Consider the following 570,636-nt stretch of genomic DNA (forward strand, 5'->3'; position numbering starts at 1 on the left):
ATTTCGGGGGAGGGGGGGTATTAATTTTGGTGTCAGAAAAAATTGAATTCAAAAATATAATGCTAAGTTCATTACAGGCGCTTAATCAAGATAAAATCTTTGAATCTTGTGTGACAGAAATTAAAGCAGGCAAAAAAAAAATTTAGTGTCAAGAAGAAGAAGAACTTCAATCGGTTCCTAGAAAGGTGCACATGAGGTACAGTTACTCCTAAAACTTAAATTGCCATAAAAACAAATGCGCCTGGAGGAAAAATCTGTGGTGTCGGTGCCCACCAATGGAGGGTTAACAAAAGCTTGATTTGAACAGAACTTTCATACATTTTTTATGAAATGGTGACCATACGAAGGTAGATATTTTAAGCCATATGAATGGAGATGAGTGTAGGATGAGTGTAGGATGAGTGGCACGATCTTGTAGTCTTGTTACTAACTAAGGCTGACAGGTTCCTTAGAGAGCTGTTAATTAATGACCCATACATCCCATGGCAACTAAGGGATGGAACACTCTAGAAAAGTGTTTCTCAACCACTTTTTTATATAAACATTTTTTTTTTAGATTTAACACAGTTTTAAAAAGATTTTCAAAAACACACTGAAGTTGCATATTGTTGAACAAATGTCTGTAATAGGAAGTAATTGAGGTATAGTAAAGGATGGAGAGTAAAATTTATAGCTCTCAAAGCAGAACTACGGGTGGCAGTGCAACATTGTCACAGAAAGACAGCAAGGACTGCAGAAAGACCAGCCTGACCACAAAAGAAATTAAATAATAAGCCCGCAGAAATTTTTGGATTTTCCCAAGTCAGTTGCAGTAAGTTGAAAAACTTTCTGTATGATAGTTCAATAAATTACAGTTATGACACCTCATATTTTAGAAATAGACCACTGAACATAACCAAAATTGCTTTAAACTTTTACAAACAATTTAAAAGTAAGTCCACAAAACTTTGTCTTAGCAAAACCGACAAGAAACAATACATACCAACGACATGTAGTCCATCGGAGCGTTGGCAGACTATTTGTCCGTTAGGAGCAATTGTCCATGAGAATGTGAGGCAAGGTCCGAGGTCGCAGGTTCGAGTTTCCCACAATGCCTCGGGACAAGGCTCCCCTCCGTTGGACTGCGGTGGCCTCAGAACTGCTCTGGATCTGGTAGCATAGCCTAGAAAGTAAGAGATCCCCTTAGAGTATATATTTTTAAAAATTGTAAACAAAATTGAAACTCGTCCCAATCTTTAAAAATAATTATTTAGCTCAATAATGGAAACATTTTATTTGCTTCCGTAAGAAAAGTTCTTAGGCTGGTGGGAGTTTGGATAGAGCTTGTAAAGGAAGAATTTTTTTTGAAAATTAAAAAAAAATTAGGAAAAAAGTGAGTTAATGGTGATCAGAAAGAATCGGAAGATGAAGCAACCAAAGTTTGATCGGAAAAAAGAAGACGCCAAATTTGGAGGAGCAGTTTAAAACTTTGCTAAAGGTGAAGTAGGAGAGCACAGCTAGATTGGGAAAAGGTGCAGGGCTTTATCAAACAGTGAAGCACTTAATGATACTGAGATCCAATGGAAAAATGTTCAATGTATAACAAAAGGTCAATATTTACTTACAGTAGACTCCCTCCTATCCGGACACCTTTTAACCGGACATCGGTTTAACAGGACTACACTCGGCAGGAATTACATCTCTTTAACCGGACAATTTTTATCAGCACATCGGTTTAACCAGACTAGATTGGCAGGAAGTGGGCGGTACTGCGACAACTGTTCTCGTGGGAAAGATTTAGCCATTTCAATGAAAAGTATTAAAGTATAAGTATTTGAGACCAGTAATCACGTGTCTAAATACAATGCTTTCCTAAATTTAGGTCAAATACTGTATACAGTATGGATTTAAACGGTCCGTTTTAACTAGTTTTTGGGGATGTCGGTTAAGCGGAAAACCCATTATCTGCACTGGCCTTGGTCCCGAGGAGTCCGGATAAGAGGGAGTCTACTGTATGAGGAAAACTATAGAATGTGTCCTGTTATTATGATGTACTGACGTGTATTCAATAGATAAATAAATCTACACGAATGTGTTTGAAACAAAATACAAGTTGGGAAGTGAAATTTATAGGGATAAGAGTAAAATTAATGTGGTTTAGAGATAGGAATGAAGAGATCAGAAAAGGAGTAATTGATGCCTGCTTAAGAGAAAGTAAGTAGAAAAAGCAGAAACAAAATAAGTTGGGCTTGTGGGAAGAATAAGAAACAATAGGATTCATAGAGAAGAGGAGTTTGTGGTGATAGAGCGAATGAGACTAAGAAAATGACCGAGAAGAAAGTGGATTTATGATGAGAAAAAAACGTGGATAAGAGAGGATTGAGGAAGAGGGTATAGGAGCACAGACATTAGAACGGATCAGGAATAAAACTGAGATCCAAAACTGGTGAATAGAAGTGTAGGTGATTAAAACAGCAACAAATATTGTTAAAGAATTATGGATACAGTAACATGTTTGTCTTAATGTATTGATCATTTTCATCACCTGTCGTATCCTTGAGGCAGTCGCCATGACAGTGTGACCAATGTGACCATTCGCTGAGTTGACAATCACTGTCACACGGGATGTGACACGTCTCCCACGACACTGGCTTGTGATTGGCCGAGCCAGCACAGTGCCATGCCTCCACAGAGCTGTTGTCACCTCCTCGGACACATGTCACATTACGGTTTCTCACACCATGGCCGCACATTGCTCCCTAAATTAAAAATGAAATAAATAAAATTAAATTGTATGAATAATTAATTTTATGCTAAAGTACAAGTGTAGAGTAGGAAATTATACAGTTGTTTGTTAAATAAATACTAGTATATTTCTTTCTCTTTCAAAAATATATTTTTTACCCAAGATTTAGAATTTCTTCTTGGAACGTCAAATCAAATCAAAGTATACTTTATTTCCAAAATACCCCCTCTGTAGCAAACCTACCGTCCAATCGAATTACCATTTGCCTGAATTGATTTTCAATTCAATTTTTTTTATAACATTAGGTTTAATGAGTACCTAGGATTGCTGCTACAGGGAAAAAAGTGTGTTTTTTAGTAAAATATTTATAGCTTAGTATGAATATAAAATATATAAATTTGCCAAGTTTGATCAAAATATATCCATAAACAAGCAAACTACAACATTTTAAATATTTTCCATAATAATAACATAGGAATTTTACTGTCGGGTCAAAAAGTATAGATACTTGAGTTTGAGTTTTTATTGCAATGTAACAAGTAGACGTAGAAAAATGCAAGTTACATCATAATTTTACGAATTTATTCCTGCGTTTATATGTGTGTTGGTTTTACATTTTTTATGCAGTTTCAACTCATCCTTTCAGCGGGTTGAATGAAAAAAGTACAGATTCTTTGGCGCTTTACCAAAAATGGGCGACTTTAACATTTTATAAAAAAAAACTACTGATCTAATCGTCATGACATTTTAATAGCTTTTAGAACATATACTTATAAAGCATATTTAGAATTTTTAGAATTTTTCGTCAATAAAAAAAAAACTCTCTTATGGTTTTTGTAAAGGCATTTTATTTCAGCGCCGGACAAGTTAGAAACAACAACGAAAGCTTACATTAAAGCTCTTAAAAAGATAAAAATGAAAATAAGTTACACATTAGCTAAGTGGTCTTTAATAATTATAATGGACGTATAATAAAAGCTGTTATGAAATGAAATAGTGCGTGAAATTTGTACCGATATCGATCCACAGGCAGGGAGTTCTCCCCGCCCAGGACCGGTTTTGGCAGCACTAATATTCCATTTTTACAGTCAGGCTATTGTTAATTTGCAATACTTTCTCTAGTTAACAAAGTTACTTTACTTTACACTTCTATTAAAATACCTAACGTAATCCATAATATTCTAAAATTTGACTGGGTCCTGATCCTAAATTGTTTTAAATATATTACATAAAACTTCTGTGATAAAACCGATGCCCATGAGGCTCAACTACAGATATATTTAACTCACATGAAGTTGACACTCAGACCAGGGTCCAGTTTGCCAAGAGTAGCAAGGTACGGCTGGGCAAGGCTTCCACTGTACCAAGGGTGACGGACAAGGGCGACCAGACGACGAAGGGTTGGTGGAGATGAAAGCATGACGACTCACACCTGTCAATAGACAGACAATCTCTACTAATATAAGAGGAAAATAAAAATAATGTGATACCTATCTGTTGATTTTTTGTTGGATCGGTTCCTTTACTTGAAACATTCAAGCTTGGAAGCCAAAGACACGATACATCTTTCCCATTACAGTATGTCAATTTGCTTGATTACTATTTTGTAAAACTGACTGAAAATGATAGCTATCTGGTAGTGTCTTTCACTAATAACACAGACATTGGTGTTTAAAATTCGGTTGTGCACTCTATCTTATCACCGGGGTCAGTACTGTATATACTAATCTATTTGACTAATAGTGAATTCGTACCTAATTACCTTTAGATCCCCATATGATTACCAGAATTGTTTGATGACAGTTGTGGTAAAAAATTTAAACATTTAAACAAAACTACTCTTACCAAACATCGAATCATTTAAAACTGTAACATTTTATTCAATTACAGTGCAATTTAAATAAATTTAAATAATAAGTCCTAAGGACTAAGACAAATTTAAATAAAATAAGCTTGGTAACAAACTGCTCCATCCCCAAGATGGACCTATTTTATTACAATCATCAGGGTACATGTCCTTAAAATCTAATTGTTTAAATATGATTTATGAGTTTCAAAGTCACCGACCTGTCTCTCCGCATTGACACTGGGTGGCATTCCACTCACTCCACTCCGCCACGTGGCAGTCCACTGGACAGTCTACGTAACACCACTTCTCTGCCGGGGTCGGCTTGGTCTCCTCACTGCACCAGCTACATTTCAAAACCAAATTAGTATCAATTTGAAAGTGAAAGTGATAAAAACACACTTAAGAAAATCATACTCAGCTTACTACACTGCAATAAATGTCATGGAATAAATTGTATTGAACCAACCATTTTTTGACGTATAGTAATGAAATGAAAAATGTCTTTGATAGGAAAAGTTAGGACTTGCAAGTCCTCTCTATACCACTTAACCAAAGTTCATCAAATCTAAGTTGTGGTGCAGTGGGTAAGTTGATTTTAGTCATTAGTTTAGGTGGCCAACAATCATTGCTTGAATTTTGTCAATGTTGAGTTTAAGTCTGTTGTTTGTGGCCCAGTGAGTTATTGATTCAATGTCAAAGTTCATGAGTCGCACAGCAGTATCCAACTCTACATTGAAGTGGGAGTAAATTGTCAGCATACAGATGGTAGTGTGAGTTAGTGATATGATCTGTGATTTCATTGATGTAAATTCAGAACAAAAACACCAAAAACAGATCCTAGAGGAACACCTCTAGTTATCTGCTTCCATGTGGACCAGATATTATACTGTTCTCCAATGATATGTCAATGTCAATGAAGAATATTGTCCGTCCTCACCTGTCCTCCACAGGCCTAGAGTCACTCCTCTGACAGTAGATGGCTCTGGTTGTCATCCCCTCACCACAGGGGCTGCCACCCAGGGGTAGACAGGAGCTGAAGTTGGTCACCACCCAATGGTAGGTGAAACAGGTGATGTTCAGTTGGCAAGCCTGAGTCTGTATTGTATGCTGACAGGTAGCTCCCCTGGTGGCGGCAGCACGTAGCAGGGAGCGTGTCCGTTGCTGCTGTCCGTTACCCACACAACCCTGGAGACATTGAAAATACAAAATGTTTCAAAAGTTGTATGTTTTAAGTTTCCTTTTGGCAGTGGCGGATTATGACCTCAGCGGCCCCTACGCACATGTAAGCTTGGGCCCCCCCCCTCATGGGCATCATTTCTGATTTTCAACCGGTGGCATGATCTCTTGTGACTTCCCAGAAAACTCTAAACCCTACTCCTACCCAGGGTTTGCAACAATACAACAACATCAAAGGTTTCCCTTTGAGCATACAACACATTATAGAAAAGCTGTTGGATTACCTTAGGACATGAGCTCCACTCCGACCAAGCGCTGAGAACACAGTCGCCTGGACAGGCTACATGGCAAGCGTTGATGTCCACTGGCTGTGTTGTCCAATCACAGTACTCGTCATCCACAGGTGTGTCTGTCCGAGTGTCAATACACCTGTCAAAGGACATAATGTTGAGAATAGCCAAGCATATTGAAATGAGAAGACCAGGACTACTCGTCAATATTACAAGTATTTTTAACTTTTCATTAATTTAATAACATTAAAGTGAAACAAAAGGCTCTAGCAAGTATGCTTCTTGTTATTATGCTTATTATAAACTTATTATTATTACATGATTATTAGAACTTAGAATTCACAATGTGCTTTTTTGTTTTTTACCTCAATTTCATCTTATTTTGATATTGGTTTTAGACCCTTCCTTTCAAGAGGCATAAAACCGCTCAACTGGCTTTTCTTCCAGTTTCAACCTAGCCACTGAGGATTCCTCAAAAGTGTGAAACGTCTGGTAGCAATCTCAAACTGATCACATGGTTGACACAACAAAAATTCTGTGTACTAGTAACACCACAAATGATGATGGTCAGACCTGACTTGACGGTACTGGTCTCCTGTGCCACATCCTTGCTTGCGGTCGGCTGGTATCAGGATACACTCACTCCATCCTCCCACCTGCCACTGGAACACTTCACACGGCACCTGGCACAGCTTCCACTGGGTCTGTGGTCCACACTGTCTACCCCCTGCATTACCAGGTTGTGCCACCTATCACATCAAAGAACATGGTTTTGTAGCAAAATATGAGAGTGTTAGCTAAGCTTGGCTGATCATATGCTTAGCTTATTTCATTCTCACCACTTAGTGAATTTATTTTTCTCTCCCAGCCATAGGTATTTAGGATAAAAGGTACATTGAGGTGGAAAACTATGTGCTCAATATTAGCTTCAGATCACATTGGCCAACAAAATTATCATAGCTACCTTAGTATTAAATAATGGAAGTCGTAAAGGAATAAAAGTGAATAGCAATCAAAGTGATAAAGCTTTATGAACTCAACTTTTGACTCAACGTGTACTTGGAAGTACTTGAACCTTGACTTTGAGAACGACAACATGATTATTATTGTCATGATTTGGTTCTGGTTGTGACTGCTAATGGGTGTAAACAAACATCTGATAAACCTTTTAGTCCTCCTAACTGCAGGCAGTATTATTGAACAATAACCATTAAACTGAAACCGGCTTTTCATTTAGATTTTTGGTTTCAACAACAACCAACAACCCACTTATACAACCGACTTTAGCAACAGCAACCCCTTCCTAACTAGGAAATCTCTGGGATGCAAAACCTCATGGGCAGAACGCAACAGTTAATGAAGTACTTTAAGTTTGACCGTCTCTGAAGGAATTGGGGTAACCCAAATGGCCCACAATGTGGGTACTTAAGGCTACAGTCCTCTACACGATCGTCATACTTTACCTGTCTTGTGCGGTTCTGCAGCCCGGGGCCACACCTGACGTTGCAGTCTCCCCAGGCCGACCACTCAGTCAACTGGCAGTCTAAAGGACAAGGCACCAGGCAGGGCTCCTCTTGTAGTCCAGAGCCTCCTCCACACATGCTGTAACAAACCAGCAAGAGTTTTTATGAGGATAGCAGGATTACATGAATATGAAAGAGTCCACTCAGGCACAAGAAACACAAACATTACTTTAATTTACTCCAAAGATATATTTTTTTAAACATAGTGGTTTTAATTAAAATATATACGCTGTGGGTCGTGGGATTTGCCATTTTAAATGTAGTTTTGATTTGTTTTCAAAGGGAAAGGAAGTCCATGGAAGATAAAGGCCATCTTGGATTTTCTCGCTACAAAAGCAATGTTAATTTTGACAATTTCAAACAGCCCCTGAAGAGTTATTTACCATCTCAAAATATTTTTTTGGAATACCAAAGTGGTTGTAATTTAAATATCTAGTGCACTTGTGCGATTATAAATTTTCTTTGTAGTTTTTTTAATTGTTTTATGAGTTAGAATGTCTAGGCTTCAAGGACTCTTAACTAGGGAACAGGAGTTTTAATGCTATTAATGGTCCAAATTTACACTTTACTTTCTCACCTTGGGTCCACCATCTGATCCTTGTCATTGTAGCAGCCGACAGCTCGGTACCGTGTGCCGAGGCCACACCCCTCACTGCCATTGGTCAGACAACTTGACCAATTAGAGATGGGACGAGAGTAGTACATCTCACAAGGACAAGGTTTTGTCTCCACCAGAGGCATCTCTTGACAGACAGCATGTGCTTCTGACAGACCTGTGGGTAAAGTGGGAATAATGCAATTGCTACAATCACACTAGGCAAATGTTACTACAGTTTTGGGTTTTAATTAGTTTACAATGTTGTCAATTAATATTTTTTTTTTTTTAAAGAAAGGGAGGAGATTTAAAATAGTAAAATAAATGGTAGTCAGCAAATCTATGAGGAAAAAATAGGGCAATACAAGGGATGTCTGTGATATTAGATCTCCAAAGAGCTTCCGCCTGATAGAGCAATCTAACTCAAATATAACCCACGGCCAATTACACATTGCAGTCTTTATTAACATTTTTGTTGTTTAAGAGGCTAACCTCAAATAAAAACACCAAATGACAGATGGCAATGAATAAAAGTTTATGTAAAAATGAAAAAAGTACGTGTGAGTAATGGAGTAATGGTACAAGATCAAGATCAAATTTGCAAAACCAGAATGTGTTGCATCTATAAGTCTTTTCTGAGAGTTACAAAAGTTAAGGACATTTACTTGTGGCTGCGCATAACCAAAGTGATTGATGATATCTTTAAGAAAGCCAAATAGTTGTAAAGAAAGCTTTGGTTAAGTATGCTCGAATCCAATCTCCAGTGTCGAAATCCAGTCTTTGGATCTCAAAGGATTAAACTTTTAGACTACCTTCCCATACGAGTATTTACTACATTTACAAATCCAAACACTAAAATGAACTAAAACTCGTCAACTCCAGAGTTGGTGAAGACACAGTATCCTACCGATAAGTTGTCTGGTCCGGGAGCGTTTTCCGGAGCAAGGCTGCTGACACAGGCTCCACGAGGACCACTCAGTCAGCTGACATGGTACGTGACAGTCCATGTGGCAACGCTGCACAGTGACAGGCAGCGGCGCCCGAGTGGCAAGACAGAAGCGGAGCTCCACCTTGCGATCTGTACCTTCCTCATTGCACCACAAGTCTGCAATCAGAACCAACTGTTATTTACCAGTGCACTGGCAGCTTCTGATACATGGTACAACATAGACTTTTTTTTGTCAGGCTCTTCTGATAGTCTTGAAAAAAATCATTATCATTATACACTTTAGTTTTGTTCCATTCCAACATTGTGTGATTCTAAAGCATAATTTTGCAGATGTGGCAAAGTGAACATTTCCATGCGTTGGAAGAAGAAAGAAGTAAATACTTATGTATGCTTATGTACTAATGACTTATAGTGACTCTTGCAAGCGACGATACATACCCCTAGTCCTCAGCCCATGGCCACAGCGGACATCATGAGCCACCTGACACTGGCTCCACTCTCCTGTGCCCCACTGGTGTCTAGGGCATGGCTCACTGGGGGTGAAACACTCCCTGGTCTCCTCCAGAGGTCCACAGTCCGAGCCTTCCACCACCACTCGATAGCGCGACTGTTGGGTCGGTCCTGCTCTCGTACCATCTGCAGGCAATACACCAAGTGTAGGAACCAAATGTGACCACCCGTCGCTCACACCATGCGTTCTCTATAGTCCTCGCCACCCTAAGTTGAGGCAGCCAAAGGCCGCACTAGATACACGCCATGCGGCCTTGGGCTGCCTCAACTTAGGGTGGCGAGGACTATAGCATTATTAAAGTTTGAAATTTGTTTTGTTAAACCTTAAAGGAAAAATACAGTGTAGGCTATAGCTTGAGCTACCATCATGTGCAGACAATATTGTGGGCTTCTACTCTCAAGGTGTACTAATTATTGTTTTCTTTCAGGTTTGTTTGTTTTCTTAATTTTGATTACGGTGGCACTATCAAGTTCTCTGTTTGGTTTTTCTTTTGTGATTTTCCAATGTTGGCTAGGTTTGTAAACATACATTCTTACTTTTTAATGTTTCTCGATACTTTACCCAGGTACGGGATCAGATTCCAGGTAATCCACGATGTAAAAACTTTGTCCGCAAAAATCCCTTAAATAACAATCTCTAGTTACATTATACCGGACAGAAACACAGGGTTATTTGCACTCATCTCCAATAAGAATGTCACAAAACTAAATGGTTGGTACGTCTGTTTCCTGATTTTAGATAGCTGATTTTTTAAAACAAATGGTAAAGTTTATATTTCAAAGTTTGTTTTGACAAGGTTGTTTGGTCTCAGTTGCTTAGTTAAATACTATGAGACCTGTCAGTTAACAAAGGACTACTAAAACACAAGAAAAGGCATTTTGTCTTTTAGAGTTTGCTTGTACAGATGTTAGAGTTCTGCGGACTTTCAGACCAAATTTAGGAAGGGGACACCTCATTGGAACTCCATAGCTCTTTGGGTGAGGCAATTTAAGACAACTGGATGTTTGGGTGCCGGGACTACAATCTAGGATCACTTGAGGGATACATGTAAATTAAACCTTTTACTGTAAAAATCAGTGATCGAGAGGCTATACCATATAAAAGCATCTTTATCTGATCCACGAGGATGATAAATTGATAGTGTCTGATCTATTGTTGGTTTAGACATCTACAAAGAATTTTTACACAACACATACTAGGTTGGCAGTTCTGGGGTGGACAGGGTGACCACTCCGACCAAGGAGAGACCTCACATTGTACTGGACAGTCCTGCACACAGCTACGAGACGTGGCAGGCTTGGGCAGCAGCTCACATCTGCAACAGAAACACATTAACCTAGGGTAGTTGATGAGGATACTTCTCTTCTACTGCATATTATTATTGATTATAAAGGAGTGTTACAGTCAGTACCTTTGAAAGGGACTTAAAATCAACTGAAATTTGTACTTCAGTGAGTTCAAAGACTCCATCATAGGGTTCGCTTAGCAGTATATTAAACAACATTTAGTACACTTTTTGACTTTATTTGCTTGTTGAATCCTTCTGCCCATCTATTCAAACAGGGCCGAAATAGACCATTGAATGGATTTCTAAAAAGAAGCTTATGGTGGTCTCATCTATATATATAATACGCTAAGCCGATTTTTGTAAACAGAACTCCTCCCTCAATTTTCGACCGATTTTAATGGTTAAAGTGTCAAAAGAAAGGCCATGATCTGTAGTTTTGCAAAGTGTTTTTCGTTTTTTGAAATCTTTATTAGTTTGGGCAGGATCTTCCATCAAAGTTGGGTTTTCTCCCATAAGATTAACATGGGGGAATCTAAATATTTAATTGGAAACTTTGTCTCCACTAATTTGAGAGAACGGCTGGGCGTAGAAACTTGGTAGAGGTGTCCAAAGAAAGGTCTTGGTCTGTAGATGAGTTATCAAAAGAAAAACGAAGTAAATTCCCTTAGGGCTCTGCCCCGGAAGCCTTTAAAGCTCCCTCCACGGATTTGTTTACATTTTGGCCATGTGGATAATACTTTTAATGAAACAGCTGTTCATTTTTCAATTGTATTTAAACAACACACATTTATTGGGAGTTACTGAACTGTCCAAAAAAAGTATTTGCAAAGTTATTTTCTGATTTTAAAATTGATTTTTGTCTGTATCATGTTATGTTTTGCAATATAACATCCCATTACGAAATCAGTAGAAAATCCTTTTATCACAGTAACTCTTACAATTATTTTTTATTAGACTATCTTATATTTATTGTACGGGTTGGTGTCTGCCTTTTTCACCACTTTTGGCTATATTTTATCATATTATTCTAGACAGATCATCATAGGTTCATGAGATTAATGTCATAGGTACATGTTTTCAATCATTGGAAAAATCTTCGATTGCGTAATACAATACAGTACTGTACAAAATAATACAAGTGCAGAAGTGTTTTATTAGCTTTAACAGTAACCCCACAACTAATTTCTCAAAACTATGCTAGAGGGTTATTCTTTGACACAGAAGTATGAACTGACGCGACGTGACAAAGGAAAAATCAAACTTACACTGTAACGGATGGACCTCCCTTTGAAGCTAGAACGTGTCTTCTCAACAAACAGATATTTTTTCTCAAATAAAATCATAGATTAATCTTTATTGCACTGATGAAATCGCAGAAGTTTTTAACTACAAAAGATCCACCAATACAATTTTATACTATCTAAAGGTTCTTCCAAAAGAAGAGATACCAGTTAACATACTAATAATAACTCCGATGACGTACGGTATAGGAAATAATTTATTCATTGAATGATCGACCGTATTTGGTAACTAATGCAATTAATATCAATAATGTTTTTACACTTATTGCTCTTTAAACAGTGCTAAATGCTCAAAATCTGTATAATTTAACTCAATTTATCGCAGTTGGATGAATTAGCATAAGCCTTTAAAGTAACCGTCGATTTCGACGGGTTTCACCTAGTTAAAATGTATTAACTGTAAGACAATCTTTAACATTATTATCATTACTTTAAAGATGAAAAATCATCTAAGTGTGTATTTTACACTTAATATATGTGAGGGATCTAAAATCTTTTTTTCTAAAATATATTTATTAAAACCTAATTGACATGAGTACAGTTTTAAACCACCAAAAAGCTAGCTTTCCTCAATATTGGAATGGTGATCTTTCGACTGACAGGTATGCACTACAACCATGGGCGACTTTTTTATAACCCCTTTAGCTGATAACGGCTGGAGGGTCTGGGGGATATGGAATAGCTTAGTACAAAATGTTTGATTTTACGAATTTTTTTACCGGTACCTAAATTTGCTTCATCAATGTATTGACTTTTGCATAATTAAAAAAGAAATTGAAAACTAACTTTATTTCATTTCTATTTACAATATTTGAATCATCTTTACTTCACAGTTTTTTTCTGAGTCCAATTTTCTGATTCATACAGGAGATGGTCTGATAATTGTTTTATATATTTATCTTCTGTGTTTTTATCTGATAAAATGTGATAGATGTGTGGTGATATTTCACATTACGATATCCATGACTGCAACTAATTAGCTACCAAACTTCAGCAATATAAGTTAATAAAGTTTTAAAGTTTTTAAAATTTGAAAACACAATTAAAATCTTTCAAGAAAACTGTATATTTAGAACAGAAGTTACTCACTTGCTCTCGTTCACCATGTCCTGATTGTCCTGTACACACCACACCTCCCGCACCTGCACTCCCTCCCCTGAGTCACATGAGGCGTTGCAAGGTTGCCACGGTAACGTCAGCCAGCTGTACCCGTGGCAACCGTGACTGTTGCAACCGTCCATCTGCAACATCTCATCCGGGTCGGGACATGGATGACCACCTGGAAAAAATACACTTTTAGTATAGTTAAACTACACTTTTTGTTGAGTTTGAATACCGGCTCAGTTGAGTTTTATGGATGAAATAAATCACTATAACAGGCCCCACTCGCAAGAACCCTGCTATTACAAAACCACTATATCACAGTGCTTAGTGGACTATGATCACTTTGTAGTACTAAATGATTTAATTTAGCTATCTGTCGATAATCCTACTGTCGTCAATGGTAACCGGTTTCAAGATTGAAATGTCATCTTCAGGATTTTTCAAATATCGTATCACTCAAGTTAAGGTGGTTGTGACTAGCCAGTTATACATATTTTGTGTACAAAGTCCTTTTTGTTTTCAAGTTTTATGTTTTCTGTTCATGTTTTTGTGATCAACGAGGATCTCAACTTGAGTTATATGACATTAGAAGAAGCCTGATGAGATTTTAATCTCGAAACTAGTCGCCATAGACTACAGTAAATCAAACCGTTTGAATCTAAAAACAATTAACTCTGTCGACTTTATCTTCCCACTCACTAGACTTTGAGCAATAGATTGTAAAACTGTTCCAAATGTACTCACAGTCGCCTGCGCACAAGTTAGACCTAGGATTAGTCCAGGTAATATCCAAGCAATTAAGCGGGGGCTTTCCTAGGCACGGAAGTACACGTAACGTTACACGTAACGTGTAACGCGGAGAGCGGACACTACTTAACTTAGGCAATTTAATGTTACTGTTTTCCTAGAAGTGGAGTGGAACACCCTGTTAATCTCTTTTCTCCTGTCTGCTCTCCACGCTCCTCTTCTGCTTAGGAAATCCCAGCTTTAGTTCATAGCTGGTAGTTGTATGTTTTGCTTGCTGACAAGCCTGATACTGGTTGGCTAGTACTGTAGCTTGTAAATTAACCCTGTTATTTGCCTGTATATTGATAAATAAGATGTTATTAATTAGTAAGATAGATAGGCCTGTCTCCATAATTTACTCACCAGGTCCGTGAGGGGCTATGATGGTACGGTTGCGGTATCTCATTGCCAGTTTGTTGCGTGTGGAGCAGCTCTGAGAGCAGGGACTCCAGTTTGACCAACCCGACACCACACAGTCGTAGGGACAAGGCAGTAGACACGGCTCCTCCGTCGGGGGCTTCAACTGGGGACACAGCCAATCAGCAACCACCTCCTGTGGTAAACACATCCTGATTAAAACTGTCTCGTTCTCAATAAACAGATACAGGAAATAAATAGATGGTTAAAAACTGAGATTGCCAGTTTGAAGTCTTTTCTATTCAGGTAAGTCTGCTATCCTCACAAACAATCTACATCCTTTACTTAACCCTAGAGTGGTGTCTTTGGTCTGTGAGTCCGATGACGTAATATTTTCAAGTTCCTGCTCCCTCCGCTTGGGTGCAGGACTTGTGCCTCCTGCTACCTTTCTACCTCGACTCCCACCAGACCTCTACCACCAGACGCGAGGGCGTAATTTTGAGGATACAGATTCATCTGCAATTGTGTAATTCGGTCCCCTAAACCAAAGACACCTAGGGTGTGATTGATCCAACAGACCGAAGATAATTGTAATAATTTTACATAGTTTATATCTGGTACCTCCATAGTTATGTACCTACATAAAATATTTATAAAATACGAAAACTGTGTCACAGTCCGAAGACAACAAAGGTGTAGGCTAATCAGAGTCTCCATTACTCTAAAGCGTAAAATAAGCATTATTTGAAGTCTCAGACGTTAAAAATAGACGGAATTCCGATGCTTTATGTTTTTTTTACATCAACTAGTCCATAAAATTTCAGAAAATATATAAAAATGGTCTCACGGACCGAAGACACTAAATGTGTGATACAAATCAAGACACCACTCGAGGGTTAAAATTATTAATTAGTGGATGGTATTTATATTTTCTGTGACTATTCAGAGTTTCACATTAAGAAGGTATATGTGATCAAATAACTTATATTACTTTACTCATGAAACAAACATTTACTTAATGTGCTTAATAACATAAACTAAGATATTTTATGTTTAGCCAGATTAGTATTCTATTGTGATTTGTGGATTATCAAATTATTAGATTCCAATTATTAGCCAGTCCAGAGTCACGCCATCATGAAGCAGCTAAGAATGAATGAATGAATGAATGAATGAATTATGAATTTATTCCACCACATATATAAAATTACACTACCAAATGTACAAAAGAAAAAAGGGCTTTATGCAAAACTAAACTAATTAACTATAACTAATTAACTTATTATTGGTGAGTTATAGGTGATATGGCAGGTTTTGAACCAAGGACTTTGGGGACCAAAGTTTGCACTCTACCTACACCAACTTGTTACACAGCAAGTCAACTGTAGAATGGAATAGCAAGGAGTTTTGTTATCATAACCCTTACCTTAAACTCAGTAGCGTCAGTGTGTGTTGTACAGGCTACTCGCCTAGTGCGTCGCCCAGTGCCACACTTGGCCGCAGCCCCAGGCTCCAGCTGACAGGCCCCCCATGCATCCACCGTCCAGGAGTAGCAGGCGGGGTGTGCGCAAGGTTGTACCTCAGTAAGCGAGGGACACTCCAGCCCCAGAGCACTAGGAGGCACAACCACGGCTCTCGTCCTCTTGCGGTGACCTACCACAGAATGAAGAAACATAGAAAGATTAATTACCGTAACTAATCTGGATTTTTTTAACACAAGTGGCGATTTATAAAAATTATCTCCTTTCTACTATCACATAATTTTTCACTTTTCAATAGGAGAATCCATGTCGTACATATACTGTAGGCCCTACACAGAAGACTAGTTTGGGATAACTTAGTATCACAGATAGTTACGAGTGTTCTTTCACATTCAGACGTCACAGTACTTGTAAAAATTAAAAATAACTTCAACTCTGTGTCAAAACCTAAAAACAATGGTAGCAACAATCTTGGATAATAAGCAGGAGTCATAATACTTGGACCAATAATTATAATTTCATTTTAATCTTAAAAAATAATCTGGTTAAATTGTTGTTAATATTTTTAAAACAATGCTAGGAATGAAGAGGATACCTTTAAACTGATTGGTAGGTTGACAACTTTGGTAACTGAACAACAGAATCACTTGACAGTTCTAAAGGTATTTTAAACATTCATTTTTAATTTTTTGTTGTGAACACCGTATGATGATAAAATAGTTTAAAAAAAGTCTTGGATCACCCAAAGAAACTTTTGGATCAAGGTATTCTGCATTTGTCATATACTCTATAACTTGTTTTATGTATGATTCCAAGCAATCGTCCATCTGTGGGTACCAAACATCTAACATACCTTTAGCAGACAGGTTGGCTTCATCAGAGGGAGGACAGTGTTGGGGTAGACAAGGACCCCACACACCCCAGGGTCCTACCTCACAGTCTCGGGGACACGCTACCTCACATCTGCCAAATACAGGGACAATACTAAAAACAGTATATAAGTAGGGGATCTGAGGAGATTGGGGTTAGGAAAAACAGGAAATGACATACATGAAAATGTGGTATTGTTGTTTAAAATGGGAATGTTTACAATTTACATATCACTTCTAACAAAAAGTCCTTGGTCTTCTGGGTACGACCGCGTCGGAAAACTAGGATAAACACTAGTTGCTGACGTTTCGACTTCGTTGCAGATAGCCATCTTCAGAGCTGGTAACAGGCACTAACTGAAACAAACATTAGTTAGTAACTGTTACCAGCTCTGAAAATGGCTATCTGCAACAAAGCCGAAACGTCAGCAACTAGTATTTCTCCTAGTTTTCCGACGCGGTCGTACCCAGAAGACCAGGGGCTTTGTGTTAGTAATTGTAATCTTGGAAGCCTTACTTGGATATATGACTTCTAGTAGGATCTATTCATATCCCCCCTTTCTAGTTTCTCTACCCGTAAACTCTTAGACAACTCTTTGGACCCCACAAAAACTCCCTCCTATTATTACTTGTGTTCATTGTGCAGTACAAAGCGCCCATAAGCCATAAGCACAGTTTTTGTAACCATCCAAAAAATATAAGGATTCATAAAACACTCCTTTCATTTATTCTAACCCTCTTTTACTACTATAGGCTACCAAAGTCAGTATTAAAATCATTAAGTCAAAATACCAATGTATAAATATCTAAATAATCAAATAACTAATCTATACAGTAAATAGTTAAAATCTATTTCAGTGCCTTCAAGAAGGCCACGAGGAAAGTTGACACAACCCACATGATGTTTCCAGTTGTGTTAATAGCCCAACTATCTCCTAGGGCCCTCGACTACCATATGAACAAGGAATGGAGTAATTTTCTATGAACAACCATCATCCCAAACCTATAGTAGAGGCACGAATTCTTACAACAGCAGTATTGTTAGAATAGAAGGCTGAATTTGAAACCCAATAGCAACCTGTACTTAGAGTAGATGATTTACCTCTGCACAGTTGGCGGTGGTGGGATAGTATGACAAGCCTTGGTAGGGAGAGGTTGGCCACCCTGGGCTGCTACACATGTGATGTTCCTGAACTGTAGACCTCCACCACACACCACCTCCGCCATCACATTGGGCAGTGTACATGTGCTCCACTTGGACGCCAACCATCTGTACCTGGAGTCAAAGTAACAACTGAACAATCGTAAATGTATTTTTGTACAATAGGGGTAATACTTGAGTAGGAAATTCCTCTGGTGAATTTTAAGTAGGTAATTGCAAGAATAATACCATTGACTATTGGATACTTAGACATCCCATCTATACATACAGTTGTCGCAAAAAAAACAAACTTGTTGAGTGAGCCAGTCACAGAATGCGCTAGTGTCTAAAATTCCACTTATCCTTACTATTTGTTGCTGACATAGCTCATGGGTCATGACAGTTGCTATAGCTTTTTTTCCATAAGTTTGACTCTGTATCAAAGTGAGTTTATTCAACAGATATCAGTAATTTACATCAGCACAATCTGCAATGATTCACATCAACTACGACAATTTTTATTTAAAACTGCTATGACTTTATCATGGGGATGGAATATCTAATTGTGTCAATACTAATACTCAAATGTGGTCAAAGGTAATAAATAGCTTAAGATGACAATAAAGTCATTTCATTTGAATTTTGTAAATAAAAAAAATCTAATCATAACTGGAGCTAAGAAGACAAAGTTTTTGAATATCGCAATCACCATAGATGAAATTTCTTCATAAAGCTTATAACCTAATAAGAATAATGGGTACTTTCCTGTTAAAGGGAACATTCATTATTATCGATGATTTTTTCTCGATATATCGATATTAACGAATTGAAACATATCAGCTGACAACTACGCGATACATATTGTTCAATATCAACAAACAATAATGAAATGAAACCGTTTTAAAAAAATAACATAACTTAACTATCCAAACTTGCTATAACATTTAAAAATTCCGTGTTTAACTTGCCTTTTCTATTATCAAACCCAAACGGAATTTTTTAATGGTCCAGCAAATTTGGTTGATTATGTTAGATTAGCTTAGAACAGTTTCATTTCTTAATCCATATAATAGACTATTTTCGCCTAAACAAGATCAGTTAGTTGTTGTCAATTTGTAATGGATCGGAAAATAAAAATATCGATATATCGAGAAAAAATCATCGATAATAATGAATGTTCCCTTTAACAGGAAAGTACCGAATAATGCTATCTATAATTTAGGAGGTAATGGATAATGTAAAATGTAAGCAGCACAGACTCTTTCAAACATAGCAGGCCCGCTTTTATAAATGGGCAGCCCGGCTGCACTAGGAAAAAAGGGGGTCTTGCTTTTTGGTTTGCCCAGGGCTCAACTGACCCTTAACGCGGCCCTGAAACGTTATACTGTTTTGGTTCTATATTATGTACACTACAGTGTATTAGTTTACAGTGCCACATCCCAACAAAACATAGAAGAAATTCTTTCTAAAATTAACAACCCAATATCACACAATTTTTATTTTAAAGAGAAATATAAATTATTGACTAACGTTCGTATTAAAATTTTGTACAGGTAAATGTATAACATTTAATTCTTACTATATTTATTTAGAGTTTATAATAGTTTGTTGTAAAATTGTGTTATTGGTTTTATAAAACTAATATTATCAACACAAGAATCAGAAAAGTTTCAGGATAAAAAATAATAAAGCAACTTTAAAGGGTGTTGAGAGTGAGATAGTGGGTTTGAAATTGATCTTGACATCAATGTAATCTTCAGAGTCCTTGAGGATGTGCCTCACTAAATTTTATTGTGAAGGAGTATCTCAGTTTGAGGAATATTAGATTTTTTACAAACACGATATTCTCAACATTCACACATACATCTCAGGCACTGGAAAAATTTAGGCTCGGTAAAAATAATAAGACTTTGAGGGTATTGAAAGTGAGTAAGTGGGTTTGAAATTGATCTTGTTATGTATTCAGAGTTCAAGGATGTACCTAACTTAATTTTATTGCAAAAGAGTTAGGATTGTCTGACAAGGTAGCCTATGTTTAACCATTATTTGTCATATTAACGCAATCCTGGGGCTATGAAAATTAATTTGAAATACCACACCCTCATCAGTACCGGTAAACAGTTCAACAGAGAAATGTTTTCAACTAACTTGTGAGAGCAGAGAGGTAGGTTTGAAGTGGTGGACTTAGTCTCTATCAAGTGAGGACATGGTTGACCTTGTCCCTCGTGGAGTCGTAGAACTTCTCGCTTTCGTTCTGTGATCTCTGCCCAAACCTGCAACCAATAGAAACATTCTTACAATTATTTTTTCAAGGTATGTTTCTATTCACGTTTACAGGCCCAAGGTTGTTGTAACAATAAGGGTAACAGATAAGTATGGTACAGATGAAACATGCTTATGGGACTACTGTGCACTTTCAGCTCTGGTATTTTGGGGTGGAAGTATACTTGTAACGAGCAAGGAAGAGCTAGAATGGCGAGTGCTATGCGGAAATGCCTATCCCAATGGGCACAGGGTCTTCCTTCAACATGAGCAATGTAGTACATGACAGTGAGGGGAGCCGGAATTTTGCCCTAGATACAAGCACTAGTTTGAGATACTAGTTAAGTGTACATTGAATGTATCCTGTGTTCCCTACTTCTCTAGCAAGTAGTTCCCTACTCTACCAGGCTGGTAGAGATGTTAAACAAAAACTTGTGCTACAAGGAATGTTGCTTTAAGCAGGTTAAGAATTTTGATCCAGGAAACAGTTTGCGAAGTTTCAAAGTTTTGGGAAAAATAGAGAAGCTGGAGCCCAAGTTTTTTGGTAAGGGTAAGGTTTGGATTATGGATTATTATTTTTTTTCAGTTTGAGGTTAATTCTTGAGCCATGTCTCCTCAATGTTTTTGTCGGCGAATCTTACCCCTCAATATTAGCCATTTAATATTTTCCACCACAACGTTACAGATTAAATACATGATAAACTTATATGTTTCCTAGGGACCAATGTAACAGCTTTAACAAGGGGATCATCAGCATCTTCCCCTTTAAAGAAAACTTACGGCATAAATAACCAGCACAGTAATTTAAAAAAAATGGCAACATACTTTTATGTACCATAGTTATTCATAAAAATCTTCTTTAAAAAAGTTTGAAATTATAAAACACCAGTGTTTTGTGTTAACTTAAGTGTGACACATTGTCAAAGTACACACACTGCCCAACGAGGAATATTGATGAAACTGAGTTGGCGTTGTTGTATTAGAACAAGAGTGACAGAGAGACAAATAGAAGTTGGCTGGCAGGAGCATACTGATGAGCAGCTAATCTTACAACTGCAAGAGTGTGTGTGTGTGAGAGAGAGAGAATCAGTCGTAGCAGATTGCATCGAATGTAAAGTTAGGAGATAGCAGTTTTGCCTTTTAAGTAAGTACACCTTCATGTATATTGAACCACCGACCAAGATTATTGGATAGGTTAGTTCTGAAAAAGATTGATTCCAAATCCTGACCCAGTTGCCACAAGTTATATATCACACTTAATTGACTGATTGTAGTAAACATTTATCATAGAAAATCCTCTTCTTAATTACGAGTATTTATTGGTAAACCCCACCAGCCCACCAGAGTATTCTTTTTGCAGAACTGTGTCATAACAAAATACTCATGGTCAAAGAAGAATATCCTTTCAAGATTGGAGCATTGTAGAAATAATATGTAAATTGCTATGGTCAATGTCTTATATTTTCACTGTGTTTATAGTACAGTATAACAAAAATACACATAATAATGACAACCATAAAGAATCCAGTAGACAAATTTAAAAATAAATATTTTAATTTGGTCATAAACTTCATCATTAATTATTTTACTAATTGGTTCTTGTCATAAAATAATATCAACTCCTAAATTATTAATGCCATTTTTTTATATTTCACAAACCGAACCTCAAGTTTCACCTTTGTACTTTATTTTTTAACATACCTAGCCCAACTTTAAAAAATTTCCTTGTTAAGATGTTTTTTGAAAAAATGTCTGAGTATAAAATTCATGAAGCTATAGTGGTTTTTTAGACAAATTGTAGAAACATATAGGTAAGATTTTTCAGATTTTAGACTGATACAAATTTGATTTCAAATCTTTTACAATAAAATTATTTGTGGAAGAAAACCTTTATTTTCGACCATTGGAAAATATATGGTTTTTCATTTAACTCCCATGAAACAATATACTGGGACCCACGTGCTTTTTAATCCATCTAGTTTTAAAAGCAAATAATAATAATAATAAATTAAATATTTCAAAAATATAATAAAATAGTGTGATAACCCCTAAATATATCTACTAAACACCTGCCACATAGGTGTCACATTACCAATACAAAAACCTCACTTTATTAACCACTTCCGTTTTATCGTTCAACACAATCTGAGGATGACGAATGAACGATTAAACCACGAGTTACAAGGTTGACAGCATTTCAGAGGGAATAGCAGACAATGCAAATCACACTAATGCGAACAAACAGCAAACGTAAACAAACGGGAATGCAAACATGTGCGCCACCGATGTAGCAGATTCATCTCAATCACACTTGAATTACCATGTGTCAGCACACCGTTTGTGTGGGGTCGGGAGTCCTGACGAGGAAAATAGGCGTAAAGGTAACTAAAAATAAAATGTTTACGAAATAAACTGAAGGACAAATTTAAGAATTAGTAATCCTTCCAGTTTTAGGGATTATTAGTTGATTTAATTGACGGTTTACCTATTTTTTACTAAAATATTTTGCTATCTTATAAAAATAATATCCGTATAAAACATGTTTTCAGTGGACGCGGATATTTAACATTAATATATGGTCAAACTTCCAAATTACTGCTTTGTAAATAAAAAGTGACTGAAGTAGAATTCAGAAAGATGTTTGTAACAGATTCTAAGTATTCTAACCTTTTAACGTTCTGCTCTGATACAAAAGCTTTCATTGTCTTGTAGTTTGAAACCATTGTTATACTGAATCTAACTATGTAGAAAAAATATATGTTAAGAAGAGGAAAGCTGTCACTGTGACCCCTCTCTGTGTTGCACAACATGAGGAATAATTTCTGAGAGTTCTTTTAACAAATATAATCCACAATAGAATTTGAAGCATTACAATGATTTATTGAATTACTGATAATCTAAAAAGAATAATCACATGCTTGGGTGGATAGAATTTATACAGATTAATGAAACAAAATTTGTCTAAATTGATTTTTAGAGTTAGGGTATATGGACACTTCTTTCAATTACTGTATTTAGTTACCTAATTTAAAGGTATTTAAGTTAACCTAACATATTTTCACATTTAAAATAAAACCCTGATATGAATTTTGTTAAAATTGTTTTAAAGCTTGTTATTTTAGGCTAGAAAACTGAAACTGTATACATATACAGTTCAATCTGCAGTAACAGTAAATATGTGAGAGAATTGGGGGTAAATGTAGGGAGGCAATGGGGGGGAGGGGGGGGGGTAGCCGCAGTCTCTAGGCACGTGTTACTGCAGGGAACCTACGCTCTCAATGTATCCTGCAGGTTTGTAGGTACAGTATGTAGTGCAGGTTTACAAGTGTAAATATTTTTATATAAAACCCACTGTAGTGGTATATATAAATTCAAATTGATTTAAAAAATTGAAATCTTACTACACATTGTCGACTGCTGCAGAACAAAGAATAAAATTACATTAAATTTTGCAAGCTTGTTTTAACCTAATTATGATAATTGTTTTATAGGTGGTTTCTTATAATATTAATTGACAATTTTATGGCTGTTAATGATATTAAATATAGCACTTGATTTTCCAAATTGAATTTCTTCCAAAATTTCTCGACTTGATGAGGAATTGTTCCTCTTGATCCAATGAGTAGTCCATATACTTCAAATTTAGATATTTTATATTTTTCCGAATAACATGGGATAGTTTTCTCATAAACTTTTTCTTCATGGACTTTCTGTGACTGATTTTCATTTGTCTCAAGACGAACTGTTGGGTCTATAATGAGACCGAAATCTTTCTCCTTGTCTATAACAATGATGTCACTTCGCCTCACAGAGCCCTCTTCTTCTATAGCCGTGACCTCTTCATAGACCTCGTAACTTTTCTTTCTGAATTGATCAGCTATGATTTTTCTGATCGTATGGTGGCGGACGACCATCCGCAGAAGACCACTAAACAGGCACTTTCCAGGGACGTGGGCAAGAGTTTTAAGAATAAATATCTCAGATACAGGACAATGCCTGCACTGGTTCCCGTCCCTGGATCTCCCATGAAGACTTCTAAGAGGAATAACGTCTCCAACCTTTGCAAGTATTGTTTGAACTCGGCTTCTGTGAGGCCACAACCTCTAGCCAAATTTTTATTGATCTTATTACATTCTTTGAAAAGAAGAATGATCCCATTAATGATCCCACATTTAAATCCTTACATTACAATCCCACTAATGATTTGGGGAAAAAATTTAAATTGGTTTATTATGGATTTTCCACTACAGTGGGCTTTCATATAGTTGGAGCTTATCTTTGAACTTTTATTTGTTGGACGATTTAATTAACTATTATGATTGTAAAAGAATATTCTTACACAGTTTTGTATCCTACACTGTAGACAGTTGTATCATAATTACTTAATGTATTGGTAAGTTTATTAAGATATAGGCTAGTCAGCAATTAAGGAGCCATATTTTGAAGAACAAATATTTCGCAATGTTAAGGTAAATGCACCAGTAGCTGACAGTGCTCCAGAAGCTGACAGTTTAAGTTCCTTTACAATATAATGTGGTCTCTTAAAAAATATTTACACATGATTGCATTGTTAGAAGAACATATGTTTATTCTTGATTTGTTTACAAACAAATCAGTGAAATTTAGCCCATACTCGCTGAATGGTGGTGGTTTGAAAGCGACCCTGTCTGTACACATCACATTTAGTCGATTCCCTTAATGAAATTGTTAAGAAGGTAAGTTGGGTTTTTTGTCATTTCGCTAAATTTCTTAAATAGTATTAATGATTAGACTCATTATTTTTATCAATTATACCTTTGTTGACAATTTCATGATAAAATTGGGGTGTTAGGGGTTTAGGATTTAAAATTATATCAATGTCAGGCTTTGGTACACAAAAGCCATACAAGTTCCACTAGCTGACAGGGGATATTTGCTACTTGCACAATATTAAATTGGTTTTACCCATCAAAATTTGCATGCTATTTATAATTTATGTGATCTCACATTTTTATAAAATGATTTTAATTTTTTAATTAATAAGCCAAATTATCTTAAAAAAATTTATATTTTTTTAATATATATAAAATACATATATTTTTTTAATGTAAATATTTTTTATTTTAAAATATGTAAAATAAATTTTCTTAATAACGTTTTACATGATTTTATAATTTAATTATTAAGTTAGATTTTATTCGTCTTATAAATTATAAAACCCTTAGGTTTAGCAGCTAGTACATTTATAGTTCCAGTGTCAGCTACTGGGACAACTGACAGTCAGCTACTGGTACAAGCACTTTTTTCACTGTCAGCCACTGGAACACGTACAAAGGTTGAATTAAGCTTAAAAATGTTATAAAATATATTTAAAAAACCCTTTTTGTATGACAAATTTGAAAACTACACTAAATTTAGAATCACATAAAATCCGTAATATCTCTTTAGTTCCTATTTATTCAAAACCACGGATTATTAAGTGCGTATAATTTCTTATACTGTCAGCTACTGGTGCGTTTACCTTATGTGAATATCCTGGAAGAATGACCAAATTAAAACCCTAAAATTTGGAAAAACCTAAATCCTAATCTACAATCTAAATATCCTAATTTTAGTGTCTGCCCTCAAAAATCAATGGCGACCATCACATACCACGCTAAATTCATATAAAAGGTTGAGTTCCACACAAAAGATGCTGAATGGAAATCAATTTCGAATCAACACTTCCATTCATCAGGTTCAATGTGAGAACTCTTTGTTGGGTTTTATTATGTTATCGAGCCTGCTGATGACAGCAGACTCTGGTTGGAATCAATTGCCTCCTATTTAGAGAGGTTTTTTACTTCGGTTTTTTAAGTTAACTACTTTCAAAATTATTGGGAAGAAGACAAAAAAAAAAAAAAAAAAACTAAACCTACTGTGCTTTAATTTTGTATCAAAATATGACTGATCAAATTTAAAAGAAAATCCCTACATTTTTTATTGTTTTTTATTTTTGTGTTCAACACTAAAATTTCCAATTGTTAGGTGGTTTTACTACATTCATTATTTGATTAAGTGGAATATTCTATACGTATTTGACTTGAATTTTGCAATCAATGATAGAAATAGTTACGGTTTGAATTTAAGATAAATAGACATTAAAGTAAAGTAAAAAGAAATAAATATTCTGTGTATATACATTTACCACGTTAAAATTAATTGGCCTAGTGTAGTAATACAAAGGTGGTGACGGAAACGGAAATAGACTGGACAGAAGATAAATTTTGGACTCCAGCAGGCCCACGGATAGTCTTTTGGATTCGATCTTGTTGAATTTTCTTAACAAAGTGTTTAAAAAAATTAAGAGTTAGATTTCCAACATAAAAATGAATAAATAAAGTAATTGCTAACATACAAGTTTTTAATTTGTTTGAAAGTAGAACAAAATTATAGGCCTAGTAAGGTGATGTTGGATTTAGATTCAGTGGTTACACAAAACACATTCTACAAAGTGGATGTCCATTTAAGCATTTCAAACATAAGGATGCATTAGCATTCTAAAATCAATAATGTCAGACTAAGTGGACCACAGAGAATGGTAGGCTAATTTGCGTGTAATCTTAACCGATTACGTATAGGATAAAGTGGGGTTGTAATGTGGAATAGTCTGTGCAAATGGTGAAATCTTATCCTTGAACAACGATGTTTGGATGAAGTGAGATTTGGTTACTCTATACATAAGTGTGAAGTGTTTTGCGTTTGTTAGTGAAATTTTATATTTAAACAAAGTTGTTGCATAAAAGTGGCAAGTTGTAACAACTTGTGACAAGTGGTAAGTTGTGCATTGTGAAATACACTGTATCCATGACTAAGATCTTGTATTTCAAGATAATAACTTTGTAGTAAATGGTATACCTAATGGGTTTCTTGATAACATATACCAGCAGGTTAGCGTCTAGGAAATATTTTACTGGATCATTCGACACCAACTGTTGGCCAACAGTTTTATGCTTACAGGTTGCTTTTTACTTCACAAAAGAAGGCGGTGAAGATAATTTGTAGTGTGAATAGAAGAACACATTGTAAGCCCCTTTTTGTGAGTCTTAACATTCTCACATTTCCATCTTTGTATGTTTTGGCAAATTTGTTTTATGTAAAAGAAAACATTTCTCACTTTGAAAGATATCTGATGTGCACAACTATTGTACTAGATCTAAAGATAATCTGTCTACACTAAGGCATAAATAAGTATACAGCCACTCAAAATAGTTTTTAGTACCAAGGTGTTAAAATATACAATTTCTTGCCTGCATCCATCAAAAACCTGTGCGTTTTAAAATTCAAACAAGTTTTAAAAACCACTCTAACCCAGGTTTGCCTGTACAAACATGAAGAGTACTTTGGTTTAGAGTTTTAGTTATTTTAGTTGCTAGAGCCATCTTTATTGTTTTGTTTTTCTTTTGACGATTGTCATGAACTTTGTACATAGTATTAACGACAATAAATCATTTAATTTCATTTCAACTATTAATAATGAACTGAAAAAGGCCAACGCAACGTCATCAAGTGATCATAGGGTGGGTTGAGTCTTTCAATGGACTCAGTTCATGGTTTGGACAAAATTGTTTTGGCCAATTTTACCTAATCAATTTTAAGGTTACACATTTTTGTTTTCTTCACAATTATGAATATCTTCTGAGATTTGTGAATGGAGCTAGACTAGATCTATCTTTATGCTCTGGACCTAGGCCTATATTTAGGCTACCTATAGACAAGCTATAGTAGATTGACAACAGAAAGGTTTATTGTATTGTAACCTAGATATTATAAGGTAAAACAGGGATAGTTTGTAGTGTGAGGTATCTTACATTGCCAGTGGCGTCCACACAGCCCTCCTGTACAACGGCCCAGTCTCCCCACTCACTGACACTGCAGTCCTGAGCTAGGATACAGGCTCTCTCTCGGGGTGGTAGCGACGTCTCGCCCTTCTCCTTTGTACACATACTGTAACAGAAACATTACATTAATTACCTACCAACTGAGATGAGAACCCAACTGGGTGTATTTGAACCAAAAATGAGTGAAGGATGAGTGTAGAATGGTGTGAGTAGTTACTACTAACAAAGACAAGGCCAAGCTGTTTTTTTAGTGGTGACTATTTGTTTAAAAAGCGAAATGATTAAGGAGAGCTAGAGCCAGTTTTGAGCCATTAACAAGTTTTGAATTTGATTATGATTTAACTGGAAACCTTTTGATTACTGGGCAAATACTAGAAACTTTGAACTACCCAGATCAATGTAACTTATGTGTATAATAAATCCCTAGTTGAATATGTCTACTGAAATTTTCACACAAGTTACACAGTAAAGTATTATTTTTAACAAGTGACAAATTCTATAAGTTAGAAAGCATAGTTTAGCCAGATTTACAAGAGTTAACTTAATCGCTGCCATTAAATATTTGGCTAAAGACACAGTTTTAATTATTCAATGAAATAATAGGCAGAACTTAGATGTCAACTTGAATTGGTTAGTAACCAAGACCAAACCCTCAAAAAAATCCTAAAATAGCCAATAGCCTACAATTAAGTAGGCATAACATAGTTAAAAATAAAGACAAGTTATTTTCCACAAATTTGCTTGGTAGACTAACTTAATTAACTTCTTTAACATGTAAACACAGTTTCAATACACTTCATAACTTTAACAGAAAATAATTTTTTTATATACGGGGTGTCCCACGAAGGGGTTTAAACGTTTGATTTTATATTACGTGCCCATTCATGTATCGAACTTTTTTAAACTTTACACAGTTTAAGAAGTAGGATATAAAAATATTCTGGAAAAATTTCAACTCCCTAACCTTAGTAGAAACAAAATGGCGGCATATTGAAAAACGATGCTTTAATAACATTAAAGAAGGTATTTTTGGTTTTATAAAATATTTTTATTGTTACTTTCCAGGGCAATATGACTCAAATAAAAAAAAAAAAAAAAAAAAAAAAAACTAGAACATAGCCTAATGGAAAACCTTAATGTCCAAAATTATTCAAACTGTAACCCATCCACAGCAACACACTGACAACAGCGCGTAACAAATTATTCGTAAGCTCTTACAAAGAATCCCTGCGGTATCCGGATAAGTTCCTCTTCTATTGATCGTTTTAGTTCCCCATCATTATTAAAGCTATGGGTATATACTTGTTCCTTCAAGAAACCCCATAAAAGATGTCGTAAACAGTTAAATCAGGTGATCGGGGTGACCAATCTAAAAAATCATTTCCACGACCAATCCAACGGCCATGAAGGTTGCCATTTAGTAATTGCTTGACAGGATTTGCGAAATGAGGTGGTGCACCATTTTGTTGAAAGATTGCTTGATTAATTTCTGGTATCGTCAAATGGGGCAAGACCTGTTCATTTAAAACTCATTTTACAATCAAACAGCTGTTCTTCAACAATGAGCGTTAGAACCGCAACGTAGTAAACAAATCAGATAATAAATCATGAAAGTAGTTTTTATAGGAAGCAAATTGGAAATTTTTTTAATATGCCGCCATTTTGTTTCTACTAAAGTTAGGGAGTTGAAAATTTTCCAGAATATTTTTAGAACCTACTTTGTAAACTGTGTAAAGTTTAAAAAAGTTCGGTGCATGAATGGGCACGTAATATAAAATCAAACGTTTAAACCCCTTCGTGGGACACCCTATATAAAAAATACCACTGTCTATTTTGGATTTCCTAAAGTTAAAAGTCTAGTCTAAACTTAACTGTATCCCAAAATATATTACACCAAGCAAAGACACTGACACAGTTTAAGCATCAGCTTGTTCGCTTTTATGTATATTGACACTGCTTATTAAGGCCTAATTAATAGCTTACGTCAGAAGCGATCTTAGGAGCTTCCTTCCAACTTTGTAGCTAATTATAGGTTTGATATGGCAGTAAGTTTACACGGTCTAAAATTGTCTAAGGCTACAAAAAACAGCCTTATTTTATGCATCAGGGTATCAATTTTTCTAAACTAATGGCGTCACACAAACTGATATATTGTCTAACAGAATGGCGCTTTACTCAACATAAAATATCAAGATAAATGTTTCAGCATAACATTACATGGGTCCAGCACACTGCCCGAGCTATCTTGACCGAATACTATCATTTATCATCGTGTACCTACCTAACTTACTATAATGTTTGAAAAGAAAACAATGTCGATTTATTTCAGTTAGGCTTTAGAAATAGTCTGGTAAAAGTTAACGACACACACGTCACCCTAAAAACCCACTTCCTAAAATAGGTCTAAAAATTAGTCTTTTCATTTCTTGAATCAATAAGAATATAAAACACTTTGGTATACTAAATCATTTGCTATTTTAAGCTCTTTAAAAAGGTCTAGAGAAAAATTTGGAAATTTTGTGTTTTGAGGGTCAAAAATGAAACCCTAATTTTTACCCCATAAAACCCCCCGTAAAACCCCGTTCCCATTGTCCGATCACGCTGGTTCGCGAACTCAAGCAGTTTATTCCGCCTTACACCTTTAAACCAAATTACATCAAACTCGGACAAAAAATACTCAAGTTATCGCGTTCACGGACGTATATAAAAATTTGAACGAATGGTGTTTTTGGCCTCTGGGGACTTCAAAATGAAAAAAGTAAATCGGCCGCGGGTCTAGGTCTTACCGTGCCACATACGGTAATAGCTACCTCCCTATAAGGAAATTTGCTAAAAGCCAAAATTGGTTGTAAATAAAAATTGAGTTTCCTATATCGCTTTTACAATCGAAATAAACTATACCGAGCCATGGCTCGGCCTTCCGGTACTATATATTTTAAATATGGCGTAACTAATTATCAAAGCAATATAGGTGACTAATTTCAATTGTTGCTAGACCAATCCCCAATTTTATTATTTAATTTATCTTGGTCCAAACAAACGTGCATAGCTAAGCAAGCTTTTCCTGGGGACATAATCATAGAAAGAATGGATTTTTAAGCTAGGCGCCCACCGGGCAACCCAGCGGGTGACGCGACGCGACGCGGCAAGGCGCGACGCGGAGAAAAGCTTCCGTCCGCTTCTCCAGGGTTCGCGCCTTTTACAATTCTTCTAGTTATAATAAAATTAGAATTGTTCTCAATTGTTTTAATTACTGAAACAAATCAAGCTTAGAAACAATTAAACATTGTACGGTTCAACCTTTGTGGAAATTAGACCGTTCGAACTAAATCACAGAAAAAATCCATTCTTTTTTGAATGTAGCAATTTCATCATTGTTTTATTCTAGAAAACTTACAAAAAAAAAAACATAAATCAACTGTCAAAATTATACAATTAAAATACAGCTGATGTTCAGATTTATAAAATATTAAGTATAAGTCCAGTCAAACATGAGCGTCGATCATAACTTCATCAGTCATTTTCACATACTCCCACCTTGAGGAACGTAAGGTAACTTGTTCCTCAACACAAGGTTTTTATTGGAGAAACCGTTTTGGTTGTTTAACCATCCGTCCACTTCTAGTCACAGTTTTCTTATCTATCACATTATTATCCTGCTTCGTTTTGTTCTTAATTTTTTCATTTTTCAGGAACTCTTCTTTCTCACAATTTTGTATTTCAAGAGGGTAAATTTTTTGGATAGTTCGCAAAATTATTCCTGAATTCATCTTGAGTTTTGCTAGACGAATTTTACCATCTCTACCCGGTATGAGTTCTTTTACAACTGCCAAAGGCCAATTTAGACGTCTTTTGTCGTCCGTCTCCACAATGACAACTTCTCCAACTTGTATGTCCCTTGTTGACCTTTTCGACTTCATCATTAGTGCTCCCAAATACTCGCTCCGAAATCTCTTTCTCAGATCTTCTTTTAACTTTTGGCAGTACCGGACCCTGCGGTTCAACTCTCCGTGATTAATTTTGTCCACATCAGGTGTTCCAGTTTCTTTAATGTCAGTCAAGAACATTGCTGGAGTCAAAGGTATCAAGTCATTCACTTCGTTAGAGATGTATGTGAGGGGACGTGCATTTAAAACTGATTCACAGTCACAAAGGATGGTCTGGAATTCTTCATAAGTCAAACTTGAGTTGCCCAAACATTTCCGAAGAAGTTGCTTCATCATTCTTATCAATCTCTCCCACCAGCCACCCCACCAAGGTGATGAAGGGGGATTGAATTTCCATTTAATTCGCTGGACCGAACTGTACTCCTGGATTTTATCCCAGTCAACTTGTGTAAAGGCATTGTTTGCGCCAACAAAGTTGGTCGCGTTGTCGCTGTATACAATTGAGGGTCTGCCTCTTCTAGCTATGAATCTTCTCAAAGCCTGTAGAAATGCTTTAGTTGACAAACCTGAAACTAGTTCTAAATGAAGTGCGCGATAAACAGCACAGGTAAAAAGACATATCCAAGCCTTCTGACCATTTCGCAAATATATTGGTCCTGCAAAATCGACACCACTAATTTGAAATACTGCAGCATCTTTTACTCTGTCTTCTGGAAGACCAATGGGCCCAGTTTGTAGACTTTTCCCTTTGTATCTTAGACACTTCACACAAGACGATATTACAGATTTTACTGTTTTTCGCCCACTTAATATCCAATAGTCTTCACGCAAAATGCTTAATAAATACTGAACTCCTGCGTGACAAGCCTTGATATGCTTAGAGCGTATTAACATTTGCACAACAGGATGTTTCGATGGTAGTACTATTGGTGTCCTGAAGTTTTCGTGGTCTTTTCTGTCAGTAAGCTTCGACTTTACACGAATCAAACCATTCTTATCTTCAAAAGGACATAATGTTGCAAGTTTAGCATCTTTCAGTCCACAAAAACTCTCTTTCTGGACTAGTTTCCAAACATTGGCTTCAGCTTTTTCTATTTCTTCCAGGGTTAAGGAACCATTTACTTTTTCACTTCTACGGCAATTATTATAAAATCTATTAATCCATGCTACCATACGCACGATCTTTTCAAAATTGCTGAAGTATTTATAATACCAGCCTGACTTAGTATCTTCAGCATTCGTACAAACTGATACGATTCCTTTCTTCTTTTCACTGTGGATTTCTTCGTCGTTGTAAATCATTTTAACTTTTGGCCATTCTTCTGGAGGCTGTCTTAGCCACTGAGGGCCCTCCCACCATTTACAATCAACTAGATCCTTAGCCGAGCATCCTCTACTAGCTACATCAGCGGGGTTTAGGTTTCCAGGTACATACCTCCATGAGTCTTTACAAGATAATGACCTTATTTCTTGACATCTATTCCAAACAAAAGTAGCCCAATTGTCTTCTCGTTGAATCCAAGATATGACTGTGGTTGAATCGCTCCAAAAATGTGTTTCTAAATCAGAGATATTAAGACTATCGAAGATTGACCTTCCAATTCTGGCTCCAATTGTGGCTGCTAGTAGTTCCAGTCGAGGGATTGACAGGTCTTTCACTGGTGCTACTCGTGACTTTGCTGCTACAAAATGAAGATTGACTGATCCATTGGCCTCAGTCCTTAGAAATGCGACAGTAGCATATGCAAATTTACTAGCGTCACAAAATATATGCAAACTAAAAGTACCATCCTCCCCAGCGAAAAAACGAGGGATGTTAATCTCACTTAAATATCCCAGATCTCTGAACCATTTCAGAAAGTCACATCTTATGTCATCTGAAACCTCTTGATCCCATTGGAATTTCATGGACCAAGTCCTTTGCAATAGAATCTTAGGGAGCAGTGTTACTGGGGAAGAAATCCCAACAACATCATAAACTTTGTGAGTAATAGAAAGCATTTTACGCTTTGTAACTACTTGCAAGTCAACTGATTTGAGAAAATCAACATTAAGTTTAAGCACGTCAGTTCTCTTGTCCCACAGCATACCTAATACAGCAACAGGTTGAGTAGTAGGTGAGAGAGTTTTGTCAGTAAACTCCCACCCTCTAAGTTCAAATTTCCCATCTAAAAATAAACTAGTTGCTTGGGAAATGAAATCATTCAGTTCACTTTCAGAGCTCACACTTGTTACACAATTGTCGACATAGAAACTATGCATGAGCTGTTCGACATAAGGCTTGGAATATCCATTTCCCCTTATAGCAAAACTTAAATGATAGTTAATGGTAACTGCCAGTAAAAATGGACTGCAGGTCACACCAAAAACTACTCTTTTGTGTCTATAAATTTTGAGGTTTCCATCATCATCATACCACAAAAATCTTAGGAAATCTCTATCGGACTTAGACAAACTGATTTGCAAAAAAGCTTTCTTAATGTCAGAAATTACACCTATTTCTTTTAATCTGAAGCGAAACAGAATGGAAGGAATTAATTCAATCAAATTAGATCCTTTACTGAGACAGTCATTCAATGAAGGTTGATTATACTCCTTAGCGGATGCATCAAAGACAGGTCTTACCTTTGTTGTACTGTTTTCCTTGTAGACGGGCCGATGAGGCAAATAATGTCCCAACTTACCAAAGTCAGCGGTGTATGGGACTTCTTCAATTATACCTTCTTGTTCCCATTCTTTGAACGTGGCATCATAAACATCATATGTTTTCTTTTCCTGGAGTTTTTTCACTGTTGATTCAAGTCTCTTGACCGCTATGTTGACATTGGTCGGCAAGGGTGGATGGCCTTCTCTCCAAAGTAAAGGCACCTCATAACGTCCCTCATCATTGATCTGAACAGATTTGTTGAAAAACTCTGTAGCTTCAACTTCTTCTTCAATCTTGTTCTTCCTTGAATTCGGATCTTCAATACCAATGACATCTAATTCCCATAGCTGTGAGATTGGTTTGTCCTTCAGCAACATTGTATGAGTAGTCATGACGTTAGGGGAGTCTGTAGATACCACTGCTGTAGATGGAGTCTTTCCTAACAAGGTCCATCCTAACAAGGTTCTTACTGCAACGAGACCTGAACTCAAAATTATTCGCTCATCCATTAAAAGTTTTCCAGCGACATCTGCACCAATCAAAATATCAATTGGCCCTGAATGAGTATCAGAAATTGTTACCCCTAACTCCTGTAACTCCTTCATCCAATTCCCCAGTCCCGCAACGGGTAAAGCATTGCATATTTTTATTTTATCTAGAACTTCAAAATTGCAAGCGTAGTTGGTCTCTGGGTTACTAAGTCTGACTCTATAACAAGTGTGTTCTTCAACTTCACTACTAACTCCACCGAACAGTGAATGTTGTAGCCTCTCTTTTCGAATGGCTTTATACTTCATTTCTTTTGCAAGTTTCTGAGATATATAGGATCGCTGCGATCCTGTGTCAATTAGCGCTCGCACAAACTTAACCTTATCATCGCTTTTGATGCATACACTTAGCGTTTGCAATAAGACCTCTGATCTGGTATTAGCAGATAATGAATTTTCAACTTGGGCTTCAGAGGCTTTATTGCCACTGCCATCTTGCTTAGGCCTAACTCCCTGCCTACACATTAAAGGGACATGTCTTCCACCGCAAATGTTGCATTGCAATTTGGCTTTGCAATATTTGGCTAGATGTTTTGGTTTCAAACATAAATAGCAAAATCCCCTTTTCTTAAGAATATTTGACTTTTCATCATAGGAGAGTTTTCTAGCACTAAAGCAATTCTCACTACCATGTGAACCTTCACAAAATATACATTTCAGAGTTGATTTAGACGGTACATCAACTAAGTCTGAAGCGGATGGAATTCTAGAGTCATTAGTTGTACTAGGTGAATTTAAGTTTGGTCTTCCTACTGATTTACCCGTACTTTGTGTCAAATTTGATTTATTCCTAATAGAACCGCTCCTATGCTGACTTACCGACTGACAAGATTCAAAGCCATCCATAGCTAGTCTTATTCTTTCTTCTGATTCAACTTCACCTTTTAGAAAGAGAACAAGGGACTCTAACTTTGTTTTAAGATCTATAGGTTTATCCCCTGAACTACAAAGTGATCTTTGCCATGCCCTAAGACGTTCCTCAGAGAGACATGACTCAACTAAGGGGTACAGTAAGGCTGCACACTTTTCAGTAGTTACCCCCAAAGTATCTAAAGCTCTAAGTTGTGTTTCAATCCTATCATACAAAGTTGAAATGGGAATCTTTTCAATAGAGTTTTGAAAAGTTATTTTCAAAAGTTCCCTAACATAGATTTCCGTTTGTAAGTCTTCTCTCCCAAACCTGGACTTCAGACATTCAATTACTTTGGGGTAATTGTCAGCTATAGGGGGGAAACTAGTGACTATTTCCCTAGCCCTAGATTTGGGTTCAGTAGCTTGAATAAGATATTGAAATTTATCTTCATCTTTAAGTTCAGAGTCTAAATGAATCTTTTGGAATTGGCTCCAAAAGTGTAGCCAATTTTTCAAATTTCCATCAAATTTAACAAACTCGATTTTAGGAAGTTTTATTCTAGCTTTTGAGGTATTCGGTTTACTTGAACATGATTTACTACAACTTGAAGCTACATCCTCATTAGATTTCAAAGTCAAACTGTCAAATTTAGCTTTTATCAGAAAGAACTTATTTAAATACTCATCCGATCCGCTGAGTTCTTCGGTGAGTTGCTCCTCCGGACAGTCTGATTCGAGAAGTTTTTCCAGTAGCTTATCATTGAGTTCATTAAGTTGGTCGTTCTTTTTCTCTAATAGTTTCATACTTGCTTCGATTTCAGGGTAATCATGGTCGTTGGAATTCAATCTGTCCAAGATACTTTGCGAAAGAGTTGTAAACGATCTCCGAATTACCGTTCTCTGTTTCTTAAGTCGATTTATTTCGATCATTTCTTGTCCTGTCACGGTCGCCATGTTTTACAATTCTTCTAGTTATAATAAAATTAGAATTGTTCTCAATTGTTTTAATTACTGAAACAAATCAAGCTTAGAAACAATTAAACATTGTACGGTTCAACCTTTGTGGAAATTAGACCGTTCGAACTAAATCACAGAAAAAATCCATTCTTTTTTGAATGTAGCAATTTCATCATTGTTTTATTCTAGAAAACTTACAAAAAAAAAAACATAAATCAACTGTCAAAATTATACAATTAAAATACAGCTGATGTTCAGATTTATAAAATATTAAGTATAAGTCCAGTCAAACATGAGCGTCGATCATAACTTCATCAGTCATTTTCACAGCGCCCACCAAGCAACTCTAGCGGAAGCGCGGGGCAGCGCGAAGAATTATTCTTTTGGAGGGGATGCACAGTGCACTTCGATTCGGACCCGAACACTCCCGAAGGGCTCACGATACTTTCCGAAAACACCCGAATGAGCGGCAGACGAGGGGCAGACGCCGTTTCCGTGCCGCTACCCCGCGCCCACCAGGCAACTCAACGGAGGCGCGGCAACACGAGAGAAAGAAATTCCCCACCGAATTCTCACTGCCGGATTCGAGAGGAAGTTTTTTTTCCGCGCCGCGTTGCGCCACCCGCTGGGTTGCTAGGTGGGCGTCAGTCCATAAGATAACATGGCACGGATACGTGGCAACTTTTTTCCACGGCGTCGCGCCGCGCCGCGTCACCCGCTGAGTTGCCCGGTGGGCGCCTAGCTTTACTCGTTCATCTATTTGGACATTATGAGTAAATGTACTAAGCCAATCAGAAGATTACATCTGCGTGATTTGGTTTTATGTAAACACATGTCAACTAATATGTAGACTACATTAAATAAAACGAGAACTGGAAATACCACCTGCACTCGTACAAAGGGATTGTCATTTCAACTATTTGAAAAACAATATCGTAACGTAGGGTAAAGCCAATTTTAAAAAGAAACTCTTTAAACAGAAAATTGGCTGTTAGTCTTGAAGATGAAAGGGCAAGGTAAAGTAGGACACTAAGGACCAAGACTCGAAACAAGCACTTTCGACTTAACAAGTCCTTCTACCTTGACCTACATCTACTTTATAACTATAGTATCAAGATAAATAAACGATATTTACTAAGATTTTTTATGTTCAGTTCAACCATTGTTAAAAAATAAATTACTTTAGCATTAACTTTTGTAAATTACTTTAAAATTAATTGCAATTTTATTGAGCTACCTACATTACGAATAACCTCGAAACGACGATGATCAATAACTTAGATCATTGTTCCTTACAAACTTAAGTTCAAAAGTAGTTTACCTACGACCGTTTTTTAAAGTAGACATTTCAGTTCAGTTCTTAGAATTGAAAAGTTTCACTTAACAGCTGTTTACTTTCATAACAGCGTAGTTTCATTTCATAACAGCATAGTTTTTCTCATAACAACACGGGTCACGGACCAATGAGGTTCAAGAATTGAGGGAAATGAAGTAAAATTGTAATGCTTCGAACGTCAACTAATCAGTTGATCAGCTGATCAGTTGACAACTTTAATTGTTGATCTTACTTGTTCCTGTTGATACTCGCGTATTCTTAACCTAAGTTGGTGGAAGTTAAAGGAAGGTAGATTAAACTGTTTTAAAAATGTCAGTTAAGCCCCGCGCGCACTAGTGAAAGTCACGAGTTGACGAGTTGAAGTTGACGAGATGGAAATGAGAGCACAAACTGCTTATATTCTATAATATTCGATGCTGAGATCTAACTGTAAATTAACTCTTTCACTATAATCATTCAGTTGTCAAAAAAAGAAAAAAATAAATGAAATATTTCCCTAATTGTACTTGATACAGTATTTATGGTAAGAATGCTGCTAGCAGAACCTACTACCTGAAAAAGGTAACTTATTATTTAACGAAGTTTTACAAACACGTAATTACATGAAATCAGCTGATTGTACAATAAGTCGTTGCATCACTTTCAGTGGCACTGACAATAAACGAAAACATAACCTCTCTAAGATGTTATGAGTAGTGATTGTTAGTAACTAAAAATCAGATTGTTAGTAATTAAAAAACGGTCGTAGGGAAAGTAGTGTACGCAACTCGCGTTAATAGTCTTTACGACACTCGTAGAAGTTTTTAAGGCACTCGCCAAGGCTCGTGCCTTAAATTTTCTACTCGTGTCGTAAATACTAACTTAACGCAATCGTTGCGTAAACTTCTATTAATTTACGATCAGATTTCTATATTAGCAAAATATATTATACTTTTTATAGCTTTCGGATGACCGATAAATATTAAAAAGTGTGTTAATTGCTATTTATTTTAATCCAAATATTGTACACGTCAGCTATGGATTCGGCACCAACGTGGAACCATAGATAAAACATACTCCCTTGGTGTTGGTTAGTTTGGTGGTACCAACATTAAAGTTATTTATGAGTGACGGTTTTCAGCACATTATAAAAACATAAACTACGACAAGTATGATGAGTAATGACAACGCTTTGGTATCGAAACCATTGCTATATACAATTCTTGGATTTCTTTGGTAGTATTTTCATCACTTACAAATTTATGAATCCACTCCATTAATAAATCTTGTTGAACACTCAGTACTTTGCGAAAAACCCAGTAATTCTTTAAGCAGAAAGTTAAAAGCGCAATAAAGTATTTAAGCTGGACCCAAAAGGAATTATAAGGGTGCGTGGTTCACCACTCCAGACCGGCGCGCGGTCTAGTGGTCTGACCGATATACCGATTGAATTGTTTCACAATCTTCCTCGCAAAGTTCTCGACCCGATGTTTTTACCTAGGTCGAACTCGGTTTAACCACCTACATTTACATCCTGTGGTATTCCACCATAGGTTTAACATACTTCGATGTAAATTTGTCATACAGATGGATTAGAAAAGACGATTTTAAGACGGTTCTGTTAGTTAAAAGTGTATTTTAATGTAGACTGATTATTTTTCTCGTATTTTACTAATATATAGACTTATTATAAACGGAAGCCAATGTTTTCCCTTTGATATAAAAAGAGACACCCAAACATAACCAAGAGTAGAGTGCTTTAGGAAAAAGATTATATAATTACAGACTTTAACAATTCATTCTTAATTTAAATGTCATTATTTTGTACATGAAAATTCTTCAAAAATATATGCACACAGTTACTACATTTTTCTTTAAATTAAAGCATATAATAGCATATGAGTTACCGGTGACCTTTTCGATTTGTGTCCAATGTATAGGCCTAAGTGTAAATATATTTTTAAAGAGTTATTAGAAATTTTTATTTAGTCTCCGTCTCCTTAATTTGAATACAGATTTAACACAGTCATACGCACCCGGATGTGCCTTGGCTAATATCGTTAATATCTTATTTATATTTAATATTTTAATATTAATATTAATATTTATTTATAATTAATATCTTTTTTTGGTGGGTTTATAGAGGTATCTAATCTTATCTTGGAGAAAATTCTAGTTATGGTCTACGATTGCGGAAATTTATATACTGGCTTAGTGAATTGTACGTACTATTCGATCGAATATGTGTTTTACCAAGATAAATCATAAGAAATCTTAAAAAGGTGAAAAAGTAATTCTCGCAAGTAAACAATTTAAAGTAATAACGGTTTACAACTAAAGTTTAGGGTTTGTCCCCAATTGCGAGCAACTGGATAGGACGTATTTCAATGTATTTCAGTACTATTTATCAGTTCCTTGTTCCTTCAAATAATTAGCACAACCAGTTTCTAAATTTGACAAAGCACAATGAGTACATTAAACTGACACAGAGTGATCGAACACTATATCCTTCATTTCTCATTTTGCGAGTCCCCGCGGGTCTTGATGTAAGCTTACTGGCCTGCCGGACCCTTATAATTCCCACCGCAACGTCTATTTGGGTAATTTAATCAGTGAGATATTGAGTCCGTCCCCGGGTTGCAAGGTTCATTTAGTCTACGTCAAGCTGAAATCGAAAACTCAAATTTAAATAGATATACTCCCTAAGCGGATTATTTGGTACCTTTAGGAAAGCGGTATCTACTCTAACATAAACCTATACACTCAGTTCTTCGAAAGTATGGTAATTCTGACTTTCTTTAAGTATAAAAACAGTTAATCAATATGTACGTACGAGTGTTTACTGTGATAAGAGCAAATATACTTCTCGTCCTTTTGTAAAACTGTGGCCTGTTTTCTCATTGAGTATATACATGTATACTCAATGATATAGTTCGGCCGCTTAGAAAGCGACCTCCTCCAGCATTGGTTTAGCATTAACGCGCAGGTCGTTTTCTAAGCTGCCGAACTATAGTGGTGACGTTTGAGTGAGCTGATGTTGATTATATTTTCTCTCTTACTTATGGGTACATATTATATTTTGTGCTTTGACCTATGTCAAAAAGGAAAAAAATTAGGACAAAGCTAAAAAAAAGAATAGTTAATTTTTGTAGTCATCTTAGTTAGTTGCATTAAAAGTGTCATACAATATATCAAGGTTGAATTAATTATTTTAAAGATAATATATTGATGTCGCTATTTAACGTTAGTTAAGTAACCAGAGAATTATTTGGACTAGTGGTCGTCCTGTGGTCGAAACTCGACCAAAAATAATTAATGTACAGACTTCTCTATTTTCTCCCCACACTGTAAATAACACATGTGATTTGAATTTCTTCCATTTGTTTTGATTTTCTGTTTACATTTTGTTGTTATTTCGTCACCATCATGGCAACCCATATGCTCCATGTTAATTTTTTGAAGTTTTCAAATTAATTTTTTGTGCTTATTTGTTAGCCTATTTTAATTTTTAGAGGCATTCTGCACATCTACAGGAAAATATCTTTCCAACAGTATGCGTAGATTTTCTCTGCGATGCACACGACCTGAGAAAAAAGGTTTTAAAGAAACATGCTTGCCTATTAATATATAGATAGATTGCTCTCATTACAAAAAAGTGAAAAAAGGCAATGGCGGTGAAAATCACAAAAAGGTTGAATCCGCGATTAATTTATTCCTAAGTAATTCTAAATACAATTTCCTCCTTGGAAAGCTTTGAAACTATAAGAAGTTCAACAATACTGTAATTAACACCAATCACTAAATCAAACTTGTTTAGTGTTTGCTCTTGAGCTTCATTATCAAACAGTTCCAGTGTTTGATCAACTGTTGGATCCAGCTTCTTTGAGAAGGAAGTGATGTTTAAGCTGCGACACAGTTTCGACAAAAGCGTCTCAAAACTTGTACTGGTACAGTCTTGTAATTACTGAAATAAGTAATTTGCTTTTAGGCAACTTACCAAGTTTGAGAGTTGGGTTGAAAAAGATTTGATTCATAAAAGAATGTATGTTTTGAAATGTAACAAACATAGATTATTTGTTGAATTTCCGTTAGTCTTGTGAGGGTCTCAATTTTCTAGCCTTCGGGAATTTTTAGACAGGTTTCTCATTCTAGAAGCCTATTCCCATCTGTGTGTCATATTTGTAAGGTTTGATTAGGTTAATGTCAAATAAATGTGACATAAATAAACGACAAATAAATGTGTGTGTAGAAAGGATGTGTCAGATTGCTGATACCATATATTATTATTGTAATAATTTTGGAATCGCTCTAATGATAAGGATAGTACTGCAGATGGTCGTAGTTCTCACTAGTGCGGACGTTAATACACACTAGGGATTATTGCATCCACAGATCATGCCTATATATCTACAATTCGTGAAATCAAAATGGCTGGCTAGATTACAGGACGCCACAGGCCCAATCATAATTTTTCATTGTGGATTGCAACGCACTTGGTGGAGAGTTGAGTTAAATTTTAACCAAAATATAAATGTGATCCAGCATGAAAACCATCAACACTGGCTTCAGAACATACTGTACAATGAAATAAATTACTTGCAGTACTCTAAGTCAATGACTCAACTGACCAAAGTAGTTATACAAAATCCTCTCAGGTTTGATTCAGTTAGCTACCTCGAGGTAAACGATTTAATAATTTTCGAAATGTTGACATAAAATACTTACACCATCTAAAGATTATGTTTTTATGTACTAGCTTTAAAATACAAAATATAGATTCTGTTATATTAGCCAGACAGACCACACATGTAACACAAAGTACAAATTGCTTCCTGAATATTTCGCGAAGGCTGCAACTTCGCTGAGATATTTCCAAAGTTCAATTCATCTCCATTGTGGTCTTAAAATGAAGTGCCGCTTTATTCCCAAGAGCCGATTCAATGGCGGTCGATGTTCTTTGTTTTGTTCGAGAAACAATGATTCCTCCGAGAGCAAACTCTAGCTTCCTTTATTTAAAACCGAACACCGATATTAGAAACCGAAGCGAATTTTGTATTTGCTAACAGTTCAAAATTATTACTTAATGGATTATAAATAGCGAAAAATAACTAAAAAAAGATTATTTACCTACGACCGTTTTTTAAAGTAGCCATTTCAGTTCAGTTCTTAGAATTGAAAAGTTTCACTTAACAGCTGTTTACTTTCATATCAGCATAGTTTCATTTCATATCAGCATAGTTTTTCTCATATCAACACAGGTAACGGACCAATGAGGTTCAAGTATTGAGAGAAAAGAATTAAAATTGTAATGCTTCGAACGTAAACTAATCAGCTGATCAGTTGACCAATTTAATTGTTGATCCGACTTGTTCATGTTGATACTCGCGTATTCTTAATTAAGTTGGTGGAAGTAAAAGCAAGGCAGATTACCCGATATTTGCCGAATTGTACCTGATACAATATTATTTATGGTAAGAATGCTGCTAACAATGTAATATTTAACGAAGTTTAACAAACACGTAATTACAGGAAATCAGCTGATTGTACAACAAGTCGTTGCTTCACTTTCAGTGGCAATGACAATACACGAAAACATAACCTCTCTAAAAAGTTATCAGTAGTGATTGTTAGTAATTAAATCCAGATTGATAGTAATTAAAAAATTGTCGTAGGTAAAGTAGTGTATGCAACTCGCGTTAATAGTCTTTACGACACGAGTAGAAAATTTAAGGCACGAGCCTAAACGCAATCGTTGCGTAAACTACTATTTCAACACAGAACTGACATGATTTTACACTATTCTTTATACATTTTAGTGGTAAATATATTACCAATAATTTTAAATATATAACATTGATCAATCCTTACCATTGTACTTTAGTTATTCAGTAACATGTGATGTGATTCGCTAACAACAATACATTGGTTCTATTTCTATCAAATTCATTACTCGTGTATTGGTAATAAGTTGTAAGTTGTTTGAAGGTCCCAATTATTTATTGAAAGAGGTAGATGCCATTGGCAAAACATGATTTGAATGCACGTCAGTGGCTTGGTCGAAATGACGAGCATATTCACTCCTAATGAGACTCCTTGAAAGGAAAGGTTTTCGACCATTCAAAAACTGATTTCTACAAGAGTAGTGGGACGGCGTGTAAAATATTTGTTTTGTATTATTGTTTTGTTATGTATCATGTTGTGTTATTATTTTGTAATTTTAATCTTTAAATCAAATAACCCTTGGCCTAGATTTGTGTAATAGTGTCATTTCTAAAAACACTTTTTATTCGAGGATTATGCCATTTTTTTCATTTTCCCAACAAAAATAGGTTAGAGGTAATTTTTTCAAACAAAGATAAACTAAATAGGTAGAGTGAGTGATTGCACGTTTCGGATGGCCAAGGGATCTATCCTTACCTAAACGAACATAAAAACCATCATAGCATATAGGGCCTCAGTAAAGTTCAGTTATTTTTTGGTGGTGCCTTTAAAGGGCCACATCTGTGTCCAGTTGGTGTTTCCTGTTTGTTTATTTAAAAAGTTTCCTGTTGTGTTTGCGTTTGTTAAATTAATTTATGGCTGTTGTTTTGTACATATATATATTTATTATTTATTTTGGTGTTGTTGTATCTTACTATTTCTTTTGTTAGCCTACCTGTATTGCACCTGTTGTTTTCTTTTTTTCTCGTTGTTGTTATGTCTCGGTTCCATATTGTTAAATATTCTTGTTGTTATGTTTTTGCACTTCATATTTTACCTGTTGTTGTTATCTATGCGCCATATTATTTGCTGGTTATGTCTTTTTCATCTTATGCCTGTTTTTCACTATCATTCTTTTATATTGCACGTATTTTAGTAGCCTTTACCTAATTTGCTATGTTTTTGTATGTCTTACAATTGAAATTATTCAGCCTATGAATATATTTTTGTTTTCTTTTATACTGGTTATGTCTTTTGCATGTCATGTTTGCTTTCTAATTTATTCTTATTATTGCTCATATTTATTACCTCATTATGCTATGTTTATAAAGTGATTAATCCTATTTAATGTATATTCCAATGTAAAAATGGTGTTACCGTTGAAAGAATAAATGAAATGAAATGAAACATGTAATTGATTATGCCCAATTGTTGTCCAGTGCATTCCCATTCATCCACCTCCTTCATTCTCCGATTCGTGTTCGACAACTATCAAGAATAAACAAAAGTCGTCAAATTCGCTAACGCTCAGTTGTATTCTTATAAAATAAAAATTCACCAACTACACAATATCACAGCAATATTCGGATCTTGTTACTGGAAATCTGCTGAAACCCCAGAGTGACTTACTTCTGACAGTGTGACATGACGCTGCGTCTATGTGATAGTGGTTTAAAGCTTCCAAAGGGAGTGAATGTAATAAAATCCGTTATAAGTTATTACGTTAACTTTTACTTTTCGAAATAATATTTCAATCTTGGTACAATGTCACATTCGTGGTACCTGCCTACAAAATATACTAATGGATTTTTTTATGATATATAAATCAATGTAGACACTACATTTATTACAGTAGCAAAGCCTCACAAAAAGCTTGTACAGTATGAAATTGTAGACAAAATACCGTATTTGACTGTATTGAGATGATAGCTGCTGGTCTCAAAACAGCATCGTGGAGATTTTCCACCTTTAGATGCTACCTTGCTTGGAAACATAATTAAGTGATTAATTATTTTCTGCCCTAAAACAATTTAGATTAGTTGAAGTTATAGTCCGGCGTAACCTTGCAAACCTGTCTTTCCCAATGCGGTTGCTCAGCCGTAGTGTCTCGTGCACAAAACCATTGCAGGCTCCTACCACTGACTTGCCATGTGATATGGTAACAGTACGTCAATCATTTACTGTTTTTAGACACATATCAGTAATTTAAGGTAACGGCCAAGATTAAATAAACCTCAATTTCTAAAGACATGTATGCTACTAAATTAATTACTTAACACCCAGTAAAATGAGTGACAATATTATCTGCTGAGTAAATTTATTATGATTTCCTTGGTAATCAAATCTGTTCGACTACCACGACTTATAATCAAATTATGTGTTGTCACATGTACAGCATGATCTGTGTCGTATGCATCTGGTAAGAATTAATATACTAACTAGTATTGACAACCTTCGGAATTACTTTAGGTTTGAGTTATTTGTCCCTCGATCTCTAAATCTTTTATATCTGGTTGAGTTTCGTACGCAAAATAATACGATTTAAGCTTGTAAACATTATTTTTAGATTGTGCTTAACGTAGAATAGTTTTATAAAATTTCGCATTTGATTAGTGCAAAGTGTAGACGCTTACAAAATGAAAGTACAAGTTTTTCCGTTAGAATACTGACAGAATTCAAATGTAATTTGTTTTTATTTTACAAATTCTATTTCCAGTCTCGCTAAGAGTTGGAAAGAACTAATATTGACAGTTGTAACTCAATACATCTGTCAATTCCCTATAAGCACAGACATTGATTGACAACTAGATGCAGATTTATCTGGGATGTGTTGGTTTTAGTGTCACTCAAACTATGATCTAGGGTGCTTATCTCTTGATGAACACAATGTTTTGAATGCAAGGTGAGTTACTACCCTCACTCCAGCATACCTGCAGACTAAACGAATTTCAATTTTCCAGATTTCAAAAACATTTCTTTAGGCCTGGTAGTTATATTAATACTTCTGTTTGCTGCTACAGGGGAGTAAATGAAGTGTTTTTAATGAAATGTTAATGGCTTAGTATGTAATTAATAAATTTGCCAAATTCTAAATATTTCCATATCCAAGCAAACTACAATTTTAGTAGATCAATCCGGATCTAGGTGTTACCATACGACAATACTTTCTACCACATAGGGTAAATTCCTAAAAACTAAATATCTTTAAAAAAAAAATTCAAAATATTAACTTGGCTGTGATAACTTTGAATTATACACGCGGTTATTGCGTAGCTCACGGCTTTGCCATTAGTCTGTGTTTAAATGATGAATAGACTGATGAAGCATGGCTAGAATGGTAATGGTTGCTTAGCCCTATTGTTCAAGGAGTTATAGCATTATCAGATTACTGTAGTCCTAAATTACTTTGGCGCTGCTTTAGAATCATGTATCTCATTTAGATAAATTACAATCGAGATACTCTCAAAACTTTGAGTTGTTGGATGAAAACAACATTTTAAAAAGCTTATCTCTTATGGTAAGTACTAAAATACCTTTTACTTAAATGTCAACTATATGTAGATATTTTAAGCCAAGAATGGCTTAAAAATTAATTAATTTTATGAATGGATATTAGTGTAATATGAGTGGCATGATCTTTTTACTGGCAAGATATGTGAGGTAAGTCCTTTATGTACGGGTTTAATTTTGGCCAATTACAATAAGATTTGGGTTTGTTCTGCATTTACGTATTTAATAACAAGTAACATTATACAACGAATTTGCAGGATTTTTAATGATTCAATGGCCTGATTTTCAAAGTTAGGTCGGATTAGGCACTCATCATAAATACAGTTCTTAATATATTTAAAAACATGTATAAGCAATTAGTTGCTAGACAAAGTTTGTAACTCTCTAACTATTATGTTGAAATATGAAAAATAACTAACTTGTTGTATCCAAAACGTACGGAAAAAACTTGATTGTTTAGGAAGGACTTGATTTATGAATACTGTGCATTGTAGGACCTTGCTAATCTTGCTAACTTACTAAACAATTCAAATATCTACCAGAAGAAAACTATACGCAATCTACAGATGCCATAAATAGAACTTGAAATTGTTTTCAAACTACTGTATCCTTTTCGATGGCATATCTATATTATGTTGTTTAGTCAATGTTAGTATTTAGCTTTTGTTTCATGAAGAACTCAGTCCTAAAAGATTTTCTACAAGAATTAATTTACGGAAGAAATCGTAATACTACAGTGTCAACGTAAACCCAGACAAAGGTTAGAACAAACAATATGTTATTTAGACAGAAGATAAGTAGCCATCCAGTTACTGAATGAGACAGAAAGAATTGGTTCTAAACGACGTGTTTCGATTGACAATGTATCAGCTGATCGGCGACTTTACCTGTGACGTCAGAGCGTACAATCAAGGCCATCTGCTCCTGACAAGGAAATATGTGACGTCATAGTTGATTTACTGTGCAACATGAGAGTAGGAAAAGAGGTGGATCGATGACATTTCCTGTCCAGAAGCAACTACCAAACAACCTGGTTTCACATAGTTTGTGTGAACGATTTATATTTTATACCAAATAATAGGGGCTTCTTTTCACGGTGAGGATATTAATCAATTAATAGTAGTTTCGCCTGTATTTTACATCGGGGTGACCATTGTAAGGGAAAACAATCCTTAAAGTTACTTTAAGAAATATCCATAACAACGTTACTTCACAGTTTAAGAAAAGCAAACCTTTTTGTACATGCAATAATAATCTTTAGTACCAATGATCACTATGTTGCAAAAAACGGTCCGAATATTTGCCAACGGGAAGCAATGTGGTCCGCTCTATCTTTACGTAGCAAATGTTTGTCAACTGTTTATAAATGTTCGTCGACGACAGGAAGTTGCTGGCTAGTTAGGATAAGCTGTTAGCGTCAAAGTTGGATGGTCACTAACTCATTATACAATTATCTGGACAATCCTTTGTGCACAAAGCTCATCATAGTAACTACCTAACTCTAGCCTCCACGTACTAAACAGAGCATGACATTGTTATGTCAAATTGCCAAACATTGCTGGTAAAAAGAAAAAATAAATATCTTTTGGGGATTGAAATTCTAATTTATGTGATTTCAGTTATAGTTATCTACAATACTACTAAATTGAAGTTTCTCTCTACGATTTATTTCGCGTAAATGCAAAAAAGAGAAAATATTTGCGTGTTTTTGAGTCTCCTAGGGCTACGCAACGTGGACGTTCGACTTTCTCAGATGAAGCTTGTAGTAAGTATTGGTCCATGGAAAAACCACGATACTTTTTCCTACTGTTACCTGACAAAGCAGGTTTCCTTGGACTGATTATATCACGCTAAGTAGCTATTTTTTCATTTACTAAATTGTTTCACACTAGTTTTACTTTGCCGAACTCCAGTACTCCAACCAAACAGTATAAAACACAGTGTTGTTATAAGGTAAATACGTGTACGCTTGAAAATAAGTCGGCAACACAAGATACGACTACGATCAGCTGGTGCAGCGTTTCACAGCCTTGATTATTGATTCTACGATTTAACCTGTTCAACCACGAAATATTATTCTATTTTCGTTTACGCTTGGAGTTATGTAACCTAAAACCGTTTAGTGTTTAAAAGACTTATTATTTGTAAGCTTTTTAATAACGGTAGGAAAAATAAAATGTGTAACGCGAGTGCAAAGTAATTACTATATATATATCTAGTACGTTAACATGTTGTCTCATGAGCGGCCACTTCGCCCACTAGATACACAATTAACTATTCCTCTTCTTAAATTTTCTTGACATAAACATACAGTTACTTATTTCGCCTACCACTAACCTGAATGATCAAAAACAAACAAAACTTTATAAAACCATGTCATACAGTTGAGTTTTGTTTCTCTAACCAATAGTCGATAACTATTTAAAAAAGTAGATTTGAACAAAACAATTTTGTTCTGTGTGTTCACGTCGTTGCAACACACGCGTAAAACGGATTAGTTTAAAGTTTTAGCATTGCATTATCTACACACCACCGTTTGACGAATTAATGCAACATTGACTACATCAGATAATGAACGTTTTATATAAAGTTGTATAAAGGTTTATCGAACTCTTTAAATGGATATAGAACTGAGCTGGGGCCAAACACACCAAACCTTTGTTGAAATATCTTTTGTCTCGACTCCTTTGTTAGGTCTTATAAGGATTGTGTTCTCACCTTTCAATTGCTGACTCGTCAAACCACCAAGATTAGAACACCAGTGGGTGTATTTCAACCAAAATATGAAGGAACGATAAGTGTAAGCTGGGCTGAATGCCTTTTGTAGCGATGTGCCTAGACTAGGCGTTTCTTCTTATTCTAGTTAGTTTACAATCAAGGATGGTTGGATATAGTTTAGAACCATCAATAGCTATTGGCGTTTCCCAGGATCGAATCGGTGACTTGTAACCACTCGGCTGACCTTTAGGGGACGCTCTTCATTTACCTTCAGGAGTATTCCTCCAGTAGTTGGTACAGATCCCCTAATTTACAGTAAGGTTAGAAGGAAGGCTTGCATATTTCGGTCTGGACAAATACTGACTATTGTAAATATGTATATATTTGTCTGCTTGGTACGAGTTAAAACAAAACTAGAGAGTTACACGTGTAGAAGCTCGGTGCACTTGCATGTGACCAGAAACAGTAATCTGCTAGATTTACCTTTTGTGAGACTATCCAAATCAAAAAAGTGGTTTAGTAATGTAGGAATATCAATGTTTAATAAACTTCCTAGCACAGCACGTAATGTTAGCATGAGTAGGTTTAAGCATGTTTTGCATGAGTGGCTTGCTCAAAGGCCCTTTTATAGCCTAGAGAGTTATTTTCAGGAAGATTTTAGTAGCATGTTATTTTGACATGCCAACAGTTACTCAATGCCTGTAATTCTCTTATTTATTTGCATGTTGAGTATGACCATATGATCTGTATGAACAATTGTTGACCTTTTACTGTCTTGTTTCTGATAGGCCCGATGCTTGCATAGCTACATTTTTATTTTTTGATCTATTGTGACTGCCCAGACAAATGTTTTGTCTATTTATGTTTTATCGGTATCTAGTTTTATTTTCTTGGTTGAACTTGAACCTCATTTGTTGTTGACTTTGTCATATGCATTTACCTTGCAAATTACGGCAATAAAAAGTTTCTGATTTCTGATTTCTGGCGAATTGTACAACGAATTGAAAATATCTTCAAATAGGTCTGCATAAGTTATTTTAGTAGAAAAATAAGTCCCAAACTGGACAGAAGTTTGTTTATTAATACCAAGGATAACTCCTGTTATATATTTTGTAAAAATTTAACATAACTTGCCTAAATCTAATCTGAAAAGAAGTTTCAACTACAGTAAAACAATTGAATGAATAAGAACAGTTTATTTACATAGAATATAAAAGGTTAAAAATGCATTTTTTTAAATACCGACTTATAAATAAACATTAGGTTGAATCATGAACTAGTTTTATTTTTAATGTGAAGGATGAGATATTTATAAAGTAGATTGGATCGTGGTATGAATATGTTTTTTTACCTCCATAAATTCAATGTTTGTAGTCATGTTGATGAACCATTATTTGGCGATCTTTTATTGCGGTTTTAATATTTTTTCAATTAATAGCAAACAACTTATACATTCATAACCTTTGCAAATAGTTAATTTTTAATTTTTTTGCAGAGATAACAAACTAAATATTTGTAAATGTGAGAGAAACGTAAATCCATTGAGGAAAACGCGTATTTTGAAGAGGATGCGGGTTAAATTGGATGTTTAATTAAACAAATAGGTTTACTGGAAGTAAACCATACAGATCCTGATTAGTGATGAAGCTTAACTGTAAAATATTTGTTTTAAATATTTAATCTGTTATTTTAAACGCTAATATTTTATAGATTACACGGTGCTATAATTTTCAATACACTACATTGTTTACTATTGATTCTTTTAATAAAATGTAATGATTAAAATATTTGGAACAAATAATATTATTTTGTGTGCTAAGTAAAACTCTCTAAGTAGCCAACTGATAAGGAATGTCAATCCAAAACTAAAACTAAGAATAAGAGTGCTTATCTGCAAGGTTGATAGAAGAAACTGTCAAAGTTTTCGTATAAAAGATTAAAGTACAGTTTAAGGAATAGAGCTTATTCAAGGTGACATTGATTCATTTAACTTATTCAATGAATTGTTCACGATTTGACCGTTTATTTGAAATTACAAGAAAAAAATAGAATTTTGTGTTTTAAGAAAATACATAGATTATGTAAATAAAACCTACAATAGATTATACCCAACCTTTTATAAAATAATACTTATATTCTTTTTTTTTTTTGGTAACAACGTTTACAATAGATTATTTGTCATTGTAGCTGTTTCGGGATACATACCTGTTAGCTATTGTACATTGTTTGTTATATAAATAAATAGTAATTCAAGGAGCTAAGGTGGAGTGTTTACGTATATGATAATCAAAACATCTATCTCCATAGTCAATGTTTTCTTGTATAAGTTGACATCATTGGTTAACATGTTGATTGTTAACATGTATTCAGAATACATGACTGAATACGAGATGCTTTGCACAGTGGAAGATGCACTTTTCCTTATTGGCCTAACCGTGTATTTTCAACCAAAACTCAAACCTAAAAACAAAACTTGTTTCATACTCTATGTATAGTAGAGAAAGTAAAAATTACAGTCAGAATTTAGTTTTGAAAACCGTTAAAATAAAATGATAAAACGAAACGTCGATTGCAGCACGTCATTCGCGAAAATGATTACTTATTTTCAGATAAAAAGAGTGAGGTGCACAAAAACTATTGCCTCGCCATCTTTTGTAAGCGATGAAAGGTCGTTTGAAATATCGATGGAGGCTTATTGATGGCATTGAAGGCGTGCCTTTTGTGTGAGGAAGGCTGGATCTTTGCGCTAGTAGCTGTTGAGCTTTGTTGCCTTTCTATCAGAAAGAACTTGACCGATACGGACACTGCTGTGTGAAACGAGTAGAGCGTTTTTAGAACTATAGGGTTTACATATATTTTTATTCAATGTGCACTTATTTCTCAATGGACTGGGGAAGTCTGGAAGACATTAGTCGATAGATTTAAGTACACTTTTAGTAGACAAACATTTTGACGAGATGTTAAATATATTCAGAAGATGTTAAATAAGCTATGGATTTAAGTTACATTGGTCATTACTAGAATCAATTCAAGTTTTAAGGAAAATAAATCACATACCTGAATATTGTGAATATCAGTCTAGGAAATACTTTTAGCCGCTAGAGATTCGAAGTCTAAAACCAATTAACATATTTTATATACATATAAAAAACCCTTATTGAGCCACCATTGGTATCGCAGAAATCATTAAATAAAAAAAGAATTGGAAAACTTATTTTATTTAAAAATGTAGCCGGTATTTTTCAATATGTCGGTTAACTTGAAATATCTTACTAAAAATGTATTTCCTATTTTACTAAAACTTTTTCGAAACTTACTTTATGCTACAGTACCTTTAGTATGTCACTTACGTCATGTTAAGTCATCCGTATTACTTCTGCTGAGACACTTTATCACGCACTTTTCTATAGTTTTTTTTTCAGTACTCCGTATATGATTCTTAATCTTTGTTACTTTGTATATTGCAATTCATATTATGATACTTAATCTATACTCTAGTAAATCATGGTAGTTTAAAAATACATAACTTCACCTTTGTTTCTTCGGTAATACGAAATGCAAACGTTCATCATACGGATTAGAAGTACATTGTGTACAGAAGGGTTATACAGTACAACACTATGTGTTAAGCCAGTCAGGTATCAGACCATTAGTTAGTGTTAGTTGATGAATGGTGAGACAACGGCTTGCACATTACTGCGAGATAGTAATGGTAATGGTAATGGCATTAGTAATGTAGTCAATGGACCACCGCCATGTTGACCTTGATTAGTGATGTTTGGCTTGTATTACTTCCAGAATTAGATTATCCTTGTTACGGAATAGGTAATGTTTCCATTTCCTCCTATTAGTTCACAATAACACTAGAAATAGTAATGTGTAGAGTATTTTCAGTACTAAAAACATTTTTACTAAATACATTTTTTTATTTCCTTATGAGCAAACTCAAACGTTATAGTAAACGAATTGAAATTATACATATCCTAACAGTTTTGTACTTAAAAATATCTAATTAACAATTTTAAGCAGAATTTCTAAAACTAAAATCGTAGCTTAGTGGAGTGCTGTAGATTATTTAATAATAAATGTTAAGAAAAATGATGGAGTTTACAAGTGTTATGTAATTGGGGAAATTTATGTTGATGGCGTATTAAATCAATACTTATGTTGCCTTCTACGCTATAAGAAAATGATTTGCCAGATAGGAAAATGGCGAAACAACTTTTTAAGTACCTATTCACACAGGAAAAGTCGACGAAAAAGCATTTATGGGAAAGCATTTATGTCACGTTTTGGTATTGGCTTGATGGAAAAATATCTTATGGCATGTTTTCATTTAAGTTACTATTCAATTTGGCTGTTAAAATCGTTGTTAACTTTTTTATGAACCGATATTGAACATAGCATTGATAAGGGCTAATAATTCAGATTTGGTTGCTATAACACACAAACATAAAGTACAAATTGTAATTATAATTTACTTTCTTCACAGTTAAAGCCGATATAATTTACTTAATTAGAGAAAAAGGTAATTTAAAAACAACAAATATTTATGTAAATTTTTATATTTCACTAAACGTTTTGGAGAAAGATGATTTTTTCAACAAAGATTCCAAAAATAAACAGAAACAACCAGCAAAACTCTTTAGTTAGGTAACTCAATTAGGTGTTTAGAAAACTGATGCAATTTGTGAAAGACGCTGGCATCGTTAGACCTAATGAAAGTTTGGTAATTGGCTTGATGATGGTAATTTCATCATACAAACGCCTCAACAACTATTGTAACTTCAACTTAAAAATACTTTTTTATATTTTATATTGATAGCTGTGATACTGTACGATTGGTTGGAATTGCTCATTACTTTTACATGAATAGAGAGAACAACGGTGTATAAAACAATCTTAGATGTTTATACTTAACAATACATGGAAAAGGTTGTGTAAAAATTATCAGTTAAATGTAATGGCTCTCAGTAGTTTATAAACCAGTGGTATGGGTTTTTTTATGTCCGAACTCCACATCCTAGGACGTAAGGTTCTAACTATTCTCTACAGAAGTCTGTGGAATCACACATTACTTCAGTAGTCCTAGAGGTTTGCGGCATTATCACATGGATTGAATTTATTGCTGATAGGCGGGATTTGAACTCGGGATTTCAAGCTACGAAGCCCCGTGCTCTACCACTAGACCAGTTCGCTTCCCGACTCGAGAGTATGATAGTACATGATTATTAAGCTTATGTTTACGTTTGTTTCGTATACACAATGTTTTATAATCTTACCAAGCTTGAAGTGTATTGTAAACTATACACCTTTTATGTATCTTTTAAATATTAAAGTATAACGCACAAAACGAGAAAACAGAACTTTAATAGTATCACACTCTTTGAGATGTTCAAATGACTTATTTTAGAATACCATTGGAAAAATCAAGATTTTTGCAAATATGCATGAAATGTACAAAATTTGTTTAACATGGATAGTTTTTCCCTAATCTATCAGTTAAAAACTTAAATACTCGCATGTAACATTGTTAATTATTTAAATTAATAAAAATTGTATTTAGCTATTAGTTATAATTACTCGAAATAAAAATATCCACTCTAATCTTATTCATAAAAACTGTACTAAAAGTAGAGCTACAAGGGCATAAAGAAAGGCCAACAATAAAGGGACAATTAACAAAGTAATTGAAGCAACTAAATTGGAGTTTATTAAGGTTTAATTTCTGCTCTCGCCTAAAGGCAGGTTTTTATCCCAGAATACAATAAACAGATTTTCAAGGGAGAATGGCCACTGAACAGATGATATTCATTTCCTAGTCGAAAACGGCTCTTTAACTCAACTTATACTTTTATTGTTCTACCTGATTGTTTAGATCAAATGAATGTTGGGTAAAACCGGTTACAAATATCAATTTGTAGAGCACTTTACAAACACAAAAAAATAGTAGACCTATTTTATTATTTTTAATGTGGACTACTTAGGTATCTGCTTTCATACTTTTAAAATTCACTTTGAAAATAGTAAATAGTTAATTTGACCCCGTGGGGCTCGATTCTGAGAAGTTGTCATTCGTCTTTGGGTTATCACTTACTGATGCTATCTAAGATGAATGTAATAAAGTAATAAACAAGTTTACGATACAGACCAACAAGTCCGAGTTTGGCCAGCTTTCTTTCAAAACCCACAAAAACATTCCGCCGTCGTAAACATAAACAAATCCAATCTGATTACTTGAAATTTTATAAACGACAAAAGGGAACCTTAAATAGCTGAAACTAAATCAATCCAACCTAATGTAACATTTGTTTAATCTTGTTTGCTCCTACACTGATGAAACCTAAATCTAAATCAAGCACTGATGTTTGAATGGAGTCAAGATGTTGTCCAATGCCTGCTCAACTCTTCAACCTCATTTTGGAAATGTTGTCTACTACTTCCTCGGGATACAACAAGGGTATCCCGAAAAAACAAAAAACGAAAACGAGTGACGAAATAGTATATTTCGTACCTAGGGCCGAAAATGAGGTTTTGCCGGCTCGAGATAGTTTTTAAGTTCGAGACGAAGTCGAGAACTTAAATCGATCGAGAGCCGCAAAACCATTTCGGTCCGTGGTACGAACGCTATTTTTCACCACACTATACCCTATTACCACTATTCACCACAATAATAATGCACACTGATAGTCAACACAACTACAACTTTACAGTTACTGCAACTCATTGATCAATGACTTGACTGTGACTCAGGCGGGTATGCTCCAGTGGTGTTGCAGAATTATTGTTTGAGAATTTTTTATGGTCAAAGGTTTATTAGTTTTTTTCAATTTTTAAAACAGGCTCTCCAAAATATTTCAAATCCGATTCATTGCGTATACCTCATCATGTGACCACGGCTTATGACAGGGCTTTTGTTGTTACCGCTTGTCGTCTGTGGAACGGCCTACCCCTGCACAATAAATCCCACGCTTGAAAAACGTTCCCAGTTTGTGGCGGCACTGAAAAAGCTCTACTTTGAGAAGATGGTCTCGGCTGGCGTGTCTTAGAACTACTGTTTCTTTGCGCGTTTGCTGATGCGTGTATGCGAGAGTGTGTAAATGAGTTTTTTTTATTTGTTAAATTTGTATGTTTTTTCTTATTTTTTCTGAGATTGATAAATCCTGTACTTGAATTGATAAATATTTTTATGTTTAATTAGATTAAGTTATCCCAATGTAATATTATTTTGTTATGTTTTTGAATGTCAGAATAAGTGTAAGAAAGGGCCATGTGACCCTAACTTTGCCTAAAAAAATCAATTTTTTTCATTTCCTTTCATTTCAAGGGTAGGTAATGGTTGTACAGTTCGTGGCTAACGAGAATAGAAAACAGTTGTCAGTTTCATGTTGAGCAAGAATAGACAAAAGTTGTAAAATTCGCAACCACCAACATGAGAGATATTCCGAAAAAAACTAAATTACTCTAGTATCTTAAATTTATCTTTATTCCAACTGAAGATAAGTCTAACCTGAGGGGAACTGTGGTCCCGTTGACATTCAGGCAGGTGAACTCTCTCCTCTGGGTGCCGACCTGGGGCCAGTGCTTGTAGTAGTTGTCAGCTCTGTCGCTGTTCTCGCCATCCCACACCTCGTGGGGCGAAGGCCTACACTCTCCCCATCGCTCCACCCTGAGTCGCACACCCTCCGTGTGAGGAGCGCACCCGGGCTCCACCCCGCTGCCGTCGATGGAGTTGTCTTCCGCCTCGCAGGATCTCCATTCACTCAGCTGAAAAACAACAAACGGGATTGTAAAAAAATAAAACTGTTGACACTGTAATTGGTTAATCGGTTGTAAAATCTTTGCAAGTAACAGTGGCTGGGTGGAGTGGTCATAATGCTAACAATCAACCAAAAATGCATATACCAAATAATCCTCATGTATTTCTTATGAAGAAAAAAAAATGCTTTTTTGTTTATGGACATTGATCAAATTTGGCAAATTTCTTTATTCATCCTATGAAATTAATATTGCGTAAAAAATGCGTGTTCCCTTCCCCGTACTGTAGTTGCAAACCTAAAGTCCTATAGTAATTTAATTGGGGAATAAATATGCCTTGTTTATGGAAATGTTTTGGTTGAATCCAATCGGACAAATTAAAATTAATTTAGTTTGTAGGTTTGCTACGGCACGGGTATTTAAATTTGTGTATAGTTTATCGCACCTCTTTTAAAAGTTGTATAACCGAAGTCTTAGTCTTATTATTTTGGCAATGAAATTAGGTTTTAGTATGTTTTACAACATACAAGGGAAAACACAAACACAGAAAGTAAAACCTCTTTTAAACATCCAAACACTAAGAAAAAACCTGCTGATGCACAATTACTACACCTTGACAATTTATGGAAGACATATTTCTACCCCTATAAATATAAAACCTCAATTTTTTTAGATAAACCATACCACTCAAAAAGGTCATATTTCAAAACCAACATTTGTAATGAACCAAACTATTGATGCTGAATACTTATTTCTATAATAATATTTTTATTCCCTGAACAGTAGGCTATACGAAGAAGTGACTTTTGCTGATGGTTCTGAGAAAAGAAGACCTTATAAGGACGACTCGTTACGCTCGATTTAATCCAAATAGAAATCAGAATCTCTCACAGAATATCTAACATCGTAGTCTGCTAGAAAATGTACCTATTGATTTACCAAGGAAAAAATTGTAGCTTTAAAAACGTGATATACCATGTGACATGTATCATGAATAAGTTAGTGCTATAAAAGGCATTCCTTATTTTCGTTTTATAGATATTAAACATTCGGTCTGTTCATTATAAGTGTCTAAAATATAAAACTTAAAAATTTTGAACCCGAATCTATATGAACGAGACTTTTTTCGACAGCATAGGTAATTTTTGTATTTTAGCTCCTTTCTTTTTTACAATTAATTTATCAAAGGTATCCGTGTTAAAAAATATATTCTGTTTAAATATTGAATACGAAATAATATGTAACGAATTGTGCAGGAAAAATTGACGATTTGACTAAATAAAAGTCCATGTAAATATCCCTCTGTCCTTTTTTTACATTTTGTGAAAAATATGTATTCCAAGTAATTTTGTAGATATTATATTTAGTCTATAAATAATCAGTTGCTTCAGTAGCTTTAAATAACAAATTCCGTACTCCACTTATAATAAAAAAATCATACATTGAAAACTTACAGTCCATACTTAAAGCATACTTATATATTTTTCTAGGGAAGTATGCTTTCTGAAGCCAACATTCTCATAACGGAAGTGTTATAAAATGCAGGTGCTCTACTCCTATGAATGCACCATGTCGTTAACATGGTGAATGTAGGTTGAGTTTTAATGAGTTCACTTGTTCGTTGTCATACAGTTGTTTGTCAAGTGTTTTTATAAAGTTGGTACATTTAAACTAAAACTAGGTCACTATAGTGATATTAGTTTTTGAGTAGGAAACATCCTTAAAGTTCAAATTTTAGCCCCTCTGAAGAGGTTAGTGATATCATTTATCATTACGTTTGCCAGTCGATATGGACTATTGAGAATAAGGTTTGTGCGTAGAACATATAAAGGCAAGTCAGAAGTGATTCGATACAATTTCAGAATGAAATGTACTTTTAAATTATATTTTATTGGCTGCACCAAGAGACGAACCCGCTGCTTGCGGTCGTAGTCTGTCGCGTTTTAATAATTTAGCAATCGAGTCAGCTAAATACGTTAAAAATCTTTTTGTTGTCGTGATGAAGTGATTGTGACTGAGACTAGTCAAAACACTGAGCTAGAGTTACAACTGAAGGAAATATACTGGCATTACACAAATACATGAAATACGTGGAAATTACACTGGCACGTCAACTCTGAAAATCGAGACGCTTAAAACTTTATTTATTGGTACCAACTACTGTAGGAGAGTCATCCAACTCATTGGTTCATGGCTTTATTACAATTCCACACTCCCCCATTCCAGACTAAGTTAATTTAAATTTGTCTTATTGAATTTTTACCAAAATAATTCCATAAACAAGACCTACTTATTCCTTACTTAAATAGCAATAGATTTAACGAGTTCCTAGGTTTGCTGCTACGGAGAGGGTAAAAAGTGTTTTTTACTAAATGTTAATAGTAGATTAAATAAATAGATTAACCAAATTTGATCAACATACATCCATAAGCTAGCGAACCGCTGTACAACAGTTTTTTTTCTCCATAAGAATAAAATAGGAGTCTTAAATGTACAGTTTTTGGATTTTTCCCCGTTACTTGTCATTGTACAACAATGTCATATTATACAAAATTGTTTGTTTTTTAAGTTCTACACAATGGTCGTATTGAAAATTGGACATTTTGATATTTTAAGGATAAAATTGTTAAATCAATTTTCGAAAATTGCAATACCCGATACAATAATACCCCGGTTCTATAACCGGATCTTGCTGGTTCGCAAATTCATTCAATTTTATCCCACCCTACACAGGCAAGCCATATTTTTCAATACATCTATATGATATAAAAACTTGAACGAAGAGTTTTTTCGCCTCTGGGGACATCAAAATTAAAAAAAGAAAATCGGTCCCAGGCTCAGCCTTACCGTGGTAATAACTACTTCTCTATAGATAAATTCAATAAAAGTATGAAAAGTGTTCATTATTAAGCATTGATACCAAAGTAGATGTCTCATCTGTATGGACCAGCAGTATATGTTTTTTATTTTAATAATACATGGTTGAATAGACTGAGTGAGTTGGTATCAAAATGCGATTATCTCTTTCAGTTTTTTTTAGTATAATATTTGATATGGCATAAAGGTTTACCATTAGTCCTTTCAGTTTGCCATGGTGAAAACTGCATGTTTGACAGATATTGATAATTTATATTACCTCACTTTACTGGTGGAAAAGTTCAAATATGTTGACTTTTATTTCTAAAACTGGCTGAAGCTTTAGCATAAAAAACAATAGATATAAGGTTAGGTTAAGTTAGATTTGGTAAGGATAGCTTAGGTTAGGTTAGTTTGGATTAGGTAAGGCTAGTTTAGATTAGGTTAGGTTAGGTAAGATTAGGTTAGGTTGGTTTAGTTTAGGTTAAGTTAGGTTAGGTTTAGGTTAGGTTATGTTAGATTAGGTTATGCTAGGTTAGGTTAGGTAATGTTAGATTAGGCTAGGTTAGGTTAGGTTAGTTTAGGTTAGGTTAGGTTAGATTAGGTTAGTTTAGGTTAGGTTAGGTAATTTTAGATTAGGTTAGGTGACGTTAGATTAGGCTAGGTTAGGTTAGGTTGTGTTAGGTTAGGTTAGGTTAGGTTAGGTTAGGTTAGGTTAGGTTACTCTACTAATCACGGTATTTATTTTACCTGAGGGCAGGACTGTCCACCGTAGTGCGGCGCTACCAGCACACTCCTGGTCCGGTGCTGAGTACCGTCACAACAGGAGGTCCAGGATGACCACTCCGTCAGCACACAGTCCTGCTGAGTGGGCAGAGTACAATCCCGCTGAGTCTCCGGCTTGGTGGACACCAACAGACAGTTCTCTTCGTCTATCTGGAGAGAGTTCTGCAACAAACAAGGGGTTTACTGGGATTGGTACAGAAAGCAAATACTATGATATATATCAAGCGTATCAGTCAAAAACTACGTGTCATGAGAAATGGTATCTTCAGTTCCGAGGTCTGTGTCAATTACATAGAGCCCAATGAATCAAATAACAAAACTTTAGACAAACAAATACTTTTTAAAATTTTTTCTTTGTTCCTCAGTGTTAAGGACTCACCTCCTCGAGTTACCTTTGTAACACGTAAAGGGGGCAATCGGTTGCTAATGTGTACTCTAGTAACTCGTTGCATTTCAGCCCTAAATTTACATGATTTAAAATTACATTATAAAAAAATTACATGAGTTACATGATAATATTATGATGCCAGTCCTTCTTTGAACTCCCAGGAGCCCAAATTGTCCAAATCGACGCAAAACCACGCCACCATGCTATAACGTATGACTTTAAAATACTTGTTACATCTTCGCTTTTGGTTTGTCAGAACGTAGATGATGGGACTATGGTTCTTCAAATTTATTTAGTAAAACAATAGTCAAAGGTAAAACATAGTTACACACCGTTCATATATCCACGGGGTAGAAACTAGGTTCCATATCATTAGCTTAAAGTACTTAAGGATGGTCTTAGTTCAAGTTTGAGATTGGAAGTATAGCTAGCTGTAATATCCAGGGATGTTTCATCATCATACATATGACGATACCTATATTTTGAATTATGATAATGAAAAATAAAGTTGAATGGATAAAGAATGTAATAGCTTTCAAATATCTGAAATATTTCTTTCAAATTAGCCTAGTAACTTTAGTATTAAATTTCTAAGACACATATAATGTATGATTTTACATAGCAACGACTTGAATATTCTAGGATGTCTTTTGATTTTCTAGAATAACAAACGCGTAGAATTGATTTATATTCGACTTAATCTACAATGAGACACCTGACAGTATTGAAAATCCCACCAAAACTAAAGTGTTAAGGTGTTATTGCGGTTAAGAAAAACACAAACATTTTTTGCTCACAAAAACCACGATTATTTTCCTGTACCTTAGAGAGAAAAATAAAATCCAACCTTTTCACCAAAAGCCAAATTAGTTTAATGAAATGAAGCATACATTTCATAATTTCATTTTGCGCAAGAACATAACAGAGTGGAAATTTGTTTCCAGTGGTTTCAATATGAAAATCATATGCCTGAACTTTCCTGAGGAAAATAAAATTCAACTTTTTCACCGAAAGCCAAATCAGTTTAATAGTCAAATGAGGCATACATTTCATAATTTCATTTTACGCAAGAACATAACAGGAAATTTGTTTCCAGTGGTTTCAATATGAAAAGCATATGCCTGAACTTTCCTGGAGAAAATAAAATTGAACCTTTTAGCCGAAAGCCAAATCAATTACGCTTTTGGCGTTTCATGCTTCATTGGCTCAGAGGGAATTTAATAACTTCTTTAATCAGCGACGTCGCAGCCCGAAGGAAACTGTTAGAATCGCTCTCACCAGGCCATTAAGCTTTTCTTCGACGTTTCTCAGAAAGATTACAACTTTTAATAAACTTGTCCTGCATGGTTGCTCGGTGACACTTAGTACTTAAAATGTTTATCATAATTAGTTTGATTAATAAAACATTTTATTCAAATTGAAAATTAAATTCAGTAGTGATGTAATACTATTAGTGTTTTGGTTTGATAAGTTGTAAAAGATGTAAAAAAAAAACTAAAAACGCAAAAGTTTGGTGATAAAGTCTGAAGTAACTTATTTACGAACTCATTCAATTTAATTATCCCTTAAAATTTTACGAGCCCAAAAAACGAGAAAAACGTAGGTTATAACAGGTTACGTACCTTGACGTCCACAATTCCTTAGTCGGTATCCGTTGACTATAGTTTCGACTACTACGTAGTCATTATCACAAACGGAACTGTGGACGTCAAGGTACGTAACCTGTTATAATTGATTACCAATTCCGGAAGGCTTCAACATGAATAAAAAAAACGTAGGTCTATGACCAATATCGATCAAAATTTTTAAGTTAATAATTGCTTGAGTCTTTTGTCTCCAGGTTGAGGTACGAATTAGGCTTAACGGTACAAATAAAGATTAGTAAATTAATATCAAAAAATGAAGTAAAAATATAATTATGTTAAAGACACATTTGGTACAACCACTAAGGAAAATTAACATTCGCAATTTAAATCACACAGCTAATCGGTATATTTATTGAAATAAATATGTTTATTTAAATTGAAAACCGATTATTTAGAGCATATCACCAACCACATTACAAAAAAACAAAGTATCCGTATTATTTACAGTACGGTAATTAAGTCCATTAATGTCCATTGTAGTTTTAAGAGGTTTACGTTTACAAAAATAAACAACAATACAAAAAAATGTTATTGGGGTCACGAATATATTTGGGGAAATCGCATGCTTAAATATATATTTACACAAATATATATATATACATTTAATGTTAAACACACAAGTATTTTAAAAGTTGTACTTATCTTCCATGTTTCAGTAACAAGAAACTAAACACAATTTCTCAAATATTCTATTACCGTACTGCAAAAAAAATAAAAAAAATAAACAAAACAAAGTAATTCGTTAGCGAAATAACGAAGTCGTGCGAAGAAATGATTGCAGAGAATATAACCAAACCGAGGGTAATAAAGTTCTTTGTGAAAGAAATGGTGTGGAATGGCGATACGCGCCTACTCACCCTGCCAAATACCCCCCACAGTTAACACCCCAACTCCTAGTGCTCATAATACAACCCATCACATGCTATTGGCACTCCACTCAAAGTAGGGGGGTGAGCTGGTCTAGTGATAGAGCTCGTGCCTTTGAAGCCTGAGGTCCCGGGTTCAAATCCCGCCAATCACCTAATATATTTTATGTATGTGATAGTGCCGCATTTCTCTAGGACTGCCTGAAGTAATGTGTAAAACAGTTCCAAGCTAGACCATTACTGCTCAGACTACAACCCATCATATATTATTGGCACTCCAGTCAAAGTAGGGGGTGAGCTGGTCTATTGATAGAGCTTGTGCCATTGGAGCCTGAAGTCCCGGGTTCAAATCCCACTAATCATCAATAGATTTTATCTATGTGATAATGCCGCATTTCTCTAGGACTAGCCTGAAGTAATGTGTAAAACAGTTCCAGGCTAGACACCTGCAGCTCAGACTACAACCCATCATATATTATTGGCACTCCAGTCAAAGTAGGGGGTGAACTGGTCTATTGATAGAGCTTGTGCCATTGGAGCCTGAAGTCCCGGGTTCAAATCCCACTAATCATCAATAGATTTTATCTATGTGGTAATGCCGCAGCTCTCTAGGACTAGCCTGAAGTAATGTGTAAAACAGTTCCAGGCTAGACCCCTGCTGCTCAGACTACAACCCATAATATATATATATATATATATATATATATATTTGACACTCCAGTCAAAGTAGGGCGCGACTAGTCTGGATGTTAGAGGACGAGACTTCAAGCTTGGTGCTGCAGGTTCAAATCCTGCCATTCACTATTGTTTAAGATATGTAAATATACATTTACTTGGTGGTTCGGCACATACCTGAACTTGTAAGCCAGCCCATATAGAAAACATAGTGGACAGGAGTATGCGGAAAGAAGAACTATCTCGGCGTTCGAGGACTGCTTCTGAAGTTACTTATCAAGAATTTATTGATCAATAACTTTATTTATTGATCAAGTTAGTCATTGATCGACAAGATATTTAGCTCATGATATTGGGATTATTAGTTTATCTCCTTTTGTCTGATTTAGATAAATTTACGAGTAATTTGTAAGTGTTTGACGTTGAAATTCAACCATACAATCGATTAGTAAAGCCACAAAAGCACATTTATTTAGTGTGACGTGTCCATAACGGGTTGTTGAATGCGGACGATCATACTTCAGGATTATACATTAAACACCCTCGCTATTAGACCTATATATTTTATCCTTCAAGATATTTAAGATACATTTTAACCCCGGTATGAGTGCGTTGGTACATATATATTTGACATAGTATCAAATCAGTTGTTTATTTGAAGGCATATTCTCTTTGGGTTATGTTAGTGTGTTTTAAATTGTATGGTTTATTTAACTTTATTTACAGTACCTACTTTGATTATTCTTACGAATAAATACGAATTATTTTCGAGATATTGCTTGTTTAGGGCCTTTATACCAATGAGTATGGTGCGCAGTCGAAAATGTATCCTAAAGTAAGACAAGACGGAACATTTAGTAGACATGGACGTAATCAAAGCACACTTGTAAAAAACGTTTAAAGCATTTAAAAGCTTTAAATTGTCCTAATATTGAAATTTTTGAAAATAAATTATATAGCAATAGTACAGTTTTGTATTTTATTTTTTCAAAGTGGACTAGACAGAGTGACTTATCCTAAAATCCACAGTTGTGAAGGGAAGACACCACAAAGAAGAGTTTAACAATAGTAAAGAACACACTCATTGTTGGCAATCTCCTCTGTCTACAAATAAGCTTATCCGGGCTTGTAGTCTCCTTAATACAACTTGGGTGAAAAGGGTTACAAAATGTAGAAAGATTAGAGAAAACTAACTAATTAGTGGCATGTCACGTTTAGAAAAAAATATTACACACGGTTAATTGTTAGAAGTGGTACTTATGTTACGGAGAATGCAGGGAAGTACATTTCCAAATTTATTTTTTAATAATTATGATCGTGTTTGGTATTTGACTGTTGGAAATAAACTACTAGTAAAATCGATTTTGAAACCTCTAGATTTTGGGACCCCTAGAATCAGTTATCCTTTACAAAGGAAAATGTCTACTAGAGCCTCGATCTATTGGAAAAGAACAGTTCAATCAAACTTATTAATTTTTTTAAAAGATGGTTAATCAAACCAATCGGTTTCTGTTTCTTAAGTTAATTCTTACAAAAATAACAAACCTGTAACAATTGAGCTTGGGTTGAGCTTTTGGTCTGACCTACCTCTGCCGTTTCGTATAAACGCAAGGGTTTGGGGCCCCCGGGTTTCCGAAGGCTACACTTAACGTAGAATTAAAGTTAGGGTGGCATTTTGAAGAGTATTAAGTCACCAAAGTATGGTGGTTTGTATATGTTTAATATCGTACCATAGAGACTGAAAATATTCAATATGCTCAGTATTTTTTAGAGAAAACTTAAGAGGAAAAAAATTGTCAATAAAAACCCAATTTATATGATAATTTCTCAGACCACAATCAAATGTTGACCTACTTTTCTTTTTTAGACAACTAGACAAGAGAGATGTCCCCCATTTTTTGATTACGTTATAAAATATTCCCATAAGCCATACCTCCAAAATAAAAGTACCGGTGAATAATATATTAAAAACAAAAGATCGATTCTCGAATCCATGTTTTATTACAAGATTAACAAAACCTGTTCTATACGTTGCAGTATGTTAATTACAGTAATATTCAGTTAGATCTACAAACTTTATGCACCACTAGGTTACTTCACAATGAGGGAACTTTACGAGAGAAGTCCTACAAGGTGGAACTTGCCCTCCATATTGCACCGGGTTTTTATCTGTCTCGGGACGCAAGTTGGACCAAGTTTAGTGTAATGTAGGTTTTTGTTACTCCCTTAAAACCAACTTCTTATTGTACCCCGCAACTTGGCCAGCTGAATGTTGTCGCTGGAGCAACACCGTTTATACGACTCGTTTGAGTAAATTCACCCATTTTATTTCACGTTTTATTTCGCTTCTGGTGATTTTGAGAAAAGTGTCACATAGTTGTCACATGGAACGTTTTATGAGAACTGTATTCGTTGTATATTTGTAGGCAATTTTATGTTTTGGAGAATACGATGGAGATTTTCAAATACTGGGATGATGACATAATCAAATTTCTGAATGTGAATTGATTTGATTAGGAAATTACAGTTCAATGTTTAGTTTGTGGCATGCATTTTGTGAAGAACCGGGAAAAGACCCTTAGGCGTCAAATGAATTGATTTAATTTGAATTGTTTTATGTTAATATTGTGTGTTCTGGCCTACACCGAACTTTAATTCATATTGCACCTGTTAGTGTAAGAGTTTAAAAATATAAACTGAAATGAAAAGCAAAATCTCCTTTGACGCGATAAAGACTATTCGCGTAGTTTTAGTGAATATTTTTCTACTGAACTTAGAACTAGCTTCTGGTATTCATGGTACTTCTTTTTGGTGTACATGGAATTCATGGATTATGGTAATTCATAGAATACTTAAATAAAATAGCATGTTGGATTTTCTTTATTGGTTGAAATATATTTTTCTAAGTACCTATTTTGTTATTTCATTTATCTCAAAACAATTTTAACTTAAAGTTTTTTAACAACTGTTCCAGAAAAAAGAAATATTTTTAAACCAATAACTCAACGAGACAATCAGTTGGGATCCCCGAAGGTGTTTCCCTACATAAAAGTACTTTGGAAGTACAACACTAAACCGGAATGGAGGGGCTGTTAGATCGAAAACAATGAGGTAAGTTTGGGGTTGATATTGCGCTTGTGGCAGCTTAAAGTTGCAGGGTAGCGGTAGACTATTGTATGGTTATATTGTGGTCTTCTTATCTACTTACTTTCATTGTCTTTTGGTAAGAGGCGTTTGTTAAGGTGTTTGGGGCCGATTCAATTTCACGAGCAGATGGAAAATAGGGGAAGTATGGATTGTATGCATGGATTTTGTAAACATTTCTTATCTTTTCTATGCACAAACAATGCAATTTATGTTGTAGGACATTTGCTAATAAAACACTACTATTAGTTTCGAATAACGTTTTGTACCGAATTATCAAAGAATGCTACTTTCGATCTTTGTAGATGGAGAAATGAGGTGGCTTAGTAAGGACGAAAAGAAAATTTTATTTCATATAGTGTTACAAATATTTCATTCATAATATATGAATATATGTATAGTAAGCAATACATGTAACCAAAACAATACAGGTTGAAATAGAATGGTTGAATATAGAATGTTTTATGGGGAAAAAGCTGAAGAAGGATAAATTTAAATAAATGATTCAGAATTAAACATCTCTCTGAGGGGTTTAAAACTTGTATGTGATAGCCTCATTGAGAAATTCTTCCTTGTTCAAAAAGTATTTTTTTCAGAGAATAAACCCCCTAAGGAATACAAATGTTGTCGGATGATAGGAAAATAGATAAGTATACTATATGTAGTGAAATTACGTAATGTTCGTATTCGTGATTGGATGATTCGAATTCTCTTATAGAAATTTGAATGACATGTAACTTGCCTAGGAGATGGCAGATTTATCCTAAGGAATACAAATACATTCAGAAATTTACACATTCGTTTATATAGAGAGAAATAGTAGTAAATAAGACTTAAAAATAGCACATCGTTATGTAGATACTTAACATTTTGGAACTCATGCTCAAGAATAACATAGCAAAATCTATTTGTGACTGTAGAAAGAATCGTGGGAACTTTGAAGCTTCGTTATTTCACAAACTCACTTATCGATTCCGACTACAGTAGACAATAGTTGCTGAAAACCATTGAATCTAAATCGAGTGAGAACCAACATGCCATTTGTCAACGGGATAGCAATGAATGCTTATATCTAAAAAAAGATCAGCATTTGACAACAAAAAGGCAACTTTTTTTGCTGTTTATTCACGAAAAAGTTAAAATTGCCAAAGGCGTAAAAAACTGTTTGCCTTCAAATCTGAAGGTCGCTGGTTATATTTTAAACAAAATCGATTCAATTTTTTCACAGGGCTATCAACCAATTTTTTTTGTCCTAGGACGCTAGGCACGAGCCCGGAATTGTTTTTCACATTACTTCAGGCTAGACCTAAGGGTTGCGGCATTATCACTTAGATAAAATCCATTGGTGACTTGGCGGGTATCGAACCCGGGACCCCAGGGACTGAAGTCCCGCGCTCTAACCACTACGCCACTCGCTCCCCACCCAGATGCATTTTTTTTTCATAGGGCTATCAACCAATAACATCTCACAAAAGATCAACAACAAGATCCACTACTAACAACAATGATATCCACTAACAACGACTTGTTTCTTACAAAAAACATTGAAAAATGCCAATCGCATCAATTGTATTAGTAGCCTAGTGGTTGTAGTGCTCGTTTTCAAATGTGAAAATCGTTGATTTGATTTTAGGCAACATCCATTCTGGACTTAGTTGAACTAACAATCGGATGGCTTTAGATATTGTAAATGCCAGGGTTTGGGCTATAATTGGGTTGAAATAATCAAAATAAAAAGCTAAAGTGCTTACCTGGAACCCCTCGTGTGACGTTAGTACGCAGGTGACGTTACGCTCCATGGAGCCAGCTCCCATCTTGGAGAGCTCCGAGTCTCCAGGGAGGCAAGGCCCCCAGTCCGCCACTCTCCACTCCAGGTGATCTGAGGAATAAGACAGACTCTGTACAATTTGTTCAACAAACATTGATTGTTAGAGAGTTTTACTCTTCATTTTAAAGAATCCAAATTTTTGGGAAGTATATCGGATAAGATATTTCTTTGACAATAATGTTAAAATTATGTTTTTTGTGAATTGATAAATTATATGAAAAGTTTTTCAAATGTATTTTCAAATAAGTAGACATTGTGTGTGTGTACGAGATCAATGTGATCATAAATTTACTAACAACTAACACACAGAGATACTCACTATTAACCTATTACTAGGTACCTTTTTGTAAGAAAACAAAAATAAGTACAAACTAAGTAATGTTTGTTGTAAGTTTATTAATGTTAAGTTTTTGTTGATTCAAGAATAATTTTTGACATTTTCCATAACTGAAAATAAAAACAGAAACCACCTGATGGTTTCAGGAAGATGTTGTGATCTTAAGTTCTAAAAATAATTAGTTATGGATTGAAGTAGAGATGGTATTCCTTCCTTACAATTATGTAAAATATCTTCAATTAAGCTTGAAAATTAGTATAATATGCAAAACTGTTGTCTTATTGTAAGCTCTCTTCTCTCAATAAATTTAAATTTAATGATTTAAAAAATCTGGCTTATGACACTGAATTCGCTAACTAAACCTTCAGCAGATATATTAGGTCACTGTCAAGAAGATAATTCACTAAAAACACATTGTTGAGAATTTAGAAACTGTTGACACTATGTGTTTTGGGATAAAACTGTTTAAGGTTGTCCTAAATAACAATAAGAAAATAAACCGAAAAAAGTGTAATTGTTTAGTTAATTCCTCAAACAATATGTCCTAATTGGTTTACATCAGGCCACTAACAAGCCGGAGCTTTAGGCACTTTCAATAAGTCTTAAGACGTTCTCCAGTTTACCTCCAGATCCTAAAGAAATTTCTTCATCCAATTTTCCGCTTCCTTTACTTTCTTCACTAAACAATTCCATTATGAAATATTTTCAGAGAACCTGAAAATAACTTCATATTGCGCGATTCTACAGATAAGCATTATTTTTTACACTATAAGTGCGTTACAAAATTTATTCAGTAAAATATATACTTTCAAACATCGTCATGGATTAAATTTTTGAGTATTTTTTTGCATATTCAAATCTATTAAACTGGCTGCGAAATCACAAAAGAAGAAACTTTAAATAATTATAGATATTTAAAATCCACCTAATTGGTCTCCAAGATTTTGAAAAGTTTAGAGTTTTCTTATAGGACATTCTTAAGAAAAGTAGTTAAATAACGCCACACACAGTATCACAAAATTTTTCACTAAGATCCAAAAATGAGTTTTCGCAGGATCAAGACCATATTTCAAGCAAAGTGCTAAACATATCTTTACATTCAACCAGAAAAAAGTACATTAAACAATTTTCAAAACGCTTGTCCAATAAATGAAGCACAATTAAATCATTTTGATCCTTCGGGTTTTGGTTTAATAGTTAATGAAAACAAGGCAGATAGAAGAATCAGGAATAAATAATTAGCTCAATAAATTTACAGCTGATTCGTGGAACCAAGAGTTCGCGGAAAAAAAATTCCTTACTTCATGTGTGATATGTACTCTAAACACGTATACATTTTAAATTCCAACAACAGTTTTCCTCGTATAAATATTTACAACCACCTTGTTCTAATTTCTCAAATCAAAGCCAATTTCCTTGTTGTAAATAGACTGAATCGACTTGTTAACATTTTTACAATACGTTTTTCTCAAAGAATTGGTGACAGTTGTATGTAACGATTTATTTTGATTTGGAATAACATCGATACGGCAAGAAAGTTTAAATCGATCAAGCTGAGACTGTTTAATATTATAATGTTGCCTTCCAAACAGTCAACAGTTTCTTGTTATTTGCTCAAGACCCGTCTTAAACACGTCAATCTCAACTTGGGGCAATTTCAACTTTTTAATTGGACGTTAAATAATGTTTTCCAGTTAAATTTAGTTTGCAACTTTCATCGGTTATTTGAAAGTTTCTTTTTTTGTTGTGGACTTCAACCTATTATTTAAAGTTACTTAAATTGATTGTAGCAAGTTTTTAGACTATTTAGTGAAATTGAGGCAAAATTTGATAGCCATGAATTTCATCTTGGTAAAAAATATAAATAATGTACAGTATTTAGTATAGTATTTAGTTTCCATTTGAGTCTTCAAGTATGATTCTTATTTATAGTGAGTTTACATTTTGAGTACAAAAATTGTACGAAAGCTCCAAGAAATGTTAATAAAAACGTTTTGTAACCATACAACTTTATTTTGTGACGTATTTTTGAACTGAAATCTACGCTGGGTACAAAACAAAACATTTTACAAACAGAAACACTTGTATTTTATTTCCTTTTTGAAAAGACCCTAAAGATTCTTTAAAATTTCATTCAGAATCAGAACCTCTAAATCAATGTATAACGAATTTAGTCCGTGAAATTAAACAACATAGCCTAACCTAAATAAAAACGTCTAATAATCTTAAAAAGTCAACTGAGAAATGATTGGGATATTGTGATGTTACTTATCCAACACATACAAAAATGTTAAATTTATATATTACAAACGTAATAACTAGAAAAATAAAGAATAAGTAAAAACGAGTTGTATAAAAACACGACCATTGTTATATTGACATCAAAATAAACTTTGACACAATTAATCACTGCTTATAAATATTGGTGGAAAAAAGTGCGGATACCTTCTGCAAAATACAAAAACAATCCATTTCGGAACTTCAAACTGTATGGTTAAACTAATAGATTTCGAATTAATTGAGTTGTACTAAAGAAATTAATATATAAACCTTAATAAAGGCAATACTAAAATGCAAACTTTTGAGGAAAATCCCTTTACAATTAGAGGAAAAACGTTAATAAACCAACAAACTTGAATGGTAAAACAAAACATGATCCACACTAAAATAAACAAGAATTTAATAAAAATATTCTGCAGAAATGCAAGTGACCTTTTCAACCAAGTGCAGTGAATAGTCAAGACGTCTGATGTGTAAGTAAATATGTAACGAGGGCTTTTTGCTGGATGTCATACACTCGGACTTTACTTAGTCCCCAACGTATCTTCATTTTACAATCTTTGAGTCGACACACTATTTCTACAAGGTGTAAAAGTTAAAAGTAAAGGGTACTTTTTACTTTCTCTACTTTACTCTACTTTATTTTATTTCAGACATTCGGCTAGGTAAGCAAGGCATTGCAATCATATAAAACGTGTTACCTATAACACTTACATGTATATTTCACCCCTGTGATATCATTGTTCATTTTGGCCAGGTTAGGTAAGGCTATATACAGTAGTTAAAATCATACAAAATATACAGGTCAAACTGTGTATAGAAAATACAATGTAATAGTTAAATAGGTTAGGTTTGTATATGGAGATCATACACGCTACTGTTAAGTGTAAAACTTAAGTAAATTTTTGTTGAGGATTTTTTTTATTTATTTAAATCTCACAGTTTTTATTGTGTAGCCTACATTTGGTGTAGTACGGTTATAAATAACATAGAATAAGTCAGAATATATAAATGCATATTTTTCAAGGTTATCTGATAAATAAATAAAGGTAATAGATTCAAATTGCAACTGCCATTGCCATTTCTCCAATCTCCAGTGGTTGAAAAAGTGGTGAGTGACCACATAAATTTTTACTTTTACTTTTGTGAGGTTTTATGTGTCTCTATGGTCTTATTTAAAGGTAAGCCTGCTTTCCTGTCAATTTCCTTAATTTTTCAAGAATTGTTAAGTTAGCGTTACAACCAATTAACCAAAATTACGCAATAATATTTAAAGTGGCGAGAAAATTGAAAAGTACCAATTATTACCAGATTTTATTGTAATACTAGCAGAATACCCGTCCTTCGTACGGGGTTTTTGGCATATAAGTATAAAATACTTATTGCAGTGATGGGTGAGGAGACGTTTTAAGAAAATTTGGTCTTTTAATTTATACGGGATCCTATAGTAAAGCACACATCTACCATAGCCCTAATGCTCTACCACTGCACCTAAACCATTGAAAAAAGTATAAAGTTTTCATTATAGATTTTAAGGTATAATAAAAAAAAAATGTGTTCAATGGTTTGCACTGTAGAGGAAAAGCTATCACAATGGTTCCAAACCTGTCAATAGGGTAATTTTATAACATGTTTCAGTGAAATTATAATCAGGCAAATAGGAATTCGCTCAATCTATAGGTTTGCTGCGGCCATCTTAATTATTTCCTATATCCATGAATGATTTCTTTTACAACGAATTATTCCCTGTAAAATCTTATTACAGCATTTCACAAATATTAGAACAGACTCAGTAAAATAGATCATAAACATAAACAAATTAAGTAACTGAAAGAATCATATACTAATGAAATTACATTAACATATGGTTTGACAGCTCCATTTAAGTAATGTTAAATAATGTTTACATTCGGGCTAGTGACATCATTATTTTAAATTTATAATCCTTACCCTCTCTGTTCTAATATCCGTGCATTATTTAATATGTTTGAACCAGCTGAGTGGAATTATGAAATCAAAATTAATTTGACAGTTAGTTCTGCTTGTTTACATTTTTAAACTTTGTAGGTTTGTTCTTTGTTACCATGGATACCACCAATCAATATTTACTTTTAAATCTCTCGCCTCAAATTTGTGAAAGCCCACGGAGCAGAGCCCTAGGACAATATCGAAGCGGAAATAGTTCTTTATGTATCCTCGGAGCTATAGCTTCATTTGTGTGCAATTTGAGCCCAGTCGGTTCAGTAGTTTTTGAGATTACCTCATACAAACACACACACACACAGACACCACCTCTTCTTTATAATAGTATAGATTATAGTATTGTTTCTATAATTCAAAATTTTTTTCTGATACATTAAAGACATGTACCTTTATTCAATTTATAAAGTAAAATTTATTATTTTCATATTTAAAAGTAAAAAAAAATCATAAAGTCTTTTTTATATCATCTGCGTTTTCGTTATGTTCGAAGTACTTTTAATTACATGATTCAAACGATAAAGTTGTGAAGCCTTCTATCGTTTTTTCCGTGATGATGTAATAAATGTATTATGTAGTTTAACGGTATGTAAATTGAAGTGCAAAAGGTCATTACAAATATATAGACATCTCAACTAATTTTACTAATATTAGGATTACTTATTGATACTACTTGCGAAATAAAATAGACTGTTACAAGTAAGTGTTTTTATTTTGTGAATTCAAGTAAACAGCAAAAAGTAGAAGTAAAAATTAGTTGTAATAATTTAAGAAACTCCATGAATTGTTTGGTGACACAACTTTTCAAATCAAGTAGACAAAAAAGACATATTGTAGTATCGATCTTAAACAAAGACTGTCAGAGCTTGAGGGTTCCGAGTGACCTTTGAACTTTCAAACATCTGTTGTCTTCTTCTCTTGTCTTGAGTCCATATTATATTTTGTAGGATAAAATACAATTTGAAGAATAGAATAGAAAATATATTTTTTATCAGAAGTAAAAACTTGCTTTATTAAGGTGAATGTAATTAAATGAAATGTTTTTGAAATGAATTAAAATTAGAAGATGCGGTACCTGCAATTTGAAGCTCAAAAGCACATGTTCAAGGTGATTATTACGAAGAGCTTTCTATATAACATAAGTAATAAATTCATTAAAAAATATATTTGAATGTTACCAATATTGTAGTAGTAAATTAAATGTTTTTGATTTTAAATAAAGCAGTTTTCAACTCATGCTGAAAAGGAATGTGCCTATTTGGATTTAGTTTGCACCTAAATAAAGGTTAGAGGTATCTTTCCGATATTAGGGAAAACATTACTATTAGTCTGATACAATATACCATGTCTATTGTAGTTTCCAAAAAAATATACAGTATTTTAAAATCTCGATTAGAAACAATATACATACACGGATGTTGGTTTGATTTAATATAAACAAATCCTTCATGTTTTAATATTGGTTGAACCATGTAAATGCCCTCTGGATAGCTCTTACATTATTTTTACAGCTAGGTTGTAATACCTGATTATTGTGTAATTGTAATAAATTTAATTACTATAATTATATACTTTACAAAGTTACTTTTTGCTTAATTATACCTTAAACTAAAATACTTATTCGGAACTCAGCTTTTTAAATTAAATTCACCAACCCATAAGGAAATAATCGAGCAATTCCTAGTTCAAATTCTGGTCCGCATAATATTTTAGCTGCGAGTAACTATTAACCTTCCCATATTAAGTAATAGAGTATTTTAGTATTCAAACATAAAAAACTGGGAATATAAAACTTTTGGGATAAAACAAGGTCGGTTTGAGCGTGTCGGAATGGATGACACGCTATCAGAAAGAACACGCCCTAACCCTTGAGGCACATTTCGGACTTTTAAAATCCTCTGTTCGTATTTGTCCATAAAAGTGGCAGGAGACTATTTTACTAACTTAATTTTAGAGGGAAGTAAAAAGGAGCCAAAAATTTTAGTTTTTACATATAATTATGGTACAGTAGATAGATTTATTAATTTATTTACAAACCAAGTCATCTTTTCCAAATTAGTTTTATGTGTCAGTTAAGTGACTTCTGAGATGTAAGCTTAAAACTTGTGGGCAAAAATATTAATGTTAGGCTATACGAGCAATAAATAAAAATAACTACCAACATAAATTTTAATTGGTTTATTCGAACGTTTATCCACACTAAGTGTTGCAGAAAAATCATTCATAAAGAATTTTGTATGGTTTTTACTATTTACTCAATTTTAAATAACTTATTGATTAGCATTTCAGTAGTAGGTTTGTTTCCACAGGTAAAATAAACAATCTCCCCACACTATTCGTTTTACTTTGAGTATAAGTTTATAAGATCTTAAAATTCATTATTATGTACGAAAGAGATAAATTTTGACCAATCATACTGGTCTGGCCCAAACTAAAAGACGTTCCCCGACGCCTCTTGTCGAAATCGACCATCGTTGTCACATCTTTGATTACCACAATATACTGTTGTTCACAGGTTTATTGCTGACATTTTTCATCACTTAAAAAAATTCACAAAAAAACGGTGGTGTGTTGGTAAAAAAGACTTGTTCCAACTACAATTCTTTATAAACATTAAAGTTTCCGAGATATGCATAACAGTTTTAAAATTCATTCAATGACTCTGGTACCTCAAGATCACACTCTAGCATAGTATAAATAAACAATCTGTTTATACTGTCAGTATAAATGCAAAACATACTACAAAACTAGGAAGCGGCGTTTAAAAGTTGAAGACAACTTTGAAAGTCTAGAATGTTTAATGAAAGAACTTTTGACGGGTGAATATAATGGGTTAGCTGCAAAGATGAGCGCTCAAGGTACACCTTAAGGTGTTATTACTTTTCATACCAACTTTTAAATACCTTATACTACTTTCTCTAAATATCTTTAGTCGCTGAATTTTACGCAAAACTTACTCAACTTTTTAAGAAGATTGGATTTTCAATTTAAAAACACCTTTGGTAATGTATTTAAGGGATTTTTTTACCACTGCATGGAAATAATCACATTAACTCAACACATTGTATTCAACCTGTATACAGTACGCAAAATAGCTCGTTTTTAGTTTCAATAACTGGAGTGGAGTGATTGAATACATTATATTTGAGTAAACTCTTTTCAGTCAACGGAATTTGTGACTGTTATTCGTTAAAAAAACGCCTTTACTATTTTGCAATTGCTCGAATTCGAGCAACAGGTGCAATATTTATACCATGATTATGTTTATATTTATTATATTTATATTTATTTATATGATTATATTTATATTATGATTATTGTATTATATTTATTTATAATTATATTTTTCGAGTCAAAGCAAATATTTATACTTATACTGTTTTTGGTTGGTATGGATATTGCTCATGGTATCTTCATTTCATAGTTGAAACATTTTCAGGATATTTGTGAGTTCGCATTACGTTTTAGAACTTTGTATAACGACCTCAAAACTTATGAAAAACTGAAATACCAACTACATACCCCCGCGTGGCTAAATTCAAACCCAATTCTTTTCCCCGAAGTTTGTGGTTAATTGTTGCTAATTGTTAGAATTCCAATGACACCGCGTAGGACCGTGTAGGAGTAGTTGCGGAGTAGTTGTTGGAGAAGTTGTCGGAGTAGTCTAGATTATGTCACAATCTGCCAGGCATACCACTACCGGGAGGCGCGTGTGCTCCCGCTATCTCCCTGTCCCGCCACCTCCGAAACCAAATCTGTCCCGCCACCTCCGAACCCAAATCTGTCTCACCACCTCCGAACCCAAATCTTTCCCGCCACCTCCAAACCCAAATCTTTCCCTCCACCTCCGAACCCAAATCTTTCCCGCCACCTCCGAACCCAAATCTGTCCCGCCACCTCCAAATTTTTGAGTGACACTTATCCTGCATCTGCCTTGGTTGATAAATATCGTTGCGTCCCAAAATATGTGGGAATAGCACACCTATGTTTTTTCCTTCCACCATGGCTGCATCCACGGCTGCGAAGCCCCGCCAACTAATTACTTCCCCTCCCTAGTATAAATAAATCAACCCTACGTTTCATTTAATTTTTATCAAAATGCTGAATTTGTGTCACAAACGCATAATGTTTACAGTTGTTACGTTAAGCAAATGGTATTTTAGCAAAAGCTTTCGTCTAGAATGTTAGCGTCGGCTGCTAGACTTTAAGAAAATTAATTTCTAAAAAACTGAATCCTTAACTAAAAATATGGCTTCGACATTCCCTAGTTCTCAAAATTATCTTTCTTTCAACACAAAAATCGTTAAAATCCGTTAAGTGGTTGATTCAGAATCTTGAAATAAAAATACCCTGTCACGTTATATATATACAAGCTGTTGGCCCATCTTACGTACGAGAATCAAGTGGTCAGTTAAAATTGTGTTTAATTCAGAACAGCTAGTTATGTATTTTAAATCCGATAACTATTTTAACCCCCTGAAACAGTTCTCGGGAGCAGAGAATTCGATTTGTAATACAGTACAGCAATGGTCCTACTTATTTCTGTGGTCTACTAATATTTACTAATCTTTCCTATTATCAATGACAAAATCATAGACTAAATAAAATAACCTCATAGTTCTAAAGAATATTTTACCATACAAAAATTTTTTAAATAAAGAAATTATACCCACTGGATATTTTATTATCAATTCTTAAACAAAATATTCAATATTGATTATGAATTGAGTTTTGAAGATAAAAAAAATATTACAGTAATTTGTCATGCATATTTCAAAAAAATTCTTTCAAAATCCCTTACATGGGTACCTTAAAAACGGTCCCAGGGCTAAGCTAAGTTATCACGAAATCGATGGTGTATAAACCTACTCCATACACGAAAATACAGTGATCAATCTTTTCTGGTATATGATACCATAGTTAAGTAATTGTAATCAAACTAAAATGATAAATGAATGTGCATTAAGTAATAAGTTTGAATATGTTGCTATAGAGTTGTGTTTACAAACTTTATAAGTCTTTTAGTAATAAGAATTCTTGTTATAAAAATTCTACATGTATATCTGGTGTCTGAGATTATCACTGCAAACAAATGTACAAACAAGCCGACACCTCTATTATACTTTTAAAAATACCAATATTGTAACAAATTGACTATACACTTCTTGAATGTTTAACCATAGACTAACCAATACAAGTATACTTCCCATCTCCCTGTAAATTTTGAAGCTCGTTTCTCGTGTCTAGTTCATGTCCGGCGACACTGGTGGCTAGTGTCGACGAAATTGTTTCTATTATTTAAGAGTTAATTTTATGGTTTGTGCTTTAATGTTTGGTTATATAACTAGAGGATGAGTTATTGGTGAACGGTTAAACGGGGTTTTAAGTGACTGAAATAACGAGAAACAAATTAATTCAAATTCATTTTCATAGCCCCAGGATTGCGTAATATGACATATAATGGTTAAAACATACCTCGTCAGACAATCCTTAACATGTAGTGACGAAATTGCTACATATGTTTCGGTGATTATTTACTGATCTCCACCATTGTCAGGCAAAGAAAAGGATCCACTTGATGTGCGTTCAGAACACTTAAGTCACATCACAACATAACATTCAGTCTGCTTCCTGCCTCAGCAGTGCGTGTAATTGATAGGCCTATCATTTTCGTTTTATGTTTTGTAAAATGTGTGTTTTATTGATTTATTCTGACGATATATCAAGTGGATCCTTTTGTTTGCCTGACGATGGCGGAGATCAGTAAATAACCGCCGAAACGTATGTAGCAGCTTCGACACTACATGTTAAGGATTGCCTGACGAGGTATGTTTTACCATTATATGTCAAACAAATTAAACACAACATCTAGAGTGCACCGGACAGATCTACTTTAAATTGGCTTCAGCTGTTCCATAAGGATGGGAAATATACAAAGGGAAGGGGGGGGGGGGTTTAACTTATGAATGAAGGGGTGTATGATAATGGTATCAGGTAGTGGCTAAGAAGGGGTGGTGGTGGGTGGGGCTTCGCCCTTGCGGAAAGTCTTAACGCAGATAGTAACCGAGGATTATAAGGGTCACTCTTAAATTAGGAGGTGGCGGGACACGGAGGTTCAACAGCGGACGTTGCAGATGAAGAAAGATTTTTGATGGGAATGAATTTGATGCCAACAGTATGCAGCCTTGGGACACGATGGGCCGACTTCTAGTAAAACGATCAAGCATGTATGAATAATCTACACTAAGCCTGATTCTTCAGTTATACATTTTGTTAACATGTACTTTGTTTTATTTTTGGTGTTGTTTGAAGTGGGTTAGAGTCAAAAATTGAAGCTAAATCATATAACTTAAGAAGAGTACGAAATATTTGAATAATTTAGAATCAAATCTGAAAAGACTTATCCTTAAGAGTTAAACGAAAGTTTTGACCTTCTAGAACAAATCTGTGTTTGGAGGTATTGTAAACTTAACTTTGATCAACTAGTAGTTATTGATTACCTGATTATCAAATCAAATTAATTCAAATAAAAATCTGTTTTATTTTGAAAATTGTTTACAATATATGCAATAGAAATAAGAAAAAATAGTCACGTATAGGCTGCGCAAGAACTGGATGCGGGACGAGCTCTATGACAAATGTTGAAATTGATATACAAATAAAGCTTAACTAATAAAGATATTATGTACAACTAAGCTATGATTAAAGTAGAGTGTTTATTACAAACATTTTAGTTTATACACTTACAGTAGTTTAGGACATACTTTTCAGCTTACAGTACTTTAAACGGCGTAAAAATGTAAAAGTATGATATTACAATATCAATGATGTGTTTTCATAACCCCCTCAAATATGATTCTATATATATGTTCATGTATTATTAAACCAGTTAAATCTTAAGGACTTATGTCGTAAATTGAATAACCGGTGGCTAACTTATGTGCAGATCCAGCCAAAGATTATGTAACTTGTAGTTTAGATTATTTTAGATTATATTTAGATGTTACTTCTATGTATTCGCAATTGATTAAAAATTATAGACATTTGCAGGGACAATAATATTTTCATAATGAAAACACCTGAAAATTTAATGACGGTAGTGTAGACAGTAGACACTTTGGTACATAAACTCTTACACTCATACCCTAATTCATGAAATTTCCAATAGAAAGATAATTCCCTTACCTTTGTGATGTCTACAGGCCACAAAGCACGGTTTAGTCCTGGAAGGCTCATCTCTAGGCTTGCAGTGGTACAGTGACACAGCTCTGTTGTTGTGAATGTCTTGAGACTTCATCTCTTATCAACCTCACTACTGTATACACTATATAGGTAGCACACATTGATGTTCCCTTACCTTTGTGATGTCTACAGGCCACAAAGCACGGTTTAGTCCTGGAAGGCTCATCTCTAGGCTTGCAGTGGTACAGTGACACAACTCTGTTGTTGTGAATGTCATGACACTTAATCTCTTATCAACCTCACTACTGTATACACTATATAGGTAGCACACATTGATGTTCCCTTACCTTTGTGATGTCTACAGGCCACAAAGCACGGTTTAGTCCTGGAAGGCTCATCTCTAGGCTTGCAGTGGTACAGTGACACAGCTCTGTTGTTGTGAATGTCTTGACACTTCATCTCTTATCAACCTCACTACTGTATACACTATATAGGTAGCACACATTGATGTTCACTCACCTTTGTGATGTCTACAGGCCACAAAGCACGGTTTAGTCCTGGAAGGCTCATCTCTAGGCTTGCAGTGGTACAGTGACACAGCTCTGTTGTTGTGAATGTCTTGACACTTCATCTCTTATCAACCTCACTACTGTATACACTATATAGGTAGCACACATTGATGTTCCCTTAACTTTGTGATGTCTACAGGCCACAAAGCACGGTTTAGTCCTGGAAGGCTCATCTCTAGGCTTGCAGTGGTACAGTGACACAGCTCTGTTGTTGTGAATATCTTGACACTTCATCTCTTATCAACCTCACTACTGTATACACTATATAGGTAGCACACATTGATGTTCCCTTACCTTTGTGATGTCTACAGGCCACAAAGCACGGTTTAGTCCTGGAAGGCTCATCTCTAGGCTAGCAGTGGTACAGTGACACAGCTCTGTTGTTGTGAATATCTTGACACTTCATCTCTTATCAACCTCACTACTGTGTACACTATATAGGTAGCACACATTGATGTTCCCTTACCTTTGTGATGTCTACAGGCCACAAAGCACGGTTTAGTCCTGGAAGGCTCATCTCTAGGCTTGCAGTGGTACAGTGACACAGCTCTGTTGTTGTGAATATCTTGACACTTCATCTCTTATCAACCTCACTACTGTGTACACTATATAGGTAGCACACATTGATGTTCCCTTACCTTTGTGATGTCTACAGGCCACAAAGCACGGTTTAGTCCTGGAAGGCTCATCTCTAGGCTAGCAGTGGTACAGTGACACAGCTCTGTTGTTGTGAATATCTTGACACTTCATCTCTTATCAACCTCACTACTGTGTACACTATATAGGTAGCACACATTGATGTTCCCTTACCTTTGTGATGTCTACAGGCCACAAAGCACGGTTTAGTCCTGGAAGGCTCATCTCTAGGCTTGCAGTGGTACAGTGACACAGCTCTGTTGTTGTGAATATCTTGACACTTCATCTCTTATCAACCTCACTACTGTGTACACTATATAGGTAGCACACATTGATGTTCCCTTACCTTTGTGATGTCTACAGGCCACAAAGCACGGTTTAGTCCTGGAAGGCTCATCTCTAGGCTAGCAGTGGTACAGTGACACAGCTCTGTTGTTGTGAATATCTTGACACTTCATCTCTTATCAACCTCACTACTGTGTACACTATATAGGTAGCACACATTGATGTTCCCTTACCTTTGTGATGTCTACAGGCCACAAAGCACGGTTTAGTCCTGGAAGGCTCATCTCTAGGCTTGCAGTGGTACAGTGACACAGCTCTGTTGTTGTGAATGTCTTGACACCAGACTTTTCTCTCTCGCTGGCCTTCTCCACATCCCCGTTCTACGTAGCAAGAACCCCAAATATCTACAACAAGTTACATTTTCTTAGTCCCTTATCATAAGAATCATGTGATTACTTAGAAATATCGAATTGTGAAAAGTCATTAGTTTTTTGACGGTTTGAAAATAGACACAGTCCATTGGAGTATCAAAAGGTTTACATATGTTTTATACACCATCGTTGTATAAAAAAATTAGTTAGTTTTATACATCGATAGGTGGTCCTGGCAACAGAAACAGCCGATCTTAGACTGGAAAGAAGGTTTACAGATAATTTTCGTTCTACACCCACACTGCATTCATACGTTAAAGTAGCTGTGATAGTGAAATGTTTTTACCATTGGTGGAATTGAAACTGCAGTACATGTACGACTTCGCATTTTAGTAACACAGGAACAATTTTCTTTATTTATATTTAAAATTATTCATGAAACTACAGTGTCATTAGGTTATAAGCCTACTTGGTCAGAGCATTAGTATATAGCAAATTGCCTTTGGTGCTTAGGGTTTAGAACTGAGTCCCTAAGAGAGTCCTAAACTACCAGACCAGCTCCTTAGAGAACACCACTATTATCGAACGTGACTTAGTTAAGGTAGAACCTAGAGACAGGAGCTATGTTTCCTCTTCAGCTTTGTTAAACTTAAATGCATTTTTGCAGTTGTTTCGTTTTATATGTGTAGGCCTAACTGATTTTAACGATACATTTAGTAAAGTATGTACTTGTAATGTAAATACATGTAAATAATGATAAAGTAGTGTAAGTAGGTATAACCTCATACTAGTTGGTGCATTTCGTTGAAAGCTTACAAATGAACATTGTATGACATTAAAGGGTGGATTTTTATTGTAAAAAAAATTAATAGTTGGGGTTGTTGTACAAATGTTTCTTCTATCACATAAGTGCATACATTGATAAGATCAAATGAAATTACAATTTAAATGAGTTCAACTTTGTGGTATATAACTTTGTGATAAATCTGATATCTTATACAATACATTAAACAGTACTTATTCATCTCATTCTTCAATAATCACTCTATTTTAATATTTACAAATTTAATTTTCATAGTTCACAGTTAGTTGTCCATCTCTTCCTTTTTGATAATTATTATTATAAACTACTTGTAGTGTTATTGCCGATGAATAAATAAACATATTTTTATAGTCTATACATTTTAGCAAATTTCCCATATAGGGAATAAGACATTACGAACCTGGACACGGGACCGATTTACCTTTTTCGTTTTTTTTCGTTTTGAGGTCCCCAGAGGCCAAAAGCACCATCCGTTTCAATTCAAATATATAATATAAGTAATTGAAAGTGATATAATATATCACTTCATATATATCATTGCTTGGGGTATTATTACCTTAATATTATTAAGGTAATACCATGTAAACCTATATATTTTATTCCAATGAGTTCGGAGACCGTCATGATAAGAAAGGTGTTTATGGTGAAAAAAACTATGGTTTTCCCATTTATTTAACCCAAAAATATTAAGTTTTGCTATAAAAATAATTTATTATATTGAAGAGTTATTACAAGCCTAATTTCTTTATTTATTTATTCTTCATACTGCATGCAACACCATTTTACATAATATTTGGAGAATTAATATACAGAAATATTTGGTAAGCAAAACAAAGATTTTTACAAGTAAAGCTAAGCACGAAAATACAGACAGACTTGAACTCTAAAAGTACAAAAAACTGTAGATTTGAAATTTCCGTGTTATTATTATGAGTAATAAAAAAATCATTGTAGTTCACTTGTTTAAGACACACTGACTATGAACATGCCTACTTTTCCTACCTACAAGAAACTAAACATAATTTTAGGATAGTTTTAACGTTTCTTTTACATGGAAATTAGAATCGTACTCAATTAAACATTATCTTGGCTACACTAATGATTTGTAAAAATCCTTAGAAAAAACTAAAATCAAGAGTAAAAGATAAAATAAAAAAACAACCAGATATTATAACTAAATCCTGCTCTACTGGTAACAGGTGTTTGTAGCGTCGAAGTGAGGGCTTAAGAGACCAATGGAACATAAAGCTAGCAGGGTTTTATTGTTATACTTCCTACGACTTTTGTACTATTTGCCTGCTGTTGAAATGTCAAACATCAATAAATATTACTTTTTTAAGTAAATTACAGATTTTTGCATTGCAATTTTTGGTAACATTTTTTGTAGCAATTTCGGTAGCATTTTTGGTAACAAAACTTAAAAATGTTATGACCAGTTATGGATAAAATATACAGTACATGACTTCTATTTCCTTATGGATTAGCTGAAAGTATGGTTATGGGTTTTGTATAGTGAATTTAGAATGCGGTTTTATTTTTATCAATATTTCTAATTTATGTTTAGGTAAATTGTCCCTAACAATATGGTAGTGTCCTTAAACGCCAGGTAAAATACATGTGTTCAGGGGCACTACCATATTGCTTGGGGTGTAGACCAAAATCATTTTTGTTTCATTAACATTAAAAGTAGTTCAACCAGGTAATACACTCTGTTTATAAAGTATTACACATTGTTTGTTATGACAACCAGAGGAGGAGCTGCACATGGTAAAATTCATCTTAAAGACATCATAGTATATTTTAGTTAACATTGACGTACTCAATCTTTTAACGTAGTTTGTACTTAACCAAAGTAAATCTTTATAGTATATGCATGACAAATAATGTAAAACTGTTTTGTTTTGTGACATATTATATGTCACAAAACAAGACATATTGAATGTCAACCTTTTTAGCAAATTTCCCTATAGGGAAGTAGCTATTACCGTAGGTCTCATGGTAAGACTTAGGCCCGGGACCGATTTACTTTTTCATTTTAATGTCCCCAGAGGCCAAAAACACCATTCGTTCAAATTTTTATATATGTATATATATATATATATATATATATATGTGTCCGTGAACACGATAACTTGAGTAATATTTATCAGATTTTGATGAAATTTGGTTTGAAGGTGTAAGGCGGGATAAACTTGAATGAGTTCGCGATCCAGCATGATCGGTCCATGGGAACAGGGTTTTATGCGGGTTTTATGGGGTAAAAATAGGTTTTTCTCACTTTTTACCCTCAAAACACAAAATTTCCCAATTTTTCTCTAAACCTTCTTAAAGAGCTTAAAAAAACAAACAATTCAGTATATCAAAGTGTTTTTGTACGGCCATTGGTTACGGAGAAAACTAAAAAATGGTAAATTTAAAATTCCCATGTTATTCTTATGGAGAATATTGTAAAATGTTGTAGTTTGCTTGTTTATGGATATATTTTGATCAAACTTGGCAAATTTATTTATTTTATAGTAAGCTATCAATATTTTACTAAAAACACACTACTTTATTAGTTTCCTTGTAGCAGCAAACCTAGGTACTCGTTAAACCTAATGTTATTTAAATAGATAAATTGAAAATCAATTCGGCCAAATGGAAATTCGCTTAGACGGCAGGTTTGCTGCGGCAGGGGTATTTATTTCGAACGTTGGGACCATTTTGAAATAAGGTTTCCGACCGTGTCAATAGAATATCTTTCCGCTTTCTATGAAACGGTTTTGCAATCTCATTCACTGAGAAATGAAGATATAATTCTCGGATTCAGTTTTCAAACCCAAAACACAAAACTAGATTATTGAATAAAACCCATATTATATCCTAAAGCCGTTTCGTACATTACAAAAATTACCTAATTTAATTTGAATAAAGGAGTCAACATTTTAAAACTAAATTCAATTGCTGACCTTCTAGTAAACAAAATAAGATTACATATTATTGTGTAAACCAAAATGCTCATTTCACCCCTATCGAGCCCCCCCCCCCCCCCGCTCTAGGAGTGAGGTTTCTCAGTGTATTGGACACCCGGGATTGCACACAATACAGGCTTTATCCGCATGTGATATTGCCGTTCGATTACTTTTCAAGACTTTATCTTTAAACTTTACCTTTAGGAAATTTAGAGTATGTTTATTACATTCCTGCGGTGTCGTACAGGATCTGAATATGTAAAGGTTAAATAGTATTTTTCGTTCTCTTGTGAATATTTAGTCTGAGTTAACTATTTTTTTACATCTAGGGTTTAAATAATACAATTTAGTGTATGCATAATATGTCACGTTTATAAATATATTAACAAATCAGAACACATTTTGTAAAACCCTTTTCTACCAGGTGAGCTATCATTATTACGCACTACTGTGTTTGACTAAAAAAAAGTCGAGATAGGTAAAATAAGTAGAGGTATACAATGTTGGCTCAGACTCTTCAATTTACTACAACTTCTGTATGAAAAACATGCCCAAAGGTAAACAATTAATATTTTGAAAGGTTTTAGCAAAAGTTTTTCCTCAGCTATAAGATAAATTCTTTTACAATAATTATTCGTTTAATGTTATTACGGCTCTTTTGCTTACCAAGACTATACTTTTTACATTATATAGTTTTAGAGTATTTCAGTGTTACATTGGGAGTGGCTTAATATTATATAACATAGTGTTAAACGTTAAAAAAAAGTAAAAGAACTCTCCAAATTAGGAAAATATTAAGCCTAACATTACGTGTTGAATTTTATTGGCTGTTTTTTTTCAATTTTTTATATCTACTACAAAAGGTAGGCTAGTATATTTTAAATGATTCTAAAAATAACATTTAAACCGTACCTACCAGGATAAATTAAATAAAATACTACTTCACCACTAATAGGCATAGCCCTATAGGATCTTCACAACTTTAAGATGCCTATGTGTTTCTCAAGACTATCAAGTACCTCTAAATAGTCCTAGAATTTCAATTAATTACCCTAACTTATATATAATTTTATTTTAAGCCTAATACAATATCCCTATGCTGCTATAAGATCATCGTTGGAAAGCTGAAAAATATAGTAAAGATAAAAGCTTTGTCGTTGCTTTGTAAAGAGAGTGGAATATAATCTCACCTCGAAGGTTTCAATATAAGTTACCTCCAAAGATGAAACCCGGAGGTATCGGAGATATATGAAAAGCGCGGCTTGACTGTCAAGTGCCGGGCTTGTAGCCTACTTCTCAATTTCCAACTTTTACTGAGGTCATGTTTTTTACTCAGACTAAAACATTATCGTATAAGCTGCCACTCTAATTTTTGTATCAAACTACTGTTGAAGGTCCGGGTAAACCGAATGGAACTTAAATCAAGAACTTAAATGGTTGAAGGAAATTAAATCAAGTTCATTTTAAAAAGGTGGTTTCTGTAGGTAAGTTTTTCATGGTTATTTCTAAGACTGCTGAAGAGCAGAAAGATTATGTACTCGGCCAAAATATCTCTTTATGTCAAATACATCTAATGGGAAAGTAAAAGGTTTCGAGATGTAAATTTTGAGCGGCATCTATAACAACAGAAACAAAAACGAGCATGTCTACATTTTCTCTATTAACTTTAATCTTGTTAATTTCAAACCAACGAGCCATCGAGACAACGAGCTCACTATTAGTGGCTTATTCAACTCGAATTTGAATAAAATACTGGCCACAACTAGTCAATTGATTAGACATCTACTACGGTATCTAACAGATCAATGACACAGCAAGACCTGTAAAAATAGTGACGGAAATTTGAGGTTTTATTGAAAAACAAAGCTAAAACATAATGGCTTTTTATTTTCTCGAGCTACAAACCCAAATTCATCGAGGTATGGCGTAAATATTCATCATTGTTTGGCTAGGTTTGAAGCCGTGACTCCAAGGTATAAGCTTTGACCAGCTGTTCTCCCTGAAAGGAAATAGTTGGCTGCAATACAGAGGCTGCGGTTTTCCTTATGTCCTGAAGATTTCGTAATCAGAGTATGGCATCTATGTATAGAAGTTTATAGATGAATTTATTAAAACAAAGTAATTCTTGATAAACACGTTGGAAGTTTTCCTGCAAACATTCATCGCAATACGTTTTGTAAGTTAAATAAACTTGATACTAGATGACAATCATTTAAATGGAAATCGGCAAATGGCCTTGTAAGTAAGTTATGTCGAGGAGAGGCATTTCTTCGTTGTTACAATGAGGAAAGTATTGAGTTTGTAATATTTTAAACTAGCATGATTTCTTTTCCAAATATCTATTATCACACAAGATAAAAGTATATAATTTTTTACTGTTACTAAAATATACTTTTAGCTTTTACAAGGATATTATTTAAAAGTTGTTTTCCCAATTACAGTTGTGTCTATGATATTTTGTGTGTGTTCAAAATGGGGTATCTAAGAAATTGTTTGTAGTAAACCTTAAGATCAGAAAATTCAATGGTGTACATCAATACAAAATATAAAGTTTTCACATCTAAATAATTGTTTTGGGTTCCTAATTTTTTTTTTCATCTTAAACTTAATATTTGAAAAATTAAAAACATTACTTAACAAACATTCACTGATTACCTTTAAACGAATTTAGGAAAATAATAATATATTACTAATGTATTATTTACTCAACAGGTTTTTTTCCTTTTTTTACTTACGAATGCATTATTGTAATACAGTATTACAAATATTGTGCGCTTTTCAAGTAGGCCTATGATTAATTCTTCCTGAAATATAACTTAGTTTGCCAGAATTTTACTATGTTCAGCAATTAATTGTTCATTTTATAAAAAAATCAATACATTCAAAGGTATGACATAACAACAGAACAAAAAATTTACATTTTTTTTGTAATTCTATAAAATATTAACTACAATGTTTGATAAGCATTTTTATCAATACAATTAAATGAATCCACAAGGAAACTCATGAAAATACAAAGACTTGCATAGCTTTATTAAATAATTTATGATACGAATAGCATATGTGTTTAGGTATCATGAAATATTCCTGCTAATAAGTGAAGTTATGAGAACGAGGCCCAAATATTTCTATAACGTAATTTTAAGCGCTTCTCAAAACTTATTAAATACGTGCCTAACCAACAAACGATCTTGTATATTGGACCACTGTAAGAAATAGTAGGCTACCTGTGTTAAGTTCTATTTCGTCAATTTTTAAATACAATTCAGTGCTGGTATTGAAGAACAAGTATAAGTAATAAACAATATCACTAACAAAAGTAACTATACAAGAAAAAACTGCATACACCAATGCGGGAGTTTTGTATGAATTTGCATCTAATATAAAGGTTTTCTGAAATACTGTACTTGTTTATAAAGATGTTATACCATAGATGGCAAAATAATTGATTGTTAATGTGAACATTATTGTATTTCATTTCGTATTTTACAATGAAATATTTAGTTTAAAGTGTCAGGACAAAATAACCAACAAAATTTAATAAAGTAAGTTTTGGTTTACGAAACTATACACTATCAGAAATTGTTGAAACAAAGAACAAAAGTAATCTGCACATATATTGTTTCATTTGAGTCTTTCGTAAAATATTTGCCCTTTAAAATAAAACAACTTTGAAGAATATTAAAAGTCGATCAGGAATACCCAACACGATAACTAATACAAATTCGTTCTAACATCAGATCTGGTCATAAAATCAAAAGATCAATTGCATTTGAGAATAATTAGTTAAGCATTGCAAGTGAGCATTGCCACATTGCAGCGGGTTTTCCGCTACTTGAATGTCAACTTGGCGCGTCATGTCGGACAACTTTCCTGGTTGACATTGTATATAGTCTGATCTTCTGCAACTATCTGCACTCGATCAGCAGCAGTAGTTATAGTAGTTACAGTTACAGTAGTTACAGCAGAGATGGCCAACAAGTGTATGTTAGTGTTGCTAGCAGCCCTGGTGATAACTACTGTAGTTATCAAGGAGGCCGAGGCTGATGTTTTCGTCGGAAGTTGTGTCTGGGGGGCCGTGGACTACAAGAGCGACTGTGAGGCTTACTGCAAGTAAGTTCAATCTTTGTTATTATTAAAAAAATAGACACGGGGTGAGTTAGGTGAGGATGTTCAGAATTGCAAATTAATAGGTGACTCAAGTTACACTGGTCGTACTTGTAACTGAATTTTAATTTAGGCTTTTCAGGTTATTCTTTTTTGTAAATTTATTTAAGATAATATTGAAAAAAATCAAATGTCTTTCATTATAAAAAACTATAAGTATCAGTAAAGAGAGCTATAATAATCCTGGTGTATCTGTAAGTTAAATGGGTTCCAAAACATTTTTTCCACTTTTGGATTTTGTAGGTTTTTTACAATAAGTAGTTTTTTCGTGTTCGAATCTTGGTTGCATTTTTTTAAGTTTGTGTAAGAGCTCCTGTAATCAATTTATTTTACTATTTCATGTTTAAAAGTAATTGTCGTTTAAAACGTACGTGCAGTAGGTAAATCGTAACTATTATTAAATCACACTGTTCTTAAATAAAGGAATTTGTAGTTTAATTAACTTCTGAAATCTAGTGATTGAGTTTTGAAATCGAAACTGTAGTATATGTGAGAATAATGAACATTAGGTTCAAGTTATAAATGTTTAACTTTAAGTTCTGAAAAAAATCAAATATCCTCAATAAATATTGTCAGTATCAATGTAACGTATGAGTAATGCATTTATTCATACATTTTTATGCTCATAACATTAAATTAAATATATTCTATGAAAAACGTTATGTTATAAGTGTGCAAAGAAAATAATCTACGAACAAGCGAATGTTAGTTTTATTTCATTGCACATGTGACGAAATTAAATTACAAGGATTTGAATGCAATGCACGTGGTTTTGATAAATCTGAAACTTGTTATTAGTTATGTATTCCACGAACAACCACAATTAAATATTAATTCTCGTGGATTCAATGTGACATATATTCTGGGAAGGTCGTCCCATAATTCAAATTTAAAATTCAAATTATTGACGTCAATGTTTTTAAATCGATAAATTTAATACGAAACTATTGTTTTACTTTACAAATGAATTACGATATATTTTTGATTAGAATGAATGACTCTTCTAACTGTATAACGTCATAGTTACCATTTTATAATCCCTTATCAAGTTTAAAGCAAAGGATACAATTCATTGTATTAAAATATATTTTAGTTACTAAATTTTCAAATTTTGATTCAGTACTTTTTCATGTTCCAATTAAAATGTATTTTATTCACGAGATGAGAACCTTTTTGTTTGTAATTTTTATTAGTATATTGTTAGTCGGCTATCCGGGCTATCTCGCTAAAACTATACTTTTTGCGTAAAATGGTTTTAGAAAATTTCAGTGTTGCATTGGGTTGTTTACATTTCATAGAACTTAGTATTAAACGTAAAAAGATAAAAAAGGGCCTAGCTAATGAAAATTGAAAATACTAACATTACGTCTTCAAATTTATTGTTTTATTGTTTTATTTGCTATCTATTGCATGAAGGATCTTAGAAATATTTATAATTCTTATGGTAAGAAAAATTTAAACGATATAATGATAAGGTAAATAGAATATTACTTCTCCACAGATCTTATTATTACCATCATTACATATTCTCAATGAGACAGTAACATGTTTTATAATTTCTATTTACTTATTTATTACAATTCAAATTTCAAACGGGACGTTGAATGTTTGAAGAGCTTTGATGTAATTTTAGTAGTTTTTATGAATATAGAACAAATAACTATTGCCTCACGTACCCTTTTAGGTATACTAGAATGGTTGCAGTCAACACTGACAATAGTAGTGGCTTTTTATTTATTAATTGATATTATAAGGCCTAACCTTAATAATCCTATTTTATAAAAAGGATTGCTAAGGTAAGGCCTTATATATCAATTAATTATATACTGTATAAGCAATCCAGATGCTAAAACTAATAACTTCAAGTACAATGCTTTTTAGTCGGTTTTCAAAAACAGAGGAATCCGCCCTTATAGAGCTATCCTTTTTTACTTGGTAGACCAAAAGCTTAAGATGGAATTTCAAACTTATAACCACTCATAATTGTTAGAGCTGTTTTTTGAAACCAACGACATTATTTGAAACCTAACCAACACACAATACACGCTCCTAGAAAACCGGCAACGGTTTCATTTCCTACTGTTATCTTTTTAAGTCTGAACTAAAACCGTGTGTTGTTTCAGGAAACGGGGCTACAAGGGAGGTCACTGTGGCAGCATTTTCAACGCGAACTGTTGGTGTGAGCAATAAACACTTTGACTACTGAAACTGCGCAGAACAGAACAGAGTTGAACGATTTACATCTTTAAGGATTTATTCATCACCTCACTGTAAACAAAATTCTAAATAAATATGTTTGCTATCAACTAAAATATAGTTTACATCATTACTGTAAACCCTGTAATTGTTTTAATTTTTTGAAATATAATGATATACATCATTCTAAAGTGTTGTTATTTGTTACACTTTCACCTTTCAATGCTAGTATTTAAATAGGTTTTGAGCAATAATTTACATTGGCGTTGTTTTAAAGATGATTAAAACATACGAGAGTGACGTTTTGATTTAAAGTTAAGTATATTTTTATGTGAAATCAATAACACGATATTGCACAGGTTGTTTTCTATTGCAACGCCATTACAAACTTAACTAATTAGGGTTAAACGCTTTAGCTGGATTCTTATGAAAGTGACCTTAACAACCTTAACCTTTTTTAAATTCCTGATTAAAAGTCGCTGTGATTGTATATTATATTTCACCAGTTATTTTGTTTATGCTGGTAACACATTACAAACTTAATATTTATTATTGTTTAAGAATTGTATTTTGTAAAGCATATTTAGAGTTGTAAAATAATTTTTATTATTGATTATTGTAATTTCAGGTCACATCTGTAAAAACCTGTTCTGATGGCTCATTTAAAACTATTGTTTCTATAATGTAACCGTAAATGCATTACATTGTTTTACCTAATTACAACAGAGAAGTGGTACTATTAATACTATCTTATATCTAAATCTAACTACATATAAATAAATATTTTAAACCAATTATAGTCGGATAGCTTATAAATAAAATATTCTAATCAACTAACATATCTAAAATAACAAACTTATTAAATTTTCAAAAAAAAGGTCTTAATAAATTTTGACGTTTGAGAAATAACTGAATTAGAAATTACAAAACAGAAACTTGATTGTAAGCAAGATAATCATGATTATTTTATAAGATGAAATTCCATTGCTAACTTTCTGCAATATATTTTAGTTCGTTTAAACGTAATGAGTTATTTTCAATGCACCAAACGGTTCCACGATGAGAAGGGCTCTAAGGAAAAGCAGCCTTAATTTAATTTAAATATGGAGTCTGCGTAAGTTACAGAATTTATCCAACAACTGAGGAAAAATTGTTGCTAAAACCTTTAGTGTCATCTCAGACTCTTAAATTTACTACAAGTGCTGCATGCATATAATTTACGGTGCAAAGACAAATATTTAATATTTAGTTTACTATTATCATTTATTAAATGTTTATAATGTTTTTAAACTTTGTTAGAGTTTGAAAACATACTAACTTAGTTTTAGGTGTAGCAAATGCAATGGGAAATATAGCATAGTATATTATTGGAAGAATATAAGAAAGAGCATATTTATTTATTTAGTCTTCGTCACTGTGAGTTATATTTTAAAACCTCCATAAAATGCTCCAAAGAATACCTTAAATTCAATCATACATTATTGATAAAGTAATGATTATCGATTGCATCGATAGAAAATCTGGTGGATGTTATTATATTGTTTTATAAGGTCAATACGACATTTTATACCATGTGATTTTGTTTATTTTCCCAGAGGCAAGAATTATAAAATTGAACCTTTCAAGTTACATTACTTAGTAGCCTTTGTTCTTTCAGAGTTTGTAGTTTCCTCCGATATATTTCGCCACGGCATCTTCGGCGAGATGGTAATGTTCTACAGTGTTTACATTATATCATTGAGTATAGTTATATACTCTATGTACCAATCGGCATAACGCGTTGTTAAGTTTATGTTACGTTATCATCGACGATATATTCTGGAGGAAACACCATACTCTACAAGAACAAGGCTAATAAATAAGGTAACTTAATAAGGCATTATGTACGGATTCTGTGAACCATAAAAAAACAATTAAGCATTGCGGAACTAATAGGTGAGTATTAAATGATGTAATGAAAACTCTAAAACCAAATGCGTCAAGAATATAACTGCTAAGGTGAAAGCGTCAAAATTGCTGTTAATATATTAAAATAGTGCCTTATAAGAACTAAACTCTACTTTCTCTTTAATACACAAATATGTTGCTCATAGGAAACGAAGGAAAAACTCTCGTTAAAAGTTTTCTCATCCATCCATCAAATAGAAGAACAAAGAAAATAAGTTTTTTATTAATAAAATAAAGACATAACGTTCGTGATTTCAAGTGTAAACCATCATACAACTTTAAATTAAAAAATCATGTGAGTGTAAATTTGCAGGCAGAACATTTTAATCGGGGCCAAGGAATTACCAGGTTTAATATTCCGGGTTCCTTAATATTTCTAATGCGTATGGCTTTAATATAATGTCATAAATATATAGTTACTAGCTGTACCCGCGGGCTTTGCCCCGTTTAACTTCATATTCGTATTTGCATGCCTCAATCTTGTCCTGGTTGAAGTTCGTTCGCTACGCTCACTCACCTTTAGGTTGGAGCTCGTTCGGTGCGCTCACTTGCCTTCGGGTTGAAGTTCGTTCGCTACGCTCATTCACCTTTTGGTTGTAAATTAGCGGTTGTTATAAATTTTAAAAAATATATAGTGCTGCACCCTGTTGGTAATCCTTGTAACTTTAAAGCTATTGAACATCATAGAACAGAACTTGTTTAATTGAAACAGCTGTTAAGATTCATTAATTCCTTTTAAATATGAAAAATCATAAGGTTAATATGGGAAACTCCAGAGCCACTGGGGCGGAGCCCGAGAGTCCGATCAGAATAAAAACTACTTAGTTTTCCTATTTAATGCCCAAAGAATCAGTGTACCGAATTTCAGCCTCCTAGGTAAATGGGAAGTGGGAGAATTAGTGATGAGTGAGTGAGTCAGTCAGTCAGTCAGTCAGTGAGGGCTTTGCCTTTTATATATTTAGATACGTTTAAAAAGATTAATCTATGAGCATTGGTATTTTTAATTTATACCTTATTTAGTTTGTAAAAATATCAATCTTATTAGGAAATACAGGGTAAATAAAGTCCCGCACGGGCTTAATATTTTCTAAGCGATAACAGATAAATCAATGAGAGTTGGTAAATCAAAATGGCACCTAAAAATCTACTTTTTGAACTGTAAGTTTTCTGTCGTATCATGGGGACGTCCCGCAAGGATTCAGAAGTAATTCATAAATGAGCATAGGTTGATATGTACATCGAACTAAAGGGATTTATTAGCAGAATACAAATCTGCAAATTTGAACTCAAACCGACAACCGAGTCAAAAATTGGTTGCCGTTCAAAGATATCTTGAATCTTTGAACGGCTGTCGATTTTTACTCAGTTGTTCTCTTGAGCTTGAATTTGCGGCATTGTAATCTACTTAAAATACCTTTACTTTGATGCACATATCGACCTATGCTTATGTTTACGATTTTATTCCGATTCCTAGCGGCTGTCCCTCTGAGGAGGTAGCATTGCAAATTTAATGAATCTTTGAACCGCTGTCACTTTTTGACTCGGTTGTCCGTTTCAATTTAAATTTGTGGCATATACTCTGCTATTAAAGGTCTTTATTGTACATATCAACCTATGCTTAGCCGACTTCAACTCCTTGCGGGACGTTCCTATGATATGACAGAAAACTGACAGTTCCTTCAAAAAGTAGATTTTTAGGTGTTATGTTGATGTACCAAACCTTATTGATTTATCAGTTGTTTAGAAAATATTAAGCCCATGCGGGACTTAATATACACCCTGTATTTTATTAAAAATATTTATAGATTGTCTAAAATGAATATTTATTAGGTTCAAAAAGCTTTGGCTTAAAAACGTTGGAAATTTAGAAGTAGGCTACAAGCCCGGCACTTGACAGTCAAGCCACGATTTTCATATATCTCCGATACCTCCGGGTTTCATCTTTGGAGGTAACTTATATTGAAACCTTCGAGGTGAGATTATACTCCACTCTCTTTACAAAGCTGCGACAAAGCTTTCATCGTCACTTTTTATATTCCGCCTTTGAAATAAGGATTTTGTCACAACAGGGAAAATTGTAAAGAACCTTGTACGTTATTCGAAATATCAATACGTTAATTTACACTTAACAATAAAGAACAAATTTATTTTATCTTATAAAAATAGTGAAACATTTTGGTGTAGGACACGTTTAAATTATAACACTGCAGATGTCTAGTGTAATGAATCAATTTAACAACTGATTACTAGAATATCAATTGTTATACACAATTAATTTAATATAACGTTTTACAAGGTTGAACCTTCTACGTGTTTTTGCGTTTTACCAACTCTTTAAGCATAACACTCAACTACTTTTAGCTCGGAAAATTAATACATTTTGTCACAAAATAACGATGGTATATTCACAATTTGTATACAATAAGTTAAACGCTATTTTTATTATAGGTTGTAGTTACATATAATAATATACGTAAAACCAGTTGATTTAATGCAACATCGATAAGATGGTATTTGAGGGAATGTTTTTTATCAACATTTTACTGCAAAACAAAAATATGCAATTCTGAAACGTATTAAAGAAATCTCTAAACATACATAGCCCTATCTACAATAGTTTCAAGTGGATTTCTCTTACAGTTAGCTTCACCGTTGTATTATAATAAAAAAAAATAAGTCCTGGAACATCATACTTTTTCGTTTTAGGATCATTTGAAGCAAAAATACAGTTAGTTCAATGTGCCTGAAGTGTATAAAGGGATGACATTTATTTTATTTTGTTAGTTTTATTGGTTACATTGAAATTACTCCCGAAAATACTTAAAGAAAAACTCTTCTAGTTAATTATTTTAAAATTTTTTACCAAATTTATTCTATTACACCTCACAATATTGAAAATAACATCGTATTAATGGGTTGAAAAGAAAAATGGTCAACGTAAAGCTTGACACAAACGAATCCAAAGGATAAAGTAGAATGAAAAGTAATCGAACGGCAATATCACATTGGTGCGAGATGTGGATAAAGTCTGTATTGTGTGCAATCCCAGGTGTCCAATACACTGAAAAACCTCACCCCTAGAGCGGGGGGGGCCTCGATAAGGGTAATATGAACAATTTACAGCAATCTAAAATTTAGCCCGATTTACTCGGAGTTAATCTAACTCACATTAATGACTTCCAGTCAAATTATTGATTTTGAAAATAATGTAAGGTGTAACATCAGATCAATTTGAAATGGTGACCATACGAATGAAGGTATTTTAAGCCAAGTATGAATGGAGATGAGTGTAGGATGAGTGGAGTGATCTTGTAAATATATGTTACATTAGATAAGAAAAAACAGACTAAAGGTAATGTAATTAACACGTATTAATGTTTGTCCAATCGCAGTATAACACCTAAGTACATTAGTGATATAATAGTTTAAGACTCAAATCTCTAGACGTGATACTTAAAGCGGAAGTCGATCAAGGGCAAAACAAAACATAGTAAGTACGTGCTCACTATCTAACGATCTCAAATTTTACAGCTTCAAAAAATAGTGCCATAAAAACACAGAGTTTAGAAAATAACTTATTTTTAATCGGCATCTTTACTCTTTAATTAGTGGCTATTTCACTTGAAGTAAGTGTTCACAGTTACATCGGGAATAATTTAATTCCAAAACGTATTCTTTTTCACTTGCTAAGTATGATTTCTGCTTGAAAATAAATACTGTTTCTTGTGTAGTCAATTAACTCAATACAATCCCAACATGAATATCCACCAAAGCAACATGGATATCCACCAAAGCAACATGGATATCCACCAAAGCAAAATGTATATCCAACAAAGCAACATGGATATCCACCAAAGCAACATGGATATCCACCAAAGCAACATGGATATCCACCAAAGCAACATGGATATCCACCAAAGCAAAATGGATATCCACCAAAGCAACATGGATATCCACTATACGTCGACTGTGAATCGTCCTTACACGAAGAGGACTCCACTAATGTGGTTCAAGATTATTCCATTCACATTAACGACTAAGCGAGGAAAACAAACACTAACAATCACAACAAACATGTGAAACCTAGATAACGTTTTGTTTTAATTTAGGCGTTTTGTACAAGTATTTTGATTGCCACCGAAACAAACTAATTTATTTGTACTATATCACTAGTTATCTCGTCGCGCTAATATGTTGGGGTTTCCCTAACTCTTTCCCTGCAGCAGTGCGTCGACCGATCATTGTTTTCCTGGACGGCGTGGTATATAGAGACCAACCCTCTCAACCAGTGTTACTGCAGTAGTTAGAGCAGTAGTTACAGTAGTTACAGCAGAGATGGCCAACAAGTGTATGTTAGTGCTGCTAGCAGCCCTGGTGGTTGCTGCTGTAATTATCAAGGAGACGGAGGCTGATGTTTTGATTGGAAGTTGTGTCTGGGGAGCCGTGGACTACAAGAGTAACTGCGCTGCCTACTGCAAGTATGTTCTTTTATATATTTTAATGCTAATTTATTAGTTTGTTTTAACACCATTAGAATTTTTACATTATTGTAAGGTTACGGTCGAAACACTGGGTTTGTTTATATAATGTTGACCAATCTTTTGCTGAAACTAACCAACACCAATTATTGACCTGATGAACTATCTGAGTATGAAGTATCTGAGTCTATAATCTACCTCCTTGGGATCGAAATAGCCACCTTTAGATTAAAGTTCAGCAATAACCACTTCGCTAATTTACATTAGTAGCTTTTTTGCGTTGGTATATTTCATTTCATACTCGTATATCTATAAACATCCAATTTATCATTGTTATTACTATTGAGACAGCAACGTCACCAAGGGGCTAAACGTAAAGGTAGTGAATAATCGAGTGAACTGTTCAGTAGCTTTGCCCAGTTGTACTCAATTTTCGCTTCGAAATGATCCAGACATAAATAATAGGATAAACAAACGGTCGAAGTCAGTTACATAGCTGTGGTCAGCACAACCCATTTTACATTATATCCAACACACATTTTATCATTTCTTTCTCTGTGGGAAAAGGTTTAAGAGGAAAATGAAGTGGCCAAGTTGCCTTAATACAGATCTGCCTAGTCAGCTTAAAATATGTGAAAAATGAAATAAAAATGAAAAGTGAAATATGTAATCACGCCACTGCTTGATTATTCCTACTAAAAAAGATTTAGACTAGGCAGTAGGCATGCCTTATTTTGAACAAAAGATTAGTGTAAAATAGAGGGAAATTACTTATGTACCTTTGTTACTGACTAAGACCAGATGTTCCGTAGTCAGTCCGATTACTAAAAGCACATAGATCGTGAATATCAAGGCCCACTTTTCACTTTCTAACCATAAAAAAACAACGAATCTGCGACATATTTATTGTCAGACGAGCGACCAGCAGTTAAGTTGCGCAGCTATTAACTTTAAAAGGGTAAGGAGTGCAGTGCTAATTTAAGGCTAAATTGGTGGTTTATTAATCTAAACTTGACCCAGTCTGCCTATAATCATTGGACTTTTAACAAGTGGCCCTGGCCAAAGAAACAGCTGATCTTAAAACAAATTTACACAAGGCACCTCACCTCATTCTTCACTCATATTCGGGGTAAAAAATACACCTAGGTAGAGTCCCCCTCTCAAATGGGAATACAATAAGAAGGAATCTTACACAGCCATGAAAAAGAAACTCACAATATACTAACAATTATCAAAAATTAATTTCATAGATGAGAGGAGAGTGGATGAGAGGCTAAAAATATAAGAAAATTTGGGTTTTTGATGCCCCCAAATTTTGCATTTGGGTTTTTGGGAGACTAGTGAGAAGACAACTTACTTTCCTAAGCTCTACCACAAAAATTGTTAAGCCCACGTGACATAACCTGAGGGGATTGTGGATACACCGACAGACCAGATAGAATCTATGATTGCAGGGTCGAGTCTGAGTTTATATTAACAGTATTGCCCTAGTTTTTATTTTAATTTTATGCTATAATTTACAGGAAACGAGGCTATTCCGGAGGCCACTGTGGCAGCGCCTTCAACGTTAACTGTTGGTGCGAAACATAGTCTGGAAAACATCTTCAGAATATTTGAGAAATCTCAGAAACGTTAAATTTTATTGCAGAGTAGCTTTCAAACCACAAATTGTAAAACATAATATTGCTCAGATGGTGTTATTAAATGAAACCCAGACAAATCTTTCTGAAATTATATCTTCACCTTCTTGATCCATTATTGAGTTAACTTTCTCTTAGATGCAAAAAAATACATTATCATGGTGTCTGATAGAAACTCCATTCAAGAGTAAATGCATGCATTTAACGATAAAACACGTTCCATTAATTCTAACAAACTTCTCTACTTCACGAGCACCTCAACAAATCCTGTGGGTTTTTGCAAAAAAAAACTTCCATACTAATGTCAGTGACAAATTTTAAAATACCTATGTTAGCTTTCCAGCAAAACGTTACTAAAACGTAAAAAAAATTAGGAAAGGCTAAACTATATAAAGCGATAAAACGGAACTGTGATAAAACGTTCATAAAGTAAAGAGATTAACGTTTGTAATCGTGTCTCGCGCTCCAGGAAGGTCGTTTAAGAAACGTGTAATCCTCGTTTGATAGGGACGGTCTGTAATACCTGTGCTGTCTGTTGCTTCGTTGCATCAGTAACAACGTTGTTGGCGAATTATCAACCGCTCTTAGTATCATTAGATATTTATTTTAAACTCACTCTAAGACCAATTAGTTTTTTGGATAACCTAAAGGCTGGGTTTTCCTAGGTGCGGAAGCTCAGGGCGGAACGTGGGGAGTCGAGTGCGGAAAACGGTGGCGTTTCGCGTTCCGCTTCCGGGCCTCAGAAAACCCGGCTTCAGACAACAGGAGAATGGAATGCGGATTCCGCTCTAGGCGCTTCGCTTGCGCAGCAAGGAAACACCTTAGTAAGTAAGAAAGCTACACCGCAAAAATTACATAGCTGAGTAAGTTAATTAATTGATACCATGGGAATACGCGGGAATGCTGACTAACGTTTTGGATGCGTTTCGGCAATATAAGGGGGAAGCTACACTGTCTATAATAATTTAACTGAATACCGGCCGAATCTTTGGTCGATATTTTAAAAGTCTCAGAATCGGTTGTCATCGCAATCTCACTGAAGTGTAAGATTCGTTGGTATAAATAGATCGAGGAAAACTTTAGCCGCGTATACACCAGAGGTTGAAATAGAAGGCTACAAAGAACTCAAGTTTTGTAGAAATGTTGTCAATCGTGTTTAGTGTTGGACTAAGATTTTCGTTTTCCACAAGTTGTAAACATATGTTTACACCATTTTTTAATCCACGTTTACACCTGAGCTCACAACAAATTTAACTCGCAAATGGTTTATATATTTTGTTGTAAAATTGTGTGTACTTTATAGTTTAAAATGAAAATATTTACATTTCCACGATTTCTTAATTTAAATTTCAATAATAATATTCATCTTAATACGCCACAACAACGATTGAATTAAACTAAAAACATGTTGTAGAACTATTTCATAAAATTGAGGGTTGATTGTACACCTGTACTGTGGTCAAATTCCCTGCACCTTAACCCACCCTCACCTCTCCTCCCTGACTTTGCCCGACCCTTGATATAGTTACAAAGTAATCAGCCCGAAGTGTCAGAAAGGTTTCTCAAACCATAATTTGGTTTGCGTCACATCCCACATCACACTTCAGCAGCCACTTCAACTATGACACGTTTTTGCTCTCTAGGTAACTAATGTTTTATGAATAGTGCGTCAGATGCTCTTTGGCAAGACTGTCTGGTGTTTGAAGAATTTATTGTAAATACGAAATTGTAATGCTGATGTGTGTATGATTGGTTGTATTATGTGTATTTCTTATTTGTTCTGCTGTTTTTTAAACTTCCAGATTATTTATTGATGAAAATATTAAGACATTAAGCTAGCTTGACTTAATTATTTTGTTTATTGGTCCTTAGACCTGACAAGTACTACAGGTTAATTTGGCTCTAACTTTGCCTAATTAGATCAAACATTTTAATTTATTAAAGTTGTTAATTCACATAAAATTTTAAATTGTGATTTTAAGATGTATTGGATGACCTCACAGTAGGAGGGGTGTAAAACAACATTCTTTTAGGGCACTTTTAATATTATTTAAAGATATTAAGAAAATAGGTAAGATCTTAGACAATGCATCTACTGAAGACATCAGTTCAGATTAAAGACAAAAGAACTGTTAGTGGATATAATATAATGATGTAGTTGATACAAAATCCATAGATCCACGATAAACAAGTAGATTATGAGTAGAATTAAAAGCGTATTGTTACACTATTTCCATAAATCAAAATTACTGAATTATTTCACTGACGGAGTCAATTGCAGCTTCGTACTATGGTTCTATCCTAAAGATAGCTAAATATTTCTCGAATATGGGAAAAACTGACCTTACTATACATACCTGTTCTCCGGAGAAAAACAGTACTCCAGAGGATTTCCTATACTCTAGACTGTACTGAGGAAATTACAAATTCATACTCTCCAAAAGGTAGCTAAAAATATCCCACTCCTGGGTAAAAATCCCTCACCAGGTGACATCAGGGTACCAACCTGTTCTCCAGAGGTACCGAGGAAGTTCCTGGACGGTTCTGCCATGGGTGGCCGCTGCCAGACACGAGCCCAGAAGCAGTAATGCCAACATCGCCATCGGAAGTTACAGGTCTACCACTACAGCATTCTGAAACACAAAATAATACGTATGAAAAATCACTTCGGTTTTACAAACCTTTAGAATCTTGACTACACTGTTCAGACCATCAAACGTATTATAGATTCAATAACATATGTTTGCAGTTTACATTTAATATTTAAGGGTAATTTTTAAAGGAAAATTCACAATTGATGTTTTAATCCAGTGTGTTTAGGAAGAAGTCTTGACATGTGACAGTCAAACTCGGTTTGAATAGTTTTCAAGCCAAATTCACAAGGGCGTAATATTTGGTGTTTTAAATGCAACTGACTTTCTTGGTTAAAAATTCGATTCTCGTACTATATCGCCTGATGAAGTTACAATAGTAGTGAAAGAAATCATAACTAATGACGTCAAGAAACCGATTAGACAAGGTCAATAGCAAATATTTGTACTTAGGATTTCTATTGAAATTTTCCCAAAACTGAAAAAAAGTTCCTTAATTATATTATGAGAATAAAACATATCTGATAGTTAAACTGTTTTCACGGAATGGTACTTTAATCTTACTAACACGTGTTTTGCAAAATGGGTTTAAACCTAGCTTAATCGAAAAAAAGAACTGATTAACCCCATAAAATACACCGAAAAAACAAACAAGAAGAAAGCAGTCATAAAATATTACCTCAGACATAATATTTCATCGCAAACCTGGAACTACTAATTTATGTATTTTTTTGATAAGGAGGAGAAAATATCACCGTAATTACCCTAGGGCAGAACGAAAGACAACAAACACTAAAGCCAACTTGTAACGTTTCTCCTTCATTACTTTATCTAAAGCCCTTTATCTTGCTGTTTCTTTATTCATTGAAATTGGAGAAAGTAATTTGTGGAGAAGAAATCCTCGGGGATTTGTATAATTGCTGGAGCGGGTTGGCAGTCTGCCCGCCGCGCGGCCACCTCGGTCTATTTTGTGATGATAAGAAATTGTTCATTTTCTTTCTTTGAAATAAAATATGCAACCATAAATAGCATTTTAACGGCTTATTCTGTCTGGTGGAATAATATACGTTTGAAATGTGACATAAACCATAATGTGTCCTTTAACAAGAAATCTTCACACATATTTTCAATATAGATTTTAATGTGTGCATAGTAATAGATTTTATATAAAAGAGCGTCTTAACACACATACATAATATGAATCATACTTTCTTCTTATAGCGAATTTCCCTTCAGGGAAGTAGCTATTACCGTAGGTCTCTGGTAAGACTTAGGCCCGGGACCAATTTCTTTTTCATTTTGATGTCCCCAGAGGCCAAAAACACCATTCGTTCAAAATTTTATATATGTATATATATATGTCCATCCAGATGATAACTTGAGTAACTTTTGTCTGATTTTGATAAAATTTGGTTTGAATGTGTAAGGTGGGATACACTTGAATGAGTTCGCGAACCAGGATGATCGGACCATTGGAACGGAGCTTAGGGGGTTTTATGGGGTAAAAATGGGGTTTTCTCATTTTTACCCTTAAATCACAAAATTTATAAATTTTCTTCAGAACTTTTTAAAGAGCGTAAAAAACCTTTTACATGGCGTAAATAATTTTAGTATATCAAATTGTTTTTGTACAATGATTGGTTACGGACAAAATTCAAAAAGATTTTACTTTAAAATTCCCATGTTATTCTTATGGAGATTTTGATCAAACTTTGTAGATTTATATATTTCATACTAAGCTTTTAATATAAAACACACTTTATTAGTTTACCTGTAGCAGCTAACCAAGGTACTCGTTAAACATAAATGTTAATTTAATAGTATAATTGAAAATCAATCCAGGCAAATGGAAATTCGCTTAGTTGGCAGGTTTGCTGCGGCGAGGTGGCAATTATTTATAAAAATGTCTTTAAATACGGATTTTACAATATTTAAAGATATTTTCAAACAACAAAAAAATTGACCGATATCATTGGTGTGAAAATTCCAATCCCCATCCCCCTTCTTATGGTTGGATAAAACTGCTTTTAGATTTTTTTTTTTCACTATCGGAGAATTTTTAAGAGATTTTTCGTGGTGGCGAACCCACATACGCTCCATTTGAAAGGATTACATTAAAGAGCACCATACTCACATTAGGTTTTAGAATACAATATTTAGTGAGCCTAAACGGTTTTTATAATTCAAACCTGCCCTGAGCAATCGTAATGGGTGTGCATTACTAATGCACTTGCACCGGGTAATGGTGCGATTCTAAAGTGATTGTGTGTGTAATTGTTAGTTGAGCTAAGTGCTCTAGAATTAGCACGGTGCAATGCAACAGCTTGTTTGAATACACAAAATTATTTAAGATGTAGGTTTGATAAGTAAAAGCAAATGGAATAGCTTTAACATATTCTTTGAAAATATATTCTAAGAATTCAAATTAAGTAAATTAAGTGTTTTTGAATCTAAATTTTGATAAAGTTTCTGGATAGGACTGTGGTAATTCTACAACATTTTCTAAAAAAAAATATTTAATCGAACGAGGTTGCATTGATAAAGTAGGGCCATGGGAAGGTATAGCTTAGGAAAAATATTGCTTTGGTTAACATTATACATAACATTATATAACATTATGATGCCAGAGGAATGCATATAGATTACATAGAAATATTTACTAACTTTTGGAATCCAAATAAAGTAAATTAAGTGTTTTTGAATCTAACGTTTTTTCAATAGGACACTGCTAATTCCACAAAATTTTCTAAAACACAATATTTAACCAACGAGGTTGCTTTGATAAAGTAGGCTTATATATATGATATAGAAAGAGGAATGCATATAGATTACATAGAAATATTTACTAACTTTGTACTAAGTTTGTACTGTAGCGGCTTGATTTGCTTGAAGTGTTTTACCCCTGCCCATATGTGGACTGACAAATTCAAAACAAAAGGATGGACATCAACGTCTTAAAAAACCAAACAAACTAAAACAAAGTTTATTAAGCCAAAACAACGTTGCAAACGAAATAACAAATTCATTACACAAACGTTTACGCTGTTAGTTTGAGGTTGAAACGTTTTGGTTTCCTCTCGAGAGAAAAGTTGTAGTTTCCAACCGCTCCGGGGAGACTGTGAACTTTAGGTTAATGGAATACTCTCTAAACTCCGACCAGAGTCAGGTTACAGGGCTGTACAAGGGAAGTGGGTCTAAAGTGTGCTAGAGGTTATATTAAAATGTAGGTGCAGTTCCAAACATGTGATGGATAGGAATTCCTTTGTGAAAAGACACAATGTGTGGATAGTTGTGTATACGGAGAACTTGGATGATTTTACAAGAACGCATTTTAATACTTTTTTCACAACTGTGCGGTTCATCTTTACTTCTTATTTCTACTATGAAGGTCATCGATTGGGATTTATTAAGTGGGTTGAATCAACGTTCATTTTGCAGTATTTAAATTGTTGGTAAATAGGCGTATTGCTAGCCTAGGAGTTAGCGTCTTGGACTTCGTTGTTAGAGGAACATACTCTTTTGTTTTTTAGTAAGAAAATGCAGTTTTGCTTGATTAAGCTCTAAGTAAAATGACGATATTTTTTTAAAGTGCGAAATCCAAAAATAATTTAACTTAATAATTTAACAATGGGATATTGCTGATCGTTTATCATAATGGTCATGTATTATAGTTATTGTATTTGTAACTGCTATAATACATTGTTGATTGGTACAAACAAAATACTTATTCCATTATTAGCCAATAGTCACTCAGAAACTGAAGAGTAGTTTCAAAACCTAATTGCACTGAATGATGAATACTGAATTGATAATGATGAATAGATTTGTTGGTTTATGACAACATTAGTTCTTACCAGCTCTTCTTGGGGCTAGAAATAGGATTTGTTTCGTCAATGAAGTCTTGGAATTTCACGGTACAACGAAACTCTCGTTACTTAAAATAGTTAAAAATAATAAATGTTTCATGTTTATCAGATTTGATTTAGTATTTAAATATTCCGTGTTAAATAGAATCTAAATGAAAATGGTAAAGTTTCGATCTAGTCCTTTCACTGTGAGAAGAGTATAAAAGATTTGGAGAGCGAGAGGCAAATAACTCAAACATAAACAAAAGTCAATTCGAAGGTTGTCAATACCAGGTATATTAATTCCCCGTCAGATGCAGACGACGCAGATCATACCCGTGACAACACGTAATTGATTAAGAGCCTTGGTAATCAAATGGTATTGATTACCATATAAATCGCAATCAATTTGTTCAGCTCATATCAATCGGTATATTGAGTATTAAGTAATTATTTACTTGAGCACTTATGGTTGGAAATTGAGTTTCATTAGGACAACTTTAGTATACAATAAAAGCTCGGGTTGGATATATTACCATCCCTCTATTGTTTAATATGTTTAATGATTATTTAATAAACTATGTTAGTCGCATAAAGATCAATGACAAATAAAGTGGGCCTAATCATATCAATTAATTATGACCTTATGGATAAATGGGTAACGTTAAGGGCGAACTTTATGTATGTTGATTTTTTAGCGTTTTTAGCGAATTCCCCATATATGGAATGATCTACTACCGTAGTACTCATGGCAAGACCTGGACTTGGGACCGACTTTCCGTTTTGAGGTCCCTACAGGCCAAAAACATCATCTGTAAAAATTCACATAAAATATATGTGTGTCCGTTAGCCCCATGAATCGAGAAAAAATGATCCTATTTTGATGAAATTCGGTAATATTTAGTAATCTTGGTACCAATTAAAATTCAACGATACATACTTATATAACTGCATTTTGGTAGGGAAGTTTCCACGAAATCTATATAATCAAGTATCAATTAGTTTAGGATATAACAGGTTCAATATAAAATATATATCCACAACCACAAGTAATTAAATGGTAAAATCACGCATGAAAAATCTAAATTCAAAACATTTATATCCAATAGAAAATGTCATGAAAAGTATCAAATTAAGTGTGAATTAGTTTATTTATTTAGATACGGTTTATTTAAAAAGTGCAATTCATTATCTAGATAATGTTTATGGTTGTTGTTTGTTGTGATATTAAACTATTATGAACACGAATCCTGACAAAGTTTTCCTACTGTCCGCCGGCATAGAAATAGCATCTCTGTAGAAGACATACTAAAACTTAGTATACCAACAATGTATACTGTTTGGATTATCATGACGTGCTGTATTAGTACCCAAAGAACACAAGGCTGCCTAGAGTACAAGATCATACTGGAGTCCAGCACCTTTGCGAGACTCTTCTTTAAAATCGGTCTCTCAGTACAGAACCCACTATGGTAGATCCCTGCTTAACTTTAGTGATAATTGAGTTTCGGAAGTAGTTTTCTCGTACCTTTTGTCCAAATTTATGTAAAAATATTCCCTTTTGTCCGTAAACATTCATGTCGATCAAAATCTAATCTTTACTTGTCTGGAACAAGGTTTGGTTTTTATGTTATTTAGGTTACAAATTCATTTTTTATTTAATCTATTTTGTTTTAATTTCAATATTTTGTGTTTGAAATATGTTTCTTTACCTGTTATGGACTAAATTATTTTCAAAAAAACAGCCATGAACCAAGAGACGTTGGGCTAACAAAATCAATTCAAGTTAATTATTTATCAATGACCATTGTTCATGAAAGTCCACTCTCTGAATAAATTTACAATTTAGTGTAGTAAAGCACATGAGAGGTGCAGTACATAGAGGAATTCAAGTGATGACAAAGTCAGTAGTGTAGCCGCCGGCCATCAAACACAGGCACTTTGTGAACTTTGACTTTGTACCAGAGACTGCGATGGCGAGCCCTAGTTTAACGTTTACTTTTACATTTAATGGATTATATCGTACAAACGACGTATGACACAGTTATATCCTCTGCCTGAAGCAAATTGCCACTTTTAACTGGATTTTCGAGTTTGACATTTCACAATCTGGAATCAAACTGCACATTGTTTGAGTTGTGCCAAAAACATCCTTGCTAAAGTATTAAACTCCATATTGCCAGTCTATTGTCAATATATACAAACAAATGACATAGTTGGTTTATTTATCTGTTTGGTTTTGTTTTTGTCTCGGAATAGTCAGTAGTATATCCAATAGTCATTAGTCAAACAAAAGCACATAAGTAATTTCATATCAATGTATTTTTTGTTTATGGGGAAATGTAAACGCTTACATATAATTTTTTTATTCAAAATATGGCCTTTAGCTAAAATTCACGTTAGCCATTTTTTATGAACTAATGGATAGAGTACAAAATAGATGTTTAAACATCACATCACGTTGGCTTACAATATTATTGGGCCTAAAAAACATTTTAAGCTATAAATTGAGTAAAAGTTTTTATAGAAAAAAATTGAGGTAGTAAAATACAATTTATTACAAATTTTTATCACAAGAGAGAGATTCTGTTTTAGCTTTGGAAAATTAAATATTTTCAAACTGAAATTAGGACACTTCCCTGGGACCTAGCCACAGTAAACATTTTAGCTAATGGAATAGCGTCCAAACTTTCCCAACTATATTAATTAATGAGAGTTTCGTTGGTGTCCTATTTTTTGACACGAGACCATTACTTTCAACCGTTTATCAGTACGACGGTAAAAGGTATTGTAATTAGTTTTAATTCTTATTTGGTCTATTCACAGTGATTAGGAGGATAAACAATCTGAAAAATTCTTTTCCAAAGTTGAAGGTTAATGGTAAATTAAAATATGTTTAAGCACTCAAACCGGTTTTACAACATAACTATAAATCATACGTTTCATGTTAGAATAAAAACTATGTACTAAATAATATACCCTATATTTGTTATAGAGTGGTCAAGACAACTACAAGTATAAAATTAATAATTTATAAATAAAAAACTTTTTTAAACAAAACGTTTTTAAACGCCCTAAAAAGTAGAAAATAATTTACAAATAATTTATGAATATGTTGAGAGAGTATAAATACTTGTACGATTTAAAACGAAAAACGTTGGGTGCATGCAATTAATTGATAATAATACATTAGTTCAGTAGGTGAAGGTAATTGTAAACTATCTATTGCATGCACCCCACGTTTTTCGTTTTAAATCGTACAAGTATTTATACTCTCTCAACATATTTATAAATTATTTGTAAATTATTTTCTACTTTTTAGGGCGTTTAAAAACGGTTTGTTTAAAAAAGTTTTTTATTTATAAATTATTTTATACTTTTTAGTTTTAATGTGTGTGCATGTTAAATCTATTTCAAGCGTCTATATCAGATTAAGACAGAGGCATGTGGGAAATCTAAGGTTTATTTGACTTTCTTTGCATATAATTATGAATTAGATTGCATGTATGGCCTACCTACTAACTATAAATATATCAATCTATTTGATTTATTGTTTACTTTATAGAATACTAAATAAATAACAAATGACATTATTTACAAACTCCTTTATATCTGCAATCAGATTGTTTATCTTTATTTTGAAATGTTTGTTTGTATAAAGAATCTCTTGGGAGCAGAACCTGTACCGGTACCTCTTAACCTCTGCTTTTTGAACTGTCAAATTTAAGTATTTACAGCTGACTTAAATTAGTTGATATATTTACATCCTTTCAAAATGTAAACATGAAAAATTTGGAAGCCAGTGGGGCGTAGCTCAAGGGAAATATCAAAATTAAATGATATAATATCGCATTGTCATGCATTTGTGAGCTTTGTTTCAAATTTCAAGTCTCTAGCTTATCGGTTACATCGTTTAAAATTGATATCAAAATTTGTAGGAAAGCGAGCTAATAAAAACAAGCCCATGGGGCGTAGCCCGAAAGGAAATATGAAAATTAAATGATATAATATTGCAATGTCATCCATTTGTGAGCTATGTTTCAAATTTCAAGTCTCTAGCTCATCGGGAAGTATCAAAATTTGCAAGAAATCGATTTAATAAAAACAAGCCCATGGGGCGCAGCCCAAGGGAAAGATGAAAATTAAATTGTATAATATTGCATTTTCTTCCATTTGTAAAATATGTTTCAAGTTTCAAGTCCCTAGCTCATCGGGAAGTTAGTATAAAATCGGTTGCAAAATTTGTAGCGGACAAGAAAGTGACCTAATAAAAACGTTTTAAAATAGGTAAATCTGGGGATCTAATATTTGCCAAGCCTTCATAAAAAAAATGAAACAAAACGCATTATTGTGATAATTAAGGGTCTTAATTTTTGTTTTAATATTTAACAAATAGTAGTATTACGACATGGACTATGCTAAAGCCACCTAAAAAACCGTTAATTTGATTATAAATGAAACATTTTGTAATCAATTAACAACATCACAATCCTACTGTTTTTTTAATATGCAAACACTAGGTACAACCCTTTTTTATCATAATAATGGGTTCGTTTAAAAGTTTGTATTTTATGATAGCTTAGCAAATATTAGGCCCTTAGATAGAAATGCCATCCACCAACGTAATTAATCAGTAATTGAGACGCATTTTACCGTAATTAGCTTCGTAGCTGTTTCCACTCGATTAAAACTTCAATTAAAATATGTTTATGTTAAATACGAGATTTCGACGCTTTATAAACAAACGAAGAACACATTAATGTAGTAAACAAAATAAGTAATATTGTTTTGGATATTAAAACACTTTTGAATGACAAACAATTGATTTTGTGATTAAACATATATTAATTTTAGTAATTGATCAAGTATTTCTTAACTTGGTCTATCAAAAAAAGGAAATTTGAAATTCAAAATATTTTTTTATTTTAACACTTTTTAAAACCATATTTAAAAATTATTTATTAATTTAATTTCAAATACTGAGTTATTAATTAATAATAAAATAAAATATTCAAACTCAACCCCTCACACATATTAGTAGTAATATAACTATAACAATACTAACTATAAATTTATAAAGTAATAATTTTAGTGACTATGGTTTAAATTCTACTTGAATTCAATTTCGCAATGTTAATTTCCTACTTATAAAAAAAGGAAAAACCATTGAGAGCGAGATACAAGTTAAATGCCCTCCAGACGCTTCACAAGTTTTTCAATTAATCCCAAGTTTGTGGAGTGACATTGTGAAATCTATTGGGGATAGTTCGTTATGTAGCTACATGCTGAGTCTGATACAGTGAATCTGTGTTAATGTGTTTAAGCTATCGAGTGTTAGATTAAATTAGATACATTTTATTTTATACAATAAAAGGTTAAATTACCTGTGTCCGCCAGTCGATCCTTGTGCTGTGTCCTATTACAGGAGATGCATTTCGGCAGAATAAACTGCCATCATCAGTCCTAATATAAGTCCTTGTTCTTCCCCATTGGGTGCGTCTTGAAGTTTTGAAACACGTACACGAACGATATTACACTTAGATACATTACGAATAAAACATAAAATACACGGTAGGCCTACTTTTATTTGAGCTATTGACATGTAGACGCGCGTCGGTCGTGTGTCGAGTCTCGACCTATTCGACACACGACCGACGCGCGTCTACATGTCAATAGCTCAAATAAAAGTAGGCCTACCGTGTATTTTATGTTTTATTCGTAATGTATCTAAGTGTAATATCGTTCGTGTACGTGTTTCAAAACTTCAAGACGCACCCAATGGGGAAGAACAAGGACTTATATTAGGACTGATGATGGCAGTTTATTCTGCCGAAATGCATCTCCTGTAATAGGACACAGCACAAGGATCGACTGGCGGACACAGGTAATTTAACCTTTTATTGTATTTACCGATCCGGAACAACAACAACAACATAAAATGAAGATTTTATGTTATCTAAATCCTTGTACGTTCCTCCTTCGTATAAAGGGGAATAGTATACGGAGAAAGCATTGGTTTATTTAAAACTTTCAGGTTTTAGTTTTGTGTGGATATATCCGTTTTGGGCTCCCCAGATCCCAAAAAGGGGGGTTTTGGAGCTATGAAATGTGGACACTACTCAACTCAGTTTGAGTCGTGTCCGTCGTGCATGTTATGGCCGGCACTGCTTTTTTCGTTTACTTAATGTATCCGTGCGTTAAATGTTTCATTTCTGTATTTTGACGATTACATTATTCAAATAATTTTATGTTAGACGACAAGGCTTGAAAATGAAACAAAGGTTTCGAAACTAGTCGCCCGAGAATATACTAAGATTTACGAAGTAAGGTACGTAAACCTATTAATACTGCACTTTGTAATTTCTCTATAGAGAATTGTGTTTACTCATACATTTATTCTTATTGGATCCATGGGATGGTTTAAGTAAAATACTTTAATAAAAGTATTTCCAGAAAGATCTTTTTAAGAAGACTTACTACTTAGACTACTTATACATTCGACAGATTAAATATCCATAGTTAGCACATACATAAATTAAATTAACAAACCCAGAATGCAATCAATTCACGCTCAGAGCCATAAACAATGTTGAACAGATTTCAAGTTCTCGTCGTCCCAAAGTTGGAGTAATTCAATTAGACCAAAGTTCGACGAATGACAAAAGCTGCTCAGATACCCTGAGAAACTAGAATTGCCGATTGACGTGTTGGAATAGTTGTCTAATCAAATAACAATCCGAACAACAGCTAGTAAAACATTTATTGCGATTATTGGTCATTCACTTATGATTTGGGGCAAAATTTTTAACTTTAAAATAACAATAATAATGATTATGCCTCCTTCACTTGAATTTTTTATTTTTTTTTATTTTTTATTTTTAATAAGGGTACTTTTGTATACTAACTACACCAATAAATCGACTTCCAAATAAGATTTTAATTACATTTGTTTAAATAGCAAAATATTCCTAACCCAACCTAACCTAACGGTTTAGTTTACCAATTTAGGTGTGGTTGGTATAATACGAAAGTACCTTTATAATTAACGATAAGCTGAATATTTGAGGATTTTGTGCTGGGATATATGAGACGTTTTATTGTAGGTTTGGAGATTACCACCCCTAGCCGTTGAACACAAAAATGACTGGCTAACAGAATTTACTGGCAGTTTCCCCATTTTCAGAAATATTAAACATAATTGACTCAGCCTCTGGAATATTAAGATGTGGGGTAATCATGTTCAAAAAACTATAAACGTGTTGGTTCATTTTTCTCCTTTTCTATTCAATACTTCTATTCAAAACCTTTCTATTCAATACAATTGTATTATTTTAAAAACCCTTATCGTTAGTGTGAGTTTTAGTGTGGTTTAGACTAGAGATAAAAAATTCTGCATTACAAGCACGCTATGTTTAAGATCCATGTCAATAACTCAATCAATAAGTGTTATTTTTATTCTTAAGATAGGCAAAGCTGTAACATTAGGTTCAAACGAATCCTTGATTACAGTGTATCTAAAGTTCAAAATATCACTGAAACAAATAGAGAAATTGTAAAATTTTTGCTAGTAAACGTCAATTCAGCTAACCATAAACAAACGAATTTAAAAAGAATACTGAATTCATTTATTGCATTTTATAATGCTACAAAAACATAATAATTACACTGCAGCATTATAGCAATTAAATAGATTACAATTACAAGAAATGTTCTACTACTGTAACTATAATAATGCCGTTGGTAATAAATCCAACTATTAAGTATAAAAATTGCACAATAATAATAAAACATAATTACAAAACATATTGAAAAACCACATAAAACTAATAATCATAGATTAAAAAAAGTATGTTATTATTGCAACAATAAATACAGTGGATTTTAAAATGTAAATGGCATAGCTTACAATCGTGACGCGATACGATGCTATAAAGCTGTGAGTGTTATCTCTGATTTAGTTTGACCCATTTCTTAAATTACCCGACTCTACAAAACTTGGCTCCTGGTATCAATTGCTACTATAAACCCTTGTTATCTACTAATGGCGGTATGTATTTGTCTGACAAATATACAGGGTGATTGATATAAGTGTGCCAGCCGTTTTATTCGAAAACCATAAGAGATATAAAAAAAAGTTAAATGGTAAGTGCCTTGGATTTTTTATTTAAAAAATTGTAGTAAAGTCAAAAAAATTATTTTAGCCGCCATTTTTCCAATATGGCCGCCAACTTTGATTTTTCTTATAGAACACCCTGTATTTTATGATGTATTCTGGTGGAAAATGTAATTTTAAGACGATTTTATTCTTGTTATTTTTTTCATAAACCTAACTGTTTCAAAGATAATAATGGTTAAAGTTTTGAAACTTCTGCATGAGGAAGAGTTACGATAAAGGCCTAAAAGCAAGAATGCCAGCTGTTTTATTCGAAAACCATTCAAAATGTCACAGCTTTAACCATTATTATCTTTGAAACGGTTAGGTTTATGAAAAAAATCACAAGAATAAAATCATCTTAAAATTACATTTTCTACCAGAATACATCATAAAATACAGGGTGTTCTATAAGAAAAACCATAGTTGGCGGCCATATTGGAAAAATGGCGGCTAAAATAATTTTTTTGACTTGACTGCAGTTTTTTAAATAAAAAATCCAAGGCACTTACCATTTAACTTTTTTTGATATCTCTTATAGTTTTCGAATAAAACGGCTGGCACACTTATATCAATCACCCTGTATACGTATATTTCACACTATCAATAAATTTAGTAAACTGCCTGTAAATTATTGACCACACGGTGTTTTTTTTTTTTTTTAGTAAGGAAATAGCAAAACAGCTATGTCCTAAGTATTTAAGTTTAAAATTATTCCTTTAGAATACAGGGAATTTATTTTTACAGGACAATTATGTCTTTTGTAATCCTCTTTCCTAAAGGGAAACTCCGATCCAATTCTTATAGAGAGCGTCTTCTCACTTTAGTCAAGTTCTAGCTTTAATTTTGAAATTGAAAATTTTTAATGCTCCAGTATTTTAGAAACAGCTTTTGAGACCTATAAATATAAAATTTCATTAATAAGTTGATGCGTTACATATATTTTTCTGTTTAGTTAGGCATTCCAAGGGATTACACTGAAAAATTATTTCTACAATAAACAATTTGATTTCAAAACCTTCTACGTCACAGAAGGGGAAATGACTTAGGTTTGGTAGCAATATTGCCAACTAAACTAATATAGTCACTAAATTATTATGTAGGCAAGGTACTTGATGTTAATTTTCACTGGAAATGGAAAAGTAGATTTTTCAAATTTAAATTATTATTTCAATGAATAAGTGAATGTATACAATTGTGATATAAACAAAAATCCATAATTCTTCACGGTTTTAATCCTTAAAGACATAACCCATTTGGTATTTACAATACTTAAGAAACACATTAGGATTCCAGGCAATATCGTCTATATCATGAGAAGTAAAGATGTTGAGATGAATAATCATCACAATTTTCTTCTAATTAGTGATTTTTTTAAAATATTTTTAATTATAGTTGATTCAAACAATAATGTGTATTGGGAATCAATTTCAAACACAGCTTCCCTACTCGTAAACGGTAGCTAAGCAGTCTAAACAAAAAGTTATACTTTCGACATTATACTATCTCAATTGAATTTTATGTATGGTCGTTTCATCAAAAGATGATAATATACTGAAATAATTTGAAAACTGTATAAACTAATGGATTAATGTGTAATGTATACTGTAAGGTAGTGAAATGATACCATGGAAGGCAATATTTTTGCACCGCGATTGTAAAAGCTCAGGAATTGAAGTGGCGGTTTTGATCTGGGCAGATTTTCTTCATCTCTTTAGCTTCGTTGCGAGGCTTTAATATATTTCAAGAATCCGAATTGAAAATGATTGCTTTTGGTTGATCACAAACTTATTATTCAATCACAGTTGATCAATCTTACTTATGGCTGGGGAGCAATTTTCAAATCATGGTCTTGACTTTATCTCTCAGATGTCTTTTTTTAAATAGCGCAAATTATTTATAGACGAGTTATAATGGAATTCATTTTACTTGGTGTGATTGTATCAGAATTATGATTATTATATTATCTTAGATTGAAAGTTTCATATTGTAAACTTTTTATGCGACACCAAATTGAACGGCCTGGTACACCCACACCAACGTATTGATGATTTAGGTATGTAGTGTAAGATACATTAAAACTATGTAAATCTGGAGGAAACACAATTGTATAAGCCTAAATTTGGAACCTTCTAATAATGCTAAAGAGTACGTAAACCCTCGTAACATAAAGGCATATTCATTTAGAAACTTAAGAGTTATGCTGTTTATGTGCGCTTTAGTGGTGATTTAAAATTGGTTTTTATCTTAAGGGGTAGTTTAATTATTGATCTTCACATATCACATATTTGTTATGGAATAGTTTTGTGGGGTCACTCTAGTGCTGTACACGACATTCTCATAATTCAAAAGAAAATCTTGAGAACTATGTGTAGAGTGGATGAAGTGGAACACTGTAAACCATTGTTTATCAGACTAAATATCATGACAGTAATAAACCTTTACATCTACCAAGTACTTATCCACACAAAACTACACCTTTCAGATTTCACCACCAGAGACCACTTTCATGCACATGACACGAGAGGCAAGGCTAAGCTGGATCTACCCCAACACAGGTTGGCCAAAACAGGTAAATCCTTTAAAGCCAACTGTGTTAGGTTTTTTAATAGGCTCCCCCAAACTGCAAAACTCATATCATTTAATCATTACAAAAAAACTATAAAGAATTAGCTAGTTGAAAACCCTTTTTATTCGTTTGATGAATTCGAAATGTCAGAGTTTAATGTTAAGTTTTAACGTGTTGTACACAGTTTTTAGTTAATTTTAATTTAATGTATTAGCATTTAGTAAGAATATTTGACTGTTCATATTTCTGTATTGCTATAGATCAATGGAATAAATACTCTTGACTCTTGACTCTTTAGTTTTAGAGATGAAATTATCACTTTAAAGCTGGAAACCATAGCCTAAAATTGTTGGTATTTTATTGATTTAGTTACAAATGAAAATTGAAGTAAATATTTGGAGAGCAAATCATTTTTAACCTTACGAAGACTGGTTGTTTGCCCATAAGTCTATATTTTAATTATTAAATTAGAATCCTTTATGTTCTTTAATGATTTTTAGGTAAATGTAGGTAAATCTATATCTCGTTGAGTATATCTAGTTTTTTATTAAATTACATTTATGTATAATAAGCAAATTAAAATAACATAGCTAAAATTAGGATGATCACTAAAGGAACTAATTATAACAACTATTCTGATAAATATTCAAATAATTTACAAACAATAAAAAAATACAAATGGTTGAATAAATGATTGATATTATTAGGTGTTGACAAATTCTTGTATTAAGTTATATTTTTGCAAACAAGAGCAAATTCCCCAACCAGAAACTATTTCAACTTCAATTTGGGCGAGGGAGACTAAAGACAATTGAAAACCAATAGAAATGTTCTCAACATACACGATATAATTAAATCATAAGCTAGAGGTTAATGCACGGGGAAATCAATATCAAACTAAATATAATGGAGATATTTTAAACTGTAACTTGGGGAGTTTTTTGGCCACGGAATAGGTTTGGGCTGACGCCAAATTGTAGCGCTTTTCTGCAGGATCAAATCCTTTTTGCTGACTAGTCAATATTTTGTAAACATTTTATTTCCAATGAAAAATTCTTTATTTATCTCTTATTGGAGCTATACGATTGAATACTAAAACTAGGCTAATCAAATCATATAATGAAAGGTGGATATATAATAAAAAACCAATTATTATGTACCATAAATTTATACGAGATATAACGGATAACATTTTTTTTTCATTTTCTCTACATACTTTGTTGGGTAAGTTCTTATTTGATTACTAAAATTTGGGAGTAGGGGTTGCTGTTCAATATTTACACTTTTTCCACGAATGCTGGTTTCCAAATTATTATTTATTAAATGCTCAGAAAATCTTCTGTCATCCGTCCTATTAATTTTCAAGCTAGTTTACTACTAAGTGAGATTGAATATATATATATATGATTCATATATATATATATATATATATATATATGATTTATATCCTAATACTGTTTAAACGTCAAGCACACTATCTCAATAAATATTTTATTTTGAATTATTTGAAATAAAATTTGAAGAAAGGTCACATCCTCCCAGGGGACTAAAAGGAGTTTATGCCACCAGATGGAACCTAACCCCCTTTACGGTTTCCGTAGAGTCCCATTAAACCGGCTTTGAAGACTAGATCGAATCGTCTGCTTTAGTTTATTAACTCTGAAACCACCTACCTGTCACCCCATTAACCTACTTTGCATACTCGTTATAAATTTACTTGAGTAGAAGAAGTACTATTGAAGATAGTTTCACATTATTTATTTTTATATTAGATTAAATAAAATGTTTTTTTAATAAATCATTGGTTTATATATTTTAAATTATTTTAGATCAAGCTGTCAACAGAGATGAGGTTCAGAGAATGATAAGTGTAGAATTTCTATGTGTAGATAATTAAACATTAATAGAGAAAAACTCATAAGCCATCTTAAGAAGTATATCCAAAAGTAAATATGCATTATAAAAATATATATAAAAGTTTATAGTGGTGTATTACCTTTTTATTTTCGGCCCATATCAACAATAGTTGTATCTACAAAATGGTGCAACAATACTATAACTGATATAAATTAGTTGGTAGATACAAATGTTTTTTGAGCTGAGACGAAAGAAAATAAAACAGACACTATATATATTTTTGTCTTGCCACTTCAGAGGCAAGCCTCAACAATGGGTAAAATATACACTGTTCTTTAAAGATCAGTTGTAAAAATTATTTATATGCAGGCTAAAAGAACACATTAGCTATACGAACTCAAGAAAAATAATTGAAATCGTGGCAAACGAAAATACTTTAGTAAAAAAAAAGAAAACGTTAAATGAAAAATAGGTATGAAGAAAAACACAAACAGGTTTTATAGCTTAAAGGGAGAAAAATGTACTAATTAAAACCCTCCCTTACAAATACAGTGGTATCAAATTTCAACCAAACTGTGTTTTATATTAAGTCGTTTCGCATTTATTGACTGTGAACCAATAAATTACTCTGCCAATGGTAAACGATTGACTAGTTTCAATTAACATAGTAATTAATGTTACCTGTCCAATAAACAAATCAATCAACGATAATTAATATGTTTGTAGCACTAGATTTGTTCGGTTAAACATAGAAACAGAAAAACAAGTCTGACTGTGTGCTGACCTACATATTTGCGAGCTTTATCAACTCAAATAACGTGTTTGTGACATAAACACGTTAACGTGGTCACATGATCGTGATCTGATCAAGTTAAGTCGTTATACACGCTAAGACCATGCTTCATATCGTGTCACCGATAACTGCATTATAGCATTACCTTAATATCAGAGAAGTCGGTGGGAGCTAACTTAATGTAACTTTTCTCTCACTATTTGTAAGTTTATGTTTTGAACTTTCAAAATTAAAATTGGGTTATATTTGTTTTAATGCATGTTTGAAAAAGATGAATTTTCATGTTGGTTCAACTGTGCAGATGTTTATAAGTTCACCTACCGGTATTGTGTCAGTATTGTTTTGTGTATATTACATGTTTACTAATCTACCTAGTTAGGTAAACTAATGTATCAACCTATGTATTTGCACGTAATTGTCTTTAGATATTGTTTAAAGTATCCTTTAAGGGGATAATCAATAGAGTATTGATTATGTAATTAATTTAAATTTATTACTTAAATTGTTTGTTTTAATGTTAGAATTTTTATTGTTTCATTGTGGTGGCGATTAAAACATCGATTTGTATTTTATGATACGATTACCAAACTAAGACGTTATTTGCAGCTCGGGTTGCTTACCATATACTATGAGAGCATTTATTTAACGAATTGTAGGTTATAAGTAACTGTTTGCATAAACAATATAAATGCGAGCTTTAAGCTTTGAAGTGAATAATCAAAATTAACATTCTTGTAAGAAACGTGTTGCCATGTTAATATTTAGGATGAATAATCTGAACATCTATTTTGGGAGTTAAATATAAATTTGACATCCATTCTAGATATAGATATGAGTTTATAGATATATTATTAACGATCCTATACTATAAAAAACTTGTATATGTTTGTTTAGTATGTCCTAAAAAGATAATTTATAAATTTATTGAAATAAAATTTGATTAAACGTGGGTTTTCGAATTCAGTTAATTCTAAAGCTAACGTCTTTCTTCTATTCGATAATTTAAATGGTATAAATATTTTACAGTGGTTTTATATGTGAATATGGCATGCAAAAGACATTCGTAAAAAGAAATAATACAACATAGTATAAAATAATACTGATATAAATAACATAGTACTGTATGATAAAACCAATGTGTAAGACATAAAGAGTACTGTGTATGGAATATTTGTGTTTTAACTGACGTAGTATTATTTATATATTAGAGTAATAATGACACATCATCCTTATAGTAATTGTTACTTGCTATTACAAATAAACGCTTTCATGGAATAATTCCATTCCGCGATGAAAAATCGAATCCAACAAACATTTTTGTATCCATTTCTATTACATATTTAGGCTAATGGATGTGTTAACTGACTATTTCACTACCTTCGTGTCACTCATAGATCGCAGAACTGTTAAAAGTCCGGGTTCAATAGTTTGTTCAATGTCCTGAACACGCCACCCGGACGCCTAGCGTGTCGCCGACAACTACATTACAGCTGACTGTTATAAGCCATGGAAATTGTGTTCAGTCGTTTGTACCTTATCACTTAAATATATATTTTTCAACATGTTTGATAAGTGGTTTTCGGTTAGTATACATATTTCAACCTGTTTACTCTACAACCAATCGGAGACTATTTCCTGGACCACACCATCCGAAACTGATCTGTTGGTTTCAATTATGTATTTTTAAAATTTGTACACATTTACGAAACTAAAATATATTACTCTATTAAAATGCTTTAGCTGTCAAAAAAATCTGTCTTAAAATAAGCATCCTAAGTTTCCCCCATATTACCCAAAAGGGCTTTTTAACGATAGCTGATTCATGGCCATCCTCCTAAAACAACTGATAGATAGTATATATATATTATAGACCATCACTTATAGCATACATGTATCCATCCATCCTATGCAAAAGTTGGCTCTACTATATACAATGTGATACTGAACGTTGAAAAATATATAATCATCTACACAAAATGTTCCTTAATATCCTTTTCAAGCATTATTTGGCTACTATATCTGTGTATATCTGGAGTTCCAATGAGGAAAATTATAAATTAAAAATAAGTCACGAGTTTATCTTATGCTTGTACTTTTTAAATTTTACTGTTAATTAAGTTCATTAGGTACAACAAAACACAAAGTAATTCATTATATAAAGGTTTCTAAGAGTTGTTGTCTCTAAAACTTAGTATAAACGGTCTTGCTTGAATAAGCTGAATAGTTTGGTTAAAACAAACTTCATAGTTTGTACTGCTAACCGAAGTACAAAAACTTATAACAGTGATCCTAAAATAAAATATGTTTAGTGAAAATTAAAAACTTCGCCACTTAAAAATATTAATATTGTTTTAGGTTAAGGCTTTTCAAAACTCTTTCAAAACCAACTGTTTCAAAACTATTCACAGTTTTTTTTCAACAGTTTTTAGTAATAAAGAGATAGGTTTAAAGTAACACTGTTTTTGTATTCTGTACACAGCATAGACTTTTTGTGTTGCTTAACAGCGTTGTCTCAAATATAGTAAGTAATTATATGCATTAACTAAATTAACTAAATGGAAAATAGTATTAAATTGGTATCAAAACTATTTAATCAATAAACTATACAATGAATTTTACATAAATACAACACGGACTTGACTACGTTTTCTCTTCTGCTCGTTCTTGTTTCCACGTAACTTGTCCAATATAAGTTACAACAGACTTTAGAACTTTGGAACGCTTTTGAAACATCTGCTTCCAAGAAACAATTATTGAAAGAGTTCCATATCGTGGAAAATCTACTTCAGTATTGTTATAATATCATACAAGACTCACTACACAACACACCGACTCGTTCAACCAGAAATATGATGGTCAATGCAAAGCATAAGTTAATAAAACCGCCAGCATTCTTCTGTTATATTACCTTCTTTCAAATACACTAACTTAGGTTTATGATAAATTTGGTTTTCTTATGTCCTAGGACGCTAGGCACGAGCCTGGGATTGTTTTTCACATTACTTCAGGCTAGACCTAGGGGTTGCAGCATTATCACTTCGATCAAATCCATTGGTGACTTGGCGGGGATTGAACCCGGGACCTCACGGGATGAAGTCCCGCGCTCTAACCACTACGCCAGCTCGCTCCCCTATAATATATTTGGTTAATAAGAATTAACTATTGAAACAAAGAAATTGTAAATGTTATTAATGCATTTTTTTTTTTTTATGGTGAGGAGGGAAAATGCTTTTACGCACACAGGTAGCCAGCCTGTAGTGTGAGACTCCTGAGTTTATCACAGACTACTCACTAAAAAACCCCCTCTACTCTGTTGGACACAGACCTGGAATTGTTTGTCACATTACTTCAAGTCAGGCCAACATGTGACCTAAGCCCACAGGGCTCGCACCGTTTCTGGCATTATTTATTTTTTGACCTACACCGCATCCCGGTCGAGGTCAAGCTTCTTGGCGCGGAGAACACCCTGGATGTAAAGTGACACACAGGTCCAATTGTCCTCACCCTCCATCATCATCGGTATGACCGTGTCCACCGACAGCAGTCCTACGAACTGTTGAGCCTCTAGGCGGGGCCTTTCCCAATGCTGGCAGTGGAAGAAAGTGTGTTCCACGTCATCGGGAATGCCTGGGCAGTATATGCAATCGGGTGACACGGCTTTGCCCATCCTGAACAAGTACGACCGGAAAAAGCCGTGACCCGTCAGAAATTGGGTGAGGTAGAAGTTCACCTCTCCGCACCGCCGATTAACCCAAGGTTGGACCTGTTGTATCAGTCGCCTGGTCCAGAGCCCCCTTGTCTCCTGTTCCCAGCTCTCCTGCCACAGCTGGAAGGTCCGGGTGCGTTCCTCAATACTTGCCTGGTCCTCCCCACGGCGCTGATAAATTGCCTTCCTCTCCGCCGCCAAAAGTTTGACGGGGATGACTCCAGCAACCACCAGGACGGCGGGTTCGGACACTGTTCGATAGGCAGATGCTACCCCTAGTGCTGCCTGACGCTGCACTCGGGCGAGCCGCATCCTATATACCTCCTTATTGAGAGCGTCTGCCCAGACCTCCGCACCGTACAGGAGCACTGACTGGACCGCAGACATCAACAGCCTTCTGCGGCTGGACCGTGGACCTCCGACATTGGCCATTAACCGACTAAGGGAAGAAACCATTTTAGCGGCCTTGTCCGCCGTACGGGTGATCTGGTCTCGCCAGCTGAGCTTGCTGTCCACCATGACCCCAAGGTACTTTGCAGCACGAGTGGTTTGGACTTCAACGTTCCCCACCATCAAAGGCACGATGGTGTCAATCCTCTTTTTAGTCAGAATCACAATCTCAGTTTTGCTCAGAGCGAGCGAGAGGCCATGTTCTGCCATCCATGCGTTAATGGTTCGCATGACTCGATTTAGTTTCAGCTGGGCAAGCTCAATGCTACGTGCAGCTATTAAAGCCGCAACGTCATCTGCATACCCAACTAGGACAGTTTCCTCAGGCATCTCGGATCTCAAGAGGCTGTCGTAGGCGACGTTCCAGAGGTCCGGGCCCAGTATGGATCCTTGAGCAGCACCAGAAGTTACATCCATCGTCCTGGAGCCTTCTCTAGTGTCGTAAATGATGAGGCGGTACCGGAGGTAGTCCTCTATCATGCGCATGAGGTATGCCGGGACGTGGAAAGGGTTCTCCAGTGCGTCCAGCATATCGCACCACCTCGCGGAATTAAATGCGTTTCGCACATCAAGTGTTACAAGCAGCACAACCCGACGAGAATAGTTGTTAAACTCCTCAGCTCTCATTACGGCTCGCTTTACCTCCTCAATAGCGTCAACCGTTGACCGTCCCTTCCTGAAACCGTACTGAATAAGTTAAATAAACATTCTTTTAATATGTCCAGAGGCTAATATTTTACCAATTGAGTGTATAACGGTTTTATAAACACACTGCACTAATTTCGTAACTGGACGAACTGAATACTTTCAATATTTTATTTGAAAAATGAAAAAAAAACTTAAATGTTTCTCTTAGAGTGTTTGAATATTACCGATGTTCTATTATAAACTTTATTCTGCAATGTATTGAATATTTTGTTCAATACGACGGTGAAATTTTATGTTCGCTTCTTAGTTGAAAATACTGTAACAATAAGAGGATTATTTCGGGAACGAAACCACTTAAAAGCAGCCATTGGCGGAAACTCTTGTAGTTTATTGAATGTTACACAGACAAAATCTGTAAGCTCTAAAATTAGAGCTTGAATAATGTTTCATATTGTATTGTCAATAACCATTGAAATAGATGGTGAAACACTCCGATTCGTTATATAAGTGAGCACATTTGTATAATATACCTAATAATATATCGAAATCTAATAATAAATCGAATGGTAAAACGTTAGAATATATTTAATGCTGTAATGTGATTAAACTTTTTTGTAGATAAACTGGATTTGAACCTAAAGGTTCATTTTCTAGTGGAATAAGTTGAGTATTCAAAATACATCTTTACTTGTGATTTACCGATATGTGTCTTGAAAATAAATCATCTAGTCACTGGTTTGTAACTTGAGGTTGATCAACTTAGAAATCACTTAAAAGCACCGTAGGTATTTTAAGCCTTTATTGTAAACGTGATCCAGGGGCTAATGATGGTTAAGTACAAAGCGGATTTGTAAACAGACAGAGTGTTTGTTGGTAGTTTCAAACTATTTACACCCACTTCAGTGATGTTGACAAGTTAAAGCTGATTTCCTGTTATTTCTATTAGCTTTATCATTGTGCTCGACAGTTTTACACAATCTTAAGGGTATTTCATTGTGAAAGAAATTAAATTGACGTTAAAGTATTAAGTATTTAAATACCGATATTAATTATTTTGCATCAATACAAATGTGAGAAAAATAAAAAAAATGCAAAACGAATTCAGCCTTATAAAACAGTATTGAAGAGGAATCGTCTACACATTTGGATATGGAAATGTTCATTTTACTTGGGAATCCAATATAAACAAAATAAGAAGGCGCCAGAGCCATCTTTGGTTCGTACGTTGAACAAAGGTCTATCTCAGTAAATTTATAAAACCTGGTGTGATGAGCAAAGCATTATATGTTTCAAGAAACTTCAGACGATTGTTCACAAGAGTGGATTCAGTTAGTTAATTAGTAACTGTACTTATTGTGTTTAAAATTGTCCATTATACCTAATGATTTAACCAATCTTCCTGATAAAAAAGTTTTATATACATCAAAATCACATACTTATAATTTGTTAAATGCAATTATTTGTTGGAAAGTGTTTACAAATCGTTGTCAAAAATATTATATCCACATAGAATTTAAATATTAGGCATAGGTTGTGTTAGTTAATTTGGAATGATAGTTTAGTTAGTTAATTAGTTAATGATAATTTCCTTACCATTTCCTTTTATAAAATACCCATTTATTCTAAAAACTTCTAACTTAAATTAATTCCTGCTAACTTCCTCTCCAATTCAAGTTCCACATATGAATTGTAGTTCACCCCAGAGGCGTTCCCCTTACTGGGGCCAATGTCAATTTGAGTCAATTTCCGTTTTTATCATTCGGAGCAATCACTACGTTCTGGGTTATTGATATTCTGACAAATCCAACTTTCAACTAAACCTACACTGAATAATAACATTGGTACATTCCACCATTTAACGCGTAAATTCATTTACACCGTTAGATTAATTCTGTTCATTTATATTGGTTCAGCAAAAATAACTTACCACATTAAAGAATCACTATAGTTTTCATGGTTATACCTAAATTTTAGAATGCTGTTATAGCAAACCTTCCGAAGATTTAAAAATATTCTAACCCGTTTCAAGGAAACAAGTTTTAGGATTCTGAACAAAAATACTTCATGGTCTTTGTCCTACCACCACGAAAATTAGAAAGGAGATATATCCTAGACGGAACATTCTCAGAGCACATTTTTGTTTGCTCACTGTAGGACACCTAAATACTCTTTGGATATTATGTGTTTGTCTTAAAGTGTGTGTCTATTTTTGTTGTTTTACCTGCTGGGAAAAAGTGTATAATCAACTATTTTAAAATTTACTTAATAGAAAGGTTAATTGTAATGAGGGAATTTTGTGATTATATTCACAAACGTGTATCGTATAAAGTTGAAATTTACCAGTCGAGATAGGTATGTGATCGTATTTACGAAGACCTAACATATGAGTCGGTAAATCATGCGAGCGGATAACATCTGGTCAATGGAACACAATCGTCATATATCTGGTGGAGAATATTGTGTGTATATCTTATATTGTTGGGATATATCTTCATACGGATTTCGTAGTAGGTTTGGACTTAATTTAAATTAAGTGGTTGATTAATATATTCATATTTCAAAACTTAGTGTAGAAAGACTATTATTATTTTATAAATATTCGCTGTCGCTGTGTCTCGGTCAACCAAGGTCAATCGATTAAAAACGTAAGGATTTTACGACGAGTTAATATATTGCTAAACATTTTTTTCGATAAACAATTACAAGAAAAATTAGAATGGTTATATATTTTTTTAAATACAGTACTATAATTACATGGTTTAGAAATTGGTTATTCAAGATAGACCTACAACACTCCATTTATTCCACAAACATTTGATAGCATAGTGTTACTATAGACTAAAAGTAGTTGGATGATTAGGGTCTGATGTCGGTCCATTTTGGTAAACATCAAACATCAAAATTGTTCAATAAACGTAGAACGCGTGATGTATCAACTTGAAAATGTAATAAAGCCAAAACGTGACGTCGAACTTACTGACAATATCACATGTATTGGATATTGGGGGAATACTTCATGTTTTCATAATTTTTAGTTAAAGTGACAAGTGAAATATTACAATGGTTAGGAAATAAACATCTTTTAGTTGCAGAACTTATTATCAACAGGCAATATTAACCTAATAGTTCATAGTGCGTAAATATATAATAATGAAATACAGAGATTAGTATGTGCATTAAGATAAAAAATGGAGTAAAAATTATACCGTATATATCTGCAAATACTACATTATATTTTTTAAAGTTGCAAAAACAACAATTCATGTTATCTCAGTTTTTTTTTTTTTTTTAGATTCGGCAAAGAATTCCGTGATTTGATACCTCGGGTTGTGTATTTTAGAGTTCAGTGACTTTGTTGCTGAGTAATAACAGCTGGTTCTAAAGGCCTAACAATTGGGCATTTGGGTCAAGGCCCCACTAGAAAGGGTCCAGTTTACCATCAGAATTTAACCGGTGGGTTTTAAATTGTTAAGTGGGAATTATATCCCTCCACCTATACTATATTTTTAAAATTATTTTCTAGTTAGCTAAAAAAGGATACTTAAACTCAATATCATCTACATTTGTACATCTCAATAAGGTGTTTAAGATCAATCATAAATATAAGGTACTAATGGGACTAAAGTGTATTAAACATGAAGATACAGTTTTCTCTATGTTTATATTTCATTTACAGTCTCTGAAGGAGAAAAGACAATCCTTTGTGTCCTTTCTCCCTTGTTTCCCTCATAAATAAACACATCAGACTGTGATGTGGCCTGGTCTGTCGTTGTTTTCTCTGTGGCGCCGTCTGTATGTTTGTGACGGGGAATAGTACGAAATGACATCTCTAATGTAAATTTAAAGAAATAAAATATGTTTATTTTTGGATTCGAAAAAAGTAAATGTTTCAATGTAAATAAAAAGTAATAATAATGTTGTTCTTTAATTTGGAGAGGTGGAAAAGGGCATTTGATACAAGTTAATGATCGTCCTAAGGAATAATAATGGTAAAAAATAAATAAGTTTTGGTTTATACAGTCTAAACAATGTCCGTTGCAAAAAAGTGAATAGGGTTTAATATTTTGTACGAAACGAAATACATTTATAACGTTTAAGTAAGTAAATAGCTGATAAGTAAGTAAATAGGTGAATAGCTATATAATTTACATAATCGTAAAAAAATCTGAATATGTAAACGTGGTTTTGTCATTGTAATGTAATAAACAAATGTGAATTCCCCAAATAATAACTTTAAAGAACATGATGAGAAAAAAATTGTGAGTTAAATTCACCTACACGAAAAATAATTCCATTTGCTTATTTTGTGCTTAAAAGCTCTTAAAAGGAGGAAAAGTAAACAATATATTTAATAAGTATATAAAGTAATTGTACACGAAACGAGTTTTTGAATTCAGTTTGGATATTAAGACTATTAACATGCAATGTTCATGCAAACCAATTTTAGAACATAAATGATAATTGGTAACTACTATTATATAGCATTGAAAAACATAAATGTGGTAGAAGTTTAGCCTTCTGATCTATAGAAAGGTAACTCAATCTAAACATTTCGCTTGAAAATAAAACTCCTATATAGTTTTGGCTCCTATTGTGAACGCTAAGTGATGAAAGCAAGTACGTTAAGTCTTTTGCGATGTACAAATAATATCTTGGATTTAAGATAATACGTCAGCGTAGATAAACATGATATTAGTTAAGTGACAACAGTCTAAATACTCGAATAACTTAAATCATCAGCTATAAGTCACATTATACAGTCAAACATTATCTCATTCACCCAAAATATCATGAAAAATTTCCAAAACCTTAAAATGATCTTTTGATAAAATTGAAGAATTACCTTATCCAACCACAGTTGCTAATGTGACAACTAGTTTCGTTCCTTAGAACATCGTCAGGTCATATGCAACCACATCATCAATGTATTTATACATCGTGGTATGTCAAAAGATTCTTTAAAACACTGTCAGAATCATAATAATAAAAACTAGTCATGTTGATCAAATTATTAAAATTGAATAAAAAGTGATAAAACTGGTTAAAACTGTAAAAGCTGGCCAGCACTGTCTTATCACTGTCACTGACTAAATAAAACTGACTGAATCATGAGGTGTCTTCATCTTCATCTCTCCAGTGCCACCTGTATTTCAGTTAGTTTTGTTCTTCTTATTTGACACTTCTTTGACTTGTAGCTTGTCAATATATAAATCAAATATATTTGACTGGAAGGAAGTCTGATTATTTAAAATGCTGAATATAATATTTTTAATAGAATATTTTTACATCACAATATGCTACAATTAACAATCATTTGTATAGAACAAAATCAAAAGTGATTAGGCAATAAATACGTTAACATGAAAATGAATAACTTCTGTTGTAACTGAAACTTTTAAAGTCCCCAAAGAATTATAGCGCGAGTTTTTTACAACGTGAATCCCGTACAATTGTTAACACCAGACGCGCCGGTTACAAATCTTCACAGCAAAGTCGTCACATTCGATAAATCACTACGCTATATAGCATCGCATTGTGCCACATGTGTTACTTACGAGTGAATGGAGGGATAAAAAAGTTTTAAAAATGCACTCAAAGGGTATAGAGGTTTACATAAATTAATGACAAATTTGAAATAGATTAATTAATACTAAGTATACACAAGGTTCATATACAGGGTGTCCCGGAACTCTCTACCAATATTTTTGGGCATTGATCCTGGGTAAGAAACGTACCTAAATATCATATTTAAATTGTCCGGAAGTCCTTAGTTACTCACACAGCCGCCATTTTGTTTTTTTCAGTTATTATTTTTTTTCTAAAGAATGGTTAAACATACGAAATGGAAACTTTGCACAGACATTTATGACAACTAGACAAAGCTACAAAAAAATTATGACGATTTTTCAAATTCATGAAACAAAATGGCGGCCATTTAAAATTGTCTTTCTTAAATAACTCAAAAACCATTGATTTTACAAAAATTTTAAATGGCCCCCATTTTGTTTTATGAATTTGAATAATCGTAATAATTTTTTGGTAGCTTTGTTTAGTTGTCATAAATGTTTGTGCAAGGTTTCCATTTCGTATGTTTAACCATTCTTTAGAAAAAAAATAATAACTGAAAAAAACAAAATGGCGGCTGTGTGAGTAACTAAGGACTTCCGGACAGTTTAAATATGATATTTAGTTATGTTTCTTACCCAGGAGCAATGCCCTAAAATATTGGTAGAGAGTTCCGGGACACCCTGTATATTTCACATCCTAATTGCTGAGAATCATTTTAAAGTTTGTTACCATCTGGCTAATGTAGGATACGTTTCGTCGTTTACTATTTTATTGTTGTAATTTAACCAAAAAAACAGATTTACCAATAAAATGGATTCTTTGTATACAATAGCTTGATTAATGGTGTTCTACTTATGGGTGAAGCGTAAATAAGTCAAGAAAAAAACATTATATCGATATAGGCACATCTAAACTGTTTGGGGTATAACAGGCTTAACACTTCTCAACATAATGGAAATTTTATTGCTGTAACCCTACATTGGTTTGACATAAAACTAACTTGTTCACATGAATAGATAACAAATACTGCACAAATATTAGACTAAGTCTGTGATATTGGAATTGTAATTAAATAATATAAAATAAGTAATCTAAGTAGCTTTGCAATCTAAGTTCACTTCTTACAATCACGATTAAACACATTATAAGTAGATCATTCATGTTTAAAACTAGTAGGTTTTACAAGTTGATCAACAAGTCAAGTTTATTGGTTAGGTGATAATGAATAGTCATTGACCAAACCATAGAAAACATGTAGAACTTAATTTTTTATCAAGGGTACTTTTAATAATTCATGTATGTTTAAAAGTGCTACACGCCGCTATATATACATAGTAGTTTTCAAACGTATAAGAAGCTACGACTATTCAAAGGGTTAATAAATTAAATAAAATTGAACTTTTTTAATTTATTGGTTTGAAAATTTAGAAAATAGACAAAAGGTTTATTCTATGAAATAAATCAATATTCTAGCATGTGATCATTTACATATTTAACTGTCAGCATAACACTTAACTTAAATAGCTTCAGTAGGCCTGTTCCTTAGTACAATTCACCACCGACAAGGGAATACTTATTTTCTTGTCTGTGATATTATGTAAGATATTTACTTATCGATCTCCGTGGTTATAAGACTCTAAAGTCAGAATAATACGCTGAGGTACAGCGAATGCGGAATATTTGTACTCAAGAATGCAATAAAGTCAACCCTACAACACGTTTGCCTTACCCAGAATTCATAGTCCGAACCAGTGTATAATGTAGTCCACAAGTAATGTTTAAAAATAAACTTTTTACGCTATCAAAATTTCATTTCTAATTAAATAGTTTAACCAAAGTCCTTTAGCTCATGAAAACATTACTTCTTATATGAAATGGTCTCCTGTGTCTGCATTATTTATGATGTTGAGAGTTTTGGAAACAAATGATTATGTCTAAGAAATTCAAGTCTTATTCAGTTCACTCCTTATCTGTTTCTAACTTGGCTGACACTTAATGGCAACTATCACAGACTTGCGAATCATATTCATCCGAACTACAGTTATGGTTTTATGTTACTACCATTTAAATATTATAGATTGTTACAAAGTGGTTTTGTTATTTTTAAGCTATAGCCGTACGTTTTAGACCATATTGTTGTATTTATTCTCTTTTCTGTTGTGGTATCTATTAATAACAAGAGTTCTAGACTATAACATTTTTGACTAGACATAAAGTGTGAATTCGCACTCACACTAACGTCTGCTAGCATTTATTTGCCGTCGTGTTTGAAAATAAGTGAAATACGTTGTATATAATCATAAGATGTGAAATATATAAGCGATCGCATTTACAAAGAGGAGTAACAAAAAAGCCAATATATCATGAGAGAGGATAACGGCTGGCCAATGTAACACAATAGCCATATATCTGCCGGGAAATATTGTATGTATATATCTTATATTGATCTTATACTGCCTTATATGCTTAAATGACCATAGTTAAGGAATTTATTTGAATTAAGATAGAGATGATAGAAAGAGGGAATCAAAATTTACTTAGAAACCAATTATTAATATAATATAGATATAATATACCGGTTTAAAACAAAAAGCAGTTCTAAATCAGAAAAAAACACAAAAAACCCATTTTTCATTTTACATTCTTTTAGAATCTAGTTGAAACTCAATATTAAACGTTATGAATTTATGTTTATAAAATGTTGACGTTTCTCTCTTGAACCTTTTTTCAGTATAATGGTAGTTTAAAATATCCTTTGGCTAAGGATCTTCTTTTATCATAATAGCTTATTTTTATTTTTTATCTAAGGGCAAACCCTTCTAATATCCAGTCTAGTCACTAACTGACGTCGACGTTTTTATATTGTTATCGATAAAAAAAATAAAAATGTCATCCGTTTCCAAAATTGAACACACATGGATTAAACCACCAAACTTTAGATTTGCAGGTGAGCTATATAACCAGGTGGCTACTAGACATTTTCTGTAAATGTATAGGCAGCTTTTTGAATCCATTGATAATTCATACACAAAATAAAAAAAAACTTTACATACCTACTACTTTAGGCCTAAAATGGTTCAATAAATGACAGCTAATTAATAAATTTGTTAAAAATAAATTAATCAGTTAAAATATTATTACGGTATTGTTTTCCAGTCTAAAGAAACATTTTAAAAATAAATTAATTTAATATCGGCCCTAATCTTGTTTTGAAAAAAAAAACTGACAGGCTTAAGCGATGTGTACAAACGTTATGCTATTTATAGCAACGTAACCTGTTTTGATTTTAAAACATTTAACAATTGGATATATTGTAATTTAACATACAATGCATTTTTGAAATAAACATTTGGTAACAAACCATAAAGCGTAGTTTCATACATATATTTTCAAAAGCAAATCAAATAATACTTTTTCCCCAGAGGCAGAAGGCTCTATACAAACGTTGGTGTTTGAAATGAAAGCAGCCTTTGCGGCTTCCATAAATAAACACATTGTCTCCCGTCGCGAAACTTTGCTCCATGCGTCGCAAACTGACTTTCAGAGAGGAAAAATAATTATCTGTAAAATATCGTGAAGCTTCACATTATATGACATTTACAATTAACGGACTAATTATGATGAATGAGATTAAGTCTTTCAGTGAATAAATGTTCTGTTTAAAATTGACATGGGTTTGGTCCTTAAAATAAATAAAATTTTATTCAAATAAATTGTACGAAATTAGTTCAGGTTGAAATTGATTTTGATTTAGGCTGTAGTTTTAGTATTTCAAGTTGTTTTCAAAATAATTATCAGAACTAAGTACATTGGTGAAATTTGTGTACAATTGTAGTTGAAATATATATATATATATATATTTAAAGATAATGTGATTTTAGTCTATTTCCAGTGACATACAAACGCAACATTATTTAAGTTTTACGTAGTGATGAATAAAGTATAGTTAGCTTTTGATTACATACGAGCTAAGCTTTTACAAAATGTGATAAAACACGAATGGCAACTGAGCAACATTTATTTATCTGTGAATATTAGCTTGGTTAAGGATCCAATATGTAAAATATATGTGTGACTTTAGGTAAAGAAAGATTAGCTATACAGAAAAAGTCATTTAGTAAAACAATTTTTAATCGTCGTGCTCATTGCAGTGAAAAGGTACAGCAAATGCGGAATATTTGAGCTCAAGAATGCAATAAAGTCAACACCTACACGGTTGTCCTGTACTGGTTGGAGGTCGTGCATAAAGTAGACTCTAAATCACAGCATCTTCCAGACATAATTATTGGTAATAATGGGATTTGAACCGGGGTCCCTTATTGAGTAGTTTGTAATCCAACCAACAAATCAGCAGCAAACCATAACCATATTCTAATTTTTATATCACCTCATTTAACTTAACAAAGACTAATAATTGACAAGTGAATAATACACAAAATTACTTTTTTATGAGCCCCTAAGGGTGGAACAAGTTAAATGAACATATACAGTTCAGACAACGGACAGGAGTTGATCTACTCAATTTACATACAAGTGGTTATTCCCCATGCGCTGTTGCAATGTGTTGATGTCGGATTCTCACAACAGTCAAACGAGTGCTAGAACTTTAATGGGATGTGTCCACTGTTTTAATACCTTTATATCCATGTAGTCATTTTTGTAGAAAACAATGATTTAGAATATTCAAAGGTAGCATTTTAAGCGCAAGATTTCACATTTTAAGTAGGGGTTTGAGCTAGAAATAAAAATGAGCTATTGAGCAATTTTGTGTAATGAATTTGTGTATGTTTTGATCGCAGTGTTTTTTTTCGATTTGTCTATTTAATTTTGATTCAAACAATTTATTAGAGGAGTAACAGATATAACCACCAAAATAATCATTATATTCGTTTGTTATATGCATAGCTTAAAATATACAAACCGTTTGAACGTATATTTATGTAAATTTCTACGAAACATTATCCGTAGAAACATATGAAAATATTTTGTTTAACTTTAGTTCTAAAATCGTAAACAGAGTTTAGCAAAATGGACAATTATTTGACAGCAATGTTCAAACAAAGTGTATTCTAATAAAATGGAGATTTGTCCATCGAGTCAATATGTACCAGACTATCATTTCAGCCAGTTGATGTTGATTCAAGTTGTTAACCAGTTTGTCATTTATATTTCATTTCCCCTTCACCCCTTTGTAACTATGCTGAACTGTATCGTAGCTTTTAACACACATAATATTTAACTGTGATTCCTTTAAAAATTTGTCAAGACTAACTGCGTTTACATAAAAAAATATTATGTCTTATACCAAGGGAACAGATTAATTTCGTTTTTTTTTGGAAGAGGTTATCTTATAACGGATTTATACGTCAGAGATACATAACCTCTCTTTTTTTCTAGTAAAAATACCAAAACTTTTAAGTAAACCCTTTATACAACTAAATTGAGTATGGATAATCCACATCTCTTCGGAAAATGAAGGATTTTCTTCCAATATCGATTGTTTACAATGTATCATCATAATTTATGTTCTTAACATACTACTTAAAATTAAACGGATTTAACACCGCCTTTAGATTTGTTTGATTCAAACAATGAATTTACCATATGAATTAGTGATCCTGATGTAATGCTACTTTTAGTGACATAATAAAGCAATATAAGAAAACTCATAGAGAATGTTTTATATTTATACAAACACATCGTTATTTGCTGAACAACCTGATCAAACATGACTTTCAAGAAACAACGTGTCTTTTACTGACTGGAGGCACAAAACAACAGCCGTACGTCTGCGGATATTGGACTATCTATCTTGGGTGACACTTATTGGCAATTATCACCGACTTGTGCCTCATATTCATCCAGGCCACTGTCGTGTTACTCAAAATGGTAAAATGTTTCCACTTTTGAAATATTATTCATTGTTACAGTGAGGGGGTTGTTATTACGTCAGGTATCAGTTGTGGTGATGTTAGGAATAACGTATCTATTTGTGAACAATACAGTGGTGGGTACGAAAATGGTTAAGGCACGTGCAGTTTACCATTATTACATCCTTTAAATTTATTTGTATAACTGGAAAATAACTCCTTAATAATTTGAGATACCAAATATTACACTTAGTAGAAGATAAGCCCACTTACATAGTCTAGCAACATGTCTCAATCTTCCGTAGTTTCACCGACCTGTAACAATAAATGTTTATAAGATGACGTCTAGACGAATAAATGTTATCAAAACACAAGTAGTTTTGTATATTATATCCATAGGTCAGAATTACTCTACAAAAGCTCTGCTAATGGTAAAAAGTATGCTCTGCTTTTGACAATGCATGTAGGCCCCACATACAATTTAACTAAATGTTTTTTGAAATCAACAAAGCTTTTAAAGCTTAATATTTGTACTAAATTTATGGAATCAGTAGATTTATAAATTACCATCAAAAAATTGAACACACTGCCTATAGTTTTAGGGCCGGTAAAAAAAAATCCTCATAAACATCCATCACTAATGCAGTTCTAATTTACGTTATCTCTATCAGACATGTTCAAAAGCGAATCAGGAATTTAACATGATCCAGAATGCTCATTACCATTCATAAGCCAATACATGTTCCTGCTAGTCTGATGAATATGGATCTAGTCAACTTACATACTTAATAACCGCTGTATCAATCATCCTGCCTTTAAACATGATGAATATGGTTATGAACATAGTGATGCAGTCAATGTAGATTAGGAAAGTAAATAATTTCAATTTTTGATGAAAATGCAGTTTATCTTTTCATAATTTTAGATCATATACAAACATTCTGAAAATATGAAACTAGTCGTAAAACTTTTTAACATAACATAGCATTTAAAAATAAAGGAAAATTGTTCAGTATACTTTTTGATGATACAATTAAATACCTTAGTGGTGGATAGAATTGTTATAAAAAATGATGAATGTGTTAAAATTCATTTCACAAATTTTAAAATATTAACTGTGTTTGCCCAATACATTTTTGAAACTGCTCTCATAGCGAAAGAAAGATTATCAGATAACGCACAATTATGCTACAATACAAGAGAAAAAGCCCTAAGAGATAATAGTCGCAACCATCTTTTATTTTCAAATGAAAAGCCCACCTGTGCCGGAAGAAGGTTTTTACGGTTTCTTCCAAATCATTTAAAACCCATTGGCAACATCAAATTTAAAAAAAATTAAAAAAATATCTCATAGAAATCGCTCCTTACTCCATTAAAGAGGTGTTTCCCCAATTAACCTGATTTTATTGGTAGTTTCTTAGTATTATATAAATTGTAATTTTAGCTTATAACTGTATTTACTAGGTTAGGAATTTGACACTATTCAATGTACAATGTACAATTATTAAATAAAGATATTGAAATGAAATGAAATGAAAATGAAATAAGAAATACTTTTACAAAAGCCTATGGTATGAAAATGTTTTAGTACGTGTCGCAAATTAACCATTGAATCAACCATATAATCCTCTAAGATAGATGTTCAAGACAGATGGGCATTAGGTCATAAACTAAACTAAGTTATATAATTATATCCAACGTATTACAAAGCAGTACGTAGAACTCTGTCTTTAACATGAGTTTCCCATTAGTAACCGTCGTCTTTGTAAAGTTCCCAAGAGGGAAGTGGGACTTGCCCATATATCATCTGACCCTCATTGCAGTAGCCTTGGTAATGGAGACATCGATACAAAACTCTCCCCTTAGTTGTTGTAATGATCAAACTTTGCCTTTCCAACAAACTTTTCATAGCCTTGTGCAGCGGAAAACCTCCATTTAACCATGCAAATGTTTCGATTGCATATCAGATAGTCTTGATTACTTGTTAATAGTTCAAAATAAATTGTCCAATGACTTTTGCTGAGAAATTTTCAAGCACCAAAACTAGGAAAGAAAGATATTCTTCCAGTTTGAATGACAATTGCTCAATTTAAGCTCTAAATTACCATGTCAGAACTTATCAAACACCTAAAAGCCATTGTTCACTGGCAGGATATGAACCCATGACCCTAGGAAAGAGGGTCAATACCAAAACAAACATCAACATATCAATTATTGTCTTACATAAAGTACCTTGATGTGAGGTATTTAATACAACATAGGTAATGTAGTAAATATATTTCATCAATGAATTACATATACCAGGTGATAATTCTGTGCTCGTTTTGTGATATGAAAAGAGTCTAAAGGAAGCATTATTTGATGATAATGCTTCCCACTGCAGTGTAATGATTGAGTGTGTGTAGCTTTATTATCCAATAAGTCTAGTTAGAACATGCCGCGTGCAACCCCATACATCACAATAGATAACAAGAACCTATTCAATAGTCAGATCGTCGGTGCCAAATGCTATAAATTATATATATATTCAGTAAAAAAAAGAGATAACATTTTTAGTTGAGGAAAAGTATTGCAAAGGATTAAAAATGGGCATGGATATAACATGTATATCTTTAAAAAAATGTACATGCTTAATTCTCTATGGTACGTTTTAACTTATTTCACTATTGGTATTCGGGACTAGATATAGGAGTCACTATTTTTTTACTTGAAAAATTCCTATACAGGAATTTACTGATGTTAGTTGGCGAAAACACTACACAGGTCACCCCACCCAATTCTATGCTTACCCAGATTTAATGCTCTGCTTAAAACGCACCCCCTAAGTTCACTGACTCAAACAAGAGATTAATTGAAAAAAAATAAACAAAACAACTATATCACACAAAAAAACTAACACGGAACCTTCAGAGTTACCTTCACAGATAGAAGAGAATTACACGGCATTAGTAAGACATTAATGCCGCCGGCTCCTCCCATTGTGATTCTCTTGTAATCATCGCCTAACCGCTCTCTCTCGTGTAGTTGCAATGTAATCAAGCCGCCCTAGTTCTGCAGTAATGGTGCTAGTAACACTCATAGGACTCTAATGAGTTGTATGATAAGATGTAAGCTATTCTTAAGTGGCTTAGATTAACCAATGATAGAACGTATGACATAAATCTACCTAACATCATTGGTAAGAAGGGAAAATACTTTAATACTTTAATCCTTTTTTTATGAAATGGCGACCATACATAGTAGGTATTTTAAGGTAATATAAAACTCTCATATGGTATTTTTTTCATATTTAAATTTTATCTATCCCTACATGAAATAATATATCGGAACGCAACAACATCATGCTTTTACATAATAGGTATTAGTGTTATTATGTACGGTGCTATATGATTTAATAATAGGAATCCATTTTATTTGATATAAGAGAAGAAAACCCTGTAAATGTTGGATTAAACAAAAGAATAACTTCAATTTTCAATTCGAATATAAGGTTTTTACAGAGTACATTAAAATTACCCGACTACTCAAAAAGGACAATGTATTTTCATATTTTGTCCATAGCTTGAATATTACATGATAAATTAAATCCACAGTATTTTGTATACACAGACAATACCAAAGGTCATTCTGTACTAAATATTCTGTATGTGACTAATAGATTCTTTTAGGAATATGATTTAGAAAAATGAGGTGTTGTTCATCAGCATGTTATTTCAGTTGACTACCAATGTGGCACTCGGACCACCAGCCATGTTGATCACTGACCCTGTTAATGTAAACAGTGCTATCATTTAACTACCACAACCTGATTACATCCTGCATATTGTGGTACTTGTAAATGTGTTTGCCACTGCATCACATACATACTCCATATCACGTTATGACTATTACGTTAGATTGTGGTCAGTAATCAAATTTGGTCTTTGAAATAATGCTATCGGTTGCCACAGACACTTTCCCCACTTTATTTGAATACATAGTACCACAGTACATTGTTTCCAAAATTAACTGCCAAAAGAAGAGCTTATATGCAACTAGTTCACATGCTTGCATATATTTTGTATATGATTGGATAAAAAATAGATAAAATGATGTATTGAATCTACCAAGTGATATGTAGAAGTACCGAATAAATTATAAACTTATTTCTTCAGTTGACAATTTTTTTAAATTTAAAACTATGCGATGATATGGAATTATTCCTTGGCCATCTCTTTCAAAATTAAATATATGAATTATTTAATGTAAAATCAGCTAGTTTATTTATTGTGTCATTTACCCGAAGAGGAATGTCTATTTATTTAACAAATATTACAGTTACAATAGTGTTAAGAGCAGTCTGTAGCAATGACCTACATATTTTATTCAACTTCAGTAAGTTATGTTTAGTTTGCATTGCTGTAGGTAGCAGGTTATTGAATTGGGTTCTTGTTGAAACCCTTCCTTCCACTAACAATCCTCAATAACCGGAACAAAGTTTTGTAAGAATAATGTCTAATTTGTTTTGTGGGTAATCATAATATGATTACTATAGATATAAGAATTGAATTTATATACAAAAATTTATCTCACTCCGTATAAAATTAATAACAAAAGTTTGATGTGTACTGTCAATAGCATATTTCATGTGAGTTTAAAGTGAGTCATTACATAATATTGAGACCATTATCTTGTACTTCTGAAATGGTCGAGAATATGCAATGACCCTTTTTCGTTCCTGTTTTTAACGTTATTTTATGCTACACTACAAAGACTAATTTTTCAATTAAAAATAGACATTGGAATATTTCATTATTGCATTTAGGGACATTTAAAAACAAGTATAATTGTTTAGGTTAGACCTCCTATTTAAGTTAAAATTTACATTTATTGAACAGTTTTGGTTGTTACAAACTGAAGTAGTCGATAAAACAATAATTTTAGTTTAACAATTTCAATTATTTTCCAGTACTAAAACAGTTTGTTTTACAATTTTACATAATTTGTCACAAATAATATTGTTCAAAATAATCTAGAGTTTGGTATAAGTTTAAATACAATATATATTAGTAAGTGCAAACCATACTACGTAGTATTTTTTTAATACCATTCAAACTATAAAGACAAACAGTGTAAATACTATATGCTATATGTAAATACTATATGAAATGTTACTAAAAAACATGACACAAAAGTGTATATTATATAAGTCATTTTAAAAATTTTATGTTAGCTATATGTTTTTATTTTGTTTAAGGTCATTAGGAATATTATTATATCTCATGAACAAAAGAGAGAATCAACAAAATATATTATTTCAAGCAGACCGACTTTAAAAAGTAACTAAATGCATTATAGACTTTTAATAAAGCGAAATTTGAAGTAAACTTAATGATTCTATGCACTTAAAACTTCACACTGTTATTTATACATTTAAATGTTAAATGCACGTTTCCCATTCATGAATATGGATCTCGTCAACCAATGAACGTGCTTCATTACTGGGAAATCGGTAACAGTGTCAATAATGATTCATTTATTAGTCAATTACGTTTTATAGTGGGATATTTTGGAAGGTCATACCAGTTTTCTACTGTTTAAGTAGATTATAATGTCAGACTACACTACTATTTCGTATATACAACAATTTACTGTATAATGTTAGGTGTACGAGTATTAAATCTTGGTGCTCCAATCCTCAGGTAGATTACACTTAATTTTACAAGAAATACAGTTGCAACAAAATATGAAAGAGTTTACCTTATCAGAATGCATTAAATTTTGCCTAGAAAGACAGTGCATACAGTGCATACTTTGCAAACTCTCTTGTAAGCATCCTCTTTTAAGATTAGAATTGGAAGGATGGACATGCCAATATATAATCTGACCCTAGCTGCAGTGGCTTGTAAATAGAGACTTCATCGATACAATACTCTTCCCCTAAGCACAGTAATGATCAAACTTTGCCCTCCGAGCTTTATAACAAAAACTGCTCAAACCTTGAGCAGTACAACGAATCAAAAAGCTAAAATTGTCATTATTCCTCAGTCGTTGCTTACGTTTAGATAATAGTTAGTAATACTATTTACCTAATGGTTTTTATTGTTGGGAGTTCTAGAATATAGAGAAAGGTCACTTATAGAAACCTAACGCGATAAATATTTTAGTAACAGATAACGTTTGGAAGACACATTTCTAAAGAAAAATAATACATCCTGATAGGTTAAAATAATTATAACAATTTATTGTATTTACTATTTTTCTTTAGATATTTAGGTTTTTTAGTGGCTATCTGTAAGTAGTTTATATTGGAAATTGGACCCAATGAACTTGGCATGAATACAGTTTATTGTTTAAAAGTACAAAATCAATTACTTCAACTATCTCCAACATCAGAATCCTTTATATCTTTTCAGAACACAATTACGCTTACTAAATAAGGCAAAGCATCATAATTACTGTCGATCGTCTAACTTATACTGTAATAATTTTTTTGTTGTTGTATTTTTAATGTTATTTATTAGCAGAAAGGGTCCACCCAGACAATTTATAAATTAAATAGGCTAACGATGAAATAAATACTCACTATAATATTTATTATCAACAGAGACTTTTAGGGGTTTTTGAAGATTTTTTGAAACTTTTTATTTGCAAAAAGAGAAACTATGTCTCTCTAATTTATGATCCCACTTGACTATCAATGCGCTACTCGGGCCACCAGTCGTGTTGATCACTTTACTTTATACCTTTCGATGAAATGGCGACGCGCAAAGTAGGTATTTTAAGCCAAGTATGAATGGAGATGAGTGTAGGACGAGTGGCGCGATCTTGTAGTCTTGTTACTGACTAAGGCTGACATATTCGTTAGACACAGCTGTTAATTAATAGCCCATACAGCTAATGGCAACTAAGGGACCTACAGTTTATAGTTGGATCCGAACCACATTTTTGCCTTGGTATATACGAAATGGTCTAGTTATCAGGATAATGTCAACAGTCCTGACATTTAACTACCACAACCTAATTACCTTGTGCTTATTGTGGCACATGTAAATGTGTTAGCCACATCACATACATACACCATATCTTGTTATGAATAAACCTTCCGTTGTTCTAAGTAATCAAATAAGTTATTTGAATATGAAGAGTTGCCAGGATCGAAGATGATCAGCTCTTAATAACAGCGCTGGTTTGATTTTATGGTTAAATGTTCATTTTAGACATTTTACCAATGCTTACCCCATTCAAGACTGAGATGAGTAAATCTTAACGTTTATGTTTCTACACCTTATTTAACACAATATTTTCTGTGAACTCTATAACCATATGAGCTGTACGATGGGAAATTTTAACTTTATTACGAGGAAAATGTAACGGTTATGATAACAGTTATAAACAAACTAGTAACTCCTGTTTTTTTAAGCGTTTCCAGTAAAAGAACAACAAAATTGATGTTTTGCTATAGCATTACCATTTCAAATAATCACTTAATTGTATTATGTAATAGATTTTTTGAGAATATAACGTTTGTGTTATCTAAAAAAAATAAAAAATAACGAAAATATCGGAAAATATCAAGGTCTATTATTTAGCAAAATGGTTGTACAAGATAAAGCCTCCTCGTCATTAGTTTTTGAGGTTTATAAAAAAATACTTTACTACATACAAAAAGTGGATTAAAGAAATATTCGATTCGGGATGCCGTGGTGATGATGTAAAAATCTACGCACCCTATTTTACAAGATTAAAAAATTAATAAACATTTTTTATTGTTCGATCCTATTCTTAATTCCTAACACAATCTCATAAACAAAATTGAGTGATCAAAAATTCATAATTTTTATTTTAGCTAGTATGTTACAACGCAAAGAACCACCAAACATATTTCATATGCAGGGTCATGACCTAGACCAGACAAGTCTCGGTTGACCGATTTCATTTGCTCATTGCAGCTGGTTTGATTAGAGCAGTGCTACTATGTGGTTACTGGTTACAGCACCACAGCAGCCGTAATGCGCCATTGTTGATGAATCAACCAATCATTGACCATTACCCAAAGTCATTTACATTCCTCGCCTACTAATATTTGTTGTTTCAGAGGATATTTGGCCATTACTTTACCACCAGTAATTTCAGCTGTAGTTTTAATCTGTATTAAAAAAATGATCTACATGTTATGATTAAACATGAAGTGAAAATCAATAAAAATACATTAGTTTATTTACTGCAAAATGGAAGTTTAAACTACATTAGTTAATTTTTTTAAATATTTTATAAGTAAAATATCATGTTAAGAATTACTTGTTGCAACTTAAGTGTATTTAATTACTGTATCCTTAATCGCAACCAACACCAAATAAAAATACTCGAAAATGTTCTTAAATTTCCGGAAATTATATGCAGAAATGGCTAGAAAACATCACGAATGTGTGCATCGAATGCTGTACTAAAAATATCCGAATGATATTTGCTTTCAAAGGGTTTTGATTGACATCTTTGATTTCCTTGAAAGATTAATATTTCACCTTTCAACGACAATATTACCAGCTGACGCTTGATTTTCTTGATTTGACACGATCGACAACTAGCTGTAAAAACGTGTTTGGAATACAAACAGAAAATCTATTTCATATTAAATAAAAGTATTTGTACTTTTATTGATACTTATAAAACTACTGTACTTATAAAGTGTACAGTTTATACTATAAATTAACATAGCAATGTATGGAGAAAATATTTTCTGAAAAATATTGTATGAATTAGATTTTATCTAAAGACATATATATAAGCTTAATAGTAACGCTATCAAGTACAACATATGTAAACAAATTTAAACAGAATTAAAACATATGTAAAAAGTCAAATCATTTTTCCATTTTGATAACAACAGTATAGAGGGCAATGTGATTCTAACAACTTTCGAAAACAAATGAATCTCCATTGTTTAAAGCTACAACTATTTTGAGTTGAATGTATTCAACGATGGAGAAGAATACAAAATTAATTTATATTGAATGCAAACAGATGAACTGTAACCATATTAAACTTCGCAATTAAAACGCACTAAAACTGAAAACTACTATGCATAAGTCCATATACGAGTTTCTAGTTTATGAATATAGGTAGATCTCGTAAAACCGCTTACTTCATTACAGGCATATTGGTGACAGTGTCGACAATGATTCGTTAGTAAGTCAAACACGTTTTACAGTGGGATATTTATCCTGTAATTTTGACTTTAAGCACTTTATTTAGAGAGATTTTAAAATAAGACTATTGACCTTCATGTGGTATTTATAAACATTGATGATATGATTTATGAAGGTTTTTGGTTCCTGAAGTAAACTAACATTTAGGAAGAGAAAGTTACACATTTTGTTAAAACACTGTTCTCAGCTATGTTTATAGGAAGATTGTTTATAGTTCAAATGTAACTTGTATGTTATTAAAACAATTAGTTATAATTTTGAACATCACACATTCACTGCTACAAGCTTTCCATTAGACACCATCCCCTTTGAAAAGTTCCCAAGAGGAATGTGGGACTTACCCATATATCATCTGACCCTCTTTGCAGTAGCCTTGGTAATGAAGACATCGATATCTAACTCCCCTTAGTTGCTGTTATGACAAAACTTTGCTTCATGAGCGGTAAAAGAAGTTACTGTATGGCCTTGTGAAGTGCATAAAACTTGTTTAAACATGAATATTCCATATACACGCATTATTGGGTAGGGGATGATGAAATCAGATTTCACTTATAAACAAATTGATCAGCATTTTAAGCGTTTCCGCAACTATGTATGGATATAATACAATATATTATATTTAATTTATTATTTTATCTTGATTTCCATGATACTGCAAATACTGTACATTTTACATTCTTTCTTATACACTGCTATAACATTTTTCGGATAGAAATACAAACTTCAGTTTTGTTTTTATAAGAGAGAATTCATTGGTACGGAAGTAAGCTTTTTAAACCTGGAATGCGTATTTTTCCGATTGCTTGGCTTACAACTTAAAGTGAGATTAGAATCAACTTTGTAAGGTTATGATATTGATACACGTGATAGTGATAGATTGTTTATTCTACTTCATTTTAAGACCATGGATACGAGTATAAGTATTTTGATCCTTAACTAATAGTTATAGAACGGATCAACTGCAGTAATCAAAATATGTTTCCGAAAATTAAACATAATTAATTTCTTAAGAACTAAACATTAAAAAATATTAGAATAACAAAACACGCAATGCAAATAGTGCAACTCGACAGATGGAAGTGATTTGAACAGCATTAGAGAATCAAGACATTAATGCCGCCGGCTCCTCCCATTGTGATTCTCTTGTAATCATCGCCTAACCGCTCTCTCTGCTGTAATGTACATCAAGCCGCCCTAGTTCTGCAGTAATCCGGGTAGATGGTGCTGGTGATAAGTTCTAGAGAGACTACTTACATTAGGGTGGCTCTAATGACTTGATGAGATGTGAGCTAATCTTTGTGATTTTGCATTTATTAGTAAATAGTCTAGGCTAATGGGATTTTTTAGTAAGATTATTTTGGTTTATAGCTAACGTACCTAGGCCGTGCCCTAACATGATGTACTTATAAATTGGAAATCATAACGTTACTATAAGTAAAATTGTATTTGTTGTAAGCTTCCGTTCCTTTACCTTTTTTGAGATTATAGCACGGTGTTTCTTTTAATCCTATGGCTTCAAAAACTAAGCATAGTATAATTAAGAAACACAATGCCTTTTTTTATAGGATAGTTAAAAATATTCTGAAATATTTAATAATATATTAAGTTACCATGAAAACATACTAACAATAATAGTAACAATCTCTTTACGAAACCTTAAAAAAATAAGTATCTACCAAATTAACATACTTTGGTATTTAGTTTATTTTTATTTATTTTAAAAAGTAGTTTGAACTAAAAAAAACACGATTATCTGTCAACACGTAAGAGCATGTTAACCTGCAAAGCATTCGTGAATATTTATTACGGTTTGTACTTGAATTTGCATAAATACTAGCTTGAAGTAACAGTTCTTGGTAAACAAACGTCTCCTTGGGGCAAAGGTAAAACTGAATTAACTTTGAAAAGTTGCTAAAACATCTAGATCACGAACTTTGTGAAACAAATTGATTTAAAACCACTTAAATAATGTGACAATGAAAATCTTACAATTGAAAGTTTTGTTCTGTAACCATACTTGTTTCTTAAGAGTGAAGTTAGGTATTGCAACAACATTTATTATCATTGATTACTCTGTTACATGTACGATTTATTGTACTATATGTAAATTAGAATATTTTTAATCGAATTTCAATTTTTGTTTGCTCTTATGATATAATAATATTTGTTTCTGCAATTTCTATAATTTGAATATAATCTTAGTAGTAAACATCTATGTTTTAACATACGTCATAGACATTAAATTGTAAAAAAGAACTGTTAAACTACCAGTCCAGCGTTGTTAGCTAATTTTTGCTGGTTTGATTAGAGAGTAGTATGCTTGATTAAATCATTTGTCTGATTGATAAAATTACCTCTATCTAAAAACAAACTGACGTAATTCATCTTTATATTATTATCTTTATACGTAATTCATCTCTTTTTGGAGATGAACTTTGAAATGTGCGTCCCTGAAATATGGCTGGAATAGGAAACATATTATTGGGATTAGTTCATTACACATATATACCGTATTTCCACACATAAATACATTTTATCTTGAAATACTGTTGCTAGTGTATTGCAAATTGTTAAATGTAACTATGTTTTCGATTTTCTCAACATTTTAAAGCTTTCTTTTAGTATTTACTTAACATCCTTAACCTAAGTAGTTTCACATTAAATCATTTTTAAGCGCTTTAGATTTACAATACAACTTTAGAGAACAAGAGACCCTAATGACTAAGTAACTTTAAGTTTGCTGTTTCGCGTGTACAGCTTGGCTTTTGAGTTTCAGCTTAGTTTTTGGCAAATGGGATTTTCATTTTCATTATTGTGTTTGTATACGTAAATTTAACTATAATATACACTATATATAGTTTTTTAACATGTTGTTACTGTTAAACCAATTCATACAAACTATCAAACGTTAAAAGAAAAACAACTATGGTTTAGTAAATATTTAAATAGTTGTAATATGAAAAGAATAAGAGAAAATATAATCTAAAACGGTTGTCTTTTGTGTTAACTCTAATTTTTCTCATTTTAGTAGTAAAAAATGCAACAGGTTTACTACTATACTTAAAGGACGTTACTGTATGAAACAATAATTTTACTTTTATCTATTTGAGTTTATCATAAATTTATCTTTGCAACAGCTTCTAAAGCACGTACCCGACAACGAGTGTTTATGCAAATCCATCACAGTATATACATATTCATTAGTTTGTTGAAAGTACGGGTTTAAACCAATAGATAAAGAAAAAGCTAACAGAAAATAATTGATGTAGTTAAAATTTTAGATCATAAACCATCATTCATCCAGTTTATTAAAATTAACATGATATGACCCATTTGTAGTTTAGTAATAAAACTTGTTAGGATATCTATAAGGGTTTTAAATTAAATAATAGCCTAAAATAATATTGCGTGTCTTTATGAGAAATATTTTCTTATGCTCAAAAGAAGAAAAAAAACTTAATTTCTTTGTAAAAACCTTTGTTTTTTGTTCATTTGGTAGCTTGAACTAACATTTCTGAAAAAATTCTACATGTAAAATAACGGTGTACTCACACTGGCTTATAACATCCAGCCTATTCCGATCACATTTATCTGATATTTTATATAACTTCCTTATTAGCATTGTATGTGTAGTAAAATTAACAAAAAGTGCAAAAATACGTCAAATTACACTTGAAACATATATTTAAACTTACACCGTTGTTGACGCTGTTGCTGCTAGGTCAAATATATTGTATTAAATTCAGATACTTTACTAACTTTCGTATTTTATAAGTATTCTGTAAAACATTAATAATATTATGTATGATGGACGATTTGAGTGAAACAATACTAGTTCAACAGTTCTCACTAGTAAGATAAAATAACTGTTAATACCGATTTAACATAAAGACTTGTTGTATACAAATTTGTGTTCAAACATAAGTTTTGAAATCATTATCTAGAACATATTTAGTCGAGGCGGTAGTAAATGTAAAAATTCCTCTTGATTAGTTGGGGATAAAAAGAGATCACTTCGCACAACATTTGCAGATATCTAATCTATCATTATTCACTTCACAAGGCATGGTCGTTCACAGCAACACTGAACAGAATTGTCGGTGCTGCAGATCGAAGAACATGCGTGTTAACTTCATGCCAGCAATATTTTTTAATAGTAAAACCCAAGTATTTGGATAACCGTTCTCTAATTTTTCACTTCGCAAGGTCGGTGACAATAAGACTTGTTTAACAATGTTGGTTAAGCAGATCGATGCGTGTGCGTGTTGGTTGTCTTGGTTGAACGGAACATAGTCGGATATCTAATCTCTCACAATTCACTTAAAGAGGCATGGAGTCACAGCAATGTCGGTAATGCAGATTGGTCAGTGTGCGTGTTAGCTTTATGTCAGCAATATGTCTTGGTTGAGTGTAACATAGTCGGATATCTAATCTCTCACAATTCACTTAAAGAGGCATGGAGTCACAGCAATGTCGGTAATGCAGATTGGCCAGTGTGCGTGTTAGCTTTATGTCAGCAATATGTCTTAGTTGGGTGTAACATAGTCGGATATCTAATCTCTCACAATTCACTTAAAGAGGCATGGAGTCACAGCAATGTCGGTAATGCAGATTAGCCAGTGTGCGTGTTAGCTTTATGTCAGCAATATGTCTTAGTTGGGTGTAACATAGTCGGATATCTAATCTCTCACAATTCACTTAAAGAGGCATGGAGTCACAGCAATGTCGGTAATGCAGATTAGCCAGTGTGCGTGTTAGCTTTATGTCAGCAATATGTCTTGGTTGAGTGTAACATAGTCGGATATCTAATCTCTCACAATTCACTTAAGGAAACATGGTTAGTCACAGCAATGTCAGTAATGCAGATTGGTCAGTGTGCGTGTTAGCTTTATTTCAGCAATATGTCTTGGTTGAGTGTAACATAGTCGGATATCTAATCCCTCACAATTCACTTAAGGGAGCATGGTTAGTCACAGAAATGTCGGTAATGCAGATTGGTCAGTATGCGTGTTAGCTTTATGTCAGCAATATGTCATGGTTGAGTGTAACAAGTCAGATACCTAATCTCTCATAATTTACATAGACTAAGGCAGCATAGTTAGTTCACAGCAATGTCAGTAATGCGAATCCATAAGTCTGTGTTTTAGCTTTATGTAACCATTATGCCTTGGTTGAGTGTAACATAGTCAGTTATCCAATCTCTAATAATTTACATAGACTAAGGCAGCATAGTTAGTTCACATCAATGTCAGTAATGCGGATCCATAAGTCTGTGTTTTAGCTTTATGTAACCATTATGCCTTGGTTGAGTGTAACATAGTCAGTTATCCAATCTCTAATAATTTACATAGACTAAGGCAGCATAGTTAGTTCACATCAATGTCAGTAATGCGGATCCATAAGTCTGTGTTTTAGCTTTGACCAAGAAGCGGTCCTCTGCAGAAACCCATTCTCAGCTTATAGGCCTACCTAGGCCTAGTCAAGAATCAAGTCTACAAAATTCCGAATCTGATGACAAAGTGAATGGACAGGAGGCCGGAAACACTGAAAATAGGAATAAAAGCTACTCCCAAGTACTAGCTAGCAATACTGACAGTAGGCCTAGAAACAAAATTAGACCTACAACTTCCAAGACGTCTCAAGAAGAGGTTAGGTTTTCTAAAACTAAGACTAAACCCATTATAGGTTCAAATACTGACAAAAGTGGTCTCAAGCGTGCGGAAAAATCCAAGGCAGTTTTTGTTAGTCGTTGTTCTTCAGATACGGAAAGTAGTGACATTGAATCCTATCTAAAAAGTGAAAATGTTATTTGTAACAAATGTGAGAAACTACCTACCAGGTTTTCAGACTATACAAGTTTCAAGGTAAGCGTCTCTGATAATCTTGTTAAGGACTTATTGAAACCTGAATTTTGGCCCGAGGGAATTTTTGTAAAAGAGTTTGAAGAACGTCGTTCAGGCAGACAAAATAACGTTAAAAGCTACATTCCTTCTCGTACTTTTTTAGGGGATCGTCCGAAAAAATGGGACTAAACATGATGCGGGAAAATCACTCCTCTGTAAATTTTTGTGCATCTAGACCTGTTAGCCAAAACGGCCATAGAGGCCCAAATAATGTAGGTGTAGGCCTAGGACTTTTTAACTTTTGTATATTGTTACTTAATGTACAGTGCCTTTCCACTGCTCGAATTTTAGACCTTGAAATGACACTTGCTCTGAATGATTATAAACTGCTTTGTCTCTCAGAACATTGGCAGTCCGATGAACTTATAAAGTGTACAAACATAAGTGGCTTCTGCCTTATTTCAGCCTATTGCAGAACTTCTCTGAAGCACGGTGGGGTTGCTCTTTTTGGGACACCTAACATAATGAACTCAATCACTGTTATTGATGTTAGTGATTTTTGCGTTGACCTGCATCATGAATATGTTTGCGTTCATTTGCATAGTTGCAGTATTATTTTCATTGGCATTTATAGGTCGCCTGACGGTGATCCCGACAGGTTTTTAGATAGCCTTGAAAGGTTAGTCCTCTCTTTAAGTGTAAGAAGATCTGCGAACAGTGTCGTCATAGGTGGCGACTTCAATGTGAACATCTTGGTAAGAAACAGACTTTCCGAAGATTTTTTAAACCTTTTAAGGTCCCTTGACCTCTATTGTTCTGTGTGGGAGCCTACTCGGGGCACTTCCTGCCTGGACAATGTAGCAACCGATTTATCTAATGACTGCTTTAATGCAGAGGTCCTTAGCTATGCCATTGCAGACCATGAAGCAATTAAGTTTAGCATAAGGGATAAGCAGGCAGATGGTAACGTCTCGAAGCATGGTACTATATCTAAGTTGTATAGGCCCTTTCCTGTAAGTAAAATACATAGCTTTGTGGGTGATCTCTTTAACATAGACTGGTATGTTCTACTTCAAGGTGGTAATGCTAACAAAAAATTTAACCAGTTTTTAAATACTTTTCTAATGTTGGTTAACGAGTGGTTTCCCAAAAAACCCCTCCGGCCCCGTAAGAATCTAAAAAACTCCATCCAGCCCTATGCAGACAATCCCACTTTACTAACCTTAAGAAAGTGGAAACTTTTAACCTATGATATGTACAAGGTATCCAAAACTCCTGAAGCTAAAGCAAGATATCTGCGAGTCAAAAATGAATACCAAGAAAGCCTTAAGCTTGCCAGATTTGAAAGTAATGTCAAATTCATTGAATCTGCACAAAATCCTTGTTCTGCAGCTTGGACGGTTATAAAGAGAGAAGTGGTTCCAACAAAACCTTTACAGCTGACCAACCTAACACCCAGTGAGTTCAACGAATTTTTTGTGAACTCGGTCCAACAGACCCGTGACGCTATTGGAATCCCCCCTACCTCTGGCCTAGAACTACTGGGAAAACATCCTCCACCTACTAGTACCTTTCACATGTCCCCAGTTTCATGTGATAAAGTCATATCTGTAGTGCAAGGGTTAAAGAATTCTTCTAGCAGAGACATATATGATATCTCTACTAGTTTTGTGAAACAGATAATTTTCTCTATAGTTAGCCCATTAACTTACTGTATCAATTGTTGTATTTTAGAAGGTATTTTCCCTGATGTTTTAAAAATTGCCAGGGTTGTGCCTATTCACAAGAAAGGCAATCCCAACCTGCCAGAGAATTTTAGACCAATTTCTATTCTGCCATCTTTCTCTAAGATCCTTGAGTTTATTATTAAAGAACAGCTCTCTCTGTATTTTGAAGCAAATAATCTGTTCTCAGCTGCCCAGTTTGGTTTCAGGCCTCACCGCAGCACTACTGATGCGGTTGACAAGTTAATAAAGGCAGCTTTTCAGTCTTTTGAGGATGGGGGCTTTGCTGGGGCCACTCTTTGTGACCTCAGCAAGGCCTTTGACATGGTGGATCATGACACCCTCCTGGGAAAGTTAAATTTCTATGGGGTTAAGGGGAAACTTTTTGAACTGTTTGAGTCATACCTGACTGGACGTGGGCAGCTGGTTTGTATAAATGGCAGACAATCCAGTGTACAGCAATTGACCCATGGTGTACCTCAGGGCTCAATTCTTGGTCCCTTACTCTTCAATGTCATGCTTAATGATCTCGCTTTGTGTTTGGGGCAAGGTGTCATCTGTTACGCAGATGATACTACACTCTTTGAAACTAGTAATGAACTGGGAGATCTTGAGGAAGCCATGAAACGATCTCTTGAGGGGGCATCGGCCTGGTTCCGAGCAAATCACTTTTTTCTAAATGAGACAAAGACTAAGTCAATAATCTTTAGCCTAAGAAACTTAGAACATAGTGTGAAATCTGTCAAACTTCTAGGCTTACATCTCGATAATAAAGTAGACTGGAATGACCAGATTAGCCATGTTTGTGCTAGACTTTCCAGAGCTCTGTGTCTACTCAGAAGACTGAGATATTTTGTACCAAAGGACTGGCTGAAAACTGCTTATATTGCTTTCTTTCAGAGTATTTTATTGTATGGCCTAAGGCTCTGGGGTGCCGCCTCTGGGGTCAAGAGAGTTCTGCGCTATCAAAAGAAAGCAGTTAGAGTAGTAGCTGGTGCTGATTACTTGGACCATTGCAAACCCATATTTGTAGCTGAGAACTTAATGACAGTTTGTAACCTCTATATTTTTCAGTCCTTGATCAAAATCAAGAAGGAATGGGATTCTCTTGAGCTGAGAGGCGACATCCATCCCTATAATACACGTAGGAAAAATGATATCAATTTACCACATGTTAGATTAAGTAAAGTTCAGATGTCGAATGAGATTCTAAGTTATAAGTTTTTTAATAAACTTCCTTTTGCAGCTCGGAACCTGCCGGACCCAAAATTTAGAAAAGGTGTTGAGGGGCTCCTTTTGGCAAACCCTTTGTACAAAAACAGAGAATTTTTTGATTTGAAAGAAGAACTTGTAAGTAGTTTTTTTTAGTTTTTCAACCGAGTGCTGTGTGCTGTTTTTTTTTCTTCTCTTTGCATGGAGAGTTTCAGGAATGTAATTCTTTATATTGGTAAGAAACCTTGTACCATTGTCTTATTTTAGTTTCTATTCTTTTTTAGCTATAGTTGACTGACGTTTTCCAGCAATGTAACCACATTTTATGGAAATAAAAATTCTTGATTCTTGATTCTTGATTCTTGATTCTTGATTCTTGATTCTTGATTCTTGATTCTTGATTCTTTATGTAACCATTATGCCTTGTTTGAGTGTAACATAGTCAGTTATCTAATCTCTAATAATTTACATAGACTAAGGCAGCATAGTTAGTTCACATCAATGTCAGTAATGCGGATCCATAAGTCTGTGTTTTAGCTTAATCTCAGCAATATGTCTTGGTTGAGTTTAACATAGTCAGATATCTAATCTCTCATTAATTACATGGACTAAGGCAGCATAGTTAGTTCACAGCAATGTCAGTAATGCGAATCCACAAGTCTGTGTTTTAATTTAGCTTAATGTAACCATTAAACTTATGTCTTGGTTGAGTGTAATATAGCCGGATATCTAATCTCTCACAATTCACTTAAGGAAGCATGGTTAGTCACAGCAATGTCGGTAATGCAGATTGTCAGAATGCGTGTTAGCTTTATGTCAGCAATATGTCTTGGTTGAGTGTAACATAGTCGGATATCTAATCTCTCACAATTCACTTAAGGAAGCATGGATAGTCACAGCAATGTCGGTAATGCAGATTGGTCAGTGTGCGTGTTAGCTTTATGTCAGCAATATGTCTTGGTTGAGTGTAACATAGTCAGATATCTAATATCTCATTATTTACATAAAGGCAGCGTAGTTAGTTCATAGCAATGTCAGTAATGCGGATCTATAAGTCTGTGTTTTAGCTTAATGTCAGCAATATGTCTTGGTTGAGTGTAACATAATCAGATATTCGACCCCCCATTCATTATTATTTGATACATCATGGTCAGCCACATTAAAACCTACCAGCAATGTCGATATTGCAGATCGATTAGTGTGCGTGCTGGTTTCATGCCAACGTTATATGGTTAGTTAATGAATGCCATTACTGCAGGTTGATTAATTCGCAACGCTAACTCTACTGAGTTTATTATGCAAATTATGCGATATTACCCCACCTAATTAGATTCTTGCATATAGATATTGATAACCCTACTATTTGGTTTGGTAGGATAATTTGCTCATGTAAATCTATGTATTTTATTTACAATTTCCTATAATATTCATAGAGTTGCTAAGGGCAACCTAACCATAATTTAAAAGAAAATGTGACTTCTTGATCACCATTGTACGTGTTATTAAATTTACGGAAAGTAAATAAAGATACGTCTTATAACACTTAAAACATAGATTTACGCTTATACTGTTACTCACAAGACGGTAAATATACAAAAGATGGTAAGTGGTGATCGATTTCGATTGGACACTCCAATCATCATCAGACCCAATAGGCGAATGTCATCGCCTATTGGGTCTGATGATGATTGGAGTGTAATATTATCTCATGGATAAAAGCCAATGTGGTTGGTGAGATTTGAACCAGGCATTTCAAGACTATAACTTCCTTACTCTACACCTACTGCACCCACCCCCTCGTTATTATACATTTTCCATTACAATAGTGCATTTGTATTTGCCAATCAACAATTTAATTACGTGGTTACTTACATAACAAATACACATACTCTACAAATTGTACCAATTGTTATTAGAATATCTGTAAAAGCCTCCACTGGGCGTTAAAGGCAGTTTAACAAATGACACATCCCACGAGACCTATAAAATACATAATTTCGATGTATTGGAAAAACATTGCAATGGAACACGATTGTGGTTTGTTTTGTACAAACAATTAACCCGTTCAAATAACGAGGATTTGATATTGTATCTTGTAAACATAACAACTGTGTTTGATTATTTTCAACAATTTTTTGGATAAAATTTTACACATTCGTTATGCTTTCGTTGCACCAAGTAAATTTTTGAAACTGAGCTAAACTTTCTAACACGTACGAGTTCTATTGAGTTTTGGTCAAAAGATTAGAATTTTAAAATGTCGTCTTTATTCTATTTTGTAACTAACTTTGTTTGCGAGAAGGGTTTTAACAGTTAGTTAGTTATGATTTTTTTTAACTTTCTGTTACGATCAACCGATAGAGAAAGAAAGTTTCCAGGGATTAGGGTATGAAAACAAACGTAAAATATTAAAATCAGTGTTGTCACAATATAATTTTAAAATATATTGTTTTATACGACCAACCATTCGAAACATATAATTCTCATTTCATCTACGTACTTCTAGATGTCCAAATAAACAAACCTTGTGGTAATATATCTCAATACTTTTCACAGTCTTTCTTAAGGTCTTTTAACTTCTTATCTATGATGAAATATAACCATTCACCATTACTGCCATCCATGTTCGCAATCCCTACTTACACTATATAAAATTTAAAGGCCAAAAGTTGTAGTTTGTTTGAGAAAACACAAACTTTGAGCTCCTTCATAGTTTACCAAGCTGGCAAGTATATACAGAAAATTGAACTTTGTTCCGAGAAAATATAGCTTGATTAACTGGGTTGGTTTTAGTAAAAAGCATGTTTAAATACAACATTTAATAAGTATTTTTAAATAACTGTTGTGGTTGGTAATCTAACACTTTTGGATCATTTCGAGGAAACATTATGTAAACTCCCAATAGTAAAAATTAACACAGCAATGAACATAGTGATTTTTTTTTCAATGTCCAAAAATCCCTTAAAACTGTGAAAAGGGGTTTTCATCAATTATTATTTTTTTATATAAGATCAAACAAATAAACTATTCTATAATTTTGCCCCTATAGATTGCCAACATTTTTAAAGCTAAACGAAGTACGTTGTCTCTAGGGAGGAAAAGATGATTGCATGTTTTTTTTTATTGCATGTATACACCTTGCCAAGATAATATATTTCAATACAAAAATTTTTTATGTTTTGGAGTATTTAGCTTGGCAGTACAACTGCGTACTCAAAGTTTGCAACAAACTGACCAAAAAAGGAATCATTCTGGCTACAGAACTGGCTACTAGGCTACTAAGGTAGCCAGTGCGCCACCAGCTACTGTCGCTGGCTACGTCACCAGAACACCTCTTTTAATACGGCTCTAAGCAAACGTTATAATTTAAATGCTTGGACACAAATTTAAAAGGCAATTGATTTTTGTTTCGAGATGATACAGTGGCAAATAAATAATTCATTGTAAAATGAGGCATTTGGAGTTATTGAAAATAGTTAAAAATAATTTTCTAATCTAGTTTTGTGTAAATAAAAGTTTATTCAAAAAAAGAAATTCAGGATAATAGTATACACTGAGATGCATTATTGTTTTCCTAATTTGCAAATAATGAGTTTATACAACACAAGCAATTTGTCACATAATTATGAGTGTCTGCCATCGCAAATCATCTTTGTGGAATTTTTTGTTGTAAACTGTTCATTATAAACAGAGGTTTAAATCCCATCGCTGTTTCCTCCTTTTAATATTACTAAAATAAGATTGCATAGATTTACGTTGTGTTTAACCCTTTAAAATATATACAATTTATTGAATTTCTATGAACATGTTTGTTTGAAACCCTCGATAAAGAGACGTCACGATGGATTTATATTTTGCAGAATTGCTGTAACGGGAGTCTTTATTATTTAACTGGTGAAGATCTGATGAAGCAGGAATATGCAGGGTTCGTGCACTTTACTGCCTACATCAACGTTATTATCTCCGTTACACCCAGGTTTTACAACATCATTACATCTCCGTCGTTATTCGACGTAAGAATAATAAAGAAGATAATATTTGAAGTAATAAGGCCCCTAATTGGACCTTTGGCACAAACATATTATTACGTTCTTTACAGCTGCACTTTCAGCATAGCATATTGTAATTTTTCTAGTAATGACATTTTACTAAGGTTTGGTGGCACATTTTGATTTCGGATAATGTAGGCCTAAACTGCGAATAATACCTTTGCAACAAATCCAAAAATTAATTTGATCGTCTGTTTGCTTTCTTTATGTTTATTCCCGTATAAAAACAAAACTTAGTAGGAAAAATTAAGTTCCATTACCCTATCCATTAGTCTATCAAACTGCAGAGAATTTGCCACAATGATGACATGAGAGAGACAACAAACTGTAATAACCATTTATTTATTTCTCGCAACGTATGTGCTGAGTTGTCTGCCCTGCTAAGCTAATTTTAATAGTTAAAACAATTTTCTTAACATTAACAATACAAGTTTTTAGGGGATCCTTTTAAATGAAAATAAAATTAGAGGAACACATTAGACACTTTAAAGAATATTTTATTGATTTGAAGAATGTTTTTCATTTATTTACTATGCATCGTGATGCGATGTTATGAAGAGGATGTTAGCCGTTCACCATATAAGTAATAAATATGATTACTAGAGCTAAAAAAATATAAAACTTCTAAATGAGCACATATTTAGTAAAATTTAGGGATGTTTAAAGTTGAATATAAAATTGATGAAGTGCAGATAACATTAAATTAAGAAAGTGAAAATACTATTCATATTGTCCATTTTATGTTGTATCTTCATAGCTCTGCTAGACATAAAACAAAAATTACAATACACTAATCAGTTATAGTTTTAATTAAAGACGATAATTAGTCATTTACTATGTAATTTGGTTCTTTTATAATTCATATTTTATATTTTCTAAAATGCCAACTTCGGGATAAAGCTATAAAATAGGCCGGTTTACTTACAATTAAATATTCAACTAATTAAAACCATCTCTGAGCGATACATTAAAATTATTCGTTTATAAGAAATAAACTATGTTGTTACTTTCACTTTCATTGTGTGGTGTCAAACCAAACAAAGCTGTAAAAAATTTCTACTAAACATTAAACATCATACAGAATTACATTTAAATAGTGAAACGAATTACAGGGTAACAGTATAAGTTAAAATAAGAATTGCAATAGTATAATTGGAATAAGCATCAGGTATAGTATAAATAATGATCGAGTATTTTCTCATCTGTGTTCCTAAGAAAACCATTACTTAATGAACCATTGACTTTAATGAAAACCCAACTAGCCAACATTGCTCATCTAGATTTCATTGTAATTGTTTGAAATGGATTTGACCAAACACTACCTAGGGCTTGTATTTATAGACGTAACTGAATAATGAAATAAACACCTTACAAGTTAACGACGTAAATAGATGAATAATTTAAGAATCCTAGGTTAAATGTTTAGTGGATTGACTGTAAGGCCGAATTAAATTCATAATAGTGAGTTAAACATTTACTTCAAAAAAATACTGTTGTATGGATTTTAGGGGGGGCAATTCTTGAAAACAGAGAAGAGTTATATGCTCTTGTCTTAATAGGTGTACCTACAACGTAAAACAGGAATGCCACTGAATCATGACATTATAATATGGAATAACCAGTTCTATTCAGGAACAACCTTGCGCATTAATTAAAAAACCAAGCCAATCAAGTTGCGCACCGTTTTCTAATAGATAAATCGATGGATAGTAAATGGTCTTGGATAAAAAAATCACTGTTCCGAAACATATTCTATTAATTTACCTCCTGCTTAGAGTGATATTTAACACTTGTATGTTCTAAATCAGTAGATATACATTGATTTATTTGTATTGCTCTTCCGATTTGTACATAAATTAATATTGAAACTTAGCTGTGGAATTACAAATTGTATTTAAATTTATGATTGCCTTAGGGATTTTCATCATAATCCCTTACTAGCTCAGCTACAAGATTAGTGAAAGTTACTTTACTTGAGTGGTTTTGGCTCATCAGCTGATGCGAGGAGGCGCAACAAATGAGTTTATAATGTAATAAACACTAAGCAGGTATGACTACGTCATCTCCTTTGTTATTTAAATGTATTAAAACTCAGACACAAATAGTGAGTATATTTAAGTGATTTTTTGTTGTTGATGAGTGAGTATGTTCTTCACCGCAGTAAGTTTGTGTTTCTTAATAGAAAGAAAAGAATTGATTTGGAAGTGGACATAGTTTTAACAAATAATGATCATTCAATCTCACACATTTAATTAGAAGTGCAAACTTTATTTTATAAAACAATGAGCATTTAATAGTACCAAATGCAAATCTATTTTAGTGTTCGTCTGAAGGGAAGAATTGTGTGACTTCCTCTTTTAGTTTTAATGCATACATTTAATTAAAAATACACAAATAGCTTATTTCCTAAATGGGAAAGTCGCTAAAACGTGCTTTTAGTCAACCCAGTTTATACATACGCATTTTCTATATAGGGTTTGAACGATACCCTTCAAGACTGAAATCATGCGGTCAATCGATGAGACCACATACATCACTATCTAAAATATTTTTAAACTTTTCATAATAAAACTTTTTCCAAAATGATTACAGTGCAGACATTATTTTTACATATTCCTGAATTAGGTTTAAACAAATTTCACGTTTCAATTTCCAAATGCTGTAGATATTCAATGCTCTTTGAAATAAATGACGACATTAACACTCATGAAATAATCATCCCCGTAAGTCCAAACCTACATAGAAATACGAAACCATACATTCCCTTTAAGCTGTCTACATATACTGTTAACCTAAGCAGAGCTACAGTAATGTTCAATGCCTAAACTAATGGACAAGGGTTTATCAGTTTTCCAGAGCTCGAACATCTGATAAATTGTCTGGGTTTTATCTCTTGGAAGTCTTACAAGCTATAGCCTTGTCTTCAGGAGAAGTAATATCTCTGATTTAGTGTGTGTTGAGTAAAAGCTATATCGGTGGAATATTTAGATTTTAAGCCATAAATTAAGTTGTATCCATTAACTTGAGTCCTAATAATTGCACAGCATATTTGTTAAGTAATGTACACGTCCTGAGTATTTTTTTTTTTTTTTTACAAATGCTATGCATTGAGGTAACTCAAAAATGTATATTGTGTGGGTATTTATATACATAAATAATAATAACTGACTTGGTGAGGACAATAAAATATATAAAAATCAAAACTCTCAAAACTGGCAGTAACCAGGAGAGCGCCAAATTAAATAAACGCTGAATTACCGAAAGTAATATTAAATCTAAACAAAGTGTTAAAATTTTTAACTAGTTTACCACTATAAATACTCAGAGAAACACATGTGTACTATCATTGACTATTGGATATTGTCAAAGATACTATTTAATGTAAATATTACAGGCAGGAGGAGAAATATTCGACGTCGATCACAATGAGATTGGAAGGATGAGGATTTATCTGGTTAACACTGACAGTTAGTCAATGCTTTCACCAATGATTTCAATTAAATTGATATTTCGTGTTCCCTTCACAACTCATTGATATTGAAATGGAAACTTTTTGGGTCTTTGGAAGGCTAATCTCTGAAGGCTAAAATTTGATAGTAACCTATATCAAAAACAAAAATGTTCATGCAGTATTATGGCAAAACTTCATTTCATTATCCTTTAACATAACTAATAGGCTTTAACTGTACTGATATTTTTAAACACATTTTCATATTTTCCAGGATGATAATTTGTTACTTTCCGTGTCCGGAAATCAGACTTCGCTTTTCCAAAAATTAGCTACCGATATGGCTTTGTCATTCGCTTGTAAAAGATCATCTAATGTGCAAGACTGGTCTAGGCGTGGACAGATCAGCAGATGGTCAGGATCCTGTACAGCACCACACGCACACCAGATGTTTTCTTCGTCTGGTAAGAGACCCCATTTCTGTATGTTTGTCTTGCATTTTGGTACCTCGACCCTGATTCGATTTAGGGTCTTCCACACCATGTAATGCAGACCTCCACCAGGAGCCAGTTCCTCCCTGGCTGGTATGGGACCGATTGCTTGAGAGTGATCCATCTAGGACTCGTGTCCGTGATAAAAAGCTCTTTCTGGACCGAAGCCTTCGCTCTGCAGGTTGGTGGCCGTGTAATGGGTGACGAGGGTCTGTCTCTTGCTTAGTCCTTTCCGCGTCAGCAGCGACATCACAATTGGGGTGCACAGAAGGAGCCTCCTCGAAAATTGTGACCATTACGTGCTAGGAACGACATCACAATCGTATCGGGCGCACCCCGGACAACGCTGACATCTCAGCGGCAAATCCTTCTACAACTGGAAGATAATTTGTATGCTCAAAGGTCAATATATACTCATATGGGCAGCCTGCGTCAATTTCAAAACAGTAACATTTACGACATTAAAACTCGTAATAATATAATCGATTGAAATTGTACCCCTTCCTCCTAAAATGGATTTAATTTATCCGTGAATATCGGTTAAATTGATGAAAAAAAATTTTACTATCCATCGCAGTGTTATTTGTTGCATCTATAAAAGAGGCGAGTTTCCCTGTAGTTTTGGCCTACAGTTAATTGAAGACAGATTCGTCAATGTGATCTAATACAGAGTGGTTGAAGGTGGAATGTTCAATTACCAGTACAAGGAGTCATCAGGACAGGTTAGTCCTCAGATGTTGCTGCTCAAAGCTAAGCTGTTTAGCCTGTTAATTCACAGCTTGAAGCTATGGGAGGGGATAGTTGTCAACTGTAGTGGCCAGTTAAAGCAAGTAGAGTAAACTACTTATCTCACGACGACAGAACATATACTTCATTTTATGTAATTATGATCTCTAGTGTATGTAAGTATTGAAAATGGTTAGGTTTCCTAGTTTTGGCTCCAAATTGGTGCCATTATTTGTAGGGTATAAAAGTATAATGTATTCATCATAATTTTTTTGTGTGAATAATCCCTTGGTTACAAATTTACTTAATTTTTCAAATTTGACAATCTCCAGAAGAATATTGCAAAAGAATAATTGTATTTCAATCATTGCCTGTGACACACACTTATACAAATACCACGAGTACGTTGAAATACCAGTAATAGCCCTACTGCCAACAACACATCGCGTTCAGGATAGGTGTTATTTGAACCAAATCTTAATTACTCGTGCCCGTGTCTGTTGGTGTATTTGCTTATGATGTGATGGTGTATTTGATTAATCAAACACCAGGGATAAATAAGATTTTAGTAATCTACATTTTGACCAAAAGTCGTTCAAAACCAGTAGCCCTTTCAAGAAAAATAGACTCGCTTTCGGTTTTCACAGCATTTTAACCTTTTTTTATATTACCAATTTTAATGCCCAAGTACGGCCTGAAAATATCATCCCTTGATGCCGAAACTATTTTATGAGTGCAATATGTCCATTATAAGGTAACCATTTTATAAGCTGATGTCTACACCGTGAACAAACCACAAATCCAACTTGTTAATTAATTACTTTATTCGTATTTAGTACAATATAGAACTGAAGTCTACCAAATGAATCGATCGTTAATTTTTGTACAATCCTGCAATTGGATTAGTATTATGTTGTTGGCCAAATAAAAAAAAAACATTTTTGTCTAGTGGTAAGCAATAAGCCCATGTACCTCATAATTACAATCCTAAGATAAACAAGATTTAAATTTAATTTATTGTACGTGATATTTTATAGTTTATTTGTCATTCTCCTCCTTTAACTTACACCCAAAGACTACGGTCATTTCACTATTGTTTGACTGATTATTTCACAGGGATAAACATCAATTTTTTATCAGTCCTGTACATGACTGTACTGTCAAAATATTTTTTACTAAGTAATAAATAACACACTAAATTTCAATAAAAATTATTTCTAGTAGCTGACAATATATCACCAAATTTAAAAGATAACCGTAAACGTTAAAACATATTATGTTTCCATATTTCATAATCAGTTATTGACGTAAGTACATAGTGTAATTAATAAATTATCTTACAAGTTATAAGAAACTAAGCATAAAAGACTAAAGAAGCATAAAATAACTCAAACCTTTTATCAAAGGAAGAAAAAGACAATTAACTAACCTGAAAAAAAACAATCAGTTAACGACCATACAATATGTTAATACTATAAGCAAACTAATACAGATAAAGGAAATATTTAAATTTACAGTTTCTTCAATGATATCGTGTATTTAACCACAGCAATATTAAGCCCGAAAATCCTTAGGATAAAAATATTGACTTAAAACAAACACTAATTAGTTGTAGAGTGCAGTTATTCAAAGCCACAGAAAGACAATTAACTTCACTCTAATGTTAAACATTTAGTGACCGTACATACAGTGAAATAAAAATGGAAAAGGGACAAACCCCTAGAGTGACCTAAGCGTCGTGAAAAAGATTATCTTTAGGAGATACCTACATTAACGTCCGTTTGCACATCAACGCGACACGCTCTTTCCTATGAGACGTGAATGGTCAAAATCGGTTAAGAAATGGCGGGGAGTTCAACTAACAAATTTCCTGTTAGCATATTAATTATATATTTTAAGCCTATGTATGCAATCATTCATTACCTAATCCAATTTTGTTTAATAATGTTATCAATATAATAGTGGTTAAGATCTGACTGATCAATAACTAAAGGCTCGACCCAGTTGACCAAATGCACAAACATAGAGGGTTGTTTGTGTGGGTAACCAAGTGTTGACCTGACCTGTGATAATTGAACACAGGGATGCCAACCTAAGGGTGAATAGGTCAAATTATATCTCTAGTTTGGCACAAAGAATGTTTACAAAGGCACATAACGTTTTACACTATTTTTTTCGCCATACTTTCTAAATGTCGGTTTACCTGTAAAGAATTTCAACACACTGCAGAAATTTGCTTGCTAAAAGTAAAAAATCAATTAAGTAATACACATCTAGAAAGGCAAGTAAGAATAAAACCGATGATTATAATAGGTAAGAAATTACATTTCTTTAAAGAAATATATAAGAATATGCAGTTATTTATTTTATTTCACATAGATTACTAGACTATATAAGAGCTGGAACTATAAGTAAGATACTAAATAAAGTAAAGAATAAAAAAAACGTAAATCGAGTGATCGAAACAAATGATTTTACCTCAAAAACATATTAACAAAATTGTTATACAAAAAGTTATTAAGTAATTCTCATGTTCAATATTTATGTGGTTAATGATAAGCTTAAGAAAATAAAGTTTTCTAGTCTACAATTTACAGAAATCACATGGTAATTTCAGTTTTAATTGGAACCTACACATTAATGCCATCGTGAAACGTGAACAAGATAATGGTTATTTAGATAGGGATTAGATTTTAGGGTGGACCGATGCTTCTAGTTGTCAAACGAGGTAATTCACATAGGGTTTCCCCTCCCTTGAGGGGTCTTGAAATATAATTGAAGATAGATTTTATATCTATTTCAGTAGCTCAAAGTCGACCAATCTTCATAGCTTAAATTAGTTTTTAACAACTATATAGTAATGTTATACGTGCCAATACATACATTGTATCGGATACGCCAACAATCCATCAGTACCTAGCAACGGGAAGCCTGATAAGCCTTCCCTCCCACCTCCCACCTCACACCTCACAGGGAAATAAATCTAGTTTGCAGCGTCGTTAAGTGTAACTTTAGTTAACAGTACAGTTGCATGCTTCGTTATCCTTAAATTTGCTCAATTAAACTATGTGTATTGTATATATATCCTTATGTATAATACATGAAGGTGATTTCTACGAAACACTACTCCTCCGTTAATAATGGACGGATTTTTACAAACGAGGTGTCAAAATTAAGTATTTTTTGTGTAGACTCCCCCTTTCACCAATTTTCTGCAATAAACGTTCTAAGGCTTTGCCCCACAGGCCATCAAAATCCCAATGTATTTCTTACGAAGAAAAGATTACGTTTATTTAAACGGACGAATAATTTGTAATAATTACAGCTGTTCGTAGTAAATACATGATACAAACAAGAGCGTTCGTTTACAGATTGGATAACTGGAGTGGAGTGAGCGTTCGTTTTCAGAATGAATTCAGTTCGTTTATAGTTTAGATGGTGTGGAGTAATTGATTATTTATCTTTGAGTTGACTCTTATAAGTCATCAAAAATTATGACTGTTATTCGTTTTGAAATAACGCCTGCAACATTTTGCAATTGCTCGAATTCGAGCAACAGGTGCACTAGTAGATTTTTATTTTCCGTTTTTAAGAGATTGGTGTCATATTTTAACCTCGAATTCACCCGTCCCTAAGAGTCTCAAGGGTCGTCATTGTCTTTGACATATTATATAAGACATTCCAGCCATATGGACCAGCCGTGGCAAATTTCCCCCCAAAAAGGACATAGTTGATTGAACCACTCACAGAGTCCACTCGAGTGTAAAATGAAATTTCTCCCTTGGTTTTTGTCACTGTGTTTATGTGGTATACAAGATGGTATAAGTCTTCCAGGTTGACTTTGTTAAAACAATGGAGTATTCGTCGAGATAATTACTAGTTTACAGGAACGAGTTTTTTGGCAGTTTCATTCTACTACGTTCATTCTAATTCGAAAAATGTTGACAACTTTAAACTTGAGATGGAATGTATAGTTATACCATTAGTCAAAGTTGGAATGTACCAAGGACACCATGGCTGAGTTAGCGTACAATAATGACAAGTAGTAATCTATTATAGGAGACGTGAACTCACTATATTACTGCTTTGGTTTCACAATATTTTGAGCTACCGACTGAATCACTAACTTATCCTTATCTTGTTTCAGCCTTAAATATATTTTTAAATAAAATATCTTCACAGGTTTACAGTTTTAATGGGTACGGTATCAAAACTAAAAGAATTGATAACGACTTTCATTCACCCAGATGAGTGTTTTGTAAAATATGTTCGGTAAATCATCGTCTTGTGAGTAACAAGACGATGAAAAAATATGTTCGGTATATTTTAAAAGCGTAAATATATGTTTTAAGCGTTATAAGACATTTCTTTTATTTACTTTCCGTAAATTTAATAACACGTACAATGCTGATCAAGAAGTTATTTTTAATGTTTGTAAACGAGATCGAAATTAAATTAGAAGGAAACGCTACAAAAACCTGTCAACAAATTTGTAGTGTTTTATATTTAAAAAATGTGTTGGGGTTTTGCCTAAATAAGTTAGGTTAGCAGAGTATGAACCCATATCTCAAGGTAAAGGTCTTATTCTCTAAACTCTAGATTCACCAAAAATATGATATAGGGGTTCTGTGTTAACCATGTAATGATTTTAATACAAACCTATCTATATTTATAACATTTATGAATAAAATGTACGTAAAATCTGATAAAGCAGTTGTATACACATCTATTGAGTCCAACTTATGCAATAAATGTACTTAATATTCACATTAACATTCAATTCTGTTATTCCAATTACATGTTAAAATAATTACTAATTTATGATGATCCTGATGATATTGAAGCAGTTGTACATTACGTCATTGGTGTGATAGTTGACTGTCTGGAAAAGTTGAATCTTATTTGCAGATTCACTCGTCCCATCAATATTGAGTAAATAATATAACAAACAACTGCTTGAAGCCAATCACTGGCTATATCATATCCATAATGATTGCTTACGTACTCCCTCACTGCTATGAAAGAGAATATCTGCATTGCTAGCAAAATAATTGCAGATATCATGATAATTTCAAGTACTTAAAATATTGTGGTTGTGCGTATACGTTGTAATTTATATATAAGTCATTTTTAATTACTATGGCAACATTTTGTAAAACTTATCAATATTATAGTGTTGTCAAAGTCGTTAAATTTTATAAGATGCGTTTAAAAATTCACGCGTCGGGTTTAAAAAAGTTTTAGTTTTTTAGGAAAAGGAGGTAACATGCATTTATGCACACTTTCGTGAAGTCAGGCTAACATGTGTGTATTTTTTTTACTATAGGCATATATATAACTCTTTTAATAACGTGGACGTTGAAAAATAAGCCACCATGAATTTCAGCACAGTTCTCCCTATATACATACAGGGTGATTGATACAAGTGTGCCAGCTATTTTATTCGAAAGTTATAAGGGATATAACAAACGGTTAAATTGTAACAGCCTTGGATTTTTTATTAAAAAAATGTTGGTCGTCGAAAAAATATTTTTTCCAATATGGCCGCCTACTTTGGTTTTTCTTATGGAAGACCATATATTTTATGATTGTGTTAGAAAGAAAATGTAATTTAAAACGTTTTTATTCATGGCATTTTTTCTCTAAAGCTACTCGTTTAGGAGTTACAGCGTGTTGCAACTGAGAAAAAATTACTTGCGTATACATTCTGCATCATGTAGCTCCTAAACGAGTACATTTAGAGCGAAAATTCGAAGAATAAAAAAGTCTTAAAATTACATCTAGATTCAGACCATAACACACACAGTTTTCCTATTTTCAATTTTTACTGCCATTTTGGAAAATTGTCCATTTTTGAAACAATAGAATCAATATTTGTTACATATGTTATGGTCTTTTTAGAACTTAAATGAAATTTTAAGACTTTTATTCTTTGCAATTTTCGCTCTAAACGTACTTGTTGAGGAGCTACATGATGCATAATGTACACCACAAGACATTTTTTTTGTTGTAACACGTTGTAACTCCTAAACGAGTAGCTTTAGATTTCAACGTGACCAAAAGGTTTTTTATAAAAATGCCAAGGCAGGTACAATTTAACATTTTGTTACCTCTTATAATTTTCGAATATTATAGCTGGCACTTTTATATCACAGTCTGTATATTTCTGTATATTTCACAGTTAAATCACAGTACATTGATGTATTTTTTTGCAACTAAAGTGTTCCTTTTTTCTAGAACTGTGAATTGCAAATCACATCACAGATTCCAGAATATTAAACTTAAAAGCTACATATCATATCGCTCGATGAAGATTCATATTTCAGACATTCACCTAAAAGCAGTTATCAATATGCATCAGTCTGTAGGTGACAAGTATCTTCCCACAAACTTTGGAAGCTGGATATTTTAATATATAAAAAACCGTGAACACGTGCTTTACAAAAATACATTTTAATATGATTTGCTACATGTGTCTACAAGGTAATGAATAGTACAGATAAAACCAAACCTAAGCTTGGAATGTACCTAATTACCTTTTATAGCCATTTTATCAATTTAAAAGCAACTCAAACACAAGGACCACAAAAACACAACTATTTCAGTCATATTTGTATGTACATGAGTATAAAATCAGCTTGTTTAGTATTGCATGTTATGTACTGTATAAACAAACACAACCAAACACTTAACTTTTTCGAACTGAGTAATCCATGCTGTGCATTAACCAAGGTGTCATTTGTAGTTTGTAGCTTGAATTTAGCAAATCTTTCTCATTGTCAGAAATACTTTAACGCAACTCTAAAGAGTGTTCCGTCAATTAAGATTATGTTAGACATTAGAGGGGTCTAGGGGTTTTCAAAATCAAAGACATTTTGTTCTATTTAACTTGTTTTATGTTTATAATATTCTTGATTAAATTTTTAATTCCTGTTTTAAATTATAAGGCCTTTTTATTTGAATTCTTTTTCAGTTTTTACTTTCTTTTCTGAGTATATGTTTAGAGCAAGTTTTTTTAATTGTGAAAACTTGTGTATCCACATATAGTCAAAAAGGTAGAGTGAACTTTTTTTCAAGGAAGAGGGGCTCCAATACGACGTTGAACAATTAAACAAACATTTAAGTAAGTTTTTATTTTTAAATTTCTTTGTCCTTTAAATGTCTTGACAAAAGGAAAATGTCACAAGGGGTTTAGTCCCTACGGTCTCACACACACACGTAGACAGTGTTTTTAGTTCTCAAGGACATCGAAAAAATAAATTTAAGAATTAAAACTAACTTGTAAAACAAAATGCAAGTACTATCAATAAAGAGACTATAAGTATTTTTTTCAATCCTGTAAAAAAGCGATAAATACACTTTACAAATATTAAAACAGAGCCTAAAAACTTAAGCTAAAATATTTGGTATGGAAAACGAATTATTAAGTAAAAGTAACCTTTAATGCATGTTCTTAGAAGCTTGCTAATTTGACGACGATTAACAAAATTGTTTACATGTTACGTTTCCGAAAATAGGTTAGTTTCGCTTTGGAGGTGCAAAAGGAAGGCAATGCTTATCAGACCCAACTGATACAATATATGCCACTAAATACACGTTATCAAACCGGAATGAAATTTAAAAATAACTCAATCCAAACCAAATCGTAAAATCTGTAAATGTTTAGTAAAACAAATTCGAATAAATACTATCCCAGTAAAGTAGAGGTTATACCAGATTTTAATATTAAATCTAAAGCCACATTGCATAACGTCCCGTATGACTCAATGCATCGCGCACTCAACTAAAAGCACTTATGCATATGCATCAGTGCAGCAGCTTGAGTGGTCTTCCACAGCTAGTAGCTAGAGATTTGAATACGTTGAAAACTTCGCTAGAGTAATGCTATGCATATAGTATGTTTTTAAAAATAAAGTTCTTCTTTTTTCGGGTCATAGCAAAAGAGTAAGATTCAAGATGTAAAAATTTACCTGAAATCAATTAATTTAGTCAACGCCAGTGCGCACAGCACAAACAGAGCGGATGAATACGGGCTTCTGTGTTTATGTTTGGTGAAAAGTGTGCTTAAAGTATTCAATGTCGATGGTAGAATACATTTGGTTACGATTGTTCACTACGTTATTGATGCATTCATGTCAATAAATTGTGTCCCATTGTTTTATTTTTGTAAACGAGATCGAAATTAAATTAGAAGGAAACGGTACAAAAACCTGTAAAATAATTATTATTTGCAGTGTTTTGTATATTTCAAAAATTTGTTGCGGTTTTGCCAAAACTATCTGAGTTACTTTTCGTTAGATTATATTGAAGTCGTGTCTTTAGAACTGCCACAGATATGTCGTAAGACCATATCATGGTTCTGTCCGAAAATCTTTTATCAAAACTGTCAACACTAATGTTTTGAAACTCGCCAACCATAATGTGGTAGCACGCAAAGTTCCAAAGAGCAAAATCAGGAGTCCAACAAATCAATTCTTTCTTTTCGAGAAATATTTAAATTTTTCCACTATATCCGTTTAATAGAAATCTCAATTTCTTAAAATACTAGACACTCTCAGCAAATAAACGTTGTGGGACCAGGAGAGCGTCAATAAAAATAACGTTGAATTACCAAAAATAATATTAAATTTAACTCAAAGTGTTCTTTAAATATTGAGCTAGCTTGCTACTATAAGTAATCGGAGGAACATATTTGTACTATAAAATTAAATTATTTCTGGTAGGAAGAGAAATATTCGACGTCGATCACAATGAGATTGGAAGGATGAGGATTTATCTGGTTAACACTGACAGTCAATGCTTTCACCGCTGATTTCGATTAAATTTATATTTTGTAAATCCTTTCACATCTCAATGATCTAGTAACAGTCTTTGTTTTAGTTTGTTCATACAATAGGTTTCTGAAATCTTCATCACGATGATTAAACATCTACTTCATTACTAATAGTCCAGTCAAGGAATGAGGTGTAGAGTGCGTGAGCAGGTAACTAAGCGATTCCTTCAGAAACTTGTTCAGGGGGCTTAGGGTGTTAACATACCAAAAGTCCTGACTAATAGGTGGTGAGCCAGGGGGTGGAGGGGGGAAAAGGGGGGGGGAGAAAGGTACGCATTTTGGGTTTTTTGATTATATCTCGAAAACTATCAACTTTTTGTATACTATAGTAAATTATAAAATTGAAGAAGATTAAATTTTCTACAAGAAAAGTATATAATGTGTTTATTTTGGTTCAACAGATTACGAGTTATAACTTATTTAATTGATATCTTATTAAAATACTACTTCCATAAGAAATACATGTAAATTAGTATGCGAAATGGGGCGAATCCTATCCGCCCAAAGGAAATATAAATGATATTCTGGAAATCTTGACAAAATTTCCAGCAATTTGACACTTTAATCATTAAAATTGATCCAAAATTAAGGCGAGGGCGAGGTAACAAAATGTCGAGTTTTGGTGTTTTTTTATTGGAAATATATAAAAAAACTTAAATCATCCCATTTTTAAACGCTCACCCTCGCTTTAATTTTTGAAAACATTTCATGATTTAAGTGTCAAATTACTGGAAATTTTGTCAAGATTTCCAGAATATCAGTTATATTTCCTTTGGGCAGATAGGATTCGCCCCATTTAGCATACGAATTTACATGTATTTCTTATGGAAGGAGTATTTTAATAAGATATCAATTAAATAAGTTATAACTCGTAGTCTGTTGAACCAAAATAAACACATTATATACTTTTCTTGTAGAAAATTTAATCTTCTTCAATTTTATAATTTACTATAGTATACAAAAAGTTGATAGTTTTCGAGATATAATCAAAAAACCCAAAATGCGTACCTTTTTCCCCCCCTTTTTCCCCCCTCCACCCCCTGGCTCACCACCTAGGAGTCAGGACTTTTGGTATGTTAACACCCTAAGCCCCCTGAACAAGTTTCTGAAGGAATCGCTTAGTTACCCGCTCACGCACTCTACACCTACTTTTGGATCATTCATTGACTGGACTATAAATATATATTTTGGAGATTTTTACTAGTTTTTTAGCTGAGATGAACATGTTGTTACCTAACTCAATTTGACATAAGGTTTGATAATATGTACATTGATTGGCTACGAAGAAACTACTAAAATACGAATGAACTGATATTTTGGCCGGAAAATCATTAAGATTTGCTTCAATGTACATCAAGTTCAATAAATACAAAGGAGGTAATACAATCCGAAGTTCTGGAGCTCAAAAACAAAACATTCTGAATTAGATAATAATACTTTTCAAAAAGTTATTTAGTAAAAATTTTCAAAATGATAAATTATTTCCTGTAGGTTGCTTGTACAGTGTATAGGAAAATCTTCCTAAAATTGTATTAACTTTTAGTATAAACAGCGTTCAATTTTGAAATTTTGTCAAAACAATAGCTTATTGTGACTATTGTAACCTTATTGAAAACCTTTGTAGTAATTAACTTTGTGGAAATTTTATTCCATTATAAGCAAATCTATGGTAGTTTCTTTTAAGGCAAGTTTCAATGCATGGTTATATTATTTCATTTTTTATCATAGCAAACTATACAGAGATAAAAATATTTAGGTAACTAAAGTAGTTTTTGAAAAAGTACACTGACTGTTACAAACTCTAGACATATTGTAGAGGGTAAAATTAGTGGTATAAAACCCGTTTATTCGAAGATGATTATCTTCATGCTCCAATAACATCTCATATAAATTCTCAGAATTTCATAACGACGACTCCGCGAAAAATCCCAGATTATCCTAAACAAAGATATAAGACTTTCCAAGAATATGGCTAAACGATTTATAAGACACCCGCCAGGGAAGAAAATAATGACCTTCTTATTAAAGCTTAAAGATTTATGGAGAAAACCCTAGAAGATTCAGGTATTTTCTAAGCAGTGTTAATAATTCGAAGAAGTTAAGAATAAACATGTACAATCAGAAGGTATGCATTAGGTGTGTGTGTGTGTGTTTTTAGGGGGGGGGGGGGGTAGGTAAACTCTATTTTAATACGAAATTCAAATAATTTCTTAAAACAGAATAAAGTTGAGTCCCAAACCCAACTGGACGTAAGAAATACATATTTATTCATAAAAGCATTAATACAATATTAATTTTACAATGGATCGAATACCAAATTATACAAAAATTTGTTTTATTTTCCAACAAGTTTATTTAAATTTCCCCAGGTTCTGGTCTGGAATCGCTTCCCACATTATTTCAAGCTATGTCTAGTGGAGGTCGCAGAATTATCACTTAAACAAAATCCATTGGTGATTGGCGGGATTTGAACCCGGGACCACGGGGTTTAAAGTCCCGCGCTCTACCACTACACCAGTTCGCTCCTTATTTGCTACAAAAAACGGCAGCTGATTTTAGGGTCCAGGTTCGATTAACTACTAAATATTTAACCCTATTTGACCAATGGAACTGACATAGTAGGGTTGTTGTTTGTGTGTGTAACCAAGTGTTGACCTGACCTTTGATAATTGAACACAGTGGTGCCAATCTAAGGGTGAATAGGTTAAATTTTATTAGTTTGACTCAAATAATGTTTACAGTTGCTCAATATATTATAGACTATTTTAGTACCATGCGTAGTAAAACAGTAGTACTCTAGTGAAATTGATATTACATTTAAGGCTATTTCTAAGTGGATTCAAAAAAAATATGCTTTACATTGAAAGTTACAAATTAGTTTAAAAGGAATAAACAATTGGGAGTAAAAAATTGGTAAGATTCAAACAGCGTGGAATTTGACAACATGTTTCTATGTAGCACCAATTTAAAAACTGTATTAACTGAGTATAAATGTAAAACATATTGCATATGAGCAAGTAAACAACACTTGTGTCCTAACCATCTACCTTTTTTCAACCTTAGAAAATTATTACAATAACTACAAATACTGTAAAACATATCAGTTCATTTAAATAATCACTTAATTGAATTATATTACAACTGCTCAAAAGTAAGTTCAAAAGATAAACCCCTATGATAAAACCCCGTTTATCTGTATGCAGGCACAAAAGTTACAGTAGAACACTACAATTACAGGTCGATAGATTTATTTATAATAAATATTTAATGTCTATTTTCATTAGATTGTAATGTCACTTATATCGTCAAAAACCTCTAGACAATTCAGTTCTAAAACAAAAAGAATCAACTACATAAATATAGAGCGATGAATTCATAAAAACAGCAGACACATCCCATTAGAGTTCTAGCACTCGTTTGACTGTTGTGAGAATCCGTCATCAACACGTTGCAACAGCGCATAGGGAATAACCACTTGTATGTAAATTGAGTAGATCAACTCCTGTCCGTTGTCTGAACTGTATATGTTCATTTAACTTGTTTCACCCTTAGAGTCTTATAAAAAGTAATTGTGTATATGATTTGCTTGTATATTAAACGCCTTTAAAATGAATTGAACGAAATGGTTATTATTATCGAAATTCTTGGGCGAAACTATGAACATTTTTATACTTTTGCTATTGTAAGTAATGATTAGGTTTCTTTAGGTAAACACATTATTATTATCCAATATATTAAAGCTTATTTTATTAGGCATCAGCCATGGTGATTTCTCATAAGTGGCATGTTTGAACTGTTTACAGTTTCGACACAAATAATGGCAGAAATGTCAGCACCGTTGTAAAAAAGTTAAACCTTAATTTCAATCTCCTGCGGATGTCGAAATTCCCCATCTTTAAAATAAAAGTATTTACTTTTATCAATAAACTATGCAATCTCTAATGAAAGTACTATACAAATAGATCAGGTCAATAATGCATATAAGAACACATTTATGGTGATTCTGCAGGTTAAACAATGAACAAACTTAGTGGTGTGTATGTAGTTTCGAAGTGTCCCTCAATACTTTTAATTGGTTCTAGTGGGTAAAAGTAATGCTGAAATGCTTTCTACGTTATATTTCCTTCAGAAAAGTCTGTAATGTTGAGACAGCTCGATCCTAACTTTATCAAATTTCCGACCTCTTCGTTTTCTCTGCGTGTTCTGTTGCCCCAAAGCCGTCTTGATATCAATTTACTCTCGCGTACTAAATTCAAACCAACCCTTACTGTAAGAAAGCTTTGAATCAAATTCCATGTGAAATGTTTTATGTTACGAAACATGAAATAGTTTTGCAAATTCAACTATTTTGTGAGATTTATTTTAGTAATATCTTATTTAACTTTAAATTCGCACACACCTGTCGTGAATATAGATTAAATCCACTTTATAACTAAAGAAATTACGTTGATCAGAAAACAAAAATCAAAATTTACAATCAGCTAAACTTAGAGATTAATAATTAATATATTAAGGATTGTTTTAGATCGATTGCTTGAAAAAATATTATTTTCAAGCCGTAACAAATACAGTATAAGTAATTATACGCTTGGAAAAATGTATTTAAGATGGACTTTTCTTCTTCTTCTCTCCCCAGGCAGGTAATGACTGTTGATTTTGCTGTTGACGCGGGAAAGAAAGAGAGAGAGGGAGGGTGTTTGTAGACTGTAGTGGGGGAGTGAGTCTCGAGGGGGGGGGGGTAAATGTAGGTGAAAAACTGAGGGGGAATGATGAAGGAGGCCTGTTGAGATAAAGGCGAAAACTCAAGGAGGCTTCTGTAATCAGTGTCCTTTAGAACTTTTTCTCTTACGCGTAAATGGAAGGTGTATTTTTTTTCAATATTTAAATTTTGTCTTGATCAAAATTTATATTTAACAAGCAATATTTTTTTAAGTTTATATTAAATGGCGGGTTTGTGAGCTTTAGGATGATTGGAATGTGAGCGTAAAGAAATATTTAGCTTTCATATGAAATTGTTTAATGTCATTTGGGTTGAATGTAAGACATATTCACACGAACTATGCTTCTTTTGATTTACAAGAGGAAATGTTCAACACTATTTAATCATTCATTGCAATCATGTAATTTGCATTTTCATGAATCCATTAAGGAAATTTCGTGCCACATAGTGTTACGAAAAATGTGTGAACATATATTTAAATTTTTGTTTATTATCTAATGACATGGCTAATCCATTAAGACCTTATGTTTGCTGAAGAAGCTACATGCTGAAACTGATTTTGTGTCTTTTCTTAGAAACATAAAACTATAATTAAGGAGTTCCGATATAAAATTCATAGATTTTCACAATTTGAAAAAAAAACATAAAATAATTGAAAAAAATATTAAATAAATATTGTACTCACTGGTGAACCCATTGACTAATAAATTGTCAGTCTTAACCAAATCTGTAAAACCGTTCCCATCCAATCTTATAGAGATTGACGTCGAATACTTTCCTTTCCCATAACAATTTATCGATTTTGTGTTTTTAATTAGGAATGATAAGAGTCACTATGTATATAAGATTTCATACTTCAATTTATTGGTTTTCTATCCCACTGCGATAGACGTTTTCATGTTTTAGGTCCAGAGTTAAAAATATCCAATTGAGGTATGTGTAGAATGAAATGTAAGTTTTTAAATAGTGTCTATTCATACAGTATGATTTTGTAGCCTACATGATACGCCTATGCAATTTATTGCATTCTTTAGCAAAATCAAAATCCTTAGTCAGTGTATGTGTTGTAATAATTTGAAAAAAGAAAACAAATTTTTTTTTGTTTTTGAGAAATTCGTTTAATGCAAACCATTTCAAATTTCTTCAAGATGGCATCCAATTGTTGTCCTTATCAATAAAGAGGTTATACAATTTTTTCTCCAGCAAAAGATCCCTAATGTAAGAGTTTACAGGCTACTGGTCTGTGTTCTGTGTAGTGTGGTAAGTCACATTGGTGGATAGTGGTTTCCGCTTGCAAAAATAATGAATGCTGCTACATAACATTCATAATAATATCAATCATATGCAATTCGAATGGCACTACTTAAATGCATGCAAATTTATAGGGTCAGAGTTTATGTAATATTTCGTTACGTTTAAAGATGAAGTATAATTCTCAGTGTAAGGACAGTTCAGACTGCTGGATACATTGTACAGTTAATGACTGTTTGCTCAGCTGATGAAGTAATGTCAAGGAGGAAGTTTGTCTCTAGAGAAGGCTGGCGTAATCACTTCTGTCTTTACGGCGTAAGATAAAATACCAGTAAATTCACTACGGCTAGGGAGTTGTTAAATAAAGTAGATGTAAGGCTAGACTTATGGGGGTAAAATACTTGGCAATTATTTAGTCACTTAACATCACGTGTAAAACAAAAAGTAATGGACATTCTGTCATTGATGTATATTGGAAATAATATACAGTAATATTAAACTAACCACCAGGACTTATTTATTGACATAAAATTATTTTACTAACCTGTCGTCAATCAGTCCTGAATTGTCGTGGATGACTATAGTTTCGGGGTTAAACCCCCATTTTCTTGACAGTTCGGTTTTGCCATTGGCCGGCCTCGTGCGCTTGTACATGATTTTTTAAATATAAATGTTTCTGTATGTGTTTATGTGTGAAGTACTTTTGATGAAGTACTTTTGTGTGAAGTATGTTTTGATGGTGGATAGTGCAAGGAGATATGTTTTAAATGGGGTTTTAACCCCGAAACTATAGTCATCACGACAATATAGGACTGGATGACAGGTTAGTAACCTCTTTTTATACCTATATATAGGTAAACATATTTTTATATCTAGGTAGGAGGATACAAATGAAAATTAACGTCCTTAAAAATCACCTCTTTAACCAATTACACAACATATAAACTCTTGCTTTTCGAAATTAAAAATTTTTTGTTATTATTATAAATTAAACTAAGCCTAACGAAGTGCCGCAGCACAGTGTGAAATAGTATTCTTGAAAGAATATACAGATACAATCGATATGCATATAGTGTGAAAACTATGTCCAATACGATAGGCCTATATATCGAAGTAATATGCTATCCGATAATAGGCCTACACGTATCTTCTGTTCTCTGCGGAACTGTGCTAATTATAAACTAATAGAATCAATTTAATTCCCATCTTAAATATTTTTGGAGGTAATAAGAATTATTTTCGTTCACATGCATAACGTCATATGACCGGCTGGCTGAAATCGAGCGTGATTAGTATTTTATATTATACATTTTGTTCGTGATTTGTAGCTTACTTATTATTTTAACAGACATTTACTTGTTGGACTACCGATAATTTCAGGTTATTCTATATAAGTATCGTTATTGCCAAAAGATAAATATACAGTATATTAAATCTTTCAACAATAAACTAAATACAGGGTGGTAAAAAAGTCCAAGGACAGTTAAATATTTAAAAAAATAATGTAGATAGAGCTACAATACTTGGTACAAAGTTACAGGGCATAAAACTCTATTTTAACACATATTCAGTGATCCAATAACTCTTCAGGGGGACGGCCCACAAGGAGTCGGAAGAAAATCTTAAATGGAAGCATAGGTCAATATGCACATCAAATTAAAGGTCTTTTTTAGTAAAATACAATGCCGCAAACCACACTTCAAAAGGTTGATCCTGCACAAAATGGCAGATGTTCAAAGATTTCTTGAATCCGCCATTTTGAATCTTTGAACGACTGCCATTTTTTACTCAGGCATTTTTTTGAGCTTGAATTTACGGCACCGTAATCTACTTGTGAAGACCTTTAATTTGATGTGCATATCGACCTATGCTTACGTTAACAATTTGCTTCCGATTCCTAGGGCTGTGCCACCTGAGGAGAAAGCGTATAATAGCAATGTAAATTAAATGGAACTATAAACAACTGTAATTTTGCGGAGGATCAACCTTTTGAAGTGCGGTTTGCGGCATTGTATTCTACTAAAAAAGACCTTTAATTTGATCTGAGCATATTGACCTATGCTTCCATTTAAGATTTTCTTCCGACTCCTTGTGGCCCGTCCCCCTGAAGAGTTATTGGATCACTGAATATGTGTTAAAATAGAGTTTTATGCCCTGTAACTTTGTACCAAGTATTGTAGCTCTATCTTCATTATTTTTTAAAATATTTAACTGTCCTGGGACTTTTTACCACCCTGTATATAACCCGTTAGAAACTCAAGAGTAACTAAATAGTTATTGATGAAAGTTGGTTTACGGTCCACAGTGGCCATTGACAGTTATTGAGCCGCTCTTTTATCGTTAGCGCAGCTGTGCTTTGACATCACAACGCTTTGGTAATGACGTCACAGACAAGACCAACACGACCAGAGATCACAATGGACAGCGGCTTACATTCGTAGTTTGTGATGAATGTTTACACATAGCTAACATATTCTTTACCTTTCTCATTCAAACTTTTGTATAAACCACTTTACGTTTTTGGGAAAATATATTTTTATTTCTTAAGAGATTATTGATTCGACATGTTTTTTATCGGTCACTAAGTAAACAAAGTTCATAAAGATATAGCAGTGAGCGATATGTTTCAACGTTAAATAAGTTTGGAGTATTGATAGCCTTAAGATTTTTGTCCAAGGCACGAGCCTGGGATTGTTTTCACATTACTTCAGGCTAGATCACGGGTTGCGGCATTATCACTTGGATAAAGTCCATTGGTGATTTTGCTGGATTTGAACCCTGGGCCTCAGGGACCGAAGTCCCGCTCTCTACCAGTAGACCAGCTCGCTTCCCTATCTTGGACTTCAACGCTAGAGAGAGGCACTTGATTGCTTACATATCCACAAAACAGAATGATTGTAGGAGCTTAGACAACGATCGTCTGAAAGAGTGCGAATCTTCCCCAAAAAACTGTCCCCAGTGAAGCCACACATAGCAATTTTTTTTACTAATTGGGTAAGCTTAAAATAATTTGAAAATGGAACGAAAAATCGTTACCAGAGAACAAATAAGGATAACGTAAAATCTAATTTTAGTTCATAAACATTCAATTACATGATAGAGAGTACTAAGCGTGGGTTTACTTCGTGAAGTCTATTAAACAAATTTTATTTTTAGTGGAGATAAACAGCTAGTTTGATTCAAGTAATCAAATCGTCCAATACCTTGTTAGGTATTAGTTAAGTAATTACAAATATTTTTGGTCCACTCCGTTATTTTTTAATAGAACACTTTGATACTTCAATTTTACTCTCCACTTGAATTGTATGACTAATTATTCGTTTTACGTGAATACGCAATAACGCCCAATACTGTTCTGATCATGAATCACAACCAGGCATTGCTGGACAGCTTTATATTACCGGGGTTGGACAGTTTTTTACACCATACAACGGATGAGTTATGGTACAAACACGCGTTCACTAATGAAAAAAAAAACACTTCAAACGATTTTGAGAACACATATTAGGGGAATGGCCAACAATTTTTAGCAGGTAAACATCACTAACAATTTTTATCTGGGTCATAATGTTAATCTTTGTTACTGAGACGATGTATAGTATCAACAAAAGAGACATATATGATTTAGTAGTCAAATCGCGCGACTCCTCACTTCGATGTGTGTTCAAGTCCCGTCGATCACCAACACCTCGTATGTTCAGACTTTACCCTAAAGCTGTAGTTCCACCTATTTGATCACTGTAAAACTATAAGCATCTAATAGGAGGAAAATCTTTTCTGTATTGGATAGCTCAAAGCTGTGAAATATTTATATAATGAATTATCAACTATTATCAATTATCAATTATTTAAGATGGGGACGCCAATATGTGTGTATTTTAACCCAAATATGAGTGAAGGATGAGTGTGGGATGAGTGGCGCGATCTTGTAGTCTTGTTAGTGACTAAGGCTGACATGTTCCTTAGACACAGCTGTTAATTAACAGCCCATACAGCTAATGGCAACTAAGGGACCTACAGGTAAGAGTGGAATCCGAACAACATTCTTTCCTTGGTAGTTAACGAATTGGTCTAATCATCAGGATAGTACTGCGGATAGTCGAGTACTCACTCGTGCGGACGTTAATCCACACCAGGGATCATCGCATCCACAGTGCATGCCTATAAATATCCACAATTCGTGACCTCCTAGTAGCTGGAATACAGGACGACGCCACCCGTCCCAGTCAAAGACTCAATTATTGTAAATTCATGTATTAGTAAATGTTAATTAAGTGATTTAAATCCAGTCGCAACAATAAAACCTTTCCTTGTGACAAAAAACGGTTTTAAAAAATATTCTATTTTTGTCAAAATTACTCGCAATGTCGTGGCTGATCAACTTTCTTGTAGAATCTTGTTTTAAGCATTTTTACTAAGTGATTTATTTGCCAAAGGCTGGTAAGGTAAAGAATAATTTATCATCATATTTTTGTAAGTGAAGTGGTTCTTGTTAGGGTTCAAACGACAACACGATGTCGGGATAAGATAAAATCCTTGTGAATTAATTTTTATTATACTCTGTATATCACTAGTTTATTAAATATCTAGATTGTTGGCTGCGTAGCAAATAGATCAAATGATACTTATAAAACAACATTAACTATGTTTAATCTATTGCTAAAATATGATCGTAGATTTGAAATCGTCATAATTTCACGCAAAATTATAGGATTATGCATTTTTTAGCGATTCTATTGTTCACATGTTGGACAGAGAAAATATGCATAAAAGGCAGTGAAACGTAATGAGTTCGATGGGACATTCCAATCATCTGCGCTAAAAAAAGAAGCAAATGAAACTCAATTATTGGTCTATGGAACATAGATCGACCAGCTACTAGATACATATTGTATCTTTCTAATTTTGTTTGAATTTTTACTGCTTTGTTTACTTATCCTATTTTACAAAAGAAGCAATGCTTTCAATGTTAATAAACCTGTATTTACTATTGAAATGCACGTTATATTAAATTGGTTTTGTCGACACTTCTAGTCAACACTCTCTTTATTGCAAGTAATCTCACTACTAGAAAAAAATTATACTAATGTTTCTGATAACTTGTTCAATCATTGATTTACCTAAATTATATTGTTACGCAAAAGGGTTGAATTTCAGGTGTTAGTAAAGCTAAAACTGAAATGTATAATAGACAAATATTTGCTTCATATCATCTACTAATAAATGATAAAATATAATATTTCAACCCTAGGCTCTTTCGAGACGAAGCCGAGGTCGGAAAATGAGCGAGGTTGAAAAGACACTTTTTTGCCCGTGTAATGAAATATATTTTCCGTCATATTGCGCCATTATTTTAACAAACTATGTTACAAAACAGGTTGGATGCCTATTTACATTTTGCCCGTCCACGTGGACCTCAACTGTCTTAGCGTAGAACTTATCAAGCAACGGATGGGATTAATTTTAATTGGCGGTAAGGGGTTTTGAACAAACGACATTGATATCTTCATGTACAATACGACTTGCTGTTTGCCTGAACTACCACCTCACTAACCAAGCTAGTTTCTTTTGTCTTTTTATGCAAGCAGTGGACACAAATTCAAACTGCAATATTTCCAATGTGCTACATCTAACTATGTAAATCTTTCTATGAAATAATTAATGTGCTACTAGCTGCTGTACCCGTGCTTTGCAATAGGAAGATGTACTATATCGCCGAATCTCCTTGTTAAGTAATTCGAATTAAATAAAACCGTATATATACAAAAAATTATACATTGTAATTGTCCTACTGTTATGTGCTATGAAAATATCCTTATACTGTAACTTTTTACCAATAGTTAAACTGTAGCATTTCGATACATATATTTCCATTAATTGATATATTTATGGTTTTATATAAATTGTTAAACCTTAGGAAAATTTTACAAAGACTTCAAATTTTCAAAATTGACTCTTTTTGTTATAATATAACTAATTTAAGAATAAGTTAGAGCCTTAGTCATAATGAATAGTGGGTGGAGTTATATATTATTTGATAAGTAAACTAATTATAATTAGTTTAAACTCCATGGCATCTTATGGTAATATTGTAGGAAAACATTAACATATCTTACATGCATTTATAAAACTGATATTTGACCTCTTTTACCGAGCTAATATGCTTGGCTTAAAGTCAAATGTTGCATTATTTGGGGACAAGTACTGAAAACAGGAACATAAAACCCAGCTTTTTATTGGAGCACGTTTTAGTGGTATATTCTACAAACCATAATTATTGTCCATTTTGGATTTCTAAATGCTAAAACCTGAAGTTACAATCTAAATTATATATCTATAGATGTTTCTTACGATAGATCATTTGCGATTTCAATAATTAGAGGTTTAAGTTAAATAATGACATTTTAGGTAAAACCAATTTTGAGAATAGTTTGATCTAATTTGTAACTTTTATAAACCTTTTTCAGAATAAAACGGGAGACCTTCTTACAGTGTGTGAAAGTAGGCAGTCTACTTCAGAGCTGTACAGACTATGAAATGTAAAATAAAAGTAATAACTATTAATGAAATAAATAAAATAAATAAATACTCGTAATAATAGTTATTTAGCGTCATAATTAAGGCTAATTTCGTCTGATTTACAGGTTTTTAATTTATTTTCACAATATAAAAAAAATCTATATATTATTTATTATTATTACCTTCGCAGAGACAGTTAATAATTTTTTCTGGTTGGAGATGTGAATTGATTAAGTAAAACAGGGTTTAAAATAATGCTGTGTTAACCTAGCGTAGTTGTTTTTAAAGTTAATCCGTAAATAGTAAGTGGCGTAGCGCACTTGATTTTGTATAAAGAAATAAAGTGGATTTGAAACATTCTGCTATATTTAGATAAAAAATAATGCGTTATTTTGGACATCCCATAGTTCAATATGACAAACAACCTTTAAGTACCTGAAGTTTAATGGAAGGTGAATAATCTTTGGAAGGCTTTAAAATAAGACAGTGAATATTTATGTGCTTTTATTATTTTGTAAGGAGCTTCAGCGCTCTCCTTGCTGATGATGCTTTTTGAAACTCAAAATTCTTAGTCTTAAAATGTGTAAAAGTTTTTAATAATAAAAAGGTAAAACATTAGCTCTCAAAAATATCTGTTGACATTAGTATATATCTGCTTTTAGTCGGTAATCTCGAATAGACAGAGCAATTGTTGAATATGAGTATTGAGTATTTTATTGAGTATTTTTGTATTGAGGTATTTTAAGCCAAGTAGGAATGGGAAATATTGTGTTGGATGTTTGTGGATTTCCATAATTGTATATTCTGAAAACAATTTCTCTTTCAGAGAAAAGAATTGAGAGTGAAGGTCTTGCTATAGCCAGAAAAAAATGTAAAAACAAATTACCAAGCAATGAATCTCGCTTGGTACACCATATGTAATGCAATCTTAAAGCAATGTCTTGTTATTAGTACTATAAACACTCTGCGTGGTTTTTCTGGGCTTATTTTCTAGCTTTCGCTACATTCGTTTACTAATATTGTGTTCACCTGTAGACTTCCAGGTAGAGATTCCAGGTTGGATCCAATCTTTTTGCAATAATACATTTAATAACATTAATGATGTTATTACAAAACACATATCTACTAATAATTCCCAAGCAATATGTTAACTTTAAAACTGTGAGAGTTAAATGGATAATCTACCAGTAGACTGTAATATATTCCGGTAACAACCGTAGTAATTATGTTTCTCGTATCAGACCATATTAGCTTAATGTAATTGGTTTGCATTGATGATGAATCCAATATAGACAGAATATGAGTAGTGGTATAATCACATTGACCAACTTATCAAAATCCTACGCGAAATTTTGTTTCGTTCATATTTTATTTTCACCTTGTTTTTTTTTAACAACAGTAGCAGCCTGAAATTATATAGCTATAATACCATTGATGGTTTTGTTAGTGTCAGTAAACAACAGTATAACAAAACGTGTAGTTTGGTTTCCCAATTATTAATCTAACAGCTCTAAAATTGCCCCAAGAAGTTGGAATAACCCCAAAAAATAACAATATTCGCTCAATGATAAGGTCTAGTAGTGTTGATGTACTCAAATTAAAACTATACTAGGGTCTATTTAGATTTCAAACAAAATTTCACAAAATATTAAACATTTAATCTTCTTAAAGATACAAACAATCACCAAACTACGGAATGAGTGTTCAGTGACTACATTTTACGTTCTGCCAAGAGTTATGTCTTTATACATATTCTTTAATTCATGCCTTGGCACGACATTAACAAGTTGATGGAAAATATTGAAGAATGAAAAACAGTATTTTAATAGTAGTTCAATAGGTTAATAGTGGGTACCTACTATTATTGTACTCTTTACATCGTGTATTTTAATTGATGTAAGTGTTCATACAAAATTATTGCATTTTTCAGCTTTTTGAATCAGTTATATCTAAATAATTGTATACACCCGTGCGATGATTCACCATAATATTGTGTGAAATTATCAAAAATCATATTAGAACTAAGTTACATATTTTATTATTTGGTCTTAAACAAATCACATTTCAAAAACTTTGTTTAACCAACTACTTGCAAAAATACTAAATTATCCCATCGAATAGTTTCAACAGTAAATGTTTTATGTAAGTAAGTATTTTGTAAATATTTCGTGGTAGAGTTTGGCTCCAACCATTAGTTACAGGGTGGTTTTTATTTGCAGAGACAGGTAAATTGATGGTCCTGGCACCACCAGCGATGTACTGCTTATTGATCAGAGAAGAGCTCATGTCGCACCTACAGGGTGAAACCATAAATTTATCACTTCAAAAATCTCAAAATATATAGGTAAAAGTAAAATATATTTAGTTTGTACCTGCATATCTGCGTATCTTTTTATTCCTCGGTGTTTGTTGTGTACCTACTAACGTAATTAAAATCAGGATATAGTTGAAACCAATCATGATTTTGACGAGTACGAAGATTTGCTCCTACAGGGGAGAAATTTTTTTAATATGTTATTGCTATGAAGTAAATAAAGTTTTCAAATATGATCTAAGCCCATAAAAAAGCACACTGCAACGATGTAAGTTTTTATCATAAAAATAACTGGGGAGTTTTAAATGACTAGTTTTTTTGATATTTTCTCTATAACCTTTAGTTGTATAATAACACTTCAATATACAAAATTATTTCTTTTTTAGCTGTATATCTTGGCAGTGATGAAAATATGGACATTATTATGTTTCAAAAGGTTTTCTAAAAAACACATATTTGTTTAATTGCGGCTTGGACGCAAAAATTAAAATGTAATTTGGCCCCAGGTCTTACCATGCACACTTACAGTAATAGAAGTAATAAAGGGAAACTCGGTAAAATTGATTAAAACATCAATAAAACGTTATTTTTGCTTTAAAACCACTTATTCGAATACCAACGGCAATAATGGTTGTACAAAACGCTCGACACCATTTAGGCATGAGTTATTGACCGAGTAGGGTTGGGTGGTTGGTGGTTTCTACATGCTGCATGTATCTATGGGAATAAACACTACAACACATTTGGGTAGATACCTAGCGATAAACAAACGACAAAGCATGTACTGATTTAAATCATTGCAAAACTCTACTGAATAAAATAATTGCGTATGAATTGCAAGAGATTAACGAAAGTTTATTTCTATTTTTAATAAAAGTTATGAAGTAATGTTATGTTTATAGAAAGCTGTATGTATTATTGAGAATGGATATGAATCTGGATCTTGGTATCGTTTGTTGATTTCATTATAATACTTATTGGTTGTAGGGTTTGTTAGGTTGGCTGGGGAGTGTTATGGTGTTAGTTAAGCACTAATAGTTTGCCTTCTGTCAAAAAAGTAATTGAGACAAATTAGATAAAAATAATAGGTTGTGAAAAATGTATTACGTTTTGTATATTTGACTACAAAAATAGACCATATTGATTAGAAATCTATATTTAACAGCAAATAACAAGATGTTGCACGTTACTTGTTAAACTATTGGAGAATTTGAAACATTACTATCCTCAATCACTTTGTTGTTAAATAAAAGGATTTTTCGGAGAACAAATGCATCTGCTTGAATACCATGGATGAAATATAAAGAAATTTTAAGCGGTCGTCCTTGCGAATCAACCAGAGACAATGTAAAGCTATGAAAACTGTGTATGAGGATATGCCTTGCATTAAGAGTGTGTTTAGATTATTATGTTTATATCATGTTTTTACCAGTTTGAAAACTACAGAACCCTTATTACGACCAAGTTAATTAAACAGTGAGTCTTCTAGTTGTGTTGTCCTAAAGTGAAGCGCAAACTGTGAAACTTGCTCTGAGCTCTGTTTAGTAAACATAGCATACACATAACATAGCATAATCATACATAAGCATAAGAGAGTTATTGAACATGAAACGCATATAAAAACCAGCTTTATATTCTACAGTAGGTTTTTACGGCTAGTATCCGAAGTCAATGATTTTATATAAATTCTTAACCATAGACTAACCAACACAAGTAGACTTCTCATCCCATTTTAAATTTTGAAGCTCGTTTTTCATGTCTAGTTCATGTACGCCACACTGGGCGCTAGTGTCGACGAAATTTTGTTTCTATTATTTTAGGGTTAATTTCTTGATTTGTGCTTCACTGTTTGGTTAAATAACTAGGAGACAATATATTGTTTGTGATTAGATCGTATTATTTGGTTAAACGAGGTTTTAAATGACTGTATCAACGGGAAACAAATTGTAAACAAAACACGACCTCTACATAAACCGTACAGAACTAACAATAAAATTGTCTTCAGCTGTTCCATTAGGATGAGAAATCTACTAAGGGAGTATGTTTGATCTATGTCTTAACTAAATTACATATATAACTGGTTTTATAACTAAACAAAATATTTCAAAAGAACTGACTTCCTGGTAGTTGTTACTGTGAGATTTCTTTAAAATTACAGTTTATCTTGGTAATTGGCATTTCTCTGGTTCTAAAATGCATTTTCCTCAACTCTAAGTAACACGGCTTAGCTCTGACAACCGAGTGTCTACAAATCAAATTACCTTCGCTTGAAGCTGCATGCAAATCGGCTCTAGTTGCAATGTCTGGTGTGTTTATGAAACAAGCAAACTCGTCAGAAATTGTACTCTGTGTCTGAAAACACAGCTGATACAATACTGAAGAATCTAATCATTTCGAAGAGAATTTGAATATATTTTCCATCCAACTTACGTTCACATTTATTTATGTGTCCTCCGTGTGTTTATATTATAATGTATCAAGTAGTCTACCTACCAGATCTATACTCGAAAGGATGAATCATGAGGATATTGGTTTTGTTAAATATAATGCTTTCTTTTTTTATATAAGCTGTAGGGAGTTTTAATATGTGTAAAAAATAGAGGTGGTTGATGGGCTATAGCGGAAGAAACAACAATTGTTTACCTAATGACTGCAGTATATTACTTTTTAACGCCGCTTAACTGAAATCCATCTAATCCTTGAATCTTTGTTTTTGTGTCATTGTTAATTAATTTATTATATTTTATGGGTTGTGTGTTTTTGTTATTTTGACTGGTTTGCCAATTCAAAAATAGCTATCACTGTAAGTTTTAAAATTCAAGATGTTGGTTATTTTCTTAAAAGAATTAAATGTTCTTACAGAGATCTTGCAAAGATTCAGAGATATTGTGTAAAAGAGTTAGAAAATGTATCTTATTAAAAAAAGGGTTATTCAAGTAACTTTATACGTAAGGATATACTACCACCTTAGACAACCTTGTTACCGACTTTGATTCTTGTAAAGATATTATTGATGATGGAATTCACAGAATCGTTGTACAATAAATAAACACTGCAAAATTTACTTTAATCCTGAATATGTATTAAGGTTGATTAGCAAAATTACCTCATTTTATATCCAATTATGCTGTTGTAGTATGGAATATTCCAATCAAAAAGATGAACTATTTAAAGATGGGTCTAACATGATTATCAAACTTCTCACAAACTAATGATAGGATGTGTTAAGGGAAGCAACAACAGTTTAAAACTACTGCCAACGAGCATGTTTAAAGGGGAACGATCTATTTTTATATTAGAATAACACAGAATTCCAAATAACAGGGATTACATTCAACATCAATGCCAGGAGAGGGATGTTCTGGATGGATTGACAATACACGCACGTTCTGGCAAGCATGCGTGTTTGTAATTTAAATGCCTCAAATCCACTTTAAATGGATTAAATCCCTCGATATTGGATGGTTCAGTTCAGTAATCACAAGTTGGGAATCCAAATGAACCTGGAATGCAAATCCACTTTGAATTAAGTTCACGACTTTCTTAAGTCACTTAGACTACTACCTCGCACTTCAATCACTAGCATGTTTAAGTTTAAGTATACTTGTCACCTGATGTATATTTTGTGCAGCTTTGTTGAATGTTATAGGGCCAGTTTTATGCGGAATAATATAGAGGAAGAAAAGCTTCAGTTAGGTTGCATATTGATTTTTAATATAAATTGATAATAAATAACTTCTTTATGAGTATCGTGCGTGTTATTAAATTCCCTAAAATAAAAAAATACGTCAAAATAACACATATCTTGTATATGTATTTACCGTCTTGTGAGTAAACAGTATTAAGTGTAAATATACTTTTAAAAGTGTTATTTGACGTATTTGTTGTTCTTTTAGTGGATTTCCCATGTAGGGAATAAGCTATTACCGTAGTATTCATGGTAAGAACTGGACCCGGGACCGATTTAATTTTTCGTTTTGAGGTCCCTAGAGGCCAAAAACACCATCCGTTCAAATTCAAATATATGACGAGAAACCTTGTTCAAAACTATCAATTATTTCATAAATTGACCTTTTAAGGTCGTAATTCCTTTCTAAAGGGAACTTTACATATATCAAATGTTAAAAATACCCCAACTGTGCTTATTTGTTTTTTATTCTTTCAATTTATTACCTTATTCAAATCAGTTGTGATTATTTGTTTGTATTACTGTATTATGTTTTGTTTATTTCAACTTAACTTAACCAATCAATAGTTTTATTAATACTTATGAAGTCAAACGGGGTGAATCCCGTGGGTAACAGCTAGTATTGTTAAAGGAAATATTATGTTTGCATCGTGTACGGGTTGAACAATGAAACAGTTTCAAAATTCGCAATGCAGGAATTCTGAAACATTATAATTCTACAATGCTGTAGGATGCAGGTCACCATGAATATATGCAAAGTTCCTCTCCGGCCAGAGATGTTTCATAAGTATGCATTCTAAAATACATTGCGAGTATACATCGATAGGTACATTTCATAATTAAACAGATACATATAAGAATCACATAAGAAAATTTGGTATTTCCAAAACATACACAATCAAGTTTTTACGATTGAAAATAACAAGAAATGTATACTTCTCATTGGAATATCGATTGAGTTCCGTTACCTTCTTTTCACAGAGACCAGATATGCCGGATGGGTTGTGTCACTATAAATATTTGTATACAATTTTCAACTAATTGTCAAGGTTGTAGAATTGCTTAATAATCAATCATGTTTTTAGAACAGGATATATTTTCTTATTTCTAAGTTTGAGCGAATTTCCCATATAGGGAATAAGTTATTTGAATGTCTTGGGACAAGCTGTTGTAAATCTGAAGATCCATGGTTGGGGAAGTCGGTTGTTTTAATATGCATGGATAAATCAATAAATACTTAAGCAAAATCTAAAAATCTAAGTTGTTACGGACAATTCAGTGCAGGAACATAAAATCATTCAACAGGAAATCTATTTCAATAGTCCCTTTACAAAACACGATAATTTTTTTAAATAGCATATCAAAGAAACGATTTAATATAATGCTATGGTTAGCTTAGTTCCATTATCTGCAAATTGCTGTAATGGTTAAATGAAGATTTTCAAACAATTATGGAAGGTGTTACACTAGTTAGTGAATGATTTTACATTTATGACATTATTTTAGTATACAGTATATCATATTCAAAATTCAGGATTTATTTGTCTGAGTTGCATACTTATAAACTGCATTTTATTGGTGCCTGGTGCTACACTAATCTTCGCTGACATAAAATGCATGTTTTTGATGAATAGAAATACCCGAAAACTATGGAACAGATAATCCGAAATATAACATGGGTTTACTTGAGGCATATTCGATTGATTATTGAATTACTAAAATGAGTTTATTACTGATTGATAATTCCTCCTCACAACCCCTCAACATATTGCAGCACGGTTTACAGGGTTAATTAGATCATGTTAACGTCTAATACACTACTCAACTGAGGCAACGCATTAATGATTTATCGTAACCCTTGTTAGACGTACACTGTGGTCCCCTTATTTTATTTTACTGTAAAATCTATAACGATGCTAAAATTTCATAAGAATGGGCAATTATAATCTCTCTACAGTCACTAGCAGAGAATCATCTTCTTCCATATGTTATGTGATATGTTACTTAAATATTTTTTTTATCGCTATGCAATGGTATGTTTTTTCATTGGCTGTTATTAGGTGAAACATTGAAATGCATTATAATCCTTATATATAATACGTGAAGTCGATTTCTACAAAACACTACTCCTCCTTTAATAATGGACGGACTTTTACAAACGACGTGTAAAAATAAAGTATTTTTTGTGTAGACGCCCCCTTTCACAAATGCCTGTAATAAAAATCCTCGGGCTTTGCCCCACAGGCCATCAAAGTGTGAGTTTCTCCCATAAGATTAACATGAGGGAATCTAAATATTTAATTAGAAACTTTGTCCCCACTAATTTGAGAGAACGGCTGGGCGTAGAAACTTGGTAGAGGTGCCCAAAGAAAGGTCTTGTCTGTAGATGAGTTATCAAAAGAAAAACTAAGCAAAATCCCTTAGGAGTCTGCCCCAGAAGCCTTTAAAGATCCCTCCACAGAGTTGTTTACATTTTGGCCATGTGAATAATACTTTTTAATGGAACAGCTGTTCATTTTTAAATTGTATTTCAAACAACACACATATTGGGAGTTACTGAATTCTACCAAATAAGTATTTGCAATATTATTTTCTGATTTTAAAATTGATTTTCTTCTTTATCATGTCATTTTTTGCAATATAACGTTCCGTTACGAAATCAGTGGAAAATCCTTTTATCACAGCGATTCTTAAATTATTTCTTATTGAACTATCTTATATCTTTTGTACGGGTTGGTGTCTGCCTTTACCACCACTTTTGCCTACATTTTATCAAATTATTCTACACATCCTTATATACAATTCTGTAAGACAAAATCTTTACCAGAAAATTTTGGACGTCTGGTAAGTCGCAGAAAAGTGGGAGGGGTCTTAAATTAAAGGTCTGACCCCAGGGACTCGGGAAAAATAGCAGAATTTCCATAAAGTTACCAGAAAACGAGATATAACGTAAAATGTTCTCCATAAGAATAGCATTAGAAGCCATTTTCTGCTAATTTTTGTTTACTTCATACAGCTGATCGTGATCTATCATCAAGCCAGTACGCAATGTTAAGTACCTGCCAGTCTGTCTGAAAAGAAGGCGGATATAACCGCTTCCCGTCCGGAACATAAACAACCATAGGCTGATATATCCGTCACCCGTCCTTAATCGCTAATGACTTATGCGGATATATCCGTCACCCGTCCGGGAAGGGTTAACATTTGGATTATACTTAGGTATTTGCCAGTAAGTTCAGCAATGTACTATATAAAACCGGGGATAACGTTACCTATAATAATTATTAAGACTTTTTAGTTACGTTATATAGAATATGGAAATATATTATTTTACTGTGAAACTTTTCAAACTTGTGTTTAACAAGAAATAACCACATTGAATAAATAATTAACGAGCTACCTTAATAAACCAGTATTTATTCACAACCAATTATATGTTTGCTGCCTTTATAGTGTGGCCTTGCTTTAGCAGAGTTGAATCTATGTAGTGATTCGAATGATTTATTGAAAATAACATCAACAAAGACAAACAACAAACTGTTTTTTACACAAAAGATATGGCATATATACAGGGATATCTATTCTGAGACATAGATAATATATTTCTTTGTTTGTTTAAATATTAGAATAATTTGTTTTATATTATTGAGCATTTTAGGGACTTATGTCCCTACAAGCCACTAGTTTGCTACAATATTTTAACACATTTTAAGCAGTGTCCAGAACAGCTGAATAGCTTATCTTAATCAGCAACAAAGCTACATAATGCATTTCACTCCTTTTTTCACTCATATTCTGAATTTAATACGTAGTATTTTGTTCTTCTCTGTTGCCTTAATGTAATTACAAAAATGATTAGGAAAAATAAAACTAGTATATATGGCTCAGTTGACTTTTACACTCCGTTCGCCAACAATTTGTTAATTGAGAGTACGAGACTCAGTCCAGCTCGCCTTCAGTGTACGGGTGAGTTGGTTCCATTGCACACGTAAATAACGAACGTTTACCGATTGTGACGCGGACGAATAAAGCTGGCCAAACAAACAATATTGCAGTCTGTATGCTTCGAGAAACAACAAGAGTAATTGTTTAATGAAGTGCGAAATTTAGACGGATAGGTGTTCCGTTAATACCTACGGTATTTTAACGTCATGTGTGTGTGTGTGTGTCCCTCCTTAAGCCCGGCAATTCTCGTGAGAATAGTTTAATTACTTTGGATTGAAAAAATACCATACACTTATTTTATTCAATCGTGAGCTAAATAATAACAGGCAATAAATAATAACAGGCAAAAAAGGTTGATACATCCAAAACATATTTTGCTATTTTCAAGATTATTTAAATCTTAAACGTATTTTTGTTATGTTTTTGTTCGTTTTAAGAGAAGGCAAACAATACGTTAAATTCTATTTATTACAAGTATAAGGATTAAAGTAATTTGACACTCATGACTTCCAAATATTCCCATTTATATAATATTACTATTTAGTTTTTTTAAACTGAACATTTATTTATGAGAATTTAAACATTTTCCTAACTCTCGAAAGCTAGGGTAGTTGAAGTTACATCATAAGCAACTTAAATATATCGCGTATAGTGTTTGGGTTTATAAAAAAACTGAACAGGACTTACCTAATGTTAATGTTAAATCAACGTTCCTTATAATGTTAGTGTTGAATTTTATGTGGATTTGTTTGTGTTAGAATATATATTTTTAAATATTGTGCTAATCAATTATACAACACCATAACATTATATTTCATCAATCATGTTCTGAATTAAATTGTAAACATGCACTAAAATACTAAATCCCTTAAATGGCATCCAAATTGTTGGTTTATACTGTCTACATCTGTGGAATTTTCAAAGGAGGAGAACAATTTTTTTTGTTAAACTAGTCAATTATTTTAACATAACAATTTTGGTTCAATATATGAAGCCAAATGTTTTGTTTTGAGACGGTGATATTTATCTTTTGCTTAAAAAAAACGGCGGAGAAATCAGCTACAACCCTTATCGTTATTTTCTAATTGTGAATTTTTATTGTATTTGATAACGGTTATAGAGTTATGATCCTACAGAAAAAAATAGTTTTACTCCTATAATTATTGATATGATGATTTAGCCTGAAATATTTTTAGGGATGAAGGAAATCCCATTATTCCGTTTAGGTAAATCATATTGTTCAGCTGAATTCCATATCCATAATCCTAGACATTTCCAATTCTAGCAGAAACTATGTTTATGTTACCACGATTTAGGAATATAATGGAATAACTATTAATAACTTAGTAAACATAGGTATAATATTCCTACAAAATATTAGAGCCACACGTTAATATTGTTAGTTTAACTAAGTCAAAACAGCTTAACGTTTTATTTGCCTTTGACTGTGCCCAGGTGCTAAAACCAAGGCTGGTGTTTGTTTTTGTATTTTGTGAGATTCCCTCTAGGTATACAATACACAAATAAAGTGCATTCCACTAATTATTTTTTAAGCGTTTTTTGCGTAAACATAATTATTTTAACTTTTTTAAAACATTAAAAAAACTTTTAACTTAAAAATGGTGATACTCATTTTTGCAATGTTCACAGTGCGTAGGCTAACCTTTTCAATTATTCAACGTTAATAAAACAGATAAAAAACATATCAAACAGTCGTTGGAATGGATTCATTTTTAAATAACTTTTGAATGCACCTTAATCTACTCCGAATGAAACTCATTCTACAATTTTCACCACAGAAAACATCATATCAAATAGAAATTAAGGAGAGCAGGCAATTTGTATGCTGTATACGACGCTGAGTAATATAATTTAGAAGCTTTCCCGCTAAATTGAGTGTTGTGTGTTTCTTGTTTGGCACAATATATTTTCATCTGTGTAATTTAAAATAAATTAAGGTTTTTAATTTAAGAAAGTAGAAAAAGGAAGTAGGAACTAAATGCAAAATTTGTATCATGCAGTTACTGGTCTGTATTTTCAATAATTAATTGTATTGGTTACATTATTTTTTAATTACTTGTTTTAAAAACTTATTCAACTTCATCATAATATTCTAACTATCGCTAGCATTAAACCTATAACAGTTTTTGATTGGCTTGATGATGAACAGTAAGTTCCTAGTGAAACCGGCCCATTGCACAGTAATCGCCTGTATGAAAATTGGGTCCAAATGCCGCCTAAAGAATTATTTTTAGTTTCAGAAACTCAAATTCCATTTTTAACTCCACTTATAAATTCCATATATTTTTTTGCTATTATTATTGTTTGCAGTATAAGTGAAAATATTTCAAATGACGTTCAAAAAAGTAATGAATTATGCTCGAGTACAAAATTTCCTTATCAAAACTTATAAAAATACAGCAAACTCTGCGCCAGGTGTAGACATTTTCTTTCCTCATATCAGAGGCTCTTTCCCTCTCTTTACTCAGAGGCTTTCAGGGCATGTAATGCAATCAAAGCATAAAGTGGAAATGAGAATTTCCAGCAACCAATGAAATTGGTTTTATTGCCGTTCCATTCGAAACACCTTTATAGAGTAATCCCATAATGTTAATTAATTTTGTTAATGTCTGCTGTAATGTGTCCACTCCAATATAACTTTACCAACAGTAAAATTAGTTTAGCGTTTATACTTCTCAGTAAAAGTCAGCTCTGCCTTGATTTAAGTATAGTGATGCTCGTGCAGAGTAGGTTCTTAACATAATAGCTTATAATATTTATCAATTAGCTTAGTCAGCTTTTTGAGGTTAAAACCAGATAGTGATGGTTAAAAGGGTATGTTATTTTTGGTTAGTATCAGTATCTTAAAAACCCTAGAAAATAAATTTACAACTACGTTACAAACTAAGAAAACTACATAATTCTCTAAACTCCATAAACAATTTTATTTTTTCATTGTTTTAACTAAGGCTACAAATATTTTAAGATTGCTAAATTGATGTGGGAGGATTTCGGGTAAGAATGATTATCTAAATAAAAATATATTAAAACGGTTAGGCCTACGTCAAATTATATTACAAGCACCCTGTTTTAAGCAAACATTATTGTAACAAATATGTTCTATTTGAGTAGTTTTAGAAATTATTTACCTATCACTTTCTTATTTTAATTTTTCCCTACGTTCTTTTAGCGAATTTCCCTATAGGGAAGTAGCTATTACCGTAGGTGGCATGGTAAGACCTAGACCCGGGACCGATTTACTTTTTCATTTTGATGTCCCCAGAGGCCAAAAACACCATTCGTTCAAATTTTTATATATGTATATATATATATATATATATAGATTTATATATATATACGTCCGTGAACGCGATAACTTGAGTAATTTTGGTCCGATTTTGATGAAATTTGGTTTAAATGTGTAAAGCGGGATAAACTTGAATGAGTTCGCGAACCAGCATGATCGGACCATGGGAACGGGGCTTTACGGGGGGTTTTATGGGGTAAAAATTGGTTTTTCTCACTTTTGACCCTCAAAACACAAAATTTCCCAATTTCTCTTTAGATCTTTTTAAAGAGCTTAAAAAACAAATAATTTAGTATATAAAAGTATTTTTGTTCGGTTATTAGTAACGGAGAAAATTAAAAAAATTGTAAATTTAAAATTCCCATGTTATTCTTATGGAGAATATTGTCAAATGTTGTAGTTTGCTTGTTTATGGATATATTTTGATCAAACCTGACAAATTTATTTATTTTGTAGTAAGCGATCAATATTTTACTCAAAAACACACTTTATTAGTTTCCTTGTAGCAGCAAACCTAGGTACTCATTAAACCTAATGTTATTAAAATATATTTAACTGAAAATCAATTCAGACAAATGGAAATTCGCTTAGTCGGCAGGTTTGCTGCGGCGGGGGTATTAATATTCTGTCATCACCAAGACGCATTAATATCTGGTTTGATTTTTTTCAATTGAGATTTGGTGACACAAATTATTTGCATTTATAAACTATAAACTCATATCAGCTAGTAAAATATAATTTGATATTTAAGGAAATCAACCCCAATCTTCCATTCATAATGAAACATATAATAGGAGCATAATTCTGAAAGGTTATAGATAGGAAAATGGAGGAAGTCGTTTTAAGGGGTTTACACCATAAAGTGTATAAAGAACAAAATAAATCAAATATAATCCCATACAACTTATCGTTACCTAATTCCTGCGTCCAGAAAATTGTACTGCTCAATGCGCAATGCAGGGTCTACTTAAACACTAGTTTATAGCAAATATATGTTAGAAGAAGTTTTATTATATTGATATTTGTATATTTGTTTGAAAAAACTAAGCCCTAAAATAAAACAAGAAAGTGGCATGAAAATGAAACAGTTAATTTACATGTAAATACCCACTCAAACTGACACTGACACTTCACCGTTAACACTGGAAACATAAAATACGAGTTGACACTTGGTCAATGGCTGGGAGTTAATTTAAAACCACCGACATCACGAACTCATCTTTCTTTTAGCGATTTTCCCCTATAGGGAATAAGCTATTACCGTAGTACTCATGGTGAGACCTGGACCCGGGACCGATTTACTTTTTCGTTTTGAGGTCCCTAGAGGCCAAAAACACCACCCGTTCAAATTCATATATATATATATATTTATTTATTTATTTATTTATTTATTTATGTGTCCGTTAGCGAGGTAACTCGAGCAAAGATGATCCGATTTTGATGAAATTTGGTACAAACGTGTAAACTAACGTTTATTTGAACGAGTTCACGAACCAGCATGATCGGACTATGGGAACGGGGGTTTATGGGGGGTTTTATGGGGTAAAAATAGGTTTTTCCCATTTTTGACCCTAAAAACTTAAAATTTAGCAATTCCTTTTCAAACCAATTTGTAGAGCTTAAAAAAATATATAATAGTGTATAGAAGCGTTATTATGCGCCTAATGGTTACGGAGAAAATTCCAAAAATCTGTAATTTTAAAATTCCCATGTTATTCTTAAGGAGAATAAGTAAACTGTTGTAGTTTGCTTGTTTATGAACATATTTTAATCAAATTTGGAAAATGTATTCATTTAATACTTAACTATTAACATTTTACAAAAAAACACCTTTTTATCCTCCCTGTTGCAGCAAACCTAAGTACTCGTTAAACTAATTCTATTTAAAAAGGGAATAAATGTGATATTTTTAAGTAGCCATTTTAGTGTAAATCCAATTAGGCTAATAGAAATTCGCTTAGTCTGCAGGTTTGCTGTGGCGGGGGTATTTATTTTCAACGGTTGGTAATTGTTATTCAACCTAATGGTGTCATTCAATCACTTTGCTAAGACAGATGCCTCCTTAGTGGGTATTGTAAGCTGAATGTGAGTGAAGAAAGGAGTGAGAAGATCTGTGTAGCTTTTTTACTGACTAAGATTAGTTGAGTCCTTGTCCAGGGTGATTTTTCATAATAACCAAGTTGTGTTCAGGCTTAGGAATAAAAAGGTTACTAAACAACTGATGCCCGTGCTGCGTCATAGAGTCCTGTACTGGTCATTTGAATATATTCGCAGTCTAAATAATGTCCTTGTGTGTTTTCGTGTTTTATGTTTTCTGTTCGTGTTTTTGTGTTCACCAGAGACCTCATCTTTAGTGATGTAACATTAGAATGAGGTTGGTGATGGGATTTTAATCTAAAGGTTGTCATGGTGACAGTAAGATCACGAACGGACTAGTACAATAAACCATTAATGTAGCACCACCAAAATTAAACCTTCCGATTGTGAGTCGAGTACAAACAACAACTAAGTAAACTGGGTTTGGGGTATAGTGGCCACTTAAATCCAAGTTTTATGTACTAATTCTGCTCTTCAAAAAGCAATAAGAACTATCTACAACAATGTATCTACAAATTAAACATAGTTAGAAACACCATGAAGCTGTTTGGTTATTTAACATAAATAATAGACGCGACTTTTTTTATCCCCGTTGACTAGAAATTCGAAACAGAGCACTATGGAGCTTATTTACAAACACATATTTAAAAAGCCATGCGAAGTTTAAAATTAGAAGATTACTGTCAGAGTGACTATTACTAAAATTAATGTTGAAACAAGAATTGATATTTTTAGAAACTGAAACAAAGAGGCGCCATTTTTATTCCGGCCAGAGAGAGTAAATACTGTTATTTTCGTTTGGAATAAAAATCACTCAACCGTTCACTGCGCTGCCTCCCATAAACTAAGCTAATGTCCTGAAAAAAATACACCTTCGGCGAATAGATTTACGGTGGATATTCCTTTCTAACATGTTTATTGATACTAAGCATACATACAAGTACTTATGTATATGAAAAATCATTGTTAATAATTTAGAAATTTGATTAACAGATTTTAAAAATGTTGAGAAAGTTGTTACCTATATTTTGTACAATTTAAACATTATCTTGCAATTTACGAGCATTAAATTATAACAAATGCGTCAACATAAGATTTGATATAAATAAATGCTATTGAACTACAAATACTAGTAAACGATGTGTTATGAAACTAATTCGCCTTCTAAATATTGTGAGCATGAAAATATATTTATGAATATATAAGTAGGGACGCCATTCAAGATTCTTGTCATTCGCCTATTGGGTCTGATGATGATTGGAGTGTCCAATCGAAATCGATCACCACTTACCATCTTTTTTGTATATTTACCGTCTTGTGAGTAACAGTATAAGCGTAAATATATCTTTTAAGTGTTATAAGACATTTCTCTTATTTACTTTTCATGAAAATATATATTCGTTACTAGATCAAAATATAAATAGATAGTGTTAATAGCTAATGCTATTGACAACTACAGGAACATTCGCTGTAGGTGAACAAGGAATGTAGATATTTTCGATAAATATGATCTAAAATTTCCGCTGACGTATAATTTCTACTAAAGGTTCTCCAGAATATTACATCCTTATTCTTCCCTGGGGTATTTAAATTGAGATTTGTATTTATTTAGGAAGAAGGAAGCTAACCGGAAACTACGGGAAACCGACTTTTCATCCCCTTAAAGGAAATGCAATAGGAAACTTTTCTTTGGTTATTGTATTACTTCCCCGCGTCGCGTCGCTGGGAAAATTTTAGACCGCAGGGTTAACAGTTGTGCATTTTTAAATAAAAAGCAACACAAATTTTAGCGCTAATATTCATCCCCAATGCAGAATACCAGCTTCCGGAATAGTTTTAAAAATAGTCAGGTGGTTTTCCAATGAAATAACATCAACAGTTGAATTAGAGTTCTCTTCGCCTGGACACTATAGGTTTCTTGGTAGATGGACAACATGGGTTTCGAGCCACTGGACGAGAATTCAGCCCGGGCCTCCATGTAAGATTACCGCGTTCAAATCTATCACAAGTAAAGAAACTTAGAGTGGCTATGCATTAACATTTTCATTAATTTTGAGCTGGCATAGTGATTAGAGCGTGAGACTTCAGTCTGAAGTCAGGGGTTCAGTCACTGAGGTCCCGGGTTCGATCCCCGCCAAGTCACCAATGGATTTTATCTAAGTGATAATGCCGCAACCCCTAGGTCTAGCCTGAAGTAATGTGAAAAACGATCCTAGGCTCGTGCCTAGCGTCCTAGGACAAAAAAAATGTAAAAATCTAGAAGCATATATTTTGCTTTATCTTGGTATATTATTTTGATAAGCATTCACCACCAAAATGAACCACATTTTTTCTAACTTTAATTTTGTTTAACTTTGCATTACGCATCCGATCGCCCGATAACTATTCCTCCCTCAAAATAAAGATACTTATGAAAATGCATTCAAGCATAAAAAGTAAGACCCTTGCACTACAACACGTTACGAAATACGCTTTAATTTGTAAAAGGACGTACAATACAATAAAAAAATACTTGTATTTTATCTTGTACAATAAAAAAAATTAAATTAAATTGTAAAATTACGTGGCTTTAGTTTGTGAGTCGGTGGCTCAGTCGGTAGCGTCGCGGACTTCGAGCCCAAGGCAGTAGTGTCGTGGGTTCGGATCCTGGTCACTGCCACTATAACTTTAATCAGTAAAGTTCACCTCTGTACTGTACCGGCTCACCCCTTGCTTTGCTGGATACGTTCCACGCACAGATCTGTAGTCTATGTGGACGGGCAAATGCAAGGTTAAAAGAGGCCGCCAACCTCTTAAAAAAAAAAATATTTACAAACAAAAAACTTCTATCAAATTGTAGATAAATAGTTTGTATACGTGCAAGAGCACAAAGATTTTTTTGGGATATATGGTTGAATAACTTTAAATATTAGTATTAAAAGAAATTTAAGATGAGTTTTCAAAAGATCCCTAACCTTTTTGTAACCAAAACAAACAAAAAAAACATTCTGTCTGTTACTGTCACTTGTCTTCCAGCTCGTCCGATCAAAACACTGGAAAATACGGTCCAGTTCACTCGGAACTGTCTCCGAGAATTATTTTTTCTCTTTCTTTACGTACTGAAAAAAACATAAGTTATTTTTACCTCATTGTATGTTATATAATTCATGACTACACCAAGGGGATTGTTTTGGTAACATTTTGTAAAGTTTATATTTTTAGTCAGAAGACCGACCACCCGACGTAAAATTACCCTAATAATGTTTTAATTGGATTGTAAAATGCTTAAAAATGTTTTATTGGCTTATTGAGATCGTCATTTACTGATTAGTTGATTTAAATATTCATTAAGGTTTTAACTGACCTATGTACTAATTTGTGATAGTTTAAACTAAATAAAATAAATCTGTTTGTGACTGATGTTAACAGTTAAAAAGTAACGTAACCTACAAATACAATCCAACATTATAAACCATTTATAGACATATCTTTATGTTAGAAAATACTTGTATTCAGGTATTTATACCTGGTAAATAGTAAATTGTAAAAATTACCCTTTACCATGAAATAGGACACATTCAACATTTGCTCAAATGTTACCAGCTATAAAAAAGAACATAAAAAGGAGAGTAACAACAGGGTTATATGTCTACTGGAAGTCTACAGAAGTTAAAGTAAATTTGCCTACTCACATTTGAAACTTCTTGCCAAGTAATGTGGGAATCATCAGATCTATGAATTCCTAACAATTCTCGAATGTGCATATAATGAGTATTTTTATTTCGTTGAGGGAAGGAATAAAATTACCTCTTCAACACTCTGATCAACATTCTGAACAATCATACTGAAATTTAAATGCAAATCACATTTAGGAAGAGACATTTAATTATTTTAGAAGAGAGTAATATTTTATAAACCCACAGCCACAGAGAGCGCAGCATGTAGCTATGCAGACAGTACATGGCATTCTGGTATTCAGGAGACGGTTCCATATTAGATCTCCACGAATACTATTATACGTCTCTGGAATTGCAGCCAGCCTCGTCTGACATATTTTATTTTCTTCTCGTTTAGTTTATGTAGCTTATAAAAGCTAAAGAGGTGGTGTCAAACTTACTCCGCAGTGATATTGTATTATTAATGTCCAAATTTATGATAAAACTATCGCACCGAAAGAGCATAATTTTGTAAAACCGAATGTGTCCTACGAAGCAGAAAACTGTATTATACCCACTAATTGGGCCGATGCTATACATTTTGGGTGTACCTAAAAGTGTGAAATTTAGTGAAATAAAGTTTAAGACTTAACTAGGTAATAAATAACTATAAATACGCGATTAGATAGCAGGTTTACTACAAAAACGGTATTTTTAATAAGATTCCAATAGTGACTAGATTATAGCATTTGAGTAGGCAATAAGTTTTTAATCTTAAAATCTTATAGCCATCAATACCAATGTTCAAAGGTAAAAAGTTTTCCTTGAAATTGATTTGACTTTACTTTTCGTAATTTAGAGAGTTTGTTAACAGTATTTCAGCACATAATGCTCTTTAAACTTTTAATTGGCAATTATAATTTTTATGTAATATAAATATCAAGTTCTAAATCGCTGCTAAGTCCTTTGGATTATCTTTGTTTTGTACGCATTCATAAATTTGAACAACAAAACTTACAACTCTGTTTTAAGATAGCATGAAAACTACTGCCTGCTGCATGGGCATAAAACAACCATTTTCGGCATGCAATAGTGTCAATTACAAAAAGTCCTCATAGTTTTTTTACCAACATGAGTAAATTATTTTATTATTTTTAAGTACATACAATTTTATTCTTACCTTTTTGTTAAACAGAGTCCCAACGGGTATGTCGCTCTGAAACATAAAAATTGGTTGATTAATACAGAGGTTTTTTTTACGTATTTTCGTTCGTTTGTAATTTTTTTCAAACTGGGTATTTTTTTATCATACTAAAGAAAATGAACAATAATTCGACCAGTAAACAAAAACTAAGAAAAATTAACCAAAGCTTGTTGCTTGATTACAAGTTCAATATATCGACTTTAAATATATTTTGTCGAATACTTTTGACCACACAGTAGGTATACATTATGCAGAAATACCCATCTGTATGCTGTATGTTAACTGAGTACGTGATTTATTGACACTTAGTCTTCGTGTGGATCCTAATATTGTCTGAATTTCCCTGTAGAAAAGTAGCTACTACCGCAGTCATGATGAGAAGACCCAGTTCTGGGACTAATATACCGATTTCTTTGTTTTATGTACCCAAGAGGCCAAAAGCACCTTTTGTTTGAATTTTAAGATATCTAGTTAAAATAAAACTCTTACTTTTCTCCAGTAGTGGTAGGTTTTTATCATTAGCCGTATCATTATTTCAACACAGATTTGATTCTGGTGAAAATTTAAAGATTTTAAATATATTCATCCATACAGCTACATAAGTGCAAACAATGGTTTCAAAACTACAATCACACACTCGTCCACAAAAACAGTGTTTTCAATAATGAAGCAAATTAGTTGCAGCAGAAATAACACTTCAATTGGATACAGTTGAATCGAAATTACATCTAAATAAACGATGGAAAACAACAGGCTTTGTTGTCATTGATTTGCTTTGATCAAATATATTCGGAGCAATTTAAATTACTAAAACCTATGAACTCATTATATATATGTAACAATCGACTGTTGTGTTTTATATCCTACTGCTTGAAACAAAGTTAATTCGAGTACAAAGCTATGCCAGTTAAAAAACGTAATTATTACAAAAAAGTGGGAATTTAACAACAAATTGGCGAAGGTGGTTTTAGGTAGTTTTGGTACAGCCAATTAATAGAGGACTACAAAATCAAATAATTTTTTCAGATTTTATAGTGGATAATATTCACCTCTTTTAAAAATTAAGAAAGACTGTATTTTTTATATTTGTATAATTTAAAAATATATATCATAGATATTTATTTATCTTTAAATAATGAAAAACTTATCAACTCAGATAGTTTTGTCCAATGCTGGTACAAAACATTACCTGGAGTACAGCTCTCAAAAGTACACGAATGTCATGCAGGTTCAATTAAAAGGAACACCTTACCTCCCCAGTTGTGCATATTCATTAGTGTGTGCAAAACTTTAGTCTGTGAACTACATGCTTACTTCTGGCCAATTAAAACTACGATTTCACGTTTCTAAGGCTTTAATTCAAAAAATAATTTATATATTATATATCCAGACATAATAGTAGGATTGAGTATAAAAATGCCTTTAACATAAACAAGGTAGTTTAGTTTATTCGAGAAACTTTTGGGTATTTTACGCCGTTTTACCTGAAACACATAAAATAGATAGCTGCGGATAAGAAACTAAAATCAGCCTGGCAAACTAGTAGGCTATAAAATAGTTGGTAATTGGATTAATTCATATAATTTCTCAATCGACAAATTGTTTGCCATTGTTACTAACCTAGGGATACTTTATTGGATAATTTTAAATTAAATTATGCTCGATAATCCATTCTCCTCTTGTTTTTGTAACTATGTTCGGGTAAAAGCACTTTTGATTCCATAATGTGATCATTACTTGTGTTTGAGTCATATTTTTTGAAAAAAGAAATATCGATTTATATTTGAAAACTAGTTAAACAGTTAATCTTGTAAAAAGAAACAATTCATTTTGAAAATTTGTAATCCTTTTTTTATTTTGTTCAAACTGTGGAATTGGTGTACTCTATTATTTTTGGTTATATTTGAAATGCAAGCTATGCAATTTCCCCAGTAGGCCTGTATAATCACCCAACATCACATTACGCCAACGTTCTATCTGCGTTGCTACGTGAGTACATTCCCCAATACTGAAACGTGCGTTCTCTCAACCCAGACGTGCGTAGTTACGCCACCATGTTGATCTAATGCAGACTCTCTAACATTTCCAGCTTGAGGAATGCATGACAATTTAATTCTAAACACTGTTTAAAAGTTGCTTTTTTATTCGTTAAACGTCTGAGAATTGGTTTTTATTAATCAATGAATTAGATTATAAAAACCTGTATTATGGTGTTTCTTAAACAAAACAATTAACAATGATTAAATAGGTTAAATTGTTGAATTAAATAATTAAATAGTTAAATTAAATTAATAGGTGTACACTCTAAGAGGTTATAAGTTAAAAAACATATAATACATGGTTTATGTAATTTTTTGCTTAATTATGTATCATGTTACACATCTAATGTATAGTGATGATACACGAAAGAAATTAATTTATCTAATTACTCCAGCGATTACTGCATAATTTTGTTTCTACATACATAAAAGTTTGGAAGTTGTAGAATCCTTATTATGTATTTCTGTGAAATTTTTTGGTGCGGCTAAATTAATAACAACACGTCTTACCATTGTAATTGGGTACTTATTGTAGACTTCTTATCAAAATTTGAAATCTGAGGCCCCTTTTGAGGTATTTTATGGTCGGTTATGTTCCAGTGGCCTCATTGGTTACGCTATACTTGTCCATATATATTTTACCTCTCGCAGTTCGTTCTTTGATTCCACATCCAGATTAAAAGCAAAAGATCGTTTTAGTTTAATTCTGTTACATAAATAAAAAAATTAAGACTCTTTGGTAAATGTTGTTATTCACTGTTTAATAATTGCATTGTTGAGCAAGAATGAAGATCATTGTGTTAAAACGCACTCTTAAATATAGAAGCGGAATATATAGGTGAAACAGTGCATTTAAACGTAACCAGACAAGAAACAAGTATTTGGCATAAGATTTTATAATAGTACTGGCTGTTGCCCATCGACTTCGCCCAAAATAGCTTTGTGCTCATTGAACTTGAACTTTCGTGAAAAGAACTTTAAATACAAAGTTCGTAAACGATTTAGTTTCGTGCTAACGATTTTTATCGGATTTAAGATTCAAGCATGAGTTCAGCTTACATTGTCGAATTCGACCGAAAATAGCTTCTCCCCTCTAAACCCCACTTGAATTTAAGATTTTATAAAACCCCCGGCATATTACACATCTTCACCATACAGTGACCACCGTTGCCAAAATTTGATAATTCTAAGTAGAATTATTTGTATGATATATAATGAATAATGAATTTATTTCCTCAAAACCAAATATTTAACAAAACATGAAGATCATCTCAGTAATCTCAAATTAACTGAGTATTTGCATTTTCATATAGTACACATATTAGTAATCTAAATGTAGTGTCTAAAGCCAATAGTCTATAGGGGGATTCAACTGAACGTTATCAAAATGTTAATTATTTATCACCTATTTAAAATCAAGCAATCGGTAAAAAATATGAATAGGTACAGATTTTAAATAGAAATTGTCAAAGTAAAATTTAAAATCGTACCATCAAATGGTAAAATGTGTAAATCATTATACAGCGCACCACGGAGGTTTCTACAACTGTTTTGTTGATTTACGACGCAAAATTATTCAGAACAAGCTAAAATTATGGAGTGCGGGTGATTTGAAGCCGCTGCAGAGTAAAGTAATTTGGTTTGTAGGCTCTCAGTGCTGTTGATAAATCTTGTTATTATTTGTCAAATAACTCTTCCGCTTCGTTTCTTCAGAGAAAGAAATTATTTCGACTTTCCGTAAACGTGTTTTGCATTTTTGAAAAGAATTTGAAAGACACTGCTTGATTTTTTTTAGTTCCCGAAGGATAGATATATTTTTTTGTTAATGTAAAAGTTATAACTTTTTGTTCAAATGAATCAAACAAGTAATATACCAAATTACGGTAATGAGAAATATAATACTATGGACCAAAAAAAATACGGAAAGTAAATAAAATTTGTCTTTATTACCTAGTCCCCAATCTCATATTAGAAATAGTTTTGAACTGTTCTTAAAGGCCTCAAAACTACGATAACAGTAAAGTTCGATGCATTTTGCCTCGAAGAATGCATATGTTTTGAATTTTTTCGGGCAAATTAAGGTTATTGCCCAGTGAAAAATGGGCAATATAAGAGGGATTTTAATATATTAACTTGACACAAATGAGCTGGTCCGAATTAAGATTTAAGTCTACACAACGCAAGAAATAATGTATGTTTTAGAAAACATTTTATATTTTTAAACTAAGAATTAGGGAATTTTTGTTTAATGATATTCTTTGTTCCTTTCCTCCTGAATCAAGGCCCCAATAGAAAGACTAGAAGACTTTTCTAGTGGGGCCTTGTCTGAACTCGGTGGTGAGCTGTCAAATCCCAAATGAACACACACAGAATGTAAACTTTTTTGTGTAAAAAAATAATAAGGTAAAATATTTGTATTAGTTTTCATAAAGAAAATCCGAAATATTAAAAACATTTTCGTAATTAACTATACAATTGAGATAAAATTGTATACAAAACTATACAAATGTGTACACATTTTGATAAAAGAACGTAACGACTATATGCAAAAATAATACTTAAAATGTCACTTATCAGTATGTGTCACCAGCACAGTAATAGCCTCAAGGCAACTGCCATACTGTTGATGTGAACTACAAAAATGACGTTTCTAACATCATAAGCCCTGCAAAAATATTTGGACGTATTTACTTTTTTCTATTTTGTTAGTGTGCATGCCAGTGGCAATTTATATCAAACGTGTAAATAAAAGCGTGTGTTCTTTTTAGGGGAAACGGTACAAACTATAATATTTAGTAAAATGCTAGCATTGAACCCGACACTTTTGCACCTAAGTTCAAGATAGTAAATCGTATATTTTTGTCTTTTTCTGCAGGCATGTTACAAATATACATCCAATTTGTTGATTAATAAAAAATATAATCGTAAAACTTAATAATTACAAACGTTTGAAACTACTATGTAATGTCTTACTAATCAGAGTAGATATACCTATTTTAAAAGGAAATTTATGATAGCTTTCAAGCTTTAATTTTTTACAATAACTACGTGAATACACAAAACATCGAATGAAAAACATCCAATTGAAATTGTCTAGGTAAAGAAATTAATATTTTGTAGAGCAGTGTTAACGATCATGTGCAGTACAAACAAAAGTAGTGTGTAATGCCAATTTTTGTCAAGTTGAAATTTTATGAATTATATGTTTAGCTGATCAGCAAAAATATTTAGCAAGTAATTTTCCGAAGAACAGTTACATATACCATGTACATATATCATATATATATATATATATATCATGTATGTAGCTGTATAAAACTGACCTAATTACAAGGAAAGTTCGTTGGTCGGGTTACGTCCATACAGAGCCTTTAATCATCATAGTCTAGATATTGCGTCATAACTACCCTAACGACAGCCTTGATTACACTATAATAAAGTTGACCGAGCAATAGCACATAAAAGTCGAGAAACTTAATCAATATGCCTTAATCACAACGCCTACAAAGTTGTATAATCAACTTAATCACCTGTTACTATTCCTTGATATAGTAAAACTTTCATCGAAATATTTTCTTTCACAATACTACACAATTTGAAAAATCAATACTTAAATGTGTAAATCCATTGCCATCGAAATTATTAGGGCTACGGTGATGTCAGTCTACCAAATACTAAGACGAGATTAGACTAAATAGTTGTAAGAATTGTTTGTCTGTCAGCGAAATGTAGGGTAATTTATTTTGGGAGAGTTTTTCTTAGCTGAACACTCAATGCATCGCTCAATAAAAAAATATAAAAATCGCTAAAAACCGTGTGACTTGACACAAAAAACTGTTCACTACACGGATCAAAAATGTATTTTCGACTACCACTTTTCTAAAGATTCGCTTGTGACTATAGTAATAAATAACAGTTGGCTATGACTGAAAATACAAAAACAACTTGTCTAAAACTGAAAATAATCCCTATACATTGTTTTAAGTATCACGGAGTTTTATCTAAAATCTTCTACATAAGCTTGGAAGCAAACATCTTTTTCGGATGCGTAACTGTTTTTTACTACATCTGGAATGATTAAACTGTGTATAAATCATACCACAGATTATACAGTACATACAAATGTACCATGATTTGAATAGATATACTATCGAGTTATCGAGTTTCAAGTGAACCATTCGATTAATCGCTATAGCTAATTTCCTAAGCATTAACCTCATGATGCTAAAGGTTCGTAATACAACACTGATTATCAATGAAATTAGAAGCTTAATTGGTTAAGCTCGTGTCAAGTTTTGCATTGAAATTTGAAACTAATCCTTTGTATTTGTAACAGTACTGGATCGGTATTGTATTTATGAATATGAATCATAAACTGTAGTGTTAAACTTGTGTTTTCAAAGAGGCTTGTTACACATAAGGCCAGTAAATATACATCGTAGAACACCACTTTGTATTCATTTTAATAAGGTCGATGCAATATGCGATACGAAATCGGTACTGATAGTACAAGGAAAAACATATGAGCATTTCCCACTTTTTAGACCATTCAAAACACATTTCCCAATTTTAACGAGATTTGTGGCCTCTTAATTTTGAATTTGCCCTTTATAACGGAGCTGGCACAGTACACGAGTGAACAGTATACAGTTTTATATTGCAGAGGGGTGCGAACCGAAGACATCACTTTTTTGGTTTTGCACCCAATGGAAGAGCGTTGCACTATAAACTGAGACGCCGACTCGTCTACAAAATGCAATTTAAATATGAAGTGTAATAAATTATAAACTTTGTTTACAAATAGCAAACACGCAAAAGGCCCGAGATGCTTCTGCATATACGTGTAAGCATTCAGCAAATTTTCCTAATCAAGATCGTTGTCCAATAATTTAATACTGTTTCCAAACCACGAAAATGTATCAATTTCGTATTCAAGGAAAACTCACATTACACAAGTACCTATTGTGTTTTCAAAGCGTTCCGTGGTTACAGAAATCAAAGCGAATCTAACCAATGGCAAACGAAATGAGCATTGAAAGTCAACACGGTGTGAGTTTTGGAGAACTCAGTTATACTCAGGCTAATCTAGCCTTGAGTCTAAACTCAGCTCTCCTTTTAAAGTCACATGTCAAAGAAATTACGCAATTTCAAAGCAACAAAAGTTTCAAATCCGAAATTCTCTGTGCAATAGGGCTTGAGAATAAACTCGAATACCCCTAACTACAAGATAACGAGCATACATGAAACGTAATACACGTAGTTTGAGGGTCAAAAAGAGTGTTTTTACTGGCTGAAGAGGACTAAGTCTTAAAAAAGCCTCAGTCCAGTAGGGTTTCAGCTCTCTGGATTGGAACATCACGAAGAAGAAGAAGAAAAGAGTTTTGTCAGAGTTTTTCATGAATTTATATATGTTTGGTATGAAACATTCTATCATTTTAGAGTATGAAATGTCAGTGATGCATAAGGTTAAAATAATTATCCATGGGTTCAAAAGTCTTAACTATTAAATTAAAGTAACCCCAAAAATATATTTTCCAGTTCGTATGTATAAGATACTCAGCCAACATTATAACCACACAGATAGAAGGACTCGTCGGAGCAGCTTAAAGGATCAACCTTGTAGCAAAGTCGAGATTGTCTGTTTTATATTGATCCTGTAGTATCATATGACCTTTATATTGCGAGCTAGATCTCAGCTATATTTGTAGAGGTCGAAGGGATTCCAAAACAAACGCTAACCTAATCTTGGCCCAATAATTTTATATAAAATAGTATTAAACTTCCTTGAAGTCATAATATTAATCAACTTGTAAAAGTAAATGCTGATTTATAAAATACAAACTGAATCCCAAGGTTAAAGTAACAAAGGGCCATGTGACCCTAACTTTGCCTGAAAAAAGATTTTTCATTTTCATATCATTCATTTTCAATCCCCAAAGTTAGTTAAAAGAATAACAATTATTTTAAAAAGTTAGCAAAACGTAGTCCTACTTACAGTACTAAGGATACGAGAAAAATAATTCTCCTACGATCGAATCTCGATTGTAGAATAATGAGGATTTAGCAGTCCAGAGAGAAGATGAGATATGTACTTTTCTTTAGTTAAACTAAATATTTCTCCTTTTTAGAGGAATATCACACAGGGTGTATAAATGAGTAAGTAGAAGCAACAATTTAATAAATGGTTCTACTTGGTTTTGGTAGATTTAAAACTTCAAATGTGTCATTATCTCGTTTTATTATAGAAAATCGTTGTCAATTTCATCGAAATAATAATATACTTTCAATACATTTTGAGTGTATATGCATCAATTTTCGAAATGTGATTTGAATTTCAAATACCAATCAATAATCAATCCATCTATATATTAATATGCAAGCATGTTTCTTTAAAACCTTTTTTCTCAGCTCGTGTGCATCACAGGGAAAATCTACACATACTGTTGAAAAGATATTTTCCTGTAGATGTGCAGAATCCTTTTATAAATTAAAATAGGCTCAAAAATAAGCACAAAAAATTTATTTAAAAACTTAAAAAGTAGCATGGGAGTTATGGTTTGCCATGATGGTGACGAAATAACCACAAAATATAAACAGAAAATCAAAACAAATTACTATCACATATTTTATTTACAGTGTGGGGTTAATACTGTACATTACATATAGTGTAAGAAACGGTCATGTGGCCCTAACTTTGCCTGAATAATAAATAAAGAATTATCCATTTCATTTATTATTTTGTTTTTTATTTAATTTCATTTACTTTTTTTTGGTCGAGTTTTCTACCACTGGCTGACCTCTAGTTTATATTAATATTTGTTATGTATATGACAGTATTGTACTGACAATTTCTCACCAGTAAGCGGTAGGTTAAATTTGGTACGCTAGAGTAAATTGATATCAAGACGGCTTTGGGGCAACAGAACACGCAGAGAGAAAACGAACAGATCGGAAATTTGATAAAGTTAGGATCGAGCTGTCTCAACATTACAGACTTTCCTGAAGTAAATACAACGTAGCAATACTACAGGAACACATTTCAACATTACTTTGGTCTGTACAAAGTAGAAAGTAGGCTATATAAGTAAATATAAATTAAACATACTCCCTCACAGGTTAGATTTCCTTGCGAATCCGTTGAAGAAGATTTTAATGTACGTGGGGTTGTTTATGAAGATGGCGTTTTTTACTGTACATATCTATTTAAACTTTTAAAATACTCTTAAATATTATAACTTTTAAAATCTCTATCATCTCTTTTTATATTATAACCAATTAGTAATGCACTCACATTAACCCTAAAGTAAGTCTTCTTCTGCATATTTAAACTTAAACAGACATGATAAACACATTAATAATCTACTCGTAGGATCAAATAACAATAATATTAACATATATTTTTATTTGTAAAATTGACGACGTGAGTATTTTTTAAAGTCCAGACTCTTTTTATTACGTATGATTAAAAAAATAAAGCAATGATTTGAGCAATGATAGAATACTACTTAGTACAACGAAGAGCGGGATTTAAATTCGGATCAACCACAAACCAAACTTAATTTCACAGTTAACTTGATCACATGAGATTATTATACTGTAGTCAAAAATAATTAATGTTGACAAAACTTAATCAGTTTGATGATCCCTCATGCTGATTCAACGATCCAACTTGATATTCTCATTTCAAACTGTAATGTTTAGGAGATGAATATCATTTCCACTGAAAAACGACACCAAATTACAACTATGAAAGTATTTTTAATTCATTATCAGAAAAGAATTTCAGGAATATTTCGTTCAAAGTGACAAATGAAATCAAGGCTACGTACAGTCTCATTTTAATGTACTTTTTGATATCTTGAAAATGGGTGCAATGACATTCACCCCAAAAGTTTGTTTACCTTACAAAGTCGACTGAATGTAATGTTTTAATAAGTTTCCTGTATTTGCACCTATTAGTTTTAAAGAGGAGTCCACCTTTGATTGATTAAAATACTTAAATTAGTAGTTTTAATTAGCCAAGAGCCATTAGCACTGGTTAAATGAATTATTGTATCTGGCTAATAGTCTTACTTAATACTAGGGTTCAATGTTGTATGACAAAACCTATTTAATTTAAATATGATTAATAAAATCTAATCTATGATAAATAAAAGTTGTTGATTCTTTGATTTCCCTTAAAATCGAGCTTGCAAATTTGTTTAAACGATTGGTTTGGTGTAATCTCTTAAGACTGCAAACTTCAAGTAGCTTCATAGCTTTGTTTAACCGTTTCGTATCCAATACCATTCAATTAAAGTCAATTTATACTGTTACATAGATGGTACACTGTTTTATCCTATTATTTAAAAATGCAAATAGATTAACAATAGATCCAATCAAATATTCACAAAAATCTGTTTTATTATATTGTTTGATACTAAATTTTGGTACTAATTACGATAAAACCAGTTTCATTTACTCGTGTTACTGTTAGTTCAAACTCATACATTAGGCCTAATTACTTTTTATCAAAACTTCATAATTTTAATTTCTTTACTGAAACTTAGCCTGGAGGAAGAGGTGGTAATTTGTTTCTCCACTATTATAATTTTATTTCGAGAATGATGATTTAGGCTATAAATTTAAATGAAGCTAATTAATTTATTATGCCAGCAAAACAAAATGTTTTCATTTTTCATTATAAAGTTTTTAGCAGCAAAAGGAAAAGTTTATTTTACGTTTTAAAATATAATTTAAAAATTACTTTCAGTTTAAAACCGAAAGAATGAAATTAAATACTTGATGAGGGTAAAGGTTTTATTTAAAAAAAATCCTACACACAGTTACATCATCTCTTTGAAACAATTTTCTACCAGAAGATAATCTCTGAGTACCTCAACAAAGGCCGGCTTTCGCTTTGTAGCCCCATCACACATATTATTCAAACAGAACGTTAATGTAAGAGATTAAAAGACTGTTTGGGTTCCATTTACTCCAAAGCACAGATGGATGGATAGAATATGTATAAGTAGTTTCTGTCTGATCGAATTAAGATTGTCAATTTAAGCTTTTAAAATCCTGAAATCAAAAATAACAAAAAATTACAATGAAAAATGCTTGAAAATTAGACAAACTTAAAGTTCGGGAAATTATACGGAAAATTTCCTTTTTCATTTAGAAAATATACCAGAAACAAATTATCTCTCCAACCTAGTTTAGTAAAAAAAAAATGAAATATCAAAGAACAAGTTTATAAAGATTATCAAATTGAGCTCAAAAAAGCTGTTTAAGCTCTCGTCATTTGGGTATCAGAAACTCCAAATTTTAACAGCACTGTAAATCCTCGACCATCGATCTTCAGTAACATATCAGATGCACTTCATTTACCAGAGAAAAACTTACTTTTAAACGGGTACGATAGACATATGGGGGGAGTATATTTAATGTTTGATATTTTCCTAATGATAGAAGCGGACATTCCATTATTATTTAAGGTTAAAACCAGTTTTAAAATTAAACTGAATTTTTTATTGAGCTATTAACAGAGTGCGAAGTTTTTTTAACCTAACCTCTCTAAACGGGATTCTTATTATAAACCGTAGCATATTTTGTGTCATATCAAAAATCATATGAAACAATAAAGAGAAAATCAAATTTTGACAGCAGTATATTCTGAGATAGACCTAAGGGAGTATGTTTTATCTATGGAGAGACTCTTTCAACTAAGTTCTACTTATATACAAATATGTTAGATGTCAACTTCAGTATACAAAAGTAACTGGCTTGATCTGAAGATCAGTAAATGTATATAGAGATACTTGTAACTTTTTGGCTGTGGTTGTTAACGTTGTACATGAAGGAATACCAGGGTTCAAAGGGCTCTCACCGCTAACTATGTAGCTTGTCTGGTTAAATCGTCGGCAATATCTCCGCGTCAGGCGCAGACTCATAAATTACATCGCTACCTGCTCCAACAACGGTACTTTGTGCTTTAATTTGAATCAGAGGAAACAATTATTTTCTTACTACATATTTTTGCCATTACTACATTGTATTATCAAATTGAGATGTAAGGATTGTAATAAAATAGAATCACAAAAAAAATTAAAAATGGAATATAAAAAGGATTGCATTGTATCATGTTGAGCTATGAATGCAACTGGGAATAGTTTAACCCTAATGAATGAAGTATGAGTCTCGAAAGCTGTGAGATACCTTGTTGTTGAGGACCAAGACCACCTAGTTTTTCAGTCAGAACCATTTATTTTTTATTTAAAGTCAAATGGCAAAGCCGGACCCACTTTCGTCAACAAGTTTCTGACTGTTCCCAGATTTTATGAAGTATTACAATCCACTAGGGAATGTTTGTTGCTTCCAATTACTTTGGACCTTTTAGTCATACAAAGGTAATACTTATCATCTTATTGTAAAATGTGTTTTGTGACTGGCTACGCTTCAGAGCGCTGATGTTTAATTAATGATTTTTCTATTAAATTAGATACTATGAACTCTGGTCATCTGGCATTATAGCTAATGGGCACAACCTGTACCCTAAACCATGGTACAATTCAAAGTCTGCGCGTTTGTATTCCTATATATGTCAGTTGACCAGCTGTGTCTACATAGACTGTTCTTAGTTGTACTAATTCAAAAGTTGGTAAAGTAACAAGTACTGATGAAGTATAATGAGTGAGCAATCAATACTATAAGATGACTGAATTAGTCCATAGTTCATGAACTTGGATTATAATCTTACTTTATACATCTTACATTACATCTTACATGCATAGACAGTTCAGTTCATACCAACTTTCATGGCTCAAATATTCAATTTGCAATTTTGTTAGCATAGATTAAATTTCAAGATTAATCACGTTAGCGTATAGTCGTGTAAAATTTTGAATTGTTAATGTTATTTATGAATTTCGATATTTTGGGTAATTCAAGCTTGGACAATGTTGCACTTGCTACGATTTGACTAGTCAGCAGCATTTTATAAATAACTGGGTAGCTGAGTGGTATAGGTGCTACCCACTCACCTGCTCGCCTAGTAATCAAAAGGTCACAGGTTCGATCCTGAAAATAGTAAGCAGCTATTTTATGGTTTTCAGATGTCTTTGATGATTGGGCATGAAATGTCCTGGCTAATGAAACAGCTGTTCTAAGTCAGTAAAAAGCTACACAAAGCATCTCACTTCACTTATATTTGAGTAAAAATTCACTACCAATGTAAAAATGAAGCCTAATTTGTCACACACAAGATGTATTTTACTATTCAGTCTATTTATAATTTCTATTAACAATGTTTATAGCCAGCTAAATTGATAAAACAAAATAACTTTCACGTATGAAATGTTACAGAGTATGTTATATTACTCAGATGGAAGTGCAGAACCCCTACAATATATGTGGTACGTGATCCAATTACTGTGTTTCAATGCGTCAGTTAAGCTCTCACCACTGACTTAATACTGTACAATCTTTATTTGGTTTTCCATTGCCATTATACTTGTGTCAGTATTGTATAAGAGCATGAGTATTTTGATTAATGTTCGACACAAATATCATTACTGCTTTGTCATAGTAAGGTGTAATATTTATATAGTAAGAACATTTATACTTTGGAGATTTGGTTTGAGTGGAATCATAAAAATCCTAGCCTTGTTAATATTTTACGCCAACCAAAGTTTCAACTGCTAGTCCAATGATAAATGGTCTCTAAACTCTAGAATAGTCGGGAACGAACCTTCAGCCTTCAATTTGGAGGTGAGTAGTTTACTCGGCTATTCAAATAAAACATCATACTAAATCATCAAACATCAAACATCAAATATCATAATAAATTTATCATCTAGATAAACTGTATAGTGTCATAAAATAAACATGCATCGTTAGTAGGCTTATTTATCTTATCCTGATCTATGTAGATGCCAATCTGTTGTTTAAACAATCGGTTGTCGTCTTGCTGCTTACCAAACTTTAAATCACTTAAGTTTATATTTTTGATGTTGGTGTATGATAGTTGCACCAAGTAATATTAATACGCGGGAAATACATATACTTGATTGAATTTAAGTTAGTTTACAAAACTGAAACTGTTTAAATATTTATTTTTGTTACGTGTGCAAAACTTAGTACATTTAGAGCAATTACTTTGAGAAAGTTCCACATAAGTATTATCTATGCAAATATTGTTGATTAAAAAGTAAAAACGTTATATGTCAAAGATTATCACCAAGGATAACTTTATGCTCAATAATAAATGAAACAATACAGTCTCACAATCTAACGGTCATAATATGATACTACATGATCAATATAAAACAGACAATCTCAACTTTGCTACAAGGTTGATCCTTTAAGCTGCTCCGACGAGTCCTTCTATCTGTGTGGTTATAATGTTGGCCGAGTATCCTATACACAAGCTGGAAAATATTCCTCAAGGTCTTTTAGTTAAGCATTTTTTATATCACACTTATAGTAAAAATCAGGGCTAACGTATTGTTAAATGCTATTCCCTTTATATAGGTTCAAGATCATCGATTCTCTTTGAAAAATTACGTGCTTAGTTGCTGAGTTTACTGGCTACTAACCGTTCACCGGGCACTGATTATAATGTTTTTTATGGTTTTGTAGCGTTTTTGGCGGTTTTAAGGTTCACACTTTGGTATTCTTACCATTTTACGTGGATCGTTTACTTTAGTAATTTTACTTAAAGCACATTGACCAATGGAACCTTAGTCTAAAATTAACTCACTTGGAATCGGACCAGCAACATTATGGAAGAGTGCTAGTTATTTGTCAAGCCCTGAATACAAATATCTCACCAAGCCAAGAGTTAGAAAACTAATCAATTCTTCTATGATTCACCTAATGCCTTAAATTATAAAGATATACAGGAACTAAAGTTAGGTTCCACCGTTTTCACCAATATCCAAAATGAAAATATTTTGAAAGTAGTGGGAAACATCCGTACAAGTAAACTATCAACAATTACCTCCAGTTAAATTGTACTATGAACATCATTCAGAAATATTTGAATTTTATACAAAAAATCTGTTGTAAAATAACTGAATAAATAAATCACACAATTTTGTTGTGAGTATCAATTTAAATAACATTTTTATACAAACCAAGCATTAGCTGTGGCGAGGGATTTTATGTTAAAGCAAAGCAAATGATAGGTTGCATGGTAGGGGAGGGGTTTGCGGCAAGGGTTGAAAAGAAGAGGGGCAGAATGAATATTCACCGACCAGGGACCTGTTTTTAAACGTTGCCAACGTAAACAATGTTTTATCTCCCGCTTGAAAAGGCTTCTAAAATATTGAATCTTTCAGACTATTGAATGAAAAGCTTTCCCTGAATACAATAGATAGAGTAGCCTGCCAACCAGAAAATGTTGAATATTTTAGGTAGTTTAAACTACCAATTTTTTATTCATTATTGGAACAAATATTTCAATGGCTATTTCACTCAGGTTGTTAGTAATGTTTTAATTGAATGTTTTTCATTATCAAATATTACGTGTTCTAGTGTGTTTACGCTTTTTGATGGTTAGAAACTGGACTCGGCTGTCCTTGATAATTTTGCTATTAGTAAATGGAATTTATCTGTTGTAGTAATAGAGATCGATAGTAGATAAAGATGGTCAGGTATAAAGATACAGCTTACCTTACTTAGGTGACTCAAGTTACAAAAGGGGCCTTTTAATCATATACGCATCTTCCATTGAAATTAGAGTTAAAAGACACTTCAGTTGGGTTTTGGTCTAATTACTGATACGTGAATAGTAGTTTACGCAACGATTGCGTTTAAGATAGTCTTTACGACAAGAGTAGAAAATTTCTACGAGTGTCGTAAAGACTACTAACGCGAGTTGCGTACACTACTTTACCTATGACAGTTTTTTAACTACTAACAATCTGGTTTTTAGTTACTAACAATCACTACTCATAACTTCTTAGAGAGGTTATGTTTTCGTTTATTGTTAGTGCCACTGAAAGTGATACAACGACTTATTGTATAATCAGCTGATTTCATGTAATTACGTGTTTGTAAAACTTTAAGTTACCTTTTTCAGGGAATAGGTTCTGCTAGCAGCATTCTTACCATAAATACTGTATCAGTTACAATTAGAGTAATATTGCATTTAATTTTTTATATCTTAGCATCGAATATTATAGAATATTATAAGCAGTTTGTGCTCTCATTTCCATCTCGTCAACTTCACTTTCACTAACTAACATTTTTAAAACACTTTAATCTACCTTCCTTTAACTTCCACCAACTTAGGTTAAGAATACGCGAGTATCAACAGGAACAAGCCGGATCAACAATTAAAATTTTCAACTGATCAGCTGATCAGCTGATTAGTTTACGTTCGAAGCATTACAATTTTACTTCTTTTCCCTCAATCATTGAACCTCATTGGTCCGTTACCCATGTTGTTATGAGAAAAACTATGCTTTTATGAAATGAAACTATGCTGTTATGAAAGTAAACAGCTGTTAAGTGAAACTTTTCAATTCTAAGAACTAAACTGAAATGGCTACTTTAAAAAACGGTCGTAGGTAAATGATTTAATGTACAATGATCTTTTCTGTAAACACTTTATACGTGTTTTCTTACTACTTGAGAAGGAAGGGTTAGAAACTAGGCTGTAGAATTGGTAGAGGGAGGGTCTGAGTTAACGACGTGTAATCAGTAGCGTCTAGTGACTAATGCTATCCTTCCCCTCTAGAGAGGGCGATCAGCTGTAATGTCCTTTACTACTTGAGAGGGAAGGGTTAGAAACTAGGCTGTAGAATTGGTAGAGGGAGGGTCTGAGTTAACGACGTGTAATCAGTAGCGTCTAGTGACTAATGCTATCCTTACCCTCTAGAGAGGGCGATCAGCTGTAATGTCCTTTACTACTTGAGAGGGAAGGGTTAGAAACTAGGCTGTAGAATTGGTAGAGGGAGGGTCTGAGTTAACGACGTGTAATCGGTAGTGTCTAGTGACTAATGCTATCCTTACCCTCTAGAGAGGGCGATCAGCTGTAATGTCCTTTACTACTTGAGAGGGAAGGGTTAGAAACTAGGCTGTAGAATTGGTAGAGGGAGGGTCAGTAGCGTCTAGTGACTAATGCTATCCTTACCCTCTAGAGAGGGCGATCAGCTGTAATGTCCTTTACTACTTGAGAGGGAAGGGTTAGAAACTAGGCTGTCGAATTGGTAGAGGGAGGGTCTGAGTTAACGACGTGTAATTAGTAGTGTCTAGTGACTAATGCTATCCTTACCCTCTAGAGAGGGCGATCAGCTGTAATGTCCTTTACTACTTGAGAGGGAAGGGTTAGAAACTAGGCTGTCGAATTGGTAGAGGGAGGGTCTGAGTTAACGACGTGTAATCGGTAGTGTCTGAGTTAACGACGTGTAATCGGTAGTGTCTAGTGACTAATGCTATCCTTACCCTCTAGAGAGGGCGATCAGCTGTAATGTCCTTTACTACTTGAGAGGGAAGGGTTAGAAACTAGGCTGTAGAATTGGTAGAGGGAGGGTCTGAGTTAACGACGTGTAATCAGTAGTGTCTAGTGACTAATGCTATCCTTACCCTCTAGAGAGGGCGATCAGCTGTAATGTCCTTTACTACTTGAGAGGGAAGGGTTAGAAACTAGGCTGTCGAATTGGTAGAGGGAGGGTCTGAGTTAACGACGTGTTATCAGTAGTGTCTAGTGACTAATGCTATCCTTACCCTCTAGAGAGGGCGATCAGCTGTAATGTCCTTTACTACTTGAGAGGGAAGGGTTAGAAACTAGGCTGTAGAATTGGTAGAGGGAGGGTCTGAGTTAACGACGTGTTATCAGTAGTGTCTAGTGACTAATGCTATCCTTACCCTCTAGAGAGGGCGATCAGCTGTAATGTCCTTTACTACTTGAGAGGGAAGGGTTAGAAACTAGGCTGTCGAATTGGTAGAGGGAGGGTCTGAGTTAACGACGTGTAATCAGTAGTGTCTAGTGACTAATGCTATCCTTACCCTCTAGAGAGGGCGATCAGCTGTAATGTCCTTTACTACTTGAGAGGGAAGGGTTAGAAACTAGGCAGTAGAATTGGTAGAGGGAGGGTCTGAGTTAACGACGTGTAATCAGTAGTGTCTAGTGACTAATGCTATCCTTACCCTCTAGAGAGGGCGATCAGCTGTAATGTCCTTTACTACTTGAGAGGGAAGGGTTAGAAACTAGGCAGTAGAATTGGTAGAGGGAGGGTCTGAGTTAACGACGTGTAATTAGTGGCGTCTAGTGACTAATGCTATCCTTACCCTCTAGAGAGGGCGATCAGCTGTAATGTCATTTACTACTTGAGAGGGAAGGGTTAGAAACTAGGCAGTAGAATTGGTAGAGGGAGGGTCTGAGTTAACGACGTGTAATCAGTAGTGTCTAGTGACTAATGCTATCCTTACCCTCTAGAGAGGGCGATCAGCTGTAATGTCCGTTACTACTTGAGAGGGAAGGGTTAGAAACTAGGCTGTAGAACTGGTAGAGGGAGGGTCTGAGTTAACGACGTGTAATCAGTAGTGTCTAGTGACTAATGCTATCCTTACCCTCTAGAGAGGGCGATCAGCTGTAATGTCCTTTACTACTTGAGAGGGAAGGGTTAGAAACTAGGCAGTGGAATTGGTAGAGGGAGGGTCTGAGTTAACGACGTGTAATCAGTAGCGTCTAGTGACTAATGCTATCCTTACCCTTTAGAGAGGGCGATCAGCTGTAATGTCCTTTACTACTTGAGAGGGAAGGGTTAGAAACTAGGCTGTAGAATTGGTAGAGGGAGGGTCTGAGTTAACGACGTGTAATCAGTAGCGTCTAGTGACTAATGCTATCCTTACCCTCTAGAGAGGGCGATCAGCTGTAATGTCCTTTACTACTTCTTGGCAGTAAATGTTTAGGTTTAAAACTGTTTAAACGTCAGTTTGATTTGCCAGTCATTGAATCGTTTTCAACTAAAATTTTTTGAAATACTTTTCTTTTGTAAGAAAGTAATGACTATAGAAATTGAAAGTAGACTCTTGATCTCATTGTTAACTAAGTCTATTTTTTACGTACAGTCAAATTTGTGTAGTATGTCTAAATAAATGCTGCTCACACATTTTAGGATGAATTTCATAGTGTTCGCTTGACCTTTGATTGTAGCTCTGGAGTGTAATTAATTTTAATACTTAGAGATTGTCTTTTTTGATCAGAATAAAATATAAGGTAAGTAAAATAAAAAATAAGCATCAACAGACTTATTTTAAATGTGTAAATGTGTTAAATATGTAATCTCTACATAACCGGAAAAATAACTTACAAAATTGTTTTCAGCTAATCCGTAAGGATGATGTATCTATCGATTACACAAGACACTACATTGATACACCAGAGTTTGTATTATAAATCGAGGATTAATTAAGGATTACCGGTACTGTTGAATGAATAAGACTATAGATTTGTTACAGATGGTTGCTATGATTAGCCGGTTGTATAGCGAGGATCTTTAAAGACCCAATAATACAGGTGAACTGGGTCTAATTTCGAATCTTAAAAAAGCTACTGACTTTTGTGAGCATCAACCTCGCAACCTTCAAATTACGAGCACTATATCTACCCGGCTACACTATATGATAGTACCTTTAATATAGTATGCTAGTGTACACTATTTTCTATGAACGGTTTACTTAATTTGCACTTATGTCGTATATATCGGTTGAAGTATTTAAAAACTTCACGATTATATAATCACAAATTGCGTAATAAACTAGAGGAAATTCTACTAAAGCAAATAGAGGGAAACCTTAGGGAAATCAAACTCCAAGAGAGCTGAGGTCGATCTTGTGTGAGGCTTGATTGGCTTCTGCCCCAACATCCCAACTTTGCACGAGAAGGCTTCAACATCTGGCCTGCCATTGTAGGTTCTGTTTTTAAAATATTACAGAGATTCTATACAAAGATACTGAGGGGTGGTAATAAATAACATTTTTACGATTGTAGTCTTTAAGTTTTGATTATTTCAACAGAATAAACAAAAGGTTTGCCAATGAGTGGTTTTACTTTTAAGACGAAAAAGGGGTGATTTTAAAAATGTATGACAACGTACAATGGTACAATGATCGTTGAATTTTACCTCCCTCTGATGAAATATATTTTACAGGTATTGTCGTGTTACGTATAAATCACTCCAAGTCATTAAATAATCATTAATAGTCATTTGACCCATCCGAAATTTTATCAAGTATTAGTAAATTGACAAGAGTTATCCTGTAAAGCAGTATGTACTGAGGAACGCTTGCTAAATAAAGGAATTTTTTATTTTATTTTATTCGAAGAGGCTTGCGTATTTACTGTTTAGTTGATTATTTTTAGGCTTTTTGCAGTCTCACTTTTTAAGAATAGGTTAACAAATAACTAGGAATTAACAAACTTACACAGATAGGAATAGCCTTAGAGTAGGCCTAAGTCTTAGTCCAAATAAGTATTGGCTCTATAAATATATCACCGATTTATGTTATAAATATCAACGGAATTTGCATAGTGCTAAGCAAAAATCTACTGGATTTTATAGTGGATTGTACGACAAAATGAACGCTCAGTTAGTTGACTCCAACATGCGTGAAATCGAACATCGGAGAGCAAAAAATGTGATGGGAAATTCATTCACCAGTGAACATTTTATTGGGAATTCTAACCGGGGTCTCAACCATAATCATAGAGTTTGAACCATAGAGTACATAATATTAATATAAATATTATGTGCTTTATGGTCTAAGCCTTTCACTGATAAGGATGAACCATTGTGGTTTTGTACCCAGAATGACAAATATAGCAAAGTCCCAAAGTTAAACACGCATATGTTTTAAAACTCATCGCAACTGTTTATTGAGTTTTCTTAAATAATAAATAATGAAGTTCCAAGTATACTAATATTATATTTCCCCTAAGAGGGACATGTCTAACGATACATAAAACAATCCAGAACAAACGTAAAATAAGGAGATTAGTGACGAATTATCTTCTTCATTATCCTACCAAAATACGTGTATGGTTAAACACAACTTGATTAGGCCACTTACAAAACGTGTTAAATCCAAAATCAAGAAAAACTGTTTGTAAATATATTGATTGGGACAGAACTTTAAAATGTTTTTTTATATAAAAAATCACCATTCCCGCTTTTCTATAGACTCTAAAATCACAACAGTTAGTTGAGTTCTAACGCTTTTCTATATATCTACACATACACTGTAAACATGTTCAACACAATAAATGTCCATAAATGATTTGTTAAATAATTCGATAGAGATTGGCCAGTCAACGATCATCATCACGACAAATAGGAGAATATTCCAAGTTTAGCAATATAATAACACAATCAGAGACTGGTCTTTGTTAACATATTATTGTATAAAACTTATTTTCAAAATATACCGTAAAAATGTATTGAATACATATAAAAGTGATGAGAGAGTTAATTTATTATATCCATAAAATATCAACGCACAGTGCTAATCAAGAATTGACTACGAAAATGTAATATTTAATTGACTAAATTCAGTATATTATTCATCTTACGTGTTTAATCCATCGAGATATTAAGGGGATTAACACGAGGCTAAAGTCATTAGTTTGTAACAGGAACCTGAAGTCATAAACCACTTAGCAACTGTTAAACAAGTCGTAGATTATCTCTGAAAGTCGGTTTGGCGCTAATTAGCAAAGATCTGTTTGGTAAATTGATATGACGAATATAGATAAGTAATAAGAATACTTTAACAGTTCTACAATAACTGTTTGTTATGACCTTCTTTGTTGTACTTGTGTTCTCGAATAATACAGCATTGACTTCAAGATGTGTTTCCATTTTTATATAGACCAGCTGAAGGTAATTTTTTACTAAAAAAAGAGCAAAGTTAAATGATTAGCTATAACACGAATACTAGAAAAATAGTATTCGTGGCTATAAGCAAGAGTTATATCTGCCTTATCTCTGTTATAGTTGGTGTGGCTTATAGCTGAAGCACATTTTATTCCAAAAACATCGTTGAATGATGAGCTACTAGCAAGTTTAAATTTTCTCCTTGGCTTTTGTTTCTGTGATGGATGTGATTGAAAATATACTATTGGGTTACAATTTTGTCTTTTCAGCGTGGCTTTGTTGAAAAGTTGGCGTTCGATAGGCCTATCTACTTATCTATCTTTAGAATGTCCAAATTACTTGCTGTTGTTGCAGTATCATCTCGGTTACGAAAAAATCACTTTAGCTTATTCCTGTCTGTAATGGTAATTTTTTAATTAACAGCTAAGAATGCTTAACGATTTTGTCCAAGATATAAAGATTTATTTCGACTTATGATACACTGATGAGGGAAATAAACGAGTAAGGTATGTAACCTTTAAAGTTTACCCTTTCCTCTTTGTGAATTGTGTGGGTGATTTATATTAGGTAGGTAGTAACGCCAAAGAACAAACAACAGTTAGTTAGTAAATACACAAATTAATTCGGTCATAATAGCTGTAAAAATAACAAAATATAAATAGTATGTAAATATAAATACGAATGTATAACTGCTCTTTAAACATACCGAATAAAAACAGATGTTAACATCTTCTTCATTTGATCCATAAGAATGATAAATTAATTTGAAAAGGAAGACTTGAACGTTTAATCTATTTTGATAACTTTATTTTATTTCTTGATAGGCCATTCATAACATGCCAGAACAGGTACGTAGGTGTAACGTATTCAAGAGTGTAAGATTTCATTAATGTTTCGCCTATAAAATTAAATCAATTTAAAGGTGTCGCATATCCAAATAAATATCTTTTCGAGTAAATCAGTGCACAAAAATCAACTGTAGAGTAAGTTGTGTTTCTACTTTAACATTATTTGTCTTTTTCACTTCATTTCGTAATTTCTAACTTTTGTGACGCTTGTAAAGTAAGGCCAGTTTTCCTTCCCCACTCATCACTTCCAAGAATATCGAGCACCATTCTTCACAGCTAGATTTCCCTAAGGCTTCGTCTCCATTTGCTACTCTAGTGTTTCATCTCCTTTACTCTAGTAGCCCATTTAAAGGGGTAGTTTAATTCCACTTTACCACTCTCAATTTACTTTCAAAGTGTTAGCTGAGAATATATTCATTCTTGACTACTAAGCTAATTTTAAAACACGTAGATGTAGACAGCAAACATTTCTTCCTTTTAGCTTCCTTTTTAGCGAATTTCCCTATAGGGAAGTAGCTATTACCGTAGGTCTCATGGTAAGACTTAGGCCCGGGACCGATTTACTTTTTCATTTTAATGTCCCCAGAGGCCAAAAACACCATTCGTTCAAATTTTTATATATGTATATATATATATACAGGGTGAGTTTTAATTGTCCCCCCCCCCAACTTTTTTCTACATTTTTTCAAATATCAATCCCAGACCACTTCCAAACATTGTTGGGTAGTAAGTACTTCATTTTGACAAGGTGGTCATTTCCGGCCGCCATCTTGGATCCGCCATATTGGATGCAAAAATTTTTTTTCAAATGTAAAGGTGGGGTTGTGTCCCATTATTTCGAACTAGATTTTTACCCCGATTACAATGCCGCAAACTGTTTTTAAAAATCTTGATTCATTCTAAAGTTATGAGGGCTTTTTAAAGCTTTATTTTTAGCCCATTTTAAAATTGTGCATTTACAAACTAGAACCATAATCTCAAAATAGTGCTAGATAAAGACAAGTATACACTACCAGTAATTGTCGACCTATTTTCACTTGGTTATGACTGATGTATTTTTTTCGGCCGCCATCTTGGATCCGCCATTTTGAAATGTGATAAATTATTTTAAATATGAAGGGGGTGTTGTGACCCATCATTTCTAACTACTTTTTTAAGCTGAACTTAATTCCATAATCCGTTTTTCATTTCCATTTTTTGATTTTTAAATATTGACATTTTTTACAAAAACATTGCAATATTTCATTAATAAAACTTTATAACAAAAAATGGATTGCGGCATTGAGTTTAGCTTAAAAAAGTAGTTCGAAATAATGGGTCACAACACCCCCTTCATATTTAAAATAATTTATCACATTTCAAAATGGCAGATCCAAGATGGCGGCCGAAAAAATACATCAGTCATAACCAAGTGAAAATAGGTCGACAATTACTGGTAGTGTATACTTATCTTTATCTAGCACAATTTTGAGATTATGGACTTAGTTTGTAAATGCACAATGTTAAAATGGGCTAAAAATAAAGCTTTAAAAAGCCCTCATAACTTTAGAATGAATCAAGATTTTTAAAAACAGTTTGCGGCATTGTAATCGGGGTAAAAATCTAGTTCGAAATAATGGGTCACAACCCCACCTTTTCATTTGAAAAAAAAATTTTGCATCCAATATGGCGGATCCAAGATGGCGGCCGGAAATGACCACCTTGTCAAAATGAAGTACTTACTATCCAACAATGTTTGGAAGTGGTCTGGGATTGATATTTGAAAAAATGTAGAAAAAAGTTGGGGGGGGGGACAATTAAAACTCACCCTGTATATATATATATATATATAGATTTATATATATATATATGTGTGTCCGTGAACACGATAACTTGAGTAATTTTTATCCGATTTTGATGAAATTTGGTTTGAAGGTGTAAGGCGGGATAAACTTGAATGAGTTCGCGATCCAGCATGATCGGACCATGGGAACAGGGTTTTATGGGGTAAAAATTGGTTTTTCTCACTTCTTACCCTCAAAACACAAAATTTCCCAATTTTTCTCTAAACCTTCTTAAAGAGCTTAAAAAAACAAACAATTCAGTATATCAAAGTGTTTTTGTACGGTTATTGGTTACGGAGAAAACTAAAAAAATTGTAAATTTCAAATTCCCATGTTATTCTTATGGAGAATATTGTAAAATGTTGTAGTTTGCTTGTTTATGGATATATTTTGATCAAACTTGGCAAATTTATTTATTTTATAGTAAGCTATCAATATTTTACTAAAAACACACTACTTTATTAGTTTCCTTGTAGCAGCAAACCTAGGTACTCGTTAAACCTAATGTTATTTAAATAGATCAATTGAAAATCAATTCGGCCAAATGGAAATTCGCTTAGACGGCAGGTTTGCTGCGGCGGGGGTATTTTATTTATGACCTACATAGCAGCTACAACAAGTGTATCAAAAAACAAATTAGCTTAAACAAATTTTGTTACAAAAGATGCCCAGCATGTTTACAGGGATGTTGCGAAATTATTCAGTGTTAATTGTATTTCAAAGAAAACTCACGAAAATAGATTTGTGATAAACCGCACTTAAAGAAAAAGTAAAAGAAACTCCGATACAGGAACAAAGAATAGAAACGTGATTTTGGTATAACAGATGTCGGATATTGGCTAAACTTTGGCCATAACACGTAACTTGGGGCCTCCGAGCTCACATGGCGCGAGTTTTATACTAAATGTTGAGGTCAAGTCAATTTGTTCTATGTTCCCCATTATTATTGCTGTCTTAGATACACTGCTAAAATAAAAACAGTCTCCAACACTATTCAATAAGTTTACGCTTACACAGTGATCATTTACAAATTTGAAATTGTTAGATTGAAAATGTTTCATTAATTGTCAATTTCGACCTGTTAAACCTGTTATTATTGAGCCCTGACCGAATCTAGTTTATGTAAAAATGTATTTACCATTTTTGTATATAGTAAAATTATTAGAAGAAATTATACCGAATAGTGCCTGACAATATTTTATTTTATTCGTATAATAGTAGGAACTTATTAGGCTAAAATACAGCATCATGAGTCCGGTTGAGAATAAGTTCAGTAATTTAAATACAAAACCACGCCTTAATAAATGATTGGCACCATTACATTTCAATTCTATTCGTATGATAAATCACGCAGGTAAAATGTGGCACATGGCAAAGACCGATCACTTTGAAACATTCCAAAACATTATTTATTCTATATTTCATGACAGCTTTCTTATGGCCAAATAATTACTACACTAAAACTTTCTGTACTTAACGCATGCTGGATATGGGTACAGAATTAGTAGAATAGAAAGGCATGACCTAATGCAGCATTGCTTTTGACTGTCAGTTATTTATTTAGCCAGGACCAAAATGTGACAATACAAGCCACTTGATTTTCTAAGCAGAATCGACGTCCCTCTAGGTACTAGACGAACACTATACTTACTAACTCAATTTAAGGTAAGGCTATTCTGTATTGATTCAGCAGTCTGTTCTTGCTTTTATTTACACGAGTGGCTATCAATAATTCAGCCGTAACACCTTCACTGACCTACTCACAGCAGTAATAGCATTGAATAACATGCGACTGTCTGGAAATATCTTTAAAAGAACATGTGTGACTGTAACAGATGATTTAGCTATCATATCAATTTAATGTTGAGAGTTATTCATTCACAACAACACTTATCGATATAATACTCATAAATTATTTAATCTTTCCGTATTTTTCAACAGCAATGGTGTGTTTACCTTCATTTGTAAGGGGACGACCCAAACCCTAGTCTTTAACTACCTTATGTCGACCTGTTGTTTTTAGCACTCCTTAAAAGTTGTATATGTTGTGAAATTGGACTTTGACTGGAATTAATCCCATTCGGAGTCGAACCAGCAGCTTTCAGATATGAAGGTGAGCACAATAGGCTCTCTACAATCTAGACAATCAACTATCTAATTACATAAGCTTGAAAAATTGAATTTGAAATAATCCCATTTCATATATTTATTGACCTTGTGGATCAGCTAACAAAAGGTTAAAAGGACATGTTTTTGTTTGGTTTATATAGCTGGCAATTCGTTGTTAATTGTTTCTTGTAGCCTTAAAACTATTTCAACTGGGTAACATTATCTTTTTGTAAACTATTTTGCTCGTCCTCTGGCACTGCAACTAAAGAGTGCAGAACAGATTGTAAGAGCCATCCTAACATAAGAGAGAAAAATTTAGTCGAACTAAACGAACTCAAACGTCACCTATATGATTCATCTATGGTACTGATCACTCCGTATTATTCTATTACATTATGAATTTTAGAACCTATACATCTGAAAAATTATAGCTAATTACACATTTATGTTATTACATAAATATATGTTGGCCTAGAAAGGACATATTGAAATATCCTACCACCGTGTCCGAAAAATACTGGCATAAATAATTAAGAAGATGCCGATTTTACTCCTATGGATTGAAAAAAATTATAACGTTAAAATAGAACACCAAAACAAACAATTAACTAATAAATTGCAAAAAAAATATATAAAGGTGTAAGTTATTCATTTCTTGCCAAGAACGTATGATTATTTTCCTAAACTTCGTCAAACACACTACATCCAACAATGCTTTCTAAAAGGTTTCCGATGTCACAACAGATTTACATTATTTATGTGCACATTTTATGAGCTCAAGCGTATTTGTCTGTTTTCAACATGACGATGCGGGGTTTCAATGCACCCATTGTGCTTATTTTTATTTCAACAGACAGAAAACGAACCATGCATTTACATTTAGGCCTACAGTTAGATTTTGTAATTTGTGGAAAACCGTACTGCACGTAAAATGATTGTTTGTTGTTACATTTTATAACTGCTTAAGGATTCCAAAACGCAGTTTGGAAATGTTTTCCCCAAAGGTTTGCTTATTTTAGCGAATTTCCCATATAGGGAATAAGCTATTGCCGTAGGTCTCTTGGTAAGACCTGGACCTGGGACCTATTTACTTTTTCGTTTTGAGGGATGAAATTTGGTTTTAACGTGTAAACCTACATTTATTCGAAGGAGTTCATGAACCAGCATGATCGGACCATGAGAACTGGGGTTTATGGGGTAAAAAGGGTTTTCCCATTTTTTTTTTTACCTAAAAACATAAAAAATTTTAATTTTTTTCCCCCAACCATTTTGTAGAGCTTAAAAATAAATAATTTAGTATATTGAAGCATTGTTGTATGCCTAATGGTTACGGAGATAATTCAAAAAAGTGCAAATTTAAAATTCCCATGTTAGGAGAAAATGAAAACTGTTGTAGTTTACTTGTTTATGGGTATAATATGTTGATAAAATTTGGCAAATTTATTTATTTCATCCTATACTATTGACGTTTGGTCAAAAACACTGTTTGTTATTTAAATTGGGAATAAATATGTCTTAATTATGTAAATATTTTAGTAAATATGTAATCAGACAAGTAGAAATTCGCTTAGTCTGCAGGTTTGCTGCGGCGGGGATATTTATAATTATTACTAAACTATAACTACAATTGGAGGTAGCTCTGGAATGGCAACCTTGCGTGAAAATCGAGACGATGAAAATATTGTTATTGGTAACAACTAGGGGAATCATTTCATTTATGTATGATTGTTCACACAATCACACAATCTCCTATACCCCTAGTTCAATGTACTCAGTACAGTGAACCTTATCCCTTAGTACAAATGGCAGCCAACGTCTCGAAATCCTCTCTTTCAGTGCTACCTCAGGTTATCTCTAGCTCAGTGATGAGTTTATTTGCATGATTATTTATACTATTTTGAATTCCAAAGCTTTGACTACTCTAAAAAAAAGTAGGATTGAACCTTGCAAATTAACTGTCAAACAGTTTTATTATTTGTTACGTGTATGTTATGATATAAAAGTAATTATGATTTTCTCCCCTATAAACAGACTTCATAGGACAAATAAATATACAAAAGCACAAAAAAAAATTGAGGGTGTTCCCAGAACATTGCTAGATAGTTATACTTTTTATGATACCCTAAAAGTGGCCACACATTGTCAGGCTATATTCATGTATGATGATGATGGTGATGATGATGAAGAAACTTTATAGAATAAACTACCGACGACTTTAAAACGTGAAGGTGGACTTCTGATACCATGGAAAGTTCTGAAGTTTGCTGTATAGTGTATATGAGTTTTATGGTTGCTACTTAAGAGCACGCAAATGTTCACTGTTCGTTTTTGTCTAACTTATATCTAACTTATATATTTTACTATTTGAGCTTAAATTTTTGGTTGATACACCATAGGTCCGATTTATTTTTTTATGAGTAAAGAAACCAAGAACCAAACGTCAGCCTGAAAGAACTAATTTTGTCTTTAGCTGATCCAAACAAAATGAAAAGTCTAATTGGATGCAGGGCTATTTTTAATCTAGGTACTTCATAGTACAATAGTTCGTTAAATTTGTTTCCTAAAATATCAAATTGTAGTTATAAATGTCGTTGGTCGTTAAGAGACCCGACACGGTAATAGGTTTTAACTTAGAAAACTCAACTATGTTTCTCGTCCATAATGACTTTAGGAATTCCAGAACATTTTTGCAGAGTAAAATTAGCGAAGTAGCGACGGAACTTTGTAGCAAAGTCACGTGCTCCAACTGTGGACCTACTTTGCATAAGTAACGCCCCTCAACTCTCCGGTCATTATAAAAATGCAACTCTCTTCATAAATGTATGTTTTGTTGAATTCAACTTTTTTAACTTACTTTACCCTAGGTATCGAGTTTGTTTAGTTAATTTCTTGTAGCTGTACTGAAGACCAAAAGTATAAGAAAGTGCGAGGGTATTGTGCTCACCTAATAATCTCAAGGGTAACCAAGAAAACACTCAATATGTAAAACTGACTACGGTTAGTATCGATTAATGTTATCGTGAATAATCTGTAAAATGTACGTTGTGGGCCACTAATATATCTGTTAAAAGTATTTTTTTTTCCAAGATATCTCCAAACGGTCTGATAACGGCTGTGAAATATAGTTCTACAGAATGCATAGGTCATCGAAAGTGCGAATTCGTGCGGTTGTTCCTAAAAAAAGTCAGTAAATTTTATTATTCGAAACTGGACCCAGCTTTCTTTGGTCATTATCATCCCTTATACGCTGCGGCGAGACAAAAGTGTATTTTTTAAATTTACCTCCCGTAAATGTGGCAACGCCGCATTACCGGCCTATGGAAACAGCTGTTGCACTTATTCGTAATGGAGTCCCTGCGCAACGTTCGTGTATACACGTTTGTTATTCTATGGCCGGCCGGTGCGACGTTGCCATACACAAATTGCCGCCATCTTCAGAAGAGGCTATTACATTAGCCGAAATAGCCATTTGTGTATTAAAAGCGCAAAATACGTCGTTGCCGCGGTTGCCGCTCGAGTCGTAGTATCTTTAAGTGTTGCCAACTTATTTTCAAGCGTACATTACTTCCCAAAACACACTATTTTGTGTTGTTGGTTTGGAATACTGGAGTGCAACAAAGTAAAACTGGTGCGGAAAAAGTAAGTAAATGCAGCAATCAACTTCTTTGCGTGCTATAATCAGTGCAAGAAAGCTTGCTTTGTCAGGTAACTTTAGGGAAAAGAATCACTAGACTATACATTATCATACACTGGGGTGTTAAAATAATGATGAACTGATAGTTAAATAAACTAATAGGATCTGGAATTAATTTATCTTATGTCTTCTCTCTCTCACATAGTTTCTCTGAATTATGTTCAAAATTGACATTTGATAGTTGTATTTGAGAATCATGCGATTATGGTAAAAATATATCACTGTATTACTAAACATAATTATATATTCGTTTTTATTGTTTCGTAATATCCTAAGTAATTAGATGTAGTGCTGGGTAGGGACGTGTTGAATACAAATGTATATATGCATACTGTATAGCCATAATTCTAATTAATTTAACCAACTAATTAATAAATCTAACTAATTTTATACAGTATAAAATTTATAGACGTACAATTGTACAGATATTTATAATGAATGAGCGTGTTGTATGCACAGATATGTAATATAATCCAACCAAAATATAGATGTGCAAAGTAAATAGATGCTTAGTTTTTAAATCCTTTAAAATATTTTACACATGCACAAATATAACACTCTAATCGATAATATTCGCAAATATTTTAGTTTTCTAAATATAAATATGAAGAGTCATTTCATTTCAAATCAAAAGCCAGAGCCGTTTAATCTTTTGTTGAGTTCGCATCAAATGCTTTTCATTCCAGGAAGTTTGCTTTTCTCTATCCGTTTCCATTAAAATGCTTTTGAGCGCTAAAATCTTTTACGTTAAGTAACGAAATCGCAATTTCTTTATTAAACAGAAAACATCTTAAGAGTTAACCGTTGCAGCTATCAAAAGGTTCTGAGTAATAACGAATAACGTGTTGAGTTCTAACGAATGTAGATGATATGCTTACTTGCATTTCATATTCCTTTGCAACTGCAAACTGAATAGACATCAATGATTTCCCAATAAGAGAAAATTAAGTGCATAATATCTATAAAACGAAATTGCTAAAACAATAGCTTTACGATCGTGATATCTGTAATTGTAAACAAGAGATGTTGTGTAAAACTTTATGTTTTTAGGGTAAAAATTGGAAACCCCAATTTTTACCATATAAACCCCCGTTCCCATAGTCCGATCAAGCTGGATCGCGAACTCGTTCATATAAGTGTAGGCTTACGCCAAAGTTCATTAAAATCGGATAATTTTTCGAGTTATCGTGCTAACGGACACTCACTCATATATTAATTTTAACGAATGGTGTTTTTGGCCTCTGAAGACCTCTAAACGATCAAGTACCATGAGACCTACGGTAATATCTTATTCTCTATATGGGAAATTCGCTAAGATGATGAATCCCCGTGATAGTCGTATCAAAATTATTCAACCTCTTGCCACTTAAATAGCTAAAACAAATTATCGGAACAACTTTTCAATATTGCCTCAAACACATTCTTTGAATATTATATTATACTGCAGCAAAAAGGACATATGCTCAACCAAAATAGGTAAAGTATTGAAGCAAATCACACCTTACGAAATAATTTCTCTCTTTCACACCCCCACCTATCTAGATAGACGAACACTATCTTAAAGAATACTGATATGAGAAGAAAGATTAAAACCAAAAAGAAGCTTATTGTAAAAAGGGAAAAACACTCTACGTTCCCTAAAAAGCTATACACTTAGGTACCGAATAAATAAATGAAATTCCAAAATATTTTTTTTAACCTCTAAAGAGATGTTTATTTCCATTTTAGAGCATTTCAGTTATTTTATTTTATTCGTAAAAGTAACCAAACTTTTTCAATTTCTCATGTTTGAATTATGTTTCCAGTAAATTACGTCTTGAGTAAATGGCAAATATTTGGAAGCCGGCCAAAGTTAAATTGGATACAGCCTAGAACTTCCTTTCCAGAAATGCCAGAGTGGCGGTTTAACTGTATTGTATATACTGTAGCTCTCTTCTCTCAAATCCGTATTATCATCACAAAAATATATTATTTTTATGAAACAAACGTTATTTTTTACCTATAGAAAGATCTTGTGAGTAGTCTATAGTAATAAATTTAATTACTCTAGACAGAACTAACTTGAAAACAAAAATCTTTCGTTGATGGACGACTTATTCAAAAGATTACTGTACTGTATAACCTTGGGGTTGGAGGTATTAGGTTTTGACCAAGACATTGGAAATCAGCCTATGATTTATCATTAGGACTACAGAATAATTTGTTTTATAGCAAAAATATTTGAAGATGTATTCTATATGGCTCATTTTTACCTAGCATCTAAATCAACGGGTGGTAACACAATCAGACAAGAACGTTTGCTCGTTTAAAATTAAACCTTTGTAGTTTGCAAACATTTGATAATTTAAATCGCGTTCAAAATATTGTAATAATCATTTACAACAATACAAAAGAGAACTTCTTACGTTGTATTTTGTTAATTTCAGTGTTGCAACTTTGAATATTCAAACTAAAAAATGTTAAATCATTAAATAATTCCAAAGAAGTCCTGCTTTTGAACAGGCAAATCCGCTTACACTACGTTGTATAGGATTGAATTTAAATCACCAACTTCAAGACTGTTTAAAATTAAGTGACGTTCAAAATTAGCCCCGGACTAGCCAATTCAGCAGCTCAACTTGCTTGGTATTTAAAAAAATAACACTATATTTTATTTAGGTCTAATGTGAACCAATAATATTTCACCATCAGACTAAACTTACAGTGATGACAGGATTATTTATTTACATGAGGCCATTGTATCAACGAATTTGCCCTACTTCGGTATCAATTTTAAAATGAGATTATTTATAATTGTTAAGTACTCAAACGATTAATGTCATTAAATGAATGTTCAAATCTATCTGAAAATTTGTACGGTATTAAAACCTTATCTAAAACACGTCCAAAATTGGTCTAGTGGTTTGGTGCAAGATTTTAAAAACCACCAATATCCAAACGTGATTCTCTATGTGATGGCACAGTATAGTAACTGGATGGTTCTGACATACTCATAATAAGGATTTTTTTAGAAATGTGAATTGTCTGCATTGAAGATTCATCTAATTGAGAACCAAAAAAAAATTATTAGACTACAATTTCCAATAAAACCAATATTCAAAATGCCCTTCAAAATGGTGTTAATCTCATTCATACAAGTAAATTGAGCAGTAAGAACCACAGTGATTCTTTTAGGTTGCCCAATTTAATTATCAATGTTAAAACAGATCACAGCCAACAGATTAACACTTAAAGGCTGTAGCTTTTATCAAATAATAAAGACAAATATATCTCTTTATTCTGTCTTTTTATTGCCTAGTGCAGATGGTATACTGCTTCAATTGCAGTTATTGTTTATTTACATTGTTGTATGTTTATATTTTACTGTGTTTAAACAATTATTATTGTGGCACATTCAGAAATAAATACAGCTGATCGTTACTCGAAATACACCCCGTACCGATTTTAAACTAATGTTTATGCACATAATTTTAAGTTTTTACACCATTAATATTGTACGAAGATTGTGAAGAATAGTGTAGGCTATAGGTTAACTATATTTTATGTATTGGATTCCTGTATAGTGGGGCTGGTTTGACATTTACTGATACCTACACATTTTTAAGGTAGCAAGTCTCTTTCGGCAGGAAGAAATTCGATGTATTACACTCAAAATTAAAATATTGTACGGTGATGAACCGTGATGGCTTTCAGGGGTTTTCTACTTTTTGCAAAATGTTTTAATATTACGTCCGACACCCTTCAAAATTTGAAATATTAAAAATCAACCAAGAAGGAAACCCCTTTATTGAATATATTTAATATTACTCATTCATTTCTAGCTATGCAGTTGGATTCTGTTAGTAGGCCTAAGCTTTGAACTGTGTGTCTACCCTTCCTGCGTATTCCATAACTCTGTCAAACATATTTTGTAGTGTACGATTTTATATGTAAAACTGCATCCATAAATCATACTCATATAAATAATAAATTGAAAATACTTATGTAGTAAGTTCTGATATACCGGGAGATGAGCCTTACGCAAACACAACCCCCCTAACCCATATACAATTATCACACTAAATTTGCCATGGTACAATAAATAATTTGTATAAATACAAACTGTAAGTTCCACCTAACAACCTGTGATATCTCCACATAACAACATTACACTCATCTTACATTCACCACGACCAAATACCATTGATGAGCCAAACAACCCCATTTGCAATCAACCCTCCGACCCCTCTTTGGGCACAAACTATGGCTGATTTTCATCCCTTGGGTATCTACGAGACTGCAAATGAGTAATAACCTAAAATATAACTTACCTATGAGATTTTTAGAGAATTTGTAATCCGGAAAGATCGCGGCGCAACCTGCGCGCACAAACTACAGAGCACGACTGAGTAAGGTAATCGATGCTAGGGTTGCTATGGAAACGCTGTGAAAAACGCGGGCATGTTCCATATCGGGGACTGAAAACATCGGGCTATCCACACCCTCGCTACTAGACTTTCCGAAAACATAACATCCGCGTGGACGGTATTAGCCGGACGTTGTTTTAAAAGTTGGAACCTCGATGTTTTCCTCGTTGTAGTTGTCTGACATTATTTTATGATATTTTCTAACCTAAATGATTTTTTATAGGAATTTTAAATAATAATATGAATTATTATTTAAATTCATTTTCTAAATAATATGAAATATGACAATGCGACTTTTTGGCGTTGTTTACGATGTAAACTATTTAAAAATTTATTACACAGTTTTTAAAAATTGATCAATTTGTGAAGCATTTAAGTCTTTGAACTAATGTTTTTGTTTTATAGTAGTTTACGCAACGATTGCGTAAAGACTATTAACGCGAGTTGCGTACACTACTTTACCTACGACCGTTTTTTAATTACTAACAATCACTACTCATAACTTCTTAGAGAGGTTATGTTTTCAGGTCCGTGAAGTTGGCGTACCCATATTAGCGTATCCACTTTTGATCATACCAATCGTTAGTTCATCGTTAGTTCTCGATAGTTCCCAATTTTTGTCGTTAGTTCTCAAAAAATAAAAAAGTTATAGCCGATAATAAGTGGGTACGCTAACTTCACACTTCCGGGTTCTAGCGCACGCCGTTTCCTGATGAGAAATGTTTACATCTATATATCAATCGTTAGTTCTTCGTTAGTTCTCGATAGTTCTCCAATATTAACGTTAGTTCTCAAAAAATAAAAAAGTTACGAGGCATACAAAGTGGGTACGCCAACTTCACAATTATAGAATTTCCAGCGGGCACACTTTTTTAAATAAAAATGCTTATATCTATATACCAATCGTTAGTTCTTCGTTAGTTCTCGATAGTTCTCCAATATTAACGTTAGTTCTCAAAAAATAAAAAAGTTACGAGGCATACAAAGTGGGTACGTCAACTTCACAATTATAGAATTTCCAGCGGGCACACTTTTTTTAATAAAAATGCTTATATCTATATACCAATCGTTAGTTCTTCGTTAGTTCTCGATAGTTCTCCAATATTAACGTTAGTTCTCAAAAAATAAAAAAGTTACGAGGCATACAAAGTGGGTACGCCAACTTCACAATTATAGAATTTCCAGCGGGCACACTTTTTTTAATAAAAATGCTTATATCTATATACCAATCGTTAGTTCTTCGTTAGTTCTCGATAGTTCTCCAATATTAACGTTAGTTCTCAAAAAATAAAAAAGTTACGAGGCATACAAAGTGGGTACGCTAACTTCACAGTGATACAATTTCCAGCGGGCACAGTTTTTTGAATAAAAATGCTTACATCTATATACCAATCGTTAGTTCTTCGTTAGTTCTCGATAGTTCTCAAATATTAACGTTAGTTCTCAAAAAATAAAAAAGTTACGAGGCATACAAAGTGGGTACGCTAACTTCACAGTTATACAATTTCCAGCGGGCACAGTTTTTTGAATAAAAATGCTTATATCTATATACCAATCGTTAGTTCTTCGTTAGTTCTCGATAGTTTTTCAATATTAACGTTAGTTCTCAAAAAATAAAAAAGTTACGAGGCATACAAAGTGGGTACGCTAACTTCACACTTCCGGGTTCTAGCGCACGCCGTTTCCTGATGAGAAATGTTTACATCTATATATCAATCGTTAGTTCTTCGTTAGTTCTCGATAGTTCTCCAATATTAACGTTAGTTCTCAAAAAATAAAAAAGTTACGAGGCATACAAAGTGGGTACGCCAACTTCACAATTATAGAATTTCCAGCGGGCACACTTTTTTAAATAAAAATGCTTATATCTATATACCAATCGTTAGTTCTTCGTTAGTTCTCGATAGTTCTCCAATATTAACGTTAGTTCTCAAAAAATAAAAAAGTTACGAGGCATACAAAGTGGGTACGCTAACTTCACAGTTATACAATTTCCAGCGGGCACAGTTTTTTGAATAAAAATGCTTATATCTATATACCAATCGTTAGTTCTTCGTTAGTTCTCGATAGTTTTTCAATATTAACGTTAGTTCTCAAAAAATAAAAAAGTTACGAGGCATACAAAGTGGGTACGCTAACTTCACAATTATACAATTTCCAGCGGGCACAGTTTTTTGAATAAAAATGCTTATATCTATATACCAATCGTTAGTTCTTTGTTAGTTCTCGATAGTTTTTAAATATTGACGTTAGTTCTCAAAAAATAAAAAAGTTACAAGGCATACAAAGTGGGTACGCAAACTTCACAATCATACAATTTCCAGCGGGCACAGTTTTCTGACTATAAATGCTTATATCTATATACCAATCGTTAGTTCTTCGTTAGTTCTCGATTTTTCTCAAAAACGTACCCTCAACTATTCTTTCAAACATTCACAGCATCGTTCTTAAATAGTTTCAAAATACGTCCAAAATTAAAAGTGTTAGGTTATTAATATATACCGAGAATAAATATTGTTATCTTATGATAAATTAGTTATAATAAAATATTAATTGAAATTTAGTTTAATGATTTGAAAAAAAGGGATTTCATTCAAGTTCCATGTCTTTAGCCGGCTCCAGACTGTACCCACGCAAAGTACAGAACAGCAACTCGCCGAATCGCGAGTAGTATGACAGCAAAAGCTCGTGCTCGTGTTTTCCGTTCATTGCCGGTATTTTTGCACACATCAAAGTGAAGCAAATATTTTTGCCATTCTCGAAACGAACAGTTGGTGGGAAAACAACACATGTGTGTAGACACATGTAGATATAGATATAAGCATTTATATTCAGAAAACTGTGCCCGCTGGAAATTGTATGATTGTAAAGTTTGCGTACCCACTTTGTATGCCTCGTAACTTTTTTACTTTTTGAGAACTAACGTTAATATTGGAGAACTATCGAGAACTAACGAAGAACTAACGATTGGTATATAGATATAAGCATTTTTATTCAAAAAAGTGTGCCCGCTGGAAATTGTATGATTGTAAAGTTTGCGTACCCACTTTGTATGCCTCGTAACTTTTTTATTTTTTGAGAACTAACGTTAATATTGGAGAACTATCGAGAACTAACGAAGAACTAACGATTGGTATATAGATATAAGCATTTTTATTTAAAAAAGTGTGCCCGCTGGAAATTCTATAATTGTGAAGTTGGCGTACCCACTTTGTATGCCTCGTAACTTTTTTATTTTTTGAGAACTAACGTTAATATTGGAGAACTATCGAGAACTAACGAAGAACTAACGATTGATATATAGATGTAAACATTTCTCATCAGGAAACGGCGTGCGCTAGAACCCGGAAGTGTGAAGTTAGCGTACCCACTTATTATCGGCTATAACTTTTTTATTTTTTGAGAACTAACGACAAAATTTGGGAACTATCGAGAACTAACGATGAACTAACGATTGGAATGATCAAAAGTGGATACGCTAATATGGGTACGCCAACTTCAAGGACCTTATGTTTTCGTTTATTGCCATTGCCACTGAAAGTGATGCTACGACTTATTGTATAATCAGCTGATTTCATGTAATTACGTGTTTGTAAAACTTCGTTTTCAGGGAATAGGTTCTGCTAGCAGAATTCTTACCATATTGTATCAGGTACAATTAGGGAAATCCGGGTTTTTTAGACAACTGAATAATATAGCGAAACAGTTCATTTACAGTTAGATCTCAGCTTTGAATATGTGGGCCACAACGAGTTGGGTGAAAAAGTGGTTAAGAGGTTTTCAAAATAAACCAAAGCACATATTCATTTATCACTTTAACCTTATTTTGTTTCGTCCATTCAATGAATTGCTGGTATATAATGTCATACATACCTTATGGCAATAAAACATTCTGATTCTGATTCTGATTCTGATCCTTTGTTTCGATTTTGATGGCAAAAGATTAGCACAAACAGTTTGTGCTCTCACTTCCATCTCGTCAACTTCACTTTCACTAACTGGCATTTTTCAATCAGTTTAATCTACCTTCCCTTAACTTCCACCAACTTAGGTTAAGAATTCGCGAGTATCAACAGGAACAAGTCGGATCAACAATTAAAATTGTCAACTGATCAGCTGATTAGTTGACGTTCAAAGCATTACAATTTTAACTTCTTTTCTCTCAATCCTTGAACCTCATTGGTCCGTTACCTGTGTTGATATGAGAAAAACTATGCTGATATGAGATGAAACTATGCTGATATGAAAGTAAACAGCTGGTTAGTGAAACTTTTCAATTCTAAGAACTGAACTGAAATGGCTACTTTAAAAAACAGTCGTAGGTAAAAATATTTATATACATTTTAGTAAAGCAGAAATAGAATTGCTCTAATGGGCATATTACTTGTAAAGTTGCAGTCGTGCATGGAATACTTTAAAGTTTTTGGGTGCATAAAAGTTAACGACGCTGCAAGTTTGTTGTTAAATTCCAAGATAACTTGAACATGTTCTTGAGAATATCACATTTGTTTCCAACTATTTGTTTGAATTATCTGTATAAGTTCGCTTTACAGTGAGTGCTTTGGACAATTATTTGTTAAACGTAATGCATTCTCTGTCTCAATTTTTATACATACTCTACAAAAAATAGTTTAAAAAAAACAGAGTCAGGGTATATAAAATGCTTGAAAGACGTAAATTGAAGATTGTGCGACACATAGGTATTAAAATAAATACCTATTAATTATTGTTCTAAAAGTGTTGAGGTTACTTTGAATTTTTTCAGTTTACTTTTAATATACAGTTTTAGTTACACCACTATCGTATAAGTACTATGGTCAATGAAAATTAAGTATCGTATCACATATTGCATTCAATGAATATTTTTTGTCCCTTGATTTTATTTATGTAGACAAATTATTGGGTTTTATTTCTTTAGAACTTATATCTATAGACACCATAGTCTAATGTTCACTTCGAAGTGAAAGGTAGAAAGACATACTACAAGCGTCATACACATCTGAATCCACTTCTGTTCTGAGTAATTTAAAAAGCTTAAGAATGAAAAGATGGGTTTCTTGCATGCATTCATCGATAACCCCAGATTTTAGTGAGGGAGGGAAAATGTTTACGCGCACAGGTAGCCAGCCTGTAGCATGAGACTTTTGAGTTGATCAGACTGCTCACTAAAAACTCCTCCGTTCTGTTGGAGTTGGACAGACCTGGAATTATTTGCCACATAACTTCAAGCTCAGACAATAGATTAATCAAGTCAGAATATATTTCCTTCCTCCCCACCGGCAAAATTTTGACGGCGATGACTCCAAGCGACCTCCAGGCAACGACGTAAAGAATTATGAAATGAAAAATGTCTTTATTTAAGAGGCGAAGTTAGGACTAGCAAGTTCTCTCTACCACTTAACCTCTAAAACATAAATAAAACTGTCCACTTTATAAATAAAATCAAATAATCTAAAGTACCATCATGTTGAAATTAAATTTAAATCCAAAAAGTTCATTCACACAAGCCGCCAACAACCCGCCACACCAGCGCCAGAGACTCATTCATACCTGCTGCTCAAAATCATAGATTTTATCTCTGCCCCAAACCTTGCACGGTTCGCTATGGATTTTTTGGTAAGGAAAAATAATTCCACATTCGAAATGCAGATACTAAGAAAGATTTATTAAAAACTGTTGACCGGTGAATTGGTGTAGATAAAACAAGAGAGCCTCTACGAGTGGAACGGGTGCTGATGTCAGAAATGAAATGGAAGTTATCTGATAAATACATAGGAATTTATTGTTGATAATGGAGTGTAGAAGAGTAGTTTGCCATCAATATGCGTTGATGGTTCACATGACTCTCGGTTCAGTTCGGCTGGGCCAGCTCAACACTACGTGCAGTTATCAAAGCCGCAATGTCAATCAGCTTACCCAACTAAAACAGACTTTCCTCAGAATCTCATACCTCAGAATGAATCAAGAATCAAAAAGTTGTATTTGCCATTAAATAGCAGAACCATAGACTAACCAACACAAGTAGACTTCTCATCTCATTGTAAATTTTGAAGCACGTTTTTCGTGTCTAGTTCATGTACGTGACACAAAGGCGCTAGTGTCGACGAAACTTTGTTTCCATTATTTTAGGGTTAATTTCTTGATTTTTGTGCTTTACTGTTTGGTTATATAACTAGGGGACAAGTTATTGTTTATGATTAGATCGTATTATTTGGTTAAACGAGGTTTTAAATGGCTTTAATAACGGGAAACAAATTGTAAACAAAACACGACCTCTACATAAACCGTACATGAACTAACAATAAAATTGTCTTCAGCTGTTCCATAAGGATGAGAAATCTACTAAGGGAGTATGTTTTATCTATGGCAGAACGTTCAATTAAATAGCCGTCGTTAATGCCAAAATACACCACAGTCAGTCTATAATAAAATTTGGTCTTATTATCTAAATTTTCTTCTACTTTGTAGAAAGCCTTTACTTTGTTAGCCATTTCGTTATGATTAAATTTCTTATTACGTAAGAGCCTCACAACCCTTGGCAGTTTATTAAAGAGCTGTGTGGTGTAGACGGCTGTTGTTTGGCGTTTAAGATGTCCATCAGGCCGAGAATAGGATTCTTCAACGGCAACAGGAGTGTAACAGTCTTATCATCTGTGTGACTTCCTGAATGTCGTAAGTAAAGGGGTTGTTATAACAAAATAAACCGATTTAACTATTATTAACAATAACTCTACCTCTGAGCACAAATTGTCAATGCCCCTAAAATAAGATAATACCATTCTTTCGACACTAGCACTCCACGTCACTAACATAAAACACTCGTAAAACAAGCCTCTGGATTGTCCTTGAAAGTTGATCCGTCCCCAACTGAATCCAGCCAAAGTCCCTGCGGGGGACCTGCCCCACCAGTTTTGAAATAACCGAATTAACTTGAAGCAAATTGTTAGAAGAAATGTCCCTACATAAACCAGACGGAACCAATATTAAAACTGTCATAAGGATGACAAAAATCTATAAGTAAAGGGAGGGAGTAGGTGTGTTTTATGTTTTATAATAGGCTAACCGTGTTGATGTAAGATAGTATACCTTATATTTATCTATAGTTTAATCTTAACCTATGATCAAACTGTTCCTACGCTGCAAAATATTACTCTTACTCTATGGCGAAATTTCTTACACTGTCGCTAGATATACGTTGCAGCTTTTTCTACGGCCTTATAAAATCGTCTGTCTCTGAATTGAATTCTGGTCCAGCCAGGTCTGAAATTCTGTTAAGTCTGTAGTGGTGCTGTTGCTTATCTTTGTTGTTTTTTTCATCTAGAATAAAATAACTACTTTAGGGGTTCAGTCAGTCAGTATAAAGTTTTAAGTGCGCAGTAATGAAATTACAATAACAGTTTAGATGATCCACTATGTGATTTGTTAGTCTGATTATCTATTTGAAAGGATAAAAATAGCCTACGTCTTTACTTTCTCTGAATCACGCATAGGTAAGCAACAATTCCACATATCATCCCCAAGTTTAAAGCTATTTTTAGATTAGGCATACATTTAGGTCAAATTGCCCTTTGTGCTTAGTGAAAGAATATTTATAGTGACAATTACTCCTCATTATCATTCTCACCAAAATTAATAGGCCTAGGCCCTAACTTAGATGCAAGTTGAGGGTTTGTCTAAGTTACTGAAACTTTGAATTTTGGGTTATGCTACAATTCCACAAATAACCTTATCAGATAAAAGGATCATTTGGGGTACAGTTTCTTAACTGGGCTATGCTAATACCGATTACATCTTACATCTTACATCCGGCATCTTCTCCACGATCAGCCGATCGGGGTATCGTCAATTTTTAACTGCAGGGTCTTCTTTCTTCTCGAGGCGAGACGTGAAAAAGTATGGTCAGACACAAAGTCTGAGATTTTATAGTAGGGCCTATCAGCAAGGTAGGCCTACCTATTGTTTAAGTTTTATGTTGAATGTGCGTGTTGGTGGTAGATTTTTTAGGTCTTGAGGCAAGAGATTGTAGAAAAATGAGCCAGAATAGGTTGGGGTTTTGTTAAATTTTTGTAGTCTGCTGAGGTAGGTAGGCCAATATTGTGTTTGTTGCGAGTGTTATAGGAGTGTTTCTCCTATCGTAGGGTTGGGGATTGTTGTCTGGCCAGGATTATGGTTTCATATATATAGAGGGAATAGACGGTAAGGATTATGTGTTAGGGTAAAAAATGGTTTGCAGTGCTCCGAGGGTTGCAGGCGCAATATTGTTCTGAAACTAATATAACTAATAGCTATAAGTTAGGCTATTTCCAAATAAGAAACGTTAATTTTCTTGTCTTGCAGCCTATTAAAAGTTAGATTTTCGGCTGACCTGTAGGCCTATACAGTAAGTAAAATTAACAGTTTTTTTTTATAAGGGACTGGTAATTTCAGTAAATTTTCCAAATTAATATTCTTCATGGACATTGATGACTAAAGGGTGACTATTTTACTTATTTAGGTAGCCTACAGTATGTACACTCTCGATTATCCGAGCCCCGAGCCTTCAGGTTGTCCGGTCGCTTAAGGTCTAAATAACTTTTATATCGTTTATTTCCGGTCGGAAAACAATAATAGGCTAATGTTTAAAAATTAGGAATGTTTCTGTTAAAAGTAAAAAATAGCAAGTATAATTTGCGATTTCTTAAAATTAATACCGTACTTTTATACTTAAGCATGTTTGAGCAGCTACAGTATTGTTTTTTTAATGACACTCCTTGATTTACAGTAGCCTAAATACATGTTCTATGAAAATACCAATTATTGATCATTTTATATTCACAATGCATTGTTTTAAAACATAAACTAAACAAATCTTTGACTTCTTTATGTGGTAGTAACCCCCTAACATCAAAATCTAAGGGACCTCCGTGTTACAGTATCCGAGATTCTCTGTACAACCGAGGTAGTCTCAGTCCCACCAACCTCGGTTAACACGTTCACTGCTGAAAACCTTTACACAGGCGCTCCTAAACTGCGGCGAGGTCCGGGCGGAGCCCCGGCACGCTAACTGAATCAGCGATCGCTTGAAATATCTCAGTAAGACGAATCACAAAAGAGCAGTGGTTGTTCAGCGTTACCCCGAAAGTGGACGTAGTTCACTAAAACACCCAAATGTAGCAGCACTGCCTGGATCAATAATCAGAGTCTTTGTAATATAGCTTGAATGGAGAAAATCCCCGAAAACGGGACAAAAGCATTGCCAGACGGGATTTTACGGGAATGTTTAGTACCATACCTACACCAAAATTAAGCTCGCATTCTACGCTACAGGCTGGCAACAATTATAATGTTCCCCGGCAATGGCTGACCAGTTGTTGGCATTGGTGAAGGACGTGATTTCCCGCCCCGCAGCAGTGGCGCCGGTACCGCGGGGCGAGAATTCCCACCCCTCGCACTGAACGTGTTAATAGGGAGTGTAGGCGCCTACTGTAGTCATTTTAATTCTTATTACTATGACTCCATTACCAGTTAGTCTTTACGTTCTTGTTATAATGTGGCATTTGTAAAAATAATAAGCAACTGTGGCACTACAATCTTCCTTTTTTATATATACTACATAGGTCTATTCTTCTTTGTTTCAGATGGGCACCATGAACAACATTCTGATGTATATAAAAAAGTCTCCAATCTCTCATCTTTTAATGATTATAGTATTTTTTGTGTCTGGACTTCTGATCAATTTTGTCCAGGTCTTCCTTTACTATGGTTTATATAATTTCAGCAAACATTGGTATCGTAAAATAAACTGGTACCTGTCATACTCATTGTATTCTCGTAAGTAGAAATACCATACAATTTTAAGTTTTCATTTTAGCTTAGTGTTAGCAGGTAGGCTAACATTTAAATCAAATTACATTTTAAGTAATTGTTTACCCTAATTAAAATAATTTTTATTGGCTAATTGAGATACCTGGCTCATATATTTAGGAAAATCCCCACCCACACAGGCCCCTACAGTAGAGCTGCCCAAAATTTTAACAGGTTTCTATAGGTGTCGTCAGAACATGGAGTTTTATCCAAATACTCATACAGTCAATTTTCTTCGACCCCAGAAGATTAGATCGCCGTAGGTCTTTTATACCGGTATTTTGAATGGTTTTATTGTTTTTTTTTTTAATGATTGCCCACATAAATGCATTTTTAAATATCGGAATATATTTTCCTATAGGCTATAGCCTATAATCCGATGGGCTATTAGGCTAATTAACAGTTGTGTAAGGAATATGTCAGCCTTAGTCACTTACAAGACTACAAGATCGCGCCACTCACCCTACACTCACGTCCATTCATACTTGGCTTAAAATACCTACTTTGTATGGTCGCCATTTCATTGAAAAGTATTGAAAAAGTATATATTATAAAAAAACACACCCCTCCCTATTGAATCTACTAGCGTACATAGTCAAATAGCCGATCAGTATTTTTTTTTATATTTACAGTCGAATGGCTGATGTTTAAGAGGAAAATAGTCAAGTGTGACTTTGCATTTTACTATTTTTTTTGCTTAATAAACTAGCTAATTAAGTTCCTGTTTAAGTTAAGTTACAAAGATAACATATTTCTTTAATTTTTTTTTTTTTATCTCAGTAGGCCTAGTATTAAAAGATTTTATTTATAAACATTCCACATTCATTTTGCACTTCTGTGCCCAAGACTGATTTTTAACTGAGAATAAAAAGAGGCTAAGGGAAATTTGATTTGGTTAATAGAAGTAGTCTGAAGGGACTAAACAACTAATTTATTTTATAAATGACTAACTTAGTTGCTTTACCCTGCTCGCAATAGGATGAGCTTTTTGGATAAGACTAACATGAGTTTTTTTTTACTTTCAAAAACATAACTTTTTGCTGTAAAATATGGTCTTTAGTGTAAGTTGTAAATTGTTGTACGCCATATGCCTGACGATGTCATACCAATAAACACTCATGTTTGTGTCAATTTCATGAGTGACAGGTGTGAATTTGTCAATTAATTAAGTCTGACAGCAGATTGATCGATCTAGCATTTTATATAAGTTGATCTTGTTTCACTATCCAAAATTTAGTATAATAGGGGCCTACTTTCTTATTTATTTCTTAAATAAGTTAAATGACTAAATAGTCCCATAAATTGATAAAACTTATATTTACAGTAGGGCCTATTGGCCTGGAATTATTATTATAGCCTATTGCTACTAATATTGGATCACAATAGGTTTGTGAGTTTTTCCCATCTGTGAGCTGAACTATTTATTACATTTACCCAAGGATTCTAGAAAAATCAATATAGTAGGCCTACTTGTAACCTTTTCATCATATTTTATATTTAAAAGCCAAAAAGAGCTTGTTAACTGCTCAATACGGTATCTGAATGCCAAAATTAAAGGTCATAAAACTAATGTATTTAGACAAAGAACTGTTAACAGAACTTATCGGGTTTCAGAATTCAACGCATGGTAGATAATACTATCATAAGATATCGAGTGGTGACCTATATATCTATAGTTTTCGTTAGTTCTACGAAACAAATCATTCCCTAAACTAACTTAATATAAAATTATGTTACAGACCTCAAAACATAGGTTTATTTTTATTATGCTTTGTTTGTGTACAAACTGTAAAAAGAGTTTTGGAATTTGCTTCAACTCATAAACGATTAGGAAACATTAAAAAAATTATAGAATCGTGCAGTTTCAAAAGCCAGACAATCTTGTCATAATTAACAGATTAACACTACCATCAATTTTATTCTGCTTACATAATCCAATTTTTTTAAAGATTTACGTAACTACATTTATTTAACACTATATTGATTTGATTTAAAACCTTTCCATTCATAAATTGAAAGTCTTCTAAATGGTAATGGAAAAATTTTTTTGATAAAATGTCAGATATATCAAGTAAAAATAGAATTTTCTTTAAATAAGCTACGGTATTGCTTATTGATAGTATTAATATTTATTTTTAATTATTTGTTTCTATTATCTGTCAGCATATCTTAAATTTAAGTTAGTATTGAAACGTTTAAATATTTGGCTGGTTTCCCAGGTTTGCTAGGAGTTGTGTGAAAATAAATGATTGACTACTGGCTGTATTTAATCAATAGCCCTAACTATCAAATCAACAAAAGTAACTAATCAGTTTTTCACGCACACGGATGATTAGCCTATCTCTCTGAAGTCATTTACCTTCGGCCTTTGCCTTCAGATTCAATGGTCGAGTAACTTCTTCTCGATGCCTTGACTTGATTGAACTTTTGTCTTTTTTATCTCCTCAAATCAGTTGCATGCAGATTGTGACTTGGCGTGAGTTACATGACAGTTTCATGAATTTTATACAATTTCATTAGTATTTTTTACCTATTCAGAATTTAAAATTGGTTGGTATTCTCCAATATCCCCTGAGTAGAGGAATTCTTCAATTACTTAAAGTGTGTTTAGCCTAAATGAATTTTTATTATCGAATTGTGGATATTTATAGGCATACACTGTGGATGCGATGCTCCCTGGTGTGGATTAACGTCCGCACGAGTGAGTACTCGACTATCCGCAGTGCTATCCTGATAATTAGACGAATTCGTCAAATACCAAGGAGAAAATGTGGTTCGGATTCCACTCTAAACTGTAGGTCCCTTAGTTGCCATTAGCTGTATGGGCTATTAATTAACAGCTGTGTCTAAAGAACATGTCGACCTTAGTCACTAACAAGACTACAAGATCGCGCCACTCATCCTACACTCATCCTCCACTCATATTTGGGTTAAAATACGCACATAGTGGCGTCCCCATCTTAAATAATTGATAATTGAAATAATTGATTCTAACACTAGTCAATAAATTTATTTGTGCTTATTTTGTAATGAATTAATTATTGAGTTTAGTTTTTTATTTAATGGTTCGTGTTTGACTGTTTTTTACAGAAGATTTATAAAACCATCATTAGGCTATTCTCTGCGTTCTTACTCCTTTGCAAAGTTCAGGGAAAGCAAATAATTAGTGTAATTACATCCGGGAGTTTGTAAATTGATTAACAATTCAAAGTTTGTATGTTTTGCCTTATTGGTAAAGTTTTTAGCTTTAAATTGTGTATTTAATATCTAATACAATGCCATTTAATTTCCACCAATGTTTACTTTAATTCCTGTTCTGATTTGCAGAGTTGGTCTGTCTAGCAGAGTGGTGGTCAGGAACCGATGTTTATATTTATATAGACAAGGATGATTTTAAGAAGTACTATGGGAAAGAACACGCATATCTAATAATGAACCATCGCTACGATGTAGATTGGCTTGTTGGATGGATATTCTGCGAGAGGATCGGTGTGTTAGGTGTAAGTAGATCTCGGTAGTTAGATAAGTTGAAATTTTTTTGGAGCCAATGTAGAGTTTTGATTTATTTGAACCATTTTTAAATGCTACAATATTATCAGTATCAAAATAAAGTGCTTAACTTTTTGTTAAATCTTAGGTTAGAATGAATTTAGAGCTGTTAAAGCTAAGGTCATCAAAACAGGTCTCAGTACATTAATTAAATCAGTGACTTAAACAAGTAGTCAGTTATCAGTGCGGGTTTAACACTACGAGCAATAAACAAACAGTTAAAAATTGTTTTAAACTTAATTTTTGATGATGTTGATTTTCTGTTGCTTATTGCAAAAAGCTTTTATCATTGATTAGTGAAACGGTGTCGCTATGGAACTTATTTACATAAAATTTTGTTGTTGTGTGTTCCTCTTTACGTTTTATTTTGTAATTAGTTTGTGGTCCATTGTGCAACTAATACTTTTCCAATCAGGGAAATGTCCGTGGTAATTCTCTAAACAACATGATTGTATGTTAAAATTAAATCAAAGTTGGCCATATTGGATTAACCACCCATAAAAGATTGTGCATTAGCCTTTATCTTTAATTTTTGAGAATAAGTAAAACTTCTAACATTTCTAAATTCCATTCTTGGGTTTTTGTTGGATACCAATTAAGTCTCCATGAACATAATACGGTTGTGTGCAAGGCAATCAATCCATAAACATAAAACTGTGTAATCTTGTGCTATATTAACGAATACAAGATTTGGTAAATGGTTACTAATATGTCATACTGTTATGTACAGAACTGCAAGGCATATGCAAAAAAGTCTATCAAGTACGTTCCAACCATCGGGTGGTCGTGGAAGTTTGCTGAGTCTGTGTTTCTGGAAAGAGATTGGAATAAAGACAAGGAGGCGATCGGAGTTCAAGTCAGGGAACTCGCTGACTACCCGGATCCTATAATGGTACAGTACTTATTAATGTTTTTTTTAACTAGCAGTTTTTCCTCATTGGTGCAGTTTTCAATAAGGAAAGTACTGGCTTACCTTGAAAACAACTTACAGTAGTTTGTTAGAAACAATGAAAATTGCGATAAAGACTAAAACATTTACAAAATAATAAAATGTATAACTAAGCCAGATTAAAATTATTCATTTCTTAATAAAAACTACCAATCTATTGGAGTTTTCCGTGTCAAAATCTCTTCATACAGTGTTGGATTTTTATCTGTCAGTGTCGTGAAGAACAAGAGCTATGTCAATTCAGTTCAGAAGTAAAATCAGTTCCAATTACAGATTCCAATCATCAGAAAGTGAATTGTCTAGTTGCTACAAATTTTGGTCCGAGCCTCTTCTGTAAGAGTTTTATTTTGCCGACAGAGCTAGTAAGGGTTCATCGTTCAATGTACTTTGGTAGTTTACTAATTTTGCTCTCACAACATTTGGTTTGATAAAACCGTCCATTCATTTTTGGATTTACTTCTACACTGCACACTTTTCATAGTTTGAAAACAATGGTCTAAACAAGAGGAAGTTTGCTGTACTGAATTGAGAGAAATTGTGTGAATTATAAGAATACATGAGCTAAAGTCAAATGTTTCTTTGTTGCCAGCTCCTACTGTACGCAGAGGGGACGAGGTTTACAAAGGAGAAACATGAAGCTAGTCTAGCGTTTGCCCGGGAGAAGGGACTGCCTCAGTTGAAACAGCACCTGACACCTCGTACCAAGGGATTCACCTGCAGTATACCCCATCTGAGGGAGAAAGTGCCAGCCATATACGATGTCCAGTTGGCCTTTAAAGAGTAAGCTTGTTTACTATGCAGGTGTAGACTTTATCAACCATTCAATACAACAACAATCGAAGGAAAAAATGTGAAAGAGAATTGCTAACTAACTTACTGAAGTAGCCACCCAATGGTACTACAGTCCTATAAGCCTCATGTTCCTGACATTCCTTCAGATATTGTCCCACCATCTTGCTTTGAGCCTTCTAACTAGTTATCCAGGGAAATTCCCGAAAATTATTATTACTATTCATTGAGTTTTCTTTTTTCCTCAAATTGTGTCCAGTCCAACAAAACCTCTACCTTTTCCACCATGGCAAGTTTTAAAAATTAATTGTTAGCTTCATGTTGGTTTCAGGAACACTAAGGTCGCCCCCACAGTGACCAACATGCTGCTAGGTAAGCCTGTGGAAGGACATCTTCTGCTGAGGAGGATCCCGATAGAACAAGTGCCTGATGGTGAGGAGGCTGCTGCCGAGTGGCTCAGAGACCTCTACGTAGAAAAGGTGAGTTGACTGTTGTAAACTCATTGTGAACTCAGAAAATAAGATTTGAACTTGTATCTAAAAAGGTTAAACAATTCAGTGGATGTTAGGAAATGTATGCAAAAGGAGATGAATTTTCTATAACATGAAAAATACCTTGCCAACCTCATCATTCAACTGTTTATCTTTCAGTGACTAGTTTTGAAGCAATGAGGCTCCATAAATATCATCTGAAATAACAAACAGTGGATTCACAATGGCAAATTTTGTATGCTTCAATCCAGAATAAAATCATTTAAATTACAGTCAATGCATTAATTAAAAGACAGATTTTACCTAGTCAAAGATACTTAAAATTTTTTGTTAAAAAACAGAAAAAGACACACAAAACAGACCTAAAATAAAGTGCCAGGCTGCCAGTGGCACAGAAAGAGTAAAGTATTCACTTGTGGTATTTTGGGGATAAATGAGCTTCTCTTCTAAAATAGTGAGGAGTTAAATGGGACGGGTACTGGTCATGTGCATGCACTTTTTCATGATTGTGTGTGTTCAGGACAAGATGATGGAGAGTTTTCTACACACAGGAGACTTCTTCACAGAGAGTGGTGTAGCGCGTGTGGAGCCGTTCTTACTGCCTCGTCGCTACTACAGTCTGGTGAACATGGTGGTGTGGGCTGTTGTGGCACTGGTGCCTGTGTTCTACTACATCGCGTGTCTTCTCATGTCTGGCTCTTCCCTTTACATCTCTATTGGCATTGGCATCATACTGTTCTGTGAGTAACTTTTCAGGTTATTGTGTATGTTTTAGCTGAACAATACTATTTAGTTAATTATGAAGGTTGTCTGTAAATCAAGGTCTCCAACAAGCTTTCTGGGGAAGTAAGCCAGTTCTAATATAACAACACTAACACACAGTTCTTTACTTCCGCCTCTAATATTTTAGCCGGTCCCCATCTCTGTGCTTCACTATGATAGTTCCTACCAAGTATATTGAGCTCTGTGATTAATTTTTTGTAATTTTCAGGAGTCAACCCCATTATTGGGTATAGATATACATGCCCCAGTTGATGGATGGACAAAAATTTATGATTGTAAACAATTTTGGTGGTGCAGAGGGCTTGCAGAATGACGTACACATTTGCACATTGTGGCTGGTTGCAGGCTTCAATCAGTTTGTTTTGAGACGGTCACTAGAAAAATTTTACCTCAGATTGGCATGTTTACAAAAATCATGGTTTGCTTACGACTACAGTAGTCTTTAGACGTCCTCCATCAGTTAGACCACGGTCACATGTTGATTAACGTCCGCACGAGTGAGAACTACGACTATCCGCAGTACTATCCTCATAATTAGACCAATTCGTATATACCAAGGCAAAAATGTGGTTCGGATTCCACTATAACCTGTAGATCCCTTAGTTGCCATTAGCTGTATGGGCTATCGATTAACAGCTGTGTCTAAGGAATATGTCGGCCTTAATACTTGGCTTAAAATACCTACTTTGTATGGTCGCCATTTCATTATAAAGTATTAAAAGTATTAAAGATCTGCAAACTATATTTTCTCAACTTTGTCACTCTCATGTCAGAAACTGATGCGCACTAGTCTGACCTTACCAGTGTGTACAACCTTCTCCAAACTCCCTCCTTTACTTAAACATTTTTTTTACATCCATACTCTTTTTTCATATACATCTCCTGGCTATGGATGGGAAAATTAAAGAACTTGACACTAGTTCTAGGTCTATACTAGTATAAACTGTTGCAAAGATAGCTCGTTCTCGGAGTTATATCTAACCAACAACCCCCAAAATAATTCTTGTTTGTGTTTGAAGATTTTATTGTTCATTAATTTTCTTATCTTTTCCCAGTTTTCTTCATGCTGTACAAACTGATCGAGATGACGAAAATCAGTAAAGGTTCTTCCTATGGAAAAACAACTCCTACCACTCCGACGCAGGAAGACATAGGCTGCACAGAGTTTAAATAAGACTAACAAACTGAAACAAGGCACAAAACTCTGTTTTATTTTGAACATCACGGGCCAATTGTAAAGTAACCAAAGATATTTTCTAAATAGTTCACAATTTTAAAATGGGTTGGTAGTAGACTAAGTTGGATTTGAAAGGAATTGGGTTAAGAGTTAAGGTTCAATGCATTAATACCATTACCTAAAAGGGTTGTCACGGCTTGAGAATATAAGGAAATAAAAACTTATTTTTACAATACTGAGAACGAGAAGAGGTAATTATTAATCTTTAAATAGCTCTGGATCACCTAAAAATGTCTTATTTTGATACATCTAGCTATAAGAGTTAAATGTTTCATGAACAGTCAAATCCCGTTCTTGAAGTTTTCATTTCTACTAGGTTTCTTGTAAAGGAAAAATTAAAACTACATTTATTTGTAATTTTGTAGTACACCATGTTAAAATAATAATCCTGATAAACATTGTTTACTTAAAGCATTTTTGTTACCTACATTATTTATTGTTTTACAAAAGCGTTTTTGTAGACCTATTGTTAAAAATAATAGTATATTTTGACTGTGATTGTTTTAGTTTCATAATTTTCACATGAATTTAGTTATAAATATCATCAGGAAATCCCTCTTAATAAAGGAATATGTATATTTATAAATTTCAAGTGTATATGGCAAACCCTAATACCATAGGTGTAAAAATTAGTGATGGGCGGATCCAAGAAAATGTCGGTACAGGATCCGGGTTCCGAATTCAGATGTGTACTGTCAGAAGAACGATAAAAAAAAACTTAATATTTACAGAAACTCAATTTAAATCATACTGTTTAAAATTAAATTGGTAATGTTTAAAGGTTGATGTAATAATATATAGAATAATTGTAGCTTATATGGCTAGGTATTGTCTCAGTATATGTCGATGTCAATAATAATATATGGATACGGATAGTCACAGATACAGAATTCCCTAATTTTTTGGGGACACTAAAAATGTTCAAAATCATAAATTGAAACTTCTTGCTAAGTTTGCACGACCACCAAAAGGGTATCTCTATTACTCTGTATTTGTGCATAGAAAAATATTAGATGGGGAAGGGGGATTGACTTTTTCACTTTTGTGATTAATAAGATTTTGGATTTATCAAACAAATAACTCGATTATATTCACTGTATTCGCCAAGTCTTGTATATGGACGCAGACAGACTTGTATGTGGACACAGATAGTCTTGTATTAGATACGAAATTAAATTAATGAGGAAAATTTTAACAAATTCAAAAAACATCTTAAAACATTTCTGATTGACCACGAGTTTTATAATTTTATAGAAGAATTTATAAGAAGAAAGATAACTTAAAACATTTTTAACAGGGTTTTTAATTTTTAAATTTTTATCATAAATCGTGTAGGCAATTCAGTTCAGTTCAAAGATACTTTATTCACAGAAATACAAAAGTATACATGAATGGGCTAATGCAAATTGTGTAAATAATTGAAAGTACTTACAATATTGTGTATAAGGAATTTAGTAAATATTCTTGTATATGGAGTTTATTTTAACTATTAATTTTATTTTAAAATACATCACTCTTGACAAAAAACCTGTTTTTTGTTAGTAAAATAAAAAATAATTTAAAACCTGGATCGAGCCCAAGATAAGATTTTTTGTGGATCCTATGTGGCGTCGGTTCTAGCTCAGATCCAGTGGATCCAGTAGTCCGATAACCGGATCCGACCATCACCAGTAAAAATGAATACAGTTTGGTTTAATGTTTTGTTGTTGTTGTTGTTTATTTTTATAATTGGAAATTTATTATTTACCACCTATCTGCCTATGAGATAGTAGGTTCCTTTATTGCCTCTTTTTAACATGGATTTAATGAATGTTCAGATATATTTTTCACTTATATGTCGCTCACTCACTCACTCAAATGGCCATTTATGCCCGAGGCGGGATTTGGCCACACCAACAACTTTTTATGTCGCTCAATGTTTGAAAATGTACTGACAAACACAAACTCAACCAATAAAATTATTGTGTTATAAGAACAATTAAAAAGTTACTTTTCAAAAATTAACTGTACCTAACTAAGTTTTATCAAGGAGACATATGTGAAAATTATAAGGTTATGTCGGTTTTATAACGTCATGCCTAAAAGCACAAATCTTGATTATCAAATGATTTCAATAACTTGCACTGCAAAATAACATTTGAGATCTCGAATGTATTTAAATGCACTTTAATCCTGTTAACAAATTTTAGTATAAGGAATGATATCATTATTCTACTGAATTTCACTTAGGCTACTTTAAAATACACAGACCATTGTACAAATAGTGACATTTTACTCTCAAAAGCAGCTACTTAGTTAACCCAAACATTTGGTAATTTCTCACCAGGTCTGGTCTTAATCATATTATCAGGGTTCTTGTGAATTAAAATAATTGTGTTTATTACTAAAGAGTAAATTAAGTGTATTTTTTACTGAAGAGTAAAAAGAACTATGTTGTTTTACAAATAGGGTTAACTGGATGAATGACGGAATTAAATATTATTATTAAGATAATATTAAGCACAATTCGTTACAAACTAGATCAGTATTGTAGAATAATGTTTTTTAAATTACATTTTCAGTAGAACAATAATGTTTTAGTAATCATTCCTTTCAAATTTCATTCCTTTTGAATTTATTCCTAGTCTGAAAGATCTGTTGGATGAAGATAGTCCATGCATTAACCCTTCAAGCCTTAAATATTATTCATTGATATAACGTAATCTTTGATATAACTATGTCCAGCTGTTTGTTGAGTTATATTCACATGGATAAAGGAAGTTAAATGTTACTCTGGTTGTGTGGTTGTATCTGGGGCTCAAAGAGTAAAACCATGGGGTAATGTTGACTTTCATCGCTTTCTTTTCCTTTGTTTGTATCTTTTGTCGAAAGATCTGGTATTTTTTTTCTCAAAACATTATTCAACTCAGTTATGTCTGGACTTTTTTAGATTTGTCAGTTTGTTCAAATCCACGGTTTTGTTTACTTTTTAAAACACAGTTTTGGAAGTGATGATCTGAATGATTGTAAATAGGCTAGTTTATTTAGTGTACATAACATTTTAGGATCTAAGTTTTTCTAGTGATGTTGAGATATTATACACAGATAAGGCTTGAAATACATGCATTTTTTACCACAATTTGTTATTTTGTTTTATCTGTGTATCTTGTTTCCTGAACTTGTCAGCATATTTGATATTGTTGTTTAGCTGTAATATTTATCATCTTTGGTGTCCATTGAATGTATGTTAATTTAAAATGCATTAACAAAAATAATTAAACTTGTCTAAACTCACAAATCCACATGTTTTTTTTTTGAGATTACAAACTTGTATTATATTTTTCATGTATTTAAAAAATGTTGACAGCTATATTGGCATGAAAAGATGAAAAGTGCCTATAATAATATTTTCTATTGCTTACTGAATATAAATATAATTCTTACATCTAAAGATGAAATTTGTTCAAATAATTATTTAATCAGGCAACTGTTTACTATAGGTAAAAGTAACTCTCACAATTCATAAATAAAATTAAAAACCGTCTTGAAGGGTGAAAAATTGAATTAAGGATATTTCTGAAGTCTATATCAGATCTGATCAAACATTCCAGCCAAACTTGTAATGTATTTATCAACTAAACACACATCTTAGTTTAGTTAACTAGTCTAGTGAAGAAAAATCAACTTTGAACTAAAACTTTCATATGAACAAATGTTTTTATTGTTGTAAGCTGTAAACATGACTATTGTGAAATTGTGCACAGGAATAGTATATTTCATTACTAGGACCGAAAGTGGCATTTTCCGTCGCGCGCTCAAGTTTTTGTGTTAGGCAAAGCCGAACACAGGGAACATCAATTTCACGTGCGAGGCGAAGCCAAGTATGTGAGAGCTATTTTCATGTACGAGGCGAAGCTGAGGACGGGAATAATGGAGCAAGTGCCGGATAATAACTTTCGGTACGAGTTATGAACGATACTTTTCATCACAACGCAAAAATACACAAACACAGAATAGCAGACCTCAGTAATATTACAACTATTTTATTTCTCAATTAATTTTATTGAACATCAAAATAAAATAAAATTAAATTTTCTAAAAGGAAACCTACTTATATTTCTCAATACATTTGGTTTAAATATCAAATTAAAAGAATAAAACAACTTTGAACAATACATACAGCTGATTCAAATCATTAAATTAAACCATAACAAAACACTAGAGCGCGTAGTGAATAAATAGAGAACTAATTGAGAGCGAGGGAAAGTAAATTTAGAGCGAGGGAAAATCAGCTGATCGATTTTCCCTCGCCCTAAATTAGAGCTTGGGAAAAGACTACTTTCATTGATGTCAGCTGTTATCGAAAGTAGTTACTTTCGTTACGGAGTGATGCAAAATCATATTTTCCCTACAAGTTTTATGTTACATACTAAACAAACACAACGAGGTAAAGCCCAAGCCGGCAATGATTGAAGCAAGTATCGGATAATCACTTTTGGTGCAAATTATGAATATGTTTACACAATAAAAACACCTGATTCTAATTACAGAAATATAGGGGAACCTTAGCACACATAGTGGACAAATGGAGAACTGACTTGAGCAAGGGAAAATCAGTCTGATCCTTTTTCTATTGCTCTAAATAAGAGCTTGAGAAACAATTAATTTCTATTAAATCAACTGACATAGAAAATAGCTACTTTCCATACGAAGTTATTCAAGAACAATTTATGAACAACAAAGCAATGAAATTATTACAGCAATTAAATCTACCTGTTCAGTTCATGTTAAAGAGCACTTATAATACTGACAAACATTACAGAAACTGATTAGTTTAGATAAATGAGGTTAGATAAATGAATCTGAATCCCTAGAAAATACTTAATAATTGTCACAATAAATCAAGTTTCTCTTATTAATGACTCATGCTAGCTAAAACTATTGACTGATGTAGTTGAAAGGAAAATAATAAATAGGAATAATTAATTATGCTTATGAGTTAAGACAAAATCACGATGAAGCTTAGCTTCAACATTTTTTGAAATAGGTTCTTCGTTTGTACACTTTGATAATACCCACACTTGTGTAGAAAATTATTAAATCAAAATTTTCTTTCATTCAACATAAAACAAAAAGGGGCTGTGAATTCTGTAGCACACAAAATCATTTCTAATAATTTCCTTGTTTTGCAGAAATGATATCAACAGAAGAAACTTCAAAACTTCTCTTCACTTGATGCAAACTCTTTCTTTTAAAGTTAAGCCAAATTTATTTTCCAGCATTTTCATAAGCCATGTTTACAGTCCAAGAGTTACTGTTAAGTAATCTTTACTGAGTTACTTGTAACCAATAACCAACCTTCCTATTTGATCTTCTAGTAATTTGTTATTACTTTATTTTTTATGTAAATAAATGTATTTTGTCAAGTCTAATGTATTTATTGATACCGATTCATTAAATTGCCAAATTTATTTTTGCCTCTACAAATAATAAAGGGTGGTAGGCAAGGTCAACCCAACAACAAGCAACAAGCCCGCAATCAAGATACAATTATTCAGTGGGGTTGGAGAGAGAGCTCTCCCGTGCTTTTGGGTTAGCTCCTGTAATCAGTTTCTGCATAATGGCAGTCTCACTTGAAAATTTGTCAGTTCTATAATCCCTTGCAGTACCAGTTTTTAGCAACGGCCAAATTCCAATTGATTTTAACAGCTCCCATTTTTTATATACCTATTTTATTTGTGTTTATTTATGGCATTGGCATTCAAAAACGTTACCCGTAAGGGAATGGACCAAACCCTGGCCTTTGTTCCCCGACGTCGACCCGTTGTTACATGGTATCAATGAGTAATTACTAATTAATCAATGGGGAAGTTGATAGCCCAATGGCAAATGGGTCCAGGATCAATCTCGCTTGGAGCCAGTGATCTACAGATTTGATAGGGCACACTGTAACGACTTTGACCTAGAAATTATATTGTCCACATGTAAATAATATCATGCTATAGCAAAAACTCTTGAAATAACTATTGTTATTTCAGGAGCGTCACATTCTGAGAGCTGTATGATTTACCAATTCCTAGTAGTAGTGCTATCCTGTCGGAATGATTTTTTTTTTGTGTGCCTATCTACGCCAGTAGCATTTATAAACCTTTTTTTAAGCGATTGCTAGACTTGTTACTGTTTAACACGTTCAGTGCGGCAGGCATTTTAACAAACGCTCGCCAATGGCGGCGAGGCCCGGACGCAGCCCCGGCGCGGCACCGTAACAGCGAACGCAATTGGCATTCAAATATTTTAATCTGACGAATAACAAAAGAGCAACGGTGATTGTAGGCTACTACGTTACCCCGAGATCGAACGTAGTTCCCTAAAACACCCAAAGGTAGCAGCACTGCCTGGATCAGTAGTCAGTAGCCTTGTAATATGGCTTGAAAAGAGAAAATCCCCGAAACCGGGACAAAAGCATTGTAAGACAGGATTTTACAGGAACCAACCGACACCAAAATAAAGCTTACATTCTAAGCTAAAAAAGGCTAGCAACGGTTTTAACGTTCCCCGGCAATGGCTGAGCTCATACTGAACTAATGTAGTGGGGGTTGCGCAACAACATCAATTGATGTAGGCCGATAGGAGCGCTCGCCGCGTGACTACATCAATTGATGTAGTCAGCACTGAACATTTTAAGTCGACCTGTTGTTGCAACATTAATTGATAGCCCAATGCAAATGGTCTGGTAATGATCACAGGCTTGTTACAGAATTATTGAGGGATAATTAGTCTAAATATGTTTTTGTGTCAATGGTATGTTACCAAGGATGTCAATGGCATCATTAACAGCTACTGGCCAGATTCAGTCATGGATAAAAAAAAGGGTATGCAATAGCCTATGCATACAAAATGCAGGTAAAATTACAGTTTTCTGGTTTCAATATCATGAAAAAATAGGATTACCAGTACAAAAACAGATTATAAAATAGTTATTTTTGTACTAGTGGGCGAAGTGGCACTTAGCTGCACACAAGAGAAATGTTTACGCACAAGCCGTATACGAGTGTGGAATGTTTCTCGAGTGCAGCAAAGGCAGTTTGACCTCGTGTTACACATTAAATTTTTCCTTAAGTTACTATAAATCATATTAATAATTAGTCTTTCAAACACTGTACAACACGTTTTTAGGTTAGGTTGAATACAAACATTGAACAAAATGGAAAACGCTGCACCAGCTGATCGTAGTTGTAATATCTTTTAAGTGTTGCTAACCTATTTCCAAGCGTACACAGATTACATGCATAATAAAAGCAAAACACGTTTTGTTGGAAAACTGGTGTGTGCTAAAGTAAAAACTGTGTGGCAAAGTAAGTAAATGCAGCAATTAGCAGCTTTCTGTACTATACGTTACAAGTCTAATGTATTTATTGATACCGATTCATTAAATTGCCAATTTATTTTTGCCTCTACAAATAAATACAGTTAAAAATAGTTTGTCTACAGTTAGGACTATTCATCAGTGCAAGGAAGCCCACTTTGTCGGGTGACTGTAGGAAAAAGGTATTGAATGAATATGGTACTGCTATGAAAAGTTGTCATTAAACAGTTTATTGTCTTCAAATGTAACCTCATAAGGCACTCGGTTATGTAAATTAAGTACTAACTAGGGTGTACTTCATAATTTTGGTTTATAAAACTCATGATCTCTAATATAATAGATAGTGTAATATACTGATAATAAATGCCCTAAAGAAAATAGGTAAGTAAGTGGTTAAAAAACAAACCATGTCATGCCACTATACCAGCATCTTGTACCATGTGGTAAAATATAGATTTTGAATTTTGTAGTAATGTTTTTGGATTTTCATACTCTGCCACTCTCCCATTCTCCATCACCAAAATCCTAAGCAACCAGAGACATGTTCATGTTAATAAGAGTGTGTACAATACTGTTCATTAGTAAGCGGTATTTTAGTGGTTTGAAAATAAAAAGCTTAGCTTAAAAAATTTTAAATTCTGACTAAGTTTTCTGAGGAATACGGATTTTTAGATAGTGCTGTTCTTTAGATCTGCTGTATGAAATAATTATTAACTCTATAAAGAAATACTTATCTTCTTTCTACACTTAGTGTAGTAAAATTCTTGTCTTTAAATTCAGTTGAGGGGTTCAAATGCTCAAGATAACCCAGTACAGTACATAAGTGACGCTTTTGCATGTTTAAAAATACTTTATCTCTATGATATAATTTGAAAGATAAACTCAAAAGTGTAGAGCTACTTACTTTCAAAACCCTACTAATATTTGAAGTCAATAGATCCATAAGATTCTTACAACATATTTACAATAAGATTAATTACATTATTATGTTGATTCATAGAACAAGCAAGTGAAATAAAGCTGATTGTGTCTTCCTATTAACTAGTGATGGTCAAAACCAAAAATTTCGAATCTCAAAACCGAAACCGAAACTTTAAAAATCTAATCCCGAACCTCGAATCTCAAAACCTAAACGCGAAACTTTTTTACTTAGCTGGTTACAAAGGTCAAGGTAACAAAAAATACACAAAATCATAAAATGTTAAGTATCCAATCAAAACTGAAAGAGATCGACTCCTGACCGTGACATAACATAAATGTGTGAATGTGACTGATAATCTTAAAACCCAATACAACATAATTTTTCACAAACATAAAAAAAAAATTAAACTTCTAACACCAACATAAACATGAATATTAGATTAATTAGATCATTTAGTGGTCAATATTTCTTTGTGTTTAGTAAATATTGATGTGAAACTGAATTGTACCCAGTTATAGTATTTAAGATACCTTTTGAAGTTCAGGATAAAATTTACTTGTTTCATTACTGTTAATGGTGATGTTTGCTCTGTAGCTACCAGCTTCTTTGGAAACAGTGTTAAAAACAATAACAATGGCACAAAAAAATGTCAGCAGTTTCAAAAATAAAACTGCCAAAATCTTCAATTTTGAAACTTTTGCATCTCGAAACTTGGTGATCGAATCTCGAAACCGAAACTTTTCCTAAGTTTTGATGGTTTTGAGATTTGAGATTCGGTTTTGACACATCACTACTATTAACGGTGATCGGCTTAAATGTCCTTGACGAGAAATAGTTGACAAAAATAATAGTAGTTACTTACCACAAAATAATATAATAGTGTATAACAAGAGCTTTCCATTTTACCTATTACCGCAAAGCTAAAGGGAGTTCTTAACTATTAATGCAAGGAAATAGTTATTCCTATTTCTAGCCAGAAAAGAAATTTCTTAGAACATCAATTTATAATGTGCCAAAAGTCGGGACAATATTCCCTAATCTGAATGTAAAGACTAGAATGATTTTCGTCTTGTTTAAAGAGGACAAAAGAAATGTCAGGATCTCAAAACTAGAGTGGCATGTTCAAAGGATAGATGAAGAAAATGTAGCAAATTCTAGCTACCAAGAGAAATTGGTAGAATGAAAAAAGAGTGACCAAAAAATGAATGGAAGTTCAACATTACAGAGAACTTAAAAGTGAAAGGAAAACATCTACTATAAGAAAAGGAACTTTTTACATAGGAGAGAGGACGTTAGAAAAGGCTTATCAGCATACCACGGAGACAGGAGCTGCTAAATTGATGATGATAATGATGACACATCAATTACCTGTCATAGTCCATGATGGTCTGCAGTCTGTGTGCGATTGTCAACACTGTGCAGCTCTTGAACTCTCTGCGGATGGTTTGTTGGATAATATTGTCAGTTTCCAAATCCACCGCTGCGGTCGCCTCGTCCAAAACCAACACTTTTGTTTTCCGCAACAACGCTCGAGCTAGGCACACCAACTGCTTCTGACCTACACTGTAGGGTAAAACAGTTTTAGTGATAAATTTATTTATTTATAATTATACAAAGGCATTGTAAACTGTGGAATAGAAGATCAATTGCTGGTCGTAGGGTCTACCATCATTTGCTGATTGGTTTACCACTTCATTAGGGTAGTGGATGCCTACTTTGTGTTAGTATTTTAAGCTGAAAGTGAATGCAGAGTGAGTGTGTGGAATGATTTTAAATATTTGTGCAGCTTTGTTCCTGGGTAAGAACAGTTGTTTCTTTAGTCAAGAACATTTATTTACTGTTACAGAACAGGTATGTATAGTATCAAACCATCAAACATTTGTTGCACTTTTCACAAGATTTTACTCCAAATCTACTGATTACAAGGAAACACTATAACTGCTCAGTTAGTATCACAGCTATGTATACAAGCATGCATGTTTGAAAAAAAAACATTACCAAGTACAGTCGAATTTCATCAAACAACACATTTTAGAAAACTAGAACTGCATTAAGAACTTACTTAATATACTTATAACTTATACTTACTTTATAAGGCAAGAGAATTTAAAACTGTAGTTACCACCTTTTCAGTCATCCTGAATATTGTATTTTAAATATTAACTGGAAACTAAAGTCGCTATAAAACCGCCAAACAATAAATCTACAACAAAACTCAAAATTTATATTTTTTAAATCTTTAGAATAATTCAGGGCATTAGTTCAAGAAAATGAAATTTCAAAATAAACCTAGCTTAGGCCTACAGTTAGTTATCTAAACAAATAATCCATCCACACATCTCACTGCCACATTATACCTGAGGTTATCGCCGCTCTCGCTGATATGATGGTGGAGCCCTGATGGTAAAGTCTTGACAAATGGCTTGAGGTTTGACAGTTCAAGGACCTTCCACAGAGTTTCATCTGATGCTTCATCAAACGGATCCAGATTGTGACGTAGAGTCCCGGACAGTAGGACAGGATCCTACAAAGTAAAAAAAATCTGATTGTTATTTTAAATTTAAAAGTTTGCAAATAATTTTACAATCAGAACTAGATGTATGTGAGCCTAAGATTTTTGCCAAAATCAAATTGAGCTTTTGAAAAGTGAACGTAGTTGAATTAGGCCACGGACAGAATGTCCTGCAAGAAATTACTTAATTCCGTCCTCACAGACTTAAACGTAAAATAAAACTGAACACATAAATTGCAGTAAACTGTAGCATCTTTTTATGTCGCAAGGATTATCAAAGTATCACTGACCAAGAAAATAATGAGAGAATATCATTTTGACAATTGCAAACTTTGTGAGCGCCTCTCGGCTCATAATCAAAGTATCAAAGTCTGAGGAAGAAAATTTAATTTTGTTAATAGCACATATTTTGTGAGCAGATCATTCATCTAAAATTAGTTACATTTGGGATGTATGGATGAAATTTCCACCATGGTATCCTATGTCAAGAATTAACAAACCAGTATTGTACAACCTGCGGTATGATGGTGAGTTTGCTACGTAGTTGTTGCAGTCCCACGGTGGCGATGTCTCGTCCATCTATGATGATGGCGCCCTCAGCCGCCTCTAGAAGTCGGAACAGAGCCAGAGTCAACGATGACTTGCCTGCACCTGTACGCCCTACGATACCTACCTGCACACACATCAATGAGGTAATGTCATTGTTCATGTTTTTGGAACATCACTTTAAATAACTATAGTTACAGTGGTAAGTCTTATGTCTGCTTTAAGAGACTGACAATACTTATACCAAGGGACCTACAGTTTATAGTGGAATCTGAACCACATTTTTTCCTTGGTATATACGAATGGTCTAATTTTCAGGATAGTACTGCGAATAGTCGTAGTACTCACTCGTGTGGACGTTAATCTACACCAGGAAATATCACATACACAGTGCATGCCTATAAATATCCACAATTCGTAACCTCTTGAAATACACGCACATAAGGAGAAATCCTGCTAAATTGGAGGAAGCTAAAACTTCCAATCTTAAGAAAATTACAAAGGAATGAGGCTTCTTGAAGAAAACTTGACAATCACAGGAAATTCTTCACCTTCGAGAATCAAATTAAAATAAACAGGATCAGCAAACTGACACATACTATCTCCCATTAGCTTGTCTACAACCCTTATAATAATGGGTGGTGGAAGTAACTATGATATTTTAAGGGAAAATCGTAGAAATTGACATTAATTTTTTAATTGTAATTTTTATCACGTTGGGGGTTGTACCATTTTGTTTGTAGTTAAATTAAAAGGACTGTAACATTTAAATTTAATAAAAATCCTTCAACTTTTTTGTAAAACTTCAATTTTTCTGTTATTTTTATTTTATGAGAAAATCACTAATAAAAATAAAAAATAAAGACCTGAAGATACCATGAATTAATACCCACATACCAAGTTTCATGTCAAATAGAACCATTGGTGTAGCGGGAAAAATTAAAAAAAAATCATATGAAAATCTGTCTTATGTAGGTCAATGTTGTATTTCACAAATGAATTACAGTGAAGATTCTATGATTATACTGATTCAAAGGATGATTTCTGCCTCAAGATTCACACCCTAAAGTGGGCCCAGCATTTAACTAACACTTGTACCAACCTTTTCCCCTGGCAGGACTGTAAAGGACACCCCTTTCAACACTAGGTCCAGTCCTTCTCTGTATCTCACACTGTAGTTCTGGAACTCAATCCTACCCTTGGCCGGCCACGAGGGTTCAACGCCAGGGTCTCCAATCCTTTCTGCCTCCTACCAAACATTCACAAAGTCAGTAACTATTATCACAAGAATGTTAGATTCTAAAGGTAGTTTGCAATCTTCAGTGGCCAAAGGGCGGAAATCTATATCTAAAAAAGAGAAACTATGTATGTGTGTATATATATACGTTATGGACTCCGAAACCGCTCGACAGATTGTAATGAAATTTTCAGGCATTATTAAGCATCTTTCAAGGATGGTTCGAGTGAAGTTTTGTGATGATCTGTCAAAAGGGCTCTGCCCCAGAGGGTTTTAAGTGGGCCAATGTCAGACTTTTTTATCTACAATGTTTACAAACAAATATAATTTAAAAGCAGATGTTCACTTTCACCAACTGATTTGTAGGTTTGAATAATTACAACATTCTGTATTAGCATTAGTCATGATTTGAAATAGTGCCACAGTGTTTCTTTTCTACAGAGTGCAGCACAGAAAACTATTTTACTTTTGAATAAGTCCAAATGTATTAAACACCAATCGCAGCACACCTGTGCACTTAACAACGTTTAAATTCTCCAATGATAAATATTAAAACATAAAAACCTTTATCAATGTATTATAAACAATAAAAGGGATGACTTTTTAAAATTTATGACAACAGCTAATTTGCAACCAAAAGGTGAGTGAGCGTAGCGAACGAACATCAACCTGGAGGCGAGTTAGCGTAGTGAACGAGCTAACCTGAAAACAAGTGAGCGCAGTGAACGAGCTCCAACCTAAAGGTAAGTGAGCGTAGCGAACGAACTTCAACCGGCACGTGATTGAGCCATGCGAATACTTATGAAGTTAAACGGGGCAAAGCCTGTGGGTACAGCTAGTATTTTATATAGGCCTACTAAAATGCATAAAGGAAAAAAATTAGATTTTCTGTAATTGCTATTTTTATGAAAATAAACAAAGTGCCATAATGAAATGTGTGATTTCATTCATAGTAGTTTTACAGCCCATTAAATCCCCACAATTTTTTACAAAAGCTCTACAATTTGATGATGACTAATGAGTTCTATACTTACCTGTTTGACGTTGCTGTACTCTTTGATTCTCTCCACAGAAACTAAGTTTGTCTCTACATCCGCTGTCATTCGGGTGAAAAAGTTTAATGTTATTATCACCTGCCATGAAAATAACATTAACAATTACATTCCACATTTTGAGTATTTTTTTGATTAATTAAAAATTTAAAAAAAAATTGTTTTGTATACAACTAAACTCATGTGGTTAAATATTGATTTTTTTGTAAAATTATGACTAAAATTTCAATTGTTTATTATTGAACTTTAATAAACTAATAAAATTAATTGCAATGCCTAATAGCTTTATTAGGGACAAAGATTTATTGTTGAGGCTTCATCATGCAGTTGACTTTTTCTAGATTTTATAGGTTCTAAGTTTAGTATTCCTTGTGAGAATCAAGTTTACTTTTTATAATCCAAAACTCTCTATGTCCCATAAGTATCACATTATTGAGAATCAACTGCAGTTCCAGTTATAGAGGAAGTTATTGACTTAAGTTTGGCAAAACTGCAATAGTGTTAACATTTCTACAAGCTTATCCATAAAGTGTTCAAGTTTAGATAATTATTAGTAACTAAAGTCTGTAACTGTAAGTTTACCTGTAATGCGTACATAACAGACAGGCCAGCCATCCCAGAGTCTAAAGAGCCCCGAGAAAGAACAGCAAACAATGCAGCAAACAACACTATCAAATTACCAACAACTTCCAGACGAAATGATAACCACCTAGGAAAACGTGTTGAAGATAGAAATATCGTACTGTAATAGAATTTATTTCTAGAATGTATCGCCTTAGTCTCCGCTGGACTAGGCCACCAGAGGCTGTGACCTAGAGCAGGGGTCTCCAAATTACAGCCCTCAGGCCGGACCCTGCCCGTGAGACATTTTTGTACAGCTGGCGTTGGCATGAGCGATGTGTGATAAAATTATTATTAGCAATTTTATTTTATACAATTAATTATTTGTTTGTAGTGGTTGTTTTGCACATTTTATTTTAGTTGATGGATATCTCACTACAGGTAATAACATTACATTACATTACATTACATTATTTGTCATGAGAGCCGAAGCCCCCTGACTGCATACCCGGTACCTGTCGTGAGACTTACCCGGGACCCATGATGTAGGCCGAAGCTTACGCATCAACCTTTTGCACATCATGGGCGGATGACTTAAGGTCATCAGGCTCACCGGCTGCCGAAGCAGACCCTTCGGAAAGAGGGTTGCCCCTCAATCCTAACCAGGGTTTCCGGCTACTTGTTTAAGCGTCACTCCACCTGGGTTCCACTAGGTCGGGACCTAGAGGTCCATGGTAGAGCGCCCCGACAGGGCGCTTAAACAGGTAATAACAAGCGAAATGCTTATGGAGAATAGTTAGACTGGAATTTTGCCGCCGAAATGAGCTTCACACGGCCTCCGCTACAATCGCTCGCAGGGCTGCCATGTTACTCTATCTTTCTCTCTCTCTAAGCCAATTCTTTGTCTCACTTTCTGTCACTCAGTCAGTTGACTTGGCCGCATTCTCGCGATAAGATTACCTAGCGGCCACTGAGTAAACCATCCAAAATTCAAATATTTCCAGACTAAATGTTTTACAAAGGCATTGCGCTTCTTAGAGGGTTTGTATTCATTGATAATCTGTTAGGTGTTTTCTGAATTATTTTTCTAAGCTTTCAGGTTTTTTTTTAACCAACAGGAAAATAACAATTTGAAATTAAACCAACCAAAAGAAGGAATTTTTGCACTTAAACCAACCTTTTCAGATTGCAGGATTCAACTTTTTCTTTGTCAGAGTGACTTTGCAAATATAATAGTCGTTACTCTACAAAATGTTTTTCTTGGAATTATTTGTATAAGATTTTTGACAATCAATTGTGTTCCCCTAGAAATCAATCCTCGCTTACAGTCAATAATGTAATAGCACCAGCTAGTTCAGAGTAAAAATGTATTTTTCAATGTTCACACCATATTGTTGAGAACTTAAGTTAAACATTCAAACCAAAAATGTATCAACCTCACCTCTGAGCGATGTAGCCAGAATAGGCACACTTTTGATGAAAGTCAATCCTTCTTTCACACTCCAACGTGAAGGCTTCTTGCAGGCCATAGGCTCTTATCGACTGAGCTCCTAAAGCAATAGTTAATTAACATAGGTAAATATTTCTTAAGTTTGATTATGATTAAGCATTTATCATTTAAAAACATAATCAAACTTGGCAAACTTCCACTGACCTGATGTGTTCAAGAAGCTGCTAGAACTCAAGTTTAGAGAATATACTGGAGCATTTGTTTGATCAGTGGTGTTATGAGGTCTGGGCCTCTCCAGTCAGGTGACAGCACTATACAGGGTGATTCAAAAAGGACTTTACAACTTTGAAAATTCATATAAATCTTATTAAACAAGGTACAGAGCTGGTTTTGGTGTTGTTTTAAAGGAAAACACTTCAAGTTTTTATTACCTTAAACTAAAGATGTTCTATGTGACTTCCATTGGATTTGGGGAAAATAATTATTTAGGTTTGAAAAAATAGTGAAAACCGTTAAAAATTTGAGAGAAATTTACAAAATTTTTAAAGTAGGGCGTTTTTTGACGGTGAAGGAGTGCGATTTTCGAAAAACGCATAATAGTGTCTTGTAGAAAATTTTATTCCGAACCTACGTTTTTCCCTAAAATCTTTTCTAGCTCTTACCGTTTTCGAGCTATAGCCGTTTGAAAAAAACGTGTTTTGGCGTTTTCAGAGGTCCACCATTTTGGATTTTTGGGGCGTTTAAAATTTGAAAATGCGACTTTTTGGAGTTTTATGGGTGGTTTGGAACCAAGAACTACAAGTGTGCGAAATTTCAACTCCCTAGCACATCTAGGAGTGGGTGTATCGCACTCCTTCACCATCAAAAAACGCCCTACTTTCAAAATTGTGTAAATCTCTCTCAAATTTTTAACGGTTTTCACTATTTTTTCATACCTAAATAATTATTTTCCCCAAATCCAACGGAAGTCGCATAGAACATCTTTAGTTTAAGGTGAAAAAAACTTGAAGTGTTTTCCTTTAAAACAACACCAAAACCAGCTCTGTACCTTGTTTAATAAGATTTATATGAATTTTCAATGTTGCAAAGTCCTTTTTGAATCACCCTGTATATTGAGGACAAGTCATGAGGAATTAACCTGTCTGTGGCAGAGGGACCCCCAATTAAAACAATGGATGACTCGGGTGAAATTGATTTTGCAAGTTTGGTTTAGTTAGTATTGTGTCCAATACATAGGCTGTTGGAATTCAAAGGATACAAAAGCATGTCATCAAGCATTATTTTTAAAATAAAAGTGGCAGATAAGTCCAAAACTATTGAATTACTGTGTTGGGTAACTTGCCTTGAATTGTTTCCCCAAAATGAGAGTATATCGGAGAACGAGTCGTAGACTCCAGTCTCTTCAACTGTCTTGACGTTGCAACGTAGAGTCTCTACAAACAAAGTTATCTTATACGTTGAACTATCTTATCTTATCTTATCTGACAGGGGCAGGTCGAGACCTTAAAGCACTTCATCCGAAATCGAATTATTGCGCACCCCAGATACTTAATTGCTTTCTTGTTGACCTACAAGTTGAGGCGCCCAATGAATGCCTGTAGCTTCCCAATTAGTTCATCCTCAGGAAGAAATCTACCTCTAGCCATATTTCCAAGAGTTATCGATCTAGCGTCAGAGAGCTCAATACAATCAAAGAGTAAGTGATCAGCTGTCTCTTCTGACCTATCACAGTACCTACAGATCGGTTCACCATCATATAAGCCCATCCGTTGTAGATGTTTCCTGAATCTTCCATGACCAGTTATCAGTTCAACAATTAATTTAATTCTTCGTCTGTCTAGTCTCAAGAGGTCACAGGCAACCTTTTTGGAAGGCCTAAACAGAGTAAGCTTGCTGACCCTAAGAAGGGGAACATCGACCCAGCGTTTGCGATGCTTTTCCTTGGCCCATGACGCAATCGCAGAACATACACTGTTTCGTGAGATGCCACAGAAGGGTTGCGGGCCTAACAATGATGTCGCAGAGGCAGTATTTGCCAATCTGTCTGCAGCTTCATTTCCTTTAATGCCTGAGTGTCCTGGTACCCAGCAAAGCGTAAGGTCATTTCTCCTACCCAACTCAGACACAGAAGCAAGACAATCCCACACGAGCCTGGAGTTGAATTCGTAAGAGTTTAATGCTTTTAAGGTCGCTTGACTATCAGTAAAGATATTGATTGTTTTGTCTCTGATATCTTTGTTAAGATGTTCTTGAGCACAAACTAGAATGGCAGTGACCTCCGCTTGAAAGACAGTTGGGTACACCCCCATTGGAAGACAAATACCAGTGCCTCCATTCATCCAATGCACACCTGCTCCAGTGCCCCCATTTTTGATCTTAGAACCATCAGTATAGCATTCTAAGTCACCTGTGGGTATGGGTCCTTTTCCGCCAGACCAATCCTTCCTATCTGGTATCAGTACTTTGAAAGGCTTTCCAAAGGAGTATTTTTTGGACATGTGATCTGAAGGTAAGTCCAATTCATCATTATGTACCACCTGAACAATTTTAGAGTGCCCTTTATTGTTCCCTGAGGCTATCCATAAGTTTTCGCATCTAAGGCGTTGGGCTGTTTTACTTGCTACCACCTTAATATAAATGTCAATAGGTAGCATGTCAAGCAGACAGTCAAGTGCCGCTCCAGGACAGCTACTTACTGCCCCAGTTATCATAATAAGAGCAAGCCTCTGAACTCCTGCTAAAGCTTTGACAGCTATAGTTGATTCCATCTTTGGCCACCACACAAGCGAACCATATGTAAGGGCGGGTCGAACAACAGATACATACAGCCAGTGCATAAGTTTAGGCTGTAACCCCCATGTGCCACTTACCATCCGCCTGCATGCCATAAGGGACCTCTCTCAAATTTTTAACGGTTTTCACTATTTTTTCATACCTAAATAATTATTTTCCCCAAATCCAACGGAAGTCGCATAGAACATCTTTAGTTTAAGGTGAAAAAAACTTGAAGTGTTTTCCTTTAAAACAACACCAAAACCAGCTCTGTACCTTGTTTAATAAGATTTATATGAATTTTCAATGTTGCAAAGTCCTTTTTGAATCACCCTGTATATTGAGGACAAGTCATGAGGAATTAACCTGTCTGTGGCAGAGGGACCCCCAATTAAAACAATGGATGACTCGGGTGAAATTGATTTTGCAAGTTTGGTTTAGTTAGTATTGTGTCCAATACATAGGCTGTTGGAATTCAAAGGATACAAAAGCATGTCATCAAGCATTATTTTTAAAATAAAAGTGGCAGATAAGTCCAAAACTATTGAATTACTGTGTTGGGTAACTTGCCTTGAATTGTTTCCCCAAAATGAGAGTATATCGGAGAACGAGTCGTAGACTCCAGTCTCTTCAACTGTCTTGACGTTGCAACGTAGAGTCTCTACAAACAAAGTTATCTTATACGTTGAACTATTCTAAAAAGTAAACTAATAATATCTAACCAGAAATGGACATTATTTATCCAAGTAAGCCTTTCTTCCAATTTAAAACTGCTTCAGTTTGTAAATATATATACAGTAAACTTTTTATTTTTACTATTAATTAAACAACCTACATCATTTGATTTGATTTAGTTGATGTACCAAAATGATGGGCCTATGTTTTAGAAAGTCGTAAGGGGAAGAGATTATAAAACAAGTTGGGGGTACCAATCTTTTATAAAAAATGTCGTGCATTAAGATATGGTAAAGGGTGTACTGTAATATAAATGCTTAACCAGATATAATGAAGGGAACATTTCAGTTAACTAAGTTTCTAGATAATTAACAACTGGTTGGAAAGTATTGCACGTAACTCTTTAAAAGGTTAAATAAATTTTGGTCAAGCAGGGTTATAGGCCTACTGTATTTATAATTTATTTATGTGGATCTGGATAGTATGAAGTTGAGTTGGCCTACTTATTATATCTATAAGTATAAAAGAGGATGTTTGTATATATATATATATATATATATATATATATTTGGCAGTGATAAACTCAGACACCGCTGAACCAATTGCCACGAAACTTGGTACATATGTGTAGAATTTCATGGAATAGGTTTATACACCATCAATTTCAAGATCCATCCAATCGGCTCCGCCCCAGTGGCTCTGGAGTTTCCCATGTTAACCTTATGAGAAATGGAATTAATGAATCTTAACAGCTGTTTCAATTAAACAAGTTGGTTCTGTTCTATGATGTTCAATAGCATTAAAGTTACAAGGATTACCAACAGGGTGCAGCACTATTATTTCTTTTACATTTATGACAACAGCTAATTTGCAACCAAAAGGTGAGTGAGCATAGCGAACGAACTTCAACCTGGAGGCGAGTTAGCGTAGTGAACGAGCTAACCTGAAGGCAAGTGAGCGTAGCGAACGAGCTAACCTGAAGGCAAGTGAGCGTAGCGAACGAGCTCCAACCTAAAGGTGAGTGAGCGTAGCGAACGAACTTCAACCAGGACGTGATTGAGCCATGCGAACGAGATCATCTTGAAAATTAAGAAGTTAAACGGGGCAAAGCCCGCGGGTTACAGCTAGTTATATATATATTATATAAATTTTTAAAATAAAAGTTATATTCTACAGAATAAGGGAAATGATATTAATAATGATAAATAAATATATAAAAAACACATGTGCGTTGTTTTACATTGCTTGCATATTTACTTTCAATTTTCAACAATTACGATTTTTAGGTTAAGTCAATCAGGGGAGAAAATCAATTTATACATCTCATTCTACTTATTAGTCTTACCTGGAAATAAAAGTTTATGATGAAGATTGGTATGATGGCCAAAATAAATGGTGGTGTAGTGTACGTTATCACCCCAATTATAGCGATAGTCTGGAAAAAAGTTGTAAGGTTAAGTGATATAAATTTTTTTTTCATTCCAGAACCCTTGACTTTTTGGATAAGAGATACAAGCACAATTTTATGGCTTGATTTAAAGATTAAAAATTACAATTTTAACTATTTAATCAAGGTTTGTTCTAAAATAATTTATTTACAAAATACTACATCCCCTTTTTGCTTGTAACATAGTCCGCCTAGTGGTAAATCCAAGACGGCGCTGTAATTAAGCATCAACAGACCACAGATAATGAACTAGCACAAACCTGCACGGAAAAGTTTAAAAACTGTTGCAGATTATAACAGAGTTGAGTATCGCAGATGTCAATGTCTCGGCTGAAGCGATTGATGATCCGACCCAGCGGCGTTGTGTCGAAGAAACTCATCGGAGCTCGCAAAACTCTCCGCAACATGGAGCAGTGGAGAAACCTGGAGGCTGCGACACAACCGAGCAACAGACACATGTTCGACATCACACTGGTCACAACTGTAAACATGAGAGCAAATATAGTGGAGTAGAATTTCGCTTCCAAGAGATGGAAATAATAGGTCCTTGAAAAAGTTGCTTTAAAATTCTGTTATAGTGTGTCATGCTGTAGAGGTTGAGGATTTAATTATCCAACATTCATTTTTACACAACTCAGCTGTTCCTGAGATCATAGAAAAACAATCAGTTAATCTTAAACATCTTTTATTCAAAAATATTTTGGATGTGATTGGTTACAACACTTATTTATTTAAATGTGAATAATTAATTGAGGAAAAAGCATCAGTACTTGAAGTTGATTTCTTGTACTAAGATCTGTTTTATGAACATTATTAAAATTGTAGACAAACACTTTTGGGAGCAATCAAATATTTCCAAATTTAATAAATCAAGTTACTAAAATGATACAAATTTATAAGGGAGTTTTTTGCCACTTTGGTCATAACAAAACATTGATAAGTATTATAAAAACATAGGACGAAAGTTAGTTATACCTTGTCCGATTCCCAAGGCTGCGTAAACGCCTAGGTACCAATGTGTCTTATCAGCGACTTGGGTACCATTGACTGTAGTAGACTTATCACTGGACCACTTGGACAACATCAGGTTTGTAGACACTAAGAACATCTGGCAGAGGACTGCACCACATACAGCTGTGGCAGCCATCAAAACTCCAATAGACCTCAGGTAGTAGAAAAACACACTGAGCTTCACCTGGAGGATATAAAATATATGTATAAACTTGGACAGCATTAGGTTTGTAGACAATAAGAACATCTGGCAGAGGACTGCACCACATACAGCTGTGGCATCCATCAAAACTCCAATAGACTTCAGGTAGTAGAAAAACACACTGAGCTTCACCTGGAGGATATAAAATATATGTATAAACTTGGACAACATCAGGTTTGTAGACACTAAGAACATCTGGCAGAGGACTGCACCACATACAGCTGTGGCAGCCATCAATAATCCAATAGACTTCAGGTAGTAGACAAACTCACTGAGTTTCACCTGGAGGATATAAAATATATGTATAAACTTGGACAGCATTAGGTTTGTAGACAATAAGAACATCTGGCAGAGGACTGCACCACATACAGCTGTGGCAGCCATCAATAATCCAATAGACTTCAGGTAGTAGAAAAACACACTGAGCTTCACCTGGAGGATATAAAATATATGTATAAACTTGGACTGCATCAGGTTTGTAGACAATAAGAACATCTGGCAGAGGACTGCAGCACATACAGCTGTGGCAGCCATCAATAATCCAATAGACTTCAGGTAGTAGAAAAACACACTGAGCTTCACCTGGAGGGTATAAAATATATGTATAAACTTGGACAGCATCAGGTTTGTAGACAATAAGAACATCTGGCAGAGGACTGCACCACATACAGCTGTGGCAGCCATCAATAATCCAATAGACTTCAGGTAGTAGAAAAACACACTGAGCTTCACCTGGAGGATATAAAATATATGTATAAACTTGGACAGCATCAGGTTTGTAGACACTAAGAACATCTGGCAGAGGACTGCACCACATACAGCTGTGGCATCCATCAATAATCCAATAGACTTCAGGTAGTAGAAAAACACACTGAGCTTCACCTGGAGGATATAAAATATATGTATAAACTTGGACAGCATCAGGTTTGTAGACAATAAGAACATCTGGCAGAGGACTGCAGCACATACAGCTGTGGCAGCCATCAATAATCCAATAGACTTCAGGTAGTAGAAAAACACACTGAGCTTCACCTGGAGGGTATAAAATAAATGTATAAACTTGGACAACATCAGGTTTGTAGACACTAAGAACATCTGGCAGAGGACTGCACCACATACAGCTGTGGCAGCCATCAATAATCCAATAGACTTCAGGTAGTAGACAAACTCACTGAGTTTCACCTGGAGGATATAAAATATATGTATAAACTTGGACAGCATTAGGTTTGTAGACAATAAGAACATCTGGCAGAGGACTGCACCACATACAGCTGTGGCAGCCATCAATAATCCAATAGACTTCAGGTAGTAGAAAAACACACTGAGCTTCACCTGGAGGATATAAAATATATGTATAAACTTGGACAGCATCAGGTTTGTAGACAATAAGAACATCTGGCAGAGGACTGCACCACATACAGCTGTGGCAGCCATCAATAATCCGATAGACTTCAGGTAGTAGAAAAACACACTGAGCTTCACCTGGAGGATATAAAATATATGTATAAACTTGGACAGCATTAGGTTTGTAGACAATAAGAACATCTGGCAGAGGACTGCACCACATACAGCTGTGGCATCCATCAATAATCCAATAGACTTCAGGTAGTAGAAAAACACACTGAGCTTCACATGTATAAACTTGGACGGCATTAGGTTTGTAGATATAATAACATCTGGCAGAGGACTGCACCACATACAGCTGTGGCAGCCTTCAAAACTCCAATAGACTTCAGGTAGTAGAAAAACACACTGAGCTTCACCTGTATAAACTTGGACAGCATTAGGTTTGTAGATATAATAACATCTGGCAGAGGACTGCACCACATACAGCTGTGGCAGCCATCAATAATCCAATAGACTTCAGGTAGTAGAAAAACACACTGAGCTTCACCTGGAGGATATAAAATATATGTATAAACTTGGACAGCATTAGGTTTGTAGACAATAAGAACATCTGGCAGAGGACTGCACCACATACAGCTGTGGCAGCCATCAATAATCCAATAGACTTCAGGTAGTAGAAAAACACACTGAGCTTCACCTGGGGGGTATAAAATCTATACTATTATAAAGAAGAGGTGGTGTCTGTGTGTGTGTTTGTATGAGCTAATCTCAAAAACTACTGAACCTACTGGGCTCAAACTGCACACACATGAAGCTACAGTTCCGAGGATACATATAGAACTATTCCCGCTTCGATATTGTCCTAGGGCTCTGCCCCGTGGGCATACAAAAATTTGAGGTGAGAGATTTAAAAGTAAATATTGATTGATGGTATCCATGGTAACAAAGAACAAACCTACAAAGTTTAAAAATGTAAACAAGCAGAACTAACAACTGTCAAATGAATTTTGATTTCTCAATTCCACACAGCTGGTTCAAACATATTAAATACTGCACGAATATTAGAACAGAGAGGGTAAGGATTATAAATTTAAAATAATGATGTCACTAGCCCGAATGTAAACATTATTTAACATCACCTAAATGGAGCTGTCAAACCATATGTTAATGTAATTTCATTAGTGTATGATTCTTTCAGTTACTTCATTTCTTTATGTTTATGATCTATTATACTGAGTTTGTACTAATATTTGTGAAATGCTGTAATAATATTTTACAGGGAATAATTCGTTGTAAAATAAATCATTAACACGTTCGCGGCGGCACGTCAAATGGCGGGCGTATCCCAGGTCCGGCGTAGCCCTCAGCATCGAACAAACCCGATTGCCGCGTGTGATTGGCTTTCCAATTTCGGGCTGACAAATAGCAAATAACGTGCAGGGATGTCCTGCTTTACAACGAGAGTTGACGTAGTTCGCTAAACACCAACAGATAGCAGCACTGCTTGTAACGTAGCCGGTCCCATTGGAATTGTATTGCCAAATGGAGGGAAAAAGACGGGACAAAAGTAGAATTTTGAGATTGCCAGACGGGGATTTACGGGAATATTTACTACCAACCAACACCACAACCAAATACAGTATACTATTGAGCAGTGCTGTGCGAGGTTTCAAGTTTCTAGCTCTAATCCTGGCTTAAAAATAAATCATTTCGTACTGCATTGCAGCTTGGGAGCGATCGCACCCACCAGGATGGCATTAGGGTTCCGTATGGGAGCGATCGCTCCCATGCCGCCGCGAACGTGTTAAAGAAATAATTAAGATTCTATAATCATTGCCAGGCCATTATCCTGAGTTTTATGAGGTTTATTTTTTTGATTTATTTCTGTGTAAACAGCAATATAATCCCCCTGCTGCAGCAAGTCTATAGACTGAGTGTTATGTTAGCCTTATGAGTATTCATATTAAGGGAATAAAAGAATTTTGTCAGCCGTTTCAACTGTACAAGTTGGTTCTATGATATTAAATAGCATTAAAAGTAAGGCTTACCAACAGGGTGCAGCAATATTATGTTTTTTGCATTTATTACAACAGGCTAATTTGAACCAACTAGCAACAAAAGGTTGTGGTACACAATGAGAACTTTTACTTTTTCCATGGTTAAGGTGCAGTTGTAGAAAATTAGGGCTATGGTAGATGTGTGCTACACTATAGGATACCGTATAAATTTAAGACCAAATTTCCTTAAACCGTGTCCTCTCCCGTAACTGCAATAAGCGTTTTATACTTTTATGCCAACCCCGTACGAAGGACGGGTACTCTGCTAGTATATGTATAAACTTGGACAGCATTAGGTTTGTAGACAATAAGAACATCTGGCAGAGGACTGCACCACATACAGCTGTGGCAGCCATCAATAATCCAATAGACTTCAGGTAGTAGAAATACCCCCGCCGCAGCAAACCTGCAGACTAAGCGAATTTCCATTTGACTGATTTGATTTACACTGAAATGTCTACTTAAAAATATAACATTTATTACCGATTTAAATAGAATTAGTTTAACAAGTACTTAGGTTTGCTGCATCAGGGAGGGTAAAACTGTTTTTTTTTTTGTAAAATGTTAATAGTAAGTAAGAAATAAAAACGTTTTCCAAATTTGATCAAAATATGTTCATAAACAAGCAAACTACAACAGTTTACTTATTCTCCATAAGAATAACATGGGAATTTAAATTTACAATTTTTTGGAATTTTCTCCGTAACCATTAGGCGCATAACAACGCTTCAATATACTAAATTATTTGTTTTTTTAAGCTCTACAACATGGTTTGGAAATAAATTGCTAAATTTTATGTTTTTTGGGTAAAAAATGGGAAAAACCTATTTTTACCCCATAAAACCCCCCGTAAACCATCGTTCCCATGGTCCGATCATGCTGGATCGCGAACTCGTTCGAATAAACGTAGGTTTACACGTTTGTACCAAATTTCATCAAAATCGGATCATTTTTGCTCGAGTTATCGTGCTAACGGACACATATATATATATATATAAATATATATATAAATATATATATATATATATATATGAATTTGAACGGATGGTGTTTTTGGCCTCTAGGGACCTCAAAACGAAAAAAAAAATCGGTCCCGCGTCCAGGTCTTACCATGAGTACTACGGTAATAGCTTATTCCCTATATGGGAAATTCGCTAAAACACACTGAGCTTCACCTGGAGGATATAAAATATATGTATAAACTTGGACAGCATCAGGTTTGTAGACAATAAGAACATCTGGCAGAGGACTGCACTACATACAGCTGTGGCAGCCATCAATAATCCAATAGACTTCAGGTAGTAGAAAAACACACTGAGCTTCACCTGGGGGGTATAAAATATATGTATAAACTTGGACAGCATTAGGTTTGTAGACAATAAGAACATCTGACAGAGGACTGCACTACATACAGCTGTGGCATCCATCAATAATCCAATAGACTTCAGGTAGTAGAAAAACACACTGAGCTTCACCTGGAGGATATAAAATATATGTATAAACTTGGACAGCATTAGGTTTGTAGACACTAAGAACATCTGGCAGAAGACTGCACCACATACAGCTGTGGCAGCCATCAAAAATCCAATAGACTTCAGGTAGTAGAAAAACACACTGAGCTTCACTTGGAGGATATAAAATATATGTATAAACTTGGACAGCATTTGGTTTGTAGACAATAAGAACATCTGGCAGAGGACTGCACTACATACAGCTGTGGCAGCCATCAATAATCCAATAGACTTCAGGTAGTAGAAAAACACACTGAGCTTCACCTGTATAAACTTGGACAACATTAGGCTTGTAGACGATAAAAACATCTGGCAGAGGACTGTACCACATACAGCTGTGGCAGCCATCAATAATCCAATAGACTTCAGGTAGTAGACAAACTCACTGAGTTTCACCTGGGGAATATAAGATACAGACTATGTATAAATGTTGACATGATTAATCTTATTCTTTGGGAGATGACCGGACCGTATCGTTAAATTAGCAAAGATAGCGGCCGACGTTACACATGCGTTACAGCAATCCGTTTACAGGACAAACTACAATAATGTCAGCCACTATCTTCGACAATTCAATTATGCATAGGACAACATAGGAAAGTCATAGAACACCACCAAGTAGAAGAAATAGAAATAATATTTTTTTATTTATAGTAGTTATTAAATGTTGATTATACCAAACTATTATGATCATCGTGAGTATTTCCATAATCTTTGTGCTTACTCTTTTAAAGTCATCCAAAAGTATCACTGTTATTCGTTTTAAAATAACGCCTGTAATACTTCATAATTACTCGAAATTCGAGCAACACGTACACTACTTTAATATACTATACATGATAGAAAAAACTACAAAACTGAAAATTGCAAATATTATATTCGTTTCAAACCCCTATATTAATTTACTTACACTTCCAGTTTCAGACTCCTCTACTGTCATGAGTTTTCTATGATTCTTGACATCCATCTTCTCATTGTTCAGGGACGTTTTAGATTCATTCAGCGCAGTTTCACTGGATGTGTTTGATTTTGCAGACAGTTGCCTGTTGGAGATACAAATTCAATGAGGTAAATTTTCTGGAATCTTGGAGTGGGTGTTGGGACTGGGAGTTACTCATATTGTACCTCAATCTTACCTATTCAGTTTGATAGACTCCTCACTCCTGGCAGATATTGCTCGTATGTATCTGTCTCGCAAAGATGCATCTTTCATCAGTTCTTCTCGCATTTCCCCCATGCCTGTCATCAGACCAGAAGTAAATTATGCCGTTTGTGCACATTTAAGTCATTGTGAGAAATGAAAACTTTGTGGCTAAAAGTAGTATTTTAAACAGAAAGTTGTTCTAGTTTTGAACGATTTTAAGTAGAACTTTGCCAAAGTCAATTACTTTAAAAAATCAACAACCAGTTTTTTCCTAAAACTAGATTAGTCGAGAAAACATTAGTATTCTGCATGCATATAAAACTTGCACAAACAAATGTAATTATTTTTCTACAAAACACTGCAGAGGATAGTATTTTCCATTTACCATTTTAGCAGCGCAGTAGACCCACCTCTTAACCAACCTCGCATTGACCGATGATCGGATTATCCGCCCTCAATCGTAAAATAGTACAGTTTGTTTTGACCTACCTTGCTTTAAGAGCAGTTCGGTTTAACCACCGCTTTCTAGGAATCTCGGCATTTCCGCTCCCACGCTCGGCGATGGGAACCATACGCTTCTCCACAGGATGTGACTAAGAATGGGTTATTTTGTATTTATCCCAAAACGTTAATAAAAAGTTGCTATTTTCGTTGTATAATCTATAATTATCTTATCACTAGAGTAACGCAACTTGTAGGGAGGGTGGTTAACCACTCCAAGGTCAAGATAGTTTTTGTGACTCGAGCCACCAGTGAGAGGTTATAAATAAACATCCTGTCTCGTAACAAAATCGTTGCTTGCATCTTTAATTTCTACAAAAAGTTATGTACTGTATTACGATAGATTTGGAATCATCAATTAATATTACAGTACTACAGTTATTAAAATAAGAATTTTTATTGACTCTTGCCAACAATTATAATTTATTCCACTGGGTGTATTTGACTTGTGTTTTGTGTTTATTTGTAATTTTTCTATCAATACGAAAATAGGAGATTTAATTCATAAAAAAAAATGCAAGTACAAATTCAAAATAAAGATGATATAATTCCAAATGAATAGCACTTCATTTTGCTATGTTTTTACGGATTGCCCATTTTAACTGACCGTTTGAGCTATCCAACCTAAGTCCGGTCCCATTAGGGTCGGTTTAGAAGGGTTTTACTGTAATACTATAAAACAAAAAAAGCTGACTTAAAATACATATGCTAATGTTAAGAGGGTGTTGAAATCTGAATAACATGAATATGAGACAACTATTTACCGTTGTCTTCATCAGAGTCCTGAGCATCTTCCAAGTACTGGAGCAGAAAGTCAGCAAAGTCACCCTTGTTAGCAATCAGCTGTTTGTAAGTTCCGCACTCTGAGATGCGGCCTTGCTTCATCACCACTATCAAATCAGCCTCCGCCAGAAAACTGACCCCATGTGTAACCAACAATCTTGTCTGTAACACTGATCACATGCCTTACTTCACAAAGCATTGTCCGACTAAGAAAAGAATAATATCTGAGCTAAAAATTGAATAAGTTATTCCCTATGTATGGGAAATTCGCTAAAAAAGTAATAATAAGAGATGAGGTGTCCACCATAAATAGAGGACTCTCATTCAAAACTCCAAAAAGATTGTGTTGCAATGACTACAATTTCCTAACGTGTATGGATGTGTCAAATCCGAATCTCCAATTCACCGAATTCAAAAAAAAGATTCGGATTCGAGATTTGATTAAAAAGATTCAAGAATAAGTATTAAAAAAAATTTTAGAATAGATTTATAAGGCATATAGAGGTTATTCCATTCTCGCTTTTTTAATCACCATAAGCCCATTTGTAATTATTTTTGGGACTCGAGATTTGATTTCTTTAGAATTCGGATTCGAGATTCAAAATTTCTGGATTTGACCATCACTAATCACTACTAACGTGTAATAGATTTTTCAGTTTTAGGCCATGTAACAACACTTATTTTCCACTGGACATAGTTTTAAAATCATGATTTCTTTACATCCTAAGATACTAGGCAACAGACTTGAACTATATTACTTAGGCATAGATGGTCTCAGAATTGGTGATTTGCAGGATTTGAACCCAGAACCTGGGATTGAGCATCACCTTGCTTTACCACAATACCAGCTTCGTACCCAATTACTGCATGCAATATTAAGTATAGATTTTCTTTTTCATTTACTTAAGAAAACCGAAGCCACTTTTCAGTTTGCAACATCAAATTTGGACTTACCGTTTTGGAGAGAACTCCACCGGGGCCAATGACATTCTCAAAGATGTGTTTGCCGACATGGGAGTCAACTGCACTCAGTGGGTCGTCCAGCAAATACAAGTCTGCCTTGGAGTAGACAGCTCGGGCAAGACTGACCCTCTGCTTCTGTCCTCCACTCAGGTTGATGCCCTGGCCAGGAACGTGTAATTGTCATAAATCAGTTCTAAGCCAGCACAGTTATCACTCAACCAGCAATCAGCTAATGAAGTGGATGAATAAGATGGAGGGGTGCTCAAGCATTAGCAAGAGCTTGGAGGAGAAAGGCTAAAAGAGGAAGAGTCAGAAAGTTTCATAGTTGTAAGGTTCATACATGACGACTAACCAAGCATGCTGGGGAAAATAAAAAAGAAAGAAAGATGATTTTGTGTGTAGGTGCAAGCTTCACACTATTGCAAACTTATGTAAGATGCCAAGACTTTTATAAAATCAATGAATCTCCACGTCGTAGTTAAGTATCATGTAGTGTTCCAGCAATCATAATTTAAAGTCGGACCGATTAAATCTTTTGAATTCCATTTTATGTAAATTTCTTCGCGGTATGTAAATTTTATCTTTTAAAAAGGGGAAAAACGCTAGTGAGTTTTATTTTTTTACCTGCGTAGATAATTTTATGATTTAAAGCCTTTGTTTGAATTTGTCTTTCCTGAATACAGTAATTTTGGTTAGCACTCTTGTGTCTATATATTGGATCTCTCACAATCAAATCAAGGCTTCAATCAAAAGTTTCACTGTGGCATGGGACACACTGCAAAAATATAACTGAAATCGTACGATTTAACTTTAGCTAGGGGCCAGATTTAGAGAGTTAATTTCAAAACACCAAAGTTGTTAACAAATCATCTATATTTACAATGTAGAAAACTCTGTGTACTCCACAAGCCCTAATGCTAAACTTACTGGCACCTCTCTATCACAAAGTTATGCAATAACTGTAACAAGGAAATAAACCTTCGGCGCAGGTTGGATCCTTTAGCAGAATGAAATTACATTTAACTTACCAAGTTTATTTGTAAAACTACATAAATTCAGTAGTAAAGTTTACCTTTTCACCAATTTCTGTGAGATCACCAGCTGGCAGCATGTGGATATCATGCTGCAGAGCGCAAGCCTTCACCACTCTTCTGTACGCTGCCCTGTCAAACTCTAGCTGTCCCGTGATGTTTGCCCTCAGACTCATGTTCTGAATCCACGCTTGTTGTGGCACATAAGCTATTTTACCCTGAAATTAGTTATTATAGTTTTAATGTTGCACAGAATTACAGTACAGTTTCCTTTGTCCTGTTATCCAGTAATTGGTCTGATTGGTAAATTACAAAAGTCCAAGTGTAAGGGGAAGAGACGATAACTTCTTGTAACAAGATTAGTTTAATTCTACATCCGACTATCAGCAGCAAATTCCGTACACAGTTTTATATTTTTTTGAGCGGAGCTCATATACTACACTCCTGCTTTTTTTTTACAAATACTCCTCCTGAACGGCTGAAGCGATCTGCACGAAATTTAGCACAGGCATAGTAACCAACCATGGGAAGGTATAATTCTGAAATTGTACAAATCGGCCCACAGGGCTTTTCCCTAATTGAGTTTAAGCTTTTAGAAATTTAACATGGGCCTTATGGGTTAATTGGTAGCCATGACAATATTTGCTAGATAACAATAAAAAGGTAAACAAGAGTCGCATATATGTTAGTCAACGTTAACATATGTGCGACGAACATATGTTAACAATATGTTAGTCAATGAATCATCTAAAATAGCACATTACAAATACCGAGAAACACTGAGAAAAAGGGAAGAACAATTGGATTAATATCATTGAGCATAATTTACTACAAATTGAATGACCAATAATTAGAGTCGCCGGAATTAGGCTGTTGCATCATTGACTTTAAATACTCCAAATAGCCATTCCATTTATGTGAACCAATATATAGGCCTACCATTGAGTTTGGATATTGCAAGTTTCCATTTATGTGAACTAGACGTGCCATTAATGCAGACTTTGAAATAGGTACTGCAAATAGGAATTCAATTATTGTGAATCAAATAAACCATTAACTTAGGATACTGCAAGTAGACAATTGTTTTACGTTAACCAAATTTACCATTAAGTTGGGATACTCCAAGTAAATAATTCGTTTACAAGAACCAGACATACCATTGACTTTAGAACCTGTTAATAGACATTCCGTTTAAGTGAACCAAGACTATTGACTTTTGACAATGCAGATAGGCATTCTATTAATGCGAACCAAATATATCAACTTTGGTTCATGCAAGTAGACATTTACGTGAACCAGACTTATAGTTTATAATTGACTTTGGATACTGCAAGTAAACATCTCATTTACGAGAAACAGATGCAGCATTGAATTTAGAAAAGTATTGGATTAATATGCTAGCTGCGCTCAATATTGCAAGCAGACAACTGCATTGTACATCGAGTTATTTTCACGAAGTAGCATTTTACAAAATATTAATGTGTGTATTATGTATCTTTATGGTGAAAATGTGATAATAATTGACAGATGTAACAGTGACTTCCAGGTTAAATTCTTTAATTTCTGTAAATAACAGTTTCCTTCTAAATTTGTACTTTAAGAGCAACCTTGAAAACTGTTATTGACTTGAAATTTAAATATTAACCATTATATCAAGGCTCTTTACAGTTCATTTTTATTTGCTCTCAATAAATCACCTTATATTTGCCAGTTTTTGGTAGTATAATATTTTGTTAGTGCTATCCTCACAACAGTTCTTTATTTAAAAAAGTTTATAAAAGAGTAGCGTATTGAAAAAAAAGTGGATGCCTTAGATTGTGCTCACTTTTGTATTCACTCTTCCGGAGATTTTGTTCATCTCTCCCAGGACGGCAGACAGTAAGGAAGACTTGCCGGATCCTACCGAACCCACAACGGCAACCAGCATTCCCGGAGGAACCCTCAAGTAGATGTCCCGTATAATGATCTCGTTGACATCAGAACCATCCCAGGAGAAGGTTCCGTTTTCTATCACCACCTCATCATCTGTTAAAATACAGTTAAGATATCAATTTTACTAACAATACAGTTGACTGTTGAAAGTCCAACACTTGATGATCCGATACACTTTGCAATCAGATGCTATAATGGGTCATCAGCCATTACACAACAAATTATCATCCACGCTTATAGTATGGCTACAAGTTACTGGAGATAACATTTGTATGTGCAAAGCTGGGGTTTTATTTGTCATGTGGCAGGAGTCGTGAATCTTTCCAGTCCAATTCCTTACACTGGATAATAGTAATGGGTAGACTTCCGTATCTGTTGGCACAAACAACCGAATGAAAACATCGATCGATATATTGATTATTCAATATATCGTTTGGTTAGTTAGGTAAGGTTAACCTAATAACACATATCAAACCAAGAATCTCTCGTAACTCTCGTGAAATGCCACTGGCGTTGAAAAAAAAAAAAAAAAAAAAAAGAATGAGGGATGGACTAAGTTGAAAAACAAATCGATAAACTTGGCACTACACTTTGAGCAACAGAAGACAGGATGGATTCCTTAGGCATTGTCAGTGAGGCTGTAACCCTATTGAGATTTCTAAGCCAAGAAAGTATATTTAGAGAGCAAGTATAATGAAGTGTAGAATAAATTTTAAATCAAACACTTACGTTCAGTAGGATCATGAGTTACTGACGTAGCGTCGAGCTCTTCACTACTTAAAAATTTGTCGATTCTCTTCAAAGCTACAGATGCCTGAAAAAATATTACAATTAGTTCAATAAGATAGAACCTTACATTAATCAAAATTCACTATTGTCAGTAGGCCTAATTAGTAATCTGTAGTTTTACGATAATTTCTTTACCCAATATCAATGTTACTTGCGTCTTTAGGGTGCGCTCTACCTCTCCGCCACGCGCTAATGCAAGGGTTTAGGATCTCCGTTATTGTCAGCTTAGTTCTCAACTGATTTGAAATATATTTATGTTAATTTATTCATTTCTTATATCTGTAGTCTTGTACTTTTTAAATTTTTTGATAATAGTAGAATTTTAAGTGGGAAGTGACTGGTAAATATGTCTAAATAAGAGTTTTTCTAAAGCATTTTACACATACAAATAAATGTTTAGAAGAAAATTAAAAGTAGAGTCATAAATTTTAATCTGAGGAGTAAGGAGTTAAAGTATGTAAGTTAAAGTATGTAATAATGGTTTCATGAACTGTGATATAATAGTCTTTCATAATAATGTTATTTCTGTCAACTTTATTTAAAAATGTATTGTTATTTAGTTTTAAGCTGTATCTCACTGCCAATTTTAGCCTTAATTATTTTACTATAGGCACTTACCCAACTTGTTTGCTTAACTATAAACAGTATTATTATCATCATTATCAATACATCTCAAATACTTTTGTACAAAAACCCAGTATTATTAGTTTATTAGTAAAGCATGTTCATCTATTTACACTTGACTCTGTACATTGTACTTTAAATTGTATATTATCTCCATTGACCTGGCCTATTGTATGACATGTATACTTAATGGCAATAAACTATTTGAATTTGAATTTGAATTTGAAAAGAAAAAATCTTCAGATGAAAAATGTTTTAAAAGTTAAGTGAGTAATTTTAGAGGAATCAAACGTCTGCAAGCAGTTTACGCGGCGCTGTTCAATGGCGCAACATAGCCACTGAGGCCTGAGTTGAGATTTCTGAGCTGAGGTAGAGCGCACCCTTTACATCAAATGTAGCTCTCTACTATATGTTAGCACTGTGTCATCTGAGTAATTCCATGAAGCTATCCCACCAGGTAATTGTGTACTGTATATTAATGTTATAAACTACTAAAACTAGTGATATCTTACTGTGGCCAAATGGTTTAGCATTTGCGAAAACATATTCAGAGGTAGCCTCAAAATGTAAAAGAGTGCAAGAGACACAAACGCTGTCTGGGCATCTAGGATGTTGTGTTCATCATGAAGCACAAAGCAGGTAAAAGATGAAACTGCTACCTATAACAAAACATATTTTGTGTCTTAGTCAGTTGGTTGAGAACGTGTAATTTTCAAACTCCCTTAATTTTGTACCACATATTGCAACCCTCAATAAGAAGTCTACCTCGATAACAAATAAGTCTTAAATAGTCCACATGACAGATTTAATCAGAGGTTCTACTGTGCCAAGTTTATTCATTTTATTGTTTCCTTCCTGGATTGGAAATCAATTCAAAATAAAGGGTTTGTATTTGCTATCAATCCCTTTAGTGTTTCTGATTGATATAGTTTCGTTCAACGCCTTGAATCTTGAGGAGCAAGCTGGTTAGTGGTAGAGCACTGGACTTAAGGTCCCGGGTTCAAAACGTACCAATCACTAATGGATTTTATCTGAGTGATAATGCTGCAACCAAAGGGTTTGAGAGTTTGCCAGTTTGAGAGACTGAAACACATAATGTAACAGCTTGAGTCATGGTAACCTCATTCACTGAAGGACGCAAGTTCATAAAAAAATTTAGGCCAAAGGGCCTAGCCTGTATTTATGTGAAAAACTATTCCGTTCTAGAGCCTAGCGCCCTAGGACAAGAAAAAAACACCTAGAATGCTTATTCATAAAATCTTGTCATATTCTAATTGCTTTATATTTCTCTACAAAAACCATTAATTGTTCAATAGATCGTACGACCAGGAATCTAACAATAAGGCTACACTTCACGCAACTCTAGACCCTTTGACCCTTCAGCTGTCACCTGTATTTTGATTGCTATAATTGTGGTTGTCATTGATGATGTTGCTGACAAGCCCAGTAAAAGATTTGGTTTTCAAAAAGTTAGGACTCCTCACTATCAGTTTGTATGCGGCTATATTTGAAATTTTATCTGGTGATAACCAGGTCTAAGAACAGGCATCTGCTCAAGTAAGCCTGTCCCATAGCATGGTAGCTTCATCCACAAAATTTGTATAAATTTTTCCCCATTCTGTAATGTACCTGGTACTGATAAAAAGAGGATCAAATCAAATCATTCTTTATTCATCATACACAAAGAACATGTATTGAATAGAGAGTAATCCAGAGAATAATAGTCTAAATTGTCATTTCAAAAGGGATTTTAACTGAATGACGTGACATTAGAACTTTAATAAAATTAGGGTTTAGATAGTGACAAAAAAGTAAGCAATTTCTAATCGCGTTGAATACTTCTAAATGAAATTAAATAAAGGAATCAAACACTTCTGTAGCGAAGAAAATCTGGAAGAAGAAAATCAATTTTCAAATTGCTTGAACACTCTCTTAGTCTGTCTACTGATGCTCTGCCACAAGCACAACCAATTATTCCTAAAATATTTTCCTACCTACATAAAAAACTTGATAATAATCTTCTTTTCTATGAGAATTTTGCTAATAACAGTCTACTCTACTCTACTTGAAAAATTAAATTCCATATTTCAAAAGGTGATGGTAGGCCTTTTCTAATACATGTTTAATCCACTAAACGTGACTGTAAAATAAGCATTTTATTTAATAAAATAACTAGATTCTTTCTTACACTACTTACAAAGTATGGTGTGATAGTATAACAAAAATGGATCATGCTATTGAAGATTGCAGCAGTTTTCAAAACTTTGATTTCATTCTGTCTAATTTTGGTTATTTTTTCTTCAAAGCTTTCTTCCCAGGCATATAGTTTTAAGACCTAAAAACAAAAATGTTACAAGTCAAACAAACCATGGATTTAATGGTTTTAGTTTAGTTATTAATAGCTTATAGGCGTATATAGTAAAATAGTTTATTGACTTATTATTATGACAAAAGACCACAGTTGGCACTCTCATTAATCCGACACTGCATTAAATTACTCTTTAATTATCTGTGTGATTCTGGATGTTGGTTTTCTTTTAGGGATGGTCAAGTCTCGAAATTTCGGGAAATTTTCGGGAAATTTTCAATCTCGTTACACGAGACGAGATTTCTTTTTGGCCGAGATTTTTATCGAGGCGAGAATAAAAAAAAAAAAAAAAATTAAAAACGCTTGCAGAAAGTTAATGCAATACCCGCAATACAGGAGCGAAGGCGTTCTTATTTAATTAATTCTTTTAATGTAAATATTACTTTAATTATTTTAATAATATTACTTTAATAACATTTGAGAAGTTTTGTTAAGTGTAAGTAGTGTGAGGAATGTTTTATTACTATAAAACAAGTCAAAACAAGTAACTATTTTATAAAAATTAATATTGCTTTTATTTTATGATTTATTTTATTTTAGGATAAGTTGAACTCTATCCTAACTGATATCACCATGGTTTCCTAATCGTAGGCATTTTTAATAAGTTAGGCGTGATTAATAAAAAAATGTACTGAGCCGCCACCTCACCTAATGGATTCATCTGTGAATTGGTGTAGGGGCAGGCGTCTTATTTCCTTACGGTCACCATTTCCAGAGTAAAGCTCCATGATACATACAGGTAATTAACTACAACTCCGGTCAAACTCTTTACTATAGTATAGGTATCTCTTCTTTCAAAACAGATTATTTTAGTCATATTTTTTTAAGCTGACACCCTACAAGTGCCTTAAGTATTAGATTATCCAAAGTCAACTGTACCTAAAAAAGTCAAATTAGTTAAAAAAGGAAAAACCTCTTGATCAAAACTTACTTTAATACTGGAAAGTACTTCGTTCATTATTTTGATCCTCTCGTCTTTGTATTTCATCTGTTGAACTCTCAACTTCCTCGCTTGACGAACCAACCAGCTGTTGAGAGGAATCATCAGTAGCATCACGCCCAGGCCCGCTAACGCTGCCACGCCTCAAAAACAAAATAACAGCTCTATCAAATAAGTATGGCGTTTATGCAAAAAATGGATTGAAAATTTATATTTTTAATACGTCTAGTAAAGCAGAGACATAAAAGAATAATACCAGCGTTTCTAAATTCAAAGTTTTATAGGTCGAAACTACTGCTAAAAGACTTGGGGTGTCTGAGTTTTTCATCAAATGTAAATAGTAGACCTACTCATACTTTAAAATCTTTATATTATTTTTTTTTAGATAAAGCTTCTGTTTTATCAATATTATTTTGAGCTTTGAAAAGACACAAGCACTATACCCACCTAACAGTTGCCAGAGGAACACCATGGTCAGGGTGATCAGCAGAGGAGTTGCCCAGATAAAGTGAATGAATAACACAGCGTAGTGAAAACTAGGGACATCTACAGCCATGAGGTTGATCATCTCTCCTACCGTGGTCTGCTTGCGGGCAGAGTTAGCCAGTCTGAGAGACTGAAACACATAATGTAACAGCTTGAGAGACTGAAACACATGTAACAGCTTGAGAGACTGAAACACATGTAACAGCTTGAGAGACTGAAACACATAATGTAACAGCTTGAGAGACTGAAACACATAATGTAACAGCTTGAGAGACTGAAACACATGTAACAGCTTGAGAGACTGAAACACATAATGTAACAGTTTGAGAGACTGAAACACATAATGTAACAGCTTGAGTCATGGTAACCTCATTCACTGAAGGACGCAAGTTCATCAAAAAATGTATATACCCGTTGTGTGTACAGTACAACTTTGTTGTACAGTCTCTTAGCCGACCCTATTGGGACTGGACCTAGGTCGGATAACTCAAAAGGTCAGTTAAACGGGCAATATATATAATCACTATTCTGAAGTCGTGTGTGCATTATTTACAAAATAAACTACATTATCTCCTATTTTTTTAGTATTAACGATAGAAGGGTCACAAATAGACCCAAAACAAGCTAAAGTCAAATACTTTCTGTAGAAGTAACACCCTGTAGAGCTTAGCGTATTGTTCCCATGGCCGATCGTGGGAGCGGAAATACCAAGATTAAGATTCCTAGAAAGCAGCGGTTAACACGAAGTGCTCTCAAAACAAGGTCGGTCAGAATAAACTGTAATATTTTACGAGCTACGGCGGATAATCCGATTATCGGTTAATGCGAGGTCGGTTAAAAGGGGTCTACTGTATGTCTTAATCTAAATAGTTACAAGGAAAAACTTGGTTAGCGAAACGGCTTTCTAATAACTTCATTAAGATTCCAGATCGCCTGAAATAACTGATAATTATTTAATCTACCTGGTTGCTATGAAAAAATCCAGGGTAGTTGAAACGGCTCCAACTATTTTGTGCTGCAGATAGAGCACATCGTCAGGTTTGAATGTGAGCTACGCTATTTGCAAATTCCTCATGGTGGGGTTTGTTAGAAACTTTATATAATACAAAAAACACGGATCATGAGACGAAGCACATACAATTTAAAAAAACCCCTTAGATTTTTACAGCTTGAGTACAACATATTTTTTAGGACATACATCGTTGTCAAATTATTATGCTATGTAGAATTCAACATTGGAACAACATTGTTCAAATCACTTTCAGGGTTTAATACAAACTATAGAGGTCACCCAGTGGTTGAAGAGTCAACCTAAAATATGTAATGTACAGACTTTTAACCCCACGCTATGAATTAAACATATGATTGGAATTTCTTCCATTTGTTTTGATTTCTTTTTATATTTTGTTGTTATTTCCTTACTAGCATGGCATCCCCCATGCCCATGTAAATGGGCTACGCTAACTCGCCTCCGAGTTGAAGTTCGTTCGCTACGCTCACTCACCTTTTGGTTGCAAATTAGATGTTGTCATTAATTAAAAAAATAATAGTGCTGCACCCTGTTGCTTAACCTATTAACTTTTTAATGCTATTGAACATCGTAGAATCAAATTGTTTAGTTGAACCAGCTGTTAAGATTCTTTAATTCCATTTAAATATGAGTACTCATAAGGTTAACATGGAAAACCCCAGAGCCAATGGGGCGGAGCCCTTTTGACGGATCGGCACTAAACTTCCCACAAACCATCCTTGAAAAATGCTTAATAATGCCTGAAAGTTTCATTATAATCTGTCGAGCGGTTTCGGACTCCATAAAGGACAAACAAACAAACAAACATACATACATTGGATTTTATATATATAGATTTTTATGTTAAAAAATAAATTATTGAGAAATATATGTAGGTCTAAGTTTCCTTTAGAATATATAATTTTATTTTGATGTTTAATCAAATCAATTGAGAAATAAAGTAGTTGTAATATTACTGAGGTCTGTTATTCTGTGTTTGTGTATTTTTGCATCGTGATGAAAAGTATCGTTCATAACTTGTACCGAAAGTTATTTTCCGGCACTTGCTCCATTATTTCTGAATGGCAAAACTTGAGCGCTCGGTGGAAAATGTCACTTTGGTCCTAGTAATGAAATATACTATTCTAAATAGATATCCCTGGTGTCAGTTAGAGTGGTTGACTAGAATTACTTTGAAAACAAGATGAAGAATTACATGTTTGTTACAGTTGAGTAAATTTCCCTAAAACAATTAGCATGAATTCTTAAACCAACATTGCTTCAAGTGTGTTCACCAAATAATCTGCTTAAATATTTTAAAACCATTGCAGTACTTTTTGAAACATGAGAATAATACCTTTTTGTAAATAGCAGACACAAGAGCTGTGGTGATCCGCATGCCAGTGATGTTTAGGATGATAAAATACTTTTTCATTAAAATAATTTGGAGGATGGATACAGCATACATGAGAGATGCATACATGCAACCTTTCCACAAGCTGTCATCATTGGAGATGAACTCAATCAGTAACCTATGTCAAACAGTTTGGTGTTAATAAAAATAATACTTGATGAAATATGAAAAAATAAGTTTCTGGCAATATAGTTCATTTTATGTGACAAGTACAGGGTGTCTAATGTCTACAGCATCTGCCTTACAAAATCTGAGGATTTTTGGTGACCTTATGAAGCAGTTTTTAGAGATACTTGACATGAAAAACAATACAACTACAAAATATGTATGTAGATTATTTGGCAATGTTTACCAATGTACCAATGTCACAAGTGGAGTATAGTGAGATATTTTACTTTCACTTACTAGGCTATGACAAGACACACGATTTGTATTGGTTAAGTAGAAACGGTTGAAGGGGATGAAGAAGCGCTTCAACTGCACCAGGAACTAATATTACATTTAATTTTACTTAACTATCTATTTGGAGAATATTAAATGTAAGTTGTCGAGCTCAAAATCTAAAACTTACACAGCAGAATAAAAATATCTTGCGGCTCAGACAATGTTTTACTTTCTTGTTAAAACTACAATAAAAATCACATTTTGTGGGTTTTCAGGGATATCAGAGACCTTACTGAAATATTAGGGACTAGTCCGAAAGTAAACTCTTGCAAATAAATCAATTAACCAACCTTAATAACTGTGGATTAACAAACATCAACAAGTCCGCAGTCAACCTCAGCAATGATCCAAGGAGAACGAATGGTCCAAAGGTTTTCAGTAGAGCTCCAAGAATAGAGGCTTTGGGCTTTGTTTTCGGGCTGAATTGGATTTTGCCCGACTGCTTATCACACAAAACTTCAGGATGGCTGAAAAGATTTAAGATTAAAATTTAGGACATGAATTTAAATAAAATGAACTATAGTTATTTTGTATTTTACTACCAGGGTCGTATTTAGTCTCCCGTGGTCGCGGATAAATTGTAAACATCTTTTGCGGTTGCAGCAGGGACTACATCATTTTCTCTGGTGATCACAGCAAAATTGTGATTTTTGTTTGCGTTTAATCTTTACAGTAGTTTTTGGTGGTTTCTAGAATGAAAGTTTATTCGAATAGCTTATCGATCCTCCAACAGATTATTATTGAAGCCACTTCCCAGGCTGAAGCTCCCAGACAACCAGTGTCTCCACCATTAGGGAAATACAGAACAGTTTACTGCAGAGGTAACTTACTTTGATAATCCTAACTGTGAATTCAAGGATCAATATTAGTATTTTATGTCAGAAGAAAACTGTGTTAAAAACTAAATTTAAAGTCCTTACACCAAACAATGAAAAACTGTTTACATCACTTACCGTTATTAGTCAACCGTGATTAGTAGTGGTTGATATTTTGCTCCAAGATATCAATTAGCCTATGTTTTTATTTGAAAGCACATCTAGAGAAAATCTGAGACCTTGTCATGTTATCATCCTCTCCTATTCTAGTCGGTTCCCACTTTTAATCTTTGTAGCCGAAAACTATGTGAATGAAAATCTATGCTTTTGCCAAATAAAAATTAAGTTCTGTAAATAGATTGCTGAGGTTTAGGGTGTAAGCCGCTATTGGATCCACACTAATGGACCTGATGACAACTCTCTCTCTCATTAAAACCTTCCTTGATTGAAATTTCTGTCAGTAACAGTAAAATATTCAAATATTTCATGATACAATTTTTGCTTTTCTGATGCCACAGTGGCTCTTCATCACTCAGGTAATCCTGATATCCTCACAAATATTCTTAAAACCATGCCCTTGTGTCTTGTGTTAAATCCTTAGTAGAACATCTCTATATTTAATTGCAGGTTATTAATGTGTTGCATGTATCCTTTATTGCAAAGTAAACTGTGTAAATCAAAAAGGTTGTCTGATAAATAAATTAAATTATAAACAATCCCTACTCCATCCACCACTCCCTCACCTTCTGTGTTGAGAGGACAGGCGTGACAGGAACCTAGGTATGATCACCCTGGCAGAGTTGAGGGGTTCTAGGTCAGGCATGTCCGAGGCCTCCAGGGGTCTAAGAGCCCCGAGGCGTACCAGGGGGGTGAACCATGACAGGGCCACTCTGGAGGGCACTGAGGCCGACAGCTCAGGGTTGGCCTTCTGGAAAGAGAATTAACGTCTCAGGTCTTTTGGGATGCAAGTACTACACTTGGTTGAAAATAAAAAGTACCCTACTGTGTCCAAAATAATCCAAGATTAATGGAAATTTTGAATCTTAACTTAAAAATGAAAGTTTGAGAAGCAACTGGGTATATTTCAACTCCGTTAATTAGATTGTTAAAAATAAGATGTTTGTTTAAGAAAATAAAATCCACTAGCAGGAGCAGGGAAAGAGGGAAGTAACCATTACATAGGTTGTTCAATTGAGCTGGTGATGAACAGAATCCCTTTAGGTAGTAGTGATAATATTTACTCTAGTATACTTCGATTCTACTGTGAGATACCATAGCAAACTAGGGTAAGTGTCTGTGAATGTAAAGACTTTAGTTACATTACAGAAACACCGTTATCACACAACATAGCCGTGTATGGTTCATGGTAGACATGGTCAAGCAGAAGGTGGATGAGGCGATTCAGAAGCAGGCTGTGATTGACTGATAGGAATATCATACAATCTACAACTACAGTGCCAGTTTATTGTGAAAATTGATAATCACACCACTTTAGTATTTATTTAGCAACATGAGAATCATTAGGTTACAATATCTTTGGATAAACCATTACACTACATAATGTGTGTATGTACCATACCAATATTAAAATTAAATCAATGAGATTTGTTGGTTGATTATTCAGATAACAAATCATCTTTTTTACACCACCACAGTTATCAGAAGTACAATGACTCTCAAAATATTGTAGAGGCAATTGTTTACAATTGTTCCACTTAATCTATTGACACTTTAATAAGGTCATGGGAACACTTTTAAACTGAATCACTTAATTTTGAAAAAGCAAGTCTTGCAAACAAACATTATATTTACCCTATTAACATTGTAAATAGGGGAAATTAATGCCCTTATTTTTTATGCATGTTATTTATTTATTTAAGGTACAGTAATTGTTTTAAGTTTTTAAATTGTAGAAAAAGGAGGATAGCAGCTAGCTCACCTTGAAAGTGTGGGTAGGCCATAGAACAAGTAGAAAAAACACTGTGCACACAATATTTCGTCCCCTAAGGGACTTTGTCAAGTGTAGAGAAAGAGTTTATAAAGTGTAGTTTGTAATTGTGTTGACAAAGCCCCTTAGGGGACGAAATATTGTGTGCACAGTGTTTTTTTCTACTTGTTCTATGGCCTACCCACACTTTCAAGGTAAGCTAGCTGCTATCCTCCTTTTTCTACAATTTAAAATCCTGGCCTAGAGCCTTTCCTTAAACAAAACTGTTTCGAGTTTTTGTTAAAGCAAGTTAATTTTAGGGTTATATATAAGCCTAAATATAGTTAAATATAAATATAAATATTAAATATAATATAATATAGTTGTCATAGAAAGGTAGAGTATATAAGTGGAAACAAAAGTGAAAGAAGATCTTAACTAGAAACAAGGAAAACCAAAGTGGTGATAAGGACTGACCAAGGACAAAGTAGATTGCTATCAAGAACCAGTTTTCTCCTTAAGCTGCAGACAAGCCAGATTTTCCTGGCTTATGCAGCAAGTTATTTATGCAATTTTGTAAAACTTTGTGATTTTTCTAACATTTAAAAAAATTTTAGCAAACAAAAACAACACCGTCGGTGACTCACGGACCTGGGCTCCATGCTACATGACTCTTTGGGCTTCAACTGATTAATAGGGGTTTTGCGGGGGGGGGGGGGGGGGAGGTGTAAGATCAAAATGTTCAATCGGTTCCAGGTAAGATGTATGTGAGGTACTGTTACTCCTAAAGCTACTTCCTGGCAATATCACATATTTTACACATATAAAAACAAATGCGCTGAGGAAAACTCAGTGGTGTCACCGACGGAGGGTTAAGAGTGGGAAAAGGTAAATGGTATTTACAAGTTTGGAAACAATTGCTTCAAAGAAAAAAATCTTATATTAGGATAAAACATTAGTGTCGTGTTTTGAGATCTTTGTGTAAGTTTTCTTAAATCCACTGGACTCAAATAAGCTAGCTGGGCTCAATTCTTTCAACAGAATTTCTTACCTCCAAGCTGGGAAATATATTATATCTTGGTTCTTTGTCACAAAACCAATGGAGAATGAAGAATGCCCACAGTAGAAAGTACAAGAAAATGCTAATTTTGGCTGATAAAACATCTTGTAGAGCCTGAAAACAAAGAAATATTTCTTTATTCCTTATACTTAAAATGTTTTTAATAATAAAAAAATAAAATTAAAATGAAAAATAATTAAAAGTTTGGACCGTTTTTCAACAAAAAAATGTAAATGCCAATGCGTAGACAAATAAACTAATTCTGAACCTGCGGTTCTGAATCAAAAACCGTTTCAACCAGATACTGTAGGCCTACTTCATTTCTGTGAGTAGGATGGACATTCAGCTGCATAGGCTAAATACTCCTGCTCTTTGTGTCAAAAATAGTACCAATTAACTTTAAAACTGTGGTGGCTGGTCCATAAGGACTTTGGGACGGAGTCCTCCCATTTTTAAGACAAAAGTAAAAATAGTAATGATTAACTTAAATCTGATTTTTATTCCTGCATTTGAATGTACACAAAAGTTAGCAGCTTTTTAGGATGGGTAATAATATGTTTTTGCAACAGGTAGTACGCGGGGACTCGGTAGATACTAGTCGAAACTCCCATATAATCTGCATGGGATTCCCATATAAAACTTGACTATCACACGCTGTGCCAGGCTGTAATGCAATAACTATAGATAGTTTGGGACTTTAACTGAATAAATGTTCTCAAAGTGCTTTTATTTCACATTTAAAAAATTCTAGGACTGCGGAATGCTTTCAGCAATAAGAGTAGCAAACCTCACAAATTAACATATTTGTAATAGTAAAATATCAAATTGTCAGCTTGTGTGTTTTATAATAGAAATTTGTACGAGAAAAGACTTTTGGGGACAAAAAAAATTTAATTATTCTAAAATTTAAAATAACTAAAAAAAAATCTAAGCCCATTTGATATGAAATGTGCTACGCATTTTTTTAGTTATTTTTTATCTATCACAAACTATTTTTAAATGTATCAAAACCAAGATTTTTTAAAAGGACTGCTAAAAATATAGGAAACCAACTGCCTCTGGTATTGACGAAATCAAAATTGTGCTCTATCCTCATTTTGCGGTTAAAATTTCAATAAAATCTTCACTAAACTTATAAATATTTCCTAGCAAAAAAAAACCTTTACAAACAAACCATAAGCTTAGCAACTAAATGATCATTAACACGTTCGCTACTGCAATAGTACGAAATTTTCCATTCACATGGACCAGCGACGCACATATGCGACGGCCGGTTTCCACCCATAGACTGCCGTCGCATATATACGACGGCTAGTCACATTAAAATAGACTGCCGACGCATATTTGCGTCGGGGTTCTAATGTTATTAAAATGCTTATATCTTTGTAACGGTCTATTTGAATGCACTGAATTCCCTGCAGTGGTCTACAGAGATGTCTGACGCACAACTGCGTCGCTTGGTCTGTGGATATGATGATTGGTGACGTCATATAATAGTTGGAAAAACTGGTCTTTACTTTTCTGCATCACTGTATGTATGTATGCAGTATGTATGCTGCATTATCCTATGTAGATTTTATATTTGTTCAGTTATAAACTGTTCTTGAATAATCTGTTTATTTCTTTACTTACTTTCACCTTAAAACACAAAAAAATGAACTGATGCGACGTTTGGTCTATTTCAAGAAAACTATGATAATTTTCACTAATATCTTCGCAGTAGACCGGGCGTCGCAAATATGCGACATTACAAAAGGTTATAAAAAATACAAATAAACAAGAATAAGTTATTTACAAACACGATTGTAGCGTATTACAATGTAAATGATCACTGTTTTACAGGTTTTCGCCCGTGGTCTGTGTGTACTGTTATCCAAGTGACAGTCGGTCTATGTGTAAGATTCAAATGTATACCTCGGTCTGTGGCAAAGACCACGGCGTCGCATATATGCGACGCTCAGTAGCGAACGTGTTAATATAAAAACTACTTCGTATGATTTACTTAGGCCTACTAATTCAAATTAATCCTATTTAAAACTACGGTAAACATGATACTTACACTATTTATGTACAATCTGGCGAGTGAGTAAATACGGGGTGTATAACAAGCAACTAAAACCAGACTGCACAAAAAGCAGGTATAAGAGGCTCGTATACCTCGACTTTTATGACGCAACACCAAATTGAAAAGGGTTCCCTGAAACAAAATGATGTGTTAATAAGAAAATATTTCACAAGCAAATGTAAAAGCCCTGCAGGAAGATTTTGAGACATTTTTAGGTCTGTTGCAGAAATTAAATTTTTTTTCCTCAGGGGCCGTTAAACTGTGTTCCCCCTCAAATCAAAAACTTTGAAACTCTTTCCGTTAAAAGTGTTTGATTTGAATTTACTTGATTGAAAATGTTCCAAACTGGCGTAAAAAAAAACAAGAAAAACAAAAACGAGCCTTTGGAATAATTTTTTTTTTAATTTTTGCTTTGAGAAAGAGTTCCCTATAGATGTTAATAAAATAGGTAGTTACATCCTCGAGATGAGAGCAAATTGTTTGAGATAGGCCTAAGCAATGCATTATCGTTAGTAACAATTCAAATGACATAACGTATGCAATAGTGTACAGGGGCGGATCCAGAATTTATGTTTGGGGGGAACAACAGGGGGGGGGGGTGTGGGGGGCCAGTGAAAAGGGGTTTCAAGGGTTCCTCCCTCCAGAAAATTGTCAAATTGTAACATTAAAAACTCATGTTTTTGTGTATTTCAGAGCAAAGATTTTTCTGTAGTGTTTTAAAATTAATTTAAAAATATTTTCTTGTAAAAAATACATTTTATCTGGTGCAAGTCAGGTCGTTTGGGGAGGTCACGTGCCCCCCCCTCCCTTGGATCCGCCTCTGATAGTGTATACTTAATGCATTTTGCAAATTATGTATGTGATAAGCTTACAGTATCTTAAGCTAAACCTGTAGGAATGTATATGTTTTCACAGTAATTTTTATTTTTTTATTGTTGTTTTATTTAATTTTTAAGCTATACAATTTATATTCTAAGATACCTACACTAATTACCTAAAAGTTTGTTTAAAGGTTCCTGTAGCAAACAGGAGGAATTTTAGTGAAAATACTGTTTCGATATGGCTCACTGAATCTGTTCACATCCTGAAGGTAATTTCCATTGATACTCTGACAGCAAAAATTACAGAGCAAATCCTTATCGCTAGTACCGAGAGTCATGACAACTAAAGACCTTCGGGATCTTTTCTATTCCTGCAGTTCCTGCTAGAATCTTTGCTCTTATGGCCTTAAAGCTGTAGGCGGGTTTATTTTACTAAAAAAATTGTTTAGTACTGCTTTGCAAGTAGATAAACAATAAGAAAAATACAATAAATTAAACAATAATTAACAAATTAAAACCCTGACCAACTTCATATTCAATTTAAAATGTATGCCATGACTAGAAGAATAATGATGAAAACTTAAGGTACCCTAGAGTAACCTAAAAAATCAAGATGCAAGGCACAGAATGAAAAATAGTACTTACAAAAATCAAAAACTGTATCACCGGAGAAATAATTTCTGCTGGATAAGTATTGTTATTCAGAGCAGATTGTATAAACTTTACGGTGCTGACTCCCATCATCAGAGCTAATACAAGCTGAAACAGTAAAAAAACTTGTTAAACTTAATGCCAAGTAAAAGTATTTTGTTATCATGAGGAAAAATTTGATCTTGTTGGAAAAATTGATTTGCGTTTACACTGGGGTTTACAACAATTAAAAAGCCCCTAGTTTTGCCAAAATGCTTTCAACACTTTCTAGCCTAACAGAAATTTTGCTTTCCATTACAATTTGTAAACATATATTTATAGCACTCGTTAAAAGCCATGTTTACATTGGAGATTTTAACTGACAACACCTGCGGTCAATTCTGGGGTAAATACAAATTTGTACATAAAGGCTTAGGTGGAGAACTGGCCCCTTAGATTAATTCTGGCGTTAGACAGCCATCAATGAAATGAAATGAAAATTGTCTTTATTCTTGAGCGTTTTTCATATTACAACATATGTTTTTCAAAACAACTCACGTCAACATAAATAAATAATATAAAACAAAAGCAACTCTCAAATCTTAAGTTAGGCTAATTAAAAATTAAAATATGTTCTCTATTCCTAATTATTTTACCATTCTTCAAACCATTTGTTATATATTTTTTAAATGACTTTTCACTGTCCAACACCCCTGGCTCAGTCCTGGATGACAGTTTATTCCAGATTTTAGGGGCAAAATAAGAAAACCCACAACGGTCGGACTCACAGCGCACACGGGGCATCTCCAGCATGTCATCCTGCCGTGTGCATCGGGATCGCATCTCAGAGCGAGCTCTCAGTCTTACCTTCAGGTACTGAGGTCTCTCCTCTGACAGTACCCTCCGGATGATGCAGGAATCAATCATGTTGTAAAACATTTTACAGTATTTTTTAGAGAAGATCCTTTTTCCTGACACTTGGAACAAGATATACTGCCCCCCCCCATTTCCCCCACCCACGAAAGAAGGTAATTAACTTATCTTGGTTGTCTAACTTATAACTTAAGCCAGGTGAAAAACAATTGTTTGTAAACATTGATAGGGTGAAGTGGGGTAAGTGTAACCACGTTTTGGCATAGTTCAGCTTTGACCTCAAATTGCCATCTTGTTATACATGATATAGTTCTGAAAATTTTTATGCATAAACTTTGACTAATGGGCTTTAAAACAATATGCGGTGTTATTAAAAAATTAAATCTTTTTTGGTAACAAAAAATTACTAAAAATTTTGCGTTTTGTGGTTACATTTGCCCCAGGGTTCGGGGCAAGTGTAACCCCTGCCTGTTAAAAATATATAAAGCATTGAAAAAGAGACATGGGGCAAGTGGCCAGATTCCAAATCTTTTGCTGATTCCAAGACTTTTTCACTTATTAAAATATCTTAATTTTTTCTCAAGTTACAAACTTTTTCGTGAACCTCTTCTCGCATTTTGTGAAAAACACAAAAGATGCAAAACGGAAAGATTACTGTTAAAACATAAAAAACACAACATTAAATGGTACTTACATGGTTTTTAATGTTCTTTAACATGTGTAGAATAAATCTCATAGTAATATTGTTTTTTTATTTACATTTGGGCAAGAAAATCCTAAATTGTAAAACGGGGTAAGTTTAACGTAAAAGTTAATCACTTAAGCAGTTCACTCACAAAAAATTATGTTTTTCTTCTCAAACCAACTTAACTCAGTAACAATATGTGTCAAATTTTACCTTATCTTCTAAATTCCTAGTTTTATATTTACAACAAAGTTTTTTTTTTCTTTACTGGATATTATATGAGTTACACCCTGGTTACACTTGCCCCGAATCCAAAAAGCCACTTGCCCCGACTGCAAAATTTCAGGGGTAAGTGTAACCACGCTTGTAAAATCTAAACAATAGGAAATAGCACAGATCTGAAATTATATTCAGATTCTAGACGCAAAAATTAGTTTGTAAACCAAAAACTGTCAAATTTACATAAAAAATGTGAGTATGAAAAATTGTCAAAGTTTGAGGTCGGCACTTGCCGATGGAGTGGAAATGTAAGCCTTTTTTAAACATTCTAAAACTATTACTTGCACATATTTTATATGCATTCTTAAGGCTAAATATAACAAAGGAAGATCCAAATAACAAGATATGATAGTATTTAGGTCCAAAATTATCTTATCAGTTGAGTGATGCGCCCTGGTTACACTAGCCCCCCGGTTACTCTTACCCCACTTCACCCTAACTATAATTAAAAAAACCTGGTTCCCAAAGTTGGCGAAATAAATTTAACCGTAAACAAAATAACCAACTTAGACAGTCCTACCTTAAAACTGTCAACAGGTGATCCATAACGATTAAAAAAATCTACAAAGATTATTAGATTAATTCATGGTCAATAGAGTTACTAAAAAAACTTTTTACAAGAAAGAGATTTTTTTTATTTTCTTGGCTATTCTAAAATTGGATTCATGGGCAATACTTAACTGTAAAAATAAAAATCCTATGGTACCTGTTAAATGCAAGACAGAAAGAGTTAAAACCTACGATTTTGGATAAGTTGAGCCATGACCATGGTATGTCTTTGTAGAAACTTTGCCGGATCCACCAACAGTCGAGAGGAAGGAGATAGAGCAGCAATAGTCCCGGCAACAAAACTAGAACAGTCTCCTCAAAACACGGGGTCAAATCCGGGACATCAGAGTACCAAGTTAAGTTAGCATCCTGGAAAAACACACAATATTAAACAGACCACAATGGAGTTGAGCTATGTTTGTATCATTGACTTTTGGATAGCCTACTGAAGTAGCATAGTAATACCATCCATAAGAACCAGAGCTGTTGTCAATTGTTTTTAATAATAGGACATAATAAGAACATTAAAGCTGTGGAAAAACTTTGATATCCGACTCCACTGTATTATGCTTAGTTATCAATTCTTACAATCAATATAGCCTAGAAAGTTTTTTAGTTTTTGGCTAGGCTAAGTTTAGGCTATTGATCAAATTGATAGGTACTTCTACTCGTATATATTCCATAATACGAGTTAGATATCAATGTTTTGCCTAAGCTCTTACAGAAATCCAAAATGCCATCCAAACACAATATTAAGAAAACCGTGGTGTGAATGAACTATTACCAACAGGCTTACTTCAAGTACAGTATCAAGTAACTATTTGTACAAAGGGATATGGTCCATCACACAATAGCAATAGCAAAGAAAAAATTATGCAAATACAAATGATGATTCAGTTATAATTTTAAAAGTTGCACTTTAGTTTACGCCTTCCACATTCATTCAATTGAAATTTTTGATTAAAACTATTGATATATCGATTTGATTAAAACTATCAATAAGTTATAGGCCTATAGATTTGATTTAAAAAAATTTTTGATGTATCGATTATTTATAAAGTTTGGTTAAGTTAGTTACTGTATGTAAGGTTAGTTTAGATCAGCATATTCCGAGACTTGGTACATGTACTTACTTACATGTATTCCGAGTTTTTGATGGAGGGTCTCTAAGAACCTTATATGTGATCTAAAAACAGCTGATAACAACCGATACTTCATTAGCTTAATAGGGATATTTACAATTAAGTTAATTGAATGAAATAATCTGTAAGGCCTATCAATAGTTTTAATAGATAAATTCAATAGAATAAATGTAGTACGTAAACTAAAGTAGGCTACAGCCATTTAAAAAAATAGGCTATTTATACTAAAAGATAGCATAATAACTTAGGTAATTTATTTACCCAAAATGGAGAAGAGCATAGACCTAGTTCCTCTATATTATTGTAAATCATGTTGTTTCTGAAACACTTAGAAATTCACTTGCATGAGCTACTTCCATCAAGGTTTATGAGTAAATAACAACCATTTAAAAACGTTCACGGATTAATCATCTATAAGTAGTTAGGCGGTTAGGCCTAACTAACTAACTAACTAATCCGCTGGTAAGTTATGATCACAAGAGAGTAAAGAACTGTAAATCTTATTCTCTACTCTAACAGTTAAGAATGTATAGAGGGAGTATTTATCTACAGTTGTACGGTTGTACAAACACTAAAAAACTAAACAAACAAACTTAAACTTCACTTAAAAGTTCAAATAAACTAAATAAACAGATAAAAACTACAGTTCAGCGGCTCAGCTTCAACTGTCAGCTGCAGCTCGTTTTGTTTATCAATCATCACAAATTTCCACCACAAGACAAACACAAACTCAAACACAACACAATAGCGTTCTCAAAACAAACAATAAACAAAAACAGCTGTTTCTGTTTCAGTTAGCAACAGGTGTGGAGGTTGGCAGCAGCAGTATAACCACTCTACAGAATTGAATCACTTACGTTAAGCATTGATCACTAACTTCTAAATTTAGTACCGTAGATCGTTGATTATGAACACATGTATGGGAATGGAAATGTTAAATGGGATATCATTTTGGAACTAGTAAAATTTGTTATTGCTAAATGTTATCCTTATAGAAAGGGATACTCTCGGTACTAAAATAAACTACATATTATTTTTAAGTTTTACCCTAACTCTTTAAAGTACAGTAGAAATAGTGTTTGAGGTGGAACTAATTGCAACATAAATTATTCCAGTTTGAAATGGTAGGTAATACAATTAGTTATAAAAAACATACTAAAAATATACATTTGTACTGTTACGCAAAATACGGTTTTTTGGACGTCATTTAAAAAAGTCTGAAATTTTAAATTATTGTTAAAAAATCTGGCTTGGTATCAAATTATAGAACATTTCATGCTGGAAAAGAATATAATGGTTGTATTTATACACTGTTAACATTGATGCACTATGGGCGAAAAAAGGTGCGTTTAAAAACGTGGCATTTGAAAAGTTTTTTATTTATTAGTTACTTAGCTGTACCCGCGGTCTTTGCCCCGCTTAACTTCATAAGTATTCGCATGGTTCATTCACGTCCTGGTTGAAGTTCGTTCGCTACGTTCACTCACCTTTAGGTTGGAGCTCGTTCGCTGCGCTCACTTGCCTTCAGGTTAGCTCGTTCGCTACGCTAACTCGCCTCCAGGTTGAAGTTCGTTCGCTACGCTCACTCACCTTTTGGTTGGAAATTAGCTGTTGTCATAAATTTAAAAAAATACCCCCGCCGCAGCAAACCTGCAGACTAAGCAAATTTCCATTTGACTGATTTGATTTACACTGAAATGTCTACTTACAAATATAACATTTATTCCCGATTTCAATAGAATTAGTTTAACACGTTGGGTGCTGACTTAGGTTTGCTGCATCAGGGAGGGTAAAACTGTTTTTTTTTTTTTTTTTTTTTTTTTTTTTTTGTAAAATGTTAATAGTTAGTAAGAAATAAAAACATTTTCCAAATTTGATCAAAATATGTTCATAAACAAGCAAACTACAACAGTTTACTTATTATCCATAAGAATAACATGGGAATTTTAAATTTACAATTTTTTGGAATTTTCTCCGTAACCATTAGGCGCATAATAACGCTTCAATATACTAAATTATTAGTTTTTTTAAGCTCTACAAAATGGTTTGGAAAGAAATTGCTAAATTTTATGTTTTTTGGGTCAAAAATGGGAAAAACCTATTTTTACCCCATAAAACCCCCCGTAAACCCCCGTTCCCATGGTCCGATCATGCTGGATCGCGAACTCGTTCGAATAAACGTAGGTTTACACGTTTATACCAAATTTCATCAAAATCGGATCATTTTTGCTCGAGTTATCGTGCTAACGGACACATATATATATAAATATATATATATAAATATATATATATATATATATGAATTTGAACGGATGGTGTTTTTGGCCTCTAGGGACCTCAAAACGAAAAAAAAAATCGGTCCCGCGTCCAGGTCTTACCATGAGTACTACGGTAATAGCTTATTCCCTATATGGGAAATTCGCTAAAATAATAGTGCTGCACCCTGTTGGTAATCCCTGTAACTTTTATGCTATTGGACATCATAGAACAGAACCAACTTGTTTAATTGAAACAGTTGTTAAGATTCATTAATTCTATTTCTCATAAGGTTAACATGGGAAACTCCAGAGCCACTGGGGCGGAGCCGATTGGACGGATCACGAAATTGATGGTGTCCTATTCCATGAAATTCTACACGGATGTACCAAGTTTCGTGGCAATCGGTTCAGCGGTGTCTGAGTTTATCACTGCCAAATATATACACAGGGTGTTTTTTTTTTTTTTTTAACTTGCACCTTTATTTATGTAAAAACCGCAATGGATAGAAATATGCAGTTGGCGGGAATCATCTATTGACGTAGGGGGCACAATTTTTTTGAATTCAACGTTACATTCACATTTCCCCCCTTTCCCCCCCTGCCACCATCTTAATTTTTTTTAATAGCAAGGTACCCCTTGTGACATATCTAATGAAAGAGCATGAAAAAAAAATATTTTTGGTGAAAAAAAAATTTTAAATCGGCTCATGAATTTGTGAGATAATCCCCCCCCCTTTTCCCCTACCCATAACTTGTTTTTTAATAGCAAGGTACCCGCCCTTGTGACATATCAAATGAAAAATAAATTTCACTAAACATTTTCTTTTTTCATGCTCTTTCATTTGATATGTCACAAGGGGTACCTTGCTATTAAAAGAAAATTAAGTTCTGGGGAAGAGGGGGGGGGGGGGGAAATATCTCGCAAATTTATGAACCGATTTTCAATTTTTTTTTCATCAAACATTTTCTTTTTTTGTGCTCTTTTATTTGATATGTCACAAGGGGTACCTTGCTATTTAAAAAAATTAAGTTGGGGCAGGGGGGAAAGGTGGGGAATGTGAATGTAACGTTGAATTCAAAACGATTGGGCCCCCTACGTCAATAGATGATTCCCGCAAACTGCATATTTCTATCTATTGCGGTTTTTACATAAATAAAGATGCAAGTTTAAAAAAAAAACACCCTGTATATACAAACATCCTCTTTTATACTTATAGATTTTATACTTTTAAAATTAGTTTTTTTTCATTTTTGGCCCTTAAAACGTAAAATTTCCCAATTTCTCTCTAGACCTTTTTAAAGAGCTTAAAAAACAAATAGTTAAGTATATCAAAGGGTTTTCGTACGGTTATTGGTAACGGGGAAAATTTAAAAAAATTTGAAATTTAAAATCCCCATGTTATTTTTAAGGAGAATATGGTAAAAAGTTGTAGTTTCCTTGTTTATGGATAGATTTTGATAAAACTTTGCAGATTTATTTATTTTATACTAAACAATTAATATTTTACTAAAAACACACTTAATTAGTTTCCTTGTAGCAGCAAACCTTACTCGTTTCGTTAAACCTGATGTTACTTATTTAATAGACTAGCAACAGAGCCCATTGTGGTTAAATAAGTTACAACGGTCTCTAGAAAAATAATAATGATTATGAAATCCATACACCACTTTGCTCACTAATATTTGGTACAGATTAAACTCATAACATTAGAATCACACACTTAACATTGCAACCTACTCCTCTTTATTAATGGATTTCAAAATATGAAATTACTTAAAATAGATAATAAAATTCCAATGAAGTTACAATAAAATATATTTAGGTTCTATAGCTATTACCATTGACTATGAATCCTTAAGGATTCATAGTCAATGCTATTACATTGGGCCATGACAGTGAAATTATATTTTGGTCTAGGTTTTTGATGGGCTAGGCTAGATAACAATTTGGAGAGAAAATTATCTTAATCTAGGGGTTGGTTCGTGCCCGGGTATGAAATTCTGATAGGCTGATTAACTTAATTTCTACAGTACTAATATAGGCTAAATAATATGAGATAGGCTAATAATGAGAATAAAAAAATTTAGGCTATAAGTTCTTAATTTGAAAGTCACTTGAATTTAGTCAATTCACAATGTGGTGGTTGGAAATTGATGATGAGTTTTTTAAGTGTTAATTGAGGTTGATATTACCAATTTTGTTGAATAGTGATTTTCTTCTTTCTTTATGTCTCTTTATAATCAATATTTATATGTATTCTGAATGTTAATTTTTACTTTTGGATATTTAAATCACTGGAGACTTGGCTCCCACATCCATCTCTCTCTATATCTTCCACCACAAGCCCATTTTCTTCCTTTTCTTTAGCTTTCCTTCCAACAATTACTTCACACCTGGACACTGGACAGTACAAAAGAAATATTTCCTACCTAGACACCATTTAATTTTAGAATATTATTTTTTAATATATAGTTTTTCTTCTTCACTAATTATATTTCATTAAATTTAAATATTCTTTTTGAAAATACAGTAATTAATAAATATTGAAAGTAATTTAGTTACAATTCACATATGAGTACATTCATGTTTTATCTCAACATAAGAAACACATTTTAAACACAAATGCAAATGCAAATGCACTGCTATATGTAGCAGATCCTGCTGTATATAGCTAAAATTGTGCTATCCATCGGGAGTCGGGAGTCGGTAAATATCAAAATAAATACGTGCTACATCTAACATAGCCGTATGTAGCAATGATATACTTATATTTTTCGTCTAGCATCTGCTATATGTAGCATTTAGTGCACACAGTTCACAGTTGTAGCCTCCTGGGTTCGAACGGTTTTGCTCAGCGATCTTTGTTTACAATGGAAGGACTGGAAACGGAAAGTGACAGTGCCTAGGATCGGGATGATATTATAAACTTAATTGGGCTGTTCCGTGGACAACCGGCGTTGTGGTCATACGTAAAATGTTTTTGAAGTTACCGTCGCCTTATTTAGCGTTTTAATTATGGATTGTCAGCGTATTCATCATCATTAAGGTCCCGGAATAAATCTGCTACACTGTACTTATTTCTCAAAGCAAGAAGCGGTCAAACCTAAAACTTGCTAAAAAAATCTTCGCTCCCGTCTGTCTCTCTCTCTGACTTCCAAGATCACCACGATAGCTGCCACGAACAATGTCTCTTCAGCGCACATTTCGAGTTGTGCTACATATAGCATATAGCACGAGCACTAGAATCACTAAAGTTGTTTGTAAATTTTTCGAATATTTTGTAAACTTTTCTTTGAAGCCACTGAGGCTGCTCTTAATCATAAGCATCCCTAGTGGAAGAGATCAATATATATCAATACAAAAATTGTATATTGATACGTATTGATACGTATGTGTATTTGGGCCAATACACATCAATACACATCAATACATATCAATACAAGTAAATATAGAATCCGAGTCATTAGCTTAATTGAAAATAATTTGTAGCTTGTTAAAAAACAATTTTTAATTTGTTTCAACACATTGAATCACATCTACTATGCACTAAAAATAAAATAAAAATGAAAAAGTAAAAAAATTCTTGTCAAAAAGCTCCTGGTGTTCCCATGATTTGAACCTGGGACTCCAGCATGATAGTTGACTGTCTAAGCCGTTACGCCACAAACACTTCATGTCTAATGAAGTAATGATAGCCACTTTGAATGCGAGAAGCTGTGTTAGGCCTCATAATTGAACTTAAAAGATTTTTCAATGGCATTTGTGTCATTTCAAGCATGTACCCATGCATGTAATTATGCTTTAACATGTTTCAAAACTGTTTTATTACCAGTTCAAACTGTTTTCTTGCTACTTGGGTGATGTGAATAGTGTCAATACATTTTATTTTTATTGATTTCTAGAAATAAGGAATTCAATGATGAATTTGTGAGTGATTTTTATCCCTAACAATAACCCATTAAAAGAAATTGTTAAAAGTTGTAAAAAGCTGTATTACAATTGTTGTATAACAATTTTAAAACATTTTGATTTAAACTTCATATTACAACAATGTTGATATAAGATTGAAACAATTTTAAAAATGTTTAACAATAAGTTTTTTGCAGTTGAAAAAAATAGTTTCAATACGAGCTGTAACTGTTTTACAACAATTTAAAAATTGTTTTATAATCAGTTTTTTGAAGTTTAAAAAAATTAGTTTTAATACAAGTTGTAAACTGATTTACAACAATTTTAAAATTGTTTAGCAATCGGTTTTTGGCAGTTTAGAAAATAAGATTTAATACAAGTTGTAACTGTTTTACAACAATTTTAAAATGATATTGAGTTTTAGGTACCTCAGCTAACGTCTATGACCTAAAACTAGAGTTTTTCCTTTTTTCAAAAAATAACATTTTTATTACTGTTTATTTAACCACTTTACATTGATAGTTTGTATAATCCATAATTCTCATATGTGATTCATTTTAGAGATATTTTGAATTTTATTTACCCGTATTGATGTCTATTGATTTATATTTACATCTAACATATTAAAAAAATATTCTCTATTGATATCAATGAGCGATTTGTTTGCTCTAATGATCTATATTGATATATTTTATGTTTATAGATGTCTAGTGATATGTATTGACTAAGTTTTCAGTGATGTCTATTTGTTTGTATTTACTTGTAATGATATCCATGAACATCTATTGATATCACTAAGCATCTAGTGATATCAATAGATTTTTTCTATTGATTTCTATTGACGTCTTCCACTAGGGATAAGACCATTGACTATATAACACTACTATATAACACTATATAACACTATAACAATATCCGTAGTGTTATATAGTCAATGATAAGACTTAGTACTATTAACTAGCCTATAGTCTTAGAAGGGAAAGAAACAGTCCATTAAACACTTGCGGCGAAACAATAAATAAACTACCATATCTTTGCTGTAAGGTTGCATATGTTTAATTTATTGAATCAATTTACACAATTTACAAATACAGAAAGTAAAATAAATTTAGATATTTCCCATTTCCCTTTTCCTATTTAGAAACCCTTGTTCGGTAATAAAAATATTTTTTACTGGTGGATTTGATTTTGTCTTAAATTTAGAATTTGCATCCCTTATTTTCCTGCTGTGCTTAGAAACGCTCTCACGGTCACCTACAGTTCCACAAATACAGAAAAATCTTCTCACAAACCTTTTTAACCTTCTGTACTTGGACGGGTGCTTCTTTTTGATTCTTTGTTCTGAATGTGTTTTTCCTTTCTTCACAAGAGTGCTATCATTTGTGTTTGGTGCATTATAATATCTATGAGTTTTCAATTTCAAGTGATCATTAGAGGTTAGCAAATCACCGTTTTCATTAATATTAAAAAATGTACCTTCAGAAAAGGATTTTTCTCTTGAGTTTTCTTTTACCTGATGGTGGCTATATTTTCGTGTATTTTTTTCATAATCTAAATCTTTAGGATTAGTAGTTACATGCAAGTCTAAAACACAACAGTTCTTTGTATCATTGTGTTTGAAGGATGAGACTTTTTTTACCAGTTGAGTCATTGATTGACCAGCACAAAACAGAGGTTGCTTCTCCATGCTTTTTTTGTATTGTATGACACATGTTGGTTGGATGTATTTAAATTCAAAATTTTCTATATTAATGCTTGGCTTCTCACCTTTAATCATTTTGGTTTTCTGATCAAACAATGAATTGAATGATTTTCCACAGCAGCTTCGATCCATATTCATTAAAGCTTTGAAAATATGTTCTTCAGATGGTGTGATATCTTTCAAACACCTATTTTGAATCTTTGCTGCTGATGCTTTGTCTTTGTCGCAAGCTGGACATCGAGTGAAATATTTACTCTGATTCTCTTGTTTTCTTTTTATATGCTTCTCCACTGGTTTCCCTCTCCTGCTCTCATCTCTTGAGCTTTTGTTTTTAGTAACTACCCATATCCTACTTTTTCTCAAAACTGGTTTTATATTTGAATACTCCGCTTTTTTTATTTTAGGCGCTTCATTTGCATCTTCATATTTTATTTGCTTAATTATATGCCTTAACCTTCTTTTCTCTCTATCAGTTAGTTTTAGATTGGTTTCTATTTTATCAAGATCAATTTTAACAAGGTTTGGGGGTTTTCTAAATTTTTTCTTGTGTTTTTTTACAACTTGTTCATTGTTTTCTTGAAACATTGCTGAGAAAACGTTGTACACTTTATTAACCTCTGGAATTGAATTGCTTGAGATTAAATGTCTGAAGTTCATCCAAGAAAACAAATCATTGTAAAAACTATCCTTGAAGTCATCTTGATTCTTCCTTGAAGAGTGTTTACTGAAGTGAACGTGATATGATTTAGCTGCTGGTTTACTTCTCATTCTATCAAAATTTGATCTTCTTATAATATTTTTATGTAATTTTAAATAATTTTCAAAATGAAATGGGTTAGTTTTTAAATTGAATATTTACAAACAAACACCCATCTGTTACATTTCAAACTGATGTGCTCTTTCAGCTCTGGCATTGCAGCAAGCTTTTTTTTTGTAGGTCATACAAAGAGGAGATATTTTGTAGATTGATGTTACATGTTTTTATTGTAAAGTTAATCTTTACAGTGTTAAAATAAAACTTTAAAAATTCTTCTTAATATGTTTGTTTTATAGATTACATTACTTTAAAACCAATTTTTGACTTCAGGAGAAATTTCACAAATATTTCATACCCTATAACTTTCTTTAAGAAAATCATTATCTGACAGTGTTGCATTACAGGGGGAAAGGAAAATGGTTTAAGCTTGGTCACAAGTGGGGAGGGGTTTAAAAATTACAAACATGTTAGTATAATATGTGCGGCCCCTCATCTACTATATAATTACAAAATTAATATTAAGTTAGGTTTAAACAAATAATAACTTCAAATAACAGGTAAACATGTTTAATGTATACAAAATATTTAGAAATATAAAAATACATAACAATTAACATCACAAAGATAAGGCATGTGATAAAAGGACAGTTCAATTTCCTAACCTAATTTCTTACTTGAGAACAATAAGCACAATAAATATACATACTGGGGGCTAACTTAAGAAAATAAACACTAAATTAGGAACCTACTAGATGGAGCAAGTAAAGAGCACAGTTTCCCTAGGTAAATGTTTTTGATTAACTTGGTAAGATACTCCTTGGTGATAAAATGAGATCTGATTGAGATATGCAAGGCTATGTCCTCGCAGATAGGCTGAAGTGGGACTTGATGAGACGTCCGATGTAGCTGAGAGCTCCGAAGTTCTGTGTGGAGGAGAGTCGACTTCGCAGTAAAATATAGGAGATGATCTGGAACATGAAATGGTGAGCAATAAATCGTTTTAATTCTATAAAGTAAATATGATATTCAGTGTTGAAACAATTACACTATTATAGAACTATAAATTTCTCCCCTTATCAAGTTATCGCCAGCAGTTTTAAAATGAAAATTGATGTAGATGACGTGAGCCACCGACATAGGGTTTTCAACTGTAAGTCAACTGATAGGATGACTTATTGTAAGCTATATCATCCGTAATGCTCCTCTCGGTAACAAAGAATAAGACAAAAATATAATTTTAAGACACTAGCGCAATCTATGACTAACTCATAGAACTATGTTCTTTTTTAATAAAAAATTGGTGACAGCTGGTCCATATATGTCTATATGTGTACTTTCTTATCCATCAGTCCAATGGCCAATGGTTAAGCTTCAACTTTCATCATCTGACATTCATCAAAAGAAACCTCTTGGTTATTGTTTCGTCTAAAAAAAAGACTTAGACTAACAACCCAAAAGTGGCACGCACTTCACCCAGAATTTAATTGTTTTATGTTTAAAATATGCCATAAAAATGTTGCTAACATATACACAGTATACTTACTTTGTTACAAGTGATTTCAATTTCACAAAACATAGTTTATCAATTCTCTAACAACAAAAACTCACCTTGAACAAGAAAAAGAAAATGATCAAAGCGCAAAAGTCTATCCAGTAGTTGACATCCTCCATGCCGACTTCCTTGAGCAGAGCCCGAGGCTCCCTCAGCTGACAGTAGATCTCCGTAGAGGGGCAGTAGAGGGTCGGACGACCTTGACCGTAGAGGGAGGCTACGAGACCCTCTAGGGCGTAGCGAAGATAGCTGAAGTACATAGCTGCTCGGATGAGGGTGGGAATCAGCTTACTACCCGTACCTAGGCCGTAGACTGACAGTAGCATGAAGGGAACAGAGAGTGCTGGGCCGACAAAGATACCATTCTGAAACAATTGGTTGTAAACAAAGGTTGGCAATGGATAATTATATCTTAATTGTACATTCTTTCTGAAAATGGTACACCCCCTCCACCCTCCTTGTGGCCCCTTTGTGCTGACCCCCTTATAGCAGTTGTTTAGTATGGTATCTCTAGCAGCAATGGTCAGTCCTGTCTTAGGGAATTGACGAATTACTTTTTTGTGATGGTCTAGATATTGAAGTAGAGTGCTTCACAAGATGAGTTTTTACCATAAGACTGAGATGATGGTGGTAGAAAATGTGTATGTTGTGTTGATGAAGGTTTGTAAGATTTTCTAGGTAGAAACTGCATAAGGAATATACATTTTTAAGTAATGTGTAAGAGCTCAAATCTGTTTTCCCTACTCAATCCTAATAATTTTGACTGACAGAACCAACTCAGTGCTAGACACATTTAAACATTTATTCGCTTAACCTTAAGCATTGACAAATAGAATAAATATAGACTGACAAAGGAAGGTTCCGGCGCCCACCGCTAGAAGTGCCGATTATTTACGGCACACACCACTCCAGGCAAAGAGCGCAGGAGACGTATGTGACCACCAGACGCTGCGGCGGTGTACGCCGTAACTGTACACACCAAACCTAGCGGTGGACGCCAAAACTTATGCTTACCGCAGCACAGCTGACGGTCTATATTTATTCTGTTTGTCTATGCCTTAAGTGATGCAGATAATTTTATCATGAACTGGACAACGAATATTTCAAAATAATTTTCACATAATTACCACAATATTGAGACGAGAGGCGATTGCCAGCCCCAGACTCTCTGATATGATTCCCATCATGAGACAGATAACGCAAAACTTGATGCCTCTTTCCCACTCCAATGGCTGATCTGTCAGGACGTAAGCAAGGGCGATGTATATACAGCCCAAGATAATCTGAAATATAATAGCATTGTTTGACATTTTTTTCTGATAAACCTAAGAACTTGTAGTCTTTGAGTTTGTTTGGAAATAAATATTATCATATTGCCAAGTACTGCAATAGGAATATTTGAACACAAGATAAGTATGAAAAGAGAACCCCAAGGAAATGGAAATTGATGGTTAAAGGAGATTGAGAGGAAGATCTGGGAGAAGAGGAGGAGACGGATGTCGAGAAGAGAAAAGCAAGAAGATGGTGGAAAAGGAAAAGGTTTACATTAATAAATTTGTAATTTATTAACCCAGTAAAACATCAATTTTAAAAAGCTAAGTTTTATAACATTAATTAGGTTTAATGACGTCTCATGATAAATAAAAAGACAAAGACATAGTTTTCTGTACCTAATTTTTGAATCCCCGGGCCCCCCCTCCCCCCTGGGGGGTTTTTACATACCCCCCAACCCCACCGATGTTCCCCCCTAAAGTAAAATCCTGGGTGTGCCACTACTTTTAATTATTATATAAGGCTTGTCCACTAACCTGAATTGGTATCCTTGATACAGTCGCAGCAAAAAAGTAAGCATTGAGTCCATACCACCTGTTGAAGTGTTCTCTTTTCAACAGTTTGACTTCTTCTGGAACTGAGACAAATTTATAACCTTAGTCAAAATTCTGTTTCATTGTATACTCTTTTAGCTACAATCTTAGCTATAGAAAATTTAAGTGAAAATTAAATTCCCCAACAAATATAATAGAGAGCATTAAACTTAATATACCTATTGTCGTAAATTGCAGACTTTTTTGGTTACCTCAGTGGTTGTAGTGCTAGCCTTAAAATCTAAGGTTACTTGTTTGATTTGAAGGAGGATGGATTCCAGCACATTTAATTTGTCACTAGATGACATTAGATTGTAAAAACAACAACAGTGTTTGAACAAATTTCTAACAAGAAATACTATATTAAAAAATGTCAAACTCAAAAACACCATCAAACTGTCAGTAACCAGCTGTTCCATTAGCCTGGATCATTTATTTTTCAAAGCCCAATCAATGATCAGCTGGGTCCAGTTTCCAACCAGCTACAATTCCTTTCACAACTGTATTACTGTATACAAGTTGGTGAGCACTTTTTTTGTTTTTTTTTACTATTTATTTAGGAGCTACATACATGTAATGAGGATTTTAAAAGATCATTGTTAACAAAAAATATTCTTTAACTTACAATTCAAGAGTGCAGGTAACATGGGAATGTACATGAAGATTATGATTGTGACAAAACAAAATCCAAAGTTGAAGATTGTTTTTGATCCGTCATTTCCCATCTGGTAGAACAGACCTCCAATGATGAGACCTATGAATACGTGCATCACAGCCTTGAAAAGTATGTAGCCCTGAAACAAGCAACCAAATTCAATAATCTATTTTGATTATGTACATTTTTATCTCTACTATGCAGAATTCAGGCTATATTCTACATTTACCGTTTGCATACATAATACATAATAATATAGAATCTTTAGAATCCATTGATTTGTTTTCCTATTATTGAAATTAGATTCAGATGCTTCAAAGATACCTCATGATGATTAATTTTGTGGTGAAGGAATTCCAAGTGCTTATCTTATCTATTATATCTTACTATAGAAGTAATGTCATTTAATTTACTTATGATATGTTGTACTTATGCATTTAACTAAAACTAAGTCAATGTATTTTTAGCCATATCAATATCAATGTATAAATAAATAATTTTCTTTTCAACAATTTTACAGTAATTAGGAGAAATCATATTAACTTTTACTTAAGTGGGAGGATAAGTGATCCCTGGCTTGCCCAAAAAAAGTTGAGAGATTAGACCTTAGACTAAGGTATTTTTTTTTAATTGTTTTAACTTAGTTTTCTCTCTTACTATAAATGTCACTGGAAAACCTTTGATTATCACAATAAAAAGATCTTATTCAGATGTAGCCTTAATGTTTTAGTCAGTTTTAAAATAAAAATGACCATATAGTTGAATTAAGCCTCATTTCTTCCTAATGAGCCAACTTCAAAATGATCAGACATAAAAAACTGTCAGACCTTAAAAAAATTATCAGACCCCTCCCCTCCGGTAAACTATAATCTTTTAAGTCAATTAAACTATCTTCACAAAAACTAAGCGACAAAATATTATTCATACAACATCACGATCTGCAAATGGGTTATTCAACTCGTGAACTGGTCCATACAGATGAGATGTCCACTTAGTATTCAAAAGATAATTAAATAACCTTCAAATAAAAGAGGGTAACAAATTTCAAATAATTTTGGATTTTAAGTAGTACGCTCTGATAGGGACTCATTCAATAGATGTTCTATTTGAATTTGAAAAATTGGCTATGTTCAATTAAATGTCAATAGTTAAATCTAAAATAAAGTTATGAGTATATCTGCAGATACATTGTTGATCAAACTACTCACAGCCTCTCTCCAATGTTGTAGGAAGGTGCGATACATGAGTATCCTGAATTGTAGCCAACCCGAGCTATCAAAGTCATACAGGTGTTTCAGCTGGTGGAGCTCTTCTCTTGATAGTTTGATTTCTGAAATTTATTTCATAGTTAAAGCCATTCTAAAACAGCGGGATTTTGTTTTGAGGAAGGTCAGACAAGAGATTTGGATGAGTTGTTCCGGAGCTGGTAGGAAGCAAATACTGAAGGGTTAAGGAAAAAATTTACAATTACTATGTCATATCCTGAATTGGAAACTCTGTGATAAGCAAGAGGTGTTTTTAAAAACTTTTATTAATCCTGTATATAGTCAAATATTTTATTAAAATGTAAGTACGGCAATACTTACAACAAATACTTAACAACAGTATATTGGCCGTACTTACGGCATATTTGAGGGAAAAAAGGATTTTTTTAGTGAGGTTGGCAACGGCAACCACTCCTCGCATTTATACGTCTACATGGATCTCAAGCCTGTGCATGGAATGTACCAAGCAAAAAACGGGTGAACTGGTAAAGTACTGTACAAGAATAAACTACACTGAATATTAATAGTGGTGGCTCCTGGACGTACACAACATCGCTGTTTTGGTTTTGCAGTCCGTCCCACTGCTGACTTGACCACTGGCTCTCCAAATAATATTTGTACATTGACCCAAGACATTTAAATTACAATGTCCATTCAAGATCAAGAGCAAAGAGCCTTTAAAATGCAATAAAAAATTATTCAAACCGTACCTTTTTAATATTATTAACTCAAATTTTCATAAGCTTTCCTGTGTATATCATTGTCATTGTGCGGCTACAGTATGTGGCCTAGAGATCACGAGCGTCTTATTTTAATTCATGAGAAAAAGCCTTTACAATTGTTCATGATTATATTTAAAGAATATTAGAAAGCAAATTTGTGAGTTGGTGGCTCAGTCGGTAGTGCCATGGACTTACGGACATGGCTCGGATCCTGGTACCTGCTACTACTTTTATTATTACACTTCACCCTTGTAATGTACATTCACACAGATCTGTAGTCTATGTGGACGGCAAATGCAAGTTTAAAACCTCTTAAAAAAGAAGACTATGTACTTCCGGTATTTGTGTATAAAAATGTATTCAAAGTTATGTTTTACTATACTCTTCTCCTTACTCACCCTCCACATTAGCATCTTGTACCCTCAGTGTCTGGTTCCAGCGATAACATCGTCCGTTGTCCACAGCCATCATCATTCTCTCCGTGTGGTCTCCATACTCTCCGCTAGACACCTCGATCACTGCAGCAGAAAAGTCCTGCTTTCATGTTATAAAAACAATGTGTTGAACTATTCCTTTGAGGTTAACTAATGAATTGTGACTTCCAAATTATAGATCTTTTGGCTATAGTCAGGCCAATCCAAGGATTGTCCTTATCCCTTAATTCAATAAATTAATCCTCTGAAGTTATGTAAAAAACCATCCCTGGATAGAGCCTTGTTGAGGATTCAAGATTCACAATGGAACACAGTTTATGAATCTATATTTTAGCAAGAAAAGTTACGAGGTCTATGAAGAGGTCACGGCTATAGAAGAAGAGGGCTCTGTGAGGTGGAGTGACATCATTGTTATAGACAAGGGGAAAGATTTCGGTCTCATTATAGACCCAACAGTTCGTCTTGAGACAAATGAAAATCAGCCACGGGAGGTCCATGAAGAAAAAGTAAATATTTATAAGAAAACTATTCCCTATTATTCGGAAAAATATAAAATATCTAAATTTGAAGTATATGGACTACTCATTGGATCAAGAGGAACAATTCCTCAAGTTGAGAAATTTTGGAAGAAATTCAATTTGGAAAATCAAGCGCTATCCGTATATAGGTTAATTAATAATAACTTGTCTTGCAACAATTATTAAAAACAACTCAGTTCAGTAAAATATAAAAAATTTGCTGCAACTGAATCATTTCTCGTTCTTTCGGAACGTGATGGCCACCTCCTTCAACTAAGCTTACCAAAAATACTTGCAAAGCTTTTTTATTACCTAATATTGGGAAAATTTTCTGTTTTGGGTCAAAACGATTTGTATGTTTGTATTTTCCGACAGTAATCCTTTTTTTACTAATCTAGTACCAACAATTATTTTTTCATAATTAAATGTTTAGTATCCATCCCCTTTTCACAACAACCTCACAATAACAATTTACTCAGTTCCCTTATTCTACCACTCACTGAAGTCAGCAGGGTTGTAATGTTTGGGACAGTGGAGGCCCAGGCTCGCCAGGAAGGGTACAATGTCTTCTCCCCGACCTTGGAACACGCACTGTCCCTCACTGACGATGTAGACATGGTCAAACTGAGAGAACAGTCTGGCACTGGGGGTGTGGATACTGCAGATCACCGTGCGGCCCCCGTGAGCCAGGTTCTTCAACAGGGAGATACACTGTGAGCTGGACATGTCATCTAGACCTCTGCGGAACAAGAACATATGTTAGGATGGATGTGAACCTTGAGAAATTTTCTCTTATACAATTGCTTTTGACTTAGAATTTTATATTTAAAACCTAAAAGCCGGGTACAGTCCGTACTGACTTTTCTCAACTTGTTTATGATTACTCACGTAGTGGGTTCATCTAGGAAGATGACAGGAGGATTGTTGACGAGTTCCAGTGCGATGGACACTCGTTTGCGCTCTCCTCCCGACAGACAGCCGGTCAAAGTCTTCTTGCACTTAGTCAGTCTTAGGAGCTCTAGTACTTCATTGATCTGGAGGAAAAAATATCAATAAGTAATGTAGATAAATTACACACATAACAAATAAGTATAAGGTACCATAAGAAATTTGGAATGCAAAATGCACAAGTTTTCTAAATACACGTAAGATAAAGAAAAAATTGAATAATTCAAGAATAAATTGAAATGTGACCTAGCAGAATAAATTAACACCTAAATTGGTCTCCAGTATCCAACTAACCATGCACCACTGCTAACGTCCTATATTATATTCTTCATTTATTAATTACATCACAAAAAGAAAACGCATTCAAACACTGACCATCTCAACTTTCTGTTTCCGCCGCACTGTGTAGCCTAACTTGAGATCAGCAGCTATCATCATACTCTCCATCACCGTTAGTCTGGGCTGGAGCAGATCTTCTTGCATGATGTACCTCGACATCTTGTGGAACGTCCTCAACACCCGTGGCTGTCCGTTGATCATGATGCTGCCACTGGCATCCCCACTTCTGTAACAAGTTTATCACAATCTAAAAGATGGCATGGGATGGATCAGTTTGTTTCCACAACGTATAAATGAAGCAGGTGTTAACACCTAATATAACACCTAGGACACACTTTACACATTTTGCTTGTACCCAAAAACTATAGGATTAAGCGTTTGAATGGTATTCAGCCAAATCAGGTCATCTTGCTTGCCCACTTTTGGTACTGATAAGGTATAGAAACTAGTCATTATTGCATTTTTAGAGGCAATGTAATGAACTTTATCAACACTATATTGGTAACACTTTGAGATTTACCTATGCCTGATTGTCTGCAATATCATCCTTAAAATCAAGTTATGAAAAGAATGAAATGGAAAAGACATCACACTACTTTTGGAGTGCATTTACTTTGACTCAAAGAGAGAATTCATAAGGGAATTGAGTTTGTAGTGATAGAGGGAAAGAAGACTGAGAGAGAGGTGTAGAAGAAGGTGGAGGTGAGATGAAAACTGATGGAAGAAGAAAATGAGTGTGGTGGAAGATATAAAAAGAAGAGGAAGGCCTATAGACCTATATATTATATAGGTAGGCCTACACTTTGTGAAGTTCAGGTTGGCCGACCTGAGGCCACCCCTATGATACCTCTCAGCGTCTCGCCCTCAGGTAGTCTGGGTCCATCGGCCAACCTGATCTTGACAAAGTGTTGAGTTGGCACAAAACCCAGGAATGACCGGAATGGAAGAGTGTGTGTATGGATTTGAAAGTATACTAACTTGTATCCTGCCAGTACGTTGAGAAGGGTACTCTTCCCAGCTCCAGATGGTCCTAGGATAGCTGTCAGTTGTCCAGACTTGAACAGCCCACTCACACTGCGCAGGATCACTTTAGAGCCTGAACACAGGAAATTTCATTGGTAAAGAGCTTTTTTGAATAATTTATATCGTCAACAGCTAACTTCAAGCCAAACACTATCACACTTCCTCTGGAAAAATAAAGGTTTCTGTCAAAAAAAACATTTTACTCAAGAACCCTGAAGGAATAAAATCAACATGCAGTGCCAGATCAAAAAATCTTATTATACACACGACTTCTCAATCAATTAAGAACTTAGGAGAAAAGCATTTTTTTAGGATTCTTCCTAAAAAAATAATCCTACACCTTGGAATTGTGGTTGATTATTTTTCGAGGAATACTAGGTTGGAAGTACAGTAGTTATATTACACAACATGTAAACATCAAACATCACAACATGTTCGTCCTGTAGTCACGTTGTCCAATGGATAGTACGTGACTACCAAAGTCACGTTAGTCGTGATGCTTTATTCCTGAACATGCTTGTATTTGTCCAACGTTCGTGTTAAGGATTGTTTCTGTCCGACCACGATGTTCGTGTTTTGTGTGTGACAATCCCTGGTATTCTATCCACACACTCATACTCACTGATTGATTATATACTTAGTACAATAATATGTATACTGACTCAGTTTTGCGTATTTATTATGTATGGAAGTCCACACAGTGTCTACATAAGTTCAACGCTCTCTCCATACAATTCACTGTCAAGCGTTATGTTTGTTCGTGATTGTTTACCTAGCAAAGATGTTTGTTTCGCATGACAGCAGGTTTGTCGGCACCAAGATAACAACCGTGAACTCCTAATCTGCATTTTGCTAAATAAACCATAGTTATCGTCTAAAAGTCTTCCAAAGATCTACTTGACTTTTAGTTCAATCACAAAGTAGTTAAAAATAATAACAAATAATATCGTTAAGTAAAAATTTCAATGCTGTAAATTTTTATCTCGTGAAAGCCTTTGTCTACGTATGTACAACATTATTCATTTTTAGGTGGTTAAGAAAAATTTCATCGAAGATAGCAAAAATGAATATTTTTACAATGGTGAGTTGATTTAAAAATTGTATATTTTAAGATATAAATACATATTTTATTTATTGTTATTAAATTTTATGCAAATATGCTATTTTTTGTTGTGTTTGTACAAAGAAATATCTTGGCTGAGGGTTTAAAAACTTTAAATTATAAATGTTTGAGAGCTTGATTCCAATTTTTTTAAATTTGCTTTCTAATAATATTTCTCGTAAATGTTCCCACAATAACATCGGAGAGTAGGCCTAAGCATATTGTAGCCTTAACGTATCAAATTAAATAAACTCTCATAAAATAAAATACTCTTGGTTTATTTGAAATACTGACAAATGTTAAGTATATTGCCGATTCATTACAAGATCATTGTTATACTTTTAAAATCCCGCTTGATCCCAAAAGCATTCAAACTTTAATCACTGTTAAAACACACTGTGTGGTAAGACAAATTTCAACTAAAGCTTTATCTCTAACTGTTTTTAAGCAAAACACAAATTAATCAATTTTTAGTAAAAGAATAACTGTAAAATTTTGATAAAATTAGCCCTAAATTATAAAGTTGATGCATTCTCTGAAGAGTGCCTGCAATCAAGGCAACGCTGGCATTTGTTCGTCTGTTGTGAAGTTAGTTTCGACTAAACGCCGGGCACTAATCCCACAAAAAATTCTTGTCCACATGATTGTAACAAGTCATTTGTGATTGTACGTTTTCATTACGATCAAAAATGCATTTAAATCTTTTGAAATTCTATCTAATGTCTCTTAAGTAGGAAAAAAAGAAAAATAATAATAATAAAACTAAATCCGCTAAAATTAATTTCAACAAAGTAATTATATGTTCTTTATCAAAGATTTCTCAGCAAGATATGAAATTTAATTGTGATATTAAGTATTGTAATGTTCAGTTTTGGATTTTTTTTATTCGTAAACAGCATGGCTGTTGCAATATTGTTTTATCAATTTGGAAGAATACACTATTTGTTTCAATTTTTTTCAGACTATTTTCTGCATATCCTTATCAGCCCCAACTTTAGCGCACAAAGACAAGATGCCAGACATTAGCAAACTGCTTGACGATAAAACCTTCGACATCGCTCAAAAACTGCTAGACCACATCAAAGACTCGAAACAAGACAAGAAGTACTCCAAGTATGAATCCAAACCAGCAAAATTCGAGGTGAACTTCGAAGTGTCTTCCAAAAGCAATTTCAATGACGTATATGAAGATTATGATGACGATGAACAAGAAGATCATCATGAGGATCACGAGGAATATCGTGATGACTTCCATGACGATGACGATGACCACGATCATCGTCCAAGTCACCAATGTAAACCTCCTCCTAGAAATCGCAAACCCAGCGGAAGACCTAATCGGCAAAGCTGCCAAAGGCATAGCTCCAGCTGTCACCCACAGGGGAGATCGCGCTCGAACTGTCACAGAGGTCACAGAGGTCACAGTGGTCACAGGGGTCATGGGGGTCACAGAGGTCGTGGCAACAGGAAGGGGTGTGGTGGAAGGGGAAAGGGAGGAGGCTACAGAGGGAAGAGAGAAGTGAAAGATGATAAAAGTTATTCCTCAGATATTATACTTAATGCTTTAAACAAATCCTCAACTTGTAAAGGGACCTATGGGAATAAATAATGGTTATATTAAACAATTTTAGTCATCCTCTGAGCTATTATTTTTCCTTCTACAAATTTAATAAATGACAGTAGTTTTATATGAGTAAGACCATTAGTGTAGGAGTTATACATGTCACGATAAATACACTTCAATGAAGTGGTAGTAGTATAAATCCTATTGTTGATTGTTTAGCCCGTTTTAGAACAAATTGTTCGGTACTATAAACGAATATTGACGAGCCAATTACAATTAACTTAAATGTCTCGAGTGGGTGAATATGATTATTTATGTGAATACAAACCCAAATAACGAGTCATTATGATTGCTAGGTATGTTAACTCTTTTTATGAGGACAATATACGTGAGATAGAAGAACTGTGTGTACTTAGCAGTCTATACAAAGAACCATTTATGCTAGTTCACAGTTCACTTCAATTAATTCTTACGAGTCCTAAGTCATTTAAGCTGTTCCTAGAATATTCATGCAATAAGTTAAATTGCTTAAAATATCTAAATATCTTATGGATTATCTTTTTATGGAATAGCTATAATAATGTTGTTGGAGATTTTATGCACAATTATCTTCGGTAGACGTTTAAATTTCCCTTAAAGAGGTATTAGTAAAGGGTGGGGCAATGAAAGCGCCCCAATTTATAAACAGTACAAACTCAATAATATTCACCCTATGTATATAAATAGCACACCAAAACACAGCTTATCTTTTGCCATTTTAACTTAACAAAGTCAGCATTTTTCCATTTCTGAGAACAAAGTCCTACAAGTGACTTCATTGTCCTACTTGACATTCCTTTTTAGCCACTTGAAACTCCATCAAATACTCCTCCAGCACTTCTTCAGGAATCACATTAGTTTTTGGACTATCCTTAGCTTCGGTTCAAGCAAATCTGTGGGGTGACTTTGAAAAACCTATAACGTCAAGTAGCTTATTAGAACAACCCCCCCCCCCTCCCAAAAAAATAGCCAACGTAAAGCTTCCTGGCAAATCTCTTCGGACTTTGAGTTACTTGGACTCATATTCTTTTAACATTTGCTGGTGTACAAAGATTTTTGCGGCACCCACAGTTTTTTTTTGTTTAAGCGATTATCCTAAATAATTTTACCCAGTTCACCATTGTTTTCCAATCTGGAACAGCGCCATGTTGACCAAGGATGGAATACGGTCCAAACAATCTCTGGGTTTTTGCACAAGAACCACTATTTTATAAATAGGTTTCCACATCAAAATCTCAGTGTTAATAGCCTCAGGCATAATATTTACTAAAATGGCATAGTTTAATTGATGTTTTAAGCACAGCTGATCATTCATTGTTGCAACAATTAACATGTGACAGGTAAAACAAATTGTAGCGTTCTCATTGCCTCACCCTGTATTACTAATATAATAGTACAATTTAGTAGTAAGAGAATGCAGCACCTTTTTTAGTGTTGAATAGCGTATAACTCTGTCTTACTCTGTATTTATAAGAACAACTGAATTCTGTAGACGATCCTTTTGGAATAAACTAAATAAATAAATTCACTTATTGCTTGTCCCGACTTGTCCATTTCGCTGAACCTCCCACCTAATATAAATGATCTAAAGTACAGTCCAATAGGGTCATTCGCCTATTGGGTCTGATGATGATTGGAGTGTCCAACCGAAATCGATCACCACTTACCATCTTTTATGTATATTTACCGTCTTGTAAGTAACAGTATAAACGTAAATATATGTTTTAAGTGTTATAAGACGTTTCTTTTATTTACTTTCCGTAACTATAATTTGTAAGCTACCCAGTGCCCACCATCTATTTGATAATAAATTCTCGCTCAATAAGGCCTGTATGACGACTTTGGGTACGTACATCGACCAAAAAAGTATATCTTAATCCCCGGTTTTATAAGAGTAGGTAGCATGCAGATTCCCTGTAATGATCTGTCCTTTTTACAACTCTTTTGTAATGATACAAGTATGTGCAACTCCTCAGGGTAGGGACAGCTAGGTTTAGCCTTATAACTAAGATACTGTACCAATATTTCTACAACTCGGTTTAGGGTTTTCTTTGATTAACAGAAACTACACAACCCACAGATATTTCTACCGGTATATTTAGTTGGTAACTGTTTCAATTGTTTAATTGAAAACAATTAAGATACATCTTTTAAAACTATATGATTTTTTCTTCCGTTATGTAAAACGATTCGCCTTCAGCAACGTGTTGACATTGATGTCATATTGACACATGTAACTTTGTTGTTTCATAAGTACCAAAGAGTATGCAGAACCACGTAAATCCATGCTTGACTACCGGCAAATGTGAATTTGCTTAAATTTTTGCACCAATTTAAAGGGGTTGAAGAACGATTATGCTACAGTTTCGCAGAGAACACGCTAGGATATGGTTGCTTACAGGGTGAGTTCCAACATTTAGGCTAATCTGGTGTAATAAACCTGCGTCTTGGGGTGCTAGTATTTTTATTATTAAGTACAGTATGTTAGACAGTAAAGTAAGAATTAAAAAAAAAATAGATTAATTCTTTCCTATAATTTCTTTACAATAATTGACTTATTAGTTAAAAATTGTTTGGATCGTTGTAGTAAGTTTTAAAGTTCTAAAAATTTTGCGTAATATTCTAGATACGTAAAAAAAAATACTGTTTAGCTCAAAGTCAATACTCTGTATTATGAGTCATACAAGAAAGATTCTCCTTCACGACCTTTAAAAGATGGGTTGTTTAAATCTAAAACCCCAGAAGTCGTACCTTAAACGTTGATTCAAATGTTATATTTCTAATAACACGTCCAAAGTGTTTGCTTTACCTTTTTATTATATTTTTAAAACTGGTATATGACACTTAAGAGATTTCATTATTCATATTATTTACAAATAATTGGCAACAAATGATTATTTTTAAAATGTTCTTCAACAGAAACATTGTTTCCAGATAATCGTTCTCGTGGTCGCCATAGCTTGGGTCTCGGCTTTCCCAGCTGAAAACCAAGCCCAAGCTCAAGCTCAGGGAGATATCCAAGCTGATTTAGACTTTGCACAACAACTTGCAGAAGCCCTTGGAGAAGAAAACCCCAATCCAGACACCGTTGAAGAATCTCTTGAGGAAATGGAAGATGAAGATGGTCTTGAAGACCAGTTTGATGCAGAGGAGATGGAAGATCAGATAGAAGAACCAACTGTAACACTTAGCAGAGTTACTCGAAGCTGCAAAAAGAAGAAGTCTCACGGAAAGAAGAAATGCTAGAGTTTAAGAATTATGATTGTGTTATGAATTGGTAAACTATATTAAAGATCCAAAAGGTTATTGAGGGATGCTGTTTATATTGATACATACATTTTGTATTCAAACATTAGATTTGTATAGAGTTTAAAACCTTTCTGAAGTGTTCAGGTGTGGAAATGGTATCAGATTCCTGATCCACGTAAAGACATCACTTGGGGAATTGAGCAACCAAGATTTAGAATTTAAGGAGTAAAGATTTACCCTCTCTATCGAAAAGATTTTATATTAAGAAAAAATAAAAGTATGATAGACTTAGCTTTAGCATTAACTATGTAAAAATAACACAACATTGGGATACTTATTACATTTTACAAATTATTAAAACAAGAAGAAAACCTAAAACTGGCCATTGCGGGATATTATATACTAATCAAAGGGTTAGATTGTTTTGTTTCACTTTGCCGAACAATCTTTGGTTAATAAACAGTTTCTAGTAAATGCTGAGTATAAATGGTTTTTGCACATTTCTTCAATACTAAACACTTTAATTATCTTGCCTGTAAGCTAAGCAAGTGGATATATAAAATGAAAACCCAAAACTAACAGTAATAATAACAACAAAATACAATTTTAAAGAAAAACTACTTAAAATGGAATTTGCAGACGAAACTACTCTCATGCTTAATATTTTTTTCTTTCATGCTTCTTGCGCAAAGGGTGATTTCCAAACTAGTCAAGAGTTCTCAATTACAACTGTTCTTTGAGAAACTCAAATAATTACCGAATTTGTAAACAAAAAGATCATAGGTTGTCAAGAAACGTTGATTCATAGATAAGACTGTAGGAAACTGAAACTCCCGCAACAGTGAGAGAGTGAGAGGAACAATACATATGCAAAATACCGCTTGTTTTATGGCTGTTTTCCCTCGCTTTCTGGCAGACAAGACAAGCTGGGTGTGACGTAATAAACTGTCTGCTATGTAACGGGATCAGTGGAAAGATCGGTCAGCTTTAATTCAAGGAACTGTGGGTGCAATATCAGAGATGACGTCATCAGTTGTCTACTACCGATGTAGATGACATGGTAATGTAAAAATGGCTTATTGAGAAAGTGTCATGTCGGCCAAACGGTGGCACTGAGCACAAACCGTTAATGAAAGAAGCATAAAGGATTTTAGCAGCAAATGTTTAAAACCAAATTTATTTAGAAATAAAATTGCTATATATTTGATTTTTTTTTTCGTGCATGCACCGAACAGAGACATAAGCTTAAAATTAATTGTCTCAGTAACTTATTTATTCAACAAAAATAACAAATACAAAATGTGCATTAGTCATGTCAATATCTTTACGGCAAAAAAAAAACAATGGAGTTTCAATCAAACTTTACCTATAATATACTCCTTTAAAACTAACTAAACCCATCAGCGACACAATCATGTACACTGTGGCAACTCTTGGTCAGAAGTAATTTTGTAATTTTGTCTTAATTTAATTTGTCTTAACCTTTGTAATTTGTAATTGGTCAGGAGCCAATTTTTGTATTTTCCTTTTAAAAGTGGTTCTAGTCCGACACCAGCTGAAGGGAGGGAGGAAGTAGATTAAAAAAGTTTAATGCTGTTATAATGGAAGTGTTTCTTAAAATATCGTTGAGTGAGATAGAAATTTAGGATGATAGCTGTTACGTAGTGAATATCAATGTGTAGGTGAAGATTTAGATTGGTGTAGGTTCTTTTCAGTCAATTCACAAGAATGGACAATTTAAAAGGTAGGAGGTTCAACTCATTTTATTACACGAGTTGCAGCTTTCAGTCAAGATCTTAGGTAGTAAAATAACTTTCTAATCATCATAACCTGTACCTCTTATTCAAACTATATATCCCTCCAAGACCAAATAAGTCTGGCCGTCATATTGCATCAGTTGTAGCCAATCCAATTAGTGGTTAAAGAATTCTCAGAACTAAACCTAGGTAGAGAGAGTACGCAACTTTGACGCATTCTAAGAAAGTGAATCGTAGTTGATTGGACGAACTAGACGTAGGTTTTGATCAAGGTTCTTTCCATACGTTTTTCTTTGACTAAACACCGTAGGTTTTTTTTCCTGAAGGGGTGACCCTGAATAGTTAGACATGTTTTCTCGTTTACTAAACATTTTTTTTGTAAACTTATCTTACCAGTTATTTTATAACATACTAACCGCATGTTAGTTTTAAAGTTGCTAGGTTAAAAACGTGTATTTCAAAACTATGTTCATCATGCCAAAAAATATAGGCTAAACCTTCGTTAATATATTAAACAAACAAAAATAGCCGATTCAATTTTAATAAAACGTAATGATGTTTCACAATTTTTTAAATTTTTATTTTACTTGGCGTAAAGTTTAAGCTATTTTTATAATGTCTAGTATTGTAGTCAAAATATTAATACATTTCTGATATCTTGAAATCCTTGGATAAGTGGACATAGCAAAGTATTGGTAGGCCTACATTTTCAATGTCAGATATAAAACCAGTTAGATGTTACAATCACAATATATCAACTATGTTACGCAACAGCTCTTTGTGTAAGATGTAATGTGTTATTCGCTGTCACAGTTAATTGTATTGAAAAAAGTTGACTCAATTTATCACACATATTGTCAGTGAAGCACTCAAATTGAACCCACAGACCTGTCAATATTTTATCTTATCTGTGATTTTACTGGACTCTTATTTTTGCACCACATTCAGTGTATTCCAGTAAATTTGAATGACAAACAAAGTGGAAATAGCTTCCACGAACAGATATGGTTACTGAAACTACAGAACTTGTGTCACTAAGTGAATGTGTTAAACATGTCAACGGTGGTAAACCTATCAGACTTTATATGTACACAGGGTGCATTTACTTCACATAAAACTTAACGACTTTTTATGACAGTCGCGGTAAGTAACAGTTACAAAATAACAGTGCCATTAAAGACCCGGTTGCAAGCGTAAGTATCTAGGCTAAGACTGGTCATTGATCTGTCCTGTCACAAGTCGCCGTTCTCGTAATTATGGAGGGAAAATGATCAACCGCGCCGAAATTAGACCTATTAGTGAAATAACAGTTTCCTGCAACCGAGCGAAAGTTTTTCCTCAATAGTTGGTGTCCTCATCTGATGAACTGTTTCCTACGTGGTTACGGCGATTTTCAGTGATTTTTTCAAGAATACTCGAAATATTAAACGTGTAGTTTTCTTATTTACCTTAGAAATGGTTTTGGTTGGTGTGGGAGACGAAATGAGGAAAAATTACCAGAGGTTGAGTCAAAATCTATTGAGTATTTCACGTTGAGTATCTTCCATACTACAACCCCATTAGCGAAAACACTTACAGAAAAACTGAATTATGGCAATGGATAAGTAATCCCACCAATAGATAAGTAACGTCAATTGTTTTTAACCTGAGTTGACTAAAGGATAAAGTTAGGTTTATAGCAGCTAGCAAATCGGACTTAGATTTGAGAGGGTACATTGGGCATTGGGCTCCTTCCCAAGTCTAGTCTTGTCTAGTTTATGTAAAATTTAATTATACGAATCTTATTCTGTCAAATGAGGTTCATATTCAATTTACCAGGACAATTCAGTCAATATGTTGATAGATTCAGGTTTAGTAAAGCTTCAAAATCATTTGAAGTTTTGCGTGCTAGCTTTGAAACTAGTCAATGGTGCTAAGCTATTTTTAACTACCTCTAAAAGGACAAACAGAAAACCCAGAACGTTACAGTAAAACCATGGATGAAACATTACTTTGACTGGCTTGTGGAAAACACATAAAAATAAGTTATTGGATAATTCGACTCTGTGTTTTTGAATAATGCGATATTCATGTTAAACGTGACTTAATTTACGCTCAATATAATTTGAAATGGGAAACTGTCTATTACTTGTATATGTTCAATGCCAATAGACGATTATATTCCATATTATATATCAATATGGAATATATGGGTTTTTAACCTTCCATATAGCAATATGGAGGTTTTTAAGGGTTTTGACCTCCTTCCCTCTATTATCCGTATGAAATTGTGGACGATATGTACACTCACAAAAGGATGCACAGCAGTTTCTGAACTACAACAACTGATTTAGTACCTTAAGTTAGTCAATTATTTTCCACACAGTGTACGATTGACAGGGTAGGCTAACGATTAGACCGCAGTGGCGTTAGACCGCAGTGGCGTTAGACCGCAGTGGCGTTAGACCGCAGTGGCGGTTAGACCGCAGTGGCGTTCCACCGCTTCCCTGATCAGAGTCCACTCGTGACGTCACGTCATGTGCGGTCAACTGCCCACAGCGCGTGTCGTGCTACTTGTGAAGTCCGGCGACTGTTTATGGCTTCCTCGTCCGTCAAATTACATAACTACGGTGCATTCACACCGTGTGTCAATACCGGGGACGTAGAGAAGTAACCAAAGTCAACCGGTTCGATTGGGAGAAAGGTCAGGAGAGTTTTAGTGGAAACAGAGTCATAATTTTTTTGGGATTTCAATAAATGTTCGTGGTTGAAACAACTGGCTTTCAGTTACAAAACTACACGAGGAGTTTTACTCCGTTCTATACTCTGCTGCAAATCAGTACAGAAAGTGAATATGTGCATAGTTTAGATACCTTATCAGACTGGCGTTGTCTTTTGAATACAATACCGGAGGTTTTTGGTTATTGCATTTAATAGTTCCAATAAAATTGTTCATATCAATATCAAGACTTTAGATATTCAGCTCTATTATTACACACTTATATTTCACTCATAGTTAACTTAAAATAGATACTCAAACCTGTATATCTGTCAGAAAATGGATATATAATACCATTCAAACCTTTTAAAACATTCGTCATAGTAGTTTACGCAACAATGCATAAAGATAGTGTTAACGACACTAGTAGACAATTTAAGGTACGAGCCTTGGCAAGCGCCTTAAAAACTTCTACGAGTGTCGTTAACACTATTCACGCGATGAATAACACACTACTTTACCTACGACAGTGTTTTAATTACTAAAAATCACTACTTATAACATTTAAGAGGGGTTATGTTTTCGTTTAACCTCTCATTGCCCTTGACAGTGATGCAACGAAACATTGTACCAAACACTAATTGGACCAGTCAACAATTAAATTGGCATGAACAGCTGATTAGTTGAAGTTCGAATCATTACAATTTTACTTCTTCTCTCTCAATCCTTGAGACTCATTGGTCCGTTACCCGTGATGTTATGAGTAAAACTGTACTTTTATGAAAGTAATCAATAATGCTGTTATGTGAAACTTTTCAATTCTTAGAACTGAACTGAAACGGCTACTTTAATAAAACGGCTGTAGATCAAGATATTAGCAGTTTTAACCCTCCTATTAGCCCATGTTAGCAGCATGTAGCAACAGTCCGTGACTATGTTTACATTGGTTTTATTTTATTAACATATATCAAAATATTTACACTTTCACAAAATGATTGAGACAGGGAATTGTGATTGAGACAGTTAATTGACTATGGGGGTAATTTATATTGACTTTTACTGTAGGAAAATAAGATTCTATAACCAATAGCTGTACAATTTCAAATACTACGACCACTAACTAAAATCAATAGGTAAATTCACTTCGAATATCAAGAATTTTTTTGAAATTTATGATCATTTTTAGGATCAATTTTTCTAGCATCGTTTTGGTACTTTCCTCAAATTTTTCTTCCCCAACGCAAATACACGGGTAACTCGAATACCTTAGAAGCTAAAAGAAACAATGCGAATATAAATAATAACAGCTTACGAAGAAATTTAAATATAATTTTGGAAATAATATCTACCAGATGTTCCCCTCAAGCTACGTCGACAGTATAAAGCACCTGCTGACATTAATTTCCCCGCGAGGTTTTCGGCGTAGACTAGATTTCTCAAAAGTGGTTTAAAATTAAGCAATCATCTCGATTGAGGTTTCATAAAAGGAAAAGCAATAAATCGTGGCCGAATATCTGTAGGCAATGTGATTAGCGTTGTGTATGATGCCTATTGCGTCATGGGAATAGGACTACTGGACTGGGCTCTTGCGGTTGGCTGGGACGACATTGAAAAATAATAGAAAAATGGGAATTATGCAAGTGTTTGTTGTTTGGACATAGCCTGATCGTATTTCTCAATAGATGAAATAAACATGAGGGCATGAGGGTGATGAGGGCGTGTAACTGTTAGCTTAGACTCTTTTTCGCCTCGAATGGGATAAGTTAAAGTTAATGGAAACTAATGTTTCCATTAACTATAAACATTGACTGTAGGTATATACAGTATAGTCAATGCTATAAAGCATTTTGAATCAAAGGCATTATGAATTCGCTGTTGCACTACTCATTGAGGGTTTGAGGTTATGTTATGTAAGGTGGTTACTGTGTTGGTTGTTAGTTTTTGTTATTTTTTAGCGAATTTCCCATATAGGGAATAAGCTATTACCGTAGTACTCATGGTAAGACCTGGGACGCGGGACCGATTTTTTTTTCATTTTGAGGTCCCTAGAGGTCAAAAACACCATCCGATCAAATTCATACATATATATATATATATGTGTGTGTGTCCATTAGCACGATAACTCGAGCAAAAATGATCCGATTTTGATGAAATTTGGTACAAACGTGTAAACCTACGTTTATTCGAACGAGTTCACGATCCAGCATAATCGGACCATGGGAAAAAGGGTTTATGGGGTAAAAATGTGGTTTTCCTATTTTTTACCCTAAAAACAAAAATTTTGTAATTTCTTTCTAAACCATTTTGTTGAGCTTAAAAAAAGAAATAATTTAGTATATTGAAGCGCTGTTGTATGCCTAACGGTCATGGAGAAAATTCAAAAATAGTTTAATTTAAAATTCCCATGTTATTCTTATGGAGAAAATAAACATTTTTGTAGTTTTTCTTGTTTATGGATATATATTGATAAAATTTGGCAAATTTATTTATTTCATCCCATACTATTCACGTATGGTCAAAAAACACTTTTTACCTTCCCCGTAGCAGCAAACCTAAGCACTTTTTTAAATCTAATGTTATTTAAATAGGGAATAAATATGTCTTATTTATGGAAATATTTGAGTAAAAATGTAATCAGACAAGTTGAAATTCGCTTAGTCTGCAGGTTTGCTGCGGCGGGGGTATTTAATAAGTTGTTGATCTCTGGATCAGCTGTCAATGATTCAATTAAATATAATATAGTTGTACTGGTTGGTCACTCTGAGAGTGAGCTACACTACAAATTTGATTTTTACTTCTCACAATAGTTTTAACAATTTAACGTACAAAATTTGTTTCACGTCAAGGGCAGCGGAAAAGTTAACTTCGGTGTCTATAATCAATGCTATTTACATGTACACACTGATAAACAGTACAACCTTTACAATGACACAGCTGATCGCAGCCAAATATCAGCTGATGGCTTTGACCTTGCCCGTGTGTTCAGGTTTTTGTAGAAACACGACCAGGAAATGTAAACCAGACGCACGATTAAGGTCGGACACCGGATTTAAGTTTTTAGCATCCCAGTTTTACCTTGGTAATATCGTTCTTAAGACTGTACTGGATACAAAACTATAGTTCCCTTGGACTAGTAGACCTTACTGATGCAAATCTTTAACTTGTTCACTGTTCTATTCCACAACAGGCTTATTTTAATCTTTTTAACCTTCCTATCACTGCCAGTAAGAGAAAAGTTGGACTATTAAGCAAAACAATTTGAAACTTACTCCAGGATTAACCCAAGTACAACCAAGGGAGTCTAAACAAAAATCAATAATAAACCAGTCCCCAAGTCTATGCAATTTTTTGATTGAAAATATAACCAATTAACCATTTATTTATGGATACCAATATCATCAATATATAGTACCATAATAATACAAAATTAATTACACCTAATCTTGTGCTTTAACCTTGAACTTCTGAAGATAGTCTAGGTCTAGACTATAAGTTCTAAAGATAGATGTATGTCACGTTAATAGCGTGTAAACCAGATAAGAGCTGAAGAGATGAGAGGTTTCGGTTTATGTGATTTTCCGGGCACAAATCTGTCGTAAAGATAGAAAATGAATCCTGTCAACACAGACAGGCCTAATCATGATCATTAAATCCCCCGGGCTACGTCTCGCTTACGTCCAAAGTTCTGAGGTGGAGATTTCGAAGTAAATATTGATATATCTCCTAGACAACAAAATAAATAAACGGTATCAGCAATCTGACACATAACGTTTCCCATTAGGTTGTCAACAATCTTTATCATGGGTAAGGTGGGAGTAACTATATGCTATTTTAGGGAAAATCACCTAAAGTCGCAATAGCTTTTGATCCGTAATTTTTACAGCAATTGGGAGTTGCACTATTTTGTTTGAAATTATAAGGACCATAACAGACTAATTTTAATCAGAACCGGATTTTTTAAATCCGATATTGTGTTTTTATGGGTTTTATGGGAAAATAACACAAATTACAATAACTTTTGAACCCCATTTTTTACAGCAAAGGTAGTTGTACAAGTCTGTTTTAAATTAAAATGACTGTAACATCAAATTTCTATCAAAATCGTTGGGGCCATTTGTGAGAAAACTAGTCTTTCCGTTTTTTAAAGGTAAAATTATCAGTAAAAATCTAAATAAAAAACCATGAGATATCATGAATTAGTAACTACATACCTAATTTCATGGAAATCGGACTACATGAATGGTCATTAGCTCTGCACGTCCACACATACAGACAAACACATACACGGACAGGCATCACTTCGAAAACCTCTTTTTGGGATCAGGGGCCCAAAACGGGTCCACTCGAAGCTCAAACTTGAGAATTATGACGATAACAATACTTTCTTCATATACTATGTATATGAGGAGAAAGTAAAACCACAAAGTGGACATTTACAATATTTAATTTTTTACCATTTCGTTTTTCTAGTTATTAATTTTTTAACCAGCAACGCAGCTGATCGAATTAATTTAAACAAGACCTTCTGTATCCAATAGTCAATCTTCGGTTGTTTTGATAATCCATGGCGGGTGTTCAACTGATTCCTTCAGTATGGACGTTTTATCTTCGATATAAAGATGCAAAGTGTTTAATTTCTTTGCAAAACAGGTGAATATTAAAAGTACAGTCTTGACCAATCTTGCTTGGTTTATCAACATACTAGTGGTCGTCCAGTGGTCGAAAACTCGACCCAAAAAAAGCAATGTTCTTGTATTGACTATTGGATACTGAAGTAGACATCCTATCTATATGGACCAGCTGTCGCAATTTTTGTAAACACATAGTTGTGTGAGCCAGTCACCAAATTCTACCTTATTTTTTGTTGCTGACAAAGTTGATGGGTCATAACAGTTGCTATAGCTCATAATAAGTCAATCCATAGTTTGACTTGGTAAAAAAACATCGTGTATTCGACAGAAATTAGTATTTAGATCAGCGCAATCTGTTGGTGGCTGACATCAACTACGACGAATTTAATTTAAAACACTGGTGACAACTTTTAACATGGGGATGGAATGTAAAGGTACAGGCTTCTCTACTTTCACCCAACACTAAATAAAACATGTGATTGTAGTTTCTTCCATTTCTTTTGATTTTCTGTTTATATTTTGTTGTTATTTTGTCACCAACATTGCAACCCATAAAGCCCATGTTAGTTTTTTTTTAATTTCAAATCCATTTTTTGTGCTTATATTTGAGCCTATTTTAATTTTTAAAGGGATTCTGCACTTCTACAGGAAAATATCTTTCTAACGGTATGCGTAGATTTTCCCTACAATGCACACATACTGAGGAAAAAGGTTTTAAAGAAACATGCTTGCCTATTAATATATAGATAGATAGATGGTTTGATCGATTGCAGTTAGTCTTAAGAAAGCAGTATCGTTTTGAAAATCCTAAACCTGTTGCCAAGAAAACCCACTATAATATAGCTCAGTTGCATATTCGTCTAACTTCTAACCGAATTAAATTACCAAATTGATGCGATCACGTAACTTCTTCATACATCGTGATCAGAATTGCTGAGGCTATTTTAATGAGACTGATATCATCTTGACTTCCCGACTCTTTTTGCAAGTCGCTGTCCTGTGTGGATCTCCAGATCATAAATTTCACTTTCTCTGTAGAATTAACACAGTCTTCCTGCAAGGAAGTAATGCATGTAGTTGCATACATATCTAAAACAGTAAAATAGATTATAAAAGTCACTGATAATAATAGGCCTACACGTCTAAACTTAAGACAATAATTTAAACAACGGTTATTGGTTATGATTTTGTAGTTTGATTTTCATAAGCGAAAATAATAATGACAATACATATTTGGTTGTGAGGTACCAAATTTTAAGGGGGGTAAAAAAACGTATTGATGGTCAACAAACGCCATAACTTACCCGATTTTTACCCACAACATCCTACTCCTAGGCCTATGTGTTGGCCATAGCTTGGGCTATGGGCCAAATAACGTAGGCCTACTTTTAATAACAGTGAAGTACACAAACACACCCACAACGATATATTTATTCATAATAGCACTCCGTTTCACATAATAAAGTTAAAACGACCGATTTTACGAATATTTAACGACGATACAACATCACTTAACCTCAAAAGGGTGTTTGTTGACCAACGACAGACGACAACTAGACCGGCTCAACAGGTGAATTTCCGATCAGCTGTTGGCTAGTTCTCGAACTCACCACCAGAGCGATTAAGCCTCGACCGAGGAAATCATGATTTGAGCCGGACAAGATTATTCGCTGTTTGACCACCGACTAGCTCGCACGAGTTACGAATACAACGAAACGACACTACGATATTTATTACGAAGGTTAGCTACCATATTAGTTAGGCCCATTTTTACGTTTTACGTTCTTTCTGTTTTATCTTACGCATACTTAACTTATTATACCTTTTCGTTTTCTTAATATTCCGTTTCGAATTATTAAATTTAATATCTTAACTTGAGTCTTGACCCGCCAGTTCCTGCCTGCCAGTGACTAGCGGTGGCTATCGTTTATTTAATTTTAATTAATTAGTTTCGAAATTACGATTTCTCCGTTCGCTTAACAAATAATTATCACGTCCAAATTATATCTCGTTTTCACCGTTTTAATACCCCGAGACTTGTCGTCTAAGTTCTAAACCCCGTCTCTGGCGGGTGAAAGAATCAAGTCTTGGGAGCAGGCTGATTTGAACAGTCAGCTACGTAAATTAATATTAAATCTATTTTAAACAACATCACGATAAATTCTCCGTCCAATTATATTAATTAGGCCCCGACGACTCTGTAGGAATTGTTTTGCCTTTTATTCGATATTAGATCAATTACCAACGCCTTCAACTAATTAGTTTAAAGTTCATTACGAGTAGTTAAATCACATTGGCTTAAGATTGGATACTTGTCAGCCCTACAGAGTCATACTAAAAGTTAGGCAAAATTTACCAAAACACTTTTACGAAGGCTGGGATGATATAGCTCCAACTGGGCGTCTGCAGGATTTCCTGAGCGCTTCTAGAGCTCTGAGCCTTCGATTAAATTTAAATAAATTGATCAGTCAAAGCCGTGACAACTTCGTATCGACCCCTGGATTTTTCTCGGCTCCTTCTGAGCGCTCCGGGGAAGAAATTTGAGTGTGGACGGTTCTAGGGGTAGGCCTAGCCTGACTTATGTGAATATGTGACTTATGTGTCTTAGTTTATTCCCCCCCTAGAATTTTGCGTCACATCTCTGGCGCCCGAACAGGGACTGGGCTTCCTCGGTCTCACGTCCTAGTACCGTCGTTTTGTAGAAGTTTGCGTCACATCTCTGGCGCCCGAACAGGGACTCGATAACACGGTTTTGACTTTGAAATTTACACGAAATGACTGGAGAAACTAAATCAACGACTTCGAGTACCCCGACGACCATTGCCCGACCCGATACGCTACCGATTGGCCCCGTGACGATATCTACGGTGGGAATTACGACGTCAACGACGACCATGACCACGACGACGATCTCCCAAATACCTTCGACGATGGAGAGCATCCCGAAATCACCGTTGGACGACTCACGCGTCGGCTGGATTCATACTCTGAGCAAACAGCTCCTGATAGCCGAGATGAGTAAATATCATCTAGAAACTGAGGGTAGCGTTGCCGAACTTCGCAAACGGTTTTGTGATTATTGGAAGAACCCGTTGGGAAGCATCGGTCAACCGATGAACCCGACGGCGATAGCGGCATCGGGGCCTACAGCCTCGACAGCCTACGATACGCAAATCCGACAGTGGCTGGCACCTCCTTCCGCGTACCAGGAGATGGCCAGCGTGCGAGAAATGCTCGGAGTCTCTCCAAACGCTGATTCCGAATCCGTTCGACGAGCCCTCGCGGCGTTGGTAAAGCGTCCGGCCTACATCCCGTCGACCGGGGAAGACATTCTGTCGTACCCCGTACCCTCCGGTCTACCGACGGAACGCGAATCCCGCACGATGTTTGAGAGTCGCGGAGAACGGCCAACTACTTACCTGACGTCGCACGACCTGGCACTTCCTCGACAGCCTATCATACCGGCACGAACCCAGACGACGCGTCACGATTACGAAGACCGAACCTACATCCCTCGTCACGAGTTCGAAGACCGGACCCACGAATGGCCGCGATCCAACCAGGGCCTGGTGACGTCACAACCACGACCCGCCTTCTCAACCTCACGTCCAGACAACCCCAACCCGTGGGGTGGGACGAGAGTGGGAGACGACACGCCGTCGTTGTGCAATCGGGTCCGCAAGTGGAATCTGCGGTTTGACGGCAAGAAGGACCCGGTCTCGTTTCTGGAACGTCTGGAGGAGTTGGCGGAAGCCTACTCAATCGATATCGACGAGCTGACGAAGGCTTTGCCGGAACTTCTTCACGGCCCGGCATTGCTTTGGTATCGGAACTGTCGCGGTAGCTGGCGGACGTATCAAGATTTCAAACGTCAGTTCGAAGATCAATACCTCCCTCCATTATATCGACAAGATCTAGACGACGAGGTAAGGCGACGGACACAAGGCGAGCGCGAATCCATTCGTGACTACGTCGTCGCGCTCTCAACGTTGATTCGGAGGAGCGGTACGTTCTCGCAGCAGGGTAAACTCGACCTCATATACCGCAACATGCGCCCGGAATACAAACTCGTCTTACGTCGTACCGATTTTTGTACTCTGGAGGAGTTGTTGGAAAGAGCTGAGGGGTACGAGGCGTATGTACGTTGCCAACAGACCTTCCGTCCGCCGCCACCACCTTCGATGTCGCTGATCCCGGAAACCGCCTACGTTCGAGATCGGAAAGTCGACCGGGTCTACAATAGCGCGGCAATTGATCGCTTGTCGGACGACCATGAAGGGGAATCCGAGGTGACGGCCAGGTCTCGACCTGGTAAACCCTTGGAGGACGGTCGCAAGACTACAACGTTTGCGCGGTCAAACCCCCGTGACCCTTCGCTACGAGTCGACTACAGGCGGAGGCGGACGCCGGACTCTACGAGGACCAGATCGCCCGGTACGACGAACGAACGAGCGGCAGGCTCTCGGCAATTCGTGTGCTGGAACTGCGACGAAACCGGACATCTGTTCCGCGAGTGTTCGAAGCCCAAGGTCCTGCGTTGCTACCACTGCAAGAGGGTAGGCATCTCGACGCGTCGTTGCAACTGCGGCTCGGGAAACGGACATCGGGTTCAGTCTGCGGGAGGTCGCCTGAGCCCCGTAGAACGAAACGTCACACGACCTCCGAGGAGTGGAATCGCTGGCTCGGCTTCATAACGGAATTCACGGGAACCGTCAGCCGCGAACGCGCCCCCAGAGATGACCGACCCTTCGTCGACGTGGTCATCTCAGGTGATACGTTCAGCGCCCTCGTCGATACCGGCTCGTCGGTCAGTCTGATTGGAGATCGCGCCGTACGTCACCTTCGGACGTGCGGCATCGAACCCGACCAGGCTGACGTCAATTTACGCATGGCCAACGGAGCGAATTGCCGTGTCTCAGATCGATACAGAGTGGACGGTGAAATCGCGGGCCAGACTTATTCGTGGGATGCCCTACATGTCCCGAACCTGAGCGTGGAGGTGGTACTTGGCATTCGGTGTATTACTGACCTCGCTCTTGTCAGTGTACACACCGCCGTACGGAACCTCCGCCACGACGACGTTCCTCCGTCCTATCCGGTAAACGCCCTCGAAAATTTGACCTCCGAAGAAGACACGAGACTCACGGAATTCCTGGAACGCGAACTACCGCTGTTTGACGACGTTTCGGGGAAGACGGCGTTGGCTGAGCACACGATACGGCTCAAAGAAAACGCCGCTCCCGTCAAGCAACGGTATTATCCCAGAAATCCCGCGATGCAAGCTATCATCGACGAAGAGGTGGCGACGATGCTCCGCGATGGTGTTATCGAACCATCGGATAGCCCTTGGAGTTCGCCAGTCGTGCTGACGAGGAAGAGCAACGGAAAGTTTCGGTTTTGCATCGATATGCGCAAAGTCAACGAATGCTCTGTCCCCGACGCGTATCCGCTGCCCAGAATCAACGCGACTCTGGAGAAACTACGGCCGGCGAGGTACATCAGCACACTGGACTTAAAACAAGGCTATTGGCAGGTGCCGTTAGCGAAGGAAAGCCGACCGATCACCGCGTTCACCGTACCCGGGTTAGGCCTATTCCAGTTTACGGTAATGCCCTTCGGACTCCATTCCGCCGGAGCGACCTTTCAACGCCTCCTGGACAAGGTCATCGGTCCGGAGCTTGAGCCGAAGGTGTTCGCCTACCTCGACGACCTCGTTGTGGTGTCCGCCACGTTTACTGAGCACTTGCAGATCCTCCGGGTGGTCTTCGAACGCCTTAGAAAGGCTGGCCTACGTTTAAACCCAGAGAAGTGTAACTTCTGCAAAAAGGAGCTCAGATATCTCGGACACGTCGTCAACAACGAGGGGATATCGACCGACCCAGAGAAGGTCCGTGCTATCGCCGAGTTCCCGCGACCTACGAACGGCAAAACCCTTCGGAGCTTTCTCGGTCTCGCATCCTGGTACCGTCGTTTCGTGGACAGGTTTGCCCAAGTGACCGCCCCGATGCGACAACTGTTGAAGAAGAATGCTCGGTGGCTGTGGGGCCCTGAACAGGAAGAATCGTTTGAGGAACTAAAACGACGCCTCACCTCCGCTCCTGTCCTGGCCTGTCCCGACTTCTCGGTCCCGTTTGTCCTCCAGACTGACGCGTCGACCATCGGTCTTGGAGCCGCTCTCACGCAGAACCAAGAATCCGGCGAGGTCGTCATCGCGTACGCCAGCCGACTGCTTACGGACCAAGAGAAGAATTATACAACGACGGAGTTAGAGTGTCTTGCTCTGGTTTGGGCGACCCGAAAATTCAAACCGTACCTCGAGGGTTACGAGTTCGTCGCCATAACCGACCACGTCGCGCTGAAATGGCTGATGAGGCTACACGAGCCTAGCGGACGTCTGGCACGGTGGGTGATGGAACTTCAGCAGTACACCTTCGAGATCAAGTACCGGAAGGGCACCCTGAACCGCGTCGCCGACGCTTTGTCGAGGCAACCCGTGACCAACGAGTGCCAATCGGGCCTGGTCTCGGTGAGTCATCTCACATCGGAGGTGACAGACGCGCCTCGCGAGCGACGCACAACCAGACGCAGGGAATCGACGAGACCGGAAAACCAACCGAGTGACGCGACGCAATCCGACGCACGCCCCGACGAAGCCAACAACGTCCCTCCGACTGATTGGTACGACCGGTTGTACGCAGCTGTGACCGCCAGCCCACGACGCTATCCACGATATCAAATCGTGGAGAACCGCCTTTACCGAACCTCCCAACGCCATGGGAGTGGTGGTAAGCTGTCCTGGAGAATGTGCGTTCCTCCAGGGCAAGTAGAGGCGGTACTACGACAGAACCACGATGACGCTACGGCAGGACACCTTGGTGTCAAGAAAACACTTTGCCGTGTAGGGCCCGAATATTTTTGGCCTGGATGGCGTCGGGAGACGAAAGCCTACGTGAGATCCTGTGATGCCTGCCAAAAGTACAAGGTGGCGCAGACGAAACCGGCAGGGAAGATGTACTTCCGGGCTCCAAAAGGTCCGTGGTACACGGTGTCCGCCGATCTAGTGGGTCCACTACCCAGGTCGGGAAAGGGCCACCGCTTCCTGCTGGTGATCCAGGACACGTACAGCAAGTGGGTTGAGTTATGTCCTATCGGGTCAGCAACGGCCAAGAACGTTGTCAGCAAAACTAAAGAGATGCTCCTTCGATACGGAGCACCTGAGTCCATTATCACCGACAACGGGACTCAGTTCGTTTCGAACCTCTTTAGAGACCTGGCGACGGATTGGGACATAACTTTCACGAACACAGCTCCCTACAGTCCGCAATCGAACCCGGTAGAACGAGTCAACCGCGTTGTGAAGACCATGATCTCTCAGTTCGTGAAGGAGAATCATAGGTCATGGGACGCCCATATCGCCGAGCTCCAGTTCGCCATAAACACCGCCGTCCACGATTCGACGGGTTACACGCCGGCGATGCTAACATTAGGCCGCGAACTCAGAGTCCCGAAAGCTGTCCGAGGGAAAACGTTGGAGGCGACACCCGACGTTGACGGACAGCCAACGCTCGCCGAAGTCCACGACAGACGAACGCAAGAATTCGGACGCATCTACGAAAAGGTCCACGCCAACCTCAAGACCGCCTACGAACAGCAGGCAAGGTACTACAACCTCCGACGACGGGAGGTGAGGTACCGCAACGGCGAGCGCGTGCTGCGGCGGATTCACACGCTGTCTTCCGCGGCCGACGCCGTAGTCGGGAAGCTCGCGCCCAAGTTCGACGGGCCCTGCGAGGTTGAGGAGCGGCGTGGGGCCAACATGTACACGGTGAGAGACGTGCGCACGGGGATGTCACACGTGGTTCACGTGAAGGACCTGAAGCCCTACCACCAACGTTGAGGGCCGAAGAATCATTCCCCTACGGATGATTCAGAAGTTTTTTAGTTTTACCGTTCATCCTTTTTTCCGATTTTACGAGAGGTGTTTTTATACCAGTTGGTTTTTATTTTCGTTCAAGAAGTCCTTTTTATTTTGTTATCAAGAAGATTGTATTTTTTTCGTTTCCTTTTCCCTCTCGTACACGACCTCTTCCGATTTAACGCCGTTTCTTCAGCTACCCCTTCTACGAGACCTTTGGACCATCCCCCCCTACGTTTGGAATTTTTTTTTTCTCTTTTTTTTGTGAAGTTGGTAAGGGGTGTGAGGTACCAAATTTTAAGGGGGGTAAAAAAACGTATTGATGGTCAACAAACGCCATAACTTACCCGATTTTTACCCACAACATCCTACTCCTAGGCCTATGTGTTGGCCATAGCTTGGGCTATGGGCCAAATAACGTAGGCCTACTTTTAATAACAGTGAAGTACACAAACACACCCACAACGATATATTTATTCATAATAGCACTCCGTTTCACATAATAAAGTTAAAACGACCGATTTTACGAATATTTAACGACGATACAACATCACTTAACCTCAAAAGGGTGTTTGTTGACCAACGACAGACGACAACTAGACCGGCTCAACAGGTGAATTTCCGATCAGCTGTTGGCTAGTTCTCGAACTCACCACCAGAGCGATTAAGCCTCGACCGAGGAAATCATGATTTGAGCCGGACAAGATTATTCGCTGTTTGACCACCGACTAGCTCGCACGAGTTACGAATACAACGAAACGACACTACGATATTTATTACGAAGGTTAGCTACCATATTAGTTAGGCCCATTTTTACGTTTTACGTTCTTTCTGTTTTATCTTACGCATACTTAACTTATTATACCTTTTCGTTTTCTTAATATTCCGTTTCGAATTATTAAATTTAATATCTTAACTTGAGTCTTGACCCGCCAGTTCCTGCCTGCCAGTGACTAGCGGTGGCTATCGTTTATTTAATTTTAATTCATTAGTTTCGAAATTACGATTTCTCCGTTCGCTTAACAAATAATTATCACGTCCAAATTATATCTCGTTTTCACCGTTTTAATACCCCGAGACTTGTCGTCTAAGTTCTAAACCCCGTCTCTGGCGGGTGAAAGAATCAAGTCTTGGGAGCAGGCTGATTTGAACAGTCAGCTACGTAAATTAATATTAAATCTATTTTAAACAACATCACGATAAATTCTCCGTCCAATTATATTAATTAGGCCCCGACGACTCTGTAGGAATTGTTTTGCCTTTTATTCGATATTAGATCAATTACCAACGCCTTCAACTAATTAGTTTAAAGTTCATTACGAGTAGTTAAATCACATTGGCTTAAGATTGGATACTTGTCAGCCCTACAGAGTCATACTAAAAGTTAGGCAAAATTTACCAAAACACTTTTACGAAGGCTGGGATGATATAGCTCCAACTGGGCGTCTGCAGGATTTCCTGAGCGCTTCTAGAGCTCTGAGCCTTCGATTAAATTTAAATAAATTGATCAGTCAAAGCCGTGACAACTTCGTATCGACCCCTGGATTTTTCTCGGCTCCTTCTGAGCGCTCCGGGGAAGAAATTTGAGTGTGGACGGTTCTAGGGGTAGGCCTAGCCTGACTTATGTGAATACTAGTTTATTCCCCCCCTAGAATTTTGCGTCACATGGTTCATAAGTGATTAATAATGATTTAAACACACATTACTGTATTTCCTCATTTACATTGTTTTAGATACAAATTACAAGAAAATGTGACAATCCAGTTGGATAAATAACTTTGTAAGCTATATTCGACTGTTAAAATGTTTTTCATAATAACCACCAAAACATGTTCCTGTTCTCTTTTAGTATCTAAAAATAGCTTATTTATTCGGATGTTTTTCTCATCCCATATTGATTGATATTACTTATAAATCTGTCCATGAATGTTATTCGTAAAACTAACTGATTAGTTATGATTTGCGGACACAGTTTTTCCCATAACAACACGGGTAACGGACCAATGAGGTTCAAGAATTGAGGTAAAAGAAGTAAAATTGTAATGCTTCGAACGTCAACTAATCAGCTGATCAGCTGATCAGTTGAAAATTTTAATTGTTGCATGATTCAAACTTGTTCTATTTATTGTGTTTCAATAAATAGCTCAGCTACCTCATGCAAACCTTTCACAGCTTTTGTCATACGCCACGTGGAGAAACGTTATCAGGTAGTTTATAGACCAAGTAATAAACATCATGACGAACTGAAAAATATTAATTTTGGGTTCTAACCATTATCAAGGTAATAAAATTATATAATAATCCAAAATTAATATATTTCAGTTGTTACGTTGGATTTATAAAAGAAAACTAAGATATTATCAAATTTTAGTTGCAAGTCAGTCATTTTGATGTGTTTGCAAAATGTGTTTTATAATGACTTGAGAGTTTAACTTCTATGAAATTATAGCGGAAAAGAGCTAAATGTTCGATGAAGATTAGGCTATTTCCATAGATAATAAAGCTATGTAAATAATCTAGGTAGTGTTACAATGAACAAAACATTTGTCATATCACGAGTGGAATCCTTAAATTTGTCAACCACAAAATCTAAGTTTTTGCAGAACTACAAATTTTGTAGTGCTAACCAAGTGACACATTAACAAGTTTTAAATAAACACAAAAAACATAGATTTAAAAAATTGCATAAAGTAAAAATATTATAGCTTTCGCTAAAATTGCGCCAATTTGTTCGTGTTTGACCCAATAGAGAGATAAGGAAAACTTTTTACAACCAAACCCAAATAAAACGTGTGTCCTAGATAGATTGTAGTGTTATCTGAGGAAAGTCAGTGACTGGAAACCTTTCGGATCAGAATGGACAGAGGTTATTGGCACAACTTTGCAGCATACAAAATAGGATTGAACCTCACTCTTTGAATCTGCAAATGGGTATTTAGAGGCTAAACAAGCTATTACTATTGACTATTGAAGTCAAAGCTATTACTTTTAAGTAAAAAAGAGACGAAAACATCATATGGTTTAAGTTTGACTATATTCGTAGTTATAAACGATCTCTCCTTCATCTTAATCAGCACAATAAGCCTGTCAGCATAAAGCAATAATTATTAAATTTATTATTATTAACTTATAATTGTTTATATAGTTATTTATAATTACTTACTAAACAATTTGATAAACATTAACTTTACAGAGAGAATATGTGCAGCGTGTCCCGAAGTCTCTGAGCTTTAATCATAGATTAAATGAGCCCTTTAATCTATGCCCAAATGTATATCTGTACCTTAGGCTAAAAAAATGCAAAAGCACCATATAAACATGGGTCTAAATTCCTGGTTCCTGCTTCTGTGTCTGCATGTGGTTTTCACTAATGAATCCATAACTTTCGAACTCCTTAAGCGATTGACTCGAAACTTGGTACGTAAGTAGTCTAATCTGTGCACAAAATATATGCGTGTTTTGTATCACTAAATTGTTATCACTTAACCATTGTAAAAAATAATCACAATCAAGCAATAAATATTTCTTGCCTTTATTTTGAATCGTGTTTGAATCGTAGTTCCATCGGAGTTACTCACAAATAACAGTTATTTTCACCGCACAATACCGTTGTTTCAGCATCCGCTGCTCACGTTAGTAGGGGTTTTTTGCCGCCCCTGCGACAGTGAGCGTGAGGAGCGTGTGAGCGTGTGACGTCACACGACGCCACCCCCGCCCCCGACACCGTCCCACCCCCGCCCCCGACACCGCCCCACCCCCACCCCGACGCCACCCCCGACGCCGCCCCACCCCCGGCACCACCCCCACCCCCGTCGCTAACCCCTACCACCCTCGGGCAGGTTCAAGGTCATCCTTTGTTGTCTGGAACCACCCTACGCATCGTGGGAGGTCTCCAAGCCAACCCTCCCTACACCATCACTCACTGTCAGCCGCAGCTGCTCCCCAACATCTGCGCTCCAAGCGGCCCCCCGCTCCTCCCTTGTATTCTTTGTTCTCCACATAGCGCACACTTATTTACCACCAATAGGGTGTTAGCTTATTTTGACCAATCAGAGAGCAGTATTTCACATATTTCAAATATTTTAACCGTTTTACCTGCCAGACTGTTTGAACGACTAACATCGTGGGAGGTCTCCAAGCCTACCCTCCCTACACCATCACTCACTGTCAGCCGCAGCTGCTCCCCAACACCTGCGCTCCAAGCGGCCCCCCGCTCCTCCCTTGTATTCTTTGTTCTCCATATAGCGCACACTTATTTACCACCAATAGGATGTTAGCTTATTTTGACCAATCAGAGAGCAGTATTTCACATATTTCAAATATTTTAACCGTTTTACTTTCCAGACTGTTTGAACGACTAACATCGTGGGAGGTCTCCAAGCCAACCCTCCCTACAGCATCACTCACTGTCAGCCGCAGCTGCTCCCCAACACCTGCTCTCCAAGCGGCCCCCGCTCATCCCTTGTATTCTTTGTTCTCCGCATAGCGCACACTTATTTACCACCAATAGGATGTTAGCTTATTTTGACCAATCAGAGAGCAGTATTTCACATATTTCAAATATTTTAACCGTTTTACCTACCAGACTGTTTGAACGACCAACCCAACTGAAAAAGTGGTAGGAATAGTGATGTAATAGACTAACTATGAAAACTATGAAACTATGAAACTATGAAAATAGCGTACATATGACACAAAATTGTAAGAAAAGTGTATGTTTTTCAAGTCCAATAGTTACTGTATTTTATTTTGCGGACTATGAAGACAGAAGATGCTACTCACTTTTAGATAGTATTCGTTTTAAACTGAGAATAGAACAGACTGAAACATTATTACGTAAACCTATTCTGCTAAGGTTACAACATATAATAGAGTGTCAAAATGTAAACCACGAGTTATGTTTTGAAAAATTATTAAAATATTTTGTTGGCACACCTGCAGTGGCTTGCTCACCTCAACCCTAACTCATTGCACATCACGTCAGTCACAGTGGAGCAGCCGAACAGTGTGAATATGAATCCCTCTTGCAGCATTGACGAATACATTCAATCATTTATGCAAGAGATAGACGGTATGACGGACAACGCAGTTCAACAGACTCCAATCACAAACAGTACTAGTGGTAGTAGTAGTAGTAGTAGTATGAAGAAAAGGAAGAGTTCCCCGGCTAAGACCAAGGTGGAAAAGTCAGGATGGGTACCGAAGCCGCCAGCGGATTGTCCCATAGTATCATGGATGGATAAAGGTAATATGTATGCAGTGCAAAATCCAGCAAACAAAGGAAGTGTTTTATTGAAAATGGAAGTGTATGAAGGTGTCGACATGAAGTTCATGTGCGGTTTATATTTGGACAAAGACAAAGCAGTGCAAGAAAGTGTTAATGAAGCAATTGAAAAGATCGAAAACATGTGGGTTGATAAAACAACTGGTGCTCCGAAACTCACGGGATTAACTCAAACTGTTACACCATGCAAAAGTGGCGAGCTAGATGTAAAACCGAAGAAACGTGTGGTACGTAAAAAGCAATAGACATGTTTATATGAATTAATGAACACATGTGCCCATAAACTATCCACATGTGACAACCGACTCTTTTTCTAGACATTTGTAAACACGTGTGTTAAAACAGCTGCGCTCATTAATAATCCCCCCACTCTCCCACCAACTAAAATGGCCGCTGATCAGAATAAAAAGCCCCAGTCTGTCTGAGACAAACATCAGTCTGCTCCAGTTCATCAACGACTCGCCACTAGCACCAGCACTATTAGCTTCCACACTATGAGCGACATTGTTGAGACATACAACGTGATGACCACTGAACAGGCTACACCGATGGACCTGAAGACCTCACTTAACACCTGCAAGAACAACTCCCCGACGTACACCAGAATTACCGACTTGATTGCTGAGGTTCCATACCTTATAACGATGATGGAGAGAGTAGTTACACCATTTGGCGAGACGACCATCGTCATCCTGGAGGGTCAAGCGGGAGATGACTACTACCTGCGAGTTTATCTGCCGAGACGCTTCAATAATGTGGTGAGCAATTCGGACATCGATCGCTACAACAACGGCTTCGGAGATCGCCTTCGCTTGGTGAAACACGCAGCCAGACCCGGCACCTCCTTCACACCGTTGGAATTTTTGTAAATATTGTAAAGCAAGTAACGTCAAGACGTAAAAAATGTATATGTTCTTAAAATAACCAATGTAGATTTTGATAGTTTTCGTAAGTAATAAATATTTCATTTATTTGCAAACATAAATACTTGACTTAAATGATTGACTTATACCCGAAGGTAATACTATAGTTAAAGCAATGAGTGATTGGTATCAGTAGTTAGTATGACTTTGAAGTGGTTACACCCATTCTCCGCCATTGTGGCGGGGCCTTCAGGTAGTGGTAAATCAGTGTTTGTCTCAAGGTTTATTGATAAAATTTCAGAAATGTGTGACACATCATTCTCTAGCATATACTGGCATTATGGTAGTGGTGGAGGAGGAGTTGGTAATTCATCAAACTCAAAAATAAAATACATTGAAGGTTTACCAAACATGGAAGACTTTGACGGTAATCAACCGATACTTGTGGTAATAGATGATATGATGCGAGAAACAAACAACATAGTGGTTGATCTATTTACAAAAGGTTGTCATCATAGGAATATAAGTGTGTTTTTTATAACTCAAAATATTTTCCACCAAGGACGTGGCCAGAGAGACATATCACTAAATGCGCATTACATAGTTTGTTTTAAGAATCCTAGAGATAGGGTGCAGATCAAGTGTTTAGCTAGACAAATCCATCCAGAAAATTCAAAGTTTATCGAGGAGGCGTATGCCGATGCAACAAGTAGACCACATGGCTACCTATTGATAGATCTGAAACAATCAACACCTGACGATATGCGAATACAGAGTAATATATTTCCAGATGATGATAACCATTTTGTGTACGTACCGAAACAAAATAGGAAAACAAAATAATTTAGTCGTCATCATGTCGTGCTTGAGGAAGGACAGAGCGCTACTCAAAGTGTTAATACATGCTACTCCAAAAGAGCGCAAAGGGCTATTAAAAGTGTGCGACTTGAGTACTATTCGTACAGTTTGTGAATGCATTTACAATGTGTTACGAGGTAACGTTCCTCTATCAGAGAAGACAAAACAAAAATTGCAAAGACATAAGACTACTCTTCGTCGAATTGTAAAACGAGGTGAATGTTGGAATAAAAAACGCAAATATTTAGTACAAAAAGGAGGTGGAATTATTATCCCATTATTATTAAGTACTGTGTTACAAGCAGTTGTACAATCAGCTTTGAATAACTAAAATTGTATTAACCAGGTGACTTCTACGTTTACATCCATATAAAGATTTGTCATTCTATTCTGAGACACCGTGCGTGAAGTTACACAGAGCACACGACAATGGAGTATGCACGAAAAATGGTCATTGTTCCACAAGAGTTAATCGAACGTTTAAAATCGCCTGCTAATCAACAGCAACTTCCAACTAAACGTGCATACAAAAGTTTGGATGACGAAATGGAAGAGATAATGAATGATAAAAAACTCAATGATAGTGATAAATGGAAGTTGTACAGTCAAGTTTTACAACGTTTTTTAAACGTAGCGTCAAGTAATCGTGAACCAGTTAGTATCCCCATCGTGAAAACCAGACTAGACGATCAGATTAACGAGGTGGGTGAAAGAGACAGGCAGCATGGGCAACAAGAACCTAACCAGCGACGTATTTACCCCGGTCAAATAGAGGAAATTGTTGAAACTTTTTCAAAGACTTATAAGGATAGCGCACGAAACTTATTGCGCTTCATAACACGCGACGACAGTTTGATTAGCTGGAATGATAATTTTGAAGTGATTATACAGGGTAACAAAATACCAGGATCCAATTTAGTGGACGTGACACATGCAATAGTACGAGTTCGAGCAGCACATTCATTACCACCAGGATGGAACGAAATGTTGAGAGCATTGAAACTGATGAATGTCCCTAAAGAATATATACATAACAAACAAGCGTTGGACTATTTAATGTTTGATGAGGCAACAGACGAATCGGTATATGACTCGGTAGAAGAAACAATGGATGAACCTGATGATGGGGCAAGAGGAGGAGGAGGAGCCACGGTATCAGTTACAGGACGAAGAAGATATTTATTACCAGATCGTTTACAGTCGGCATATGTGAGGCGAGTGGGTCACGCTCCGTATCCACAGAGGCAAGTGGCTGATCACCGTGCAGTGAGAAGAGAGGTGCTTGAAGATTCGATTGTGCAGTCACTCAACAATTGGGAACCGTACGAACCGTAAACAATGGAACAGTTGTATTATAATCCAAACGATCCTGCCTCATATGGCGGCGTAGCTCCGTTAGTACGAGGAGCGAGAAAGAAAAATATTTCCAAACGTAAAATAGTTGATTGGTTACAAACACAAGACACTTATACTTTGCATAAACCAGTCCGTAAACGATTTAAACGCAATCCGTATATGGTGTTTCGACCATATGAACTATGGCAAGCGGATTTAAACGATATGCGAGGATTGAGCAAATACAATGATGGTTTTAACTACTTGCTGTCAGTGATTGATGTGTTTAGTAAGCGTCTTTATGTTAGGCCGTTAAAGAAGAAGGAAGGTGCTGATGTGGCTACCGCTTTTGAGGATATTTTCAAGGAAGCTATAAAAACACCAACGTGCTTACAAACCGACAAAGGGAGTGAATTCACAGGAGGAAAGACCGTACGATTGTTTCAAAAATATAAAATAAAATATGTCACCACACAAAATCCAGACATCAAAGGCAGCGTGATCGAAAGAGTAAATCGGACTTTGAAGACTCGTATGTGGCGATACTTGACTCATAAAAACACTTATCGTTATATCAATGTGTTGGAAAAACTGGTGAATGCGTACAACAACAGTGTGCACAGGAGTTTGGGCAATAGATTACGTCCTGTAGATGTGGACGGTGGTGACAAACATGTCATCTACAATGTATTAAAACATATGTTTAAAAAGATACCACGACGAGTGAAACCAAAACTAAAAGTAGGCGATACAGTTCGAATAGCCAGGGAGAAAGGGAGATTTAGCAAAGGTTATGAGACAAACTGGAGTAAAGAAGTGTTTTCCATACATCGAGTGAATTTGTTTATGCCGCTACCTTTGTACACACTTACCGATCTCAATGGTGAAGAATTGAATGGACAGTTTTATGAAGAGGAAATACAAAAAGTCACATTACCCGGCAATCACTTGTTTAAGATTGATAAAATAATAGAGACCAAAGGCCGAGGACACAGTAAGCGATACCTAGTGAAGTGGGAAGGTTACGGAGACGAGTTTAACTCTTGGGTAGCTGCGCACGATATACAACATGTCTAACATCAGTCAATTTTTCATGACATTGCCCAGCAATAGTTCTATGAAATATTTCCCACAAAATACAGTGACCAGTTATACCACACACTTGTCCAAACACATCCAATTAGACGGCAAGTGGGAATTGGCTTTGGTGGACATTCACTATCCTTGTTCATTTGTGGTGAATGGAAACAATGTTGATGATGAAACAATACGATTTCAGTATGATAGTTTATTAGCAAGATCAACGATCCGTGATACAGAACATTTCGCTATTAAAATAACAGGCGGATACTATAGGAATCTTGATGATCTATTGAATACAATCAACAAACATGAAGACATCCACGATTATATGGAATTTTCATATGACACGGGAATCAACAGAGTTAAACTCAGGATCATGAACGAAAACGTGTCGAATGTGAGTCTGAGTGAAAAACTATCACAGCAGTTGGGTTTTGATTATGATGAGAAAAATATATTAAAACCAAATATAACCGAACTGATTGGTTCTAAAGCGCCAAACCTCGCACTGGGTATTCCAGCACATATTTATGTGTATTGCGACTTAATAGAGCCACAATTTATCGGCGATACTACAGCGCCATTATTGAATATTGTCAACGTCAATATAGACACGTACAAGTACGGATCGTACAATTCAGTGTCATTCACAAGTCCGCACTATGTACCCGTTATGAAATCCACATTTGAAACAGTGGAAATCGACCTGAGGGATCACACAGGGAAAAAACTGCCATTCATGTTTGGAACGTCGTACGTGAAACTTCATTTTAGGAGAGTGCAATAGCAACAGCAGCAATAATGATAATCAATCTGAATGATCCCTATTTGGCATACTACCGACGGCAACAATTACAACAGACTGGCGGTGCTATTGATCGAGTATTTCACGGTGCACCATATCAGCGAGGACATGGAATCGGTAGTTTTCTGGGCGGTATGATTCGCACCATCGCTCCGCTGATCAAGTCCGGAGCAAAATCGGTAGGACAAGAAGCATTAAGATCCGGTGTTGGATTCCTAACCGATCTGGCAGGTGGTAAAATTACAGATCCAAAAACAGCCGCCAACTTACGACTTAGAGAGTTTACTGGATCGTTGAAACGTAAAGCTGACGAACAGATGGAACGTATGATGCTTGGTGGCGGCGGTGGCATTAGCGCGAAAAGACAACGCGTAACGCGTAAGAGTAACGCGAAACGCGCAACGCGAAAGGCTTCCGCGAAACGCGCAATGCACGGCCGTGGCAGAAAGCCTGTTACACCACAGTCGTTGGCTAAACTTCTTAGAGTGCGGACGTCTGCATCAAGAAGAGGAGGAGTGAAACACAAGAGACTAGTAGGGAGACGACAACAACGACAACGACGAGGAGGAGTAGAGTCAAGGAAGAAGGTGACTTCGCCGAAGAAGCGTACTTATCGCAGTGAAAATTTAAAGTCTATTGATATTTTTAGTTAGTTAAAGAAGAAGGAGTAAAATGTCGTTTCTACATCAAAAATCATGTGAGTGTGTCAAGACCGAGCTGGATTTATTCTCCTTACCACCTACGCAGACGAGTATTGAAAGCGGCAAATGGGTCCAGTACAAACCAATATCCACATTGACCGATGATGCGCCAATAGAGTTTGTAGTTCCGGGCAATGGTGATGAATATACTGACCTTTCACAAACAATGATACAATTGACCGCGTCTATTGTTAAATCTAATGGAACTGCGGTCACTACTGACGAAGAGGCGAAAACAGTTGGGCCGGTCAACAACTGGTTACACTCACTATTTAGTCAAGTGGATATGTTTATGAATCAAAAACTTGTTACGCCCCAAAACAACACATATGCATATCGAGCTTACGTTGAAACGCTAATGAACTATGGATACGATGCTAGAAAATCACATCTAACATGCAGTCTTTGGTACACGGACGATGGTATTGACATGAACGATTGCGCGGAAGAAAATGAAGGACTCAAAGCGAGACGGGAGCTAACAAATAAAAGCCGTGAGATTGATATGCTCGGACATTTGCATGTGGATATTTGCAATCAGAATAAGTTCATGCTAAATGGCGTAGAGTTGAGATTTAAATTTATTCGATCAAAAGATGCGTTCTCCATTATGGCCAGCGCTGGTGAATTCAAGGTACATATTGTCGATATTAGTCTCTGGATTCGAAGATGCAAAATAAGTCCCACCGCACTGTTGGCGCACAGTAAAACACTCCAGACTGGTACGGCAAAATATCCAATCACACGAGTGGAGCTGAAAACATTCACACTACCCTCTGGAATACGTAACAAGACTTTGGACAATATGTTTCTCGGCCAAGTGCCGAAACGCATCATAGTGGGAATGGTTACGAATGCCGCATACAATGGAGATTTTAAAAAGAATCCCTACAACTTCGAACATTTTAAAACAAACTTCTTTTGTCTATATGTTGACGGAGAACAAGTTCCATCAAAACCATTACAGCCCCACTTTGAAAAATCAAAGGATAAATATGTTATGGCATATCATTCGATGTTCTCCGGTTCTGGTGTACATTTTAGCGATGCCGGCACCGTTATCAGTAGGGAAGACTTTGGACAAGGATACTGTCTGATGGCATTCGACCTAACTCCAGACTTATCTGCAAGTGACACAACACATTGGAATCTGGTGCGTAACGGTAGTGTTCGAATGGAACTCGGATTCGACGACGCGCTTCCCGAAACTGTCAACTGTTTGGTTTATGCCGAGTTTGACAATGTCATCGAGATTGATCGACAACGCAATGTAATTGTGGACTTTGGCGGTTAATCGATCAGTCTTCTATAAACATTCGTTTGAGATGGACCGTTTACGCAGAGCATTCAAGAAATTGAATATATCATCACCCATCATTGTGGACATTCAATGTTTCAAGGACAACCAAAATGAATATACACTGAAGGAAGTTTGCGTCTTGGAAGCTGACACCGGCGTTCTACTTATGCATCATATTGCTAAACCACCTTACGATCGATCAGAGTTGTCAGATGAAAAATTGCGGGAAAGCTACTGGCTCACAAAACACTGCCACGGACTACGATGGGAGTTCGGTGATATTCCGTACTATGAACTTTTTAACAAATTGACTGATTGTATATCAAGAAGACCGACGGTTTACGTCAAGGGATTTGAGAAGAAAGAATATTTAAAGCGTCATCATGTGATGGACTTTGTTACTACCAACGTAATCGATATTGGTGCAATTGGTTGCGAATCAATCACTTCAATCAATAATTTAATGTCAACAAACGTTTTGCGATGTCTCAATCACAAGTCTATAAACAGTCGATGTGCACTCACCAACTGTGTCGCAATACGTGGGTGGTTACATCTGACAACAAAGTTGGATGAATGTGTGGATACCAGTGGAGATGCGAGATCCTACTACTGCTCTTGTTTTAGCACATCTACTAGTACAACTACTACTGCTGCTGCCGCTGCCTCTGCCACTACTATTGGTTATGATACTGTAGAATGAACACAGTGCAGATAGAAAGGCATCTATCCAAACTACCTGTGAGCAATGTGGGAGTTTACGCTGCTGACCGAATCCCACAACACATCTCTCCATCCACCGCCATGATTGTCAACACTGATCCGCACAACGAAGGGGGTACACATTGGGTTTCATTCTATTTGAATAGAAATGGAATAATTGAATACTTTGACAGCTATGGCCAGCCACCATACTTACCGACCTACCAGGGATTCCTGAAACGTAACGCCAAGTGTCGCTACATCTACAATGATCACCGCCTCCAAAGTGACGACTCTTCTGTCTGCGCTCACTACTGTCTGGTGTACCTGTATCTTCGTACCACTCACCACAATATGAAGATGGTGGACTTTGTTCACCTTTTTGACAACACATCGACTGCTCAAAATGATGCAATCATAAAAAAAGTCTTTACTCAATTGTACTTAAACAAAAAATGATTTGCAAAAGTAACAATATTCTTTTATAATGAAGAATATATCCCTCTGTACTGAGAGTGTAAGATTTATTTCAAATAAAAAGCTTTCAATTATAAAATCAGTCTTTCATCATTTATACTTACCTATACCTATATTTTTAAGTTACCTTATTATTTTTACAAGTGAAAAATTACAAATTTAGTTTTATTCAAAAGAGGTTGATGGGATAAAAAATATAACGCACAAGTCATACAAAATGTGTCTGGTTTATTAACAGAATCAAACAAAAGAAAACAAACAAAGACTAGAATCATAACTAAAATATTCAATCAATTAATCAATCAACTTTATTCAGAAATATAAACATTATATACATTACTTACGGCAAATATTCTGAGATTATGTTTCTGCAAAGAATAGTTTGAGTTCAGGGACCAAGTCGTAAACTTTAAATGAAAATATTATACAACAAAAATTTAAATGATATCACTTTTACATTGAGTTGTAACATAAATCTGAATGCTATTAACTATATTATTATAATATGATAATCTTTAAAGTGTCTATTCACTGTTTATTGTTTTATCACACACATAAACGCCCTATAACCATCACACTCATGCGACTCGTTACCTATACAATTTAATTTTCGTCCAACTCCATCGGAGCTGGTAAAAATGGTGCTGCGGGTAATGGTGGTGCTCTGGGGGGTATAGCATAATGCCCCCATGGTAGTGTAGAAATTCCATCCTCTGGCATGACGTATCGCTTATCGTCAAACGGTGCCAGAGATCGTTTCCTCACCACGACTGTGTACATAATATGATGCCTACTTTGGAAGCGCTGATTGTCTGTGCTCTTACAAGTTTTGTTATAGAGACAGTCCAAGTAGTCATCAACAGTCAATTTATTTTTAACAACATCGCGATTAACACCCTTTGCCCTCTTGACAGGTGGTGGCGCACCAATATCGTCAATATCATCTCCGTTACCTATAGAGCAAGAACTCTTACCGAAAACAAAACAATATAGTTTAGCCATCAACCCTATGAACATATTGATAGTGACTCCTCCTGCTTCGTCCTTAAACTTTCCCAGGACTCTTGCGTTGCTTCCGTCATAGCAGATGTGATTGTTGGGGTAGTTGCTAGTGTCAAAGTCATCGAGATGTTGTATCATGTCGCGGTAGACGTTTCTGGTACGGATAGCATAAATAATCCCATCAGTGTCAATATACGTCATTCGTATTCTATTCAATCCGTATCGTTCTACCATGTCGTAGTGAAAACCGTACATCCATCTTTTACTATGGTCCAGAATAGACATTCCTGCATATACTGGCTTATTTAGTACAATTCGCACTTTTCCCATTTGAAGCAGGGCTAGGCTCTCGTTATACCAAACTCTGTCATTGAAATTTGCCTTGGCCACATACTTTGTGTAAATTTTGTGGGAGGCTACCAGTTTGAGATTTTGATGTTTCCTCACATTCTGGAGACTCATGCCGTAGACAGCGTTTACCATCAGCTTAAACATCTCAACTTCAAATTTATTGCTGGCACGCTGTCTGAGTTCAGTATTCAGTGTCACGTACGGTTTTAACCACGGCGACTGTTTGAATCGGAGTGCTCTGTGGATATGACAAAGACGTAGTCCATTTTCCATAGCTTGTTGGAGGTAACGATAATGGATCACATATTCTTCCTTATCCGTTAGTGTGGCCATAAGTTTATTGGATCTTCCCGCACCGCTGTTGGTGATGTCATCCGATGAATATGGTAATTGATAAATTGGTGCCTTTCGCACCTCGGGACAGAATGGTAAGTCACGGTGCTTATCATGAATGGCATGATCCCTCGGGTACTCCAGATCCACTTCCAGCACATAACCATACTCACCATCCGATGGAATTTCTGCAATGTTCAAGTCATCGCATTCCGCACGTGATAGCCACTCAAACTGGGCGTAAGGTAATGGCTGAGACATTGCCCATCCATACAAGTTATTGGCGTCATAGTACATTAAAAATGTATCATCATCATTCTCTTCATTATCTGCTTCACTTGTTGATGCACACTGACCGTTTCGATCACCTATTTTATTTTCCATTCTGGTAAACTTGTTGTTTGCGGTGACGTGTCTAGTGACGCATTGGGTTAGTCCACCTCGAATACCCTTTTCAAAAAATAAATACTGATCTACATCTTGAAGAGTATCAAGTATCACGCCGGTCTTGAATAACATGACGTCCCACGCATATGAAGGTAATGTTAAATAATGTGCTGGGTCCAAGCCGTAGTGTGTTAGACACATCTCCCTGAACCCCTCAAACACATCTGCCAACAGTAGTACGTCTGTTTGTAAGTAGATGTCAGCATATTGTCCGAGGGTTGTGCAGTTGAACTTGGTCCAGACACGCTGAGCGTGCACATAATCATCATCTGTCACATTATTCCCAAAAACCTGTTTTGGCGGTAAGACTTCTTCGTTCAGCACCTCCTGGGATGTAATGTGCTCATAAGGGAAAATGCCTTTCCTACGTAGCATGTCAAACTCTTCTTGATCCGGGTAGCGAGCTCTTGTTATGCTCATTTTATCAGCTGGAAGAATTGATGCCAATATTGCTAGTGATTTTGACATCAGTCGGTATGAATCGACAAACTGTAGTTTGATGCTTTTCCTCCGACCTGCTCCCGGATGTTTGAATCGCTTAGAAAAGGTAATGTATTTTTCCTCGGTGTTGGCGAGCACATCAATATCACCTTTATCCACTGCGAGCTCTCTGACAATAAAGTGTGCATCATAGTTAGATAGGTTATGCAGGTACATGTTCACTTTTTCTTGCTCCTTATATCGGAGGTTACAAAACCGATGTGCCGCTCCTCGGAATCTGTACGGTGGTGAATGTTGATGATCCCTCACCTTATTGTCTTCATCAGCAGGGCCAAACTCTTTTTTGCAGATATGACATACTGTGGACTGTTGATATATTACCTGCTCTTGTGGTGTTAACTGTGGGGGATCATTTGGTATCCTATGCCCATAGAGGATGTCACCAATCTTCCGCACGTCATCCCGTACAGAGTTGATGAAGTGATTAGCGGCATCTTCACCTCGGTACAGTCGCAGCTTGGAGAACGTAGTGCAGGCTGGGTCGTCATCATCTGCGTCACCATCGTTGACATCCCTCTGATCGTCATGAATGTAATAAGCATATGCGTACGGTGTATGGATATTCCTGACATTATTAGGCGCATTTGCATTTCGCTGACCCCCTCCTACTATTCTATTACCTGCTGGGTCCCAAGCAGGCGGTGCTATAGTCGGTGTAGGTTCGATAGGTTGGTCAGCTTCGTGTGGTACAAGTGCGCACTCAAAGTCTGCGTATATCGTAAAACGACTACGCTGAGTTCGCTCATAATTTTTAAATTTAATTTCCTTTTCTTCTGCAATGTCAGTTCTCAGTGGTGTGTGTTTTGAGCAGTAGCGTTTATGTTCTTCTAATCGCTCCGCCCCTCTGAGCCCTAATTTAGTCGGTTGGTTGTCAAAATATGCAAAACAGCGTTTACATATAAAAATCCTATGTTCACGACGAGTCAACTGACTAGTTACCAACCGCTCAAAATCCTTAATAAATGCAAAATGCGTTGTGCTTTGATTTGTCAGGAATAGCAAGTCAAAGTGATTAACCAATTCTTGGTCGACGACACGGAGTGGATATACAAATGTTGTGTCTTCAATCCTACCATTGGTCTTATTCTTCTTCTTCTTACTGTCCAAACCGTACACATTTACGCTAACGCCGGGGTTGTTGCGCTCAAATGTGCGGATCTGATCTAATTTTGTTGGAAATTCAATATTATTAAAATTTAAATTTGCTGTTGCACGAACCTCCGCAGTGAACATATTTGGACGAAGTTGTTTGCGGGAATGATTGTCTATAAATTTGGATAAAATGGCATATTCAAAACACCTTTCGTCCGCATCGTTCAACACATTAAGTACTGCTTTTTTGGCGGCTATTTCCTGTGGCAGAGGGATGTAGGAGCTGCCTCTGAGAGGATTATAAACATTAACTCTCACTTCCATAGTCATAACCCTAACAAAGCTCCATCCCGAGCCTCGTAGCTCGCATGTCTCCTTTTCCAACAGAAGTTTTAGAATAAACTCCCTACATATTTCATCAACATCTGATGTTTGGAGCAGGACTACGTTGCAAGTTTTAAATACTCGCCTACACGTTTCACCGTGAATATTAACAAATTCACATTCAATCCAGAGATTTACCTTAAGGGCATGAATGATGGCTAACAAATTGCGCATGAGTGTGATTACCTGATCACGCACATTGTTGAGGAACTCTTGAAGTGTGATGGCTTCATCCACAGGTTCGATCAGACGGTATGTCTTTAACCGCCCGCGGAATGCAGTCTCGACTTCTGCGAAGCCCTCTGGTGCCAGGTCGGATGAAATGATTGGCGCTTCATCGTCATCTCCTTCTCCGGATGACGACGTTGACGTGGCTGGGGAAGGTGGAGGTTGTAGTCCACTGAAGCCTGGTAGTGCTGAGGTGAGCTTGACTGGATGACAGCGGCGATATCGGGTATGACATTGTAGATTATCTTTCCTCGAGAACGTCTTCCCACATGTCTCGCACATGAATAGTCCTGAAAAAACATTAGTACACATATTACACAGACGGATAAATATAAATAATTATTTTACAAGTTTGTTTTTACCTAATTTCTGTTACGGTTTCAGAATCATATTTAGCTGTATTATATTAATGATATATATTAATAATCTTTATTTCACTTGGTTTTTAGGTAAAAAAAAAATTAGTAGAGTTTAGGATTTTTAAATATTTTTAATGGATATAATTTAGTTTGTTTTAAGAAACAAAATATATAAGTGCAACAACTGCTAAAAGTAGTTTGTTGGTTTATTTTTGAATAATGTAATTACCTGTTAGTAAATATCAAAGACAAGGATAGTAAACAAAAGAAGAACAATACATACCTGCTGGACGGATCTCCTCACGTTGAACTGTTGGTTGTAGTGGTGATGTATATGGGGCTGATGATGGTCCTGGTATGGGTTCAGGCAATGGCTCTACTCTAGGCGCAGGTAGAGGGCATGCTACTGCCGGCGTTGGAGCGTGAACAGTGCGTTGGTGACGTAGGAGGTTGCTCCGTCGATTGAATGCACGATCACAGTCGGGACAATTATGCAAATCGTTGACGTTTCTATGAACTGTCCTGACGTGCTCAACAGCATGCTGTTTCAGCCTGAAGCTGCTGCCGCAAATGGCGCACACGTATGGTCGTTCTAGGACATTCTCCATAATCTGAATCATCGAAATGTGATTAGTGTACTGACTAAATAATCTATTTCCCACTACTATTGCACACAAATATTTTTCTGTTAGTACAACAGATAATTTTAATATGTGATGGAATATCTGTTTGTACACTACTAATACACCGAATGTAAATAAAAATCATTTAAATATAACAACCACTTTAAAAACTAAATTTGATACATAGTACGTAATATATACTAATGCACAAAAATTTAAATATAATAATTACATTAAATACTTTATTTGTTAATTATAATATGTGATGAAGTGTCTGTTTCCGCACTACTAACTTACAAAATTGAAACGTAGTAATCACTTTGAATACTATCGTTGATAATTATAATGCGTGATAAAATGTCTGTTTCCACACTACTAATGTACACAATGTAAATGTACAATCACTTTCAATAATATATTTTTAATATTTAATGTGACGGGTGGGAATGTCCCATTTCATCACTACTAATGCATGAAATTTAAATGTAGTAATCACTTTAAATACTATCTTTGATAATTAGTTGTATGAAATACTATTGTTTCCCACTACTACTTCACAAAACTAAAATGATTATTTTTATAAATATAATAATAAAATGCTTACTTTTATCAATACTATTAAACGTAGATTGAAATATGATATTTAATAATCTTAGTTCACTTCTAATAATGGTTTACACTTATAATGAAAAGAAAAATTGTTATTTAATAATAAAATACTTACAATTATTATTGTGGTGATCCAATGATGACACAAAGCGCAAACTCGTGATGGATAAATTACTCAATTTAATAGAGTCACGAATACGTCTAATCACTGTGGTAGCTGGGAGCAGACTGGTTAGAGATCGACGGGGGAGCGTGAGACGAGCGACTTGTTGCTATGCGGAGAACAAAACTGCTCTCTGATTGGTCAAAATAAGCTAACATCCTATTGGTGGTAAATAAGTGTGCGCTATGGGGAGAACAAAGAATACAAGGGAGGAGCGGGGGCCGCTTGGAGTGCAGGTGTTGGGGAGCAGCTGCGGCTGACAGTGAGTGATGGTGTAGGGAGGGTTGGCTTGGAGACCTCCCACAATGCGTAGGGTGGTTCCAGACAACAAAGGATGACCTTGAACCTGCCCGAGGGTGGTAGGGGTTAGCGACGGGGGTGGGGGGTGGCGCCGGGGGTGGGGCGGCGTCGGGGGTGGCGTCGGGGTGGGGGTGGGGCGGTGTCGGGGGCGGGGGTGGCGTCGTGTGACGTCACACGCTCACACGCTCCTCACGCTCACTGTCGCAGGGGCGGCAAAAAACCCCTACTCACGTTAACAACTCTGTTTAGGAAAATAATAGCTGTTTTTGAAGTAGAGAAAAATATTGGTATTTCCTAAGTTACCGTACGTAGGTTGTCATAAGACAATTTGTGTTTAAAGCCATGTCTTGGTTAACAGTCTACAAATGTGTTTTAAAGCAGATAATGTAGTGATCATAACCCACATTAGGGCCACCTATCTATAAAAAATGCTCTTAGATAAGAAAAGGCTTCTTCGGGTTGGACAACTACCCCCATTAAATAATATCCAAACGATAAACCATATATGAATACCGAAAATTGATTTGTAGGGTATATTTTTTTACAATGCTATAAAAGGGTTATGTAAAGTTTAAGTGAGGTTTCATTCAGCAAGTTTATTTACTGTAAAAGTAATCTACGACAGTATGAAGTAATTTAAATCAACCATATACTCCAAAAAATATTCATCGGGCAAAAATTAGCTATCAAACAGAACAATACAAGATTTGATAAGAACTAACTTACCACGGTTAAGTAATTGGTTAAATTGTAAGTACTCGGTTCTTGTACTTTGTATAAGAGTCAATTTAAATAAATATTTGTTGAAGGATTGTTTATGGGCTAGAATATCAGTCATGTTCTGCATGGCAACCCGTCTCTCAATATATTGTAATATATTTATAGTGTTGTGGTAAACATATCTTACGAGGATTGTCAGTAGGCCCATTGTCTTTGATATAATTTTAAAGAAAATTTTGTTTGTTATAATTTTATTATTTGGATATGAACAAAATATAATTATGCTATGCTCTGAACATGGCCTGTTGGTAAGTGTAAATGATGTAGTGAACTTTGCAACTGATTAAGAACAGTTATTTCTTTAAAAAAGTCAATTTAAGGTTCTTATTAAGGACATCTGGGTACAGATTCTAAAAACCAAAGCTACTAAATTTTCTCAGGCTTGAACCAGCAGTCATCCAATCATCAGGTGAGGACTACAACAATTTTTTACATAAACACTAGTGTGTATATTATATAGTCAATGCTACAACTTCTTTGCTACAACATTGTTTCATAAAAATATAACATAACAAAATACGCCATTTTTTTAAATTCCATATTACAGTACTTAAATCATTTGGTAAGCGATAGAATATAAACGCATTAAACTAACATCGATATCAATTTGCAACTTGTGTAACTGTAATCGACCAATTGCCGTGTAACAACCCCCTAAGGAAAACGTTCCGGAACTGTTATCACGAGGGCGTAACACGTTCCACAACCTATTACCACGCAGTAACCGGTTACTTGGAGCTATTAGACGATATCCACGTTTTAATTTGCCTTGTAATAACAGGGTGGACTCAACGCCGCGCGCAGTGTGGCCGATTTACTTATCAGATTCGGATACTGAGTTTCACTTTGGATGATTTATAATGAGTTTGGTGATTAGGATTTGGCGAAGTATTCCCGGGTGGGAGCCCTTTCTTTTTGGACGGTAATAAATCAAATGTTAAATCAGAGTAGCTTTTATTAATGATGGTTTGAGTTATAGGATGGCTTCTTTTCCTCTTCACTACACAATCCCAATTAAATGGCGTGTCTTAAGAGCCTGGTTATTGTGTCTCTAATTGCAGTTCGAAAGTAACGGGTCTGATTCCCAACAGTTCCACAAAAATAGAAAAGGTTTTGAACACTTTCCATTAAAACGTTTAAGAGTTTTCCCCTTAAGTAAACGACTATGATAAAATTATAAATAATCTTAATCTGAAGAATAAGAATCACAGAGGGTAAATGTGTACAATTGATTATTAGTCAACCAATTTGCATACTGTAAGCATTTCCATAAATAACCGTAACTGAACAGATTTCGGTTAATAACATTTTAGTTGGCTTGTGAAAAGACGAGGTATTTTATTTGAAATTCTATTTACTTAACAAAGGTTTTAATATTCAAGAACCTTTTACAAATATACTTACACGGAAATACAAACTGACCCAGGCTAACGGTTTCTCATTAGAAATAGTTTCATAGTATTTAGTATTTAGTTTGAATGTGTATACATTTTCTGATAAATAGCGCTCAATTCATGGCATTGAGGATTTTTTTAGGAAAAGGTGACATGCATAGCACACGGTTCAAAAGTTAATCCTAATCAAAAGATTTATTGATTCATCCACTTAAAGATAACCAGTCGCTACGCAGTGCAACTTTTTATAAATTATAATGTAGGAAGTATTGTTAAATTGTTTAACACTATTTGTAAATGCAACTATTCAAACCCTGTAACAGTGATTTTGTATGATGAAATCACGTTGGAGCTAATTAAGTATAGTAGACTACTGTAAAATGTTACGTAAATATCTATCAAGCCATTATCTCAATCACTTAGTTTGATAATTTACTACCGACCGACAATTGTCTAATCAAATTTAATTGACAGAAATTTATGGCTTTCTCCTAGATAGACAGTTTTCACGTAGGAAACTATCCTATAATGAGAGTTAGCGGTTCTGTACAATTACCTAGATAAACCACAACAGACAAGCCTTCTAACCGCAAACTGTGAAAGGTCATAGACAATACTGGGATAGCAGGCTTAATTGTGATGAGGTATTATATGTTTGTTAACTTTATGTAACGTATTACCGATGTAATCATGTCTGTAGGAAGTGAAAGTATTGTCTTTATACAATTAATATATAAAGATATTTCCGTGTAGGGAGATTTGTCACCAAGATACAGTTCTCTTCGTCTAAGAAATTAAAGATTTCTTTCTTACTTTCTTCTTTTTTCTTGACAGATGGAGCTACAGCTTCAGGAGAATCCCGAGCTGTCGGGTCACGGCATTATCACCATTATCACGGTGTAACTGTGAGAAAAATCAGAAGCTTTTTGATACTGTAGTTGGAAACTACACCGGCTTTTAAGTCCTGGCTTACTAAACAGCTGATCTTGCTTAGCAACAAAGCTACAATCCCTTCCTGTCAAAATTTCATCCTTCTGTCATCTCCGCATGAAATGTGTATAGACGTCATGTAAATATAATCTACTGTAATCTAAATTCACTAACAGGCGATTTTTGTCAATACTTCCTCTACAGCTCGTACCATGATTAAGAGGTGAAAGCCCCATACAATGTGCCCCGCTGGGTTGGGGATCATAGGTCAAGAAAAGAGGTCGACGCTATGTCAGTCTCCCACTAAGACAGTCGGCGAGTGGTATCTCAATTGTCTGCTAGTCAGCTGAACAAACACAATACTGTTATCTTTGATAGTGCTTGGTGCTTGTACTCTTTTTATATTTCGGAGGAACAAATGTAGTCCATTTTCAAACAGTTTTGTATAAAACAGATACCTTGGTCATAAAAATGGCTCGGACAAGTTTATAGTGCTAGCTTGGCAATATTAAGGTCGTCAGTTTCGTTGTGATACATTATCTTTTTGATAATTCACTGGCCCCAGATGAGCTTGATAATTATTGGCAATAGCTATAACAAAGTTTTTTGTCAATCTCACTCCATTCTACAATCACCCTGAATTCGTATTCAGCAATGCGTGCACAAGGAAAGGGTATTTATATCTTAAAGCAAACATATCTTGGTTGTGACAGGGGTGTTAACTTAACTATCCCACTTTCAATGGTGGGAGTGCAGATATTTTTAAATTTGATTTAAAAAAAACCACAAGATTATCTCAAGTACTTTCACCCCATTGCGAGCGAGACACAATAAAGCAACTATTATTTCAGTAAAGTATTATGACCCAAGTTCATCATGACAACCCACATGTCCTTTTCAGAGATCTTTACTCAGTCAAGGCCCCAGACAAACAGTTCTCCAGCAGCTATTTGCATGCCAGTCAAGAAGCTATTGGCCTTTCAACTGGGCCAAGGTCGACTTTTGACCCCTCGCAATAAAGGCTGGCCACTCTTATAACAAGTCTCTTTACCTTTACGTCTTAAGGTTAATGGTTTCCTCGAAGGGTAGTCATGTTTAATCCTACGTACGTGTGGCAAAGCTTCAAAGTTTTTATTTCAAGGAAACTGTGTCGTAATGGCGACAGTTCAGTGGGTGAAGAGGCCACTGAGGTGGTTCCAGAGGTTTAATATCTTCAGCATACAGGAAACGGATATGTTGAAGGTTTTTTTGGGGTTATCAAGGGGGTTAAATTACTCGGATAAGAGTCATTAGTGTAGATAGTAATTGTAAGTATGGATAGATCGAATAGAATGAATAGATATTTATGGATTTATGGCTATAATCTAGGTATAATCATCAGCCCTTTTAATCAAACACCCAACAGGTCAACAGATGAATATACTTTTCAGTAGAACCCATGTTGTTCATGATACTTGAGATGAGGCAGTACCAAATGCTTGTATGTGCACAATGTTAAATTTGGCCCTACTCTCATTTCAATTTACGTTATTGATTACTTTCACTTTCAATATTGTTGCACCGTCTTTACATTAAGAAATTAAACTATAAATTGACGACAAGGCGAAAGAGTGCAATATTTACTATTGAAACATTTAATCTCGCAAGCTTGTTACGGATCATCCTCTAAGTTTAAATTGATTATCAAATTCTGGATGAACAGCTAATTAAGTAACGAAACCAAATATAGTACAGGGGTTCGAAAGAAAATACTTTCAATGCTAAATAATTAGATCATCTTAGACGATCATCTTAGATCAACAAACCGTTTTGGATCCATGCAAAACCGTGCGCATTCTTTCGGAGCAGTACCTAGGGTCGAAGGGTCCCCAATCAATTCTGAGTCCACCGATTTAAGGATTCAAGTGATACACATTAAAGTCGAAAGCTCCTTACCAAAACAATAGATTGCTTGGTTAACAGATATAATAATAAAGACCGACTGACCATTTCTCCCCTGTGGGACGGCATATGTGAGGTCTGTGAACTCTATGTCAATGGGAGGCCTCTTCAACAGATGTTGTTTGGGCTCCTCCAGCTCTACTGTTTCAGATTCAGGTGCTGCGCTTGGACTCATCCTGGAACATGGTAACAATAGATTAGTAAATGGAAACTGTCAAGACATTATAAAATACAACCAGTGATAGTGTGTTTCTTATTTCAATTGAATAAGAACAAAATATAAATTCATGATAATCTTCATGGATGGATTTCGTGGCTGGCGTCAGAATCCATAGATTTTTCTGCGTCAACTTCGTTGTCAGATGAAATTATCAGCCATACTGTGAAGTCGCATCCTCAGTAAACTTAACTAAGTTAAGGCTGGGGAATAGTGAGAGGTCCGGCCAAATATGGTGAATTTGATATTAATGGCAATGAACACAAATCAGCTGAAGAAGTTGTATTTTATTCGTTCTGCTGTAGTATTTACTTTCTCAATCATCTTTCTATAAACTGAATCACAAATTTTTCGCCGTAGAGTCTTTAAATCTACTTGACTCTATTTCTTACGTTACTAACGTTTCTTGTTCACGCAGGCTAATTCTTCCAGGAAAAATAAAAACATAAATGATGTAGTTTAACAGAGATATCTTCCTTTTATTTTTTATTCAATTGTGATTTTTGTATAGTTTTTCCTAGAGATATTAGAGTTTTCTACTAGTTTTATCTTCATTTGATTGGGTTCAAATATGTGTATGTCAATCGATTTAGTTTCTAACACCCATAGAACCCAATATACCACACTCTCACCACCAGGTGGTTTCCTTTGACTTTCAATTCTGTAATTAAACTCATACTAAGTAGTTTCCTGGTGTAAATATAGAGCCTCATTATATTTTATCGCCTCAAATTTCGTAACTCGCCCCAGGTAATCTATACTGATCCTCGGGGCTTCCATCGGAATGAGCCGAAATCACAGGTTGAGTAACACCTCCGAAATCATCGACCCAAATATTTCTTCTCTGTTTTGGGGAATTAGTGGGTTTTGAAATCTGTGAAATGATATCTACTGACCTTGTACTTCTAATCCATTAAGTGGTCTAGGGATTATTTAAAGAATCTGTGAAGAAATCAATATTAGTATGTGAGAAGTTTCAACAGGGAGGATTCAGTGATTAGAAGGTCAAATGCAATTTTGAAAGCTACATAGCTTTATAAAGGGTTTCCTCTGCACCATCCTTTTTCTAGCCGTCCGACTAAACCGATGTTTAAGATTTTTAGTTTTAATGACTTACGGTGCCCTTTTAAAGCTTATGATATAGTGCACCTGCGAATGGTAATTAAAAAGGTTATTTCCTTTAGGGCTTCGCCCCTAATTAGGTGTTTTTTTAAATAGGCAACTTTTTGACATCTGTGACCTGATTGAGGTATTTAAAACACTCTCTATAGATTAGATCTTAAATCAACAAATTTATCGCATTCACCTTCGCTGGGTTGATAACCAAAATATTTATGTAAGCAAACGTAATAATCTTGAAAAGGTAAATGGGATATTGCACTGGATTCATTTTGCCTCGTAAACTTATTTTGGGTCATATCAAACTGCTTAATTTACATACGGGTCTCCTTGTCTTGTACAAAAACACGCTTAGTAATAAAAGTAGTGTATATTAAAGTTACAAAAGTTCTAGAGTAATGTTCTGGAAAATAATTCCTCACTAAGCAAATGGAAACACAAAACGAAGTGAAATTCGATAAAATCGTAACCATTGCCATTTACGCTCAACATGCTATAATGTTATACAGGGTGGAACGAAGTTAGTGTTAAAAAAAATTATGTGTTAAACTAATAAGTATTGGTGACAAAATGGCACCAATTTAAGTTTCCATACCCTCACAGGTAGGAAATAAGAGACAATTTAAGATTTTTCCAAAATATTTGTATTTACTTACATAAAATGGCCATAAGTGCATTAAAAATTGTTTTTATTCAAAATTCATTGTCATTTTCAGAATCCTCGTTAAATGTCCAAAAGTAATAGTACAAATTCATTGAGATTAAACATCTGCATAAGCCCTTATTTGACCATGGAAGTTTGAATTTGTGATTTTTTATAAAAAAGTAATAACTTTTTCCAAAGTTTTTCCATACTACACTAGACTGTAGAGAGTGTCAAATATTACTAAAAACGTCTGCAGTTAATAACCTTTAAAATGATGTATAAACATCTACTGTTCCTTTGATTTGTCGTTCAAAAATTTAAAAGTTTCTCATGAAAAACACGGAACGGCTAATGTTTAATTTCCTTTAAAATAACACGTATTTCCTTAAATAATATGGTAATAGCTGCAATAAGAGTTACATTTGAATAGGGTCTATTGTAATTTTTAGAATCCTTGTGAGATTTATTGTAAGAATATTAAGGATCTATTAGGATTTACATCCATATAAACGTATGTTTTGTGAAAACATGTTAAATTTGTTTTATTTTTATTTTTTGAATACATTGAATATTGTTTAATGTTACACATGGTACATTTAACTTAAGATTTTCTTAAAGCCTAAGCAAATACTTCCAATGGAGTAGCCTATAAAACTATGTAGATACTACACTTTACAATGATGTCAATATGTTCACCGAAAACCGAAAATTAACCTAAGTATAGTATACCAATTAATTGATTGTAGTGCTTAGACACATGCTAATGGAAATAACTCAGTCAAGTGATATTTCTTAACTAAACACCTCAAAAATACTTAGTTTTAGTTATTTATACAAAAACTAAAAGTTAATTTTAAAACATACAATATTCGAAACTTAAATAACTGTTCCTTCCTTCCTTGACGTTTTAATAGTTGCCTTCTATTTTATGCCAACTACTTGAGTTTTTTTTTTCAAAATCTCCTCCATTTTCCCAGATACACAGCCAACCCTTTTTTGCACGTGGCACCAACAGTAACATTAAAATACAACGTTCCTCTGACTAGCACATCTGCATTCACTATCCAGTAGTTAATTTCCTGATTATCTTCCACTAAAGATGAGTAGACCAAGTACTCCACATAACACACAAAGCAAGTCTAGTGGACTTAGGTCTGGCGACCTGGCATGCCAGGAAACCACACCATATGACCCATCATAATCATTCTTATCATTTAAGTTGTGTATTTTGCTTTAAGTCAATCTCGCAAATCAGTTGAATGTGCCATAGAACTAACACCGTAAACGATATTTAATTTATTCCAATAAATAAGAAGAAAAACCCCTAAATGAAAATTCATCCCAAGACATAGTTTAATAAAGTGTTAATCCTAACAATTCCTCAATATTCTTATTAGGAATTTTACAAGGATTCTGAAAATTGCAATAATACCCATTTAAACATGATTTTTAAAGCAGCTGCTGCCGTATCATTGAAGCCAATACATGTTTTTTAAAGGAAATTAAACGTTAGCCGTTCCGTGTTTTTCATGAGAAACTCTTAAATTTGAGAACGACAAATCAAAGGAACAGTAGATGTTTATACATCATTTTAAAGGTTATTAACTGCAGACGTGTTTAGTAATATTTGACACTCTCTACAGTCCAGTGTAGTATACAAAAACTTTGGAAAAAGTTATTACTTATTTATAAAAAATCACAAATTCAAACTTCCATGGCCAAATAAGGGCTTATGCAGATGTTTAATCTCAATGAATTTGTACTATTACTATTGGAAATTTAGCGAGGATTCTAAAAATGACAATGAATTTGGAATAAAAACAATGTTTAATGCACTTATGGCCATTTTATGTAAATAAGTACAAATATTTTGAAAAAATCTTAAATTGTCTGTTATTCCCTACCTGTGAGGGTATGGAAACTTAAATTGGTGTCATTTTGTCAACAATACTTAGTAGTTTAACACATAAAAATTTTTAACACTAATTTCGTTCCACCCTAACGTAGCTGCAGGAAGGCGGGTCTGAGAATAACCAGCTGTTGAATCGACAAATGCTTAAAGTAACTGTTTCGCAATACACTCGCACGTCTATGTCCATCTCAAAGTGGAGCCGCCAAGTTGATATAAGCAGGACTGAGACGTTTAGTTAAATTAACCTACTTCTTTATGTCGTTTTCTCCATGTGAACAGTTGACTATTCATAGCTTTCACCTATTGTTCTAGTTTTATCCAATACATAAAAAAATATATTGTTTTATACAACAAATCGCACAAGCTATGTTTATATAGGTAGACTATGAAAAAAAAAACTATCCCCAACTTCTTTTATTGCAAGTTTGTTAAGGTCAGTGATTTATATTGATACGTGTATTTTTAAGAACTATCCAGTAGTTTAGAAATCATGAGAATGAAATAACTATCCTTAATTGCATTAATTTGACCAAACTTGCATTTTACCAGTCTGGGGCCACTAACGAATGTTGATTAACGTTTGTACTGTAGTTGAAATCATCGACGAATACTCATAATTATTGAGTATTTATTTGCCCTTTGGGTTTAAAGATATCCATTTGAAATTTATTACAATTATATAACCAACGATACATAACTGAAACAGGCTTTTTTATACAAAAATATAAAAAAAACACTAACCAAGTAAAAGTTTAAGGTCTTGTTTGTGGAAAAAATTCTGTCAGTGCTAGAATGTTTCTTGCTATGCATTAACATATCTAAACGTATTCGGACGTTGGCTCACAACAAAAAAAAATCAACAATGATTTTAAGATTGTACATAAATGTTAATTATTATCGTTAATTCAACACCACAAATTTTAGTTTCCCGATTATTCCCCACCGTATTTTTACATAGTAGGGTATAAAAAAAACATGTTCATCTTACTATTTGACAAAATGCAAGAATATTTTAGGCTGTTCATGTATACAAAAAATGAGTATTTTGTACGCTTATAACGTTTTGTACACAACGAGGTGATTTTGTTATCAAAATTAAATCATACAAAATTTGATTTCGCATATCGTTTTGCCCTACTCAATTACTTATTCAAATCCTAACATGATAGAAAACGGAATATCGCGTAGTAAAAATTCATGACCGAAACAAATCAAACAAATCAATCCAATATAAATATTGACGATCGCCTTCAAAACTATTAACAATTTGACTACAGGATTCCGAGTTTGTAAATCAACCACCTTGCACCATGCTCACCCAGTGCAGAAAGCAAGTACAGTACTTCATTACCGGCTGACCACTGACCACTGCACAGTGAACCTTGACCCCTCATCCTTGACTCAAGGTCTGCGGTAAGACCAGCGGTGTAGCAAGTCCCCGACCTTCCTTCCTTCCTCCTGTCCGGACTCCGAATGTCAAACGGGTTTAGAGACAAAAAAATTGACTTGGTTTTCGCACTGGTTCCTTGAAGACCAAATCCTGCTGACAAATCTTCATTTGCATACAATGGGGAGGATCAACATGCGTTATATTTGAGATTTATCGAGTTTTGTGAAGAATTGAAGGAAAGATTTGTGGATTACATGAAGATTGTTTTCAAGTATTGCTATCAAAATTTGAACGCGTGCTAGAGTGTTTTTGTATTTGATTCAAAAAAATAATCGAATGTTGTTTTAAGGGAGGGGTATTTAAACAGGAGGTCTCCCCCTCTCCTTAAATACACATTTTTAACTAAGAATATGTAAGAGAACCACTGGTTCCCGATATTAGTACAGCTTAAAACCATTGATCATTGGGAGGAATCGAGTCTGGCTTAATCAGACCTGCCAGGCCACCAAAGATTAGAATATTGAAATATGTTAAATTTATCAGAAGTAATTAAACCTAGAAGAATGATGGAACTTAACTTAAATATATGTAGCTTAAAACTTATACTAAGTACAGCAAAATCAAAATATTGTCCATTTTGATGGAACTCTTCATTAATTGCAATCACAAACAGAACTCTACATAGGATTGATTTTATCCTATAATATTTGTAATCCTGTCTCTTAATTTGGTTACACAATTTTGTTAAGTGAACACGAAAATACGTCGTACATACTCCGTGTTAGAGTATGTTTGATCCATAATACGCATTAACAAGGTAAAATTGTCTTTACAAGAAGAATATGAAAAAAATATATATAAATTTATATCTGTAGTACTTATAATACATCGTGTCTTGTCTTTGCACTAAACACATTGATTTTTACAATCATCGGCGACTTAAAAAAAATATCAAAGGACGATATAGCAAAGAAGAAGTGGAAATAGATGGATCAATGGGTGATTGACCCCTGACCCATTATCACCCATCACCCATCGAGTGGGTCTCACCCATCAGTGGGTCTCACCCAGCGAAATCCATCCTTGTCTTCAATCTACTCCAGCCGTGTTTCCTGGTTATGGTTTTTGTAGTTGTAAATCATCCGCTACTTTCACTATCTTGTTACCTCACGAATGAATCGATTGAATAGTGATTAAATTAAATAATCTCAACACTTAATCTTAGGATTCAGCCACTATTTTATGCGCAGTTCATTTCATGCAATTAATATTATCGTTCGTTTTGACAAGGAAAACTGAGCTGCTTGGAATACTGATGTACTTTTTGTATAAAAAAACATTTCGTTTCCACGATTAAGAAAAGATTTCTCTTAGATAATCTAGAGTAAATCGTCTTTAAAAACGGCTAAGTCTTTTGTCATTGTTTGTGATATGACGAGTTGTATGTTTTATCGGTGCAGCCTGGTGCATTTACTTATGGAAATAAATGTTTGTTACATATACAGACAATTTCAACCAGTTCTAAGATTTTTACGAGAATTATTATGGATTGTGGCTAGATACAATAAATGTTCTAGTTTTGGGAAAATCTACTTTAAGGGAAATAATCGATGGCTCACAATTAAATAGTCCCTGGATATAATTAAAATTGGATTTTAAAGGTTGTGATTGAAGTTGTATTACTTTTGTGGTTTTGCACAATACGATAGTCAATGAGGACATAATCACATTAAGATGTAAGAGAACGTGTTAATTATATTCAGTTTTTATGATCATGCAGGATATTACGTTACATTACGTGGTGACTCAACGTCATATCACGGTTCTGCTCCAGATGTGGAGGTCAACGTCCGCGTTATCATCAGAGAAACGTTATCACAACATCCGACAGCTTTCTGCAAACATCGCACGTCTTCCTCTACATCTCTATCAGACAGTCTTCCTGGCGGAGCTCAACATGGGGAAACTTGTCCTTAACATGCGGGTAGAAGACTCCGGTGTAAGTTCCTGGGTCCTCAAAGGTGTGACTACGAATAAATCTTATTATAACCAAGAATGTAAACAATTTTCGTGAGTAATTTTAACAGAGTAATAGACTGAGTCACACATATAACAGCAAGATTGTAAGGGTTGGAGTATGATAAATTGAAAAAGCAAGACTAGAGTAAGAGCAAGTATCTTATTAGACAAATGATAAGTAGGAAGACCTAATCGGTTGTTTTTGGAATTACTATGAAACTATCAAACTAGCTGTAGGTAAATTTAACCTGTTGAAGTAGTTTGCCAGCTACCAATAATTTATGCTTTAAGTACAACTGCAAGAAGATTATATGTTTAATTTACAGAGACACATTGGTATAAGTATTTACAACTATGAGGATAACCTAGCAAATATTTGGGTTCCAAGCATTAGAAATCGCAAATCCGCTGCGGTTTACCTATACATTAATTTCTTGTAGATTTATCACGATTATGTTTTGAATGAAAAACATTTTAAATTATGTTTCTGTCCAATATGTAGGGTGGGTTTTATGTACTTTTATTTCTTCATGTTCATATGCAAAAAATATCTTGCTTTAAGTTTATCCTCATCTTTAAGTGTTATGACCAAAGAGTGAAAGACAAATTGTGAAATTTGCAATGAAATAACGTGTTATATAAATTTCAAATCAGCGTCCAACAAAGTGACCCAACCATAGAGCAAATAGTATTCATGAATATTATGTGCTCTATGGTCCAGATACTTAATACAAAACGAAGCTGGCTTCCCAGTTTACAGGATGATAAGACTACCTACTTGTGTATTGTGAAAGTCAATTGTTTTCGTTGTAACTGTTCTAGGTCTTTACAGTTACACTGGTGTATTATCAGTAATATGGCCTTATCAAGCCGCTCTGTTGAACAGTAACAGTAAACAATAATAGTACAGAAATATATGTATTGTCATTGTTACTCATTCGATGAAATCTGAGTGTGGAAAATATTATTCTTTGCTGAAGTTATTTAGCAAAGCTATCGAAATAATCAGTTCTAGCCCTCAAATAATAGTAAAAGTCTTATATAGTTATGCGAAAATAAAAACAACAATGGAATTTTACAATAGAAACAACGAAATGCCAGATTTTCTGCATACACTTTGCAGGGGTTTGTGGACCATAAAAATTAACATTCCAAATACACCGTTTTGTATAATTAATTGTATACTAATGTATAGAAATGTAAATATAATATAGAAATTTACTGATGTACTAAATGTATTGAATAACAGGAGTAAATAAACATGAATTTAGTTTCTTATTACAACATTTTAAACTACGTATTTGCGCACAGTTGATTTGTTTATTTAAAAACTCCTTCTCAATCCTTTTTAGAATCTTCCCAGGAAAACCAAGGAGTGTACAGTTAATAGGTGATTAACCTATCACTTACATAAGAAGAGTTGCATGTAATAAAGTGATGCTTACGTAATTTAATCAGTGAAAACTTGACGTTGTTATTTAATCTTCCAACAACCTTGTTATAAAATATTAAGTAGATAGTCAAGATCATTGAACTTTTCTCGTTTTTCTCTGATGTATTGCGATTGTAATGGATTGGAACAATGTATCCCTGCAATATAAATTAGATAATGTTGTCTTTAACTTTCAATTAGTTGCAAAAATATTTGCATCAGTCTTTGTTTTATTATACATTTTTAAACGTCCGTATAAAACATTGTAAGGAATTCAGCTATAACAGTGACTAAAACAATAATTACCCTACATTATCGTATCGAAAAACAATAATGTTGTAACAGTTACACTTAAAAGGACCAACAAGTTCTAAGTTCCCCTCAATAAATAATTACTTTACTCCAATATAAAATGCAAGTACCTTACTGTTTTAAAATACAGTTTAACATCGCTTGTTTCTGAGTTTCACTCCTTATTGAAGCGTCCTTAATGACGTGTTCGTCCTGACTAAAAGAAAGACATAATGTGTGTTTTTATGACCATCATCGTTGGCCTGAATTAAACTGGGAAGTGTTACGCAAAGTTTAAGAGTAGACACGATAATTTCGGCGACTAATTATTGGCTGTAGCATTAACTTTTGGATACCAATAGGATATCAATAGGAGCCAGCTGTAGCCATTTTTGAACAGAAAATAGTTAAATAACGGCAATAGTGTCTTACGGGGTTTGTCATTGTGTAAATTACATTTCCCATATAACTTACTTCACTATGAAGAGACATAAAAGATACTAGTTTTACAAGTTTTCCTTTCTCTTTGGGTTGGTCGATAACTTGGTAAATAAAACAGAAAACAACTATTAAAGCTCAAGTCAGCTACATAAAACTTAAATTTGGAAACTGGCTTAGAGCGTTAACATCGCGATGAAATAACTGCTTACTTTGAGCTACTGTAAAATCTTTTATATGCGTATTGTGACGGTTAGTCACAAGAAATATTTTCAAAATCTTTTGAATCTTTTTAAAAGTAAAAGAATTTACCAGTGGGTCATTGGCATACAGTGTGCACAATTTTTGATGACACGTATAGACTACCTGAATCGAACCATTGAACCCGATGGACTCAGCAGTTGCGACTTGGAGACACTGAGACTTAGTTATACCGAAAGGTTCACACTTTTGGCCCCAGACCTTTTGGGGCACTTAATCTTTCCCCGCTTTTTTTTGTTTATCCTATATGCACAGTATATGAGAAAGCATGGTTTCGTCAAAAATTTCGGGCTTGAGTTTTTGATGGAAATTGGGTCCTCCTAAACACAAAAAGTAGTTTTCGAAGTGATGTCTATGTGTGTGTGTCTGTATGCGTGTGTGTGGATCTGTGGATGTGTACAGAGCTACAGACGACACCTGTGGTCCGATTTTGATGAAATTTGGTATGCAGGCACTAATCCAATGTATCAACAGCCTTTTCTCATTTTTAGAAATTTCTATTTTTGATGGCGATTTCTTAATTTCAGTTAATAACAGTTTCTTCGTAAACACCCATTAAATGACAGAAAAATATGATTAAAAAAAACGGCTCAACCGGTTTGATGAAAATATAGTGTATGATATAGTATTTCAACAAAAAAAATTACAACTAATGTAATTTCTGTTAAAATTGCGGTTTATAAATTATTGCAACTTCCCATAATAATAATAGCTACACCCACCACTTACCCATGATAAGAGTAGTTGACAAGCTAAATGGAAGAACGTATGTGTCATATTGCTGATAGTGGTTATTTATGACTTGTTTAATACAGTTTATGACTGTCCTGGTTAACTACAGTGCTTCTTTTTCAAATCAGTGATTGTCTGATATTTTTCACGTTTTGTTTTCGATATGTACTCGAATTATCGATTAATTTTATTTTCTTATTTGAATGAAAGGCTGAGCTGGTGTAGGCTTACATTTATCGTTGTCTTTTACCTCTTGAGGATTTGACGAAAGTAAAAATACAAATACAAGACTTATTTAAGCTGAAACTTTCGTAAAGAATAATAAAACGTACAGTTTTTAAGTAAATAATTGAAACCGTAATTTTATTGCATGCTATGCGTCACTTTAAGTATAAAATACAGACATAAAATTATAATAAAATAAGACTAAAAATATACGATCAAGAGCATTAAAATAATGTTAAATTAAATCCCAGAATTTAAATTCGTTTACCTAAATCCGATTTATTCGATTATTCGACATTATTCGACCCATGTAAGCCAGCAAGTTTATCAATTAAAACTCATTTAGGTATATGTATAGCCTATATGATTTACTTGACAATACTTTCAAGAGTCATTTTAATCTCACACCCTGACCCTCTCAACTAAACACTGAGGAAGTAAATTAAGCAAAATCACAATCAAACTATTATATCCACTTCTTAGTCAATTTTCTTGACGTCAATAAATTAACTAAATTGACAACCGATCCAATGATGTGCGTCTGATGACCAAAACGTCCCATGATGATCGCACGGCCTTGAGTAGTCATCAGGAACGATTACACAGGAAAGAACGAGTCACAAGAAAAATGACAGAAGACAGACATCCAGCTGTTGGCGTCAGAAACACATGTGATTGTCAGCTGTGACCTTCAGTGAAATACTACGATCAAGGACGTGTAAAATATTTGAGGTTTAACGTCTTAGATTTTTAATATAGGAGGTGTTGTGGTAAAATGATATAGAGGTAATAGGCACTCCAAGGGTTTATTTAAACTTATTATGTAAAACCTTATAAGAGGACAAATTAACTAACACACTAACTTTTGAATACAAAGAATATGATTACTATATTTAATTATTAATCGAAATACAATTTTTAATTAATGAGAGCATTTAAGCTGAATGCTAATACATTATTAACTAATTGGTTGTAAACGTGTATACGATCACCAACTAAAATACCCCCGCCGCAACAAACCTGCCGACTAAGCGAATTTCCATTTGCATGGATTGATATTAAATTAATCTATTAAATTAACATTTATGTTTAACGAGTATCTAGGTTAGCTGCTACAGGGAAACTAATAAATTGCGTTTTTTATTAAAATATCAATAGCTTAGTATGAAATAAAGAAATCCGCCAAGTTTGATCAAAATAAATCCATAAACAAGCCAACTGCAACATTTTACAATATTCTCCTTAAGAATAACGTGGGAATTTAAAAATTTAGAAAATTTTGTGTTTAGAGCGTCCAAAAATCAGAACAACCAATTTTTAACCCATAAACCCCCCGTAAAACCATGGTCCGATCATGCCGGTTCGCGAACTCATTCAAGTTTATCCCGCCTTAAACCTTCAAACCAAATTTCATCAAAATCGGACAAAATTTACTAAAGTTATCGTGTTCACGGACACATCTATAAAAACAATACATATACAAAAATTTGAACGAGTGTTGTTTTGGCCTCTGGGGACATCAAAATGAAAAAGTAAATTGGTCCCGGGCTTGATATTGGGGGGGGGTCCGGGGGTCTTACTATGCCACCTACGGTAGCTACTTCCTATAGGGAAATTCGCTAAAAGATAACTAAACTAGTAATTCCCCCTATATGAATACAGAGAAAACGTAACCGACATATCATCTTCCAAATTCAAAACATTACCAACCCTAAGCCCCACGATCAGCAATTTTTAGATTGTGTTTCTGATTGGTCTTATGTCACCCATTGCTGCGCTTCGAACATTCAGAGACAGTTTCTCAGTCTGGGCACGCATCATAGCTAAGTCTGACATTTCGACTCTTTCTTTGATGATGACTCGAAGGTAGAAATTGTTTCCGCGGCCTTCCAATTGCTGAGTTTCCAATCCAATGTGGTTCTTTCCATTACATAAGTTTTCTGTTCCTTGCGTAATTTCTATAAACGTGTATTCGTTTTAGTTGAGAGCTAAAATAATAGGTTTGATTGATGAATGAACGTACTTTACGATACTGAGTTGTGAAATGAATTTGGATTCAAAATTAAATGCAGTTTGATTCAAAGGTGAGGGTTTAGTAAAATGGAGAATTGAAGTTATTGTTCCAAGACGTTTTTCAAGTATCGTAAGGTTTATGCGGGCTTTTAGGCAAGGTTTTAAAAATATGTTTATGTGTGAACGGTCATTCGTTATTAACTATTTTTTCTAGTAATTCCAAACTATTTAAACCAAATTCAAAATATATATAATATCGCTTGCTTTTATGACAACTTGACCAAAGAATGAAGACTGATTGTAAAATCTACACACCAAAAACATCCAAGCATAGCCAAGTACTTTTGGTAATGGTGAGTTTATGCAACTCAAGGGGTTATTGTGGACACACCTAGTTTCCATGTAATTTTGGGATCAGATTTGGTTATCTGTTTGGTTTTGAATTCTTGTAGCTTTGGTAGGGCTTGTGTACATTTTTTTAATGTTTAGGTACTTTTCCCATTAGTAATGTGTCTGATATTAGATATTTGTGGGTAAATTTATACAAAATCCCTCAAATAACTAGAAACTCACGTCAAAACAGGCATAACATTTTGCAATAGGATGGCAATTCTTCTTGCAAAGTCAATTAAATGGTCACTTGGTGCCATACATACTGTCACCGATCACAATGGTGGACGAGCTATCCACAATATAGACTACCAAACAGTCGCAGACATGTTAACGAACATTAAAATCCACATGGTTTCAACATTTCGAAAGTAACGCAATTTAGAAATACTCCAGTGATTTTCTACTGCGATAGCGAAAGTGAATATTGATGGGAACAAGTCTGGTTTTTCCTTGTAATTAGCCCATCGTTGGTATGGATCAAGCTATTTATCGTTCAGTCCGGTCGGTGGTATCTCAACCCACAGACCTACATGTCTGCCTAATGGCAGCTCCGCACACTTCCTATAACTATATGTAATTACTGAGTACCGTTCTCACCGATGAAGTGGTTACCAATCGTCAATTAAAACGGTTCAACCAATCGCTATTAAAGTTGGTAAAGTGGAATAGGATAGAAAAGACCATCGCGGTTGTTGATAAAATAGACAAACCATACCCTTCATAAAGTTTTCGCTAGTTTTTTAAGCAAAATCGTCGCAGTTAATGTGTACTAATGACAGATTGGGCTGATCTAAATTAATAATTTCTGTCAAATACACGATTTTTTGCCAAGTTATAGTAATGTGAACTTATTGTGAACTACATAAAATAATATTGATCCGTTTGAGACCCTTGATAAAATACCCAAGGTTATGTGAGCACTTATTGGTCATAAAATAGTCCATCATAGGACATGAGGTCGTTTGAGTTATTATGACGAGCAGTGTAGTTGTCTAGGTGTTCCCTTGACCTATAGGCCAATATGGCAAACTGCAGTTTCGTTCGCTATTTTAACTTTAAAACAGTATAGGAAAAAGGATAGTTAGCCGAACTGAAGATGTCAAATAGTCTCGAACATCGTTGGCTACATTAATTTTTTGACTTTAGGTAATTACGATAAATTTAAAAAGAGTGATTTGAAATCAATACTGACACTTACCATTCACAAAAGTCATATTTGACGAATAACTTGTTTGGATGTTCTCGCTGCCCAAAACATAAAGTTTGTAGATCATAAATATTTTGTTGTAATCTTTGTGGAAAGGGTCTTCAAATTAATAGTCTCCTCTTGATTCTTTGATCAGAAATCAGGAATTGATTTCAACTTTTTGGCTCACAAAAGGTCTACTTAAGGCATTTACCGACCCAACTCAAATATAACATCACTCTTGACCAAATCAATAGAATTTATCTACTGAAGAAGCAATACAAATCACCTTTAATTAAATCCAACCATTCGGCCAAGGCCGGAGTTAAAATCGCACTGTCCTCATAGCTTGTACACTTAGTAGGCAATCAGCTGTAATACCGTGCATGAATAGGCATTAGCTGGCAGAATATGGAGGGAAGTGGGGTAAGGTTGGTTAAGGTAGGTCAACTACCGGCTCCTGGGGTTTGCCTACCTTTGTTGATTCAACGAGCAAGGGCGTTACTGATAATGGCTCAAGGTTCTGTCCATTGTTAATGATCTGTGCCGGCAACAATGGGAAAAGTGTCTAAGTTTATGACTATTGTGTAAGTAGTGGTTGGTTGTGTCTGAGTAATTGTGGCGTTTAGACTTGTCTAGTTCTGTTACTTACGTTTTGTTATCAGCTGGTCATTTGAAGGGATCACTGTGACTTAGGGAAGAGTAAATATATTTGACGTTTCAGTATCTGTATTTTCTTTCGAGCTCTTCTGATCGCCATATTTTAATTTGTGGTTGCTTACAAAACCTCATTGCTATAGTGGTGAGGAAACCGTATAAGTATTAATCGTTGGTTTGTTTTTACGTTCAGTACATAACAAATTGGGTGTATGCGAATTTGTGTAGTACAAAGAGTAAATACCCTCGCCGCAGCAAACCAGGCGACTAAGCGAATTTCCATTTGTCTGAATTGGTTTTCAATCAGATCTATTTAAACAATATTAGGTTTAACGAGTACCTAGGGTTGCTATAAGGAAACTAATAAAGTGTGTTTTAAGTGATATATAAAATATAGCTTAGGATAAAATAAATAAATTTTGCCAAGTTTTATCAAAATATATTCATAAACAAGCAAACTGAACAATTTTACAATATTCGCCATAAGAATAACAAGGGAATTTTAAATTTACAATATTTTTAATTTTCTCAGTTGCCAATAACACTTTGTTATACTCTTTCAGCTGCAATAGAATTGACAGATAATTAAGCACAGCAAAATTTTAAGTGAGAAAACGTCTTTGACTTTAAATCCTCTAAATACTTGGAAATCCCTGTAAATTAACGAGGGTTTCGACAGATTCAATTACCATTGTATAACATACGTAATCAGACGTAATAAAAGGGACAATTACCATTGTTAACAACTACACAATAGGATGTTGTTTTATAAGGTAAACCTGAGCACAATTATGAGTGATTACGACGGTCATAGCACTTGTAGATTACGCTTTTCCTACTGTTTAAGTGAAGACATTACATCTGGTAGTAACTAAGGCTCTAGAAGAACTACAATCATGGCAAATTAATGATGACGAATTAATGATGAATGATGATAGTTTAATATATGTTGCCAGCAACCTCCAATTTAAAACTCATTAGAAACTCACGTGAGTTTGTGCCATGGATTGCAGCGCTGAACTAACAACGTGACCGCCGAAGAGGTGACGCCAACAACTCAGGCCTTCTGGTGAATACATTTTTGGGGCCTTCGGGATACGTTTGAGTATAAAATAAAACCTAGGCAATTTAGAAAATCATAATAAACCTGGTATGACAACTAAATGAGCTCGAATTGACAAGGGTGTAGTCTACGACATGCTAAAAGTTAAACTTAATTTGTTTGTTTATGTTATTGGTCTTCTCATTTCCTTTCACATCATAAGCAACAACACTATATCACGTGGTTTTATGGTAACCCGTGTCGGACTTCAAACAATGTCCATAAGTTTAATGATATTTTAGTAATACAAAACGGTTTAAAGGTATACATTGGATTGCGCATATACATGCTGTCAAGACTAAGAAATATTCGTTCATCATCAGAGCTAAGATAGAGTTAATTTAAATCGATCCTCTTCAAGGTTAGGGGAAGTTTGGAAAGTGTTTTACTAGTTTAGCCTAAAAACCAGTCACTAACTCTTCGGGACGTCGAATGATTCGACCGGTTGGATGAGGATGACAGATTTGAATTGCTACGAAGGTCACTTAATTCTAGTCTTTTTCCTTCAAACTATGCAACTATAAAAAAAAACGCATATCTGACATATCTGATCTTAACTTGATGTAAAGGACTCAGTTTTTCCACAGTTTAGTGTGCAAAATTTAGTTTATCCCTCTAGTGTAAAAGTCTCAGGTTATTCCTAAGTTTCAGTAAACAATCCACAATTTTTCGTAAAATTAACAGTTTATACAGCAATATTGTGAAAAGATCTGACGAAAAACCCATGAGCAGAGGGAATAAAGACCTATTGTGGGTAATTTCAATCAAAATTATGGAGATAATTGGCTTAAAATATTTCAAAATCTAATGTTGCAGCCATGACAAGCACACGCCTACACAACACTGGAAGCTCGGCCAAGGAAGGCCTACTTGACATGCGACAGAGAGACGGAGAGAGTGAACGCATGACAGGAATTGTGCCATGTCAGGCTGTCAAACTGACAGTTGGCACTACTGCCTACACATTGTGTTGGCAACCTTGATGTGACGTGTGGCAAGTTATGACAAGTGATATAATATCAGCCATGACACTTGATTCAAATATTGAGTACATTGGAGTAGTGGAAAATGTGGAAGCTGGAAATATTGTTGGTTGAAAGTTAGTAGTTGACTATGGAGATTAATAGACATCACATTTCTTTGCTAGTTGAAGGTTCAACCAAACTTTAAAATCATAGCTGTGGGAAAACTAGAAACGTTGTTATGAGAGTGAGAGTTACTATAACCTTTGATTGTAAAGAGAAGTAGATATTCCATTCCCATGTTAAAGATGTGGCAAGTTTTAGGATAAAAATTTACGTGGTTGATCTGAGCCATCGGTAGAGAGCTCTGCTGTCAATCACTGGTTACTGTCGAATACGGAAAATATTTATAACAGTATGAGGACATTGTGCCAAACTAAGATGACATCGTACTGTAAATGATAGCATCATTTATGTTATTCTGAAAAAAATTATAAGCCAACGGTTAAATAAAAAAATGGAATTTTTACGTAGCACATCCTGTGAGTGGCTCATGTTCTATTTGGATACTGACTACAGCTAGCCTATATCGGATGTCTTCTTCAGTATACAAAAACCAATTGTTCAACCCACGTTGGTGTTATTGAAAAACTAGAAATATTGTGTTGACAATATCGTTAATTGAAACGGGTCTATAACATAAAATAAAACAAAACCTGCAAAACACTTAGCTCTTGTGCCATAATGTTTACTTTTTCCACTCTAAAATCATAAATTTATTTAGAGTTAAAACCATTGGGGAAAAAATTTTTTATATTTTAATAATAACCTTTCAGATACCAACATGACTGGTCGAGATGACGTCCAAGTTTCAGATGATCTGCACAAACTATAACTTAACTATGCCAAGGGCTCAACAATGCTAGGTCATTTCACCGGTCATCAGGTCTGCGTAGCCTACAAGAGTTACTTCTGAGAGGATTTCAAACTTATAGCATTGACTATATGCTTATAGCCAGCAAACGTAACGTTGGTTCTGGTACGATGGGGAGAAATGCTGAGGAAAAGCTGTTCATGACGCAACACTCGTTTGGGATTCAACAAGCCGAAAGGATCGGCGGATTTTTGCAGACTTTCTATTCAAAATCACAACGACCGTAGCCTATCTGTTGATCTGAGACAGAAAGTTTGAACGTTCTACGATTAGGTTTAATTTACTTTCTTTTCCTCTATGTGGTTTTATTGGTTAAAAAAGATGAAAACATTTGTAATATTTGAGTATTTTTCTCTTTAACCGTATGGAGAATACATTTTTGAATTGTTAAAACTCTTAGCTACAAGTCTAAAATGTCCGTATGTTGTGTAATATTATGGTAGTCGCAAAACTGCCCCCTCTGCAAAATACACGAACCAGTAAAAAACACGCAATAAAATTCCAAACGTTTCAACATCGTCCATTCCACTTTTACGACTACGACACCCGTAAAGGATCTGTGCAGTTTTGCTGTAACAATAGAACAGCAATGCCCTGGCCAATCTCCAACTTTCAAGTCCTTTCCCTGCAAAGCATCTCGGTAAATGCCCCGGGCCATTGCATAAGAGATGGAACAAAAAAGCTGCTCGAGACCAGTTTAGCAGCTTTCCTCAACACCCCAGCCTTTGACCTAGATGAGATCGGGGGCGATACTGTGATGTATACTGTCCAGACGTGAGTGCAGGATAGCCGAAGGCAACAATATAGGTGGGGCATTTGGAGGTATTTCGTGGAGTTCGTGAAATGGGATTGGAAAACATCTTGATAAAATGTAAACTTCACCAAAACAACAGGGTTACATTTTAATGAAGATGAGTGATGGACTAGAGTTTAATGTACGAAATGACCACCTTGCAACGGCGTGTTTTTTAAGCCAGGACCATTTATTAAAAGCCATGAGATCATGGAAAAGATCCCCGTTCCCGAGGGCGGAACCAGCTAACATTTGATAATAGGTGAGCACTGCATCCTCTTAGCATTCAAAACAGCATGAATGCCGGTTAGGCATAGTCAAGCTTATCTTCAGTGGGAATCAGGTAAAACATCGTTTCCCCGCCTACTTTGAAGTAGTGACTGCCACTAATTTGTTCTACGTTACAAATGATAGAAACTGGAAAAGATCAAGCTACGCTACAAACTTTTCATTAGGTTCAGATCAACAATTATAAATAAATAGGAAAGGATATACAGTTTTCTGACCAACATTAACCACTTCACTACCACGTCTCACAACGCCCCTCATACAGCTGAGAGTGACGTCTGGTTAGGCTAAGCTGTTATGCGCTTCAGGAAGAAGAAAGTTTAAGTCATTCAACGTACTAAAATGTTCTGTTAGATAAGATCTTTGCAAGATTTACAAAAAGGTAATCAACAGAACCCCATTTACAAAATGTTCGTCTGATCACTCAATTGATTACTTAATATCAAACATTAAAAAATGACAGAATAAATGTGAACAAAAACCATCTTCTTTATTTCATTCCACACAATAACACACTGGGTAAATAATTGACACCGTAACACGCTGATTTTACTAATAAAGTCACTCAACTGAGTTAGAACCAGGCTAAAAATATTTCGATGAAGATGAAATGTTCGGTTAGTGACTAATAGTAGTTGTTCGCATAAAATGCATAGCTCTTAAGATATGAGTGATAAAATCTGTACAACTTTTATAAGTAGACAACCAGTAAGTTTAATTAATTTTAATAGCAAATTAACATTATTTTGCTGAGCGAACGTTCATAGTCCATATTGAAAAGCAAATTCAATAGATATAGTTTCAACATCAACATAAATGTCTCCATAAAAATCGACTGCAATACCTAAAATGTAGTAGATCAAAAATATTTACTTGAATTAGTTTAGAAAATATTGAAAATAAATTTTCCTGTACTGTAAATACACACAGAAAAATTATAAAAGGTTTCAAGTATTCATAAATAGTTGTGTGCGAGAGGGAAATAGAAATTACATGCAGGCCTACATATTTGATGCAACTATAATGTTACATACACTATAATTAGTAGGCAACGAAGCCTCGATCGTGATTCTCTCGAGACAACGAACTGGTTGGGAAAAGTTGGAAACGGAGGAAGATCAGTCGGAAGAGACGAGGAAGAGAAAGTTGACCTTCCGACCATCCTATGCAGTCACGACCGGCTATCGGCTATTGTACCCTGGGGTACGCCAACACTGCACAGTGCACGCGCAGCGCTAACTGTGAAATTGTATAACCATTATATCTCTCTAACATAAATTATAATTGATAAACATTCCCCAAAATAATATATTGGTCATGCTTCGGAACCCTTGCGGGTTTCAATGACAGAGCGTCGTTCTGAAATTGTACATAAACATCAAGAACAAATGCAATCAAGTTTTGAAGGCTGCTGCAGCCTCAAGGCCCTTTATGAATTAAATTAACATAAACAGTCAATATTTTATCATCTACTTATGGGAAAAACTAAATTTGCACACCAGTTGGTGCGACAAAAGTCTCCAAACGAATCAATTGGACTAAAGTTTAATTTTTGTAATTTTATCAACCTTTTGGTCTGATTTTTATTCCACGTTCTAATGCGGAGTTCAACTGCACTATTTACTTATGTTTGTTAATTTTGACACAAATTCATCTTTGGTACATAAAAACATTATGTATAATAAATGAAATTATTCATATTTTTAATCCTCTCTCATTAACTATTTTCTCTATCGATAAGAAGAACGTTACGTCATAGGGTAATATTATCTATATGTACATATGATGTTCCTGATGAACGTAAGTACTATTGAACAAACAGACAGAACAGAAATTTTTCACAAAGGTTGATCATAAATCCGGCCAGTACATAGGTAAAATATCTTCGGTTAATATCTAACCGAAGACGTCCAAAATTATGTCTAGTACCTACTACACTATTATTTTTGAGTTTTATTTAATAACAGTATACCGTTTATTATGAAGATTTTAATTAATTTGAGAACAATTTCCACCTAACCCTGTCAATATGAAAGACGTATCCCGGAAACGTTTTTACATCACTTGATATAATACGAAAAATACCGTACCCATGATGTCATCGAGACAGTTGATGACAATTTGCATATCTACAGTACACTATCTTAGTTCTGTCTACACCTTAAGTGTTACATAAACCAACCACTGTAAGTTTATTACAGCCACCTGAGCCATGAGGGATTCTTTTTAATCGAATCAAAATCAATCCAATAACCATTCAAGACGTGTTGATGATATGAAAGTTGTCTGTGGTCGTCGCGGTGCAGGAGAAACTATATTTCGATTTCTATCGGTTGGTAGCAGATAAAAAATACCGAATACCTCCAATAGTCGATAAATGATTTGAAATTCGTCGAGTAAAACCTTTTGATCCAATTTGAGGTTATCACATAACGTTACAGTTTGATTATGCATTTATTATACACTTAACAAAAAAATTTTTGTAGACGTGTTTGAAATATTCAGATAGACAATTTGGCATTGATCTCAGTGCATTTAATCCAAAAAATATTCTATAGACAACCAAATAGCAAAAAGAACTTGGGAAGCAAACAGGGTAGGCTAATAACTTGAGAGTGGATTTGTTCTGGCCAAACACAGAATTACATTGGTTAAATGGTTCCTGTAGCCGTTGGTAGCCGTTTTCCCATCCCTACTAATAAGACATTATGAAGCTTTTGGTTAGTGATGGATAGCGCTAGCCAAAATCCTTGAAGAGTATATTTTATTCGGTTCTATAAATTTAAATACAATACATACATATATAGACACATAATCCCCTTTAGAAAATTTGGGATAAAAGTAGATTAGGTGAAAAGTAGATGTAAATAAACAATTTTACTTTGATACAGGATTGTTCCAATTGTCATCTTAAATGACATCTTACCCAAATGTCTTGGTAAGATTCTTTGAGTAAATATATATATAGATGCAATTTATTATCTAAAGATAATTTACTATATTAATTGTGAAATAAATCAATGGAAATTATCATACAAATATTTACCTCTGTTAAAACCATTGTTAGTAACATCTCGGGAACTTTTAACTAACCAAGGAGTTTATTTTTCCTGTAAATTGAAACGAGTCATTTATTGTCTGCTGGTCGTTTAATAAAGTTTTGATTTGAGATAAATATTATCATTATAATATATATTTTACTCGTTTGGATAAAAATAGGAGCTAGCTGTAAAACATTAAAATTCAAAAAATGTTACATAGCCAACTGTAACTAATGAACTGGAAATAATGCTTTAGAGAAGTAATATCAAATGTCGTGTCTTCAGCTAATAAAATTCCCATCCTTGATTTCAAACTTACAGAGGACGTCTGGTGGGAAATCTTAGTAATTTCAACTTCCGTTGAATTCAAGCAGCCTTCGAACCACTTTTCGACCCTGGGCCACCATAGTATTTGCAGAAAACTCCTTTTATCTATGGTAAAACCCACATGCTAGGAACCACCATTCTAATATAATACAAAACTTTCCTATAAATTAAAAGAGAACAAACGATCAACTCAATGTTAGTTTCCAAAAAGTCTATAGACCAAGTATGCAAATGTTTTAATGTCATAAATCTTACTTAATTCTTACCAGAGTTGGGGTTGTGAACCGAGAGAAGATTTCAAGAGTGGAAAAGGGGGGCTCTTTACCTATGTTAGGTCAAGTTGGTTTAAGTTAGAATTAGGGATTAGGTTGGGTTTCCTAATATTTAGAAAAGCTTAATTAGGGCTTGTGAGAGATGGTCCACTCCTCTGTTATTAGAGGTTGGAGAGGTTGGTTATATTAGGTTCTTAGATTAGGTTAGCAAAGTTAAGATTCCCTAGGTCAGACGAGTAAGAGCTTTAGAGTAAGGGATTCTCTTCCCTTTAAGGTCGTATTAGATTAAGTTAGGTTAGGTTTCGTAAATTAGCTTCAACTTGGGGAAGGACCCACAAATATTTAACTATTATCTCGTTTGATGACAGACTTTTGCAAAATTATATCAACCTACAAAATCTCCTTTTCAAAAAAAAAAAAAAAAAAAAAAAAAAAAATGCAACAACAAGACCCAAAGCATGTCACACCGTGTCTGTCCTCTCGCAAAGCCTGGGATCTAGAACGTTACGTTCTTTCCAGATTCCGCATGTCGGTTGTTGTCATTCCTTTCCAAAGACGACCGAACCGACATGCGGACGCTGTTCCAAAGACCACTGATAGTTGGGGTATAATTACAACACAGCGCTAGTGGTTACGTAATGTTTTTTGTAAGTGCACTTCTATTTCCTTGCCAAAGAACCTTTCTCCGTTGCATTCAGTGCGTTGCATCCCATACGTTCGTTGTTAATATTTAAACAAACATTTTACCAACCAGTATGCAATTGTACTGTTTGTGTTTAGAGTATCTTAATGTATTTTTTTTATATTTCCTTGCAAAATAAACTGTTTGGAATTAGAGTTTGATGGAGCGTAGGTTCAGTTTTTAATTCGTACATAATGTAATTTAGTACAGTTTCAACATAGTATTTCGTAAAATTTACTTTTACATCGGAGAAATTCATCCCTGCCCCATTTACTATTATATAATTATATATTATAATTATTATAAAAATCAAAAACATATTTAACGATTTGATTTTTATTATATTAGTAGCCCTAAACATGCAAGAAAATTATAATTTACTATATATCTATTATTATTATATATTATTATTTATCTATAGTAATTCCCACTTTCTTCATAGCTACTAGAAAATACCAGTTGGCATATAGCATTGTTGATTCGATCATTTATGTGATCAAAGATTTTTCACACATCGTGGTGTTCTGCTTGACAACACACATCATGTTAGTCATCATGTTAGTCATCATGTTCATGTGTCATCATGTTAATAATCATGTTAGTCACAGTCATAATCAGATGTATGGCAGTCACAAATACGGAGCCCAATCAACGTTTACTGCACAAATACCATGTTATTGAAGACGATGGATACATTCAAATTAATCGCGTAATGTTCTTCAAAGACATTGTAAGAAAATGTATGTTGAAAACACTGTTCAAGAAAATTTGAATGGATATAAAATTACGTATTAAAAAATTATTGCTTATTATGCTTACAAAGAATAATAAACACATTTTACCAATACACAGAGAAAAATCTTTAGTCTACTTCAGAACGGATGAGCATAACCAAAAAACCCACAAAAAAATACTTCAGTTTTGCAATAGAACTAAAACATCTATATGCAGAAGTCACTAAGACACTATTTATTTATTTAACCAATGACATAACTTATAACACTCACTGTCACCATAAAATGTAATGTCTCTTAGTCAGGCTAGACCTAAGGCGGTACTACGAGCTGGTCTCTAATTTATATGATTGGTGTGATTAGGCCTTCCTAATTGACGAATTGTACATGGTGGTTATCGAAGGTCACACAGAGGTCATTCATTGTGTGGATGTGTGAGTTAAAGTGACATCCGTGATTTCATTGAGTGGTCACGTAACAAATTATAATTATGTGACTATTGTTGTACTACTACGGTAGCTCATATTTAAATGTAGGCTACTCTCGGATTTTGCAAAAATTACCTGGAAATAGTAATAACATTAAGAAAACGAAAGTTAGGTATGTTTATTCACACATTCATTCAAATGCTCTCAAAAAATAATCAATAATATAGAGTCAACCCTTGACTATATAAATATTCTAGACGATTATAAAATTTAGAATACTGTCATAGAATATTCACCTTTTGGTCTTTTAAAAGAGAAACCCTGGCTAGAGGAAAATAATTGAAAAAAGGATCTTGGTATTTATTTTAAGTACATACATAAAATTTCTTCCTACAGACACACTTAATGCTTACACTCTATGACGCTAGAAAAAGTGAAATCTTTAAGTAAAAAATTAAATTTTTAAAAATTGCCTTACGTTGAATCTAGTAGTAGAAGAGCCAATACTAATGTTTCAACCAGGGTGGTGAATAATACTAATAACATAGGCTTAAGAGGTCTTGGCAGAAGTTAGAAGTTTATTTAGATAAGTATAAAATTTTTCAAAATAAATATTTAGTTTGAAATGAGATTAGTGGTTTAATGTTTTAAGTTAGCGGGGAGCGAGCCTTTCTAGTGTTAGAGCTCGAGGCTTCGGCGCTCGAGGTTCAAATCCTGCCAATAACCAATGGATTTTATCCATGTGATAATGCCACGACTCTCGAGGACTAGCTTAAAGTAATGTGTAAAACAGTTTCGGGCCAGATCCTAGCGACAAAAACTAAACTAATGTTTTAAGTTAGTTTTTGAGTTAAAAAAAAAAATGGCAAACTATCGTTAATCTAGATAAACATTCTTAACTGTATCGCAGACCAAAATAAACGTCAATTTTACAAGTCAAAGTCATTGTGACGAACACTTCAACTGTTAAACTATGCTATAAAACCGTCAGTAACTGTTATGTTTCTCACCCCAAATTCATAACATAATTTGACACCTCTACTGCCCCGGGTTAAAAGGACTTTCTGTCCTCCAATTAGGATAATTGATCCCAGACGCCCCTGGAAAGTTTTCACCAAGTTGCGAGAGTTACAGTCATGTTGACCAGATCGATTCTTAAGTGATTATTTGTGAGTTAAGCGCTTCCTTAAGCGGTTTCGATTTAACGATGTTTTTATCTGAGATTACATCGTGGTGTTAAAAGATATTATACCCAATATCAACAGACTGGATAAGATAAATCCTCGAACTAGTCTTAATCACCTGTAAAATGGAAAATATTTTATATTGATAACTTAAATTTGTGATTTTTCGTACCGATTTAACATTTGTCTTTCGCACGAAGAGAAACTTTTATTTACAGCAAAATTTATATATAAAATGTTTTTAATGAACAAAGTAGAGGCATTCTATTAACAAACGACCTGGTAGTTAGAATACCATAAACTGTAGCTGTATGTAAATTTTTCCACGGACTATTAAAATGGTTTAAGACAATAAAACAACTTAACACGGACTGGGCAGGCTATTTTACTTGGAATAATCAGTAAATGGACTACAAATCAGCCAGGAACAGAGAAAGCACACAGAAATGATAAAAAAAATCACTTGATGAAGTGAATTGGTGTCCTAACATGAGCTTGTCCAACTCTAAAAGTTGTCTAGTAGATGCAACGGTTTTAGCATCTAAAAGTCTTTTTTAGACGAGTTAACCAAACTTTCTTGTTACTCTGGAATTACACTACACATACCAAAAGAGACCCTCTATATTTAATTTACTATACTTATACAGTACTTATTGGACTAGGGTAGGGATTAAAACTTTGGTTTTTTATCATTCTGTCACCATAATATGATCAATTTATATTTAAGAAAAGTCTAAATTTCCAATAGGTTCTGACATCCTCAGAAGCATTTCTAAAGTCAATGGCCTCATGACGTCACAGCTGTCTCCAGCTCGGCCTCGCAAACGCAACTAATGAATTTCCAATTGAATCTAATTATGAAAATGCGGCCTACCTACATACGGCGTGAATTACGGGCTAATGTCGTTTTCATTTGGTTCGTTTGACCTCCTAAAGAAGTCACGTGAAAAGGTGTCAGCCTAGGTTTGCAAACTTGTATGAAACTTGTGCAAAGGCTCACGCAGTGCTCGATAAAATTGAGGTACTAAAATCTGTATAAATTCATAATAGGTGTTTCTAGCATAGATAAAGGACTTTTTGCAAAGCTCACACGTTGCAAAGCACAGGTAAAGCTACTAGTTTTTTAATTTTAGTTTGCAGCAAAGCTTGTGGGATCATGATTCTTACCGGATGAAAATGATTTTTGACAGTTTTCGTTCCAACTTCTATAACTATATATGTTAAAACATAGCAGCAATTTTTATAAAATAACTGGAGATTTCCATCCCTTCCAATAGAAAAGCAGTTTTTATCCAATACAGTACCTTTGGCCAGATTTTACTATAAATCTACCCTACAAATTAAGATCTAGTTCATTCCCAGCAAAGAATATACTATTTCAACAACTTTAGCAGAGCTACAAACTTTACAAGAAATCAAGTTGAAGATTCTCAATGCTTCCCAGCAAAGAACAGTTTGAAGTACTGGACCTAGTTTGGATCACGATTTGAGATATGTACAGCTTTCCCTTTCCTTATCCGTCCTTAACAATTGCCTCTTTTACTACCTTGTCAAACGAGTTAACCAAACTTTCTTGCTGCTCTGGAATTACACTACACATACCAAAAGATACCCTATATTTAATTTATTATACTTATACAGTACTTATTGGACGATGGTAGGGATTAAAACTTTGGTTTTTTATCATTCTGTCACCATATGATAAATTTATATTTAAGAGTGTAAAATGTTTTCATTAAATATAATATTCGTGAACAATAATTTTTATTTAAGAATTTTTTAACCAGTTTCCATGTTTTATCATGTGTCTATCAAACGTTGAACTTTTGTCAGATAACACCATTAATTGAGAGTCCAATAACAAACACTATATTGGTCTAATATGTACATTGATTGGCAATGTCAGAACATTCAAACCAATTAAATAGTTATATTTGTTTTTATGAATAAAGATGAAAAATTTAAAATTAGCATACATACTTTATAGTAATTATACCATACAAATACAACTATCGTAGACAATGGAAAGATTTAGTTAAATAAAGTGGAAAGAGGCAGATTAGAAGCTAATGAATAGCCCTTACTTCCATACTTGTTCATCGTATTCAGATTTAATTATGTATTACACATTTTTACTTGTATATTTAATATTAAAATATCGTATATTTAATCGTTTATCCGAACACTTAAAAACGAGTCCATATACACGGATTAACTAGTGATTTTCGCAATTGAGCAAAAACGATTCATTCTTGACCCTAATGAAGGCTATCTTGGTTTCTAGATTATAATTTAGTACTTGAAGATAAAACTTCATAGATGGATTTCAGCATAACATGTGGGTGACATATGTCTAAAATGTTTGATCCATTATTAATTACAATTTTAAAGAAGACACGATTAACTGTTATGGTATTTTATTTAATAATATTCCATAAGTTGTATAAACAGTACGTTACAAAATATCTGTTGTTTTAATATGTATGAGTTTTTACTGTTGTAGAGATTGAATGCTGATTATGTTAACAATTGATAATTATTTAATTGTCGACTACAGTTGATAAACATTGCCTTCTTGTACTCTACCTAGCTAAAATGTGTAGTTTGTCCAATAAGTACATTTTCGAAAAAAACAATTAAGTTAAATGTATTGTAGCAAATCTCTTGAAACCAAGCAATGCTAAGAAAAAGCTTCATTGGTTTATTAAAATAACTTAAAAGAACCAATGCAAATTAATTACAAAATACAATTTACGATCACACGTTATTAGGGTTGTAAAAACACAATGTTGTTGTTTATAACCATGGTAAAACTAATAGTGTGATTGGTAATTATAAGTATAAATTATAGAACAGTATGATTGTATGATTGTTACACAAAATTAGTTCAATTTTTGACGTTGCTTGAGAACTATTTGACTGCTGTGCAGTTTGCTCAGTCCTAAGTTGTATAGTATTTGTTGTATTTTCTTATATTTGATCTCTATATCCTTTACCATAACATTTTCCATTTAGTAACACACTTACACATCGATAAATGTCTAATACAACTGAGTTTGCGATAGAATTTTTTGTTTAAATACATGCACATTTTACATAGTTAAAGCAACAATTGAATACAGTAGCAAATAGATAAAGTTACATAGCCTATTAGCTATGAGAGAACAATTTCTAAAAATACAAAATAACAGGTCTATGCTAAACAGGAAGGGGCGAAACAGTGAAAAACGTATCTTGCAAAAAAAAAAAGAAACACTTTAGGGGCTTTACGAAACCAGTTTAGGGTACAGTTTCTTTAAGTTGAAATTTATACATACAAATTTTAAAGAAATGTGTTAATGATCAATTGAAATATTGAGTCAAATAAAAAAAAAATGCCAATTCAAAAATCACATAAAACCCTAGGTAGTTTTAATTAGCGACCAACGGTTCTCTTGCAAACATTCATAAAATAACACAGTAAAACATTGTTACGAAACCGCTACAATTACTTTAACACTACAACTTCGTCAACAATAACAACTCGAGCAGTATCGATCTAGAGTTTGTTGACCTCAACTTAACCAAACGACAAAGATACTTACTTGAGTTGGTGACGAAACAAACAATGTTATCCTAGTGGTCTTCACTCAACACGTGTTTCAATGCTCAACTGTAATCATAACCACGACACGTCAACGATTCAACGCGCTTCACGGTGCGTTCGTGAGGACAGCGCGCGAGCGACTGAAGCTGAAGCGGTGAACGCCAGGACGCGTCCTCGTTGCCTAGCAACCACCTACAATCAGCTGATATAATCTGTCTACGATCAGCTGTTCACGTCACTGATAACTGATAATTAATGGAGTACAACAATTGTTGTCACCGAGCAATGGTTATATCTTGGAGAGTTCTCGTTGCCTAGCAACGACAACAATTAGCTGATAACATGCACGATCAGCTGTTCACGTCACTTTCACTAATAGGCCTAACTGAAAATGAGTAATTTAGTGGAATCATTTTTGTCACCGAGATATATAGTTATACCCTGGAGAGTTCTCGTTGCCTAGCAACCACCGACAATTAGCTGATATAGCATGTACGATCACCTGTTCACTCACTGATATCTGAGTAATTGAGAGTAATGATTTTTGTCACTGATCTGAGTACTGTATATCTTGGAGAGCCCTTGTTGCCTAGCAACCGATAACAATGAAATAAGCTTATTTAACCAGTTTGGATCCGCTGACAACTACCTAGCTACCTATCTGAGTGCGATAATTTTGTTTTCGTGTCTAAAATAGTTAATTTTTACTCCCTAGCGTTTTTAGCAACTAGGGAGGGAAAATGTGGTGTTGCCAACTCAGTTGTAAATTTCAATTGTAAACAATGGTATGTATCGAAAGTATATATTGATTGTTTAATCGATTGTAGTTAATTGTTGCCTTGTTGTAAATAGTTTTACATATCGATAGTACCGTATGATGTACATTAACAAAAGTGAAATAAACGAAACGATTGAATCACTAAACAGCTGCTTGTTTCCATTAGCAAATTAAATTGAAAATAAGCTAGAAGTAGTTTTGAGAGGTTATCTTTAAATAATAACTATTCAATTTTGTAACATAGTTTTTTTTCAAATAACTGTGCAATATGACGAAATAGTAGTTTACGCAACGATTGCGTTAAGTGAGTCTTTACGACACGAGTAGAAAATATAAGGCACGAGCCTTGGCGAGTGCCTTAAAAACTTCTACGAGCGTCGTAAAGACTATTAACGCGAGTTGCGTACACTACTTTACCTACGACCGTTTTTTAATTACTATCAATCTGGATTTAATTACTAACAATCACTACTGATAACTTTTTAGAGAGGTTATGTTTTCGTATATTGTCATTGCCACTGAAAGTGATGCAACGACTTATTGTATAATCAGCTGATTTCCTGTAATTACGTGATTGTTAAACTTCGTTAAATATTACATTGCTAGCAGCATTCTTACCATAAATAATATTGTATCAGGTACAATTCGGCAAATATTTCATTTATTTTTGGACTTCCACCAACTTAATTAAGAATACGCGAGTATCAACATGAACAAGTCGGATCAACAATTAAATTGGTCAACTGATCAGCTGATCAGCTGATTAGTTGACGTTCGAAGCATTACAATTTTAATTGTTTTCTCTCAATACTTGAACCTCATTGGTCCGTTACCTGTGTGGATATGAGAAAACTATGCGGATATGAAATGAAACTATGCGGATATGAAAGTAAACAGCTGTAAAATGAAACTTTTCAATTCTAAGAACTGGACTGAAATGGCTACTTTAAAAAACGGTCGTAGGTAAAATATATTTTATCACACGGGCATTAAAGTGTCTCGTTTCACCCTCGCTCATTTTCCGACCTCGGCTTCGTGCAACTATACATTTAGAGAGCGGCAATGCCTGTTTGTGCTCGTTATGCACACAATATCTATCCACCAATATAGTTCACCTATCATAACGACAGATTAACTTATTGTAAATAAAATTCAATTTAGGTTGTTCGTTTTTTAGGTTATGTGTTCACTGGGTGTAATGTTTTATAGAAACGCCAACAATGAAATCAGCTGATTCAGCGAGCGTGAATGAAAGCTGAAATATGCTATTTTGAGTATGGTTTATAGTTGTATAAAAGTGCTCATTTCCATGCAGTGGTAGGAAAAACCCTGTACTAGATTTCGTTATGAATAAAGACAGTATTATATTACAGATCTAGAAACATCTTGAAATTGTTTTACCAACCAGCGATGGACAAGGTCCAAAATTAACTTACTGTCACTAACAAACTACAAAGAGCTGAAAATAAATACACTTTTCAAATGTTATTTCATATAACCACGCACAACTCAAGTTGAAAGGTCTCCATTCTGACTCATATTGGTCTACTTCCATAACATTAACATACAATGTTCAACACTGTCAGGACAATAACATCCTCTTCGACCTATTTACTTGTAGCCTCTACTGTGGGTGTCTTGTAACCTTGGGGTTATGTGTGATAGTCAACCTTCTACGACGAGAGTGACTAAGTAATATGACATCATGTATACAGATGTAAAATCACTACAGTAGGAGACTATACAGGGCGTGTAATTTAGCACTCTTCATTATTATTATTATTAAGTTTACATGTAGAGTATTATTATTATATTTTGTGCAATAGTAAGTTTGTTGTTATTATTATTTTATTTTGTTCATTAGAAAGTTAGTTGTATGTTTCGCTGGAAGTTTATGTTTATGTTTATACTGTACTATTATTTTGGAAATAAAGTTAGTTTGGATGTTGAGGGTGTCCGTTCATAAATGTTAAATAAAGTTATCTGTCAAACTACACGGTGATTGAATCAAGCCTATTTGAGGTTCCGAACTCAAACCTTAGGAGGATAAAAGATCAATTAATATTTTTTTTAAATAATGGTACTTGTTATGGAATAACTTATGTGTAAGAATGAGCTTTATTGTTAGAATAAGTGGTAATTTTTGAAGTCTTTACAAAATTTACATTAAGATAACTAATAGTACAAAAACATTGGGGTATCGAATGAGATTCTACTTGAGTTTCATCGTAAAGGTTAAACTCTTTAACGAAGATAAATTTTCAAGAAGTATCAAGAGCTTCATTTCTAGGGTGCAGAGTTCCACTGAAGGTATAGAATACTATCTAAAACTGTCTCATCAAATAAAATAAACTGTAAAATGATGAATGAATGATAATAATAATGGTTATACGAATATGCAGCTATGATACAATGATACAAAAATAGTATGTCCCGAGGAAAAATATATGACGTTTTATACAACAATCACTTCTATCTGTATCGTGTGTTGGCTCCTTCAACTGATTCAATTACAATTTTTTAGTAACTATGATTCGTAATGTTTTACTATTTTGTAAACATATTAATACATCCGAGGGGTGGAAATGGATGCCTTATACTTTTGTCACTATTAGTACGCCTATAGTACCAAAATATCAGAAACACGTATTTATTAGTAGTTTGCACTACAAATTTTAAACCGCGTATCCTTCAAATTATCTGTTTTATCATGCCCATGATTTTCACAATGATGCATGAATTTTATCATGCAATATGACAGTTTTTATACCGGGACTCCTACGAAGAGGTCCCTAATTTGAATTGATATGACAGGTGTATACTGTATAGAGCGCGCTACAGACTTAAAATTCTACAGTCATGACTAACACATATGTAAAGGTGTTGCCCTGAGTCTTAGTCAATTCTGGCTGATCCAAACAAAAAGGCAAAAAAAAACTACAACATCAGCAATCTTATTTTACGGGGAAGCCATTTTGTCCTAATGAGTCGGAACAGAACCAACTGATACTCAGGAGTATTTATTTTTCATTAGATGTTGTGCATATGAATTAGGACTGTTGAGTTTTAGGTTTGTAGTGTTTGGTGCGTCTAATATATTAATTCAAAAATAGGGACCTCTTCTTGATGAGAAAGTTTTTGATAATATTTAATACTTTGAGGGGACTTTTAGTCTTCGTTAAAAATGTTAACAATTACTATGAAACTTAAGTAGAATCACATTCAACGCCCTAATGTTGGTGTAGTATTCTTATCATAAATTGTATGAGGATTCCAAAAATGATTGTTATTTGGACGATAACGCTTATTATCACACGGTAATAAGTACAGTATTTACATTTTTAACAACTACCTTTATTTAAAAAAAATATTAATTGATCTTTTTTCCTCTTACGGTTTGAGTTGGGAACCTCAAATAGGCATAATTTAATCACCATTTTCATGTAGACGGACAATTTTATGATCGGCGGACACCCTGTATATGTGCACGTAGCCTCGTGGTAATATTTGTTATTAATACCTCTCTTATCTTGGTTATCTTTGTTTGTCTTAATTAGCTAAGTTATTAGGCTTTGCAACTTATCAATACACATAATCTACGCCAAGGATGCGTCTGCCTATCTATCTTTCCATCACGCAAAATCCACTGGACTTCTGGAAGTAAATATTGATCGGCAGCGAAAATATTTCCACGGTGATGATGGGAATTTTCCTTTGTGGCGAAAAGAAAAACTGCAAATTTTGAATTTACAAATGTGTCTTATTTATGCTCTTCTTTTTTTTAAAGAAGTCTAATAAACTATTGACAATGATAATCTAAAAACACTTTAAATATAGTTAACCACGGGGAAATAAATACGTGAAGTTCTAACATTAATGCCTTTAACGGCAATGCTAGCTTTTAAAAGTCGCTTTTAAAGGACGTTTTTCATCGTTTGAAAATCAAGTAGAAAAATTTATTAAGATGTTTTTAAAGTATTTATATTAAATCGCAGATCGTGCAAGTTATTTTTCAGTAATAACAATAACATATGATACGTAAGGAAAGGAATAGTGGATTGATATGCAAAGTGCAACATAAAAGTTCGATATATTTTTCACGAAATTACCACAGGGATAAGTGTGCAGTAATCGTATATTTACCCGAACAACCTAGGTGCCCAGGTCTAAAATGTTATCTACATAAAGAGTTTTAAGTCTGTTAGTCTTTGTCAGAAAGTCCGGTATACTTAATAAACTTTATACAGGGTGTCTCACATTAAGTTAACCAATAGCGAACTTTCTTATTATGATATATAGAGTCATAGAAAGGAGTAGACACTCCTGAAATTTACTGTCTACCCCTTTAATCTATGATAGAGTTAACTTATTTTGGGGCACCACCATTTATTGTTTAAGATGGTTTTTTGGATTGTTTAAAATTTTAAAAATATGTCCACCATTTCCAATATGGCCGACAACTTTGTGATTTCCTATTCAACACCCTGCAATTTATGATTGTTTTAGAATGAAAATGCGATTTAAAACGTATTTATACTAGACATTTTTCCTCTAAAGCTACTCGTTTAGGAGTTACAGCGTTACACCTGAGAAAAGATGGCTTGTGGTGTACATTCTGCATCCTGTAGCTCCTAAACGAGTAAGTTTAGAGAGGAAACGCAAAGAATAAATAAGTCTTAAAATTGCGATTTCGGTAAAATTTGGTAAGTAGGTACCTATATATGGCATTTCGAGGAATTTTTTATTGTTTCTGTAATTTTGATTTGTATGGTGATTTTCCCCCAAAAAACCATAACATAACGGAAAATGGAATTTTCTCAAAAATGGCCTGATCGTTTTTTGATCAAAATTTGGTATGTTTGAATTAATTATCATAATTTAATAGTCCTTTAAACTACGAACAAAATAGTATATAACCTGTAAAAATTACGGTTTAAAAGTTATTAAACTATTTATTTTAGTTTACTAAATATTTATTTATATACTAGCTGTAACCCGCGGCCTTTGCCCCGTTTAACTTCTTAATTTTCAAGATGATCTCGTTCGCATGGCTCAATCACGTCCTGGTTGAAGTTCGTTCGCTACGCTCACTCACCTTTAGGTTGGAGCTCGTTCGCTGCACTCACTTGCCTTCAGGTTAGCTCGTTCGCTACGCTCACTTGCCTTCAGGTTAGCTCGTTAGCTACGCTAACTCGCCTCCAGGTTGAAGTTCGTTCGCTATGCTCACTCACCTTTTGGTTGCAAATTAGCTGTTGTCATAAATGTAAAAGAAATAATAGTGCTGCACCCTGTTGGTAATCCTTGTAACTTTAATGTTATTGAACATCATAGAACAGAACCAACTTGTTTAATTGAAACAGCTGTTAAGATTCATTAATTCCATTTCTCATAAGGTTAACATGGGAAACTCCAGAGCCACTGGGGCGGAGCCGATTGGACGGATCACGAAATTCATAGTGTATAAACCTATTCCATGAAATGCTACACGTATGTACCAAGTTTCGTGGCAATCGGTTCAGCGGTGTCTGAGTTTATCACTGCCAAACAAATATATGTATATATATATATATATACATATATACAAACATCCTCTTTTATACTTATAGATTTATAACTATTTCTATTACTAGTTATTTTCCCATACATAAGAAAAATCAGATTTTTGAAAATAGTTGGTTTTGATTAAATCTAGTATGTTTATAAACAAAATAGTGCGACACCCCATTGCTGTAAGAACTATGATTTAAAAGTTATTGCAACTTTTGTGATTTTCATCTATAACATATCATAGTTACTCCCACTGCTTACCCATGATAAAGGTTGTTCACAAGCTAATGGGAGAAAGAATGTGTGAGCTTGCTTGAATTTAAAATTCCCATATTATTCTTATGGAGAATATTAAAATGTTGTAGTTTGCTTGTTTCTGGACAAATTTTGATCAAACTTGGCAATTTTATTTATTTTATACAGAGTTATTAATATTTTAGCAAAAACCACACTTTATTAGTTTTCTTGTAGCAGCAAACCTACGTACTCGACCTAATGTTGTTTAAATAGATAGATTTAATGGAAATTCAATTCAGACAAACAGAATTCGCTTAGTTTGCAGGTTTGCTGCGGTGGGTGTATTTAAAGATACCAGAGTATTAACTGTTGGGTTATTTATTGCAGTGTGATGCTTTTTTGGTTCACATTATCATTGCATCTGCAATTTTATGGATGCCTAATCGCAGAGATTTTAAGTTTTCTAATACGGTTTAAGTAAAATCTGGGTTAATTTGCTAGGGAATTTTCGTATAGTGTAAATTTTGTTACTGAGGACTGTTTCAATATGTATTTACAGAAATAACTTAATAAGAGGGAAATGGTACTTATATTACGTTACTAGTCCGGAAAATAGGTGTTAACCAGACGAGTGTTAGTAGATTACCATAAAAAGAACGGTAAACACATTTTGGACAAGTGACGTGCGATATTTTCTCAATTAGGACCTTAACTTGCCTAACATAGATATTTTACTAACCTAACAATCTAAAAATGGTTAAACTCCGTCATATATTCCTAGGGACTTAACAATCATTACTGGTGCCTACTCCAACTTCTCTGAGAGGTTATGTTATCGTTTGTAACCACTCACTGTCATTGGAATGATACACTACTTTATATCAAACTTTGATTAAGATTATATATTTGAAATCTAGAAATAAATAGCGCAACCACATTTTCAAACATTTGAAAATAAAGTACATAGCAAGACACCCTTTATTTTATTCGATTGATTTCGTCAAATAGGTGATTTTCCCAAAGTCAGGCTTGTTCACTTAATTTTATCGCTTTCAAATTGATTTTACTGTGTAATTATATACATTTTTTATCTTAAATGTAGTCCTAAATCATTTTTATAGGCAATCTTCAAATAAAATATACCCTAAAGATTAGACTAAAATTATGTAGTCTTCCGATTTTGATACATAATTTTGAATTGCGAACCATCCATGAACCTAATGTGCCCAGAAGTTTGCGCCTAGGAAGGTCCAACGAGTCATGAACCGTGTCACATTACCAGGGGCATTTTGATTTTAATTATACCAATATTCGCGGTCAAATTAGTCTGCACGATTCCCCGTGCGTCATGACTGAGTTTCACAGTTGGTACTACTGACGTCATAGTGATTGCGTATGTCATAGTAAGGCTATATAGCGGTGTCCTCTGTAATGTAAGCATGCCGTCATGAGTCAAAGATGTCCCCAAGATTGAAAAAAGTCTAGATATATTTTACACTGTCTAGAGGAGTCAAGGAAGAGACTGTACCTTTTATGTATAAATATACGCAATTTGTTTTATCTGAAATTAATCTCAATTTCTTCCTGATTAAGAAATATATCACACTTAGGATATTAGAGAGCTCCTTATGATAACAATAAATTAACAAAGATTACTCTGCAGAGGTTTTCGGCTTCAATGCTTGTGGTTTTTTTTTTTTAATGGAGGATTTTTAAAGAGCGTTATTTGTCAATTTTTGGTATCAATCGGTTAAACCATATGTTTCATTTAATTTTTTAACCCTATGGATTATCTAAAGATAATTTTAAAATATTCTCAATTGTATGTAAGATTCAGTTTTAGGTTTATTTTATATGTCTTGTTCCTTTACAACTTAAACATTTTTGTTAAAAACTACAACTATGCCAATAAAAAAATCAATTTCGATTGCACTATATTGGAATCTAATACAAATTTACATATTTTTAATATTATATATTATTTTTTGAACGTCATTTGTTTTTACAACCAAAATGTAAAGCATAGCTGATATTTTTTCTGTTATAAAAAAAATCGTAAATTAAACGTACATCAAACCAAGTCTTCACATTTTATATTAGAGGCAAAACCCATTTGAAGTGTCTAAATCCAATGGTTTTACAAAATGTCGAAATAATTTAACAATATTTCAACACGAAGGAATAGGAAATAACCAAATCTTCCAAATTCAACTGATATTGCCTAGAGAGTATCAACTTTAGAATGTGAGGTTTCAATTTATTTTCACGACTCAACCACACAATAAAGGTTCCTTACGGCAAAGACGGACACTTTCCGCCATATTTGATGGGTCATAAAGAGAATTGAGTTTGAATCGCTTACGGGGAAAGCTACGTGAATTATAGAGAAGCTTCTGAATGATAGGCAGAGGGAAAGTTAAATCTCCTTTCATATATAATGTGGTTGGATGGTGTAACATAAGCAATGGAGTATGGGGTCATTCTTACTTGCTACTTAATATCGTCGAAAAAAAATTATACAAAGGACAAGTTTTATTATTTAAAATGTCTTTGTATTTCTTACTTCCGCAGCCAAAATATATCTTTTTTCAAATCTCACTTCTCATAGAATTCGATTAAATAAAAATAGTTATCAGTATGAGTATTAGTATTATTGGCCAACAGAACTCAGTAATATTTGTTGAGGATAAAAAATGTTTGTAAGTAATAATATTTTGTAGAAAACTCGTTTACTAAGAATACAACTGGACAGTTCCATGATTTGGCTTTTTCAACCATGTTTAATTTCTAGGTCACATATATTTGAATGTCTACCTTGATAGCTAGAAGGCAATGTTAAAAATCACCTAGTTTGTAACTTCTCTTTGTATATTTTCAGTATACATTTTATTGCGGGATCAAAAGTGTTACGTCTTTGATGTATAACACTTAAATTTACATCTTTAAGTTATAATAAATTGATACTTACGACACAGTTAATTTATTTTTGGTGTTCAACAAACGTTAATTACTTTACACTCGAGTTTTGAGTTTCTGTACAGCGTTAGAAATACTCTACAACTCAGAAATCCAACTCTGAATTCATGGATTAAAAGAAGAGTCTTCATAAACATTATTACCAGCCGATAAGTATACACAAAACTTTAAAAAATATTGTAGTTGTTGCTACATGATTTGTGAAACTAACTTATATGCTGGATAAAATAAAGTATTGATTTTACGAACGAGTACCTACTAGAATTTAGAAAATCTGTTACATGTAATATTTGGTGACTTTTCATACCGCAATCAATATAAAACCCATTACTATACATTATCTGCAATTTATTTTGGCATGTTAGTAAAGATTTATACACATATTTGCTGTAAAATACTACTGTTAAACGCAAACGTTTTTAAACGCATCCAAACAGGAAAGACAACTTATTGCACACTTTTATGACACATAAACTACTGCAGAATCAAGAAATAAAAGAAAATATAATTTCACACTGAAGCCCACACACTGTGAATTATATTCAAATATATTGGCTGCAGCTGGTCGAAATACATATTTTTACCCTAGTATTCAAAAACCAATGCTCGAACCGTGATGGGTTCTTTAAGAAAATGTCAACACTTTCATAACATGCCATAAGGAAATCAAACACAAACTATCAGTAGGGTTATGTCATGTCAGCGTAAGCTATGGTGAAGATTTGCACATCAGATCATTCGAGCGTCGCCGCGTCTTTCCAGGACATTAAATTTGAATCACCATTGATGTTGCATCCTTCATATTCGAGCTGCATTTCCATTTGCACGGAAAATGAGAGGAGGCAAGCTCTATAAAAGATAACAACGTGTAATTGAGCCAGAAAAATATGTTGAGAAATGTCAGACCAAAGGGGCTTGGTTGATGGAGGAAATGTGAGGAAAGATTGCGATGAAACCAGGAAATTAAGGAAATGTGTTCGATGCGAGTTGTCATACATGCAATAAAAATGGTTTGAGTAATTTATTACGAGGTGGTATACCCGTGCTTTGCAACGGGAAGAAAATGTGATCTAAGTGTAATATTACATGTCATCCATTCATTAACATTAATTTCTCTACTATTTTGTATATTTTCTCCCATAATGTTTGTTAATGCCCCTAATGTGTTATCAGTTATTTAATATGCTTCTCCTTGTTAATATGTGTTATTTTATCCAATTTTGTTCAATATTACATAATATCCCATCACCCCACAGAAATATCATCCTATTTTATGTTACAATATAATATTTATGCCAATTCTCACCAGATCTATCCAAAGGCTAATCAAATTTACTTAGAATAATAATATATAATTGTAAGAAAATTGCAATATAACAATAACATCTTAAATATAGTATTACTTTTCAAAATTATCCAAAGAAAATCAAAATTACTGTGGCAAGTGTCATTCATGTGAATTAACCAGCTGTACATTATTTCAACAATGGACATGGACTTCCAGAGCTTCAACCATTGCCTCTCCCCAGATCCTGCCAACTCTTCACAGTGTGAACATCATTTTATTGGACATTGTACTTGACTTAAATTAAATTCATCCCAAAGTGTAATCAGAATTTTAAATTGTTTAAAATCAAAGTATTAGGGACAAGTGCCTTGAAAAGTACCAAATTTTATCCCACCCCTATTTTATTTATTACATAAGGTACAAAGGTGAAGACAGAGACACCAAATTTGGTAACCATCATCCATCTGGTTTAAATAAATAAGGACAAATCTTCATTGGACATTTTAATCAGCATAGCCTAATAGGCCCAATTAACTTAACTCATTAAGATATACATATTTCAAATTGAACTTTTATTCAAAATTTAATCTTTAATTCTTATTTTATTTTATTAAATCCAGTGAAACCATTTGGAACCTTTCTTTGGACATTGTCATATTACAATATAGCATCATAAACCTAGCCTATTTCAGAACAATAATTAAATTATCTGCATTTTAAATAAAGCCTAATATATCATTCGAACCGGCACGACCACCCCTCCCTGAGATCAAGAGCTTATATATTTAAATATTAATCACTTCAGAAGAAACCAATATCTATTATAGCCTAGAATCTTTTTATCCTTTTTGGAAGCCCCACCATTTTGTAAATTTACCATTGTTAGACCCTATCGCTAATTCAACCAATATAACTTATAATAACTTAAGATAATAACTTATCTTATATTTGTGGTATTTCACTAATAAATTTCATATTGTAACTTACCAAATCTATTTATTCTTAAAATAATTCATATATATTATAAGATTAAGATAAAGACTTACCTCTTTAGACATAAATAAAACACAAGTTATAAGTTATATTTATTAAGAAATGACTTTAAGTTCAATGTGGGCTAAATTAATAACCAAAGGAATTTTGTAGGCCTAAGTTAATGAATAGATCTATAGATCGCTTATGGTGCGTAGCATATAAGCCATTAAATTGTATACATGGTGCGATGTGTGTTTTAAAAATACAGCAAGTCTATGATTTAATATGAAAAGATAAACTGATTTAAAAGTGTAAACCTACTTACTTTCAAACCCCCTACTATTGATTTTAATAGATCGAAAATAATGTGAAAACATACCTTAGTGCAGCAATAACATCAATTGCTTCATATTTATGCTTCAAGAATGAGATGTTTTACCACTTTAGTGAGGCCTCTTTACATGTATCTCGATCTACATACTGTAAAGCATAACAAACATCTTTTTCGAGTAAATAAATAAACACTAGATTATTGAATTGACCAGCTGTTTCATTAAATAAATTAAATCATTTAAACTTTGGAAGCATGTCAGAAATCGGCCTGTGGGGCAGAGCGTGGGGCTTTTTCCCACAATATGGGCGCCCGTATTCCTAAAACGGTTTCTGTTGTAAATATAAGCTTAGTATTAGCGTACCCTACATTGCAGGCGTCTTCTTGCCATGAAATATTTGGTTGAACTTATATCATAGACTATAGAACCAATTAATATTATATTATCTGCTCATAAATAATACAATAAAAATCGCAAATCCCCCGTAAAGGTGATTTGAGTATGTTATAGCAGGTTATAGTAGTATGTTTTCTGTGCCTCTACGATGACGTAGGCCTGCTAACATGAGATATGTTACTAGTTTAAAAATGTTCACAGCTCTAAAAATAGGCCTACCTGTAAGCTATAATTTAGAATGACATGAAATTAAACATTTTCTTTCTATACTTTTGTTATTTAAAAAGTGTAAACAACATGTAATAATAGTTACGATTTTTATTTAATTAATCTTTATTTAGACTTATATAGGTATTTGTAATTTTTAATAATTATTCTAGAAATAATTTTCAATTAACATATTTAGACTTATTTAATCAAACGGCTACTGTACTTTGTTCCCGCGTAATTTAAACATGTACACTAGTTATGATTTAATAAATCTAACTAAATGTGCACACCCTGGATAAATACATTAAATAAAGAGAATTGTTATACAGTGATTTTATAAAAATTGAGAATGATAAAATAGCAAATAAAACAGAAATAATATGCTTGAATATGTACACCTTTTTTTATAATCTGTTTCTTATACACAGATATTTAAAGACAGTTTCTCTTGACACTTAAATTTTATTTATAATATAACTTTGACCTTGTGTAAATTGAAATTGTATAATAACTAAACTCCCAGAGGGTAAGGCGTGCCTCAGCTATCCATATGCTGGTATGCGTGTGCTGATGGTATCCATTTGCTGGTATGCGTGTGATGGTATCCTCATATGATGGTATGCGTGTGCTTGAATCCATATTCCGCTATCCATACTGGAGGTATCCATGTGCCGCTATCCATGTAATGGTATCCATTCCGCTATCCATATGCTGGTATGCGTGTGCTGATGGTATCCATTTGCTGGTATGCGTGTGATGGTATCCTCATATGATGGTATGCGTGTACTTGAATCCATATTCCGCTATCCATACTGGAGGTATCCATGTGCCGCTATCCATGTAATGGTATCCATGCCGCTATCCATATGCTGGTATGCGTGTGCTGATGGTATCCATTTGCTGGTATGCGTGTGATGGTATCCCCATATGCTGGTATGCGTGTGCTTGAATCCATATTCCGCTATCCATACTGGAGGTATCCATGTGCCGCTATCCTGCTATCCATGTGATGGTATCCATGCCGCTATCCATTTGCTGGTATCCTCAATCACCCCTTATCCTCTGGGAGCTTCGTTTTAACCGATAATAATATTAAAACCCCCTTCTAATATTTCCACATGAATTCGTCTAGCTATAATTCCTACCATAATCATGATTGTTCCATAATACATATACAAATTCATTTTCATAGGATACTTTAGAATTTGAAATGATTCTGATTTTTAATTACCACGGTAACCCGTGCAATGTTGTCCATAGTTAAGGTTTACAAATAAAATTTGTTTTGAATAAGACATACAGCTTAGAAGAATTACAATGGACAGAATTATTACTTCCAGGACCTTTTACGTCTTCAATTCGATATTTTAACCGATACTGTCCTGTTCTATGATAAATGAGATAACAATCGATAAAAAACCGAATTTCGATATGTTATACCTTATTACTTATATCGGCCGTACTGAAAATTGAAAATTTTGCATCCGACAAGAGGTCCCTTTTCGCTTTCTACATCATATTATGATGATTTATGATATTGTGCCAATTTTTGATAATTTACTTTTTTCTATTGTTAAGTTGCAGTGGTAGAACAATCCTGGCTACGTTACTGTTATGACTATGGTAGATGTGTTATAAATTATATAGCATACCATAAATTTAAAGATCCAAATTTTCTAAAACCATGCGTCCTCCCCCATTGCAATCGCAGGGCACGAGTATAACTACTGCAATAATAATTTTATAGTAAGCCAACCCCGTACGAAGGCCGGTTACCTAGTTATTTAAATAAATAAACAGTTGTCTTGTCAAGGAGCATAAGGTGGTGTTGTACAGCACAAAATATGTCTGTATAGCTTAAAAACGAATTTCGAATGATTCTATTGATTGACAATTCACGTGACTGGTTGCCCTTTCTGCACTTTTAGAATCTCTCAATTAATTCCATCAAGGCCGTGGCCCGTGATTGTTGTTGGGGTTGGGAGCGGCCGTGAATGACATTCTGACATATCGAAAGATTCGAAAGTGCGTGTCTTGATGTCAGCTGTTAGCGTCTGCGTGCTGCGTGATTGCAGCATTCGCAGCGTTCTGATTGGTCGGGAAACGACCTTGGTAGAGGTGACCGACAACCAACCGGCTGATTTTGAGAGCTACTTCTCATCGAGTCGCGCTCATTGTTGTTAAAACTTTCAGTTAGGTTAGGGTTATTCTAATAAGTTAAAAATGTCACCTGTTCAGTCAGACAATGATAAACGCAAACAGATTAGTGTCCGCGGGATTGCAGACGTCGAAAATGTCGCTTCAATCAAGAAAACTTTTAATAGGCATCTCCATTTTACATTGGTCAAAGACCGTAATGTTGCGACGTCTAGGGACTATTATTTTGCCCTTGCTTACTCTGTCAGGGATAATTTGGTCGGAAGATGGATCAGGACACAGCAACACTACTACGAGAAGGACCCAAAAGTAAGTAAAATTCTTTCAGTTTCAACTTAATAATTCTGTGTATGTTTACAACAAAAAATCTGCCAAAACCATACTCTTATACACATTTGGTCATTACTAGGCCTAGCATGAAGTTGCTTGCATAACCACCCATAAAATCACCTGTTAAGACCCTGATTGTAAATTTATTAAACTGCTATGCTATGGGATGATTTTGTTTTACTATCAATAACTGTAGTAACTTATTGTCAATTGTTACAACAGTAACTAAAATTATAATAGTTTAATTTTATAGTAGATATATTTAAAAATATCGATTATTATATAATATTTTCAATTCGATAGTTTCAATCGATATTAGCATAGCCCAGTTAAGAAACTGTACCCAAAATTTCCACTTAAAAAGTTATAAGGCCCAACGTAAATTAATAAATTGATTTAAACTGCTATGCTATGGGATGATTTTGTTTTACTATCAATAACTGTAGTAACTTATTGTCAATAATTGTTACAGTAACTAAAATTTCCACTTAAGTTATAAGGCCCAACGTAAATTAATTATGTTATAAAGACATTTTCAACTTCAACTTGCAAGGCATGAGAAGGACATACCGGTAAGCCTATTGTCAGGATCAAGTAGAGCTTGCTTCGTAGGCCTCTACTCGTATTAAAAATGCTGCACCGTTAAGTTAATACCTAGACGATCCAATTGAAATAATCAGACAGCATTCGAGTCAACTCCGAAATGGTCAGTCAATCACTGAATTTTTACCTCTTTCAACCAACGACAAATTTTGGCATTGGAGGCCCCAAGTTTAAACTTTTATAGGGATTACGTTTGTATAAGTTTAGCACCCCTTGGGGGTAGGCCTACAGTTTCTTAACTGGGCTATGCTAATATCGATTGAAACTATCGAATTGAAAATATTGTATAATAATCGATATTTTTAAATATAGGTATCTATTATAAAATTAAACTATCATAACCTAACCTAACCAACCAAACTTGCTGATGGTGAAAAAATCGCATGAAAGTTTACTAATCGAATCGATAGTTTCAATCGATATTATCATAGCCAGTTAAGAAACTGTACCCTACCTTGGCTTAAGCTCAAGTGTAGCCTACCTAGCCCAAGGCGTAAAAAGGAATTCTTTTATACACCGTGTAATTTACCTAGCCTAACTTAATTTAACGTCCATTTTTTTCCCTTGAATGACATAAACGAGGATTTAGGACTATCGTAGCCACATTAATCAAATCAATATTGTTTTGCCGAGAAAATAGGGTATACAGTAGGCCTAAGCAAGAGGAAAACAAATGGCATCAAACCGAAATGCTTTGTGCTCAAGCTAGGGCCACACTTGGTGATTAGGCTGCCACAATTTTACTGCTGTGAAATCTTTTATTCTTCACCTAATTGCACCAGATACCACACTTCTAGCCTCACACTTCAGAGCGCCTTCTAGCCTTCGAGATGACTCCAGTGAGTGAGGAGGACCTGTTTCTAATTATTGCGTAGCCTAGGCCTATCTGAAAAGGAAGAAAATATATGTACTCAAAGCGGCTCAAAGCGGCATTTCATATTTTTAAATGAGTTTAGCCTGGTTTGACGAGCTCCTGACATTCATAAAAGAAAAAAATTGTGACAAAAGGCGAGATTTCAGATCCTTTATTGCACCAAAAGATACTGTAATCTTTTAGTTTGACATCCCATTTAAAGGTTTGGTATGATACTCACACACACTTAACTTGTAAGGCCTATTTGAACTTTTATGAATAGTACCTATTGATTTTTTTTATTTTACATGTCAATGGACATCTCCTTTTTTAGAAACTAACTGGTCATATTTAGGCTAGAATATTGACTCTTAAAAGCTTTCAGCATAAATTTTTTTGAGTAAGTGCCTGCTTATCTGTGTTAAAAGTCATAAGTTCTATGAGATTAACCGTAACTTATCACTCTAAAATCAATATTGAACAAAAGAAACAGTATAGGAACTGGATTTGTGGCACTAGTGGCGGCATAACTTCTATGAAGTGTATCATGTTACTTTTACTATGGTGGGGAGCGACTTGTTTCTGAGTACCGGTATGCTGTAAGATAACATTGGAAGCGTCTGTTGCTTTGACCTGAAAGCGCTGTACGGTACGTGTTTGTTTTGCTCTTGCTGAAGGCTGCAGGTCACTGGATGAGGCGTTTATCGGTAATTAAATGTTACCTAGGTTCTTCAATTGTCTCTATGTTTGGTCATTGCCAAAATCCTTCAGTTCATCCTAGTATGACCTTATATACAGACATAGGCCTAGTATCAAAATATCTTAGCATCTCACTTGCCACCAACTCTGCTATCCCCGATAGAGTCCTGACTAAAGAATTTCAAATAGCATTAGTGACAAGTGCAGAAAGACTTCAGCACAATTATTGGGCACTGAGGTCTTGGGTTCGCATCCCAGTATGACACCAGAGACCAGACACCATTCTAAATTTCAGAAGTTCTAAGTTAATTCTTGTGCTGTACCGGCTCATCCCCTGCATTGCTTGATACGTTCCACTGTTCTACGCACTGGTTGACGCCTAAAGACAGACAAATTCTAGGTTAAGTGGCTCCCAACCCTTTTTTTTAAATAAAGGTAAAAATATGATGATCAACGGAACTGTTTAACCATGGTCTGTTCGGAAATTGTATAATGCTACCTAATAAAATTGTGATGCTGAAATTTCTTCCAAAAAATAGTAGTTCTAAGCCTACTGTATTTTTAGGCAAAACGTTTTATAGTTTTTGAAATTGAAAATCAAGCTGCTTAGTTTTAGCATAGACAGAAAGAATTAAATATCTACCGTTAGCTGTGCTTCGGTTACCATTGATTTTTATAAATCTATTGGTCCTTGCCGACAAGTTTTTTAAACTTTGAGAAGCCATGCATGTAATATCTTGAATAAATATATTTGAATATCCGTAATTGAGTGATTTTTATTTCTTTCGTATTTAAGTAGGTAGGTAGTCTTAAAATCTATGGAACGTTTCCTACCTAAATTTGCCTTTATTAAAAAAGAACCGCTCTTAAAATAAAATGTGATAATGTTTTTTTCCACTAGACAGACTTAATTAAGTAACTTTGTTATCAATTTGACAATTTAAATGAATGAGGTTATCTGTTTACCAAGAATGCCCTAGTTTAAAGTTCAACCATTAAATCTTTTGTAAATGGTTTTGACCACGCTCACGTCTAATGTAACACATACTGTAGAAGTTTTCCCAAGGATTACATTTAACAAAATCTTTGAGGCAATACCCACATTTAATTATGAATATAATAATTGATTCTTGGATTTCTACACTGTCCTCAACTTGGCTGTAAGTATCACCATCAACTACCTTAAACGGTCTTTTCTACATAGTTGTAACTTAACCTTTTGTTTTTTTCTGGTTCTAAGTTTATGCTTATCAATTACAATTAGGAGCAACGAGTAAGCAATTACCATGGATTTTTAGGTTATCTAAAAACTGATTATCTGTGCGTCACCTTCAAGTTCACTAAGTCACATCTTATCTGTGGTAACTTGTTATCATGTTTTCTTGACCTTACATTCATATCTAACACTGTCTGCTTCTTCATAACTTGCCTTCCGGTTTATCTTCAAGAAAGTACAATTTACACCTTCAGTCCAGGAGTGCATAATTAGTTTGACTGATCTCTTTTCCTAGGAAAACATTTTACAAATTGTGTTTTATAATTAGCGAATTTCCTATATAGAGAACTAGCTGTAACCCGCGGGCTTTGCCCCGTTTAACCTCTTAATTTTCAAGATGATCTCGTTCGCATGGCTCAATCACGTCCTGGTTGAAGTTCGTTCGCTCCGCTCACTCACCTTTAGGTTGGTGCTCGTTCGCTACGCTCACTCACCTTTAGGTTGGAGCTCGTTCGCTGCGCTCACTTGCCTTCAGGTTAGCTCGTTCGCTACGCTCACTTGCCTTCAGGTTAGCTCATTCACTACGCTAACTCGCCTCCAGGTTGAAGTTCGTTCGCTATGCTCACTCACCTTTTGGTTGCAAATTAGCTGTTGTCATAAATGTAAAAGAAATAATAGTGCTGCACCCTGTTGGTAATCCGTGTTACATTAATGCTATTGAACATCATAGAACAGAACCAACTTGTTTAATTGAAACAGCTGTTAAGATTCATTAATTCCATTTCTCATAAGGTTAACATGGGAAAGTCCAGAGCCACTGGGGCGGAGCCGATTGGACGGATCACGAAATTGATGGTGTATAAACCTATTCCATGAAATTCTACACGTATGTACCAAGTTTCGTGGCAATCGGTTCAGCGGTGTCTGAGTTTATCACTGCCAAATAATACAAACATCCTCTTTTATACTTATAGATAAGCTAAAACTTAATCAAAATTATTAGCATGAATGAATAAGATGCCTCCTTTGACCAAAGTCATCCGAGGTTGAAGTTTGAACTCATAACTTTTGAGCCCCAAAGGTTGATATATTGGTTATCAAAAGCTGGATGGCAACACAGTGGGATAAACTAGGAATAGCAAATATTGTAGCATCTCACTTATCTATCTACGCAAACATAGATCAATGAAGTCAGTTAAAGCTGTACGTGATTTGTACTCTGCAACTTGGGAGTCAACAACAAAACTAGCCTACCGGTACTATGCTCAGGCCAACAATGGGTCCAACATTTTTGTCAGTGGGATGCACCATCAGATATGATCAATTTTCCCGGTAAGGCAATTAATAGCATCGTAGATTGAGGGTATGAATTCACCTCATGCAGAGGCTGGTGTGAAATGCTTGGTTTGAAGTCGGCAGAATTGGTGGATCCCTTATGATAAACGAACTCAGTCATCAAATCTGTGTTGCTATTTTTTACCTTGTTTTGCCGCTCGAGTTTGCATCAGAATCATAAGAATTTGTATTATTGCGTTTACAAGACTAGAAAAACATAAACAGTAGGCTAATTCCCACTATGGTTTTAATGCCAACATTCTTTTTATAGATGAAGTTGTGTTATAAATTATTAACTTTTACTTCAAGATAAGGGTGTCAAATTTTAATTAAAAATATAATGAAAAAAAAAATTAATATGAAAAAATTGACATTTCTTATAACTTTCTGGAATCAGTGTACATAATAGTGTAGGTACAATTCTCCTATTAAGTGTATATACTCCTTTTATCTATGGTACTAGTAATGCCTACTGAAGTCATTACCAAACATTAATTCTAATTTGAAGCTGCAATGACAAAGTCGGATCAGGATCAAAAATAGCCAGACTTGAGTAACGACAAAGATCTGATTACGAGCTGGTCAGTGACATCCACAGGGACCTTGATCCTAACACTAGTGACGTTAGTGATTTCTATAGTTTCAACACTTTAGAGGAATTAAGCGATAACTATTTCTCAAGTTTATATCAGTGACTTTGGGCCAAGATGTTTGAAATTGACCTTGTCAGATTTCACTATCTAATGGTTTTAATATTATAGCCTAAATCCTATACTACCATCTTTGACTATTAATACAACCTACCATATAACTTTTATCTCGCTTAGTGCTAATAAATTGCTAGCAAGTTATTAATACATCATTTTTGGTATTGCTACTGATATATTTAGTTTTAGTAATTTACTTGTACACAATTTTATGGACTTAACTAGGTGGGTTATGGAAGAAACACATTTTGACTTAGACATTTGGCGGTCCAAACCCATTTAAGTTTTGTGGATTTGCTGGGAATTGAACCGGTCCCTCCCGTACCAAATTCTGAGACGCTAAGGGCCGGCGCGCACTATCTCGACCACGACCACGACTCCGACTGGTCAGATACGACCAGTTTTATAATAGAAATAAATGAAACAGCGCGCACTGGTCGACTGGTCGGGCCCTGGTCGCACGACCAAAATTTTCCAGTTTGGTCGGGCCCGACCCGCTGGTTGTTGCAGCCAAAAATAGCACACAATGTAATGGGACGACGCGCACTACCCCCGACTTGCCTCCGACCCGACCAGTCTAGATCAATCAAACGGTGAGCACTAGTTTTTTGCGCCGGTCTGTGAAGTGACTCATTTGGTAAAATTTCGCAGGATTTTGACACTTTTGAAACCTGTCTTCATATTGACGTAGCTCTTCATAAAATGTTGCAAAATGCCCTTTCAGACCTAACAGTTAACATTGGATATACCCAGTATAGTGTCTTCTTCCGCTTAACGTACTTACAATACAAATGCACCATAACAATTACTTCTTCAACAATCATCTTGACACTGAAGTTTGTAAAACATTCGTTGCCTTGGTCGGGTCGTGCTCTGGTAGCATGGTGAATGATAACCACTGGTCGGGCGTTTGGTCGTGGTCGTGGTCGTGGTCGGGATAATGCGCGCCCGGCCTAACCACTAGGCTAGCAACACAACCAAATCAAAACAAATCAAATCAAATCCATTTATTGCCATCAACATTAAAAACATGTATAGCAACCTCATACAGTTTTCATCACAATATTTTTCATTCCTTGATATGATCTACAATTTCTTTCACATTTTACACACATAAATTACTAAATTTTTCTAATAAATAGATAACAAAAAATTCAATGTAAGACTTAGTATGAGCAGGTAACATATTATACAACCTTTTGCCAAATTCTCCCCCACCCCATCATCCCATTTCATCCCATTTTCTATTGATGGTTTGAAAGTGGATCGATCAAGCTGTTAAAAAAGATTGGGATTTTAATAAAATAGTCCTGACAGAAGAAACATGTGATCTTAAGCAAGAATCCCACTAGTCCGATGCTCTCAATCCGACGCTCTCCAATACCCTCCGTCAAAATTGCTTTGCGAGGCTTTAAATGGACTGTAACCCACAAGTCTGACGCTCTCCCTTCAGTTCCGTTTCAACACCTTCCGATGATATTTTTCTCTGGGGCATTGTTGTCAGATGTTGGATCCGATGTTTCTCAATTCTGCGGGCACCAGCTGATTAGTCACTGTTAAGCTTAGTGACATGAGTGTAAACGAACTTTTATTTGAAGCAGTTAGGGAGTATTCCTTTCTTTATGCAGTAAGTGAAGGTTATCATGATAACAGGAAGGACAAAGCCTGGCCAGGAAATAAGGGAACAATTCAATAAAATGACAAGTTTATTGTGTGTTTACAAAACTAGGCAAAATAACAAGCGAGCGAGAAATTTGTGTGCCGGTCATACAACACATTGCGATGGAAGAACTTTCCATCGCGACTGATGCTTTTTCATCGCGACAGGCTAAATTGCCTTAAAAAGAGGGGAAGGCATCGAATCAAGTTGGAGACTGAACGGAACGGAATAGATCGGAGAGCGTCGGACAGGGTTTCCTGCTTAAGTCAGTAACAACACAACCCAGATCATCTCACTCCATTCTATACTGAACCTGTAGTCATGTCCAGCTTAAAATATACACAGAAATGTATGTGTATTGCATGTTATCTTGGAGGATTGGTTTGTTGAACCTAAGGATATTCACTGAGCTTTTTTACTTTTATATAGTTACAGATACAAACAACTGACAGATAACTTAAAACTCAGATAAAGAAAACTTTGGCAATAAGAAAATATTTGATGTTATTACCAAATGCAGTAGACTTATTATGTAAACATAATAACGTACTATTATGATACAATGTGTACATTCATCAAAACAAGCAAACTAGCCTACTTTGCAAAGAACTTTTTATTAAATATGTATGAATAAATATAAAGAAATTAGATACGCAGGAATTTTACATGTATTGTATTTTTATAACAATTCTGGTAACACTCATATTAACTAAAATAGTAAATAGTACCATTAGAGTACACAAACTTGGAAAGCAGAAGAGTTCCTGTAAAATTAGCATATTATTTTTTTACTCTATACAAATCTTACTGTTGGACAGTAAACTATTTCTAGACCTATGATTGTAGTTTATGTTCAGCTGCTGGCAATCTGCCAAACTTGTGCTGTTTATCCCTGACCCATGATGTTTGGTGTTCATTGACATTGAATATGAAATAACTGTTTGATTTCTTTTATTATTTTATTATTCTCTTAAGGCACATTCAGGATAGTACTGTATTATAGGTCTAAGCAGCTTTTGAAAGCCACTAGTTTAAATTAGATTTTTGTCAAGCTGACTCACAAGGATGTATATTTAAAAGTGAAGATGAGTGTAGAAAGAATGAGAAAGTTTTTTACTGAGCTAGTTCTTAGCCGTGATTAACTAAAAGCCCAATGATCAAGGACAGCTAGATCCAGTTTAAAACCACTAAAAAGTTTTTCATTTTTCTCAGGATTGAATTAGGAACTTTCTGATTACTGGTACTAGTTGAGTACTAAGTCCACTCAGCTACCCAACTATTCACTCATTTGACTTGACTACTTCCAAAGCCTCTACTCCCAAATCTTAAACACAATCCCTGCGTTTTAGGTAATTTTAACCCATTGAACAAAAATACCTAGCCTACATGCTTGTACTAGTAGGCTTTATTCTTTAGTATAAAATAAAATCTGTCTTCAAGATGATTTAAAAATGATGCAATTAATTTCAATACAGTTTGAAATAGATATAATTTGTTGCAGCGGGTGTACTACCTATCGCTGGAGTTCTACATGGGACGTTCCCTGCAGAACACCATGATCAACCTTGGCATTCAGAACGCCTGTGATGAAGCCATGTATCAGGTAAACTAGTCTGTGCATAGTTATAATGTAGAACATTGATTAAAGATAAGTATTGAGCTTATATCAAATGCGTAATATCGTGTGAGAGAAGTGATCTGGTCTAGTTGGAAAGTGGACCCTTCTATCCCGGGTTGTTAATATTGCTGATCATCAGTGGTGTCAATCAAGCAGCAATGGATTTTTAACTTTATGATGATTCTGCGACTCTAGCATGAAGTAATGGGTAAAAACAGTTCTGGGTTAGTGCCTAGCGTCCAAAGGATGTAAAATAATGTATATAGAGGCATTGAGTATACACGTACTAGAGTAGCCACTCAATGGAGGTTATCGTTACCTGAACAGCGCTGTTGCAGAGTAGTGTCAGCTGAACTACTCCACCTCGGGCTTGTCGGTAAGGCAGTTTGGTTGTTTTTTATTATTACTTTCATTGTAGGTTGTAAAATGTCATTTTTAATGAAATTTGTTTGTTTCTAGTTTTGTTGTTTTATAATACAATTTTAATACTATATGGTTAAAAGGTCCTCAGAGGCGCACTGCAATACCGACTACCGCGACCCAAGCGTCAGCGGCCCGAACTACATAGCCAAAATCGGTAACAACTAATAACATTATGTGACAACTCTTATACGTGTATACTCAATGATAGAGGGGAACTCATTGATCTATTGGTATAAACACAAACGTTATTTTTAAGAACTGGGTTGGAATATTGCCACCTACTAACAATAGCTTTGTAATAACCTTATGATCCGGTGGTTCTTCCACTTAAGACGTAGCTCCAGCTACGTAGCCTAGAGTTCAGAATAGTAGAGTTCAGGATAGGTGAGGGGGACTTTTTTTTAATTTCAGAATTCCCTTCACCTTAAGTCTTATGATAATTAATTATGAATACATATTGTTCTCCTTTGACTATTGAAAAGCTCCACATTATTTGAGCTGCTGATAAAGAGCCTTCTATCTTATCTAACCACCAGCTGATTCCTACTGAGTGGCTCAGGTGTATTTAATGTAGTTAAATCGCTTAAGGTAGATGACTAATATAAATGAAAGTACCTAGCCTATGTTTAAAGTACTTATAGAAAGGCATTAGACAATGTTACGGTGTCTCTTTAAAGGAGGAGAACAAATGACCTACTTCTTATTCACAAATAAATCTGTCGAAGGGCAGCCCACGTAACAAGTCATGACCTTTATTTAATTGCAGAGAAAATATTAATGCTTCTGGTAAAAGTAATATAGGTACCGTGTTGGATATAGTAATTAATATAAAATTATAGTAATACCAGAAACAAAAGAACCCTGGGCCATTTTGAGCCGCACAGGTTTGAATGGTACGCCACACCTACCGGCGCGAACCACGTCATCTTTTCGTTTCTGCGCAGGTTGTTTTGTTCGTGGTATGTCTATAAAATAATAATTATGTTTAATCTATGACAAGATATTATTATAATATGCTCAACAATGAAACAATCTATGATGATTATGTGAGACGTAGGAATTGGCTAACTCAGGAACTCGCTAACTCGGTCGTGTGTCGGAACTGGCTAACTCTGGAACTGGCTAACCGTCTCAGTCAGGAATTGGCTAACTCCGGAACCCGCTAACTCGATTTTGTCTCGCGGCGGAATTCGCTAACTCTGGAAGTCGCTAACCCAGCCGCGCCCACTGCATGGAGCGTTGCCAACTTTGCACGACGAAATAATCGTACACTGCCGTATTTCAAAATATCAGTGTCAATGAAGATACAGTAAACGTTATTGTTTTTTGTTATCAACTCCACTTTGAACAGATAACTAGCCCAATTTAATATTAATTGTAATTAAAAAACAATTAAAAAGTAATGAAAAGGTGTTTTTTTATTGAACTGTACAATGGCCAATTAATTAAATGTTTATGATTTTGATCTTAAACAAAATGCTATCAGTATAAAAAAAAAATAAAATATGAAAAATATTGAATATTCAGTTTAATTGGTAATAAATAATTAAACATCTACGAAATTAAGCTAAAATACACGCAAGTTCTCAAACACGGAAAACAAATTTAATCGTAATGTCGTAATAAACCAAAACCATCAATTAATACAGTAATCAACCATTGTAACTTTCATAACTAATTCATAGATTTAAAATTAAATGTTCGTCATTGAATCTTCCAACTTACGTAAAAAAAATATGACATAGACTAAGTTTCAAATCAATTATAGAATAGCTTAGGCCTAAATCTAGGCCTAATAGTTTAAACCAAAGCATTGTAGGTCTACTAGTAAATAGTTGCCTAATTCTAAAATGTGTTGAATTTTTTAGTAATAATGTTACATGTTTTAAAACAGTTTTTAGATTGTACACCTATGCACCTCTAGTAAATAATAGGAGAAGATATAATACATATAATAAAACGGAACAGGGTTATTTTAATTCACGATTCTTAATCAACGACTTGACGGATTTTCCTGATTTGAGTGTTGGGTTTCCTTTATATTGTTTTTATAATCGAGTGTATACCAAGCCATTGCTTGGTTCCCCGTTCCCCGGTACTGAGCTACTCAATAGACAATACCTTTGTTTTTAGATAAGATCAGGTAGTTTTAGCTATAGCCACCATTCATAAAAATGGTAACAAACAAGAACGCCTGGCAGTGGCGGTTCCAAGGGGGAGGGCTACAGGGGCTAAAGCCCCCCCTTGGACCCTGGAAAAATAAATTTAAACGTACATTTCGCCCTTAAAACACGCAATGTCATAAAACAGACATCAATGTTGATTTTATTAAACTTAATAAGCGATGGCAGGAGTAGTATTAAGTTCCACATAGATCAACTTTGTGGACAATAGCACCGCAAATAAAACAATATTACGCAATGGAAAGTTAGTTATACAGAGGTGGCTGTGGTTATACGCATCATCCATTTTTTACAGCAGTCAGCTAGCTGTTGACGTGCTAGGGCAGAGGCGAGCGCCGAGCGCGCGAGCAAAGACCATACAAGGACGGGAAAACAGCTGATTTCCTGATGTTCCATAGTTGTTAAATTGTCTGCTAGCCACTAACTTTACAAAGGCCACAGGCATCAATCAGCAATCAGCGGTAGCACCAGTAGCCTTTTACCATTTACTATATTAACACGAATGTTAAAGTTTTGTATAGTCAATGCTATTACCGGTACTGAATTCGATACTATACATATTGTGACAGATCTATGAAATGGACTGTAGAAAAACATAAGTTTAAAAAACGTATCTACTTGCTTGCATGACATATAAAAAGCATATAAATAGGTGAAATGGAAGGTTTTAGGATAATTATTGAGCACAGTTCTAGCCGTTAGAAATGGCCATATAAAAGTGACCAAACGGCTTATTTTTAGGAGATATGGCTTCGTAGTCTACAGTAGGCCTATGTTTTGAAATTCATGAATGCAAGTTCGTCATAGTTTGATTTTTAAAATGTCTACTTACTTGCTCATGACAAAGACAAATAGCAGGTGAAATGACAGGTTTTTGGACAGTTGGACACAAATAGACATCAATAACGGCTTTAGAAAGTCAGTAAACAGCCTTTTGGACGATATTGCCGTAGCCTACAATATGTTTTGAGATTTATGAATGCAATCGTCATAGTTAGTTTTAAAAATGTCTACTTATTCATGGCAAATAAAAATGGGGAAATGGGAGGTTTTGCACACAGTTCTAGACGTTAAAACTGGCTGTAGAAAGTCACCCAACGGCTTTTTTAGGAGGATATGGCCGTAGTCTACGTCTAGTTTTGAAATTCATGAATGCAATATGCAATCGCCATAGTTTAATTTTTAAAATGTCTATTTGCTCATGACAAACAACAGGTGAAATGCGGAGTTTATGGACAATTAGGCAAGGTTTTAGGTGTTAAAAATGGCTTTAGAAAGTCACCAAACAACTTTGAAAATTCCAAATTTTCCCGGGGGAGAACCCCCCAATGCTCCACCCACAGTCCACGCCCTCCAAGCCCCCCGGTGGCCCACCCTTGACAAGGTCCTAGAACCGCCACTGATGCCTGGGTCCATTTAGAACCATAAAAACTCAAAACTTTTAAAAAGTAGGCCTACTGAAAGACGTAAAATTAATATTAATTAAACAAAATTAAGAGGATGACACGGGTTTTACACTACAGTAGGCCTAATAGCCTACGATAATAGAAATTTGCAATTTTTATCTATGCATAGACAAAATTTGTTATGCAATCCATTAATACATTAGGCCTACCACTTTATAATGTATTGATCAATATTTATTTAAATTCAATAGCTCTATTTTTAAATAAATTACCACTGCAATGCATTTCTGTAATGACGTTTAACGTGTAAATTTTATCATGATTTATGATTCCATTTTATGATTAAAGGTTACGAGCCCAGTATATAAAATACGAACTTAATAACTTTATTGCAGAAGTTAACAAAATGGTATTTATTCGAATAAAAGAAACAAGTGGTGGACTACGAAAATAGATATTTTATAACATACTTACTTGATACTTACTTGATACTTGTATTCTTGATCCTTGACTGACAATGTCAGATAGATCGCGTCATGTCTTTAAAAATGTAAAGACATGTATAATATCCTAATTAAATGTACAGTATTATCATTTTGCATCCCAATAAACTACTATTTAAGTAAGAAAACCACATATAAAACATACTCCCTTATATTAGTACATTTCTCATAGTAGTTATGTCCGGTGCACTGTCTTTAGAGGTCGTGTTTTGTTTACAATTGTTTCTTGTTTTCAGTAATTTAAAACCTCGTTTAACCAAATAAAACGTTTAAATCACAACTTATAACACGTACCCTATTTATATAACCAAACAGTAAAGAACAAATCATGAAGTTAACTATAAAATAATAGAAACACAATTTCGTCGACACTAGCGATCAGTGTCACCGGACATGAATTAGACACGAAAAACGAACTTCAAAGTTTACAATTGGATGTACAGTTTACTTGTGTTGGTTAGTCTATGGTAAGACTATAATCATTGACTATATATATAGTCAATGCTATAATGCATTTTCTACCCTAATAACCATAAGAATAATATTAAAATACTTCTAAATATATTTATTTTATCGGCTACGTTGCTCTTACTCCTAATTATTCGTAGGATACGACATTATGGTACCGATACGATATAGGTACCATAAAAATACTAGGTACTATAAATAAGGTGAAGTTTGTTGCACTTTCGGCAACACTGGCCAAAAATCTTCGTGCTTGGCTTCCATTGGACGGCCCGCGAGGCTTCTGATTGGGAGTTAGCGAGTTCCGCCGAGGGACCGAGTTAGCGACTTCCGTACGAGGACGGAATTCGCTAACCCGGCTCTAGAGCGGGTTAGCGGGTTCCGGAATTAGCCAATTCCGAAACCGAACAAGTTAGCGAGTTCCTCCCATCGACCAAATTTGAAGATAGGGCGTTTAACATGGGGTTAGCGAGTTCCAGAGTTAGCCAATTCCGCGGACCCGATTATGTCTGAGCTAAAAATTCTGTGTAAGAAAGTGTATAATATAAAAGTAAAGAAATAACTTAAATGAAAAATAGAATAAATTACTAACTGGGCTGGTCTTCAGATAAAAAATAGCCACAGATTTTATTTGAGCCTAGAGGCGATAATTTAAAATTGAGGTGAAAGACCCAACAAGGCTGAATCAGTCTATTCTACAATAGGACAAACCCAAACATTAATTTGTCCGCCTTTCACTGACCTAAATTCAAAGTGATCTACAAAGCACAAGTCTAAACAACAATAATTTATTTATTTTCCTCTATTTTTTTAATATCTTTGAAGGGATTAAGGCAAAAAGTGTATCAGTAAATGAAACATTGTAAACACGCTGGCTTGAATTATTGGCAAACATTTTGTTTACACCACAGGATATGTTACCTGACTTGAAACTTACATAAGAAAACTTACATATTTTGCAGGTAAATGATAAGTGCACTGTCCATGATTGTACAGGGCTGCTCAACAATGTTTTTAGATAAGCTCAATGGTTAACATTGGGCCTGACCTTATTGTTAATGTATTCATTGCTATCCTCCTAGCTCTTGTTGTCATGGTCATTGCCAACTAGCCAGCTGTCTTGGCAGATATATTGTTGTGTTGCGTCATTGCTCATGTTAGCCTATTTGGCAGTTGTCTTCATGTTTATGAAAAATATTTTGTTTGCGCTCTGGATAATTTAATGCTTTATATGCAATATAGTGTACCACTTAACCTTATTACTTGTTGCACACGCAATCTGCACATTTATTATAGGCGCAAGTATTATGTTTAATGTTCTGAAAGTAGTAGTGAAAAAAGTAGGCCTATTAATAGTTTAAATTTGATCTGTTATTGTTTTATATCATGCAGTGGCGGTTCTAGGACCTACTCAAGGAGGGGGCTACCGGGGGGGGGGGGGGGGGGGGGCTTGGGGGTTGTGGATCACCCTTAATAGGTTAGGGCATCTAGGAAAATTTGGAACTTTCAAAGCCGTTTGGTGATTTTCTAAAGCCATTTTTAACACCTAAAACTGTGCTCAGTTGTCCATAAACTCCAATTGTACCTGTTGTTTGTCAGGAGCAAGTAGACATTTAAAAATTAAACTATGACGATTGCATTCACGAATTTCAAAACACACTGTAGACTACAGCCATCCTCCTAATAGACGTTGCTGGTGACTTTCTAAAGCCATTTTTAACGTCTAGAACTGTGTGCAAAACCTCCCATTTCCCCATTTATTTGTCATTAATAATTATACAATTTTAAAACTAACTAGTCTAGCATATAAAGTTTGAATACCTATTGAAACATAAAGTATGAAACTAAATATAGTTATAAACAATTTACCATACCGGTACAATGAAAGTTGTCTGTGAATGTTTGAATGTTGTCATGCTCATTCTACATCACTTAATATCTAAAGATTTTCACCTACTATCCATGGTTTATGTTATGATACTATTCAACATCCTACCATCATTGTTGTATTATCTTATTGTTAACTGTTGCATGTTTCTTACTTTCTGATTTCAAAGTTAGTAATCATTATTAGGCCTAGTACATTTAAAACTGCATAAGAACAAAACTTATTTCATGTCTAGTATTGCTTGTTGTCTATACTAGTTGGCCTAATGCTTAACTATTAACTTAACCATATGTCATCTTGCAGAATTTGTATAGAACTTTTAAGTGTGTTACAAACAACTGAAGAAATTTTATCTGACAATTTTTACATTGTATCTTTGGTTATATAGGATGTATGAAATATAGGCTTAGGTACAGTAACTAATTGTGAAATAGTCAGTGTGAGCATTTGGTCCAAAACATTTTTTAACAGAGACTTCAAACAATAAATATTGCAGAAACCAAATAATACTATCCAGTATCAAATAATAGCCTGTATAATTATTTTTACTGTCCATTTTTGTTTACTCATCTTGAATTAATTTTTTTCAGATTGGCCTAGACATAGAAGAATTGCAAGACCTTGAAGAAGATGCAGGATTGGGTAACGGAGGTCTGGGACGTCTGGCCGCTTGTTTCTTAGACTCCATGGCCACTCTGGGTATTGCGGCGTATGGTTACGGCATCCGCTACGAGTATGGTATCTTTGCCCAGAAGATCAGAAACGGAGAACAGGTAAGCTCTACATTGGGTCATTGTAAAACTTTTACTTTTGCTATTTTTTAACTGCTTTACCAATTAACTCCTTGTAAAGCACATTATAAAACAAAAGAAAATGCCAGTCGCATATTGTAATTTTTAGTAATATTTGTTAGTAGTGTGGCATATCTACTAATTTAGTTTAACTTTTTCTATAGTAGTCTAGGCTTTTTCTTAAGCCTTAGGCTACAGCACACTAGGCGACTCCATCACCGCAACCTGGTCGCCGAAACGTTTCTTTAGTTTTGCAGCTTGGATAGGTCTGTGAGGTGGCTATTTGAGCAACTTCTAACTGTTGGGATGACTTTCTTGTGTTTTTAATGAGTCAGGATTAGCCTACGTGTTATTTATTTATTAAATAGGGCCTATCTAAACAGGAAGAGGAAATGTACATATAGAGTGAATTTCTTGAAACATTATTTTGACCAGACCCTAACAACGTGTTTAGGGTTGATGTATTTACAAATTGTAAATTGTATGTATTATTTTCGGATGAGCATAGCTTTGACAAGCTAATGACATTGAAGACTACGTTTAAATAAATACACAAGTTTTTAGATTTTTATTACGTCCAGAAGAGAATATACTTAATTCTTAAAGGGTTTCATTTCATATTATTCACGCTTACTTTATCGATGAAAATATTTGTATTTCGACCGCATATTTTCCATATTCTCTCACTGCCAGACCAAAACTGAACAAGAAAAATATCAGTGCAGGAACCGGGTGTGTGAGCGAGCGACTTGTTGCCTAGTGCGGCCAAGACCGTTCTGTTTGTTTTTCTGTTCCCGGTCCTTGCCAGTTGCTTATCGTGACCATCTTCATTTAATTAAATGCTACACACTTTCATTCTTTGTCGCAGCGACAAAGTCGCCATGTAGCCTAATCTACCTACCTGTGACCACTGGCTTGCGTGGGATATAAAGACAGTGAAGTACTGTGAAGTAAGTGGTAACTGGAGTGGTAAAAAAGTGCAAGCCGCCTGTCTCAAACAGCCCAAGACACTACCTACCACTGATCTATAGAATTTGGTTGATACCATACTCAAGTTGGAAAAAGTTTAAAAAGTAAGCATTACATTAGTGCTCGTAAGTTATTGCATTCTTGCTTGTATTTTAAAACTGCCAGATTCTAGACCTTTGTGTTTGCTAGGTGGAGGAGCCAGATGATTGGCTGAGGTTCGGCTGTCCCTGGGAGAAGGCCAGACCTGAGTACATGCTGCCTGTCAACTTCTACGGAAGAGTGGAGGATACACCCAAGGGCAAGAAATGGGTCGACACTCAGGTAAAGCATTAGGTCCGGAGCAAGGCCTGGCATACATTGAAATGTTTAGTTCTTGATTTTAGGGATTGTTTAATACATTTTACGTTAATGCATAGTGCAGAGCCAGACATGCATTATAAGTCAAGTTATTATTTGAGAGTTTCTTGCAGGTGTTTCACATTGTGATTTTAAATTTAGTCTTTTCGATGTTTCGATATCTAGAATCTGATACCATCATCAGGTTAGAAAGTACTTTGTACATAGCAATATTATTATTAATACATTTTCTTACTTCTTGATACATGCGGCATCAGGTAAAGGGAACCGCTCGGTGTTAATCATAAACATAGCTGGCCAATCTCTAGAAGTTGAGATCAGACAAAATCCGGCTAAGGGTGCAATCTTGTTGAAGCTTCTTCGTTAGCTCACCCATCCAATTGATGGGACATTGAAGGATGACGTGCTGCAAGGTCTCTTCTTCCATTTGAAATACCAGACACAATGGCGACTTAGCTAGTTTTAGAGAAAGAAATAAGATTGTGTTGCAATGTGCCCTGTTCTGGCTCTTGAGGCAAAATTTTACATAGTCTATGTATATTGCGGTAGATATCAGTGTCACTAGGAACTTTGATGAGTCAAAAAGTCAATGCAGTTATTGTGTTTCAGGTCCACTCTCCATCAATAAATTGGAAATGAACCCTTGTTAAGCTGTTTTAGTTATAGTTGATGACTTATCTGCCTGTAGGTGGTGTTTGCTCTACCCTATGACAACCCTATCCCTGGCTATGGTAACAACGTTGTCAACACTCTGCGACTGTGGTCAGCCAAGTCTCCTACTGAATTCAACCTCAAGTTCTGTAAGTTTAAATTATTACTATTATAGTAAATCTCTCTTGTATTTACACATTAGGAGTGGACCTTCTTTGTTGAAATATCAAGATCATCAGATGTTAATACCAAAAGGAATGGATACATTTTAGAACCACACAATATATGTAAAATAATAAACCTCTATTCTGTACTACACAATAAAATAATCTGATTGGTTTTAATGCACTCCTAACAATTAAAAGGTTTGATAACTGAGAAAAGTGAGGTCTTGCTGTCATTGGTTATTGATATTTTACTACATGGTCCGAGCTAAGAAAACGTCTGATCTTACTCTGTAGCAACGCGTTCCATTCCATTCTAGACCCCCTCTTAGGTGTATGCCAAAATTAATGAGTGAAAGTTCATCTAAAAAAAAAAGCGAAAGGCATTTCCATCAAATTTGGTGTCACTTCAATGTTGGATTATTTCAGTCAATGACGGGGACTACATCCAGGCAGTGTTGGACCGTAACCTGGCTGAGAACATCTCCAGGGTACTTTACCCCAATGACAACTTCTTTGAAGGCAAAGAACTCCGACTGAAGCAAGAGTACTTCATGTGCGCTGCCACCCTCCAGGTACATTTGTTTACTCATATTCAGTTATAATTTACACTACTCTATACAGATTTATTAATTTCTTTACTCTACACATTAGATCTAAAACTACTGAAGATTTATTGTGGATTTTAGAGCTTGTTTGTTGCAAAAACAGTGGAAAAGAAAAATATTTAGAACTTTCCATCTCTGACCCACCAAAGCTATAGACAAAACAGCTTGTGTGTGAATATGAGTGCTACCATTGACTTTATACAGAGTAGACTTCCCATCCAATGTATAAATTTGAAGTAAAAAAAATAGATGAAGTTCAGTACTATCTCACCAGAGGGTACTAGTGTATTAGGTTAAATATTATCTGTGCCAATAGCTGATTGATTTATCCCTTAACACAAAATATTGTCATTGGTTGGTAGGCCATCTCAACAGATTGCACCACGTTTACTTTGGATGGGAAGTCTAATCTATGTATAGTCAATCTTGCTACGTATTTAGCTGTGCAAATCATTGAAGCTTTAACCTAAACGTAAAACAACCGTACTGGTAGAAAATTACAGTAACTGTAAGTACTGATTTTACATTGCAGGACATCATCAGGAGATTCAAGACGTCCAAGTTTGGCAGCAAGGATGAAGTTCGCACCAACTTGGAGCACTTCCCTGAGAAGGTTGCCATCCAGCTGAATGATACTCATCCCTCCCTGGCCATCCCTGAGCTGATGAGGATATTGATTGATGTCGAGGGACTCTCCTGGGAGAAGGTAAACTCATCCGTATATGTCTTATCACATTCATAGGTGTGACTAGATTTAATGGGGAGGGGGTCTGGAGGTACTATGACTCCAGGGGTCTTGGCAGTCCATAGGAGATCCTTAAATAGGGAATTTTTAATTATTTTAGATGTGAAATCGTGTGTCTTAAAGCATTTTAAGGGTAGTTTTTTAACTTTTTATAGCAAATTTCCTTCTTAATCTTTTTATACATAGCTTTTAGTTGGTGAATATGCACATATTATTTTTATTCGCACAAAAGACAGTATCTTGCTCTAGTATTTTTTAAACATGTTTGTCTCAATTTTTTCCTTGTATGTTTATAAACACACTAACAACAAGGATCTGTTTTGAACCTTACAGGCTAACATTTTTAGTTTAAGTTTTTCTACGATTTCAATAGTAAAGGATCAGCTGGGCTCGATTTTCTGACTTAATGTACCTAACTTTAAGGAACTAAATCTCGTAGATTTTGTTTAAGCTCAAAATTGAGCGCTTGAAAACCTCTAGGTTGTGCGTAATGTAACAAACTACTATGTGTGGTTGTAGGCGTGGGACATCACAGTAAAAGCGTGTGCCTACACCAACCACACTGTGCTACCAGAGGCTCTAGAGCGCTGGCCGTGCTCCATGCTGCACTCCATCCTGCCACGACACATGGAGATCATCTACCACATCAACTTCCTTCATCTGCAGGTAACTTGACGAGCTATAACATCATTAATTGTTGTGAGGCTATTTCCAATCAAAGTAAAATTTCTTTTCTAGTTTATTTGAAGCGTTATTGTAAGCTTTTGGTTCTTATTTTAACAATATGAAGTTACTTGACCATGGATAGCTGACGTTCTATTCCAATGCTAGTTGTCATCACTTTGATGATGAAAATGAACAAACTTCAATTGAGCCACTGACAGTGTGTGCTGATGTAAATTTTGTCGTCAAATATGCAAACTTTTAAACATCCAAACCGAACAAACTTATTGTACAACCATTAGCATCTTTTAAGTCACATCAACTTTTGTGCCACAGTAATGAAAAATAAAGAAGAAGATCAAATTTATTGATAGCAGTGTATCCTGTGGGTGGCTTATCCTCTTCTCTTTTTGAATACAAAATTGGAATCCGCTTGTCCATAGAGATGGGATTTCATCTTAAGTATCCGAAAGCAATGGCACAAGTAAAAAATTGTTACAATATCGATGAATTAGTATACACATTCCTATTATGTGAGACTCATGGTTGTTATGTTGTAGGCCGTACAAGCCAAGTACCCCGGTGACATGGACAAGATGAAGCGGATGTCACTGATAGAGGAGGATGGAGAGAAGAGAGTCAACATGGCACATCTATCCATCGTCGGGTCTCACGCTGTCAACGGAGTCGCCGCCATACACAGCGAGATCCTCAAGAAGGAAGTGTAAGTCTCACCTCCAGTAGATGATGATTGTTTACTTGTGGGGTGTTTTGGTTTGGGTTGGTGAAGAAGTTTTGAGATGTTGCCTAAAGATGGAGATTCTGTGAAATCCTAATAGAAAATAAGGTAAAGAAGTTGCATTAACCAAGTATAATTCATGTTTTAAATCACTAAATCCACGAAAGTCCTGATTTAATAAGTAATAATAATCATAAAAAAGCAGTGCTATCACTGTGTAGTGTTTGTGTTGTAGTTGTAATGTGTTAAATGTGCTGATCAAGAAGTTATTTATTTAAATTTTTACAAACAAGCTTAAACATTTATAAACCACTCAATGAACGGTAGAAAAATAATTTGTGTGCATTGAACGTGCTGAAAGATTGAGTTTTATTCTTAAAGATAAATATGCCAAAAGGGACATAGAATTATAGAACGTTAGCTATTTGTTGTCAGAGCTTATATGTAAGCAGCTGTTGCATGTAATTTGCTTAAATTGTGTTTTGCGGAAGTAGAAGTTTATGGAATCCAAACAAATAGAGTTATTTCAGACATGTCACATTCACCTCATGTTAGGTTTAATGCTAAAAGTGTTAATGTCACACAGTTTCAAAGACTTCTATGAGATGAACCCAGAGAAGTTCCAGAACAAGACCAACGGCATCACTCCTCGTCGCTGGCTGCTGCTGTGTAACCCTGCGTTGTCCGACGTTATTGCTGATGTGAGTTGCTGACTGGTTATGTACCTATATGAACAATATAGGGCTAATCCTTAAAAATTGAAATATTAGGGTTGCACGCCATCTTGTAGTTTTTACGTAGCAGTTTCTTATAAAAATGAAAACACACTTATTCTCACTATTCTATTGGGTTTCGTTTGGGGAATCCGGTCAAGCATAGAAAATAGCACAAGTAGAAAAAGTATGTGTAGAAGAAAATAGGATGGGATTAATTCACAACAAACACTGGCTGCCGATAACCCGTCACACCAGGACCAAAGATTCACGCGTAGCGCACCTAAAAACAGATTTTTTCATCACTCTGTACAGAAAGTAGTTATTTTCAATGACAACTGGGATGAAAGAAAATAAATGGTTCCCAAGCTCTAATTCAGTGTAAGGGAGGAATGATCAACTGATTTTCCATTGCTATAAATCTACTTTCCCTATCAGTTCTAAATAATCTACTTCTCAAATCAGATGAGTTACTTTAACTGCCTAACTATATAAAAATGTAAACAGAAACAGCTAGAATTTGCTGTGTTTGAAGTATAGTGTGTGTTTTAAAACTGTACGATAAAAAAACTTCAAATCTATAATTTTTACATTTTAATCGTTAACTAATAGGTTTATTTTATTTGTTATTTTTTAAAGTAGTTAATGAGAAGTGTTATGGTTTTTGTACTGAGGTCTGTTATACTGCAATCTGCATGGGTGTATTTTTGTTTCAAAATTGATTTTCCAGCAATTGATCCAATTATTTCCATTTAACTCACTCATGAAACTTGAGCATGCACCGGAAAATGCCTTATTTGGCACTTATAATGATATGTACTATATTTGAAGATGTTATGTTTTTCGGAGTTTTATAAACTAAATATTTGTTTACAGAAAATTGGAGAAGAATGGATTGTTCACTTAGACAAGCTACTGGCGCTGAAGAAGTTGTCCAAAGACGCAGCATTCCAGAGGCTCGTACAGAAGGTGAAACAGGAAAACAAGCTGAGGCTGTCAACTCTGTTGGAGAAGGAGTACAACGTCAAGATCAACCCATCGTCAATGTTTGACATACAGGTATTTTAGGATAATATGCTGTGTTTCAGTTTACATTACCATACTTATTATTTGCATTCTGCTTATTCCTAGACCAAAGCATCAACCAACCCCCCTTCTTTCAAAGCAAAAAAGCAATTCTTTCAAAACCCTTCTTCTTTCCTTTTTTTCAAAGCATCAACCCCTCCACGTTCTCCTATCCCGTCACAGTGCCACTTCCTCAACTAACTATCTTACCAATGAATACACCCCTTTTAAAAAGCGCAATGCCTTTGTAAAAAACTCAGTCTGGAAATATTTGAATTTTCAATAGTTCCCGCGGCGGCCGCTAGTTAGACTATTGCGAGAGCGCGGCCAAGTCAGCTGACTGAGTGAGAGAGTGAGATAAAAAATCTGCTTAGAAAGAGAGAGAGAGATAGAGTAGCGTGGCCACCGCGTGAGCAATCGTAGAGGCGGCAAAATTCCAGTCTGACTATTCTCCATAAACATTTCGCTTCTTAAAGGGTTTGTATTCATTTATCTTACTCAGCCTCTTACTCTACATCCCTATTTATTTTATCCGCCTTTGACCTCCTCACCTATATCACCGTCAATTGCATTTTCCTAGAATAATTCCTTCTTTTATTCTTCTCTAATGTTCAAACAATTTTAGTCTTGATTTTTCCACCCTCCCTCTTAAGCGGTCATCAACTACCCCTCCTGTGATCTTATATATCTTATATCCTAACTCTTATCTCACCATAATTACTCTTAATAGTCCTGACAATCCCACTCATCCATGTATCATCCATCATCTGTCGTGGTAAATCCCCACTACTCTAGACTAGGACTTTGGTCCTCTTCAGCCTTCGATAGTGTAGACATTTCACTGACGCCGAGTGTGTTGCTAAATAGTTATTTGTGCAACTAGTGAGAAAAGTGAGCAATTGACTCACTCGAGAGAAATCCTTACTCACGAGCCGTAGGCGAGTGAGGAATGGTTTCTCGAGTGAGGCAATTGTACTTTGAACTCGAGTTGCACATTATACTTTTCCTACAGTTACCTAACAATGTACATGTTCTCTCACTGATTTGAGAAACCAAAGTGTCCAATTTGCTCATCAGTGAGACAATGTTAACATTGTCTCACTCTAATTACTTTGTCTCACTCCAGATTTGCAACGTGAAGGCACGAAATAGTGAGCGCGTAACATGCAGGCAACGTCGTATGCGCGCGAAATACGTTGGCAGCACTGGCTGTAAATCAGCTGGTCAGCTGTTGTATTTGTCACTTCACATTAAATGTTATATTAAAAGTTCACTTCTGTGTAAAAATAGGTTATGTTTCTTCACCAATTTATTTGTTTTATGGTAACTGTAGGAAAAGTATAATGTGCAACTCGTGTTCAAAGTACAATTGCCTCACTCGAGAAACCATTCCTCACTCGCCTACGGCTCGTGAGTAAGGATTTCTCTCGAGTGAGTCAATTGCTCACTTTTCTCACTAGTTGCACAAATAACTATTTTCTACAGTTACCATAAAATAAATAAATTGGTGAAGAAACATAACCTATTTTTACACAGAAGTGAACTTTTAATATAACATTTAATGTGAAGTGACAAATGCAACAGTACAACAGCTGACCAGCTGATTTACAGCCAGTGCTGCCAACGTATTTCACGCGCATACGACGTTGCCTGCATGTTACGCGCTCACTATTTCGTGCCTTCACGTTGAAAATCTGGAGTGAGACAAAGTAATTAGAGTGAGACAATGTTAACATTGTCTCACTGATGAGCGAATTGGCCACTTTACTTTCTCAAATCAGTGAGAAAACATGTACATTGTTAGGTAACTGTAGGAAAAAGTCATTATACATATATCAGTAGTAAGTGACCTCTCACAGCTACTGTTGAATGATAAGTTGTAACCTACCCTGTACTTTTATACATTCCTGTACATTCCGTACTTTCGCCCAAGTAACTTTAATTTCAAAACAGGTTTCAGTTTTATGAAGCCCAAACACCAACTTAATCATTATTTTATTATCATCTAAAGTTCTATAGTTACTACCTTAATCTTCTCCTAATTTCTACATAAGCCCTAATAAGCACTTTGGTCTTCACAGGTCAAGAGGATACACGAGTACAAACGTCAACTGCTCAACTGTCTCCACATCATCACCATGTACAACAGGATCAAGAAGAACCCCACTGGCAACTTTGTACCCAGAACTGTCATGGTCGGTGGAAAGGTAATCAATAGAATTTTAATTTTTTTTGTGATACACCACAGTTAATCATCCCTATATGTAGTCCAAGTATGTTTATTTTGCAAACTGCCGTAGCTGTTTATAATTTCATAATTTTTGTAAGTAGCCTAACAGTTTTGTTCTTTGTTTGAAGTTAGTTTAGGGCGATGACGAGTTTATGTTATTTAAGGGACTAATGCCTACATTTACCAACACATTTAGCTAACAGTTTTCACAATTTTCAATATCTAAAATCTGATCCTGTCCTCAGGTACTTAACGTAAACATAACAAGATAACAAGACTAGGACAAACATTACAAGATTAGTAAACAGTAGTCAACATTTTACATAATATGCTGAAAGAAAACAATAGTTGAAATTAGTAGTTCATCATGGACACAGGTGGCTCAAGCAAGACTGAGACTCCATAGCAATTTGGCTTTAGCTATGTGATAGTTCCAACACCCTCTTGGCCTAGAGCCTAGTGTCTTGGGACGTGAAGCTAAAAAGAAAATATTGAGAAATGTGCAAAAAAAGTATATTTTTATTTATTTTTTGACACATCTCTTACTGTTTGAAATCTTAAATTCAACACTAAAACATTATTCCTCCCATTACTTAGCCTACCCTTTTGGATCTCACAAATACCTTCACCGCTGTCTGCCCATCCTGTTATACAATGTCTAATGTCGTTTAATGTCCTTTCCCTACAACAAAAAGTACACGATTCATTGAAATTTATCTTTCTTCAGGCAGCACCAGGCTACTACATGGCCAAGAAGATCATCAAGCTGATCTGTGCGGTTGGCAACGTGGTCAACAATGACCCCGTGGTCGGTGACAAACTCAAGATCATCTACCTGGAGAACTACCGAGTCACTCTGGCAGAGAAGATCATCCCAGCAGCTGACCTTAGTCAACAAATCTCCACCGCGGGAACTGAGGCCTCAGGCACTGGCAACATGAAGTTCATGGTGAGTCCACGGTGTTATGTGCTGAAATTGCGTTTCGAGCTATTGCTCATTTTACTGTGAGCGAGTAGATTTATTCATGCTTTGCAATCCAGTATGACCATTAATGGAAATAATTAAGACCAATTGGTCCATTTTAGCTTTTCTTAATGTTTTCATGGAGGCAAATTTATATCAACACCCTACCCCACTTGTGAACGTTTCTGACGTGGAAAAGACCTAAGTCAAAAATAGAAACAGGAATTTCCCCATACTAACTGGGAATATGGACTAGTTTTTTTGCTAAATTTCTGCAAATTCAGTTCAACGATTATTGTGCAATGAAAACATCAATAACTTTTTTCATCAATAGTTCATTATTATTTTTACCTAAGGCCGTTTTTTAAAGTAGGCTAGCCGTTTCAGTTCAGTTCTTAGAATTGAAAAGTTTCTCATAACAGCATTTTTTACTTTCATAACATCATAGTTTTACTCATAACAACACAGTAACGGACCAATGAGGTTCAAGGATTGAGAGAGAAGAAGTAAAATTGTAATGATTCAAACTTGAACTAATCAATTGTTCAGTTCAGGCCAATTTAATTGTTGAGTGGTGCAATTAATTACTATTTGGTTCAATGTTTCGTTGCATCACTGTCAGTGATTGGAAGTTATAAACGAAAACATAACCTCTGTTAGAAGTTATGAGTAGTGATTTCTAGTAATTAAAACACTGTCGTTGGTAAAGTAGTGTACGCAACTCGCGTAAATAGTGTTAACGACACTCGTAGAAGTTTTTTCTACGAGTGTCGTAACACTCTTTCTTTACGTAATCGTTGCGTAAACTACGCATTACGTATTTATGTATCGTTGCGTTATTGTTATATTGTGTTTCTAAGAAGGAAAACCTATCTGACCGATTTTTCTCTAGTTTTAAGTTCCAAAATAGAATCATTAGCCTATTTACCAAAATTCAAATGTATAGCACTCTATATGATCAAATGTTTTTTTTTTCATTTATTTATACTGTAATTAGTTATGCGTGTTTTTGTAATTGCTTTTTATCTGTTCTGAAAAAATACAGTTCAGACTTTATTTGTGTATGATTTGCACTAATGAACATTTCTTGGTAAGAAATATGTTTTGTTATGAAAGTAGATCATTAGATATGCTTCTAACAAGTTAAATAAGTGTGCAGGACTTCTGTTTGGATCCCACCAATTAACAGCCAACCTAATTAATTTAGCTAGTTAGTAACATCTTGTCTTTTTGTCATTTTTAATTTTTAGTAAAAAGAATTCAAAAGAGGTTCAATATCTCTCTGCCAAAGCATTTTTTTTTTTTTTAATCCAAAAGATTAGTTTACAATGATTATCCTAACTTTAATAATACGTAATATTGAAATAATTTGCTATCGGTTTCCCTGTGCAGTTGAACGGAGCCCTGACTATTGGCACACTAGACGGAGCCAACGTAGAGATGGCTGAGGAGATGGGTAACGACAATATCTTCATCTTCGGCATGACCGTGGACGAGGTGGATGCTCTGAAAGCCGCAGGCTACGACGCTTACAAGTACTACAACTCCAACCCCGAACTGAAACAGTGCATTGACCAGATACAGAACGGCTTCTTCAGCAGCGGCAACCCTGACGAGTTCAAGGATATCGCTGATGTGCTGCTCAAGTGGGACAGGTACTTTCAAACTTTCACTTTTGAACAAATCAATTCCTTTGTATTTTTCTCAAATCGGTTGATCTGCAGGATTGATATACACTGTGATCTTGCGATATATTGTGTCTTTTGCTCATCACTTGAGATTTTCTACATTCAGCGTCTTACTTTTTCTTAGGAAATTGAAATTGACCAGTCGGTTGGGTATTCCCAATCACTTAATTAACTTAATTACTTTACTTGGTGCCTTGTAAAAAACTAAGCTCTGTTGAGCCTGACTGCATCATACTGTACTGAGTAGATGTCTTGGTGTTTCCTCCTGTTGTAGACAATACACTATTATTAGGCAAAGTTTTTTGTTAACATTTGAATAAATATATAGGATGGAGAGGACACAGCTAACTCACCTGACGAAAGGTTGCAGACGAGTCGAAGAACACATAAAATCACACACATAATAATACTTAATATTTCGCCTCTTTCAGAGGCTTCTTCAGAAGTAGGCCTAGATGGTAGTTACAAGAACAACAGTTTCTGTTTGAAACTGGATGGTCAAGTCTCGAAATTTCGGGAAATTTTAAATCTCGTTACACGAGACGAGATTTCTTTTTGACCAAGATTTTTATCGAGACGAGAATTAAAAAAAAAAAAAAAAAAAATTAAAAACGCCTGCAGAAAGTCAATGCATTACCCGCAATACAGGAGCGTGTTGTAGTTGCGTTTCCTTTGCGAAGGCGTTCTTATTTAATTAATTCTATAAATGTAAATATTACTTTAATTATTTTAATAATATTACTTTAATAACATTTGAGAAGTTTTGTTAAGTGTAAGCAGTGTGAGGAATGTTTTATTACTATAAAAAGTCAAAACAAGTAACTATTTTATAAAAATTAATATTGCTTTTATTTTATGATTTATTTTATTTTAGGATAAGTTGAACTCTATCCTAACTGATATCGCTATGTTTCTTAATCGTAGGCATTTTTAATAAGTTAGGCGTGATTAATAAAAAAATGTTATGCTGATGTTTTTTAATAAAAGATTGTAAATATTCTTGCCTATTATCATTATTGTTGTATTTAAACAGTCATCTAACAATGTTACAAAATCAGGTAAAAATTTTGAACGTGCATTTCCCGTTGTGTATGAGAAGGGAAATCCCGTCTCGATCTCGTCTCGAAATTTTATGAGAAATAAAAAATCTCGTCTCGTCTCGTCTCGAACTAAAAATTCAATCTCGTCCATCCCTACTTGGAACACATGGAGTACAAATACACCAGAAGGACGAACACATCCGATAGATTGAATAATGATATGAAACACAAATTGGTTAAAATGAGGATTGTAAGTAAAAAAAGTTGATGACCTTTTAAACGATGCTAACGGTTTTTTCTTTGTTTCAGATTCTACCTCTTGGCTGACTACGATGACTACATCAAGTGCCAAGACAAAGTCAACGAGACCTACCTGGTAAGTGTTTTTGGGATCAAAGAAACTTTTACTTAATTTATTTTATTTATAAGAGTAAAATAAAACTTGCAATCAAATGAAAAGGTTTCAAATGAAAACTTGGTTGTGAACCAAATAATATAGAAGTAGTGAAACAAGAACAATAATTTTTTATCGTTGAAATAAAGCCAACAATTTAAATTTAGAATATTGGACAATTTTGCAAGTTTTACTCAAATTAGTTTTTGTTTGTTAAAAAAATTGTCAATTTGTATTCACAAAAGGTGGAAAAACATACAATTATAAAATAAATGTGCTAGAATGTTTATATGTGTTTGAATGTTTATTCCATAGAACCAAAGTCTAGTTTTCTCAAATGTTAACTTAGACTAGTGTGCTGAACACCTCATGTCCCACTGTAATATGTTTTACCTACGACCGTTTTTTAAAGTAGCCATTTCAGTCCAGTTCTTAGAATTGAAAAGTTTCACTTTACAGCTGTTTACTTTCATATCCGCATAGTTTAATTTCATATCCGCATAGTTTTCTCATATCCACACAGGTAACGGACCAATGAGGTTCAAGTATTGAGAGAAAAGAATTAAAATTGTAATGCTTCGAACGTCAACTAATCAGCTGATCAGTTGACCAATTTAATTGTTGATCCGACTTGTTCATGTTGATACTCGCGTACTCTTAATTAAGTTGGTGGAAGTCCAAAAATAAATGAAATATTTGCCGAATTGTACCTGATACAATATTATTTATGGTAAGAATGCTGCTAGCAATGTAATATTTAACGAAGTTTAACAAACACGTAATTACAGGAAATCAGCTGATTATACAACAAGTCGTTGCATCACTTTCAGTGGCAATGACAATACACGAAAACATAACCTCTCTAAAAAGTTATCATTAGTGATTGTTAGTTATTAAATCCAGATTGATAGTAATTAAAAAACGGTCGTAGGTAAAGTAGTGTACGCAACTCGCGTTAATAGTCTTTACGACACTCGTAGAAGTTTTTAAGGCACTCGCCAAGGCTCGTGCCTTAAATTTTCTACTCGTATCGTAAAGACTCACTTAACGCAATCGTTGCGTAAACTACCATTTCATGTTTGTTTGTGTATCTTGTGTTGGTTGATTTGGACAAGTCTTGGATTAAGATACAACATAAGGTGAGTCAATTTTACAGGAAAAATATAAAAAATTCTCTAAAATCAAAATACATACCTAGATACTTTTCCTGGTTATTTTTTTACTTTTACTTTTATCTTTTCACTATTGATACAACTTCAGTATCCAATAGTCAATGCTTTTACCTAGTACTTCCAAGTATTCTACAAAAATCAACAATTTGTTCCAGAACCAGTCCAAGTGGGTGGAGATGTGTATAAACAACATCGCCTCTTCTGGTAAGTTCTCCTCAGATCGCACCATCGAGGAGTACGCGAGGGAAATCTGGGGGGTTGAACCTTCCTGGGACAAGTTGCCAGCTCCCCATGAACCTGTAGCATCCTCCTGAACAACCAACTCAGCATATTCATCAACAAACCCCCGATAAATTTTGTATGAATTTATTTTATAAGCTGTGCAATGTGCATCACATAATTTCCCAGTCACTTTTTTAAAAACGAGTTTGAAAATGAGCTTTTAGTTATAGTCATCTATTGCTGGTTTTGTCTGTAGTCGCAAAAAAATATATAGCCTTATCGTACTGTAAGTGTACTTTAAATGGATGTCTGGTGTTCAAATCGTGCCATATTAGATTATAAACAACTAAAGTTGTACCTGAAATGTTTTTTTCATTTTTTAATTCACTCTGACCATTTCTGTCAAACCACTCATTCGGTTTTTCACTTTTGCGATTTTGTAGTTTTACATTCTTCACAGTATTTCACTTTTATATGTCTTATATGAATTTACATTTTGTGAAATTTCACGCAGAAATTATTTAGTTCATAAATATATTTCATAGTTTAGTTAATTTGTTATGAAGCTTTTGAACTAAGTGATATTTTAATTTTTAAATAATATAAAGTTTACAATATTGATTGTTAGTTTTGTGTTTTTCAAAATAAGTTACGTCCTAAACAGTTTTTAAGCACAAAGTTTTTACATACCCCATATTTTTTCTGTTTACATATATATATTAATAATATTGTTATTTGTTAAAGATATATTTTATTTAAAGTGTTTGAATGAAAATAGTACTGTAAACATCCTGCCATATTCTATACAAAAAAGTTATTTTTTATCAGTCTTAGTATATTTTAAGAGCATGTATTTTGTTATCAATAAAAGTTACTGAATTTGTTAAAAATATCTTTCTTATCCATACCTCATAAAATCATTTTTAGCCTTACAATTATTCAGTTAAATTATTGTTCGATGTTTGACAATGATTCTTGACTTACTTAGCCATTATGCAATTAATTGGTCAATAACTGATTCTCTTAAACATTTGACACATTAAAACATTTTCTCTTATATATTTGACATCCATCACAGCTAAAGACAAACTTTAATTCTCTGTCAGGTTGTTTTTAAATACAGTAGAGCCTCGATAGTTCGACACTTTGTGGACTTAGGGGGTGACAAACTATTGAAATGTCGAACTTTAGGGAGTAAATGGAGTTTAATATACAGGAAAGTAAAAATACAAGTTTAAATTTATTAAATACTAAAAAGCTTAACAATTTCACTGTTCATTAGTCTCAAGTCAACAATAAATGACAAATTAATGTTCCAGTCAGCTTATATCACAATAATAACCATTAAATACTTTACAAAATAGCTCAGTCCGTGTCGAACTACAAGAAGAGTGTCAAACTATCGAAGGTTTACTGTACTGTTTTTACTATTTATCTATTTGCAACCTTTGGTTACTTTCTTAAAAATGAGTACTATATGGTTCTTGAGTTTTTTAACGTTATTGAGCGGAGCGAAGAGAAGCGAGTGAAGCTCTTGAACTACACTCCTGCTTTTGTTTTAAAAATACTCCTCCTGAACAGCTGACGTGATCTGCACAAAATTGAGCACAGTCATAGTAACCCACCATTTGAAGGTAAATCTGAAATGGTACAAATCGGACCACAGGGCTTTTCCCTACATGTCTTTAAACTTTTAGAAATATAACATGGGCTTTATGGGTTATTCGGTTTGCCATGCAATATTTACGAGATAACAATAAATACCCCCGCCGCAGCAAACCTGCCGACTAAGCGAATTTCCATTTGTCTGGATTGATTTTCAGTTAAATATATTTTATAACATAAGGTTTAACGAGTACCTAGGTTTGCTGCTACAAGGAAACTAATAAAGTGTGTTTTTGAGTAAAATATTGATAGCTTAGTACAAAATAAATAAATTTGCCAAGTTTGATCAAAATATATCCATAAACATGCAAACTACAACATTTGACAATATTCTCCATAAGAATAACATGGGAATTTTAAATTTACAATTTTTTTAATTTTCTCCGTTACTAATAATCGAACAAAAATACTTTTATATACTAAATTATTTGTTTTTTTAAGCTCGTTAAAAAGGTCTAAAGAGAAATCGGGAAATTTTGTGTTTTGAGGGTCAAAAGTGAGAAAAACCAATTTTTACCCCATAAAACCCCCCGTAAAGCCCCGTTCCCATGGTCCGATCGTGCTGGTTCGCGAACTCATTCAAGTTTATCCCGCTTTACACCTTTAAACCAAATTTCATCAAAATCGGACAAAAATTACTCAAGTTATCGCGTTCACGGACGTATATATATATACATATACATACATATATAAAAATTTGAACGAATGGTGTTTTTGGCCTCTGGGGACATCAAAATGAAAAAGTAAATCGGTCCCGGGTCTAGGTCTTACCGTGCCACCTACGGTAATAGCTACTTCCCTATAGGGAAATTCGCTAAAAGGTAAACAAGAGTCCCAACATATGTTAGTCAACGAACCATCTAATAGAACATTACAAATACCGTACAGAGAAAAAGGGAGGAACAATCGGATTAATATCAGTGAGCATAATTTACTACAAAATAAATATCCAATAATTAGGGTTGTCGGAATTAGGCGTGAACAAAATATAGGCTTACCATTGTGTTTGGATACTGCAAGTAGACTTTCTTTCTTTAATGAAAGAAAGAATAAGTAGGTATTTTAAGCCAAGTATGAATGGAGATGAGTGTAGGATGGTGGCGCGATCTTGTAGTCTTGTTAGTGACTAAGGCCGACATTCCTGAGACACAGCTGTTAACAGCTAATGGCAACCTAAGGGACCTACAGTTTAGAGTGGAATCCGAACCACATTTTTGCCTTGGTATTTACGAATTGGTCTAATTATCAGGATATTACTGCAGATAGTTGAAGTACTCACTTGTGTGGACGTTAATCCACACAAGGCAGTATGGCATCCACAGTGCATGCCTATAAATATCCACAATTCGTGACCTCCTAGTAGATGGATTACAGGACGACGACTCTCGTCCCAGTCATTTATGTGAACTAGACGTACTATTAGACTTTGAATAGGTACTGCAAATAGGAATTTCATTTATGTGAACCAAATACACCATTGACATTGGATACTGCAAGTATTATATATCTCATTTACGAGAAAGAGTGATGTAGCATTGACTTTAGAAAAGTATTGGATTAATATGCTAGCTCCTCTCGCTCAATATTCCAAGGAGACAACTGCATATTGTACACCTAGTTTTAAATTGGGTGCAGAAAAAACTTAGAAAGAAAAAATAATTTTAATATAAAAATTAAACTAAAGGTATTGTGTGTGGCTTTATTACGAAGAAAGCTTTTTCTTTAGGCAGGGTCATTTACAAAAAGCCTAATGATTAAGGACAATTGGGTACAATTTAAAATCATCATAAGTCTCAAAGTCTGGTGACTTTTTTCAGGATAAAACCAGCGACCTTTTAATTTTCTGGCGAACTCTCAAATTGTTTGACAAAAGTTTTCCTTTTAAAGAAAAGTTATCTGTGGGTACCAGTGTGCTTTTGACCAAGAGTTTACTTTAGCTAAAGTTGTTCAGGATCAACTTTTCTTTTACCATTCCATCCTTTTAAGTTTTATAGAATTTTGTTTGAATAATAAACTTATAATTTTGCTTTTGAATACTTGCAATAAATTGGTGATTCAAAAGAGATCCATAACTTTTACAATAACTACCAGTTTACCGAGTGTAAAATATATGACGATTGATATAATTTGCAATTTTTACTTAGAAGCAATAAAAAAGCAGCAAGACATAAGTTAAATTTGAAATTAAATCAAGCATAAAAATAATCATTCAAAGCTAGTTTTGGAAGAGATAGATATTTTAATTAAAATTAATGGATTCAAAGTACTGGCAATTAAGTTTTTGTTCATTACACATGATATATCTATACAGAGTGTCCCGGAACTCTCTACCAATAATTTAGGCATTTTTTTCTAAGTAATAAACATATCTAAATATCATATTTAAATTGTTCGGAAGTCCTTAGTTACTCACACAGCCGCCATTTTGTTTTTTCACTTATTGATTTATTTATAAAAAGTGGTTAAAGATAGAAATTGAAAATTTGCACTAACATTTATGAAAACTAGACAAAGCTAAAAAAAAATTATGAAATCAATTTTATTTCAAAATCTTAAAACAAAATGGCGTTTATTTAAATTTGTTTCTTAAATAACTCAAAGACTGTTGAGTTTACAAAAAATGTACTAGACTAACTTTTTAAAGGCAATTACATTGAAAATCGATAGACACCTTATTTTTTAGATCTTTCATGCAGCAGCTCTGAAAATTATGAGTTAATCGTTTTTAGATAAGAACAAATTCATCTACTGTAAATTATTTGTTAATTCGTAAACAAACTTCACTCACTCTATCAACAGAATTAAACGTAGAATAAAAATGATAATACATTTTTAATTGCATGTTTAATGTAAACAATGCAGGCGTTTTTAAATCCCAATGCATTTTAAATGGAAACATTTTTTTGTTATTTCTCATTCTCTGGTAGATTTGGACATACTATACTATTTTTCCCGACACCATGGGACCAAGACCTTTTATTTGAGGCCCTCATCCTGCGACTGAATTAATTTAAATAAAATGCCTGTAATAGTATATAACGTTACTAGTCCGGTAAACATATTTTGCACGAGTTACTTACGATAGTTTACGCCATGCTACTAAATCTGTTCAAATCCTTATACATTACCACAAACTAAAGGACTAAAAATCACTAGTCAAACAACTTTGTTTATAACCACTAATTGCCACCCAAATCACCCAAATACAGTATAATCAGCTGATTGGTGTCCGGTAAAACTCATTACAGTACAGTAGTACGCAATGAAACCCTATTTGATTAAGCTGGTGACAAACAGCTAATTTCTGGACTAAATCCTTGCATGGGAAGTTCGTCAAAATAGTGTAGTGTGGCGTAATTAGCTATTTACGTTACAAGGGTAGTAAGAGCGCTTTTACGTTACGCAGGCGAATGTTGTGCTAGTTGCATAATTCACCTAGTGATGTAAACACGCTCTTGCGTAACGTGTAGTACAAGATTTTACCCAACCCGACAATATACAGGGGGTTACGTACGTTCTTTTACAAACAAAAGCTAGGTTAGGAAAATACTTTAAAGCATATCAATGACCAAAAGCGCACAGCTGACTTCTAGCGTTGAACGTCTTTGGCTCCATAGAGAGGTATATTTTATTAAGTTGAACACTCAATGTTATTTTAATTGGTTTCATTACTTCACCGAGTGAAGTAAAGAAGTTTTTTACACCACGCTTGGGATAGGGAAGTTTAACATGGCGGGTTAGGTAAAACACTTTTCAAGCCACAAAAATAATGTAAATATTTTCATTTTATGTAATAAAATGTACCCAGCTGTTCCCTTAATAATACTGCAGACTCAAAAGTATTCATGTGTTCAAATGTATACAAAACATTTCTTCATAAGGATAACATGGGAACTTTAAAAGCCTCTGGGGCAGAGTCCTAATGGAATTTCTCGACAACGCTTGTTGTTGCACACCTAGAGGTTGATTGGAACCTCCATGCCAATTCCTAAGCTTTTATAGCTTGTAGGTTTTGCAATATAGTGATCAGCGAGTGAGTGGTATTTGAATTTTATGTATAGAAGCTATTGTCATACGTCTAACCCTCCTGGACCGATTAACTTTTTCGTTTTGTTGTCCCCAGAGGCCAAAAACATTATCCGTTCAAATTCACATATACATACAGTTTAGAAACCAACGAGAGCTCGCCCCGTGGTTGAAAACCCAACCAAAAATATGTAATGTACAGACTTCTCTATTTTCCCCACACACTGTAAATAAAACATGTGATTGGAATATCTTCTATTTGTTTTTTTTTTCTGTTTATATTTTGTTGTTATTTCATCATTACCATGGCAACCCATAAGACCCATGTTATTTTTTTAAAGATTTCAAATTAATTTTTCGTGCTTATTTGTGAGCCTATTTCAATTTATAAAGGGATTCTGCACATCTACAGGTAAATATCTTTCATTTGGTACCAACCACGTGTAATTCGGTCCAGTGGTATGATCAGGCTAGCTGTCATAAGTTTTGCAAAAGTTTTTTAGTATATAAGATGTGAGATTTTGGAATTTCCCACAATAATATATTGTGGTTGAGTTGTGTTAATCAAAATAAATTTCAAGCTCAAAGTTTTGCCTACCGTAACAATTTTTCATATAAATATATGATACAACTCAATGATTTAAAGTGGCGCTGTGAGATTCTCGCATCAAAAGCCACTCACAATTTAACGAATTCTGTGAATATTTAGCGCAATAAAACTCTTTCATATGCTTTTATCTCACAAGCAGAATAAAAAGATAAAGCATAAATCCAGCATTAAAAGCTTGGAAAGCTGGTGTTTGAGGGAACTAAGCCTTTGACGAATGGTTTTAGCTATTCCTTAACACCCTTCATAAGTGCACTTATGAGAAAAGCTTTCAAATCCTGGTGGGAAATAAAGTGAATCGATTAAAACTGAAAAGCTGATGATATAGTACAGTAAAAATATGTTTTGACCCCAAAAAAATTAGCACAACCGGGGAATTTGGTACAGATGTTGGGTGTACCTTCCTTTTGAACATACTAAAAGTCCCCTAAAATTGAAGCTGTGCTACGGCCGCCATATTGGAAAATGGCGGCATATTTCTGTATTTTTCGCTATAGTGACTTTATTATTAGAGATACAGGAAAAAGCTAAATGTACAAAATGTAGGTCATCTAAAAATACACATTTTTTGTATTTACCATCTTTCTCTAAACCTAACGGTTTTTGAGTTATTTGTTATTAAGTATATTTAGTTTTTTCTATTTATCAAAAATAGGTGAAACACATGGAAATTGACCGTTACTTTCAAGGATTATGATAATTTATCCTAGTTAAATAGTGTGATACAAAAAAATCTAAAAATTTAAGCTCATTTTATGAGTAAAACCACTCCGCCACAGCAAACCTGCAGACTCAGCATATTTCCATTTGATTAGATGTTTTATTAAAAAATGTATATCAATAAAATTAGGTCCATGGTACCTAGGTTTGCTGCTACAGGTAGGTTATTATAGTGTGTTTTTTTAAGTAAAATATCAATACCTTACTATAAAATAACAAATTTTCCAAGTTTGATCAAAATATATCTATAAACAAGCAAACTGCAACAGTTAACTAATTCATAAGAATAGCATGGGAGTTTTAAATTTACAATAAACAAATTTTAATATACAAATTTTGGTCGTGTTTACTAAAAAGATGGTGAATGGTCACGATTAGAATATTAACCAAATGGGTTTTCAAAAGGAGATGGAGCATGTTATTTATATGTAATATTAATTCGTACCAAGCACCGAAAATATTGTATACAGTAAGGTAATCTACCATATTTTGTAAAGTACACAATAGTCATATTAATATTTTATCTTAATTTTTTACCCATTTAATAGTTAACATTTTAGTATTTTGATGGCACCACCACACTAACTAACTATACTTGACATCCCATTGTAAATTTGGAAGGGTGTTTTTCGTGTCTAGTTCATGTTGGTGACTAATTAAGTATGGTATAGTATAGTTAGTTTTATTTATCAAAAATCGGTGAAACCCATCGCAATCGACGGTTACTTTCAAGGTTTACGACAATTATTCATCCCACTTAGTTGATATCAGAGTGATAGTGGTAGTGCCTTCAAAATATTAAAATGTTAATTTATTAAATGAGTAAAAATGAGTATAAAATATTAATATGACTATTGCGTAGTTTACAAAATATGGTTGATTTCCTCACTGCATGCAATATTTCCGATACTTGGTACAAGTTAATATTACAGTACTTAAATTACTTGCTTCATCTCCTTTTGAAAACCCCTTCGGTTAGTATTCGAATCATGACGAATAATCGCCATATTTTTAGTAAACACAACCAAAATTTGTATATTTAAATTTGTAAATTGTAAATCTTAAGCTACCATGCTATTATTATGAATTAGTTAACTGTTGCAGTTTGTTTGTTTATAGATTTATTATGATCAAACTTGGAAAATTAATTATTTTATACTAAGTTATTGATATTTTACTAAAAAAAACAACACTATAATAACCTACCTGTAGCAGCAAACCTAGGTACCTGTTGAATCTAATTTTATTTAAATACAATTAATAAAACATCCAATCAAATGGAAATTTGCAGAGTCTGCAAGTTTGCTGTGGCAGAGTTGTTTTAATCATAAAATAAGCTAAAGTTTTAAGATTTTATAGTATCACACTATTTAACTAAATGGGATAAATTATCATAATCCTTGAAAGTAACGGTCAATTTCCATGTGTTTCACCTATTTTTTAAAAATAGAAAAAACTAAATATACTTAATAACAAATAACTCAAAAACCGTTGGGTTTAGAGAAAGATGGTAAATACAAAAAATGTGTATTTTTAGATTACCTACATTTTGTACATTTAGCTTTTTCCTGTATCTCTAATAATAAAGTCACTATAGCGAAAAATACAGAAATATGCCACCATTTTCCAATATGGCGGCCGTAGCACAGCTTCAATTTTAGGGGACTTTTAGTATGTTCAAAAGGAAGGTACACCCAACATCTGTACCAAATTCCCCGGTTGTGCTAATTTTTTTAGGTTTATGGAATTTTTCTCTTATTTTTACTGTACTAATACCAACGTTGAAGCTTGAGCTGGCTATATTAAATTTTATTAATGTGATTTTATGATTTAAAACCACCCTTTAGCGAGAAATTGTTTGTTACATGTTGGGACATTTTCCGTACATTACTTGTTTGACATAAATAGATTAAATATGTAGAGTGAATACGAATAAATGGCCTAGAAGGAGCTAGTTGATCGAACACTACACTTAACAACACAATGTATCCGGTATTTAAAAATAGTACTTTTGAATGAAAATTGAGTACATTATTCCACTATGTTCTTGACAGAAACCTCTTTCAAGGGATAAAATAACGTTTGATATTTTGTATAGTTCTTGTGAGCTATCAAACATATTTCTGCCTGGAGATATTTTTATTTGAGTTAAGAATAAGAATAAGAAAGTTTATTGCCATTGACCAAGTTGTACATAGGAATAGACATTGACAAATTACATTAAATAAAATATTACTAAACATGTTCATATCTATAATAGGTAACAAAGATTGAGAGTAACGATTGAGAGTTCTTGATTTACAGTATGAATGATTCGGCTTTAATGTTATAATTCATGAAGTCCTTAACTGAGTAAAATGGGTTAGCTACGAGCCAGTTATGAATTTTTGACTTAAAAAGAGGAAGAGAAAGGCTGTCTGCCTGAAGAGGCTCAGGCAGCTTATTATAAAATTTCACACAATTAAGTTTGAAAGAATTACCTGTGATGGCCAGCCTGTGATGTGGTATATCCAGTTGTTCCTTACTTCGTGTATGGTGAGAATGGTAATTCTGCCTGGTGGAAAACTCATTGAGATTAGCTCTAGTGTATATAAGTACATTGTAGATGTATAAGTTAATGATTGTGCAAATGTTTAGTCCGACAAAAAGTGGCTTGCAGTGCTCCGCAGGGCCAGCCCCCGACATGGTGCGGATGACTTCTTTTTGTATTAGCAGAAGCTCATGAACATGGGGGGAATGGCCCCAAAGTTGGATTCCATATTGAATGTGGGATTGAAACAGTCCAAAGTAGGCTAGTTTGAGATATTCAATGTCAACAAAAGACTTGAGTTTCCAGAATAGACATGAAACTCTCGATAGTATTTTGCTTAAATTTGTGATGTGAATTTTCCAATTTAATTTACTATCAAGGTGGATGCCAAGAAGTTAGTGTGTATGTCCGTTTTTCTCCAACCAACTCTCAACCTGTATTTCCAAACAAATTCAAAACCTGTCCGATTCAAAATAACTTTGTAATAGGGAAGATTATGAAAAAGCCTTGAACAACAATATATCTAGAACAACGATGGATCAAAGGGTTTTACTTTTTGGTATTGAAGCTGAAATAGTATAATAATTTTATTCGACAACTTATGTCGTAAATTAGGTTTTTAATGCAGTGCTAAACAAAATGTTCAATCCTATTATAAGAGACTACCTCACAATCTTAAGCAAATAAACTATGGTAACAAATTTGTATGATAAAATCAAATGTTTATTAAAACATCAAAAGTATCCTGCTGCTCTAATAAGTTTAAATTGGACGCATCATCAAAGTCTTTTACTGCTGACTAAACTCTTCCATGCCAGAAGTTTACAGAGCTACAAAGTTTGTGATTCCTGTAAATTAGCTCAATTTATTTGCATCTGTATACCTAAGTAATTTATTTTTCATATCTCATTCGCTATACTAATTTTATAATGGTATTATTTTAGGTTAATTTTACCATCAAATTTCTATCATACACGTTTTAATCAAAACTCTTACTGAATAGATGAAGTTACATCACATTTTCAGTAACTGTATGATATTTTTTCTGCTTTATTGGTTATGGTGTTTTCTAAGAAACCACTAAAATGAAGGTGTGAAAAGTAATAAGATTTGTTAGGTTTCCAAACTTGGCCCAGCCGTAATTGGCTATTGAAATTTTAAATAAAAACAAAGCTAATCTTAGTCAATGTCGAAGCTTCTCAACGCAACCCACATTAGTCCGACACTCATTTCAGTAAAATACAAAGACTGAGTTCCTATCGTGATAAACAATAATTTAAAAGTAGTATCAATCTACTTTTTTAGTAATTTGGAGAACGTGTCGGTTTTTATTGATAACTTATTTAGTAATGTACCTGAAATCTTTGGATGATGTTTCTGGATATTTTACTTTTTTATTTTTCCAAACTTTTAACTTTAAAGTTCAGGTTGGTCTTATTTTAAATTATGCAACAAATTGCTTTTGGTTTTCAATTTAATATTGTTTGAAAGCCAGTACAATGTACAAAGCAGAAAAAACATCATACAGGTACTGAACGTGTGATGTAACTTTGGGAGTTAAGTTTTGATTGAAAACTTGTATGCTAGAACTTTGATGATAAATGTAACCTTAAAATAGTATCATTATGAGATTACTATTAGAGAAATAAATACGAAAAATAAATTACTTAGGTATACAGATGCAAATAAATGGAGCTAATTTGCAGGAATCAAAATCGTTGTAGCTCGGTAACTCGGTTGTCAAACCGTGACGGAATTAATTTAGCTTAAACTCCTAACAACAGACCTAAAATTTGTTTAATGTGTTTTGGGCAAGTTCCTAGTATTTTAAATAAGTAAAGAGGTAATTTTTCCTAAGGCATTTCTTGAAATTTGTTTTTATTACGTGGTCAGTCCTTTATTTATATGAATCAAATCTTAAATGGAGCCAATTACCTCGAAATATGAAAATTTCACAAAATACACATTAAATCTTGCAAAAAATGGTACCGCACATGGTGTAGCACAACACAAAACTTAAACTACCATCCAACCAGCCTCTAAAGAAGAATTATATATTCATTCAAGTAATGCAAATAAATTTCCTACATTTATTTAAAGGAAAAACTTGGATAAAATCTTTTTCATCAAAGATTTGTTACAAGCATGAAACCATTTTAAGCTTTAAAAAGAGTTCTCAGTGGGAAGATATCTTTGGAAGTATATAAGAGCAAAAACGGCGAAGAAAAGGAGACCAGATTCAAAAGAAATTCATCTACAAAGAAGCCTTACAAAGGATTGCAGTAAGATACCAAAGGGTGTTTTTCAAATATTGCACTCTTTAAAAGCAACCGAGGAAAAGAATCTAGGGCAATCTAGTTGAAAGGAGTTTTTTTTTGCAGGGAAAAATTGTTTGAGGGATTTAGATACTGCTCATTATGGTATCTACTTTTTAATTTAAGTAAATTTTGACTAAACAAATACATTGTAGTAATATGATGTGTATAGAAATACTTATTTTTACTTCAGCTAATTGTCCAATGCAAATCTAAAGGGAATTACAAGCTTAATTTGATTGTTGTTTTGAATGAACAAATCAGCTTTCTAGAAAATAGGCCTACTATTTGTTTGTTTCAATTTTTGAAATATCACTCATTCCTATAAGTACTTACGTAAACCAGATGTACAATCGGTTTCTGGAATATAATGGCCAGGACAAAATGGTAGACATTGTACGTTTGGATAACTACTAAATTTGTGTATCTTGATTTTTGTATGGTGATAAATGCCACCAATAAAAGACTGCCTATCAAAGATCCTAAGTGTTCATTTATAATGTTTGTAGATAAAAAGGTTCAACATGTTGAGTAGATAAGCCAACTAGACTCCCTTTACACTTGTACAGAAAGGTTAAAGTGACATAGTTTATGAAATGCCAACGTACTCGTTTATCCCAGGAGTAAAGCCGTTTCATATGACATATTTGTAAAGCTGTTCACATCACAAACTGCTGCTAAAAGCAGAACCGCCGGGACTGAAGTGTGTGAGCATTATTGTTGAATGTGTACTACACTGACTTGACTCTAGTGGATAATTACCTTTCCAACATTTCAAACACATTTACACGCTTACTTTTTTATACTCTTACAAATGATGAATGTAATGCTCTTTATGGAGGTGTGGTATTTGGTATTTTCGTACAGCATTAAGGCAGAAACCTTTAAGTAAGTGGAAAATATTATTAATTAGTATCATTGACTATGTTAGTATTGAAATTTTCTTAGATCTGGAATAAGACAGTCATGACGCAACATCCATCGGCGCCTGTCTCGTTTGTTCGTCACTTGGCCAAGCTCGTAAATTCGTGTTATTTAAATGTTTTTTGTGTATTTTGTGTATATAGACATATTTATTTCGACAAGTTCATCTGTGAATGAATGCTGTTTTATCTAACGTTCTACCAACAACCTGAAGATATGAACAACCTCGTGGTATGAAACAGCTGTAGTTGTACTAACTACACACGGATCGTTCGACGCAAAGAGGTAAAATAAACCATTTTTATACTGGAATAAGCATATGTTTTAAAGTATTAGCCTACTAAATTTTTCCATGAGTACTGTTAACGAAGCTTGTCATAAGAAACAAAATTATGTACACTTTGTAAATATGAAAAAAAAAACCATTTATACTACAACGTTGTTTCAACGACGTTTATTTCAGATGGTTACGTTAAAAGCATAAACTTTCATTATTTTCATTATATCTATATAGCCTAATTCCCATATATTGTTTTAATTTTCAATATAATCGTTTTTGTATTGGAGAAATAAATACTCGTATAATCAAAGTATTATTGATCTGTTAATTTTTAATTTTGGTATTGAATGGAACTGCCTACGTTAATGTACCACAAAGTATAAGATGGTGATGGGAATACAGTAAATAAAATAGATAAATGTAAATACAGTCTATCTTAAACGTGTGTTGATTGGTTTTATGTTAAAAAACAACAACAAAAATGGGATATTTTACACAAAACTGATGTTTGGTAATCCTTTCTTTTATTACATCTATTATTTATATATTGTCTTAATCTGATACTTGAGTTTTATTTATAAATAACAAGTTTAATAAAGTGACCTATCCCTAAACAAGTGTTTTATAGTATGTGGTATGCAGTTATGAGTTGAATAACAATGTATTCTCAAGTAATTTTTAAATATTCGAATGCATCTATCACCAACATTTTTAGTTTACCAAATGCAAACCACTTCAATATTGGAAATGTTCCAACAACAATCAGCTGGTTGAATAGAACAGAACTCAATACAAACAGCGACAAATTCTCTTTCAGAGCCGAGGGTTTATGCTGTGTTTGTGCTTCACAACAAGCATTCATGTAGTAAACCACACCGCAACCGATGTTGTTGAACATTGAATAGCATTCTATACGACAAACAGAACGGCTTTCACAGAATTTATTTGATATTCGTAGGGTTTTTTCGGAAAAAATGACAAATATTCATAAAAAACGGTAACTTGTACTATTGAGAATTCGAAATAAATACGTATTTAATTCTAAATCCTGGTTGGTAAAAAAATGTCATTGGAAGATTTTAATAAGTTATAAAACCTCTTAAGCTCTTAAACATTTCTAAAACCACTATTTGGGAAAGGTGCTCCCATGAAATAGTAAACTTCGGGTCGCTTACTGGATTAAAAATGAATTAATTAAATGTTAATAACTAACTTGATTGCAGGTTAATTTGTAATAAATATAAGAATAAAAAACAGCAGTAAGAAAAAAAAAATATTGTCAAACCAAATGAATGTTTTTATCTAAAACCTTTTTTGAAGATAATAGGTGATTTTAGGCTACTAAAATATATTTTTTAAACTAATCTAAAAATTAGATAAATAAAAAAAATGTAGGCTATCGTCATAAAACCATAATAATGCGGGGAATATAAGAGTTGTTTTATTGCAATACTCTCGATTAAAATAGAGTACCTAAAAATACGAGTTATCTTTGTTGGAATTCTAATGATCTTTAGAAAGATAGTAACTATTTCAAATACTATTTTGCAGCATTATTAAGTGTAAAACAAGATAAAAGATTTATCTTATGCTGTAATAAAATAATTTTGGCATTAAAACATTTAAACCAGAAATAAAGGAGTTCTTGCTATTTAGTATCCACTAGACTAGAGTGATAATGAAAAAGTGATTTGGATATTGAATGTTCGAGAACCAACTCGTGAACGTGTATTTAACAAAGAATCTGTTTATACCGGGAACACTCGAGTGTAATATGAACAATTTAGTTTTATGTTCAGCATACAATGCTTAGAAATTTCAGTAATTGAAGTAGGCCTACTATATTTGCAAAACAATGTTTTTACACAGTAAAAGAAAACAAATATATTACTTAGACCTACTCTGTTTGAAGACTGAAATAGATTTTAAATTTATCCACTAAGCATGTTCCTCAAATTCAGTTTTGTAAAACATCACGATTTTATTCACTCTTCTGCAGACAAATAATTTTTTTTTTCTGTATATTTCGTATCTACAGTCAAAGGTAATCGTAAGAAAATAAATTGTAAAAATGAACTAAAACATTTAAGTAAATAAAACTCCTACTTAGGTTAGCTGGATACAATTTTTATATATTTTTTTAATAATAAAAGATCAAATCGTTAATGTCTGTAAGAAACATACCATATCAAAAAGCTATTTGAGCCAACGTTTTCCACACACCCTGTAATGTCCTACTTATTCAGAGCGAATGACTATAAAACGCAGATCCTTATAAAGTTGTGGAAATTTTCCATAGGCATATACTGTGTTAGCACGCAGGAGGTCTTTACACCCTGGCTACAATCCCGTCTACGGAAAATAGGCCTAAGCTTTTTCCAAGTGATACTGCCGTCATTCGGTACCCACTTTAATGTTATAAATAAATAAAAGTAATAAAACTTAAGAAGGATTGAATATTTAAAAATAAACCAAAGATCCGAAGAAATATTAATTGACACACAAGTCAACTTCTAATAATAACCTACAGAAGGTGCTTAGTTTTATCAAAAGGCTCTATGTTTTTTAAACCTTCTCCATGAAAACACAAGGTATCACGGGCTGGTACCGCAGTGGTATTAATAGGGATTTGGTCACTAATTCTACATCCAACCGTTCTCATTACAGGCAAATCCTCGATGTCAAAGGTATAAACTCACAGTGTACAGTTTGGCATTGAAATGAATAGGGAACAGGTTTACGTGTATTGGGACCCACTGCAGTGAATGGTGTGCTAAAATAAATCAAACTAGTGCTATACAAAGGCTCAGATATTTTAGTGTAACATTCACCACTAGTAAATTTATTAGACTGAAAAAATTACATTGTAGAACCAGCTTAAAATGTTCTTAAAATAAGTTATTTTACTGGGACAACTTTAATTAGAACCTTCTAAGTTGTAGCTTTCGTGGACACTTTACATGTAATAATATATGATTTAATATAATCCACAATTAAAAGTAGTTAACTTGGTAAGCACTGCATAAACATCCATTCATCTGCCAGCCGGAATCGTTATTTTCGATACAAATAAAGAGGAAATTGACAACGAATAAAGCCTGGATTAAAAATCGCACTCTTTGTTTTTAGCATCTGAGTTTCCGTACTTAGTTGTTTATTATGGAAAATTTGTTATTATTTTGAATTGATCTAAAGCTTTGTTTAATTTATGATAGTGAACATCGTGTAAAATTATTGTTTTGTGATTTAGTTAGTAAACAAAATAATATAATAGTGCAGTACGAAACACATTATTCAACAAAAGAGCCAAAGGGGTCTTTTCGATTGTCGTCCACTTTTCAACCTCGATTTTAAACTTGAGCTAAATTGTCGAAAAGAGCCACTCTAAGGCTTCAGTGAAGGAATTTACTATTCTACCTATATCATAGTTAAAACATGCTAAAAAAGAGAATTTCTTAAAACTATGAATTTTATTTTTGCATTATTTGCTCTGCAACTCCATAATCAAAAGCTGATTTAACCTTAATTAACTTACCTACTTAGATCTAATTTAAGCCAATTACTGTTGAAACAGAACCACAGTAATTAAGATGAATAAAATTCTGACATTTGTTAAACCAACACTCTTAACCACTTGAACTTTATTCACGTTTGGGAACATGATTACTGTCAATAAAGCTGTATTTGCGCAGCATTTTGCAACAGATTTCTAAATAAAGGTTTACAAAAAACAAAGAACGTGAGTTTTTGCGTTTACAGGATAAAAATCGTGATTACTCCTGTTGAAATTTACGCAATGCAAGCTACTCCTTTGATAACATATTCCCAGCCTCTTTCATTTATCGTTGATAAAAGTAGCTTCGATCAACGTGTTTTGCCTTCAATCGTTGAAACCGTAAATCCTTTGTAAGGGAATACTATATAGCCCTAGCTTGAGTTTGAGTAAATTGTTTTAGGAACATTTATTTTTTTGCACTTTTTAGAGTTTAGAGGACAGAATTTGTGAGTTTTATTTTAATTAACGAATACTTAAATTTTGTGTATACAGGGTGTCCCGGAACTCTCTACCAATATTTTAGGGCATTGATCCTGGGTAAGAAACGTACCTAAGTATCATATTTAAATTGTCCGGAAGTCCTTAGTTACCCACACAGCCGCCATTTTGTTCTTTTAGTTATAATTTTTTTCTAAAGAATGGTTAAACATACGAAATGGAAACTTTGCACAAACATTTATGACAACTAGACAAAGCTCCAAACAAATTATGACGATTTTTCAAGTTCATAAAACAAAATGGCGGCCATTTAACATTTTCTTTCTTAAGTAACCCAAAAGCCATTGATTTAAAAATAAAATTAAATGGCCGCCGTTTTGTTTTATGAATTGGAATAATCGTTATAATTATTTGGTAGCTTTGTCTAGTTGTCATTAATGTTTGTGCAAAGTTTCCTTTTCGTATGTTTAACCATTCTTAAAAAAAATTAATAACTGAAAAAACTATGGACTTCCGGACAGTTAAAATATGATATTTAGTTATGTTTCTTACCCAAGAGCAATGTCCTAAAATATTGGTAGAGAGTTCCGGGACACCCAGTATAATTATAATAAAGATTTTTCGATTACTGTGAATAAACCGTGTTTATATATTTTTTCTACAATGTTACAGAATATGTTTAAGCCAGACTCACTAGTCACTAACCACTCTTAGCAGTTTAATATTCACATAAGTTGTGTTCATGTTTTCACTATAACACTTTAGAGGCCTGCTGTAGCTGATAATAACTTTTACGGTTATGGCCAAGTATTTGAACAAACAGTGTATAGGTGCTAAATTCTTTTTCATAGTTACACCGTAACATTGGTCGATTTTTAGTTTAAGTTAATTTGATAGGCCACTTTTTTGGTTCAGGAGGACCTAAAACGTATATTTCCACCTGAAACTAGAAATAAAAAAGTTGACGAAAACAATACTTTCTCCATACGTAGTAACCTTTGATGTTTTTACTTTTAAAAAGGACTTTTAGTGACTCTTTAATGGTAGAGTATTTGATAATAATTGTGATCCATTTAGGCAAGTGTAATAATTCAAAACAAATATGGCAAATTTTTAGTTACTTTTTCAAAACAGGTTTTATGATTGTATCATAAATATATAATTAGGCTATAAGGAAACAACGCTGAATTATATTAATAGACAATATACGCAAATGTCGTAAACAGTACTTTATACGCTTAAATTAAATGGGCACATTGGGAAGATAGGTATTTTAAGCCAAGTTTGAATGGAGATGGGTGTAGGATGAGTGGCGCAATCGTGTAGTCTTGTTAGTGACTAGGCCGACATGTTCCTTAGACACAGCTGTTAATTAATAGCCAATACTGCCAATGGAAACTAAGGGAACAATATAGTGGAATCTGAAACACATTTTTGTCTTGTAGTTTACGAATTGATCTAATTATCAGGACAGTACTGCGGATGGTCGTAGTACTGATCTGAATGAACTATTCAAGTTCACTATTTTTCTTTAGCAAGAAAAGAGAGCGGTAGCTGAAATATGACATCAAAGGAGCCGCTTTCATTGAAAGTATTTTAAATGCAGGGATGATAAAAGGTATAATCTAGGTGGTGAAATATTAAATTGCACCGAACTATATTGTGTTTAAGCTACATATAGTGACTTAACATTTAAATCTATTTACTAACTCGACTGAAGTTCAATAGGTTCCTAGGTTCAACTTAACAACCCTTTAACCAACAGTTTTGTTTGTTCGCTAATTAGCCAAAGTTGATCTAAGTGCGACTGAAGTTAATTAAATAAAGTGTGTTGGAGCTAAGCGGGCTTTTGACGTTGATTTTCCAATATTACTGAGCTAAAAATGAATACACTAATGCAGTAAAATAGCTTATCTTGTTGATTTTGAGAATGATTTCAAATGGCCAAATTTATAAAAATCTAAAATCAAGTGACCACAACGATTATGATGGTAATAATATGTTTTTTTTAATATGGACTATAACTCATTATAGTGCCTGTTAATTATATACTTTTCAACATCAAATAATAAAATATGTACGTATGTTCAGGGACTGTAAAAACATGTGAAAATAAACAGCAATAAAATAATACTTGCTCTTCCAATACTTGCAAAAAAGACAAATAAGAACCGTGTAATGATTTTCTTTAAATTTGTGTTACAATCAGAGTTTCTTGGTCACATATTCTGACAAAGGTTTCTTTCTTAGTTCTTTAAAACATCTTGATAAATACTTTGATATGCTTGTTTTGCAACAAAACCCAAAATTCACGGTCTTTAAAAATCAAGTTTTGAAAGAAAAAAATGTTTCATTATAACACTAGATATTTCGTAGGTATGATTTTATGTTGCAAACATGTTAAAGTCTAAATAAGTGTATCATTTATATTTAAAAAAAATCATGCAATGGTATAATTTACTCATAAACCCCTTAGGTAGTATTATTGCTATTTTATCTTGCAAACAACAACCCCGCTTTTGGATAAGGAAGCTGTAAAATATTCCATTAGTAAGATAACTGAGATGCTTCATATTCATCAGGATCAAACCAATATCGTCAATGCCATGGCATGTCTGGAATTTATTTATAAAGATCCTGGAGATCCATTGAAATTCTTATAGTGCTCTGAAATTTATGGCATTTTTACTTCGGATTAAATAAATGCATGAAATGTGTCGAAAAGAAGAAGGAACTTTTTATCTCGAGGGATCAAGTTGTATTAGTACAGGGAGGTAAGAAATACAAATATATCTATTACATTAAATTTATAAAAATACTTTAATATACGGTAGTCTAAGTTAGTGATCTGCTTGCTTCTAGTTTACCAGAGGCGTAAAATAAAAAAATAAGTACGACCAAGCTTCAATACTCTTTTTTGATTTAACATTTAGCTCAAAATTTTATACATTTATCCTTAATCAAACAGCGACAAACACATCATTTTCATAACGTAACCGTTATGTTCTTTATTTATTTTATTGTATACAACGAAAAGTTTATACGAGTTAAAAGAGCAAAAGTCACATATAAATAGTTTAAAGAAATAGTTTTTATTTTTAACACGTTCCTAATTTTTATTTATGTGTCATTTGGCCATCCTCAAAGAAAAAAAATTCATTTGATAGCACATGTATCTTTCAAATCATGTTCCCCACTGAAACTGAAGTGTATCGGCATTATTAAATATGCACTGATTTGTTGACTGTAGCGGATAATTAATATTGATTTAAAATACATTTAGAATTCTACATGTTATAACAGCTCTTATGTGTCTTATGGCGTAAAACTGAATTTGTTTCTAATTTATTTTTTTCGAGATACATAGTTCCGAAACTGGGTCCATATTTTTGAACAGCCCAGTATAATAAGTAATGTGATATACGATAACGTACATTACTAAACGATTCATTAAATCAATCACTAGTTAAGGAAATTGTTATGAATCGTCATCATTTTGAAATATTGTGATATTAAGAGAAACATTTTTTAGATTGCGAAGCATGGAAAATACTAAATTGTCGAAAACCACCGATAATTGTTTTTCACTCAAGTGTTTGTGAGTCTAGAGATGGAAACGTTGATTTCTCGTTACTCAATATCTCGTTAGTTGCTGCCGTTTGCAGAATGCTTGATGTAAATGAATTTTAAAAAGTTGAATGTGTGGCATATTTTATTTAAGCTTTTACAATTTAGTAAATTTTATTTTAGTGTTACAAAAATATGTTATATCACAATTATCTTTAGAATGTTTAATAAACATGTAGTAGCTATAGTTTATTTGAAAAAAAGTCTGTTATTTCAGAGTGAAACCTTAGCCGAATAACACACATTAAAAAAAAAACCAAAGATCTGTTTAATTCATAAGTTGAAATCATTAAGTAGACCTATATACAACATTTTCTCAATCAAAAAACATATAAAAACTTCTTAGTTTTTCACAAAACTTGGATTTAATTTACAGTTTAAAGGGCTTCACATTTTCCAATGCTATCGAATCAAAACTCATGTGAATGCTTCGCTAGAGGGACAACCTGCTCAATGGGATTTCCTAGCAGTTTTTATTGGACTCAACTCTATTCATTTACTTATTTGATGAAGGGTTTTTACTCCCATTGCTATTGCAACATGGCTGATTGATAAAATACTGCTTCATCTAGTAAGTGCACGTTATTTCAATAAAACAACATAACGTTTATTGATGTTGATTCAATCTAGTGTCAATTAATAATATTCCATTTTCCTATATTTTAAAACCAGCTGATTGGTTAATTATTTATTGTTTTTGTTGTGAGTCAGTTGTACAATTTAATGTTTTGTTTTAGTGTTTGTACATTTTACAATGTTTAAATATATTTCTCAAATGTTTAAAGTTTATTTAATTTAGTCACAATAGAAGTAGATTATATACCAATATTTTATGATAAAAAAATTAAATACCCATTTAGTTAAAATTTTTACTTTGTTTCAAAAATAATCATCAAATAACACCACCAATGTAAAAACACTTAATACTTAATGAACAAACCCATTGCCAAAACATATAAAAAGCCATTAAAAATATATATAATATAAGTAAATAAAATAATATAAGTATATTAGAATAGCTATTTAAAATTTACATGCGTATCGAGCAAATGCATGGCAGCTTTTCTTTCTACAAATATCACATTTTTTCAAAGATAAGCAAAAATACGTTTTATAACCTGTGACATCAGCTATATTACATTATATCTTATTTTAAAGATTGAGAAATTTATAAATTTGCAGCATACAAACCAAGAAAATCGCCGACTTCTATGTGGTAATATTGTGAAAGATTTAAGTTTCTCAACACTGTTTGTTCAGCAACTTGGCCATAACAGTAAATGGTTCTTATCAGCCACAGCAGGCCTCTCAAGTGTTATAGTGTAAACATAAACACAACTTACGTGAATGATACACACTTACGAGTTTCTACCAGAAGTCAAAATATATAATTGAACAGATTGTTTTTCTTATAAACACCTCGAAGTTCAATGGGGTATTGATAAAAACCACACATAAATTGACTGGTTTAAATATTAATTCTGTATGTAAAGTTGTTGGATATGGTGTGATGACCGCAATTTTATTCTTCTAAAATAAAATTCCAATTGGGCTGCGATAATTAGTTGAATTGAATAAATATTATGTACTTAGCCTAACAAAATTGACCAAGGTTAAGAGCTGAATAGTTTCCAATTAAAATTAATTGTAATTTAGATTTTATACATACCAACCAAACACATTTTATTAATTAAAACTAATTATTTCACATTCTAATTTTTTAATTATGTACAAAGTAATTGAAAATAAAAATTGTTATGATATCAAATCTCAAGCAAATAATTTCCTATACAGGCCTACGTACTGTCTTTAAGTGATTGAAAGAGACACTTACTGATTAAAGATAATTTCTTTTGCGACAGACGAAGAGCGTACCCTTGAATATGACATAAAAAGAGTCTTTTTCATTGAAACAATTTTAAATGATAAAAAGAGCTATAATCTAGATGGTGAAATTTAATCGCACCGAACTTTATACTGCGTTTATTAGAATGTAAAGCTTCGTATAGCGACATAGGATTTAAACCTATTTACAAACTTGACTGTAGTTCAATAGGTTTCTAGGTTCAACCAGTTTGGAAATTATGTTCTACCACTAACGGTTTTCTTTGGTCACTAATTAGCCAAAGTTGATCTAAAAGTGACTGAAGTTAATTAACTAAAGTGTGTAGGAGCTAAGCGGGCTTTTGACGTTGAGTTTCCAATATTACTGAAGCAAAAATAGAATTTCCTTAACCCTGCGAAACAGCTTATTGTTTTGATTATGAGAATGTTTTTAATGGCTAAATTCACAAATATTTGAGATCAAATATGGCTACAATGATTATGATGCTAATAATGTTTTTCCTAATTAGATGTAAAAAATCATTACAGTACTTGTTAGTAATTTTATATTTTTCGACATAAAATATGTACATTATCAGACAAGTAAGTTTGTATCATTGCAAAAATTGCCTAAACATGACATTGCTCTACCATTGGAATACCGTTTCATACTTCCTCGGAAATGTCTTATAACCTAGTAACATTGAATTAATGATCATATAATGTGTTGGGTGTGTTAAGAACACAATGAAAAACGGTACTATTAGTTGTTTAAAGTCTTTTTACTGGCAATTTAATGTTTTTCGTGTGTTTAAGGCAGACATTTTAAATAAAATACAGCATGACATAATGTATATCGTAGGTACGATATTTTCACTCACGATATTTTTTAGAGAAGACTGTTTAACGAAATGGCACGTATGCATGTTTCTATCTTGTATAGTTTGAAGAACAAAATCGATGTTTTAAGAATGAGCCTCCGCACTACTTCTCTCTTCCTCTACCATAAGTTGTGCACTTGCTGGGAGGGTAACAACATCAGTTTATGTAACCTTCCCCCAACAAAATTTAAAAGTCAAAATGCTTTATATTATCAGTGCATACTCAACCACTGGACTAATAAGCAAGAGCCAAGAAAATCACTTGAAAAATATACTTTTTGTAAATACAAGTTTTACTAGTAGAATTATGTTGTATATGTTGTAATACATATCTATTATATAAGTTGTTTTTTGTTTTAAAAGAGGATAAAATGGAGAGGATTCTGTATTTTATCCTTTTCCATAGCTGCATTAAAAAAATTTAACAGACAATTTGTGTATAATTTTATAATATAGTTAAAAATATACAAACATGTTGATAATTTTTGTAAGTACAAAAAAGTGATAGAAAGATATAGCCATGTATAGGCTGGCATAACATTTATAATCTTACTGAGTCATTCATTTTACATTTAACTTATTAATACATTAAAAAACATGATTCAGACGCATGTGATCGTATTTTAAACTGAACATCAGTCTAGTAGCATGGCGCCAGATGATTTGATAATAATTAAAAACCACCTGTTTCATTAGATATAAATATTCGTGCCAAATTATCAAGGCCACAGATTCAAAGTAGGTTTTTGCAAGTTTTTGTGGGGTAGCGGATTTTTATCCCCCTGGAATTTTACCCCCTGGGCAAACGTGACGTCACAAACCAGGGGGTAAAATTCCGGCCGCGAACTTTTGAGTTTCGCGACATCAGCTCGATGGATTAAACGCGGAATTAAACATATATTTTCACGATTATGAATTTAATCAGAACACATCAAATTATAAAAACCTAGAATGTACGGCCCAAATTTTTACCCCCGGAATTTTACCCCCGGAATTTTACCCCCCGGAATTTTACCCCCCAGAATTTTACCCCCTGGCCAGATATATAAATTAGTGAGAATGATTGATTATCTTCATTCAGTTTTAATTTAATAGTAAACATTTTATTATTTAGTAGCCTATCTTAAATTATTTGTAACATTAACTAATCGAACAGGTTTTTAATTTTAATTTTGAGATTCGAGTATCAGGATTCAATCTTTGAAGCCAAAACTGTTGGTTAATATGATCAAAATAAAACAGCGAATTCTGTTTACTTAGTTGAGATTACAAAATAAATAAATAAAGATAGGCTACTAAATAGTGAAATGTTTACAATTAATTAAAAACAGAAATAAGAGAATCAATAATTCAATTTCTAAAATCGGCCTGGGCGTAAAATTCCGGGAGGTAAAATTCCGGGGGTAAAATTCCGGGGGTAAAATTCCGGGGGGTAAAATTCCGGGGGTAAAATTCCAGGGGGTAAAAATCCGGCCCGTACATCTTTAGTTGTCTAAACGTTATATGGACAGGGGGTAAAATTCCGGTTTTTATCGCTAATCTAATTAATCACGCTCTGACTATTTTCATTAGACTTCCAAATCCGCGGGGGTAAAATTCCGGCCGCGAACAAACTTTTGGCCACTCAGACTACTACGTCATAGTGACGTCAGCTTTGCCCAGGGGGTAAAATTCCAGGGGGGTAAAATTCCGGCGACCCGTTTTTGTTTGTCAGGAGAGCAGTTTAAAATAAAACTTGCTTGAAAACCTCCTTCAAAATTCACCTGAATAAAAGCGGATACGTCAAGAAACACATTATGGAAGTTTTCCACTGTTGTAGCCTGTACACTACTATACAGTATAACTAAAAGTTTGAGATTACAATTTTATAAATGGGAAAAATGCTCTTAGTTTAAAATGCTACAAAATAGGCTTGTTTTAAGCTGACGGATTGACTTTGAAACATTTCTAAATATATGTATTTTTATAAAATTAAACTCTTAATACTGTATATGTTTTAATTTTCAAATCTCCTGCGATGTATTTGAGAAAACCCACAATAAGGCTTTTGTTCTCTACAGAAGGTAATGCTTGGATTGCTAACTTGAAGAAAGACAACATAAAGGCGTTTCTTGTTGGACGGGAAGACTAAGAAGTTAAACCACAATCTCAAGTGCAACCTCAGATTTTGGTGTTAAAAAAGAATATGGTCTACCTTACCTAACCCCTATTATACCTATAACTGGCATCATTGCTAGCTTACATCAATACGTGATCAACTGTAATCATTTTGTTTCATTCTCAAAAAGAGAACTATACAGTACAAAGAAAAAAATTATCATGGAGTTAACAGAATGGATAATTTTTGGCTTGGTTAGTATTACCATTGACTTTTAGATACTGATGGTACTACTGAGTAAAAAATGGATTTTCATGAAATCGTCTACCAGAGAAGGATCAAATACTTTTAATAACCATCCGAACATAGTTACTTAAAAGTGCTCCTTGTCCAGATACCTTATTTTTCAAGAGGTTAGCATGTGCTCATTGGACCGATACTATTTTTAGATGTTTTTTTTTGACGTTGGCCCCTCGGTTCTGTGTGAGGAGCATATGAAGTAAGTTGAGCCGGTAAAGTACGAGAATCAACTGTTCTTAAAAGTTTTAAGTGGCGGAATCAGGGCTTGAACTAACGTCCTTGGCTGCCATTGCATTACAGACCGTCGTTACTGGATGAGCTACCAAATTACAACATTGTTATTTTTGTTATTCCAAATTTTGGCGAATTTTCCTATAGGGAAGTAGCTATTACCGTAGGTCTCATGGTAAGACCTAGACCCGGGACCGATTTACTTTTTCATTTTGATGTCCCCAGGGACCATAAACACCATTCGTTCAAATTTATATATATATGTCCATCCGCACGAGAACTTAAGTAATTTTTGTCTGATTTTGATAAAATTTGGTTTGAAGGTTTAAGGGATAAACTTGAATGAGTTCGCGAACCAGCATGATCGGACTATGGGAACGGGGGTTTATGGGGGGTTTTATGGGGTAAAAATAGGTTTTTCCCATTTTTACCCAAAAAACACAAAATTTCACAATTTATTTTTAAACCATTTTGTAGAGCTTAAAAAAACAAATAATTTAGTATATTGAAGCGTTATTATGCGCCTAATTGTTACGGAGAAAATTCAAAAAATTGTAATTTTAAAAATTCCCATGTTATTCTTATGGAGAATGAGTAAACTGTTGTAGTTTGCTTGTTTATGAACATATTTTGATCGATTTTGGAGAATACTTTTATTTCTTACTAAACTATTATCATTTTATAAAAAAAATCTTGTTTACCCTCCCTGTTGCAGCAAACCTAAGTACTTGTTAAACTTATTCTATTTAAATAGGAAATGAATGTGCTATTTTTATGGAGGCATTTTAGTGTAAATCTAATCAGGTTAATGGAAATTTGCTTAGTCTGCAGGTTTGCTGCGGCGGGGGTATTGTAAGAATACAGTGTTTTTTGACTACCATACCATTAAAACGATGTCATAGGATTAATATGTAATTGATGCGAGTATTTGGAATTTGATAAATAATTCAATTAAATCAATATGTTATAAATATTTCAAATACATGGTGTATTAGCTGCAGATATACTTTGATGTCACATTTTTTGAAGAGATAGAACGATATCTAGATATTGTATAAGTTAAATTACAATTCGCATTCAAGTAAGTGCAATCCATATAACAACCCAACTTTCTAGTTCCACAGGGACGGAAGTGAACCAGGTATAACATTGAACACAACTTTGCAAGCTTGTTATAGTTTGAAGCCTGGCAAGTTTTCATCGTGTTTCGAAACACATTGTTCAAATCTCAGATGTGACCAAACGCCTAATGTTTTGATACCTATGGTTATCAGTTGACGGTTGAAATAAGGAAATAGTCCTATAATATAATAGGCTAATACAATTACCTCCGTCACAGCTGACAGCTCTGAAGTTACCGTATATTACGATCATTTCGGCATCGAAATGACACCAAATATCCACCAGATATGGCGTCATCAAACTTTACAAACACACGAAACACGACAAAAAATTTAAACCATATAAATCAAGAGACAGGTTTGAATGTCTATTAATAAATAGTCCTGGTTAAAAGAAATTCTAGTCTTAGTAACGAAAATATATGAGGATAGCATACATTAACACTCATCCTGCATTCATACACAGTTTAAAATACGTAAACAATCGTATGGCTCAAAGAGTGATTAATAATTAACATTGCTGGTAATTTAGAAAATAAATTATCAATAATTTTACAAGGTCAATAATTCATATCTAAGTTTTTGTAATTTGTTACGTTGGATCTAAAGGAATAAAACGTGGTTTTATTACCAATCAAAGTCAAAGGTTTGCTAGATAGCATCATTATCAAAAACACTTTGGAAAAATGTCATCTAGATCAAGAATAGTTTTAACTTAAAATACAACAAGATGTAACAATCTTTAAACACTGTGATGCCTAGGCCACCCAGATGATATAAGAAACATTCAAATCCGTGATATGGGAAACAAAAGTTTATTATTACAGTTCTGGAGTCCATCAAGATACTGATAAAAATCCCTAAAACTAAAACTAAGCTCACATGCAATATCAATCAATGAATGTTAATTTAACACTTAAATTCATTTATCCAAATATTAATTTAGTTGTTATTAAATACAATAATTTTTATTTTGTAGCCTTCGTAATATTTGTTATTCCATTTTTTGCATTAAATTTATAAGAAATTATAACTAATTAACTTAATTGCTAAGATCGATTTAATCTGTTTATACGAGTCTTCATAGAATTAGTTCAATATTCCATTTTTTTTTTATTTTCACTCATATATGATCTTAAAATACTTATAAATAATGATTTATTTCCATTATTGGGCTATTCTGAAGCTTTCTTCTAGGTAAAATTAGTTCTTTTATGTCAATTTAGACAATAGAGGTAATAAATTTTGACAAGCTTAGTTTAGGCTAATTACATTTTGAACAAGTATTCCTTACATGGGAAATCATAAAATACCATTCATTAGTAGAAATAATCTCACATAAGTTAAAATATCCAAACAATTTCATAATATAAAGTTAAAGATTTACGTATCGCTACAGCCAGCTTTAAGAATCCGAGCACAAATGGTTATTATTGCAATGAATTATTATAGGTATATTTATTTATAGCTGTAAACATTCTTAAAATTTTCAATTTAACTGAATGGAAATTAATTTGATGTATTTCTACTTTAAAACTGGATAAATATTAAATATTTAACAAAGTGTATTTACCGCCTCACATGTAATTGATGATAAATGGAAATATTTTAAACTCTTAAAATATTTATTTGCGTTTGGATTAGAGTTTTTACCTAGAGATAGATTTATTGAGATTAAATAATATTTTTTTACACAAATAACACAGCTGCACCACATGAATAAAGAGCGTGAGACTCAACATGCTGACATGATATGAGAACGTACATATTTGAGTACTTAATACGATTCAAATTGGGAAGAAATGGTGCATTGGGAATATCCATCTAACGAAAAACATCAACGTATGATCACTTCAATCCAATTTACTGTACTTGTAAAAGAGGCAAAAGTCGTTTATAAATTTGAGTGAATTTGTTAGACCTACTGTAGCTCTTGCACAGCTGAAGGGAGCTAAGTCAGATCTTTGGCTACTGCATATTCATGTGACGAAGGAGATTTCTTTGATCGCATATTCTAACTAAGGATCTTAAATGTGTTCAGTAATGAAACTAGCTTTCATCAACGCGTTTTGCATGCAATTGCTGAAACCGTAATTCTTTTGATAGTCTAATTTGAGACTCAGCTTGAATTTAAAGAGGAAAACTTCAGTTGTCGAATTGGTTAATGAGTTGTTTTAACTACGAAATAAGTAAATTTAATATAATTTCAGATCAATAAAGTGATTAATTTTTAACGTGAGTTTTATTTGATTACTTTAGCATTCCTGCATTTATTTCTTTCTCTTCACAAATCTGTCACGTTCTTCTTTTAAAGTTTATAGTTTTCTGAAAATGTTTGATTTAATGGACAAAACAAGCCAATGAAATTATATTATCACTGGGAAAATGTTGCTATAGTAGTAAAATAGTTGCAAATCAAAGCTTCATTAAATTGTTTAGCTTATTTCATGTTAATATTTAGATTGATTATGATAAACATATTTTCTACTAAAAAGGTAAATCATCAACAAATTCCACAAAATCTTGTGTTTCAGTATGCATTTAGTTATACTGCTTAGTAAAAAAATGTAAAGATGGTAATGGTAATTAATTTAAATGGTAAAATTCTTTCTTTTATTTTACATATTCATTTTTAATTACCAAGCTTCATTGATTATTTCACACACTATTTGATGTCAAATACGGTACGCAGAAATGTATTGTTAGACGATGCCAAATGCCATAGGCCTGAAGGTTGTACAATATCTGTTTGAACTAAGTCCTATTCATTGCAGCATGTAAGCCTACCATACACACAAAACAGGTCTCTGAACTCAACCAATGAATGGACATTTCGATACCAAACTGTGAACATGCTGAGTTTATACCTTTGACATGTCGGGTTTCTCATTAACGATCCGAAGCGTTTTGACGTCGATGACGAAAATCCCTTTAAATCCTATAAGCTCTCGATATGCTGTGTTTTATTTTCTAAGAAGAAATTTATAATTATTTTCTTTTGGCGTTAATCAACCATGGCTTATTTGTACGTTTTAGATTATTTATAATAATTATTATTTCGTAATGTTTGAGTTCTATTAATATTTATTGCATGTTATCTCTAATTATTATTTATTATTGTAAGTTATAGCATTATTTATTATTGTTATTCATTTCATTATTATTATCGGTATCACGAACTCAAAACAAGCATTTTAAGCATTGTAAATTGGTGTATTAATAAATAAAATAAAAAATAAATCAAATGTAATCTCTAGTTACATTGTTATAATTATGTTTGTGAATAACGAACCAAAACCATTGAAAAGTAGTGTAAATAAAAATACATATTTACTAATTTATTACACAAAAGATATTGACATTAACACTACAAGATACTTTTTAAGGAGGCAAAATTAATGCCACTAGGAGAAATAGTTTTAAAATGTAACAATTTTCAAATTTCGAGCTTTAAATAATTATTTTTTTATATTGAGTACGGAGCATAACAAATCTTTTAAATATTGTTAACGTAAAGTAATTGTTTTTCGCTTTAGTGTTTTTGAGTAATTTGATGAAAACGTTGATTTCCCTTTAATTAATATCTCGTTAGTTGCTTCCTGTTTCAGGGTTAAATTCCTGATGGATTTATAAAACATAATTGATATGTGACCTATTTTTAAAACTTGGAATGTGACTTTTATTACATTTTGGTGTTAGAAAATTTTGTTTACCTCGCAGCAATAATCAGAATTATTAATGCAACATTTATATTAAATTCCGATATCGATTCTGAGAATGTGTATCTGCATAGGTTATAAGTAGTATATAAAAATGATCAGCCAAAATTCCAATACATAAGGTCCTATTTACAACAGTTTCTTAATATGCAAAAGTATGAAAAGATGAAGGTGCGCACTTCAGTACCAAAAAGTATCTGTTTACTTGGTTGTTGGAAGGACTATCGTTTTCCAATATTATCGTTTCAGAGCTCGTGTAAATGCTCTGTGCTATGTACTTGTACGTAAATCTGCTCTATACGATTGGCTAGCAGTTTGTATTGGGGTTCAACTCAATTCGTTGAATGTTTGCTCCCATAGTTCACTGTGGATAAATTAAATTCAAGAGATACACCGTTGCAATTCAAACAATATATATTATTTCTTTATGTGGTTCTGATGTCACTGTAGTAAAACAACTGCAATATGTTTATACATCTGAATTTACTCATGATTATTATTATGAGGTTTACTATTTGCTGTATATTCCTTCTGTGCTTATATTCACTAAATAAAATACAAAAAGATTTTTTTAGTGTTTGCTTCACATACAACTTCTGTTAAGCCTAAACACATGGTAAAAATATGTGAACAGCTAATAAAATATTCATAGGGATAATGAACAAAAACATCGCAGCTTCAATTTCTAAAAATAACACCTTTTTAAAATAGAGCTTGTAAAAAATATAGCAAACTTTTATACTACTTTTGACATTTAGTTATACTGTATTAAATTAGCATCTTGTGTCAAAAATATATCAATATCTACAATTATTGCAGTAATTACTATGAAATAAGAAAACCGCCGATATCCCTAAGCAGTAATAATGTAAAGGAATTGCACTCCGTAACACTGTTTGTTCAGACACTTGGCCATAACAGTAAATGTTTCTTATCAGCCACAGCAGGCCTCTCAAGTGTTATAGCATTTGTAAACATAAACACAACTTACGTGAACAGTAAACGCTTACCAGTTACTTTTGAACGCTACATAGCCTATACATTATATTGTATGGTGCATCGAAGTCTAATGTAAGAATCTTTGGTTCTCTGAAGCTATCCACACTTATTAGAAAATACTTTCCTTACCAAATTCCTTCTAAAAACTCTTCCAGTTACTTGACATCAAGAAACGATAAAAGACTTCGCATGTTAATATAATAGGTAAATAACTATACTAGATTGAAATATATGAATCCTGCATGTAAAGTAGGTGGATATGGCGTGATGGGTACTAAAACCTATACACTATACAGTATACATTATGTCATACTGCCTTCTAAAATAGTATAAAATGGTATTCAGATTATTAAATAGAGAATACAAGAACTATTATTAAAACATTGTCGATGAAGGAATCACTGAAACTTCTTTATAATTTATTCAAAGCACGTTTCCTTGAAAGTTTTAATAATAAATTTGTCACTACTTCTTAAAAGTTTTCCTTGTGAACTTCAAATGAGATTCGTTCCTTTTGTAACATGTCTCAGATGATATTATTTTAAGTATGGCTGGATATGATTTACTGAAATATTTATTATCAGACGATGGTATATACTAGACATGTACAATTGTTAGACGTTTAATAATATAAGATTTTGAGTTAGTTATTTTTAAATATCATTTTAAGGGTAGTTTGTTATTGTGCTAATAGTGTATGCATATTATGAATCTTAGGATTCATTAAAATAACAAATTCTGCGTTTTTTTTACATTAGCCCAAGTCTACAGTACTACTGATATATCAAGACAAGAACTTCGTTGATTTATGTAATTTAGGACTTCAGTGTTCACCTGTCATGCTATTAAACTCTTTTGCAAAATATTATATTTTGTACGAATACGAGTACGAGAAGAAGATGTTGCATTTAAACGAAATATGCCAGCTGTAAATAATTTAAATGTTGACGCAATTTTGACTACCTTCGCAAACCTTAAAAGTCTTATTACATTTAGTAACATATTAAAAATGATTTACTTTTTGTATATAAAATTGGACCTTAATTTTTATAATGTTCCAAAAACAGCTTGAACTGAAGATTTGCACACTTAACGTTTATGAATATATACGTTCTTTAGGTTATTTGCCTTTTGGTAAGCATTTTTAGTTTTAACACAATCTATGGCACTAAGATTTTTGTTATACGGAAGATAATGCTAAGTCTTCTTCCTTGAGGAAAAACAACGCAAATAGGGTTCTTGTTTGTTAGGAAGAGTAAGCCGTTAACCCACAATCTACATAAACTAGACCTTGGATTTAGATTTTGATGAAAGAAAATAGACCCGGACTGATGTTAGTTAACCGATATCCAATGTGTGCAATCGTAATGGGTTTCATTCTCCATAAAAGAGAAAACTATAGGCAACTAGACATAGAGACACAGGAAAAACTATAGGAAGAAAGCACAGTGTCACCAGTTATGGATCAATGGACTTAGGCATAACCAAGGAATGAAAAAAAATGTTTTCAGGACATTTAAATTTTATTGAAAATGTATGTAAAGATTATTTTGAATTATTCATGATTTATATCAGTTTCATTCTTAACTACTTTATATTTATTTGTGGAAAATTGGCTTATTTGTTTACAAGGTAAGTTAACCATTGGTAGTCAACCAAATTCCTACACACAATAGACAAAACTAAAATGGAACACTTTGTACGAAATATGGAAAAGTGGAGAACGAATACATAAATAATCCATCAGTAAAGTTACAAGTTTCATGCAGGTAAGTGCAATCCATATAACAATACAACTTTCTATTCCTCCAGGGACAGAAATAACTCTGGTATAACATTGAACGCAACTTTGTAAGCTTGTTATGTTTTGAAGCCTGGTAAGTTTCTATACATTGTAGGAGTTTCTAAATATATTGTTTTAACTGTTAGTTGTCACTTAAACAAAATCTATTTGAAACTAGGGGATGATTGATGGTTGAAGCAAGGGAATAGTTTAATAGTTTGCATAAAACCCCGTTAGAAAAAGCTACAAGTGATATCTCTCTTTCTTATTCACTTATCCTTGATCAATATTCAACTTATTTCATTTCACAAAATCGAATTATGTGTTGGAAGAAAGCATTTAATGTATGAGTTAAACATTCTTGCATGAAAGAAAGTGTGTTTTTTTTATATATAGTGAAATGTAGAAATAAATAAGAATATGTGTTCACATTTCCCTTTTCAACCTTTAATCCAAATTTCAATCACTCGTTGTTCAAGACAACCTTTTATAAAAATAGTATTGGTTAGCATTTTTATACCTATATTTATTTAACAGATCAGTTTTTCCATTATTTAAAGCCACCATTTTAATTAAAATAGTTTAAATAGCTTAAAAATAGTTTAAGTATAAAAAAGATGTCCTTCTATTATTGAAAAAAAATTGTTAACTAACTCAACATGGAGTATTTATTTACATGGCAATGATTAAAATTTTTAAGTGTACACGTAAATTGAAAGAAATTCCATCTGGCCCACATAAAAAATTCCATTAATTGGAAACTGTACGGTACCGAATTTATTAATGAAGTAATATTCAAGCAATTTCACTTTGCCTAATTATGGATTCAACTAACAAATGACTTGCTATTGCAGTGAATTATTATGGATATGGAGATTATTGTTATAATTGCCAATATAAGTGTTATATGTAGGGATATATCATTTTCCTTTTAAGTATATTTAATGGTATTCTCATATGGAATTAAGAGTAAAGGTAAAAAAAAAATATATTTTGTTTTTGGACCTGTTTAGTTGTATAGGTGGTTGGATTAATGTATATTGAAACTTAATTCTATGATTGAGTTTTTTTTTGACAAGCAACAGAGCTGCATTCAGTTAAACTCGTGTGTATATTACTCATATGAACTATACTTACAAGGAATAGGCTATTTCACTAGGGCTGGGGAGAATTAATATGCATGCACTGGGACGGGTGGCGTCGTCCTGTAATCCAGCTACTTGGAGGTCACGGATTGTGGATATTTATAGGCATGCACTGTGGATGGGATACTCCCTGGTGTGAATTCACGTCCGCACTAGTGAGTACTACGACTATCCGCAGTACTATCCTGATAATTAGACCAATTCGTATATACCAAGGAATAATGTGGTTCAGATTCCACTATAAACTGTAGGTCCCTTAGTTGCCATTAGCTGTTTGGGCTATTAATTAACAGCTGTGCCTAAGGAATGTCGGCCTTAGTCACTAACAAGACTACAAGATCGCGCCACTCATCCTACACTCATCTCCATTCATACTTGGCTTAAAATACCTACATTGTATGGTCGCCATTTCATAAGAAAGTATAAAGTATAAATGTAATAAGCCAGTTTTGTTCTCCGAGAAATGGATAAGCAACTTGAGATGCCATGTTGAGATGTAAAGAGCTGAGAACGTACATATCTGAGTACCAAATATCGGTCGAATTTACAAAGCTGTTCTTTTTTTTAAGGGAGAGGAGGGAAAATGCTTTTACGCACATAGGTAGCCAGCCTGTAGTGTGAGACTCCTAAATCTATCACAGACTACTCACTGAAAAACCCCCTCTAAAAAACCTATAAAGCTGTGCATAGGAAATAATAGTTTAGTAAAATATATTGATACCTAAACAATAGTTTAATGTTACTTTGTCAAAAAAAAATTTATTCGAATTTTATTAATATTAGTGAAGTTGGTACTTCAGGCCTCCTTCCTGTACACTTGAAGGGAGCTCTCAGATTTTTGGCTACTGCATATTTATATGGCGAAAGACGTCTTGATCACATAATCTATCTAAGGTTCTTAGTTATTTCACATGACATTAGGTATTTGTATGCCACTTCCAGAGGAATTGTACTACTTGTAGTCACAATTTAATTTATGCTTCCTTTATAAATATAGTAGCTAATTTTACCATTGTGTAGGTGGAAAGTTATGAAATCCACTGTTAGGAAATCATCAACTCTCTACTATTTAGGTGTGATTGAAATTCACAGCAAAATTATCATAAATGTTTGTTAGAACAAGTGAACTCTTGTTAAAATTCACTTATTTAGGTTGTATTATGTACAGAAGTATAAGTTTAAAGAATAGTATTTAGAATGGATTCATAATCAGTTGCATTGGATCATCAGAAGAGGTATTTGGTATTAATAAATAGTTTTTTTATCTCGAATATATACAAAAATATATTATTTCCATACCCAATCCTAACTTTTCCCTACGCAAGATAATACGCACTGGATAAGACACTCGAAGTTGGCAATGCCAACACAAAACGATTCCGTTTCCTAAGTGAGTTGGTGAATGTTGGTAAAGTTGGAGGGTGACAATACTCAATAGCATTTCAAAGTTAGATTTTGTGAGTAAACCTGTCACTTAGCATGTGTCTAAGGATCTCGCAACTAGTTGGTAATCTAAATTCAACAACTAACCCGCCGAATATAGTAACCAATAAATGTTAATTAAGTAAAATATACTAGTAATAGGCTACTAGATATCGGCCTGTGAGGAACATTCCTAAGGAAATTTGTTTTAAAATCTACACACACTAAGGTATTCTGATGTGCCATAAGCCCATATTCTTATTGTGAGCCTTAAATGATGACGTCAAATTTGACTCTATACACAAATTGGAAATACACAAAAGTATTGAAATGAACTTAAAAAATAGCTATCAGTTTTAGATTTTCAGAGATACAATATATTACATTCATAACATTTTAATTTTTTTTTTATGATCTAAATGGTATGTATTTTTTCACAAAAATACTACATCAGTTAAAACGGAAAAAAGGACAGCGCCCTTCATCCTGTTATTCAATTTCCTTTTCCAAAAAGGCGTTACATTCAGTGTCCTGTAATTTCCTCTTAAATGTTCAACCATTCTTTCACATTAAAAATAAAGGTATTTTTTGTTTATTGAAAATTCAAATAACTTAGTTGGTAGGAAAAAATCAACAATATATTAATTTTATGTAAATATGTGATAGTTGTAGAAACCTACAACGATTATTTGCAATTGGTTTAAAGTTTTAACTTTTAGCTTAAATCGTTATTTCTAATAACTTGTATATATTGTATATTGTATATATATAAGTTATAGGGTGTATAGTATTGTTCAAAACCCCGATTTTTTCAACAGCTAAATCAAATTGAAAACTATGTTGGTTCTCGTTGGATCATTAAATATCTTATATTCTCTTAAATATATGTCTACTGTAAGGTATTAATTCGGGATCTAATAGGTAACAACTTCACAATTTAGATACAATCATACATAAGAATATTTTATTTGTTAACCAACTAGATTTGAGCATGCTGTTTTATAATGAAATCTACCTACATCACTAATAAAAATAAACTAGAAAAATAAAGTTTTAAATATTTTCGACCACAATTAATGTCCATAAAGAAAACCTCCAGGGAATAGTTTTTAATTTATCATCGAAACTTTCAGAAATCGTTCTTTGAATTAACTATGAAGAAGGTTCAGTGATTTCTTCATCTACATTGTTTGGATAGTAGTGATATTATTCTATTTATATTTATCTATGAAGTTTACCTACTTAGGTACTATCCTATCGTATGTCTTACTTTTTTACTGTGGATGTGAAAACCATTTTAGTTTTGAAATCTTTTTCACATTTAACCTCGCTCTGGTATAACAAAGTTCTTACTTTAAGTTATAGTCCAGTAAATAGAGACACAAATAGGGGGGTTAACTTACAAACGGTCCGGTAAGTCAAATTTTTTTATATGTTGTCTATGATGGTAAGTAGGTGTTTAAAATGAAAAATTTACAATTCTCCCCCCTCCGCGTCCACCGCCGTATTGAAATAACGAAAAAATCGGTACTTTCTAGAGATTTTCGACTATATCTCCGTTTTGGTGCGTTTTAGCGAAAGATATGTAAAGTCAATGTTGTAGACAATTAAATTTCCTATAAAATAAGTATACACATTTGGTTCTAAGACTCATGGATACGAAAGTATTTAATTTTTTTACAATAAAAAGTCAATTTTTTGTTATTTTGACAAATTTCCATTAGTCTGTGCAAACTAAAAAAACGGGCACATGGAACGTTAAAAAAATTGCAAGAAAACGTTTTATGGTTTTATTTTGTAGTGTTGGGTCTGCAGAGTGACATACTAAAAGTTGCCAAAAATGACTTACCGGACCGTTTGTAAGTTAACATACCTCTATTCATTGGACTTTTAACCAGGAATTGAAAGAATTGTATTATGACATACGTTAAAATACGCTAAAATAAAAGACAAGGCTAAAAGGAAGAAAATAGGTCACATTTGGTTCAAAATTTACGCAAAGAATTTAAGCCAGCAACTGGCGGCAACTAACGAGTTATTGAGTATTGGAAAATCAACGTTTTCATCTTTTGACTCACAAATACTTGAGCGAAAATCAATTAACTTTTGATTAATCATTGTAATGTTTGTTTAATTTCTTACTATGCGATTAAATAAAATTGAATCTCATTTTATAAAAAAATTGACAATTCAGAACAATTCATTCTATGAATTTATTAATCATGTGATAAATAACTTCATTTTTGATTGTGCTTCTTTTTAATAGCAGCCATTTCTTGTTCTCACACATTATTTCATGGAAACATATGTTTACAAGTTATCCATGGTTAGTTTTCTGTGCTTTCAACACTTATGATTAGAATGACCTATGCGAGCAATGATCTTACTTAGTTAAGGGGTGTTGTGGTTTGCTTAGGGGTTGGAAGCGCATCAATGTACGAATAAACCTCCCTAATAAAATTTTTGCAGATATGTATTTTGTTTGAAATAAGATTGCATTAAGTGTGACCGTGGATGAAACAGTATATAACTCATACCAACATCATAGACGTCTATTATATTTGATGTTGATCCTTCTATATAATTCAACCCAGTTAGTTCATATTTAACTTGGATTTATTTTTGTTTCCATCTTTAACCTCTGACTGTTGAAAGTTCGTCCATACTCTAACTTTTAAATCCAATGTCTCATTTATCTCCAATAACTATTCTTTATTTGACATTTGATTTTTTTATTTAGTATAAAGTTTTCAAATATGTTTTTAACTGCTGCACAAAGTAGTGCTACATTCCAAGCGCTGTTGCCATGTAGAAGTTTAAACGTGAAGTTAAGGGGAATAATTACCAAAATTATCCACTAGAGCTAAAGCCAGTGCAGACTTCCACCATAAGTGCAGGCCTACTTCACGATTCACAATGATCATTTAATTCTGTGAGGTTCTGCTTTTAGCAGCTGTTTGTGATGTGAAAAGCCTCATTAATACGATGTTATGTGAACAAATTTTATACTTGATGTTAACCACATGATGATGGCTTAGAAATAATAACAGTTGTAGAGTGGCATTTAACTAATATAAACCATTACCTTCAGTTGTTTCTTGTTCATATTGTGCCTACTCAAATAAAAAAAATATAAATTTTAAAAAAGAAAAATTACATATTATAGTTAGTTTATGAAAATAAGGGGGTTTGTTGATGTTTGAGTGTAGACTAATAGATATATAGATGGTGAAATTTAAAATAAGTACTAAGGTTTTACCATACTTCTTGTCAATTGACTTCCCTGCTTAAATTAATTACAAACTATTCACTATATTCGACTAATTTATCTTTTACTAATTATGTTTATTTTTTAGAAATATTTTCAGTTTGACATATTTCATACATCTATAATAGCTACTACATGTTTATCAAACATTCTAAAGATAATTGTGATAAAACATATTTTTGTAATACTAAAATAAAATTAACTAAAGTTTAAAGCTTAAATAAAACATGCCACACATTCAACTTTTTAAAATTCACTTACATCAAGCATTCTGCAACTGGCAGCAACTAACGAGATATTGAGCTACGAGAAATCAACGTTTCCTTCTCTAGACTCACAAACACTTGAGTGAAAAACAATTATCGGTGGTAATTTTTCAACAATTCAGTATTTTCCATGCTTCGCAATTAAAAAAATGTTTCTTTTAATATCACAATATTTTAAAATGGTGACGTTTCATAACAATTTCCTTTGCTAGTGTAGTGTAGTGCTAGTTTAGTAATATACGTAATCGTATATCACATTACTTACTGTACAGGGCTATTCAAAAATATGGACCCAGTTTCGGAACTTTGTATCTCGAAAAGAATAAATTAGAAACAAATTCAGTTTTACGCCATAAGACACATAAGAGCTGTTATAACATGTAGAATTCTAAATGTATTTTAAATCAATAGTAATCATCCGCTACAGTCAACAAACCAGTGCATAATATCTAATAATGCCGATACACTTCAGTTTCAGTGGGGATCATGATTTTAAAAGATACATGTGCTATCAAATGAATTTTTTCTTTGAGGATGACCTTTGACACATAAAAAAAATTAAGAAATGCATTAATGAAAACTATTACTTTAAACTATTTATATGTGACGTTTTGCTCTTTTAACTTGTATGAACTTGTAATTTTCGTTGTATGCATATAATAAAGTAAATCAAATATAACTGTTATTATGAGGTGTTTGTCACTGTTTGATTGTGGATAAATGGATAAAATTGTGAGCTAAATGTTATTAAATATAAAAAAGTATTGAAGCTTTATTGTATTTATTTTTTTATTTTATACCTCTGGTAAACTAGAAGCAAGCAGTTTGCTAATTTAGATTACCGTAAATTGAAGTAAGTTTTATAAAATTAATGTAAAAGATTTATTTTTATTTCTTAAATCCCTGTACTAATACAGCTTGATCCCTCAAGATGGTCCCCACCTTGTTCGGAGCGCAAAAAATATAAGGAACCGATAATGCATTTCTACTTAGCCTTGAAATATTGTTTTTCATAAAAAAATACAGTTCAACACATTTCATGCATTTATCTAATCCGAAGTAAAAATACCATAAATTTCAGAGCACTATAAGGATTTCAAAGGATATCCCCAGGATCTTTATAAATAAATTCCAGACATGCCATGGCATTGACGATATTGGTTTGATCCTGATGAATATGAAGCATCTCAGTTATGGAATATTTATATTTAGTTATGGAATATTTCACAAACTCCTTTTCCAGCAGCAACGTTATTTATAAGTCTAAATATCAACTGCGTATACATGCATTATGTCTTAAAATAATATATTAATTAAAAATAAGACCCAATGAAACATTAGGTTGTTAAAAATGAAATTTTTACAAAAGAAAGAAACACGATATTACATAAATTGTGTCGTAGTAAAGATTATGAAGTAATGTTTTCAGGGTTGCGCCTAATATTGTGCATTAAGAGTTGGATTGGAAAAATGCATTTCAAAGAGCTATTAATAATTCAACAAAGAAATCTTTGTCAGAATATGTGATTAAAGAAATTCCGCTTGTAACGTAGATTTAATATTGACTCCTTGCATACAAAATTGTTTATAAGTCTTCTTTTATGATATAGAAAACGTAAATCAGTTTAGTATTTGTTTTTCATTACATCCTTAAGGACAAGATTTGTTCTAATACCAAGGTGTCGTAATAGTACAAAATTATCTAAATATTTTCCTTTGTAGAAAACATTAATGATAATTAATCCATATATAAATTCCAAAATATCCATGAACTTTTGAGAAAACTGCAAGTCACACTCCCATAAACCATATACTTAAAATGTTCGTAATTCCTTTCTAAAGTGAACTTTCCATACATCTAATGTTATAAATACCTCAGTTGTACTTATTTTTCTGTTATTTTTTCAATTTATTACCTTATTAAAATCGTGTGATTATTTGTTTGTATTAACTGTATTCTCTTTTGATTATTCAAGCTTAACTTAACCATAGTTTTATTAATACTTACAAAGTCAAACGGGGTGAAGCCCGTGGGTAACAGCTAGTCTTAAATAATATGTATTTGTAATAATAAAGTATAATTCAAAATATGGGCTATTTTCAAATGTTTATCCTTCAATTACGTCTATCGAGAATACAAATAGTTTAAAAGCACCGTTTCAAACTGTTTACAAAGTTCAACAGATGTTTTGCATACAATTTTGATTTTATTTTTCATTTTTTGACTACAATCCGTCGTCTCCAAAAATATATATTAAATTAAATAACTGCAACACATATTTTTATCACCTTTGAGCCTACGAAACTTAAAATATAATTATTGGATCCTCTTAAATTATATTACAAATTAAATTACAGAAACTATACGAAATTGGTAAAAAGTCCAAATGTACAGTTGATCAATTCATTCAGAGTCATGTACTTGCTGCAATGAGTAGTGGCTTTAAACATATATTATAGTAGTTCAAACAGATGTTATAGTTCAATGACATTAGCCTATATTTTATACCAATGTACAGTAATGCTGCGTATTTGACTTATATTAAAGATATGTGACGTAATGTACTTAAAATTTACATTTAAATGTTTCAATAATTAAAAAAGCAAACTTAATTTTGTTAATTTATAGGAATATATCTAACTTAATAATGTTAACCATGTTGTTTATTATCCATGCCGGTATTATCCATACCTGTCTAATATCCGAGTAAATATCGTTACATTTTATATATTTCCATAACACTTTGGTATTAATTGTCATAATTAAACTAAATATGGTTTTAAAACATATAGAGACTTATACAAATTACCATTTAGTTGAGTGCAACAAAAGATAAAACCTGATTTTCTCATCAAACTTAAACTTGGACAAGAATTTCACTTACAAAGGATCTATGGTTTGAGTGATTTGATGTAAAACACGCTTATCAAAGCTAGTTTCATTAGCGACAAACGAAGGGAATACGCGATCAAAGGATTCGCTTTCATTGCATAATTTCTGATGACTACAAATCTTTTTTCTGTGGGAAAATAATTAGGAACAGTTTTTTTTTTAATTTTATAACGAGATTGGTTTGTTGAAGTAAACTTGTCACAAAAAGCTGAATACATTTCAATAACAATGGGCTTATTTGGTTGAACCAATATATTCGATTGTTATTAATCTTTATAGACTGAGTTTAATCACTTATTATGATTTAAGTAAGACAGGAGTTAATCAGCTGAAGTTTGAGTGGACCAAATCAACCTTTGATGATTTAATTTATGTATTAAATATAATTCATCACAGGGGCCTAAAGTAACTAACTATTTTCAACTAAAGACCGAAGCGAAACCGAGGTTAGGAAATTAACGAGGGTTGACATTAAATTTTTTGGCCCGTGTATTGAACAATATTTTAAAGAGACTGTGCTATTTTTACGTTAACTACATCATACAATGGTAAGTTACATTTCTTTCCTTTATAGACCAGCCCCAAACTTCCACACGTAACATGTTCTAAAAGCCGATAAAAAAGGTAAATGTCGACATTGTTGAAGTAAAACACACAAAGACACGATAATGATACTCTTACAATAACATAATAACCCATAACACAGTCTTATAACAAAATACTTTTTAAAGAAAGTAGTTATTAGGTTATCATATTTACAGCGAATATCGCATTGATATTTTTATAGCAATACATCTACACGAAACGTAAAGGATTTTTTGCATCGACATATAATCAACTGGGTATGGAAATACAGGAGCTATAAACAAACAGCGAGTTCTTAATCCGGCTTTATTCGCTGTCAATTTCCTCTTTATTTGTATCCAGAATAACGATTCCGGCTGGCAGATTTCAGGATATTAATCCACTACATACTGAACTACTTATACCCAACAATGTCTAATTGTAGATTATAAAAAAATTTCATACATTTTATAAAATTCCAATAGTTCAAGAAAGCTAGGTCTAAGTACTGTTATAATAGGTTCACGTTTTAAGTAGGACTAATTTGCAGTGAAACATGCTTTTGTGGATTTACTTCTAAGTCCCCTTAAAAAGTGTAATATAAATATTAGTATTTATAATCATACAAAAAATATTATATAGTGTTTTTGTGTTGTTGCAATTTGCCGATACGTCTTTTTTATATTATAAGTAGTAATAGTTCTGTTATAATGAGAAAACATGCTTTTATTTTCATACAAACAAGTGTTTGTAGACCAAATAGTTATGTTTAAATGTAATACCATTTTAGTTTACAAATAGTGATTAAGTGTTTTTTGATAATGTTTCTTGAGAGTTTTTCTTAAACAATGTTCAAGAAAAACACAATAAATGCATAAATGGTTTAGGTAAGCTTTTTAATGTTTTGCTATTTAACATTTCTTTACTTAGCCGTAAAATAAAAAGTCCACTGTGAAATTATAACATTTAATAGGAGCAAATTTTAATGCAGCCTAGTTAGTTGGTTGGTTGCACAAAATACACAATATAATATTGTAATACTCGTATTTAAAAATGTAATACCATTTTAGTTTACAAAACATCCATGAGAAATACGCCAGATAAATTAAATTATAATCAATAATTTTCCTTTGATTTTCATAAAATCTAGTCTTTGAATAATTTGAAGCTGAAATTTCCCACAAATTCCCCCTCTTAAAAGGAAGTTAAGTCACTAATTTTTCGCACGCCCCACATTTTAACAATGAGTACGATTCCTTTCATCAAATATTCTGACAAAGGGTTTTAAATTCTTTCTCTAATAATACTAACTTTGATCAAATTAAAATGTAATTGCTGAAACCTTTGAACGTCTAATTTGTAGACTCAGTTTGACTTTGAAAGGAAAAATCCTTTTATTATTAAAATAAGAGACTTACTTAAATTAAGAACTGAATCTATTGAGCTATATATTATTTTTTGGAAAAAGATAGTATATTGAATAAGACTGTACTTGGATTGTAACTATATATTTATTGTTTATATAACAACTTAAATATAGTTTAATTGTTCCTGGATTTCTATATTTGTCACGGTTACTATCTATTACCTGCATTATAGTATTAATTCTCTGGGTGTCCCAGTGGTTATAGTCGCCTTCAAGTCACTGGTTCACTGGTTCAATTCCAAGCGAAACCGTTTTCAGACCCAGATGCCATTTGTCACTTGGCTATGAATTAATTATGACATGAAAATGTCGACGTTAGATAATAACGAGATCAGGGTTTGGTCTGTTCCCTTTCAAAACGTAAAAAATGCCATTGGCGTTTATACATTTAATATACATGATGTCCCAAGAGAGGTGTCTCAAATTGATTACGGAAAAACGGCTTAACGTACAAGGATAAAATAAATTTTCCCCCCGCTAAATAGACCCCAAAGAATAAGGTAAATATATTTTTAACTTTTTCCCAATACAGGGTGTGCCAAAAACTGAGGGTCAGTTCAAATGTCGGAATTTTCAAATGTAAACATATGTCATGCTATACACCATTTTAAAGATATTTATTAGACAAACATTTTGGCGAAAACAGAAATTAATTATCTTTTTTCGTTTCAAAATGGCAGCAAATAAAAAAATTAATATTTTTTTGATACTCTGTGTTTCCTCTACCAAAGCATTTAGCCCTTCTCCGGTTGAATTTTCTTATTCGTTTTAAAATTAGCTTTATTTTGATATGCTACAGTAAAGGTTTTTTGAAATAATTAAAATTAAAAAAAAATATTTTTGAAAATTTGCCTATGCTTATTGTTCAAAATTTTCAAGTAGCAACATATGTCAAGTGACACATCATATTATAGGTCTTTTAATTCCTAACAACTTTGTAATTTACACTTCCTTCGTATCTCTTTTAGTTTTTGTGTAAACAACAAAAACTCTAATTTCCTATATCAAATGCATGTTATTTGGGTTTAACACTAAAGGCCCCATTTCATTTTGTGTTAAACCACGTCAAAATGATAATTTTATTTCATCCTTGTAGGTTAAGCCGTTTTTCCGTAACCAATTTGAGACACCTCTCGTGGGACACCCTGTATACGTTAATATAAAATATATATATTTAGTATTAATGTACTATATAATGATTTTTAAAATTTAAAACCATTTTTAATCATAAATTTAGGTACGGTAGTACTAAGTATCACATAAAATTAGTAGTTAGGGGTGAAATAACAAATTTTCTCTTTAAACATTCTTAAATTTTGAGACAAATCTTGCAAATAAAAAATTACGATTGTTATGGCCCATGTTAGATCAAATGCCAGTACTTAATATTTCTAGTTTCAGTTTATTTCTATTTATTTCTATTTCAGTTTGTTTATTGCTATTTTTGTTTTTTACTTGTTTTATAATTGAAAAGTTTAAACGATGGATTTTAAAAATCTAAATTCCTTTTAATGATAGATAGCATCATTATTATTGATAGCCCAATGACAAATGACCTTTAGACTCAGATTTGAAAAAGAGAGCCACAACCACTTAACTGGACAGATGTAAACCCTCAATTTTTATAACAAAATTTATATTGAATGTTTTTAGAACGAAAATGTTTAGTGAACTCTACAGTTTTCGGCCACTAGAACATAATTTGATAATTAATTAAGAGAATATCACGATACTGGCATTTCCAATAGTTGCAAATAATTGATAACAACCAACTAGCTTTTACACGATATTCCTCTAAAGTATGCTATGTAACTATTGACTAATTTCAGCTGAATGTTCAACTGAAATAGCTGTGCCTTTGCATTACATCCGATTGATCTATTTCGGCACACCATTCACTGCAATGGGTCCCAATACACGTAATGCTGCTCTCTGTTTATTTCAATACCAAACTGTACACTGTGAGTTTATACCTTTGACATCGAGGATTTGCCTGTAATGAGCACGGTTGGGTTTAACATCAATGACGAATCTCTTTTATTAACATAAGTCATTGATGCTTTGTCCTAGATAGTTTAGAAATACTGAAACATTTTAAGGCTAAGCCTCTCATACCTATTTCAAATTTGAATACTTATTAATCAATTATTTGGTCCAATCTTTATTTTTTATTGAAATATTCAACCAGTTCTATTGTGCTCTAATACGAGTAGATAATACTAGTACCCAGAGAGCACAGAATAGAAATTTCTATTTTGTGCTCTCTGACTAGTACCATAGAATACTTCATCTATGCTAGTACTGACGATTGTAAAAACCTATAAAGTGCGTAAATAATCTCGACGTATTAATATTAGGCTAAAATAAAAATAGTTGTTCCTGTTAAATAGGAATGCCGTTCCGATAAAAAAAGCTTACAGCCATCTTTGAATGGCCAGCTTTCCATATTGAAATCTTAATATGGATAGACAAGAGAAAATGTAACCCACGTTTGTAACGTTTATAATAAATCAGAATCATGATATTTTAATGTATTATTAATATAAATAATGAAGACAGTTTCAACTTTTAAGCAATTTGCTAAAAGCTCCATCGACGAAAAAAACAAAAGATCCTTTGTTAGAATATGTAATCAAAGATATCTCTATTGAAAACAAATCCGATATAACGTTATTTGGTTGTTCTAAGATTATACGTAAAGTATAAATGCATTTTCTTATAATGGTAGGAGTTGAGATCTATAACTATGAAGTTAGGGTTAAAACTATGTAAATTTTAGAAGAACGATTTATTTTTTATTTTTGGATGAAAAATGTAGATGGGTTTCTCATTCAAGATGTTCTTCGAATAAATATTTTTTTAGTCCCTGGTATTAGTTATAGCCTACAGTTACATACCCGCAGTTTACTAAAAGAGAAAAAGTTAGCTTTATCGCTTGCGATCTGAATATAAACATTGACTATACACCGAGTAGACTTCTCATCCAACGTATAAATAAAAAAAAAGTGAACTTCAAGACTATCTCACCAGAAAGTGCTAGTGTATTTGGTTAAATCATTGACTATTGGATACTGAAGTTAATTTAAAATCCATGCCAACAGCTGATTGATTTGACTTGACACAGAATATCGTCATTTGTTGGTATCTATACCAGATTGTACAACAGATTGCATATTCTATCTCAACAGATTGCACCACGTTTTTGGCTTCAAATTTTTACACGGGGTGGAAAGTCAATTATGTGCATAGGCAATGATATAATCAAAAGTCCTACTAAATTTGTTGTGTACCCACGGGGCGGAACGCAGTAGTATGTCAACAATGCATGCCGACAGTTTTATTTCAACTTATTTAATATATCCAACCACACAATTTAACAAAATTAGAAGTTAAACTGAACCTAATATTTCATCCAAACAACCGAGAGATATACTTTACGCTATTTTGTTTTCTGTTAGAAGAAGGTTTAAACTTAAGAGAAAATTGGAAATTTACAAGAGTATTGATTTTCAAACAACGAATATAGAATCGTCCACCAGGTAATTTTTACATTTCCATTTTGTTTAGCAGATTTTTTCAAAGCTTATATATATTAAAAATGCCAGCAAAATACCAACAGGCAAAAGTGTTAGTGGTAAATATAATAATGTACACACGTTTGTAACAAAATATTTTAAATAAAATTAAAATTTATTAAAATCTTAAGTAAAAGTTTATCATAATTTTTTGTTTTATTTTTAAAATGAGTTCTAACTCTTGACGTTTCGTCTAATGACTGAAACAGTAAAGATGGTTTTTTGAATATTGTGAATTTTATTAAGGCTGAAACCGAAAGAAGTTTTTGCTTGATTAATTTCATTATCAATTTGTAGCTACATTTTATATCATATAACTAAAACTTCGTCAACAGTAAGCCCCCCGATAGTTAAAATTACTGAAATTCTTTGAAAAACCTCGAAAAAGCTGCACTGTGAAATTTTGTTTTGACCAATATTAATCATTATTTTAAAAACACATTGACTATGTACACTTGGTTTTTAGTTACTGAGAAAAAATTTCAACGCCACAGAAAACTGTTATAATTACACTGTTATAATTATTAACACTGTTATTGTATTAACTGTTATAACACAGGACCGCTTTTTATTTGAGAGAATAGTAGTATTTCACTAAAACGGGGTTGTGTGCGCGAACAATTCAACGCTATGTAATTGATCCATTAAATAACTATTTTTATTTAAGAAAACGATAACACCCCTGGCTGAGAATTCTGCTAGTCTTCAATTGGTAGGACAACGAAGATATTTTAATATCATCATGATAAAACTAATATCGTAAATGCTCCCTCAAGGCATATCTGGGAGATTTATTCATAATGTTTCGATGTAATATTAAAATTTTTAAAATTTCAAACTTAAAATAATACTAGTTTATATTTTTACGTATTGGGACCTATGTATATTTGATATCAAAAAAGGAAAAAAGCTACTGAAACATCTTTAAATTCTGAAACATAATTTCGTTTTGTGGAGGCTACATATGAACCTATTTTAAACTATAAGGTTAAGGTATAAGGTTAATGCAAATTACTTTAAAATAGTAACTATGCATAAATAAATAATTTTAAATAAAAAAATCACGTACAAAGGGGTTTAAGATTACACAATAAGCAAAACTAGGGGATTAAAACCACCTATAAATACAGCTTTTTCGTTGCATTTTAATGTATTTTTCGAAAAGGTTTGGAAAAAGCAAAATATTTTATCCAACTAATGCTGTGTCAATAACATTTGCAAGTGCAGAATAAAACAACTCTTTGATCATAGTGCAATTATTTTCTTTAGTTTTCCACCACTGGATCTCTTACTGTGCACAATTTCATGTTTCGTTGATCAAACTAAATGCGGTTACTTTAATTCTTCAAAGACCCATCCATACGAAGGTTGCCTTTGTCCAAACATGTGGTTGAAATATTCGTCTAAACTATTTATTTTCTTTTAAGAAGAATCATCTTAACTGTATAATGTACCACAATGTAAACAAAATGCAAAACTATCAATTAAAGTTAGTTGCAGGTGAAATATTTTAAATCCCGTTTAAGGAGTTGTTATTACTGTATATAACATAAGATTAAGATCTATGGTTCAATGTAAACGCTAACGTAATGATAATGATTCTACACAACACACACAGACAAGTACAAGACAATACAGACAAGTGCAGACAAGTTAAGTAAACACAGACAAACCAATCAATGAGAATCTCTTCAATTGTTAAGAGTCAAAAGTTTGCCTTACAAAGGAATTATGGAAGTGATTGCATGATAACTCTTTGATCTAACATAGCTTCGTAGCCAAACAATCCAAAGAATCTTTAGAATTTATGATCAAAGGCACAAAGCTCATCAAACTTTAATACTTTACTTTGAAATGGTGACCATTCGAAAGTAGGTATTTTAAGCCAAATTAATGGAGATAGGTGTTGTATGATCTTGTGACTAAGGCCGACATATTCCTTAGACACAGCTGTTAATTAATAGCCCAAACATCCAATAGAAACTAGGGGAGCTAGAGTTTAAAGTGGAATCCGAACCACATTTTTGCCTTGTAATTAACGAATTGGTATAACTATCAGGATATTACTGCGGATAGTCATAGTTTTCACTAGTGTGGATCCAACTGTAAAAAAATCCTACTGTCGATTTTCTGTTGAACGCCCTAAAATTGTGATTAGACATTTTGTACGTTCAAGTTATACAGATGATTGGTATTTTATAGAACCCCGTATGTCGTAGAACTTGGGAGACGTAATGATCAATATTGTGCAAAAACGGTTCGAGTTCATTTTTTTTTTTTTACAAATGAGTTAGGTTCAATAAAATAACAAAAACATCCAACATAATTTGTAAACACAGGTAAAATGTTTAATCTTGATCGGTGCATCAGTTTTCACTGAGTAGTCTTCTGCACATTTCGGAAATAATAACAAATACCTCAGCAAATGCTCTTTAAAACTCCTAGTACGAAAAAAGGTGAAATTTATGTACAAATTGGGAATGTTGTTTGATTTGTATATTCTGTTTCGTTAAACGAACCATTGGCGGTAAACAATCAGTTCCATTGATTAGCTTAAAAACCATGTAGGCTGCAATATAAGACTTAAAGATTTGGAAATGTCATATTTATATTACTTGCCTAGGTTGCGATAACAAAACGTGGTTCCAGGATTGATCAAATTCATATTTGATCAATCGCATTGATATTGTAAAATTATTTCCACATAAAAGTGTTGTCCTTGTATATAACACTTTTTCTAAATTGAAGGTATAAACAGTTACGAGTTCTTGGAGCCTAGACATTCTAACTCGTAAACCAATTAAATAACTACAAAGAAAAATCCAAATCTCACAGTATACTAGATATTTATATAATCACTCTGGCGTTTGAAAATATATTTTGAGATGGTAAATAACTTTTAAGCGACTGTTTGAAATCGACGAAATCAACATTGCTCTTATGGCGGGCAAATCTAAGATGGCCGTTAGCTTCCATGGACTCCCTTAGAGTACAAATCGAAACTACAAAGAACATCTTTAATCCAACAGTATAGAAGATATTCAAATTATAATCACTTTGGTGTTTGAAAAATATTTTTTGGCAATAAATTACTACTCAGCAGCTGTTTGAAATTATCCAAGATGGCCGCCAGCCTCCAAGGACTCTTAATTGCAAACACATGGCTTTAATTTATTACTCTTAATTAACTGTTCAAGTGTTACGGGTACGTTGCTCTAGATCACTATGAATTTACACAAACAGATGGTTTGAAATAAACATGTATGATTGTAACCAGACATATAGTCCAATAACCAATCAATTATTTTAATAAAACATAATTTTTACAATTGTTAAGCAATTGATATTTTATTAACAAATTTAAAAACTAATATTTTAAAATGTTTGTAACTTACATAACTTATTTATATGATTCTAACAAAGATAAAATAGTGTTGTGTACTGAATCGAGAGTTTTGAGAGCATTTGACGATTTCTTATCCCTCCGAGTTATTATTAATAATTTTTATACGTAAATACCGTTTGATAGTGTGTTATTCTTTGCTTTACTGACAAACAAAATGTATTTTGACCTTTTTAAAAAATGTTCAACTTTCGAGCAGACACGTTTGAAAATTAAATTATTATTTAATCACCGATTAAAATACTGATATTTTTAAATCATTGTTGACATTTTACTGAGCATAATCTTTTTACTCACAACTCAATATGCAATACCATTAATTAACGTGTGGTTATTAATTTGTTTTTATTCAAGCTTAAGACTTTAGTATGGGGGCGAGCTGGTCTAGTGGTAGAGCTCAGGCTTTGGAGCCCGAGGTCCTGTGTTCAAATCACTCCAAACACCAATTGATTTTATCTATGATAATGCCGCGACCTTCTAGGACTAGCTTCTAGGAAGCGAAGGCAGGACAAAAAAGAAGCATGTCCACAAATTATACTCACCAAACCATAAAATGAAAATAACCACTAAAATGTAACCAGTATTAAGAATCGAGGTAGAGTTTGACGTTTGCACTAGCAAAAGTTAAAGTTTCATGAAAAATGTAAATTTAGTACAAAAAAACTTAGATTATCAAAACAATAGAGCAATGAAAACCGTACCAGTACTGTTAGTTAGGCCTATTAAATGCTTGACAACTGTTTAACAACATAGGTTGTAGGGTGTTTTCCAACCATACATGGAGGACGTTGGCCGCGACGTGAAGCCTGTATTTTTCACTAATCTTCACCAAGATGGCGGTTGCTGGCTGTGATGAGCCCTAGTAGCATGTGCAACTTATTAAATGTTAGTTGATATCCGAGACAATACGCCTTTGTATTACACATATTTCTGTTACTAACACAATGACCTTCAAAATACGCTTTTAATTTTTTTTTCTAGCGTTTACCGTTTCTTAGAAAAAGCTAGTTTACATAATTAACAACAAAAACTTTTCGGGCAAAAAATTCTGAAAAGTAATTAACAAATTAATTTATAATATATTTATCTATATCGTATTAAAGTTTGCTAAAGTTCTGACGTTTTGTTTAGAATGTACGAATTTTTAAAGTCACAAGATAGTTTCTGAAACTCTTTATACATCTCTATTCTGACTGTCATATTAATATTTGTGAAAGAGCTAAAAAAAATAAATTTTTAGTTGAGTACAAAGAATAAAAGAATAACATTTAAATGTACTCCGTGTTTTTCTAATGAGTTTAGTAACTACAAAATCCTCCATTTTTTTACTTACCTGACCAGAAAATTAAAAAAACTAAAAATTATTAAACTTTTGACGAACTCCTCTGCGAGGAATATGAAGACTACTTGACATTCTTCTGACCTGATGATGTGCTCCATTCGAAGCATGAAACAGCTGTAGTCTTACTAACTACGGACTAGCAAAGGATCGTTTTGGCAGTAACAAGGTAATTTAAACCACTATATAGTAAATTTAAAAAGTAGTGGCCGATGAACTTTTTCATGTCTTATTTTAAAACTCATTTAAAAGTACCAACTTTATTGGAAGATTTAAAATAGAAAATATTAACTCTTAAGCTTTTGATTAGAACCAGTAGTGTACTAGACGTATAGACATCTCTCATACGAAGTTTCAACGATTTACCTTTACTCTAAGTAGGCTAAATGTCAAGTTATTTTGAAGCGGAACGTTAGATTTTTTCGTGCCGTTTTCATCGGCATCTAGCGCTTCTATACAGTAAAGATGGCGGACCTGGCTTCAGCTGCTTGAATGTTAGTTAAATAGGCGTACTCCATCATCTATTGGTCTTATAGATGTCTTATTATGTGATCGTTGTTTACAGCCCAACTTACGCAGCATAACCTTCGGCTCTGACGGAAAGAGAATTTGTCGTTGCGGTTTGAATTGAGTTCTAGTCTATTCATCCTGCCAGCTGATTTTGGTACATTTAGCGGACAAAACATCTTTGTAACTTGTGAACAGACGGTCAGCCCCAACCATGGGAGCTTTCAAGTCATCAAAATCTGCAGTATTTTTCTGTAATTTCTAATACTCAATAAAACAATTAAAATTATATCCACTTAAAATGATGGACAAATGTCGTTTTTATTTGCCTCATTATCTCTATTATAATCATTGTTATGAGATGGGGACGTCACCAAGGTGCGCATTTTTACCCAAATTTGAATGAAAATGAGTGTAGAACGTTGTGAGATGATTTGCGTAGCCTTGTTACTGACTAAGATCAGTTGATTTATAAGCCAGTATCATTTATTCAAAGTCCAATGACAAACCAACAAAAAGCTACTGACTGCCTATTCTCAGGATTGAACCGGCGACCTTTTGATTAGGCAAACACTTTAACCACTCAGCTACCCAGCCAGTCATATCCATGCCTAGAAATATCTTTATAAAAAATAAAAATAGTAATTACTATCTCTTATGATTTGATGACAAGATTTACACCTCAAGTATAAAATTTAAATAGACTATACTAGATTAAAACCTTGACATTTATTTATAATATTTTTTTTTTTTTTATTTTTAAGACAAAACCTAGATGATTTGGAAAGAGTGGTTTTTTATTGAACCAAACTTTTTTGGTTCCGGAACTGAAATCATGATTTTAAATAATTTATCTAACACTTTAACAGTGCTGCCATATCAGTTAACAAAAACAACATTATCTATCTCAACTCAATACAACGCAATTGCAAAATACCACGATGCACCTTACTTTTATTTTGACTTTTTTCATGCAATGCAATTTCAAACATGAAACATGAAAATAAAAACTCCTTTATATTGTTGATTGAAAATTAGAGAAATCTTCACGAAACCTTTCGAAAATACCTTATAAAATTGTAGTGTGAAACATGGTACCCACACATCCTTGAAAACATTGTTGTACAAGGGGGTTAAGTGACACATTATTCAATATTAATTTGATATCCCCCTTTATTGCAAGGGTTTTTGTTATGGTACGATTGGCAAACACTTCGTATGGTACTGTAAACGATTTTTTTGTTAAACCAAACTTAACACTATAACACTAGAAGTCAATACAAGGTTTTTAGTAAAAAACAAAACCAACGTCACAAAAAAGTTCTGTATTTATTTCCCCAAAAACACATGTAGCTCATAACAAATGCACCAAAAACACTTTAATTTACTTTGAATGATTCTATGGTAAACATTCATGATACATAATAAAATTATCAATACTCGATTGACAACCCCCAGTCATATAGTCCCAATAACAATAAACATACTTTTAAATATATGGTAGGTACAATGTCTTTTGTAAAATTGATGATAATTAGCTACGAAAATGTTACAATAAAGACACTGGTCTGTCTTGTAAGATTTTCCTTTAACTTGCTGAGAAAAATAACAACCTATTCTATGTTTGGATAAATTAGTGCATAATTAACTTTTCAGACACTATAAGTACCAGTTCAATTACCATTTCACAAAATATTTTTGGAAACGTTTAGTTAAATATGTATTTAGTTATAGTTAAAATTACAGTATTGAATGTTTAGAAATGTTGTTTAGAAACTTCGCTAAATTGCTCATAGAAACATCGGGACTGATATGGCTATAATGACTTTATATCGAAGTTATGACTATTTTCTATATGACTAATAAGTTATGACTATTTTCTATATGACTAAAAATAGTTATATAGAAAATAGTCATAACTTCGATATAAAGTCATTATAGCCATATCAGTCCCGATGTTTCTATGAGCAATTTAGCGAAGTTTCTAAACAACATTTTTAAACATTCAATACTGTAATTTTAACTATAACTAAATACATATTTAACTAAACGTTTCCAAAAACATTTTGTGAAATGGTAATTGAACTGGTACTTATAGTGTCTGAAAAGTTAATTATGCACTAATTTATTCAAACATAGAATAGGTTGTTATTTTTCTCAGCGAGTTAAAGGAAAATCTTACAAGACAGACCAGTGTCTTTATTGTAACATTTTCGTAGCTAATTATCATCAATTTTACAAAAGACATTGTACCTACCATATATTTAAAATTTTCACTCAAACGCCTGTTTAACAATATACATACCAATAATAACACAATACAAATAACAATATATTGACATTTTCTAGAGGCTTGTTTCACTCGAAGCGATTCCTTAACAAATCCAGTAGCCTTCCTTGGCCCGTTTACTGGTTAACTTTTTGGTTAGAACCGGCAGTGCTAAAGTTTGGATATCTGTCCATAATTTCCTCATTTCTCCATCAGCAGTTTCTATCACATGACCGTTAACTCTGTAAACCTTAAACATATCCTCTAAGCCTCCTGAAACCACACAGTTGAAGATGTTACTAAGTTCAAATCTGGTCGGCATATAGACTATTAGCTCAACCTTCCACAAATCGGAGATCGTCTGTGATATTTCTTCGTACGCCTTACCTCTTCCATTTTCCATAACATCCCAAATGGCGAAGAGATTCATTTCCAAGTTGTAAGTAATCGTGTGTTTGTATATCTGGAGTCCTTTAGTTGTCCAGAAGGTTTGAGCATCGTATTTTACAGTAGGACTAGTTGTTACATCTTCTGATTTTGTATTCACATGGATCAGTTTGATATCAGTTAGAGCTGCCTCCAATTTCTCAAATCTTCCACCAAGCTTCGCCTCGTTTTTTATAACAAGAAGAAAAGGATTAAACTCTTTTGCGATCTCCTCTTTCAAGACATCTATCACTTTTGGATCTCCAGACTTCTGTTTCATTGACGCCACTAGTTCTTCACTCAAGCCATATGTCTTCTGAGCTTCTCCGGCATCTGTTTCCGCCAAACACAAGAGAAATGTAATGAGACAACACACGGCCAGCATCGCGTCTTCTCTCTGACTAAACATAACGAGTGCCGAGCAGATACTGTTTTAAAATTGATCAATAATCATTAAATGTGCAAAACAAGATACACGTATGCGAGCAACTTACACCTGTTAATACTCCACGTGTCATACATGTGCGAATAACAAATTAAATTGAAAGTTTATTGCAGCAATTTAAAAAATTAGGTCACATTTCTCAGCCAAATGGAATATTAGTTGCTGTACCCGTCCTTCACAACACAAAGTCAATTCGCTGTAGACTAACGTAGTCGTTAAGGAGGAGAATTTGAAAACATTATAAGTGAAATTAAAAGAAATATTACTTTATTTACGGATAAACTTTGCTATCTATACAGGGTGATTGGTACTCAGTGTGACAAATTTTTTTTGGTGTAAGTACAAAGTAAATGAAGTGTGATGATGCAAATCAAATGTTCCAAGTCTAAAAATTAGCTTCACAAAAAATATTTTATGTTTTTCAAAAATCACCATGCTTTTAAACGTAGTACAGCGATTTCTCAATTACCTGCATATGGATTTGAGTAGATAATGTCATTTTCGTGTTCCACATTAAATTCTGAACAAGAATAATAGAAAATGACGGAGGTTCAGTTGTAAAAACTTCATTGTTAATAGATTCAAAGATATAAATTAAGATGTTTGATAACAATTTAAAAAAACAATGGTCTACTGCATTTTTCACACCCTGTATACAAGACAGTGTCTGAATATGTTAAAAACTGCGGCATTTTATAAGCTTTCCAACCACATGCTACACCATTGAGCTTTGTGTCTCCTTGTCCTTATGTACGCTTTAGTGGTTTAAAGACTACAAAGCATGGTGTCTTCAACATTTAAAACATAGAAAGTCGGCATGTATTAAGCAAAAGTTTTATTTTTGTTTTAGCTTGAACAGTAAAAACAGTAAAAAAAGTTCCCTGTTTTCTGGTATTCAAACCACTAAAACAAACAAAAAAATATCTAAACCTCAATAGTGTAGCATATGGTTGGAAAGCTTATAAAATGGAGCAGTTTTTAACAGATTCCGACAATTTCTTGTATACAGGGTGTGATAAATGCAATAGACCATTATTTGTTTTAAATTTGTATCAAACATCTTATTTTTTATCATTGAATCTATTTACAATGGAATTTTTACAACTGATCCTCCGTCATTTTCTATTATTCTTGTTCAAAATTTAATGTAGAACACGAAAATGACATTATCTACTCAAATCCATATACAGGTAATTGAGAGGGTATTAAGTTGAAAAGCATGGTGATTTTTGAAAAACATAAAATAATCTTTTGGGAAGCTAATTTTTAGACTTGGAACATTTGATATGCATCATCACACTTCATTTACTTTGTACTTACACCAAAAAATTTTTGTCACACTGAGTACCAATCTGTATTTGTTAAATATGTAAGAAATAACTAATAAGAATAATTTCAATTCTAAATCTAAACAAAAACAATCAACTGTAAGCAAAATCATTTAAAACATGCGATGTCATACATGAATTGCCGCAATTCGTATTAGTACATTTTAAAAACTTGATACTTTGTGCGAACGTCGGTTATATTAGTTACAAATAATAAAATAAGGTTGAATTCGACCGCCTAAGGGGTTCAAAAGTACATTGACTATGTATAGGCCTAGTCAATGGTATTAGAGTGTAGAGGTCAGGAAAATTTTCGGTTGTAGAGTCTGGTAAAACCTAATATTGTCTCAAGAGTTGACATATTTAGATCCGTAACCTGATAAATTATCTTACTAATGAAGGATTGAGTTTACTTGAAAGTTTCAAAATACAAGGCTTAGGCCTACTTTGTTTGTTAAGAGGTCGGATAAAATCGCTTCTTTGTAGTTACAAACATTAAATATTTTCATTTTATTGATGGTGTTGTGATTTTTACAAAAGATTTGTTCAAACCCTGTTCAAGTTTATACCAAAAACCTTCTGTTCTTAAGGTAAGCATTCTCGCAAATAGAGTACTCAGTCAGTATGTAATTGATTAATTAATTATGCTAGTAAATATTCCAAAATTAATTATGGTGTAGCTAAATAAAAGAGTACATTAAACATTGTTATACATTCTTGGTAAATTTAAATCAAACTCAAATCTAAAATTAGTACTCCGAATCTCTTACTTTATACGGATACAATACAGGTGCAAACTATTGTTGATTTATTCTTTTACACAATGTGCTCTGATGACACAAAGATTTCCAAGCTAAACACAACTGCAATTCACTTTGTGCTGTACTCATTGGTGATTGATTAAAAAATCAAACTGACTACAGAACATTACGTGTGTTAACAATCAGACCGTGTACATACAGTCACATCTGCTATTCTGCTTCTCCTCGTGGGCTGCAATGATAGAAACGAAATACCTAGCACAAGAGGAAAAAACAAAGCAATGTGTTTCTGTATAAGAGTGTAGCCCCTGAAAATTTAAATTTTATTTTTATACAAAAGCCGTTCAATCTATGCAGAACTATTCGATGTATCATATTGGCTGATGGTGAATAAATTGGCATTTTACCACCGAAGAGTACCTTGTTCAATACTAGGTTGGACGCTGTAAGACACAATCCTGTAGCCTTCACTTAAATGAAATTCATTTTACTTTAATTCAATTTAATTGAATGTTTAGTTTTAAAATTAACTATCTATTTAATATACTTAACCGTATACCTTACTTACCAAATAAAAACAACACAAGGCAAAATTATGTACTATTCATCTCCTGCACTTCATTAAAATTCAATCCCACCATTGTGTCATGTTCACTAGCGAATCGGAAATGGGGCCAATTTATTTTTGGTACTGTGCAGCTTTAAATTTCTTTCATTAATATAATGGCCAGGACAGTGGCCTGGATACGTGAAATTCCAACTCTCAGCATTGCAGAGAGGATGTTTGGATGCGAGAGAGCGACTGTTTGTGTTATTATTATGGTCTGCGACACAGTCACAGAGTACAGCGCTGCAGTGTGAAGTGTCGGAACTGTTTAGCCTTTAAGGGATATAACAGTTATGGGATGTAATTTTTAAGAATTATTTAGGCCTTAAATGAAAAGTTAAATATTTCTTTGACTAACTAGTGAAAGCGATACGATGTGTACATAAAAATAAGCACAGTTAAACATGTATTTATTTATTAACGGTTGCACATTTTTTTGCAAGAAAAATACAATGGTCTTACAGAAAAAAGAAGCAGAGGAAAACATAGTAACTTATTGATCAGCATTGTACGTGTTATTAAATTTACGGAAAGTAAATAAAGATACGTCTTATAACACTTAAAACATATATTTACGCTTATACCGTTACTCACAAGACGGTAAATATACAAAAGATGGTAAGTGGTGATCGATTTCGATTGGACACTCCAATCATCATCGGACCCAATAGGCGAATGCCGTCTTGTGAGTAACAGTATAAGCGTAAATATATGTTTTAAGTGTTATAAGACGTATCTTTATTTACTTTCCGAAAACATAGTGTCATGAGACACTAAACAAAAATATTCCATTATAGATTTATTAATCATCCCTTTGACCAAAAGATTCAATGTCTTTATGCTGTTAAAAATTGGGTGACCTTAGATGCCTTATTTTTATTTCATAGGTTATTTCTTTTAATTACAAATTATTATTTTTGGTTTAGGCTTAGTGAGTACTTGGGTTTGTTGCTTCAGGGAATGGCATAAAGTCTGCTTTAGTATTTAAATGTTATGAAATAAATAATTGTAGTTTTTTTTTTACTACATACATTTATAAGTAAAATACAATAGTTAACTTATTATTCTATACACCACTAAAATGAACTCCCGTTATTGTCTAGTTATATTCAAGTCTTGCACAAGAGGCTTTCGAAGATCCGCTCATAATAATCGGATCTTGAATGACTTGCATCTAAGTGAATTATAGGTAATAAGTTTATGACGGGCTTTATTCTAGATCTGTGGTATTTTATGAGTAATATCTTCTTATAATGTCTATTCGTATCTAATAATTACGACCCAGGCGTAACACGTACTTACATGTTATGATTACTTTGTAGAAACCAGAATTTACTGTTACTATAAATAATGTTTAATCATCCAAAATAATAAGAACTATTTGAGCGTCACAAGGGTTATCTTCATGATTAGTTGTTGATGACTTTGAAACTAAATCAACAATAGCTAAAGAAGTCTAGGATTTGCGTTCCGGGATCAACACATAAAATTTGTCAGCAATGTGTCACTGAATCGCCCTTGCCTAGTACGTTCCACGCACAGGCATTAAATACCTATATGGATGGGAAAATAAATTGTTTACATATGCCTTTAAACCACTTAAAAACATATAAAGAGTATAAAATACCAATGCAAGTTACATTTACGTTACATTAGATACCCCTTTCAGATCAGTGATAATATTAGGAATTGTAGTTGACTAGTAAGATCTACATTGATACAACATATAAATATGTGGACATATAAAATTGAATTTGGGGTACAGAGATTATTTAAAAGTGAGGTGTATTTAAGAGTCTCAGATTTTACTTCATTTTAAGTAAATTACATATTTTATCATCATTGTTAGTGCGAACAGAAAATGTAAAATAAATTAAACATACGTATATAAATTTATACATCGAGTTTAAATGTTGAAGTTTTTCACTGAGATAGCAGAACTACATATCTACCTCTTCGTCCCGGAATTAATGTGAGTAATCCGTCAACAGATAGACATTTCAAGAGGTTGTATTGTTTGCATTGCAATCGTTTAATGCTTTCGATTAATACCGTACCGGGCAAATATCTTTTAGAAGTTTCAGTTTTTAATTTCACGTACCAAGAGGGAAAACTTTTATCCCAAAGGCTACACATCAACACATCAAGTAAGCTCATAAACTTTTAGCAAAAGCTATGGACTAAAATTTCCATCATGATGAAAAAACACCTAAAATAATATTTGTATTGAAATACCGTATATATTTAGATTTAAATATTATTAATACGTAAAACAACTAATTTAAATTGCCAAAAATACATTATGAAAAGCATTAGCGCGCGTGGCGCGCAAATGGAAAACTAATTGGAGTTAGGGAAAGTAATTAAAGAGAAAGAGCGAATCAGCTGATCGTTTTCCGGTTCATTAGGGTTTAAAATAGACATTTTTGTAAATATCTGTCATAAACAATCTACACGATTACCCTTTGTAAATTTTAATAGCCTTTCATGTACACACTTGTGGATTATTTTATGATCTCATTCATATAAACATGGCAGTAATAATTAACAATGTAATTAATGATTAACTATAATGACAATTATTAATTAACCATGTACAAACTAATTTTCAAAGTTTTTTTTTAAATCGAGTTATTGATGAGCCTAATTGTGAAGATAGTAAATAAGATGGAGTAACTAATTTCGACTAGGCTATGTTACTACTTTATAATTAAGTTATAGTAATTTAACTCTACATTTTAGTAGACTATAGCTTGATTCAAACATGACTAAAAACTGACAATTATACATGTGAGTTTTCTAACTTTACTTAATGATAAGAGATGATAAAAAACATCGATGGTAATATATATTGATAATATCCCCTCAATTTTAACCTATGTTTTCCCAATTGCTCGTTTTATTAAAATGCATTGTATGGTTCCTGAACAGTGATTAGATTATTCTTATGTACGTACTGCCAATGGTTCAGCATATTCATATTAGTGGTTATAAACAACACGTTGCGTATGTTCAGTTATTGTCAAGTGATATACTTTTCAAGAATGTTTCATCTAACAATAGTTTCTACATAAAAAAAATAATGTCCAATATATGTTCATGTGTTCATAACAAATACGAAAAAATTGACACTTAAAATTAGCAGTACATAAAACTCACTGACAAACATATTGATTTTGTTTCTTTTCATCCCATTGAATACACTCACAAATTCCGATGGATCCTCTAAAGAACCAAAGCTTTGTCGACGCCTATAGAAATCTCGGGTAAAGTCGCTTACGTTAAGGAAAGCCCAAAGCCTTTTTGTTGTTTGTAGATAACGTTTGAAAGGCATAAAGCCTCATGCGCGTTGATAGGTTTTCAATATTTTTATTCGTTTAACATTTTCCGTAGAGTAACATTCTAAATAGTTTTCGCCCGTCGAATGTATTTGAAGTGAACCCAAAAACAGGCAAGTGTATTTCAAAAGCTATGTTATTATAGCTCACACCTAATAATTTACTCTAATTTCGTACGGTAAATTTATTTACCTACGACCGTTTTTTAAAGTAGCCATTTCAGTTCAGTTCTTAGAATTGAAAAGTTTCACTTAACACCTGTTTACTTTCATATCAGCATAGTTTCATTTCATATCAGCATAGTTTTTCTCATATCAACACAGGTAACGGACCAATGAGGTTCAAGTATTGATAGAAAATAATTAAAATTGTAATGCTTCGAAAGTCAACTAATCAGCTGATCAGTTGACAATTTTAATTGTTGATCTTACTTGTTCCTGTTGATACTCGCGTATTCTTAACCTAAGTTGGTGGAAGTTAAAGGAAGGTAGACTAAACTGTTTTAAAAATGTCATTTAGTGAAAGTGAAGTTGACGAGATGGAAATGAGAGCACAAACTGCTTATAATATTCTATAATATTCGATGCTGAGATCTAACTGTAAATTAACTCTTTCACTATAATCATTCAGTTGTAAAAAAAAAAAAAATGCAATATTTCCCTAATTGTACCTGATACAGTATTTATGGTAAGAATGCTGCTAGCAGAACCTATTCCCTGAAAAAGGTAACTTATTATTTAACGAAGTTTTACAAACACGTGATTACATGAAATCAGCTGATTATACAATAAGTCGTTGCATCACTTTCAGTGGCACTGACAATAAACGAAAACATAACCTCTCTAAAGAAGTAGTGATTGTTAGTAACTAAAAACCAGATTGTTAGTAATTAAAAAACTGTCGTAGGTAAAGTAGTGTACGCAACTCGCGTTAATAGTTGTATGACACTCGTAGAAGTTTTTAAATTTCCTACTCGTGTCGTAAAGACCAACTTAACGCAATCGTTGCGTAAACTACTATTTTAGTTTCAGTCTCATGATTACAAATTTGTAATTTTAACAATTAATTTCTTATATCAGATACATATTGGTCAATTAAAAATAACCAAACTAAAACTTTTGAGTTTATCGAACCCAATACACTAGTACCATAGTTAAAAAGAGAAGACATGTCTACTGTAGCATTATCTGTGCTAGTAGGGCCTACCCTCAGGTGAGATTATCATGAACTGCATCTGTTTTCTTTGCTTAAAATTTGTACATTACATGGGAAGTCTATAGTCTATAGTCTGTGTTAAGTAGCTTCACTCATAAATCACATGTAGAAATAAATGAGGTAAACTTATAAAATGAGATTGTTAACGACGTGTCGTTATTATTATCGTCTGTCTGTTAGAGTAGAGTGATCACTAATACACAGCAGGTTCTTCTCACCAAGGAGACCAAAAACTGTCATTTTTTTAACGGATGGTCCTTTTGAAGTACGGTTTGCGGCATTGTATTCTACTAATAAATACCTTTAATTTGATTTGCATATCAATCTATGCTTCCATTCAAGATTTACTTCCGACTCCTTGTGGGCCGTCGCCCTGAAGAGTTATTTGGATCACTGAATGTGAAGTTATGAGGACCATTTTAAAGTGAATTTTAAGCAAAGAAGAATGCCGCAAACCGTACTTCAAAAGGACCACAGTTGTTTAAAGATTTAAAAAAGTGTTTTACTTTAAAGAAATAGGCTAATTTTGAAAATCTTTGAACATCTGCCATTTTGCGCAGGATCAACCTTTTGAAGTGCGGTTTGCGGCATTGTTTTCAGTTGAAGTAGACCTTTAAAATGATGTACAACTCAACATAGGCTGTCATTAAAGATTTTCTTCTGACCCCCGACGGGCCGTCCCCCAAAGGTGATATCCGACCACCATGTACACAGAAAAGTAGCTTACACTTTCCAGTAACGGTATACCAAATGTGGTTGTGATATCGTTTGTCGTTTGGAAGTTATAAAGTCGTCCTAAGACTTAACGGTCACCCTGTAGCAAACCTTATGTAATAAGCGTTGAACATAAAATTTCTACAGGGGATACCTTTACTTTGCTTACACTAGGAACCCAAGTTACCAGTCACATTACATGATCGTTTTCCAATACTGTATGGATTCAAAACGGGGTTGGATACGGTGGTGATAAACAAATAAAAAAGTCCATTCAATGTGATATTGATAAATAGAAATGGTAAATTTTCATCGTCTGAAACCACCCGGGATTATGTAATGATTTGATCAACCACCGTTGAAGCAGACAAGTAAGAAGTAGATTTCTCTTTGTCAACAATTGTTACAATCTCTTCGTTGTCTCTTAAAAATAAACTTGTTTCAAAGAAGAAGTCAAAGTAAGGTAAATATAAAGTCTGCTAGATGTAAAAAGAACAATGTCTACTTTATCACTAGATTACATATAATTTGATCATTTATACTGACAGAACTGTTTTATTATATCTTTAGACTATCAAAAAACTGGCAGATTTCGCAGAATATTTTATATGCAGTCACCACAACTTGTTGATACTTCAAGTGAACTTTGAACCCTATGTACAATGTAAGCACGTTTTGTACATACATGTCTGGTTATGCTTCGATATTTACGCGATGATTTTTCTCATGCATGGTAAGTTTTGATTTGTGTTTCATCCATAGCTTTTGTTAACATTATCATTTTAAATGGAGACGCCATCTATGTGCATATTTTAACCAAAATATGAGTGAAGGATGAGTGTAGAATGGTGTGAGATCTGTGTTACTTTGTTTCTGACCAAGATCAGCTGTTTCTTTAGTCTTGATCATTTATTGAAAGCTAAAATTCCCCAAAAGAAAAAAGATTTCTCCAAGATATTATGGATACGATGTTTATATGTTACTTCGTGATACTCTTTGCTACGTAGTAAGTAAATTATTTCAATCAACATTATTATTATTATTGATATAAATTATGTAAATCAATAGTGTATATCAAGATAGTCATTACTACAAATTCACATTACCAATAGCAAAGTTCTCTTTACATGTACATATCTATACCTAAAAATATAAAATATAATTTCCGTCACATCACCATAGGAAATACAGTTTTGTTACTAACCATAATTGAGTATTTTAGATAGGTTTTCGTTATAGTAACAGATAAAAAAATTATAGGCCTAATGATTTCTTATATGGATATGGATATGGATGGAAACAGTTAATTTTTGTACTAGGTAGCTTTTTAGTTTAAAATGTGGATTGTGTTCATTGAAATCGGAAGGGTCCTTTACATGAATATCCAACTTATTTCAATAGAATTATGTATACTAAACAAAAATTTACCTTGCTTAATTAACCGTTTGAATAAATACTTCCCTATTATTAAGTCATTTAATAAAGCGATTTATTGTGAATACTTAATTTGCATCTTTAGAGTAATTAATACATGGCGAATCTACTGTCATCTTAGTAAAAAGAACGGGTTTCATGACAAAGAATTACATCAAAATATTATATGAGCTATTTCCTTTTACTCAACTATTTGTTGTAATCAGTTGATTGTATGAGTATGAAGGTGGAATAACAATCCACCAGGGATTCAAACAATGTACAGCGAAACAAATGATAATTGCCATTGTCTGAGCCGAGGATTAAAAGTAAATGAACCCATATCTGTTGCTCTGCACACTTTGGTGTTTCTTTCTTAGATTTTTTATGATCATGTATGTCCTCAATAATGTAATATGTTAATTTTCTTGAGATAATTAAATTAAATTTTTTTACTTGAGTCACAAGTTAGCCACTGTTTGTCCATACATGAGAGTGAATTATCTGAATAATTTATTGTTTTATTCGTTTTCGTAGTTGACCATATTTCGTAAATTGTTATGGTCGTACTATAATATGTTCGTAAGTTCTTAGGCTGTATATGCACGTCTTAGTCACCGTACCGAGTTTCAGGTTACTTCCTTCAATTAACCATAAATTATTTGAACACGAACCCTTCGGATTTTAAACAAAATATTTCTTTCCTTTCTTCCTTCTTTCTACGCCAAATGAGCACCAGTGGTAAAGAAATAGTGATTTTGCTTGAAAAGTCCCAGTGACTCAAAATTTATACATATTTTTCGTCTTCAAGTTGGTCTTTGTAGCAATTGAGTAAACAATCTTGTAAATCAAGATGGACAACTTAGGCAGATTGAACTCGTTGAATAGTTTAGAAACTCTTCAATTAACTAAATTAATTAATCCAATTGATGTGTTGTTTAACGTTTGATTTCTACACGTTCTTGGAATACCATGGTTCCCGTATGTGGATTTCTTCCTTGCTGCCAGACGAACTTATTTTACGATATAACCATTGACTGACAGTGTATAGTATTCATCCTTCTATATGTAACATTGCTTATTAAACTGCTAATTAACATTGCTTACTATAATTAGCTTATGATAAATTTTAAAATATATTCTGAATTAAAAAAAAATCTTTAAAAAGGGTGGACAGAGCACCGGGAAACTCTTTATTTTACCATTGACGTACAAACAAAATACACATTTCCATAAACTATTGAAAACAGAGGGTAAAACACGATTTAATGGCCCTTCAGCTAAAATCCAAAAATGAGCTAGTTTAAAATATTTTTTTATTCAATATTGTTTGTCAACATCAGTTCGGATTCAGAGTAGTGGAACCCCCAATAGAACAATTGTATAGAACTCAAGTATACTTCAGTTGTCAATTGTGACTCATTGTTCCATTAGTGTTGTTTTGATTAAATTGATTTTTTTCGAGTACGAAAATCAAGATGAGTATCACAAAATAGACAGTATTTGTAAACATAGATCAAGCAAAGTCTATAATTTAAATTTAATAGTCCAACATGTTTCATACTATTTCTTAAAAAAACTCTTAACACGTTTTTCGCTTACTTGATCGTGCACATAGAGGACTTGAATCTTCTCGTATAGCCAGCATCGCATGACTGGAGTACGTTAAGGTTTTAATCACACTTATCGCTAGGGCTGTAACCATTCTGATCCAGAGTATCGTAGGCTCTGTCAATAATGATTATAATAAAGGCCGTATTTCCTTTCAGAAAGCCTAAAATAAACCTTTTCATGTTACAGGTTACATAAGTGTAATATATCTCAATTAATTATTTAAATAATTAGGTGCATCACAGTCCAGAAGCTTAAAAAATCCACTTCTCGAAATTAGAGTCTGGTTTATGCACATTGTGTTTTTTACAGCGAATCAAGGTTATATTGCTATCCCCGTTTTCTTTACTTCATTGCCGATCAGCTGATATGCATTGTTGCATAGTTACATAGCGTTCGGTATAATTGGGAGTTTTTTGCAAATAGAACTCAAAATGTGTTTTCACAAGCTTAAAAATTGAGTACTTTAGGATTTATTTTGTTTTATGCAGTTCCTAAAACTTAAGACCAGTCAACAAATACAGTAGTTTATTTATTAGGAGCTGGAATTACACCAGGAAACTACACTGGAAATACACACTCTTGGGCTTGCGAAGCACCATGCTGAGTATTATTTACAATAAATTCACAATAACACCTAACCTCATAAATATATATATATAACTCCAAAACAATACATGTCAGCTAATTGGCCACTAAAGTGAAGGAAACAGGGATACCAACATATGAGCTTGTTTAGTCAATAAACGTGTCTCCCAATGCTTTAAATTTGAGTTGGGAAAACACCCATAGAAGGTTACGTTAAAAAGTGGATCCTTTTTTTACCAAGAAAAGTTTAAAATTAGGGTACCAGATGTGGTTATAGTACCTTATCAATAAACTATTTTTAGACTTGTCAATAATATTTCAGGAAACAGGATCATTAGAAAAGAAATTTACCTACAATGCATAATATATTTGAGCTTGCAAAAATGCCATTTTGGGTCATACAAGAAATTCCCAACAACGCTAAACATAATATAAAAGTATGCAGCAATGTATATAATATTATCATTAATGAAATACAAAAGACAGGGATGCCAATATATGACCTTGTTTTGTCGTTTAATTGTATCTCACATTACTTTTAATAAGGGTTTCGTAAAAAAAAACAAAAAAAAAACAAAAAACTGTAGACGTGTTCCTGGTTAGGATATCTCTAACCACTTATACATTTTAGCCACGTGATAAAGCTGTGACTGAACAATGTGGTTCAGACTGTGACGAACAATGTGGTTATTAAACTGGATATAAAAAATCCAGGAGGAAAAAAGAACAGGTCCCTCAAGCGTGAGGACCGATGATCGGAAACTCACTTTCATAAAAGATTAAAAATAAAATAAAATTACTTGAAAAATTCAGTTCAACATTCGTGTTGTTAAAAAGGTTGTTAATTGTTCATAACTGAAGTGTGTATGGAAACTTGCAGATTTTCAGAGGGTAGTGTAAGTAAGTATATGTAATTTGAGCAAGGACGTAATGCACAAACATTTTCATTCCACTATAAAATCTAAAGATTTTTACAAGGATTGCATATGGTTTTATTAAACTAATAATTTTTATGGCCTTTCAAAGGCTCGTTCCAAACGAAGCCTTTAATATCTTTATATTAATAGGCAAGTATGTTTCAAAGGCATTTTTCTCAACTTGCGTGCATCCATTGTGCGTTGTAGGGAAACTCCAATCATGCTGTAAAAAAAAAAAATAATATCCTGTAGGAGTGCAGATTTCCTTTATCCTCGTAAATTAAAATAGGCTCAAAAATAAGCACAAAAAATGAATTTAATTAAATAAAATTAACATGGACCTTATGGGATGCTGGTGACGAAATAAGAACAAAGTATAAACAGAAAATCAAAACAAAATGGAATAAATTCCAAGCACATGTTTTATTTACAGTGTGGGTTAAAAATAGAGAAGTCTGTACATTACATATTTTTGATCGAGTTTTCGACCACTTGACGACTTATAGTAATATTAAATTGGCTATCAGTAATTATTGTCTACATACTGACGTAGATGAAATAATAAGTTCAATTGAATGAATTTAAATTATTATGAAGTGTTTTCTTATTTTGGAAATCGGCTCTGTAGATTAACAAAGACCCGCACTTGAGCCGGAACCATTAAAAGCCAACAATGTAAACACAGTAACATCATGACAGGTTGCATGTCTGTACGTTGACGGATAACACAGTTTTATTCCTGAACGAAGAGCGGGTATCTCGTTCTGCTATCTTCAAGTAACACTACACTTTAAGACTACTGACCCTAGTATCTTCACTGTGCTATTTATTTTACAGTGAACGCCTGTTTTGTAAAATGGTACCAAAATTTCATCTTAGAATACTTAATTCCTTGTCTCGTTATAAAGGAACTTCTATTGATTAAAAGCTCTTTGGAGTTGAAAAAGTTAAATTAATTAAAAAGTATCTTTTAGTTACAGTGTGTTGTATTATTTATGTATATGGCAGATAAATAAGCACATAAAATTCCTTTAAAAAAAGAGGGATTTTCACTTACTAGGTAGAAGAAAACATGGTATTCAGAGCTAGAACATTTACAACCACTATGTCTACTATTTACACACCAAGGTTTACAATATTTAGGCCCTATGGTTCAAATACTCTTGGGTAGGTTTTTTCTGAATCGGCAAATAATTGAAGATTGTTTTCTAATGACTTAAACGAGGATGTCAATGATGAAGTAAGGTAGATGGAAGAGTTCGAATATTGGACTCGGAGGAAAATAGGATTTGCCTTATTATTCTAACTGCCCATTATCAGGAAATTTAAACAAAACTTGTCGTTTTTACTCTCATGGCCTCACATTGATGTAATATACACTATAATGGGATGAAAGAGTCCTTAACATATAGATATTAGATCGTCTTGAGTTGTTATGTTCTTAATACTACGCAACACAAAAAATAACATGTTCAACCTAATGTGACTCAAGCAATACAGATTTTCAACAAGGCCAGTCTCAGAAACGAAAGTTTTACATTTTTGCTGTAGCCTTATTACAACTTAACACGTAAAAAAGTAAATAAACTTCTATTGCAGAAGTAATATATTATAAACACATTATTTCAGTTATAGAGCTCACTAAAATGTCATTCTGCAGGAATATAATAAAGCTCTTAAAATATATGACCAATTATTCACTTAGATGTAAGTCGATCGAGATCCGATTATGAAGACCTGACGTAGAATTGTCTCTTGTGGTAAGACTTGAATAAGTTACAAGGTGATGTTGGCACTCTCGGAAATTTTTCAACATTTAAAAAAGCATTATTGTAAGTGTTTAAAATAAGTTCCATATGTTGTAAAATACTATTGTAAAATCATCACGATAGAAATAAGAAATATCATGAACGAACTTATACGAGCATTGATTGGATGTTAAATTACTATATTTATACAGAAATAATATTCTAAAACAGTCCACCGGACACTGTATGAAATCTGCATCCAAAGTTTTTGGCAACCAATAATGTGCCAGCAATAGAGCTTTATCTTCTTAGTTTGGTACTGCCGATGAGCTGCAGACTAGACAAAATGTATAGTATATAGCCAATATTAAATAAATATATAAAGACGATGCAATATATATTTTGGACTATGTGATTGGGATGTTTAGCCAGCCGTTGGTTAGTGTTTTGGAGAATAGGTTCGGGTCCAATCCCCAGCATGTCCGCAAAAAATCTCTGGGTTCTGGAACGATGGAACATATGACTCATTCTTTTAATATTGCACTGACTATTAGTTTTTAGTTAACTTACCGTTGAAATTAAGCTCTCGTTTTTAACGAGAAAGTTTTTACACATTTCTTTATTAGAATCAAAACTGATTTTTATCATCACTCTAAATTCTTTTTATGTCTTTTGCCAATGTGCCAATTCAGACTTACGTTTCATGATTCATGTGTACTGGATCATTGAATTTAGATAGTACAAGTACTTCTCATTCCGTGCTTAAGACTGAAGCATTTGTGTGTTTAATTTCTGAGTAGGCTTGGGTGCACTAATGATATCAATTATTTCAGAAGTTCACAGATAGGACATATTTTATAACAACAGAAAACAGCCATCAGATATCATTCTGACATTATCAATCGTATTCATCTACGCGGACGTAGCCAGAATACAATGATTTACTCGTTTGGTCTTAATTAATTTACCGTGGAAGATTATAACAAATAATTAAAATGGAATTGGTTTACTCTAAAAAAAGAACCCAAGCTGGAATTCTAAGTCAGTTTAAGCAGTCCAACCCTTACTACAGCAGCGCAGCAATCTTTGTTGCAAGCTATAACAATTAACACAAACAGTGGCAAAAACCCCTACTGTGACAGTGCACTGTTGAATGCTGGAATTCTATGTATTCGGCGAATTGGTTTTGTATAAACATATTACATGCTGCATTATACTCTAAAGTACATAATTTTATAGACTGAGAACAAGTCAAATGATGGATAACAATTGCTGAAGCTAGTGAGGAAAAATACCCATGTTTAATTTTGATTTGCTTTTAAAAGAACATTCTAGTACAGTAAAAATACCCCAGCCACAGCAAACCTGCAGACTAAGCGAATCTCCATTTGCCTCATTGGATTTAACATTAAAATGTCTCCTTTACTTGAAAATAGCAAATCCCTATTTACATACAATTAGTTTACGAGTACTAAGTTTGCATGAAAAAAAGTGTTTTTTTTTTTTTTTTTTGAGAACGTTAATATTTTAGTAAGAATAGTTAATTAAAGTATGTTCATAAACAAGGAAACTAAAACAGTTTACTTATTCTCCATAATAACATAGGAGTTTAAAATTTACAATTTTTTTGAATTATCAACATAAACGTTAGGTGCCTAGTAACGCTTCAGTATACTAAATTATTTGCTTTTTTAAGCTTTTAAGCTCTACTAAATGGTTTGGTAAGGAATTGCTAAATTTTATGTTTTTTTTTATGGGAAAAGCCAATTTTTACCCCATGAAAAGCCCACAAACCTCCGTTCCCATAGTCCGATCTCACTGGTTCGCGAAATCATTAGAGTAAATGTACGTTTACACCAAATTTTATTAAAATCGGATCATTTTCGCTCAAGTTCGCTAGTACAGCAATTTTGCGAAGAGCAAATATTGCTGAATTGTGATCGTATTAATTGTATTACAAATTATACAAAATGTAATTACAGGTTAAAACATTCTATAATATTAAATAATCAGGTGTTGAGTTTTTAGTTGACATTCCAACCACCATGAAAATAGGGTAGTTAAAAAAATATAAATGCGGAAAATTTAATAAAACCAAGTGAATCATAGTGTGAGAAAACAAGTATGTTTAGTGTTTGAATTTAGTAAAAAATAAATAAACTGTACAAAACCGTACAATTGTTAACCTTTATGGAGTTACTATATAGTACAGGCATAGCACAGTAATCTAGTAGCATGTAAAAATGGTTGTTTTAGTCGGCAAATTAGATGAACACTAACGTGATTAAAATTAATGGAAATAGTTTTAAATCTTTACCAAATTTATGAAAAATAATTTATAATATCCATGATATACAAATAATGACATAATCTTGGAGAAGATAATGCTTTCGTTAGTTATGTAGTCATTTGTGCATTAATATAGATGTCCCATTATTATTGCTATTATTGCTATTTATATTATTGCAGCCCACGAGAGGCAGAATAGCAGATGCGACTGTATGTACACGGCCTGATTGTTTACACACAGAAGCTTTGTAGTCAGTTTGACGTTTTAATCAATCAGCAATGAGTACAGCACAAAGGGAATTGCAGCTGTGTTTAGCTTGGAAATCTTTGTGTCATCAGAGCACATTGTGTAAAATAATAAATTAACAAACGTTTTTTAAGCTTATTAGGTACTAAGTTACTCTATGTGATTTTGCTTGCAAAATATTATTAACAGCTAACGGATGCACTGAAATACAGTAGTGAGTAGACAGAGAACAAGATACAATAATTTCAGAGATCAAGTGTATCATTTATTTTCCACAGCTCCTAGATATCATGATCGAAACTAATTAGCTCTTACTCTCTTTTAAAAGCGGACATTTCAGACACTACTTAAACTTATTAAACCTCAAAAATCCAATCTTTATATTTTTGTAAGACTATCTGTTTTTTTTTTCGAGGACAATTTATAAGATAATTTACCATATCCACCCTTCGAATCGGCTGAATCAACATATTTTACGTAAGCGAGGTGCTTTTACGGGAAACCATAAGAGAAATAGACATAATTATATCAATACATAATCCCTGGGACGCAAATTAGGTATTAGTGAATATCTAAATAAAGTTTGTGATGGTTTTGTAACAACCAAAAAAAGAAAATACGGCTAGAAACTGACGATTTCGGTAAATAATGCTGATAAAATACAACTCAATCGAGTTAGAGAAGTTGACGATAGAGTTGGAGGGTGACAATACTCAATAAACTCAAAGTTTGAATCTTGTTGAATGTAAACTTCTCACCAAACGCGTGCTTTATATACACAATAACAACTTTCGAGTGTTTTCTTGGCAAATAATGAAACGAAGAGACGAAATGTTCAGAACTCTGTTCCGAAAAACGTTTCGCAGTTTATCTAACTTGGCTCAAATTTTAAGTATGTGTAGTATTACCAAAGAGTTTGTGTGTTTTTACTACGAAAGGTTATTAAAAAAAAAGTCCATAACACAATTTTTTATTTTTTTCAACGCTAGTGACATTTCACGAGAGAGTCACGAGAGAAATGTTAACGAGTATGTTTACGTACTTTACGAGTTTATCATAATTTTAAATTAATATTTTGATCGACATTCAGAATAAATAATTATTTGATAAGAAAATGGTATACAACACTTTTAAGGGGTTTAAGTTCCTATTTAACAAACAGCAATAAGCTTTAAATCTATCTTTTTAAAACTTTTGATTGATGTTTGTTCGTAAAAATTAGGCTTTTACTTGGTTTTTTACATGCATAAAGATTTGCAAGAAACTCTACTTAATAATTTATGTTTGAAAATGAATTAGTTTATAGTTTTTCAATAAGTGGACTGTATTTTGTTTTATTTACATTAGGAATCACTTACTGTTTTGTTAAATCTTCATGAAGTTAAATACAATAATGTTATAATGATTTTCTTGAATTTAGTTTTTCATAGTGACACTTTCTTCATACATCTTCTTTTAGTTCATTCTGTCTTCATTTATTTATCTTCATCATAGTCACTAAATTCTCAGATGTTTTTTTTAAATGATTTAATTGTTGAGCATTTTTAGACTGACATTTTTAACTGCTTGCATTACCGGGTTTCCAATCTTAAAAATGAAATATTGTTTTTAGATACAATTATAAATGTTCACGCAGCCACACAGTACGGTATTTTTCTTATGAAATATGATCAAATATAATAAGATATTCTTATTAAAATATATTTTCTATATAATTTATTTCTAAATGTCAAATCTCACAGCCTAGGTTAAGTATAAATACGACATGTTTTTTTTATATTATATACAGATGAATTTTGTTCATTAACCTTAAGTTGTTAGTTATTTTCCATGGTTCCCGAATATTGGAAACTCCCAAAAGCAATACTTCAACTTTTTTAAATATGTAATACACTTTTAACTATTTTATAAATCATATGTATATGAAAACACTTACTAAACCAAGAAATAATTATAATACATACAGTGATTAATTGTGAATTACACAAACTGAACTTTACACCCTAATTTGAATGGCTATTTTACTCCAGTTACAATGATAAAAATAATGCTTTCATTTTTTCATTGAAAGCTTTTGATACTACTTATTTCATTTATCCACGTTCCTATAACTGCAAAATCCGATGGATTTTTTGTAATAGCTCACAAAGCCTTGACGACAGCCTATAGAAAACCAGGCTAAACCGGGCTAAACCGAATCAGAGTAAGGATACCCTAAAGCCTTTTTGTTGTTTGTAGATAACACTTGAAAGGCTTAAAGGAGCGCACGTATGTGTATGTTGATAGGGGTTCTATATTTTGCAGTTTTGTAAAAGTAACTCTACTATCTAGATGTATTGTTTATTTAGTAGTAAAATCAGTTTTGATATTATAGCTATGTAAAGTATAAACTCCAGTAATCGTGCCGCAGGGGGACCATGAATTTTACCCAATTTTACTACTATTTTGCTATATTTTTCACTCTTTATGGTCTTTCTTAATTTGATCTCTTGTCAAAATGACTATAAAATACGTGGTTTCCTGATATTTAAAGGATGATATTTAGGTGTAGGTATTATTAAAAGCATTTGTTGTATTTTTGTATTCAGTAAATCGATCCCTTAATATGTATTTCGATAGGTATATTGGGTATCAATTAAAATCTCTTATCTTCTTGATGTGCCTTTTGCGGTTTTGGATGATATTCCGTGGTGAACGCCCATTGTCCTATAGGCTTTTAAAATTTCAGAGTTTGTGCTGAATTCTGTTGTCAATTATCTGCACTTTATGAAGTTTACATTTGCTTACATCAAAACAGATGGCAATATGGCAATGATACAATGTGTTAACAACCATACGAAAATGGGGTTATTGTTTCAGTTATTGATGTGTTAGTGAAGTCAAGTAAAATATTGTAATGTTATTTGTATAAAATTTAAAGAGGAAAATGACTTTAGTTAAATTTTTGTTTTGATAGATTTTGATAACAATTATATTGGCCAGTGATTTTTCTTATGCCCTCCTTCACATTCTAGGACGCTAGGTTCGTAGAACACCATACAACACGATTGTATCCAAGTATTAAACGAAATGGGAAACGCTGCACCAGCTAATCGTAAAATTAGAATCCAAGTGTTGCCAACTTATTTTCAATCGTAAACGTATTACGTGCCTAATGAATACAAGTTGTTTTGTGTTGGTTGGTTGGAGTACTGGAGGGCGGCAAAAAAGGGGCGCGGCAAAAGTAAGTGAATAGAGCAAATAGCAACTTTCTGTACTATCAATGCAAGGAAGCTCACTTTGTCAGGTAACTGTAGGAAAACGTTATTGACAATGAGCGTTAATAAGTTACTACTTTGCAACAAAATAACAACAACAACCTTAAACATCAACAACAGAACAGAAATTACATTTAATGTTTTATCTTATGTGGTTTGAAAGACATTGAAATTTCAATGCAACATTTAAAAAACCAATTATGTTGAAATATTGTTGCTGTTCCCACTAGCTTGCATATATAAACAGATAGTTTAAAACATGCCTGAAGTATTTTACCTGGAGTTTATTTCCCAGATGGAAGATGGTATAAGGTCTGTTGCAACTTCTTCACATAAAGTAAAGTTGAAGCAAACATAACTCTGTGTTTATTCTTAACTTTGCGGATTTACCATAACACACTCACGTATATAATTCGTTCGGAAAACATTAGTTAAGACATTGCTATGATCTCATGAGTTTGTTTTAACAGCTTTAGCTTCTTTGGAAATAGTTATAGAAATATTTTACAACTTGCTCATTAGGATCTCATCTAATTTAGATCGATAAATTAAAGAGAAATTGTCTCTTAACACTTATATTGACTACTGAAGTATCTGTATTTATGCTGCAATTAAATCATTCATCAATAATTCATTGAACAGTGACGCATACTTGTGTGTGTATATTTTAAGCTGAATATTAGGCCCAAGCCCATAGTTTCGAAACATAAAAAAATATTGACTTTTCTCAGGATCGAACCTGCGATCACTTAAATCACTCAGTTACCCAAAATTCCCCAAAAGGTAATATGAACAAATTCTTAAAGTTCCTCAACGATTTTGGAGTGAAGCGAATAAATAATGAGAGTTATAAACTCGGAAGCATTAAATTGAAAAGAAAGATTTATTAATGTCAATTTGCTATTAATATTGGGATAACGGAATATTGGAGATATTTAAGGGAAACATTATTTCAGTTATTTATTGAACAGGAATTGAATGTATTTTGCATAATTGAAATACCTTAGTGTTTTTGTATTTAGAAAATCTTATTTGAAATTAAGTTACATGTTGCTGTTTATTAAAGTTAATAATCCTACGATTCCATTTTTTTTAAACAGTTGTCAATGAAAATTTTAATATATTTATTTAATCATTGTTTTAACCAAGCCTACTTTCATAAATAAGTCTCTATAAGTTTTATTGCACTACTTATGATCTCATTGTAATTTGTGATCTTATTTTTTCTGCAATTATTTAATTCGCCTGTAGATATCTAGCACCTTCGGCAAACATACCATTTAGGGATGCAAGTTGTATTTCATTTTATAAGCGAATTTTCCTCCGGGGCTGTAGCTGTTATAGTAGTCGTTAGGGTAAAAACACCTGATATTTAGTGGTTAAAGGTCGGGCTTCCTGATCTGAAGTTCTGGCATCAAATCCCACAAAACACTAATCGCTGTAAGCTATGCTATTTCCCGCCACTAGGGATTTGAACCTCACCTTACACTGTGGAGCCACAAATTTCGAATAAAAAAAGACACGATAGGTCTGTCTGGTAGAAATATTTTCTTTCCCATGAAGAATCTTTTCAAGCTAACAAAATCTTTTTAAATGGTTCGGGATCAATTTGTTTCTCTTAAGGATCCACAAGGGTACACATTATTTGTTCATATATTTTCAATAGTGTATCCTTATGCACGTAAACTGTCATAAAAATACATAAATTTGTTAAATATTATTTTATACAAAATGTAAACTAACATTTATTGAACTTAATTCATTGTCCAGTCGATTCAATATGGACAAGAAAAGTTTATTGCCCGAATTGCATAGTGTTTGTTAAAATTTCAAAATATGTTAATAGTTTAGTAATTGTCTTAACATTTTGACAAACCTGCTTGAAACTTGAATCAACCTATAGGTTTGAGTCTTATACGTAGGCCTAAAATAGCTGATTCTCGCATGCAGCTTTTTAGTATTGATTTATCTTTGTAGCTTATTGATCACTTTTATACAGTAACTACCGTATCTATCATGAAAAAACAACTATTAAAATGATTATTTAAGATTTCATACAGTAGGTAAGAACTGATTCCCCCACCGGAATTTATTAAATAATAAAAATTATAAAATTTGACTATAAATCACTTAAAAAAAAACATTAAATAAATTATGTTTCCAGCAACTTTTTTGTTTCCATTCTCAGCGCACTTCATTGTTTTACTGTTCTCATTTCTTTTCATTTGCTTATTTCTTCGCGTTCTCCCTGTGTGCCTCCAAATATTCTGTTTGCTGCTGCCCTGTGCCAAACTTTGAGAGCTGGTCCTTCGCTCTAGCCAATTCCTCTGGGTTGCCACTGTTAACGAACCTGCAGGCATGGTAGGCCCCGTGTACGACTGGTCGGACGACTTTGTTGAACGATGGATTGTCACCGTATTTGGCGTCCAGGTTGTTTGAGAAGTTTCTATGACTTGGGTTGTCTTTGTCCAAACCCGCCGAGATGAGTGTCACCATGCACGCCAGATACAGCAGGAGGAGGGGGACTTTCATGATGAAAATGTGGGTATCTGTAACATAATTTACAAAATTGTTCTGTACCTTATCATCTGTACTTTTATTTCAATAATTTTAATCGAAACTTGATTTACTTAAATGCGAGCAACTGAAAGTACTGATAAATTTGTGATATTTTGTATCCACCGTTTCCCATAGTGAGGATGGGTAACAGAAATATATTTCAGTTCTGATGGGGAAAATTCCAATTTGGGTGGTGATAATATATAAAACCGAGAATGTAAAACCGCCTAGACCACAATCTTTTAGGACCTCGTCGACCGTAATGACGTCATCAAGAAAGCGGCTTATAGTGGTATTATAATTATACTATAACCTTTATCACCACCTCAAGTAGCATGTTCCCCACCAGAACTGAAATATTCTGCCACTATATGCAAATATACAACCCCACTAATAAGTAATTACCAAAATTCAGGAATAGGTTTAGCGGGCCAAAATAAAACAAAAATCAACCTCCCCCCCCCCAAAAAAAAAAAAAACAACTTGTTAATGAGATATTCATAATTTTTTTATGTTTTCCTACCATAAAAACGAAATAAGATTCACCGCGATGACCCTCTCATACTGTGACAGCTATTTAAACTTTGACTGAATAGAGTTTAGCTAAACTATTATCATAGTAATTTAAGTAATTGTACGTTTATACAAATATTCTTTCATACGAAAATAATAACAGCAATAAATGTAGTAATAAAAGTTTATTTTAAATTCAATTGTAATCATTGTACTATTATAAGTCTGATTCAATTGATCACTTAGCACTTTTATAATGAACGTAATACCACTCTTATCTTTGTTCGAGCTCTAACAAGAATCAGAAGTTAATTATAAATTATCCGCAACCATTTTGTGTGATAATTCTTAATTCCACAGCTCTATGCTAAGCTGTAAATGCGAATATTTACATATGTCAATCAAAAGCAAAATCACTTTAAATCAAATTCAATTTTAAACACCTTAACGCATGTTAAATCCAAATTTAGAGATGAGAAAACACTTGAAGAGGAACCAATTTATCACTGACATTCAAATAAAATATATACGAGGAAGTACAAGTGGCTATAAAGTAATAGTGGATTGGCGACAATTACCTTTCAAAATTAACCAATGAAAGCCTGTTTAACAAAAAATTACAATCCGTTTTCATAGAAGTTACTTATTTGTATGGTAAAATAAATTTGCCATTAATTTATTTGTTATCAATTTATTTTGTTTTCCTAACTGTACAATGCACATCTTTTGTATTGCTATATTTATTTTTCCAAAGTGACTATTCGCACGTCAAAATGACGTCACAACCCGTCCCCGTTCCAGTCCCAGTTCCAGTATTGCAAAATAATGTAAAAGACACAGTTACTTTTTTTATTAGCCATTTTGAATTACTCACTCACATTAAATATCAGTGAAGATAGAGGTTAATTTAAATTTTTGCTATTTTGAAGCGTTAAAATAATTTATTTGAAAAAGGTGTGCATATTCAGTTAAGGATTGAACGTTCTACAACAGTCGATGGAGCGTGAAAGCCATTTCTGTTATCAAAAGGAATTTTTGAAATGTTACAGAAAGTTTGGTTAGGTTACGTTAGTCATGAACAGTTTTATTTTGGAATCATGCTATCTAACGGAATTTTGAAATGTTACAGCATGTTTGGTTAGTTTAGAACAGTTTTATTTCATAATCAATACAGTTAAGGGCAGGAAAACTTGAAGTTGATTGCATCCATTTCGTCTAATGAGGTTTAATAGAGGTACTACCGTTCCTAATACTTTTTTTCCTAAGACGCTATGCTGGAGCGCGGAATTGTTTTTCACATTACTTCAGGCTACACCTTGCCTTTTTTATACTTGTTTCCGTTCATTGCTAGTAGTCATGTTATTAATAATTAATTTTGATATCTTATGTTAAGCTCACCACTTTTGGTGTTATAATTTTTCTCATTTAACAATGGTAAATGCTCGAATTTTTTTTAATTTCACTCGATTATTGTTAATGAACGAAAAACTACCCACGTGTCAATAATTATTTGGAACTTACCTATTTGTATTAGAACGACGATAATGGTCCAGTTGTTGGACAGTGCTTACTGGGACTGAGCAAGGAGTGCTAGCACAATTTATCAGCACTGATAAGATTGCAGTATACTCCTACGAAAATGATTATTCCTTATCAATCAGCCAGAGTGCAAACCTTGATGTTACTTAGCATCTAATGTTACCAAGCCTAATTATCAGCATTAAATTTTAACAGTTTTCAAAAGAATTCTGGAAATAAAATAGTGGAAAACCTCATTAAAAAGAATATAGTTATAGGTTGAGAGTTCCTATTGTACTTTGGACGTTTTCAAAAATTGCTTGACACGACTATTATAGTAGTTCCCTCAGCGAAAGTAATATACATTTTTGGACCCTGAATAAAACTTCTCATCTGTCTGAACCAGTTACAATATTAAATTAATTAAAACAATACATGTTTTTGATGATCCACTCCTGTATGGTCTGCAGCTGGGACGATGGTAGTTTTGCATTAGTGATTTACCTTCAGTTAGATTTGAGCACATGGCGTGCCCATGGCTCGTTTACACACAAATTACTCTAATCGCCAAACTTCTTCACTCTTACAGATAATGAAGGTAAGTTAGCGAGTGTCAGTTTCTCGATCTATGGTGTTCTGACTTGTGTAAAAAAGCGATTCAAAAATTCTTCTTCCAAAAACACTATAGAGAGTAGGATAGAAATTTAAAGACAAGCAGGTAGAAAACAGGGGAAGTCATATTATTGTATTTCTTGATGTTTTAACGTAAAAATGATGGATAAAATAGAAATAAGATGTTAAAATAATGTAAAAAAAATTGTAAAAAGTCTCCAATTTGGACCAATGACCGATATAATTATTCAATATTTCGATGTGTTACCAGCTTAGTAGTTAGCGCCTCGAACTTCAGTGAAGGGAGGGTGGGTTCAATTCCCTGCACATCCACAAAACTTTAATGGGCTTTGACCGCTTTCACCAGAACATTTGAATTGGTCCTAGATATAAAAATGCCACTAGCGTACACACAAGCAAAGTAAGGTGGATTAATGATTACTCAGGTTTGCTGCTACAGGAAAAGTAAATGCGTTTTAGTGAAGGACACCAACATTCTGGTGCGAAGAGCTATTGCAAAATTATATGTATTAAAGATAGAACATGGGAAGTCCCAATTTTTACCCCATAAAACTTCTAGGTATTTCCATGAACAAGACTGTTTTATTGTATAGACCTATCGTATAACATTATTCTTCTATTCATCGTTCCACCAATGGAATAGGCACAAACCATAGCCTATAGGCGACCTGTCTTGACGGAAAATCATACAACATTTCACTCATTGCCCACCCCACTGATCGCAAAGTCTAGTGGTTTTATCGTAAAAACTACTTAAAACTAGATCTACTTAAAAAATTTAACATTTCATTCATGCAAGGAGAAGGTTTTTCAAAGCTCCTACTATAATTACGTAACTAAGAGTTCATAAATCACTGTTAATTACACGTTGAAAGTTGTTCCATTAGGAACAAGTGAATCAAGCAATCAACAACTCAAAGTTACATTTCGTCGCATCCGACTCGGAACAACTTGTTCCTCAGTCAATTCCATTGTCTCGAACAAGTAAGTAAATCAGAATGATCAACTTTGATTGAATAGATTTTCGTTAAGGTTTGTTACATTGGCGCTTTATGAACTTAAAAAGGTTTTGTAGCTCTACTTTCTGTATAGTTGTGTGTTGTCTGTACAATTACAGTGGACATTAGGAAAACACTATTATTATGAGGTTTGAGGAAGGGAATTTTGCGGTATTAACGTAGGAGTAAAAAAAAGAAAACTCGAGTCCTTATTCTGTTTGGTAGTGATTTTTGGGTGAAAGTGTCAATTATTTTTTTTTCTATGTCGCCCATGAAACATTTGTTAATATTAGCTATTGTTTTTCACAGACATGCTGGTTTAAACCATAATGTTATTTAATTTCTTAGTTTTGATTGTTCTAACCCCATTAGCACTTACTGTATAAAAAAGTCCAAAGCTATGTGTCTTGTTACTATCTAACGTAGGATTTTTGTTAGATAGCATGATTAGTTGATAGCCCAGTGAAAACCGAGTCTAGGATCAACATCGCTTGGATCTAACCAGCAACATTTCGTCTGAATGCGTGCACTATTACACTCAGGTACTCAAGCTGTTATGCTTCTTGTGTGTATTTATTTCATAATATGAAACTATACTATATACATATATACTATATACACATTATACTAATATATACCCCACACCTGCAATTAGGTCAGATGACCTTCGTCAGTAACAAAGCTACACAGATCATCACACTCCATTATACACTCATCCTTCACTCATATTCGGGGTAAAAAACGCACAAAGGTGGCGACCCTATCTCGATGATTGATAAATTGATAATTGAAGGAAAATTTCAATCCGATAGTCTGTAGCTTTTCTGCGCTGGGGTGTTAGTAAATGGACTTGACAAAAAATCAACTAAACTTTTACTATTACAAATTCACTCATCTTGTTCTACAACTGTGTCAGCAAATATTTTTAACAAATATAGGCCTTTTTGCAAATTCAACAGGATAATAATTTAAATAGTATTTAATAACTACTATTCAAAAATGCGTCAAATGTTATTTCCCATAATATTTTTTACTGAATTAAATTTAATCATAGAGTGAGGTCAAATTCCATAGTTGAATGTCAAATTTCTAGTTTGTATTCGAAATAACTTTCAAGTTGGATTCTAGGAGAGTCTGCATAATCCTTGAAGCAAAACACACTCTACTCTCATATTGCCTACTTAGCCTGATATGGCGCTCCGTTAAGTCTATGGAAAAGTGTAATATGTCACCCAAAGTATTATGATCCTGTTGAACTAGTTCCAAAATTACTGGGTATTTAGACACATTTTAAAAACAATTCTGTTTACAAAGTTTTCTCTTAACAACTTTGAAATAAAAAAAAAATTATGTGTAAGATTAATGTTTTCTACAAACTAACTACACTACACATGACTTATTTATAGTCTGAACCTAATAGTTATCTGGTATATTTAACACATTATTATGAAATTTTATATTTAAAATCTTTATTAAAGAATAGTACGAGTATGGTTTTGGGCAACCTTAAAGAACACCTTATTACCTTCCCTAAAGGCAGTAAAACTAAGTACTCTTAAATCTGATGATATAAAAAAAGGTAATACTTGTGACATGTTCAACACAAAGGAAATTAGACGTATTGATATGTTTAAGAAAATATTTAAGTGCAAATCCAAGAAGGATGGAAATAAGCTTAGTCTGTAGTGATGCTGTGGTGGCAGTATCTAGTAATATGTTAATAGCTCAACATAAAATACGTACATTTTTCAATTTATATCAAAATATATTCTAAAACAAGCAAACTATACACATATTACTTATTTACCACAAGAATAACGTTGAAATTATAAATCTAAAGGCTGATCATATAAGCCTATTTAGATAAAAAAATTATTAGAGAATACCTAGTTATTTAAAACTGCAAAATCATGTATTTTTTTTATTCCCAATAACATGAGATAAATGTTATTTGCTATAACCTTATTTAGCTTTATAAAGCATATATGTAAAATACTGTATCCATTCAATCAGTGGTCGTTTCCAAATTGCGAATTAAATGTAAACTTAAGAATTTCTCTAAATTATTTCATCAGTGGTCATCATCCGATTTTTTCCTTTGTACCGTGTTTAGGGCGTCGCTTGATTTTAAAATGTTATGATTTTTTGTTTTGTTTAAATTTACGTAGTTATTTTGTAACCATCATGGCAACCTAGAAGGCAAAAATGTTAAAACTTAAAAACTTTGAGTTACAAATTATATAGGGATTATCAAAAATTGAAAATGGTTACGCCTAAACCTTCCAAACACTTGTTAAAACTTAAAGTAAGTTTGGCTAAATTATGTTAAGCCGTTATTTAGATTTAATGTTATAACGATTTAATTTAATTTGATCCATTCGCTTCGCTTCGCTCCACTCAATTATGTATATAAATTTGGATAGATGGTGTTTTTGGCACCTAGGAACATTAAAACGAAAAAGTAAATACGTTCTGGGGGGTACGTTGTGCATTTAGAAACTAAGAACATAATCGCAAAATAGTGCTAGATAAAGATAAGTATACACCACATAATATACATAAATCTTTTTCTAGCACTATTTTGCGATTATGTTCTTAGTTTCTAAATGCACAACGTTAAAATGGGCTAAAAATAATGTTATAAAACGTTCTCATAACTTTAGAATGGATCAAGATTTTTAAAAACGGATTGCAGCATCGTATTCAGCATAAAAATGTAGTTTAAAACGATGGGTCACAACCCTACCTTTACATTTGAAAAAAAAACTTTGTATCCAATATGGCGGATCCAAGATGGCGGCCAAAAATTCATACCCAGTCAAAATGAAGTACTTACTACTCTACAATGATCTGACGTGGTCCGGAGTTGATATCTTAAGAAATGTAGAAAAAAGTAGGGGGGGAACTCATTTAAAACTCACCCTGTATAAAACACTGATGTGCGACTTTACACTAAAGATTGAGCTGCGTTTGTGTCAAAATTAAATACAATTTTACAAGCTGGAAGTAGACACTCAGAGTAAAGTGTTGAATTCTAAACAATGGGTAAAACGAGTTTTGAAACTTGTAAGCGGATTGGTAAAGTTTTACAATTATCGGGTGTTGTCTTGACAGTGTGGCTTCTGTGCATCTCACATCGCTTCTTACGGATTCTACTTACTGATTCAAAGTTTAGTAAATCACCTACGAGTTAGCAAGTTAAACGTAAATGTTATTCCTGCTACAGGTTCTTACATTTTAGCGAATTTCCCTAGTAAGACCTAGACCCGGGACCAATTTACTTTTTCATTTTGATGTCCCCAGAGGCCAAAAACACAATTCGTTCAAATTTGTATATATATATATATACGTCCGTGAACAACTTGAGTAATTTTTGACCGATTTTGATGAAATTTGGTTTAAAGGTGTAAAGCGGGATAAACTTGAATGAGTTCGCGAACCAGCATGATCAGACCATGGGAACGGGGCTTTACGGGGGGTTTTATGGGGTAAAAATTGGGTTTTCTCACTTTTGACCCTCAACACACAAAATTTCCCAATTTATCTTTAGACCTTTTTAAAGAGCTTAAAAAAACAAATAATTTAGTATATAAAAGTATTTTTGTTCGGTTATTAGTAACGGAGAAAATTAAAAAAAAAATTTAAATTTAAAATTCCCATGTTAGTTTGCTTGTTTATGGATATATTTTGATCAAACTTGGCAAATTTATTTATTTTGTACTAAGCTATAAATATTTTACTAAAAAACACACTTTATTAGTTTCCTTGTAGCAGCAAACCTAGGTACTCGTTAATCCTAATGTTATTAAAATATATTTAATTGAAAATCAATTCAGACAAATGGAAATTCGCTTAGTCGGCAGGTTTGCTGCGGCGGGAGTATTTATTCCTAGCTTTGTAAAAATGGGGAAAGAAAATGATGTCACTTCGTACAGTGTCCTCTTGGTTTATTAATATCATCGTAACATAATACTACTGTACCACAGTCGTATGTTTAAAGGGTAAACGTGGTAAATTGATTATAATATTATTAGTTTAGAACCATACAGGTTGCAAATCTGATAGTAATTTGTTTACTTGGCTTTCAATCAATGACTCTTACTAATGAAATAGCTGATGTTAGTCAGTAACAATCTCACACCATTCTACACTCATCGGTCACTTATATTTGGTTTAAAATACCCAAATAGGCGTCCCCATCTCAATTGATAATGATAACATAAGTATATTAAATTGTCCCGGCCAAAGTTAACCCAGCTAATCTAAGTAAGTAGCGAATCTAATCTAATTCTTTCAAAATTCATCTTCCATACATCTTTGCAATAAAACGCAACCGGGAGTGTTGGACTTTGTAGTGAATAGTCAATGTGTGAACCTAATAATAAGTTCTACATTCGTAACTATGTGGTAAGTTTGTATAATGATGCAACTGACTAAATAAATATAAATCATTTGATGTTAATATTAATTGCTGTTTTTGTCAAGTTATTCACTTATTTGTACTCGTATAATTTTATATTAATCAGCCGTAACAAAATACCAACAGAACAAACAGTAATAAAAAAAAAAAAATAAAACTAAAAACAACTGAAAATCAAAGAGTGTTTTCAGGTGCAAAAAACCGGCGAGAATATTTCCCATTATGAAAAAGGGTCACGGTCAAAGGGAAATTGAGAGCCTAAACCCAGGGCTCAGCCGATGTCAATTTGCTCTTTATTTGTATCCCGGATTACGTTTAGCGGACGAAGGTTTTATATCCACCCATCAATGCGGGATATGTTTTCTGTTCAAATTCTAAATGTGTCAATGCTATTTTAGTCCTGCAATATATTTGCTTATGCATTGCTATTCATATTGGAGCACAACATTTTTAATTTTGCACGACTTTTTTGCATAATTCAAGTCAGTTGGAAAGAGGAAAGATAGTTTATAATATTTTAGACTATTATACCTAGAGATTGCATAACACAATTAATTGTTTACTATCATTGTAGAGTGTAAAGTAAAGTAACTGTTGATTTTCATCACTATATATATTTCAGAAAATTTTTAAAGTTTTTTTGTCCTTTTTAACAGATTCAGTATAACGGGTTCATCGCATTATTAATACTTATCATTAATTAACATACTATTACAAAACTACTAACTATTTCCCAATTTGTATTAAGTTTAATATTCCCATTTAATTATGTAATTGTTTATATTTTAGGTTAAATGTATTTGATTTTACAGTGAAGCTTATTGCCTTTTTTAGAGTGGCTTTATAATGTGTTTGTTGTTTTTGGTTCAACATGGTGCAAGTAGTGTGTTATGATTTACTCATACCTTAATCTAAGTTAGGTTAAATTTACACTGTGTAATTTCTGTTAAAATAAATTATGAGAAAAATATTTCTCTGATTCAGATTTCTGATAAGAATTTTTTAATGATATCTAAATACAATATTGAGGAATAATAGTAGCAGCATTCTTAAATTCTAATTTTATATTGGACGTAAATTTTGTTTTATTCTATGTTTCTTTGAATAACAATCTATATGGCTGTATATTTGCTCAGTCTTACAACTTTTCTCTAATAGAGGTTTATCAAAGTTATTTAAAAGACATTTTCTCACCATCACCTCTTACAAAGTAATAAAGTACAACAATTATCTATACAAAAAAAGTCATCATTTCCTGGTGTTATGATAAAAACAAAATGATTAGTTTTTAATTATGAAGAAAAATCTACTTTAACAACTCACATTTGACAGTTTTTCGAGGAGTTAGCGTTATTTCCTCAGAGTGTTAAAAGGTAAGCAAGTACGTGATGATTTTAATATAAGTAATGAAATCAGCCTTTGGGTCTCATATCAAAGAGGAATCCTTGAATCGGAGACCTTTAGCGCGCAATAAACTCTGAAGGAATGCCAAAGATTCTTCAGACTTTGGTAATTTTAAACCTTTGATCTTTTAGAACCGATCTATTCTTTATCTTCACAATGGATGCAATTAATTTAAGACTCAGTAAAGCCAAATTAAAAATAAATAAGGCAATGCAGGTTGTACAAGATCGTCTTTAGTTGATATTTAGAATCTCAAAATCTATAAACCTACTTTAACCCTTAGGCCTAATGGATGTCGCAAATGAAAATAAATTAAATTAAGTCTTATTAATCAACTATACATTTGAATTTATTGAAGTGAATTCCTTGTGTAATGTATATTAAAATACCTTAAATCGAAAAGAATGGCCACGTTAAGGGTCAGTGGAGTCCTGGGCAAACCCAAATGTACCTGGCGGACCTGGGCTTAAGCCCAAACTGCCCGTTTATAAAAGCGGGCCTGTCGAAAAGAGTCAACCAAATAATAATGTTTAGCATATGGTGAAAGCCAACTGTACCGGCATTGAAACGATAATAAATACTTTGTCATTTCATCGACATTCTATAAATGCTTTAATAACCAGCAGTTCAATATTTTTAGGGTATACGAATTTTTATACTTTCCATCAATTTCAATTTGTCAATTGAAACAGAATTTCATTAGTATGCAGGAAAGGTACTGGTGTGACAGGCCAATTTAGAATCAATTTATTGAACAATGGCGGAGAACTGTAAAAGTTTCGGCTGTTGGAAACTGTAATTTATACATTTAATTGGAACCCCATTCTCCATTGGAAATTGGAATGCACGGGGTAAAGAATGTTTTGGTCTGTAATTAGATTTTCATTGAATTATGTGGTGTTTGTTTGAATGCGAATTCCAATATTGATATGTAAAAGTTGTTAGTGTTCGGTTGATAGTTAGTCTATAGTTAGTGTGGCAAAATCGGGCCCAGAACTTGCCAAACAGAACTTGCCCTAAATAAAAATTTTATAACCCAGTGGTTTGGAGGTTAAATGTATCCCCACCTTTAAAGTAAAAAGAGATACGATTTTCTGGCCAAGAGAGCTAAGTTTCAACGTTCTGCCTCAAATAAAAAACACTTTTAACCATATAAATTGATTAGTCTTCAAACTATACTATACGGTACCTTTATTTATTACAAACCAAGAGTAGAAGAGTCGAACACCAACATAGTGGCTGTTAAATTAATCATTAAATATGAGAACAAAAAACATACAGGCAACATAAAATCAAACGAAGGAAACCATTCATGAAACAAGTACATCAAAATGCATACAATTTTACAACATCGTCATGAAGAATCTATCTACAGTATCCAAAATAAAAACAAAGCCAACGGTTTACCCTCATGAAGTAATGATTTGTAAATATTTAAACTGAAAATGTTTTTTAAGTTTTACTAGATGAAATTCAACATGTAATTGTTTTTAAATGTCAAACAAACTCATTAAAATAGTATGAAAACCTAATTATAATATTAAAACATAACAATTTCATATAATCCAAAGGAGTCATAAAAAGTTACGTAACCAAATAGACCTTTATGAACTTGTTACCAAGTTAAAACAAACCTTGAAATGGTGTACTGTTAAATTGTAACATTTCTGGGCTACAAATAGCTAAAGGACAGACAACTGAAACTGTCACGAATTGAGTACTTTTACTTCGGGCCAACTGTTTTTATTACGTGTTTATTAATTTGGCAAACAAGAGGGATTTAGTTTTCCAGAGTTGCATATTTTATTTACCTTCCAGGCGAACAATTTTTAAATTGCTGGCCTCAACTTGAGCACATTTAACATGCTTTAGATGTTTATCGAGTAAAACTATAGATCGTTGATGATGAAAATAGTGTTTTTCATAGTTGAAGAGTTATATTTTACAAAAACCAGATACCTAACCACAAATTATTGAAATTTATTTTGTCAAACTAATATTGATTACCGTAGTATTAATTTTTTAATGTAAAAAGTGTTTTTAAAATATTACTCCTGTCCTATATTTCCTTGTATACGGTTTTATAATGTCACTGTTGACTATAATGAGGTAAAATAGTTGCTGATAATAAAATACAACTGTATAGTATATGCCAAGTGACAGGGCTTGATATCAATAAATTAAGATGCCGGAACTGAAAGCAACTGGGTATTTTTTATAAATACTATATTTTGAAACTAAACACAATTTTATTGTTCGAAGTCCTGGAACGCCATTCCACAACATTACCGAAAATCAATCCCTGTTCATTAGACTACATATAAGTGCAAAGGTAAGAATAGGGATTTTACTAAGGTTCCATGGGTGGCTCCAGCACGGACTCTCGGAGGCATTGCTTGGAATCTTGGGTTGTAGGCTGTTTACCCCCGGGGGCTATAAAATCACCGGGGGCTGGAGGGTACATTTAGTGACATTTTTTGGTAATATTTCGATGGATTAAGATTAAATCCTAGAAGACATTTAAATTTAAGGACAATATTTATATTTCCCGCTCAATGTATTTTGGAGTATTAGTATTGTGACAAATTCAACTACAAATAAATTGAGTGTAAGTCAAGGAGCCTTATTTTCTATAAAAAAGTACTTACTGTACTTTCTATAAAAAAAACCCAATTAAGTTTAATTTAAAGGAAAAGGGATTCCTATAGTAATCCGCATGCAACCACCTCAGCCGTCTTGAATAGCGAAACTTTTTGCTGCAAGTTGAAGTGAAATTTGAGTAATTCTGTCACTTAAATACACAAAAGGGCTGTTTCGGAGTCGATAACAGCAAAGTTACTTCAGGCAAGTGTAAATGTGCAAGTTTGTATTTTGAAGTGCGAGGATGGAAAATGAAAGTGAAGTATTGACAACTGCCGGCAGGGGCATAAGTGTCAGTTCATTTCCGCGCATGCGCACAACAGCGCTGTTGTTCCAACAGCTGATTTGAAATGGCTGCTCTTGATCAAACTGAGCAGACGCCAACTTCGCCGTCGAATTTTATAAGGTTCCGTGTCTAGACGGTGTTTACTTCAGTCAGGAATCGGACTTCGAAATGGAACCTTATCGGTGTGATTGATTAACTGAATCGCGTATCATCAAACTCGATATTTCTAAGTTAAATTATGGCTTTTGGATTCACTGTTGCAAATGATGTTTATTGGTTACTTTTCGTGGTTGTGTTCTTTTCAGCAAATTTGGGAGACTCTCTGCTGCTGATAAATGTTAAAAATCAGGTATGTGAAAAGTGATTGTGATTTGATGTGACTGAGTGCATTTTAAAGCCTTGGGAATCAACATAACAGTTTTAAGCAAGTAACTTAGTCAAACCTATGATGATTCGGCTTGGCTTAATGCCAAGATGTGGAACTGCAAAGATATGGAAATTTCCAGGTTAGGGTATCCTGCTCTAGGCCTAAGTTGATGCTGCCACCTATAGCTTAACTTAGTGCCCAAGAATTTAGCCTAGGCCATACCTACCCACCCACTAGGGCAAGATGAATAGTGTGCCTTTTCCCTGTTTAATGGGCTGGGTAAAATTTTACTGTTCCATAACAAACTTAACCTTAGGGCGCTTAACTTAGGGCTACCTAAAAAAACCCTAAACCATTAATCTTCCAAATAAACAGAAGCGATTTCGGTAGGTGTATGGCTCTGGGGAGTAAGCAAGATTTAAATCCCTATTCTGTTTTATCAAAAGTTTGAAAAAATTTCCCCGAATAGGGATAAATCTCGCTTAAAAACTCCCCAGAGCCATACACCTACCGCGATTTCCTGTCCATAAGTTAGTTCACTCTTTGTCCATATGTTAGTAATAACTTAGGCCTTATTTGTGGCAACCATGACATCACCGCACTCTGTTTTAAGTGTACACTTTGCTCTGTGAGTAGGCTACCCTAAGTTGGACATTGACAGTTAGCAACTACATCGTATTACCTCGAACAATAATTTAAATGTCTCAATTTGATCGATAACCGAACTTATGTTAGTATAGGCCTAAGTTAACTGAAAACTGATTGTTTGATCAGTTTGTTACAGTACAATTGATGCTTAGGCATAACTTCTAAGGCAATAGGTTACACAACGGATTCTGATATCAAAGTTTTACCGAAGTAAGCTTCTCCACCATTTAAAAGTTTACCGTACTGTGATTCTCAAATTATATGGGTAATAGATAAGTTTACTAGCCTATTTTGTTTGATTGTAAGTTAGGCCTAGTGAAAACTAGATTAAGATTGGACTCCGTTTTAAGCCCTTTGTCTATTCACATCCAAAGTAGGTATAAGCTTAACTTAAGTCTCCATCTTTCATATTAAGTAGGGCCTTACCAAATTACTGATCTAGTTTGTCATTGGGCCTTGTGACTTGTGGGTAGGATTAATTTTAAATTGGGTTTAAGGTTAGGGTAGGATAGTTATCTTCTCATAAATTTTCATTATTTCCATTAGCATATTGCTTACCTTCTGTTTGCACAATAAAATGTTTTAAGTAGGGAGTTGATAGGTACCGTAGTCTACTGAAATTATTTGGAATTCATTGTTCCCTAGTAAGCTACCGTAAGGTTATCATCGACTAACTTAATATAAGATAACTTTCCGGTTTACTAGACATAAGGTACTAGCCTCTATATTTGAGCTAAACTCAGGCTTTGCCAAAAGTGAGGATTTAAAAGTATGGAAACGTACATAGTATGCAGGCTACAGAAGGTAAGATGTAAATGACCATCATATCTGGAAATGTCACCTCTAGTGAAATTTCTCATGTTGTTTTCTTTGGTTAAGTCATGTAGAAATAATTAAAACTGAAAACTGGCTGAGTAGCTGGTTGGTTATAGTGCTCACCTAACAATCAAAAGATTTCCGGTTCGATAGTAAAAATTCAGTACCCTAGCGTTTTGATGATTCGAAACTGGACCGAGCTGTTCAACTGATCATTGGGCTTTAATAGGTATAATTGATCCCGACTGATGAAACAGCTGATCTTAGTCCATAACAAAGCTACACAGATCATCTCACATCATTCTCTACACTCATTCTCTACTCATATTTAAGTTATTACCTAGGTGGCGTCCCCATCTAAATTAATCGATGTTCCTCTTTTTACTAAGAAGACCACTGGCTATTTTATTGTAGCCAATACTTGCAAACCTGGTGCTTTTTATTAGCCTTAATTATGTGTTTAACTTTGGTTCTGTTGCTAGCCTAGTGGTTAGCGTCTCGGACTTTGATACGGGAGGGACCGGTACAATTGCCGGCACACCCTCAAAACTTTAATATGGGTTTTGTACTGCTTTCCTCTAAAAGCGTTTGACTTCACTGTTAATTTCTAGTAAAAAATGCCATTGGCGGGGGGAAAAAAACTTTGAATGGATTTAAGTTTTAAAAAACGTACAATTTAAAAAAGATTCGTGAACCATCAGTGTTTTACAAATTTTTAAGTGTAGAAATTATGTCATTGCAAATTTCAAGCATAACGGTAAGTAACGTTCAGAGTAAAAAAAAACAACAACAAAAAACGCTATGATGGTGTCATGAGAAGCTAAAGTTTGCAGAGTTAGTTAAGTTACTTGCAGAGAGTTAATTAAGTTTAATTTATTCATTCTTTTTCTGGTCAAATATCACCGTGTCTACTTACTTTTATTGGTTTACTAGTGTTACCCAGCGTGCGTTGCTGCGCTTAAGAGACTGCATTCGAACCTTTGATATAGCCTAGTGCTGTATCATGGTCAGGGAGGTGCCTTAAGGCCAACACACACCAGACCTATTTTCACAATATAGGCTAGGCCTAGTCTGTTTTTACTTATAAACTAGCAAGAACTATTAAATGAGTTAGTCAACACATCCACCGGTTGGTTACAAATGAGGTTCTATGTGTAAGCCTACATGACTTTGACCACACATTTTTGGCAATGTGCGGGATTGAAAAAAGTGCACTACAAATAGTAGAGGGGGGACGTCCAGGCACAGACGTATGCGGTGATATCCTCACTGAGTGATTTCGTTGCGTCTGCATAGACCTTTTGGTTGTGTTGACCCATTTTTTAAACAGGCTAGCAATATTTTTGTCTGCGGACAGACGGACACCTGGTGTGTTGGCCTTTAGACAGTTCAACTATTGACCACACCTTAACTTTACTGCCTTCAAACTAAAGCCCAAGCGTGGTAGTTTATATTTAACATCCATGAAGCTCACCACCACATAGTCCTCGAGAAGCCATTTGTGTTGTGTTGATCTCAAATAAAATAGGCTAGCTGTTGGTAAAGCCAGAAAAGATTTATTTGTGTACTATGTCACAAATCAGAAATTTATTTCTAGAGGATCAGGTGATCCTTCGAATTCGCTCGGTAATAAGAAAGTGAATTTGGTTAACAAATAAGTCAAAATCAAGAACTACAGACACAACGTACCTTTAGCTTGTCTCACTACATCTCTCTTCAGGTAGTAGGAATTTATCATACAGTATTTAAGTATTAAAACAAATGTGGAAATTTATATTTGAGTTGTTTTGACTCTGTATAACTGAACAAACTATAAAAGGTATAAAATTACCTGAGTGATCCTGTATAATCCTTACAGGTTACACGTTTCGAGGAGTTAAGTCCTCATCATCAGATCTCGTACAATTACATTTAACACTGTCACTTTGTCGTAAAAAACAGTGATTGTAACACAAATTTAACCCTAGGCCTACTACATTTCAGCAATAAAGGCAACATTATGGACACTTAAGAATTTGAAATTTATAAATTCAACCTAACACATTATTAAACGACAAAATCAGTTTCCAGTCTAACGCTTTGTACGATAGGTACTCTAATAAAAAACCAAGAATAGCTAATGAACAAGGAGCCGAGAGGTACAAAGTCCACCGCCCGACCATCTTCCGTATCATAGTCATGACCTTCACCTACAACTATGCGCACACGGTCGGACATAAAGTTTTTGTCGGTAACTCGTTTTAGTACGTAAAACGTCTACATCTCTATATAGTATTTGTCCAAGTTTCGTATTTAAACTCTTCACGACCTTTTCGAAGTGGTAGTGTTAAATGTTCTTGTACGAGATCTGATGATGAGGACTTAAGTCCTCGAAACGCGTAATTTGTAAGGACTATACAGGATCACTTTGGCAGCACTCAGGTAATTTAAAAGATCGCACGACTCATCCTACACTCATCTCCATTTATACTTGGCTTAAAATACCCTTATGTACCCTTTTGTATGGTCACCATTTTTATTGAAAAGTATTGAAGTATACCTTTAATTGTAGAAATTTAATTTGCAAGTGACAAAGACCTTTTTATAGATGACAAATTTAGTTGTTTTGCACGTTGTAAAACTTACGTTACACAGTTTAATTTCAATGCAGAACGGGTGAATAGAATCTTGCAATCACTCCCCAGGGCTTAGGCGGTGCGGAGGTGATGATGGCAACCCTGATCCAATTAAAGTTAACTCGCAGCCCCTTGTTAATTAAATACATAGCAGAAACTGTAATAGTTAATTAACCTCGATAACAGGTTCCCGCAGGAATATTCAGGTACAACTCCTTCTCTTTGTTCATTAAATATCTGGATAGAGTGTTTAAAAATAAAGATAAAGTTTTCGATGCAATTATATAATTTATGATCAAGAGTTTGTTTTATTTTTTTCATTTAAGGCTTGATCAGAAATCGGTTCAAACTGAAGTTTAATTGACTTAAGTATAATTCGTTGTACAGGAGTGATCAGTTTATAATAAAATATTGTTACCTTTTGGATTTTGAAGTAGACAACCTGTAAACATAGACCATTTTTAGTCAATTGTGTTTTTTTGAAGGATGATGAGCCACTTTTTGATTGTAATCTACATGAGAATAAAATGTCTATTTCTATTTATAATCTGAGTTATACTCCCAATGACAAATGCCAACATATCACAGGTCATGGTAACTTGAGAAAGTACTCACATTGCCTTAGGGTCTGTAATTAGGTAAAGCATGAAGGAAAAAAGGGAATTGTGAGGAGACTGCATTCTTCTCTTTACCATTCATTTCTTCTAAACATGTTTTAGGACAAAAATGTTGTCTATTGTTGACCGTTTTGCTCAGAATGCTGCCTGTTCCTCTATTTGTTAGTGTGAAGTTTCTTTTTCAAAAATATCTAAATCTTGGATAATAAACAACCAATTAAAAGTATTCCTGCCAATCCTCTATAATTCTCCGGTTTCTTATTTCCCTTCTTATTTTATAGGTGTGATAACAACTCATTCACTCTTTGGGAATGTCTTCTCCATTGAATCACCTTTCTAACAATGCTCTCAACATTCCGATCGACTCTGGTGGTCTGAATTTCACTAACTCAGGATTTACAGATCCAAATCCTTGAGATTTTCTTATTTTTATTGCTCTAACTGCTGCTTCCATATGCTGCATGCTTATTTCTAACCTTTATTTGTACAACATTCCGTGGTCCTTCTTCCTCTTGTAATAATTTCCTGAAACACTTCCTGTGAGTCCTCCAGTCTAATGCTACCATCTTTAAACCTCTCACTTTTTGAAGTTTTTACCAAGCCAAATTGCAAATTTAAATGTTTTGGGGATAAAAATGCGACGTTCCCATGCTCTATCATGCTGATTCATGAACATATTTTGAATGAACTTGTTAATCAAAAATGGAATATTTTTACGCAGATTATCGTGCTAACGGACACGTATATAAATGTATAGGCCTATCTATGATTTTGAACGAATGGTGTTTTTGAGCTCTGGGGATTTCAAAAATGAAGTTACACGTTCCCAATGCTAGGTCTTGCCTTAAGCTTAAATCCTTATAGGCCTTTAGGACATATACTAAATAAAGGTTATCTGATTATGAATCTAGTATATTCTGGACTAGTATATTTTTCATTGGTCTTCCAGTTAATAATGCTATATAACCATTTTTAAGTCTTATGTTAAATAATATTTGGCAATAAGCCCAATAAACACCATAGTAGACCTTTTCCTAAGAAAAAAAACCACGAGTCATTAAAAAGTAAGATAATGGATTAAGCATTAATAATTTACTAAATTGTTTTAATTAGAAGGAACTACATTTGCATTTTATCACAATTTAGCAGTAAAAGCTACATAAATCTTGCGGAGAAGATAAAATAGTACCTCTTGTCTCTATGGCTACAAGTTAAATGTAATGTTGCTTCCTGATTAGACAGAATTCATCTTTTACATCTGTAGAGCTATAGTCACATCTCGCTTAAAGATTTGTTGTTACAGTTTTAATTGTCTTCCTAATAAACTTGCAGATGAACATTGTATTTTGATTAAGTCCTCAGTTTTAATTTCTGTTGTATATTTGCTCATGATGAAATATTCGTTCAACTTTACCTTAATTGTGTGTTTTAATGCCATTTAGTTTTTTACAGCCATTATTTTTTTAAACAAACAGTCTAAATTTAGGATTTTTACTATATTTTAACTCAAACTTTCGTTTTACTTTACATCAATTAATTTTAATTAGGTACATTAATTGATAACCCAGTAACAAATGACATCTGGGCCGAGAATCGATCCGGCTTGATACAGAAAATATCAATTTAGGCCTAACCGCTTTGCTGTTCAGATAGTTTTTTGTAGGACATTAATTGAAATATTCTATCTAATGTTCTAAACGTATGTATATGATTAGTATGCATCTTCACAAATTTTGCTAGGTTGATGCTATTATTATATTAAAATATCTTTATCACATTTAATTACATGAGAGAGAGCTAGAGGACGACAGTGACATTGTTAAGTACTGTAATGACTATGACATTGGTTCAGTCTGTAATTAAAAGAGCAAAGTATTATATTCCATGAGGTGTAAGAGCCGGATGTTAAACCTTGCTGAAATTAAGCCGCGAGCTTCCTGAATAAACTTGGTCACTATGACTATTTTACCTTCCTTTACTTTCATAATTTTGTAAAGATACATTGAAATATAAACATTTTAGGTAGGTAGCCTTAAAAGGTTCAGATAATTATGTATTTCTCTCTGTTTTATTTGGTTTTTAAAAATAACTTTGTACTGAATCTATTGCATATTTGAGATTTTATTTTTACTTTCTCCCCTTATACATAAGATATGGACACAGTATTATTTTCGTAAAAAATTTTGAGTTTGAGTGGATGAATCTGTTTTGGATCACCTGGAACCCAAAATAGTGGGTTTTAAAGTGATATTCGCCTTTTTTGTGTGTGTGTGTGTCTACAGACACATAAATGTATGTGTGGATGTTTACAGAACTACAGACCACACCTGTAGTCCAATTTAAATTAAATTTGGTATGTAGGTACTAATCAATAGTATTTTCAGGGGTTTTTCAAATTTTTAATAGTAATTTACCCATAAAAACTCGTAAAATAACAGGAAAATCTAATTTTCTGGAAAATGGCCTGAACGATTTTGATAGAAATTTAGTACCTTTGCTATAGTCCTTTATATTCTGAGCAAAATGGTTTAACTTCTAATGCTGTAAAGATTACGGTTAAACAGTTATTTTAACTTATTTTATTTTCTCCATTAAAAACCCTATAAAAAACAGAAAAATCAATAATGCTGTAAAATTTATGGTTTGAAAGTTATTGCAAATTTAGTGATTTTCCCTAAAAGTGACTCCATGCTCATGATCAAGGTTGTTGAAAAGGTAATGGGGGGGATATGTGTCAGATTGCTGATATTGTTAATTTTTATTTATAAAGGTTAGGATTTATTTAGGTTTAATTTTTATAACTAGTTTTATTTTTTACTTTGTGTTTCTAATTTATTAATATACCGATTCAAGATCAATAACAATACCTTTCCTGTGTTTTCCCCTACACTTTTTTTGTAAATAATATAGTATCTTTTTAATTGAAATTTGTGAACCAAACAGCCTTTTTTCTGCTTCGTTGAAACTTTTCACCGCTATTAAACTGATATTTACAAAAACCCCTATAAAGAAACTAGCCTATTTTAAAAATTATATTAAGATCTATAATTTATAATTTTTCATTGAAACCCACGGTTTTATTTGATATTTTTTAACTGAGTCCCTTTAACATGCCAGCTCATAAGAAGCTACTTGCTGAATGTTAGCAGTAAATGAAAAGCTACCCTTTGCCAACGTCTGGTGGTGAGACGCTGGCTGGTGGCCAAATAAGAGCTTTGGCTCGCCAGATACTTTTATTGCGACTTCAGCTCTTTTTGATGAAAACTCTTAATCAAAGAGTTTTCCAGTTTAAGTTCAATAATGAGTGGGATCTTTAGATGTGAGTTGTGTGAGCTTCAAAAAGTTTGATTTTAGCTTGAACCAGTTCATCGCTAAACTGTCTAAATGTGCTGAAGTCACTGTGGTTTTATCCAGTTTGGTGTGTTGTTCGCAATTAGATTATACTACGTTTGTTTCTTTTGAGGCTTCTTAAGGTATTGTGTACAATTTATTCATTTCATAATTGAAAAGTTAATTTCTTATCCTTCAGAACTTAGTTTGTGCATTACAGTATTCGTTTAGGACATGTAAAAATGGTTGATAAACATTTCAGAAGCTGCAATTTTAAAACTATGCAATGTTCAAACTCGTGCAACCCTGTTAAGACTATAAGCTGATTAAAAGTTTGAAATGTGTAGCATAAAAGTTGCTAAGCTTTAGTTAAAGATGGTTACTATGACCATGTGGAATTTATCGTGGATTGCTTCTGTTGCTTAGGAGGCTTAGCTCACTCCGCTCTATAAAGCAAATAATAATTATTAACAATTAAAAAAACAGTTTAACAGCATAAAACTAATTCACATGTCAGTGCATTGATTTAATTAAGGATAATTCAATAATTTTCCTTAATTAAAATTTGTCTTAGGCCTAATTAAAAAATCTTTTACAAACCTACTTTGGTCATATAATGGCAAATGAATCTGACCACTTCAATAATGAAACATCTCATTAAACCTGATCCGAGGATCATCATTTGTTACAACAAATTTAACCATGTTTATATTTCATTACCTCTGATAGCTTTCGAACATGACACATAAATATGCAAATATGGTAATCATTTGTTTGTTGGACATTTTCATATTCAATGTTTTTAGATGTAACTAAATGAATTAACTAACAGTTGGGACAATAAAGTGGAATAACGTTCATGTTTCTGTAATGGTAAAACTTGTTAACAAAGTTTATTTATGGGCCTAAATTTTAATTTAAAACTGGACATTTTTACCAGCCTATCAGTTAGTGTTTTTTTATTTGTAAATTTGTAAAGGAGTTATAATTCCTGGGAAAAAATACTGTGGTTAAAAAATCTAGAGTTTAAGAGTTAAAACTAGCATAAAGAAACCCAACTAAAAGGAACAATATAAAACCACTGATCAGGTGAGGGTGGTAAGACGGCTTAAGTTATTTAAGCTAATGTTCTCTTCCTTAGGGCTTCTTGTACAGTGTTTTACCTAATCCGATTACACATCTTTTATAACCCTTTTATCTGATCTTTACACCTCAATTGCACATTGTTAAAACCTCTAAATGTTCTTAATAATCTTTGCACCTCAATCTTTTAGTAAAGGCCTAATTGGCCAATTCAATAATTTCAATAAATTTCTACACCTCATCCACCTTGTATTATACCCTGTTTGGGAATCTTTAACCTTGACTACCCTTAAAACCCCCCCCCCCCTTGATTTAACCTTAGTAAATAGATCTTATAAATGTTTCAACTTTATTTTACCCCTTTTAATGAGCGCTTAAAACTGATTATTACATTTCAACTTATTTGTATTATTACGTACCATTTATAATAATATATGCCATATATACATTTTTGTATCACAGTTTTTTTGTTTGTTTAGGAAACTAATTATTCAGTTTTTGATTAATTACTGAGCAATTAAAAAAAAAAACCACTAGTCTTCTATTTATCCTGTAATTGTTAGGTCCTACTGTTTAAAAGTCGTAACTAATTATATAATTATTAAACATTTTAACAATAATGCTGCCTTTACTTTCAACCAAACACTGGTACACATTAAGCCCAATCTAGGGGGGAACCATGCTCAATAATTAAATAATTAAAATGAGATAGGGGTATGTGTTGGAGAATTATTTAACTATAATTAGAAAACACTGTTAGTTTAAACATACGTAGGCCTATTTTTGTGTAACTGTTATAAATACAAAATTTCATGATTTTAAAGTGATTCGTAATTAATCCAATTATTTCAAAGCCATGCAATTAAATCACAAAATTAAATACATATTTTACATTATAATTTTGCTCGTTTGTATTGATTCAAAGCTTAACAACAGAAGTAAGATTGTCATCTACCACTAGACACCACAACGCCTTTGTAAGTTTCCACAAGCTTTTGTTAATCTAATGAGTCCCAGTTGTGTGACTAGTTTGTATTTGAGTGCAGTAAATATAATTAAGTCAGTCAAGCTGTTTAGCTCTCTGTAGGGAGGCGAAATGGCCGAGTCCACTTAACACTTAAGAGATTTTCTTTAGAAATCTTATTTGATGTTTACTCCTTCAAGTCTTTGAGTCAAGTCATTTAATCAGGTTAACTTTAATGAAATATTTTTGTTTTCCGTAAAGAATTTAGTTGAAGAAGGGTTTTCATTTGAAAGTATCATACTAAAATAATAAAAAAAACTAATAAATAATACTAATAAATTAATGTTAATACATAATGCTAAAATAAAGTAGCATTTGTAAATAAATTTAATGAACATTGTATATTGTATAATGAATACCTCACGTCGGTGTTTTCTCTTTAAGGTGTTTTTTTCATAATATTAAATAACTAATTTTTTAATCTACAACTACACATCACTAAACATACCATGACATCTATTGGCTATGTTTCATTGTGATTGGATAAAGTATATAAAGACTTTGCTATAACGACATTGAAGTAACTTAGTATTCTGATCAGTCCCTCTCTTTAGTGGTGGAAGTTTATGTTAGTGAAAGGTCCAGCCAATGAGATTACAGCGTCCTAAGCATATATTGGGTTCAACACAGTTTGTGTCCATCATACACACTCTGTTATTGAACGATCATCACGGCAGTCATGAATACTGATAGATCAGATGAATAAATGTTCAAGATTGTGTTCATAAGTTACTCATTTTGTTTAGAAACTAGGAACCAACCCTTTTAATTATAAATTTCATAACTTAAGAAAAAAATGTCCTTATTCATTTTAGGTAATGTAGGTGTACTGAAGGAAATGTCTTATTTGAATTTCATTCCACTAAATAAAACCATAGATTAAAAAGAGTTCACCACTCATGTAGTCTACTCTTTAATCTATCATAAAACTAAGTAGTTTATAGTTACTGTAATTTAGTCTTCATATAGGGAGAAACATTTCAGTTCAAACAATGTTTAATCATTGTATTACATGCTTGTTGTGATTTTAGTTTATTAAATGATTTAAATAAAACTGACCTAAGGACCTTAAGAACAAATTGTATTTTAACAATGTATATGCCTACTATTTTCTTACGTCCTTATATTGAATGTACGGTGTCAAATTTATTTGTTCAAGTATGTTAAATAACTTTTTAATTCTTGACTTTTTCAATCTTATTCTTTATTTGTTCCAAAAGTTTTAATTCAGCTTTTTAGAGATTAGAGTTTTGGGATGATTCAGTAGTATGTGTGAAGGATGAATGAGGGCAGAAAAACTACCCAGAAACTAAATACAAGTTTCTGAATGTCTATTCTAAAATCAGAGCTCTGACTACATTTCTCAAAAGTATTTCTCAGTACTGTGTTTACAACTTGAAACGTATTCAGGCTCAAAACTTCCTTTTAAATCCTTATTACATTCGCTTAAACTCAAGCTAAAATAAATATACTCTTGTTGTTATGTGCAATTGAATTGATTGTAAAAAAATGTTGTCTATCTAGATTAAAAACAAATCCAAATCAAACCAAACATCATTTTATCCATAACAAAATTACAAAACAATAATTCTAAAAAATAATGGATCTTCCCCACCACATAGGCGAAGCCATAAACACAATTTCATACTACATCCACACTACCATTTTTACTGGTGGAGACCAATAAAACTATATACTGCACTCTACTTGATTGTGTATATCTTGGCCAAATTTTAACTGTGACATAGTATACCGGTCAATAGAATTATAATATGCACTCTACTCTTAATTTTGTATCTCTTAGCCTAGTCGTATCTGGGACTAATGGAATTCAAATTGAATTACAAACTACACTCTACTCAATTGTGTTTGTGTCTCTTTTGTTCAATTGCAGCATCATCACTGTTGTAGCCTAGACAGTGGAATTGCTTAGAGAGAATCAACTACTCAATCTAACTGTGATTACTTGGAGGAAATTTAATCTAACTACAATAAAACACATTGAAGACATGTTTAAATATTAACATATAACTAAATATACAAGATCACAATACCAGCTAAAGGCGCTTTTTACATTTTGCATAGTTACATATGGAAATTTAATGCAACTTACTACTACTGTACTTGAAACTCATTTGTAGTTAATGCTGACCATACAACTTTTAATTTCTAATATGTTTAGTAGATATCCACTTGCACAGTGTTTCAGAATTACCATTAACCACACACAATTCACACTACGGTAGTGATAAATATTTTTCCATTAATTGCTGGTGGTTCTACTTCATAAATTTAGCTTACAGGCTCATGACAAGTGTGAACACTACCCAAGGACAATTAAAATTATTATTTTAATTTTAAAAGCCCACCATGAAACACACAACATTTCTTCAACACACTTACCTTAAAATCATAAAAAAGATTGTAAGCATGAATTATCTTTGAGTACCCATAAGAAAAATGTAATGTACAAGTCAGGATATGAGAGGTAATGTAAAAGGTTCATCCCTGACCCCCAGGGACGTGAGCCAACAACATTGGGCTGACTTTTGCCACAAAAGCCTGACCAAGTTACTTTACCTTATTTTATTTAAAAGTTGTCCCCTATTCGTTCCCCTATTAGTTTCATCAAAGATTAATCTTTGGTTTCATGCAATTTATTTTCAATTAACCTTAACATAACTTGTTAACTTCACACTTTTTCCCTTTGTTTTATAAGTAATCTATGAGAAAATGTAAAATATTGTTTAAAATTATTTTAGTAGAATTTTTAAGTTTGTAAAATAATATTTTTGTACTAAATTTTTTTTTTATTGACTCATGAATTATCAAATTTATCTGCAAAGCAATATTGTTTAAGACCAAACCTTATTGTTTCTGAAGATTAAAAATAGTGCGTGGTGCCATTGACTTTGTGTTATTTATGAAGTAAATTTTTTTAAACAAATTTTTCTAAAAAATAGTCAGTTATTAAGGTTTCAGGCAGAATATTTAAACATCAGTTACATGTATAAATGAGATGCTAAATCATTTAACTCTATAAAATAAATATTCTTTTCTTCTGCAGATAGTTAGTTAAAAATAACATGACAGCATTGCCAAAGAGGAAGAGTAAAAATAGTCAAATGTTTTGTCGTGTTGATTTATTCATGGTTAATTAGATATTCATTAATTGGCAGATGACTCGTTGTAATTTCCCAGAACCCCTGGTGTACACACATAATTAAAATCATAATTTTACATTTTTACCATATTTTCCATATCCATTTTTGCCATATTTGATAATTATTACTACATTAATGTTTAAAATTATGCAACATCCCAAAAATAATAGAATATTAGTTCTGGAATGTAGCTCTAAGGAATTACACTTGAGTTTTGTAATTTGGTATATAAAATTAAGATTAAGGGATTGGGGGAGGAACAAATATGAAACAAAAAAAACATCAACATTTAGCAACTTTATGGAATGCAAATTTTAGAGTATCTAACTAAGGTATATTTAAATTTTAATTTAATTAGTATTTTTGTATTTCTTAAAACATTAATGGACTGAATGCAGTTCTTTTGATAGTGTTATTAAAGGAACATCATCACAGTCCAGTCTCTACGCTATGTTCAAAGTCTACGGTTGCATGTCTTATCCCAGTAGACTTGACCTCGTCTTGGCTTTAGCGTAATTTGTAGGTTTTAGCGAATTTCCCATTTAGGGAATAAGCTATTAACGTAGTACTCATGGTAAGACCTGGACCCGGGACTGATTTCCTTTTTAGTTTTTTGGTCCGCCAAAAACAACATCCGTTTAAATTCATATATATACTTTTTACCAATACTTTAAAATTAGATGAAATATAGTGGGGATTAGTGTGTGTATATATATAAATGTTTTATCAGTTAGAAAGCTTCCTATTGATTTTACAAGTTGTAATAATGAAAGGTAGGAGTTGTATTCCACATGTGTGAAAGCTTCTCTTGTCGATGTCGAGGACTGAAGTCTGTTTGTAGAAGACTCAAACTGTGTCATTCGTCAATACTCGGAGTGACAAATGTGAATAAACCATGAGTTGACTCTACAATACTTCAATCACTAACTGTTGTATCGATCAGTAAACAAACTAGGCCTATTATAGGAATCACATTGCCAATTAGGAAATTATAACCTAGTTAAAAAAAAGAATTATTGCTTTAACTTCATTTATTGTTCTTTTGATTTTGTAAATTAAATTGTGTGTTTGTCATTTTTGTTTCTTTACTTGGCGTTTACTAACTGGTCGCTGAAGTTCTAAAGATAATTGATTTTACTAGGAGGCCAAAAAGTCCTTAAGGTCAATGTTTTAAAATTTAGATTGATCAATAAATCAAAGAAAGTTTTTTTAGATTAACAAAAAAAGTTAGTTAAGTACTGCAATTTCATCCAAAAACTAATAAAAGAAATATAGATCATGTAAATTACCTACATTTAAAAAAAAAAACTAAATTTTACTTATACATCCTAAAATTGTATAGCTTAATCCTCTGGTCTCCAAAACTCTAAGAATTTGCGCTATAAAAACAACTCGTAAGTTTAAATATTAATATTGCGGAATATTCTTTAATAGAGGACAGATTTTTTTTATTTAGGGTAAAGAAAGTGGTGTATAGGCCTACCCAGTATGAAATACTTTTAGCGAATTTCCCTATAGGGAAGTAGCTATTACCGTAGGTCTCATGGTAAGACCTAAGCCCGGGACCGATTTACTTTTTCATTTTGATGTCCCCAGAGGCCAAAAACACCATTCGTTCAAATTTTTATATATCTATATATATATATATATATATATGTGTCCATCCGCACGATAACTTGAGTAATTTTTGTCCGATTTTGATAAAATTTGGTTTGAAGGTGTAAGGCGGGATAAACTTGAATGAGTTCGCTAACCAGCATGATCGGACTATGGGAACGGGGGTTTATGGGGGGTTTTATGGGGTAAAAATAGGTTTTTCCCATTTTTGCCTCTAAAAACACAAAATTTCACCATTTCTTTTTAAACCATTTTGTAGAGCTTAAAAAAACAAATAATTTAGTATATTGAAGCGTTATTATGCGCCTAATTGTTACGTAGAAAATTCAAAAAAATTGTAATTTTAAAATTCCCATGTTATTCTTATGGAGAATAATTCGACTGTTGCAGTTTGCTTGTTTATGAACATATTTTGATCGATTTTGGAAAATACTTTTATTTCTTACTAAACTATTATCATTTTATTAAAAAAATCTTTTTTACCCTCCCTGTTGCAGCAAACCTAAGGTACTTGTTAAACTAATTCTATTTAAATAGGAAATAAATGTGCTATTTTTATGGAGGCATTTTAGTGTAAATCCAATCAGGTCAATGGAAATTCGCTTAGTCTGCAGGTTTGCTGCAGCGGGGGTATTTTAACATTCATTTTGTTGGTTTGATTATATCACGACGTCATCTACATCAACAGAATCATAACTCTATGGTAACATGTTAAATATTACCATACAAGGAGCAGAGCATCACATCAGCTTAAGTAGGAAATATGGGTGCAGAGTATGTTCTACTTAAAGGATTATTACAGCTCTTCCAGAATCCTTCAACTTGAATGTTATTTTAAAGTAAAAATTTTAAATATTAAATCAAGAATTTTTCATCAGTCCTTCTCTGGAATATTTTGTTACATTATACTGTTCCTAGGTTTAAAAAATAGTTTCTTCTTCCATTAATATAGGCTGTGTGTACATTTAATTTCTCTGAACTTATTTTAATGGAGATCGCGATTTGTAGCCTTGTTGCTATTATTGATTAATGATTAGGTAATTCTTTGGTTGTTTTTGACAATTGGTCAGTAACTGACACCGGTAGAATTTCATAACATGTTTTATTATATTTCAAATTTGACATTTGTTATCTGTAGGCTATCTAGGAGGTGTTGTAGAACAATTCTCGAAAACATTAGAAAGTGTAGTAACTCGTTTGTAATATTCTAATTTAAATTAAAATTTTTATTCAAACACTACATTTGTTGTGTTATGTTTCACGAGACAACGCACAAACATTTCCATTAGCTCACCACTTGTCCCTGCAGAGTTTGACCTTTTAGGGTTATCAATATTGCATTAGCCTTAAATTATTGAGGAGCCATATAACTTAAACAGAACTGCCAGTTTGGGAACAAGCTGTAGCTGTAAACTTTAGATGAAGAGTCATCAAACTACAACTTAAATTGTGAGGATATAGATGTTTGGTTACACCGATTAGGGTATAGAAAAAAATCCTTCAAGTACTCTCAGAGATACTGCTAATATATGACGTAAAACTGTAAAACGCCCAATTGTCCGAAAGATCAAGTAAAAAAGAGTTTACTTGAAATTGGTACTAGATACCAGAACAGGTACAGTAGTATTAAATGGTAAACCTACATGAGATTTGAAAGTTAAAAATCCAATTTTCTTGAATAAAACTAATCTGTTCATCTTTATTAAAAACAAAACTGGTATAAAAAGATTTAAATATAAGTTGATAACCCTAGTATCGAAATCAGATACATACATCAATCAATTAGGTATATCAATTATTTAAGATGGGGACACCACTATGTGCGTATTTTAACCCAAATATGAGTATAGGACGAGTGTAGGATGAGTGAAGCCATCTTGAAGGCCAACATGTTCCTTGTTTCTGTTTTATGTTTTTTTTTTATTTCTAAAATATATTTTAGCTTATAGTTTTTTTTGACTACACAATCGTTGATATACTTCAATGTTCTCTTGGAGAGGGGTTCAAAATTATTTGAATGGATTAATTTTTCGCAATCATTTCAAGTTACAAGTAATAAGATTATATCAAAAAACCAGTCTCAGTCCTGACTAATGAAACAGCTTAGTAACAAATCTACATAGATCATCTCGCTCCATTTTTACACTCGTCCTCCACTCATATATGGGTTACAATACGCACCTAAGTGGCATCCCCACCTCAATAATTAACTACTGTATTGCTATTTACCAAGTGTTATTTACCAAGCAGTGTTTGTTCTGTTCCAGGGAGGAGATGTCCTACAAGAGACAATATCTGCCAATGTCAGTGATGACACGGTCTTGCTGGAGTTCCAGAGATCTGACGGAACCTTGGTCACACAACTGGTGGACTTTAGACATGTAAGTTACTGTCAAATGTATTGTTAAGTCCTATTTAGTAGCAGTAATAATTCTTCATTTATCAGATCCCTTATTTTGTTAGTTGCAACAAGCTACAGGAAACAGAATGTTTGAAGAAAAAAAAACTTTGGCAGACTGGGAACTCTCTGACATGGTCTGATGTTCTGAAGGTAGTTAGAACAACTCAACAGTTGCATGACTGATTAACAATTTGTACCTCGCACGTGATAAGGGACCTGCCTGCCTCACACTGATATTGATCAAAATGTGAAACCCTTCATTGTACTAACTGTCCGTTTATCTTGTTCCACAAACTGCAGATCAATCTAATGCAGTTTTCATTTCTGATGAAGAAGCTATTTAGTTTCATTTAAACAAAGCTTTTTAAATGTTATTTTGGTAGTATTTTAATTTGGCAAAATGTATACACCATAAGACTAACTCATTTTTATATCGGATTTTGTAAATTATGTAGTTATGTAATTATCGTGTGATTTACAATGAATCGGTACTATGTTTCAGGAGGTGCAGATATTAAAGGCCTTAGTTCTGGGAGAGGAGGAAAGAGGCCAAAGCCAGTATCAGGTCATGTGCTTCGTCAACCACATTGACAAAATGGAGTTTATATCACCTGACGCCATGGCCAAACTAAGACAGGTATAGTGTGAAATGTAGTAAATAAAAATTTTATTTATAATTCAAGCCTATGTATATGTATATTGAACCAATGACAAAAATATTTATGGAGTATATACACCTATAGAATTTTTAACAATGGTGTATTACTATAGAAAAGTTAGCAAGGTTATTTTGGAACTGTCTGGTATGCAAAATCAGTAGTCTGCTAAAAATAATAATGAATTGTACAAGCGGATGATAAAAATAGAGTCTTGCGATGTTGATGTTGAAGTTGTCGAATTGATGGATTATGTAACTGTAAAAATTCTGCAATGCTGGGATTTATTTTTCAGATATAATTATAATATGCAATAAATAGGGCTTAATTTTACATATCACCTGATACATTGATCATAAAAGAAATACATATCAAGCTGGTATGTAGTCCTATCAAGTGTTAAACCTAAACATTTATTCATAAAAGTATATTAATCTTTTAGTAAGCGTTTTGTCAACGTCTCGAATAGTTTGAATATAAAATTTCCTTCAATAAAGCATTGTCATAGTGATGTTCTTTCTCCAGTTGTTATTTTGTCATATGTCTCTCCGCAGAAAAACCCTGGCACAGTGCGGACGCCAGAGGAGGACCGGGGCCGGGAGAACATGACTATGGAGCTGTTTGTAGACGTGGCACGTGCCGGAGTCATCTCTAGACACGTGCCGGTGTTGTGTGCCGAGGCCAGCGATGCTACATACACCCGACGTGCCGACATAGACATGTGGAGTCAGCTACCAGGTGAGACCAACAATTCAATTGGTCAACGTATAAAAGTAAAAACCGGTTAAAATTGAATTTGTTTAACAAGTTATTACTTTGACCGCACTTGAAAAAGATTTCAACAGTTTTGTAAGTGCTTTCAAGCCACATCCTCGTGGTATTTGCTAGCCATTGAAGTATAATAGCTTCTTTTTCAGTGATATACACTGAAAAAATTTTAAAGTAACATTTAATCATAAAGCTAACGAACAATAACATTTACTTTTTAGACCAGACTTTTAGACAGCATAAATATGTGTATTTTTTGTTGGTAGGGTTCTTATTTAAACTTTTTTCTGTCACACATACTTTTAGCAAATGTCTTATATAGGGGATAAGCTATTAAGCTAGATCTCTTAGTAAGACCTACCCCGGGGCTGATTTACTTGTTTTGTTTTGAGGTACCCATAGCCTAAAAACACTATCAGTTATAAATTAAACAAGTTATTACTAGTCATTCTATATACATATAATTACATCTGTTAGCTCGATAACTCGAGTAAAGATAATTCAATTTTTATTAAATTTGGTTCAAACGTTTTATGGAATATGGGGTAGGTTAGTTTCAAATGGGTTTTGTCACTTTAAGTCAGTATATGAACATATTAATCTCTAAATTGTAAACAAGTATAGGCCTAGTTTTAATTTTTGAAACATATTATTATAAATTTTACCGGAACAATTCCATTTACGTTTACATTAGCTTATGCCCTCTTTTTAGATATTTGGAATAATTTAGTTTTTTTAAGTGTTATATTTTTTAAACAAAATTTGTTTACAACTTTATTCAAATGTTCACCAGGTTCCTCTAAAGCGTCGTTGTTGGCAGCAGTGAGAGAATACAACGGTTTGGTGCCTCCACCGCAGAGATGTCTAGAGACCCATGCGCCGTGGCAAGCCTGTACTTGTCACCTGGAGCTGTGCATTGGCTGGTACCCCTGCGGCCTCAAGTACTGCAGGGGGGCCAACCCGCGTACAGCCAACTACAGGTGTGGCATCCGCACGTGTCGCAAGTGTAGTCTCTACCTCTACTACGTCCGTCAGAAGCAACTCTGTCTGTGGGATGAATGACCCTCGTAGTAAATGAACACTTCACCGGTGACTGGTAGTAAATGAACACTTCACCGGTGACTGGTAGTAAATGAACACTTCACCGGTGACTGGTAGTAAATGAACACTTCACTGGTGACTGGACGGTTTTGTACTAGTTTCTGTAGACTTTACCTGTAACTGTGAGGTGAGAAAGAATTTATATTTTTTAGTTTGTAATTTTCTACTGATAATCTCTTCCAGGGCCCTGTGAGAGATGTAGTGATTAAGATTTCAACAAGACTTTGAACAAGTTATATTAGCAAACATTGAATACACATCTAAAATTGTTGAAAATCTATGATTTCAATTGTTTGTGCTTTGTTTTGTAAATAGTCTTAATAAAGCACGAAATAGTTTAAATCATAGATTATACAGTTTTTGATTTGTATTCAATGTTAAATGCTATTAGAAAGCATTAAACGCTGTAATTTTTAAAACTTAAGATTTATGGACTGTTCCAATACGAATTTATGAACAATATTATTTTTGAACAAAATGTTATTCAACGATTACCGAAATGGTCTTTCAAGGTAAATTTTATTTTTGGTCCTAATACACTATTGATATTACTTGCAAGTTTGAGTGTTTGTTTTCTTATAAGAAAATGTATAGTTAACAGTTTCTTGCCATATTGTTCAAATATAATTGAAAGTATGTTTTAATTTTTATCATTGTTAGTTGTACATTATTAGTTGTAAACTTTGAAATACATCTTGTTATATTTACTTTTAACTTGTAGCCCGTGGAGCGAAAGTAATACCTTGAAGGTAATCTGGTAAAAGGGCTAGCTTTGTGGATCAACAGTCGAGTCAGAGATATTCTCCGGTCTGTTACATAAAACATGTTTCATCCGATCGCATTGATCCTCACAGGTCAGCAGATATTTGATCTCATATTTTCCCAAAGACTCCTGACCTTACTAACCCTCCATGAAAAACATTAACATCCCTTTGTATATCATCAATTCATCCCTTAGATTTCCAGCAGTGATTTTATTTACTGGAGTTTTCAGCTTTGCATTTGCTACCCAAAGTGAATGTTGTGAGTAACATGTAAAGGAATTGCAACTTTGATATCTCGGTGTAAGCTTTGTGTGGTTTCTTTTTATTGAGGCAACCATGTTACGTTTAGTTGTAAATTCAAAAAGCAATTGCTGGGTATGTTTCGGTGAAACTTTTCAATGTGGACAAATTTATTCTACAATACGTTCGTGTTTGTTTATTTTAATTTCAGATTGAATTTAGGTACATACAAATAATTGCCTATTGCCATTGTAATCTTAGGATTTACTTTATGAGTTTTTGATATTAAGTATATTATTACTGAATCACATATTGTTTATATATTTTTATGGTAGATTTTATTTTAAAATATCTTTTTGTTATTTTAGTTTCAGACAAAAAAGTAAGTTTAAAAACATTTATTTAATCTTCAATTAGTCAAAGACGAAGTAACTCTAAAAGTAATTGATGTTTAGAAATGACTGGTGTTTGTTGCCTAGCTATTTTGACATCTAACGCAAACAAATTATTGTTACGAAAAAAAAAATGCTGGCATAAATATTTAGTTTTAATTCTTTATCGTAGTATGTGAAGTAAATAATATATTTATCCTTATTGAATACTGTACATTAGAATCTCAATAACAAGTCTTTAAGTGGGATTATCAAATAAGACCTGTTCGTTGTCAATTTTTTTGAGGTTTGCAATATCATGTAATGAAATATAATACTGTATAAAATCGCTGGTATTTGAAAATGACACTTGTTATTGAGAGTCTTTTTGTTGAGGTACCACTGTATTAAAATTGCCCTATCCACACAGAGTTTTATATAAATATTTCATATGTGTATTCCGAACTCGATGGGGCCTTAGCTTTATCTAATATAAGTATTTTCTCGTATTGTTGCTATTCCTCTTTGTAATGCAGTTATAATAATAATTTAATAAGGCTTAGCCTTTTTAAAGTCCTATGTATCGTTTTCAATTTAATTAAACATTATTAATTTAGTTTTTTTAGACTAAGCTTATTTGAGTTTTGTAATAAAAATGTATAAAGTTTAGAGTAAGTTATTGAAACCTATGAATTCTGATATTAACTATGATTTTAACTATCTAGATTTTTATAATAACCTAATACTCTAATTATTATTTTAATGATAAATGATGCTATTTTCGTAATCGTGCGTGCTAATGTCGAAATTTGGTGCTTCTTGTCCCACCTAACAACCTTATCAGTCTTTTTATTTTGATATTATACTATTCATGACATTTCCTGTAACGTTTGAGAACTATAATAGACAAATATTCCTTGCAATAATCTATTATAAATGTGTGTTACAATAAGATACTGCATTAGTTACTTTATTTGTTTAGGAGAATTTTATTCAAAAATCTATTTCCGCCTTAATGTAAAGCATATAAATTATTTGATTTATTTTTTTACTGGAAGAATTATATTTATATACATATTCCTATTATGTAAAAAGCAATAATTGTACTTGTTATTTTGATTTGTAAGGATTTCATTTAAGGAATTATGTTATTTAATGTAATTAGTTCTGAATGTCTTAGTGAAACAAACTATTATAAGGTTTAAACATTCATCTTTTGTGTTGACTTTTGAAAAACTTTGAATTTTAGTTAAATACAATTGTATAATTACATTGTACATCTTTTAAGACTATCAATATTTTTTGGCTCTAATACTGATGTATGTTTGCCATTTCATGTGCCATGCCAGATAATCTTTAAACTCTGGCCAATAGACCTTTCTGTAATTTTTTCCATCTATTAAGGCTGTTTATTTTTTCTCTGAAGCCATTTCCTCTGTGCCATAGTTGCAGCGTGTCCGCTTGGTTCTTGTATACGCCTTAACCCAACTATGTTAGCTGCCTGTATTTATAGCCTTTTTTGTTAACTCCTACCAATTCCTACATTGTATGTGTCTGTAATGCGACTTTTGCGCTCTAGTTTTGTATGAAACTAATAAACTGAAATTTTATGATAAATGTGTCTTGTATTTGATTTTAACTTCCGTATAGGCTAACCTAAATTTTACAAAGCCATAGCCCTGCCATCTTCTTAAAAAGTAAAAAAATTATTTAAAAAAAAATCTTTTTAAGTAGTATTTTAAATAGGTTTAAAATACAAAAAATATTTTAAAATCAAATTTTTTTAACCAACCAAACGTAATTAATATTAAAACCCCTATATTAAACCAAACTAGGTTTTCTAGGTTAAAAATAAACTGTATTTTTCTCCCATCAAAGTACAGCCTTGTTTGAATGTAGTTTTTTGTAAAAAAAAACATAATTTAATCTGAATTAGTGTATTCAAATGTCAAAATAAGCAAAAAAATCTCAAGCCAGAGGTGAAATCCTAACTATTGGGAAAAGCATGGTATAGTTTAATTCCAAAGTAATAAATGACTTCCATGTTTTAATATTCTGTCTTTGGTATCTATTTAGAGCAAATAAGTATTATTGCTTTAATGTTAAATTCATCTAACATCTTTCTGGTTCTCACATCAATATCAATTATCAGTATTCTGAAAAGCTGTTCTGCCATGTCTCTTAGTGTATTGGAGACTGTTTTTGACTTTTCTACTTTAATTTAAGCTGTAAAGTATTTTGATGAAACCCATTATATTTTGAAAGGTAACTCAAACTTGAGATCACAAACAGAAATTGTTTGCTAATAATCATTCTCAGATATTTCCAAACAGTCTCTATGGCATTAATTTACAGCTGACCTGACAATATAATGAATTTACCATGACACCTTTTATTTTACAAGTACTAGTCATCAAAGAGTTTTAATAATGGCTATCTAGTTTTAAAAATGATGGCTGGTATGATCCTATAGTGTTTATATGATCACCCAATCAGTTAAAAAATACCTCCTGCAACCAGAGACTTCTATTCAATACAAAATCCTTAAAAATTGAGTCATCAAGGGATATAAGATTCTTATAATCCAATAATTTATCCTTAAAATCGTGGATGAAATAAGTTTATCGAGGTGAAACACTACTCAAGAATATTTGTAATCTGTTCTGACACAATCTAGATATACGTTTCAAAGCAAAGTCGGATAAAAACTTGGATCACAGAACATGTCAGCAACATTCGCCGATGAAGTGGAACACTGATATAACTTCAGCTGCTGAACCAACTTGTGGTCTCCTTACCCTTACTTTGATTGGCATTGTCGACAAAAGTTTGTAAAATTCTTTGAGAAAATCCCTCTAATCATAACAATTTGTTTAGGTATACAATAATACCGTGTTTGAAAATAATCAATGACCATATTAATCTTTGGGTTCATCTATGAAGTAAAAAAGATAATTCTCTTAGCTGAAAACTAATGAACTAAATTATACACTAAAAATCCGAACAATTGATAAATTCACCTCCCCCCACACAAATTATAAATTCTTGTTTGAAAATATGCATTTTAGGCACCACAAGAAACTTAATAATTATATTTGCAATGGTGTCCAAAGCAATCAACTACCCGTACAATAACCCAGTAGGGTCTACGGTGTAGATAGCAGCATCAAATATTTAGGTACAATCAGCCCAACTGAGCTTGTTATTAGTTGGCAGCTTCTCATACCGAGTTGGACTAATTGGCTTAGGCTAAGAGAGAACAACACCTTGTTTCTAGTTTCACACTGAACCCGATTAAAAGTTTGTCAAGAAAAACCCAGGATATTCATGGAAGAAACGCTGAAATGATAAAAAATATGTAACATTAGATTGCTCCGTTAATAAGCGTAAATACAAATGAATGTGTACAAAAACGTGGATTCTTTTTAAGGGCAAAATTTTCAACAGTTGAAACCCATAAAAACAAGACAAGTTCGAAGAGAATGAATTTAAATATGCTATAATGACAGTGATTCTAAAAATACACAGTTTAAGTTATCTCAAAACATTAAAGTGAATTGAGTGAAGTTAATGGGCTTAGATATTGATGATAGTGTTTTAATTTTAACAGAACGACATTAGCATTTTATCACAATTAAGCAGTAAAATCTACATAAAACGCCACGTGCTGAGTTTACGTAATGGTTTCTCTTGTCACTTTAGTTACAAGTTTAATGTAATGTTGCTTCCTGACTTGACGGAATTCGCCTTTATATCTGTAGAGCTTCAGTTACATCTAGCTTGAAGATGAATTGTTACAGTTTCAATTGTGTCCCTAATAAACTTGCAATAGAAACTATATTAGGTACTTAATTTAAATCTCTTTTGTAATTTTGCTCACAATGAAGATATAATATGATTTTAGTTTGGCAAAATACATTTTTAGCGGGGATGCATTTACTGCAGGCCTACGATATGGCCTAGAATTTAGGCGATTTTTTTACTGTTACAGAAAAACAAAAACTATTATTAAATCTTTGTATATGACATCTGTAAAACTATAAATAATTTTATTATTTGTTGTTGTTTATAATTTTTTTGACCCATTGACCGTGAATAATATTTTCCATTTTTTTAAAATCTTGATTTCTTTTTTAACCTGTCGTGAAATCTTAAATCAAACATTTGATTTCTTACGAAGCAAAATAAATCAAATGAATGTGTGTCTGTACATACATACAAATTCATAAGAAAGGCATTTTAACCTGCGCATTGGTAGACTGCAAACATTTCTTCTAGTTCAAATATTGGATAATCAATTATAAAAAATCTTAACTATAGTTATTTGTGTAACTAGTGTGCGTAGTGGCACTTTGCATCGCGTTACACATTCTACCATTCCTACTGTTACTATAAAGTATATAAATAATTAGTCTTTTAATTTTAAACACTATACAACACTTTTTTAGGTTAGGAAATCCAGGCATACGAAATTGGAAACGCTGCACCAGCTGATCGTAGTCGTAATATCTTTAAATGTTCCCAATTTATTTTCAAGCGTACACGTATTACGTAGCTAGTAAAAGGACACTGTTTTGTGTCGTTTGGTTGGAATACTGGAGTCCGGCAAAAAATGAGTGCAGCAGTAAATGTATCAATGCTGCACTTGGCATACTGTAATCAGTGCAAGGAAGTGACTGTAGGAAAAAATATTACCTCTGACACAACATCGTGATCAACTGGAAAACAAACAAAAATTACAATGGAAATACGAGAACCATATTAGCGCATCGTTGAAGATATCAATCATTTTTAATCGCCATTTTCATGTCGTGTGCATGAAGGAGATAGAATATTACAGTGGCATTGTTAAGTAATGAACAACAATGTTAAGTAATGGTGGTTTAGTCTGTAATTAAAAGAGCAAAGTATTATATTCCACCAGATGTAAGGGCCGAATGTTAAACCTTGCTGAAAATGACAAGCTGCGAACTTCCTGAATAAAGTTTGACACTAAGACTAAATTAAAAACTTTTTATCCTCTCCTTACATTTATACCTGAATTTTGGAATGCCTTTATCAAGGTCGGGTGAAAACTATTTAAATTATTTTACCTCCTATACAAAAGTTTAATGGAATTGGTACTGTATAGTTTTCGTGCATATTTCAAATTATTTTAAAATATTTTGGAAATTAATAGGGTTTATTTCATGTGTATAACTTAATTGGCATTTGATAAATTAGCACTTTTTAATTTACCTTCTTTCATAACTCCATACATAGAAACACCAGAATATAGTGCATTTAGAATTATGATACGTTTTCTGAACCTTCAAATAACATTTTAATATTTTTAAATGATACAGTGTCTTTTTGAATTTATATAAAAAAATAGATTTCATTAACTAAAGTAACTGAAATGAGATTGCATTATATTTATTATTTGCCATAAAAAACTGAAATGTTTACAAAAAGGTACCTAAGGTGATATAAAAATCAAATTAAAAATTATTGATTTAATAGCTGTACTGCCAAAACTAAAATTGTCCCTTAAATATTTGCTTGAGTTTAGTTTTATTCCTCTAAGAAACTGTTACTTACAGCATAAAAATCTACTTGATAAAAACACGAGTTAAACAGTTATTAATTTGCTATATTAGTTGAATTTTGCTATGTATATTCTTAAGCCCATGTATATATTATATGCATATATTATTATTCATATATTATTTATATATGCCAGCTCATGACAAGTTACTTGCCAATTGTTGGCAGAGCAGTAAATGAAAAGTTACCATTTGCCAACGTCTGGTGGTGAGACGCTGGCTGTTGGCCAAATAAGAGCTTTTGGCTGACCTGATACTTTTATTGCGGCTTTCAGCTCTTTTTGATGGAAACTTTCAATCGAAAAGAATTTCAGATTTTAAAGAGT

General features: G+C 33.7%; 10 protein-coding genes across 11 annotated transcripts in view; 5 read left to right on the top strand and 5 right to left on the bottom strand.

The window, feature by feature from the left end:
* Positions 1 to 166: 166 nt before the first annotated feature.
* On the bottom strand, positions 167 to 82,385 carry LOC128985229 (thrombospondin type-1 domain-containing protein 7A-like). The gene is made up of 25 exons (XM_054404618.1): positions 82,274 to 82,385; positions 81,930 to 82,043; positions 70,071 to 70,198; positions 61,565 to 61,762; positions 57,711 to 57,967; positions 28,037 to 28,172; positions 20,094 to 20,218; positions 17,907 to 18,080; positions 16,789 to 16,898; positions 15,881 to 16,107; positions 14,461 to 14,650; positions 13,297 to 13,486; positions 10,815 to 10,933; positions 9,546 to 9,743; positions 9,066 to 9,263; positions 8,141 to 8,336; positions 7,504 to 7,642; positions 6,614 to 6,789; positions 6,035 to 6,179; positions 5,512 to 5,759; positions 4,793 to 4,917; positions 4,015 to 4,157; positions 2,525 to 2,738; positions 983 to 1,162; positions 167 to 177 (listed from the first exon to the last, which is right to left on the bottom strand). The coding sequence occupies exons 1-25, from the start codon at positions 82,383 to 82,385 to the stop codon at positions 167 to 169; spliced, it is 4,053 nt and encodes a 1,350-aa protein (XP_054260593.1).
* Positions 82,386 to 152,204: 69,819 nt separating this feature from the next.
* LOC128985230 (uncharacterized) lies at positions 152,205 to 250,056 on the top strand. Its single transcript, XM_054404619.1, has 4 exons — positions 152,205 to 152,223; positions 154,462 to 154,635; positions 154,984 to 155,208; positions 249,926 to 250,056. Exons 1-4 carry the CDS (start codon positions 152,205 to 152,207, stop codon positions 250,054 to 250,056), a joined length of 549 nt encoding a protein of 182 aa, XP_054260594.1.
* Positions 248,297 to 264,059, top strand: LOC128985581 (1-acyl-sn-glycerol-3-phosphate acyltransferase gamma-like). Its single transcript, XM_054405195.1, has 8 exons — positions 248,297 to 248,503; positions 250,631 to 250,823; positions 254,184 to 254,356; positions 255,136 to 255,297; positions 255,944 to 256,134; positions 256,475 to 256,622; positions 257,155 to 257,374; positions 258,473 to 264,059. The coding sequence occupies exons 2-8, from the start codon at positions 250,631 to 250,633 to the stop codon at positions 258,589 to 258,591; spliced, it is 1,206 nt and encodes a 401-aa protein (XP_054261170.1). The 5' UTR covers positions 248,297 to 248,503; the 3' UTR covers positions 258,592 to 264,059.
* Positions 264,060 to 266,208: 2,149 nt separating this feature from the next.
* Positions 266,209 to 296,511, bottom strand: LOC128985231 (multidrug resistance-associated protein 1-like). Its single transcript, XM_054404620.1, has 27 exons — positions 296,368 to 296,511; positions 295,266 to 295,403; positions 293,581 to 293,727; positions 292,385 to 292,469; positions 291,549 to 291,748; positions 289,765 to 289,941; positions 288,684 to 288,851; positions 287,711 to 287,891; positions 286,438 to 286,540; positions 286,212 to 286,344; positions 284,956 to 285,565; positions 282,087 to 282,280; positions 280,149 to 281,868; positions 279,434 to 279,654; positions 279,072 to 279,161; positions 277,605 to 277,712; positions 276,687 to 276,816; positions 276,178 to 276,356; positions 275,622 to 275,712; positions 274,271 to 274,379; positions 272,851 to 272,977; positions 272,251 to 272,349; positions 271,082 to 271,228; positions 269,948 to 270,106; positions 269,279 to 269,445; positions 268,290 to 268,484; positions 266,209 to 266,524 (listed from the first exon to the last, which is right to left on the bottom strand). The coding sequence occupies exons 1-27, from the start codon at positions 296,488 to 296,490 to the stop codon at positions 266,410 to 266,412; spliced, it is 5,916 nt and encodes a 1,971-aa protein (XP_054260595.1). The 5' UTR covers positions 296,491 to 296,511; the 3' UTR covers positions 266,209 to 266,409.
* Positions 296,512 to 296,520: 9 nt separating this feature from the next.
* Positions 296,521 to 301,982, bottom strand: LOC128985232 (multidrug resistance-associated protein 1-like). Its single transcript, XM_054404621.1, has 6 exons — positions 301,869 to 301,982; positions 301,288 to 301,472; positions 300,020 to 300,196; positions 299,229 to 299,403; positions 296,824 to 297,163; positions 296,521 to 296,540 (listed from the first exon to the last, which is right to left on the bottom strand). Exons 1-6 carry the CDS (start codon positions 301,980 to 301,982, stop codon positions 296,521 to 296,523), a joined length of 1,011 nt encoding a protein of 336 aa, XP_054260596.1.
* Positions 301,983 to 303,486: 1,504 nt separating this feature from the next.
* Positions 303,487 to 310,986, bottom strand: LOC128985233 (multidrug resistance-associated protein 1-like). Its single transcript, XM_054404623.1, has 5 exons — positions 310,837 to 310,986; positions 309,626 to 309,802; positions 307,063 to 307,176; positions 305,591 to 305,728; positions 303,487 to 303,645 (listed from the first exon to the last, which is right to left on the bottom strand). Exons 1-5 carry the CDS (start codon positions 310,885 to 310,887, stop codon positions 303,487 to 303,489), a joined length of 639 nt encoding a protein of 212 aa, XP_054260598.1. The 5' UTR covers positions 310,888 to 310,986.
* Positions 310,987 to 319,753: 8,767 nt separating this feature from the next.
* Positions 319,754 to 405,702, bottom strand: LOC128985580 (ATP-binding cassette subfamily G member 4-like). The gene is made up of 13 exons (XM_054405194.1): positions 405,586 to 405,702; positions 376,369 to 376,499; positions 328,479 to 328,596; positions 327,537 to 327,726; positions 327,102 to 327,247; positions 326,714 to 326,952; positions 325,660 to 325,779; positions 324,483 to 324,604; positions 323,245 to 323,413; positions 322,563 to 322,663; positions 321,882 to 322,037; positions 320,811 to 321,119; positions 319,754 to 320,170 (listed from the first exon to the last, which is right to left on the bottom strand). Exons 2-13 carry the CDS (start codon positions 376,496 to 376,498, stop codon positions 320,057 to 320,059), a joined length of 1,914 nt encoding a protein of 637 aa, XP_054261169.1. The 5' UTR covers position 376,499; positions 405,586 to 405,702; the 3' UTR covers positions 319,754 to 320,056.
* LOC128985582 (uncharacterized) lies at positions 333,560 to 334,542 on the top strand. Its single transcript, XM_054405196.1, has 2 exons — positions 333,560 to 333,630; positions 334,163 to 334,542. Exons 1-2 carry the CDS (start codon positions 333,616 to 333,618, stop codon positions 334,472 to 334,474), a joined length of 327 nt encoding a protein of 108 aa, XP_054261171.1. The 5' UTR covers positions 333,560 to 333,615; the 3' UTR covers positions 334,475 to 334,542.
* A 14,761-nt stretch (positions 405,703 to 420,463) lies between the features above and the next one.
* On the top strand, positions 420,464 to 452,336 carry LOC128985579 (glycogen phosphorylase). Its single transcript, XM_054405193.1, has 16 exons — positions 420,464 to 420,792; positions 429,388 to 429,489; positions 436,963 to 437,145; positions 438,322 to 438,453; positions 439,178 to 439,289; positions 439,734 to 439,879; positions 440,445 to 440,618; positions 441,177 to 441,323; positions 441,881 to 442,044; positions 442,646 to 442,760; positions 443,649 to 443,831; positions 445,919 to 446,044; positions 446,795 to 447,016; positions 448,424 to 448,686; positions 450,069 to 450,135; positions 451,481 to 452,336. Exons 1-16 carry the CDS (start codon positions 420,550 to 420,552, stop codon positions 451,637 to 451,639), a joined length of 2,538 nt encoding a protein of 845 aa, XP_054261168.1. The 5' UTR covers positions 420,464 to 420,549; the 3' UTR covers positions 451,640 to 452,336.
* Positions 452,337 to 543,229: 90,893 nt separating this feature from the next.
* Positions 543,230 to 570,636, top strand: part of LOC128987373 (out at first protein-like) — a 29,926-nt gene continuing 2,519 nt past the window's right edge. The window contains exons 1-5 of one of the 2 annotated variants that reach the window (XR_008490233.1): positions 543,230 to 543,492; positions 560,692 to 560,805; positions 561,328 to 561,462; positions 562,036 to 562,219; positions 563,043 to 563,539. Coding sequence is in view for 1 of the 2 variants with exons in the window: in XM_054408190.1 (XP_054264165.1) it covers positions 543,382 to 543,492; positions 560,692 to 560,805; positions 561,328 to 561,462; positions 562,036 to 562,219; positions 563,043 to 563,311 (813 nt within the window). In the remaining variant the exon portion in view is untranslated. Of the gene's footprint in view, positions 543,493 to 560,691; positions 560,806 to 561,327; positions 561,463 to 562,035; positions 562,220 to 563,042; positions 563,588 to 570,636 lie in introns of those variants that run through there. The other variant, XM_054408190.1, reaches the window with a different exon arrangement.

The sequence above is a fragment of the Macrosteles quadrilineatus genome, unplaced genomic scaffold (genome assembly GCF_028750875.1).
Source record: "Macrosteles quadrilineatus isolate MER2022 unplaced genomic scaffold, UCM_ALF_1.0 Scaffold_2__2_contigs__length_208266976, whole genome shotgun sequence".
In the NCBI taxonomy this organism is placed as follows: Eukaryota; Metazoa; Arthropoda; class Insecta; order Hemiptera; family Cicadellidae; genus Macrosteles; species Macrosteles quadrilineatus.

Bases quoted from the DNA above. Each gene is read 5' to 3' on its own strand.
- LOC128985231 (XM_054404620.1), bottom strand. From the start codon at position 296,490: ATGCTACTGATGATTCCTCTCAACAGCTGGTTGGTTCGTCAAGCGAGG. The intron at 289,942-291,548 runs GTGAGCACAATC...AACTAATTTCAG, and splicing joins CCGGAAGAGTGAATACAAAA to GGTAAAATAGCTTATGTGCC. The intron at 281,869-282,086 runs GTATGTGGTGCA...TATATCCTCCAG, and splicing joins TTTTGAAGGCTGCCACAGCT to GTGAAGCTCAGTGTGTTTTT.
- LOC128985579 (XM_054405193.1), top strand. From the start codon at position 420,550: ATGTCACCTGTTCAGTCAGACAATGATAAACGCAAACAGATTAGTGTC. The intron at 440,619-441,176 runs GTAAACTCATCC...GTGTGGTTGTAG, and splicing joins AGGGACTCTCCTGGGAGAAG to GCGTGGGACATCACAGTAAA. The intron at 442,761-443,648 runs GTGAGTTGCTGA...ATTTGTTTACAG, and splicing joins TGTCCGACGTTATTGCTGAT to AAAATTGGAGAAGAATGGAT.
- LOC128985232 (XM_054404621.1), bottom strand. From the start codon at position 301,982: ATGATATTCCTATCAGTCAATCACAGCCTGCTTCTGAATCGCCTCATC. The intron at 301,473-301,868 runs GTAATGTAACTA...TTCTCTTTCCAG, and splicing joins TGTGTGATAACGGTGTTTCT to AAGGCCAACCCTGAGCTGTC. The intron at 297,164-299,228 runs GTATTATTCTCA...TATGTGTTTCAG, and splicing joins TGTCTGCTATTTACAAAAAG to TCTCTCAAGCTGTTACATGT.
- LOC128985580 (XM_054405194.1), bottom strand. From the start codon at position 376,498: ATGAGTCCAAGCGCAGCACCTGAATCTGAAACAGTAGAGCTGGAGGAG. The intron at 327,248-327,536 runs GTCAGTGTTTGA...TTTTTCCTCCAG, and splicing joins GGAAACAGAAAGTTGAGATG to ATCAATGAAGTACTAGAGCT. The intron at 322,664-323,244 runs GTAAGTTAAAGA...AATTTGTCTCAG, and splicing joins GTTACCTGCACTCTTGAATT to TTCCAGAAGAAGTCAAACTG.
- LOC128985581 (XM_054405195.1), top strand. From the start codon at position 250,631: ATGGGCACCATGAACAACATTCTGATGTATATAAAAAAGTCTCCAATC. The intron at 250,824-254,183 runs GTAAGTAGAAAT...TCTGATTTGCAG, and splicing joins GTCATACTCATTGTATTCTC to AGTTGGTCTGTCTAGCAGAG. The intron at 256,135-256,474 runs GTAAGCTTGTTT...TGTTGGTTTCAG, and splicing joins GTCCAGTTGGCCTTTAAAGA to GAACACTAAGGTCGCCCCCA.
- LOC128985230 (XM_054404619.1), top strand. The intron at 154,636-154,983 runs GTACCTTTCACA...ATCTGTTCTCAG, and splicing joins AAAACATCCTCCACCTACTA to CTGCCCAGTTTGGTTTCAGG. The intron at 155,209-249,925 runs GTGGGCAGCTGG...TCCGTGTTACAG, and splicing joins TGAGTCATACCTGACTGGAC to TATCCGAGATTCTCTGTACA.
- LOC128985233 (XM_054404623.1), bottom strand. From the start codon at position 310,887: ATGATTTACAATAATATAGAGGAACTAGGTCTATGCTCTTCTCCATTT. The intron at 309,803-310,836 runs GTAAATAAATTA...GTGTTTTTCCAG, and splicing joins TATGCTCTTCTCCATTTTGG to GATGCTAACTTAACTTGGTA. The intron at 303,646-305,590 runs GTAAGTATCATG...CTTTGTTTTCAG, and splicing joins CCAGATTGTACATAAATAGT to GCTCTACAAGATGTTTTATC.
- LOC128985229 (XM_054404618.1), bottom strand. From the start codon at position 82,385: ATGAAGTGTCAAGACATTCACAACAACAGAGCTGTGTCACTGTACCAC. The intron at 57,968-61,564 runs GTAAAATAAATA...GTTGTTTTTCAG, and splicing joins GTGGACAGTCCTGCCCTCAG to CTGAGTGAATGGAGATCCTG. The intron at 9,744-10,814 runs GTATGTGTTGTG...TATTGCCTGCAG, and splicing joins ACCCCAGAACTGCCAACCTA to ATGGTACGAGAGCAGGACCG.